This window comes from Phasianus colchicus, chromosome 10 (genome assembly GCF_987193195.1).
Source record: "Phasianus colchicus chromosome 10, bPhaCol1.hap1.1, whole genome shotgun sequence".
Lineage (NCBI taxonomy): Eukaryota > Metazoa > Chordata > Aves > Galliformes > Phasianidae > Phasianus > Phasianus colchicus.
In genome coordinates, this window is record NC_143445.1 from 13,225,950 (window position 1) to 13,771,634 (window position 545,685).

At 44.4% G+C, this 545,685-nt stretch overlaps 20 protein-coding genes and 2 long non-coding RNA genes across 62 annotated transcripts in view; 14 read left to right on the plus strand and 8 right to left on the minus strand.

The window, feature by feature from the left end:
• CPB1 (carboxypeptidase B1) overlaps positions 1-8,250 on the plus strand; it is a 16,846-nt gene extending 8,596 nt beyond the window's left edge. Inside the window, exons 10-11 of the mRNA XM_031596271.2 lie at positions 7,328-7,412; positions 7,601-8,250. Of these exons, the coding sequence (XP_031452131.1) occupies positions 7,328-7,412; positions 7,601-7,788 (273 nt within the window). The 3' untranslated portion in view covers positions 7,789-8,250. The remainder of the gene's footprint in view (positions 1-7,327; positions 7,413-7,600) is intronic.
• A 12,152-nt stretch (positions 8,251-20,402) lies between these two features.
• Positions 20,403-22,831, minus strand: NCBP2 (nuclear cap binding protein subunit 2). Its single transcript, XM_031596270.2, has 4 exons — positions 22,666-22,831; positions 22,389-22,570; positions 22,038-22,176; positions 20,403-21,470 (listed from the first exon to the last, which is right to left on the minus strand). The coding sequence occupies exons 1-4, from the start codon at positions 22,744-22,746 to the stop codon at positions 21,399-21,401; spliced, it is 474 nt and encodes a 157-aa protein (XP_031452130.2). The 5' UTR covers positions 22,747-22,831; the 3' UTR covers positions 20,403-21,398.
• Positions 22,832-22,861: 30 nt separating this feature from the next.
• NCBP2AS2 (NCBP2 antisense 2 (head to head)) lies at positions 22,862-23,450 on the plus strand. Its single transcript, XM_090147366.1, has one exon. The coding sequence runs from the start codon at positions 22,906-22,908 to the stop codon at positions 23,191-23,193; it is 288 nt and encodes a 95-aa protein (XP_090003492.1). The 5' UTR covers positions 22,862-22,905; the 3' UTR covers positions 23,194-23,450.
• A 203-nt stretch (positions 23,451-23,653) lies between these two features.
• Positions 23,654-27,177, minus strand: PIGZ (phosphatidylinositol glycan anchor biosynthesis class Z (Gwada blood group)). Of its 2 annotated transcripts, none has more exons than XM_031596269.2 (2): positions 26,933-27,177; positions 23,654-26,640 (listed from the first exon to the last, which is right to left on the minus strand). In XM_031596269.2, exons 1-2 carry the CDS (start codon positions 27,048-27,050, stop codon positions 25,079-25,081), a joined length of 1,680 nt encoding a protein of 559 aa, XP_031452129.2. In that variant the 5' UTR covers positions 27,051-27,177; the 3' UTR covers positions 23,654-25,078. The 2 variants fall into 2 exon arrangements, with proteins under 2 accessions (XP_031452129.2, XP_090003491.1); XM_090147365.1 differs by having other exon boundaries at positions 23,654-26,591; positions 26,933-27,165.
• A 31-nt stretch (positions 27,178-27,208) lies between these two features.
• On the minus strand, positions 27,209-44,819 carry MELTF (melanotransferrin). Of its 2 annotated transcripts, XM_090147364.1 has the most exons (16): positions 44,125-44,819; positions 40,857-41,011; positions 38,308-38,407; positions 37,459-37,641; positions 36,990-37,146; positions 35,994-36,061; positions 35,079-35,266; positions 34,502-34,682; positions 33,495-33,646; positions 32,951-33,047; positions 31,966-32,160; positions 30,965-31,121; positions 29,291-29,358; positions 28,997-29,184; positions 28,383-28,581; positions 27,209-27,371 (listed from the first exon to the last, which is right to left on the minus strand). In XM_090147364.1, the coding sequence occupies exons 1-16, from the start codon at positions 44,168-44,170 to the stop codon at positions 27,301-27,303; spliced, it is 2,205 nt and encodes a 734-aa protein (XP_090003490.1). In that variant the 5' UTR covers positions 44,171-44,819; the 3' UTR covers positions 27,209-27,300. The 2 variants fall into 2 exon arrangements, with proteins under 2 accessions (XP_090003490.1, XP_090003489.1); XM_090147363.1 differs by lacking the exon at positions 27,209-27,371 and having other exon boundaries at positions 27,390-28,581.
• Positions 44,820-44,915: 96 nt separating this feature from the next.
• On the minus strand, positions 44,916-179,208 carry DLG1 (discs large MAGUK scaffold protein 1). Of its 19 annotated transcripts, none has more exons than XM_031596261.2 (26): positions 179,113-179,208; positions 178,836-178,967; positions 165,872-166,038; positions 132,449-132,613; positions 97,906-98,004; positions 93,860-93,913; positions 90,251-90,301; positions 89,916-90,040; positions 88,560-88,729; positions 87,770-87,906; positions 86,892-87,036; positions 82,901-83,027; positions 80,869-81,025; positions 79,590-79,692; positions 69,471-69,585; positions 63,672-63,848; positions 63,130-63,199; positions 58,833-58,932; positions 56,677-56,718; positions 53,370-53,420; positions 51,750-51,851; positions 51,333-51,505; positions 49,571-49,680; positions 49,089-49,180; positions 46,515-46,652; positions 44,916-46,031 (listed from the first exon to the last, which is right to left on the minus strand). In XM_031596261.2, exons 1-25 carry the CDS (start codon positions 179,129-179,131, stop codon positions 46,546-46,548), a joined length of 2,790 nt encoding a protein of 929 aa, XP_031452121.1. In that variant the 5' UTR covers positions 179,132-179,208; the 3' UTR covers positions 44,916-46,031; positions 46,515-46,545. The 19 variants fall into 19 exon arrangements, with proteins under 19 accessions (XP_031452121.1, XP_090003484.1, XP_090003485.1 ...); XM_090147358.1 differs by adding an exon at positions 54,935-54,970 and having other exon boundaries at positions 44,916-46,652; XM_090147359.1 differs by lacking the exons at positions 58,833-58,932; positions 97,906-98,004 and adding exons at positions 54,935-54,970; positions 58,084-58,117 and having other exon boundaries at positions 44,916-46,652.
• Positions 179,209-204,544: 25,336 nt separating this feature from the next.
• Positions 204,545-218,342, minus strand: BDH1 (3-hydroxybutyrate dehydrogenase 1). Of its 2 annotated transcripts, none has more exons than XM_031596258.2 (7): positions 218,199-218,342; positions 217,008-217,139; positions 215,056-215,128; positions 213,550-213,660; positions 208,157-208,298; positions 207,208-207,360; positions 204,545-206,378 (listed from the first exon to the last, which is right to left on the minus strand). In XM_031596258.2, the coding sequence occupies exons 2-7, from the start codon at positions 217,088-217,090 to the stop codon at positions 205,909-205,911; spliced, it is 1,032 nt and encodes a 343-aa protein (XP_031452118.2). In that variant the 5' UTR covers positions 217,091-217,139; positions 218,199-218,342; the 3' UTR covers positions 204,545-205,908. The 2 variants fall into 2 exon arrangements, with proteins under 2 accessions (XP_031452118.2, XP_031452119.2); XM_031596259.2 differs by lacking the exon at positions 218,199-218,342 and adding an exon at positions 217,702-217,864.
• LOC116230865 (D-beta-hydroxybutyrate dehydrogenase, mitochondrial-like) lies at positions 218,313-235,645 on the plus strand. Its single transcript, XM_031596257.2, has 5 exons — positions 218,313-218,447; positions 222,003-222,113; positions 228,407-228,548; positions 231,925-232,077; positions 233,559-235,645. Exons 1-5 carry the CDS (start codon positions 218,361-218,363, stop codon positions 234,038-234,040), a joined length of 975 nt encoding a protein of 324 aa, XP_031452117.1. The 5' UTR covers positions 218,313-218,360; the 3' UTR covers positions 234,041-235,645.
• Positions 235,646-243,182: 7,537 nt separating this feature from the next.
• Positions 243,183-246,636, plus strand: APOD (apolipoprotein D). The gene is made up of 5 exons (XM_031596256.2): positions 243,183-243,293; positions 243,708-243,853; positions 244,122-244,243; positions 245,179-245,267; positions 245,680-246,636. The coding sequence occupies exons 2-5, from the start codon at positions 243,731-243,733 to the stop codon at positions 245,913-245,915; spliced, it is 570 nt and encodes a 189-aa protein (XP_031452116.2). The 5' UTR covers positions 243,183-243,293; positions 243,708-243,730; the 3' UTR covers positions 245,916-246,636.
• Positions 246,637-247,397: 761 nt separating this feature from the next.
• On the plus strand, positions 247,398-259,652 carry PPP1R2 (protein phosphatase 1 regulatory inhibitor subunit 2). Of its 3 annotated transcripts, XR_016469646.1 has the most exons (8): positions 247,398-247,599; positions 251,459-251,566; positions 252,014-252,094; positions 252,392-252,492; positions 253,788-253,970; positions 255,157-255,365; positions 256,891-256,941; positions 258,260-259,652. XR_016469646.1 is itself a non-coding variant. In XM_031596255.2 (7 exons), the coding sequence occupies exons 1-6, from the start codon at positions 247,442-247,444 to the stop codon at positions 256,893-256,895; spliced, it is 636 nt and encodes a 211-aa protein (XP_031452115.1). In that variant the 5' UTR covers positions 247,399-247,441; the 3' UTR covers positions 256,896-256,941; positions 258,260-259,652. The 3 variants fall into 3 exon arrangements, 2 of the variants coding, with proteins under 2 accessions (XP_031452114.1, XP_031452115.1); XM_031596255.2 differs by lacking the exon at positions 255,157-255,365 and having other exon boundaries at positions 247,399-247,599; XM_031596254.2 differs by lacking the exons at positions 255,157-255,365; positions 256,891-256,941.
• Positions 259,653-260,361: 709 nt separating this feature from the next.
• ACAP2 (ArfGAP with coiled-coil, ankyrin repeat and PH domains 2) lies at positions 260,362-317,547 on the plus strand. 4 transcript variants are annotated; one of them, XM_090147367.1, is made up of 25 exons: positions 260,362-260,488; positions 275,284-275,341; positions 276,963-277,082; positions 278,426-278,479; positions 281,381-281,439; positions 281,938-282,121; positions 283,579-283,623; positions 284,614-284,709; positions 287,744-287,818; positions 294,220-294,332; positions 297,676-297,696; positions 300,331-300,382; positions 301,719-301,819; positions 302,623-302,728; positions 303,150-303,358; positions 303,555-303,624; positions 304,801-304,895; positions 306,308-306,495; positions 306,827-306,931; positions 307,315-307,407; positions 308,629-308,816; positions 309,157-309,266; positions 310,294-310,404; positions 310,677-310,738; positions 315,594-317,547. In XM_090147367.1, the coding sequence occupies exons 1-25, from the start codon at positions 260,436-260,438 to the stop codon at positions 315,695-315,697; spliced, it is 2,472 nt and encodes an 823-aa protein (XP_090003493.1). In that variant the 5' UTR covers positions 260,362-260,435; the 3' UTR covers positions 315,698-317,547. The 4 variants fall into 4 exon arrangements, with proteins under 4 accessions (XP_090003493.1, XP_031452108.2, XP_031452109.2 ...); XM_031596248.2 differs by lacking the exon at positions 306,827-306,931; XM_031596249.2 differs by lacking the exon at positions 306,827-306,931 and having other exon boundaries at positions 306,308-306,477.
• A 1,535-nt stretch (positions 317,548-319,082) lies between these two features.
• On the plus strand, positions 319,083-355,329 carry XXYLT1 (xyloside xylosyltransferase 1). 2 transcript variants are annotated; one of them, XM_031596246.2, is made up of 4 exons: positions 319,083-319,532; positions 323,515-323,662; positions 339,425-339,557; positions 354,020-355,328. In XM_031596246.2, the coding sequence occupies exons 1-4, from the start codon at positions 319,119-319,121 to the stop codon at positions 354,414-354,416; spliced, it is 1,092 nt and encodes a 363-aa protein (XP_031452106.1). In that variant the 5' UTR covers positions 319,083-319,118; the 3' UTR covers positions 354,417-355,328. The 2 variants fall into 2 exon arrangements, with proteins under 2 accessions (XP_031452106.1, XP_090003495.1); XM_090147369.1 differs by lacking the exon at positions 319,083-319,532 and adding an exon at positions 322,591-323,188 and having other exon boundaries at positions 354,020-355,329.
• An 8,938-nt stretch (positions 355,330-364,267) lies between these two features.
• On the plus strand, positions 364,268-372,396 carry LOC149916615 (uncharacterized). The gene is made up of 3 exons (XR_016469647.1): positions 364,268-364,381; positions 364,680-364,723; positions 370,566-372,396. It is a non-coding gene; the product is annotated as an uncharacterized LOC149916615 (long non-coding RNA).
• A 7,472-nt stretch (positions 372,397-379,868) lies between these two features.
• Positions 379,869-381,983, minus strand: FAM43A (family with sequence similarity 43 member A). The gene has a single exon (XM_031596201.2). It carries the CDS (start codon positions 381,787-381,789, stop codon positions 380,701-380,703), a length of 1,089 nt encoding a protein of 362 aa, XP_031452061.2. The 5' UTR covers positions 381,790-381,983; the 3' UTR covers positions 379,869-380,700.
• Positions 381,984-382,174: 191 nt separating this feature from the next.
• On the plus strand, positions 382,175-396,917 carry LSG1 (large 60S subunit nuclear export GTPase 1). Its single transcript, XM_031596245.2, has 14 exons — positions 382,175-385,549; positions 385,623-385,740; positions 385,918-386,038; positions 387,235-387,321; positions 388,177-388,263; positions 389,749-389,809; positions 390,514-390,690; positions 391,716-392,141; positions 392,319-392,420; positions 393,185-393,328; positions 393,649-393,772; positions 394,222-394,301; positions 394,890-395,063; positions 396,395-396,917. The coding sequence occupies exons 1-14, from the start codon at positions 385,469-385,471 to the stop codon at positions 396,572-396,574; spliced, it is 1,962 nt and encodes a 653-aa protein (XP_031452105.2). The 5' UTR covers positions 382,175-385,468; the 3' UTR covers positions 396,575-396,917.
• Positions 394,914-410,388, minus strand: LOC149916616 (uncharacterized). Its single transcript, XR_016469648.1, has 3 exons — positions 410,324-410,388; positions 407,714-407,800; positions 394,914-395,001 (listed from the first exon to the last, which is right to left on the minus strand). It is a non-coding gene; the product is annotated as an uncharacterized LOC149916616 (long non-coding RNA).
• A 1,515-nt stretch (positions 410,389-411,903) lies between these two features.
• ATP13A3 (ATPase 13A3) lies at positions 411,904-466,988 on the plus strand. 10 transcript variants are annotated; one of them, XM_090147371.1, is made up of 35 exons: positions 411,951-412,084; positions 413,249-413,298; positions 422,567-422,623; positions 430,736-430,829; positions 432,707-432,880; positions 433,674-433,844; positions 434,158-434,228; positions 437,490-437,570; positions 438,701-438,770; positions 439,614-439,748; positions 440,796-440,868; positions 441,608-441,739; positions 442,705-442,884; positions 444,388-444,545; positions 445,165-445,353; positions 446,223-446,284; positions 446,859-447,009; positions 447,447-447,563; positions 448,525-448,542; positions 448,647-448,800; positions 448,886-449,006; positions 449,780-449,904; positions 450,729-450,907; positions 451,370-451,492; positions 451,573-451,652; positions 452,417-452,459; positions 452,553-452,662; positions 453,490-453,586; positions 454,121-454,193; positions 455,069-455,246; positions 455,885-456,072; positions 457,086-457,174; positions 457,591-457,671; positions 460,596-460,685; positions 462,164-466,988. In XM_090147371.1, exons 4-35 carry the CDS (start codon positions 430,779-430,781, stop codon positions 462,359-462,361), a joined length of 3,762 nt encoding a protein of 1,253 aa, XP_090003497.1. In that variant the 5' UTR covers positions 411,951-412,084; positions 413,249-413,298; positions 422,567-422,623; positions 430,736-430,778; the 3' UTR covers positions 462,362-466,988. The 10 variants fall into 10 exon arrangements, with proteins under 10 accessions (XP_090003502.1, XP_031452102.1, XP_090003497.1 ...); XM_090147376.1 differs by lacking the exon at positions 422,567-422,623 and having other exon boundaries at positions 411,904-412,016; positions 413,249-413,376; XM_031596242.2 differs by lacking the exon at positions 422,567-422,623 and having other exon boundaries at positions 411,941-412,016.
• An 80-nt stretch (positions 466,989-467,068) lies between these two features.
• Positions 467,069-471,745, plus strand: LOC116230858 (uncharacterized). 2 transcript variants are annotated; one of them, XM_031596244.2, is made up of 2 exons: positions 467,069-467,158; positions 469,301-471,745. In XM_031596244.2, the coding sequence occupies exon 2, from the start codon at positions 469,327-469,329 to the stop codon at positions 471,250-471,252; it is 1,926 nt and encodes a 641-aa protein (XP_031452104.2). In that variant the 5' UTR covers positions 467,069-467,158; positions 469,301-469,326; the 3' UTR covers positions 471,253-471,745. The 2 variants fall into 2 exon arrangements, with proteins under 2 accessions (XP_031452104.2, XP_090003504.1); XM_090147378.1 differs by lacking the exon at positions 467,069-467,158 and adding an exon at positions 468,088-468,177.
• Positions 471,746-477,619: 5,874 nt separating this feature from the next.
• Positions 477,620-484,178, plus strand: LRRC15 (leucine rich repeat containing 15). The gene is made up of 2 exons (XM_090147379.1): positions 477,620-479,646; positions 480,730-484,178. The coding sequence occupies exons 1-2, from the start codon at positions 479,643-479,645 to the stop codon at positions 482,424-482,426; spliced, it is 1,701 nt and encodes a 566-aa protein (XP_090003505.1). The 5' UTR covers positions 477,620-479,642; the 3' UTR covers positions 482,427-484,178.
• Positions 484,179-484,321: 143 nt separating this feature from the next.
• Positions 484,322-486,552, plus strand: CPN2 (carboxypeptidase N subunit 2). The gene is made up of 2 exons (XM_031596236.2): positions 484,322-484,348; positions 484,754-486,552. Exons 1-2 carry the CDS (start codon positions 484,337-484,339, stop codon positions 486,374-486,376), a joined length of 1,635 nt encoding a protein of 544 aa, XP_031452096.2. The 5' UTR covers positions 484,322-484,336; the 3' UTR covers positions 486,377-486,552.
• A 180-nt stretch (positions 486,553-486,732) lies between these two features.
• On the plus strand, positions 486,733-500,634 carry LOC116230852 (uncharacterized). 4 transcript variants are annotated; one of them, XR_016469649.1, is made up of 3 exons: positions 486,733-487,595; positions 487,946-498,800; positions 499,401-500,634. XR_016469649.1 is itself a non-coding variant. In XM_090147377.1 (2 exons), exons 1-2 carry the CDS (start codon positions 487,519-487,521, stop codon positions 490,407-490,409), a joined length of 2,541 nt encoding a protein of 846 aa, XP_090003503.1. In that variant the 5' UTR covers positions 486,733-487,518; the 3' UTR covers positions 490,410-500,634. The 4 variants fall into 4 exon arrangements, 1 of the variants encoding a protein (XP_090003503.1); XR_016469650.1 differs by having other exon boundaries at positions 487,946-498,730; XR_016469651.1 differs by having other exon boundaries at positions 487,946-491,881; positions 492,818-500,634.
• A 4,053-nt stretch (positions 500,635-504,687) lies between these two features.
• On the minus strand, positions 504,688-506,639 carry HES1 (hes family bHLH transcription factor 1). Its single transcript, XM_031596238.2, has 4 exons — positions 506,439-506,639; positions 506,273-506,368; positions 506,101-506,188; positions 504,688-505,769 (listed from the first exon to the last, which is right to left on the minus strand). The coding sequence occupies exons 1-4, from the start codon at positions 506,544-506,546 to the stop codon at positions 505,288-505,290; spliced, it is 774 nt and encodes a 257-aa protein (XP_031452098.1). The 5' UTR covers positions 506,547-506,639; the 3' UTR covers positions 504,688-505,287.
• Between the last annotated feature and the right edge of the window lie 39,046 nt (positions 506,640-545,685).

Sequence of the window (545,685 nt, forward strand, 5' to 3'; positions counted from 1 at the left end):
TGTAAGCCATGCCAACAGCTTGCTGGACTATCATAACTACACAGAAATGACTGAACTGGTAACAGCCCCAGTAAATAAGGAACTCTGCCTAACACTTCGTACCAAACCTTACTTCTCACTGAAGGAAAAGAGAACGATACAGATTAAGGACAATGAGGCAGTTTTTGTCGATAATAAATATAATATATATTGGACTATGATTATAATTAAAAACAGGCACAAAACAGGTGAAAACAATGAGTTCTGAGACCTTTCTAAATAGGCCTTGATTCAAATACACCCCTTACTTGGAAGAGAAGAGGGAAATGTTATGTTCTAAATAACAACTCCTCTTTTATTCATCCAAAATGAAGGACACACCCTAACACCATTTGAATAACAATCCGGAATTAAAAAAAAAAAAAGTTAAAAATATTAAGTGTGCATAAAAGTTGTAAACATTTCATAAGGCCAAGAATCAACGATCATGAATAATAAAATTACTTCAGTACTCTGGCATATTAGCAATTAGAAGCTGTTGGCAGGAAAGACAACAGAGCAAAACAAAACAAACAAATCTTGATTCCCTCTCTTTCCTGGATGCTGCCAAAAGTCCAAGGCAACAACACTAAGTGTGCTGGTCTGCTGGGGGGGCTTGACAGATTTATGAGTGCTCCCAAATAGATGTCACAATTCCAAAGCACAAACAAGAACTCGGGCCAACAGTGAACTTTCCTGCAGCATATTTTACTCTTAAAAGAGAGGATGAAATCCAGATGAAAATTTTGCTTTCTTAATTTATTTTCCAGAAAGCTTTGATTTTAATTATTCCATGGAACTATAGTGAATTTTTGTCTTCAGTTTTTACATTTTTTCACATTTTACACATTGCAGTTCAGTCTCAGGCAATAAACAGCACAAAGCCCTTGAGCTGCTTCATTGTCAAGATCACAAAGTTCACATGTGCTAAAAAGTTGCATGACATTCCGCTCAACTTTTTGAATCAAAAGCAAATGTGAAACTTAACTAAAACCCCAGCATGCTTCTCACAGTATTAAACTGAGAAAGTTTGCATCAACGGCCTAGTATTTAAAAAACACAGGAAATCCTATCTATTAAAATGATCTTTAGAAATAAGAAATAACTTAAGATTTTCTTGGTTTTCACTTTCTTTTATCAATTTAAATTTTTATGATATGATTCCAATATGGAATATAATTTCATGAATTACTTTTACAATGGCTCCCCAGCTTTTAATTAATAAAAGCCTTATTTTCCTGCCATAGAGAACAAGTCTACTATTATTATTCAGCATAAGAAATAAATAGCTCAGGAATACAACCTATATACTTCTCTTCACCTATTTGATTTCACTTCATAAGTTAGACTTTTAACTGTCATTTTATCCTACATTTTAAATTGGGCACAATGATCCCAGAGGGGGTTCCATTATTTTCCAGTACAAAGCAATTACAAACCTCACCACCAATGACAAGGTGACCCGATGAGTGGTTTTCATGTGTTAATTAAGGGAAAATACTTCTTTTACTGGTGATCCCAACAAAAAGACAGCAGGATCCCAGAGATGTTCTACTTGAGCAGTACCTGACTTTAACAAGGGAAGACTTCTTGCCAAAAATCCTTCTTTCAGAGAATGAGATCAGAGTATCATCCAATCAAAACTGCCTATAGCCAGGATAATTAAACAGAAAAGGCCCAATTCGCTCCAACACATATGAATTAAATAGGCTGACTTCCACAGGCTCTGGGTCAAGTTCAAAGGTGCGGCTTTTCAGGCTACTTGAGATAACTAAAGCACATTCATTTGAGCTGTAACTAAAGAAATTTAAGGTTTTCCATCAATAGCTGTATTTGCTTAAAATGATACACTTACAAAAAGAGACGAGGTGTATGCCAGTCATTATTCTGTGACAAAAAGTTGTGTCTAGATTTAGAATTTAGAGAAATGGTGAAAAATTAGAATCTCTTTTTTCATAGAGATTGTTTGGGTGAATCAGAGGACCATAAATCACTTTTCAAATGGAGCAAAATTTATAGTGCCATTATCTTATCTTGGATGTTATTTTTACTCTGACAGATCTAATAAATTAAAGGAAATATAGCTGCAATTTCTTATCTCTTCCAGTGAGCAGCTCGACATGTGGTTAAACAAAATTTCATGTCTGCTTATCATTAATAATATTTTGTTCCATTATATTTAATTAAAGGTAGCATAATACACTGAGGTCTGTGCCACATTCCAGTGTCTGAGACACATAAGGGTACAAAAATTGAGTAATTTGAGATTGAAATCAGTAGCTCTGCACAAAAGAAAGATGTAGAGAAAGCTTGTACCTTCCTTTCCTGCAAGAACACTGAGCAGTGTCCTTGGGGCTTGAAAGACTTTTTCTTTTGCTCACAGCCTCAAGAAATCAGAAGGCAAAAAAACTGTTCTGCTTTTTGTTCCTCAGGTAAAACAGGGCACTCTAGGAGTTCCAGCAACCTTAATGCTTCATTCTTCACTGCTATAGTTAATCATAGCAACCTCACATTACTGTAACTTGGTTTGAGTAGAGGATTAGGGCTATCCCCAATCACCCCAGGACTATGCAGTATGACAGAAGATGAAAATCATGCATGACTTTTCCTTCCCACAACTTCCCTCCTTTTCCTCAGAGGCAAGAGGAACTCAATCCCACAGAACACAAGAATTCTCCCCAAATTTTTCTCCCTGTATTCAGCATAGGATAATTTGTTTGTTTTTCTCACTTCTGAGATGCTGCACAGAACTTTCACTGTTATCCAAACAATACATGAACAAATAAAAACACCCAAGACAGGAAAATCTAGGTCAGAAATTTCTCAGAAGTTGCACAATATTCTGGAGATGACTCCTTGAAAGAAAAATGTACTCTTTTTTGGTGGATCTCATTTTGTCTGCCTCATAATCTTCAGTTGGCTCATTATTTACTGTACCCTTGAGAGTTACATTGCACACAGAATACACACTCAAATCCGTCGCCTACTGAGAACAGAAGCATTAGCTCTTCACAATTAAAACACGTGACTGGCAAGACCAATATCTCTCCCCACCCCAAAAAGATTCTTTTTATCTTCATTTTACCATTCACATTTTTGTCCTTGCAATACAGGCCTCTGCATTTAATCACATTTGGCATAAACCATTCAACCCGTATGTTTTTAATCAGTTCAAATTTTTGCCTTACTTTCCTATTAGGTCATCCTATGCTTTCCTCATTTTCAGCAAAGACTTATCTAGCTCTATCAATTCTTGTTTGCATCTGAATTGGTTCTGAACTGATAGAGAGGGATGTCCACCATGCTCTCTCTTCCTTTCCAGGTTCAATGCCATCTCTTTGCTGAACAAACTCAGCACCAAATCCGTGTCTGCATGTTAGATTTGTATATTGGTATCATATACTATTTGGTAGGCTATAGAATATCGTATTAATTCACAGCTGAAGATAATTTTCTAGACACAAGATTTCCACTTCTTTTGTTGTTTAAGCTCACTGAAATTCATGTTCTATGTTGGGTTGGTCAACCATTTCACTTCTCATACCTTTGGAGCCCTTAGAATAGAACAAAGTAGAAAGCGGAGATAGGCATAGAGTCTGTGCAGTCTGCAAGAAGAGTGAATTTCAAATATGTTACATGACTTGGTGAATACTATTAGTCTGATTATTTAACCTGATTCCTGGGAGCAAAGTCTCTTCATCCCTGATTTAATTCCAGAATGTGTTTAATGTAGTTACAAATTTTTGAACAACAAAAATCCTATTTTCTAAAGGACTCAGACATACCAAAGAAGAGTCACAACCTATACTATTGTATCTGTACTGTTAAAAACTCCTTAGATTGTACTATATATAGTAAATATTTGGTAGAGAAACTGGGAAACATAGCAAATGGAAGCAGCCAGAAAAGCAACATTTGGAAGCTCTTGCACTGAGTTTGTCAAAACAGACCTGCTCTGTACTGGTAGTGTCACTGCTCTGAAAAGGATGCTTACAGTAGCAGCTTTGTACAGATGATGCTTATGTGTGAGCTTGGCTCAAAGTCAAGTCTCCTACAGTTGTAGGGCACATTCACCTTAACGTAGTCACACTGGAAACCCTCTCACCAGGGATCAATTTCTTATGCAGCCTGTAAGACTGCCTCAGAGAAACTGGCTTGCAAAGGAAAAAGAGCATCATACTGAAGTCTTCCACTTGGCTGGATTCCCTAGGCTCTTGGGGGAGATGCTTAACCATGAGCAACAACGAAACAGTACACTAAATTACACATCAGCTATGGACTCCTGAGGAGAGTCTGGTTTTACTGCCAAAACAAGAAGCCTCGGAAGTGCAGCTTCACTTGGCTACAGCTAACTTTGCAAACAGCACCCTTCAGACTTCCATTACAAAGGAAGCTTAAGTAGTACATGAGACAGAAGTGGAAGGAAAATATGGTTTTCATTCTCAGGCAAATCAATCTGCAGTGCAGTGAAAGAAGAGTCTGGCCCAGTCACTCAGAGAACAGGTGTTTCAGCCTGGTCTACTGGTTTGGCAATCCTGCACATAGCAGGGGAGTTGAAACTCGATGATCACTGTGGTCCTTTTCAACTCAGGCCATTCTGTGATTCTGTGATGGCAAAGGGACTTGTCTGCAAGCAGCAGCTGTGTAATCAACATCCCTGAAGTGTTTCTAAACAGCCACAGTTTGCTGGTAAATCTGCCCTGATGATGAAAGAATGAAATGAGGGAGCTGCCCCCCCAAAATTACTTATTAACAGGCAGAAGATGCTTCTCCTGGTAAATTATGTTGTTAGCTCAAAGCTCCAGATGCGATAGAAAGGGTGGCCAGTTAGACACATCTTTCATTAAACACTAATAACAATAAAGATAGGTTTAAATGTTGTAAATTATGTAAGATAATGACAACTGAGAACACAGCTCTGCTGTCTCACTGCCCATTGCACTCCGCACACAACATTAGGCAAAATATTAGTAATTGCTGTGTAAACGCAGGTGGATGATTAGTGCAGGGAATACACCTTCTGCTGAAATGACCTGCTCTGCGAGTTCAGCTCTGAGACAGAATCTGAAAAGCCATTCCTGCTCCCAGTTACAAGGTATTAATTAGGAGTTATTCCTAGGACTTCAGGGCGCCGCTTGCTTCTCTGCTGCTATATCTCTGAGCAGAGTTTTCCTCGCAACAGAGACATTCTTGACAGTTAAAAACAAACAAAGAAACCACAGCAATTGAGTTAAGCCAGTTAAACAAAGAAATCTTGAAAATCAGTAACAGAAAAGAGTATCCTCTAAGGCCAATGAGATAGCCATGCGTCTCCTGGCAGCTGTATTCCAAATAGCATATGGGTATGAAAATCCAAACTATTTTTCAAAAGCTAAATATCACAACCCCTTTTGAAAAATGCTGTGTTAGACTCACAAGCTTCATTCTTACTGTTCCTCATTTTTATATCATGAGAAAGAGGTGACTTTAGTTCCTAAAAAGTTGAAATTTTGTTTTGACCTTCAGATATTGTACTGTAAATCCATTAGGAAAGCAACTGGGAGAGAGTCACTTAATAAAGAAAAAAAAAAATCAGATTTCAAACCTTTTGATAAATGTTCATTTCAAGATGAAGTCATAAATGCTCGGTCATGTCGTTCAGTTAATGGAGAAGGTCATTTAAATACCACATCAATCTCCAAGCTGCAGAACTTGAGGAAGTTGTATATTTGGATTCCAGTCTCCTTACAGCTGGAAATCTCAACTTCTTTTCCTACAAATCCTTCTCATAACTTCCTGGCCAATAACAAAATACACCCCAGGTAAATACACTTCCTGACATCCTTTATCTTCTGCCTGTTCTGGTCTGATTTGAAGCAGGCATTTTGGCAGAGAGAAAGGTATGCCCCACTCTTCCCTAAAAGCAGCTTTGCTGTTTTGTTGTCTCTACAATGCAGTTCACTGAAAAGAGATCAAATATTAATAACCAGCAGGTCCGTAAGTAGTGTAAAACGAATCATTCCAAATTTAGTTTCCCCTTTGCATATTTTTGAAAAGAGGAAGAATCTGTTTACATTTAATAATGAATTTACTATTTAGAGATTTGACTCAATCTCAGCTTATGATTAAATTTATATATTATTTATTAAAAAAAAAAAAGACTGAAAAAAAAAAAACCAACACCAAAAAAACCTAGGGTATTGCTAGCAAATGCCAGAGAGAGCTCAGCTACCCCTGCTGCTCTGAATCAAAATCCAGCACTTACGAGTGGGGAAACCCTTGCAGTCCTGTATTAGGTTACCAGCATTAATGCAAACAAATTTTGATGATGTTCTGCAGAAGCTCTCTTGCTAAACTCAGATTTCTCAAAACACATGGTCCAATATGCATTTTTCAGTAATTCACAGAAACACTTAAAGCACGAGGGTAAACAGAATATTTTACAATCTCTCTTCCTTTTGGAAATAAGCCAGAGTACAACCTATAGAGAAAGAAGGGGCTTGAGGAGATTCTTGGGATAGTGAGCATTCAGCTGTAAGCTATAAACAAAGATAAGGCAACCCATCACTTACTCTTATACTGAACATCTGCTTTCAAAAATTGTTCACATTTATCATCTGTTAGTAATAGTTTTCATGTTTTATTACCAACATGCTGTATAAAGAAGAAGTGGAAAAGTCACACATTCCAAAGTCTGTAATTTTCCTTAATGCAAACATACAAAGCTTCATGGTAGTACTGATGGGCCTGATCCAGCCCTCACTGAAATCAGTGGGAGTTGAACGAGTCCCTCCGAGCACAGGAAATGAAATGAAATTAATGAGACTACATATGGTTCTGAGGTAATTTATGCCTTTTCTGTCTATTAACATTTATTATACTGCTTCCACTTCCAGCGGTGTCCAACTAAACTGGCACTACTCTGAATTTAAATGCTGCATGAACAGAACGAAAAGGAAGGGTATTGTGTTCCCAGTCTACTGTACCAAGTTATTACTCTTCACAGGGATTCCTTATTTATTTTAAGTCTTCAACAGGTTTCTTTTAAGCATAAAAAATGCTGTTTGCTATTGCCCCAAGCTATATGGGACTATGCACCAGCTATACGCTAAGGCAGCTCTACACAGGCAGACTATGCACCACCGAAGCTTGGAGAGTAAGCTTTTTACTGACAGGGCATGTACTGGCAACTACTTGCACCTAATCATTCTGAGAGGTGGAAAACAGTTTACCTTCTCAAGCACAGCTTTGCAGTTTGCTCAACAAATTTGCTGAGATTCATCCAGAATGCTTCTGGAAATCTGCATTTATATTTGCTCTTTCCCTACAGAACACCATTGCTAGTGTTGCAACCGAAAAACTGACCAGTTTGTACAACACCAAATACGTATACGGTCCAGGAGCTACAACAATCTGTAAGTACTGGCCTAAGTATGCCAACCTGAAATGGATCTCAGTAATTGCATAAGTCACGAATGCCTTTCCACCAGAAGAAGAAATCAATTGATTCACTATATATCCTTTTTTTAACTGTTTGTTCTGTATTTCTGGTTCTACAGTTTGTCGTTTCCACTTTTACAGTCATGTTTTATTTCTTTATCAGACCCTGCTGCAGGAGGCTCTGATGACTGGGCTTATGATCAAGGCATCAAGTACTCTTTCACTTTTGAGCTCCGTGACACTGGTAATTATGGGTTTCTTCTGCCTGAGTCTCAGATAAAGCCAACCTGTGAGGAGACTCTGCTTGCTGTTAAATACATTGCCAGTTATGTCCTTGATCACTTGTATTAAAGGAAATTCTAGAAACTATTAAAGTTATTCAAAGATACCTTTCTCTGTATGTTCAATATTTTTTTATTTTTTGCTTTACTTAATGCTTGGCCATATCCTTAGTCCATAATAGGTCAATAATCTGAAAGTCTTCCAAGATAAATTCTACTTTTTTGTTAAGACAACTAATATAATTAGGGAGGGGGGATGGCAGACAAGACTTGCTGGAAAAATAAGCATGCCCAAACACCTGCTTTTCTGAGATCCACATTTTTAAGTTCAAATTTTAAATCACTTTCCTTACCAGCTTTGTCTCTTCTTTAATCTTCATATGGAATTACCTAGGTATTTCATTGCCAATTGCTAATGGAATGTTAACAACATATAGAGTGCTAGAAGAATTTCTCCAGTGACTGGATTAAATGCATAAGCAAAATAATCCTTCATATTTTGACATTTTTAAAAGAATGGCTTTCTCAGCAAAAAAAAAAAAAAAAAAAAAAAGAGAAAAGACTTTGGCTTCACTTTTGCCAAAGTGCAAAAGTGAGTCTTTTGCACACATACAGGAAGGAATATATTAATTCTCTCACAAAATCAGATGGTGAAGACTAGTGGGCTATTAATGTCTGTCCTCCAAGGAGTGTGGCAGCTACTGACTTCCTCCTATAACCATTAGGTGGGATCTCTCACTTGGATTCTTATTATTTATTCTGGCAAATGTAGTACATATTTGTTTCTGCCTGTTAAAATCATGATTTCCCCATTTCTCACTTCACCTTCTGTTCTCCCTTTCCTCTGGCACTCCTTCTTCTCACAAACTATGCAAACTTTCCCAAATTTGTCCCTTTTGTTCAGTTCAGAACAGTAGCATTCCTGAAGTGAAAGATACCCCTGAATACAGTACAGAAACTGATACAGTTTCTATTACAAGTTTAATATTTTAATAATATGGATTATAAAATAAATGGAATGGATCCTGAAACATTCCTCCTTTTTCATTCCTGAGCTGATATCAGAATCAGTTTAAGCTCATTAACCTAAAACTTGCTCAAAATTGCTCTTCAGCTCCATGTGGTCAGTGTTTGCAGTCTTTTCACAGACAAGTGAAATTCTAATACCTTATTTCAAGCTGTTAGGATTCATCCATGGTAACGAGAAAAAGTGAAAATGCCTTACATCTGAGTTAATACGTGAAGTCTGCAAATCAGAAAAAGGAATACGGTTGCAACTAGCTGAAAGAATCAGTAAATTTATTCTCCACTGGGTGAACAACTATAATGCAATCTAAGTTCTAGTTGAAAGGAAGTGTGTGACAATACCTTTTTGTCTTGTTTTTAAAGCATCTGTGGGCCAGATTCTTCCCTGCTGCAGCTCAGTTAGGTCAATATGACCATATGCTCTGATCCAGGAGATTAATTTACCTTTCAAGTGAGGTGATGCATTTAAAACTCGCAACAAGATGATTTTACCTTCCCTTCTTATGAAGGAAACTTGAGACCTATCAGAAAAGAGACAAAATCCCTTTATTAAATGCTTATCTTAGTAATGAATAAGGCACAGAAGACTCACGTTAAATGAAGCATTAATAGTGAAGATGGATATGGGACACCAGACACGTCCTGGGGGGAGCTGACCAGTTTCATCTCTGTAATAATCTGCACAAGAAGCTTAAGGAACTTAAGATAAAGGTTGCTTGAATGATTAAAATGATCTTTACACAGAGCAGATGGGCAGAGCATTAGGACTTACACAGCCTGAGCACTAAGCATAATGAAAACATCTAGGTGATTTACATAAATACAATTTCATCCAAACTTTGCCTTCATGGCGACAGTGGCAAGGAAAAATTCTTATTATATACTTTCAAAAGGAAGATATCTGAGATATGTTCTTGGGAACTGTCTCAAAAACCACCTCAATCTGCCCCATCACTGCAGATCCAAGGTCCTGGACAGTCCCATCTGAGCTCAGTGCTGAAGCTCACAGTTAATAGCAGTTCTAACAACTGAGCAAGCAGAGCTATGAGCTACTCTATGTAAGGCTCTCACACTCACAACAGTAGCGTTTGTCAAATGTCCTGCTATTACATCCGGGGGCCCCACACGTTTCCACTGCCATTAGCAGAATTACAAACAGCCGTGAGAATTAGTTTGATGATGAATGAGCAACTTACTTTTTCAAAAGAAGCTGTAAAAAATTATCCCTTCCTGATCCACTTCCTATACAAGTAACGTGGGTCTGGTTGGGTCAAAATGGCTGAGAGTGATATATAGTTCCCCTGAGCAGCTTTTTCACGCAGCTGCACAAAAGGTGTTTGGCATTTACCAGTGCTGTTTAGAATTTGGCTGCTACGGGACACGCTCTGCAGAAAGATGGAGAAAAATCTTGTGCCAGGACAGGACCTGCCCTATCTCCCTGCTGCTGGAGGCTTTGAACAAAGATTTCTTCCGTCCATTGGCACTCTGGCAATTAGCACTGTTTTTTTGGCATTTCCCTATCTGATGCGCTCAAAAAAGGACGTGAAACGCATGCCTCATTCAGCAGCCCACTCCAATCGGCCCAGCCCCACTCCTTGCATGCACAGCTGGTCCATCTGCTGTGGACCAGTGATGAAATAGAACCCACATGCAAAAGTAGCACTCACCAGTGAAAAGACATGTCATTCTATTTTGCAATAGAAGTAGGGGGGAAAATAATCAGCGTTACCAATAATAGTGCAAGCAGAACGTGCTGACCAGAGCCAAACATCTCATGAAGGTCAGGAAAATATTTTCCTTAGAGTACAACATCTTTTGGCTAATTTTAACCAAGCAATATTCACCCAGGGATTACCCAGGCTACAACTGTATAATTTTGGCAAACGCCAAAGGCCTTATGCTGACTGCAGAGTGAATTGCTGATGCTCAGCACCATTCATCCCTAGGAAGATGTCAAGCAACCAAACACACCACAGGCAACACAGACGAGGTGTCAGCCATTGCCCCCAGCAGCTCCAGGGCTACCCCAGTGAGCTCAAACCCATGACAACGAGGCAGGATGTGGCACACATTAGTGCTGATGCTCACAGAGCCAGGCTGCAACAAGGCAGCAGTACGTAAGGCTGCTGTGCCTTCACCACAGGCACCTCTGGTCAAATTACAGACATGCAGAAAAGAACAGCAATTAAATGTGATCTGTCATATATGATCCATGCAGCTTAGGACAGGAAGAGCATACAGGGAGAAATTTAAGCCCAAAAGGACATTCTGCCAGCACGTAAGCTGCTGGGATACAGACACTGAAAGAAAACAGAGGGGAAACAACAAGTAATCAAGCTTCAGATTTCAGCACTTTCAAAAAGCATACAAAATCACTTGCAAAACTGATTTTCAAAGATGTCATCATAGATACTCTGAGCCAATTCCTGTTTTGATATTATTCTTTCAGAGAAACAAAAGAAATATAGGAGAAAAAACAAAAACATGCTGCATGAGTCACAGAGGTGAATTTTGACATTTTTTCAATAATTCTAAAGAAAATCACAGAATCACAGAATTGTAGGGGTTGGAAGGGACCTCCAGAGATCATCGAGTCCAACCCCCCTGCCAACCCTCACCCATTTTCCAGTGTTATCCAATCTGAATCTTTTCTTGCTTTCTAAAACCAAACTGATCTGTACAAGAGCAGTGAATATTCCACTAGTGCAAAAACATAAACAGAACCCTCACAAAAAACCTCTGTTTTCAGTTTTTCTTTCTGCATTTCAGGATGAATCTTTGCGGTGAACACTGTAAAAACACAGTGCAATTTTGCAGCATTTAAAATATTTTTAGCTGTACTTAAGTTTAAGAAAAAAGTCTTGAAAGAACACAGATGAACCCCTCAGCCCTCATATGCCACCTACTGAAGGCTAAGGGAATGAGAAATTTTTCAGGAAAGGAGAGTTTTGTTGACAGGTCCTGTGATCCCATGAAACTCATTCCTGTCTTCTCTGCCTGATGCAGGTCAGCTAAGGGTGAAGATGAAGAGCTTTCCCTTTTCGTTTAAGGTTGCTCCTTTCATTAGATAACTAGAAAAGGAACATTCTGATCTCTTGGTTAATAAATGCATCACAAACTTGCCATCTTTCTCATATTAAGCTACCATTCAGCACAATACATTCGAAGTCAATGAATTTCAGTGCTCCAAATTTTAGAAGAGATTAAGAACTGATGAAATGTTTTGAAGACAATGCACTGCCCAAGTGCCATCTCTCACAGCAGCAGTATCAGAGAACAGGCCACAGGCAGAGGGAACATCCCACCAGAGCAGATCATCCAGTCCAGCTATCAACCCACCCCCCCATCCCATGTCCCTAAGCACAGCATCGGCCCTCTCCTTGAATATTTCCAGGGATGGTGACCCCACCACCTCCCTGGGCAGTCTGTGTCAGAGTCTCACCTCTCTTTCGGAGACTTTCCTAACAGCCAACCTGAACCTCTCCTGGTGCAACTTGAGGCCATCACTTTTCATCCTACTGTTGTTACCTGGGAGAAGAGGCCAACCCCCACCTCGCCACAACCTCCTTCCAGGTACTTCTTAATGATTCAGACTCAAGTGCCTCGAACGCTGCACTAGAAGTTAAGCCTATGCTCTCAGTTCAGCCTGCTCTGAACACTGCTTTGCTGACACGTGGCCTCACTTTGAACCATCCCCAGGCCAAACGTGGGCTGTGCAGGGCAGCAGGTTGTCTCTGTGCTCCCCACTGCACCCCTACAGCTGTGCTACAGCTGCCTGCATGGGTTTTTTAAAATGGGAGCAGAGGGAACTGCCAAATGTTGCTTTGGAGAGTGGGGTTGTGTCTCTGGGAAATACGGAAACGTATTTTGAGACAAGGAAATATCTCAAAATATATAAAACTTTTCCTTCAAAGGTTACTGAACAAAGCACCCCAGCTTCTTGGCACACATGGAAATGTTTCATTTCTGTATTTAGCAAAAGGCCTAAAACACTTAACTCTGGCGTTCCTCAAGAAAAGTATGAATCACATTGCTTTAATATAAAATCAACTCCCAATTTCCTGGCTTCATGGGGAAGAAAAAAAAAATTCATGTTTCTCTTCAGCACACTGATAACATAAGCTATAAAAACTGGCATAAAGACTGCAATGAAGGAAAAAGGAGAAAAGCTTGGGAGCAGTGGCTGTTATCCCATAGATCCCTGAGCTGCTGCCAATATGGATCAGGCCACGGAGCACAGCCCCACAACACAGCCAGCAGCCAGGCTCTGGCCAGGAGCGAACCAGCTCAGAGCACCTCCACTCCTCCCAGTGCTCATCCGTAATCAAACCGCTTCAAAATCAAGCAAAGCTGGTAAATTTTAAAATAACAAACAGAACTGAAAAGACAAATATCCTGTGATGCAGCACTGGTGTTTTTCTGACCGTATAAATTGCACGGTCACTTACCAGAGCAGTCGCTTTCTCACCACTGCGATCCCAAACTGAGATCCTTCTACCCCTTCCCCACGACCCCTCCTCAGCGACCGGCACAGCGCAGGAGCAGCAGGCTCATTTTGTACTGACTTTCACAAAAACGATTCTTACATTTTCCTGCTACAAATGGAACTGCTGTTCATGACCCAAAGGCTTTCTTTAGGGATCACAAATAGAACAGTTCCTACTCCAATGGAACTAGAATTCCTAATGACATATTTTAGTCCATGTCTTTGAATCCTATTTGAAAAGCAACAATATAGCCTTTATAACTGTGGAATATGTATTCCTCCTTATAAAAGGAAAACTGAATAGAGAATGTTTTATTTCTAGCTTTTGTCACTGCGATTTCTTTGCGGTTTCGGGTTCACATCTCCATTGTAAGCTATACTGTCACAGACAACACTTGTGGAAACATACTAAGAATGTCTAGAAAAGAATATATATATGTATCTTCAAGGTTCTTAGCACAAACTAAATTTGCATGACACTTTCTAAATCAAAAAAATTTAGACAATTGAGGAACTTCATGTACTTCTTCATGCTACAGAACCAGTTCCTGCTTACTAACTTTACCCTGGTACCACCCCGTGCCCTGCAGACCGTGTTACTGGGTCAGCACAGATCAGCCGATGTCTTCCTGTTTTGCACCCTGCGAGCCTTGCGCACCCTTCTGAAGCCAGGCCTTCCTCTGCCAGCCTTCGTACACTGACTAATGTTTGTTGGCCCTCACACCTGGGATGCTGAGATAAATACTGTCTTGCAGCTGATCTTGGATACTTACCCTGAGGGACACTGAATCTCTCCTACTTTCTGTGGAGCTGTTTTGCTCAGCCTCCCTGGCTTGCTTTGAGATAATTCAGCAGTCAATACTGCTCCCACATTCCCTTTCAGGAATTCTCCTGGCATATCAGCCACAGCCATTTCTCATAAAGCTGTTGGAAGCTTGAAGAGTTATGTGAACATCTGGTTCACTTTCTCACTCTCCAGTATCTGTAGCACTTTCTGGAGCCTTAAGGCTCATTCTCGACAGTGGCACTAAGCACTAACAAACCTTGGGCTGCTCACAGAGTCCCTCATCCTGACTGCGTCTTTGGCCATACCCAAAACAGTTCAAAATGAGAAATACAATCTTCTTGGAATACCACTGCATGATGCTCACCTGAAATATTATTAGGTTGCTCACAGAAATACCTGTTCATAAATGTAAAGATGATGAGATCACTCATCTGTCTGAAGAAGTTTTAGAATAATCCACATTAAAGCTGATTTAAAGTTTTTTTTTCCCCAAGAGCTGTAAAATGATAGAGACAACATAACAGAGCTTCTCTGAAGTTTGTTATTCCTCTAGCAATGCTTTTGGTTTTCGACAATGCGATCACATGGAGGACATGCCAGACCAAAATGGGGCTGAACAAGTACAGTCACCAGGTACATAATCCACACACGTTCTTCATCCATTTATTCATATTTTAGAATACTCACTACTCTGACAAGAGTATTTTCAGACCTGACTCTAACAGCACTTCACTTGCAACCAAAGGCTGTGAGAAACCGATTCAGTCCTGATGTGGTCATCATAAACACAGGTGAAGATTCTCTCAGCTGGCACTAAAAGCGGTATGAGTTACAGCACATGCCGATACAGAAATGAGGATGAGGATCTGCTGCTGCTGGACTCCGCAGTTGCTCACCCACAAAACAAACGCTTCTATTCTAGAAAGGTTCGAGTCCCTATTGCCCCATGTGCTGAAAGGAGAACAAGTGGGGAACATATTCCCAAAATGGGACATATGTGTTAATTTACCCATCTGTTCCTCAGATCTTTAGCACATAGCTCTTGGACTACAGTAGCCAGCTAGACAGCCTTGAGATATTTTTGGTTCATATTCATATGGGTAGATGTGTTCTATTGCAATTTGGAGTTACACTGACCTCATTCAATATTCTCATCCAAAATCCATAAAGCTGCCTGAGAACCCAGCCTTTTATCTTCAAGGAGAACCACACTGATGACATGGATATTCAATGTAAATACGATACAAACTGAACACATCATTCTTTTCCAAGATTACCCTGAAATCACATGAAGAGGAATCTTTTCACTTGTGAATATTTACGTTGGCAAAGCATCACCCTCCCTCCCTGCCCAACTCCATCTGTTAAAACTCTAAAAAGAAACCAACTTCTCACAGAGAACAAACTGTAGCACAGATCTGGCAGCATTTCCTCCAGAGAAACGCAATGATTACGGTGCCTTTTGGCTTCGTTACAGCTACCTGTGTTCTTACTGCTGCTGGCAGATCCTAAGATTCCCTTTGATTGTACCTGGATAACAATATAGCGATGCACAAATTTAGTAACCAGTCCCTCTCCTGATATCTTTAGGTGTAAAGGTATTTGGTGCAAAGCCCTGAAATGAAATGCATTGAGCACCCAGCCAGCAGTCACAGGCAGCAAGGCTTACTGAAGAGGGTGGTACAAAAAGAACAAACGTCTTTTGGTTGAGACCTGCTCTTATCCCCAAGATCAAGCACAACATTTTTTAAGTAAGCCCCATATCCTCTGTGTGTTTTGTGTTTACCTGACAGAGAAATAAGTTTGATAAAGCTCATTAAACCACATTCAGTGCTTAAACATTATGCAAGCAGATCTCACTGAACAAAATGGGAGAGAAAACTGAGTTCCTGACAGGTCTGCAAACAAATCAATTCACCAAAAAGCCTGCCATGACTTAGAGTACGTGTATGAGACCATGGCAGCTTACAGAGTCTCCACCCAGTTTCCCTCTATCAAGGGTAGGCAGCAGCAAACAAGTCCTTGCTGCTATGCAGTCTGGAACATTGCAAGGCTGCTGCTCAGAGGTTTGACCAAGATAACGTGGACATTTCAAAGAGGAGATTCAGCTGGGAATTTAAAACCAAAAGCAAGGGGGAACAGATTAGGACATTCTGGGATTTAACGGGCAAAAGCCGTTCCCAGTTCCTGGAAACACATTCCTTTTCCTTCCAAAGTATACATACCAGAGGATGGAAAAAAAAAAACAAACACCAAAACCACCCTCTGGCAGTTTGCAAAATCTTGGTTACAACATACAGAAAGAACACCTCCACCCTATGGTGCTCTGCATTACGCTACACCTCAGCACTGTCAGCACACATTCACTTCTGCCACTTTAGAGTGTGTTCGGAAGCAATTCAGTCAGCAGACGTTCGTTTCAATGCAAAAATAACACAAAAAAGCATTTCTTCAAGGAGCAGCATGGCAAAGCGATACGCCCCCAGAGCACATTGCTCCATCAGCACAGCTCAGCCTCGCTGAGTGCCAGGGATGCAGTGTGTGAGTCCTGCAGTCAGACACGGCTTCTCATGACACCTTGTGGCAGCACGACATGCTGACCGCGCTCCAGCTCGTTCTCATCAACAGCAATCGAAAACAAACACCCAACTGCCCAACGAAAAGGCAGTGATTTATAATTAAGGTAAACAGACAAGCGTTTAATTCAGAAAAATTAGCCATTCCAGAAACATAACACTACGAAGTACGAAGGAATAAGATCGCTATTTCCAACTAGTAGGAAGCCAGAAAGCTGACACAAGTTCAGCTTGATGCAATTCAAACTACATGTGAGCTACAGATCTAAAGACAAGTGCACTTTTATATCTAACACGTTCTTATCTACTGTGAGAACAAAAACTGCATCTCTTTTCAAACCACTGCCTTGCAGGGAAAGGTGGGTGCAGAAAGTGGAAGTTTCATTATCCAGAAACTTAATTGTAAGCTGGCTGCATCTGACTAATTTATGCTGATGCTTATGTTACATGTAATTGGATAAATGTAAAAATGGCAAATTTTATTTCCCATTTGTCCTCAAATCGCATTGAGAGAAAAACATCTTTTAATCACAGCTGAGGTAAATTGTGATCCAACACCATCCTTACAGAGAAATGCCCATTCCAGAGGAATCTGTAACAGCCCACTCTGACTAATGGGTCAAAGATAGCTCTAATGAAAATAACATTAAAAACAACACAAGCTCTTAAGCTATAGTCTTATACCTGACAACACTCACCCTCAGGGCAGTGCAGAAAGGTGATGCTCCCAGCTGTTCCCTGAGTAACACTTAACACACACTCTTTCCTCCCCAGCGGTATTTCAGTTTCTTACTACACATGCAGAATAGAATTAGGGTGGGTTTTGGATTTCTTTGGTTCATTTTTACAACACACAAAAAAGCAAAGCTGTGAGCCTGTACCACGCACCCGCATGCTGCATTGAGCTGCTGCCAGCAGCAGGCTGTGCTGGTTCAGAAAGCAGACACACCGCCTTGCAGTCAGGAGAGGGAGCCAGCTGGCACTTCCCAGCTGCTCCTTGTGTCTGAAGCTCAAATGCCACGGCTTTGTGGAAGGGAAAGGTTTGCATCAGACCTAAATATGCCAGTTAGTGAGTGCTGCAAAGAAGGGTTTGGATACTCGTGTCAACTTGTTCTCCTCCTCCCTTGTAGATGACCATAACAGATGCTCAATCTCTCATCAGAAGCTGAAATAAAACTGAAGAGTGATATCCCACTGAGGTAAAGCACACCTCTGCCTCTGGTAGCAGGCTGGGAAGCAGAGCAGGGGCAGATCATCACCATAAAATATGGAACCAATACACGAGAACACACTTCTGCTTTTAGAATGTAGCTTCTGAAGGAGGTCAGCAAACTCTCTTTCTTCTGTAACCATCTTCATCTGACCAGGACACATCAAAGCTTTGCTGTCTTTTTGGTGTAGGCATTGGGTTAAGTTATGTAGTATTAGTACATAAATCTCGTATTTTCACATGTTCTCCTGTCCTAGTTTCATTCACCCAGAAATTAGTGTGGAACACTGGAAATCTGCCCAACCCTTATGGGATAATGTGCTACTGTCTGCAACGTTAAGCAGGACCCACTCAAGACCTCTCCAGGCCAAGCTGAGAGTAAATAATGTAGGCAGGTGACAAGGAAAAACTCCGTGTTCCTCTCAAATCACGTCTTGTAAACTGGACCATCATGGCTTACCTTTGTAACGACACACCACACACGAAACTTTGGTCCCTGAAGCACTCAGCCCTAACTTTATGCAGACATACACTCTTCATGCTGTAAGTGGCCACAGAATTGGCAGCTGCTTTGGTACAGCTCTTGCTTCAGCAGAGCCATGCCGGACTACTATTAGAGAATGTTAAAATCAAACTGGGCTCAAGCAGTTTCCTCTACAACCCCTTTTGAGACACTAAGACTTTATGTATATCCATGTGTTTTAAAATCCCACTGAAAAATAGAAAACCTCACAGTAAAAAACCTTTCAGTTTTTATTATTTTTTTCAAAGTTGTTCTTCCTGTGTTAAAAGAAATTGAAAGCTGGTCATCATCATACTAATAACTAAAAAAACAAAAAGCAAACAAACAAACAAACAAACCAACCCCAAAAACATAAAATCATTTAATTATAACTCCTCATCTCATTAGAAATGGGTCATTAGTAAAGCAAGTCACCTCCAACCAGCCTGCTTCCCATTCAATGGGAAGAACAAGAGAGGATCAGGAACCCCTCCTGAAGGCAAGTCCCAGCTTTTCTTAAAAGGACAACTTGAAAAGTTCTAAAACCTCTCCCTGTGCTATTCAGTGCAGTGCAGACAGATGCACAGCATAGCTGGTTTACCCAGTTTGTTCAAAAAAAATGGAAGCACTAAGAGTGCTGCCCCTTTACACACCAACCACAGCTAGAACTGCACTATGATGCATTCAGTAAACCAGTTACATGTATAGCATCTTTTTACTAGACAGGACCTAACTCCTAAAGAATACTGACCTGATCTGAACAGACCCATTGATTAAAACAAGAATTTGCCTTACAGTATCACATGCACAGGTGTTTTTCTATAGTTACTAGTGGCTTCTCATTTTGAGGCTGTAGCTGTACAATTCACGACGTTATTGTTACAATATTAATAGATGTGAATATTTTTTGAGAGCCTTACCTCATATCTCTGTCACCATTTCAAATACTTACCATTAAACACAACACCAAACAGAACCAGTCTTTGTCTGCTGATCTGCAGCCAGGAAACGGCGCTCCAGGCCGAAACACACACTGCTGCCTCGCGTCCAGATTTAATCTACCAGGAGCCCTAAGTCCTTCTCGGCAGGACTATCGAATGCAGATAATCTCTATTTTTATTTATTTTTTAAACAGAATCATTGGAGAAAAAGAAACATTTTAGTGTTGCAGCTTTATTTGAAAGTGACCTCAAGTTTTGATAATACAGACTTTTATATAAAATTGGCACTGCAAAAAATAAACTTCAGAGGTTTCCTACAACAGATCACAAGCTGCAAGTTCATAATTAAATGATTTTTCTACACAGAAAAAGATAATCTGCTCAACGTCTTGTTTTCAGATCAGCATCAAGTGATCCTGAAAATCCAGCTTTACTCTATGTGCCAGGAAAAAAGTAAAACAAGAAAAAAAAAATCAAAAGGCCCCCCTCAACCTCACTTAATGGGAAAGGCATCTTACTGCAGTTCTGTACTTCCAGTGTACAGTAACAGTTGTGACTAACTCTATACTAGAAACATATCAAGATTTCCAATATTATATTCCATGAATAAAGGTCAAATTTTACATACTTAAGATTATAAAGACCTTTGGGAAGTCAAGGTATTTGGACAAAACTTTATGAATTGCAGTTTCCAAAGAACTCAGAAGTCCATCCAGAAGGAAAAAAAAAAATCCACAGCCTTTAACAATTTCTTCAAAACCCAGTTCATTTCAGCAGTTCATTTCACAATTTTTTTTTTTCCTGATGCAGTATTACAACAATATCCCATCACGTTAACTGGCAGTATTAATCACAGTATGACAGAATGGCTTGGGTTTGGAAGTCAGTCTGGTGGCATTGTGGCCCCCAACCAATTCAGGCTGTCCAGGGCCCCATCCAGCCCAGCCTTGCACACCTATAGGGAGGGGGCACCCACAGCTCTCTGGACAGCTTGGGCCACTGCCTCAGCACCTCTGAGTATGGAACTTTTGCCTAACATATCCCCCCCCCTTGTCCTAAGATCCAGAGGAAAGAAAAAATGCAAAAAGAGTTCCACAATTCTTTTACCAGTCTTACCACATACTCCATATAAAGTAAAGCTTCTCCAAAGCTAATCTTTTAAAATTACTTTTAACTTTATTTGCCATCAGGTTTCTCAAACAGAAAATCTATTTTGAAAACAAACTTTCTCACTATACAGATAATTCCTCATATAGATTTTGACGAGGGCAAGGAAGGAGCAGGAAAGGGATTAACTGCAAAGCTTGGCTCCATACTATCCTTGCAGACACAGGGAAGATACTGTTCCTCAAATATTAAGGCTATGGAGCTCTACCAGACTGGAGTAAAAGAGTACTACTCCAACCATGAAAATAACTAGAACTGTAATTCCTGCACTCCATACCTCACAAAGCAAGATGGTTCTGAACCATACAATGTCATACAACAGCAGTATACTCTGAAGAATACTGGAGGTCTGATTTTTCCTATCTGCTAGGTTTGCTTCTCATTTTATGATTCCTGGGCTCAATCTGGCTTACTTTATTGTGCCCTTCATAGATGTGTGCTAACTCAGAAAGGAAAAGCATCAATGTAAAAGGCTGTTAATTCACCAAACTCAAAGTCTACAACTTTAAGACTACTCTGGAAATTGGAATTTCATTTCCATTTTGGGCACTTTGACTTTTCCTTCAGTCTCTGAACCATACACAAATCTACCTTTAAGACCCCCCCTCTGTTTTGTGATACTAACATAAACAAAATTCAGTGACAGAATAATCAAGTTTTTGCCAGAGAAAGAAAGAAGCACCATTCTGTTAAACCTTTGATTATTTCAGTAGATTTGTAGCAGCATTCTGAGACCAAAGTCTCATGCATACTATTGCTTAAAACCTTGCTCCCAGGTCCTGTGTACTAGTGTACTTGGCAATGCTTTGCATCCTGGTATTAAAACAGAAGAGAAATAGAATATACTAGTGATTACAGGAACACTGATAGTAGCTCCTGTAAATTTCTATTTACATGAACTTGTGTGCAAAAGATCTACTCTGCACCTCAAAACATTTACAATTGGCATTTAGTTCTCCTGTGAGGCTGGTGACTCATTCACTATTCACTGGCATTGAACAGTTTTACCATAGCCACCTCTTCCAGCATCATAGTCTTGCCGATACTCATCTCTGACCTTACAAAGGAGAAAAAAAAAAGTTTGGTAAATGTATACAGAAAGGTATTTTAGCAAGAGCTTCTACATCAACAGACTGTATAGTCAAACTGAGTCTGCACAAAAGTTGTCTGACAAAAGAGAAGGTAAAGAGCATCATGCACAAGCCCAGAATGCCAGGTCAAATAGCTTTCCTGTTAAATGGTCCTTTTGGGCACTAACAATCAAGATAGACTGGCCATCATCACTTTGTCTCATTTTTCAGCAGTAAAACCATCTGCTATCTGCCTGACTTTTGGTAAGTTGAGTGTTATCTTTTGTGTTTTTGTCAGTTTTACATTTCCTGGGTTTATTTATATTAATTACCTCCCCAAACAATCATCAGGCTTCTGAAAATACCTTCAGTGAAATATGTAAAAAAATCACTTATTCTCAGCAGGTGACACCACTGATAAAACACTTAGGGATTAATGTATATTATGATCTTCAACACCTCTGAAGTTGCTGTTTCTTAAGCTGTTCTGGGTGTGTCCATTCAAAAAGCAATAAGCTGACAGTCACCAGCCCCTCAGAAAGCAGACAACCTACCTGGCCCCCTGACCTCCCCCGGCCGTACTGCCGGCCCTCCTTAAATCCTGCATCCCAGTCAGTCCTGATGATCCTGTCGTCAAGCCTGGTCCCATTGATGTACCGCATTGCGTTCTCAGCATCTCCTCTTGCATAATACCTCAGGAATTTGTTAAAGAAAACCGTGCACAGATCTGCCAGGCCTGAGAGCTCAGAGAGAACACAGAGCGATAGCAGAACAACACCCGGACACGCAGAGGCCGTGCATGGCAGGGAAGCACGATACCAACAAAAGCCCGTTTTTACTCTGGCGCTCAGAGGACGCTTTTCCTGCCCAGACCCAGCGCCAGATCGCGGCCGGCAGAAGGATACTCGACGAAGCAGAAGCCGCAGGCGGTTTTCTTCACCTTGTCCAGCCCCATGATGATCTTCTTGATGTCGCCGCTCTTGCCGAACAGCTCGTGGATCTGCTCCTCCGTGGTGTAGAACGAGAGGTTCCCCACGTACAGCGTGCAGCTCTTCCTCAGCAGCCGCTCCTGGTCGTACCGCGTGCCCTAAGCGGAACCACAGCGTTACCCGGCGCCGGCGGCACACGGACCGGGACAGGGACCGAGACCGAGACCGAGACCGAGACCCCCGCGGCCCTTACCCGGAAGTGCTGGTCGCGGTACTGGCTGAGGTCCACGTAGGAGTCGCTGCGCAGGATGCTCAGCGTGCCGCCCGAGCACATGCTGCCGGCCCGCACCGCAGCCGCGCAACACGGCGCCACCGATTCCGCCACCAATGGCGGGACGCGGCGCCGCTCTCGCGAGAACCGGTCCCTCCCGCTCGGCGCCGCTCTCGCGAGAACTTTCGGCTCGCGGCGACTCTCGCGGGAGCGGCGCGCGGGATGGCGCTCCGGCGGCTGCTGCTGGCGCTGCTCAGCAACCCGCACCTCATCGAGAAGCTCTCCGAGTCGCGGCCCATCCGCGCCGCCGCCCGCCTCACCGCCAGCGCCATCACCAGAGGGCAGCTGGGCGCCCGCCAGGCGGCGAGGGACCTGCGGCCCGGCCTGACCCGCCTGCGGGACGCCTTCCTGGGGCGGCTGAAGGACGGCGGCCGGCCGCGGGGCTGGCCGGAATCCCCCGGGAGGGGATCGGGACCGGGACGGGGACCGGGACGGAGCGGCCGGCCCTGAGCGGCGGGAGGAGGCCCCGCGGAGGCCCCGTGGAGACGGTTCGGCGGTGAGCGCGGCGATGGCACCGGGCGGCACGGAGGCGGCTACGGAGCGCTGCGGTGCGGACGGTCACCGTGTCACCGTGTCACCATCACTTCGCACTGTGCACGGCGCTCAGCTACAGGCGGCGGGCAGGCTTACATCGAGCGTCGTCCTGAATACTGTGAAGATTGTCGCTGCGTGATGTGAAACCTCAAATAAAGCCATTTCTCTCCGGAGGTCCTGTAACGATTCCTATCCGTGCAGCAGCGGTAGTCTGCGTAGCCTGTGTTTGTATGGCAGCATTGAGACAAAGAGAGCTCTAGTGATGTTGATGATGATGGGTAGAATGGAAGAAATGTATCCGTCGTCCTGGTACGCTGGGCTGCTTTGCTTTCAGTATTGTATGAACATCCACGAGACTTAAATAGCTTTGCCACATAACTCTGGGTGCAGCTGACTGCATGCTGGGGTAACCTGGGAGGGAGATTGCTATAGTTGGTATCACTGCAGGTGAAAAACCCTCCCTAACTGTGAGACAGAATCATAGAATGGCATAGGTTGAAAAGGACCACAGTGATCATCTAGTTTGAAACCCCTGCTATGTGCAGGGTTGCCAACCACCAGACCAGGCTGCTCAGAGCCACATCCTGCCTGGCCTTGAATGCATCCAGGGATGGGGCATCCACAACCTCCTTGGGCAAGACACGTTGCTTCCAGTGCTGCTGGTAAAATTAAACTGGAAAAACTGAATCTATGATGTACTCAATAAAAGTCCATCTGATGAGACAGAAGCAGTGCATTTTCAGTCTGAGTCAGTATTTGTAGTCTGGGGTCTCTGCCTGGCTCCACTCCAGGTGACCTGTGAGTGGTACAAATTCATCATGCTGTGAAACTGGTGCTTTGTTACAACCAGGAAGAGTTTCAAGATCTACCCCATTTGTACAGGGATTATAAGTTCAACAGTTACCATAAGTTTATAAGATCATAAGTTTCAAAACAGTAATGAAACTTTATAGCTGAAAACAGTAAGCAGGACACAGAATACAAATTTTGGCACAATACTGTTGTCCCAACTTAAAAGAGCAAAAAAGGAATTGACTTAGAGTATACATTCGTGATGTTTTTGTAATTCCTTCTGCCACTGGGTGAGCCATTGGTACAGCTGCTCTGCTGCTACCCCACCAAAAAGCACACATCCTCAGTATGCAGGTATCAGCAGTGAGAGATGGAGGGGTTCATGGTGAGCACACAGGGGAGACTTACCATCCAAAATGCTTTATGGGAAGGCAAAATTATAGGATTTAGCATAAATGCCTGTGCTGAAGCATCCTCCATGTTGTAAATCTGCTTCTGTTACATCAATACTGGGGATTTTTCAGGACAAAAATACTTCAAACAATATCCTAACACCGGTGTCCATATCCTATATAGGGACAGAGAGGAGGGTCTGAAATTTCAAGTGCATGAAGATAAAACCATACTGAATCAGATTAAGTTCTCCTAGTCTAGTATAGTAACCTCTCTCCAGCAGATGAACTAAATGCCCATTTTCAGCACAGCCTGCAAACCTTCTATCTGAGATTATAAGAACTTCTAATGTGTATCTCATACGAAAAGAAGAAAGCTCAAATCAGTTTCTGTGGTCTCTGGGTTCATCCTCTCTCATCAGGAAAATGAGGCATGTTCCTCAGAAACACCACAGGGACTGAATGATTCAAATCTTGGTAGAGATGGCTATGCTGAGCATGAAGAAAGGGTGAAAATTGAGCTCACAACAGCACTGCCTGTGCTGAGCACAGGACTTTGAAGAGGAAGGTCTGACAGCACATTTGGGCACAAGTGAAAACCTAAAACGTTCTGAGATCTAAAGTCTCTGCTGAGCTCTGCCTAGCTGAAGGATGTATAGTCCTAACTGACTTCTCCAGTTTTCACTGAATAGGAAGGATATTTGTGGTGGATCTTCCATTGATAAGTGTGGAAATATCAAAGTCTCATTCTTGAGCGAGACACCACATCTGGTAATTGTGGCTCTGACTGTACCAGGGATTATAACCAAAAAGTGACAGTCACTGCAGGTACAATTGTTTGCGTGCTGTTCTACCATTCGGCAGAGGGTTTCCTCTTCAGACCCAGCCATATCAATCACTTCTACATGTGTGTCTTTCTTCTTGATATTTAGCAGGGACCTAGGAGGCATGTAGGTGTGAGCAAAGAGCAGAGTATAGTGTCTTGGATGGTTTGAGGAGTCTGAAGAATGCAAGACGTGCTCCAAGTGAAAAAAACATGGTATCAGTCCCCCCTGGTGCAGGCATCCAAACAGGAAAGCCCCGAGAACATTAAAAATGATAATGATGGGTTTCCACTTCACAGCTCTATTCTGTGATGCGCTGAACAGGACTAATGGCAAAATGAGAGGGATGAGAAATCGAGGCTCTTGGTGGCTGAACAGGGAAAGAAGTGCCAAAGGAACAAAATAAAACAGCAGCAGTGTTGGCTGGCCCTTGGAATGCACTGATAACCTGGGTGGCCCACGGTAATACAATCCGACCCGCATTAACTGATGGATGTATTTCTTTAGCATTTTAAACCCAGCAGTGATGGCCAGAAGGTGTAAGATCCCAAAGAGCATTACTCCATTAACTATAAAATGCGTAACTCGTGGGTGATTTCCATGCTGTGCAAGGTTACGAGAATCAAGATTATAGCAGAGAAAGTTGAAAGGGGTCACCACCACTCTGTGATTTAACAGAGCTATGACATCGAACAGGCTGCTGTTTGTAAAGCTGAAAAGGCTGTCCAAGCCCGCTGAGGTAAAGTACATGGTGTCGGCTGTTATGAAAACAACGGCAGTAAAACATGCACAGGTGATAAGTTTTAAAAAGGGGTTTATGAGAGTTTTAATGCTCTTTTGAGAGTCAGCATTTAAGCCTGCCCAGTAGATCAGGGGCATTAGTGCAAATGCCAGAAAAGTCGGCCTGTTGAAAAACCCTGCAGCTATTACAACACCTATAAGAGGGCTGCGTGTAGGCTTTGTGATGCCGCTATCAGATTTTTTGGAGGAAACTAAGACCAGCAGAAGCGCAAAGAGAAATCCTTCAAGTGTGTTGGTGAACGTTCTGGTATAAAACACCAAAGTGACGTAGGATCCTGCAAGGAGGAGCAGTGCTTCCCACGGATCCGCTCCCCAGGCAGGAGCCAATCGGTGCACACTGTAGTCGAGTACAAAAGAAAAGACCGTAAGGAGAAGGCGAGGAGACACGAGGAGAGTATAGCTGCTGACACAACGCGAGCACACATCCAGCTGCTGCAACGCCCTCAGCACCCAGTAGGCAACTCCAGAGGTCAGCAATGGGAAAACAGCTGTTCTGCAGGGAGAGCTGGAAAGGAATTCCCAGGGATAATAGACCCGCAGGTTTAAAACGTCTCCTACAAAGGAAAAAAAAAAAAAAGAAAAAGAAAAAGCAAACGTATCTATTTTATTCAGTAATTCAGCGTCGGGGTACAACTCGGTGCAGGAGGCACTGCGCTGCACAGCCGTCCCCAGAGCCCCGAGCTGCCGGCAGCCTTCAGCACGCGCTCCGTTCTTACCCTCTCCCGGCGCCGCTCGGGCAGCGCTGCCGCAGGGACGGGATGTGTCCAGGTGAGGACACGAGCTCTGCCGGCGGCAGCTCTCGGGGAGCAGCGTCCCTCGGCCCCTCCCGCCCTCCCGCCGCGTTACCTGCCATGACCTCGGGCGACTGGAAGAACTCGTCGGGATGCAGGTAGCCGACCTGCGGCAGCAGGCACCACCCCGCCCGCAGCGCAGCCAGAAGCGCCCACAGCCGCCGCGCCGCCATCTCGGCCCCGCACCGCCGGACGCGAGGGGGCGCACGAGGCCGGCCGGAGCGCCGCAGAGCGGGCCGAGTGCGCAGGCGCGGAATGCCTCGGGTTACGCATCTGAGCACCGCAGTGCAACGCAGCGCATTTACACGCGTACAGACGGCAGCGTGTGCTGACTTCTCCTGTTTATTTCTCAGGTTACATTTATTTACAGTATGTTTTTACATATTTTTTTTTTATTACGCTGAATCTCTCTACATCCCGGGATCATGGGGTGGCGGCTGCGGTCAGGAGGATGCTGCCTGCCAGCAGCACAGCAGCATGTGTTGTTAGTGCAGCTATGGATAAAAATAAAAACTGAGTGCTGCAGGTGTGGAAACAGGTAATCAGCAGTGAGCTACTTTGTTTCACTCACAGAAAACAGAAGCGTTGCTCACAGGCACTCAAATAACCCCCTGTAGAAGGAGGACAGCCACATTTCCTGGCGGAAATGGCAGCAAAGATTTCAAGCAAAGATTTATGAAGCAGTGAGCATACTGGTTGTGGAAAGTCAAGGAGCTCAGTGGATGAACACTTCATCCTTTCTCCTCTCCCAGCAGCCAGTCCCTCCAAGTCTCTCTGGCTTTCCTTTTCCTCCAGTGACTTTGGAGATTCCCCCTGCTTTCTTCTACTGGGAGGTGGAGGACCCTGTACATGGCAGGGGTGGTACTCTGGGCTGCAGGTGCTCTCCCAGTTCATGGCCTGTCCATCCTCTGTGCACTTACCTCTTTTGGCAGCAGAGCTCAGGAGAAACTGTTGCCTCCAGCAAGGTGAGGATAGGATAAGCAGGGATGAAGGAGTCAGAACACTACTAGCAAGGAGGCCAGAGTGGATCTCTAGACAAGACTTTAATACTGCCTTCCAAGATGCAGAAATTCTTCTACACATCAGAAACTCAGTATCCATCTAACAGCACTTGGGAGTCCTTCAGCCCAGCATCATTCAACATCAGCAATGATGATAGAAGTACTTCAATTTGGACTGATCTTGTAAGCCATGATGGCACAGTACTGATAGCTTCTGCCTCAAATTCCACCCCATCCACATGAACAGAGGCAGCTTTCAGTCCCACCCCACTTCCCAGTGAGCAAATGGTACAAGCACCTTGCCTGCAAAGTGGCAGGAAGAGGCTTTAAAATGTTAGCACAACATATTATCCAGACAGCAGCTAATCTGAAGAAAAGGTGCTAGGCCAGGGGTGGCCTGGAAGTTGCCATTTGGACCACGTTAGTCCAGGCCCTGTAACTGACCTAAAATAATGAAGGGAACAAAAGTAATCACTAGTAGGTGCTGTTGTGTTAACTTATTACCTGCCCCAGAGCACTGTGGTGTTTGCATCCCTTCAAGGGACTCAACATATTCACTCCCCAGCCATTCTGCATATGTCCTCCTCTCTTCTACTGGCACTATCTTCACAGCAGAATCCTTAAAGATCAAGTCTTTTCCTTGAAAAGCTGAAGAATCAAACATTTTGAATCCATTTCTGTTGCTGTTATTTCCAAAATATTCCTGAAAACAATGCAAAATTTTCAGTATCTTGCAAGATTAAGTGCCACATTTTTCTAGTACAACACGAACTGCTCAGTACAGGAGAAGTTCACACAACTACAGACCCTGCATTCATTTAAAGACACTCCAGTAGATAACATACAGACTACTGCCATTGGCAATTACAAGAATTTTGGTTCTTGTTACTATCTGGAAAGACTTGTACTTCCATTAAGTTCTTCCGTGTAAGCATTATTATGCAATACAGGGTTTGGCTGCACAGGAGTTAAGGAAATGACTGAAGCATAGCATGGAGATGCTCAGTATTGCTTTTAAAACCAGATTCCCATCAATACTGAAGCTGAATGCCTGTGGCAGCCTGGCATGGTCAGCCTAGACACATAACTCACCAACAGAATAAATGCATAATTATTACCTGAGCTTTGTCCAGTAGTCCATACAGAGCAAAAATGTTGGTGTCTGGGTGAACCATAATGGCCTGAGCTGGCACCCGAGCCAGGTGGCACTGAGCAAACTGAGTGACTTCAGCACGGGCCCCATTCCGGCACAGTAACTGGAAATCACTGGACTTCAAGTCACGGGCCCAACTTTCAGTATTCTTACCTAAAAGAAGAAACTAGTCACTGTCACTCATTGAATAATGCTTTAGAGCTGAAAGGTTCAAGAAAAATAACTGAATTGTAATAAAGAGTCAAGTAAAACTAAATACCATCTGTGTTCTCAAACACTGTTGAGTGCTTCACAAAGGCCACATCCCCAGCGTCCTCTGCCAGGCACCTTTATGAAATGTGAGATAGAAGTTCAATTCAGAGCATCTTTATTGGGACAACATCATTTCTAATAACTGACAGATTTAGAAATCAACCTTTCTTGCATACTTTCCTGCAAATAAATCCATTGGACCCCAAAGTAAAGAGAAAAAGCAAACCAAGAAAGGAAGCATCTTGATATGAGAAAAAAACCAAAATCATTGCAAAGTTTAAATAATACTTTAAGAATTTCAAGAGAGTAATACAGCAGGAAATTGCTATTAATAACAATGGGAGAAAGGACAGAGAAAGGTCAATATTAGATAAACAAAGAAACAGAAGATAAATGATACTCAGTGCTCTACTCCCCATTTGGTAACAACAGCTTTCACACCTTTTAAAACACATACTAAATGTATGCCATTAAGACTCCTTGAGTGCATAAGTGTTTACCAGGTTCTGCATATGTGTGCATACACAAGCACTTCTGTGGGTTTTTTTTTCCCAGGTTGGAGTGATCTTTTGTATGCACAGATGCTTCTTTACAGCCCTCTACACTGAAGACACACATCTAAAGTAACTGCAGTTTCTAACAGTTGAGTAACCTAGTTCCTCAACTAGGTTCTGTATCCCTAATTTCCTGAAGCAGAAGAGGCCCCACTTGCCAAGGGCACCCAAAACTTTCCTCCTTCTTCTATGAGTGTGGCATCCCATGCCAGAGAGTTTCAGGACGAATATGTCGAACAACACAGCTTTACAATCATTTGCTGTTTCCCATGTTGTAACTGGTGCTGTCAGGCACACAATACAGCAGTCATTACAGTCTATGAAGAGACTTACATGAGGCCTGAAATATGAAGTCAGCACTTGAGTATTTATCAGGCAGCTGCTGTCCAAGGCTCTCCTCTGAAGGAAGATGGCCACTCACTGCCAGCTCTGTTGCAGGCACCATTATCTTCAAAGGTGAAGGCCAGGAAAAAACTTCCATATCTACCCAGTTAATGACCCCAAATGTTGATGTTCACTGTTATATGAAGTATTTATTCAATTTTACGCTATTTTTGCCTCCTATACCATTACCAAATCTTGTTTTGAAAAGGATATGAACACAGCTGTTTTTGCTGTTACGAAACCTATTTTTGAATACCACCATAAATGGTGACAACAGAGAAGACCCAGCCCCAGTTCCCTGCTCCTAGCCTGCCATGCTCAGTGCACACCCATAGCCACCCAGTACTGCCTACTCTTCGCCCGTTTCCCTGCTTAAGCTCTTTATGGATGACCTGACCAGAGTGGCAGGCTGTCACACTCAATCAAAGCAAGGCTGCAGACTGATGACAACCCATGTGCTCCTCACTAGGTGAGTGGCCATTGCTCTGTAAACAGAAACGGGGATTTGGCTGTTCCTCATCTGTGTGGCTGTAGGCCAGGAAGCTGGCAAGAGGCTTTGACGTGCACATACACACCTCTTTTGCTATGACTGTCACAGCATCTTGCAAAGGGGAAGGCTGCTACTGTTTTTAGTGGGCTGTTCTTAAAAGGAATTACGCTTCTTGCTGACTAAGATAGAGAGCGTTACCTCCTTGTACCCTGACAAACTGACAGACTAAATAACAACCACGTGTGCTAATTACCTGAAGGCTCCACTGTAGCTGTAATACCGTTCTTGGCTACTTGCACTGCATTTATTGTTTCCACTATTATCTCCAATACACAGCTGACAGAGCGTTGATGGGTAATTATGCTGCTCAGCCGAAGGCACACAGCTGGCAGAGAAAAACTCACTCACAGCTTAAAATAAAAAAAGACAAATCAGCGTGTGGAAGTCTCTTCACAAGAAAAGGTGGTTACATTCTCATGAAGTTTTACCAACACCAGTTTCAGCAGGACACTAGAAACATAAATCGTAGCTGCCTTACTGAAATTCACAAAATATTTTCAAAGTGCCACTTAACTGATTATTACTACTGTATTATTATTATATTGCTCCAGTACTAAATAATGTTTGAAAATAAGTGCAGTAAAATTGCAGACAACAATACATCTATCATGGGCTTAGATTGATCTAGTTAACTCTGTGACAAATGTAAAATCCTGCTTTAAGAAGGAATAAATCCTGCAAGGCTGAAAAACCTGGAGGTCCTGGTGGTTAACACATTGACCAAGAGTTGGCAGCATACTTTTGTGTCAATGAAGGCTAATAGAAGTTACAATAAAGAAAATTCTGATTAGATATAAGGAAAGAAATTATTTATACCAAAAATGGACAAAAACTGGGGCAAGGGCCCAAAGAGGTTGTGGAATCTCCATCTTCAGGATTACTCAAAATTTGGTTGGACATGGCCCTGGACAATGAGATCTAAATGGATATACTTTGAGCAGCAGGTGCTCTAGATAAACCTTCCAACCTGAATTAAGAAATGACTTTGTGAAAGGAACACTTTCATGTTAGAAGTAACGTTCTCTACATGGCCCCTCTATTAGCCTAATCAGCAAGCTTACAGTTTCAAAATGTGACATTAAAAAGGCCACAATCCCTCACAAACTTAATATAGAGCTTTGCAGTATCAAAACTTCCCTAATGTACTTCCCTAATGAAAGTTTATAATTGGACAGTTACTGTATGCCTTCTTACCTTGAGGAATATTACAATCTCTGGGATTAATAAAGCCCTTCTTAATTAGCATGCCAATGGGGATATTCCATCCAGCAGTTCTCCCCAGTCCTGTGTGGCAGGACTTCTTCCCTTTCAGGTCATTGATGGTGAATGCATTGGATGGATTCCGTTTCACTAATGCCACAGCATAGTATGCATTATTGTTGTCTTCAGCTTGCAGAAGCAAACAAAAAAAAAGCATGATGGTTTTCCTTAAGTATTCCCGCTGCTTAATGACAGTGTACACAACCATTACACTTCTCTGGTGCCAATTTTACTGCACCAACAATCAGCCAGTCAGGAACTCTGAACTCACACACAGAATTCTTCACTTTTACTACTCCACAATGTTGCATTCACTCACGGCCTGTACACTTGAACTATGTAAACTAGAGGGGAACATGAAAGCATTTCATTAGCACTAGCTATTAAATATACATCCCTTGAAACCAATGTTTGGGTGATTAGAAACTTAGACCTGTTGTAAGGAGTTGCATTTACGTGACAGCATATTGAAATTCTGCCCTAGTGACATAACACCCACAAACACTCTTTTCATCAATGATTATGAAGCACCAACACAATTATAGTAAGAACTTGTCTTAAACTAGAATACGTTGTGTAATTTCTGTGTCTTTGCATGTTAAAATTGTTTTGATTTTGTGAATACTCATTTTTCCATTTAAAATACTTTTTGCAGAGTTGAAAAGACAAATACGTAGCCATAAGACTCAGGACTGCAAAAGAATGAACCTCGTCCAGGAGAAGGACAGACAGAACTCTCACTCATTCTGCAGGAACCCAACCCATACTTATTTTCTCTTCTATCCATGATGTGATGATAATAATACTCATTTTCCCTGCAAGCAGCTTTCCCAGCGGGGCCAGGGAACAGAGCCTGTGCTTTTAGAGCTGTTTTGAAACAACCTGGAAAAACAACGTCTCTATTTTCTGGCATTCTTACCAGAGAAACTTTCTCCAGCAGCTGGTACAAGGCCATACGTCTTCCCAGCTATGTAAATATCAGCTCCGTCCAAAGCTACAACATCAATTTCCTTTTTCTGAAAAATAAAATAAAGTTTTTGTGAAAAAACAGTAGACACCTTCCCTTCCCTGCTACAATGACAACTCCAGCATCATATCTTGCATCTCAGCAGAGAGGTCTGGTAGCCAAAGAGCAATCACAGAATGGCTTAGGTTAGAAGGGACCTTAAAGATCATCTAGTTTCAACCCCTCTGCCATGGGCAGGGTTGCCTGCCACTAGATCAGGCTGCCCAGGATCCCATCTAATTTGGCTTTGAACGCCTCCAGAGATGGAGCAAAACACTTGTTGCAGTGGCAAAAGCACCAGGGTTTGGGCCCATTCACAGGATATGAGTTGCAGATCACCTCCTTGAAATCCAATATTGCTTGCTGATCACCTAAGAGCACATCCCTCTAATCCTACCTACCCAGCAGAGAGCAGCTTGTGTTGATTGGTTTATTGCACAAGGATCGTACAGCTTACCTCGATCATCTCCATGCATTCTTCTTTTGTCTTGGCTGAAATACACTGGATTTCTGGTTTCAAATCCTTATTCCTAAAGGCAGTTCCCATTTCACCACATTTCCAAATCTCCTCAGTGGAAACAACACACCAGTTCAGGCTCTCTGGCAATGCTGCACGAAAATGGAAAGCAAACACTACACCTCACTTCCTTTGTAAAAGAAAAGGAGGCATACGACTGCACCTCCATCACATGTGCCATATATGCTATCAAAATATTTACTTCTATGTTTCCCTCCCGTTCTCTAGCTCAGACAAACACCTGATTCAGTACCACTGAGGTCTCCAGACCAGGGGTACATCCACACTTCACATCCCTTGGTGTGGAGGAGCAAGAACTCCTATGAGTGCTGACCACTGAGCACAGCTATAAGATATTATTTGCAGTCTACTGTCACAGGAAAAACACACTGTGCAGTAAAAACACACCCTGAACACAGGTTCCCTCACAGCCAGCAGTCACTAAACAGCCCTCAGAAGAGGCAAGTCCTGGAGGTGGGGGACCTTGCCACAGCACAGGGGCTCAGCTGCCATGATCATTAATCTATGTTTCCGAGTGTGCCAGAACGTACAGCAATTCCTTTTTACATCCTTCTGGTGGCAGAGAAGATTACAACAAACATATCTGAGGATTTTACACAGCAACACATTACTCAATTTCCCCTTTCTAGCAGGTGAGAAATTGAGTTCTAGTTAGCAGTAGTAACCTACTAAATTCATGTCTCTCACACACACCCAAAAGGGTAGGAAACGTCTGCATCCTTTGGCACAGCATAGGCCCATTTGCACAGGAAAGCATTCTGCAGTGTAATACCATTTCTAGGCAAAAGCACCCTTCCTCCATGCTTGAAGATCAGCTTGGCATCTTGCCATAAGCCTCAAAGAATCATAAAATGACAGCAGAATAAAGATGGTCTCCATTATCAGCTATCTTTGTGCACAGTTTTGAAGAGAAGAAGACAACTTACTGTTGGGGTCACAGCTCAGAGCCTGCATGACATGAAGATACTCATCACCCAACCATGCCTGGTAATTCTGAGATGCGACTGCAACGAGCTCTGTGGTGGAGTCTCTGAACATAAGATTCTGGGCACCATAGGCTGTGGAGTCAAACATCTGAAACTGGGTGCCTACACCATTAAATCTTTGCTGTAATGTTGAAGAAAAAACACCTGTCACACACCCCTCTACTTGCTGCCATACTTCTGTGATGACTTCATTTACATGCAGGAGAAAGTCTCCTGCCTACATAACAGACAAACAATTAAGGTTTTCCTTATGGAAGATTTACAGGTTAAGAATTGATGGGAGAAAAGACAGGCATAAAGACAAAACCAAATCACCCCTCTCAGGCAATTTTCAGTGTCCCTGAGACTATGAGGACAAAAATGAGCCCCAAACCCCACTCTGCAACTCCCATCAGGGCCTTATGTTGCTGAGTGCTCCCATACTGCTTCAGACCCCACAGATCCAGAGGTGCCCAGATATCTTCAGCTCAACCAGTGGGTGAGTCGTAACGGACTGATGAAAAAATCACTGTCCTACTTGTCCCTGGTTCAGGAGCTGGAACACAGCTGCCCCGTCTGTGTCTGGCCGTACAACCACGGCACGAGCTGGGACTCGGGCCAGGTGGCAGGTTCTCCACTCTGTTACATCAGCCGTGCTGCCATTGCGGCACAGCAGCTGGAAGTCCTTGGAGCGAAGCTGCTGGGCCCAAGTAAAAAGAGTTCTTCCTGCAAACAGACAGAAAACGCTGACAAAATGGACATTAGGCAGGGCTGATACTTCTGGCTCCAAATGTGCTTCAAGCATCACATTCACATGTGGAGGAAAATACAGCTTTCCTGAGCATCACTGAAATATCCCTGCTTGTACAACGTATTCCATGCATGTATATGGTCCTTCAGACTTATACCTCCAACAAGACACTCAGCCTAACACTTGTGAGATTGCACTGATCTATACCAGGGTCTGCAGTGGTACCCAGAGCATCCTTAAGACTAGATCTACATACTACATTTTTTTAATTACTTTTCCCTGCTGTAACTGATGGTTGATCAGGCCCACATCATTAAAACACATTATGCTCAAGGTAGATTTCTCAAAGTGCCAGACAGGGGAGGCCACATCTTGTAACAGATTTCCCGCTTGTCTGGGCATAAGCAACATATTCATAACAGCCCAGGTACAAAACCACAAGTTTAGTGCTGCTTAAACTCTCCTTCCAAAAGCAGCTGAGGATCCCACCTCTCACCCTTACTGAAACTATCAGTGTTTGGGGGAAAAAAAGAGAATCACATGGACTCATCTAACTCCTACTGCATTTATATGTGCATGCATCTACTTCCACTATTAGAGCATTTTTGCTCATTCCTCAGTTGAAGGTGAATCAAACATCTGGCATCACACTGGCATTGCAGGCACCGTTCTGCAGAGCTGCAGCCACTGTTCTGCACTTACCGTCAGTATTTTCAGGCACCGTGCTGTGCTTCACAAAAGCAACTTCTCCAGCATCTTCAGCCAAACACCTGATAAATGCAAGCCCAATACAAAGATGTATTATAAAGCACAGCTTCCACGCATTGAGCGCTGCAGGCTGGCAGCCAGAGGGCTGCATGCTACATTCCATCAGCCAGCAGACACTGACCTATTTCGTTGTGCTGAGAATTTAGCTCAAGGCAGAGACCAGTGGCTGACAGAGCATGAAGTAAACTACTGCTGTCATTTGGTGAACGTGGACAACATGTTCTGTGCTGCTTGGGACAAACACCATGACCTTCTTTGTCCAGCAGAGCTCTCTGTCTAATGCAGTTGCACAATCTTTTGAGGAATACATGGAGGGAAACAAGTGTTTCCCAGGAGTAAATTATACCTCTGCTCTGTCAGTGCTATTACTTGGGGGCTGGGAACTGCAATGCAGCACACAGACAGAAGAAGGGAAATACAGCAAAGTGTGCAAAAATGGGGGACAGAGCAAACGGATGAGAGAATTCAGTGCAACTGAAGGGAGATAACATGAAATAGCTGGGTAGGGTGGCAGATAACCGATAAGAGAATTCAGTGCAATTGAGGTGAGATAACAAACAGCTGGGTAGGGTGGCTGGTCAGCTATCAACCTCCAAGGGTCATCCTGTTTTACAAGGAAAAATGCAAACCACTGAAACAAACACAGACTTTTGTCAACAGATACCGAGCAAAGGAACCAGCAGTGGGATTGCCCTGCCCAGTACTAATGCTAGATATCTAATTTTAACAATCAGGTATTAATACCTGAAACAGTGGGTTCAGAGTTACTTTCGTTCAGTCTCTAGGTTTAAATCATGGTCATTCTAACACTACAGCAGGTTTTCTAACAGGATCAACTGAAAGTTCTCTTGCTGCAGTTTCCTGCAGCATTGGACATTATGGCTGTGGATACAGCATAGAGATAGGAAGGGACAGAGCTGTGATTTTTACCTGAAAGCCCCGCTGTAGTCATAGTACTGCTCTTGTGAATTTCCTTGGCATTTGTTCTGCCCAGATGAATCCCCTTTGCAGACCTGACAGAGGGATGTGGGATAGTTGGCACTGTTGGCTCCAGGAATGCAGCTAGCACTGAAATAGTCACTAACAGCTAGAAGTGAAACCAGAATGAGACATCTTTAGCTGCGAATAAACAAGATCTCATTGGAGAATATCTGAACAGTACATCTCTGCACAACACATATAGGGATAAGCCATTCTGTTCTTAAAGGAGTTTCCAAGTTTCAAACAAACTTGCCGTTTCCATCAGACCTATGTTTGTCTATTTCATCTTACAAGGAGCAGAAAAACCACCAAGAAACAAAACAGCACAGAGCCACACATTTCTGCCCACGTGCAGATGTCCCAAGAACATGCAGAAAGACACTGCCAAGGAACAGATCTCTGTCCTCTCAGCTCTTACCTTTTGGGAGGTCACATCCCATTGCTGGCAGGCGCCCGCTGTCAATTAGGTAACCCACGGGCACATTCCAGCCTGCAGTTCTGTTGATGCCTGTGTGACACGAGCGGATGCCCTTCAAGCTGTTGATGGTGATGTTGGAGCCCGTCCTTACCACAGCCACAGCATAGTATGAAGTTCCAATCTCTGCAGCACAGGGAGAAATAGAAGCAATTGACTGGCTCCCCCACACACGGGCAGTCACATTGCTCCTGTCTTGACTGTGGGTTCGTGTCCCCCAGTACCTCTGTGGTGTGCAGTGTCATAGAAAAGGCCAAAAGCAACTTGGAACAGGAGGTGAGATGAAAGATACTCAGAGAATCATCCTGAGAAGAAATTCTCTGTGGTTATAAATATATTTGGATTGGATTAATACCAAGAAAATTGATTATCCTTGTAGATGGTTTAATTCTCTTTGTCTATAGTTTTAGATAATTCATAGCATTAAGACTTAAGGGTCTTAAGGTACCGTAAAGTCATTTAATCTGACTTACATGGATCAGAAACCATTAAAGTCCATTCATCTCTGACTTGTGCTCATAACCTAACAGAGACAGCTGGCCATTGGATCATGGGGACATTTGCTTTTGAGCACCCAGGGTCGTGATGTACTTAGTGGTGGGGCTGGGCTGCTGCCCTCTGTTCCCCATTTCCCCCCATACTCTATTATGGACAGGAATACCCATGTGTGAACCAATGACCTGGAGTTCGGGGTCTTCAAGTAGAGGATCCCAAAATAAAATAGAAACAGTAGAAATACATCAGAAAAAAACTTGTATTAAGTAACCCAGAAGTTTTTTAGTCTGATTATACCTTGATCATATACTTCCCCAACCACAGGTTTCAAGCCATACTCCTTTCCAGCCTGGTAAATCCAACGACCATCCAGTGTCACTGCATCTGCCAAGTAATTCTGTGCAGACACAAGGTAAGAATGCATGTTGAAGCTTAGAATTATGCTGGATTTTATGTAGGCACAGACAGGACCGTCCACAGCTGCAAGAAGGAAAGAACTTCTATGCATCCTTCTGATCTGCTGAACCTGTGTTATTTGTTTATCATGTACTGAACCTAGTGCCCAGGAGACAGCATTTCTGACAAGATGAGATATGGCCAAGAAAACAATCAGCAGATTGACATTTTGCATTTCTAAGGTGATGCCAAGCTTTTTATCATTTTGCTTTACCTTTGGTTCAGCACCAGAGAGGACAGTAGACAGTATCCCTTGGCAGTATGCTGAGCATTAGTTAGGCTAGGACTAGTAGAAAGTCATTTTCCCCAGGCTGATCCACATAAAACGTGAAAAGGGATCATCTGAGAGTGTTGACAATACACTGATGTTGGTACTTATGTCAGATTTGAAGATGTCATGTAATTTGAAATATATAATTGATTTGTCCAAATGAGAAAAAAAGTTATTGATTAGCTGAAACATTAGACATCTTGAGAGCTGTTTCTTGTGAATGAAAGGTGAACCAATTTCCAAGGAAGTCTGTAGAGGGGTTGGGGTTGGGAGATATTTGCATCTTAAAGAACAGATGCAGTCTGGAATAACCTGATCCAGTATTCCACTGGGGAGAGTCAGGGCCCAGGACAACAATTTGGGAACCAAACAGGGTCTGTTGTTTAGCAGAGATACCTGACAGTAAGAGGAGTTGGGAATTATAAAGAGCTGAGCCCCAGGGAAAACAAAATGAGCCTCTGGTAGTGGTGGTGTACAGGAAGCAGAGCAGATAGAATGGGAAGGGTTGCCCACAGGAGACCAGGGCTGTATTACGTGTATATTTCTCCATCAAAGACAGCATTTCTCAGATTGGAAAGCTGAGCCTTTAACTCCCATTAAACAAAAAGGCTCCTATCAACAGCTTGCGGCTGAACTTCAGTGTATAAGTCACAGCAAAGAGAAAAAAATACCTATTATTGTATTTAACCTTAAGCAGTTGACAGGCTACAGACCTTAGCTCCTGTAAACATACACAAGAGCAGCTGAAGTGGAATAGCAAGAACAATGTATTTCTGTTTGCAGCAAAGATTTTCTCATACATCTAGGAAAAGCATGGGACAATTCCACATGTGATTTTTGATACAGATGCACTGGGAATGTAAGTTAACTATTTTCAGAAGGACTTCATTTCTGTGTGTCACAACACTTGAGAATTACCTTTAGAGGTGTTTATACACCTGCTAATAACTATGGCCAAATTAAACATTATCAGGTTTCTGAGTTTAATATTTAGACATTTCTCAATTTCTAAGCATCTTCAAAGAAAAACACTTTATCCATATGCTAACACGTTCACAGAACTAAGTCCAAGTGGGGTAGTGCTATAAAACAGCATATCTTCGCCTGCTGAGCCAGTGTGTCCCACCCCCCTTTTTGGCCTCAAGGAGCAGAGTTCAGCACAGATGCAGAGTCAGGTGTTCCATGCAGCCCTACACAGAGCAGAACAGCTTAAACATTTAGTAGATTATTAGCACAAGAAAGAAGAGGTGTCAAGGACAAAGCCTTGCCTATAGTGAAGATCCATTTTATCAGAAAGCTACATAGTCATGCTATCCACCCGCAGGTTTCTGAGTTCAGCTAATCAAGTTTTATAACAGCAAGCACAAAGAGTATAATTTATGAACATATCCAGTAATCCTCCTTTTCCCTCACACTTTGCCAGTGAAGACATTTGCGATCACCCACCTCCACATTTTCTTCAATTTCCACTTGTTGTTTCTCACTCCCTCCTAAGGAGGGAATTGTTTCCCAAACACCATTTTGCAAAGTTGAGCTTTTTGTCCAAACTGAGCATGCTGAATTAACAGTTAGGTTAGCATGCCCTCTGTTCCCCCTGCTCACTGCTTTGTCTATCTCATGTACCCTGTTTTGTATTGAGATTTGGCTCGATACTCATTTGTATAGACAGCAATTTCCATGGTGAGGCTCTGAAAAAGGAGAATTACGCAGAGTTTCCCTGAAGACAATCTACTTAAAGGCTCAGCAGCACAGTTTTAACTGCTGTCCCCATCCTACTACTCCACCCCTTCTTAAGTATCTGCTAAATAAATCTAATACAATTCCCAAATCAAAGATTAGTGCTTCAGAAAGAACGTTTAAGATGTTTGCTTGTGTTCCTAATGACCGGCCATATGTGACTAGCTGCAGAGAAGACACAGTGCCATGCTGGAATTCAGTTCCATATGTACATCTTTATGTCTTAAAAAGAAACATATATATGCTTTGATTTTCCAAAGACATGAATGCCATGAAGCTGTTTGGATGAGACGCTCATTGTGGAGCTCTGTACGTTGTGATGTGATTTATTATCAGGCATGCAGGGCAATTAAATCACTGACATCTATCATTTACAACTCACCTTGATCATCTGAGTGCAGTTAGCAGCTGATTCTCCCTCCACGCATTCCAAAGGGGGAAGGATGCTGGCCCCAGCAAAGGCGTTACTCATGTCCTTGCACTTGGAAAGCTCTTGGTTAGACACGGTGCACCACCGCACACGTTCCAGGCTGAGAGCTGCAAACACAACACCAAGAGAAAATCTTACTAAAAAAAAAAGAGAAAGGTCCCCTTGGTAACAGGCTCTCAAAGGACCAACCTTTCGTTTTATTCCTTCAAGAATGAAAAAAAAAATTAAAATCAGGGATCATTCAAAAGCGAGCTTTCACACTTCTCAGTTCAACAAGAATACTGAAGTTATTTGGACTAGAAACAGGATAGGTTCAAGTCTGATATTGAAACTTGCTGGCATTTATGACACAAGAAATATGGGTACTCTGAAACAGGTCACAGAAGCCAGCTTGCTCTTAAAGCCTTGAGGAATATGGCATGGAGAGAACTGAGAGGGGATCTTTTCTCTGCTTACAAATACGTAACAGGCGGGTGCCAAGCAGATGGGGCCAGGCTTTTTTCAGTGGTGCCCAACAACAGAACAAGGGGCAATGGGCACAAACTGGAACATAGGAAGTTTCATACAAACACAAGAAAAAATTGCTTTAGTTTGAAGGTTACAGAGCACTGGGACAGGCTGCCTGGAGAGGTGCTGGAGTCTCCTCTGAGATACTGAAGATCCACCTGGATGCTTTCCTATGCAACCTTCCATAAGGAACCTGCTTTAGCAGGAGGTCAAACTAGATGATTCTGAGAGGTCCCTTCCAATTCATGGGATTCTGTGATTCTGTGAAACCTTTGTATTAACCATCGGAGGCTGTGGGTTTCTGAATTTCTGTGCCAGTGTTCTTTTTACAGAAGGGCACAGTCTTTGAGAAGCTCAGGTTTGCTTTCTGGAGCCACCCTGCAGATGTGTATGGTGCCATCTGTACAAAATGGTCACTTAACTATGAAGAAAAAATGGGACAATTCTTTTTTTATTTTGCAGCTGCAAAGAGTTCTCCAGAACAAACGCTAGGGTCAGATGTGTTGTCAAACAGATGGAGACACATTTAAGTCATACATACTGCAAAACAATTATCTTTGAGAGCACCATGTGCTGCAAGAGCGATCGTCTGCAACTGTCTGCTCGAGATGTCCTGGGACACACAGAGGATCTTTCTACTGAGCCAGACGTTTTAAAATCGTTATTTGAAATGACAGGCCACAAAAACAAGGAGGCTGACCAGAGACAACTCTGTCTCAAGTGTTGCTGGTTACAATCTGGAGTCCTGTCCCTTTTTTCGCTGGTCTGAATAAAAAACAACTCTAGGAGCCGAAGTACCTCACCACTAAGCTTACCATGAAAACTAGAAAAGTAAACTTGTCTCTTCAAAGCCCTCTTTCATAAGAGGCTGTTTCCGCAGTCACCAAAAGGGAGGGTCAGTCCCACGAAGGAACAGACTCAGATTAAGCAGCAGAGACTCCACAGTCAGTGGAGAAAGGTGCCTTTCAAGAGACCCAAAAAGCAGTCTTCTAAGCACCAGATCACTTTGTTGCTGTTGTGAGGACATAACACCATGCACAAATGGTTCAGCTTTCTGTCGAATGTGTGTCAGTATGCTTTATGCTGAAAAAAATGGGTACAGGTCACTTTGTAAGCAGTCAGCACCAAATTCCATTGCTTTTTCTTCAATTTTGACTTCTAAGTCAGAGTCTACTTTAAGTTACTTGTCAGGTTGTTTTCTGTCAACTCCACCTGACCCTCCTCACTGCTTCCTCACTATTGTCACACAGTTGAGATGCAACATTTTGTAAGTTAATATGATTCCACTAGTGCCCAGTAGCAGCTGTGCATATTTGCTGACTCCAGGGCTGCAGTCTCAACAAGGCTGTTGATGCCACAAACCTTGTTTTCCATCAGGTACTGAAACAGAGGCCATGGTCTGCTGCAAGTCAAGAGTCAGACTTGGAAAGCTTACAAGACGCTTTCAAAGCAGCACATGCTAGCAGGAGAAACGAGATCCTACCTCTGAGATGTAGGAATTCTGAGAACCGAGAGGCGTAGAAGAAATGTACTACAGTCATGAAAACAGACACCTTATGGAAATTCAACATCTGCCTCATTTATCTGAGTGAAATCTTCCCTATCTATTTCCTGGGGCAGGAAGAAAAACCTGATCAAAGCTCCCTCTTGACTCCTTCCCAAATATAAGCAACTTGGAATTTGCCTCTCAGCATCTATAGATAAGTGCCATTCTTCAGCCTCAACATTCTGGCCTTAGATACAAACACACTGCAGGTAATGCATGAATCGTATGAAGAAATCATTAGGCACATTTATATGAAACATGAAGCAAAGCTCATTTGGCTCTACCTTTCAATCACAGTAGGGAAACAGCAAGAATCTGTTCCTTACTGCCTACACATCACCCGAGAGATGCACTTAATCTGCCACTTACAAAACTGCTGGACATCACCCAGGATCTGAACAGATGCTTTCCTGTAACAACAAATCCCCATACAAGTTAACCCATCTGAAGTGAGCTCGAGCCCAGACAAGGTCTGTAGTCAGACTATCCTTCTATTGCCAGACAAGAACATGTTGAAATAGCGGGCGAGACTCTGAACCCAAGTTAATACACAATCTTGGTCCAAACTCCTTTGCTGAAAATAACACTGCTGCATTGTGTAACATCTTCTCAAAAGATCTATTAATATACTGTCAAAGGATTTCAATAGAAACAATTTTTTTTTTTTTTTAAGAAATATATTACAATAATTTCAGAACCAGAATGTTTTGTTTTTAATTTAATAGATTGCATTCTCTTCAGAGACAGCCTCTGTACCTCTGGTGAAATTTAAAGCATTCACCACTAGAACTTGAGAGTGACAGGAGAAAGCCAGCACGTCACACATGCCCTGCTGAGTAGAACAAGGTAATTTGTTATTTATTTATTTACACACACAAAAAAGAAGTGTTACAGAACTGTTCACATCTGTGAAAAGTGGAGAGTGTGGAGCTAAAAGTAGATTTAGTGTAATTAATAAGGCAAGACACACACATGACATTCGATACATCCTTTATATTCTTTAGATTTTGTGGGTTTTTTTTCCCTATTTTTTCCTTCTATTCCTTTTCTTGACCACTTGAAGTTGGTTTCTCAAGTGGTTCTAGTTTCCCTCTGCACTCTCAAATCACAGATTAGTCAATCCCAAAGATACCATGCCAAGGCAAAATAGTTTGTGGAGGTACTTACCAGCGTGAACCAAGAGAAGGTAGAAGACATTTTCAGAGCTCTTCATCTTAAAAACGTTGGGATTTGTGCCTTTTCCAGCCTTCAGAACTCCCACAGATCAGTGCTTCTGCAAGTTTGCTCTCCCTGGTGTGCTTCTTGGTGAAAATCAGCAGCATTCAAATGCAGGTGCACTTTGTTCAACAATTTATCTTGCTTACTTTGGCACACGTCACCAAAGGGAAAAACACGCCTACCTCTCTGCACGCTGCCTTTACGCTTGGAAAAAAAAGTCAAGACTAGGAAATTACAAAATATTCACTGCACCAGTGAAGTTGTTACCACTTCAGCCCCACCTACAGACTTAGATCAACAGCTACACTGACTCACAGGGTAAGGTGAGGCTGTGTAAGGGAATCTTCACCTCGAGTTGTCTGAATTCCCTCTGTGCTGGGGCTCCAGAAGTAATAGTAGACTCAAGCTAAGCAATTCATCTACACTGCGTTTCCAAATACAGGATTCTCAGAAATACTGCACGCTTACTTTACCAAAGAAAACAAAAGCAAAAACAAACCCACAACTGATTTTAGGCCATACACTGGCAGCCAACACGTGCTTCAAGTCCTGCAAGCGTCCCAATTAACATCCAGTGTTAAGTGAACTTCCAGTGTTCAGAGTAATAACTTCACTTGCCCCCACTCTGATCACCAGTATTCCTCTATCACATCATCTTTATTTAAAGCCTCAGCCAATCATTTTAAAATACTACACCACCTGTATTTCTTTGGATGAAAAACACACTTGACAAATACATTGTACAATGAAGTTTATTAGCTGTTCTCCTCTTTCTAACAAATGGAATGGATAGTGTTAATAATTCTTTACAAACCAAAGCGAATTTGGTTGTGTGACTGCATTGTGACTGCCATAAGTACATCCCCCTCATCAACAATCAGCTTCAAATAAGCAATGGCAGGTACCACGTCATACGAGAAATAGAGAATTTCATTACTGAAGGTAGTTCCATGTTTTGCTACAACATATTTATAACATTCTGCACAGAAGTTTGTGCTTTGCAAATGGAAGATCTTGCACCTATGCAATCCAAGATGAACATATACAGAAAAATAAAATGTATCATTGACTCTGAATTCTCCCTTTGGTTAAGACATGCATATTACAAAGAAAAACAAAAAGAGACAAACACCTGAAATTCCGTAGAAAAGAGGAGAACTTGCACATATTTTTTTCTTGTAACTAAGAATTCCCTGGACTTTTTGCCCAGCCACCACAGCCCATTTGACTTCATGTGATTAAGGAAGGTAAATTCTAATTTGTATTTTTATTCAAAACAAAAAGCTAGGAGTAGGTGGTAAAAGAAAAATATATATTTTTATATATATATATTTATACGTGTGCGCAACTATGTAAAGAAAATAATTCCCATAGTTACAGAGTTTAGTTAAAGAAAGTTTAATATATATATATATTTATTATAACAAAATAGGCAGTTATTGTGGGTAAAATATTCATTAAAATCTGACCCCTAAGAACACACATTTTTAGGCTACGAATCGCTCTCTCATTGCCCCAACAACCATCTCTGCAGCTGTTTTCTGTATTAGTGCCAATGGAAATTTGGCATTCCTCTGAAAATACAAGGTTTCCTAGCACCTAGACATGTTTTAGGCTCAAAAAGTGTGATGACCATTATCTATAAACAATTTCTGTAAGACACTATAAATAGTGCTGCACGAGGAAGATTAAAAACATTACACATCTTTTTCCCTAGCAATTTTATTGGCAAAAAAATGAAAAAATAGATTATAAGAATATCCATATGAAATTATGAAAATGAATATCCCTTGAGAAGGAGTGATGGGAGTTAATGAAAACGTTAACTCAAAATTTGAAAGTTTCTCTTTAACTGCCTGGAAAGAAAAAAAAAAAAATCTGTGAGAATAGAATTTAACTCAGAAAATAAAACCTGATATTGATTGCGCTGACCAAACCATGCTATTAAAGTTAAGCGTGCAAAGTTACTCATGATTTACAACTTCCTGGAATACAACTTTTCTTTCAATTGTTATGAAACTTTAAAAGAATGTCTATAAAGCTTTTTTGAAAAATCTTTGAAAGTTACTTTCCCTTAAACATTAAGGAATTTTACCAAGCAATCCCCTCCCACCCCCACCCCAAAGTAATAGCTGGTCAGGCCATTCCACTGTCATGTTTGAAAAATGGCAAACCAACAACACACAATAATACAAATTATTTAAACTAAGAGAGACATCAAATTTAAAGCGTTATGGGAACTGCAGAATGTGATGGTTAGGGTATGAACCACGCTGGGAGGAACTAGAGGCAGGCTCCACTGGAAGGGCTTAAGAGTTGTCAGATGTAGTAGGTGATACCAGTTAGAAAATGGAAAGCAAAAATCCGTTTTCATAATTTTTCCTTTGCTGGAACCCAGATGTAAGGCCCAGATTGTTCCTCTATGATCTGTTTCACTTGGTTGTAGATTTCTTCCAGTGTGTCTCCTTGGATAATAGCTGCAAAACATAATGTGGCAATCAGGAATCATCTTTCTTTGCTCCTTATGGAAACCAAGATGCTCTAAACCAAGATGTTACTTTCTCTCACAGGGCAGCAAAGGGATTTTGGATCACTGAAGGAATGGATGCCTACTGAGAACTCTGATTCCTGTGCTTCTAGATGGACAGACACTGCTGACACTTGTTACAGGACACACAAAAGCATGGGGTTAGATTGTGGTTTTCCTTTTAGACTTATATATCTACAGCTGAGGAGGTTTATTTGCCTTTTCCAAATACAAGCTAGAGTTGGCCCAAGTCATTTCACAGACTCTGGTGCCCTCTTTGATCCAGCTCTCATTTGCATTTCCAAGAGAGAAAGACAAGACTGCACAGGGCTGTGTCCTTGTGCAGTCTGTGCGCACTAACATTGGCTTTGGCAAGAGAGAACGTGAACTAATGGGGTTTGTTGTACAGCAAATAGATTCCAGTTTTGTATAGTTAAAATGCAATTAATATTCAGACTCTTAGATACATTTTCTCCAAGGCTAAAAAAAATAATTAGAAATGAGCCACGATGTGTTTTGACATATCAAACTAACATATAGCCTGGTGAGAATGAGGGCGAAGTGAAGTTTGAGCTGTTCTTACCACACTTCAGCCTGAGAAAGCATTCACCATGAGATAGCAAGCTCTTTCTAATTAGGATCATCACCTCAGCATTGAGATAAGCCAAGAAACAAAGTTTAATTTGAAAGATAAATATTGGAGGTGTGCCAGATGTAATTCTTTGTGCATTAATTTATTACTGCTGCTTCCAAGCCCTTGTGTCTGTGGGAGGATGAGGTGGTTCAGTTATTCAATAGTTCACGTGTAATCCTCAGCACAACAGCACAATGGAAAGATGTAGAAACATCTTTACACTGCAAACATCTTAATTCTCCAGATGTTTCAACCGCACTCCTTCCAAAGCCCAACACCCTCAAAACACAATATGGATGTGCTCTCCCTATGCTTTAGTGTGAAGTTTAAGTCAGTTTAAGCCTAATTTGCTGATGAAGTTGATTTCAGTTACTTCACATGATGCAGTATTTTTAACAGATTAGGGAATGCTCACACAATTTGCTGAGGCAGGTGAGTCATATAGGCAGCAGCAGTAAATGAGATTGTAATGTTTTGAAATATCTCTAACAGATTGCCAAAACTTAGCAAAGACAAATTTGCCCATGGGATGTTGCTATCTGCCCAGTCACAAAGCCTTACACTTCTTAGAAAAAACATGGTCATGGGCACTAGAGCTCTTAAAAAAGAAACATATGATTTTCAAGTATCTTCAATTTTGGCCCTTATCTTCCTAACAGAATTGCTTGATATGATACCGTAAGACAAACTGGGCGAATACCAGCTGCTAACTAAATACTTAACATCTATTAAAATAAACTCATTAGTTTTCTAAACAACAAACCTGACATACTTGCAAATCATCTGGTAAATGACTCTGTAAGATGAAGAATTTGCAATATATGTTGGAGAGTCCGATAGCTTTCTGAGTATAGGTGGTTATAGAGTTATGGGAAGAGTGGGAGAGCTTGATGTGGGGATAAACAGTGACAGCTGCAAAGCAACCGAGAGGGAGGTAGACAAAAAGGGAGAGACTTAAGTTGCTCATTGGGTGGACAGCATTCAATGTGGAGAATGAGGCAGCAAGAAGACTGAGGCAGGGAGTCTACTGGGTCTTTCAGCTTCCTCCCATATGAAGCCAGCAGGTTGAGCAGACTGTTTAAGGAAGTTCTGCATTTGTAGCTCTGCCCACAAAAAATATGTGGAAAAAAGAATTGGGCAAAGGTGATATGTCACAAAGATGGAGGTGGATGGCGCAGCAGCCATTAAAATATTGCCAAAGAATGTAATAGAAAAGAAAGGAGTGAGTGTCTATCTAGGACAGGAATAGAAAAGGCTCGCTCCTGTCTTCCTGAAGGTCCTGACTTAATTATTCTCCACATTTGCATGCCATGATGTAAGCACAGTAAGCAAAGCCTGAGTGCTTGTAGTCTACCTCTTGCTGCTACAGTTAACAAACTGCATTTGTGCATGCTGCAGACTCTGCTGTCTAGTTTACGTTTATCACTACTAACATTCTTTATTTCTTGATTTCAAGAATTGAAAGCAAATAAAAAGCTTTAGGTGTATAATTTATCAACAAAGCAGACATATACATTTCAAGAAATACAGTAGCAAGTTCCATGGATTTAAAGAGTAAATTGAGGGACTGTTGAACTTATATAGATATTGAATTCACTGATCAAATTGGTATCAGCATAGATGCACTTGGGTAATTTTATGCTTCAGAACAATCACAGATAAGCTTGAAAACCAGCTCAACATTATCTCAGTGGTGAGGCAATTATCATACAGCAAGCAATAAAATTTCAGCTCTGGCCAAGCAAAACAAACCTGTGAAGTGTTCAGTAAACTCTTGCTCCAGTTTCATTGCCCTCTCAAATGTCTTCCTGGCTTGTTCTTCCGTTAAGCGTTTATTCATTTCCCTGAGATTGAAAACATTATACACATAAAGAAGCTACCTGTTATCTTTGGAAATATAATTTTAAACCAGTGTGTGAGTATTAACCTAATAAAAGGCAGTCTTCTAAATGACATTCTAAGCAGATATGTCTCTAACTGGAGACTGTAGAGGGAATGAGCAGTTCTGACACCATGTTATATGGAATTATGCTCAGTGGCACTCATTCTCAGTCACTCGTGACTTGGATTAGAAATTTAGTTTAGAAGGCCCTAGAAATTCAACCCAGAAAGTTTCATGAGCAAAACAAAAAACTACATGCTTTTAAAAATTCAAGTATTACAATTATTTTCATATAATTTGCAACTGTCACAATCTCAAACAATTTAGTTTGAGGTACTTTGCTTTTACTCACATGATATTTTCCACTGTTTTGGGTTTAATAAAAATGGAGATTGGGTACAGCTGGGCAATCTGCAACCTTTTGATCGCATTACCAGAAACATCAAGAATACAATGTTTACCCTAAAAGTAAGAGAAAAAAGGGAAAATGGCAATAAGCAAAGTTTAAGTCACAGCTATGCATACAGTAATAACTTAGAAGAGAAACCATGTTTCCACCAAAGCCAACAAAATTAAAGCACCTGCATCAATGATATCAGGATTGCACTAATCTAGCATGTGGTCCCATAGTGCTCACTCCTCTGGGATCATGCATAACTTGAGATGTTCTTGACTCTTTTTCCATCCTCTCTGTATCAGAAGCTTCAGCCCAATCAACAATGCAGAATACAGAGCATCTGTACATCAAACCACATCATCCTATTTAAGGATGTAGCCATGACAAAGTTTAGAAAAGAGCCACATGCCTTGATGAACATTTCTGAGGGAATAACTGCCTCTGATGCCAAGCAAATCTGTCATCTCAGAACAGTCAGATGGAACTGAACATAATCTTCCTCATTCACTGTCAGGTATCACCGTGGGGAACACCAGGTTTGAGGCCATGAACTACATTTCTTTGGGCTGATTACTTTTTATTATTTAGGAAACAAATACAGCTTATTCCTCAGGGGGTTGAAGCAGAATGCAGCAGGGTTGTTCACCCAGTATTATTAACCTGCCATTGCTCCAGCATTTCCTCATCTCAAAGATTCCTCCTATTCCTCAGCACCTCTTGTGTCTAATACAGTAATTTCTACTCCACATATTTTTATTTATTTCCTTTGAGTAGCACATGAACAATTTGTGATATCACCATTTTAGAAAGGGGAAGTGTAGGGGAAGTAGAACAGAAGGCCTTTGTTGGTAGTCTGAAATGAGAACATTTTTTTCATTAGCAGGAGATCTAGCAGAATTCTGCAAGCCAGGATACAAACCCACAAGCACCATAAAGACAACAGGCTACATATATCCTAAAACACATTTCCTGAATGCATTTTCCTTATCCTTTCCTGAGAGAAAGGATTGCTAGGGTCATTTACTTCTTTTCTATTGAGTAACAAAACCACAGAATTTCAAGGAACATTTAGATGTTGTACTAAGGGACGTGGTTTAGTGGGGAAATATTGGTGGCAGGTGAACAATTGGATGACCTGGGAGATCTTTTCCATCCTTGGTGATTCTCTGATCTTATTTCAGGAATTCTTAGAGGACAGATACATTCTTCCCACACAAAAAATGTACAACTGTTTGCTTTCAACTGATAAATTTTTCCAGGACCTACTCCATGGATCTGGATGCTAAGCAATAACATTAAATGAATTTTATGTATGTTCCAGCACAGTATTTTGCTATTCATGCTGACCTGTCCACATCTTTCAATGTGGCACATGCCCTAGGAACAGAGAATTAAGAGCAGTAACTGGTCTGTGTTCCCTTTTGTGATATGACAGCCAGTATTTGCTGTATTTGGCCCAACAATTATGCCAAGTGTTGAAGGATCTTGAATGACAAATGGAAAACTAGACTGTCAGCACTTAAGAAGTTGCTCTTCTCTCACAGTTTGATCATGATGTTCTAATTGTTTCTCTTAAATGCATTTGTAACAATGCTCTTTGTTTCTAGGTTTGTACAAAGTCCTTCTAAGGTCAGAGGGTTCCCAGTGGCTTCTTGCCATTCTCCTATTCCCACCAAATAATCACCTCAGTAAAAGAAAACAACTGGCACTGATTTACCTTTTCTGCTACTTCTCGCACTGATTGCACACTTGTTCCATAAAGATGATTATTGTACTGGCCAGCTTCAATGAATTTGTGCTCCTGAATATCCTTCTCCATTTGCTCTCGAGAAGTGACAAAATGGTAATCACGTCCATCCACCTCATAATCTCGTTTTGGTCTAGTAGTATCTTTAAACATAAACCAGTAACTTTTAAAGAAAAAAAAAATGTTCCCCCCCCCCCCAACATTCAAAAATAGACCTCAATTTAAACTGCAAAACTGTAACAAGTAAAGAGAAGAATAACCATTAATAAACTTTACAAAGGTGTCCTAACATTTTACCTCTATATACAGAGGTTAGGTCTATAAAGGAAGTAACGACACAAAACCAAAAACCCACTTATAAGTGCTTTAGTATCTGCTGAAACTTACGTGGAACACATGAGCCAAATTTGTCTGGAAATTCTGAAATCAGATCGTCGTTAATTCTGTCTTTCATGGGTCCCAAAACAATCACAGGTCGAGTATAGTTCACTGTTAAACATAAAGGAATAACGTAAGTTACGTTTCAATGACATCACCAACCTTTGAAGTTTAGCAAAATACCACATGGTAACAATATTAATATCTAAAAGAATATGTACTTCTGAAGAGAAAATAAAACATGTTGAAGTATTTGTATCAATTAACACTGCAGTCAAAGATGTCAAATCTTTACTCTCAAATTCCTGGTCAGTGTAACTGAAGATGACTCTTGAATTCTGAAACCTTTTCACAAAGTAACATCCTTCACTCTAATGAAAATAGTAAAATGGAAAGACTGAAAATTATTTCACTTCTTATTTCTTAAAATTCAAATCTACTGTTGGGAAAAGCCTCATTATTTCTAAAATCCCAGCTTACATACTCACATAGCTATAGCTCCCATAACTACTATCACACTTATAAAATGAAGTGTAGCATCTTTTAGAGCATGCTTAATTTGTAACAGAGTTAAAAAGACTTTTTAGTTGGAATTTAAGGACAGAAGATACCAAATTATACTGCAATTAGCATAACAACAGTAATATCTAAATATCTAGTCATAAGCATATCTTTTCAGCCATATGAATTTTAGTTTTAAGTTCTGTCATTACTACAGAAGTCTAAATTAAATACAGTTTGACTTGTAAAATACATTTTAATTCCTGGAAGTAATTCCAATTCACAAAAAGAATGCCTTGAATCTTATTAATTGAATCTGTGTATATACATGATATACATTTACTCTGTTTTTTACTGTATTTTGTATTTAATAGATACCAAGCATTCCTTTTCTTAAATCATATTTTTAATCAGATTATATATATAATATTTTATCAGATTACATAAATGAATCATTAGCACCTGTGGTGGTGAATGAGAATGCTAAAACTACATCTATTATATACAGAGAAAAAGGATCAGGAGAAGATGGAAAGGAAATAAGAGGATCCCATTAAAAATCAGTGAAAAGAATTTTGTTCTAAATGTAAGCGTGGCAGGGTGTTTTCTCCCACTGATTTCCTCTTTATTCAAAGTTTCTTTATTTTCTGAAAAAAATTCACATGGTTAACAACTAACATAGCAGCCATACAAGAAGCAGCACACAGGAATGCCAGACTGCAATGACTTGGAAACATTTTAACTTAGGCTTTCTACAACAAACAAATAATCTACTGACATGAATTTTCCTGTGACAAAAAGGGAACATTGGGAATGCTACAGCAATATGAAATAGAAGAAAACTATCATTTCTGAGATTCACACGGATGAAACAAATATACCCTATTTTCCTTATGCAGTATAAACCCCACAGTGGTGAGACATTAATTAGCACACCTTTGGGTTACATGCTAAATAATTTAGCAATTGTATTTAATAATTTATGCCTTTATGCTTTATTCATTTTAATAGCGATAACAGAAGTTGAAAATCAGTGAAGAAGTTTATTATAGCACTGGGTGCAGAAGTGCACAGGAACCATTCTGATATCAGAGTACAGTGATGTGACACTAAGCGAGCTCTACAAACCTTCTTGTTGATTGACTTGTTCGTAAGACAGGACATATTCCTCTTGGCCACCTAGAAAGGTAAATGCAAAGAAGTATTTATGCATTGTTTTCTAAAGCAATAAATTTACGTCGAGTCATTTAATGAAGAGCAGCAATATAGGCATTCATCAGCAGAATACGTGTTACAATGATACTGATGGAGCACGTTTTTAAAGAGCGATGAATTACAAAGCTCACAAAGATACGCCAAACAAAATTTTGAAGCATAAGATGCATACAGTATACAATTTCTTCAGCTATGTTAGCATGTCAAACTGACATCAAGCACAAGAAGTACTTTAAAGCAGAACTGAAATGCTCTTGCGTTTCCCCGAATGAAGTGCATGCATGGCGTCATTCACTGCTACAGGCATTGCCACCTTCTTCTTGAGTGCTTTCCCTGCTTTAAATGTTTCTGCAGCATTCTTCTACATACAAAGCTGAAAGTCATGCATGTCTAGGTGTACATCTCTCCCATAAGTTTTTCATGAAGTGGCATTTATACAAAGACCTTCAACCACTTCAGTTCCACAAAAAAATATTATGATTGTATATATTTCACTACTATTTCACTAGTAAGCTTTTAAAGATGAACTTGAAATTGAAGAATGTTCTGTATTGTTCTCAGCTCCAGAAAGCATATCAGCAGTGAATGAAACTAAAATAATTAGGCTTTGACCTGTTAAAGCTGCAGGCTTTAAAAAGTTAGTGCAAGCATCTGAAATATACCTCAGTTGCCATCTCTCTAAAAGAACATCTCTAGTCCAACAAAATATCTCAGTAAGATTTCTTGCATGGGAATCACTAAAATCAACTCCACAACAGCAGAGAACTTACAATTCTGAACATATAGGCTAAAATTACATGACAACACTATGAACTCTCAATAAAATGCAGTGCTTCAATAACTCACTTGTGTAGCTTTTAAAACATTCTTTTCAGTTCATAAGCCATACTTGTAACAGCCAAAGGAACACACCAATGCTATACCACAGCTTTTTAAAAAATAGATGGCAGATGAAGGCTTTTATATATTCATATATTGCTTTGATATGCACGTTCTTTATTTAATAGCATAGTCCACTAATCTTTTAAATCTGAAATTTACAATGTCTAAGAGTAATAAGACTGACTTATAATAAATTTGCATTCCAGCAATACATGAACGATTTCTTTAATTCTTTAAGGCATTGCAACTGAGTAATACATTAAGACAGACACAAAAACATGCAACCTGAATATTTTAATATCTCAAAAAGGCACTCATGCAAATGGATTTTAGGACAGTATATACTTTCAGAACCCTTTTTAGGCTAGGGAGAGGAACAGGGAATCACCAACTATCAACTCGTCCATGAAATATCCAGCCCACAGACAATTAGATACTTCTTTGGAGAAGTCACATTGCTATAAGGTCAAAGATTAGTTAAGCAAACTATTAAAGAGACAGTAAGAATTATAAAGCATCCCCCAATTGAGGGCAAAAAGTATATATTGTCATTGCTTTTTCAGTACTGTTGAAAAATGAATATTAATAGAATGAACCTTTTGAACAACCGTACTCATCTGTAATCAAGATAACTTTTAGACAGCAGTAAGAAGAAATTAAAAAAATAATTTTAATAAAAAGTGCTTCGAATTCTACATTGAGATAAGTAAATCCATAATATTCATAGTAAAATCAGGGCTTCTTAAGTAATATAGGATTGAAAAACTAACTAGTAGTACCAGTGATGAACTTTAAACATAAATAAAGCAAGTTCTGAGAAAAACCTTGGGGGAAAAAAAAGAGGAAAGCAGCAAATTTATGGAGAAACAATCAGAATTAGATAGTTTTAATGGTATATCATTAAAAACAGTTAAAATCTGTAAATTAGTCATATATGCAAAGGCAACTTCCATACACATTTAATCTGTGTTATTCTCAGTGAACATGAATGCCTCCCCTGCTTTTCTTTTCTTTTCTTTTCTTTTCTTTTCTTTTCTTTTCTTTTCTTTTCTTTTCTTTTCTTTTCTTTTCTTTTCTTTTCTTTTCTTTTCTTTTCTTTTCTTTTCCTTTCTTTTCCTTTCTTTTCCTTTCTTTTCCTTTCTTTTCCTTTCTTTTCCTTTCTTTTCCTTTCTTTGCAACTGGACTACAAGTTTTAAGCACTGTAAGCACTGAGGAATTTGTACATGTACACATTCTCTCAAGTGTAACCATCTGCATGCAAACTCAGGGCTCCTTATTTCTGACAATATCTGCAGCTTCCAAACAGGTGTAGCTGTTAGTGAACCACTTTCCTTATTACCCTGCCACAAGTGGCATCTGTTTGTGAAGTGCCTCTTCTTGGGTTAACAGGCACCCAGGAGCAGATCACTGAGCAGCTCTGACACATCACTTGACTTTTACTGTTCCCTCTTTTTCTGCTCCTCTATAAATCCTCAGTCTTTAGCCTGCTTGCTCTGCTCTACCTGTGGTTCCTGCTTTGGACTCAACAACCTCACTGAGGCACTGGAAATGACCAATGAGACAGAAGCATCTGTAGAACAGCACCACACAGCATATTATACACTGGGAACGTGTACATTTGGGCAGCTTGGGCAGAAGTAAACAGCACTGTAGCTCAGGTTAGTGAAAAGGGTAATTGAGTCTAGTACTTAAAAGATGCACTGGTGGGGGATGAGGGACGTGCACAAGCACAACTGTGCATCTAGCATGCTGATTTATCACAGCTGGCTCCAGCACCTAACATGTGTCATGTTGCAAGAAATTCAGACAAAGCACCTACACTTGACAAAATAGAGAAATGAAAGCTGAAAAGCAAGGGTAAATACATGTTTGTTCATCTTTACTTTCATTAGAAGTATCTACATGTTCTATCTGAGCATCGTTGATAGGTACTACGCTGTGTAACAGATTACACTGTTCAGCTACACTCCCTGTATTAAGCACAACAACCATTATATTTGTCAACACTAAATTTACATTTGGGTTTTAGCAGGTCTAGCTAACACAGATAATTTAAATAAAAAGGAATTAATTCAAATTAAGCTGAGCAATGACAATCATAAATCACAACAAAAATATCCATAAAGGAGGTTTGCAATGATTCTCTCTTGTCAATTAAAAAAAAAAAAAAAAGACACTGGAATTTTGCAGTACCCAATTAACACACAAACATGGACTTTGATGGAAGCTTACTGGGAAGTTCAATTTAACATGTAAATACCCAGGAAAGACAGACAAACAAAAGCAAAGGAAGAGCTACTGAACAAAGATTCTAAATAAAGAACTTAAAAACACTTACGGTAACTACTTTCACTATCGCTGGCATTAGAGGTTACATGCTCTGAAATTGCAACACAATGGAGAAAAATAAGGAACACACACTAATGACATGAATCCAAAGGAAAGAAAATCGACAAAAATAATCCAGATGAAAGACAACAGTGATATCGAAATGCCGAAATCAATACATACTGCATATAAAAGTTTTAAGGTACTTCTCATAGCTCTCAGGATCAAGCTTAATTTCACACAAAAGGAATGGATGTTAATAAAAAGAAAAAAACATTAAATAGCACATCAAAATAAGATTATGAAAAGTACACATTCGTATTTCACGCACAACCCTGCAATTTTTAGGTTTTCACTTCCATATGAATATTATTGTGCAAGAACTTTTGTAACAGAACCACCTGGCCACTTTTCTGGATTAAATTGCAGTCTAGCAATCATAAAGCCAAAGTTGCTTATCATTGGTCTTCTGCTCTCAACCAAGAATCTCCTCTAAACTGGTTTCAGAAATGGAAAATTAATGCTATTGCTACCAGGATTTTTATTTATTTATTAAGTAGTTGAGGCCACATATAGAAGTATCCCCCTCCCCCCCACCTCGTACGTGCAATTTCAGAAAAACTGTAGGTTAGAATTAAGGGAACAGTTATGGTCTGGGAAGAAAGGTTATCTTCAGTGACTAATTTTACTATCCCATAAACCCCTAGCACTCTACTTGTTTAGTATCTGTCATGAAAGAAAAGTCATGACTCTTATTTTAAGTACAGAAATGATGTCAGGGTACACAAATCTGATGGGGGTACTCAGCAATGCAGAATCTTGCTGTGTAAAACTAATGCTTACGTGCCTCCTCTATCAGCTCCCCCACCACCTGGCCAGCAGTGCCCTGTGAGCACCATAAGAGTTCAGCAAGTCAGACAGAAAAACTCTCACAGCATCTGTTAAAGCAAGCTTTTTTGTTTGTTTGTTTTTAAAGAGCTGCCAACATCAGTCACCTAGAGAGACGACTGACAACTGCTGAAATTGCTATGGCAATAGTTCTGCTATGGCTGTGAAAATCCATAGGTTAATTTCAATAATAAAAACACAAAAACAATATAAAAATGACATTAGCAAAATATATGAGTGTCAACAAATTTACAAACACAGTCACTACCAAGGACAAACAAGTAGGTGCTGGTAAGCTTCTGGACAGCAACTAAAACACACTAATGTCATAATCACCTAAAAAGTAATATGTTCCTGAAAGCAAAAACCCCCAAAACATTACAAACTAGAAAAATCTTATGAAACATTTTTAGAGTCAACCTCCTTATGCCAGTAGAGCACCAGTCTCAAAGAGATCTGTTAAAAAAAAAAAAAAATGTAATTTTTCAGATGGAGGTTAAAATAACTTGGGAGTATTTTGATCACTTACTCAGGCCTTTTGATCCCATGTCGTCAGGGACCTCCTGCAGAGTAGTCCCCAGAGGGCAAGCAATAAAAAGACAATCACAAAGAAAATAATTGTCAGTAATATATAAAATTGGCGCTACGACAGGAGACAGTTCCCAGAACATCACAGGGAAGACAAGCCTATAGGAATGAACCAGACTGGCACAAGAAGTGTAATCACTGGTGCAAATGACAGAGAATGGCTGAGGATGCGGTTTGTAGCAGATCTGGTCTGAATCAGCAAATTAAGTTTTTGAGAAGACACTTTTTTTTTTTTTTTTTTAAATGCAGGCGAAAACAATCAAATTCACCTCTTTTCATTAAGGAAACCAAATTAGAACAGAGTGACTTTGAAGCTGCCAGTCCAAAGGGACTGACTGGAGAGCCTAGTAAGCTCAGACATGCTTTCCTTGCTGCTCTGCACTCTCCTCAGAATGACAACTGAGGAACCATTACTGACAGCTCCAAAGAGTTGTTATCTCCTCCAGTTACACATATGCTCTTATTCATCTGTATTAACCAGTTTGCTGCAAACTGAGATATGTTCTTGGTTTAAAATTTACCTTAAGAGCAAACGGAATGATTGCATTCATCCTACAGATTGGATTGTCGTTTGCACGCCAAGCTCGTTAGCCTGTTGCAGCTCATGAAACTGTCTCCATGGTAACACCCTACTGCAATCTAGCAGGCCCTTCTACTGCGCTTTCTCTTCATGGAGTGCCACATACTTACGGTCAATATCACTGGTTTCCTGCTCACTCTGGTCCTTGTTCTTGTAGAAGGGAAATTTTCGGGAAAAGAGGTTCTTTTTACGCTTGTCATTGAATGACTGCTGAAGAAGAGAAGGAGGGGCAAAACAAAGGATGTCTAATTCTGTGTGAACAAAGGCCCAGACCAGCAGCTTTGTGGAAGCTGACTCCTATAACCACATTATGCAGTGCATATTTCAACTTAACAGCATCTTCTCAGCTCATGTCAAATAGAGAGAGATCATGATCATGGCTTTGCTCACCCCCTCAGTATTTCACACGCTTACTGCAAGAGAAGTGACAGGCTGGCTCACCCTGGAAGGCCTGACCTGCATTTCACAAACTTCAGCTTCTTGTGAGTGTAATGAGATGTGAAAAACTAGGCTGCTAGAAGGTGGCCAACCCAAAATGAAATGAAAAAACAAAGCCAATGAAATCACTGATATTATCTAGTACAGGAACTATGGTAGTTCGGGAAAAAAAAAAAAAAAAGATGTCAGGTATTCACACATGCTCCTACAAACAGCTACTATAAGAGCACACAGAAACGTGATGCCCCTCTGCAAAGGTCAAACTGTAAATACTTTGGTGACAGCTGCTAAATAACATACCACAGTTACAACCTGGCATTGCACTGAACTCTCTAATGGTAAAACTAAGAAAGTAATAGTGAAATAGTAGAAATGTATTAAAGAAATGTGTCTCCTTAAAATAAGATTCTTCTTGTGTAAGCGATGGAGAGCATAAATGTATATTCATTCATATATACCTGAGCTTACAGGTATAGTTACTGAAATATTCGTATGTTAGTAATATCTGCTGTCATGTCTCTAGCTGAAGACACTGTGACTGCAGCATCTCTAACTTACTGTCCTGCAAAAAGTAAATAAAGAACCTCGATGCATAAATAGATCAGTAATTATGCACAGAACTGGTACAGGTAACTTCATGCTAGCTGAAATATCTTCTTTTTTTCCTTTAAGCATCAGTGAATCCACAGAACACTTCTTTAAAACATAATTTTACAAAGAACCAAAATATATTCCATTAAGTCAATAAAATTATCTGAGCAGCTATTTCTAAAATTTAAACCACATTAATTTTCAAAGATTGTTTGACCTCATTTAATCCAATCCGAGCTTTCTTTCTCTATGTACAAAATGCAGTAGTAAAAAGTTACACTACCTTTGTTACCAGCCCTAAGCACGGAATGAAATATAGCAACTAGCAGGAGTCAAAAAGGACTCATGTTTCAAATCACTGGCCACCTTTTTTGGTACAAGTACAAAACCAGCATTTGTTTCCTTCCTAAAGAGGATGCCTGTAGTGCTACACAAGTTGCATACTGCTACTCTGCTAACAATGCTTCTGGCCATCTGTTTTAATACAGGCTTGCTTGGCAGTATCACATACTGAAAAATCCAGTGATATTTTCATTACCACTGTCAAGACAAAAGTATTTTATCAAATCTACCAGGTGTTACAGAGGCACGCGGTATCGCAGGAGCACCATAGTGACGTAAGCACTGAGCTCTTGATACAGCAGTAATGTTTTAAGTAGGAAACACATAAACCTTTAATAGGCTGGCATCTGTGTTGGACTAGAACTGTCATTCCTCTGTTAGAACTGGCAAACTTTCAACCTGACATACGGACAGAGGAACTTGACTTCTCATAACCAGAGATGTTACTGGGATCTACATAAGACAGGCAACAAAGAAATATGCCCAAATGAGTAGATCTTAGCTGAGCATGATGAAGAATGCTGTAACATGCACTCTGAAAGGTGGATGGCTCACATCTAGCCAGTTGTCTGCTGGGATAAGACCCTCAGTTAGGTCAAAAGAACATGAAAATAAGGAAAACGAAAACAACGCCAAAATGGTAGAGTTTTACTGAGGTGGTGAGATTTTGCAGTGATTAAAGGAAGTGCTGAATTTATTTTGCTTCACAAAAAATAATGTTTTTCATTTTAGTTTTGAAAATATTTCATAACATTAATGGTTTTAACTTTCTCTACAGTAAGTCTTACTGAACTAATATGAAAATTCATATACTGCATGTATAATGGTCAGAGTCAGTTCCATAGCCAAAAAAAAAACCAAAGAAATTAAAAGAATATTGGACTGATTTTGAACAAAAGATTAGCCAAAAGATTACTTTCAAAAGATGCCATGATTATAAAAAGCTGAAGAGAATTGCTTATTAGTTGAAAATGCATAGTAATTACATTAAATTCTTCACAAGCTCACCGCAAATCATGATCAGGCACTACAAGCAAGAATATATTAAAACAGAAGCAGCACAGAAAGTTAGGTAAATGTGTATATGAAAGAAACGGGGAAAAAATAATCACTTCTGCTCCAGTTTCTTAGTGTTACTTAAATGTAAAGGAAGGCAGACTTTAGTATTTGCCATCACTAGGGTTATTCTCTAGGATTTCAATGTAGAATTTTTGAAGAATTGTTCAAAACTGATATTTCATATTGTCCATGGAGATTTATCACATACAAACACAGGAATGCACACAGTCCATGAGGATGTGTATGTTGCAGGTAACTTACTGGGAAAAATACCCCACGACAAACACAGGAAGAATAATTTAAAGGAGAAATTGTCATGTTAAAACATTTACAGCTGAAGCAACAGATTGTGAATAAGTGTAAGCGTGTCTGCAAAACAAAGTGTTACTAAAAAACTGCAGTTCCGTATCAATGGCAAGCGTAGTTGCTTTTCCACTCAGTATCCCATGCATATGTTTGGTGCTGTTAGTACACGGTGCTTGTGTACTAACTGCTCTATTGCCAGAATGCTACCTCAGGTAGGTCAGTAACTGTTCACAGTTTGGTGGTAGACAGACTACAAGAACATGCAATTATCTTCTCAAAGAACACGGTAATATTTGAAAAACTGTGCAATATAAAACAATCTGAGGTATTTAAGCCATTTGGTTCTTATCCAACTTCTAAAAAGTGAACTCAAAATCCAAAAATGATGGGTTAAAAGTTACCACAGTGATCGATAACAATTTATTCCAGTAGGAAAATATGAATGAATGAAAAGAGAAAAGCAAAATGCAAATTATCAGAGGGATCCTCAAGGCAGACTCTAACTGTTAACTAGAAAATATCTAAAGATACTGATTTTGCTTTAAACAGTTTGCATTTTAAAAACTTAAAAAATTAAAAATTACAAAAACTTGACATTTTCTTCATTAGTAAACTAAATAGGAAACCTTTACCACGTAGGAGAGGAATGCATATTTGGATTTTGATATCTTTAAAGTATACAGATACATTATTGAGGTTTTAGTACTTAATATATTTGATTTTTGAAGAAAGGAAAACACTAACTAAAATAAAAGAAAAAAAATAATTTGGATCTAAAATAATTAATGTCTGTGCCATCTGAAAAAAATGATATATGAAATAGTTTCCTTGGGAGCTTAAAAGCACATTGCAGACTACTCTAAAAAAGCAGTTACCTTGCCTCCTCAGCACTCATACCACTGTCCCACCTTATGTAATGGGACAAAGCTGACATACCAAGCAGTGACCTGCACCAAGGGACTGATTGCTATTTCTTTGGGACTAGTTATCCTTCCATCTACACTGCTTACTTTGTATGACTTCTGCACAGCCACACCAGTGTTTGTGCCAACAGAGAGCAGTGCTGAGACAAAAACATTTGAGAGATGGATGGAGACTGTATGGTTAATAATAGGGGAAGACTTGAAGAGTCCCTTAAAGCTTCTGTAGCCACAGGTGTAACAAATAATATATATTATCCTGCTTACTGTGCACAGTATAAAACCTCACTTTATCACAGGGACCCTGATGAGCAATATTTTCTTGTTTTCTACATGCATTACAAAAACTTTAACAAAAGAAATGTTGTTAAAAAGAAACATAAAGAGGTAGTAACCCTCTTCCCAAAAAAGGGAGTTCAAGAATACACTCCAGACCAAAGGGTTAAACAGCTTTATAAGAAGAACTTGCAGTGCCGCTAGAAATGTCTCTAGTCAATAAATAGTTACTATATACAGCTCCTATTATATTACAGACTTAAGAATAGTATCTTTTTCTAAGCTAATTCTTTAATTTGCAGTGTTTTGGTAATGGGTTACTATTTAAATTTGCTTTCAGTTTAAGAAATATTTTCTTTCTATTTGACAGAATCTAATCTTTTCACTAAAAACTGACATGGAGCCTTAATACATAAACCACAGAGGAATGTTACCATTCACAACACCAGGTTTAATTAGCACTTCATAAACTCACCCCTTTCTCTCCTCTTGTCTTGGAATTGAATTTCACTGTCTTTAAACGGGCTCGTTCTTTTTTCTCAACTCTACCAGAAAGAAAAAAAAACAAAACAGACAAAACAGTTAAACAAGCAATATTCATGAAGCTTAAATTAGTATTTGTTATAGTATAAGCACAGTGCTCAAGTGCAGTCACAATCAGCAGCGTCATATTACCCAAAATTTATTTTGCCCCAACTTATACATAAATGGTGTAGTATTAAACTAATATCACATTTCTAGTAAAAGCAGTTAACTTGCTTACCACGAGGATAAGGAGAGGAATTTGGAACCACCTTTGTCAATTTAGGAGAATACAGCTCCTAAAGCTACATACGATTCCTCACTGAGCTAATTACAATCACACTGCAGATTTTAAACTTTTTTTTAAATGACTGGATGATGTGGCAAAGAATTAACAACCAAGAGCAAAACTGAATGTCTACAAACATATACACATTAATCATATCAGAAATTTAATAGCAGACATCTCAGAGTCAATAAAACATCAGGACATACCTGCGTTTGCTTGGGATAACTCCGATTTCATCACTTTCTCCATCTGGAGTTACCTGCCTTGCTTGCCACCATTCATCATCAGAAGCATTAATGACATGGAGAATATCACCAAATTTGAAGTTCAGTCCTTGACTTGGAAGGCCACTGTCTTTAGTCTTGTCATAATCAAATAGAGCTCTACATTGAAAAGAAAAAAATTAACTAGTGAAAAAGATGAAACGGGGCTGCAAATAGCACAAGATTTATTTAAGCTGTCTGTGTTCAGAAATGACTGCAACATTCTGAAAGGTGCTCAGAAGAATGCTGAATGCAATCTCTCCCCCCACACATACACACATATAGTATAGTATTCACACAGAATACATTTGAGACCTTTAATGAGTGAGAATAAACATGGCCCAGAGCAAAACTCCAGTACCTGACAGAAGTTTCACAAGAAGATAACTCCTGCAATTCAATCAACACTTCGCATAGAACAAATTACACATCAATGTAGGAAGAAAAAGTAAATTATTTGACGAATGCAGACCTGCTGAAAGTTTTGCAATGCACTTTGTTAGAAGTTACAAACTGAAAATATTTCAGTAAATAAAAGTTACTGTCAAATACTGCACAGGAATACAATACATAGGGATGCAAAAAATAAAAAGCTCAAAAACATGGTCTGGACAGAATGTTGCTACTATAGTATCAGAAGGCAAAAAAAAGTATATGAACTCTTTTGGAAAATTCCCTACCATTTCAGAGGAATCCCATCCTTCTTTCTAATATCAGCCTATTTTCAAGTAATAGGCACCAGCACTACCTGCAGACTACCAGCAGGCTGCAGTTTTATTCACGTTCTCTTTGCTAGCAAAGTCAGTTTATTCAAGCTCACTGCTACTCTTGCTTTGTACTACTTTCTCCCCCTGTCTTAGTTACAAAGCAAAATTGTGTGGAAATGGACATGGTATACCACACTGAGGAATCAATACAGGTTGAAGTTAATTTCTCCCTGTTGAATCATTTTAAATCTCAATCAGTTTCCTGAGGAACAGAACAGACCTATGGTACACTTCTGGCACCACAGCCAAGGATTTAGTGAGGATGTGGAACTGAATGACAGGAGCCTCTCACAGAAGCTAGAGACTCTCCCAGGATGCTTTAGAAAGGACTCGTTTTACTTTTCAAAAAGGTGCATGAACAGATGTCAAGTGAAGTGCCTGTAATGAAAAAGGCCAACAAAGCCATCATGTGTTTCATCTGACAGCTCAATCGTTTCTCAGTGACACACCTGCTAAATGACAGCCTGTCTCAATTTAGAGATTTGATAGCAAGTCCATCATGACCTTAGGAGAGCAGTGTCAACAGACCAAAAGTATTTTATAAAGGGATAAAGGTTTTCATGAATATTTTCTTCAGAGTCATGAGCAAAGATAAAGATTTTAAAACAGCTAGACATACATATGGCTCTGTGTATGATGAGCCAAACAGCGCCTAGAGTTAAGAAGAATCTCTTTCCACGCCAACCAATTAACATGGCGTTTCCTGTATGTCTGGAAAGTTATCAGATGAGAACTTAATTTACACTGAAGATGACCTATTTATCTACAGATTGCTATATCTAAGATAGCTCTTTGATGAATTCCTTGTATGGAAAATTTTATTGCTGATTAACATCGCATACAAGTATTTAATGTAAGTCATAACACAAATACAAATTTACTTTAGAATAAACTCAGCATTTCTGACTAATCCGTGCTTTATACATAGTCCCACAATATTCATTTTACACCTAAGATCCTGCTAAAGGCAAGTGACAAGTCCTAAAAATTATTTTAAAGGGAAAGCACCAAGTCCTCCCTACTATTTCACCTGCATTAATCAGAAACACAACAACACTAACACGGTAATTTGGTTTCTTTAGTTAGAGGTGTACAGAAACTGAAGGCAAGTTGCATGCTTCATGAATGCTTTCAAAGCCAAAAACTTAACAGTTGTGTTAACAGCGCCACATTTTCCACAATGCCTTTTTACCTGGCTGTGTTTGCCACTTGCAATACCACAGGCTGCTGATCAAGTTCTACTGAAGCATTTCTTTTGCAGTGTCCTTGATGAACAAAATAATGAGTGCATCCCTGGAGCAGCAGAAGTATCCTTCTGTACTTCTTACTAAACTTACCTCTTCAGAATGAATGAAGGTCAGCCTGTACAGGAGCTTCTCTTTTTCTCCCTGATTTTTTGGGAAAGCTGTTTGAAACTAAATGTCTGAAGTGTCGGAACAACATAAGGATGCCCAATTAAACTCTTCCTGCAGTTGAGCACACTTTTCAGGCCTGGTGCTAACATCAATCTTATTTTTCAATGGATCTAATTAAGATTTCCTAATGCTTCCAAAACTGTGAAGTTTCTTCCACTTGGAGATGCAATTATTTTCTACTCTCATGCAAGGGGAGAAATCAGCACCATTGTTTGAATTTGTAATGTATCGTGCTGGTTGGAAAAATGCATGGGGGTGAATGTCATCTTTAAATCTGCATTCTACACACACTGCACAGACAGAGATTTGGCACACAAGATTAGATAAAGCATGGAACAAATTTACTCCTGGCAATATATTATCAAAGAAATTTGATCCCATGAAAGAATTTCACTTTTTCACGTTTGCTTTTTGAATTTGCAGATGAAGGAGTAGAGCATAAAGGTGCAGCTCAGATTTAAAGTCACAAATATTGTACAAGAGAATCCCTCTCCTCTTAAAATAAAGATCAGAAAAAATATAAAGCAGCAATCAGAGAAGGTACTAAACCAGTACATCTTAATTAGGGGAGAGAGAGAGAATTAGCTGTGCAAATTCAGGAGTTAGTCACTGCTGAATTGCTATATTTACACTGTCCTCCAAGGACTACTTGCTATATTGTTATTTATCATATATACATGCAATTAAGGAGAAAAATCTGTCCTTTTACTTTAAGTTGCATCCTCAACCAAACACAACCATCTTTTCCGTAATATTACACAACACCCCCACAGTATTGTTTGCAAGCTATCTATTCATGAAGATACCACGTTTCAGCTGCATGGATACAATGATGCAGCTCATTTTACTCATTACTTTGGTAACATGAACATTTGAGAAATCACCACAGATTACTGTTCCCAAAGTCTTTTATTTCGGAGTTTTTCTGCAACTGTGATCGAATGTCTATGAACATCTCTCTGCTGGCCTTACTATTCAGTTTTGCTTACACTACATGATCTTAAAGGCACATCCAAAAAATCCAAAAATTACAGAATAACTTCAACATCAGTTCCTGAAACTAGTTTTGAACTAGTTCAAGTAAAAGTACAGAACATACCAAAGTAACTTACAGAGCATAAGTGGGACAGCCAACATGTTCTGTCAGTATCTAGCAATATGTTCAAAGATCCTTGGAAGTTATTTCACTGAGGTCAAAAATTGCACTGGAAACCAGAGAACAGATGTGAACCCACCCTGCATGTAGCCAAGTTGCCTACCAGACTTTGGCATCTTTAAATACGATGACAAGATTAGGTCTCAAAAATCATAGCAGCACTCTCTGAAATGGGACGTGGGTGGAGAAGTACTTTTCACAAGGAATTTTTGCATTTTAGATTTTTCTTCTAACTTCTAACAGAGCTGATTAGTAAGTTTCAAAAATCTTTCTTGGAAATGGAACCACCAGTTTCCACGGGGCTGCTGCCAACATTCTGGAGAAGGCTGCACTTTTGGCAGCTGACAAAGTCAGAAGCCCAGCCTCAACCATTTCCAGGTCATTTCCATCAGGAGAATAAAAGCTACATAGATACAAAACATTTGTCAGGGGCTTGAAGAACTAGATGAATGCATGAACTGGAATGTAAGCAGTTTAAAATCTGTAGCTATAAGCTATAGCTAACAAAGCAAATTGAAAGTGGTTGAGATTGTTTAGGCTTAGTTAAACCATAAGCACTAAAGTGATAAACTTTGTGATTGTGGATATTACAGTCTCACCATCATATCCAGAAGCATACATAACACATGTACATTGCACAAAGCTTGCCAAGGGGAAAAATCATCAATGTTGTAATACCATGATGACTTAAAGACTGATGGCAAAACTGCACAACTGCCTAAATGGATCCAAACCTGAGCAGCCATGCTGCCCCACCATCAGACAGACTTCTTTGAACCAGCAGTTGTGTTTGTGCAATTGTACGTACAGTGTGCAACCAGAGAGAGATGTACTGTGTGAAATACCGTGCTTTTCTTGGAGGTTAAAGTTACTATCACTTTATTTAAGCCTCTTATTCTGGGTCCTCACGAATGCAGAAGCAGGTCAAGGAAGTGCACTGGGGAGAAAGCAGGGACAGGGGAGAAATAACAGCAAATGACAGAAGTCTGGTGAAAGATTAACCAGAGTCACCATGTTGAGAAAGTCCTTAAAAGATCTGCTGCTGCATTAAAATCCCCCTATTGGCTTCTAAAAAAATCAACTCTGTTCAGCAATGTTACTGAATGTAATGGAGATAAAAATTGACTATTATAAACCAATTTACTGTGACTTTCGCAGTGAAGAAGTAGGGTATCACTGCTTACAGCTAAGACTATATTTCCAACCAGCATTTCACTTGATGGCAATATCACTCAAAGCAGATCCTACGACTCCTCTCTCCTAAGCTGTAACTAATTCTGAAAGGGACCTTGTTTCTACAAGAGCATGGTGATCAGGGAACTACTTCAGGTAAAGTGCATTTAATCAGGCTCATTTTTCTGTTTTGATTTATTCTGTGGCACTGCGAACAGATAACAAAGTACAACTGGGAGACAGAAACTGTTTGAGGTGTTTTTTTTTAAAGGGGCAAAGGCAATAGAACCTGAGCCTAAGATTTCAGCACATAAACCAGTGAGGTCCTGCAACATTTTAAATCAAATTTAAAGCAAGCACCATCACTAACAAAGTCTTGTGTGCTCTATTAATACATTCTGGACTCTTTCATGAAGAAACTGCTGGCTCTTTTTCAACTCAGAGATGAGTCAGATTGGGAAACTCAACGAACAATTTATTTTTTAAAATTCAATCCTTCAATCCAGATTTCACATTTGAAATGTTACACCTTATCAGTATGTCATAACTGATATAGGAGTAAGGCTGCACCTTGCCAGAATTTCCTGGGAAAGCTACTTAGTTTCTCAATTATTTCATGCTCTTATATTCCCATTTCCTTTTAGGCTTCTTTATGTTTGATTTTGCATGAAAAAAATAATGAAAGATATTCAACTTATTCACTCCGATGCATTTGATCCCTTGTTTTCCATGGAAATTGTTCTGTAACACAATTCTATTGAATTTCTTAATACAAACTGAGAATATGACTAAGGCAAGCTGAAGAAAATCAGATGGCAACCTGTCAAAGCTTAAGAATAGATTTGAAGTCAAAGCCTAACAAAGAGAAGAATATGCAGAGTTTTGTCACAAAAACACAAACTGAGTCAAGCCAGATGTTAAGACATCACGTACTTTGACTTAAAAAGAATAACTATGTGTTTACTGAAGGCTTATAATCTCAGACTCAGGACAAAAAGCAAGTAAATGCACCACTTTTCAAAGTTCTCAGTGCTAATACTACTTTTCCAGTTGTGTAACTACTTTTTCAGTTGTATTACTTTAATGAAACTGAATTAAGTTTTGTTTTTAATATGTTGCAATCACAAAAACATCAAGTTCAGCAATGAGTGAGTATACAAAAATACAGAAATGCTAAGTTTTCAGAAAAGCAGGAAAACACACCTGTAATATGATAAAAAAAGATGATTACCTGACGTATAGGGATCTCTTCTGGCTGGTTCGCAAAGATCCTGATCCTGAACTAATGCTACTGTTCATCATCTGCTCCCGTAAATCATGTATTTTAGCTTCAAAACGACTGTATTCTGTAAGAGAGGAAAGCACTGCTATTAATTTTCTCTGTACCTCTGGGGATTAAATTACTCAGAATAATACTGAAAATCTCAGAAAATAAATATTTGTTAGAGTTTTTTTTTTTTTTTTTAATGCAAGAGAAAGCTCCAAAATTCCAATGCTTTAAGCATCTTTTTTTTTTTGTAATTAAAAACTATATAAAGTCTTACATTTATCAACTGAAATAGAATTTGAAATAAAGCAAATGAACAAAAGCAAATATCTGTTACAGAGATTTCACTATTCATCCTACAGTTTACAGTGACCAACTCCTTTCTAATTAAAACATAACTCCATCAATCACTTCACAGTAATAAAAACACATAAATTTTACACCATGACCAAAAATAAAGGTTAGAATATGTATCTAAAGTGCACATATTTATAATCTAAATTATATTTTTTAAATGCTAAGATGTGAGAATTACAAGTTTCTGAAAAGTTGGAATTGAATAGATACTTCAGTATTGCTGGATTTGAGTAAGATACAGGATTTAGCACTACAAGGTGGGGAATATGCAAAACATTATCTGAATAAAACAATGTTCCCATGGGACTTCAAGTAAGGAAAAGATGTCCAGAATTCTGGCACAAATCTCAATCCAATTGTAAACAGCATTAAGACATTCAAACTCCCTCTGTATAATTATGTACAATGTTAATCCTGGAAAAACGGATTGTGTTCTTAAGCAGCACCGTGCACTAATAAAACTAAGATAAATACATTTGATTTTATCTACGAAGGCAGACAATAAAATAGCAATAGTTTCTTGAGGACAAACATATCTTAAAGCAAGGTACTTACAAGTTGCCAGCATAAAATGTGAACTCAAAACAAGTAAGTTTTTCCTTCAGTTCAACAGTTCGGACTTCAGGATAAACAGATCCACTTCTAAAACCTTTCTAGTTAAGGGAAATGCTCTACAGCCACCACCTTCACCAGCAGACCATGTGATGCAAGATTATAACAAGTCAACATTGGGAGAGCCAGGGTGTGCACAGCCAGCAGCTGCTGAGCTGGGTAATTTGTGCTCTTCTCCCTTGCTGCACCTCATTCCCTGTGGGCATCAAATTTACTCAAAATATGCAAGACTGATTAAAAGGGCTCAAAGATGCAAAAAATCTTGAGGAAATCTCTGAACTGCACTTCCTTCAACAGCCATCTTAAATACCACAATTTATCCTATTATGTTCTGTAGGACTTTCTCCCCACACATTCATCAGGCAATAAGCACCAAATGTACAAGTTAGCCAAGGGAGGAAGAAAACAAAATTATGTTATCGAAGAACTTTCTGTGAACTGGTTTCTGGTATACCACTTCATTCATCCAGGTAACTATAAATTGAATATTCTAGCAATAACAGCCCTAATTAACACTGTGCAGATTGTGACCGTAAGAACAGCCTCTTAGATAATCCTGTTTCTTGTCCTTTAAACCCAAAAGCCAGCAGTCGTTAAGATAGCATCTTAGTTTTTGAATCAGCAATGGTGTCTTTGTACAAATGAAGTCCAGATCAAATAATTTACCAGCACTAACAAAACTGATGATGATGCCTGACGAGAAAAACTGTTTCCACGCTACTGATATTATTACTAATATCAAAGGAATTCAGCATGACAAGATGGCAATGTAAGAGGAATGTGAGAAAACAGGATTTTTTAGAAAGCAACATCCCTTAGGGGAAGGACCCAGATACAGAAAGAAAAACCTCCTGCTGTGCCATTGCTGCACCACATGATGTGGGTAAGTCACCTCATTTTCTTCAGCTTTTCCCCTTCCTCATTGCTGCTTCTCTTATCTACTTAGACTGTAAGCCCTGAGACAGGAACCCACTTTTCACAAGGACTAATCTAAACAAGATTTTAGACAGCACCTGCATATCTGCATTTCATTTATACAAACACACAGGTTCGTTTTTATCAGCTGCTTTGTCTTTGTTTCAGAGGTGAAAATTATATAATAATAATGACTTAAATGGGAAACAGTCTCAGTTTACAATAACAACTGGGGAGCAAGCACTATGCTTATCAAGAGACAGGTATCAAAACACAGGAATGAATCTGAGACATGCCAAACACCTGAGAGCCAGCTCCTGAGATAAAGGAGAATGCAGTGCTAGTCCTCATGAGGAGACTGAATGCTGCCTAGAATGAGGTTCTCTGAAGTCTTAACCACTCATCTGAGTCTACTGTGACGGGACGCACTGTTTTTTCATTTGTAATCTGCCCATTAATTAATTCAAATCAGTGCATCATTAAAAACAAAAGTTTTCAAACACAGTCTACTGACTGAAACATGGCTTATCTCAAAGTTATTTATCTGCTCTAATTAGAAGAAGAAATAAGTTAGTAATAAGGCAGAACATAGTTACACAGTTAAATTCATACTGCCAGGACTGTTTGCATTGTAGAAAAACATTTTATTCATTCTGCAAAACTCTTCTGCCTATAAAACCGAACATTTTCAGTGTCACCATTTAATTTATAAGAAATCAAAATTTCAGACAAGGGGTCTGAGCAGTGAAACTCTCCTGGACTGCCGCTTTGGTGAGCCACAGGGATAAGCAGAAAGATGGTGAATTGTCTATACTGGCTATGGAAGATAAACAAGAGGCAGCTATGACAGTTAATTTGGTCTGGAACACACAACCTAGCAAAGAGAAATAAAAGAACAGAAGACTACAACAAGGGATAGAAAATTCAGAAGGAAAAGCAATTCATGGAAGCATGGATGTATGCACTGGGAACAGATGGCAGCACAGCACTCAGAAGCAGAGATTCCTACATATACTAAACCCACTAAAAGCTGAAAAAGTTCACTTTAATTAAAAAAAAGTATGCCTCTTCAATCCCTCTTACCATCTGTCTGTGGAAAGCCCTCCTTTAGTGAGTCCCACTGGATCTGTCAAAGCAGTTTCTGCTGAGAATTTTGTGCTGTTTTTTTTCCCCTCCACTCTCAGGATACCCACAGTTCTCCTTTATCGTGCTGCCTACAGACGCACTGAGAAGCGGAGCCTGGCAGTAAGTTAGAAAAGCCACCATCACAACCACCTTGTACTGACCTTCCACGTGCTTCCAGTTCTCGGCTGGTGAGGCAGCACTGGCACAGCATGCAGTGCAGTGAAGCTGTATTTACGAGCTCTGGTAATGAACTACTTCTATCTCTTGACTATCAACACTGATATTTGATAAATTCAAGGGTACAACTCATGTGCTTGTTACAGACTTTCAGGTGGTAGAGAAAGCTGTGGAGTGTGTGCTACTTACTATGACCACACAAAAACAGGTGCCAAGATGTTACGTGTGAAAATATACAGTAAAAGCATTTCAAGTCATCTGGGGAGAGATAGCACTCAGCTTCAACACCAGACTTTCTATATTAATGTGAACTGAGAGCAACCACAATGCATTCTATGTGCTGTTGGTGGCTTTCACACATTCACGCCTCACCAACCACTTGAAAGACCCTGGTCATGCAATTTCAAAACAGACTAAAAAACTGCATTTGTATTTAGTTAAGAATTGTTCCCACAGAACCTGTAAAATTCTGAATGAGACTACATCCAGCCACTGCCAATGCTGAAATGAATTTACATAGAACACGCATTTACAACTTGCAGAAGGCTGGACACTTCTTAAAGACTAGCAATTTTATTTATTATCTTAAAGAGCAGAAGTGAAGATTTAAAGGATTAAAACATGAATAAGCTGCTTTACAGTGTTATCTATCAGGACTATTTATAGCAGAACCCTTCTTCTAAGCTTAATGGGACAGACTTTAAAGGTACTTTAATTGACTAATCTGGATTATTCACAAATCAGTAGAACCAGGTACAAACAAGCAGGGGAAAAAAATGGATGAATAAAGATCACATACCTCACAACATGGTAAAACAATTTTTTCTACAATATTTTAAAATACTTTTCATTTTTTGAAATTGGGAAATGCTGAACTTTTAAACCACCACTGATTTCAGCAATTCATGTGCTCCACCAAATACTGAAATGTAAGTTTTACAAAAACATTATTACCAACATGCTACTTTTACAAATGGGAGACTTGTATTTCCAAGACAAATGTTCAGAAAAATTCTTTGCTCATGGACATGAAAATGCTACCATTTCCCAGAATTTAGTTTTTCTGTTTTAAATGCCACAAGAAAATAGTGCATAAGTAGCAGCGTCACAGTGAGAAAAATTGGCTCAATCCTGGCCATTGAAAAGTAAGCTTTAACAAAGCATTATTTCTTATTTTGACTCATTTGCTTTAAAGACAGAAGAATGAAAGACTACAAGGATGTTGTACTTGGATCTTATTTTCAGTCCATGTATGCATCCCATCAAAGCAAAAAAAATACAAGGAAAATGGAAGTAAAAAACTGGCTAGTTATGTATCAAGAGTTTGAATCTCAAATACATTTTGCAGTGGTTCACCATGAATCACATTTACTTTAATCAAATTAAAGATTTGCATGTATCATAACATGCATAAACAATGCAAGTTCAGAAGTGGTGTTTTGTTTTGGCTATTTTGTGTTGTGGTTTGTTTTCTGGTTTTTGATGTTTTTTTGTTGTTGTTTTTGTTTTTGTTTTTTTCACAACACATGAAAATCATCTCTAGAGGACTTGGCCTCACCTGCTAATCTTACACTGATCCTCTCAATCACCTAAGAACATTGGACTAATCTGATCACTAAACCTTCTCACTATTCTTTCAGAGAAGAAGTGGATACAAAGCGATAGATAGGTGAAATATAAAGAAAAGAGAAGCGTAGATTTTAAATTCTAAATACCAGGCAGCTGATAGCTGATGTAGAAAAAAAAAGCAAAAACCTGTTCTACTAGTTAAAATATGTTTTATGTTTTAAACTTCAGGTGGATTGTTGAGAAACAAAGCGCTGATACCATTTCCTGTTGTAAAAGGCTTCCCTTATTTTGAAGGAAGGGTCAAATGACCAATGAAAGAATGCTGATGCCTGCTTTTGTTTTCCATGACCTCTAAGAGCACTCTTCACAGTTATGTGTGTGTAACTGAAATTAATAAAAAGTATGGACTTAATTGACCAGTTTTGAGCTAGTAGAATTTAAGAAAGAAAAAGTGTTTAATCCACAAAATGATTTCCTACCCAAATTCCGTATTTTATGTATTTTCATATTTTAAATGTATTTCTTTTGCTATTTTTCTTATTTTGAAATGTTTGCATGCACACAACCTACGATAGAGTTGTGGTTGTATACTGGCACCTCATTCCTTGTTGCAATGGCCAAATCTAACCTTCTAGAAATGTTGAGGTAAGCCTGTATTATTATGTCATCCTCAAAACACAAGCAAATGTTTCAGATGACCTTTTAACTTCATTGGACATAATGGAAGTGGAGATGTCCTTGTGAAATGGCGGGAAGAGTTAAATAGATCCCTCCAGAGGCAGTATGTCTCTGGACAGTCCTATACTCCCCCTTGCTGCTCCTCTCCTCACTACATTCCCTTTACACACTGCTAGGTAGCACGATGGTTTCAGTGACCAGCTCTGAATAGACACTCCAAGAGATACACAGAAATCTAAATGGCTTAGAGCTTCCATTCATTCTTTCACACTATTATCATATTTTTTCCTTACCATCCTACATTTGTGGAAAACCTGAAGAAGATACAAATAATAAAAAAAAAAGAGAGAGAGAGAGAAGGCAGAGTGGCACTGAGGTCTCTGCAGAACTAGAGAACAACAGAAAGATGTAATGGCGCAGAAACCTTTACAAATGAGAATGGTTCATCAAATGCTTTTGTGCACTGGAGGAACATCGCCTTCTTTAATACTGCTTTGGGTAATGGTTCTTTGCTTTCAGTAGAACTCACTATAAAGCAAAATCCCATTTTATTCACAAACGATGTCCTAAAGGGAGATAGAAATGTGCAGTGCCCCAGGGAGAATAACAAAAAGGAATTCAAAAGGAAGAGGAAAATGAGAACAACATCCTGACTTACTCACCAGCTCTACAGGGTAATTCCTATCTCCCAAGCTTCTGTTCTTTTCTACCTTTCAGCAGCACTCAGCCCCAGCAGGTTAAAACCAAGTGCTCTCTCTGATATGCACACAACACGTGCATATGCATATTCCACACAAGTATGTACTAGTAAATCCAGTATGACTCAATGTCTCACAACATCTGAATTTAGGTGAGTTTGAAGGTAAATTGTAAAATGTACTGGAGAAGACAGAAGCCAGCTGGCTACAGTTGTGACACAAGTGTACAGAAGTGGTGCATGATGTACAAGCCACTTTAGTGAACAAGAAAATACTTACACATTTTCTCTTTGGCTTTCAGCTATTCCAAAGCATGGGTGTCTGAAACGTGATTGAGCATAGGAGGCAAATTTTGTAAGGCATCACTAAAATTACTAAATGCTGCTGAAAATAAAATGCATGCCCAGAAGGATATTCGAAGGCATAAGATTACATTTGTTTTCACACAGTTTCATGGTTTTCTGATTCTATAACCAAGGAACATTTTGGAGATTTAAAAGAAAAAGAAACTCAGTTACATAATCTGAGCCCAAATACAGTAACAGCAGTACCGTTCAGCAATGTTAGCCTATCTAGGGAGTAGTAACTACTGCTCACTAAACTGTGTTGTCCAACTGGATTTGAGGAGACTGGGATATGGAAAATTCAATATCTACCATGGCAGGAGTTTTCCAATGATTTTTATTTATTTACATTATACAGTCTACTGAGGCCTTTATAGGAGAGAACTGCCTCCAAAGTTTTTGGTTTTGTTCTTCCCAGAAACCAGAGCAGAAAGACAGAAGGGGAGCTTCTGAAAGAGCAAATGTTGCAGGATGCTACAATACAAATTAGCATTTTCAACCACATCTTTGAACATACAGACTGTCATATACAGTTACAGGCAGTGAAGTGAGCTGGTCCCAAGTGTCTTCCAAATGCTCCTATCATACTGAATTTATTTACCCAGTTATAATGAGTACTGATGGATGTCTAGAATCTCCTTGATCTGTCCTAGCTGTCAGCATCTTTTACTAAAATCCAACTAGAATCATAAATATAAATAACACACATATGCAATACAAGCAGTTAGAACTGATATTCTTCATCTTTAGGAAGACATTTGAGAAACACTGATGACAAACAGTAATTTCATGCTCTATTCGTTTAAATACTTTTTAACCTTTTCTTGAATGGCAGAAACAAAAAACAGAGATAGAGTGTATCATTCCCAACTTAACTGAATCAAGTTAAGGGAAAACAAGACCAACAGCAGCTATAATCCAGGAAATTTCAAGACAATCAGAATATATATGTATTTTTATTAAATACTCAATATTAGCGGGATTATATTTTCTACTTGGAAACTTGTATCTCAGGCAGAATGCTTTGCTATAATAGAAAATAATCAGGAACCTTTAAGAAAATACTTTTTTTTACTGATTCTTAAGCAGTAAGCAGTGAATATCTTATCCAAATTACTTCCTACACCAGATTGGAAAGAAACTGACAGCTAGAATTCCACTCAACCTCTTTTCACAAGAAGTAAGAAAACGACAGAGATGACAAAAGTCAGACATAAGTAGCTAGAGCTCTCTGTGGTATGTTGGCCATGTGTCTCCATACTCTCTTCATGCTTTGTCTCCAAACTACAATGGATCTCAATCTCCTACATACACTTTTCTTCTGTGGCACACTTCAAAAGGACAAGGTAAACCCTGACATGCTTCCAACATTCCCACTCCAAATAGGGATTAAAGCATTACTCCAGAGGGAAAAGTTGGCATGTGGACAAAACATATTAGAAGAAAAAAAGATCCTTCTAAGGATTTTTTCTAAGGAAAAAAATCCTTTATAAGAAGAAAAGATATCAGATGTCTGTCTAAAACCTAGGATATTTCAAGAAATATCTCCCACAACTACTTTTTCAATTAGGCCTCTATAATTCCTTGAGATCCATATTCTTAATACAGCTGAGCTGCACACAGTTTTGGTCCCTATGCTTCAGTAACCATACAGTAATAATGCAGCTCTTAGTATAAAGCCTACAAGTGACAGTTACTGAGAAATTTGTAACAGAGGAAGGACTGTGTTGCTGTAGGCAAACCTCTGTGCAGTGAGTCAAATTCCCATCGGTCAAGCACCTCAAAATGTGTTTCAAGAAAATGAGTTATCTAGTTGGACAAGCAGTAATGAAGAAAGCTGTTTTCCAGTGTAGAAAGAGCAGGAACCATCTAAAATGCTTAGTTCTTTCTTAGGAAAAGTGGGTTCCAACCTTTGGAGTTTAAAGCGATCCTTTGCTTTTATAAGTATGAGTGCCAGAAAAAGAGGACTGAAAAACTGCTTCTTTTAGATGAAGTCTGAACACATTTTTTTGGCAAGGAAGAAACAAAATGACTGTGTCTCGGAATATGTTCTAGCAGAGAAACATTTGTTCTGCTACTAGGAACCACTACTCAAAATATCTTTCTGGCAGAAGAAAGAGTGACCAAGAATGCCCTCTTTGTAAAAAAAGAAAAAAAAAAAAAAAGAAAAAAAAAAGCCTCAAAAGAACAACCCACAAGTAAATAAAAGCACAAGTTTTAACTCTTAATAAGTAGAAAGATCATTACATTTGGGGCTACTGGGTGTAACAATTTGGCTCACCTACGAGAACACTGTAGAATTAACAGAGGATAGGCCAAATGTATATCAACAAAAATACTTGATAATTCAGATACAAAGCCTAAGCAAACATGCCAGAACCAATGCTGACCTTTCTATTATTTCCAGTCTTGGAACAGAACAGTCTACAGATTCAACATGTGAACAGGATGCACACACTCAAAAGACAACACAGGCATTGACCCTATGGGCTGGCTGCAGGGATTTGACTGTGAAGCAGACACAAACAAATAAGTTGGCCTTATTACTGACAGAAGTTTCTGGATCGGTGAACATATGATGCAATGTTGACACAGGTGGAGAGGAGGGAAATATGAAAGCTAACACTTTAAAGGCTCAGAGAGAACAAGATAAGAAGGGTAAAAGAAACATGACAGAAAAGCAGAAAAAGAGAATGAAGAAGAGTGTGCAGCAATGAGCTACCTAACAATTTCAGATGAATATGGCAGTGCTTAATGTCCAGATAAACACTTACACTTACTCACTGCTAGGACTGCTAACGGAAAAGTTTTAAGCAGACAAATCAGTGCAAACAAGATTTAGTTGTGTGCCTTCCAAGTTAGTAAAACCACAGAACAAGCTGTTGACAACAGTTCATAACAAGCCATGAAGAATGTCTTGTCATATGCATAATAATAATACGTGGCCTTACAGACTCTATGTATGTACATCATTTTAGATCACTGAATTGTTGAAGTTCTCAAATAGACAAAGGCATTTGAAACTTGCTGTACAAGTGCATGAGGACAATACTGTATTGTGATGAGACAAAATTATTTTGCTTCTGCAGAGTCCAGAAGGATGGTTAATCAGCACCCACTACAGTCTAATCCAGATCAGAAGAAATTACTAGATAAGTGGAAATACCAGCTTAGCATGAAACAGAGGAATGAAAATCTGATGGTTTCTTTAGGTCAACACAACAGAGTAGGAATTAGTCTTTTATCCTCCTACTGATAAAGAAAATAAAACACCATATTAAAAGGTAAAGTCAGTAGTAGGATGTAAGTAATGCTGGGGTATTTCTACTCGGTTGTGGATTTACTGGCTTAACTTTCACATCCTAACAGTGCTATCATTTAGAAAAGAAATCAAAATTCTGAACACAATCTGAGTAAGTAACATACCAAGCTTTGGCACTAACACTTACTTGCAATTACGCTAACAGGTATGTATCAACATCTATTACATTACCTGTTTCTGTTATGCTCAAAAGGGGTTAGGAGGGGATGGGATGGGAAGACATTTTAAATTATCTGATTTTCAAATTATAGAAGTGCAACTCAAATGTGTATGGAAACTATCTTACCTTCTGGACGGTACTGAGCCACAATAGTTACTGCTTGGCCTGCATTCTTCAAAGCTGTTGCTGCTTGTTCATGGGTGGCTGCCTTCAGGTCGACTCCATTCACCTGCAAATTGTACAAAAAATCCTTTTTATCAACATAAATGTTTGTGTTTATTATTATCATCACAAATACAGACTCACGAATAAAAAAGAATTAAGTGGATACAAACAAGTTTCCACGTCCTGTGAGATTTTCCTGTTTCCTTATAATGAATAGTTAATATAAACGAAAATTAGTGATCTTTACTGAAATCAAAAGGCGGTGAATCTTCTCTCACATATAACCATCTGTTAAGAAACAAATAATCACAGTATATCACTTCATGAATTTATTATTGCTAAGTCAATTTTCTTGTTTAAGATCTTTTTCATTCTTTTTAAGGACATGCACTGAATGCTGCCTTCTGTGATGGTTCAGTTCACCTTTCTACAACAGGACTTCAATGGAGCTCCTTAGTAAAAGCATGCCTACAGACCACTGTGCTTAAAATTCAGTAACAGACCTCATCCTCCATGCTTTCAATGCAGCCATTTTAAAAAGTGTCAGAAAAAAAAAATTGAAGCAGAAATGTGTCATATTATAGACCAAAAGTGTTTTTTCATTATTACAATTTAAAATAAAGATGTACTTTATTAACAGAATTTTAATGACAGCAGAGCCAAAATTATTTTTTTTCTTAGATATCTACCAAAACACAATGTAACTGTTCTGAGAAATTATTTTTCATAAATTAAGTCATTTCAGGAAGAAACACAAGATCTTTATGACTTTCAGTACTAATACAGGAAAAGCCCTGAGGTATGAGATGGGTGCAATTAAAACTAATGGGAAGTTCTGCAGTTAATCCAGGAAGCAAAGCATCAGTTTCCAGATATTACTGCTAAATGTCTCCATCTCATTAGAAGGCTTGTTTCTGAAACCTGCATTCTTTCCATTTAGACACACACACACAGCTCAGATATCAGTAAAAATTACTTAAAGTCTTACAATTTTTCACTCTGAATAACATCTGAGATAGAATAGTGTCATTTTCATTGAGGTAGAGATGAGAAACTGAAGCAGACTAACATCCTTAAAGATACTTCAGAAATATACTGGCTACTGTTCCATTGCCTCAAATTCAGCTCAGTTAATTAACAATATTATTTACATTTATATTGTATTATCTGTCATTAGTATCAAATGTAGGGAAAACTTTTTTGTTGCTGGTATTTAAATAAAAGAAGCAAGGATTCCTACAGAAATTATACGATCGCCTTTCCTAAGTTCTCCACTGAGGTCAGCTGGTCCTCCTGCAAGGATGAAAGAGATGAAAATTCCTTCTCCATCTTCTCCTCCAACAATGTTGAAACCAAGACCCGTTGATCCTCGATGCAGGACAACCTTTCTAGGCTCCCTGGATGAAAGAAAGGAATGCCAAAGCTTAGTCACAAGTCATGAATGAAATTGAAATAAATAATTAGGAAAGGAAAGCTAAGTCATATGAGAGAAAAAGTATTGAAAATTCACGTATCAAACATTATATGTTTAACCAGTTATATTTTCAAATATTTTCTATTATTTGTATACCTTCTATTTAGCTTGTAGATGCAAAAAAACCCTTCCCATTGTTAGGTGAACTGAGCTACCCATTCGTATGTACATATTCTAAATTCCTGTTATGCTGCTTATGCAGCACTACGTGACAATATTTAATACTTTTCATATTGTTCAAGAGCCTGGAACAATCTAACGGTAATAAAAACACTATTTTTCTGAAACATACCAATTAAATTCTAATGGAAAAGTTGATAACGAAACGTGTGTCCTTGCTGTTCTAATTCCATTCTAGTTGGACAAAAAAAAATGTAGCAAAAAGAAATCGTAGCACTCTCAAATATATTTGAAATTTATTTGCAGAAATCGTAACTGAAAAAGTTTAATCCAAACCAAGTTGTTTAATTCTTGGCTTCCTGACTTGGATCAGGAAATGAAAGAAGAAATGCTGATCAAGTTAGAAGAGTGAATTCAATAGACACAGCCAGTCAACATCTAGTGCAGAAACCCTCCCTCCAAAAATCTGCTGTTTTCTCCAGTAGAATAAAAGCAGGGATGATTTCAGAAACAGAAAACTTCTAATAATAAAAAAGAAAATGTGCACTACATTTAAAAATCACTAGAGAGCACTAAAGAACAATTAACGGACATTCTTAAATATTTGGAGACATAAATTATTAATTTATAGGACAAACTAAGATGCTGCCTTTTTCCAAAACAAAAAATATAATCTAGTCTGATTTTTTAAACTTCACCGTTTCTGCAGTAGCTTTTAGATCAATCTAGCATCAAATTCTTAAATTTTACCCTCTACCAGATGTCAGATTCATCTTTTCAGAGCGCTGTTTTATTACAAATGTATAACCATGTGAAAACGCAACACAACAGATAAGCTGCAGTTAGAGAACATACATACATGGCATCTTTTTACATGTTATTCAACATATCTAAGCCTCTTTCTGGGATGAAAGCAGTGGAAAAAGGGAAGGTAATTTCAAGAACACCTAAAGCCCTCCTTGAATAGCCCTTACATTTCATCGGAATCCCAAAAATCTCAGTAATTTTGAGAAAAGCTGTACACTTATAACATCAGCAATACCATCAGAAGGATAGAACCACTCCGGCACACATGTCCACCTAACCATAAGTTAAACAATATAAAGACATATCTGAGGCCATCTCAGTTTCTAATACACAGAAACTCATTCTCCAATTTAACCATCTCACTTATGCTTTAATCTGGGTAGACTCCATCTCAGAAACAGAATGACACTACCCATATTAGACAATAGTGTGGCACAGATTTGAGCAACAGTATACTGAAAACGCAGTTTAACATTCCCGACTTGCAGGAGAGAAAAGTAACAAAATTAGATGTGCTGTATTGATGAACAAAAAGATTAATGCAGTCTTCTACTGAATTGGTGAAGTAATGAATGGTTGCTAATGGGAAGGGTTAAGAGCTCTCTAGCCATTCTGATGACCCATACACCATCCTAAAAAGTTCAGTCAATTCACGAAGCACTTTGGCAGGGCATTCTGATTTTAACACTACTCCAAGAATGACATATCATGTATATATTTTTTAAAATACATCCATTTGCTTCTTAAAACAGTAATTAAATTGTAAGAAATAGATGCATTTATGCTTTGAAATATCTTTATGAGCATTTTTCCCAAAAACACATATTCTGAGCTTTCGTGGTTAACTAATGTAGCTTTTCTTCTTCATTACCTGGTAATCTCATCATCTCCAAGCATTCCCTTTGGAATTGGTGAATATCGCCCTGGAGATGCTGGGGGAAGGGACTGTCCTAAGTAGGCAGAAGGAGTGATATGGTTGTCCACTGGTTGAGAATAAGCTTCAAAGAGGAAGAAAAACAAAAATAAGCATTAAGACAAGAATGAGAAAGCTGTTGGAACTGAAACAAAATATTATGTGGAGTGACTCCTAAAAACAAAATGTAAGCCAATGTTATACTTATTGCAAACTGGCAAGTAGCTTGCTTTTTTCTTCTAGAGATTTGATGTGGAGTATCTCAGCATCTCTAAGATAGTCTAGGCTATTCGTACTATCAGATCTGAACAAGAAGAGATGTTACGTTTCTTGAAAGTAATCAGTTCACTGAGACAGATATACAAGCTTGTGCAAAAAAGTCAACTGTACTGCAAGGATCATCTGCACTGATTAAATGGAGTGTTACAAAGATTTAGTCTAACTTCTTGTACAACAGGCCATGAGTCTTGAGCAGTCCTCCGCATGACAGGCCTAAGTTTTGTCTGAGCCACAGTACCCACACTAGAAAAGTTTAGCAGCTTAATCCTTACAGCAGATGGAAAATATACTATAATTTTGAGAAACTTTTCCCAGTAAGACCTGGGTTATATGCAAGCTTCTGCACAGAATTTTTGTAGGAGAGATTTGGTAAATAGCCAGCTTTCAAACCACTCAATCCATGCTGGGTTGATTCTGCATAGTAAATTCCACATACGGACATTCTATCACCCTGACCAATGCTCTGGTAAGTGAGGTTCTCAGGTAGGGAACCATATACTATCTTAGTGCCTGCATAGAATCTGATATCAGATTGCTTTGCATTCTTTTCTCTGTCACAGCAGTAGAGTTTTCAATTTTCTAGACTGAGTTTCAGCAAGCATTAAAATGCACTATTAAATGCCTAGGTAGTTTATCAGCTAGTGCTTTTACAAGTAATTAAGTGTGTTATTCCAATATACCTTTTTAAAAGCTAGCATTCTTAGTGCTGTGCTATGGAAGCTAATCTAACATGGCACAAAAGGCTCTCGGAGGAATTCCAGAGGAAATAAAACAGAGCCTATGCCTTTTCACAAACTGTTTTAGCTGGATATCATACCTGAAGGACATTCACAAGCAACATGATAGAAATGAAAAGTAAGCCATCACTTTTTGGATCCCAAATAAGGTCAAAAGTTCTAAGTAAACATTATTAGCGCAGTAAGTGATAACAAAATTGTGTTTTGAACAAAAAGAAAACTAAATACATAAAATTAACTTGTTTTGACAGAAAAAGTTAAAGACACTTAAGGAGAAATTCTGTGCCCAGATGCAGATCCACCCCCATTGCACATTACACAATTCTATTCAACAGGAAAATGGAGTATCTGCAAACTGCTCGCACTAATCACAAGTACGATCTCCAAAATGGAAATAAAATTAAAACTACACTGCAATTTACTGTCATTACATATTCTCCTCTTCCCGTATTTATGCTATTTAAGCAATCTTAGAGCATCTATGTTTCCAGTGAGGGAGCTGATTACTCCCTGTCTTGCATTACTTTATTTCTCAGTGCACAGAGGAAATATCGCACCAATGCACACAGGCGCATACGTGCACAGACACAAGACAAATAATTTCACATTTACTAGAAGTCAAAAGTGCATCATTAACAATGTCTTCAAAGGAGGCTTGTACATGAAATAAATAATCTATGTACTCAAGAAAAGAGTAGACACTTTCCTGTCTCTGTGATATTCTACAACATGCACGCTGCAATTTTATATGGTGGTTCTGAACAGCAAGTTCTAGATCTATTCAGTAATATTCTAAACTCATACTCAATTATACAAATAAGTTATTCAACATTTCTTCCAGGATCCCCTTAACAATCAACATTTATATTCAGATTACTGAGGTAATTTACATTCCCTACTGATATGACTTATTTCAAAAGGCCATTAGTTATGACTGCGGAGCACACAAATCAGTTTAGCTGCCAATGTTACTAGCCAGATGGATGGCATCAGTGACATTGCAATGAGTAATATACTTCATGTTGTGCAGACAGTACAGGTACTGTATCAGCAGGTACTGAGCATTGTGCTACCCTATGTCTCTGATAAAGTATTTATTTAAAAAAAAAAGCCAACAACAAATAACAAAATAAAACACTACATAAGCAAAACCAAAGATGGATCTGGGCAGTGAGCAGCACAGGCATATATTTGGGCAGTAGGGATTCATGACTTTATGCTATGATGCAATTAACTTCAATGAACTGAGTCACCAGCTCATCTACCAGTTGGGAGAAATTTATTCTCTGCATAAGAAGAGTGCCTGCAGCATGCCCTTATGCCTTATGCATGCTGCTAGAATTAATACTTCTTTAAAAGTACTTATTGATACAGACAGTAGGAATATAAAAACAGAATTATCACCCCAAGGAGACTACGAATTTCCAGTCAGTGAGACTTACACCAAGTTAGTTTTTCATTGATGTGGAGATAGAGGCTTTTTTCATGTGTGTGTGTGTTGTTGTTGTTTTTTAATAATCTGGGACTCTGAGGAATTAGTAAGTATGAACATCATACTTACTAATACCAGGGTATCACCGTGTTATCAGGAATTGGCCACTTTATCAGGAACTAGGTCCTTCTCTACCTTCCTCTCTTTGCCTCTGCCCCCCAAAATAGATTAATAAAGTAAACAACCCAATGACCAAAGGAACTGGAGTATTAGGTAAGTTACTTTTATATTTGTCACATCACCATCCACATAAATGTAATCATATCACTGCAATACTACCAGGAACACCACAAATCAGGTTCTCTCTGTTCCAGAAAATCTAAATTCGAAGTGAAACATATGAGAAGAAGTCAATTACAATGGAGAGAGAAAAAAAAAATTCTCTTTCCCACAGAAACAGTGGGAAAGGCTGAATTACCAGATAAATTAGATCCCGTAAGGGAAAATGGCTGCTCTTTAATCACTGACAATAGCATAAAACAGGATGAATAAAAGAAGGTTGAAAATCAGTTTTGTATCAGTGCACGGAACCTTCAAGATCATCATTTTAATAAGACAGTCAAGACACAAAACTTAATTATCTCCACACTGCAATTCAATAGGCTTATGAACAGATTTAAAGCTACTGTAGCTATCGTCAACAAGGTGATATAAGGCTTATAAGATACTTTTAGCCTTTGTTTATTGTATTTTTCTTATTGTTCATTACATACTGGTTTAGATTATATCGCTGCTTTATTCCAAGTGTTCCTTTTTCCATATGAGGTACTATCTGAACATATCAGTGCTAAGTATTTGATATCTATTATCTGCATCTCACAGTGAAATAAATAAATAAAACCTCTAAAATTAATAAAAAAAAACATGTTGCTTTTTCCCCCAGAACCAACTTCTGGGAAGAAATGAGTACAAGCGGTTCTCAAGAAAAGTCCACGTATTTTTCATTTTATTATTGGATAAATACCAAATTAAATAAATAGATGGCAAATAACATATTTGAAAATTCTTTCTACCCATTAAGAAAAGGTTTCCTCACTCCTACTTTAGAATGTTTGGTTATAGGGGGAAAAAAAATCCTAGAGTGAATGAAATAGCAATTGAACAAAAGGTCAGTTTGGATTAATAGAAAAAAATCTTCCAATATAGCAGTAAAAAGTATTCACAATATTCAATACAATTTATATGATCTATTATAAGCTATTGAAGAGTAAATCCTTCTGATATTTCAAATGATTAACAGTAGTACTAGAATTTGCATCAGCAAACAGCAGTATCTTTGAGGTGAGCTGCTTCTGCAGTTGCTGCCATAGTTGCTTCAACCATGTTTGATCAAATTTACATAACACTGAAGGTTTAATTTTAAAAAGCTTTAAAATTAAAGTACTAAAATGAAATATGTTAAAGCCTTAAAGAGAAAAATATGCCACAAAGAAAAGCTTACAGTTTGTGATGTCAGGAGGGGCGTAACTATCATTCATGAACATGCTGGTGGGTTTTGCAACTTTCAGATAAACAAAGTCAGAAGTGTTTTTTAAGGCAGTCACCGCTTCTTCATGAGTAACTTCTTCTAAGCAAACACTATTCACCTAAATATAAAAAAGAAACAAATTCTCAATACAAAAAAATGCAGGTTTTCATATGACACTCACTGAAATCTCTTGAAGCAATGTAGCACTGGGAGTCTTATTATGATTCACATACCAAAGACACAATTGGCCCAACTACATAAAAGATTCTATGTAGTGATGTGAAAGATTATAAAATATGGAATATTCTAAAATGATATTAAATATTTTATAATGATATAGTATGAAATATTATAAAAAATGGAAATAATATAAAAAGCTCCGGTTATTATAGCAAACAGTGCTGACAGTAACACCATAAAAGCAGAAAACATTACTTTGGAAAACAAATAGAGCAAATATGACATCACAAATTTCATAAGCATACACAAAGTTGTCTCCCTTTTTCTTCACTTTTCGTTTTTAGTTAATCCTCTCTCCTAGCTGGAGAGCAATTCAAATCAAAGCTAACCTCTTACTACAAGTTATGTCATGCTACCTCAGACATTTGCTGAAATCTACAACTTCTCTTTTTATTAGACTGTCAATTTACTCGTACAAAAGCAAACTCTTACATTCTTGTTTTATCCCTGGTACACAGATATGCACTTCCTATAATGCAGATTTAAAATCTTCTTTTTAATATTTATTTTTGCACAGTTCTCCACGAACACATAGCTTCATCACAAACTGAGCTGTGTCCTTACTGAGTCTAAAAGTAAATACTCACAAAAAAACTGCTGCTTTTACTTACAGCTAAAAGTTTGTCACCAATTTGAAGTTTGCCATCTTTGTGGGCTGCCCCTCCTTCAATTATTTTGGTTACGTAGATGCTGTTGTCTCCAGGTATGTGCTGATTTCCTACACCGCCAGCAATACTGAAACCAAGACCTGCTTGAAGATAAAGTCATTACTCAAGAAACCTTATAGCATCCCCTAGATTCAAATGACTGTATGAATAGTAATGCTACCTGTATCACACATGAGTACATACATATAAAAACACTAGCCTGCTGCTGAAGAAATACTGGGTGCCTTTCCAAGTAAACTCTATGATTTTCCAGAAAGTTTTGGAAAAGCAATAACATTCACAGGTGGTCTGAAAATCTAATTGTCTTCTTCATGCATTGTGAAAGACACACAGAGCAAAGCTATAACATCATAACTGATACTTTAAAAACTGTTTTCCAACACATCCATATATAGAAACAAAAGAATACGCTAAACTTTTTTTTAATGTCTCAAAGATCTAAGAAATTTACATTAAATACTTCACTCCTGTTTATAATGTACTTAAAGTTTACTAAATACTATCAGTAAAGCAATTGAACTACACACATTTTTAACAGTTCAATGAAAAATACATTCTACAAGAATAGCCCCAACAAACACGGATGCAAATATATGATATGCCTGCCTTAATTTGCATTATTTTGCATCTCCTAGAATTTCACATGCAACGTTCTGTGTTCTTTAAGTACTAAATGCAGAAATCTATCATCAACTCTATCCATCTCCTGAGGAGTTTTCTACTTCCTACATACCTTTAGGGCCTTTTACAAGTTTTATTTCCACTACTTTTTCTGTCACTGGTTTTCTTCTTTTGACATACAATCGCACAATTGATCCCGCTTCTTTCAATGCTTCAACTGCTTTGCTGTGTGTCACATCACGAACATCAACCTCATTTACTCGTAGGATACAATCATTAACCCTAGAGACAGCAATATTCCTGTTCAGCTGTTGTGTTATAGCAGAGCAGACTCAGTAGGAGTCCAACATTCTATTGAAAATACACTAAAACACGTTAACATGGTCAGATACACAGATTCTACTTCAAAATTAAAGTAATTCAAAACAACGCTACAAAATTAAAATAAAAAATTATTAATAATATAATAATATTTATATAATAATATAAAATTAATGCGTAAAAAATAAAACAAAGGACATATAAAACTGGAAAATATATAAATGGAATGTTTTGTCCACAGTTTCAGAGGATGTTCTTTAGATGAAACACGAGATAGAATTTTGCAGATGACTTTGTACAAACTACCTTCCATTTAGAGCTATAAAAAAATAACTTCAAAAAGTCAGACACTAGGCATTATATAGTGAGAATTCACTAGTTTTAAACCATGATATGAACAAGTCAAGCTCCTTTCCTGCTCTCCACAAGCTATTTAAGTGCTGGCTTTTCTTTCCATTAAATGTGTTGCTGTAGTAACACTGAGCTCTCATTACAGTAAGTAGAATGTCTGACCCACTTGTCCCTAAGTTCTGCCAGATGTATCTTCTGACAGTGCCAAACAGGCTAAAACAAAGTCTTGAAATAAGCTTAATAAGACTAAAACACTTAAGTCAATCAGGCATTTGCACAAAATAAGGTAGGAGCAAGTTCTGAAGAGAACGAGACACAAAAAAGCTAGGCTTACAACCAGCTTTTCTTATTTTATTTTTCCTTTACACGGTTATACAAGAGTTTACTGAGAGACTGCTCTAGATTTATAAATAATTTCAAATAATTCATAAATACGATTTGTTATTAATACGTAACTTCAAATCAAGTTGCAAATTCATTTTCTACTAGCTAATGATGAATCAACATTGCCTTACTAGTAGTTAAGTAGTAGTATCATCCCTTAAGTAAATAAGAAAACGAGGGGTCCTACAGAAAGAAGTACTCTATCATCTTAAACAGAAAATATGGCATTGAGGATATGCAGTATCTCTAAAAAAATAAGACACAGAATGAAACCAAGCATACAAGAGAGCAATTGCTAAGCTCAACTTGTTTAAAATGCAATGTAATATGATAACTGAAGCAAGGAGAATGTTCTATCAACTGTTTGACAAATAATAAACATTTAGCAACCCAATACAGAAAGTCATCATACCGTAATCTTCCGTCCTGTGCAGCTGCACCTCCGGCTATAATTTTTGTAATGAAAATACCTGAATCATCCCCAATATGTGGGTTGTCTGTGCCACCTGCAATGCTAAAGCCAAGTCCTGAATTTCCCTAAAGGTAGAAGGGGGAAAAATTACATATTTCTTTTTTGGAGAAAAAATATTATATCTGTTTCAATATAAACCTAAATTTATATAATTTAACTGATAAAAAATATTAAAAGAACTGTCAATTTGTGATATTAAAATATGTTGATTTTTCATATTTATGTGTTACAAACCCCACATGACAACAAAGTATGGGAAGACTTCAGTATATTACCCTTTCAAGAGTAATTTCTTCATACTCATAATCTGCATCTGTGCCATTGACCTGAAAAGAAATAAAACCAAGACTTAGAGAATTTTATACATTCTACAATACAATTTGCTATGCTGGCAGCTCATTCCAAACCAAATCTCAGCTGGTTGGCACTGATCAGTGAGCTCAGGAGTGTGATTTTTCACACCGCTCCGTTCATGCATCATCAGACACTTTCTGTATTAGTTTAAATGTAAAGTTCCACGAGCAGACTGTTTTACATGGAACCTGCAAAGCAGAAACCTATTTCTGACTTGCTGAATAAAATGCTCTTGCTGTTCCTCAGGCCATACAGCAAGTTAGAAGTGAGAAAAAAGAAGGGATTGTAGTGTGAAGGAAAAATTGTATGAAAAAAGAAAGCAGTATTTTCAAACTATTGTTCCTCACAGACCAGAGAAAAATCAAATATTGATGCTTTACATTATTTCTCACTGGAAATTAATAAAGCCCTTCTAAAGCAACATCCAACAATCATTTATGCCAATATTTATCATGTTACATATATACTATAGTCCAACAGATCACAACAGGACTGAAACCAGAAGAGTTTAAAATAATATTTTATGAAGCTAGATGAGAAAAACTCCTAGAAGTAAGCCATAGTAAGCCATGAAGAAAAGAGAAGCCTTGTTACCCACAATTTAGAAAGGATATCCCCATTCTTTGCTGCCTACAGAAGTAGGACACAAAGAACAAGTGACTAATACCTCAATTTCAAAAAACCCACAATTAAATGCCAAAATTCTTAACCATTTTTAATGGTTTAGCACTACTAAGCAAAATAAGGAATAACATTTCTCTAATTGTTTTACAAAGAATCTTCTCCATTCTTACTCTGTATCTTCCACTTCACTCTGAACAAAATTAAGATCACATCTACAGCGTTCCTCACGTTTGTAAAACATATTTAATTTAATTTATTTCATATTTATTTCAGCAGCCAGAGCTGAAGACTCCATCATTTCACAGACTGCCTAGTATCAGGCTCATTTACGCCTCACTACAGTTTTTCTTAACCTCTAATTACATCTCCCTTTACTGCAATACAACCCATATCCATTGCAGACCTAACAGATCATTATCTTCCTCTTTGCACAGTACCTCAAAAATGATATGTCCTAATAGTTTATTCAATGGAAAAGATACTCTGTTTTTAACACATGATATTTCTCCATTAAAAAGGAAAAGGTCTTGACCTTCGGAATACATGAAACCAGATCCATTACTACAACAACACCAAAGAAGCCACTGTGATCAAGATGTTTTTATGTTAGCTTAGTCCTTGAACTATTATCTACAAAAATGCCATGTGCTAACTGAACCACTTGTCTAGTATTACAGCACCTGGGAAACGGTTCACGATGACTGATCAGCACCTGACTTCTTTTTATTTTCTTTTAAATAAACAAGGATGATTAATCATTTTCCTGTTCATCAACAAAAAGCAAGCCGAATAGATCTCAGCAACACTCCAACTCAAATTTAAAATATATACTAGATAATGGCAGTAAAGAAGAATCTCCATCATTTTTTGTCTTTTACTTTAGCTCAGTTCCCCAGTCGATATACTTGTCAAATTGATTTTATCTAGTGAACTAAGCATTAGCACAGGAAGGGCGAGGGTATGCACAGTGATAAAAATCACAGTCCTATTCTACTTTTTGGAAGTTTTGTAATGATCTTGGATTGCTGAAGCAAGCAATATTTGCAGGGTCTTTCCCTGTACGAACAAAGACATCACAGTATACTATGTAAATGCTGTAATGCCACAATGGAAGACAAGCAATTTTCTTTGAAGACCAATTGGTACTTCAGCAGATAGTGATAGGACAAGGGGGAACGGTTTTAACCTAAGCAGGGAAGATTTCAATTAGATGTCAGGGGGTAGTCTTTCACTGAGAGGGCAGTCAGGTTCTGGCAAAGGCTGCCCAGAGAGGTTGTGGCTGCTCCACCCCTGGAGGTGCTCAAGGCCAGCCTGGGTAGGGGTGCTGGGCAGCCTGAGCTGGTACTTGATCAAGAGGTTGGCAACCTGCACACACCAGGGGGTTGGAACGTAGTGATTCTTGAGGTCTGTTTCAACCCAAGGCATTCTATGATTCTCAGCAGCTCTGTAATTCAGATAACAAGAGCTATGTTCTTGAACATTTATTCACTGATGACTTTCTAGATTCAGGTGGATTTTGTTCCTACTAGTAGAAAATCTTTCATAGTTTCACAGATGCACGATGCAGTTACCCACAGATAAGATTTTATGTTACATACCATGTAACTATGTGGGAATCTAGAAAGATATGTCCAGGTTCTTTACCTCTTATACTTACACAGTTGGTTAGATATAACTATAGCTAGCTATGGGTTTGTAAACTGTTAGTTTAGATAACAAATGGACACTCAAAATTATAAGCTCTGTTAGTCCTGTTTTCTGTTGCTATTACCTACTGCTCTGCCCAGGTCTTCTGAAATGTGAGAGTATTTTTATTCATTGCTTATCTTCCCAATGTAGTTTGTGTGTGCAGACACCCCACTTTCAGTATTCTTTCCTAAAACATCTGTGCCACATCACTAAAAGACTCACATACTGCAGACTGCTGCTGTCATCCTTTATTCAGGCAAGTAATTCATTCTAAGGATTCGCTTATGAGCCAATTGTGTCACTGTACTAATCTTTTGTCTTCTGCTTCAAGTAATACATGCTTTTGCCTGAGTGTTGCCTATTGCAGCTCCTTTTTAACAACTTTAATCATGAATGCTTCTGACAAGAGCAAGGTTCTTTAATTTGTTTGGTTTTGGTTGTTGTTTGTTTTGGTGTTTTCTTTTTTTAATTTTATTTTTTCTTTACTTAGCAAGCATAAATTTGTGCTTTACTTGCTAATACCTAGAAAGAAAACAAAATATAAGCTAGTGCAGATATTAATATTGTTTTAAAAAAACAAGAAAGCAGGGCATAAGGAACTGCAGGAGAAAGGTACAGAAGGAAAAATTGACACTTGTGTCAAACATGCATGCATTCCAATGCTTCCAGAGTCTATACCTGCCAGTGTTGTTCTTATCACAGACCATATACTGCAGAACACAGATTTGAGCCTCCACCTAATTATACTTATCACTTACTGTTTTGCACAGATCCAACAATTTCTATGAACACTTAGAGCACTATAAGCTTAAGTATAGCCACTGCACTGAGAAGTATTTTATGAAAAGTGCAATGGAAATGGAAAATGGCACTTCAAATATGAAAGCATCTACCTGAGCAGCTGAAGAAACATATTGTTCTGAGATTTCAGGGGTTCAGCATCCAATCAATTGCATTCTACACTGTGTTGCACTGTCACACAGCTGTACCCATACAGAACCTTCCCCTTACAGCCTACAGATTTTTTTTTTCTGGGTGTTTTTGTTGTTATTGTTGTTTGGTTTTTGTAAAACAGCTTTTTAAGGATTTCAACTAACTATTAGTGGAGTTAACAAATCCATGTACTGTAAGGTAAAATAAACATCGTTGATCAATAACAAAAGATCCAAGCTACTAGCATTATACAAAGTTGTAATTGAAAGGAAGTGTATGCTTACGTATGTTGGAGTGTCCAAAGAATCTGTATTCACCAGAACTGGAGGTGGGTTTGCCTTTAAAAGAAAAATTTAAAAATTATATGTATTATACAACATAAGAGAAAATATGAACAGTAATTACACAATATTTGTTTTGCTGGGTTTCTCAGAGGACTGTTAAAAGGTAACCTCAGCTTAAGAGTCTCTAAAATGGACTCTTCTGAAACACTTGCTTCTAGCCTGAAGAAAGTGCTTGCCTGCCAAAGACAAACTCTGAGCTTATTTATTTTGTATACAAATTCTGTCTCTCATTTTGTTTTTCAAAAGGATAAAAAAAAAAGTAAACATGCCATAATTTGACACAATATCAGTTACTTGTGATGCAATATTCAAAATTGCTTTATAAGCCAGCATCCTGAATGCAAATGTTGGCATTGATCACATCTTTCTTCTACTGGGAAGTTTTTGTATTATTTTTGGTTTGTTTGTTTCAAAACAGAATTGTAAGCTGCAAAAAGCAAACTTATAAAAGGAAACTTATGGAAGATCCACAAAACAGATGTGAAAGCAAATCCATATCAGCAGACATTCACTCATGGCAGCATGTACTTCCATTGGAAATTTGTTATCAACTCATAGGCTGTAAGAAGGTTGGAGATTACTGCCATAGAAATAGGAAATTACATAGCATTCTTGCTGGCTGGGAAAGGGTTGAATAAAGAAACATTTTTATTCACTTATGTTATTGAGAACATTCCAATGAAAATGCAGTTTCAGCTGAAAGAAAATCCATACGGATTGGAAGAATTTCCCTGAAACAGCCTGAAATAGATTCTTTACTTTTTCATTGACTATCTCCCTTAAAATCAGTTGCAGGTTTGTTTGTTTGTTTTTTAACTTTTATTTTTAATATATTAGATAGAGTGAGTAGGATATAAACTTTTTAGACTTCATCCTAACAGCAAGCACAAGAAGAGAAACAACAAGAATCTGCATTCTTTCAGATACAACTAGAGGCTGTTCCCACTGACAGAGGAGCTTCCAAGACCACAGGCAGTGGGACTGGAAATGCTGGCATTGAGCCTGGTCTAAGAACAACAAAAAAAAATACACAAAGGTGTGGAAATACATTCTTTATCCCAAATAATGTTGAAGTATTAAGTCCAATATGGGATGCACAACCTCAGTGGTACAACACAAAATTCATCTCAACTCCATTGAAGCTGAATACATTTTTTATGTATAAATACTTCTCATCTTTAAAATTAAGATATTCTTAATCTTTTTTCATCTTTCTGTGTGTTCATACATGTATGTACATATCTAAGCATATGTGTCTCAGTTTAACTATCTGTAATAAAAGCTAGTATTTAACACACTCAAAGACTTACAAAACATTGCAATTACAAAGGCCTCATTATCATTACAACAACATACTTCTGAGAAATACAGTTCCACTCCCAAAAGCCACAAAGGACTGACTTAGACTGAGATGAAAATAAACTATCATTACCAGGCAGGAGTTATCAGTCTGCTATTAGGCTGATGTGTCAGAAGCTTGGTCTCCAGTGTTTAGTAAGTACTAAAATCAAAAGGTATCTATACTAGTTAATTGAGCTTATTTTAAAAAAGGAAACAAAATGGATGACACTTATGAGTCTGTCCAGTTGCCACTGAATACCCTTCTCACATAGCAGTTCTTTCATAATACACACAGATAGACCTCATCCAGTACCTAAATCAAGTATTAGTAACCATTGTCATGATACAAAGCTCGTCAAAACAATCTATTGTATTAAAGAACCTGACTATTCCATGTATTCAGTGACTAATTAGGAATCTAATCTCCACTGGACCTACAAGAGATCAGCATAAATAATGTTTATTTTGTACTAGAGCAGCATCAATCAGTTTTCAATTTATAATTTAAAAAACAAAACAAAACAAAACAAAACCAGGACTATTTTTGAAGATTTAACAACATTTTTAGATTGCACTCAATTTCATAATTTATTTTAATTTTACAATTCTGCAATAGGAAAGTAATCCAACAGGAGTGCCAGTGAAAGGTTTCAGAGAGCAACCAATCAACAAATACAAAATATCCTCCATTAAGTGACTGGTCTTAGCACTCCTTTGGCACTTATCCACATTCTCTGTCAGAGAGAACCATTTACCATGATTTCCAAGCAGGAAGGAGAAGAGATTTGTGCCAGCCATTTCCAAAGGCAGGGGTGGACACTGCAAAGATACAGGGCAGCATCTAACTCAAAATAGCAAATGCTTTTGGAAGGAAGACCTGGTATTTCGGTCTGTTATGCAAGACTTCTCCAAATTACCCAACAGTTCCGACCTACTGTGCCAGTGCTTGTTCAAATATTTAAAAGCCATTTGACAAGTTTGTTTACAAGCAGACTTGGGCTTGCCTAAGGGGTGAAATGACTAACAAAGTAAAGAAATGTATCTGTTTCACAAAAATGCATCTGCCAAATCCAAAGTTGATAACTTCCTATGATATTTTCTAATTGCTTGGAGTTATGTATGATGCAGGATTCTATAGCTAACTCCTGCAGGCACTATACACACCCAGCAGACAGAGGCATTGATCACTCAATTCTCGCTGTCCTATCTGTAAGCCAGCACCAGTCAGCAGATATGAAGACTGTCAATGGCAGTTAAGTAGCGTCAAAGGAAACTATAGATATGTTTATATTCTCCAAGTATATATATACACATAAGTACATATGGTAGTGCTTATTATTACGATGATTTTAAATTCAGTTTAGCTGACAGTACCCTGAAAGTAAATGTTACTGGAGACTCAACTATCTTTATTCATCAAATCTGACAGCAGAGTCCCACTGGGTGCCCTGGTCTGTCTGTCTTGTATGTGATGTGGACAGAATCCCTCCAAAAGAAGGAAATAGATTTGACAGTAATCACATTTCTGGTCTGCCTGGTAAGAAAAGTACGGGTGACAGATCCATGTAAACACCTACCCACTAGGAACTGGACTTGAAGAACAGACTAAAACCTTCTGATAAGTTACTGGATTGGGTAAAATTTATACAGAGATAAAGATTGCCACTTGTTGCAGGTTCAGCCATGCAGCTTGAAAGTGGATTTTTAAGGAAAAATTACTAATGTACACACTACAGAAATATCCCAGTATTATTCTTGACAGCTTAATTCTCTTTTAAAGTTAACGTATCTGTCACCAAACAATTCCAAGAGATGGCACATTTTCTTCAAAGGTGTGGACCTGTCACTGATTAGTTTTTGCACTACAATTTACAATAAAAGTCCAAATAAAATAAAAGCAGAACGGTTTTCATTTCCAAAAATGTTCCGCTGCTTATTTCAAATTGCTCCACAGCCAGCCATGCTGCAGTGACACATTCAAAATTATACACAAGAATTTACTGTTAACTCATGTTTACAAATTACTCTTACATTCTGGCAACTTTGGTGGCGATATGCATTTTGTGGTTTGTTTTTGTGTTGGCACTGGATGACCTAAAGGATGACACCCAAGAAGTTAAGTTCAGTCTGTGAAGTAAATCATTAGGAGTTTAAAAATGCAACAAAAAAACACCTTTTATATCTTAGAGTGCCCCAATCATATTAATACCAACAACAGAAATAGAACAGAAGAGAATAGGAGAAAAAAATCAATGAATGAAAGACATTTATTGAGTATATGAGATGAAAGGATAATTTAACTAATACATCAGTAAGGATGACTGACTGGCTCTAGAACCATTCTACCTGAACACAAAATACCCAATTCTTTACTTTCTTCCCATTCTTTTGGGGTGTTATTTTTAGTTATTTCACAAAATTATCAATATTCTTCTACATGAAATACATAATTTTTAAATGGACTAAAATCTGCTATAAAACAAAAACCAGGATGAAACAGTAATGCATTACTAATTTAACTATTTCATAGTTCATCTAAAACCCAAGCCAGAGTTCCAAAACATTAATTTAAACAAGGGAATGAAATAAATCACATAAATAAGAGCAAAACAAATCTATCAAAAACAACAAAAAAGAATAAAAACCTGTGGTATGGTGGATGGGATGACAGTGGTCTCAGCAGGGACTGGTGGGACAGGGATCACAGGGACAATGGGAGAAGAGGAAGGAACAGCTTCTGTAGGCTAAAAATCACCAACAGCATGTCAAAAACAAGGAAAGCTACAAAAACATTTTCAAACAAGCAAAACTTAAATTTAATACATTTAAAAAGAAACTGAACAAACAAAATGATTTGAAAACTGTAACTATATTTGAAAGAAGACAAAAAGCAATGTGCTCATATCAAAGTGCCCACAGAAGTGAGGCACATCCACGTCACTTGTTCGCACCAAGCTACTCACCTGGCAGTGCAGGGTACGAAGGTTTTAGTGGTACAAAAGAAAAGTTGCTCACATCACTGGACAGAATGAAGGTTTTTGTGGGCTGGTTTCACAACATAAGCCCCTCAGAATTATACAGCAATGAACAAAAAAAGGGATGCAATGACTGAAGTCGGTAGCGCAGAACAAAGTTAATTTTTTTTTTTATAAATGGGAAAAATCAAAGGTACTTTGGGCTTTCCAAACCGAGCCCAAGTTTAAGAAAATCTTTCCCTCAAACAGGTGAAAGAACCTAACAGTGATTCATTTAATCATTTCAATGACTTTTATAAAGGTTTGGCATACGAATATACAGCACAACATCTTTGGCTGAGTAGGATTTTGGGTTGGGACATTCTAATTCAAACAGGAAAGCTACTAACACATAAGCTACGAGGGAACAAGACTACAAATAGCATTCTGGGCAAAACATTGATTCAAATTCATTTTGAGGTGCTAACATTCTGGTTGTCAACAAGCTGTCAACAACATAAACTGATGGCAACCACCATCAGAATCCCAAGTTGAACAACAGATCAAAGTTCTTTGCAACTCAGTTGTTCCAAGACATTCTCGTAAAAATATGCTGAAGTATAATGACAAAATGAAATTACTGCATGCTGAAAGTAAACAAATCTCCCAAACATATAAGTACAAAGCATTTTAAAAGTTCAGTTTTTGGGTTTTTTTTTAGAACACAAAGCAACTTACATCAATAGCATAACCAAAATAAAAAGTAATAACAAAGGTTAAAGAAACCAAACACCACCCAAGAGAAGTAACCCTTACAAAAAACAGCCATGGTATTTCGATGTTTGTTTTTTCTTTCCAACTCTATCTAAAATTAACAGTTGGTGAAAAATTTGCAGCTACTGATAGATGATAGAACAAGGTACCTTTGATGTCGTGTGAGATTATTACTAATCTCATTTAACTGTGCTTACGAGGACTGCAGTAAAATCTTTTGTGTGCTTAAGTAAGGGAGGAGAGGGGTACCAGAATCTAATTTGGTCTAGAAAAACACATTTCCCAAAAAATGTGGGGCATGCTCAGTACAACAAACGTCCAGTTACCAGGAGATCAATGGTGCAACCTTTAGAGGACAGATCAAATTAAATGGCTTCAGTAGTTACTTAGCCCACATAACAAAAATAAACCTCCTCTTCAAATCTGACTTGCTCCAAAACAAGCAGCTTCACCTATGTGAACAGAGTAAAACTCCTACTAAGCAAACAGTCAGATATTAAAATACAGCACTAGGGGAAAAAAGTTAACCATAAGCAGGTCAGAAATGCCCTTCTTTACAATTACAGCTCCTGGAACAAGAAAAGGTGAAAAAAAAGCCCATGTTACTCTCAGTCCACGAAACCACTTGCTCTTTGGCTCAGCAAAGTAACTGACTGATACAGTAGAAGTTTTCTTTGTACATCAATCCACACATCTACCATTGTATTGATGGCAGCTCTACTTCTGTGCTTCATTCTTTCTCAGTCCCTAATGCCCTGTCTGGGTTTCTAATTCCCAGTCACTTCAAGAGCTCTCCCAAACAGTTCCAATTCTAATTGTTGTTATTAATCTTGTAAAACTGGTCTTGTTCATAACCCTTTGTGCTTTAAGACTCCAGTCTTGTGAGCTGTTAGCATGGTCACTGTTTTCTCCTTGATGCTGTTGATTTGGTATCCACTTTGCCTTAGCAGCCTGCCCTGCTCAACCCAGCTGCCTGACAACATTCCCATTGAGTGCCCTCCACCGGTGTGTGATGTGCAAACCCAGGTTAAGATAAAACTATCTTCACTTAAATGTGAGCAGTTTTATGGAGTACAGGAACTGATGCAGGCACTGTGGCTACCACAAGGCAGACAGGAAAGGGTAGAAAAGAGGAAGCCCAGCCTTGAAACACACGCTGAATTACTTGAATTTTACTGCTTGACTTACAATTCACACAAGTGGAAAATTATCCGAACCATTTAAGTAAAGCTTTTAATTATTCAATTACAGAACTCGCAAAGAGTTATCTTTAGTGCCATTTTGTATTTCAGATAGGCTAATTTAATTACATATTTTAGAACCCCCTCTTTGCACACAATTCCACCACCCTGGCTTTCGATACAGACCACAGTGCTACATGAAATTTAACTTTGGGGACTGTAATGCTATGGAGGATGCCAGACACTCTCAGAAAAGCAAGAAGCTAGTAATAAAACACCCACCAAAATCACCCAAAAGGGAACACTTTCTGAAATGCATACAGGTAAAGCATCGGCAGTAGAAACAAGAAAGTTGTTGCAACTTTTTACAGGACAACAGCATGCCATATCCAAGATGCTCAATGCTCACTGCACCATTGCTGTGATCAGAGCCCAAACTAGAAGAGGAACAACAGAACCCTACAAGGGCAATTAGCAGAGCAGACATCTGCAAACAAAAAAGCAGCATCTGGCATGTTTCAGTTAGCAAAGTGGGCTGCAACGCTGACAGTGGCTTACACACTGAAACAATACATCCAGTCTGCACACGTGTGGTAGGTCATAAGACATTCATGTTCCACAGTGTCAGTGGCACTCAGCCTCAGGTCTGCATGTGCTGCACATGTCCCCAGACACACCTCTGTCTACTTCTCCTCCTTCCCAGAGCAGGGCTACAGCATACAGCAACTTCCAGAGTGGGCATGCAGACACTTTGTACTTCCCTTCCTTCCCTTTCCCAGCACCAACACCCTTCAATGCACCTGAAGGTGAAGCAGCAGAACAGAAATGCAGATCTGAGGTCCGCAAGCTGTATGTATGAAGAATATGCGTGGGGAAAGAGAGATGCTGCAAGGAAAGGAAGAGACAGCATAACCCAAGAAAGAGGGGAACACCTCAGTATCTGTTTTTTCTACATTAGTATATATTTTTCTACGTCCCCTTGGAGAAAGACTAAGAAAGACCAAATCACTTAAAGTGAACTGGGGCTGGGGAAGTGCAGGGCCAACAGAAGAACTAGCCCTGCTCCTTAACACTGCACCCAAAAAACATCACCTGATCACTTTGGATTATTGATTAGTAACAGACAACGCAAGAAATGACATGGTTTCTAACCTAGAAAGTCTTAATAAGAGAAGAAGAATACTAATTTTACTTCACTATGCCACATAATCAGTCTGAAAATGATTATGTGCTAATGGTATCCGCGAGAGCAGCTGAACAGGCTCCAACAGCCCAAGGCATCATCTCAGTGCTCTCTTTCCTAGGAATTTTAGAGCAAACATATTTAATAATGTTCCTCCAATGTTTAGGAATTTGTCAAATAAATACATTACATTAACCTCAAAGACAAAAGCTTATCCTCAAAATAACTCAAAATTAATACATCTCTGACTACAACACTGAATAATTCTGCTTTAAATGGACAGAAACCTACTTACACTATAAAAACAGTAATGTGCTAATTAAAAATGTGTAAAACAAACAGCACATTTATGACAGACTATATCATATTATATATATTATATATATGAGCACATAACTTGAACACTAATACACTAAGTGAATCTGACAGCAGAAATAAATGCATGAAAATCTGCATTAAAAAGTTATTTTATTACAACAGTCACCCAATTTTGTTGGGTACCAGCGTAATGTGATAGACATTCTAATTATATAAATTAAAAAATAATCAACTTTACAAGTTGCATGTTTAAGAAAAACTAATTTAATAATGCATTGAGCTAATTAAAATTATGGCAGTAAACATCTTCAAATCTAATGCCAAAATCCAGACCTTGTGAAAAGAAATAACACTGCCATTTTCGCATCAACCAACATACACAGTAAGACTTTCTATGATGAAATACCAACTAACCTGAAATGAATCAAAGCACAGAACACACCTGGAAGCAGATCACCAGATCAAATTCCATGATGCTGCTCTTCTTCAAGTACCAGAAGATAATATTTTGGAGAATAAAACTAAAGCAAACCACACCTTCCTCCCTTTCATTAAGCTACTATCTGAAAAGAACATTGCATGGAGTGCAATAATCTTAATGGGAAAATAGTGACTAGAAATACCCCTTTGCCAAGTGGACTTCATTAATTACTACTCTGATTGCTAACCATAAAACACGTGGGGAAAAAAAAAGGCAACAGCAGTATTAAACTACAGAAAGAAGTACGACATATTATCCACAGTCTGCATCATATACATCTCATCTCATTCAACAAGAGCACAACATCTTTCAAAACTGCACATCTCTAAGTGCCTAAAGCAATACGTACCTTTTCTAAGTAAGAGTTAGAGCACGAGCCATCAGACACCCAACCACTAGCAGCTTTAACTTTTGCTGTGCTTTTTGTAGGACTCTTTTTTACACTATCACGCAGGTTAGTAAATTTTCCTCTGTGTTTGGAAGAGGCTGGAAGTGTGGACGAACTAAAAGATGTATGAAAGCCCAGTGCCTGCTGCTGCTGCTGGAAAGGCTGCTTTGGCTGCACATGGCGATTTTGATGTATTTCCATTCTGGGCTTCCTGGTTAAATCAGCTAGCTTGAGCGTTCCCATTTCACAGTCATCTGTAGCACCATAGTGTTTGTAGTCGTGACAGTAAGCAGTCATGAAACTAGCAACACAACAATCCTTTCTGGGAGAAAATGGAGGGAAAATAAACCAAAATATTGCCTCCTGAAAAAGTTAAAAGTATTGTTTCCTGGATTATGGTCGTAGGAAAAAAAACCAATAGTGAACACTGTTTTAGCTAGGACTGCATGTAGTGTACTCTCTCACGCTATTTAAAGAGCACCATTGAACCACCACACAACAGTCAATTTGCTAGGCATAAATAATCAATGCAATGCACAAATTATTGAATAGATGGCAAAACTCATCTGACTATTAAAAAGCAGCTATGAAAGGTTATAGTCATTTTTTCTCCTACATGAAATCCTACTATTCCTAAACTTTGTTGTATTTTTACAATATCTCTGATATTTGCTGCTAGAAAATATTTTAACATGTTTATTCCTCCTTGGCAAACTTCACGGGAGCTGAATTACTTTGTGTTCATCTGTTAAAGGCTCACATTGCCATGAATACATCAGCACTGTGAAAGCACAATTTTAAGATACTCACTGTTTAAAAGAATAGTTTAAAAATCATAGCAATTATTTTTTTAAAAGTTCTTTATAAATTTCATTGTTTATTCAGCTTTTAGTGCCACAGGTGCATTATCTATTGCATTTTAACCCTTGTTTTCAAAACAAAACCCTCACCTCTAGAAAAAAAACAAAGCGTGAACAGAGGATTTAGCTTGATACAATCATACTGATGAATATTTAACTTTACCAGCCCATTGTAAACCAATCCTTCTAAAAAGAGAGAAGGTTTAAAAGTTAAGTTCCCAAAGACTACATGAAAATTGGCATCTGAAATGGTTACTTCCATGTCGAGGCTCACTGCAGGAAGAGGTGGGTTCCTACCCACACAGCTCCAGAGCAGCACGGCCCGTGATATCAGCCTTATGGCCTATGGGTCTGATGTAGGAATATGCTGTGAATCTGAATATCTATCTGGCACTGGGCATGGTAAGAATGAACATTAGCTCACAGAAAACAAAGCTTTATTAGGTCAGCTGTGCTATGATGAAGCAGAGAGATTTTATCAGTTCAAAGCATTAAAACAGGATTTTCCTTTCCATCATACACTCTTCTACAGTAAACCTGGCTACAGCAATGAGTCAGCATAATTATTTCACAGATAATTAAAAAAAACCTAGAAATACAGACTTTCGTACAAACATTTACAGTTATTTATAGCATGGATATTAAGAGAGAAATGAGAACTGACAGATGCTCCTCTAATCACCAAGAGCTGCCACGTCTCATCTTCTACCCAGAATGGATGTAATCAAGAGCTGCATATCAGATCATTAATATGATACTTAAAAATACAGAGACAGAAAGGTTTCTTGCCAGTGACAGAAAGCTGGGAACATGCTGGTCATACAGAGCCCCACAGAAGTGGGTTTGTGCACTGCAGATAGTGTCTTCTACCTTTGCAACAGCAGAAAGAGGGATGAGAGCATCCTGCTAACACTAACAGGTAGATGCACACTGATCGTAGAGAGACCCCAGATTTCATTACTGAAGGGCAAAGGCAGAGAGAAAGATAAGCACATTGTGAATGTGCACAGAGGCTAACAGTTCAAAATGAGCACTCCACAACTAATTTTTCCTCCTTGAAGAAAATTCCCCACATACATTCATAGTGAGCAAATGTGAGGTATCAACTTTGCACAAAACACAGACTAACTACCTTCTTGTTTCAAGTGGAAATCAGCTTTGAAATGCACTAATTGAAAATGTGAAGAGTTGCTGGATACCGTGTTCTTGGAAACCGAGCTGTACTACTTGGAACACTCCTCCAGACAAAAGGGAAGACACGAGGGAATTCACACCTCCGGTGCTTCAGACACACGGACCTCAGTAGCAAAAGAATAAAGGTGATATGGCAGATAGTTGATAATAGTACAAAGAGGTTTCTGGAAGTCCATGTGTCTTTGGTCCCTAAGACCATCACAGTAAGATATCAATGATTAAAAACAAAACAAAAAAAAAGAAAAAAAAAAAGAAAAATAGAGGGAGCAATGAAGTTTATTGTTCTATGGGTACAGAAAGAGAACCGTGGTGACAGAAACATGGGCAGAAGAAGAAATTTATAATAAACACAAAGTGAGGCTTACATAGAGTAATCTTGATGTAAACAAAATGAAAAGATAATAGCAAAAAAAAAAAGAAGAAGAAAAAAACAAGGAAGAAGAGAAATTAGTAAAGGTAAGGGGAATGCTATTCACAGAGATCAGACATTTGAGAGTCAGAGATTTTTCTGCCAAATTACATTCACACGAGTGATGTAAGGCAATGCCTGCCTTGAGGTTGTACCAGCAAAAGAAAAATCTGTGGGAGAGCAGAAGGACATATGGATGATTCAAAGAAAGAAAAACAGTTATGTAACAAAAGAGGCACAGATTTGACAAGATCCTCCTCTGACTGCAGAAAGTCTGTGAGTGTTCTCTGCAGACTGCATTAATGGCTAGCATGAGCTGCTTCACTCCGCTGCCAAGTGCTAAGTGATTTCACATAAGTAGAGGGGGTTCAGGATGAGGCTGTGCTGCAATCGTACCTGCAAACTGAACTACCTGCTGCTAACATGGAGGTGAATCATATTCGTTCTTTTAAATTACTACAGAAACAATTTGCATTGATCACTTCAACCAGGCATTCTGTAACTTTTTCTTTAAAATGGACAACACAGAGTTTTTTGCAGCAATCTGTTAAAATGCCAATAACACATCAAGTAGTATTTCTTCAAGAATCACCTTCTTTCCATATTCTGTAACAACCACCCCATAGCTGGCAACAATACCTGTGTACAGGGAAACCAGAACTAATGTCTGATTGACAATGTCTACCGCAAGGGTCTTTTTCAAGTCCAGGTAACCTTCAAGAGCCAGCTTATGTTACTTCAAAAAGAAATTGCAATGCTTAAGAGAGCTCTCCAAAAATAATTCTGTGCCTCACTCCTCCCATTGCCTTTCAGCAGTTACCACACACACAGCAAGTTCTGTTAATAGAACTCGACAGATAAAGACCAGCCCACATTCCTTACAACTTCATGCAAGTAGAAAATAAAGTATCTACAAAAGTGAACAAAACCTAAAAAGTAGGAAGGTAGGAAGAAATAATTTTGATTCAAAATCCACTGACAGGGCTGAAAACAAAGGCAATATTTTATTTCCAGAGATACATTGTTTAATTGTATATCTTTCTGTGAACTTTGAATGCCACAGGACATTTCACTAGTGCCACCTGAAGAACTTCACATCAATCTTGCTCAAAGCAATAGAAGTCAACATTCATCTAAGCATATTGTCTGGGATAGACAGGCTACTTGGTGGGGTCTAAAGTTGGGAAGAAGGAGGCACAGCTGCCATCCATCCTTATTTACAAGCCACGTTAAATGTATGCTGCCCAGAACACTGAAGACTATGGACGTGAACACTGCTGCACCATCCATACCATGCTCCTCCTGAAATCAGTGCCATCCTGAGGCCTGGGCAGGACTGCAGTAAAAACTGCACCTCTGTGAGCACTCTGTGTTAAAGACACCCAGACAGCACAGTAGATGTGACTAAACTGCAGCACTTGTTTTCTTTGTTTGTTTAAAAACAAGGCAAGAAATTGATTCTCTAACCTACTTTCTACTCACGTGCCACAGCACTTTACAATTAACTCAAATGAACTTAAAACTTCAAAGTTAAGAACAAACAAACAAAAAACCCACAAATAGCTTTGATGGGGAAAACAATAGCAGTGGAATATCAGGAAAATCACAAATGGTGAAGATGACCTCAACTGATTTAAGGACAAATGAGCAATTTATTTACTGTCAATGCCCTGCTACAATCTTAATCATACAAAAGAAATCCAATGAGGACCAATTTCTTCCATAATTACCGCAGTCAGAGGTAAAGCAATAAAGGCAGTGACAGTAGGGCTGTTGTTACTTGCTGAGGCCCAGTAAAAAAATTTAGGGAAGATAAACTGCTGTATCCATAAGCAGTAGCATAAGAGAAGAAAGGCTGTCCAGCTGCACATAGGACCAAGTTCTACCCTGTAGCAATAGAGCTCTTCTAAGAGATAAATGGAAACCTGCCACGTGTCAGTGGGAGGCTGGAGCCCCAAAGCAACTGGCGGCTCTCACATGTGCCCAGTTGCTTCTTCATGGGTAAAACCTTCAGGTGCTGAGAACTGCATGCAAATATGAGCAATAATTGCAGATTTGGCAACCAACAATCCATCTCTCTTGCCTCTGTCAGGATCTGAAAACTGAACCTTATCAACTGAATTCCATCCTGAATAACGCCTCGTCCAAAGGAGGGTTACCAGCCCCCTCCAAGTCTTCCTTCAGAAGGAGTTACAAGTTCAAAATAATTTGTCCTGTCAGCATTCTGAAGAACTGCTTCAATGACTGAAAGTAAGCCATATTCCTAATGTATATGCAAAGTTAAGTCTGGTTTTAATAAAGGTAAGTATGATTTTGGTTTTTCAAATTCTCAGTGTTAGCTTAAGTTCAAAACAGAATGACAGGCTCCTCACTAAGGTTCATAAGTGCTATGAGAATGAATTTAATGTATTTAATTTATTATTTGACACAAAGCCATTTAAACAACATCACCCTTAAAAATTGTAGCTTTCATTATTACTCTGAAGAGCCAACAAATAAGCACAGGCAGTGTTTCAGCATCAGAAAGAAATCAAGCAAAGGAAAAATGTACTCTAAGGCTTCATTACAGAAAAATAACAACGCTCTAAGATGTCTTGAGGCTGGTGGTGTTCTTCAGTATCTTTACCAATGATTTAGAGTGTGATTGAGTGCACCCTCAGCCAGTTTGCTAATGACACCAAGCTGAGTAGTGCCACTGACACAATAGAAAAAAGGGAGGCCATCCAGAGGGACCTGGACAGCCTTGTGAAGTTGGCCCACAAGAACCTAATGAGGTTCAGTAAGGCCAAGGGCAAGGTGCTGCACTTGGGTCAGGGCAATGCGAGATATGCGTATGGACTGAGAGAAGTCCTGCAGAGAAGGACTTGGTGGTTCTGGTAGATGAAAGCCAGACATGAGTCAGCAGTGTGAGTGTGCAACCCAGAAAGCCAACAGTATCCCAGGCTGCATCAACAGACAAGTAGCAGCAGGGCAAGGGAGGATCCCCCGCTACTCTGCCCTTATGAGGCCCCTGGTGGAGCACTGTGTCCAAATCTGAGGCCACCAGCAGAGTAAGGATGCTGGAGTGGGCCTCAGAGATGCTCAGTAGCACCTCTTCTTCCTATGAAGAAAGGTTGAGGATGTTGGGGGTGTTCAGCCTGGAGAAGAGAAGGCTCCAGAGGGACCTTGATGCAGCCTTTCAATACTTAAAAGGAGTACACAAAAGGAGGAAGACTAACTTTACTCCAAGGTTGTGAAGCCCTTTTACTGCTGCCCAGGGAAGCTGTGGATACCCCAATCCTGGAGGCACTCAAGGCAGCACACTTATTTTGTTCTTTATAATTCATTCAAATAGGAAAAGGTTACCTATATCTAGCTCTGAGACTACGAAAAAACAACTCTCAATACTAGAAATACATCAGTTAACTCTAAAAACTATCATACTATTCTTGAAATTTTGTAGAGCTTTCATTTGTTTGTTTTGGTCTTTTGTTAAAATTCAATTACTCTAAGAAATATTACTCATAAAATATTAAAATGACACATATGAACCACATCCCTTTCTTTTGAATATGAAACTTCAGGTTCCCTTGCTTAGAGTACTTCATTGCCCCTGAACGTACAGCCTTAAAACAGTGACTAAGTGTCTGAAGGAAATCAATAAATCCAAGTTTGGCATGGACAAGTTATTATTTATTTTATTGATAATTGTACTATTTTGCGAGAAAACCATTAGCTGCACAAAAATTGTTTTATACAGAAGTTTGCCCTAAAACACAGAGCATAAGCAGAATGTAATTTATCTCGCATTAATGAACAGCAAAAAGAAAATCACACGGAAAACCACTTTCAAGAATCCATTAATTACAATCATTACTTATTTCAGAAAGCAAGTGTCCGAAAATTTTAGTAAGTTAATTACTTTATTTACACATAAAGTGTTTTTTTTATACTGAAGCCACTCCTTACTTCATTTACAAAAAGCTTCAAACAGGCAGCATTAGCATTTAATCTTTACACATGCTGAATTCCTCCCAAGCAGAGATGACTACGTACTTTCACTACAGGTCTGACAGCTTTGTATTACTATGCAGATGTTTTGCCCTATCATTGCTCAGCGCTACAGCTAAAATCCTTACCATGCAATTACTAGCTAGGTACCACATTTCATTTTATTCATTCTTACACCATGGAAACACTGGAGGCTGCCTCACTCTTGCTTCCATGACAACATGCAGTTATAATGCTGTCTCAAATAAGTACCATTATACAACACATTCAGCCTCTAGAATGAGTCATAAGACCCTGCAACTTTTCAGTAAAATAGGCACCTTTTCTGTACTGCCAAACACTCATGGTGCTTAGCAAATTAAGATATTACACAACAGGTATAATGCTTAGTATTACTCATGAAAACTCCACAAGTAAATAAAAAGTAAATAATAATGCTGTTTGCTAAAGAATTTCCATAACATTTTAGCACTTCTCTGTATAGTTTAGAAAAGAACGTAATCTTTTTCAGCCTTACAATGGAAATTAAACACTTCTGTATAATTCTAATCTTACAATATTGAATAAAAATAATATATTTTTAAAAGAAGGTCTACAGAGACTGATTTGTGATCCATAGTTATACATCGGCATTTCATCTGGATTTCAGGTTAATTATTGCTCAGGGACACAAAGACTCAGGTTTGATCACTTCGGATGTGATGCTGGACAAACACCATCATGGCCCTTCCATAGACAGCTCATGCACAAGCTGCTTAACCTCCCAAGCAGCGCAGGAAACCTGAGCCAGTCATTCCAAATTCTCTCATATTCCACATTAAAGCAGTTTGTACAACTCATTAAGTGGAAACAGAGTCAGACAACCTAAATTCAAATGGAGCTAAGTACATCCACTTGTATCCAAACTGAGTGCAAAAGTCCCTCAGAACGCTCCCTGCAGTTGCCCAGGGTGGAGCCAAGGGCTGTGGCTGAGCGCTGCCACGTGGTGGGCCTCATCTGGTGACAGAAGGCTGCACTGCCAGCCATGAAGCTCTGATTAGCTAACCTTATTTAAAACAAAAACAAAAACTATTAACCATCCACCTATGCCTCTGTTTCTCATAGCTCTGCCAGGCATACAAACACCCTACCCCCGATCATTCATGAATGTGACCTCATGGGACTCCAGTCCCAGCTTGAAAACCTACAAAATATTCTTCCCCCTAATCTCATAACATCACTGATTTTAACTGCCTTTGATCCAAGAACTATTACTTTCAAATACTTCTATAATTATAATGACCTGCTGACGACTAAATGATCCCATGTATGCTTTTGTCTATGTTCCCCGCTTTCCACAAAGTCTGGAAGATCTGTGAATGCTCATTTTCCTTTACAAAGAGAATCACAGAATCACAGAATCACAGAATCGTAGGGGTTGGAAGGGACCTCCAGAGATCATCGAGTCCAACCCCCCTGCCAAAGCAGGATCCCTACACCAGGTCGCACAGGTAGGCGTCCAGGCGGGTCTTGAATATCTCCAGAGAAGGAGACTCCACAACCTCCCTGGGCAGCCTGTTCCAGTGCTCCGTCACCCTCACCGTAAAGAAGTTCTTGCGCACATTGGTGCGGAACTTCCTATGCTCCAGCTTCTGGCCATTTCCCCTTGTCCTGTCTCTGCACACTGCTGAAAAGAGTCTGGCCTCGCCACTTTGCCCCCCACACCTTAGATATTTATAGACCTGGATCAGGTCCCCTCTCAGTCTTCTCTTCTCAAGGCTAAACAGACCCAGCTCACTTAGCCTTTCCTCATAGGGGAGATGCTCCAGGCCCTTCACCATCTTTGTGGCTCTCCGCTGGACTCTTTCCAAGAGATCCCTGTCTTTTTTGTACTGGGGAGCCCAGAACTGGACACAGTACTCCAGATGAGGCCTTACCAGGGCAGAGTAGAGGGGGAGGATAACCTCCCTCGACCTGCTGGCCACGCTCCTTTTAATGCACCCCAGAATGCCATTGGCCTTTTTGGCCACAAGGGCACACTGCTGGCTCATGGCCAACCTGTCGTCCACCAGGACACCCAGGTCCCTCTCCACAGAGCTCCTCTCCAGCAGGTCATCCCCCAACCTGTACCGGTGCATGGAATTATTCCTCCCTAGGTGCAAGACTCTACACTTGCTTTTGTTAAACTTCATCTGGTTCCTTACTGCCCAGCTCTCCAGCCTGTCCAGGTCTCGCTGAATGGCAGCACAGCCTTCGGGCGTGTCAGCCAATCCTCCCAACTTCGTATCATCAGCAAACTTGCTGAGGGTGGCCACTACCCCCTCATCAAGGTCATTGATGAAGATGTTGAACAGGACCGGTCCCAGCACCGACCCCTGGGGAACACCGCTGGTTACAGGTCTCCAACCAGACTCTGCACCGCCAATGACAACCCTCTGTGCTCTGCCAGTCAGCCAGTTCTCAACCCACCTCACTGTCCACTCATCTATCCCGCACTTCCTCAGCTTCGTTATAAGGATGTCGTGGGAGACAGTGTCAAATGCCTTGCTGAAATCAAGGTAGACTACATCCACTGCTCTCCCCCCATCCACCCAGCCAGTGACAACATCATAGAAGGCTACCAGGTTGGTCAAGCACGACCTCCCCCTGGTGAACCCGTGCTGACTACTCCTGATAACCTCCTTTTCTTCCAGTTGTCTGGAGATGGCATCCAGCACAATCTGTTCCATCACCTTTCCAGGGACAGAGGTGAGGCTGACTGGCCTGTAATTACCTGGATCTTCCTTCTTGCCCTTTTTGAAGACTGGAGTGACATTGGCTATCCTCCAGTCTTCAGGCACCTCCCCCATTCTCCAAGACCTCTCAAAGATGATAGAGAGCGGTTCAGCAATCACCTCTGCCAGCTCCCTCAGCACCCGTGGATGCACCCCATCGGGTCCCATGGATTTATGAACATTGGTGTTGCCTAGGCGCTCTCGGACCGCCTCTTCCCTGACTAAAGGGAAGTCTTCCATTCCCCAGACCTTCTCACTAACCACCAGGGCCTGGGATTCCCGAGGGGGAGCTTTTTCACTGAAGACAGAAGCAAAGAAGGCGTTCAGTATCTCCGCCTTCTCAGCATCCCCCGTTACCAGAACACCCCCCTCACTTAGTAGGGGACCTACATTCTCCCTAGTCTTCCTTTTACTGTTAACATACTTAAAAAAACCTTTTTTATTATCCTTTACCACCTTTGCTAGATTCAATTCCAGGTGGGCTTTAGCCTTCCTCGTCGCATCCCTGCAGGCCCTGACAACATTTCTATATTCTTCCCGAGTGGTCAGACCCTTTTTCCACATTTCATGGACCTTCTTTTTCCCTTTGAGTTTGTGCATGAGCTCCTTGCTCATCCACACAGGTCTCCTGCCACCCTTTCCTGATTTCTTGCTCACAGGGACGCACCGATCCTGGGCTTGGAAGAAGAGCTGTTTAAATGCCAACCAGCTCTCACAGGCCCCCTTACCTTCTAACACCCTAGCCCACGGGATAGCTCCAAGTAGGTCCCGGAAGAGATCAAAGTTGGCTCTCCTAAAGTCCAGGGTAGCAATCCTACTTTTTGCTTTGCACCTTCCACTCAAGATCTTGAACTCCACCATCTCGTGGTCACTACAACCCAAGCTACCCCCAACTTTTACTTCCTTAACAAACCCGTCCTTATTTGTGAGAATAAGGTCCAGTAACACCCCTCCCCTCGTTGGTTCCTCCACCATCTGCATCAGAAAGTTGTCTTCGACACATTGCAGGAACCGTCTGGACCGCGCGTGCCTGGCCACGTTGCTTTTCCAGCAAATATCTGGATAATTGAAGTCCCCCATAAGCACTAGTGCCTGGGATTGTGACGCTACTTTCAGTTGCTTGTGGAAGGCCTCGTCAACCTCCTCTTCCTGATCAGGGGGCCTGTAGTACACACCCACAACGGTGTCACCCATACCAGCCTGCCCCTTGATTCTCACCCACAAGCTCTCCACTGCTACATCACCCTCCCCCAGGTGGAGTTCAATACATTCTAGCTGCTCTCTCACATAAAGAGCAACTCCACCACCCCGCCTCACCAGCCGATCTTTCCTAAAAAGCACATAGCCCTCCATGACAACATTCCAGTCATGCGAGCTGTCCCACCACGTCTCCGTGATCGCAATGAGATCATGGCCTTGCAACCGCACACAGATCTCCAACTCTTCCTGTTTATTTCCCATGCTGCGCGCATTAGTGTATAGACACTTTAGGGAAGCAGCACCCCCCTGCCTCTCTCCATCCCTTTGAACTCCACCCTTTTCACCCATCGAACTCCATTTTGAGCCACGAACTACCCGCTCAATCCCAGTGGCCCTCATTCTGTCCCCTTCCCCCTTCATACCTAGTTTAAACACCTTTCAATGAGCCCTGCCAGTTCCTGGGCTAGGATCCTCTTACCCCTTGGAGACAGGCTACTTCCATCTGCAGCCATCATGCCAGGCGCAGAGTAAATTGCCCCGTGGTCAAAAAAACCGAAGTTCCTGTGCTTGCACCAACTTCTTAGCCATTTATTTATGAGGCGGGTTTTTTGGATGCTCTCTGTATCCTTCCCTGCCACTGAAGGTAGGGAAGAAAAAACCACCTGCACACCCGTTCCTTCAACTACCCGCCCCAGTCCTCTGAAGTCTTCCTTGATAGACCTCAGGCTTCTCTCAGCGACTTCATCGCTGCCAGCCTGAACTATCAATAATGGGTAATAATCAGAAGGGCCAATCAGACCAGGAAGTTTCCTAGCAATGTCCCTGACCCTTGCCCCCAGGGAGGCAGCACACCTCCCTACGGGTAGGGTCAGGAGAAGCTGACTTCTTCTCAAGGTGTCTGTTTATCCATCTGTTAATTCTCTTTTAATAATCATTTCCCACAGAAATCAGAACTGCACAGCTGCAGCCTCAGAGAATACAATTCAGCACCTTTTAAAAAGGGCATCGTATTTGCTTTTTGAATTTTTTTATTTCTAGGAATACTCAGTTTAAGCAAAAAGGTCACATATAATATGATGGGCCCTTCATCCGTAATAAACATAAGTTCCTTAAGAAATCCTGTGTAAATGTCATCACATATTGATCATCTGTGCTTCTTGCCAAATTAATTTAAACACTCTCCTACTGGCACCTGATTTATTATTTTTTTTAAACACAGGAAATGAGTCATAGTAACTACTCCAAGCTCAAACGTGGGACTGCCCCAGCTGTAATCTTGGCTTGGATAAAAGCATCTGCTTTAGCATCCCACACCTGGGAATACTTACCTGGGAAAGTGTTACCACCATCAGCAGTGGGAGCAGTAGTATTTCACAGTCAATTTGCATTCCACTTTATTTAAGATGAAATCACTTTAAGTGCTGCTCTGTATTGGGTCTTAATGAACTGAAATTTTTAAAAGCTCTATACAGATTTTCCCTCACAGCGTTCAAAAAGAGTAACAAATATGAAAACGCAGAAAATTCAAAAATGGCAAGATCAGCTTACAAAAGAGACAAAACGAGTCATATAGGTCTGTTATCTGTCTAGAGAATGTATCAGCTCAACTACGTCCTAATGTGCAGCGAAACAAAGGACAAACAGACAAGCTGTAGAGCAACCGTGTTGTATTAGAGAAGGGGGTTACATGCAGTGAAATGAAATTCAGTAACAGCTGAGGTCACATGGAATAGCAGTAGGCAGCACAAAGGGACCCTGAGGAACACAAAACTGGAAAACAAGTCCAGAAGGACTTGAGTTGGTCAGTTAAAAAACAAATGTAGGCTTTCAAACTTTTATTTAATTTTTCATCTATTAAATGTTGAGCCTAATACAAGGAGCCTTGAGTCTTTCAAACAGCCAGGGAACACACTGGGATTTGTATCAGAGCCCAAGCAGTTACTGAAGGAACACAAACTAGTAGCAAGACATGAAGCAGACATGGAGGATTGATTCCACATCAACAAGTAACAGTGACTCAGGATCAAGGCATAAGCACTGGCAACACACACTACCATGCAGGTCTCAAAACATTAGAAGTAGAATAAGGAAGAAAACTTTCTCTCAAGACATGGTAAAATAGTATGTTTGATACAAGAGTCCATAGTAAATGTCATCATAAAATACCATGAACCTCAGACAAGGATAGGGAAGGAACTGAGAAATATAAATTCCCAACCAGGGACCAGGAGTTCACTCAACACGTTGAGTAGTTCACATGGGGTAGGGTCGTTATTGAGAAACGGAAAAAAATCTGACAAAGAAAAAATGATTTTATCATTAACACAGAAAGATAATTACTTGTGCCAGGGCCTCACCATGTCTGAGTAACGAAATTCTTCCTAACAGCTAACCTAAATCTTCCCTCTTTTAGTTTAAAATAGAGTAGATGGTAAAAGCACTGGCCACAGTAGGCATTCTGGAAAAGGGAAGCAAATTCCTCATGCAGCTAGCATGCACAAAGATTTTGATTTATCTTGCTGTATCAATGCCAGTCTCTCTCTTCATGTTTCTATAAATCCTAGAAAGCCTGAGGACACAAGGTTTACCAAGACTTTGACTTGGCTATAAACTAAAAGTATAATGCAGATTAAGCTATCATATCAGCCTTCAAATGTGGGTGCAGATCATTCTAAAAAGACAAAGTCATGTTTTCTACATATATCTGAGACATTTTGGTTGTGTTACATTCTTCAGACTATAAAAATCATCCTGCACTTCTTTAATCATAATTGAGAGTGCTCTCGATAACACAGACCAAAATAGAAGAACAGGAAGAGGATGGTGTTCACTTTAGATTCAGTGATTCTGTCACACAGTCATTTACTTAATAATTGTATTAACTGAAATATATACAGCAGCTTTGGCAGCAAAACAGAAATGTTACACTGAAGGAGCTTGCTTGAGCTGTTTAGTAAACTGACAGCTGGTGAAAAGTGGACTGGCCTGTACTTGATTTCCAAAACACTTCATCTGTCAATACAAGCCTCAGCTGAGAGGACAACTATCACAACATGAAATAAATTTGCAAAGTTATATGAAAAACCTAGAGTCCTACCCCTTTCACAGACTTCCATGAGTCCACCCGCATTATCTGCTGAAGATACTGGATTAAAAGTGCCTGCCTTGCTTGAATGTGGATCTAGGGCCAATGCAGACAGACAGACCCTGACAGCAGCAGCGCTATTTCAAAAGCGTGACATTGTGTTCCCTTCTCCTTCACTTAGCACATTTCTGATTCATTCTGGAAAAGTTAATTTTCTTGAGATACAGTGGAACACAAATATGAAGAAATTCTGTAAAATCAGCTCTGAGTGAGACAGAGCAACTGTGAAATAACAGGTGTGAGAAAGCAGAACCCCAGGCCCTCCGGCAGCAAGGCAGCCTGTCACCAGTTTTCATCATCACTGCTATGCTGCAAGTGATGAAACCAGCAAGTGCACTGCATGTGCCAATGTGACAACCACTGTATGGGTTTGGGAAGGAAAAAGCACAGCCCCTTTTCTTCACCTGCATACTAGTCATTTGCAAGAGGAAAGATAGTGGCTACAGCAGGGAACCAGCAGGACACCCACAATCTACATGATGTTACATGATTCATGTTACGTATTCCTAAGATTTATTGATTTTAATGTGCTCTTCAAATTGTTGGGTTTTTTTCATCAAGAAAATTTCACAGTCTTGATTGCACATCATTTCTGAATGAACCCGAGGTTTAAGCTCAATTTGTCAAAAATTGCTCATTCTCAAACTACTGAGTAGAACATACTTGCTGTTAATGTCTCCTTTAAAGCTTGAATTCATATCATTTTTATCTTCGCTATAAATCCACCTTATGTAAAATTGGACCAGTGGCAGAATTAATATTTTCAAAAAGTAAATTCATCCTGCTACAGATGTGTGATACCACATAGCTAAAAAGGAAATGGAAACACCACAGTAGAACTCACATTTATGCCTCAGATAGTGCTCTCATAGTTAAAGTCAACCAAAGCAAGCTATTTAAAGCTACTTTCTCATGTATTAATCACAGTATTAGCAGCAGCAGTTTATAGGCAGAGTATAGGCAGAGTATGGAGATTTTAAACTCTGGGAAAAGTCTGCAATAAGAATCTAATAACAACCATTCTGTGTCATATAAAATGTATCATATAAAATTCTCTACAGTCAGTCCTGAAACTCCTTTTTTCTTTACTACATCTCCTATTTCAGTCCAAACAATGTGCTGAACAAATCCTCCTAGTAAAGAACTTAATGCCTCATGGTGGTTGCCATAATCAAATCCCAGCTTCACTTGTAAACTTGAAGTGAAGCTATACCAGTTGTGCATTCACACTGAAGTTTAACATTCTTAAAACACATCATCCATTGAGACTCATCCTGATACGTCTGGCTAAAACATTCAATACCTACACTGCTATCAAACCTCCTGAAACTTTAGTTGCAATATATTCTGTAGGTTCCAGGTACAATTCCAGGTTTTACATGAAACCTTCCCTGCCTTTTCTTTTTGGCCCCTTAGTTTTGTGATTTCTATATCTAGAAATATATATAACAGTGTTGTTAAATATACCAAAATTATAGAAAGGAATGGTAAATATTGCGGTAAGAAATCAACTTTTGCAGGTCATGAGCTGTAAAAAGTACAATAAAAAAGGTGATGTGGATGAAGATAAGTTCTGATTACAATACAGCACTTTATACATGCTACAACTATGTTCATAATATTTCAAAGAGCTCTCCTTACCAAGCAATATTCTTGGAATAACGGCATACAGTAAAACTTGATATGCGTATCCTGAAAGGGAGAGATCCAAAGGGAAGAAACGCTTGGGCTTAAACAACTGGCAGAAGCAGTTTGGTAAGCTCTGAAATTTAAGATATAGAATTTGTACACTAATGGTATGAGTGAAATGGATGAGGGGAGTTACAGGCTTTTCTGCCTTTTCTTTTTTTTCCCTCTCCTAAAACATATCCTAAAAAACTGAGGTAGGAATTAGCACAGCAAATCCATAGAGCTGAACAATTTTCCAGTATCAAATGCTGGAAGCGTATTATATCACATTACTTGCTCACAATAGCCCGAGTGCACTGCTATTAGAACAAGTTCGGCGCTTTGAGTTTCAGACAAGTCAGTTTCTGAATTTGTAGCACAGTGCAGGCCAAGAACCACTTAGAGTTAAAATGCATTCTGAGGCATTGGGATAGTGGTATTCACCATCAAGAATAGGTGCTTCTCAGAGCTCCAGCTTTTATTAAAGAAATTTATGTATTTATAAACAAGAACTGAAAGACCAGCTTCTAATTAGATCCCTTAATTCTTCTAAGTGAATAACCAACTCCTCATCACAGAGAAAGCAGAAGGAAGACGGAAAAAAGAACAAAGGTCTCAAATGCCTGGCACATTCCATCAGCTTTCCTGGATACGTGGAAGAGCGTAGCGCAAGGAGTGGGGTGGCTGGCACTGCTACCTCTGACAGCTCACTGCTGTACAAGGAATGGGCTTTATGCCCAGGGATAGACAGCTTCCTTAACAAAGGTCTTCCTTGCACCTGGCTGGGGAAGTAAACTATCGCAAGCACCAAAGAAGGAAGGGAGCATGCAGCCCCATCTCCAACATGAACGTTCACAGAAGGACCAAAGCAAGCATCGTGTCCTGCTATACCTTCCCAGCCAGGAAAGCTAAAGTGATGAAGGGACCACCAAACATGGCTGTTATGCAGAAGGTTCTCATGAAGGATTCACAAGGGAAACAAGAGACCTGTAGCTTAAAAACTATCAGCTTAATTCCACATAAATTACAAATCACCACGTTCTAACAGTATGAAAAGATATTGCTCCTCATCATAAGCAGAATTTCAACAGACAAGGTTAGAGAAGTACATCATGCCTATTATTTAGACTCTGCAGTGTTGATTAAATCCAGATAATGGGGATGCCCTTAGTAACAGTATGTTATTAGAACAAAGTCATCAACCATTTTCAGAATGCTGCATCACAGAACAAAACTGAAGTGAACGGAAAATCAAAACTGCACCACAAGGAGCAATCTTTAAGTGTCTGTATTTTTCCCTCCGTGAGGTGTGAACAGCTGCAGTGGGTGGATAAGGCATAGGGAAGTACTGCAGCTTTCCAGAGGAAGAGGCTTTGTAACAGGCTCTTCCATTCTCAGAGCTTACTTCTGAGTAAGTTTAGTACTTTTTATCTTTTTTAACAAACATATAAAATCATTCTGGGTTTTTATTCCCTCCTTTTGGCCATGAACATATTTAAGCTGTTGTTTTTTAGTGTAAGAATGAAATGTAGACTTAGGGAAAAAAAATGCAAGCTTTCACATATGTAAGTTTCTTCATAGCAGAAAAACAGAATGAACTCTGGGATATTCACAGAATCACAGCTTAACTTTGAAGGGATCTCAGGACCTTTACTCAGTGCAACCCACTCTCAAAGAAGGGGCTATTTAGTGTTTTACTTATCAGCAAACACCTCGTCCTCACTAGTCAGAATGCAGAATTTTTCATGCATTTCAGCACTTCAGGTAAGTGTAGCCATAATATTTATTCTGTAAAACAGTGCTGTATATTTTGGCTTCAGAAAACTGACAGTACTTAAAACCTGATTGCCTACCTAATGCATCACTTAGGGCCGGATACTGACCCATTACAGAAACTGCATATTTCCAAACACATATTTCCAACAAGAACTGAAGGTCTCACATTTGTTTACTCAAAATTCACAAGCAAAAGAACAGGTAACACTGAGCAGATGTCACAGTAAGAGGAAATGGGAGTTTATCATTACCAATAGATCGACAATTACCAACAGATATGAAATACCTGAACAGCACAGTGGTGTCTGAGGACATTTTAAAAAACAAACAATAGAAACAAAACAAAACAAAACAAAAAAAAGAACAAGTGTCTGTGCTACTCTAGCATAAATAAAATCTGGAAAGCAATTACTCTTGGCTAATACTGAATTTAGCTTAAAAGTAAGCAAACCAAATATAACCCTTAGTTTTTGAAGAGCACTCAGCATTTTGCTTTGTTTCATTATCCAGAGATGGTCATCTGCTAACATCAATCAGTTTTAACTTCAGAATTCTCCTCAAATCTACATACTTGAAACTTGACTTGTTTCCTCTTACCTCTTTTGATAATAAAATAGTACTTAGAGCAGATCAACAGTGACATGGAAAAATACAGTCTTACAGACTGCACCATTACATGTATATTCTGTACATAAGGAAGGCATTCCTTAATCTTACTTATAGACTGCTAGCAATCAAACTGACAAAGATTAGAATTTGTCCCGCTATATATTTTAATTAAGACTCTAACTGTTTAATCCTTTCCTTTAAATTCAGTTCCTTAACTGGGAAATATGTGGTCTTTATATGAACTGTCATCTTACTACGGCTGTGGATTTGGTATTTCTTAGCTGCGTTATTGCCCTCAGGGACAAGCAGCAGAATGTAAGCTGCATTTTCCAATATTTCAATAAATACCTCATATTTACATTGTTGGAGGCTCTCCACTTGCAAAATGACTATAAAAAGAAATTGTACCTCATCTTAAGTGCCTCCATTTTCACGCTTTGATGATAAAAATTATACAGAGCTCTGTGAAATACGAAAATGAAAGCAGACAGAAAACACCATTCATAAATCAGAGAAGCATGAATATCTAAACAGACGGCTATTTCTGACCAGCAAGTAACCAGAACACATGCAGACACAATAATTTCAACAAGTGGCATATTACCTGGGTGGAGCTGGCAGCAACAGAAATGCAGTCAATGAAACCATGTCTCCGAGTGAAAAATGCAAGTATCTGCTGCCAGCGGGAAGGCTCCGCTCGTAACTCATCTGCCGAGCCTTTCTTTGCCCACTGCTTCTGCTTTGGGCCTATGGAGCTATGGCTTGAGCCCGTGTTGCCTCGATTGGCGCGAGAATAGAGGAGTGTGTTATTTCCGAAAATGTAATTCATCTCTGCAGCTCTGCAGGTGGTTGCCAGGCAGTCTTACTTCCCTACCAGCTGCTGAGTGGTGAATGAGCAGAAAAAAAAATGCAGATAGAATTACAGCAGCATCGCTTACAGACCAGGAAAACAAAATTCTTCATAGCTGATGCTGTTCTTCTTCCAAGCTTTCCTACCACCTACACCCTTCCCCTACCTGTGATTGCTCGACAGTATGTTCGTTACTGCATTAAAAACAAAAAAGCACCAGTAAAGGTTTTTCTTATTTTTCCCTTTTCAAAACACACAGGATCAAAAGCTTGTTTCCTTTTCTTAGCTGATAACAGATTTTTAAGAGAAACCGGGGAGCAGGTACAGCACTATGTCAGAAATGCACAGCTGTAAGGACGGTGGTGCATGGTGACAGCTTCTGGGAGGAGAAAGCACGGATCACAAATTGCAAGTTTCAATCACGGTCTGTAGTAAGATCCAATAGCATCTTTTCACTGCTTGCATAAATTATCAGAATGAACCGAACAAAACAGGGAACATGCAGCAATGCAGCATAATTTCACTTACTCAGTGAGATTACATTTAGAAAAAATATTCTAGAAAATTGTTTGCTGGTCCCTATAGAATAAAAATCCTCTCCTCCTTCAACATGCTTTTAATTTTTTATTTAGTTTTTAACACATCAATAATTCCATGCTGCACATCAGTGGGGTTTTTTGAATCAGCAAGACTAGGGATATTAACATCAAACACCAGAATCCAACACTGTTGCTCTTATGATCTTATATCACTATATATAGTGACCAAGGTTATTTCTCAAAAGGACAAGAAGTGGCAAAAAAAGGCAAAAAAACAAAAAAAAAAACTAATGAATTTTCCATAAAATTACTTTGATTTTCAATGCAAATCACAAGACAAGTAACACTATAGGAGTTTATTTTCTTTGCTCTCTTCACAGCACAAAGGCTAAGTCTCCCTGTAAACAACCCAAAGGTTATCTGGAATTCAAGTTATCTTACTGAATTCACTATTCACATTTGTATTGGCAAATATTTTTTTAAAAATCCTCTAGCTCACATCAGAGAGACTACTTAGGAAATCACTTATGTATCGAGGCTTTCAACAAGCTTGCCTCTGGATATCCAGTACTGAATTATCAAAACTGCCTGTCCTATATTTCTGAACAAAATGCTTTAATGGTCATAATCATACACCAGGGAAAACTTTTTTTTTTTTTAAAGAAAAAAAGTCTCAATTTGATTAACAAAGGCAGCAGAGTGCCTGTATGGGCTTATAATGCTAATAAAGGTACAACAACACAATTCTACAAATCCAGAGTCTCACGATGCTCATTTTAGTAGGAATCATCAAACCCCTACATATATATTTTTTTTCCTTAGTACACTTTACACCCTTTGACATATCAAATTTACAGACAACTTACATTGCAATATAAGCCAGAACAATAGCATATTACTGCTTAGGAAGATATTGGTAATAAGTTCAGTGCACTATCTGCTTTTCCTTACACACCTGAAATCCACACCATATTCTAATATTTTGAGAACATCTTCCAGAGAAACCTTAGTAATTTTCAGAAACCACAATGGCTTTTCAGTGCAAATCATAAGAAGCCAAGCCTGGTTTGTGCACGGCCTCAAAGCTACATTCATAATGTAGACGATGGAAGTAAAGAAGTCTCTGAGATGCTCTAGGTACAATGATTCATTTAAATGGAGAAGCTTCTCACAATGCTAATTCTTCCAAACTGGGAGAAGGGAAGACTGCAGCCTTAGGTGAACAATGCCCTACCCACACAAATTTCCACAGTCATAAAACACAATTTTTAAAACACTTGTTAATACTGTATCGCTGCACACAAATGAGGAGTTGCTAGAGATACTGCTATGCAGTGTGTAATTCGCTGGTGTAAAAATATACAAGCTATTTATTACCTTTAAGCCAGAACATTGAATTTTATATACTCGAGCATCTGATAAGAAAGACTGCTGTGATAGCCTAGCTTGACTTCCTGCAAAACAAATGACAATGATTTGTCATCTTCAAAGGTGCAGTTTTGTCACCGGTTTTAATTAAGCTAATTGTTTCACAGGCCAATGTGGACCAGATCTAGGGAAAAAAATACACTGTTCGTACATCTGGTTTGAAAAATTACACATGGCAACAAAAACTCCTTGTGATGAAACCACGATTCTTCCTTCCTGAAGCAACAGACAGACAGAAATCCAAAGGACTTCAATCCAACTTGTGACACAAGACAAGTGATCCACGTGGGCGTTCTCTACATGGATATCAATGATATTGAACAAGATTGCTGATGCCCAGGAAGATAGATTTGCAATTATTTGTAGAAGCCTGTACTGCAGGAATGAGACAAACCCACATTTACAAGTTACAGATAAAGCAACCTGAAGAGAAATGTATGGCGTAACTATGGAAATGATCCAGCACCAAGATGTTGCAAAGGCATCTGGGCAGGAAGGAAGAATACTAGCTTGTACAGTTGGAAAAAAGACAAGCAGGAGTTAAAGTAAGGGCTTGCCTTGATAAATGCATTTCAGCAGAGTCTAACAAAAACCACAGAAAGCAGTGCTTTGGTACAGACAGAAAAAGAAGCATCTAGAGAGAGAAGACAAACCAAAGACCATCATCACACAGGTGGTGGCTCAAACTTCACCCTCGACCAGCTAAGTGTCTGGGAGGTGAGGGGCAGGGCAGGGGAGCTCATCAGAATCCTAAGGGAACCCCGAGGGGAGCTGAGAGCTTCCACCATATCCTCTCCATATTCTGGACATTGAACTGATGGGGATTAAAAATACCACAGCCAAAGCAACAACAAAAAGTATCTTATTTACTGTGAGGCAAGAAGTAAGAATTTGAAGATAAATAAAACATAACAGTACATATACCTTTCTATACAGCTTAATAAAATTACTGAAAGATGCATCTGCTATTCTGGCAGAATGATGTTATTTGTTCTGCAGCCAGTTATGGAGACATAGTAGCCACTGTGATTACATGTAGTTCAAATTAGCATCAAAATAGACTTACTCTGATTTCATACTGGAGCCAATCTCAAAATTAAACCTTTCCTGCATGTACTTTTCCAAGCAGAAGGCATGCCTTGAAATTCAAATGTACAGTGACAAAAAAGAGAAAGCATTGAAAAAGCTGACCTGATTCCAATTTTAGCAGTGACTGTTCTCCACCTGCACTTGGCCATAGGCAGGTTCTGTTTTGCTAGGCTCTGCATTCCTGGTTGCCATCCACCACTACTTGGAGGAAGACAGCCTCAGCTTGCTGACACCCTTACCTCCAGCAGCACCGTGTGGCTCATGTGATAAATTGATGGTGACCATACCGTGTTTTTTGTTAGCAATCAATGAATAATTATGCAACATTTTAATTTGTTAAAGCTAGAAGCTTTAAGCCTTGCCTTCAAGCATCAGTCCTGCATGCATTCTTCCTCTCCTTCCTTAAAAGGAATCACCTGTGTTCCCGTTCCTGCTCTAACAGGGTTAAGTCCTATAACAACAATGGCAGTAGCTCAGTTTAACGTCTTCTTTTCACTTTGGTAGCATAAAAAGTAAACCACAGCTGTCGCAGTCAAAACGTGCTGCAGACCTCTGCTGCAGTCCCTGCAGAAAGCAATCGGCTACGGATGGTTAGCCTCGCACTGTGTGCTGGATTGCACAAGGTGAAAGTACTCCCTGGAAGTGCAGGAGCATTGCAGTTTCCCCGTCATCCCTCCCAGCCCACTGCTGGGGAAGAGCAGCACCCAGAGACTCTAAGCAGCCCTGCTCACGGGCACACAGCTGGTAGACAATGGCGGAGAGAAGGGGTCTCCAGGGCCTGGAGAAACACTGTGCTTCTCCTGATGCCACAAAGGATGAACCAGCATGAGCCCAACCTTCCTGAATCTGTCTGTTCATTCTGGTTCAAACCTGACAGCTGCATGCAGCCTACCAGCCCCCCCAGGAGGCAGGGAAATGGGAAAGCTCAGCCAGCTCATACTGAGAGATGGGCTTCCTGTCCTTGTCGGCAATGCCCACACCTCTCTCTTTGTCTGCTTTCCCCAAGCCTCTGCTCTGGCCTCCACTCCTCTGTGTGCTGTCCTCTACACAGCTCTGCTCTGTCCCAGCCAGCTCCAGGATCTGCCCATGTGTGCCACTCACATGCTATGTAATATATTCCAAAGCATCTGTATTCACAGATGATCTACAGCAAAACGCTGAGAATGCAATGGCTTGGTTTGGCAGTGAATTTCCTTGTGCATATTTAAAAAATTGTTTGTGTAAGTTAACAAAAGCTATATTAAATGGGTATATACTCATAGTCTTTATCAGGCAGCATTTCCTGTCATTTTGTGTGACCATTCACCTGCAGTGTCTGTCACTAATTCTACATTACTGAACCTGGGCTTTAAGCCTGTGCCAGATGCTGGAATTGGATGGTAGGAGGGGGTGTCCTAAAAATGTAAGGCAATGACCATCACACTGGGCATATGTTAGTGTAAATACCTGTACTAATTTTGCAACTTTATAACATTAGTCAATATTAACAAACAGCTGTTCACATAAAGAACAGTAACATTCTCAAATGGAAAATAGAACAAAGCATGTTATGGAGATGATGAGTTTTCTCTAACACTGCAACAGGTAAACCTGGGCTTCCAGCTGAGTAGATTTATTTGCTAAAGGCAAGTGTTTGAGTGCTTTTTAAAGAAAAGAAAAAGCTCGTGGGCCAGTGGTGCTGGCATGAGATGCTGCATGCAGAGGAAGCTGTAGGACCAAAGCTCAGACCTGACTGCAAGCAGCAGCATAATCTGAGAGGTTTTCTTTACATGTGGGGAAAGCAAGAAGTAATTTTCAAATCACAATTACAAGCATGCTGAGACACAGGCTGGCAACTGGCTTTTGCAAGTGACTCATTTTGAAGGATTTTGTAAATTGTATCTTTCTGATTAACTCCTGGGCAGTAACGTGAACCACGTGGCACTCTGAACCTCTCATGCCCTCTCTCATGCACCCATGTTGTACAAGCCCCACCTGTCACAGTGCAGGTCTGCAGATGGGAGGGGAACACTTTGGTTCCTAGGGTTTGCTCTGTGCAGGGAAAAGATTAAGATTTACACGTTGGAGAAATCACTTGGGTTGGGGTCTGCATGTGAGGAATTGGGCTCCTTCTGAAGGTATGGGGGTATGTGGAATGCTGGTTTACATAAGTCAAGCTCCTTAGTAAGCATCCAGCTTTAGAGCTGCTGTTCTAAGCATAAAAATATTTGATCATCTCATTTGCATTACATGACTCTGCCTCTGAGTTCAAACTTCTCACGAAAAAAATATAAAAAAAATAATTAACTGAATGACAGTGGTCAACTCTGTGTTTCTCATGACCAGATGTCTGTAACCTGTTGTGAATAAATCACACCTGTTAAAAGCAGAAGTGTCTTTTACTGCTGTCATTTACACATTGATTGCTCAGAGACTGGCTTGGGATGACTGTCCCTCTTCCGTGTTGTGAGAGACTCACTGTGGTCTGGCTCCCCACACTTGGTGTTCTGAGAAATTGTCACAGCCAAAATAATGACTTTCATATATTTCTTCTCTGATTTTCAGCTTGTGCTTTAAAAATGTTACTGCAGTAATGGGCAGCTGTAGGATTACTGTCATTTAACCCAAGCAATAATTATCCTATCCATTTAGCTTAAGGATTTCAGAAAAAAAAACCTTAATTGTAGTTCTGTCACCCCAGGCTGAATGATTAAATTCAGCATACAGGTGTCCTAGAAAGTAAAGACCAGACCTAAATTTTGAGAGAATTTTCACAGAAGGATGTAGATATATATTTTCAGTGTTTACTGAGATTAACTCAGACATTGAATACATTTCTAGCAATGCAAAGTTAACAGGACTATGTTTAAATCTTTGAGTAACTGTTTCAAATGCAGCAAGAACATAGGATAAACAATCACTTGCCTTCAGTAAAGCTCTTCATTAAAGAAATGAGCCCAAATGGTAAACTTTCAAACCATCCTCCCCAGGCTTAGAAACCCAGAAGTTAATAAAGATGAGCACAGCTTGCATCGAGATTTGCATGATGCTTGGTCAGTGGAGGCCAGAAGTGGCACTGCTCTGCAGCCATGCAGACACAGGGTCCCCAACCCTGTTCTGGTACGCAGTGCTTTGCACAGGGCCATTGGGATCAGATCCCAATTAGTTATGGACTGACATAAACATAGCCAGTTTCACCATGTCATCAGGATGCTGTTCTGTACAGTTTTGAGTTATGAATGTGATTTTGCAGTCTTACAATAGTTTCTACTAATCTGACCCCATGCATGTGCCTGAAAAACAAAAGGGCAAGATGGGTAAATGCAATATGCTTTTTTGAAATCCATCTTATTTGCAGTAAAGGGGGCATATGGAATCTGTTTTGACACTTGCTGGTCTTCATAGCATTGCCATCATGTGCAGAATTGAGCAATGCAAGACTAGGAATGATATATTTTATTAAGTAGCTTATTACTTGTTTTGTGTGCAACTGTTGAACTGTGTACGTCTATAGATTTTGGCTAATTAAGACCTTTTACTCCTGTGGACGTGACAGTATGATATGGTTTGATACTTCATGCTGGAGTCTGCTCTGAAGTAGTATAAAGATTTATGTCCTTTGCTACCAGCACGTAGAGAAGTCAAACACACTGTCAAGAGTCTGCTTTGTGGAACCTGAAGCCAGAGATCTCACCTATTTGTACAGGCAAATATGTAAATTACTCTTTTTAGGAAACAACAACCAACCAAATCCTTTAAAAAGTACCTTCTGTTAGTTTTATTTACATGCTGCTAAGTAGTATAAACTGGATAATATAGAACAAATTGAAGAAACTAGATGTAAGGCAAGTGTTTATTTTCAATATATATATATTTTTTTAAGTAAAAGCAAAAGATACTACATACAACTAAGTTTAAATAAGACTACACAATTAATTCCCGACGTGGCGAAGAAACACTGAAAAAGTAAATGTAAATTTGTTTCCTTTTAAAATTTCTCATAATTCTTTGTTTGATAAATGTTTGCTGACATAACAAATTGAAGTTTTGTTAACAAGCCTATTCAATATTCTAAGCCAATGCCCAGGACTACACTACTCAAATTGAACAGTGAAAAAAGAATTTAACCCCTTCTGCTATCTTAGTTTAATTGAGAGAGTTTAGTTGAGAGAGGAGACCAAAAGGATTGACTTTCATCAAGCCTTATTTGCATAGTCAAAAAAAATCTTAGTGGTAAACTACACAGTTCCTCTAGAATGATACCTTTCTAGTAGAAATATTGAGCATCAAAGATTATTGAACAGCATTCATATTACAGCTCTGATAACTTACCAATCTGCGCAGATTAAGCTGCCTGGTTTTACGTACACTGTTCATGAATCTCTGGCCCATCTTTCTGGCACTCCAGACTGATAGGAACATCCTACGTTTAATGCAAATTTCTTTAGGCTTTCTTCAGTCATCAAAACGAACCCAGCTGCACTGAGATCTCAAGAGAAGTCTCAGGGGAAAAGAGTGCAACCAGTTATTAAGAAGACTAGATGTTGATTACTGTACCCTAGGTTGTTCCAACATTTGGATTAATCCGCCTTCCATCTGTTACAGTTTTTTCTCTCTCATCTTTGTTGAGAAGAAAACGCTGAGCCGACCCACACTGAAAAAGGGGCCAGTTTGATTAACTGCTTTGTAACAGAAGATGCAAAGTAACACAAAGTAACACCCCTGCACATACCTGTATCTTCTTCACATACAGAAAGTTCAAAAAGTAGTAACTTGTCAAGAACTCGGGCAAGGCAAGATTGAAGAGCATCTCCTCAGAGTGACTACCAAAGCATAATGCTTGTGTAAAATTGAGTGTTCCTGAGGGCTTATTCAAATTTTGTTGTTACTACTTTACGTACTTTCCATTGGTCTCCTTACGTTCCTAATAGCAGAGGTTCTATCTTTCTGACTATACCTGAAGATGGTTTAGAAGCTTGAGAAGAGTCTTCATCATAGATAACAATATGAGATCATAGATCCTGAGATTGTAGATTTGTCACAATCAAAAATGGCAACTTATCTTGCAAAATGCATCTCAAATTATCTGAAATTATTAATTGAAAACAGGAGCTTCATCTTCAGGAGAACCTTGCCTATCTGTCTCAGAGGAGAACAAGGATTTAGGAACTCATGTAAGTGGCTAAATGTACTGGGTCAAGTAGGAAATTACTCTGACTACTAGTTCACCTTGAACGTGTCTTTGTAGCTCATGAAGTCATAAAAGTCTATCAGTATGCACAGTTTTTCCAGTCTCCTAATGAAGACAGAAGATCCACAAGCTCTAAAGGCCATCTGGGCAAGCACTTGATATAATGAAAATGATGGAGGCATCAGGCAGAGTGGCTGCAGGGAATAAAGACCAGGAGAGATCTTAGCAGCATAAGATTTTGGATCAGCAGGAAAGGTGGTTGTCCTGCTTTCAAAGCAGCATGTGTCCATATAAGCAATTATTTCTCATATAGATTAGTGAGAAGTTAAATAAAGGGCAGAAGAGACAGAATGTATGCTGATGTATGCTGCAATAGCTTTAACTGATGTAGCCAGAAACCAGAGCCAGCTCAAAGATTTTCAGAATGAGAGAATGACACTGTAACACGGTTTAGTCCTCGTATAGCCGCTACCAGCAGTGAATCCGTACTTCTAAATGAGTTTATACATCTCAACATAAACTTGCATTACTGAAATAACCATTCCTTAGGTCAGTGTTTACTAATGACTAAACATACTGACTCCCAATTTTATTGCTATCTCCTGACTCGGCTCTTTCCCAAACAAGGAGTCAAACTGATGCAACTTTCATTGTAAGGTAGCTGAATCCTGCCTCTGACTGTTCTTATTCCTGTTCTGTGAACCATTTCTAGGTTGATATCTTTTCTGATCTAAAAAACCACACACAGTTGTCAAGATACAGGAACCCTGTAGATTGCTATAGAGATACAATAATGCAGTTTTATTCCCATTTGCTTCCTCAAGCATCCTTTGAATTCAATTTAGCTTTTTAACTGCAACTGAGCACTGAGATCATTTTCCATTTATCTGTTATAATCCTGAGCTCTCATTTCTCTAAGGTGATGCAGTGAGAATGCAAGTTCTGATGGGACTATCTTGTGGAATCCTTCTGGTATCCTCCATCCACCACAATTACTGATCTCCTTTCCTACAACTGATGTACCTGTTTTTTTTATGACTTTTTTCAAAGGATTCCATTGTTAGTATCTAAAAAAAAAAATTCTAAAAACCAACATCAGCAAGTTCTGCTGCACAAAGCTATTAAGAGCATGCACACCAAGATCAACTCTACAATGGTTTCATCAGTTTCTCATTAACACTTTCTCCATGACTAAATGCTTTACAACAGTTTCCCCATTGTTTTCCCAGTCCAAAGATCAAGGTCTCTTTTCTAGTATCCCTCCTGAAATAAATATCATTCGATCCTAGAAATACTTCTACGAATGGCTTAGCAGGTGACAAAAGCAGGTATGCACTGAGTGGTACAAGGCATTTACTCCACAGTATAAATTTGTAGGGTATGTAATCAACTGGGTGACCCTGCCAGGAAGATTACAAAGTGTCATGTGACGTTTGGCTACAACTGAGATATACTATTGGAACATGTTTTGGAACTATGTACCAATATACTGTAAACATGGGAGCTATAAATACAATACAAGCCCTTTCACACACAGGTTGCTTTCAATGAATGATGCTTTAAAATATTCTTTTTTTTTTTTTTTTTCCCACTGTGTTACATCATGACCCACAATTTTAAACCCTTGCAATAATCTCTTCCTCAAAGCTCTTTTTCTTGATAGAAAACTTGACTTTCCAGTCCACAGTTAGAAAAACTTGTTTTATACCTTATCTATGACTGCTTTCATTTGGTCAGAGCTACTTAATAAAAATACTAAGTTGGGAAAAAAAAAATAGTAAATCTGAAGGTACGATAGAGAAGCTAAATGGAGTTTTAAAATCAAAATAACTTATTTTGTAGCATCACCATCTAGTGGTCAGCCTCGTTAGCAATGTATATTTTCAATTTCAGCAAAGTCAGTTCAATTTGGTTGTTTTTTATTGCAGTAACTTGAGAAATCTCATATTGTAATCTCAGAGTCCTACAAAAAATGATGAAAGTTCATACTGAAGAAACTCTGGTTCTCAATGCCTGCCTACATGGAAACATTCTTTAATACATATGGGACAGAATATTTCTGAAGGAATTTTGATTCTCTACCACCAAGTATTCAAAAAAAAAAAACAAACCAACACCATTTTACTGGATGAAGAATTCCACTTGACACATCCGCATTATTGCCCTCTAAACATTTAGGATATTTGCCTTTCTAGTTAGTGAAAGTGCTCTTTGAAAACCAATTGTCCAAATAAGGTACAACAGCTGGTGTAAGTCCTAGAAAACTTGACAGCTTCTCTTGAGGGCTAAACAAACTAGTTAAAACCCTGATCAATTTCTCATCATCTTTTATCCATGTTCCGCATTGTTGCTCCAAATTGCTGTGGGCTTGCAATAAATAAATAAATAAATTTAAAAAAAAAAAAAAAAAAAGTATTCTTCAGAAAATTTGATTCTACTGCCCTCTACAGCATTTCTAAAAAGCAGCATACAATGATAAAGCAGTATTTACATTTGATAGGTTCTCTGTTTTTTAGAAGTCGGATGTTTAGCATTTTTACTTGAAATAATTATCTTCCTGTATTATTAGTGTAATGAACACATCCTTAGTAAAACTTCCCAGTGCCCTCTATTATATTTTGTTTCTTTAAGCAAGTGCACTATTGTATAAATCTAATCAAAATTTTACACACCAGCTAAGACTAGTCCCTACAACATAGTCCAACAAGTCAACATAGCAAATGAATTATGAAAAGCTCTCTCAACTCAGAGCTGTTGTGACTATATAGACATTCAGGATGAGCTATGCCAAAACCAGGAATTCATCTTGAAGATCATCAGGACAAAAGAAGAGAGGACCAGCTATACTAAGCACACAAGAATAGCCCTGGGTTTCTCTGACATAATAAAGTCCAAGTTTTAAGAGCATTTATTCCAGCTTTAGCAAACTATTTCCTGACCAAAAATAAATACTGTAAGCTCAAAGGCATCTTAGTCTACAAGATTCCTTAAATACTCCCAGGGTCTGTGAAATTATGAATTACAGACTCATAGAGGTTGGAAAAGACCTCTGAGACTTTAAGTCATCTGGGTGTCTTACAACCATACATCTTTAATCAATGTGTGGAACTAAATCAATTCCTTAATGTCTATAAAGTGAATTTTACAAATGAGCAGTTCCATACACAAAAATTTAACCCAAGAGAGTATATTCAAACAGTTCAAACTTGTAACGTAAAGAACTGCCTACCTTTACTGGTGAAATATGAGAATGAGAAACAAATCCATGTACATTCTCAATCTGGGACAGATTCTTCTCCGATACATGAACCAGCTCTGGACCCGTCACCTCGTTGGCAATGTGGGGCGAGCTGTGCTCCTGCGGAGGTGTGTCTTCATCCTGGTAGCGGTATTTCTGAAGAAAACATTTGAAACAAAGATCAGCCCACTATCAAAACACGAAAGGATTATCCAGAAAACTCAGGACAAACATACGTAGTAATTTTCTAACTCTGCTAATCTCAAGGTAATAAAACCTAACAAGTTTAAATTATTTTCATCTAAATCCATCTACAAAGGTTTCTGCCATTTTAGTTTCATCAAAAATGCTTTGAAGCTACCTAGTTTATGGGGTTTTTTGTTTTGGTTTGTTTTTTTACCTGTTTTTCACCTGTTTTTTTTACCTGTACTGCGTACAGTAACAATGCTTCCACACTCTCCTCCCAAGGGCTCCTCTTAACTGTGTTTGCTTACACATTTAACACAAACCCTGTGCCCTGCCTTTCCATCAGCCTCAAAATCTTCTTCCACACTTCCTATTTAGAGCACCTGCTAAAAGCCTTTTTTGTCAGCTGAAGTCTCAGCTTTTATACCAGGTATCAACACAGCAATTCACTGCTCCTAACTCCGCCTGAAGCTATAATATGTGGTTTTACTAAGAGCCAGAGTAAGCTTCTGCAACACAGAAGCCTCCACACGAATACAAGACATTACTCAGTCAATGTTATTAATTTTTCATTCAATTTTAAAAACCAGCCCCTATTTATTTATCCATCAGGGATGCAGTCTAGCCAGATTGTTCTGTAGCCACTGTAGCAGACTCCTGCTAAAAGCTATGAATGAAGCTGTGGACACACAGGGGCATAATATTCACCTGTTCTCTGGGTTGCAGGTTAACTGCTCATCCAGCAGCTCTGAACACATGCTCACATTATAAATGTGCTTAAAGAAAAACCTCAGATTCAACTTTCCAGTCTCAACCAATTCCAAGGCATGCTCGGTCATCCGTGCATTTTATTGCCCTTCATAAAAAGAGTAAAGCAGTATTACAAACTTATGAGTTCTACAGGACAAACTATAAAGAATCCACTTGAGAAGGTGCATTAGTTACCAGTCCCTTAATGCTTAAGCCACTCATTTCTAGGGTGACTGGAACTTGTGACCCCTGAAGATCCTGCTAGTCCACATGCTGTGAAAATATGGGAAGATAGCATCTGAAAGTGAATCAACTTCACAACTCAGATCAGACAAAATCCTGTGCAAAGCTACGAGGGGATCAGTCAAGTTTAAAATCAAAATTGATAAACTGAAGGCAGGTGAATCAAAACCAACTTACTTTACAAAAAAAATACCTTTCGTCAAATCACAGAACTACTTGGCTTTTTTCCTGAAACCAAATATTTATCAGAAGCAGGTATTTAGACAGTGAGAGCAAATAGGCTCTAGATTTCGTTAAGAAACATCTCCACATAACAATACATTACATATGAAGCTTTAACAAGACAATGTGCATTACAATTTACTTTAAAAACAAGTTTTGTGGTAAAGGATTCTGCCATGCAATGATGAGAGAAATAAACCTCTCAGAAAGCATCGTAAACGTGACGTACTAAGTGGATGATGATGTGATATTCAAGATTACTGCTGTCTTTTGCACGAAATACTTCAAAGCAAAGTGTTTCAACTTCCAGTGAAGCAGACATTCTTTTAACACCTAGCACTCCAGAGAAGTGCAAGTATTTGGTACTACGTTGCTACTGCACATCACCTCCAGAACTCCCAGCCTCCTGATGGACACAGAGCACTCAAGGGAACCAGCCTGCTCAAACTGTGCCATTCCCAACAGCCCATTCCTTCCTTCTCCAGGAGCTGCCACCACTGAAACAGGAATTTGGTCATCTCCTTCAGTCAAATTAATTCTGCTGTCAGACTTGAATCTAAATCCCATACAACTTAAACCCCACATGAGCCTAAAGGCGCATTTTCACTGTACAGCCTTGTGACCCAACAGTCAGTGGCTGTGCAAAGCAGCAGGGCCCTCTGGACCTCTCCCAGTGCTGCTTTGCAACATCTTGCTGTCCCTTGCTTCCAGCACACACCTGGATTAATGGGGAGCAAGTTCAGCAGGCTGAGCCAGCAGCATTGATTCCCTGTTCCAGCAGTATTCATCTGCTAGAATTTTAATTCCCTGAACTGGCTCACCAGATGAAATATGCACTGATAGCAACACAAGGAGAAAGGGAGGGAGGGAGCAGGACCAACCCATCTTACAGTAGCTAGGCAAAGACCACTTCTCTGCTTACAGCTAAAATAATGCAATCGTATGCCCAACCCAGGCACCAGGAGACCCCAGCTTAGAAGAAGCAGCCAAGGAATGGGCAAGGCTGATAGATCAAAGGAAGGAATTAGGCCAGGTGTGGCAAAACAGCTCTGAATTTGCTGACAGCACATCTAGAAAGTTTCCCACACCACTCAGACAGTAGCCAGGCCTTTAAACTATTGTTTTTATCATTACTTTTCTTTTTTTTTTTTTAAGAAGCTTTACAGACTAGTTTATCATCATAATTTCAAAGTGAAAAAAAACTGCAAGTGCTGAACATTTAATGCACAATTCTGACAGATACTGTCCCCTAAAGAATTCAGCTGCAGGTTTATATGTATGCTAAGATGAAGTCCAAACATCTCTCTTTTGATGTAACATGGTTAACAAGATTTATTCAAAACAGATTACACACTTTATAGTATTTATTCACAGTTCAAAACCCACTGATTAAATTATTTGCTGATGTAAACTGCTGAAGTAGCCATTAACTTTAATAAACCTGTGCTACTTTGTGAGACCAGAAGTTGCTCCATATTCACCACAGTAAAATCATTCATTATGCTAAGTGCTCAAGCCTGCAGCCTCCCTGCCTAAATTCACCAGCCTAGCAGAGTTAAAAATAAAAACAAACACAGTATCTGCAAAACACACAGGATAAACAAGGATTTTGTGGACATCTTGTAGCACTGTTTTTCAGAATACAGATCATCTGTTCACAGAAAAAGCACAGAAAAGCTTCAGGAAATACTGTATTTTAGAAGGAAGGTATTTCAAACAAATTCATACATAATCTACTCTCCAGAGATAATTAAGCTGTGGTTTTATATTTTTAAGAAGTTACCCTAATGAGAGGTCTTACTGAAAGAGAACCAAAAGAAAATTAAGAACTCCCAAACAATCCCATGCCTTAAACTGGTGACCCACATCCACAACAGCATGCAATTCTGTTAATCTACATATTCAAGCCATACAGAATGCCATGTTCATGGACTGAAAATTAATCTTGCAAGAACACCCTCAACTACCAGATAATTTGATGACAAAAATATAAGACAGCAGCAACTATATTTCTCTTCAGGAGGGGACGTATATCAAAGCCCAATCCATATCAGAAGTACACATTAATCCGATGTCTTACACAGAAACAAATTTGAAAGCACAGTAATACAACTTCTGAACATACATGTGCACACAAATTCAGTGCTAAGGCAGCTTTAATGTTAGAATAAGAGTGATAAGGTGCCTAAAAAAAAACCAAGAAATACTGCCAGTCTTCTTTCTTGTACTCCCCTTCTCCCACAGCTTTAATGCTCCTCATCCATGCTGCAACATGATTCCCAAGTCAATGAAACACTACAAATAAAAATAACGAACAAAACCCAGAAAAACACAGCCTGATTTATACAGCTGTGTCAAGGCTGGTTTTAATTTTCACCGTACAAGTCCAATCAATATTTTGAAAAAGGTTGAGAATAAGTGAGGACTTAAAAAAGGAGATACAATTGCTTCAATGTGATAAATACAAAGAAGTTCACAGGGTCGAATATCTCCACTGCAGCATGAACAGACAGCATAAAAAAGCAACGTGGATTTAAACCATTTGCTCATGATGACCCAGATGTGTACACTTGTCCTTATTCAGTCACTGCTCCACTTCAGAAGTGAAGCTTGACCTGAAGGGACCCATCAGAAGGCCATGCCAGCAAGCAGAGTTGTTGGGAAACACTCCTTTACATTCAGCATTTCCTCTCCTGCACAAAAGGACTACAATGCAGCAAGTCAAAAGAAGGTAAGTAGGAAAATCTAAATAACTACAGTTATCCCCATATCTCCCTCCCAAAAAAACTGCCTTCACAACTCTTGAAGGTACCGATCAGCAGGAAATGCACTCCAATAACTGCAGCATCAAAAGCAACACCACAGCCAGATTTGCCATAATCATGCTAAAACAAAGCCATTAAGACGCTAGCATATTTCTGAGAGTAACCTGCAGCCTGGTGGAGGTGCTAAACCAGGAGAAAAACAGTCAGGAAAACACAGTGCTTTCTCACTGAGAAAAAGGAAAGGATACAAAACAAGAAGCATGCTCAGCTATTGCAGAATGGAAGTGACCTTGAAAACTTCTCATTTCTGACAGCTGGGCAGACTGTAAAAACCAAATGAAATCTCATTGAAGGTGAACAGCAACTCAGTGAAAAGCTGAAAGCCTGCAGCTATAACAAAAGAAACTTCAGTAATGAAACCGAAGCAGATTAGTGTGTATTTTCAAAACTTCTTCACTGATCACAGCATAGGACATTGAGAATTATTTACATTTTAGGTCTTAATATATGATAAAATAAATGATACAGTAGAACAGAATAGATTTATTTTTTAAGCACATGTTCAGGACTTTGAATAACTAACCCCTTCTCTCTCAAAATAGAAGCACTGAGTTTTCTTTTAATAACTAGTGCTGAGAGAAAAAACTAAGGCATTTCAACACTACAGACATGGGGAGCTGCCTTTCATATTTGGAATTCATTTTCCTCTTCAGTTTGACATTGTATCTTGAGCAAAACCGATGTAACACGCTAATTAGGTCACAATGTTCCACCATATGCAAAAATACACAGTGTTAAATGCAAACATTTATGCATTGCTTCATATCACGGATATTCAGAAATGATAAGACAGTTGAAGATACACATGCAGTGAAGAAATCCACCTGTACCAGAATGCCAAGGAAAGGAGACCAAACAAGGAGCAGTTAGATTGCCAGTGGTCTTTTCCTATACAGTAAAAACAAAACTTTTTTCTATGGAAAATAGAAAACACTGTTTCATAGAACAACTTGCGTGAGATGGATTATTTCTTGATGTAAAGTACTGAAAAGGTTATACTGTATTATTATTTCACATTTTCACAAGTATTGGCTCTTTGATTTTCCTTATTCAAAAGGGATTTTTCTGATATCACAATGGTATCTCAGTACAGTAAAACCTTGCAACATTCCTTCCAAAAAAAAAAAAAATTGGAAGTGCCAAGTGCAAAATCCCTCTGTTATACCAGCAGGTCACAGTTACTCAAACTTAATCTTCAGTTCTCTTGGGATTTGCAAAGCACAGAGCACTCGCTCTGTATTAACTGTGATGTGTGTTCTCAGAAGGGCTGAGGTGGGCAGCATGTCTGCATCCCTCTGCCCAGCCCTCGCCCCAGAAGGACCGCCTACAGCAGATGCCCAAGCGGCTTTGGAAGACCTCCAGGGAGGAGTCCCCATACCTCCCTGATCCCTGTGCCAGTGCTGTGTGGGTGGCTGAGCACTGAAGTGCTGCTGAATGTTCTCAGGGAACCTCCAGTGCACCAGCTTGTGCTCATGGCCTCTTGTCCTGGCGCTGGGCACCACAGAGCCAAACCTGGCTCTGCCTTCTTCGCACCCCCCGTTCAGCTATTTATAGACATTGATGAGATCCCCCAGAGCCTTCTCTTCTGCAAGCTGAACAGCCAGTTTATTTAGCTATAATTAAAGCCCATGCAGAAGAGCCTAACAAAACATTTTCAGGTACAACACTGCTCAATCACACTTGAGAAACTATCAGCCTGCAGGACACGCTCGTGTACAGCTCTCGGCAGAGGCAGCAGCACCACACCTGCCCTTCGGGCTGACCTGTGCCCATGGGGCCAGGCCGGGGCCCCACAGCCGCCCCCAGGGTGCAGGGTGCCAGGCCCAGCCGGGCCCACATGCAGCCAGACAGGCCGCTGACGTGCGAGCGCAGTACGAAACGCGCTGTCACTCAAATCCGGCACAAAACGCCTAAAGTGGATTCTGGATATTCGCTGGGTATTTTTAGTTTGCTCTTAAAGGGACCGGCATCTCTTAGCTACAGCACAACCGGCAAAATTCAATTCTATTTTCATCCTAGGGCTTTCTTCGCAAGTTTGCTGTTATAAATAAGCAGGAGATGTGCAGTTCCACAAAGAATGAAAGAAATCTTGATTTTATAGCAATAGCTTCCAACCTGCATCAATAAATACACACATTTGTGACTGAAAAATGCTTTGGGCACATGAAAGACAAACAGATACAAAACACAGCAAATTCCTGCCTACTGAATAAGGATTCAGCTTGGAGCTCCACAAAAATTATTCAGACAATCAAAAGAGCCATAAGGAAAAAAAAAAAAAATCAGAGCCTTTCTTCCCAAACTCATGGCATTTCTTCAGTGTCAACACATACATATTATTTATACGTGTGTACATATGTATAGGCACATCTGCTTCTAATTTATAAAAATCAGTTCCATTTTCCTGTATATGTGTTTAGAACAATGAACACCAACTTGGAAACACTGAACATGCAAAATAACTTCTGGAGACAAAGACTGCTGAATCTCAGTCTGAAAAGCAACTTCACACACATTAAAATTAAAGGGGCTTTCTAGCAGCTACATTCCCACACATCCCTCAATTTGTATTAATTTCACTGGAAAAAGCACTTTGAACAGCACTGAATACATTGCTTCTTATTCTGTGAATTAGGAAATTATACATTTTATTACTCTAAAATCCAAACAGTTGATGGAGTCCTAAAATGACTAAATGCCCACAGGCACTGTTAAACCCAAACCTGCCACTAACGATTGCTTCTATCAATCTGATGTCAAGAGGCATTTCCAGCCCCGCATCTCGGTGCAAGTCTCCCGTGTATTTAATTCTCCACAGCTGAAGAAAATGAAAGCCAAGTGCCATAAACTGATTACACGATGATTAATGCTGATTAATGGGGAATGACGACATTTTACATGCGGCATTCAGTAAATTCAAAACGCTGTTCAAAGGGATCTCTAAAGAGTAGTCACGATAATTCATTACTTCAGTCAGAATCACCAAGAGCCCCAAAAACCGAGTAACACACAGAACAGAATACACACTATTTAAACGGAAATAAGGTACAGCCACATTACACATCCTGGCAATCATTCACAGCCTATTAAATCCAGCTTACATTTCCAGGAAAGTCCTATTATAGACCCACCTTACATCCAAACATTAAAGATATTGTGTTGTTGGTACACGCTACTTTACAGTGGCATAGCATCGGAGAAAAACAATCCAAGTTTTTTATGCTAGGAGACATTTTTTCAGACCCTGTGCACTTCAATCGATCCACGACCGAGATTCCAGAAAAATGCCTCTGTAAGCGCTGCTTGCTGCCTGTCTTTGACATTTATTCTAAGTCCATAGTTTTCAGAAATAAGCCTTTATATAAAACAGCTTGAATCCTTCAGGAAAAAAAAATTGCTCCATGTTAGAAACCAGATCTTAAAAAAAGCAAACAAAAAAAAAATCCTGTGTCCATTTTTAAAAACGTTCGAGTCAGCTTTACATGTAATTACATTAGCGTCAGCCGGGAGCGACAACTGTACGGCAGCCCCAAGTAACACTCGGATCCTCGCACCAGACCCCGGGGTTAGATCCACCGCGGCTGCTCCACCTGCTGCAGTGCAAGGTCTGCGATCTCCTCCTCCATGAAAACAGAAGCAACTCCAGCAGAGCCACGATGCTCGGCTCGGTGTGCGCTGGTTGCTTAGGGGAGGGGCAAGATGTTGCAGTAAGGGACTCGCCGCACGGCCCGCCAGAGATCAGCCCAACGCTTCCCGCAAGGTGCTTTCGCACTGCACCAATGAGCATGTGAAAACCCATTTTAAAATCAGATGTGCGTAATTATAAAACCGGGGAAGTTGTAAGCTTAGCAGCAGGGTATTTGCTGATCTGCAGTTTGCACAGCTTTGTCAAGGAGCTCTCAGCAGACCGCGGAATGAATGGCTATGGGATATTTAATCCTCATTTTCTAGCATTAAAAATTCAAGGTTAATGAAACGTTAAGAAACGTTGACTGCTGAGTAAAACTCCTAGTGGTCTACAAAAGCAATTAAACAGCAACAGAAAGATACAAATATTCTCCAGCTTCAATACAATGAAATCACAGAATCACAGAATTGTAGGGGCTGGAAGGAACCTCGAAAGATCATGGAGTCCAACCCCCCTGCAAAGCAGGCCCCCTACAGCAGGCTGCACAGTCCATACAAGTCTTGAATATCTCCAGAGAAGGAGAACCCACAACGTCCCTGGGCAGCCTGTTACAGTGCTCCATCACCCTCACTGTGGAGAAGTTCCTCCGCATACTGGTGCAAAACTTCCTATGCTCAAGTTTACGGCTGTTTCCCTTTGCCCTATCCCCACAGACCACTGAAAAGAGGTCAGCCATGTCTCTCTGACTCAGAAATCAGAAGCTATGATTTTTCAACCCCAGTTGTCTTTAAGAAGTCAGGAATAATTTGGTATATCCATCAATTTGGTTATGAGCCACTCTCAGTGAAGTATTTCATTACAAGCAATGGTACAAGTGAATATTAAAAAAAAAAGTTTTTTTAAAAAGTTATTTCCTTAGAAGAAGTAAATACAGTCACAGTCTCCTTAAGATTTTTATTATTTGTTGTATAAGACATTTATAAAAAATGGTTATTGAGGTTTTCTTTATCACAACTATAAAGTCTCAATTCTTCCACTCCCCCTTTCCCTAGAAGCATCAGTCTGTGCAGAATTTTAATATATTTCTGTATTTTAACTTGATATTATAGATTTTGATCAAGAGCACATTCTGTGATTTCTCTCTCAGAAACTGATAAACCTTTGCAAAAAATAAAAATCAATTCAATAACTATAAGCCATAACATCAATTTTAAATTGTGCTGAATAATATTTTTTTTTTAAAAAAGCAAGCATTGAACACTCTCAGAGAAGTTTGCTCTTCTCCTTTTGGTTGTGACTGTTCACCTAAGTTTAAGTCTCAAGCAGCCTACTGTCATCTCTGTTTTATTTCACCTGGTTTACCTGACGAGTAAGAAGTGTAATGTAGTGAAAAATGGACATCCACACTTACAGCTCAGAAACAAGGAGCTTCACGAGTTGTACTGTAGGCAGTCATCTTAACAAACGTGCAGACCGATGAAACCAAAACTAAGGCAAAACGTCTAGAGAAAAATGTGCAACTCTGCCCACAATAAACCCCAAATGAACTTCATTTGCATGAGGTCCTCCTCCTTGGCAGAAGATGCTACACTAACAAGCATAGCTTTCTTTCCAGCACGTGCTATGACCTACACTTGCTCACCAAAAAACCTGAGGCATTGCTTCCTACAGTAGGTCACCTGCATCATGGGCAGCAACAGTAGCAAACCAAAGAAAAAATCCTAAGTGGAACAAGAAAATACATTACGTGCACACAGATACATCTTCTGTGTGTATATGTGTTGGGTTAAGCTTCTCTTGCATATACATTTAAACCCAGGGGCAGTCGAGTATAAAAGAATCAGTGAGGAATCTAGAAAAGCCCTCTATTCCCCTTCAGGTGGCTGGGGGTCACAGCATACAATCTCTCGTCTGAAGAACTAGGGCAAAGCACACAGAATGATAAGCATAAACACATGAGAAAGGAAAAAAATGCATAAGGGGAAAGAAAACAGTAAAGCACTGCCCATTCCACAAAGAACAGAAGACTGTTGCTACACCACAACGCAACCTTTTCTATACACAGTCTATTTTGTTTCCGTAGTTCCAGTCGTATTGCAAAGTATTCTAATGAAATACATAGCCAAATGCATGGCAATTTCATGACAAAGTCAAAGAGGAAAAGCAACTGGAGTGTTGCACAAATAGCTTTTTGTAATGCAGAAAAAAAATAAGCTCTAATGTGCCATGGGCATAGAAGAATCAATAAGTGGAAAATACAGTCTACACATCCACAAAGGATTCGGTCAGTAAGATATGAAAGAAGAAAAAGCTTAAGTAACTTCAGGCAATTACATCTACATTGTTGATGAAGACCACATAACATCTGAATCTTTCAGCCATGTCTTCACAGCTCTAGGCAAACAAATCAGTTATACGACAAAACCGCCCTGGTCTTTACAAAAATCACAACTTTTAAGAATATCATATCTTGTCACAAAAGCTTAAAAATACAATACTTAAATTTGTGATGTTTAAGTATAGTTTGCTGACCAAATCACAAAATTTAACTGCAATGGTTTCACTTGCTCAAAACAACTATTTGCACTCCAAGGCATCTTAAATATGCAGCTGTGAACACAAAGCTTCCAGAGATCTGAACAAAATCATACAAACACCCATACTCAAAATATCTCAAATCTACTTTTGAACTCTTCACCTCCCTATGTAACTACTGTTCTGACTGCAACTGAAAGTTAGATAAACATTTCAAAAGACAAAAAACAATCAATTAACACATGAAGTCATTGGTGAGAAGAATGCAGCCTTAATTGCTTATTTAACAATACTCCTTCCCAACTTAGAGGACCAATCCTGAGCTCTTTCAGTCTGAACCTTTGGTTTCCATGCTGATGATCCAAAACAATTTTTAAAAGGGAAGACTGCAAGATAAAGTGTTCCCTCTTCTTTCTAATGCTGCCATTTGTAAGGACAAGAACAAATCTGTATTCATTGAACAAAAGAACAACAAAAATTTAAACTCTCTTCCTGCACAGGAGGATTCCACCTGATCCCATAAAAATGTAAAAATTACAGTTTTATATTTAAAAATTTCTGAGGAAACGAACTCAAAGCTTTTAAAAACTGATATTTACTTTAAAGTGACACCACTGAAACGACTTTTCATGCTTATGAAAAGACTACATAAAAAATGAATTGCTTTTTTCCAAGTTTCTTTCAAATGTTTACTTGGCAATAACACATCTTCATTTATGGCTCCCACATGTTCAGTAAAAATACCAACATCATTAAGAACTTTAATTAGTATGCAAAAGTAATTGTTATTATCATAAAAAAAGAAAGCTGTTATTTCAAAGAGTCCTTGGGATAGAGAGAATCAAGAGTTATGTAGTATCAAAAAAAAAAAAGCACCACAATCCCTTCAGGAACCTAATATTCCTGTTTAGCATTTACCCACAATTCTTGACTGATTGCATGTACTTGTACCTGTTTCATCAATCCATGTGTTGCACTCATTCTCATACAATATAGGTAAGGAATAAATAACCTCAGATGACCTGGACTTTTTAAACAGCATGAAGAAATGCAGGTCTAATTTGGCAAAGACATCACTTAGTCAGAATGCCAAATCACAGGGAAAAAAGACTATACTAACCTTCATATTGCATTAAACAGAATATGACTCCCCGGTATCACTGCAGGCACCTGTCAGTCCGGTGGGATTCTAGTTTACATTCCTTTTCCCCTCAAGTACACCTTGAACTTGCACACCTCCAGGATACTTAGCATAATCCAATAAAAAATAAGATACTTTTTTGCATTCAAATTAATTAAATCCAATAAACTTATTTTAATCTCTTTTCCTCATAGTCTTAGCACATATAGATATTGAAAGAATACACAGAACTCCAAAATTAGTTTACGTAAGGAAGCTATGATACTGGTTTAAGATTACCTCATCCTCTAAAGCAATGGCTGTAAGTCTATCCTTTATTCAAGGAGCAGTAATTCTGTAAGCAATTTCTATAAGGTTAAATGAAATTTGAACACTAGCTTCATAAGCACCAATGTCTGGTGCTAACTACATCCATGAAGCTCTTTGGCTTTGCTACTGTTACTCCCCAAAATGCAAAATGACCACTCAATTTTGAGGAAGCAGTCAAGAAATGCACTGTTTCTGCACGCTCTATATTGCCGGAAAAATCATCTTCATGGTACTTTCAGGCAAAGGGATTTATCTACTGAAAACACCATGACCTGAAGATTCATTCCTCTTGTTAAAGTTAACTTCAGCAGTTACTTCTATCTCAGAAGCACTTTTTTGACATGTTGGCATGTAAACACATCTGCATGAGTTAAAATGCAGCCACCGCAACCACCTTCAGTTTAGAACACTGACTTTCTGCCCTTCTTAAGGAGCTTCATGCACGCTCGTGCACAAAATTCTCGTGCACAAAATTTGCAGTGTCCATTCAACCTGACCCACAGATGCCCAAAATGAACATGACTGAATACATACAAAAAAAAAAAATCTTTTGCGTTATTTTGATAAAACACATACATCAACAATAGAAAGATAATTCCTGGGAGAATAAGAAATTGACCTGCCTTTTCAGTTCCCAAAATCTTGAGTAACACAGCCCCATTAACTTCAGAGGAAAGGTGAAATGCTATTTTGGAAAGAGGAATTTGATTAATAGCACCAAATTTTTTTAATTTGCCCTGCAGTGGCACTTAAGCCCAGAACAGCTCTGAAGAATAGATGTTTTTCAGCGGGCATTCATGATTTTCTCCCAGTGTATTCCAAGTCTGAAATTGTTAAGTGGAAGACATATCTGGGACATTACTTCAATGAGGTCCTTCATAAGCCTTGGTAAGTCAACCCAAAACATGCATAAGAATACTTTCCTTCCCCACTGATTGACCATCTGTATGATCATTTTATCGTAAACTTGTTTTTAGAGCTCTCTTCAGTACAAAAGAAAAAGAGAAAAATCTCATGTCACATCAAAGAAAGAACCAAGAAGTGTTTGCAATTATATGTCATTTATATGCAAAAATAATCAGGCTGCAAGACATGAGCTGCACTGATCGACTGAGGAGCACTCAGAAATAAAACTTCACTCTCTTCCCATAAAAAAAGCACACCTTGACAAAAGTTACAGGAAATCATGCTTTACATGGCAGTTATAGGCCCTCAGAAGCTCATGCTTCAGAATTTCAAAGTCCCAGAGAAGAAACTTTTCCACTTCCTCCTGATATTTTCAAAGAAATTTAACCTTCCTCGAGCATGCCTTCACATTTCTGGTTTCTACCCAAGATGTTCTTGAGAATTAGAGGCTACAGAACTGACTAGTAGGACTGCTATGGAATCCATAACTCAGTGTTATTCCATCCAACTTAGAAACCAAAAAAAAACCAGAAAATATCTTTGCAACAAGGTAGGACTGAAAATGAATCCTTTTGCAAACTTCAAATTTAATCCAATAATAAGGAGGTAAATACAGCAAATAGAAACACTCTTCTTGTCAGATAGCAATCTATTTGATCTCCTTGGTTAAAGTCACTGCTGAAAGGGAATTTCATCATATCAGTAACATCTTTGTGAGAAAAAACAAAACAGTGACTCTCTTCTGAATAGACTGTTCTCTGATTGGAATACAACTTAGGAAATCCCTGAAGTCAAGCAGTACTACATTACTTCAAACACATCAAACCTGTTCAGAAACTGCCTGTGGTGGGAGCAACCTTAGCTGGCAGGTTGGCCCTCACCCAACCAGCTGCTCACTTCCCACCTGGAAGAATGAGGGAAAGAATCAGATGGGCAAGAAAAATAAGACACAAAGTTTGAGATGAAGGAAGTGTGATAAGTACAGGAAAAAATATGAACGAGTGACGCACAGCTAATCACCCACCAGCTCCCAGGAGCAGGGTGGTGGGACTGATGCCCAGTCAGTCAACAGCTACAATAGAACAACTCCTCCCCAGTTTTACTGTTGAGCATGGCATTAAAAGGTATGGAACATCTCCTTGACCTCTTTGGGTCAGCTGGGTCCCCTGCAACCTCTTGTCCACTCCCTGCCTACTTGCAGAAGCAGCAGAGTGATACAATAGAGAAGCCTTGATACTGCAAACACTGTTCAGCTAAAACACTTGTTTTGCTGGGGGGGAAGGGAGGGGTAGGACAAGGTGTGGAATGAGAGAACATTTTCTCAGGGATTATTGTAGAATGGATAATGCACTGAAGATCTCTCGGCTATTGAAGGACTACTCAGAATCTGACTCATTTAATCCACCTTTTTGAAAGAATTCCTTTTGGAGCAGCAGTTTTCAATTGTGGAGTGTCTTTTATGTGATTCGTGCAATGTAGTTAAGAAAAGCAGCACTGCTCTTGAGTGACTCAAACTATTAACCAAGCATCTGTGGCTCCACTGGATAAACGAGGGCACAGGGTGATCAAAAAAAAAAGTGAAAAATCAGGGAGAGGAAATATAACTGTATATACTTTTTGTCCAGTGAAGTCTCATGCTACTCCAAATTCATTTCAATGGCTGTTCATGCTTCCCCAATTCAACATTCAGAAAAGATAGCAATTTGCCATATTTCTGCTCTACTATTTTGATGTAGCACCAGAGTAGGTTCTAAGAGCCACTCATAGCCAACGCAGATGAGATGCTTGCACAATACTAACAATGACTTGAGGGTATTTTGTTGGTTTTTTTATTTTATTTTCCTCCACTGCAGAGAGGGAGAAGGCAAAGAAATCAGTCCTCCAGTTCCACTGCCTAAAACTTGTGAGAACAGACCATAATTCAAGGAGAGCAGGAGAGAATCTGGGCGCCAACAGTACTCAACTGATGCTCAATTATCTGCCACATTTAACTCTACCCGAAACTACTTACAGCTTGTACAGTCTTTTTTTCCTCAGCTTCTCTGTCCCCCAAAACCATCAGATTCCCCTGACACAGCTGCAATTCAGTCAGTTCCTTCCCAGTTCCAGTACACAGCTTTACTCTGCGCTTGCTGCAGAACTTGGCTCAACTCCTTGCCGAGTTTCATTAATTGCCTTCTAACGCAATTCCCCAAGTCACTGAGATCTCCCTGTGCCAAGATCCTGAAATTTCTTCTGTTAGCAACTTCAACTAGAGGGGTGTCATATCATTTTGCTTGGGGCATGTTGCGTCATTTCAGCAACTAGTGGTTTGACTTGTATTCACAGTTTACAAATAAAACTTAGAAATAATTATTCTAGCCTAAATCCCGCTCATCAGCCCTGCATAACCATGTTTTTAAGCCATAGTACTTCAAGAAGAACCCATTTCCTGCCCTTGTAAAACTTCAGCGGCTATTGGTAAACTGATGGCACAGTTCTTCAAAACTGAGCTTTCCTTTTTGAAATGCTTCAGCAAGACGCAATACATCCTACAGAAAATAGTTCCCTACTATATCTTTGGATTTACTGTAAAGTTAGTATCCATTGCAAATGTCGGTCTTTCTCGCCTTCCTTTAGAACACCTAGAATATCATACTTTAACTAAAAAGACAAAAGTTTTTAAATAACCAAATGGGGAAAGATGTTAGATCAAAAATAGCAGCACTGAGAGAACAGTAACTCTGAGGAAAAATATTAAAGTACTTGGAAGTATAGAGCTTCTTAAATCTGTTATAAAATCAGATAAAAAGCCATTTCTCCAATTTCTCTCAAGTTAATACAAGGTAAAACTGAACTAAACAGGAAAGAGCAAAGAGTAGGGGAAAAAAAGAAAAAAAAGAGTCCTTCTCAGCTTGGGCACACTCATTTTGCTTTTGATTCAAAACTAACTCATCTTAGCTGTCCAGTATATCTGGGCTGATAAGAATTTGCTAAAAATTACTTGAAAGTGACTTGGTTTTGGGAAGTAGTTTTTGTTTGGTTGGTGGGGGGAGAGAGATTATACGTGTGCACACGTTTAAATAAAGCCAAGCCTTCTGCAGTGAACACAGACCCTCTCAATTGGCAAGGGCTCAGCAAGGATCATCGAGTCCAGCTCTCGACTCCGCAAAGGGCAACCTAAGAGTTAAAGCATACATTAACATGTATGTTATATTACAAAGCATTTTTCAAATGCTTCTTGAATATCAACAGGCACGGGGCTATGGCCACTCCTCCTGGTGGGAAACAGGGAAATAAAATAATGCAAAGTATCAACCAAGATTTTAGAGTTGTGGGATCAGCAAACCTGTATCCTGTAATCTAATACCACACTTCTACACTCTTCTCCACTTTTCAGAAGCATCTCCTCATACTTTCAACCTTAGTGGGCAGAAAAAGCCATGCCACGTTTCCTAAAATGCATATTGTCCTCTTGATGAAAAAAAAATGTAACAACAGTAGAGGGCAGCATTTCTCCACGCACAAGGACTTCACCTGATAGCAATTAAAGATAAGGACATAAAGCACAAGACAGCCTTACAGTAACTGTCTCATTTTCTAAAGTCTCCATTTTACAGCAGAACACTTTCACAACTTATGCTATACAAGCCTCAGAACTGGGGTTCTAATATTGGGGTCTACTACCCCCATTCAATCCTTCAAAATTACTCAAAGTGAGACAGACCTTTCTGCTGAGTTTCTCAACATGAACTTCTAATGAACAACTTAATATGATCTTTGAAATCACCCAACTCCATCATAATGAGTTAGTATCTACATTATTATTAGAAAAGGCTTTCCTTGAACTAATTACATTTAGCAACAGGAATCTTTTGATTTGCAGTTTCAATTTATTTTGGTTTAACTCACATTGTTCATGTTCTAACATCCTGTTTAACAAGTCACTGCTATCTTTGTATTTTGGAAGTATATTCCCTTCTTGTCAAGACAAGCTGTACCACTTTTCCCCCCCACAATTCAGAGTGGCAATTATAGAGCACTGCGTAAAACTGCCCAGATGGTCTCTAAAGAGTATTTCACAACCAATTAAAATCACAAAGAGTTAAAAAGATCGTACTACTTCTAGCTCACCTTCATACTTTCCTGCATTCCCCTGAACTTCTGTTACTTTCATAACATCAGCTATGTACAGGTGATACTATGAACAACCCAGTAGGAAGGGAGAAATAGGGAAATTGATGCCTCAGATAAGAGATCATCATTATTTCCAGGATCATGATTATTTTCTGCAGAAGACTTAAGCTGCACTTACTATTAATGAGTCACTGAATTTGCTACCCCTCCTCATCTGGAACTGTTCTAAAGTACCGAGTCCCACTTCAACAAAAAACAGTGCAGTGGCTGAAGCACTCACAGGCTGTCTACCTGCACTGAAGGAAGATGAAAGCAGCAGGTTAAAAAAAAGGCTTTATGTAATAAGACAGTCCTACGTACAGCTTAAATTGTTATCAATGCTAACTACAGAAAGCAGTGGAAAAAAAAGGGGGGGAGGGGGTGTATAAACACCTTGGCTGGTCTTCTGTTTTTTAATAAAAAAACTGAAGAATAAAAAATTTCTTTCTGGTAAGACATCTGTAGAGAGGTACAGGAATATACTACACATCTACCCTTCGCTATTGGGAGTTACTGTGTATTTCCCAAGAGATAACTGAGAAAGAAAAGTAAAAAGTTGTCTGTTACAGAATAAGAATTGCCTAAGTCCAATATTATAACATTATGGGGACTTCAGAGTTACTACATAAAGAAGAAACCAAGTGTGTCCAAGAGGAAAGCTCCTGAGCTACCCTGTTTGCACCCCCCTGCACAGACCTCACAACATGCAAGCAAAGCATTCCTTGGGAGTGTCAACTGCACTAAGGCAATAAAGGCACCACAAACAGGCAGCAAAAAGCAGCCACCACACTGTCTGTTTTTCCAGTATGAAAGATATACCACGCTGGTAAGTAAAAATTCACTGCAGAGCATCCCATTGCAACGCACGCTCGAGAGAAGCCTAAACCACATGGCTGGCACATTCAGCCTTGCCCAAATGAAGAAGGACAAAAAATGTCCTCAGCATTCATTACAAGGTATGTAGGCACAAACAAATCCACTGTTAGAGAACGTACAAAGGATGTAAGGCAGCCTCTCTTCCAGGCAGTATGGGTTTGTCACTAAAATGTCATATGGACTGTTCATTATCCATTGGGCATGTACACGGGTTCAGAGAATGCTGATGACTTCTGCCTACATTGACCTTTAAGACAGTAGCCCTCAGTTACATTTTCACTAAATATCAGAATTTCATTAAAGCATATCCTTCCCTCCTCCAAGCCCAGGATGCAGCAGGGACCAGTCAACAAAATTACCACCACGTTAATATTGAGTAATATTCTCTGATAGTGTATCAAGCTATGATTAAGAATCAAATAAACAAAGAAGTGAAAAGAAAAGCAAACCTCTCATTAAAAAGTCCTGGTGAAACTCACTACATTTGCAAATCAAGTGCTGTGCCCATCTGTGAAACAGAACCAACAGTGGCATATGAGACAAATCACCAGTGAGTTCAGCCTCCAAAAATGGCACTTGAATAAAGAGAAACCCTACTTGGATATTGTTTTTGAGAGGTTTTTTTTGAGCAAGGGGTTGGGCTGTCCTTTTTTTTTTTTTTGTGGATTTATTTTTTGAAGAAACCTAAATACCCTGCCTGCTGAAGGAATCGTGCTGGAGACCATATGCCCAACTATGAGCAACCCTACATTTATTCACCCACTCTTTTCTCCCAGTTTTCATTACAACAGGAAACTATGCCAGAGCTGCTCACTCTGAGGGTCCAGATTCATGAGCAGCAGCCAAAAAGACCAAACATTTCAGTTCTCCTGTAGAGAGAATAACTGTTCTCCTCCCTTCTCCTTCCAGAAATGTTGATCTGTTAAACCCTATCATTTTACCTGTCTTTTCAGCTGCAGCTGAGCCAATTTAACTGCTCCGTACACTACAATTCTCTATTCCAGCAGATACCTTTTCATAGATCCAAGTGCTTAGCAGACTTCTCCATGAGCTGCTTTAAGTCACTACCCACCAGAAAAGCATGATGCATTCCACTGGGCTTCCAGCACATGAGCGAGAAGCTGGAAGCATTCTCACTTGCAGCAATCTGATACATCAGGCCACTGTCACACCTGAAGCTACTGACTGAACTCTTCTCCCACAATAAGGACAGACAGCAAAGCAAAACAGATTAGGAATAAACACTTCATTTCATTACTTCCATTAATCCTACCTGAAAAAAACCAATCACTTCAGTTGAAATCACCAGCTCCTCTGACATAAACTCACAGAGTTCCAAAAGGGAGTTCAGAAAATGTTTTGAAGGAATCTTTTATATAGGACAGATTTTTCCCCTTTTTATTGCTACATTCAGCATCTTCTCCAATCCAAATATATTCCACACCACCATCTCAGTACACTGATATTTTATAGCCATTTGTTGCTAATCAAACACATCTAGAACTCATGCAGGAACCAGATGTAATTAATTTCCACTACAGATAAGTAAGTACCAACTTGAGGACAAAGACTCAAAATCTTCTGGCAACATTCATCAGCTTCATATAGACACACCAAGAGTTGGCCCAACTACCCCACGTCTTCAGTCAAACTAGAAGTACAAACTTTGCTGGTGCGTGCCTGTCTGAAGAACTATGCAACTCTATTAACTTTATCAATGAAATGACCAAGTTAAAGATTCTAAATACTTCAATCATTTACAAAGAATAAGGAAACACATGTAAACAGACTGTCTCTAAGGATAACCTGCACATGAAGCACAAAGCACAGACTGATACCTTTGTTCTGTATTTTATGTGCACTGTAGGGACAAGTCCATATAGAAGAGAGTCACCCAAGTTTACTAAATACAGAGCAATTGCCTTCCACACAGGTATTCTGGCCAAGGCATTGGTGGCTGGTAGAATATCACATCAACAGAAAGATGATGATTTAAGAAAAAGCCTTTAAAGAGAAGTTAAGTGGACAAAGCTTACTGCATCTTTGTAATTGATATACAGTAAGACATTTTCCTAATATTTGCTTTAGCCTATTTTCTTATGCTTTTTTCAAAGTGCTTTTCAGATTTTATGCTTCAGGTCGCTCTATCATTTCCATTGCTGTCACTCTGTGTCATCTTCAATTTCTTCCTCACTCCTGGTGTCTTCAGTCATCTCATCATCTTCAAACCTATTCATCCACAGAACTCACACAAGTCACCTTTCAGTTCTGTCCATGGAATCTGAAATACAGTATTTTATTTAAGATCTTTAGCTCCAACTTTTGGATTTAACCAATCTCTCACTGGTTCATGTTACCCTGGACTTCTTTGTTTGCTATTAAGAGTCAGAAATACGAACCCCGGCCAAAGTCCAATCTGAGCAATAAAAGTTCAAGTCGTCTCTACAAACACAACAAATACCTGCAGTGGGGATATCATTTCTCCCAGCACGACTATAAGTTCAGTATTCTCTCCTCGTATTCCTCATCTTTTTTGTCAGATACCCTTTAAGTCCACCTACAGTACACATTCCTCACTCTTAACAGCACACCTCATCTCCTATTCCGAATGCCAATGAGCCAATCCCTCAGTCTGCAGGCAGCCATCCTTCGTTCTGACACCTACCAGCCATCCTAGCAGGCAGCTGTTTCTTTGGCATTGCTTTATATTGCAAGATTACATACAGTAGCAGTTTCATACCATCTGCCAACACTGCCAACATTACTGTGATGCACAGGTTTTTTTTCTTTCACTTCCCAAAGTTTTTATGATGACTGATTCTGCACCCATTTCTTCAACATTATAACCAGATGGCATATCAAAGCCAAGTGGTATCTTATTTGCACTACTCAATTGGCTCAGCAGACAACCATGTTCTATAGGCAACCCAACACATTTGGAAATCTATTTGTTCTTTAGTGAAGAAAAGAAATGGTTGCAAAATAAAATTACAGATGCCAACTTTGAAGTGCTGTTGTGGACTATTTAACACTCACAGTATTTAAGCTTTTGGTGTATTTATTTCTCACGTAACTGAGTTTCTATCTCTACAATTTTAAATTCAAGAAGTTTTAGGATTTGTTCCTTCATTTTAAGAATGCATTCTCCTTTGGGCCCAGACAGTGATTTCTGCATCACATTTATACATGAAAGCTTTTCATTTTTACAGCCTTGCCTCCATTGCTTCGTATTTCCTTCCATCTACTGTGGTCTACTCACAGTACCTCCAAAAATTTAAAGCTCACAATGCAACTTCTCCTTATCTCTTCTCATAGGGTTTGTTATAGCATAGCTGAAATACTGGTGACAAGTCCTGTGGAAAGCCACCATGAAAGTGAAAGAGCTGGAGCACAATGAGGAAAGGTTCAGAGAACCTGGAGAAAAAAAGCTTCAAGCAGAGCTAGCAGCAGCCTTCTTACACCTAAGAGGAGTTTAGGAAGAAAACCAAAATTGGCTCTTTGTAGTGCACTGCAGGAAGACAGACAATGTTCAAACAGACAGGGTGAGGGCAAACAAGGGAGCTACCAAAGGCAGTAAAAGAAAAAAAAAAAAAAGGCCTGCATTAATGAAAGAGAATTAATCCTCAGACCACACTGCCAGAAAAGTTGTCAAATGTCAGTTGCTAGACATTTATAAGCCCTAACCAGCAAAGCCCTAAGTGACCCATTTTGAGTTTGATGGTTGGGTGAAGTCACTTCCACAGGAAAGATCCTGTACCTGTAGGCAGCAGGTGAGGAGGAACAGGAGGTGTGCTCCATGCTTGGGCTCCACAGAGACTCTTGCCCTGCACAGCCACATCGCTGCTGGCCCAGGTGACCAACCTTTTCAGTGACTCCTGATTTAACAACATGGGGAGGGAAACAGAATAAAAAGCAAAAAATAGAAACCTTCATCTTTCTCTTTGGTACTAAGCAAACAGATCATACATGCTCACCCCCTTCTGAAGATACCACATTTTGGCTACTGTCAGAAACAAGGTGCTGGACTGTATAGACAGTACTGTGGGGCTGTCCAAGCAGCACACTTCTTGGGGCTTTGAAACAAAAACTATATGCAACAATCATTCTTTTGCACTTCTGTTTTATGAGGAATATTATTTGAAGAAATTTAAAATCAGATGCTTATATTTAATGATTTTACTGAATATATACAACTGAGCAAGCAAGTTAACAAAGACTCTCAAGAACTGCTCTTCTGGAAAAAAACAAAATATACAGATATGAAAAATCATTAAGTGTCATGTACTCATTTAAAACTGTTACTTAAATAAAATCATTACTGTAAGTGCAGCCCACGTGCCTGCTCTTAATAGTATCCATGGTTGCAGTGATGCAAATTTGCCTACCTACATCAAACCAAATGTGCCCACATAAGGAGAGAAAAAAAGCCCTGAATTAATCAGTGTTCTTTGCACTGGTTGAGTGTGAAGAAAAGCAGTAGTTTAAGGACTTATTTTCCCATCACGAACAGAGCTTCATTCTTAATTAAATACAGTATAGTGATCAAAGATCAAATTAGGAAAGATCTCTCAAATTCATTAAAAAATTTCTCCCTGACCAAATTCTCTATTTTGCTACCCTGAAATAAAAAGCAACAATGAATCGTTTCAAAATTTTTTCATTGGTAGTAGGAAAGGGAAGTATTTAACAGAACTTCTAATCGTATCATGCATTTCTTTAATGCTGATTTCAAATGTCACCTGCATTAATTTACATCAGAGAAGTAGTTTTGCGCACAACATTACGGAATGTATTTTTTATTAGATTACAGCTTTCGAGTCATCAGGTGCACTGATGTTCACAGAGAAGTACACAGTACTTTTATAAGCTTCATTTGAAATAAACAGCTTCAGATGAAGATGCCAGGCAGCACAGTAACATTTAACTGAGGCCAGAACCTCATGTTAAACAGCCAGGAAGGATTAACAGGTGGTAGGTAACTCCAGCTGGAGATGCACAATCAGCCTAAGTCAATCTAAAGACTTCTGTCGGAGAGAGGATGATCTCTTCCTCTTCTGTGCAGCACTGCTGTGAACAACCGGACTTGTGTGTTAGCTCTCATAGGGCAATGCTGGCTGAAACACAATTCTGCCGTGCCAGAATCAATTTTCAAATGTCTTAACTTTTTGTATGAATCATTTTTCTGCTCACTGGGATCATTATCTGATCCCAATCTCACTGTACCTAAAGGTGTAAAGCAGCAACACTGAGAACTATTGCAATCAACCAAACTTGTGATTTTAAAGGGTAGGTTTCACTTCCAAAAAACCAACAGCTTGGACACCAGAAAGATTTCTTTGCTGGTGACAGATGAGGTAACCTCACCCATTCCAATCAGCCTGTGCTTCTCTCCATCAAACAGACTCATAAGCACCTTTACCTTGGATCTTATAAGAGCTATCCTCAAATCCATGCATTATTCTTTAAGATGCTTAGTTTCATTCTATTCCACGAGAAAGTGCTTCTGAACAAGCTGCATTGTCTCAAATTACCTAAAAATAACACCAGACGCCAGACTAGATTGTTAAAAGTTTAAACCTGCAATTACTCAAATATCCAGGGAAAAGGGAGCAACATAGGACAACAGTTTACCAATAACAAGAAAAATAAAAACCTTCAAGACGACAACAAAATAAGAATTCTCACCCTATCCACATTCCACAAGCACACATTAATACACTATTTATGCATCAGATTTTACCTTTATCAGTTACATGGACCACATAAAAAAAAATAACAAACAAAACTTCTTTCTAGCACAGAAGTAATGGCACTAAGCTACTTGGGTACCTCCATCTCAAAGCAGCAAGATGTCCAAATTAGAGAACATATGGAAATATATCCATCCCTATCAGGACTTCCTAAATTCAGCATCTTTCCTTTTAAACATGTCCTGATAATGGTTATGTAAAACATCACTTAGAATTCCACACTACAGAACAAAAAGCAAACTATTACATTAGCACATTTAAAGAGTGAGTTCTATAGGAAAGAATCTTACTGCAAAATGACAAAAACAAATTCATCATTCTACTTGATATGAGTTTTTCAACCTGCATAATCAGCTCTGACAAGAATTATGTTCTGTGACTGTTCTTAGCAACAACTACAGAATGTATATTCACAGTTGGTGCATTTAAAGTTAAAAAAACAACACTAGAATACCATCAAGATGTTCACATTACAGGGAGACAAAAATGAAAGAGAGGTTCAAGAACTTAAGATCACAAGTATTAATCAAAAGCTTTATGATCTTACCTTGGTCGTCACAATGCATAAACAATCCATTGTTTCAGCATAGCAGGTATTTTTCCAAACATTTAAGAGGCTTATTTTCAGTCCCAGCAAAAGATCATCTCAAATGAGAAGCACTCTTACTGAATAATCAAAACAGTAGAATGTGAGCCAGGTTCCCCTTTGGATTCATTCAGAGGTAGCAATAATGTGAAGAAAAAGAGAGAGCAAGCTAAAATACAAATGCTGGAAGTTTCATGAAAGATTCTTAACCTATTTTGACTACCTACGTCTGAAAAACCGGAATTTATCCTTGGAAATATCTTACAAAAGATGTCAAATCTCATTCCATACCAGTTAAGTGCCTCCTCATAGTCTGTTTCACATACTCCTCTTTCAGGATTACCTAACACATAAGAGTCATAGGGATTCATTTGATGAAATGCACTACGAAATTATTTTACAGCAAAAAATCTCAGTTCAGCTTCTCTTAGCTTGTTACAATTCCTAAAATTAAGCTTTTGCTCAAAAATAGTTAAGGTTGCAAGCAAGCATTTTTCCTATAACATCATTTCAGCATTTGTTAGCTGCAAAACAACTGATTTCTTAAGCAGTAATGAATGGAATATTCCACGTAGAACAGGGAGAGCAGAAAGTGGCAAGGAAAGAGTAATGCATATTGCAAGAGAAACGCTATTTTGAGCCTTGAATTAACCTAGAATTTCATTTCCTTTTGTAATGCTGTAATGGAATGACAAGGCAAAGTTTGCATGCACAAGCATAGCCTTCTCAGCCTGATTAACACAGCTGGGAAAAGTGAAACATTTGGACACACACACACAAAATCAATCTGTACTGTGAAACACTAACCTGGCAGTTTCATGCACAAATTAGAACCTTGCTATATTAATCTAGCACACAAAGCATTGGAAGCAACCAGTTAACCTTCAGGTCCAGTTATTCTCTCCCATTAGGTCTCTCCCTCCTCTTTGCTGCATATACAAGAAAGTATTTTGAAAAAAAAATATCAACAGATAATTTTAAACTTAAATTCTCATGTATATTATTTTGTGTTTAGCCTACGATGTACAACCAGTGGTATTTTGTGTCACCAAACAAGTCTAAAACATTCCAGGTATCCACCCAGAGCATTCTCACAATACCATTTCACTTTAAAAACAGGTTCCAGAATCAAGTCCAAGCAGCCCCTGGTATGCATTGCATTAGTACAAGACTGTTCTCTCTCCTTTTTCATCCTTCAAAGAGCCATTCTTCACATCACATCATCTGGAACAATAAAGCTTAATTCACTCTGAGCCCTCTGGATGCCCACAAGAGGCTGTGCCAGCACCTACCAGGCTCAGTGCTGTGCTTGTCCCCACACTTACTAGCCAGAGCACTGTACCAGGCAGCAGCCACCTGCTGCTGCAGTCACCCCCAGCTCACACATGGCTCAGGTTAATGCAGCCACTGCTCACACAGTGACATCACGGCCACAAGCGTGTGTCATGATGAGACCTTGACTTTGAGTGAGGCATACACACACGTCTTGTAGCCAAAAACAGAATTAGTTTTGTTTTAATTGAGTGCCTCAACCAAAGCCTAGCTCTCATGGAAGTGGCAGGGCTGAGGAAGCACAGGCGTTACAACAGAAGCACCACATGTTGAATAGTATCAAATAGAGGCTGGCAGGCCTCAGCTCATGAGAGCTATGAAGTCAAACAACAGCAATGCTGTTTTCTCCTCAGCAGATACACAAGTAGAAAAATTCCGCAGTTTTACTCCACTGGACTCCCTGGCTCTGCCCTATTATATACACTGGGGGAAGAAAAAAAGCCAAAAGAGAAAGAAGTTAAGAAATAAGGAAACTATTTTTCCTAAGATTAAACTTCTTTTTTTACAACAAATGGTGCTTTTATAGAACATGGGAGAAAAGAACAATAGAAAATAATTTCCCCATTTCTAAATCACTAACATAAAATCATCAAGCAAGAAAAGCTTGCTAACATGCAAGCAAAAAAAAAAAAAATACTCTGCTCAGCTTAAATGGGATGTCAAGTTTTATCTTACATCATTCAGCCATCAAGACCAGGATTTCTACCTTGCATGTTGAAATCAAGGCAGAGATTCACACTGTCTCTGCTGCCTTGGAAGCAGTTCTAGTATGAACACCAGGTGAAGGTTTCCCACTGCAGAGATAAACATGCATCTTTCAGATTGATGTAAGCTCAACCCAGACAGAAGAAGTATAAAACTTCTGAGAAGCAAAGCAGCAGCCAAGCAGCTGGAAACCACCTTTGTCAGAAGAAAAAACAGGCACGTAGCTCAATGCATTCAGGATACTCCTTGTACAAAATATCCTTGAATCCCCCCAGTCTTCTAGAAGACTGACTGCTCAGGTGCTTTGAGCAGAGAACTTCATAAAGCACAAAGATACAAAACCAAGAGAAACTATGCAAATGCCTTTTTAGGTGGCTTGGCACACATTTAGAAATGTCTCTTAATACCTGGCCTAAGGCACGCAGCCCACGTGTGCATCTTGCACAGACTCCAATTCAGGAGTGCACCCAATGGTGCACACAAGCTCTGCCTGTCCATCAGCCATGCTCAGTGTATCAAGGGCACAAATCAATGACCTCTCTCATCACACAAATTTCTCTCAGCCATCCTGTTCTAAGATTAAGCTTATACAACCTAATCGTGGCTACAGCTGATTTATTCGAAGGTGCTTTCCTCCTTTTTCTTTAAATTCTTGTCTTCTCTGGGAATCCTTTAGAACCAAGGATCACTATCTTCCACTCACTGTCATCTTTTTTACCAAGACCAGTGGCCAATAAACCTTGTCACAAAAGGCACCCAACTATTCAGATCCACTATTCATACGAACTGTGCTAAAGAGAGCGATTCAGAGAGCATGAAGAGGCATTGCTTGGTTGAGGTTTCAAATGGATGAAAAATTATTTATCAGTAAATGGATGTCATCATGGGGCAAGTCCACACAGAACGGAAAGATACCAATCACACATATTGTAGTGGCAAAGCAAGACATTTTGTAGCAAATACCAGTGCACATTTTCATAAATCCAATACACAGATAGATAAGCTCTCAAAGAGAGTACATAACCCAGCAGTTTCCAGCCCAAAAACATAGTATCTGCATGCTCTTCATTGGAAATCCTGCTCATAAAACAAACAAATTCAAAAATGAGTCAAGCATTCCTGAGGCTTAGCATTTTCAGAAGAAACAAGAACATAACTTCTTGGAGACAAATTTCAAAACTCCCTGAACGACCAAGCACGTGTTACACCTTGGAGCTCAGAAAGACAGAGTTGTTTAAGAAAAATAAGTATGTAAAAAAACCAGAACTGAAAGTTAATCAACATAATACATTAACCTGGAAACTTCTTTACTTTAAATTGTGATATGAGGAGCAACAGAAAGATCCTGAAGTACACCAAAAACCTGACTCAACATCATGAAACGCATGGAAAGCTCTATTTTTAGTGCAAAGAACAAGACACTTGTACGGAGCCAGTAAGCATTTCTTAGACAGTAAAATCACTATTATTTCACTGAAATTGTAAACAGCATCACAATCTGTTCACATATGCATATCTACTGAAAAATAAACATTTGTTCTGTCAGCTCTATGTCACACCAGTAGTAATCACCAGCATCTGTTCTACCCAGTTCCATTCACTGCTACCTGTGCCATTAACACTGAAAAAAACAAAGCATGATACTCATCTGAGTAATACAAAGGAAAGAGATGGAATTTTCTCATGTTGAATTACCTACCAATTCTTTCAGGCTGTACTTGGCAGTCCCCTTTTTTTTTTTTTTTTTTCTTCACAGATCTATTCTTTTTCCAGCACAAAATTCTCTATCTACCAGATACACCACCAGATAATTAAAGGAAAATCCATGCATATATGAACCATACAATGAATAAATCACAAAAATTAAAATAATGCTTTGGAAAAACACCCATTTTGCAAATAGTTTCATCCACTAACAAGTTATAAAAGCACATACGGTTATTTAAGTGCTAATTTGCTCTCCAACTCTGAGAAAACCTGTGTAACACACAGCTGTCACAGGTATAACCAGAGAAGCAGGCTCAGCTGAGCTTTTTGATTGTACATCAGTTCCTCAACTTCAGCAGATCTGAAGAGATTTCAAAGACCTGGTAAAGATCAAGCAGTAGCATCACTGCAAGCATTATCTCAGCTCCTTTAGCAAAGAAAGCATTAACATTTTAAGATGCTGTAACCTAACTCAGCTAACCTTAGAACCTGGATGCACAATGCTATTATTACAAGTTAAAAAAAAAAAAAAAATTAAAGGTAAATTTTTAGAAATAGTAGAAATTTTCTGCATCCTGAACTGACTTCCACTCTCTTATTTGTACAAACTGTCTAAATTTTAAGAATTGAAGGAAAATAATAGCAAGCCAAATGTCATTTCCCTCCCACCAAGTTGGCATGGGGAAAGTAATGAGGCTCCTCAGACTGTACACTATACACTCACTACAAAACCTCAGACTCTACACTATCAGATGCCCAAATAAAACAAGCATGCTATTTCTGCAATAAAAGTAGTTGAAAAACATAGCAGGCAAAACACAAGCATATGCAACACAAGCATAAAGCAACAGTATGACAACAGGTTGCAGAACCATCGGACACAGCACACCATCAAGGTAGCCAGCAATGAGTCTGCACAAATATTAAGGACACATTTGAAGATTATCACCATGACAGGCCTAGATTTCTCCAGGAAGCACCTGTTTTTGGGACAGGTACAACTGACTGTGTTTGTAAAGGCCTGATGAGGATACTGCAGTCAACAAAGCCTACTGCAACAGAGAAACAGAAGCACAGCATCTTTAACAGCATACACTAGGTAGGCAGGTAATGTTTCCAGGGATTTCCTCTAAGATTCTGATTAACCATTTGACACACATTTCCAGTATGAATCCAAACTGCTACAGACTATCCATTAAGTGAGTGATTTTAAATGAGTGGTTTTCTTCATTCCCATGGAAAATATACCTCGAGTTCCTTCTCCATACAATGTTATCTCATCTTAAGGTGTTGCATAGAGCTATCAAAAATATCTTTGAAAAGTTAAGACATCGCTGCTTGCTTTGTAGGCACAACTAATTCTCATGCTGTACAAGAAAATTAAGTTAGTTTAATTCCATCTCTTATCAAAATATTCACATTATCTGTTTCTGTATGCATTTTGAGCACGCTCAGCCTGAGCCTGCAGTATGCTTTAATAGCAAAGTCAGCTAACAGCATCTAAATGGTGTTACCAGAAGTACAGTAACACCAAGGGAAACTATTCCACTTTGCTTGGCACTTTTATTAATACACCTGGAATACTGCATTCAGCGTGTGGCCCCCCAGCATGAGAAAGATGTAGATAACCTGAAGCATGTTGTGCAGTGGGCCATCAATACAGTGAGGGGCTGGAAAAATTACTCCATAGAGAGAGGATGAGGGCACTGCTCCTGATTTAGCTTTGAGAAAAAGTTTCAGTATGACCTGGAAGAAGTCTTCCAGTACCTACAAGACAACAGAGGCAAGTGCATCTGCATGAGAAAATTAGGGAAGAGAAATCAACTGAAAGAGATTTCATGAAGTAAAAGCTTTTTCCCTGTCAGGATAGTCTAGCATTGGAACAGATTGCCCAGAGAGCTTTTATAGTCTCTATGTTTTCATTAACCCTTAGCAATCTGACATTTTCCATTAGTGAGTCTGGATGATTCCACGATTGCAAGACGATTAAAGTTTCATTTCTACCTTGCCTTGGTTGGACACTTAGCTGACTGATCTGTAATTTCAGCTCCTTTCCTTCATTATTCCTCTTCTGCTTTCTTTCTATTGCAAGAGAAAAGAACTTGGCAAGAAGGACTTAGAAGACAGTAAGCCAGATACTCCCTACATGCCTGATTCTATCTGCACATGCCCATACGTTTGAACAGGGAAAACCACAGATCAGCCACCATTATTCTCTAAACACTGAGATCTGCTAGCCTAGCTGTAAAAGTAAATGTTCTGGATTAAGTTCCACCATCTAAGCCAAAATGTTTATTTTCAGATAGACAAAAAGAAAAGGAAAAAAAATTACCCTTTCTCCGCTCCCCCTCCCCACAGCTTCTAAGATGAAGTTGGGGCTACTTTTACATCAGAGAAATTAACAAGCATTTGCTATTCAGCTTGAATTAAACCAACCAGTACCTCACTGAGTTAAAGGAAAAAGAAAAAAAAAAGTGTTTCCTTAGCAATGAACTCCTCAATTAGGTCAAGGCAGACTTCACCAGAGATTCAAGTTTCACCACGTACTGCCCAGACACGAAGCGTCCCACCTCCAGATGGCACTACAGATCACGGCACGCGGCTCTACGAGCGCTCAGCAGCACAGACCCTTCTCCCACGGACCAGCACGGGAAGCCAGCTTTACAATCCTTAACCTGCATTACCAACGCACCCCAAGCTCAGTATTTATTGCACGTGATAGAGCTACGCACCCATTAACCTTTTTCAATTGAAACGAGATACACCTTTTACTGATCCTTAGCACTGTAGGGATTAACGCTCCTGGCCCGCTTATCACTGCCTTGAATTTTTTTTTTTTTTGTCCCATCATCTTTTTGTACTGAAAGCTAAAACAAACAAAGCTGTCAGAAAGCACAGAAAGGAAAACAGATTGCTGCGAGCAGGAAAACTGCAGTCTGTAGCTCTAACTTCCTCTAATACAGTATCTATGGGAATTACAAAATCTACTGCTTTGATCCAGAAGTAGTAAAGCCAAAGAACTCGGTTATGTTCCATTAAAAGCCCTTAGGCAAGCTAAACTTGCATACCACTACTCCATGTATATACAAGCACACATTGCTAAAAAGTCACTTCCAAAGTCAGCTGCATAGAAAGTTCTTGTAATACAATCCTCATTCACTTCAGGGAAGCATTCTATTCCCACTCTCAAGCAACTTTCACATAGAGCAAGCGTCAGCTGGAAGAAAACCCAGTTGCTCCAGAGTAACTACAGCAGAAACATATCACTAAGGCAAAAGAAGTGTGGTTTAAGGCATGACAGTCAAGGACAACAACCTGCAAGCAAGAAAAAATGCCCCATTCTCATCCACTCTTGTCCTACCACCTAAAATAACATCAAAGTGCACCTGGTACATTGGTCTGGTTATGCCCGGTTAATGAGCTACCATTCATTTGGGCAGCAGCCTTGCAAGTCTAAAAAGTGACCATTTCTGTTTAGAAGTTGCCCACAAATCAAATGGGCATGCTAAACTCAGGTTCCCTCTGATCTCTAATAAGTTTCAGTGAACAAAACAAATCATTAGGTGTCACACATGCTGTAGCAGTATTAGAGGCTCACTACACCCTTACATTGATTAAAACCACATTTATAATAAAAACAAAAAGTCCCTAGGAAAAAAGCATATTATTGAAAGCAAAATGCATCAAGTTTTACAGATTAAAAACGTTAACTTTTATTACTACACATAGCAGGTGTCAATATGTAAGAATTCCCTCTGTTTCTTTATGTTTGCCTGGTTGGAGGTAGGGTTTGGATTTTTGTTTGCTTTTAATTTCAAAATATGAAGGGAAAGGTATTAAGAAAAAACAGTCAGCAAAGAAGAAAATTAAGACTGAAAATAAGTATGACCACATGTTTATTATAACAATTGTTACATATAGTCTATTTTTTTAAAAAATATAAGACAGATACACTAAAAAATGCAAATGAAATTAATACTGAAATTCCACACTTCAAAACTCTCCATCTATCCAACTACAACATGGAAAAATAGCACTCCTAATTAGCAGTATTCTAATAAAGGCAGGTCAGCTTCACTGTGTGTGACAAAGACTGAGAGAAGCTTAGTTTGGTTTTGCATAAATTAACATCCACACCAACATGTACAACCATGCTTTTAAATAGTGGAAGTAAATGCAAGATCCAGTTCATATACTGAAGGTCAAACGTTTGTTTGCCTTCCAGAGGACACCTGAGACAAGAAGTCTGGAGGAAGACAGGTGGCTTTGTCACAAATGCCCAAATCTGGGACACTTAAAAGAATAACAAAGTGATTCACATTGTATCAGGTTAGTTCTTGTAACTATACACCACTACCACTGTACTGCACAGGAGTTGCTTCACCTAGCAAATAGCTCAGTTGAGATACTTCACTAATAACTATGTTTAGGACTTCTTGAGTTAGGCCTACAGGCAAAGCAGTCTTTTCCATACTATTTCTCAAATATCCAACATCACTGGATTTTCTCCATAGCTCACAGCCCTTAAATATGATTTTCATTAAGGCAACTACAGCAGTGGCTCACTCTATACAACCTCATGCAACTAACACCTCATTGACAAGTGATTTCACATTTCCCAGCCTACAAGTCAATATTCACAAAAACCAAAGGAAAATAATTCATTGCTACATTGAAAGTCCAACATCTAATCTTTGAGATACTTGATTACCTGCAATCCTGACAAAAATACAGTACACCGATGTTGTGCAGTTTCTTGATGCAAAGAGATTGTAATAATGATTCTTAGCAATATATAACATTTATCCCTGGCTACGCTAAAAAGTTGGTCTTTTCCCAGCTAGACATCTTCTAAACTCTGACAAGATGCAACAATCCAGTTTTCCTCTACTGAATTCGACAGATTCCATAATAGCTTCAATAGCACAAATTTTAGAAGAGCCTCAATAAGCACAAAAACTTTTGGGGTGGGTTTTTGATGTTTTTACTGCATAAACTCACTAGGACAACATACTCCTTCATGTTCTGTAACTAAGCCGACTTCCTTTATAAGAAGTTATTAGAATTGCTCAGGTCCACTCAGTAAGGCATCCTGAGGACTCCATCTCTCTGGGTGGCACGCATCCCTGGGCTGCCCTACAAGACACAGCACTACTCCTTCAGCAAATCTGTTCAGTGCTCTTCCTGAGCTCTATTACTATTTAATAAAAACAAGTCATTTTAGCTTGCTACCTTCAATCACTGAGAAGCTCACACACTTTTTGCAATACTGTCTGTATTTAAGGCACACTTGAAACAGAGTTCACCTCTTTGAGGACATAAAAACGAGACTTACACAAAAAAATGCAAGTAACATCACTACTTAAACTGAGGGATGGAGATCCTGGCTTATTGAAAATACACGCTATCATGCATTTACTTCCCTGCTCCATTTTCTCATCACTTAACAGTTGCTTCATGGCACATTTAATAAAAAAATTATAAACACATTAAGTAAAATGAACACATCTGTTACCTAACATTTCAATGGTTTAAAAAAAAAAGCAGAGACAACATACCTCTACACTTGGGCTAAGGCTGCTTGGCAGTGTTTCTGATGTCACTGTTGTGCTCGGAAGGCTGGAGAAGTCCCAGGTATTCACAGGCTGTATTGGTTCAGATGGCTGAGAGTGATCAATGCATTTTGGATTGTCAAGTAAGGTCACTTCATAAAATTCTTGAATATCTAGAGATGCAAAAAAATTGTGAAGTTAGGTTCCATAGTTATGATGATATTCTGAGTTTAACAGCATTCTCATCCTGCAAAACAAATCAGATACCTGCTAGTGGATATACATATCACAGATGAAGCCCTATCATTAAGATCACTTGAACGTTCCCCCAGGATGCACAACTCCCTGCGCCTTGTATCTCAGAAAGTGTGTGTCCCCACTCACTTCAGGCGTTGGTCACTGGCAGCAGTGCTACCAGAAGCACAGGCTGCAGCAGAAACAGCAGAAGCGTATGGAATAACTTCAATGGAACAGCAGAAGGGATGCGTATCTGTGCTTCAGCTGATGCTATGCCTAACCTGAGGGAATGCAGCCTTTGGTCACCTGAAAGCCCTATTCAAGGGCAATATTAGAAGGTCTCTTCCTGTGGTATGTACTTAAATTAAATGACCAAAGAAATATAAGTATATCGATGAAATCAGCGCCAAGAAAGTTAAAAGGAGTTAGGAAAAATGAAACTAATCAAGTTATACAGAACAAAAATAAATAAACAGCTGATAACTCAAGTAACAGAAATAGGATGAAAATTGAATGGTATGAATTAGTATGAATTCTAAGTCATATTTATGAACTAATAAGTAAATCTTGTTATTTGTGAAGATTCAGCTGGAAACTTCAGGGGAAAAAGAATCTGGCAGCATTAGCTTTTGTTTTTATTTTCTATTGACATCCTATCCACTGCATGAAGCACTAATTAAAAATGAAAAGCAAAAAAAAAAAAGGAAGGATCAAGGGTCTTTCCATGGAAATTTAAGTATCCAAAACTTGCTACCACAACAGTAATCATTCAGATTAAATACATACATATCAATTTAAATCTAAAGGGTTTGTGCTAAGGGAAGGACAGGGGAACAAAGAACTTATAAAGCTTTTACTCTCTTTTTTGGAAACAGAAAAGCCACTACACAGAAATTACAACTTATGTTTTTCATTACAACAGCTTCACAGAAGACGAGCACTTCTGACAAGGTTTGTCCAAGCAGGAAATAGGACCCAGCAAAGACTAAGGAGGGTTCTCATCTGCAGAATCTTGTTGCTTTCCAGCAGCTGCCCAGAGACACTAACAGAGGCACAATAACCAAATTCCTTTACAGATGGAGCAGCACCACAAGAAAAACACCACATAAATGAGAGACTTCTTACTGTTCTGTTGGTGTTCCACACGCAGGTTGTTCCTACAGACATTGCGCTCCTGCTCTTTTCATGTTCAGAAAACTCTAATCCTCAAATTCCATTTGTAGCTCTTCTCTTAGCAAGAGAAATTCCTACCAACTGCTTACATTAATTTTTAAAGTTACACTTGCTCTTTGCACTGCTGATTGGAAGAAAGCAAGGGCTGTAGAAGACATTAAGTGACCTAGATATACAGGAGCAAACCAAGCTCAGATTTAAAGGCAATTTGTATCTCTGTCCTTCACATTAGCTCCCATAGCTGCATTAACATTAATGCATCGATCAAGTGTACTGAGTAAAGATTTTTTCCCCCCTGATATGCTGCTTTGTACATTAAAATAGGCAATGTTTTGAGCTGATTCTGTAGCAGCAATCCACATCAACCAGGACATGAAGACTACTGCATTATTTATGGGAAGGGGTTATTTGTGCAAGTGTTTTACAGCAGAAATCTAGGGCATCTACTCTCAGTTCTGGTACTTCTAAGTCTCACTGCCAGCTGAGGTAGCCATTTGTGTACTGCAGAATGACTTGCTTCAAAAAGCACCTTATTTCCCATACACCATTTCTCCACCTCTGAAGGACACCATACATTTACTACCAAGATATGTCAGACACACAGACACCACCTAATATCAGGATTAGTCTCTGACAAGTTTATCCTGAACTTGCTCCAAGTAAGGAACTTGCTGTTTTCCTTGTTCCTGTAGACAGTAGCTAGCAAAATACTTATTTTTTTTGAACTTACATTTATGATTATTTTCCCCCTTCCAGCTAAATGCTTTTTTCATGTCTTACCATGTCTCATCCCCTTCCATATTACTTCCAAGAGTGATTATAAATCAATCAAGACAAAAACTAAATTACAGAAAAAATGAGAATTCAAGTCAGAGATTGCAGACCAGTAGAAGTGAGCACAAGTTGTAACGAGAAGGAAAACATTCGTGAGGCTGACTGACACAAGTAGCTGCACGGTTTCAGAAGAGCCAAAGAGCCAACGAGTGATAAACAGTAAAGCTGGATGCTGCAGTGACATACCAAATCAGAATTAGATCGGTATACTGCCTAAACATCCCGAAATTAAGCCATATATAACACTGGATTATGGTAAAATTTAACTGTGGTATGCCTGATGTCAGCACACATTTCTGAGACTTCAACTGCCAGGTTCCTGCAACAGACAGCTCACCTTCACAGTTCTCTTTCTGGGCCCTTGATGAAAACCTGGGCTGTAACATAAGCTTTTGGGATAAGTATGCTTTCATAAAGCTCTCAAAAAAGGATTAACTGTTTGCCCTTTTCTTTTGAAAGCAGGTAGAAATTACTCTGAAGTGATCTAACAGCCAAAATGCAAGAAAATTAATAGCATGCCTCATACCTCCTTCAACTCTTACATAGAGTAGCACGCATATACAAAAGAAGGAACAGCCCTGCAGACAAAGTTCTACAACATCCAGCACCCACTATAGCAAGGATTAGAAACAATCTGACAATATTACAGTATCTCAGCATTACAACACACACACAAAAAACCACAGACAGCAGACGCAAAAATAACCCAGTAACAGCCTTCAAAATTTTCTTTTTAAAGGACTAAGACACCCAAAAGCTCACCAACCCCCTGCACTGGCTGCGCACTGATTTCATAACTGTGAGTTCAGAGAAGTTCTGCAGAGAAGATATTTGCAAACCACAGACATTCTCTGTACTCAGGAGCTGCAGATTCTCCCTGAGAAGAGGCCAGTCTCTGCTTTCAGAGAAATGTCACAACACAAAATAAGTGCTAAAATTCACCATTTTAATAGTGATTGTACAGTTTAAAGTCAGTTTTGTTTCTAGGCTTCACTGAATGCATTACAGGCAGGAGCACAAGAACCAGTGCAATGTTTCTGGCTTTCTGACAAGAATGAAACAACTCACCAGAATCCTTTATTTATTGTTGTTCTTCAGGTTTTATTTAAAAATCCTAATAGCAAACCTTTAATGTCATGGTACCAAGGAGAGAACCAAAACATCACAGGCATTTACTACTTGCAAAAATGTTTTGAGCTATTTTTGGTGCCCTTTTTCTTTTTTTTAAATTAGAAAGTCATTTAATGATCACAGTAACTCACTGTTCTCAGGCTTTGCGTTTTCACCCTCTAAGCATTTTGGCCATTTGTGGGTTATAGGTGGTTTTCCTTAACTAAACACCAGGAAATTCCACACAAGCTTAACATTTTGTGGACTCAAACACTGACACACAACACTACAACAGACTACACTGGACACCATGCAGGTAAAACAGCCAACTGTTGCCCTTATGCCATACACTACACAGAGCTGTAAGCTTATCACAGTACTCACAAGTTAATGACATCTGTATTTGCAATATTAATTATATACTCACTTGAAGATTCAATTTTAATATACTTAACACCACTGTGCACAAACAACAGTTTATTTAACAAGCACGTATTTGTTTTCTGTTTTTCAAACAAAGCTGGTGAGGGGTCTGGAGTACAGGTCTTACGAGGAGCGGCTGAAGGAGCTGGGATTGTTCAGTCTGGAGAAGAGGAGGCTCAGGGGAGACCTTATTGCTCTCTATAACTACCTGAAGGGAGGTTGCAGTGAGCTGAGGGTCAGCCTCTTCTCTCGTGTAACTAATGATAGAACTAGAGGGAATGGCTTCAAGCTGTGCCAGGGGAGATTCAGGCTGGACGTTAGGAAATACTACTTCTCTGAAAGAATGGTCAGGCACTGGAATGGGCTGCCCAGAGAGGTGGTGGAGTCTTCAACCCTGAAGGTGATCAAGGAACATTTGGATTTTGTGCTGAGACTGTGGTTCAGTGAGAACTACTGGTGATAGGTGGATGGTTGGCCTGGATGATCCTGAAGGTCTTTTCCAACCTCGGTGATTCTGTACTGAAAGCAACCCCTGGAGCAAACAGCATACTCAGCATCCAACCCATCTGAATCCACTTAGCTCTTGCCTAACGCCAGTTACCATACATCCTTAATTACCTTCCTACATGCCCCTCAGTTTTACAGACCTTATATTCATCCCTCTATCATCTTTTTTAGGCTTCACTGTCCTAACTTGCATTCTCTGCCGTTCTCTCTGCAGGAGCCACCTCCTACCTCTTGTCACCAAGTTGTTACTTCTCCAACTTGTTCTATTTCTATTCCATCCTTCTGAAGGCCACAAAAAAGGAAGAGACCAAAGCACTGTATTGTATGAGAGATTTGGGCACAACCTGGATTTTTACAGTGGGCATAATAATCAGTATCAGACTATCTTCAACTGCTTTCCTAAATGTTCCTAGGATTTGGTTTTACTTCAACTGCTAGAGAACCCTGAGCTGACATTTTCATGGAGCTCTTTATGTTGCCATGTCAGTTCCAGGTGGGTGATGGTTAACTCAGAGCTTCTAGCAGTAAGTTTGGTTTGTTTGCTCTGCTGTGCATCACTTCAGATTTATTTGCAATGATTTTTAGAGGCTATTTAGCTTCCCAGTCTTACTTGCCTTTCTGCAACTTATCTTTATTAATCTCAATAAGCAAATGGCCATCTAAAGATTGTTGTCTCAGTACTCATCAACTTTCAAGGTCACTCATAACCATTTTGAATAACAGAAAACCATGCATGAATTGGAAGTTATTGAACCTCCCTTTCAAGTAATAACTGATAATTTTCTCTCATGTCTGGTTTCCTACTTCACTTTCTGTTTGCCCACTCAGAGAGAGACTGATATCAACTACAAAAACAAAGCCACTAAGATTGAGAAAATGGCCAGCAATACCCTACAGCCTAGCATTAACACTCAGCATTCTCACAAGCTCACAATACACTGAAATCAAGTCTCTGGAGTTCAGGCTCCTCAATCTAGGTCTCACCAAACCAGCATAAAAGAATGAGAGCCTTGAAATCTGTTCTCAAGCATTTGTGTGTTCCAGCTACATATTTAACTCTGCACTGACATCAAGGAAGTATTTCCTTCCTAGTAGACATTCAAGCAGAGAACAAACCCATTTTGGCCAAAGAAGGTCAGAAAGCAACAACATACAGATTTCACAGCACATAGCATTTTAATACCATGGTCCCTCAGGCTTGCAGTAATCAAGGAGCTTATGAATTCTTTCACAAATTTACTTACTTGTATTTCACTTTAGTATTCCAACTGAAGGTCCATCTAAGTGAACATTTCCTCTGTCATCTCCTGTTGGCCTGTTTCTTATCAGACCTTTATTCATCCAAGAACAGCAGATGCAAATGTCTGATTTTTCCAAATATATGCTTCAAAAATGAACAATTCTGCTAACAGTGGGACCATCTATGTAGGCTGTCTAGGAAGATGTGTCATCTCATTATAAATTACAAAGGTCTCTATTCCCCTCCCTAGGGGGAAAAAAAAACAAAGATGTCTTCCTTACTTCGGGCTTCATGCTAAAGCAGCTGAAGCACCTAAAACTTAAGACTTAAAACTAGTAGAAAGGAAAACAAAGGTCAAAATGTTATTTCAGTTCAGAGCAATTTGAGACGTATGGCTTCTGCCAAGTTCTTAGCAGCCCTACATAATGGATAGACAAAATGTGAGTGGAGTTATGACTACTGTCGGATCAGGCAAAAGAGTCCACCAATACTACAGATTTTCATTCCTCAGGTGTAAGGCAGTTCCTGCTCATTCTAAGGGAGCCACAATTCTGCATCCTAACTTCATCTGATGTCTCAAGCTAAGTAAACCCAAATAGAAGACCTGAAAAATGAATTATTAATAATTGACAAGAAAATAAAAATGTGAACAGAAACTTCACATTCATTTGCCAAACCAATAACCAGAATCAGGTGAGTGTTCTCTCTGTGTATTCATCCTTCAGCCCCAGCTCCCCAGTTCTTATTTATACAACAAAAAGTGAAAACCAGGCTGATGGTAATCCCTGTAAAGCCCTTTCTAGAGTTTGTTTGTTTTTAAACACGTGCTGACTATTGCTATGCACCACCGCATCTTGAAAAATACAAGTTTAGTGCAGCTTTCCCACCACACGTGTTCTGTTCTATAGGCTTTGAGATGCAGCAGCCAACTCCTCTTCCTCAACCCTTCTGCTTTGTTTTGGTGGCTGTGCCCAAAGCTTTAACCCTTCTGCACACACTTAACTTCTAGCCCTCAAACTCCAGAAGGTATTATTTTCTGCTTCAATAGCATAAATGCAGCTTAATTTGCACTCAGTTGAAACTGTTCCCATCTAACCTCAGATCCAGCTCTCTGCTCTTATTCCTCTGGCTGATGTTTGCAGTGAGCCACGTCCAACTCCTCACCAGCCTGTCAGCTTACATCTTCCAAGCTGTTCACATTTTCCCCTTTGCTCTCCAATTGCTCCATCAGCATACCTTCAGATGGTCTCTTTCCAGTTTTCCTTCAGAATCCCACAGGGATTATATTCAAAATTAAGGTAGGAAAAACTTAAAGAATTTAAAATGGTCATCATACAGCTAAAAGTTGGCATAACCCCCCTGGCTGTCCACACTCTTTTCTATTTAACATTACCTCATGTGTACTTACTCACCAACCCAAGCCAGAAAAAAAAACCCAAAACAAACTACCAGTTACCCATTCTCTCCAAATAACTGCAGTTCCAAACTATTAGCAACCAATATAACTGTGCCTTTTTTATTAAAAGGTTGTATTTACCACTGTCAGGTTAATAGAAACTTAACACAGGAAGAGCTATTAGTAGCTTTTAATTGTAGGATGGGCCAATACAGAACTGACCAGGATTTCCTCCAAAGGAATGAACTCTGGAGAGGAAAAAAACAATTGAGGGATATAGGGGATACATTCACTCAAACATCTGAACTGAGCTTTCACACAGGTGCACAGCTCTGCCTTTTCCTCTTTTACTAATATTAGCTAATAGACTTGAAGGTAACTGACAGTGGCAGCACCACACCAACATCTCCCCCAGAAGCAACACCTGTACGCTCCCTGCAGCCAAGTTCTAAAACAAAGTTCTGAACTTGGGATTTAAATTTTCAATGCTTTTACCGTTTGTCCACGTCTTCCTCGTTGTATCTTTGTCCTCAGACCAATTATCTTTTTAATCTCAAACCAAAGCAACTGAGTTTTTTTGAGGATATGGTTGGGAAGATACTTGCACATAACAAGATCCCTGTAAAAGCTTTACCAAACAACCCTACAGCCTCCCTTAGCTTAGAGAACAAACAAAGTTAAGGAGGTGATTCTACTGTCAGCCCTCTGCAGTATCTTAAAATCCCTCAAGTTCAGCCTACTTATGATTCAGAAAACCATCTGTGCAAGGAAACAACTCAGCAGCTGTCAGATTTTGAGCCTCTTGGATGATTCATTCCACCTGCAAAGCAAGTGCCACCTCCCAAAACACAGGCAACAGGACGCCCAGGACAAGCCCCCACGCCACCAGGCACACAGCATTCCAGCTGCAGCACTGGACAGAAGAAACTTTTCCAAAACCTGGAAACTGTAGCAGTAATTCTAAAGTTCAGCTTTCTCCTCAGCCTCTAGAAAAAGTTTATTGACAGAGTTCACTGGTCAATAACCCCTTCTGATGGTAGCTCAGCAAAGAGAGTAATACCGACTGACAGATTCTACAGTGCAGCGATTCTGAACTGAATACACGGTTGGGATAACCACAGGGATAATCTTTTGCCACAATACTCTCTCTGCACACCCATAACTGCTCAACTTACACTAGTCCTCCGTGCTATTTTGGGCTGCCAAAAGCAGCTCCTAATCCCATTGCACTGTCACAAACACACGCAGGACAGTAAGCACTGAAACATCAGAAGAGAAGGAATACAGGCAGCACGCACTTACACAACACCCCCCAAGGCTTTCCACACTCTCAAGCTGTATTGCATACATATAAAATGACAGGCAGTTCTTTAAGGAGGAGGAGCAATGAGAGTCTGTTTCCCTCATCATTGCATTCCTTCAAAAGGATTGCATGAAGTTCTTCCAAAAAATGGGTTCTTAGGCAACTACATACTACGTGGAAAAAGCACAGTAACTGCTGAGTTCATGCTCCACACTTCCAGACATAAAGCAAACTCATTTTGTACTCCCTCAATCCAAATCCAGATAATCAAGACCTTAACTACCTTTGAAGACATAACTCTATGTCCAATCAGGCTTAAACAGAGCATCTTGTCCTGAAGTTTAAGGAAGGGGACTGTACTAAGTAACTGCAGTGCATCCTCAAGAGACTGCTCTGGACAGCAGATAAACACCTGCAAGTTGTAAGAACTGCATCCATGGATGTTTCAGTCTCAAATAGGAGCAAAGATATAACCAGCCCTGGGGGGGAAGGAAAAAAAAAAAAAAAAAAAAAAAATGCAGCAAGGTTAAGATTCCAATCTCAAAATACCCTATTTAGCACCTACAATTTCAGTGCGATCCAATAAGTGATGATTTAATTTTCCCTGAACTTCCATCTAATAAAAAAGCACTATTCACTATCCAACCAGATCCCTGAGTCACTGTCAAGAATTCCCAGATCTGCAATGAAAATATTCTTCAGCTAAGCCTGAACCAGCCCATGCAGTGCCTCAGCTGCACTTCATTCAGGAAGCAGCTCACAAGCAGCCCTCCTCACCTTACCTACAGAGCAGCCTTACACAGTGGCACAAACCCAGCACTAAAGCTCTCTCAGGCATGCGCAGGTTTGAGAAGTTGACTGTGTCATCACGCCCTATGTTCTATTAACTAACCAGATCACTGAAATACAAGCTGATACTGAAGTTTCCCCAGGAGCAAGTACTTTTGGTTTCAGTTACGAAGAAAAGCTTCAGCTTTAATTGCACCAGACTTGAATTTAGCTAATAAGTAAAGTATTTCCACACCAGTTAAATAATTGAAAGGGAGTTAAAAGAACAAGAGTGGCATCTCCAAAGCCACAGAGAACTCAGTGTGGGACCATCCATGGTCAAACCACACCAGATGGTGCCAACTTTGAGGAGCACTGAGCCTACATCAGCCTAAAACATAGGTCCGTTCCCTTAACCAGTCTAGAAAGGCAATGTGGACTGCTTTAAATTCCTAGAAGTTTCAGCCCCAATCAGATAAACCTGAATGAGGCATTTACCTCACTGCAACCACCAGCTGTCATCACGTTTCAGAGATGAGACTTATTCTCCTGGTGTGTAAAAACACCAATGGTATTTCTAATACTCTATTTCATAGTGTTCATGAATCCAGACTGTGGTTAAGAACACCTTCACATCCACTAGGATAAGAGTTTCTTGGTTCAGCAAAGGCTACAGAAACCACTCCATTTTATCTGCAAGATTTCCCACGCTAGATATTTAGTGTTAGGAATATTCAGCACATAATTACACATCTTCACACGGAAAGGCTCCAAGTTAAATAAATTAGGTGGCTCACACGAATGATACTCATCACATTCAGCTTCCCCAATCAACTTCAAAAAAAAGACCTCCAGATGCGTAGTTATAAAAATAATGCTAAGTAACCCCAAGGACTTAAATGCAAAAGTATTATCTGATTATTTCAAAATAAATACCAAATTCTGCACCAAAATGAAATGAAATCATATGCCATTCCTCCTTATGTGGATGCCTTACTGTGGCCACTTAATAACCTAACTCACTGTATCAATTATCAGGATATCAATAACAAGCTATTTTTAACAAGAAAGAAATCAACAGGTAGAAAAGAGAGCACTTGATCCTCAGACAGTAAAATAGGAGTTTTACTTAAAAACAACACTATTTCTCAAGCTGACTTTAATTAAAGGCTGCTAGTATCCACTTAATTAAAGCACCAGACATCATTATACTTGGCTGGCTGAAGCAAATAAAATGGAAACACTACATTTCAGAACACAGAAAATCAAAGACAGGCTTTTTCAGACTCTTTGAAGGAAGGTCACTGACATTTGGTTTCTGATATTGTTACTAATTTAAAATTACTGCAGCTATTTCACTTACAGAAATAACACCAATGTGATAATGTCAATTTTGTAACACTGTTCACACTGAGCAGTCACTGCCCTAATTCAAGTCATTTTAAACCAGTTTGTTACATTTAAGAAGCAGGTCAAGTTTGTAAGATTGCTGAACTAAAATCTGTTGGAGGAATTAAAGAAAAGTATAATGTGATGGAAAAAAAAGTTCTCAGATGTGGGAATATCACTTATTTTTCAGTATCCAAACTGAAATTCAGAAAGAACCTGACACTTAATTCCTTCCTGTTCAAATAAATAGATGAAATATTCAGTATTCCTGGAAGAGAATACTGATGTCTTCCATTATAGACTTGAAGATACATTCCTGTGCATAAAGTAATGACTATTTTTTGCTTGAAAGAACAGTATTTGATTGCCAAATTCAGAACAACACTAAAAAAAGATGCACGAATTTGACAGCAAATTCTGACTGCAGCTATCACAAACATTCTTACCTACCATGGACAGAAGGGTCCTGGAGATACAGCAGCAACCAGGAAGAATAAAAGCAAAAAAAAAAAAAAGTAGAATGAAAGTAATTTCATTTGTGTTCATTGGAGGTTTTGTTTTACTTTTTTTCTACTGTTAAAAAAAAAGAAACTAGAAGTAGCTTGCTAGAAGAAGCACCTACATGAAAAATAAATTCATAGTTGAGTTTGGAAGCTTCTGTCAGTGTGCAGCTGTGGATATTTAAGTTGAAGACACATCACAACTCCTATAAAAGTCACACCTGAAAATCAGCAACAAGGTGATGACAAGTGCAGTATTCAGGGTAAGCCCAACCTGCAGCACAGCTTCATCCAGGCTGTTCCCAAATCTCCATGGCAAGAGGACAGGCAGGAACTGACTCAAGGGCTTCCCAGCCAATGCAGCCATCTCTCATGCAGCACCTTTTCCAGGCAGCCCCCTACTCCCTGCAGAACTGACCCTCTCCCAGGGGGCACAAAGCAGTAGCCACACTGTATAAAGGTATAGCCAGGATCACAACAGCCAGGAGCAGCCTGCCACGAGCAAGTAATTCTCCAACTCATTTCCATGGAAAGAAACAAGCAATCACACAGTTAACCACTAAACGTGAAATTAACATTAATGCTCTCAAAAAGCGCAACACCTATTTGTGCAAGCTGAGATCAGCTGAACGGGACAGAAGCAAAGACCCCATGGCTACAACAGAACTTCTGACAGATCAGAAAACAGGCCATGCAGCCCTCCAGCAGGCACATGGTAGCCCCCAGTTGAAGAATGCTACTGCCAAGTGCTAAGTTACAGAGACAAGCTGGCTCCGGATACGGACTTTAGAATAAAGCGTGTCTTGGAGGTTACAATACCAAAGGCCATTTCTGTGCCACTGACTCGTACCTCATTCAATTAATAACTAACATCAAGATGTCCTAGGTGAAAGTAAGAAGCATAACCACTGTATTAAGCTTCCAATACAAAACTTCAACAATGTCATTCAGCAAGACATCACACAGAGGTGCACAGATCCTCATGGAGCTGCTTAGCATCAACTGAGTACTGAAATGCATAGAGCTCCTGCAAGCAAGCCCTTTCTGGAGGCATCCTATGGGAACAGACCTATTTGCACAACCACCTTTCGCATATGGGAGATGTTCCATAAGATGACCAACTTCTGAAAACCCACCTGAAGATGAAACAAATGCTCCAGGAGAAAGCGCTTCACGTGCAGCAATGCTTTGCCCCTCCTCATGTTTCCACCACAACACAAATTCAAAGAAGATACAGCTCCATGAAGATGTACACCTGTGAGATACCCTACATACGCTGCAAACTGTGTAACTGCAAAGTAACAGCTAGAACCCATATTGTCTACAATGTTAACAACACAGTTTAGATACAAGTTACTTTGTTAAAAGGGGAGGACTTGAAACTTGGAAGAAGTTTTTACTCTGAGCTGTCACACATGTAGTGACGACCAATCAGGAAGAAACCTGAAGAAACTGCAAAGTCAGGGTTCTACAAGTTGTGTTTACAATCTGCTTGTTTATTTCACTCTGTTTGTTTTCTAAGAGACGCACAGGAAATTCAAAGCTTCACACAAGGATTTCAGCAATATTTACACTAACAGTTTCAGAGAAAAAGCACCAAAAGCACTCTGAAGTTGGGAATGTGTGAGGTTTTCACTATGCAACTAAAGAGAAAAAGTTGGTGCAGCCACCTGCAACGTTAGAGGCTTCCTTCCATTCACTTTAACTCTGCTTGTGACACACACAGTTCTCAGCATTTTTAGGGATCCTTCAGCAGGGAGATGTGCCCGATTTCTAATTAAGAGTAAAACCACCCCAGCTCACTCGTCTGGCACTTACACGTGGACTCACAACTAAAGCACATTCCCTATAAATTGTTCAAATCCACAGAAACAGGCGTGGAAAACCCGGCAGCACAGCCCAGCCCAGCAGAGACACATCGCACCGCCCGGCGCTTCCAGGCCGGGCAAAAACTCACGCAAAGTGACAGAAACCGGCCGATCGGAACGGCACGTGCGTGAGCGCGGCGGCACGAGGGCTCCGACAACGCAGCAAACCGCCCCCGTCACCGACACCGCAGGCGGGCGGCGGCACGCGAGATCCCGGCTTACCGATCAGCGCCTGGAAGAGGTTGCTCTGGAAGATGCCGATGACCCGCTCGATGGAGTTCCGCAGCTGCCGGTCCTCCGCCTGGCTCAGCTTGGAGCGGTACTCCTGCAGGAGGCGCAGGGCGCGCTGGGTATCTGCGGGCGGACACGAGAGCGGCTGAGCGCGGCACAGGTGGGTGACCGCGACCACCACCCCCGCACTCGGGACCGCCCCGCGCGGCGCGCCCGTTCTTTGTCCGCGGCCGGGACCGCGCCCGGCCCGGCGGCGCGCGGCGCTCACCTTGCTTCCTGACGGGCATGGCGGCTCCGCCCGGCAAACTTTCGGCCCGACCCGGCGCGGGGCGGCGGCGGCGGCGCGCACCCCCTGCCGGCCGGGCGCGGGGGGACCGCCCCGCCTGACCCACCGCCCCGCCGAGCGGCCGAGCGACCCTCCCGGCGGCTCCGCTCGGGGCTCCCGCCGCGGGCGGCGGGACGGCTGAGGGACGCGGCGGAGCCGGGCGCGGGGCGGCTGTTACGGGCCGGGCGGGGCTGGGCGCGCGCCGCCGCCGCCTCCCGCTCTCGCCGCTCGGAAATTCCAAACTTTCCAGCCAAAATGGCGGCCTGGAGGCTGGGGGGAGCGCGCCCCCCCCTCCCACGTGACCGGGCCCGGCGGCTGCCCAATCAGCGCTCGGAGCGGCCCGGGGCCGGTACCTAGGCGGCGGGGCGGGGGGCGGAGGGGAGGAGGCAAGGTGAGCGCTCGGCGCCCGCCTTAAAGGGGCGGTGCGCGGCCGCCCGGCCCGGCCCGGCCCTCCTCGGCCCCGCCGCCGCCGCCGCTTTGTCCCGCCGGCGCCCGAGGCGGCTCCCTCGTGGCCCGCGGGGACCGCTCCGCCCCGGCGGTAGCGGCGCGGCTCCTCCGTCGCGGCCGCTCCGCCGCTCTCGGGACAGGCGCGCCGCCACAGGTGCGCGGCTCCCGGCGCCGAGCGCCGCCCCTCAGCGGCACCGCACGTGCGCGCCGCGTGCGGCAGCGGCGTGCTGAGCTCGGCCCGGCTCCGCGGCGGCCGAGCGCTGCGCCGTGTGAGAGCGGAGCGGGCGGGCGGCGCCGGGCGGAGGGTCTCTGCGGGCCGTTCTGTGCGCCGCCAGCGGGGCAAAGGCGGCTAACGTGGGGGCTCGGGGCCGTTACTTACTTCTCGCTAAAGCACTCGAAAGCCCGCGTGCACGGCCCGCGTCCGGGAGGCAGAGCTGGAAGCGGAGCCCAGCCCGACCCAGCGCAGCCCTCTGCTCCGCTCCAGCCCCGGGTTGGTGTGCGATCCGTACCGGGAGCTCCTCCCGCAGCTTTCTGCCGCGAAGCGGTCCGCGTAGCTCCGTGAAGAAAGCAGAACGCGGTGATAAAGTCAGTGTTACTGACGTTACATCCCCATTTCCAACATTACCTATTTTCGTAGCCTCGGGGATTTGGCACTCGCTGGTACCGGTCCACATAACTTCAAATGAAACCACGTTAAGTAAGGAGGGACACTGGCTTCCATCATTGGCCTCATCCGTTTGCACTGCTTACAACAATGCTGCACGTACTGTAAAAGGGCCCCCGCTCCCCTTGATGCCAGAGGAGTACGTGTACACAAGGAGAGGAAGAGCAGCCCAGATTTAGCCAGCAGAAAGGAGACATCCATACAATGAGGTCGGTTTGTTGACTGTTAAAAAAATTTATTACAAAGAGAAATAAAAACTTGCAATTAAACAAACTTTTTAAAGAAACATTTTTTTCTTCATCAGGACTTGAAGGCTTTTTAAATGTTAAGTTATAATCTCATAAAGTAAGGTCATTGTGGTGGGGATAGTGGAATAATCCTATAAAACACCCTGAGATGGCATTTCTCACTTGTTACTCATGCTCCAGGGGAAAAAAAAGAAAAAAAAAGAAAAAAAAGAAAAAAGAAAAGATCAAAGAAGGGTCAGGATGAGGGATCAGTGAGTCAGGAAGCAATTAGGTGGGCCCCAGTGCACTTCCAAGTGGGGCTGGTCCCAGCACTGCTGTTTCAGTTCCAGGGGATATTCTTTGATTCCAAATGGTTGAACCAGAGTGCATGGTATGAAACTTTAGAACATGGTTTGGAAATTCCAGCACGGATAGAAGATATCCTATGAACACAAACAGCATTTTCACCAATACACTGCAGTAGGGGTCTGTTGTAGAACTGTCCTTAATTGCATACCTTCTTGCTTGGGCTCCAGCCCTAAGGAAATTGTCCATTCACACAGGGCAGCAGGAAGCAGGGCAATAACCAAAGGTTCGTTTATGCCACTGCTCAAGGAACATCATTTAAAACAAACTATTATAGGCAGCATACAGAAAGGCTTGTGCTGCAATTGTGACTGATGTGATGAGCACACAAGTCAGCATTATGCTGAGCTCAGCAAGTCCTGGCTCTGGTCCAGAATGACCCTCAGCATAGGAACTCCAGAACAATTACACTAAGAAGCTGCCTGCCTCCATTGTAGCCCTCCTGGCCACAGATATGACCCAGAGTGTGGCAGTCCCTGTCCCTGCCACTAAAGCCTTTCTTTTGCTACTGCTGCCAGCAGCATGTGTGGGACCCTGAGACAGTCCCCTGGTGACATTTACTCACATCAACTTGGACAATCATACAGAAGGTTAGTATTAATTCTTGCAATACGCCACTTCAGCAAAATAATAAAATTGCTGCTCGTTGAAGAGGAATGAGAGGAAAGAGCTTTTCGTATCAGGACTGCTAATAAAAGAAAACAGAAGAACAGTAACATTGATCCTTTCAGTCTTATGCTTGTCATCTGCATAGTGCCTGAAGCCTAAAAGCAGCTGCCATACAGCACACAGTTCCGAGCTGTGGCAGCAATACACCTCAGCAGACCTCCTGCAGCTGCAGAGATTTCACTTCACTTCCCCTGCAAAGTCAGCACAACATTTCACAGCTAACAGGGGAAGCAATGAAACTAATGAAGCCTAATTTCCTCTGGCTGTTAAGAAATAAAGCCTGAGTGAAGTTAGCTCATTCATTATTCTGATCTGGATTTTCTGATGCCTGGTAAGATTGGATCATGGGCTGCAGCCTTACCTTCCTGCTTTTCAGGGCAGCGTTTTTTGAATTGTGATTCATAATTCCATGGGCTAAAAAGATACGGACAACTTCTGGATGAGTTCTGCTTAAAGAAAAGCATGGCATAGTAGTATGCGTCTTTCTGCAAAACTTTCTGAATACATCCAGTTTCCATGAGGCTACTAAAAATTCAAGTTGTTCTTTTCATTGCAGTGTGCCATTAGTGGCTGTCGTATACACTCAGTTATCAGCCAAGTACCAGCTCACTTTTATCATCTTCTCTATGGTGGGTAATGCAATTCACTCCCTATCACTCACAGAAGGATATAGAGAATTACAGGAATCAATACACTGTGCTCCAAGTGCTCTTTGACCTGAAATTATTCCAGTTGTTAAAATCAAAGTTTTAATAAAAAAACACAATTTCATCTTATTTAATTAAGTCTACTCAGTAGAATTCTTATGAGGTCATCTTACACAGCTTTGATTCTTTGATTTTAACCAGGGAATGCAGAGAAGAATGCAGAGCACAGAGAATCATTTCTCAGTAATACAAACTTCGTGCTCTTAAGTTGTTACCTCTATGTCCAAAGTTTGTCCTCATAAGTGAAATGCCTCTCAGTTTAAACTGAACACATCTGAACACAAGGATCTAGCAACATGTTCCTATGGTTTAAGGGCCCAGCTGAGCCAGAACAGCGCACAAGCACGTTCCTGATTACAAGGAGAACGAGAGAAAACTTTTGCTTTGCGTTGTGTTTTTTGGTCTGGGGAGATTGTTTCCTCTCCAATCTTAAGTTTCCTGTCTGTGTATAGTTTGCATTCTCCAAAGTTATCTGAGTTATTTCTGAATCAGGAATTTGGTGCCTTGTATGTAATGTTATCTGTCCCTTCTCTTGCTCTTGTAATAAAGCATTCCTAGTAATGTTGGGACAACTCCCCATCCTACAAAAGATGGAGTTTTGTTATTCCATCATCCTCAAGAACTAGAAAACTATATGGAATGGAGAAATGTCTGACTTTACTTTTCAGATTTAAAAATAAAGTGTGTTTATTCTTGCCTACCATATAGAATAGTGTAACTGAAATTTCTATGAACATGTAAAGTTCTGTTCCTAGCTGCTAACGCCCAAATGCTTTCTGGACAGCTACAAAATATGAAAAACAGAAGCCTATGACACAATACTATTATAACCCTTAACAATTACTGCCAATACAACACACATCAACCCAGATCATCTTCCTCCACACTTTCTGTAACCAGGTCTGTGTTATATAATATCAGCTTAACAGCTTCTTAGTTGATTTCCTGATGTAAAGATAAACATCATTATATAACCTGCCTATTTTAACTTTGAGTCAAATGAAGCAGAGGGTGCTGTGTTGTGTGGAATGAGTCTGTGTGAAAATCCAACCTAAGAAGTAAAACTGCCAATAGAAACTTACACCCTGCTCAGGAGGGTTTTGCAGCAGTTGCTTTGGGTTTTGACTGATCACATGTAATAAGTGTGGTTAGAATGCTAGTTGGATTTTTTCTACGACCAGATGTTAGGCAATTAAAGTAAAATCTAGTCAGTTTAACTCTTACATTATGTAAGTGTTTGCCATCCCTCAGTCTGTAAGCCCTGTTTGCTCCGTGCTGATTTTTATCTCTGCAGGAGCTGCCCCAGAGTCAGGCACTGCCCTGCATTGGGTCGGACATCTGTGCCTGAGCCATGCAGTCCATCAGCACACAGCACATTGACATCACTGCATATCACATCCAGATACCTTTGTTTCCTCAGCATGAACAATGCAGCACTTGTAGCAGAGAGCACAGGGCTGTGCACCACGGTCAGATCCACAAACCTCTGCTGCAGCTATGTTGTCTATCACGTGCACCTGAAGGAACCCTTTAAATTTCAGGATTACAGAGACGCAAAGGATTAGGTGAGTCAAAAAACAGGAAGTTTGATGATAATGATTTCTTTTTGATGGAATCAAAGTCATACATGTCAGAAGTTGCCTTCGTTAGCAGCTAAGTATCACCTTACAGATTAGGTGTTCTTGCAAGGCATTAGGACATCACAGTTCTCACCAAGTACAGTTGCTGGCCTGGCCTCCCCACACTACTCCCCTAGCAGTTCTGCCTTCTGCTACTTACAGGCTGTGCTGAGGACACACAGATCACCAGATCCCTACCTCCTCTCCCTGCTGCTCAGTGCTGTAGAAGGGTTGTTCAGAGTTGCTGGAGACAGCAGCTTCACTGGCCCCCAGGGCTACCTCTGTGGTGAGCAGGTAACTGGATTATCAGGCACACCTTCCTTTTCATGGGCTTCTCCCTACTTGTCTGCGGAGAAACTTTGAGAGAATAAAGGTGACTGTGTGCAATAGCTATGTGAAGGAAAAAAGCAGCACTAAAAAGGAATGCAAAAAGAGAATTCAATAGATGTTTTATCTTGTTTGGAATTCTATGAATAATTTACATCACGAGAGGGAGAGGCCACAAATGAGTGAAGCTGAGAGGTGACTCCTGTGGTGTCACAGCTCTGAGTGAGCAGAGAAAATCTGTAAAGCTGTGCCTGGCTGAGCAGGCCCTGCTAATGAGAGGAGCAGCTCTGTGGGGGTCACAGACATTGCCCACAGGAATGAATGAGTCCCCTTGTGCCTTTGGGTGAAGCACGTGTTCGGAGGTGCTGAGCTCACACTAACTCTGCAATGCCCACATGCTCTTCTGTTTTACTTTGAGGCATATTTAGTTGCAGGAAGTCCTTGTAAACCTGTGGTGTTTTCAGGACAGAACGTTGCTTGGAGCCATCATGTATTTTTTGTAATGCCTTTGAATCCCAGTGGTATTGTTTCTACTCTTATGGACATAAGAGAGACTGTCAGAATCAAAAGGAACCTGTTATTGATTCACACATGGACTCCAGTTTGTCCTTTCAATAAATTCCATGTGACAGACAGCTCATTTAAGCCTTACAGCTTGCATGTCCCTTTTCTTACTCAAATTCCCTGAAGTACTGTTGCAAGCTGAGTTCAATAGGAATTTAAACAATTTCTGATACATTCCTACTAGCCTCCTATCAGGCTCTTCGGATTACTTCCAAACACATCAACCTAAGCTGTTACCAGCAGCTTGCATGGAAACCCAGCCTCTGCAGCCAGGCCCAAGGATCCAGCTGCGTGCTCCAAAAAGGTGCATGAAGCTGGCTGCAAACATCAGACAACAAGCACTGTAACACCCTTCGCTACTGATAATCCAGTGCTTCTTCTCATCCCATCTGTTTGCCCTTTGCCCCCCAAAACAATACTCTTGAAAATAATATATTTTTTCTTATTTTAAGATTTTTTTTGCATGTGACAGGAAAATCTTCCACTGACTGTGGACGATCTTTTTAAGAAAGCAAAAAGTGACGTCAAAGGCCATACCGCATTCCTTCCCAGATGTTTGCTATTGCAACATGGAGTAACTAGTTTGTCCGATACCAAGACTGACTCATAAGGGCAAGAAAAGTTGGAAGACAGGTGTATGCTTGCAGTTCTCATCCTATTTCCATAATTTAAACATCTGATGGAAGAAAATATCATTCTTGTGATGCACAGGATCTCAAGGATGACAGCCTTCCTCAGCCAGAGCAACATCTCTCCCAAAGCTGCACGGAGTTTCTGTTTGATGAAGGACTGCTGTGAGCACCCAGACCTTTGCACCGAGTGGGCACAGACTTGAGAGAAGAGCTCAGTCTGTATTGCTGCCCTGGATTGAAGGACTCCTCATTACTTTCCTAACCAGAAATAGCTCAGTTTTCTCCAGGCATAATGCAGGTGTAGAACATGCCTCACATTTCAGAATCTCACTAAGGATTTGCTCAATTATTAATTGAAAGCTCATTTGATTGTAACTATCACATGCTGGAGGAAACATCCAGTTTCATCACTAACAGTTCATTCAGACTCCAGAGACACTGTCCTAAAAACAAACAGTAGTCCAGAGAAAGAAAACTGCATCATTATTTATAGCATTGCATTACAATTCAGATGAGATTAACCAACTCTGTTTCTAATCTCTTTACAATATAATATGATGAAGCATGCTTGCCGTGTTAATTACTGCTGGCTGAAGCTATTTATGCAGGATACATCTTTGGCATAGTCCCAGTGAATTCCTGATGCATCTTTGCCTCTGCAGATACAGTAAGGTAAGATGGAGTAAAAATGTAACTAAAAATGCTAATCTCGTAGTTAGTCCTTGCAGTGAGCCTCATGCTCATATTTATACCAGAAACATCTCATATCTTTGAGGAATTAGCAAACAAAGTGTGCCAATTTCTGTCTGTGGCTAAAATTAGGTGCTATTGACTCACTATATCTGTTTTCCAGAGGCTCACAGGACTACAGGCATCCAAGGGAAGCTGTGTGAGGACAACACAGCCCCCTCAGACCTCACTTGATGCATTATGTGCACTTTATCTCAGTTTGTGAGGAAACATCGGGTTCTGCTGCCCTGCTCTGTGCTGCAGCACTGCACTCCCTGCACCAGAATGCAATGTGCTGCTGGCCCCAGTCCTACTGGTGATGTGGTCAGAGAGTCTGCTTTTCAATTTCTATGGACCTTCAGAAAGGTCTCTATCCATGCCATGAGCGTTGGTAAGTAAACGATGTGGTCTACCCCAATGAGTTCAAATTAACATTCCCACATACTACAAACACTTGCTGCTTTTTATAGTTTTGCAGTTGGTTATTTCAGTACACTGCTTGGATGGGCAGAAAGTATTTTTGAAAACGTGGAAAACTTATAAACCTCCTCCAAGCACCCTGCAGATCTTACCAGCCCCACTCCTGGACCGGCTGGGTTACGTGGCTGATGCTCACAAAGGAAAGCTGTCCGCCAGCCCCAGGCAGCCCCTGTCCAGCCCTCACAGTAGTGGCACTGGTAAAACCCAGGGAACAGCTCCAGAAGCACCACAGAATGAAATCAGCCTCACACCCCAACAAGTTCTGCAGTGCTGGATATTTAAAGCAATACAGGTGTTCACTGCACAGATCCCAGTGAATTCCTGGGAGCAGTGCTGTGCAGGCAGCACAAGGAAAGCTTTCCTCAGGCAGTCCTACCACACTCCTTAACACCGCCTGGGAAGGGCACAAGCATTTCCCATAGGGTATCTCAGATAGAATTGCTGATAAGAAATGTCTAAGCTACTATGCCTACTATGTCTACATCTGCTTTTCAGGAAAAGGGTGAGATGGACTTATTCCACATCAGAACAAACACTTGAAGCCATACAAACCTGAACTGGGAATGGTCTAAACCAGCAGTAGTTTTGCGTGCCCCTCTGTGGCTTTTCAGGTCAGGCACACTTACAGTGGCACAGGGGAAGACCTGCCTCCCCCAGCAATGTCTTTGGCAGAGGAGTGAAGTAACACATTTTTACCCAGTGGGGGAGGTGGCTAGACTATTTGTCCTAATGAACATTTCTGGCAGTTTTACCGAGTTAAATTACAGCACAACATTCCCTACAGCCTCACGTTGCTTCTTCAAAAGCTCTCACATGTGGCATACGAAGAAACAGCCTCTGCTGCTTTCTCTGACTGTATTAAGGCACAGGATAATCACCGGGTCAGGGAACACTTACAAGGCACAGTGATACTTTGAATGCAAGCAGCAACTAACCAGCTCCAAAGCAGAGCAGTGCACCTAGGCACCCCTTGTTGGGTGTGGGACTGTTCTGCTTGTCACCTAACACTGACAGCACTGGGGTACAGCTGCAAAAACAGCTCAGCTTCTGCTAGGCTCATTACAACATTCTTTTAAGCACAACCCGGGGTCACTGCTTTTAATTTGGTATGTAACACATCTCCTGCATTGGCCCTTCACAGAAAATAAGATAGCTGGTTTTTGCTGTGCTTTTATTGGCAAAAAGAACTGTCAAAGTTCACGCACCACCTACAATGTGCTGAGGAAACAAGATGACAGCCTTGCCTCATGCCCAGCTGGGACCAGAGCCCATGCAGCTGAGGGGCTGATGGCATGGATAAGTGTATGTCCCTCTTTCTTGAGTCCCAAGACTGGCTTAATCCACAGGATGAGCTGTAAAGATACAAGTGTGCTCAAAGAATGCCTGCATCCCCTTGAAGGCCACACAACAGCTACCATCAGCCCTCTGCAAACATCTAGGTACAATTTGCCTCAAAATAAGAAATGCCAGTGCATCCATAAAACTAAGAACAGGAAAAAAGGCATGCATATGCAAATAGTTATGTAGAATTGCCTAAAGTTCGCATGGAAAATAGAAATCTCACAGATTTTCTGCATGACTCAGGGGGCATCCAACCAGTGAGCGTGACTCACAGGCTGCGTAGGCATATACAGGTATGTGGGTAGGCTTCTGGAAACCATATGGTTTCCTGCAGGAGCTGAATCTCAGTACAAGTGGTGGTAGAGAAAAGAAATGTGATGTTTTCTCTTCGTAATGCAATGGAAAGCACAGCAACGGCAGCAGAACAGCAAGGTCCCAGGCTACAACAAACAAAAATTTGTTCAAACACCATAGCCATGGGTATAGAAATAAAGGAAAGATACAGCTCACCCACAGAAAGCCTCCAGGAGACAGGAATCTCCATTGAGATGCCTCAACCTCCACCACCAGCCCTTAAATGAGATCTGGGAAGGGGTGGATCCTGGCTCCAGCCCTTCTGGTCCCTCAGGTACATTGCATGCACCTGAGCTCCCCTGGATTGGCCCTGCCTTCTCACCAGGTGCTCAATCACTGGTTCAAGATGTACCTCAACATTTCTGCTACAATCCTACAGTGAACTACCTGAGCATTGCCTGTCTGAGCATTCCTGACAGAATGGAGCCTGGCAAGTGCTGGCTTCCATCAACATGGCAGAATACTTCTGCTCTGCTGAGGAGTGGGGTCTGTTTACAGGAAAGCCTTTGGAACACATTGAAATTTAAGGGGGTGAGAGGCAATTATATTCCCAAATAGTTTGTTCTTGTTGAAACCAAACTTTAAAGAACTCTCCATAGGAGGCCACACTCTGGCAGAACAAGGACATCATGTGGGTCTTTGTGAAAGCAGCTGGAAGCAATTTCATCTGAAGTCTAAAACTGTTTCAAAGTGAATAGCCAAACTTAGATTTCCAACAAGACACCTACTCCATAGATGCCAAAGGAGCATTACTTGTTTAACCCAGTCTAAATGCATTATGAAATACTATGATTAAATGTTAAGGTGGGCTTCTCTGATCAAAGAAGGGGCACAGTGCAGTAGCCAATTCCTGGCACAGGACAGGGTGCAGAGCTGCCATCCAGTGAGAACAAGGGAAGTATGACAAGCTGCTGCACCACTGGGGAACTCAGAGCTCCCTTCCCAAGAGCCAGCAGAATTCACATGGCGATTTCCCTTAGGGTGGGAAGAAATAAGCAGCTAAAGCTGAGTCATGAGTTTTGTGGCTCCTCGTGAGGTCGGGCAGGTGCTTTTCAAAGCTGGACAACACACAGCAGCCATGCACTGCCCCTTCTTACTACGTAAATGCAGCCTGCCAACTATTGCCTGAAAGAGAAAAATAAATTTAAAAGAGTGGACATTTTTCTATGTTATTTTTCCTGTAACAAGATCTTCCTCGCTCCAAATCCTATAGAAAAACTGAAAAGGGGGAGCAAAACATGAAATATACTGCTCACAAGGAAAATTTTTATTTAAGTCAGTCTCACTGCAACATAGCATCTGCTGGAGATGGTGCATTTGCTCCTGTAGCTTCAGTCTCAAATCCAACAAGATCAGGAGGCCAGTGAGGAAATCAGAATGGATTCATGTGTCTTTTGTCAGCCAAAGGTATGTGGCAACACGAGGCTTACATCCTGATCTGGGCCTGGATCTCATGGTTGCCTGCTGTCTGGGGAGATGTCTGAGCTGATCTTACCCACACTCACAGCAACCTGAGCTGCTGTGGAGCTGGGAAAACTCTTTCTCTGCATTGCACAAATGCTCCTTGGAGTCCCTTTCCAAACAAAAATGTTCCAAAAATGGGACTGTTTTACCTGAAAGTATCCGAGCCCATGAGGATATCCAAGTAGAGGGATCTGTGTTAGAGATTTACACTGGAGCATTTCACCTAGGGCTTTCTCTGTGGCTTTCACAGAGATGGAAAATGCTGTTCTCACCACAGTAGAGGATATCCTTAGATAGCACAGATTGAGCTGCTCTGCTCTGGGAGTAAGTGAGAATTTTGCCAATAAATATCAGTAGATGAAGATATGACCCTTCTGCCAACGCTGCTTTTGCATCATAGCAGGTTCAGGGAAGGAGAAGAGACAACCGTCTTGATCTAACAATGCAAGAGAAAAAATGGAATGACAGAAATAAAACACTGGTCTCTGAGCTGTCAGAACATCTCCTCTGCCTCGGGGCCAAGCAAGGAGACAGCAGCGGGAGAGCGGGATACAAGAGGACTTTGACAGCAGTGATGAGCCATGAAAGTTTACTTCCAAAAACCTTTCAGAAAGAATGGATGCTGAAGACTGAGCCTCATGTTTGTGTGCCAGTCAGGGTGCTCGTCTGCTGTCTCCTGTCAGCCTCTAGGGAGGAGGCAGCGAGCGTGGGCTCCAGCATGGGTCCTGCATCTCATTCACTGGTGATTGATGCACTTCGTGCTTCATTCTTGATTTTACAAGATCAGGCCTTTGTGGAGAGTGCAGTGCTATCAAATAGACAAGCACTGTAAGCCTTACATGTTTTGGATGGTAATCTTCCCTCTCTTCTGTGCATGATGCTTGACTAAATAAGCAATTGAATTAATTAATTTAACCTTAGGGCAATAAAGATGTCACTCTGAGAGCTTGAACACAACCAATAGTTAAATAAACTCCATCTAATTACATCTCACTTGTATGCAATTATCAGTGCCAGCAGGGCTGGCCAGCTGGGTCCGGCCTCCAGCAGAGGGGCAGTGCTCTGCTCTGGGCCTGGCAACCTCCTTCCTCAACCCAGCATGGAGCCAGGAGGGGATCCTTGCAGCACATGGCCCAGGAGGGCTCTGTACAGGCTTTACCCTGTGAGAAGGATCAGAAGAGTCTGATGTGAGATGAAGATTTGTCTTTTGATCTCTGTGGTAGATTAATCACTGCTGATTACAAACCCAATACAATCTCATTAATTTGCAACACAGAACAAGAGCTGTTCAACAGAGAGCAACCCTGCACCCTTCTCCTTCAAGCGTGAAATTCCCACATTTCTTAGCACCATGGCAGGAGGCTGTTTAGAAAGAAACTAGCATGTAGGTCTGGTAAGGGCCAAAAGCAACTGAGTAGCAGATAACAGCTACCTGATGAACAGCACATGGTGTTTTATGTTGCTTTTCCCTTTTAAATGTGACCGTGGTTCATGTGCAGTTCAGTTTGTATTTCCTCTTCCCAGTTGGAAGGGAGAGAGAGCAGATCTACTGAGCTGAGGATTTCTGTGCGACTGTCCCTGATGGATGATGGTGACATAAGCTAGCTGTCTTAGGGATTTCACGTAAGCTGAAGCTTGGAAGGCTGAACTACACAGAAGCAGCATCAAAGCACACCCAGGAGCCCAGAATAGGAAGGAGAAGCAGTCATACACACTGAAGTGGCTCAGAAGACCTAGAACTGGGCAGCAGATTAAATGTATACTGCTGTGAATATGGTCTTAGCTTAAACCAGCTCCAGTGAGATATCCTGCAGCATGCCACCCTTAGGGATCAGCAGCCTGTGCGGGGGGAAAGGGGGTGGAGGGCACAGGCTATCTTTTTTGGCATGCAGCCCTCAAAACACATGGCTCATCCCTCCTTTCTTGTGGTCAGGCAGCAATGCAAACAAAGAACCAACCCACCCCGCCTCCAGGTCACGTTCAGAAATATCATAGCCCAGGTATTTAGCATAGACACACCTGTACATGCAGACTCACAGCTTTGCCTTGCAGCGTGCCGTGGAGCAGCATGGTTAGAGCACGAGCAGGCAGATGTGCTGCACCGACTGGTGTGGGGGCACAGATCCAATCAGCGTTACACTCAAGGATGACAGGCATGTTCTGGAAAGGGAAGTGCTCATCCTCCCTGACTGTGTGAAATATGTCACCTCACTGCTAAACCCAAAACAACACGCTCACCTTTCAGCTACTGCATTTTAAAAAGCAATAGTCAGGTGAGGTATACAATGCCAGTTACCACAGAGGGAGCAGAAAGCAAAGCTTAGAGCCTCCTAAGCAGTTTAGAGGCTTTCTGTTATGCTTCTGTGCCTCCTTTATGTAAAGCAAAAGCCTGCAAAGTCCTTCATCTCTGGCACCCTTGGGAGCAGCACTGCCACACGGGTCACCGGGTTAGCACCAGCAGCAGAGTGTGGCTGCAGTCGTGGCATGTTTGCACCTTCCTCGTTGCTTATTTTTGGCGTCGACTCCTCCATCAGCACTGGGCACACTGCGGGACTGCATGGCATGTCGCACCTCACTGCGGCTCAGCATCCCTGCGATCAAGGGACTTTTTATCTGGATGAGCTCCGTATAACTAGGCTGAAATACATCGCACAGGAGCGAAAGTAATAGGAAATGGGGGAGTGTTCGCAGCAAGAAACCTGCTCGGCGCCTCTGTTGGAGATGGCCGGACACAATTCCCTCTGCAGCTCAGCGCTATTCATATGTAAATCAAAGCCGGTTCAAAGGCTTCTGCTGAATTCTTGATTCCCCCTGACTCTGGCTTTCAGTTTTCCCCATTATGCCAACAGCTTAGTCAGAAGTCTTTTAAATCACCGGAAACATCTCAATTATATAATTAACCAGAATGCGAATATATGCGAGCTGCCACAAGGGCAGGATTGGGCAGCCCAATTTTGGGCACGGTGGGAGCTGTGTGACACTCTGGTTTTCAGCCAGGGCCTGAAGGTAGAAATGACTCTGCCCACTCCTCCAAGGGCATGGCAGCCACCAACTGCTGCTCCTGGAGATGGCTTGTGAAAAACTCAGTTCAGCACAAATTTCTTTATTTTAGATTAAACTGGAAAGAAATAGAGGTCTGATTCTGAATTCTGGGACTTTGACCCAGAAGGGAGCATGTAAAACTGCAAGTGGAATGGAGAAAAATACATTTGTTTGTCAGTTCTGGCAGCCCTCAGAGCTACCTGTGTATCACTGGGGATAGCAAAGAAACAGAAAGGGCCATTCAGATATATGAGAAAGAGGAGATCCCTTTTACAGAGAAAATGGGATAAATGGCAGGGCAGGATGATCCCTGGCTAAGTTAACACTTTGCCTGGTTTTCAATAGAAAAACAATAATGATGAGTATGAAGAAAAGGCAAAAAATAATAGGATAACTAAACACCATGTAAAAAGCAGTTTCAGTACTAGGGGTGGATTTACATGACCTCAGAAACAGCTGTAGCTGAGGGAGTCTCTCATGTCTGGGGCATTACCATATGACTTGGAAAAAGATAATGTTAAGGCGGAAGCAGGGAAGCAAGCTTGAGCTCCAGTGCTCTGGCTGCAGCAGAAATGTAGGTCTTAAAGTGGGAAAGAGTCAGAGTTAAATGGAAACACAAGAACATTAAATATGGACTTTGCAAAGAGAAATGTTGTCAGACTTTATTCTTTCTTCCTTTGAAAGTCAAAGGGAGCCCCTTAGAGCTCATCTCTTTGGACTTCAGAGAAGCGGCTGACATGGCATCAAAGGGAGATCAGCAAACTGGAGACACTTCTGCTAAAATGCGTTACAAAGCAGGAAGGAACCAAGCCAGCTCCAAGGGCAGCAGTGAAAAGCAGTGCTGATGGAGGGAAGGTGAGCCTGGAGAAGGGTGAACGATGCGGGGCCTTAAGGGCTGGCTGCTGAGATTCGTATTTCCATGTGTGGCACAAGAAGTGCCGGCAGTGCTGGCAGCTCCCAGGTGAGCAGGGATGCTCCTGACAGCACCGGCCCCTGCCACGGTCCTCACACACTCGGGGCCATTCACCAACCAATGACACAGGCGTTGCTTCACGGTGGTCAGAGCCCTTGGCTCATAAAATAGGAGCTTGGGTTTCCTGCCTTTCATCAAATCAGGAGCCCTTCAGGATCCAGCTCATTGAGGGAAGATAACATCTCTTGGCGCGCGCTCTTTCCTCACTTGTAGGTTAACTTCATTGTTCAGCCTCTGCACAGCACATAATACATCTCACCCCTGGTAATCTCCAGCAAATTTCCCGACTGATGTGGATGGATACCAGCCAGGCAACACCAGTTATGGTGTAGGGGAGTTCATTACCTCTGTGCTCCATTTTTCTCTTCTGTTTCTACCACCAGCAGCACACTGTGGGACTGGGACTGCATGAGTGCCTGCAAGTGCTGGAAGTAGCCTGGCTCTTCTCTCCTCTGGTTCTCCTTAGGGACTGTGCTCAGCAGTGCTTACAGCCAGCATCAGGTGCTCCAATTCTGTTAGATAATAGCACAACTCCAGAGAAGTCAGTGCAGTTCAAAGAAATTAAGGAGTATAATTTTAATTAAAATTATAAACTAATGTATCAGGTTCCCAAGGGACACAGTAAAATATCTACCACGGAGCTTTCAGAGCAAGGCTAATTGCACAGCCAGAAAACTCAACAGTCATCAGCCTGGAACAGGCGTGGGAACCACACAGACATCTCTGAACCTCCTACCGAGCCCAAACTTCTCAGCATCAGCCAACCTGGGCCTTCTCCATGGCTGCTGTGGATATTTGCCAGTGGCTCCCCATCACTATTTAAATAGATGCGGTCACCAACAGCTCACTCCTCACCCCCAGGCCGTACCCTTTATAGCCATCTCCTCATCCCCACAAGCTTGCTGCTGCCTGCTGGAGGTGTGGTGCTTTGTGTCATGCTGCCAGCTGAAAAGCCTTTTGCTGCTGTCACTGAGCGTTACAAGGAAGCTCAGTGAGATGTGGAAGTGCCTTTGCAATTCAGAAATGCAGCACTGAGCCTAAAAAGCACATCCCAACAGAGGGCATTCATCTGCAGAAAGAGGATTGATCCAAACTGGGTGCTGTGTTCACCTGCAGAGTACCAGAGCTGAGAGGAGAGCAGGAGCAGTCCTTTTGCTTTCTGCTCCCCCAGCAACTGTGATGTGAGGCTGTTATTACAGAGCAGTGCTGAATAGTAACTAGAAATGCAGCACCTCTGCTCTGTCAGACTGCTGCCAGGACACCCAGCTCAAATCAGTGCAACACAGCTCTGGTCTGCAGCATACACAGGAAGGCACGATGTAGGAATGCAGCTCTGATTTGAATCACTAAAAGCTTCCTGATTTACTTCCTACTGGAAATGAGCTGAAGATGAGGACCTCAGGAATGCAGGCAGCTTTCCTCCCAGCTGACTTTTAAAAAGAAAAAATAGGACCACCCCAGTTCACAGTGGAATAAAGCATTATACTGGCACCTTTGGAAGTCCACGAGTTCATCAGCTCTGAAGAGCAGTGCTTCTGGGGAGCATCAAGGGGCTGTGTGAAGGCAGATGGAGACCCAGACCAAGAGGCTGCCATTCGCACTGCACTCACTGCCTGCAAGCAGGCGGATGGAGCCAGCCCTTCCAGATGTGGTTTCACAGTGCAGACCAGTTTAGCTTCATTTTTCTCTCATGCCAAAACACCAATCCTATTCCCCCAACGTAGCTTTTCTCATGGAAAATGTCTTTATAGAACCCACAGTAAGGGCTTTTTTTTCTGGCTGATCTGAACTGCCAAGGTCTATCATACATGTCTTTGATAAAGGAATAAGGTCGGCAAAAGGTGACACACAAAAGTATATGGATGTTATTCATACTGAAATCTCTGTGATGCTGTAGCTGTGCACATTTGGGCAGAGAAACCAACACACTCCGGGTGGTGATAGAAAGGAGCAGTGAATTGTGCTGCTTCAGAAGTTTCACAAAAATAATTCCTTCCTGGAAAGTTGGATCGCAATCCAGGGTGAGGTTTGCTCAGTACCTACAAAGGAAAGCTTTCTGCTGGGCTACTAATCAATTAACTTTATTTGTGCAAGCTTTGCCTAAGCAAATCCAGCTGTGCTGCCTGCAGAACTCCGTGCGATGCCCTGAGCATCCTGCAGTGCTGGAGGCTGGGCAGAGTGCTGGGACACAGCTGGCCATGGCTGCTCTCCAGCACACCGGGCTCTTCACAGGGCAGGGGCAGACTGGTGTCAGCAGGGAACTGGGGCCTGGCACAGCAAGTGGAGGCAGTAACTCCTGTCGTCAGGAAGGAGCTAGAATTAGGTAGAAAGAAAGAAGCTTTGTGTGGGTGGTGAGAGGAAAAAAGGGCAGATTAAGGAGACAAGGATAAGAATCTGCAAATCACGCAAAACCAGTTCTGTGTCAGGGAGTGATTAACTCACTCTTTTTCTAGACATGGAGTCATGGTGCTGATCCAGAAACATCCTGTCTGACACCGGGTGGATCTTGGCATCCTGAGGGGGTTTTGCTTTGGATTTTCAGTGTTTTTTATGCATAGCTCTGTCATTGCAGGTGGATGGATGTGAACATTATCTCCACTGCACGTCCCAATCTGTTGGGAAAGGCACAGACCTGGAGAGAGCCAGAGCCTGGCAAAGCAGCTTAGGACAGATCTGGTCGCAGATATCAGCCTGCTCAGACCAGCATAGCAAGGAAGGGACAGCTCTTGGCTTTCCAGGACTCAGCTAAAAACAGAGGACCTCATACTTTGTCCTGTGAGCAGCAGTCAAAAGCTTTGATGTACACTTTCACATGTGAGAGAGGGCATAACCACCTGCATTTAGTGAAGCCAAGGATATGCAAAGTCTGCTGTTGGGAGAAGAAAGTTGTTCCAAAGCAGGGAAGACAGGCAGTTATTATTCTGTCTATACAGGACTAATTAAATAACCCCATGTCTGCAAACCATAACTTGAAAATGTTCCCTGTCACACCATGTGCCAGCCCATAGCTACATGAAATAGAGAAAACCCATTATGAGTGACTAAAACCATTGGAAACTGTGGAAATATTGCCTCAGGCTGCAAGGCCCTTTCCTGTGGAAAGAAAATTTTGCAGTTGTCTATTAATACTGTTCATGGCTAAGAATGAGTTCTCGTATGCACTGGGTTTCATCAGAGGGGTTTTCATATAGGCTGTTCTGAAGTGAATACAAACGGAGAAGATTTCCTTCCTCATTATCCTGATGTTTTCCTACCTCCCCCTCCTCTCCCACCTTGTGCACCAGGCACTGGGGAGAGTGAGAACCTAAAGAGCAGAACATCAGTGTGCGGGACAAGCAGCCACGTGGCATGGAAGACCATAACTGGGTTCTCCAGGTAAAGACAGATTTCTGGACTAAGAAACGTAAGGAGGTGCTATGAGCACACTGGTTCCATGCAGAAACAGCCCAGGCTAGACCCTGCTGCTAATGGAAGGAATTACATGCCATGGCTGCCTGAGACAGCAGGCCCTCATCTGGGGGCTGCACAAACAGCCTCCTTCAGTACAAGGCAAGGACTCTTCTGTCTTCCTGTTCAGAGCTGGCTGGGTTGGGTAACCCAAGCAATGAAGGCCACCTCCACATCCTTAAGGATGCAGTGAGGGTGCTGTGCTCCAGGTGCAGGAACACCTGGTCTGCGGGTGCTGGCCATGGGGAGCTCTGTCCTTTGGAATGCACCAAAGCCCCATGCTCAGAGTGAGTCATTTATGACTGCAAAGTCCCAGACAAAACAGATGAGCTCAGCAGGCAGAGGGCAGGCCCACGAACATCTGTTTGTTCCCACTTGTTAAAATGGCACTGCTGCGCTCTGGCATCTTAATGGTTTGGAATTAGGGCAAAGCCACACAGCAAGCAGTTAAACAGTTTTCTTATCTCACAGAGAAATTAAATGTATCTGTGGCTCTTGCTGTGTACAAGATGGGGCTCATTGTAAGGGTAGTTAGGGAAAACATACTTGAAATAAAGAGCCTTGTTTGTTTAAATTTGAGTATTATTAGCGTTTAACCGAGAGAGAAGTGCTGGCCTTCTGCACCCTCTGCATCCCACTGGAGCTGCACATGACCCCATCCTTGGCTTCCCACCCAGCTGAGCCATGGCCACGGCCAAAACCTGAGGCATGGGGTGCTGCTGGCCCTTGGCTAAACAGCACTGCCCAGAGCTGCTGCTCTGCCTGAGGTCTGCCAGGCACAGCTCTGCTCCCACTGCTGTGTCCCCACTGCTGCCAGGCCCCTTTGTGGCCGTTTGGGTTTGATCAGCAACAAATGACTTTTATTGCACCCAAATTAAACCTGCTCCTTGAAGCTATTGAGAGGGCAGCTGTGATCAAAGGCGAACGGGGACGCTGCTGGTGGAAACAGCCAGCAGTGGTGTGCAGACACAGGGATGGTGTAGACTGGGGTGAAGATGAAGAAGACACCGTGGCACCTCCTGTGGTCCATTGTTCAGGACTTCAAAGGGCTGGAGATCTGCAGCAGTGCTACTAGCTGCTATCTTCCAGCAGCAGCAATTATGGGCTGAATGAGGCTCAGAGACAGTGACTGCAAAGGGCTGGAAAGCTGCTCCTTTTTGGTTCATTTCCCTGATTGCCTGCGTTTCCATTATATCCGCCCCTCCAGGATATGTCTTTTAATCCTCCGAGCTGATCTATCTCCATGAATATTCACAGTCTATGGCACACTTATTACTGCTGCCTGGATGTCCCGAAGCTGCTATCAATCATGCCTTAATCTTGCATGCAGCTCCCAGGACTTCATCTAAAATGCAGATGGGAAACATGGAAAATGTAAAGAACCAGGAGAAGAAAAAGTTGAAGTCAGTAAATGCTGAAGTAGGGGTTCCTGGTTCAGTTTCCTACTGATTTTCACATTACTGATACTGGAGTAGCAACTGATCTGGCAGCATTTGCTGAAAAGCTGCATCTGTAGCATTGTCCCACCCCTTGCACAGAAGCTGTTCAGATCCCCAGCACAGCCCTGCTCTCCCTGCACTGCTGCCGTGCCGTTTCCCAGAGCCAGCACACGGTGGGGCCGGGCTGGTTGTTGTACAGCAGATGCTGCCCTACAAACATGAATCCTCATTGCTGCTGGACTGCTTAAAATTGGAGGAGAAGTTTGGTGCAGGTGGGAGGACTGAGCAGGAAGGGAAGAACGTGCAGCTGGCTTTTGGGTACAAATCACTGCACATACAGTGACTCGCTTTCCTATTTTGGGGGCAAGCTGACCTTTAACTGCCGCCTGTTCAATACTGTGTTAGTACAGCTCAGTGGCTGTGCCGTGTGCCTCATGAGCCACTCAGTGATGCTGGGGCGTGCCATAAGGTTGGCTGGTGGCACACAGATGCGGGAAGTTGCCGATGTATGAGTGCAACGTGGCACTCCCAGGCTGCCAGGGCAGGTCTGCTCCGCTGTTCAGCTCCTGCACTCACTGAGCCGCTCCCGTCCCTGCGTGCCGCCCCGCTCGTGGGACAGCGTGACAAAAGCCATCCTCATGCAGGAGGGGAGGGCTGGGTCGCACCAAACCGCCCTGGTGCTCAGCGCAGGCGGCGAGAACCGGAGGGTGTTCCCTGAAGCAGGGACATTAATCACCACTGTTTTACACATCACTTCGTTCGCATTTCTTCTTCTACATAAAAAAGGGTAAGAAGCCTTTTGTCATCAAATGACGGGGAGGAACAATAGCTCCGCTCATTCCGTCACCGCCCCGCAGAGGCTGAATCACCACCGCAAGGCACATCATCCCCGGCCCGCCGCTCAGCTCCTGCATCCCGGTGACTCATTGAGGAGCAGGGATGGGAGCGGAAGGCGGCCGCCACAGCCCCCCGAAGCAGCCGTGAACTGAGCGCCGATCTGCGGCGGGCATCGGTGGGGCAGGGCGGCGAGGGGACGGTGAGGCAGAGGATGATGCACAGCCGTGAGTGGAGCTGTGCGGGACGCAGGGGACACAGGCAGCCCAGACTGGCAGCTCTGGGCATTCAGAGCTACTGTTGGGCCGGAGAGCCTCATCTCACGGCTTGGATGTCGCCTCAGCCCCTTCTTCCAGCCTGGCTTTGCAGTTAGCAGGGGATTCCCGTGCCCAGGACACCGCAGGAGCTGTGTGAGCACCCGGTCATCCCGAGGCTTTGGCTCTGCCCGGCTTCTCCGCAGCACAGGGTGGTGGTGGGAAGGCAGTGTGTGCCGCGGGCTGCTCTGCTGCAAATGAAGCAGTGCAAGAGAAGGTCAGAGCATTAGCTCATCGCTAACAGAAAAGTTCAGGCAATTAAGCTTTAAGACACATTGGAGGGTACTGGCAGTGATTACAAATGTCAGAAAAACATTTTATGGCAATAAATAACAAATGAACACAGACTTTTACCAGCCTCTTGAAGCCTGGAGGAAAATAAGGTCTTTTATTATATTTTTCTGAGGAACTTTCCCTCTTCAAAGGCAGTCAGCAAATGCTAGCCATTGTAGGAAGGAAACAGTCTTACTCCACCACCTCCGAATAGTCAATTCTATCCCCTTAGAGAACTGGCTTGCTCAGAGATCTTACAAACAGACCAGCAAGTGAGCAGGAACGGCAAACTGCTGCTGCCCAAAGGGCGGTGTGGGCATTACAGAGGTGCTGGGCTGCGGGTGGTTGGAGCTTAGCAGAGCTGGCTGTAAAGCTTCACCTCGAGGTACTGCGTGCTGCCACAGAACATGCTTCCATAGCTATTTCCAAGCTAGTTTTGAAGCCAGAAAAATGAAATAGAACGTTTTATGCAACTGATAGCCCCCAGTTCCCATCCGCTGCCTACCTCTGGCAATGTGAAGTTTCCCCAGCCACCTCGGGGCCTCTTTTCCCTGGAAAGGGGAAGGACTCCTGCTCCCTCCCTTGATCTGGGGGCTGCTCAGGACACAGCCAGGCTGCTCCCAGCAGCTGCAGCCCACACCATGGTGAGGGAAGGCTGACACTCCTGGTCACTGCTCCAGCCCAGAGGTTGCAGCTCCAAGGAGAGGAAAGCCATCAGCCTCCTGGACTCATAAGGACATCAGGAGCTGCTGGCACTGCCAGCCAGGCCTGTCACCAACTGGGGAAGGCAGAATCACATACCAGGATGTGATTTGGCTGAAAGTCTGCGCTTATCCAATTGCAGCCTTCCTTCACAGAAATCCCCCAGGATAGCTGCAGTCAGGAGTGCTGCTATCTGCACCCCCACCCCTGCCCACTGCTGCAGTACTGCATGGGCTCTTGTGAGCTCTCCCACTGCATCTCAGATCAAAGCCGGCCAGCCCAAGGCACTGATGAGTGGGTTTTAAAAAGTTGCAGCTCAGTCCTAAATAAATCCCATCTGCTTTCATCCTCACTGCAGTTTAACAGACATTTACAGGCCCCTGGGTAGTGCCTCAGATTCCCTTTGTCTCTGCTGAATCAAATGGGGACGAATCCCATTGAAAAGCCCATTTCAAAGACATCAGCATCTCCTCTGTCCCATCTGCGTGGGCTGGGAGCAGTGAGGGCGGTGCAGCGCTGGGGCTGCACTCTCCAGGAGCACATTGCTGTGTGCTCATATAGCCTGCAGCATTGAGCTCCCAGTCCTCACCGAGCTCCTGATACAACAAACCTGCTGTTTCCTGTGCTAGCGATGTGCAGACCTGGCGTGCTGGTTCAGCTGTGCTTGCAGGCAGCATTCAGACTCCTAAGGCCTGAAAAACTGGCTGCAGGTCTCTGTGGCAACACGTTATGTTATCTTACACGATTTATGGCCCACCCTGCTCCAGGTGAAGTCAGAAATACCACTGCAGTGATCCCTCCTGATATTGCCACATTTCTACACTGCTACTCTGACACACACTGCTAAGGGAGAAATGATGATAGGAACATTTACACTTCCACCCAGAGAACTCTCTAGGGGCTGTGCTGGTATCTTGGGGCAATGACAGCAGTTTCCTGCTATTCCCAACTTGTAGTTCTGGCTTGGAGAATAAGACTAGGTTGTGTTCAGGGAGGAGTACCTGAGTTAGCCAAGGGATGGAATTAGGGCTTTTTTTTCTTCTATTTCCTCTTTTCCATTAGTAAAGGTGTGACAGAGGAAGCGAGGGGAGCAAACACCCCGGGAACTAACATGATGGAGTTGGTCAGAAATGCAGTCCCTGCACTCCTGGGATGGCTGCAGTGGAACCACAGCTCCCAGGGCGCAGTTTCTTGGCACCATCTGAGCTCAGCTGGGCTGCGGGTGAGGTGACCTGCTTGTCCCATAGCTGTGAAACAGGGCCAGCCCCGCCTTGGGAGAGCACTGCTTCTCCAGAACTGAGGTGGTGGGTGATGACAGCTCTGCTAAGCTCTTCTGCTAAAGCTTACCCACGTCACACCAGGAATTACACAACCTTGTGCTAGAGGAGGAAGGAGAGAGAAAAACTCGGTGAGCCTGCTGTCAGGGCAGCTGTATGGCACGTACCAGTCTGATCCCTCTTCCAGATCATTATGTATACCCAATGGTAGGGCTCCATAAGTACAGAGATTCATTTGTGATCAGAGACAGACACTGACAAAGAGTCATCTTCAAACAAACACATAAACAGCAAACAAAACACTCTGTTAGCAAACATGATTTCAAAATAGCAGCCTACATCTTACCCAGCTTCCCTGCCCCCTCTGCTTCCTGCAGGCTGCCCCGAGCTGCTGTCTGGGTTCAGAAACCCGGTCTGAATTTTTCCTGGCTGTCCTCAAGTCCTGGGACTCTTCCAAGACACAATGGGAGGCAGTAATCCTCCACCTGCCCCTCACCTGTTGTGCAGGAGCTGCAGAACACATGGTGCCACTGCACATCTCTCAGCGTGCCTTTGGGTGACGCCAGTGCTCTGTCCCCTGGGAGGTGCTCCTGGGGAGCTGCTGTTGGGTCTTTCGTGAATTATGCATACGATCTCCTCCTGGTTTCCTGGGACCAAGCTGGGAACTGCTCGTTTTTCAGAGCCGCAGACCCTGAAGTGCCAGCAGCTGCATATCTGCTCCACAGCAAGGTCTCTGCTTCAGTCAAATCTCAGTACAGAATTTGTGGCTCAGCAGCCGATCCATTTGCATGTTTAATTCAGTAACTATTTCATTCTTACACTCAATTCACTTGGGGCAGGCATCCTGTGCTCAGCTATGTAACGCTGCCAGGACTGGATCAGCCCCTTTCACTTTCTGTTTCCAGAGCAGCTAGTCTCAGACAAACCCACAGGGACAGCAGTCAGGTTCCTGGCCATGAGATAATTTGCTGTTTAATCGGCAAATCCCTGCAACCAGCGGTCACTAAATGCTTGTCTCAGACACCACACTCACCGCCCTCAACACAAGGAGCAACAAGATCTTAAGTGGGTAGGGCTTCAAGATTTCCTCACTAAGGCTTAGAACAAGATGTAACAGCTGTAGTTAAAATTACCCCATCTCTGCTACCTCCCACCACACCAGGGAAGTTATTTTTAGGTTATTAGAGTCTTACCACGGAAAGCACTGGTGACAATCTGCTCATCTCCCAGGGAGCTGAGGCAGATCTCAGCCATGTGGCTGCACAGAGAGCAGTGCTGCAAGCTGGCCAGTGGCTTTCTGACAGCCTCCTCTCAGTGCACTGAGCAGTGAACCACTCTTCTCCCATCTGATTAGTTATGCAAAGAAAAAGCAGCAGATCCCCCATAACTCAAGCAAAGAGGAAGAGGTGGGATGTATTCCCCAGCAGCAATGTGGTCTCAGCCCAGCCTGCTCTGAAGGTCCTTCTCCTACCTTTGGATTAAATTGGACACACACCTGTTTCTCCAGCACTGTTTGTTTTACTTTCAAATAAACTTGGTGGGCTGAAGCTACTCCAGGAGTCCCAGAGGCACCATACAGGCAGGACCCAGTGCGCACTAAGTTGCAGGGATAGTCAAGCAAAGCTGAAGGAGATTAGCCTTTAATGCGATTCTCAGGGCAAACCCTTAAACTGTGGGATTGCCAGGATTCCAGCAGGAAAACTAACAAGCTTGCTGCCCTCGTGGCCATCAATCAAACTCTCCCAGTGTCAGGGAAAGTCGCAAAGAAACCTAGAAATGGCCCAGACACAGAGGAGCATCCCGGCCATTGCCTCCCACATCACATATTTGGCAGCACAGTCCTCTGTGAACCATACTGCAATGCAGACACTGTTACCCAGATGTTTTGCTCTGCCTTGTAAATTAGTGCCTGCTGAGTCTCTTGTGGTTTATCTTACATTCTGTCCCAGAGAGCAGGCCACGTATTGGAAAATGTGGCAGTGCTCCTCTCTGTAGCACCAGATGCAGCTACCACATCCACGTCACTTCAGGACTCGGGGGATCATGAAGGTCTGGAAGCTGGCTTGTCACACTCAAGGTTTCATTTTAGGTTTGCCAGGGTCCTGCTGCACGCTGCCCTGCTGAATCATTGCCGTCCCCCTCCTCCCCTCTTCATAGCTCAGTGTCTCTTCCCTCTCCGTGGGAATAATCCATAATAATCCTTTGTAATCCATGGGAACCTGGTACAGACGCAGGCTTAAGAGCTGTGAACATATGGAGTCCAGGGGTTGGACATATTTGTCATGAGAGCCAGGAGGAGACGTCTGGTACTCATACTGAAGCCTTGCACAAACATGGACATGTAAGACTCCAGGCTGCAAATAAGCCTCTGAATGAAGTGTGGATGTGTAACAACAGATGTCCAAATTAAACAAACTAACAAAAGAACTGAAGTACATAAGCTTTCCACTTTAAATATCAAAAAATAGAGAGGGAGCCTCAGAATTCTGTTACCATCCATGTACACATTTATTAAGCCAAAGGAGTTCAATCATGTCATGGTATGTCACTAGAGCACGAGATCCCTTCTCTTCAACTTGCTAACAATAGTTATTATAATTACTTTGTTTTTTGCCTTTTGAGCTTAAACAAATTAACTCTTTCCACACTTCCCCATGAAAGGCTCTTTTGTGGCTTTTTCTTTCTCCTATCCTTTCCTTTCAGTACAAAACAAATGTTTCACAGATATGTAAACATAACCATCACAGAAATGAAACTGCTCTAAAAGTTACTTTTCTTATGTTATGGACGTTTTGTTAGATTTATATCCTGTTAGAGGTACTTCGGCTTGGTGAATCCTTCAATGGCCAGCACTTGCACTGCGATGGTGCCTACAGACCCTGAAGAGGGTTAAGGCCCTTCTGTGCAAGGTGCTGCAGAAATACTTTGCTGTAACACACTGAGGTCTCTGGCAAAAATGGCATTCACTGATGCTACTAAAACCCTCTTTGCTTCCCTCTGATCAACGGTGACCCTCTCAAATTACAGGAGGTGGAGTGAAACTCCACTCCAAATGAAGTCTGGAGTTGATGTTCAACTACTGTTGAAGAGAAATGTTACAATGGGCCAATCCTGATGACTGCAGTCCTGCCACTAAAGCTTCTCATGCTCATGGGAATGCTTGTATGATTAAGAAACTTCTGTGGGAGAGGCCTGCCAGAGTGAGTCCCTTGATCACTGAACTCCTTGCTTTGCAAGAAAGCACGCAAAAAAAGCAGTCTGGTTCCTTTCTCTAGTAATTATTGGTATAATTCTAAGAGAAAAAGGGATATGGTCAGTTGCTTCGTTGCAACGCTGTGTTTTGAGTTCTGATCCCCAAATTAAAAAAGCCTCTGCTTTGCTTTGGGCTACTGTGACCAGGCCTAAAAAAGCCTGTTGGATACTCACAGTCATCAGGAGGCAGTGGTTTGCCTCTACAGCATGGAGTGCCTCTGCTATATGGTGTGAAGGCTGCGTCTTAAGCAGGAATTCTGAAGATTGTGAATGATCAACAGAAGAAATTATTTTGATACCATTTCAGAGCAATTGCAATTTAAATAATGATTTTTTTCTCAGCATTTGAGGTGAAAATAAAAAGATCACATGAAATAAATAGCAAAGAAACAACGTCCCTGTGAACATAATACATTCCTGCCTACGAAGCATCCCTTGCAAGTTACTGCCCTGTAGGTTTTGTCAGATGTTTAAATGAACCCTTTAGAGCTACAGTACTCTGAAATGAGGTTAGAAAAATTTAAAAAATGGGAATTGTGTACAATGCTCTCCTTAAAACAAAATGCCCCCCTGGGGTAACCTAGGAGTGTGAGGCCTCAATAGACATAGAGCCGATCCGAAATGGCTGCAGGCATGTGGGTCATGATCTGCATGCGCAGCCACCAGTAGTAATCCATGGGGTGGTAGCGAGTGTAGGGGGCCGTGGCAGTGAGCGCGTGGGCGACGCTTTCAATGACAGGCGAGGTGTCTGTCGAGCCGCTGTTGCAGTACGTCTCCATCTTGCTGACCTGCTCATCAAAGTACTTTCTGCCGTAGTCTTTGCGCACGATTTCGGGGAGCTCGTCCCACATTTTATCGGCTATGGCTTTGATGCGCTCGGGGCTGTACAGGTTGGTGGCAGCTATGAAGTTGCCAGGCTCCACGATGCTGACCATCACCCCCTGGGGCTGCATTTCGTACCGCAGGCAGTCAGAGAAGGCTTCCACACCAAACTTGGTGATGCAGTATGGTGACCGGGCAGGACTGCCCATCCGACCCATCATGCTACTGATGTTCACTACACGACCTAGGCAGAGGCCAGGGAAAGCACAGCTGAGCTGACAAGTGCAGACCAGATACCTGACGTACACCACCCACCAGATTCATGAAAGTGCATCCAGTTCACTCTGCATATCTCTAAGAGCTGCCTGACAGACCTGCTGCTGAGCTCTGTCTGAGCTGTGTCTGAGCTCTGCTGTCCTACATAGCAGCCTTCAGGCAGGAAAACAAGCCCCCTGCGGGGTGCTCCCTTTACATGCCAGCATAGGCACATGGTGATGCAGAAAGCAAAGAGCTATGGGGAACACAGAAGAGGCTGGACAGAACTTGCATAGTGAGAAACAGGATTGTCCAGCAGCAATCAGGACTGAGCTCAGACAAGAGGAAGCAGCATCAAAGCAAACCTCTGTCACCAAGACTAAACTTGTTTTTTTGCAAGGCTAAGGCACAATATTCAGGAGCCCAATGGTGTCTTATACTGCCTGCCTCTCAAAAGTGATTGCTCCTGTACCACAACTGGGAAAAGCATTGTAAGTCCGATGCTTCTTTTCCTACATGACAGCTGAATTGTGGCTTCAGAAATAGAGCTGGGCACCCTCTCCTCACCAGAAGCCACCCATTTTGGTAGTAGAGAGCTAGGAGACTGTGGATGCTGCAGCCTAATCAGAGGTTGCACATCACACACTGTCAGTGCTCTATGCTGAGTTGCACTAAAAAGAGGTTTGACCACAAGGACAGCTACATTTCCATGATGGAAGAAATGCTCCCTGGGACACATAAAGTCCAGGTGTCCAGCAAGACATGGGACAAAGGAGAGATCCATTTCACAGAATGCCAGTCAGGAGGAGATCACTCACCTTTTGACCTCCGGATGAGTGGGAGGAAAGCCTTGGTGGTTCGCACGGTCCCCCACAGGTTCACTTCAGCCACTTCCATGTAGGTGTCCATGCTGGTGAACTCTACCTCCCCAAATGTGGAGATCCCAGCATTGTTAACCAGCCCCCAGAGCCCTAGAAGACAAATCAAACATAAATCATCTCCTCTCTGAGACAAATGAGATCAGTTTGGGAAAAGCTTTCTAACAGATTATTGAACCATTTAACACAGCACTTATGACCTGTAGTGATGAAGCCAGATAGAAAAGAGCCCAGAGTGAGACTTAAGTATTCTGAGCAAATAAATCCACAATCAGGATCAGTCAGAAAGTAATGAGGAAAATGTAGCTTGACAAAGGGTGGAATGGTTTCAGGAATGCATGAGCAACTGGGATTTTCACCATACTGGAGCAAAATTTGCTCATTAGAGTGAGACAGGTACAGCTACCCCTTGAACTTTGACATTTATGGTAACATCTAAAATAGCATTAGCAATAGCCAGCTTCATGAGAAATCCTTTGAATAACCTCTCTACTTCCTTTGCCAATTTTTGAACATTGGCTGGGATTTATACCATAAAGGGAGTCACAAGAAATCTCAGGTCACAAGAATAAAGCACTAATCCCAGGGTCTTGAAACAGCACCCCAATTTCTGCTAATGTCCCCTATAGGAGCTAGTTGAGAAAAAGCAGAGTGATTTTTTTGTTTTGTTTTCTGGAGATGTCATCTTATGGTACAAGTGGGAAGCTGCATTCTGATATGGCACATTTAAACAGATCATTTGCTCCACACTGCTGCTCTTCAAAGCTTTTTGCCCTCCAATCGCAAGCGCAGCTTCTGAAGCATGCCCTGAAAATGCTCTCAGAGCCCAGCTGAGGGAGCTCTTGTCACTTATCTGCATATGACCTTACAGCCCACTGAATGCACCCACCTTTCTCTGGGTCTTCCAGGCTGCTGTTCACATGCTCCACTGCTCGGTCCACCTCTTTGCTGTCACAGACGTTGAGCTGCACAGTTCTCATTCGGTCACTGTTCATGTTGTCCAGCTCCTTGGAGCCACCCTCTCCCTTATTCTAGAGGGGAAGAAAGAGCTGGTTTGAATTTGGCCAAAGAGTTGTGTAGAAGATTAAAAACACACCAACCACCAAGTCAAGCAAAAGAGAGTATGCAGGGTAGACAGCATTATCAGGACAGTCCTGCAGTTCAAAGAGAAAGGAGACAAACAGGGATGTTTCTGCAGAAGAACACCATTCCCTGAGCCATCTGGCCATCAGCTCTGCCATTAAGTCAGCTGGTACCAACTGCTTTGACCTTGGGAAGCAGGCAGAGCTGGATCTACCCCAGCAACTTAACTCCTGCCCAGTACAAGTTCCTGACATCAAGCTATGATCCACCACCACAGCAGTGTCAGTGTGGTACCACTGCCACTTTTGCCTGCATTTGGTGCACAACATATAGTGTGGCTGTGGTGTGGTATAAAATAGCTGGTGAGTGGCTGCACACATACATTGCATGTGTTTCTCAGTCACACTGCCAGCTCTGGGAGCAACAGTCCTATTAGAGGGACTGCCTGCCTACTGCTCTCTCCCTTCAGCTGATCTGTACATGCAGCTCCTGCTGCCTGGAGACTCTGCTGCCTCCAATGGACTCCTACAGAGTACAACCATCAAATGTCTGGCCAACCTGCCTGGTAGTAATTCCCCAGGAGTCTTCTCCAGTATCTTACTCTCTTCTCTCTCCACAAGCTACTTCTCACTCCTGCTTCCCATCCCCACTCTTTTTTTCCTCATCTCAGAGCAACAGAGCCCCCAGCTTACACATATATATCTGCTCATGGTCCAGCCATGCAACTGCAGCCAACCCCTCAGATACCTTTCACATGAGCAAGCAACAGGGCTGCCATGCCCTCGGTATGCTACTTCAGTGGTCTTGCAGCCTAGTTTTGCTATGGTGCTACAAGGACACAGACAGAGAATATTAATAGGAGTTCATAACTATTCCTGAATTGCTTTCATGATTATGAGCTACTGGGCTGTGCTGGCCATGCTGGGGTACTTTTGTACAGGATAGTGATTATCTGAATCTGAAAATAAACACTTTTTTGGAACATCTCTGTCTTTACTGTAAGAAATGCCCCATGTCCCTCAAAATCATCCCTCACTAGAAGCTTTTACTCCCCAGTAACAGGCTAGCCATGAAGCATGTTCCACAGAACGATCTGATGATTGCTCCCCTAGCTGAGCTCTCATTCCTTCAGGCAGCCCTGCTTACTTTGTTAGCATCAGTAGGTAAGCATCAGAGTGCTCTTCACTCCTCAGCTTTTACAAGGCAGAAGTGTAGATGAGGCCACAAGGGTGACCATAGATTGCTCTCAGTGCCACCTTATCTTTCAACACACCTCCTGGCTCCTCTTGCTCCTCTGCTTATCTGCCGTGCTCACACACAGTACCCTGAAATTCATTAACTTAAGTGCCTGGTCTCTCCTGCATATCCTTCTGCACCCTCCCTTATTCCAAAGCAGACCATTAATACTGTTTAGTGCTTTTCTTTAAGAAAAGGCATTTACCGCACTCACTTCATACGGAAGCATACTGCATATGGAATTGAGCCACGAAAAGCCCCATGCATAGTTTAATGACGTTTGGTTTTACAGTGACTGAAAATAGAGTTTTATGCTGTTTGTTGCTCACTCAAACCCACTTTGGTGCTCAAGTCAGTGTGCATGGCAAAGCACCGAAAAGCATACCAAAGGCACATGTGGGAATGCCAAGAGGGAATCAGCAAGCATGCAAGCCCCTTAGAATCAGCAGCGATAGCTAAGAGACAATGGACAACAGCAAGGCCAATGTGCTTCTTTCCCCTGTCCCATATCTATGAAATCACCTCCCACAGAAGAAAACCATGAGAGCACAAGGTGGAAAAGGCACATGGCTAAACATGTCAGAAATTCTGGTAAAGATGTGCAGCAGTGAACTTGGTTCTTAAGCATTCAATTCTCCTTGCATAACCACAGCAGCCTCAGAGGCCTCACAAGCTTTACGGGGAACTTCACAGCATCTTCTTCCTCCCTCACAGAGCTGTCTCAGCAAGCCAACACCCCTCCTGCCTCCCACCCTTATGCAGCTAGGTGCTTGTACAGGGACACCCTGGGAAGGGATGCTGACTTGAGTGCTGAACTCTGGACACTAACCCAGGCACACAGGGTCATTCCCTTGGCTCTTCAGGAAGGGCAGATGGGTGGTGTTTCACTCAGGTACCCTGTGATGGTGTCATGCACTCCTGGCACAGGACTCAACCCCTTGGCCCACAAGCAGCAGTGGAAGGATCTTATTACCCTCTGCCAAGAGACCACTGCATCTCTGCTGTCAGCCCCAAGGTTCACTGACCCCATGGCAAGAGGTCTCAGCTCTGGCATCACTGTCTCATCTTTCCCTCTCCATGGTCACTCCCTGCAGCCCACAGCTCCAGCTCGGATCTTTCTCACTGTGTCCTTGAAGTGGCACGTGGCTCTGAGCACTCCTTCTGAGCCCTCCAGTAACTCACACCCTGGGTTGACCACATAACCTCTGGTTCTGCACCCTCTGCAAGCCTCAACAGACCTGAGCACACAACGCAAAGCAAGCAGAGATCCCACAGCACTCCTGACAGTAGTGACAAACATCACATGTCCACTGGTAACAGATACTGATGGAAAAATACCTTCTTCAGCTTGTGTCAGCTGGCTCGTCCAGCTATTAACCAAAGAGGAAAAACAAGACAGCTGCAGTGTGATCGTTCATTGAATCCACTGTCTTTTGGCAATGAAGAATCAATATAACTCTCAAACTAACATTTGTTAGTGAAAATAGTGAAACTAGTGAATTAGCACTGTTAGCACAGATGCATCCTTGGGCTGCCCTTAGTCATGACTTTAAAAACCCCTCAGATTTCCTTCAGTAAAAAGTATAGTCAGGCTCTCAGGATCTGCCCGCTCTAGGAAACGCTCCTAACAAAGAGTCAGCACTGCACACATTTTGCATCTGCGAGGAGACTGCATACCCTGGGGATATGACAGTGCCCTGAGCTGGAGTGTGTTCCTGATGTGCAGCTGTGCTCTGACAAGTAGTCATGTGAAAATAACACTGAAGTTTCATACTCATTTCCTCTCAGTCAGAGCAAGGTCAAATATATCCAGTTTACAAGCAAAATACAATGCTTCGTATTTCCACCTTTATTTCACTCTAGAGCCAAAATAAATGCTAGCATTGTTCTGCCCCTAAAATCAGCACCACCAACAATAACATTGATTTTATAGCACGTGGTTCTGCTCACAGTTTTGCTAATGAAACCTGTAACATAAACAGAAATCAGCTCAGTGTCTTGGAGTTTAGTTCTGCAGGATTATGAGCCTGTTTTTTTCCATAATGAATATGATCTGAAGACACCTAGTACACCAATTTGCTGACTGTGTCATTTATAGCATTTTTCTGATGACAGCTGCTGTTACCAGTCTTGCCATGGTCACACAGACTTTGGAACATAGCATATGAATGCAGCTAAAAAATCAACAGTCAATTACACAGGGATACAGTAAAGATTTTTGCTGATTCTTGCAGAGGAAACAAATGTTGATCAAAGAGTTCTGGCATGCTGCTTCATGTCAGCTTATGGTGAAACTGTCAGAGGCCAATATTTTCCACTAACATGCTGTAGTGGAAATGCTAAGTCATGGCCTGAAGCACTGATTGAGACCTGGTGGGAAGGCAGGGCCAATCCAGGGGAGCTCAGGTGCACACAATGCACCTGAGTGACTGGAAGAGGTGGAGCCAGGATGCAACCCTTCCCAGATCTCATTTAAGGGTTGGCAGTGGAGGTAAAGGCACTTTAGTGGAGATCCCTGCCTACTGAAAGCTTTCTAAATTTAAGCAGTTTTTTTTTGTTTTTTTTCCCTTTGTTTCTGTGTCCAGGGCTTGTTCTGATTTGCTGTAGTCTAGGATTGTGTTACTCCATAACCATTGCTGTACTTTCCATCACACAGTAGCATTACACATGCATTCAGCAGCATGAATACTGAAGACACCAAAATAGAAGGGAAGCTTCAGCAACAGTTAAACACATACTTGTGTTTTTCTGATGCTCAGAAGGAAGTGAAATGAGGAGTAACCCTGTGGCTTTGAGATCTTTGGCTACTGCCAATGTATAGGCAGGCTATTATTCTGAACAGTAGTTTTAAGTCTACAGTATTATCTTCTCCAATGCTTATTTATAGTTAAAAAAGCATGGTGAAAAAAAATCTGCAAAAAAAGAACTCTTCTATTCTTTCTCTTCTCGTTGTCTTTAAAAAAGTAGCAGTTTATAGCAGGTATCCTGTTTAGCTGTGAAGCCTGTAGAGGGAGCCAAAGTTAAAAAAAATAAACCCTCGACTCAAAGCTGAGACCACAAGTGATAGAGCAACCTAAACACACTTTTCAAATTGTGGTAGAAAGTAACAATTCAAGCAAAATGTTGTGATAATGGCAAGACTAACAACAGAACGAATATTGATAATACTTTTAGAAGCACCCGATAAAGTCTCTTTAAATAATATCACTGTGAATGTCTCCTAAGTAGTTATAAGTAAACTAAAAAGATTAGGATCAAAATAACTGATTCACCCCAGGATATCCTGAGAAGTAAGCTTGGTTTCTACTGGGAAATGACAATGCAGCTGAAAAAGAAAAGCCTCCTAAGGAGAAGCTAAAGCTTGCTCTCATTCTTCATGACCAGGTAACTTGGACTGCTCTTGGAGAGCAAACTGAAGACTGCATCACTGAACTATGTGTGTCCTGGTTGTGCCTCATATGCACTACTGAAACTATTGCTTTCACAGTGATTTCAGTGTGTACCTGCAGTGCGCACTGCAGCATGGTTGTGCTCATGAATGTAAAAGAAAATACTCATACCACATACTATAAAAACACTAGTGGTTTGTTGGATGTCATGACTAATCAAAATAAACTCTGCATAATTATGTATAAACTGAGTGCAGCTCCAAAGGTTCAAACTAAACCAATCCTCAAATCATTTACAGGTAAGCCTATAAACTCAGATTTGGGGTTTGAGTCAATTGTATTTGAAAAAGACCAGGATGTCTTAATTCAAATAGGACCATTTCCAAACCCTGATGAGCTCTTGTTATGGTCTAGACCAGGTAATGCTCCATGAATTCAAGCACATGTGCATTTTCTTTTGTGTGACCAACAACCCTCCCTCTCCTTGGCCAGATGTTGTGGAGATGAAAAACAGGATTTACTGTGTGTCTGTTCATATGCCACAGATGAAGAATAAAGCTTCTGGTTTTCCTACCTTTTGCAGGCAGCCAGCATAGATAATGAAGCCTTTAGCATGTAGGTGCTTGGCCAAGGCAAATCCAAACCCAGAGTCACAGCCTGTTATAAGCACAGCTCTGCTGCCAATCTGCAAGACAGAACAAAACAATGCCCTGGAACCGAGTAATCAGAAACAGTGATTTGTGTGCACTGAACAAATAGTGTCCTTGGCCAGGAGCAACCTGTTCTAGGCACATTTTCTACGTTCATTGCCAGCTACTGCCACACAGTGCCTCCAGAAGACAGGAAACTAAGGCTTCATGCCAAAAATCACTCCAGTGAGGTAGGATTGCTGTCCTCCCAGCACTTTTGGCAATAGGCTTTCAAAGCAAAGAGACCAAGTAAACCAGCTTCTCTGGCAGTTCATATCCATTTTGGGAACTGTCTGCTTTATTTTCACATTTCAAAACATGTTTTTGCTTCAGTAGGAACTGTTGTATTTTCAGAGCAGGCAGGAATCCACTCTTCCCTATTTTGCAGCCTGTAGGGTGTATGGAATATAGTTTGACTGAAGAAGATGACAACAGGTTAATATTACTGACTGCTTGTTTGTCTTCATCTTTCCAGCACATAAACCCTCATTTTAAGATCTAAGTAGGATCACAAGGCTTGTATAGTTGAAATTAAGATCAATCAGTGATTAGTCTTCTATTTAAATTACAGGTTTGAAAAATAAGTAGTACACTTCTTTCCTTCTCCAAATACCTTGCCATCTCACAAAGAGAGGCAGCAGTCAAGTGCTGTGTTAAGAACTGCATCATGTATCAACCGTTTTAGCAGCACCAGGTGTGTATACAGCAAGGTGCTGCTGTGGGTGGGATTAGTAATGACTGTTTGCAACTCATTTCAGCTTATCTCTGTTAAAACTAGAAGCTTGGCATTTCCCAAGATACAAGAGGACTGAGAGTTACACCAGAAGCCTGACATCACAAGGGCCATATATGAATTCCTTTGAGACTCTGTCCCAGACAAAATGTGCATGCTCTGGTACTGTTACAGAGCTGAGTTCTGTGCCATGTTACAGTGCCAGGCAAAAGGAAAGAGGATGTTCTGCACTTTTTTTCTGTTAAGTTAGTGCCTTCAAGGAAAGAGCTATTAAAGAAGAGGGTCAGTCTCCAGAGCGAGATGTGAGGACGCTCCAATTTATTTACATCACTTTATACAACCATACTCTGGAAAGAGTGCTTTATTAAGAACTTGTCATGCAAATTCCCTCCACTCTAAGGTGGAAGATTTCATCTGCTGAGTAAGTTCCAGAAATAGAAAAAAAACACCAGTCTGATTGTTTACTGCTATCCTTAGTAGCATGTACCATGTTGCGTCAATGGAATCTCTCTGCTAGGAAAGAATGTGGAGTATGTTGAAGAGGTCTAGCTCAGAGTCATTCTGGCAAATAGGAAAGAAGAATTTGGTCACCAGGCTCCAGAGAGCTTAAAGCCTCAGCTCAGCAGAACTAGATCTTGGAAACTACAATAATACTCACCTGATCAACCTCACTTGCATAAGAGCGGCTGCCACATGAGGACAAGAGAGGGAAGCAAAATTTTTGCACGGGTCTGTTAAAGAAAAACAGCAACATGGAACAATCAAGCATGGAATATCCTGTTCATACCTTGGTGCTACATATGAAAAAAAGAATATTGTGTTGCCTTTATACATAATGTGGACTGTCATCTGAATAGACAACCTCATCTACAGCTCTCCTTAGTCTAAGCCTGTCTGCTTCCTACAGTAGGAAACACTTGTTTCTCCCAAGACTCTGATGCTATTTCTATCTGCTGGACCTGTTTGGATATAGATGAGAATTCTAAAACAGTTCCTGGTTTGAATGCACAGAGTTGCCTCCACCTGCAAAATGGGCAGTACAGTGCTTTCATTTTCAACAGCAACCATGCTCTCACAAAGCAGGAGCAGTGGAAGTTATACATTCACCTATTGAAAGCACGCTGCTATGGCACTGTCTCTGATATCCATCCTAATGCTGATTTGCTTTTAATTATCTACTGTTTTTATACACAGCTCCACCCTTCTGTCATCTATGACACTTCTGCAGTGTGTACCCATTAGATCCTCTTAGATCTCATATCCCCTCTTAGCAGCTGTTAAAACAAAGATGCTTTTGTGCAATATGTGCCATGCAGATCTAAAGCTACTCTGCATAGTATGTTTGACTCTGAGGAATATACAGTGTGTTCAAAAATACAGATCAGAGCAAAGCAACAATGCCTTCCAGGGGAGAATCTGTTTAGAAAAGCTTTGTTACCAGTAGCATCTTATCTTAGGCCTTGCTATAATCCAGCAAAGCTGGGTCTAGAGAACACACCAGACTGACCGTGCCCTCTGACCTGCCAGCCACCTCTCTGGACTCTATCAGCTTTTTCACAGTTTGCTTTGAGCACTGCCATGGCCTGCTGCCTTCTTGCTTTCCTCCAGATACACTGTATTTCAGCTGTTCTCTGGTTCCTCTGATAACATCTATCCTTTAGCAGAGCTCCTCTTCGAGGCTGAATTTGCTTAATCACTCACAATTATCTCTGCTCAGACATCACAGGCACTCCCAGGGTGACCTATGCAACACTGAACTGCAATCTGCAGACACTGGCTTCTGAGCTGCATCTTCAGAAAACAAGGCTAGAGAAAGGTTCTAATAGAGCAGAAGCTTTGAACTAGGTGGAAAGGGAGCTGATCTACAGTCATATGATACAACAGATGTCTGTTGCTGATCGGTATAGGAAATCTCTAACAGGTTAGCTATCTTTGCTCTTTACAGCTCTGTCTCAAGAGCCAACCTTGATAGTGTGATGTCATTATCAACAGCAGTGGAACAACACTGAAGGTGTAAATTCTTGCTTAGCAGACCACTCTACAATCAGTGGCATGCACACTGTTGTGTGGGAACCCTGTTCTAAAGACAGTGAAATTTGCTCTGGGTTTGGACTAGCAGGGTTCTCATTCGGTACAAAGATTTGCTTTTGATTTTTTTAAAGAGCTAGATTTAGAATTAAATAATTTTCTGCCTATTTATGTTCCGAAAAAAAAAAACAAAACAGCTTTGTTATTCAACCTACCTTTCTTTCTCACTAAAATTCTCATCAACTTTCCCATTTTACATGATTAATTATCACTTAATTAAAGTTATAGAAACGTGACAGTTCCTTGCACTGCACCAAAGCCTACTTGCTGATATTCAGGAATGCCCCAAAAGGTCATGGAATCTCCATCCTTGGAGACTTTCAAACGCAGCCTGGGCACAGTCCTGGGCAAACAGCTCCTTGTTCTTCTTGAGCATGGAGGTTGACCATATGACCTCTGGAGGGCCCTCCCAACCTCAGCCGTTCTGACACTCTGTAAATAAACTGCCCCACTGAAATCAAGTAAGCCCCTGATGTACACTTTACTCAAGATCTCGCTCTTCTTCTCTACAAAGTTACTTACCTGAACTTGTTCCCTGGATTCTTGAAAGTCAGGGTTTTTACAGGGAGGTTCAGGAGAGGACGGGACAGCTTGGTTGCCAACATGTTTCCGATCAATACGCTCTATCAACAGCGAGCCTGCTCTTCCTTAGCTCTGCAAGGCAAGATAGCGCCTCACCTTTAGTTGCTCAATTATTTTGTAAGTCATGCTGACTCTGTACATTTTAAAGACAAAATAAAGTCCAAAGGAACTCATCTTTCCCCCTTGCGGTTCCTCATCTTGAGATAAATGGCTCAACCTTCAGCCACCTCAACACGCTTTTAAACAAGGAAAAGACGAGAGACGGGCTGACAAGCAGGAAGTCACTTAAAGAAAACGTCTGTTTCTCTTTGTTTACTGCATCTTAGATTGTTCTCTGAAACAACTGAAAACTGAGTTATTTACTCATGGAATTCATTATTTTGAGTACAATACATGATGTAAAACAGATGCTGGAGGCACAGGTGACATTGTGCTACACGTACCCGAAGCAATGCAGCCCATACAGCCACGTGGTTAAAAATGCATTTCCTTGTAATGGAGCAGCTATGATACCGGGCTGTGCACAGGAATCCCTGTGAACCCGGGGGAGAACAAGGCTCAAGGGCAGGAATTAAGCTCAGAAAGTCCACTGCATTCATTTCTTTTTTGTTTAAAGCTGATCCAGCTCACGCACCCCAGCTTAGAGCATTGTCTCCCTCACCGCAGCCGAGAAATGGTGCCTAATTGTCAGGCTTTATGCACGTCTCCGTTGAATTCCGCATTTTTAGGGCCTGCTGGAAACGGGCCTAAACTTGAAATTGCTATGAAAGAGCTGCCGTTGGCCGCAGCTCAGCAAAGAAAGGTCTAGAAAGTGTGCATTAAAGGCGCCTACGTCGCTCCGCTTTTGGGAGGGACCGGGCGGCTCCGGGAACCCCCGAAACGCTGCCGGCGTCCCGGTGCCGCCCTCCGGCCGTGCCCGAGCGGTGGACGCGTCCCTGGGCGGCCCGGCGGGCGGCTGTCATTCGGCGGCCCGGCCCCGCGAGGGGGGCGAGGGAAGATGTCGGCGGGGCCGCTACCCGCGCGGCCTGCGGGGCCCGGAGGATAAAGAGGAAGAGGACGAGGAAGAGGAAAAGCGGCGCGGCTCGCCCGCCCCTTCCCCGCGGGCACGCGAGGTCATCGGCAGCCCCTTACCTGCGGCCGGCGGGCGTCCCGGGCGCTGCGTTTGAATGAGGCTGGGCCGCTCACCCGGCTGCTGGGGCGCGGCGGGGGGCGGGCCGGGGGAAGGGCCGGGGCGGGCGCGGGCGGCGGCGGCGACGGGCGGCGGCCATAGGCTGAGGCCGAACCGCCGCGGCCATGCGCGGCCCCGCCGTGCTGCTGGCGCTGGGCGCCGCTCTGTGCCTGGCCCCCCGCCTCCTGCGGCGGCTGCGCCGCGCCCTGCCCGTGAGTACCGCGGCGGGGACGGGGGGCGGCGGGCCGGCCTCACTCCTCTCGCCGCTGTGCGGGGCCGAGGGAGGCGCGGTGTCGGCGCTGCGAGGGGCCGCCGCGCTGCTGAGCGCCGAAGCCCGGCACGTGCCGGAGCTCCCGGGCCGTCGTCAGCCGTTCGGCTGCGCTGCGCTTCGCACGGCCGTTGAGATTAGGAAGCGAACGTAGCGGAGAAAAAGGCCCCGTGAATAGAATAATTGCACGGCCGGCCTCCTGTAGCGTGCTCTCGGAAGCCCGGCGGGGTGTCTCGGCGGGTCGCGCGGAGCTCGGCTCCTGGTCGTGCTGCAGGACGGACCCGCAGCTCCAGGGATCCAGCCGCTGCTTCGCTGCCTGCCGCGTGGCGCCTCCATCGCCTTCCTCTGCCTTCTGGGCCACGAGGAACCCCTCCACCCGAGTAGAGGTGGCACCGCGGCCTTCTCCAGAGACTCGAGGAGCGGTTTGTGTCCGTCCGTCGTGGAGGTGATGGGTGGTGCACGAGTTGGCCGCCAGCCTTTGCCTTTGGAGGCCTTCAGGTGTGATGATTGCGCCTGGCTTATGGTGCTTTAACGCGCCTGTACGACTTTGCCCCGTGAATGTTTATTGTACTGAAGCAGCGGCAGTGCCTGTGCATCGTAACCAGGCAGTCCGTGCTAGCCAGAACTGCGCGAAAGTTAATAATTCGGAGATTCCTCTAGCAAAGGAATCCCGTGTCTGGTGGCTGTTCTGCAGGCAGGGGTTTCAGCATGTTGGGAAAAAGACAAAAGACCTCTTTAGAGAACATCTTCAGTTTCTCTTCCTGGGATTGAAAGCCCCAAGTTCCTAACTCTGGAAATAAGGAACAAGGAAAGTTTACAGTGTAACTGCTTGTTCGTATCTTCAAATTAACGTATCTGATAACAAGGAAATGATCAGGGAGGTCATCCAAGGCAACAGCACGCAGAAAATAACATGGCACAAAGTAGAAAAGGAAAAAGACAGGGCAAGCTCTGAAACTGTGGGAAGACTGGGGCTGACAGAGTAGCTTTGCTTAATTTCTGTTGCAATAAATGCGTACACTTTGGATGGATCACCTATGTAGGTAAAATGTTCTGCTGTTTAACAAAGCACTCGTATCCCAGTAGGAAAAGCTTATGGAGTGTGTGTGCCTCTGAGTACAATAGCAAATAATTAACAATCACAGGAGCCTTCTGTACTGTAAATTGTTTCTCACCTTTCTGGTCACTGTTAGGTTGCTGGGAGGGTTTTTCCCCATCCTTGTTTTTTGCATACATCTTGGTGGTTGGTTTGTTGTGTTGTTGTTTGTTTGTTTTAACCAGAGAAAACAAAACGGCTGCTGTGAGTTAAACTTGATGGAGATAGGAACACAGCCCAGCCATTTACAGATGGGTCTTCCCTTATTTCATGTACCTGAGCTGCCCTTACCAAACTGACTGAGGAGGCAGCTGCCTTTGGCTGAGGGCTGCACTTCTTTGCCTGTTCTGGTCTTTGGATGTGATCAGAGCTCTTTAAGTCCTGCTCATTTCTTCTGCTTTCTGGAAGTTCTTTGTGTTCAGGACTCAAAAGCAAATGGTAAGGTGGAGTAAAAAGAAGAAAGGTGCATTCTTTAAGGGTCAGGTTGCTGAATTAATGTGGGAAGTAACCTTGGCAGATCTGTGATCTGGTTCATTATTGATCCTCGTTTTTCTTAATATTGTGTCACTGTAGGTTAAGACTGAGCACTGTATCTGGTTCTCACTCAGCCTATGTCCTTTAGCTGTAGCTATCTTTAACAGTTCAGTAGAGCTAGCCTGTAGCTGGGTGCATTTTTGTCTGACTATAGGAATCAGTGTTCGTGTGGGTGTTGATGTAATAAATGCAGGACAGATTTTTCATCAGTTCTCACTTCAACTTCACTTCTTGACTGTCCTTTGAAACATTAAGTTGTGGATGGGAGAGGGCGTTGCCCATTTGCCTGTTGCTGTTTGCTCAGGCTCATTTAAGTATGTGCAGTAACTGATCACTATCACCCTGCAATTATCCCTTATTGCCATTTCACTACCACATGTCAGCAGAACAAGTGATTAGAGCACTGGGGATTGCTTGGTTTCTGTCTGAAACAGTGGTTGGTCAAGATGGTGCAATTCCTACATAGGTAGTATAAAATACAAATGTTCATATTCCAGATGCCATTAATATGGCAGTGGGGAATATTAGTTGTGAATGCCTCTGCTGGGATGGAAGTGACCTCACTTCCTTACTGCATTCTCCAGGCATTTATTGCCATGTCACGTTATCACCTGACAGATAAGGTTTCTGTTTGGAGCAGTCTGGAGCACTGCATTTGGGTGGCTGCTGGTTGAGATACATCTTAAGGGTTCACTGCTTCACAGTAGTGCCAGGGAGAGGGTAAGATGGCTTTCAAGCAAAGAAAGAGGATGAATGTGCAATGTTTTGGTATGGAATTCTATTCGGGATTTTGGGTTCTGTTTTCAGAACTATCACAAGCCTGTTATGTCAAAGCAGATGTAGTATCAAATCTTCTCTCTCAATTTAGCTGTCAGTCAGAAGATAACAATGTAGGAGAAAACTGCGGGATTTGATAAATGGTTCCTGTTAAGAGTTCAGTGCTTCAAAAGGAAGCCCTAAGCTGTAGTCACACTCCTGTGTGCTAAAATACAGCATGAAAAGTACTGCATAGAGTGGGAGTAGGAAGGGTACAGACAATAGTCACTGCAGTTAAAAGAGCTGCTGTGCTGATTGGACAGGTGACATACTGTCATTGTAACTTTTTCTGTGCTTTTCTTTCTTATATGCCTATGAGCTGATAGATCACTCATTTATTTTAAAATACCTCTGTGCGGTTTTGGCTAGTGATACTTGATAGCTGCAGTTTTAGCTAGGGCATCAAGGTAACACAAGTTGTTACAGACCAGTGATAAAATAAACTTAGGATTTCATGGTAGTTGGGAGCTGGTTATTTTTCTACACAGGAATCTTGTCTACACCTTTACGCTGGCTGCTCCAGCAGAAGTTCCGTAAAATCACTGGATCTAGTTTGCAGTGAAACAGGTCAGTGGTCATTGTGACTTGAGTCTGTGCCCACCACCACGCACAGGGGAAAGAGAGCTGAGCTGCAGAGAAATATTACCAGGCTTTGCTGCATTTACGTTATGCTGTTTTCAGAGTGATACTTGACCAGAATGGTGCAGCAGATCTGACATGGTTATCTGAGCTCCCTCTGGTGTGGAGGGAGGTTATCCCAGATCTTCTGGACGTGTTCTGAGGTGTTCTATAGGGGCTGCCTTTCCTTCTCTGTGAATTTCACAAGGATGTTTGACTGCTAACGTGAACGGCCATCTTTCAGATAGCTTAGACCAGGTGAGCTCAGCCCCACGCAGTGTGCACATGTCAGCCATACAGCCTCTTAGTTGCTAACTGTACCTTCTAAACACTGGCTGCAGGTCTGCATGCTGCTCTTTTGCTGCATAGCTCAATGCTGCTGGTACCTGCAGGATTGCAGTGTCTGATGATAACATATTGTCTTTCCCCATACAGGCTGAAGGGAAGGCGGTGCTCATAACTGGCTGTGACAAAGGTTTTGGACATGCCTTGGCAAAACAGCTTCATGCAAAGGGGTTTACTGTTTTTGCTGGATGCTTGCTAGCGGTGAGTAATTATATTGATCAAAATTTCACAGAATTTCACAGAATTTCACAGAATTTCACAGAATTGCCAGGGTTGGAAGGGACCTCAAGGATCATGAATCTCCAACCCCCCTGCCACAAGAAGAGCCACCAATCATCCCACCTAATGCTAGACCAGACTGCCCAGGGCCCCATCCAATCTGGCCTTGAACACCTCCAGGGATGGGGCATCCACAGCTTCTCTGGGCAGCCTGTTCTTCTTGGACTAGAGAAATATTTTTCTCAAGTAACAGCCTTTTTATCTGCAGCTTCCATTTGTCTTAATCCAAAACCCGTGGGAGGTAAGGTGGGGTTTCATCCACCTGTTGAATCTTGTTGTTCCTGTAATTCTGAGCTCTTTAGGGCAGGGACTGTCTGTCAGCTGCATGTCTGTACAGTAGCTTGCACAATAGTGTGCAAGGTTTGAGGTTGCTGCTGGAACGTCCCAGCAATGCTGCAAAATACACAATAAACCTGGTGGTTCAAAATTGCTATGGCACCATGCTTTCATGTCTTCTCAGGCATCTCTGTTGCTATTTTTCATTCTATCACTGTCCTTTAAGGACATTTTGCTCAAACTTCTCTCCAAGCCACATTGGTTGGGTTTATTTCCAAAGTGCTTCTGCAGCTTCTCTGAAAGCTGTCTGCTTTTTGGATAGATGAACAAACCAACTAACTGTACCCTTCTGTAGGTCTCACCTTCTGTCATTTTACTTGGTAGGTAGTATCAATTGTAAGAGATCAGTTCAGGCACATTGAATCAGAAGGAGCTGCAGAGCTGTCAGCCCAGTCCCTGCTCTTGCAGGTAATCATGTTGTGTAATCCTCTATAAATTGGGCACGGTCTGCTTCCATTTGCAGTTTTATCCTTTTTTTTTTTTCTCTTTAGACTATCAAAACTTATGTAATTTCCAGCATTAATTGTTTAAAATCAGTTCATGCCCGCTCGTTTGTCTATCAAATGATCTTCAATTTCTTATCTCTTCTCTGGATGGAATGACAGTGTGCTCAAAGCTTCTCTCAACATTTGTTTTCTAGTCTAAACAAAGTTGCCCATATAATTTCTCTTAAGCATCCTCCATTGCCTTAAACACACCAATCAAAATGAGTGTCAGGCTCATAACTGGCTTTTCTATGGTTTATTTCAACTCCAACTTTTGTCCTGTTCTTCTACTTCATTCTTCACGGCCATCCATGTTATGCCATGTTTCTCTGTATCTCTGATTTTTGTCATGCACACTCCTGCGTTATGGATGAAAGTCACTGATGAAAAATAGTGAATGAGGTTTGTCCTTTGGGAACTCCGCTGGTGACTCTTAACCAGAAAGAGTATTTTAATTGCAGTATTGTCCAGTACTGTCAATTGCCATCTCTCTTGATGGGTACTTTATATCCTTATTTCAGTCGTTTCTTAGATGTTTTATTTTCTTTTGGTGCAAGTGCTGCTTCTAACACATCAGTACATGCACTGGAGAGTTAGAGAGGAAAACTGACTTACCTATTTCCTTAAGCCAAAATAAGAGGGAAGTAAATCAAGTGTAATAAATAAATTCAGTTGGCAGTGTAACAATCATCACTTCTAGTGCTAACAGATGACATTAAACAGATAGTGGAATTCTTTGTTTTTGCCCTCTTACTACTTCTCAGTGGAATAGATGCTATTTGAATATGTCTGTTCCACTCCAGATGGTCAGACTGATGACCACTGGTTGATGAAAATTGTGAAGGGCAAGAACAATAGAAAAGCAGTGTGGCCATCCTTGCCTGCATGATTTCAGCGGAGGTTACGTTCTTCCTCCAGACCAGCAGGGAAAGTTATCAGCTGACATATTGTGTAACTGGAGAACAAACGAGTCCTCTTGGAAAGCTGCCATTGTTTGGAAATTTCCATGCAGAGGCTCTGTAAATCCTTCAGTAATCATGTCATTTGCTACTTTGGGGTGTCTGTCTTTGTAGTGATAGCAAGTCAGGCGCTCACTTTCTACAAGAGTAGGTGTAGGAAACAGAAGAGAGGTGACAGAAGGGGTTCTGAGGAGGCTCTTTCAGAAAGCAGCACGCTTTTGCACAGCAGAGAGGAACAGACTGGATTTGAAGACACATAAAGAAATGAAGTGCACCCAATATGAGCCTTGTTTGCTCACTTTATTGACACTAAAAGTTATACATGTTTCTGATCATAGACTATTACTTGTTCCCAGAGTGGCCTGGCAGCTGCTGGCATCCTCTCTGATCTGAGCTGGCAGCTTTTTACTCGGACAAAATTGTGATCACCGCTTAAACTGTGTAAGTGGAAAATTCATCAGCAGTCATAGCTGGTCTGCAGGTGACTCTTAAGATGTTAACTGAGTGTTTGATCCTGAAAAGGTAGAGAGTGGGAACAGCTTTGGGCTTCAGATGGTTGATGGGGGGAAAATGTCCTCAGAATTTTGAGCAGGAGGTTGCTGAAAACTTAATGGTAGAATGTGTTTGGGATGAAATCTAGAGCTTCTCTTCCAAGAAAAGGAAGCACAGAACAGAAAAGGGTTGATGGATCCAAATGAAGTAACAGACAGAGGTGAAGGCAGAGAGTTGTTAGGTAAGATCACTAGTGAAGAGTAAGATAGGAGCACGTGAGTGATTATTAGTAAGTCAAGCTGTGCGTATGCAGTGTGGTTAAGGATGCAGCCACCCTGTAAGAATTAGCAGTGTACATGTAACTGCTTATGGCAGATGCAAAGCAACTTACCCTCTCATCAAAGAACACCTGAGCTGTTGTAGGTTCACTGCAGGGTCAGAGCAGGTATGGGGGCAGTTGTCACGAAGTAGATGGCAGCCTGTTAGTTCACATGTACTCCATTATTGCTTACTTCCTTTCATGCTGAGAATTAAAGGTTCCCTGATGTACTACCAGTCACAGAAAGGCCTGATTAAATAGAATAGAGTAGTTCAGCTGAAAAGACTTTCAGAGATCATCTAGTCCAACTGCCCGATCGCTTCAGTCCTAATCAGAAGTTGACACATTATTGAGGATGTGATCCAAATTCCTTTTGAACACTGACAGGTCTGGGGCATCAGTTACCTCCTAGGAGCCTGTTCCAGCATTTGACCACCCTCATGGGGAAATAAGTTTTTCTCAATGCTCTTTTGGTACATTTATTACATTGAGAAGGTGAGCCAAAGTGGTTTCTACCATGGGTGATATCTTCAGGAACTCTTGAAGGTAGGTAGGGCATTTCCAGAAGGCTGAAAAAGAGAAGATACTGTACCTATGTCTCTAAAGGAGGCAGACCTGTGAGGTTATCAACCAGGCAGCTTACCTTCCGCAAATGAGATGAAGCTGCAACACACAGAACTGTCAATGTGATAAATGCCTAGATCATAGTGTCATGTGTGCTGTATGAGTTCACTGGGAACAGGTTGTGCCATGTCAGCCTAATCTCATTCTGGCTAAGCAGCAGCGTGGTTAAAGGGGAAGGAATAAATACACCTCAAATAAGGCTTCTGATGCAGTCCCTCGTAGTCTGATGAGCAAACTTACACTCTAAGCCTGTGACTGCTGTTCAGCCCCGGTGAAATTTTCTTGGAAGTGCTCTGGAACAGAGTTCACATAGAGGAAAAATAAATATGTGCGTAGTGCCGAGCAGGGAGGATTGCAGGTCCCTGAGGGATTAATATTCATAATGATGCCAACAAATCAGTTGCAATCTGAAAACAAGTAGCTGAAATCTGGTAATGACAAAACCAAGCGTTTTTTCCTGAGGAAATGTGGAGAAGGAATGGGTGGGTAGGCAGCAGCGAGGGAACTGAAGGTGACAGGAGGATGCAAACCCCATGAGTCAGCCCATGTCCTGCTGCGCCGTGTCACATCTCGCTCTGGGAAGCAGTCACAGCAAAGCTGTGCCTGAGTTGCTGTGTGATGTGGGTAGATCTGAGGCAGATCTGAGAAGCACAGTGATGAGGTGTGGGAGGGCTGCCAGTGGGATAGGTGGCAGCTCAGGGATGGTCCTCCCCATTCTGTTGGCAGCTTGGATAGGATTGTTTGCAAGGACAGAGGAACCAGGCAATGTGTGAAGAAGAACAAATGCCAGGTTCAAAACCAGCCTTCAAAAAATGAGGAGGAACCATGGGAGCGTATGAACTGTACAGTGTGCTCACTGTCCCTGAGGTATAAAACTATAAAACTATTGGTTTTATAGCTAAATAGTGTCTGGAATGGTGTCTTCTTGTTGAAATCAGTCTTCCAAGATCGCCGTGTTTTGTCAACAGCAATTAACTTGTAGCTGGGAAGGTAACTTTGCAGATGGGGTTGCAGTGGAATAGGGGAAAATAAGTTGTATTATTCACATTGAAACATATATTGGATTTTTAAGTTCATGATCTGCAAGTTTTTTCTCAAAAAACAACCAACCAAACTGTGGAACTATTTCTTTATATCATGAAGATTATGAAAGATTAAAAAAAAAAAAAAGGAAAACAACACAGGGAAAGGTGTGTTCTGTGCTCTGTGATTACAACTGTGGTTGTTTGTTTGCAGTGAGATACAGTAAATTTCTTCAGAACTTTGCCTAATTCAGAGCTGAGATGCAAGAGCATCTTCCAGAAATACAGTGAGACATCACACAACCTTCACTCATTTCAAAGGGAATCTAGTATTTTGATGACTGTGTTATTAACTACTTGCAATGTCACTTTTAGAGATTCCTTTCATGGCTAGATAAGAGCCACTGTGCACTGGAAAACTTCAAGTCTTTCTTTTTGTGATACCTTGAAATAAGTCAGTTGTGATGTGATTTGCAGCCATAGGGACAGAAGCAGATTCCTACTATTGCCATAAATCTGGAGTAATTATATGCTCATGTTAGCAGGGGTGCCCTGATTTTTCTCAATGCCTGGATGGAATTTCAGCTCTTTTTCTTCATAATGTGTCACTATTCACCAAACTGAAGGTAGAGGCAAGGTGGTTTATGCTGTACTCATTGAAAGTAGTTTGAGATGCGTGTAGAAAAAACAAGTGGTTACAGTTTTACATTAGCTTTGCTGTGGAGGCAGCGTGTTGCTCTCCTTGTTTGCCCTTGTGCTGTGGGTGGGTGTTGGTATCAAGTACTAAAGGAAGAGTGGCAGCCAGGCATGTGACTCACCTATTCATAACTTTTTCCTCCCTAACAAGGCAGATCCTGTAATTCAGGGAGTAGTTTGGTGAACTGTATCTTGAGCCTGCTGAGGAACTGTGTGGCTAATCTGTGCTGTATTCAGTTTCATTTTTTTGTATGATAACTGAACTTGGCTATCTATCCTGTCTGGAAGTGACCAGGTAAAATTTGAAACGCAAACCACGCTTAGGTTTGGTATACAAAAAAAAACCCAAAAAACAACAAACAACACAACAAACCAACAAGTAGTAACAGAATGTCTGATTATAACAGCAGTAAGCTGTTAAGAAGCTAAGGGCTCATAAAACAATCTTCATTATTCTAAGTTAATTGTACGTTACTTTTCTCAAACATCTCCTTATCATTCTTTAATAATGAGGTCTTCAGAAGGTGAGAAGTACTTGTAGAAAAGACAAAAGAAAGGAGAAGGAGAGAAAGGAAGCCATCATATTATTGGTAGAGCCTTGTTCTTGTTTCTTTGGACAGATCTTCCTCCTTTCATGCTTCAGCCATACAAGACAAAATTATAGGCATCTTCACTGTTCATGCTTTCCTGTGCATCCTGTTCTGCTGCATATTTAGTGCAAAATATTACTATTACATAGGTTATAGGCTTTCTGCTGCATCCTGTAGCATCAAACTGTTTGCTGGTAGGCATACCAGAGGTGACCCTAGTGTCTTGCCTTCTGACAGTACTATCTCATTAGAAGCTAAACAATAATTTGGAATTAGATGAGTAAGGTGCCTAATTAGCCTTTTGCTTTTAAACCTAGAAAAGCAGCCTCTGATTTGTGTATAAATGTTTTCTGAGTTACCAGTGGAGCATGGGGATTGGGGCAGCAGAGAGCTACCTGCAGTTATCCTGAGCTGATGCAGTATTTGACATTGTTATGATTGTGAAACCCTTCACATGAGGAGCAAACACGAAGGGCTTCGGCCCTTCCAGAGGTTTGGGTCATGATGTAGATGTAAGGGCTGTGCTGGAGGGAACGCAGTATAGCTGTGGGTTGCACAGTGGGTCATGTGTCTCATGTGCCGGTTTCTGTACAAGGTTTACACCTCTGCATGCAGTTTCAATAGGTGGTATTTCCTGTTCCTGTGAATATGCCTGCCACCTTAGCAAGGCATCTTTCTTTTCTGCTGAGCAGGATAAGAATGGAGACGGAGCCAGGGAGCTGAAGGACATGAAGTCGCATCGCATGAAAGTGCTACAGATGAATGTGTGCAGCGACCAGGAGGTGGCTCAGGCTGTGGATTATGTGAAGATGACCCTGAAAGACCCAGAGAAAGGTGTGTGGGGATCTTTGTTTTTCTGGGCCAGATGATTCTTTGGTGCACTCACAGAATCCTTCCTATGGATCAGGACCAACTCTGGCCAGGTTGTTCCTGTGCTGCAATGCCAAAACATGATTAACAATCTTGAAGGCCTGATGGTCAGGCAGTGCTGTATTTGGGTCAGTGGGAAGTCCCATGTTGCCCACATTAGTGCCAGAACAAGAGACCAAGATTGGATTAGATGGTAAGGCTCTAACCTTACATCCTGTAAAAAGTGATGAGTAGCAGCATGTCCCTAAGAACTTATGTCTCTGAGTGACCATAATGACATAGGATGGCAAGACCTTGATTCCCTTCTGATGCTCCTGTTACAGCTTCACAGATGTCTCTGTAGCAGTCCTGCTTGTGGAGAGGCCATGGCCCCTGGCTGCTTATTGCTATATTGGTACAACCTGCTAGTGTAATCAGGTGCTGAGCTGGTCCATGAAACTGACCTGGACCCAAATCTAGATCATTTTTCAGCTGTGCCAATCCATGCTCTCAGTTTGCCACGTAACACTATAGCTGTGATATGAGACAGAATTCAGGATGGGCTCAGTACAGACCACCTTAATCTGCATGCAGCCTCCAGCACGAGTCCAGTTCAGGGGCCTTAGGAACATGCAAAAGAAGATAATTCCTTCATGTTTCTTCTTTCTTGGGAATGTGGGGGGGGCTGGGAAGACAGGAGAGGAGAAGCCCATGAGAGTGTAGACAGCTCAAGATACAGGTGGCAGAATGCTCCATGTCTACCCTTGCACTGGGCTTGAATGGAGCAGAGGTACCTGGGGAATACTGATTGCACTGCTGCTGCAGCACAGCTTGGCTCCTGGATTGGGCTTCTGACTGCTTCTATGAGTGGTTTGGCAATGGGATATGAGCTTACAACCAGAGCCTGTGTGACACCTCACCTCTTCCCACATAATGAGACTGTGAGGCTTTCTTGCCCTTTCTGGGTTTCTGTGCAGCCTCTGTGTGAATAACAAGCTGGGCAGCAGCTACAGTGTCTGGCTGAGGGTGGAGCGAAGTTTCACATCTGTGTCTCCAGCGTTAATGGGTTGTGTGGCTGAATGGTGATCGCTCCTAAGGCTTGGATGAAGCTACCGTGAGCCTGTCCTAATTCATATAAATGCATAAAGCTAGTAAATAAGAGCTCTAATCTTGCAAATTATGTAGCACACCCTTCCTCCTAAAACAAGCGTATGAAACTGAGTTACATATAAGCTCTGTTCCCACACATGCTTTGCATGATTTTTCTTCCTACGCAATCATCCAGCCCTCATCGCATTTCATAGTTTCTCAAGCTTTTTTGAAGAACCCAGCAACAGCAGTGGTGGCATGGTGCCATTTCCCACTGCGAGATAACTTGTAAGGGGGCAGCTCTGTTGCTCCTATAAATGCAGCACTGTGTGCAGAATGAACAGTGAGAGCTTGTGCCCTTGGTCAGCAAGTTGGACCGGTTCCTCCTGCTCTTGAGAGCCTTACCTTGTCATTGGTTGCTGCAACACAGATTGCAAAGCAGTAAAGACCTCTTTTTAGGAGGCATGTGACTGAGGTTTGGAGCTTACTTATAAATAGTGCTCAGTAACGTATTGGAATATAGTCTGTATTCAGACTGAGGTGTGTTGCACACCAAGTGTGGCCCTGCAGGAGGTAGCACAGAACAGTTCTCGTGTTAGACTTCTCTACCTCTTTCCACTGTGTACATAAGGCTAAACTCATTCTGATGTTGGGAGTGCCACTGTTTGTCTTCGGAGTTATGTAGTTCCCACTGTAATTTTGACATTAAAGAAGTAATAGTGATAAGGCTATGCTCCATGAACACACCACTGTCCTGCAGACAGCCTTGTGACCATTTAAGCATTAGCTCTTTGTTCGGCGTGTAACATGGCATGACTGGGATAGACTGTGAGGGAATGCATGGTTATCACTGGGTAGGACATGACTTCCTCTGTTCCCCTCTACGTGGGTTGGCCAGAAGCTTTCAGGGGAAGTAAACTCAGCTGGGACCAGGACAGGGAGGGCTACCATAGACATCATGAAAGCCAGCCTAGCAAGAGCAGGTTGGGCTTTTAAAATGAACCAGGAGAATACATTCTATTGACATTTACTGGGTGAATAGGGGAATGTTGCAACTTGCTTAGACTGTATTTAGTAAAATATGTGGTTACTATCTCACCACAAATAAATCTAGGCTGGAAGACTTTCATACATGAGAGCAGAGGAGGTGTGGAACAGGGGCTGGGCAAACAGCCCGATTTATTTTTCAGAGTTTGTTAAGTTTGTGTCAGGGTGGTGTGGTATGGGTACTTGCAATAGCAGTGTCTGAGCTCCCTGTACACAAATATTATTTCCTATTCCTAAGTGTGTTCTTAGTACTTAGAAGAGGGTCAGAAAGTAGAACGGGGCCCCAATTCAAGCTTGCTACTTACACAAAAAATAACAACATCAGGACAGCTAATTAGGACAACTCTTATCTTGTTCCAGCTTTTCTGTTTGTTCTTACTGCAGTTTATGGCTGTAGTTCTGTGCTTCAGCAATTTCACAAAGTGTGGACTCCATCTTAAAGTATTTGCATGGGGATTTCTACAGTGACAACTTCAAAGGGTCAAATGCTCAGTGACCTGCTAAATCTTGGGCATGTAAGGGGCTGAGTGCAGGAGCTCATGGTAAGTGCAGTCCATTTAATCTTGATGGGACTGCATGCATAATAGAAGTTCATTTTTTTAATTCTAGTAGTTTAAGGGATGGTTGTAAATTTGCCATGTCCTGCAATAGTTAAGATTGAGGGAGTCCGAATATGTGGACTGAAGTACAGGTGCTGGTAACTGGGCCGTGATGCTGCAGATCAATACTGCACACTTTCCCAGGTAGTGCATCACATTCCAGTTGTGAAGTAGATGTAGAAATCTAAGATAGTTGTTTTTTCTGTTTTTTTTTTTTGTTTGTTTGCTTAATTGAGAGAAAGTTGAACCCTCTTCAGGATGCAGGAGGGCATGATAAAGGCCATGAGAGAAGACAAACCTGGGACTTAGAAGAGGCATAAAAGAGGGCCAACAGGATCCAACCATACAGAGCTAAAGTACAGCTTCTGGCCTTAGAGGAGACATTCAGGATTGCTATGCTTGTGGACCCCTCTCATAATCCCAGAAACTTCAAATAAGCCCTACAGGCTTCATATCTGGTATCTTTAGGGTATTTTTTCTCCTTGCTGGGTTTTTGTCTACAACTTTTTTTCTATGAACGTGTCCAGTTCTTTGTCAAGGTGTTGGGTTACTGTGAAGAGAGCAGCTTCTCTGTGACATTCCTCCTTGTTCCATTCCTTAACTTTTTTTGTGGTTGTTTTTGGCAGGTCTGTGGGGCCTGGTGAACAATGCTGGTGTCTCAACTTTTGGAGAGGTGGAATTTACAAGTTTAGACAACTACAAGGAGGTGACGGATATCAACCTGTGGGGCACCGTGAGGGTGACGAAGGCTTTTCTGCCCCTCATTCGTAGAGCTAAAGGTATATGCTGGGTAGTGTGGCAGGGTTCATGGATATTTTGCCACACAGCAAAATAGTTAAAATGTATGAACCAGATTGCTTTGAAGAATGCCAAGAAGGATGTCTGTGGCATGCAGGCAAAATAGACAGCATTGTTTGATGTATTGTGTTCCAGACAGGGAGTGTGTCTAAGCACTGCACAGCAGGTGTGATCTTAAACGTTCTGGGATATCAAAGACCTCCGAGCATTGCTAGCAGAAAAGACAGGAGAACTTGGTCCACCTTTAGAAAAAGTATCTGGAGGCCATAAAAAAAGATGATTCTGGTTTCCAAAGTCACAATGAGTGCTTAAGTTTGGACGGCTGAATCTTTCCCTTCATGTTACTCAACACACAGATGATTGCAGAGGAGTAGTCATGGAATAAAGAGTCCATAACAGCCATTTTAGATAGCGTACAAGAAGGTGGTTACCATCAAAATTCTATTTTATGGAGGGGGGGAAGATACCTATGAGCAAAGCTCTGAAGAACTTCTTTATTTAGTGTGTGTGGGAGAATGCTGGTACAGCTATGTGTTCTGTGAGGACAGAAAGAGGCTATATTGAGCACATTGCTCAGATACCATTTCCAGAAAGTACCCACTAAAGAAGCCCCATCTTACTACAGAATGCCACTTATCCATCAGATCAGTAAGTGGTTCTCACAGTCTCTCCAAATTTTGCTTTGCTCTGTAATGAGAGAACAGAGCCACCCACTTGTTTCTCAGCTAAAATTTCAAGCTACGGAAAGGAGGCATACTCATGGCTGTGAAAATCCTCTTTGCGGGAATAGCTGATGAGATTTCAGGGCCTGTTTTGTAAGCGTAGCCGAAGCTTAATCCCACACATATTGAGGAAGGACAGTTCCCCACAGAGGGGTCACTGCTACTACCACTGCCCTCAGACAGTGATCTAGCACAAGCTGCCGGGGCTCTGCCATTAGGCTGACATGGGCTGCTCGTAGGAGTTTGAACAAATGCTCTTTGCTGCTCCATAGACAGAAGCACATCAAGTCTCTTCTCCATTTATCCCAGGCATGTTCTGCTGTAGGCAGTTCTGGCCAGCCCATGGAATGAGCAAATTACAGCACTCGTGCTGCAGGTTCTTCCACTGGTTCTGCTGGTGCATGCTGGTGTAAGAGCATACAGCTAGTAGCCTGAGAAGATAGAGGTACTGACTTACTTGGAAATTAGAAGGAAGGAGATGTCTTGTGTGCTTTGTACATCCTTATCTGTACAGAGGCAGGTATGTAGACACCCACTGAAGAGTTGCAGCTGGCCTCCTCGAGTCTGGAGAGACTCCTGACAAAGGATTTGGATACTACTTAAAGATACAGATTTCACAAATCAGTGCCATCCAACAAAGCACCTTTCTACTAGAATGTTGTCACTGCTGCTTCTGCAGCCCATGCTGACCTCTCTGGGAACAACCAGCCAGGCATTTCTCATTGCTCTTTCCTCTCCAGGCCGTGTAGTGAATATCACAAGCATGTTAGGACGGATGGTGAGTCCATCTCGCTCCTGCTACTGCATTTCCAAGTTTGGGGTGGCAGCCTTCTCCGACTGCCTCCGGCAGGAGATGTATCGCTGGGGGGTTAAAGTCATCCTCATCGAGCCCAGTAACTTCGTGGCGGCGACCGGCATCCTGACAGAGGACAGCATCGACAAGCAGGCTGAGGTGCTGTGGAGTGGAGCCAGCAACACCGTGCAGGAGGACTATGGGAGGGAGTACTTCACTCGCCACGTGGCCCTGATGAAGTCCTTTGTTAACAGTGGCCTGAAGGACATGTCTCTTGTCTTGAATGACATCACCGACGCGCTCACCTCCGCACACCCAAGCAACCGCTACAATCCCATGGAGACCTACTGGTGGATGAGACTGCAAGTCATGACTCATCTGCCCACTGCCATTGCTGACTGGATTTACATTCCTGGAGCCACACTGTGAATGGCCATCCTTCAAACATCCTTCCAGTGCTTGTATGTACGCACAGTTTAGAGCTGACTTAGTCATACACTAATTTCTGGTGCATCTCCTCTTTAGATGTTTGTGCCTTCAGTTTGGTTGGGTTATTATGGCTTTGCATCTTGTGTTGTGGGATGATGAGAAAAGTTGCCTTTACTGTCTCTTTCCTAACTTGGTCTTTGTATCCCCTGCTGCCCTGATTAAAGTTGAAAGGTGTTTTGCTTTTAACTGTGGAGAAGACAGAGGAAGGTTAACATAACGGGTCAAATATGTGGCTAGTGTAACTAGGTCAGCTGAGCTCCCCTAGTGATAAATTGGACTCATTACTGGGCTCTTGGTTTTCCTTACAAGGATAGCCTGGTAATAGCAGAGTGAAGCTGTTGCTATGAGATGTCTCAAAGGGAAGAAGCTAAAATGGGAAACAAAGGCAGCTTTACGTTGGATTAAAAATGGGTCAGTCACAGCCCTATTTTGTTTTCACAGTACTGGTAGGAAGCTCTGCTGCTCCGTAACTGTTTGCTCTTTCCACGAAAGCAGCAGCACTGCCTCTAAACAGCCTCATTACCTAATTGCAAAGAAGCGTTCTTCCCTCCCAGCACTGTGAACCAGGAGCTCTGGAGCCAGCAACTGGAGACAGTCTAGGCAGGGAAAAGCCCTTGTAATAACTCCTAGTATCTGAGCTGCCCCTCAGCCAGTGGTCCCTCCACCCACTGCTGATGAGCTGCGTGAGACAGGCTTGAATCTGTGTAGCAAACAGATTTGGCTCCTTTAACTGCTGTGTCAGGTACCAGGTGAAAAAGAGCAGTGTGTGATCAGTTTGGCCTGACTACCAGCTCTGGAAGGATGTTTCAGGTGATGCATTTCTTTTTAATTAATACTGCACAATGAAATTTCCACATCACACATGATTGTCTTTTCAGAACTTCATGACAACTGATATGAGCTACTTTTGCAAAATACTCCTGAGGGTCTCTCCTGTTGGCCATACCTGTGGCATTCAATCATTTTTCCAAGTGCTGAGGCTGCCAAACCTCACACCTTATGTCCTCTTTCCAAGTGGTGAACTACCAGCAAAGCAGCTAGTGGGGATCTGCCCTGTCATTCTAGGGATCAGCTTCCCATTCTGCTGCTAAATTTTGTTCTGTTTTGTCTAATGTGAGATTAAATGAATATGAAAAGAGCTTATAATTTGCTCTTTCCTCATCTATCTTGGGTAACTGTGACTTTGAAGCTGTGCCTTAAACTTTTATATGCTGCTGTTTGTAACTGCTTGGAGACTGGATGCAGCTGTGAATGCTGTGATGCCTAAGGAGGCAGCAGGCTTCCTTTGGATATGCTGTGGACGTAGCTTGTATTATAAATAATTTCTGAAAATGCTGGCCATGCAGTTCTTTTTTTATTTCAGACCATAATCACATGGAGGCTGTCTGGGATCCAGTACCCAGAATGATTCCATGGTCCTACTGAACTGCAGCTTGTTTAGGCAGTGTTGACATCACTTCTTCCCCTTGCACTGTGAAATGTGAGTAATGTTAAGTAGCACTAATTTGCACAGAGGAAAATAAACTGTGAGATTTGTAAAGCACATGTCTGTGTCTCCAGTGCTCATTTCTACAATGTTTCTTTCCACCTCTGAACATCTCACTGTCCTGAGCAGTTTTGTGTTGGTTGATTATACCCATTTTTTTAAGCACTGAAGTAAAAAATGGGGTGAGGAGAAGGGGAGGCAATGGAATTGCTTGGGTTTACTTGGAGAAATGGGCAGTGAGAAGTTTAAGCTGCTATTCAAGTTAATGGCTTCAGTTACCAGGCCAGCTCTTCTCTGCAAGGTGGCTTTGTACTAAGGCAGTGACAGGAATGAGATCCTTCTTCCAGCAGCTCCCAGTCTGGTAGGAATGGGTGGAAGGGAAGAAGCAATTGGACAAAAGGTTCCACAGAAGATCCGTATTTTGGAGCCGTGCCTGGTGGCTGTTTGTGTTCAGCCTTTGATGTAAAGCAAAAAGCCTCTTAAGTTGTGCTGCCTTTGCTTAGGTCTTCTCAGCTATCCAGTTCAGGGAGGTCTCAACAAGCACGCTGCCTGTGTTGAGAAGGCCATTTCCAGACCAACAGTGCACTTACAGTTCCACAGGTCCTGGAACAGGTCCCTTTTCATTAGCAAAAGGCAGCCGGAGAAAGGCCTCTGCAAACACACATTACCACTGTTTGTATTTTATGTGGTTTCCCTCAAGTGACATTGGTGAGAGAGTGTTGATGCAAGTTATTCATTGCCTCAGCATTCTCCATGTAATTAATCCAAATGCTACAGCTGTCAGGTAATAAGGATTAGCTCTTCTTACAGGCAGAACTGAGACTTGCAAGCCAAAAAGTGCCCAAGGCCATGTGAGGACCTCATGCCAGAGCCGGTGTTAGGATTTCACAGCATGTGAGCCCCAGTCCCTTCATCTGTCCCTCTGAGAAGTGCTTGGGTGAGCTGCCACAGCCCAGTCTGTTTTCTGCCTTGCTGGAAGCTCTGCATGGATGGCTGGGGGTGAGAGGAGCAGAGTGCTGACGTGGAAGAGCAAGTATCAGATGTTTCTGTACAGTACATAGCTCTGATCCAGCAGCGGAGAGCCAAGCTGACTGAGCGGGTCCCTTCCCATCTTCCAGCAGCTGTTTGCTTCCAGTGGTTTTAAAATCTGTTCCCTGAGGCAGTTAGATCACTGTAGCATGTTGCATTATGCAGTCGTTGAGGGAGATCGTTGTCTCGCTAATGAGTAACAGGGAAGAAAGCTTAATTCCTTTTGAGAATGACCTTCAAGTCTGGAGGACAGATAAGTCAGAAGCTAAGTGATATCCCATGGAAATCCATGCTCATTGCTGCTGTGGTATCCTGTGAGGAATTAGGCTGTGGCTTTCCCACAAAGGGCCGGCTGCTAAGACCATGGCAGCCCTGCCTTTTCCTGCCTTTTCTTCATGATGCTTTAAAACATACAGCTCCTTCAGTCTTTGCAAAACAGTTCTGTTTTTAACATTGGGTTAGTTCTCTATGATACCTCTGGGAGCTGAGGAGTGGTTTTCTACATGTCGTGTTTGCTCTGGTCCAGCTTAACACAGCAAGGGAACTTCTGTAGCCTCCCATATGAACTTTGTGAATCTGTCTGGGTGCTCCAAATAGCTCCAGGATCTCTCTGTCTGAACCACAAAGCAAAGCAAGTCCCAGAATAGTGACAAGTCTCAGTGTGTGTCCCTGGCCTCAGAGCACCAGTGGGATTTGGCTTACACCCAAGATGAATCCTCAACTGGCAGCACAGGGAGAGAGTTTACAGGGTGAGATTCATTGGGGGTGGAGTAAATAAAGATCATCTCTAAAAGTCCAGAGAAACCAGAAAGCTCTTCTAAGCAGCAAGAGCTGCAGAGGAAGTGGTTCATCTCAGGCAGAGGCGAGAAGTTGCTATGGAGATCCCTCACTGATGGTCTTGTATGTGTTTAATTGTACAGGGAGATGCACAGAGAATAAGAATGCATGTTTCTTCCTTTGGGCTTCAGAAGTTGTTACCACAGCTGTGAATGAATGATGCTCTAGGTCTGCTGTTGTATGTCTGGGAGAGTTCAAACAATTGCAGAACTGGTCAGGAGCTGAGCGATACCAAATGTTAACTGCTGCACTGGAATGGTAATCTGCAGTCTGCTTGGCTGAGAGAAAAGCCAGCATCTGGAGAAGTTCATAGGCAATGTGTGTAATTTCTCTTAGATAATGTTAGCAATTGGAATATTTCTATGTGCCACTTTTCTTCCAAATGATGGCCTCGTAGGCACTGTCTGGTTACTGAGCACTGGCAAAAAAAAAAAAAAAAAAAAAAAAAAAAAAGGCAAGGGACGTGAGCTGCTCTGCCAAGCAGGCCCAAACTAACAGATATTCTTTTTCCTGGCCGAAGGGTGCATCTGACCAACTCATGTTGTGTTGGCAACAGTCTGTGGAGCCTATTGCTTTGATACCTGGGGTGGAGGTGGATGGACGTTGGATTTAAGAAGCCCTTTGTGCATATCTGGCTTTGAACCTGTAGCTGAGGAGCTGTATTTCTGCCAGAAACATTACTGGGAAGGAGGCCAGTGATGGCAGTATTCTCACACACAGCAATGTTCCTGAAAGCAGCATGGGACATTACCTAAGGCTGCTCTCCTCAACACCACACCTCTGTTGCTGCGGTGCAGTTCTGTTTTCAAAGGTCTACATGGGGAACCCAGGGCTCCTGACTTCCACCCTCAAATATCTCCTCCACCAGTGGGAGACACAGACAGGAGACTGTTCCATTCATAGCTGCTTTTTACGTATCTGAAGACTGTACTGAATCTTGACTAAAGAACCTCCATCTTTAAACCTTTCCATCCAAGTCATTTTTGAGTGTTGGAGTGCAGCACTGTGCAGACAGCTGTGGCCTCTCACTTATGTGATGAGTGAAGTTCAGTTTGAAAGACTGAGGTTAGACAAATTCATGTGGTCTGGCAAGGAGACAAGGCTGAGGGTTTCAGGCATTATCATCTGGAAAAGAAAAATCATTCAACATGTTAAATGAAGGTTAGAAGGCTGTACTCAAGATTACTATAACAGCTACATCAGCTCTGTGAGCCCTGCCCTGCACTGACTGCTGCTGGCCCAGCTGCATCCACTGCAACAGTGCCACCCAGTGCAACTCAGCTGGAGGCTCATTTTGTGCTTTACAAATTCAAAACCATTCCCTGTGTCCTAGGTCTTAATCTTCCTAGCCTGGGGGCTGCCCTGGACACAATGATGCTGTAAATAGTAAGATACCAGTAGCAGAAGCACCTGTCTTTCTGGCTGGGTTTTCAAAAGTGAGTCTTCAGCTTCTTCTGTAACCACAATGCTGAGAAATGCCTTTTTAACAAACCAAAACCAATACCAGCATGTTTCTCAGCCAGCTGCCTGAGTGCTGGGGATGGGAGAGATGCTACAAATAGCATGAGAGTTTGTAACAGAGCCAGAGCCAACTCTGGGGCCTGGCCCAGAGCCAGGCGGAATGCATTAATTCTCAGCAGAGCTGGAAAAGCCTCAGGGATGCTACTGACATGGCCAGATCATATTCTCCCCTGGCATGTGTTCGAGGACGTAGCACAGCTGTGCCTTCACCTAGAACAATGATGTGGAATAATAGTTCTTCCCCGATAGAAGCTCCAGAGGCACAATGGTGCAATGCCTTCTCTGGCAGCATCTTGATGTAGTGAATGGTTTTTCACATTGCTCTTCAGTCTGACCACCCCTGCGTGTGCATCCCCTGCTCAGAGCCACGACAGCATCACCTGGCTGGGAGGGGGCAGCTTCAGGCACCAATGGTCAGGTGTGGTTGTCGTGTCTGTTGTGCAGTGATTCACTTCTCTCAGGGTGGATAGTTTCACTTCCCTCGAGGGGTTCATCTCCCAGCACTGACTGCAAGCAGAACAGTTGCAGAGCGGGTCTCTGTCTCCCACCACCTATGGGTTTGCAGCACTGCTTTGCACCCGCAAGGTTGTCCACCCCCAAGTGCTGTGCCAGATGCTTTGGCCCCGTGTCTTTCTCTTGCAGGACCAGGCAGTTCCCCAGTGCTTGGCAGCTCCAGCACACAGCCAGAGCAGGAGAGTGATCTGGAGCAGCCTGACCCATCTTCCTTCACCGTGTGTGAAGACATCGATGAAAGTAGAAACAGGTGAATTTGAAGAAAATAGCTGCTTTGATTGTAAAGTGAGCATTTAGGCATGTAGTCGAGTGAGAGCTGCTTCATTTTAATGCTGTAACAGACTGAGATGCAGCAGCTCTGCTCCTGGCACTGCTGCTGGTGTGTGAGGTGTCCGAGCAGCTCCCTCTGCCTGTGCTCAGCTTTCTCACATCTCTGCTGCTGTCTGGAAGGTGTTAGAAAGTGGAAATCTGAATCTATTTTGTTGTCCAAATCACTGTTACCTCTTCCATCAGCTAAATCACTTTTTGTAGTAGAATAGAAGACCTTGCTCCAGACTTATGTGTCAAAGCTGCAGAAGTGAATTAATCATTCCTGAAATCCCCTAACTAATACAAAGCTCACCATGAATGGTATCTCTGTGCTATTTCAAAGCCTAACTGTGGATTGAAACAAAGTCAGAGCACTGGGTGCAAAATGTATGCTATTTATTTTCTGTACAGTGTAAGCTCGAGCGAGGGAACACTCAGGCCTGTGTTGCACTGAGGCAAATGAGTTCCAGCCCAACAGCCTCACTGCAGACACTCAGGGCACAGCCATCACCTCTGCTGCAATGATCTGCAGCTTGTGCAAAGTCCCCCCGCAGCTCTAAGTGTGTTTGACGAGCATTTGATAAATGCTTCAGTTTGCTGAGAACCACTTAAGGACTCTGCCAAAAAGTGGATGTGTGTGGGAAGGAGTGCCTGAGCCAGGCTGCAGCACTGACCCCTGTGACACGATGTGGCATGGTACAGCACAGCCCTGGAAGCTGTTGCACAGCCCTGGAGGAGTCCTCCACAGCACCCCTCCTCGCTCCTCCAAGTGGGGCTGAACACATGCTGTGCCCGGTACCCAGCACAGGGAGTGATAACGCAGCAATGAAATGCAAAATAATTTTTTTTTGCCCTTATTTAGCAGTGTACAGCGTGGTGCGGGGCACCTCTGGGTCAGGCTGGAAGGCCGGGATCAAACGGTGCCTGAGCTCTGGTCCACGGGGGTGAAGTGTTGCCACCTCAGCAATGTAGTCCTGTCTGAGGAGACTGCCTGGCTATACCTCTCTGTCTTTATTTTAATTTGCTCTCTTTCATTTTTTCTGCTATCAGGCAGGCAGGGACCCCACTGACTTCTTTCCCCAGGGATTTGTTTACCTGGACCAGGGCAGCCTCCCTTGCAGCCTTCACCACCAGGATTGCTTTGGCATAATAACATCTTGTTCAGTTTTACAACTCCTTAAATCTCTCTCTGCCTTCTTGTGTTTTGAATATGTAATTGGATAATTTCCGAGGTGGAAAATTACTCACTAATATACACACATGAATCACAACATCTTTCATGCAGTCACCTTGGACCACATTCCTCCATCCCAGAGGCCACTACTTGCTTCCAGAGCTTGTTTACTTCCTTTGGTTCTATAGCTGTAATTGGAATTTTTACACCATTTTGCACAAACAGATTTCAAAGCACTTTCTGCCACTCCTAGAAACAGAGAAGAATTCCCACCTGCCCTTCTTTTCTCTGCCTTTTCCCCTCTGGGCTCATTTTTGTCTCTATGCATGTTTTGGCCTGTTTGGCCTTCCCAAAACCACGTTTTCTTTAGGGGAGGCAGAAAAACACTCCAGATGAACTTGCAGGGGCAAAGACAAAGAAAGGGAAGGAAGGAACCTTCTGTATGAGGAAGAGCCATCCACGCACAGTGTTGTTCCTGTGCTGGATCTCAGCCCTGGCCCCGGGACATGCTTGCTCCAGCACTGAGGCAGGAGCTGCTGGTGTCCTACAGCAGAGGCTGAGCTCCTGGTCACTGCAGTGCCTCCAACAGAGGCTTTTCCAGCTGCTCTCCCATCCTGTGCAGCTGGGGTGCTGAAATTCCAGGGCAGCTCCACCACCCTGCCACAAGCAGCAGCCCCAGGAGCCATCCAGCCCCGCATCCACTGCAGCCTGTGCTCCCTGAGAAGCACTTTCACGTGGAGCTTCCAACCAGTACCACAGTCAGTATGCACACCGCGAACTCTCCATGGCAGAGGTGGACGGGGAAGATGGCATTTTGAAGGAGACCCCTCCCTGCCTCAGGGTCTCAGTGCAAAGAGGGGTTCTGTTGTCTCCTGCCCTAGGCTGGCATCCCTGGGGTGCACGGTGAGGAGCAGGCAGCAACTTTGTCACCCAGACACGGGTGGAGGCCCTGTTCCTGCAGCAGCGCTCCGGGCACCTCCTGCTCTCCCTTGGCTCATTTCCCCCCACCTCTCCTCCTTCCTGTCCTCCCAGCCCTGCCCCAGCTTCCTGCCCTTTGATGTGCCTCCCTCCTCTGCCCTGGGGCCAGGAGCCACCTGCCAGCTGGAGATGAGCTCTCTGCACCCTGCAATTAAGCTGCTCGGGAGGCTCAGCTTCCCCCTGACCCTTGGCTCTGTGTAGCTGGGCAGAGACAGAGGGACAGCCCAGGCACCAGGCAGCCCAGCAGCCAGGGCCCGGCTGTCAGCTCACCTCAGTTCTGTCTTAGTGCACCTGGAGGGGCCATCATGGCCTGAGTGTCCATGCCCTGCATGGGCTTTTTGGGAGGGATATTTGTGGCTCTTAGGGCATCATGTGGGCAGTGAGAGGCTCCCTAGGATGTGCACACACACATAAGGGCACACAGAGTGAAAGTCTCAGCAGAGATAAGGTTTTAAAGGCAGCAATTAACCACACGAGGCAGCTGGCTGCCACCCAGCTCCTTGCATAACGCACGGGCCCGGCGGACTCACAGATGACTGCACTGCTGTCAGAGCCATTTGCCGGGCACCTGTTGGAAGGGCTGTCAGATCAGCACACAGCTAATTACACTGACACCTTTCATTCGGGATGAGACAAGTCTGGAAAACAAACTGCCAGAAGACCCTGCGGCCCTTCAGCATTCCTGCAGTTCTTCCCACACTTCAACAACCCCATGCGCTGGGTCTGACCAGGATGGCTGGGAGCTGCCTTGCTCAAGCACTGCACACACTGCCAGCCTGTGTCACCGGGCTGCACAGGGGTCACAGACCCTGCACAGAGGTGGCTGTGAGGAGCCAGTGCTCCCCTCAGCAGGAGGCCCCTCTGTGGGTCGGCCATGGGGCAGCACCACGCCACAGCTCAGACCCCATTCAAGTGCCCTTGAGCACCCTGAGGGTCTGTGAGATGTGGGGCAGGGGACAGGCTCACCCAGGAGCACAGTGATGGGCCAGTGCAATAGGGCAGGGCTGCGGGTTCTCCCTCCTGCTGTGTGCAGCCACAGGGCTGTTTGAGCGGCCGGCCCAGGCTGCCCAGCAGCAGGGAGTGGAGCGCAGAGACGAGGGCTGCTGTTTGCATGGGTGAGCAGCCAAGGCGAGGCCCATCCCTGGCCCCGTACCAGCTGCAGATCCAAGGCAGCCGACTGGCCCTCCGCAAAGCAAAACACGTCCAAGGCCAGGGAGTGGCTTGTGCCAGTGCTGAATAATGAGAATCCCGGCACGCTTATAAAAGGAGGGGTGGAGATCTCCCTGCAGAGCTGTTCTGTGCGGACCTGGTCCTCCGCGGAGCATCGCTGTGTCTCATCAGCCAAGGTATGTGTCTGAGCTAGGAGATGCTGTGTTTGTCCACAGAGAGGCCATGCCCTGCAGCTGGAGGCAGACTGGGCTCGTCTTCAAAACTTGGGGAAATGCTGCTGCCGCTCCTTGCTGGATGCAGAGCAGCTCCATGCCTGGAGCGTGTGGGCAGGGTCCTGGTGCTGGGTCTGTGTGGGGTGGGTGGCACAGGTCTCACCCGGCTCTGTGCTGGTCAGCACATCACGAAGGATGCTGCATTGTGCCCGGGGCATGGGCTGGGGGCTGTGCTGCAGAAAATGTGCCCTCTACCTCCTCACAGCACACCTCGCTGGGGTGGGTGTTGATGAAGTTGTGAGCACCCCAGCACCTGAAACTGCGCTGTCATTCCTGCTGCTTCTCAGGGCCAAATGCAGCTTTTTTCCTCCTTCCCAGGTCTGTTTCCCACCAGCACAGCCATGCTGGGCACGGCAGTGCAGCTCTCAGTCCTGCTCAGTCTCCTCAGCTTGGGGAACGCACAGATGTTCCACATGGGACCATGCCCAGATCCACCAGTGCAGCAGAACTTCGATATCAACAAGGTGTGAAGTGATTCTAAAGCCTCGCAGCAGGCAGTGAGAGGGTTTGGGTGGCACATGAGCAATGGCACAGTGCTCAGATGTGGGTCAGTGGTGACCTGGATGCCCCATGGCAGCAGTGATACCGGTGCCCTGCTCCTGGTCCAGCCCAGCCCTGTGTACAAGCAGCCACCCTGCTGCAATGCCCATGGCTCACATAAACCCAGTGGGCTCAGCCGTTCCACCTTCAGCCCCTGTGCTCCAAGCTTCTCTCTTGACTTTCTTTTCTCAGTATTTGGGAAAATGGTACGAGATAGAAAAGCTGCCCTCAAATTTCGAGAAAGGAAGCTGTGTCCAGGCAAACTATTCGCTGAAGGAGAACGGGAAGTTTAAAGTGATCAACAAGGAGATGCTGTAAGTGCCGGTGTGCAGGCCGTGCCTGTATTGGTGAGGCTCTCACCTCCCCTCCTCCTATCCCAGGGGGTGATTTTTCTCCACATCCCCTGTTTCTGGCTGCTGGGGGAGGCATAAACACAGATGCTGATGTATCAGGCTCTGTGCTAGCCCTGGTGCCATGGGGTGCCAGTGGCAGGAGCGCGTGAGCAAGCAGGGGGGATGCGCAGTCCCTGCGCTCCCTGGCATGGCATGGGGACTTTGTTCTGCCTCACAAGAACAACAGCGTGGCACAAGGCGCCTTGTGGCCGACAGGGAGCTGTGCCCATGCTGCTCTCTGGCTGTGCCTCATTGTCCCTGCAGCTCCCATGCTGGCGAACAGCTGTGTGCTGTTTTTGGGATGCAGGCGGCGTGCCAATGGGGCTGTGCATTGCTGTCCTGGACGTTCCTGTTTCACAAGAAACAGTGAAACTTTCCTGCCCCACGGGCAGCGTGGAGGTCTTGAGGCATGCGGCGGATAAAGGCAATTATCAGATGGGTGGCCAAGTGGCAGAGCTTGCTGCCAGCAGGGCTGTGCTCAGCACCTGCAGTGGAACAAACCCCAGCTTACCGAGCAGGGATGGGTGCAGAAGAGTGTGCTGACCTGGAAAAAACACAGGTGATTAAACAGAGGTGAACACACACACAAGCAGTAGGGTCTGGTTAGCCCTGGCACACTGCGTAAGGTGCTGGGCTCTGCCTGTCCTGCACAGGGAGGTCTGCATCTTTGGTGTGTCCTGGGTGCTGCTGGTCCCATCCCTGCAGGCCAGCGGCTCCCACAGGCAGTAGGGAGGGTCTGCCCCTGTTGGTAGGCATGGGTATCCTGAGGGGTAACGTCCTGCCCACAAAGTTAGGAACTGAAATGTGATTTCAAGCACAGCTGATATGATTTCTTCTTTGTGTCCTCCTGCCCTTAGTTCCAGTGGCAAAATAAATGAAATCGAAGGAGAAATTATGCACACAGATGTGAAGGAGCCGGCCAAGCTGGGCGTCCGCTTCAACTGGTGTAAGTACTGCTGATGTGGGTGGGCTGAGCTCCCTCGCAGCAGAGGGGCAGAGCCACAGAGTAAGGGCCAGGCCTGCCCTGGGGCCTGGGAGCACAGTGGGGTGAGGGCACGGGTCTCAGAGCAGGCAGGGCCTGAGGCACATGAGTATGAATAGCACTCTGCCAGAGAACTGGGCAAGCAACTGGGCAAGGTCATGGCACTAACTCCCCTGCTACAGCTTCCTATGCAGGACTTTGTGGCACTCTGGGATCCCTCTGGGCAGAGCGAGGAATCCTGATGGGTTTTGTCAACAAGACCTGCAGTTTCACAGCTTGGCAGCAGTAAAAGCGGGGGCAGCTCTAAGTCTGAGGCTGTGGCCACCTGCTGTGCAGGAGTGGCTGCCCCCAATGTAACTGAGCCTCTCTCCCCCAGTTATGCCTTCTGCCCCATACTGGGTCATCTCTACTGACTACGAGAACTACTCGCTGGTATACTCCTGCACCAACATCCTCTGGCTTTTCCACTTTGACTACGCCTGGATTATGTCCCGAGCTCCCGACATGCACCCAGACACTGTAGAGCACCTGAAGAGCATGCTCCAGTCCTACAAGATCGACACCGACAAGATGATGCCCACGGATCAGCTCAACTGCCCCGCTGAGATGTAACCGCTGCCGTGCACAGCAGGCCAGCTCTGAACTGGGTCGCTTCCCTTATTAGCCGGTAGTGTTTCTGTGTAAGAGAGCAAAGCAATGATCCCTTCGCTCACAGTAGTCTGCCAGCCCCGGGCACTGTGTGCAATTCCCGCTGTCGCTGTTCCTCCCAGTCCATCTCACCCCACCTGACTTCTGCAGTGTGGCTGACTGCAAGCTGATGGGGAAAGACAACCAGCCCTGATGTGCAGGCATGGGGCTCTGCTGCTGCCACGGGTCCCACAGCACGCGGATACAAAAAGCTGTGAGATGCAGGGGAGACTCATCATGAACCCAGTTTTGGCTCTGATGCTTCTAGGCCTGCTGGGAACACAGGGGACAGTGCTGCAGCTGGGGCCAGCCATTCTGAGTGTGCTTTCTCTGCAGGTTGCTGCCACATCTGATCTCCACCCTAGAATTCAGATTTGGACTTTTGTATTTAAAACATGAGAAGTCTCCAAACGCCCAGAACCTCACGACAGCTCCTTCCCACGGTCTGCATGTGCCCCCAGCTGCCTCTGCGAGGCCTTGCAGAGCCCCAGGGCCAGCACCTCGTGTTCTGACAGCCCATAGTAGGTCCTGCCTGGGATGTGCCTTGCCCTGCTTCCACAGCCTGCCCTGCTCAGCACCTCACTCCTGCTGCAGCTCTGCTCGCATAGCACCGAAGCAACTCATTAAATACAAAACCAAGCACCTGCTCCCGGCCCTCTGTGCCTCCCTGCGGCGCTTCCCAGCCCACTGCAGCCCTCCCACAGCCCCTGGACGGTGAGGGGCTCGGCCAGCCCCTGCCTCCCACCTCTGCCCCTGGCACTGGGAGCCCTGGGCTGCGCCCCACAGCCGTGTAGGGCTGCATGCAGCTGCCGTGCTCATGCCATCGCCCCTTCACAGCTCTCGGTGCTTCCACCGCGATCCCATGGTGCAGCCCAGGCTCTCCCTGCAGCCTCAGGGTAACACGGGGACACGTGGGGATGCACACAGCCGCACGGCCGCTTCCCACTGGGTGACATTTCGGGGCGGATCACTTCCTTTCTCCCCATTCCCGGTTTCTTTCGGGGTTCAGCCTCCCCGGTTCCTAAGGCAGCATTCACCCAGCCTGGCGTGGCGTCTCCGTGCCGAGCTCTGAGATGGACGGGGACAGGAATGGGGACACAGACGGGATGACTGCGAGCCGTTCCTGCGTGAAACCGCACACGGGCCGCGCGTGCCGGTCCCCACGTGACACCGATCGCCATCAGCGATAGGGCACGTGCGAGAGGCCCCATGCGCGTGCCAGAGCCCGCCGCGTGCACGGAGCCCCGTGCACGCGCGAGAGCCCGCCGTCGGCGCACGGCGCCCCACCGCGGTCGCGCGGGAGCTCTGCAGGCAGGACGGCGGCAGTCCTCCGACCACCAGGGGGCGCAGCAGCGAAGGCGGAGCGCTACCCGTCCGGCGCCGGCGGATCTGACGCGCTGCGGATCGGGGCGGGCCGAGGCGGGGACCGGAAGTCGGCTGGCGGCGCGGCCATGGAGGCGCCCTCGGTGCCGGCCGCTTCGGCGACGGGAGCGTCGGGCCGGGTGCCCATCAAAGGCATCCTGAAGAAGGGCGGCGGCAAGCAGCCCGCGGGAGGCGCGGGGTCCGGGGCCCGGCAGGCCAGCCCGGCCCGCGACGACGACGAGCACGGGTGAGGGCCGCGCCCGGGGCGGCGGTGCGGGGCCGAGCGCGGCGCGTTGAGGGCGGTGAGGGCTGAAGCGCAGCGGAGGTCCTGGCCTCGGCAGGACGGGCGGGAGGTGCCGTAACGCTGCGTTCGTCTGAGCGCCGGCACCGCTCCGGGCCGCCGTGTTTATAACATGGCTTCAGACGGTTTTCTACGTCTGAGACCCCGGTACTGCGAGGAGAGGAGTAATAATAAAATAAAATAAAATGGGCATGCAGTCTTCTCTATGTCATAGTAATTCCTTTTCCCCTTTGGCTGGTCAGTCATTAATACAGTCCGAGTCTGCGAGGTAGGACAGACAGAAAGCCTTTGGTTTGCCCTATTGCCTGTGTTAAGGGCTCCTGTTTTCCAGGGAGAAAGTGTTGCAAAGGAAGCAAGTGATGGTTTTGGGAGTGGAATCAGATGTGAGTAGGGATGTGCTACACACAAGTTGTCCCTTTTTATTGTTTTTTTTTTTTTTTTTTTTTTTCTCTCTCTAGTTTTAATATAAGGACAAGAAACTGACAGCAGGCATAAAGTAAAACTGGCTGTTAGGAGACTCAGCTTCATTTTTCTGGGCTGCACCACCCTGCAGGGTGAGCAGAAGTTGGAGTACAGGCTGCTGAGCTGAGTGTGTGGTATAGTTGGTATTGCAGTTAAGTGGTCAGGAGTCCATCTTCTTGTTTTCTGATGAGAGTCAATAAATGCGTTGTTAGATTAATTCTGAAATTGCCTTGCAAGTTAAAGTACGCTGTCTAAACCTGGCACATTGCATTAGAAAATTTCCTGGAAAGATCAGAATAGGATATTGAAAGTTAGGCTGTGTGCAGCTATTATTTTCTGGATGGCAGGTCTTCATTAAAGTGATTTTATGGTCAGAACTAGCACCATTTTGTGCTCTGAAAGAATGGCAAGCAGTACTGCAGTTATTTTCCTTTAAGACTAAAAAATGGGCTTATAAATTAACGTGCCTGTTTTCTTAGTGCACGTCTGTCAGCAGCCTCCCTGCTTCTTTCTAACATTGAAATTCAAATCTGAACGCCTTTAAAAATAGCTGTAGATAAAGGAGCTCATTGTGTCAGCTGTCATCTTTCAAAGTACTCATGTTCAGAAGAGCTCTCATGTACTTTCATCAGCAGCAGCCTTGTGCTATTGTTAGCGATGGTAATGTCCTTAATGAAGATATGATTCAAGAAAGAAATTGGCGAAATTGAGACATCACTGGGACAGCATCTGAAGAGCTGAGATTATGACTTAATGGTAGCTATGTTCTTGGCAAACCAGATATAAAGTATCTTTTGCCTTTACAATCCAGTTAGAGTTCCTGTAGGACCTGACATGGCATTGTACAAAGTAGCTGGCTGTATTTAGCTGTTCCTTGGCCCTGTTTGCTGGGCAGTCCTGCAAGTAGCTGTGTTGGACTGGCAGGAGTGAGGGATCTAGGAGAAGTAGAATTTGAATAATGCTGCAGCCTCTAACCTGTTGGCTTGTGGTATTAAAATAAATGATTTAAGACGTTTGAGGACGTGAAAGAATGTGAATGAACACTTGTGGAATGTTTCATCTTTTAAAATCTGATTTTACTAAGGAAGAATCTGTTTCACGTATAGAAATATGAACCTGGTCCTCTGAAGGGATGTCAGGAAGTGTTTTGTGGTGATGATCCTAAGCTTTGTTGTTAATGCTAGGCTGCTATGGTGTGCTTAAGCATGCTGAATTGGAGGCAGCCAAGGGAGGTGTGTGTTTTTAGAGCACTTAGTCACCTTCCTGCAATGCTGTTTTCCACCAAGGGGTGAGATGACATGCCTGTCTCTTTGTCACTCATGATCATTTTTTTCCCAGCTGAATTTTAAGTTGTGTTCTGGGGTGTGTTCCACAGCCAAGGCTTTTTGTGCTGAAAAGTAAGCTTAAATACGTGAATGTGAAAAACAAGGCCACTAAAATCTCTTTCTGTGTTGTATTTGCGAGTTACTGAATTGCTAGCTCTGGACCACCTAATTTCCAAACTGATATATGACAGAGATTGGGTATTGTGTTGTGAACTCGTGCAGGTTTCACCTGGCTGTCCTCTGGGTGGTGCAGTGAGCACTAAGGTGTGTGATGGGACTGTCTCATCTGTCATATTTCCTTTCTACCTGAGCTCGCCCTTTGTACCATCATCCAGTTGCTATGGCTAGTAAAAATTCTCATGCACTCCCTGTAACCACATGCTTGTGGTACATTAGTCACGAGAGCTTGAAGCAGCTGCTCAGCTGGTGTTGAAACAGTGATTTTTAGAACCTTAACGAGGTAGGTTTGAGTAGTGGACACTCCTAAACTAGAGCTCTTGCTTTATCATTATGAAGCTCATGACTCTCCACCAAAGCAGGCACTCTGACTTGTGTTTTGTCTGTTCAGCTTGCAATCCTGATGTTGCACAAAGTTATTAAATAGATAGGGAACTTCAAATGGAAACTTATGGCATTGGTTAGTTTATCCTGAAGTTATTCAGCTCACTTGTCTGCAATTCTAGATTACAGGTCTGTGGCACGTAGGATTCTGCAGTGGCTCTTCCACTTCTATTTCTTTTGTTCCTTCCATTTCTTTCCACTGTATTATGGAGAACTCTCCATGAAGGCTAAGCTTGGTTTTTCCTTGGAATTTTACATTGTCAATTTTGTTTTTCGGATGGCATTCTGCTTAAAAGCAGTAGTATTACTGAGACTTGAGTTCAGATTTCAAGTTTGGTAATTTGTTATTGGAGCAATCTGCACTTAAATAAGAGTACATGAGCTAAATTCTTTCAGCCAACTGGCCCCCTACAGGGAAAATAAATCTATAGTGGAATTTAGTGCTGTTCTAGGATTACATTTCTTGGTTTAATCTAAGGGAAGGCCACCTCTTGGGAAGGCTGTGTTAATGCTTTAGGAAAAATGTGGAACCTGGTAGGTCCTGTTGACTAAATCTTTCATAGAATGGCTTTGGCTAGGAGGGACCTCAAAGATCCAACCCTGCAGCAGGCTGGTTGCCAGTCACTAAATCAGGCACTGGATCAGGTTGCCCAGGGAACCTTTCAGTGACTTCTAGACCAGCAGAGCGGGGACTTTTCCACAAGGCAGTTGCTTCCCTTGTGGCTTCCATGTTGTGTCAGTCTGGGTAGGCTTTTGTTTCTACAAATATACATAAAATGATACATTCTGTGACTAATTGAGGAAATTCTAAATTAAGCAGCATGGTTGGTGGCTGGTTGTATAAAGCACGAAACTCCCTTTGCTTAGTTACAGCAGTGAGTCAGTTCTGTTTTATGATTCCAATTTAAGATGAGAAAAGCAGTCTTAATAACAACCTTGTTCAGTCCAATTAGTTTTACTGCAGGAAGTTATCTGTTGGTTCCTATTGTTTGTGCAGCGGTTCTGCAAACAGTCCTGGCAGCTCACCGAGCTGTGCTGAAGTGGAAGTTGGTTATTTCTTTGCATTGAGTGTTGTGGGCTGTAATGACAGGAAGAATGATTGCTGCATTAACTTGTAACGAGCAGCTGGTTAATGGGGCAGTAGTGGACATGAGTCTCTTGAAGATATGCACAGGTATACGAACGTATTTGTGAGCACAGGTTCATTTAAATACTGTGACTTGTTAGGGAAAGGTAAGTCACAATGGTAATTTGTCACGACCCAACGGAAGTGTGTATGAGGTGGTGCTTAATAACCACCTTTATACTTCAAACGTGCCCCTGTGCCTCAACAATGCTTTTTTTCCATAGTGTAGAGTTGAGGGCAAAAGCCATTCGTAGCTTTCATTTTCTGTGGCCAAACAGAATGAACTGATTTTAGGGGATTAAAACAAAACCACTTTGCTTTCTTGTTTCAGTAAAAAATCTCAGAAGTGGGACGAAATGAACATCATAGCTACGTACCACCCAGCGGGCAAAGATTATGGCTTGATGAAAATAGATGAGCCAAGTACTCCTTATCACAGGTAGGTTTCTGAGTTGCCATCTGACCCGAGGCAGGTGACAGGGTAGTTTTGCAGTGAAGTAGACTTTCTGCATAATATATTACTTACTGTGCTATCCTATTGAATATATGCAACATATTTTAATTTACAAAGCTTTTAAGTAAAGGCTTATAGTTATTAAGAAGGACCATCAGGGTAAAATTTTGAAGGTCTGTGTGTACTGGAAGGTATATATATCTTTCAGGTTTCACTCATGTAATTGATGTCTCATTTGTACTGTTTTTTTATAGTTAGCATCTGTGTACTAGAACGTAAATTGTCACTCATCAATATTTAAATAGATTTGGAAAGCCTTTAAAGTATTACAGGAGTCTTTTAATTGAGCACTGTAACATTTTGACTGTTTTATCAATTGAATTTATACAACAAATGATTGATAAAGGCTGCTCTCTTTGTTTGCATTTCAAGCATGGTAGGAGATGATGATGAAGATGCAGTGAGTGATTCGGAATCAAATGAGCCGTTAAGAGCAGATGTGTTGAGTAAGAAGTAAGTATTGTCATAGAAAATTGACTAAATGTTAGGATCATGTTCTTTTTTATGGGTTGGTTTGCTTTTTGGAAAGGTATTTCCTTTTTATCTAGATGGCAAATTTTGGCTGTTGTCAAACAAAGTAGTTTTCTGGGTTGATAGTCCCACTGGTACTTAAAATCTCTTGCAGATTGTTAATATAAATAAGTGTAGTAAAAATACTGAACCAAGTTTGTATGAGTGTTCTGAAATTTCATGTATTTTATACAGTGAAAAACTTGATGGTTCGTGACGTTGCATTTTTATCTTCATTAGGCTGGCTGCTGCAGCTGAGGGTAAAGGACCCAAGGTTATAGCGAGACAAGAGGAAAACAGTGAGGAGGAGGAAGAGGAAGAATTAACACCTGAAGAACGAGGTAGGCATAAGTCAGAGGGTTTTTTTTGGGGTGGTTTTTTATTATTATTTATATTTTTGGCTGTTTTTTGTTGGATTTTTTTTAATGCAGTTTCTGCCATTCAGTAGGAAGGATTATTGAATAAAAAGTACTATCTAAGAAAGATTTTGTGATTTGAAAATGGAGGTATATAGACTTTGAAGGGTAAGGAAAAGATTAGAAACAAGCAGCTCAGTTGCTCAGTCTGAGTTGTTTAGTTTGGGATTTACATGTGAAGAGGAGTTGAATGTAACAAGCATAATGTATAGGAATTCCTCTTGAAACCTGGACTTCTCAAATGGAAAACTTTTCTGTTTTGTGGCTGAGGAAGTACTTCTTAATTGTATTACTTCTCTCTCTGTATGTAATATATATATTACTACTTAATATACTTCAAGTAGATGTAACAATTTAATGAGAACTGCTCCAATTAAGACTCTACTAATTGCAAATATACAAGTTTGGGTTGGTTGTTTATTTTTTTTAATTATTATTTTCAAAGCTGCTGGTAGATGGATCCAGCAGGATATCAATAATTATTCCTAATAAAACTCTCTCATCTTCAACTGAGCAGTAATGTTACATTAACTTAGAAAACAATAAAGCTAAGTTAAACAATAAAGCTTCTAACGTTTCAGGTCTGTGTCATTTAGCTGTTGCTTCTCATCTTTCCTGGCCTGTCATCAACTTTGAGTATATAACCTACAATTCTAGAGGAAGAGAAAAGCAGTGTTGGGGTCACCAATAAACAAAGTTTAATTATAAAATCTACTTTGGGAATGTTGGATGTACAAAGCAAAGATAAACTTCAGGCTACAGGGAAGAGAAGAATATTTTCTTCTACCTGTGTTAGATATATCTCTTATAACTAGCTTTTGATAGCTGGCCAGGAGCCATGTTGGACATGTGCAGAAGTTGGTTTTCTGTTCCACCAGTATGTCTTGGTTTGCCCTTCAGTTTCCTTAGAAACAAGGTTTGTGAAACTTCAGAATTTTTTACACCGTTACTACTTGCTTCTCTTGATTCAGACTTCCTCGTGCTTGCAGGCTGTTCTTTTTAGAGCCCTCCAGCCATTCCAGTCCATTAGTTACTACATTTTTTGTAAGTCAAACTCATTTAAGAACAAGGATTGCTTGGTAATATAAACAATACATTTTCATGGTAGGAGTAAAATAGGCCTACAGAGCACTTGATACCTCTCTGAAGAAAAAAAAAAAAAGATACTGGAAGTGAAAAATAAATATATATATTGGCTTTTGTTTTTTTATTATCCACAGAAAAAAAGAAACAGTTTGAAATGAAGAGGAAAATGCACTACAATGAAGGACGAAACATCAAACTTGCAAGACAGCTAATTGCAAAAGAACTACATGGTGAGGATGAAGAGGAGGAGGAAGAAGATGAAGAGATGCATGATGCTCCAGATGTAGAAACAATGAATACAGAAGCTATTGAACATGGTGAGCTGCTGATTGATCAATACCACATATAAGTGTTGGTTGTCCTTTCATCTGTTGGGATGAATACATTGAAGTGTGAGAACAAACAGAAAGAGTGAAGTATATATGTAATGCTTGATGTGCAATGCTGCCTGCTATCTTTATGGACAGATTTGTAGTGTGATATCAAAACAATCAGTGCTGTTAATTAGTCCGGGCTTTTGTTTGTTATAGCACAACAGAAAAACAAATACCTCTGCTTCAGGCCAGTACTGTCTCCGCAGCATAATTGACTCTTGGTAGTGAAGTTGCCAGCAAACTTTTTAAAGATGCACTTGTTATGCAGAGGATGCTTAAAGCTGTGGCCACATGAGAGAGCCTGTCCTTGTGTCATGGTGCACTTCCCTCTCCCCTCCCAACCCATGCTGTAATCAGCACTGGAAAATAGCTTGAATGCTTCCTCCCTGTTGAGAGCAGCGTATCTAATGAGCTTTTACCTGTCTTGCTATAACTTAAAACTGTTCAAGAGTTCACTGTGCTTTTGTCCTTAAACAGTAATATTAATTTCTATATGGGATGTGAACCTTTTAGCAGAGCTGCTGGAAGAAAGTCTGGGAACCTTGGCTGGGAGCTGTTTTTTGAGTCTTTTCTGCCATCTTTAAGCTTTTCTCTGGGACTGTATAACAGAAGTTTGATTTTTGTAGTGGCCTTCTGGTGAATAAGTACATCTGTTGAGTACCCACATCTGTTTGGAACAGCATATTGAACATGTTTCTTGGCATTAAAAAAACAGACATCTCTTGTTTATGAGACTAGTGGTGATGAATCTGAAATCTGTAAACCTCATTCATCTGTTGCTTGGCAAAGCTTTGAGACATTAGAACAGCATGCAGACTTGGGAAGATGCTGCATGGGTTTAGCTTTACTCGCATTTGCTCTTCATAACTGTGTGAACTAGAAATTCTTCCAAAATAAGTTTAAATTTCACCAAATAGAAAAAATGATTTGCCAGGTTGACTTTTTATATTTTAAGCTCTGCGGATTGCACAGTTTGCTCCCACTATATCTTACAGGAAGGCTCATGCCTTCATAATGGTTTTGAGATGGTCTTTTGGTATGTGAGTCTGAGACCCATTCATGGACCAAATTTCTATGGTAATTTATCATACGCCTTATAATGGCTATTTACTAGAACTTCACTCTCCAGGGGAAAGGAGTACTCCAGTAGGCAACATTATGATCTTTCTCCGTGGCTTGAAGCTGCCATCTGTCTGCACTGTGCTGTAAAACAGAGGCAACTCCGCTCTCCAGCTGCATTCTCCAGGGAACAGAAGGCACACCTTTGCAGTATTTTTCCATCTCTATTGTTGAAGTCCATTCCACCTTGGCTCATAAGCAGCTTCTGAGCCACAACTGGTAACTATCAATTTTAGGCTACTTGTGGCCAATAGATTCTATAAGTATGACTGCACACCAGTTTATCAATCTGTTAACTAACTGGTTCACCTCAGTAACATGGCATATAGAAATACTCTAATTTGATGTGGCTCTCAATTCTTCACTTCTGTTTTGTGATACTCTGCTTAACAGGCCCTGGTGTTTTGTTATCTCCTAATCTCTACATCAGCTATCATAGCTTCTAGTCTCTGTATTTGATCAGGTCTTCAAAGGTCAAGTACAGGCTCACTTTTATAATGGCTGGTAAACCGTATGCCCTCAAACTGATTACATGCAATTTTTCTGTGGCAAGGTTGCTCTAAGGACAGTGGAATGTGGTAAAAACTGTTGATAAACAGTTTTCTGCCACTGCCCATGCTTTAAGAAATTCCTACGTTGAGCTGATAAGTGCTCAGCAACATAATTGTTAAAGTAATGGCAAAATTTTACTGGAATCACTTTTTGATGGTAACTTTTTGATTATTCTCTGACTTTTATTCAAGGTGTGCAAAAGAATCTAAAGTATCTCTCAAAAGTTAGTTACTGTTTGTTTGTTTATTTTGGCTATGGAGCACTTCTCAAATAGCAAGTTTTAAAACTAGCTACTTGGATCTGTGCTTTTGATTATACTAGGCAACTGGATATTTAAACACTGTTGCAGGTTCATTGCTTCCTTCATGGAAGTGGATCAAATGCTAATAATGTTCTTGTTCCTGAAGTTCCTTCCCTAGGACTGTAAGCGTGTCAGGATGTTTTTGGATCTGTCTGAAGCTACGTGGGAAGTTTTTAATTCTTTTGGATGGCTTTTTAAGAGTTCTTTGACTTAAAATTGTGTCTTAAAATGCTTTCTTATAGAGCAGAAGAGAGTTTCCTTCACTCAGTGTGTTGGGTGTTGCAGGCAATGACTCTTGTGATGGCTTGTTTCGGCTTCCTTCTGTTAAACTAACAGCTCTCACATTTCTTTTAACTGCAGAGAAAACATCTGTTTTATTCTGCATGTTGTATTGTAGGTACAGTTTAATAATTTTTTTTCCCATTGACTTCTGAATTTGCAGAGATCATCTGGTGATATGGCTACCATTTGTTAGAACTGGCATGCAATGTCTGTTTATTCCAGTAGAATAGCATGGCTTCCCTTGTACCAAAGATAACTCCAGCTATGTGACACGAGGCATTTCTTGGTAACTGCTGTGACTCTAGGGCTCCGCTGGCTCCTGAGAAGTTTTGGGGGCAATTTGGGACCCCCTTGTCACTTGGAAGGTTTTAATTAATGAAGATCCCTTTACGGTTCTTTGCATCTCTTATCCGATGCTCCTGACTGCCCTCTAACTCTTACCTTTTTCGGTTTCCAGTAAAACTAACACTACTGTCCTGATGACTGTGAATTTTCCTTTTTGTTATATCTATGCTGAGGAAGGGGCTACAGACTTGAGATGGGATTTTAAGAAGTTTTCTGTCAGGTACCACAGAATCTGCTAATTTAAGTTGTGCTTCTTGATTACAGACTGAGATTTCTTGCTGATTGAAATGAAGATGGCCAGTCCAGTCAGTAATGGTGAGAACTCTTTGTACGTTTATGCCGCTGTTTTCATCTCAGGCTACCAAGTATTTTAATTAGATGAGTCGTTCCTTTCTCGCCTTAAGTGGCTGTATCTTATCTTGCATGTGTGGGTTCTGCCAGCCAAGCTTTTTGGAGAGCAGGAAGGTTAAAGTAGGCTGTTACGGTTGCTTGCTTCAGCATTTCAGCTTCTGTGGCATTTCTATGGCTACTCCTTATTTATGACTCCACAAACAATGTGATGGACTTTGCCAGCAAAATAGTGACGTTTGTTCCTCTCCAGAAACCTTTCCTTTAAAAATTCTGTTTGAAATCACTGAAGGGAAAGGTTCCACATGTGGATAGATTAAGCATAACGATTTCAATGCAGACATGTTTTCTACTACACAACAGTATCCCTCTTCAGGAAGTACAAGGGTGTGATCTATAGTAGATCCACTGACAAGCAGTACAGCTGCTGTTCTCTGCTTATGGTTCATTTAGCATTCATTGCTGTGATAACCTTACTCAGATACTGCTGACCCACTTAGCTGTCATCTGACTGGGTGTGTTCTGCTGGACTTTGACAGATACATTGTGTTTTCTTAACTATAGTGAGCATCACCATAAAAATGACTTATGTTCCCAGTCTTCTGACATATGCAAATTGTTTCTGTTTGTCAGACATGCTATTTGCTTGTTAAATTGCACTTGGAACCAAGTCTAATTCTATGCATAAGCCTAACTGGCTTTCTTTAAGAAGGACCAGACACGGCTTTCTCTGATCTGTGCATTATGCAGCAAATTTATTTATAAATAATAGCTGAAGTCAGTAGGCTTTTTCATCTTAAAATTGGTAAGGAAAAGGAATTTTTCCTCTGACTTCATTAATGTTCTTTTGTTCAAAATTGTGAGTGGAAGGATGCATCAGACTGCTACCTCATTTATTAGCTTGTCTTGTTTTGAAGTGTCTCATCTGGAATTGAAACTTGACCTGAAAGGTGCTGTGCTTACTGGTGTTTCAGGAACCTTGTATGTTAGTTCTGCAAATTGATCTCTCAAGTCTTGGGTTAAATCATCTCAATTTCAGGGGTGGCAAGCAGTTGGTGTTTGGTATGCAGAACGGTAGCGCTATTTCTTCAGAACGTGAGGGTGAAATAATTGCTCTGAAGGTTTCTGCACTCTGAAACTGAAAGTTGCTAAAATAGGTTGCAAACATTATCTTTGAGGAAGCAAAAGTGACTTCCAAAATGTATTTTAGTGGTACTTTGAGTTTGCTTTTTAAATATACAACAGGTATGAATAGTTAACTGTTTTTGTAATCTTTCTTATGCAGCACATGCTACTCATGACCAGCTGGAAAGCAGAGCACGCAGCATAGAAGAAATCTGTCCAGAACTGTAACTGCTTGTCAGAGACACGAACATAAACACTGCTTCATGACTTTTGCAAATAAGGCTCTTAAATATTAAGAAGCATATCAGTTACAATGTTGTGTTGCCAAGGTTGTTAATTTTAGACTTGTCCATTAGGCAGGAAAAAACTGTCTAATTGATTTATTCCTGTGCCTAGTATTTCATGGAGAATACTGCTTCATAATCTGTTCAACCAGAATGGCGTTCCCTATATGTATAATGCTGATTATCTTGCGTAATGTACTGTTACTCTTCATGCTTTGAAACACAGACAGTATCTCTGTTTTTTCACTATTTATTTGACAGTGCTCTAAGTGTGGTATCTCTTATGGAAGAGTTTGGGATTCAAGAGCTTAACGGTACAGCAAATATATCAAATTGACACGCAAGCTATTTATCAGGTTTGTTAAGCAGTTGAGAAAGGGATTCAAATTTTACAGCTTTTTTATAAAATATTGACCTCTTAAGCTAGACTTCAGTGTATTGTTACTTGTATTTTCCTAGACTCTAGAAGAAGAGTTGTGTAATTTTTCAGAGCAGTGTTTGGAATCAGTTATTTGCTTTTGACTGAGGCAGTACTAACATCTGGTGGGGGGAGTGTTTTACACTGGAAATGTGCTAACTTGAACTTTGAAATTAACTGTCACTTTCTCTTCCACTGGATGTTTTCTTTTCTTAAAATCACACCAACTGTTATTCTTCGGGCTCGTTTCACGCTTTTAGTCTTATCCAGTTGCATGGAGAGTGCCTGTGCTGCTAGCACCTGAGAAGAAACAGCCATGGAGGGAAATCCACATCAGGACTGAAGATGGGCTGTGCTTAGACTCTGTCTGTTCTCTATATAAGGTTAACTGCTGGTGATCTCCTTTGGGGTTTGTAACCTGAATACTGAAAACCACTGGTCTACATCTTTCTGCATCCAGTGAGACGTAGAGCAGCTGCTTTTGTACAGTGAAGGGTGTTTGGAAGGAAACAGAAGGGAAACTGCCTAATTCAAATACTTGTTTACAGTGCAGTCGTAGAGCCCCTGCAGAGAGTGGCTCTGAACCTCCGCATTGCTGTAAACAGCGACGGAATTTGACTGGTGAATGTTCTAGTACTCAGAATAGTTCCTGGGCTTTATTACACGAAGTATACACTTAAGCTTAAGCTTGGTTATGAAATACAGTGTATATCTTAATTTTAGTCCGAATTTGATATGTTGCAAAAATCCATATAATTAAATATGGATCTATTTTAAAATGTTTTTGTCCACTGTATATGTGACGTTTGAATAAAGGAATGAAAGTTATTTTACAGATACCCACATTCTCCCGTGTCAGCTTTCTGGAAACCCCAGTCTGAGTGTGAATGAAGCAGTGAGTGCTGCCTCATGTGACCCTGACACAGAACGATGAGAACGGATGTATCGCCGAGATACGGAGCTGTGCCGAGTGGTTGATGCGGCGTGCCTTTCCCCTTAGCAGGTGACAGAGTTGCCGGCTGTGGGATGTTCAGGCTCCTGGGGGCGGCCGCCCCGTTCCCGCCGGCTGCTGTGAGTGACAGGCGGCTCAGCCTATGGCAGCGCGGCGGCCGTCCCCTCCTTACTCATGAGAGCTGCCATTGGCCTTTGGGGTCGTCGTGGCAACGAGCTCTGCCAAGTGCTGGCTGTTCTCCCGTTGGCTTACCTGGCTGTCACTTCTGGAGCCCGATGCGGAAGCGATCCCTGCGGCACCGCAGTGGTTGGCGCCCTCCTCCCGCACAGCGGTCATTGGCCGCTCTCGCTGCCGAGCCCTCCTCTTCCGTTCTGCGATTGGCCCAGCCGCTCCCCTCTGGTTGCCGCTCTCCCGCCGATGCGGCGACTCCCCGCCCACCTCGGGCCGCGATTGGCCGCTCCCGGTGACGGCTGCCTTCTCTTGGCCGGCCGGGCCGTCAGTTCCGGCCGGGAGCGGAGGGCGGGCCGCGGGGCTCTCGCTGAGGCGTCCCCGCTGCAGCCGCCGGGCCCCCGCGCGCCGCCATGAGCGCCGCCCCCTCGTAGCCCCGCCCCGCCCCGCCCGGCCGCCGGCCTCGGCGCGGCCTCGCCCCGCACTCCGCAGCGCAGCCCCGCCGCCGGGCAGCATGAAGGTGACCGTGGACTTCGAGGAGTGCCTGAAGGACTCGCCGCGCTTCAGGTGTGCGGGGCGGGGGGCGAGCGGGGGCACGCGGGGGGGCGGCGGGCGGGAGGCGGCCGTGTGGGGCGGGGTGCGGCTCCCGCCGGGCGGCCCCCGTTCCTCGGCCGCTCCCGGCCCCGCTGCCTCTGCCCGCAGCGGCAGTCAGCCCGCCCCGTGCCGGCGGCTCCGCTGACCCTAACCGCAGTCAGGCCCGGGCGTGCGCTGCGCTCCCCTGTTATCTCCGGTGACCGCTGCTCTGTCACGGCTGTGCGCTCCGTGCTGCTGATGTTTCCTGTCCCATCTGGGGGCGATGCGATCGCGGAGCGACTTGATTGAATCATGGAAGTGCGTGATTGGACGTAATACTGATTGGTTACCGATAGCTGTTAGGTGTAGAACGCGCTTAAGAAAGAAGGAAATTAAGGCTATGATTTGTGAGCAGAAGCGTGCTGTCTCTTCAAGTTATCTTGGGTTCTCATCATATTTACCCCTCAATTCTCCTTTTCTCCACTCTCGATCCTTTTCCTTCAAGGAGAGGAACTGTGGGAAGCCCCTTTTATCAGTTCTGTGCTCTTTCTGAGAGCCTCAGACACTGCTGCCTTTGGAGAAACTGAGGACAACCTTATGATGAAATGGTTTGATGCCACTAAAATGTTCTTCCAACCTTTGAGCCGTGTGCGTAAAGCCACGGAGCAGCAATCCTGCAGTATTTCACGTGAGGAAGAACATTTGTATCTTTCATTATTAATCAGTGTTTACTGTTACAACTCTGGTTGTTCTCAGCGTTCCTGTGGCTCACCTAATGAGTGCTCAGAAACCTTCCCTGGACATTGGCTGTGGAGGTTGCGGTGAGTGTTGGTGTGTGCACTGACATAGGAAGGGCCAGCAGGAGCCTTAGTGCTGCTGCAGGGAGCTGTGTTCCTCATAGCAAAGCAGAGCTGCAGCTGTCTCCTGGCCCTGCTGAACAGGTGGGTGCAGTCCCACTCCTTGACACCGCTACACCTGTTGGAGCAGTTAAATGAACCTGTCGGGAGGCGAGGAGGGCATGGAGGTGTCACAGCACACTGACATCTGTAGCTGTGGAGACAACTGGAAGGAAGTGGGTGAATCAGAGTTGGTGAATCACCAAATCCCTCTTTTTGCAGGGCACAACTTGAGTCTCTTAAATCATACCACAACCTACAGCTGGGGACATCCAGCTTCCTTGCTTAGATAAGCTTCTCACAAATATCGCGTTGCTCTCTCATTGGCTTTGACTTGTTAATTGGGAATGCTGTAGTTGCTTGAATCAAAGGGAGGTCTGCTAGTTTATGTAAGGTGCATATAAAATGACACGAGTTGTGGCTGATGCAATGATGGATAATGGGTGTGAGGATTCACATTGGATGCGTGGTGTATTGTGTCTTGGGAAGACACATTTTTTTTCCCAGTGGATAAAGGAATCTGTGAGTGATAAAACCTGAAGCAAGGACAGCTTGTTGCTGTTTGTGAGCTGAGTCATACCAAATCCATTTGTGTTTGGGAACTTGAGGTTGAGAAACTGATTTCTGAGAGGACAGTAGAAGAGGCTGTGAACTGAAGCCCATCTTTGCAAACTGACAATTGTGTTTGTTTTGCACTTTTTTTCTTTTTCTTTTTAAATGAACTCTTCCTTTGAAGCTCTGAAAATAATCTCACAGAAGTCATGTGCTTTTCCTCCAAGACTCCATTTCTCAAAGTGTGGGCAAACCACTGAGTTAGCAAGGAAATGTGCTTGCAGTTCTTCCGCAGCGTGGTGGTGACTTCCCATCAGATGAAGAAGTTGCTGAGGGAGGGGCCGTGGAGCAGCCTTTGGGCAACAAGATCTCAGCTGTGCTGACAAGTTCCTTGTGTATAAGCAGGAATTCCTGGAGTGCTTTTTAATACGCAAATAGTGTTGTGAAATAATATGCTCTCCTTATCGTTAAACAATGAGAATTTCAGAGTTTATTGGAACAATCTTTCGAGCTCTTGCTACTACAATTATCAGATCTCTTGATAAATGAAGCATGCAGCCACTTTGATTGCTTTGAACATAAATTTCTGGAAAGGACAAGTATGGTTAGGTGACGTGGGAGTGGATCTGCTGTGGCAGTTAACAGTCTTGATAAATAATAGAAATAGCTCAGTTCTATTCCTGTGATGTGTGCAATAGTTAGAACTTGTTAGAAAGAAACCAAAGCTTTTGTCAATTCCAGTCTCTACAATACATCAGGGAAGCATTCGAATTTTTGAGATAATTTTCTGTCCTTATCTGTTACTCTGTCAGTGTTGCTGAATTTTAAGGCTCTGTTTTTCTTTTGGTGAGCGCGTGCTCTTAGGGGAAAGTTGAGTTTCTGAGACCCAGCTGCAGAGCAGGTGATGGATCCAGGAGGTAGATGAAAGGATGTAAATGAAACTGTTGCCAATTATCATTTGTAGTGAAAATACGTGATGGGCAGTTTGAGGAGAAGGGATGGCTATGGCATATCCTCTTCAGTGGGCCCTGTCTGAGGAGACTTGGAGAGATGTGACTGAAGCTGTGGGCAAGGGTGGTTCTCTCTGTGAGAGCAGCACAGGGTGGGGAGGTGCTGGGGAGGTCAGATTGCTCCTGCTGCGGAAATAAAGATCTGCTTTCGCCTCCAGCAGCATCTGATGCAGCTCATTTGCCTTTAGACAAGATTGAATCCCTTGTCTTGCACGCAGAACAGGAAGAATGGGATGTGTAGATGACAAGATTGCTTTCCTTCTCTAGGATGGAGGACGTGATTCACTTCAGTTTGTTTTTAGTATATCTTATGTTTATAAATGTGTCACATTCGAATGTGAATGAGCTCTTTTAAAACCATTGATTTTTGTTGTTGCGGTAAATCTGTCCCATGAGCTTTGTTTTTAGGTGTTGCATTTGGTCACTTCTGCCACCAGATCAATGTACCTTTTAGGTATAAGCTCATAATGCTCAAAAGGCAATAGCTTGAAAGAAATAACCTCTAAATTCAGTAGCTTTCCATTTTGCATGAAATTATCACTTCTCTCTTACTGGGAGACCAGCTCACTGCACATCCTGCTTCGAGGGGCCGATTTTGGATGGGTATCTGAATAGGTCACTTGTGCCACGCAGAGATTATTACATTTAGGATCATTTTTCTCTACTTCGTACTGTATAACCGAAGTTTAGTCAACAAGCATCTGTTCCCCACGTGACGGAAGTGCTGTGTCACATGGGGATGTGGAGCAGAGCAGAATGCCTTGCTGAGCTCAACTCACATTGGCCTGCCACAGAACGTAGCCTGCCTCTCATTAGGGCTGCTGTGCAGGGCACGCTGCTTCCAGGCACTGAGCGAGGTGGTGTCCAGCTCTCCCATCATGGGAGGGAGGGGCTGAGCAGATTCACAACCCATCTAGTTCTTCCAAGAGCAGTTTTGAAAGAAATTCTCTCTCTGAGCTCTCTGCTCTCACTGTTAGGGCTGGAAAGCGTGTTGTGACTAACTTGGCAGGGCAGTCTGGAAAATATTGCAGAATAAGGAAGTAAGAAAGATGCAATAACGCAGAATAGAAAACTTCTTTGTGAATATAAGGCAGGTAATAGCAAACTCATGCAGTTGTTTTTGTGATTGTAATACCTGGTGAATGGCAGCAGCCCAGCAGTTCCCCAGCAGAATGGTGCTATTCACCGCCTGTTGGAGTTACTTAGCAGTGCTTCCAGCTGCCTCATCCTTTGCTTGTGTGAATGCTACTGTCAGCTACCTGCCAGCCATCTGTGTTTATTTCAGGCAGGACTGCATCTTTCAAATGTGCACAAAGAAAATAATTGATATTAAAAAATATATATTCTGAAAAATAGCATTTTCATCCAGAGCAGTCGTACCAGAGCAACAAATTGTCATCACGCCACCTTTTCAAATACATTTCTTTTAAATCTCTCACACTGAAATCATTACTGCTTAGTTGTTGCAGTCCTTCCTAATGGAGACTGGAGAAATCTGTGTCTGGAAGTCAGGTTGCAGGGATTAGGTAGGACATCTAAATTGTTCTGTTCTGTTGTGTTTGGTTGTTTATTTTTTAAGTGCCTGTTATAATTGTCAATTACAAATGTTAGTTTATGGTAATTACAATTCTGTTTTGTTTGATTATAATTATTAAGATTTTTCCATTTGATTTTACTTAACCGTATCCCAAATTGCTGATAGGAACTTTAGATGTTTTCTTCGTTTTGGTTTGACATTCTCATCTGGGAATGCAGTGGTGGGGTTGTTGTTGGTGGTGGTTGGTGGCTGTTTGTTCTGGGATGGTTTGTTTGTGTTTTTTTCCCTAAAGAAACAAAGAAGTGAACTTAGAGGGGAGGCAGTAACAGCGCATTACTGTATGCAGGAGGGTCAGTCAGTCAGCTTTATACACAGAAGAGGTGGGGTTCTCGCTGTAGTGCTGTGAGGAGCTGTGAGTGCAGCTTGTCACCAGGAACTGCAAAAATACAGACGTGTGGTACTTAATGTGATGTCTCACAGCCTTATGTTTACGTTGGCAGGAAGCAGAAGACTCAACTTTGATAGACTTTTGTTTTAACTCACTTGTATATGCAGATTTCAATGTTAAAGTGTGACCAGAAGTTTAAACGTGGTGACTGCAGAGGTAATCTTGAGCCGATAGCGTGCTGTGTGCTGGGGGTCCCTCTGTGCTTGGGTAGTGGTATGGGCAGCTGTTGTTGGAGAGTGGCAGATTGGGCAACAAACAGCAGCAAATGGAGCTGCCCACAGTGGGAGATCTTGGAGGAGATAAAGATTAGCAGCACACGGTCTGTGGTGTTTATTTTAATATCCGTAGGAGTTTTCCCTCAGCTGTCTGTAGGGCAGTGTAAATCCTGCACTGGTTGCCACTCCTTTATGTGGCTGAAGGATGAAGTGGAAAGCAAAGCAAATAGCAGGTAGTGTCATTGTGATCATAAAGCATGCAATTCTAAGGAGTGCAGTAACACAGATTAAATGCTGCTTTGCCTCGTGATCTCTTCAGGAGGAGTCCTCATATATTCAGTAGAACAGTTATTTTCTGGATAGCATTCAATCTGTGAAAATTAAAAGCAGCCAGGACTCAGATCTGGGGTAAACGCACTGTTTGTTACACTGCCAAGTGCTCCCCTGCAGGGGCAAGAGCTGCCTCGTTTATGGAACGCTGCCCTCTCTGTTTTCAAATTGACAGTACGCCAGCATAGACCAAGAAAATAATTTGCTGCAAAGCATTCTCTTTGGGTGTTTTATGCCCGAGAGGATGATCTGAGCGGAGCAGAGGCCTATCAGATGTGCCTGGGTGCCTGCTGATGTGGCAGGGCTTTTTCTGGGATTGAGGTTTGCTGCTTGACATTCACGTGGCTGGATGCTGCGTGTGCAAGCACGGTGCTGTTGAATAATTTTTAGAGTTAGAATATTAATAGTAATGGGGATTTAAAATAGTTGCATGTGGCTCTGCGCAGGATATGCAGCCCAGCAGCGTTCAGTGCACACACAGAGAGCACTTGATTTTCTTGTGAGAGAATAATATGTGCTCAGTAGTCACTACAAGAAACTTCTGCTGATATTTTTTATGCATAAACATAAAGTGGAACGAGCGATCCGTTTGCATGATGCAATTTTGAAGTTTCTAAACCTCCAAAATGTATTTTTGTATTGTATGCTGGATATAATACAAAGAGAAATTGGAGAAGCCACATACAGTGAAATGCGTCCCATCTGTGGAATTAAAAAAGGTTCTGTTCGGAGAACTCCAGATTTCCATCTTCCTGAGTGCCAGATGTTTGTTTAAGGATATCAAACACAGTAATGTTTCTGGGTTTTTCAAATATCCTAATTTCCAATCACTGGTGAGCTTGTACCTGTTTGGAAAAAGACTTGCAGCTTGCATAGCGCTGAATAGATCACATAAATTTGTGCAGTGATGTTTATAATGACTTTTTGTGAAGTTTGCTTCCAGCTCCCCACTCAGCACAGAGGTAGAGGAGCCATGCTTCTGCTCTGTTCCAGGCGGCTTCTGGCCTTGAGTGTTATCCATTCTGCTTGGCAGAGGGGTGAGGAATGTGGCTGGGAGCTGGGCTGTGCTTTCTGCTCAGTAGGGTCCTTTAGGGGGGGAGGGGGGGCATCCCTCTCCTGCTGCCTGCAGTGTCCTCGACTGCCCTGTGCCCAGCCAGACCATGCCTCCCAGGGTCCCCCATCACCATCTTCCTTCTTCAGCCATTGGCAATGGCAGAGAATGCTGTGTGTTGGGGCAGAAAGATGTGGTTTGTGTGTGGTTTTGGTTTTTGCTTAGAGTACTTTCTGGAAGCGTGTTGCTGGATTCTTCTGGTGAAATTCAATGTAAGGAATGTGTTGAACATTACAATATTGTTTTCTATTGTATTTTTAATAGTATTTTCTAATATGCTTTAGGTGTGAGACTAAATAAAAACTGAGTGGATGAAGAGGGAAAAGTAATGAACTGTGGATGGAAAGGTGCTGGGCTGTGTGATCTGAGCTGAGGCTGTCAAAAGGCATTCAAGACCCACTGTGCTCACCTGACAATGTGGGCAGTATCTATAGTCTCTGTAGTGCTCGTGTCAGGTTGTTGGAGCTCCTGTCTTTCTCAATAATTTATTAATGAATGAAATAGACCCCTTCTTTCTTCATTTCCTTGAAGGAAAAAAAATGGATTTAATCTCATCTCAGCATAGCCATTGCTTTACTAAGGGAAAACTTAAGCTATGCACCTGGAATTCTTAATGAAGAGCAGGAGGTGTATCTCGAGTGCCTCCTGGTTTGTTTTAGCCAAGCATGTCAAGATAAGTTGAACTGCACCCTGGTAATGATGTGTTCTATGCCATTGTTTCCAAAGGAGATTTAGGTGACTAACCTGGGTGTCTGTGTGCAGATAGCCTGCTTTGATTGGGTAAGGCGTGCTGTGAGAGCAGGCCAGAACTATTGGCCTTGCTGGTCAGGGTCAGTGAGGATAAAACCTGCTTAAGGGGCTGAGGAATCTCTGATGTATCACTGAGGATGCAAATGGCAGCCAAATGTGTGTGTTGTGTGAGGTAGGTGTCTATTTAGGAAGTATAAGTATGCATGGATATCCTCTCTCTGGGATTCTTCTCCAGCAGTTCTCCAATTTTGGGTAGAATTGCTTTTACAAGTACTCATTTAAATTCCTGGAATACCTTCTTCTTAAGAGACTGACTGTGAATTTGTCAGCCTGTTTGTTCTGTCCTACTTGGTCGGTCTATATAACTGAAGAGTGAAAATTCATCAGATGAAGAACTGAATGCATCCACTATTGCAGAATATCCACTGCATTATAAATATTGATCTCACAGGATTCTGTCTGAAAATATTTACGGATGATGTGAGATGAGAAACCTTTAATGTGTCATTTATAAAGAATAAGTAAACTCCTGTTTTATTGAGAAACAGCATACCTGCAATCAGCTTCAGTGGAAGAGTGAGGGCCTGGGGTCTCTAATCTCCTAGTGACTGAAAATTGTGGGGGAAGAGATAGCTAAATGTACCCAAAGTGTATTTAAACCTTTTCCAAGGCTGCGGGTGTGCCATATGCATTCTGTAGTTTTTGTTCTACAATATTCCAAATGCTTATTCTCTTTGAATCTATTGCCCATTGTCACTCATGAGAGGAATGAAGAGACTTGCTTTTCTGACTGTGAAAACAGTAAACTTGAGGAAAGCACCCATCCATCACGTATGTTCATTCTTCTCATGCTTGTGCTTTCTGTCATCTTGAGATTGGATTCAACTGTCTTCTCTAGTGCAAATGCTGAGGCACAAAGGGCAAAGAAAGATCATCACTTTGAAGTAATGGTATCTGATAAAACCACAATAAAGTCACTTATTTGCATGTCGAATGTGGTTATTGTATGTGTGTGTGAGGTCTGTATGTGTCAGCACCTAAGAGCTGAACAAAAGGTTGGAGCTCATCTACTGCAAAACTGCTGCAACCTCCCATCTGACTTAAACAGGACATCTCGATTTTGAGGAAACACACTGCAAAATATGTGTATTTTTGACTTGCTGAGAACTGTCTGCACAACGCAGCTAAAACTTCCCTCTGGTTTCAGTACAGAAGATCCACCTGATTTAACTAAATTCTACAGAACGAATGCTCCTTAGCCCTTTTAATACCCAATAAGCTCTTTTATGAAGGCATTGGCCTCTTATGGTGGTTTGAACACGACAGTACTTCTCTAACTGTGGTTACATAGCTAGTATGTAAGCTAGGGGAAATTAAGGAAGAAAGGGATAGATATTGCTTTATTCACCTGAAATCTAAGATAATGCAACACCTGTATGGAGATTATAGGAAATCTGTAAGTTATGGCCTTTCAGTAACCTCAGAGCACTCTGATCTTCAGGAGGTGTGGTGTGCAAGTGTGTAAGTCATGCTGTGAGCAGTTCTGAACATCTTGGCACTGAGGAACTTAGACCAAGGGGACCTGGTGGTATTTCCTTTTTCTGTTTTTCAGGCACTGGTAACTTGTCTTTTACATTAGCTGCACCTCAGCTACATAATGGGTACCTTTACAAAACAGGAATTAATTCCTCTATTGTTCTTCTGACTTCATTACTTCTGACTTTAGAGTCAGATCAGATTCCAGCATCTGACTTGGAACTCCAGAACTTGAGGCCAGTAGCACATAGATGGTGAGCTGTCCTGTCTTTTTTCCTCGGCAGTTGGCTGCTCAATGGTAATGTTTGTGTTTTCTCTTGCTCACCTTTCTGCATAGCTGTGCTTTCAATGCTGAAGACCCTCATTTCTTCTGCTGCTTCTGTGTAAGAGCCTGAGCTGCTGAGATTTAATAGATGGGAACAGCCTTGTGATGTTTGCAGATTTTAGCGATGAGAAGTTTTTGCTCAGCAACCTCAGTATCTGGAGCTCGTTTCTGCCTTTTTTTTGTTTTACTATTTTGAAATGTTAGAACTGCCTCCTTATCTCATAATAAGGCCTCTTAGAAAGCTTTGGACTCGTTCTTGGAGTTGGTGTTACCAGTCAAAGCTGTCCAGGACAGAGATTGTGATGTGTGCAGCAAAATTTCCTGCTTTTGGCAATTACTTTATCACGTTCATTATCCTTTGAACCATTCCTGCAGTGAAGAATAAATCAGGTGAAGCATCTTAAAGGGGTTTGTCCTGTTTTGTTGCAAGCTCATAGAAGATCCCTGGGATTTCAGAGAGAAAATAGAGTGAACATCATTTCTGATTCTGGTTCAGGTTGTGTAGCTTTTCTGAACTATTGATAAAACGTTTTGTGGTAATAACTGAAGAATTAATAATGCAAGGCATACTAGTGTGGCTGAGGCAGCTCATCTCAGCATGTCTTGGAGCATTCATCATCTGTCCTGCATGGAGGGGCTCTGTGCCAGCAGGGAAAAATCTTTGTGGTGCCAAACCAGAGCTTCAATGGGCTCAGTGACAGGCTGCTACAGCCTGCTTTCTTCAGCCCAGACTCATGATTGTGGGTCATGCCAGAAGTCATTCAGCTGCTCTTGTGTGCATCCTAGGTGTTACTCGTGGTTTTTGGGCCTGTTGTTCAGTGTGTGACCTCTGTCTCTCAGTGTAACGTGCTTCTTTTTAATCCGTGATTTTCTTATACCATTTCACATGTACCAGAAGTATTCCTAGTTACCTTGCTGAGTAAGTTATTTCTAGGTACCTTTTAATATCCAGTTAGAGATGAAAGAGGTCAAATTAAATACATGGTGGAAAGAAGGAACAGTTGACAAGCCTGAGGATAGATCTTAAAGGTCCCTTCCAACACAAACTGTTCTATGATCTGCCATTCAGAGGGACGAGGTGAAGTAAAGAACTGGTGGAAGCCTCCCATTTCTTTGTGCAGTGGCACTAAGCCCTGTTGAAGTGTGTTTCCCCAGGCCTGATTTTTACCCTCAGCAATTATTGTGTGGCTGTTTTTAAACCTATGCGCAAACAATTGCTTAGCTTCTCAAGTGTGATAGCAAGGTGCAACTGCTCATACTTGCAGCTTGCAGTTTGTCCTCTGATTACTGTCTGCTGGCCTTTTTGCTGTTATGCTGGATTTTGACAGGGTGGTCGGAGAGGAGACGTTGCTGAAATCATCAGGTGTGTTCCCTTATCTTGCACTTCTGCATCTTATCCTATTGCCATGTTTTTCACAGTTAGTAGGAGTTCTTTTCAAGTTGTCCTTAAAGTATTTTGAAGTTCTCTCACTGTGAATTATCCTTTCTTGGAAAAATGTAGTGACTTATTTGCTTCTATTTCCTTTGTCTTTAAGAATGCAGAATTCAGTCACTCTTACCAGTGATTCATGAACAACTCCATGGCTTCGTTCCAGTTGGATAATTAGGGTCAGGATTCGTTGTCTTCATGACCTTTAAATGTGAATCTCAGTGGGCACATCAGGGCAGCACAGGTTGAAACCTCAGTTTGGTATCATAAAATGGTAGCATGAGTGCTTGGTAATTTCGATTCGTTTCTGTGCACATCTAGAGCAGTGGGATGCATGGATAGCTTGCAGCTAATCTCCCATAGTATCTATATGGGGGCTATATTGAGAAGTTAAAATGATCATCACTTTTACTTTAGCCAGTTAGGAACCAGCTTTATCCAGCTCTGACCTTGCTGTTAGTGAGCTGTGCATGGCTTTGTAACTGCTTTTCAGTCTTCCGAATGGCCTTAAAGTTTAAAACAAAATGCAGTGAAGAGGATAAAAGGCAATTAATCACCGTTCCATTTACTTGTTGGTTCACGTTCAGTCATCTTCATCCATCCAAGGCAGAACTGTTCTCCAGTGGCAGTGGGGCACAGTAATGCTGCCTTACTGACTGCTCTCATGTAACAACACTGCAGTGGAAAAAAAAAAAAAGGGAATATAGTAATGTGTTCTCAAGTACTTTGATTTAGCTATTGATAACTTGTGGCTAGTATTACATGTCAGCTTTGTACTTTGAACCATAGTAGATGTTAGTTGAAATGGTGTGGCATCTGCAGTGAAATCAGTTGATTGTGTACAGAATATGTGCAGGTAGGAGATCTGTGTCTTTGCAAGATTTGAAGACAATGCTGTAGCACTAATATTGTTGGAATTATAATGGTGAGAATCTGCTATTCCCACCACAAATCCTTATACATGAAGGTATGCAGAAATCTCAGTCTGAATAGCATTTACTTTTGTGTGTTTCTGTTCTTCTTAAGATATATTTAGGAGGTGAATATTGAGATTAAGATTTAGGCTTTAAAGTTTCTTTAAATAAAATGGGGGGGAACCCATGGGAAATTATTAATAGGCTGTTATTCTTTTGAATAATTTGTGATACTGGGCTGTATTCTTGAATTAACAATGATCATTAATCATCCACAGCACATTTGACTTCTCCAGTTTGTTGCCTTGAGTTCAGCATCTGATACATAATGAGTATCTTGCCTCCTTGCTTCCAGGAATGTAGTGTTAAAGCAGAAGATAGAATGAGTGGATGGGATGAATGAGTGGAAGGCACAAGGCTAGCTGTGACTTTCCCATGCAGATATTTGATGAACAGCTGCCTTTATGAGCCTTGACCATTGCCATCTTTTACAGTCTAAGGGTAAGGAGGGGTCATACAAGCCAAGCAGGCACTTGTGTGTCTGTGGGTTGCTCAGCCTTGTGCTCAGCAGTGCGTGGTGTTCACATCTGGGCTAAGTTAATTCCTTAAGATGTGCCTGCAGCTCATGGCCTGCAGGTGATTCTCCTGGAGCAGAGCTCAGCAGTTATCTTCCTTTGGTTCCTGGGGTTTTTGGTGTCCTCCCCCAGTTCCTGAGCCTGTCCTTCATCCCCTGCAGAGCCAGGTATGCAGTGACACCATCCTGTGACACCGTCCTGCTGCCCAGAGCCACCAAGTTGGGTTTTGAGTTTCCTTCCCTTGTCTTCTCTATTCCTTCTGCATTGCAGTATGGCTGTGCAGGAAGCTGTATTCTAGCAAATGCCTGTGTTTCAGGAGAGGCAAGGAGAGGAGGAACAGCAGTGGAGAGAAACACATTCCTGGGAGTCCTTCTTACGGAGCATGAAGAAATCTGGAGACTGCTCACTTACAGAGCTGTCCCCCACCCTTAAGCAGCTGTTCTGCTTTTGTGCTTTGCCATGCAGTGTTTGAACATCCCACAGCCACAGATGTTTGCCTTTGGTTCGTATACTGAGGCAGATTTGAAGAGCTGATCCTTAATCCTGATGCCAGAGCCTTTTGGCCAAGATTAGCCTGATGCAAACCGTGGTCCCAGCTCCCACTTTGAAGCAGCAGCATTCCTGGTACATGTCACAATTGGCACTGGGTCCTCAGTGTTGTTTTGTGACCATTTCCTCTGTTTATAGCTGGAGGTTTTGTCTTGGCTGAAGATGTGGGATTTACTCAATCGCGACAGTTTTCAGTGAATTTGGATCCCAGACACAGATGTTTTAGAGAAGGATCTGCACCTTTGTGTTTTGTGGCTTCATGAGCTATTAAATTAAGAAAAAAGATGCACAGCTCAGATAAAGGGTTTTTAATGTGTTCCCTAACCCAGTATGAAATTAATTCCTCTGGATGGATGGGTACTTCCACGTTAGTGCGTTATTAGATGTCTGTATCCCTATTCTGATAGGAGGGCATGCTCTCCATTCTTAAGCTCACAATCCTGTGTGTGTGCGAGCATGAAAGTAACTATTCCACTTGTTTTAATGTGATGGAAATGGTGAAAGATGCAAGTTTAATGCAGAGAAACAAGGAGAAATAGAGAGCTGGGTTCTGGAGCTCTCCGTTCCATGCCCAGATGTACTGTCCTGTCCCTCTGTCCTGTGGGTGTGTGATGGGCCAGCCTGAGCTGGGGGCTGCAGTGTCCCATCTGCAGGGAATGGAGTGATGGAAGGGCTGTGTGTCTGCCCACCCCTGAGCACAACTGTAATTGCTGAGCAGATGTGCTGTCTTCATTCTGCTGCTCTAACTGCCCTTATCTCCCCTCTTAATCTCAAATCTCTCTCAAACTTTTTAGCTCATTAAGTCCTGTGGAGCTAGAATTCCCTGCTAGTTAAGCACACACAAAACATTTTTCTTACCAGATCTTGCAGCGATTCTGTAAACAAACGACTTAATCATGCTTTTCATGTTGATGCCAGAGAGACAAATAAAATTGGTTGCACTGATTGTAAGCAAACTAATACAAACTAATATTCTAAATGTTGAGATGTTTATCATTTTTCTTTTTTGAAGTTTTTGCTTGTTTGTTTGTGTTCCATTCCATAGTTCCTTCAGAAACAAAATTCTGTTCTGTAGGCTGAAATGCAAGTTAACTGTTTATGGAAGAAAGAGAAGAAAGTAAAATTGCCTGAAATCCTTTTATGTGTGAAGCTAGAGAACAGCAGAAGCCAGAATGTAACTGCAGGGGAATGTGCTTGGCTATAGAAGGAGGATGTCACTGTGGGAATGCCTTTGGATACTGAACAGGAATGTAATTCTCTACTGGGGTGACCTGCAAAAGGCTGGGAATGTCATGCATAGTATTGGAGCACTGCAGGCAACTGGTTGTTTTTCAGATCTGTTCTTTTGAAATAAATAAATAAAATTGCTTTCCCTTAGTTTGGGGCTGAGCCAGTTTTTAAATTTTTTTTTTTAATTCTTGGCTTGAACTCATGTGAACTGGAATTAGCAAGAAGAGACAGTAAAGCTGTGGTCCCGTGTGCTCTCTCCTCAGTTTAAAGCTGGCTGAAGGAATTCCTGCTCCAAATTGTAGCTCTCTGCCCATTTCACTTTCTCCAGGAGGAAGTTTGTTTGGGGGGGCAGAGGGGACGACGACTGAAATGTGAGATTTATCCAATCCAGTTTTCCAAAAAACAATGCAGAAAGCTTCCTGTTGCCTCATGCTTTCCCCAGGACTCAGTGCAGCGGGTGAGCAGTGTGCCTCTGTGGGCTGTAAGGGGGGGAGAAGCTGACAGAACGAGCTGCCTGGGGATGGGACAAGGGCTGGGAATACAGCTGTTCCTACTGAGTGTTCTGTAACTCGAGAGCACAGCCCCAGTGGGTAGCTTTTGTTGTGTAGCAGTCATTGCCAGAAATGAATACATGCAAATCCTCAAGGCACTAGAGCCTGATGAAACTTACGCTCATGAACTCTGAACAAAGTGCCCTCCTTTCTCAATCTCCCGTTGGTTTTTATCCAGGTAGCAGTAAGGGAGGGGGTGTCAAAGGAAAATTCCGCCTTCAAACAAAAAAAAGTTACTGTTTAGAAATGCTTTACGAATGCAGCATTTGGTGGAAGCTTGAATTTGGCTGGCCCAGAAGATGGAATCAGCCTTGACTTAGAGGTAAGGGCTGTAACTGTCTTGAGCTGTATTGTAAGGCCAGCTGATAGTAAGTGTGGTATTTTTCGTACTCCTATTGCTGTAGTTCTGCAGAAAAAGGGGTGAGAGGACTGCTGGCACCTGGAGTGTCACCAAAGTATTACAGAATTTCACTCAGAGTTGGTTTCTTTCCATGTTATTATTATAACGGGTCACTGGCTGTCCAGCAGCAGAGGAAACATTTAGATGTGGCAATCATAAAGGTATAACACAATTGGATCTCAAACCCTTCTTAGTAAGCTATCTGAATTATTACTGTTTTTCTGGTAATGTGTTTTTTTCCTTTCCTTACTGTCTTTTCTTTCTCTGCATTTTTGGTAGTTTTTTTAAGTTTCAGGTGTAAGCACAGATTTCAGTGAAACTGCAATGCCAATAAATGGGTTAAATGAATGTGTCCTTATCCCTTCCCCCACCTCCCAGAGTATTTTTTTTTTTCAATCAAATTTTACATGGAAACATTTTTAACCATGCAGGGCAGCTTTAGAAGAAGTAGAAGGAGATGTGACAGAACTGGAACTGAAACTTGACAAGGTAAGCTTTTTAGTTCAAGAATGTCTGCTTTGGGGGAAAACACAGGATCCTTGTTTAGGTTTGTGTAATTGAAGTCTGCAGCTGGGAAGTGGCAGCAGCTGCTGCAGAGGGGATGGATGTGGGCCGAGCACACAGCGGGACCACAGGGACCCAAGCTTGGGTAAGGCGGCAGCAGGCAGCGCGGCTGCATCCTGCAGCTGGGGCTGGGCTTGTGCAACCCCTACCAGCCTTCTGGCCAGGACCCTTGCTTGCATGTGACAGCCCCGTGAGCTGCAGGAGAGCTCCATCAGCTTCCCCAGGCTTTGCTATCCCTGCTCTGAGAACTTGGGTTTTATGAGAACTGCATGCTGATCATGTCTGGGGATCCCTCGTAGTCTGCAGGCACGGTTATAGCCTGATAGGTGGTGTGTGTGTATGCATCCATCCATCCTGCAGCCCAGGGCACTTAACTGCTGAAACATTCATCCTGCTTTGTGTACGTATGCAAAATGTACGTTGTGCAGCACCCCCTCAGTGCATTACAATCCTTTTTTTTTTCCTCCAAACAGCAGTATGTAAGGCTTTTTTCTTTCTTTGCAGCATTTTGCATGGCTTGCTTTACTTTCACATCTATAAGAAAACCGTTTCTTCATTTTTTGCTAAATGTCTGAATTTATTTTCTGCCGGTGATCTGATACGGCAGGCAGATACCATTTGCTGATCTCCTCAGCTGCTTTTGCATATGAACCTTTGCTCCAGCACTTGCGGGTTGCCTGCTGGCAAACAAATGAAGTCTGTGTTAGGTGTGGTGGTAACTCCAGAGGCTTTTCCTTATCTTGTAACACTGTTTTTAGGTTTGTGATTAATAGCGTAACCATTCGCTTTTTCAAAATAAATAAAGGATACTTACTTTCAGCTGTCCGGTGCCAATGATGGTGAGGCTGATACTGCAAGAGACATTGTTGCTATAGGGGTGACGAAGCATCCAAGTATTTGAAAGACTACGTGGAAGTTTGTGTTTCCCACCAGTGTAGAAGGCTCATTTGGAGGGCTAGTTCTCCATTTCCGTACAGGATCTTGCCCTGCTCCTCCAGACTTCTTGCAGGAGTTCTGTGCCAAAAATACAATTGTTTTGTTTTTTTGTTTTTCATGCAAAATCCTTTCACTCTTTACCCTGGGACGGTGTCCTAGCATTTTAAAACAGAAACAACCAAAAAAAAAAAACCCTTTTACTCACCTGGCAAGAGAGCTAGTACACAAGGTAAGTATTTAAGCAGTGTAATTGTAATGTGAAGCATTAGTGATTTAGTCTAATGCTTTAATCTAAAGCCAGGCTTCTTGTGTGTGAACTAAGTAACTATGGCCTGAAGGTGATGGTTTGTCTATACTTGGATGGCAACCTTGTTGCTTGATTGGTCACATTACACTCAGCCTTACTGTCCCACAGTTGTGATTTCTGGACTAAATTATCTGCTTCTTCCTCTTCCCTGGAAGATGGACACTGTAATCAGGATAAGGAGCCATCAGCAAAAAGTGAAGAGAAAAGAAAGGTTATGTTGATAGTATTTAGAGAAAGTAAAAACAAAACAAGCAAAACCTCATAGATACAAACATCTCACTGTGTCATTTTTCCTCTTTTTAGCTGGTAAAGCTTTGTATTGCAATGATTGATACTGGGAAAGCTTTCTGTTTGGCCAACAAGCAGTTTATGAATGGAATTCGAGACCTCGCACAGTATTCCTGTAAAGATGCATTGGTGGAGGTAAGTTAGTGGTCAAAATGGATGTAGAAAAATATAACTTTAAAAGGGCATAGTATAACATTCAGCAAGAGAAGTAGCTGGGGTTTATGCTGCTGAGCTGTTGCTCATTTTTCTTTGGAGTATGCCTTAAGAGTGAGCTTTCTGGGCTGTGGTGCATTGCAAATGCATGTTTCACTTCAGCATTATCCTGTAATGACGAGGGTTTTTCAAACTCCAGAACATCTTGAGAAAGCAATAGTCATCTTGGGAGGAGTGGAGCAGTGAGCAGGTGTGCCCTGTTTATTTTGTTGTAGTTGTTCCAGCTACAAAGTGTAAAAGCCAGTTCTGTACAGCTGAATTCCTTGAGTTGATCTCTGGGGAGCTGGGCCTAGCATGCTCTGACCCATAGACACTTAGATTTTAAATGTACAAAGCTCACATTGGTGAAGTTGTAACCTCAGACTGATGACTTGTTAAGCTAATTTGGGAAACTTAATATTTCCCATTGGTGTGAAGTGAGTATGAAGTTATGTAATGCGCAGCTGTAATTACGTGCACATCTCTGTATATCATGCATGTTTAATGCATGTTATGTAACAGCATTGACTGCAAGTATGCATCTTCACACTGGTTATATGTAATGCCTGTGGGCTCCTGTATAGCCTTCAAGCATTGCTGAAGCTTGTTGTCTTGAATCTTACTTGTTTAAGATGTTGTACAGTGACAAAATCCCCTAAATTTGGCCCAGTTTTACTTCTAATCAGTTGTTACATTTTTTTTATTCCAGCTAGGTGGTTTTCTTTATTGTTAGAAAAGCTTTTAGCCAAGGATGTTAGGGAGTGTTATTTTCTGTTTCTAGTTGATACTTAATTTCTACAAATTCATTTTGGTGGTGCTAACCATACCAGCTGTGAGGCAGCACTTCATGCAGTAAATGTGTATGTTTGGATGATTGCAACATACTAACCAAGCTTTTGGGGTTACTTATAAGCATTAATAAATATGAAGTAGTGTAATATTAAGTTTTTATATTGTGTTTATAAGTTATATTAGCTTTATATTGTGTTAAATTATGTAAACTTTGCATAGTTTAGTCAGCTTAACTTGAATTTTTCCTGCTTTGCTTCGGGTTGGTCCTTTATGTATAGGTAGGTAGCAAAAACATTTTGTTTTGGTTGTTTGTACCTTCAGAAGATTTGCATTATGATATTCCCGTGTTTTCCTTCTAACAAAATGGTTTTAGTTTGAATAATCATGTGAAGGGAAATCTTTTCCTAAGTTCTTTAAAGCTGCAAGCATTGCTTTTGTGTTATGTATTTAGTAGTACTGAACTTAAAACTACTTTGTTTTTTCTCTTTTTACAGGCTAACTTGACGAAGTTCTCTGACACTTTACAGGAAATGATCAATTATCACAATGTAAGTGATTTTTGGCTGGAACATAACCCTGATGGCTCAACTCCAGTTACACTGGTGTTCTTTTTTTTTCTATTTTCTTCTTCTTCCTTTGGCTCCTACTGCTTCTCTTCTATTTTCCATAAAAGTGGTGGAAAGCAACTGAAGTATCTCCAAATACTCCAATGCCGAAGATATGTAGGGTTTTCTTTATAGTACTAGGAACTTAAAATGCAATTCAAATAGTTTTAGCTGAAATTCAGTTTGTTAGCATCAACCTAAACTTGTTCTACGAAGCTGTGGGGTGTGTGTGTGTGTGTGTGTGTTTTGTTTGAGATGCAAACTTAGAAGGAAAGAGAAACAATGCAAGTTGAATGTCTTGTATAATGAAATAAAATGATAGCTTGAGACGGAGAATAAGTGGACGGTGACATTTTGGCAGAGAGAAGCAATGTGAAGGTTCAAAGTAGCAAACAGAAAAGGATTCCTTTCATGTCAGCAATTTCTTCAGATTAGAACAGGTGGATCCAGTTGTCTGTCTCTTAATCTCCGTTGTTCTTGCTGCTGATTGCCCTCTTAGCCATGTCTTTGCTCTGTGTATGTTTCTTTTGACACACATGACCTAGGCCCCGTGTTCCTGCTTTTATTCTTGTTCTACATGATTGTGACTTGCAGTACTTTGGCTAAGATCATGCATATCCCAGCTCTTCCCCTGGGACAGTTTGAGTGCAGAAAGCAAACAAGGAGACATAAGAAGGCCTTGCAGATGGAAGTAGAGCTACTCGTGAGTTCTGTCCTGCTTTTCCCCTTTGTTTCCTTGCTGTGCTCAAGCATGCTGAGTAGAGCAGTGGCTCTTGTCAAAAGGCACAAACATAAGAAGTAAGGCATGGCATAGGATTTTAAAGTAGAGCTTTGCCAGATTTACTCTGTGGCCCTGCTTAGCTTTGTGTGAATCTACTTAGTTCATCAGGACTTATGAGCTCAGTGCCAGCTCTGCTGCTGACCAAGTTGGCAGGAGAGCTCTTGTGAGTGAGGACAAGCTAGAAGAGGAAAGAAGAGGAAAGGAGAAGCAGGCACTGTCCAGAGAAAGGAGGGAAGGGGTAGGAGATGGTCCCACTGAGATGTGGATTATTGCCAGTTTTTCAGTATGTGTCTTTGCTACAAAAAAGGCTGAGATCCAGACTGATGTAATGTGGTAAAGGTAATGTGTTGGGAAGGCTGTAAGTCTGGTGAAATGATGGTCTGGGCAGTGTTTTCTGTTCATTTGGGAAAAACATCTTTTTTTTTTTTTTCCCCCCTAACATTTTTTCCTCCTGCTTCTTTGTTACTGTAAGTAGAATTGCAAGGCTGATGCTTCTGGGAGTCCAGTCATCAGTGGAGTTGCCATCTGGTTGCATTCTTTGTGTATTGATCTCGATTGGTGCACTCCTCAGGCACTGGCACACTTAAATGTCAGCAGTGGGAGTAGTCCCAGTGTGATTTCCAGCTTGTAAAGAAGCACTTTATCTGTTCTAGTTATCTGGGTTTTTTTTTGCTTTTTCCAAAGTGAGAACACAAACACCATCTTCTGGATGCTCCTTGTCTTACTGTTAGATGAAGGATAATTCAGGTTGGATGAGGCCTCAGGAGATGCTGTTCTGTCTGCCTGCCTCAGGCAGGGTCAGCTGTGAGGTTGAGTCAGACTGCTGAGTGTTTTTATCCTGTTTGGTCTTGAAAACCATCAAAAATGGAGACTGAGTAGTGAATGTAGTACCACTGTTAATGGGTGGCTTGAACTCAGTTGTATTTTCTTTCCTTCAGTGTTTTCTTGAAAGAGGAAAACATAAGCTACTAAGTGGTTTGCTCTGCAGTGCTTGGTATTGCATAGTTGATTCTGTTTGTTTTTTTAATCCTAGATGTAGTATATAGGGAGGCTAAGACTCAAACTGAATTTTTGACTTGTTCTTTCAATGAGATTATTTCACACTTAAATCATTACATTTTGGAACAGGTTGTGTTCAGTTGCGACAATCACTTCTTCCCTGTATTCTTTTGACTTTAATCATGATGTCACAATTAAGCATACAAATCAGCATAGCAGCAAAACAGAGACTGCCACTCATCTTTAAAAGACAAAAACTGGATTTAAGTTATAATGTGCGTCAAAGCTAAGTTGTGTTAGTGACACTGGGTGAAGAGACTGTCATGCCATCGGTGCTGCACTTGGACTTGAGTCCAAGTTCCATCAGAACAGGCTGGAACACGAGGTACACTTCTGCTCTGACATCACTTGCAAGATTTTTTGCTGTTGCTTTGATGAATGTGATTCCAGTCTACTTTTTGCCTTTGTATGTTGAAAATCTTAAGCATACATCTCAACGTGTCTGTGCCATGCCAACACTGTGTTGCTGCAGGTAGACATGTAGCAATGCTAGTTCTGGCACACTGACTCAAACCTCTTTTCCAAAGGTGCCAATCACTGAAAGTCCAGTGATGCCTCTTTCAGAAGAATTTAGAAAGTTATTGTTTTACGTGGGTGCTACATCAAAAAACAACTTGTGCCACAGTCAATTTGATTATCTTTATACCTTCCTGTATGAATGTTTATGTGAGTGTGGACCAATGTCATCAGCCTGTGTTTATGCTATACTGCTTTTTTCTTTTTTTTTTTTTTGTTTTTTGCTACACAGTGGAGTTTGGCAAAGATTTTTCAAGCAAGATGTTTTTAACTACAGAAGTGATATATAACATGAAAAAGTATTCAGTTTGACACACAGAATAAATTCAGAAACTCTTGTCTTAGATTTTCAAATTTTGAGGAAGGCAATGGCTTAGAATGGATTGCAGGATGTAGGGATTCCTAAACACTGTCAATGTGCATCTCAAAAATGAAAAGCTATGAATACCCTAAAGTTACTGAACTACATATTAATGCTTTTCTTTCAGATCCTGTTTGACCAGACTCAAAGATCAATTAAAGCACAGCTTCAGACTTTTGTTAAAGAGTAAGTTAATTTGCACTTATGAGAAAACCATAGATAAAACTGAATTAAAAGCATCTGATATAAGTGAGTTGGTGAAACATCTTTCCTGAAACTCACCAGCCATAAGTTAAGAAGAGCATATTTGAGTTTGTAAAAAATCACTCAAAATCTGAGAGGCTTTTGTTTCAGCTGCAGAAATGTTTAAATGGAAATGGTTCAAATTACTAACCATAAATTATGTGTTGTCATTCTCCAAGTTTAGAAGAAAAGTGCTTACTAAAGCTTTTCCCACTAAGAAGGAGATACACTGATGTAAATCTCAATTTTTTCCTTTCCTCAGAAGAGGACAGAGAGGCTGCAGTAATACTTTGATTTCTTTATTTGATCTCAGCATTTGTTAACGAATGTGAAAGCAAAGAAGGTAGCTGTAACAGTCACAACACAGGCCATTTAGTGAATCTTTAAACACTTACTTTGTGCTTTGGAATTCATTTGCCATCTATCTTTCCTTTGTTGCAGGGATATTAAAAAATTTAAAGATGCAAAGAAGCAGTTTGAAAAAGTTAGTGAAGAAAAAGAGAATGCTCTAGTAAAAAATGCCCAAGTTCAAAGAAATAAGCAACATGAAGTAGAGGAGGCAACCAATATTTTGACTGCAACACGGAAATGTTTTCGGCACATAGCTCTGGATTACGTTCTTCAGGTAAATGCAGCAGTAATGCTATTCAAACTTGACATTTCTGACCTAAATGTGTTTTGTAAGTTGGCTATGCTGTAGTTTCTTAAAAATTTAAAATATAAACTGTAACCTAGCCTGGCAAATACAAATGACATGAATCATTCTGAGGGGCAGTGCAACATATTAGACGGGTGTGGGGAGATTGGCAGCCATTGCTGTAGACTGGGTCCTTGTGCCCATTGACCTGCAGCTCATTTGTCTTTTGGAATTTGTGTGTTCTAACGTCGTACAGTTCCTATGATAAAGGTGCCTTTATAGTAGCAAGGCAGAGTTTCAGCATCTCTTAATTAATGCAGGCAAAAAATGAATTCACCCTTAGGAATCCCTTCTGCTTGGATGACTCTTTTCTGCTGGAAGAGTGGCTTCACAATAACAGCCTCTTTGCAGCTGTACTGACTTTGAACTGCATTTCAAATCCCTCGCTTTCCTCTTATTTTCTCCCTTGAGCTGGGGGTTTGTTCTGTACAAATTTAATTATTTTCACTGCAGACAGTTTTCCAAAATACCAACTGTGGAACTGTAGAACTACATTCTGGTTTTGGTGTAGAATTACAGCCTGGTTTTGATTATAGCTTCACTAAGCTTTCCTGCTGCTGGAATCTTTGAACTGATACAGAGGTGTTAAATTACAAAATTACACATTTCTTTTCCTGCTGTATGGGGCCTTTAAATCCAAGGCAGGTCTGGATGGCAACTTTGAGGATTAGGAGACAAAGAAGATAAAGTTAAGTGAATATCAAAAATTAAATCCATCCTTTTTATATTTATATAAAGTGAAATATCTCAAGTTCTAGGGCAATACCTTTGGCCAGTTACTTCAGCCAGCTTAAAAGTACAAGTATATGCAAAATGTGACTGAAGTTATTGTGATCTTGTTTGTTTCAGTGACTGGGAGTGTCTCTCAGTTCTGGAACACTTTAGAAAGTGTCAGCTGAAAGGAAAAATAAGTGTGGCCCAGTCTGTTCTTTGTCTCTAGACACTTAAGACAGTGATGCTGCCAGCAGCATTTTTAAGAGATTGGTGAGCAGGATTAGTTCATGCTGTCAAAAAGAGGATTTGAAATGTTCAATTCAGTTTCTTGAAAATGGATACAAATTTTCCTTGTTTCAGAGGTTTATTGTATTCCTTCTAGACAACATGTTAATTTTCTCTTCTTGCCTAAGAAAGTTATGACTATTAGTGTAGAAGTCAATAGTTGCAAGCTTTCTATGATTGCATCACTTTAAAATCATAAAAAAACTCGCATACAGTTTCTGCAGTTTTAGAAGTGCCATGTGAAATTAGATATTGAGTTATGCTTGTTTGTTGTCTTAAGCTTTGATGTGTTTATTTGGAAGTAATCTGAAGATTTACCTCCCTGGGGAAAATTTGTAAGCTGAATAAAATCAGCAACTATCAGCAACTTTTTCTTTTTTCTTTAGATCAATGTTCTTCAATCTAAAAGAAGATCAGAAATCTTAAAATCGGTAAGATATGCTTTGATTTCTGTATAGGATATATTTGAATACATCAAAATGATAAATGACTGCAAAGCAGTACATTAAAAATGAATTTGTCCTTTTTCTCATTAAACATTACAAGTACAGTTGGCACTTTGAGGATAGTCAGCTTGGTCTTTACTATAACTTGGCATAGAAACTTAGTTCTTTTTAGCAATCTCTTGGTTCAGATTTGAACATTTTAATAAGGTTTTCATTGTTCTTTGGGATGTGCTTCATGGTTAAAATTGAACTCTGTTTGCCAAGAATTCTGCTATTTAAGTCTGCTATATTCATTTATAAACAATAAATACTTTTCATAGTCTGTTCTAAGATGGATTAAGCTATTTGTACAAAAATGGTATTTTTTAATATAAATAGCTTGGAGTCAGCTAATATACAATATGCTTTAGTGTGCTGTCTGCTAAATCGACCACAAAATTAAATGGTGCCTTTCTTTCAAAGCTCTAAATTTGTATTTTCCTTAATTTCTTTAAACAGCACAAAGTTCTGTTGGATCACAGCAGTATAGCTGCTTGTCATTGTGCTCTAAATCTTCCCAAATTGTTTCCTTTATGACTGGACAGTCTTATCTCAGCTGTGTTCATAAAAGTTATTGTTTTGGATAGTTGGTAAATAAATCATGTAGTCTCTCTGTTGTACATATGCTAGCTAAACAGGCACTAACAAATTTTTAGATGACAGGAGTTATTGTAACTTCCTGTCCTTAATGCAAACATCTTCTGAAATACTTTGTGTAGCTCTTTGCTGCCTTTACCTTGCATGCTTGCTTACATCATTGAAAGCTGTACAAGCTTTTCATGTAGAATTGCAGAGAGACAACACAGCAGAAAACAACTCCAGATTTTTTGCTTTACTTTTTTTTTCTTTTAAGTTCTGTTCACATGGATTAGTTAAGGGACATTTATGCAATATCTGATTGAGCCTTTTTAAAATATCTACTTTTTTTCCCTCTAGATGTTGTCATTTATGTATGCCCATTTGACCTTTTTCCATCAAGGCTATGATCTTTTCAGTGAGCTTGGGCCCTACATGAAGGATCTGGGTGCACAGGTAAGACTTCAAAAATAATGCTTTATAAATAAACAACCATGTGCTGGTGTGGAAGAAAGGTCCATCTATGTACGCATGTGAGGCATATTGTAGATATATAAAACCAACCCAAATTCTAAATGTCTATTCATGCATGAAAGTAAATAAATGGCAGCAAACAGATGCATCTGCATTCATCTCAAGCAGATGTGGTGCTAAGTGTTTATGAAATTTCCTTGTTCTATCCTGCCATCAAGAAAGGAAGAGCTGCTTCAGCTGCAGCCCTTGGCCTTTGGCGCACTAATAGCAAGTTAAAGGTTCAGGTGTGTGTGACTGTCCTTAACACTGTCTGTGTGCCTTTTATCTTTTACATCCACCCATTTTGTAGTTGTTGAACTATAGTGCTTTGATAGCATAGAGTGTGTTCTGTACCTGTTTAGAAGAGAAGATGGGGAAAGCAAACAAAAGCTGTATAGCTGATAGTGCTTTATGCTGCCAGTTAGGTTTCATGTTTCTTTTTCATTGGAGTTAGGAATACAGGATTATTTTTGAATGGCTGATCATCCATTTTCTTCATCTATTTTGTACAGAGTTTTCTGTAACACTCACTTTGGTGCTGGTATCTTAGCAACTAAAGGAGTTAAATATAGAAAACCCAAAGCTGAGAGTGTTTAATTTTTTTGCAAATGGAACATAGCTGGATTGATATCCCTAAAGTTGTACAACTTGTTGGATTTTCCTGTGGCAGACATTGGCTTTTAAGTAACAGATACAGACTTGTAAATAGCTCATGAAAATGTAACTGTTAATGATTTTGCAGTTTGTTTTGGTTGAATTATCTGTGTTTGACAGGCGGTGAGGGAGGTATGGTGAGACATGAAACGGGCATTTGTTAGATTTTTCTGAAAATACTCTTGGCTGCTCTTGTTAGTAAATAAATTCTTATTCTCAGATGAATCTTGTGTTCATATGACATTTAATAGCAGATTCACAGAATCACAGAATGGCCAGGGTTAGAAGGGACCTCAAGCCTCATGAGTCTCCAACCCCCCTGCCACATGCAGGACCACCAGCCTCCACATTTAATACTAGACCAAAGCATGTAAAATAGTAAAATTTAAGCCATTTTAAGTCGTACAGTTGTGTGTAATTCTTTTGCTTTATGTTTTCAAGACAACTAGTTTATATGACAGAACTGAGCATCTTCTGTGTTCTGAATATTTTAAGTCAGTGTAATATCAGTCATGGATCAGATCATTGTAAGAGAAGCTTTAATGACACACAAGAGTGATATATGCTTTTGCATGGAAATTTTGATATTTGGCACTTCTCACATGAAATGTATTAGTTTAAAAAAAGAACTGACTTGAATTTTCGTTCTAGAGTAAAGATGCAAAAAGCTAAACATCTTACTCTTACTTCTGCATAAAATACCACTTAAAACACTGAATTGGTGTAGTATGCGTTCACCAGTAAATGCAGTATTTTGAGGAATCTAATTTTTGAAGGCTAACAAATCATGGGTAGAAGGACTGGGATTTTGACTGAATGATGTGATTGCCACAGTTCTTAGTAGTAGTTTGCTGTTTGGTTGTTGTGCTTCTGACTGGAGTGAAAAGAATAAGTTCTTGTCTGAGTTTTGGAACTGGAATGATGCAGTGCTATTTTTGTAGTGAAAAGCAGGAGATGGAAAGAGATGTTATTGAGAATCTGAGAAACTGGCAGAACCTGGACTAAGAAACACATGTCCCAGCTGTGTGATGGTTCATAACTGTTGGGCTGTCCAATGTAAGGGTGTGAGACCCTGTAGTGTCCCTTTTCTTTTTTTTTTTTTCTTTTGCTCTCATTTGTATCATTTCAAGCAGGGGAAATAGAGCAGTGGGGGACATGACCAGATTTGGCAGAGGTTTCTGTTATGGGAATGGGTGGAGGTTATGGCAGTGGTGTGTAAATTAGGGGCTCTGTTAGTCACAGGGTGCCCTCTGCCATGTGACTAATTTGTGCTGCATGCTGTCCAGTCTCCTGCATGGAGTAGAACAGTGTCTGCTGCTCAGATGCAGAGCTGCAGGCTGCAGTGCTCCATAAGTAGTGTGGCTGTGTCACTGTTGAGTATCACACTGTGACTGGGGATTGTGGAGTTGTGTTAGCAGCTGGATAAAGCAGGAGCTCATCAGGCTCTTTAGCATTTTGTGCAACTACCAAGATAGCTGAAACGTCAGACTACGTCTGTTTCTCCACCCTATTCCTTGTTTAAACATCAAAGCCTGAACAAACAAACTTACTAAGAGGATTTCTTAAATTTCCTGCCTTATTTTTCTCTTATGGTTTCAAAACTTTTATTTTTTATGGTGATGTTATAGATATGGATGTCACAAGCTTTTGTTAGGGTTGTTTTTTTGTTTTGTTTTGTTTTTAAAATCACTGCTTTGGAAAGGATACTAATTCAATCAAATCCTCTCTATTGTGACAGCCCCTCTGCAAAATCAGTTGTTTCTGAAACAAGAAGCAGTTTGAACAGTCCTATGTAAGATGCTATGGGGCCTTGCTCAAGTACTTCTGGTGACTCAATCAAAACCACCAATACAAAAGCCTGGTTGGGGCAATTCCCTCCTCTTTCTGGAAGGGAAAAATCACTATCATTTGCTCTTTCTAGTTTTGGCTGCTGAAGCCAATGCTGCTGCATAGGCCAGTCAGCCAGCAGGAGCAGCTAAAGCATGAGTCATTCTCTTCAGAGACTGAGCACCAATGCGGTATAGGAGTCGCATATGCTTGGCACCATGCTGTTCTTTGAAACATTTCTCCTAAGGCTTACAAGAAATGTACACCTTTCATAGAGATTAATTCAAGATGATAGGTGCAGTGCTTTAAACAAGGCTTCAGTGGTTATTAAAGGTAAACACTTTAACCAGAGAGGTGATTTTTTACTATGCAAATAAAACAAATCATGCAATGTCTAGACATAATGAGTTCTACTTTTTTTTGTCAGCGTTATGAAATCTGCAGAACCAAATTTCTTTTGAAATCTAAAGATCCCATTTTCTGTTTCTCTTTACAGCTGGATCAGTTGGCTGTAGATGCTGCGAAGGAGAAGAGAGATATGGAGCAAAAGCACTCCACTATTCAACAAAAGGTACTTCAGAGAATGTAAAGGGTACACTGCACATCCATTTTCATGTCTCTGACATCTATGCCCAAGGGTTCATTTCTGCACTGGAACTGTTAAAGACGTTATCTTCAGCACAGAGAATTAGACTTGCACGTCGTTAAGCATAAGATGGGATTGTAGTTATTCATTTTTATGTAACAGGGTATAGTATTATATTTAGTTTTGACTGGAACGTAAATAGAATATTAGAGTTGGTTTGGGGTTTTTTTAGGGATCCCTAAACTTTTCACTAGAGTTCTTAATTCCAATCACGTCTTGGATTGAGTATGTCTGTAAAAGTAACTATCTGCTGTATGCTGTAGGAGTGAGAGATACACTGCACAGTCATACAGTCTTATGTATTGCTCTCCTCCTGAACTGTGCCAAATGAGTACAGCACTTTCTTATAGTCTGGCAGCTGCTGTTGCCTATAAAGAAGCAAAGTAAATATTTGTATGAGCTTTCTCATGTAGGGTCTTCTCTTATGTGCAAATATGAAAGTGGTAACATGAAATTGTTTTGAACATATTTGTATGTATGAAAACTCTTGCTTACTGACAAAAGTGTAGATTGTTCATGTTATGGGGGAAATAACAGTTGGATGATTCAGAAGCTCTAGATAAGTATTGATTTTGCGAGTGCTAGAAGTTAAATATGTATTTTATCTATATTTTTTTCCACTGAACTCTCTGATGGTGAGCTAATAGTGCAGGTACTTTTGAAATGAATTAGATACCAGTTTAAAGGTAATGGAGCACTTCCTACTCTCATTTAAATACATTCTCTATCTGTTCATGTGTCATAAATTTAAAAAAAGTGTAAGTGAAAGCTGAATACAGGAATTCAGTAATGGAAACATGCTAGTATTCCAATTTTAGGTATCATTAGTAGGAGTCAGTATAAATATTACTGGGAAATGGGGAACAGATGAGGTCAATGCTTGTGTTCATATTTGCTAGCTCTAGGAGTGGGCGATAGTTGGGGTTTTTGCTCTTAGAGAATAGCAGTGCTTAGTGAAGGCATTTAGTTATGGACAATTATATTTAATTGACCAAAGAAGTACTAACTTGTTACCATGCATTGTGGTTGTTGTTGGCAGTGCTGTTTATGTTCTTTTTTCCTCAAATGCTGCATAAGGCTGCTTTACAGGTAAACTGTTTCTGATTGTATTAGCAGTTCTTGAATCTTTCAAGCTTTGTAAAATTTGATAAGCTATAGCAGTGTGTGTGTATATATAAATATACATATTGCATACAGCATTCAATATGAGATTATTAATTTATTAAGTATTTTAATGGAATGACCATTCTATGCTGTCACCAAAATAGATTCAGTATATTCAGTTGTATCATATGTTGTCTTCTAAAGTTTTGTGTTTTGTGTTATAAATGTTGCCTCTTGTTATCAGTTGAGTTACTGATATGTTTTATGATAATGCATAGATTAATGCAACAAGGTTTGGAAGGCATGCTTTACTGGAAATTCCTCTTACAGCTCCTATATTTTTTTTTTTCATTTTTTATTTAAACCATGCTGTCTGTTTTATCTCCCACTTGCTTTTCCCAACCTTCCCACCAAGTTTGTTTCCAGTGCATCAGGAGTTCAGAATCTTAAACTGTCTTAAACCTCAGATCTTGTTCTTTACAGCATTTTGTTATCCATATGACCTGACCGGGATGTCAGCCTGTTTCTATTTTCTTGTCATGTTGCTTTCCCCTGGGCTACCCCTTAGGCATATGTTCCCAAATCTTCCAGTACCAAATCCGTATTGTGTTTTATAACTACTGAAACTTCTTGAGTTGAATATCTCATGAAGTGTTTATAGATTTAATGTACTGAAGTTTTAATCTAATGCTTCAGAATGATGCCTTTTCTTCATTGTGTGGATAGACAGCAGTTCCTTTTCTGAAATCTATAGGTAAGTGCATGTGTGCACACCTACCCACCCACTACCTGTGTTTGCATACATGTGCATATGCATGCAAAATAATTGCACTAATTAAATAATCCATCACATCCTTATAATCATCATTTAAATAGACTGTTAGCTAATGTAAAAGTCATGGAAGGGTTTGGTCACTACTATAATTTGTTTTCTTAAGATAATTGATGTTTGATTTTTATTTTAAATTTGTGCTCTATTTACAGCAACTATACAAGAAGCCATTATTTTAGTGTAAGAAATGCTTTTTTGCTCCTCATTATTTGAAGCAACACATACTAGGGATTACCTATGACTGTTGACTTACGAGATTTAAAAATCACTTGTGAGCAGCATTATGGCCTTTAGGTTCTGTGACAGTAACATTTTGTTCTAAAACCAGGAAAATGGTACAGGAAGCATTTGCATCGAACCCCAAGTAGTGTTTTTGTTCTATTCAAATCCCACTTTCACTTGAAAGACAAACAAAAAACCCTACCTGTAAAGAACTGTTCAGGAAACAGCTGTAGTGAGAGTGATTTGAGTAAACAAGGTAATAGGAAACCAGATGCTGCCATAGTCTTAAAGCAGTCGTTAAGCAAAACTGCTGTTGAGACAGATTAATGCTTTTTGCAAAAGTGAAGATGTGCCAGTCATTCAAGGGGCTTGTATGTTCAGTGATGATCTTGACTTCTGGCCCTTTGTCTTGGATTGCAAACCTTGTTACTTTGAATGTGGTGCTGTTCTGAGCTCTTCCTCAAGGGACTTTCATCTTGAGCATAATAACAACCTTCTCTTTCAGTTTGCCTGTGTGATGGGATGGGAATGGAAGCAACTTCCCAAAAGGGGGGGTTTGCATGGTGAATGTCTTCTACTTTGGTATATACTGGAGCAACTTTTCAGATTATTCTTTTCTTTGGTATTTGTTCTCCATTATTTACTGCCTTGTAAAAAAAAAAAAGACTGTTTTTCTTTAAAGAAGCAGAATACAAAATGTCAAACAATATCTTTGCTTACAAATTCAATTTTAGAATACGGATACATTCCTGATGTTTTCTGAGTAAAATGACTCACGTGGCTTTTGTGATGTGCTGGCAGTCAGCTCTGCCACTGAAAACTAGGATTTGTGATGCTTTACTCACAGGAAAATAATGTGTAGAGAAACAAAGAAAACATGAGCTGTGAAATGACTCCAGTGTATGTGATAAATTTTGAAGTTGGTATAAAAATGCATTCACTGAACCACTGTCAAGAGCAGCATGCTGGGACACACCAGGTTAACTGTAAATGTGGAAAGCTTTTCCACTGCAAACTGATTTCCTATTCCTTGTGGACACTTTGTTTGTTTGTTTGTTTTAAATTTGTTTGTCTTTTAAATTAAAGACGAACATCAACAACAAAAACTGCCAGAAAAGCATGCTGCATATTTCATTTGTATAACTCACTTTTATGTCTTCCAGTAGATGGCCAGCCTTGAAAAACTGATACCAGAATATAAACCACAGATGTTCATTCCTTTAATCTTAATTAAATGTGTGGTATCACACTACAGTGTAAGCTTCATAATACTACTTTAATTTTTTAAATTCCAATCAGGTGAAGCGTACTCTGGTCCTCAGTAGCTGAAATGAACAAACAAATGATATTTAAAATGCTCCTTATTGCTGTGTGTTTGCTTAAGGATGTAAGATTCTGAGTCACACAAAGTGGCTGGATTTATTAACATGTGATTCTCTTCTGCGGGTTACTGGAAAGAGAAGGATGTATTTCTCTCCACCCCTGATTATTTTTTGTGATTCATTAAACTTTTCCATGATCCGAGATAAAAATAAATTATGATGTGACCTCTTTTCCCTGTTCTTTAATTATGAATTAAGAGACGTTAAGATCAGACTGAGGTTATCTAGTTTTTCTACTTTAATCTCTTTAATTGGAATGAAGGCAGTTAAATGTTGTTTTACTGACTACAACTTTCAGTGAAGCTTTATGCATAAAGCACGGGGAAGCTTTAACCCCCTCCCCCAAGCTGGTAGTGTGTGCACTGTTAGAGCTGTATGTCTGCATACTTTTGTGTCTTTATCTGCTCTGCGAAGGTGCGAGTCGTTCAGGAAAGCCATTAAAAATAACACCAAATGCATTTCGTGAAGAAGGCTTATTATTTTAGACTACTTAGGCTGAGAAGGTAGCGAGATAAATGATCCTGTTAAGATGGTGTGTGTCTTCAGAGGTTAAATCTGTTTCATTGGAAGAGACAGTTGCATTTTCTGCAGAAGTTTTCCATACTTGAAGGAAAATGTGATTACACGGTAGTTTGGGTAGAAAAGACTGAGAGAATGCATATTATCTTTCACTAGTCAAGGAGTCCAGGAGTCACTGAGGCAGGAAGATGCAAATCTTTAGCAGGTTTCATTATGTTTGGGAGCTGGTAAGTTGGAGGAATTTGTGATTTGGAGGGGGGAGGGTTGCCTTGTTGCCTTTTTTTTTTTTTCTCCTCTTCTCCCTGGAAAGGAAAGGGCTTTTTTTCCAGAAAGGACTTAAAGCAGTTTGAGAATGTTTTTGTATGTTATGTTTGTAATGCTATGTTAAAACCACCACGATAAGGGCTTTGTGAAGTCTTTAATGCTCAGCATGTTCTGATCTAGAAAACAGTCAGAAAATTGAGGTCATGGGATACTGAATAATGCACAAATCTGTAATTTTTGTGAAGCTTTTGTCTTTCAGAACTTTTGCACTGATCTTCTACCAGTGAATTGATAAAAATCTAAATTTTACATTTTGAATTCAGTCACTCTATAAAGATGGGTAGTAAAACACTTATGTGAGTGGCGATGTGAAATCTGCTGCTGTGCAGTTTACGTGGAAAAGCGCCTGCTTTTTCAAAAAATGTCTATGAAATATTCTGCCTCCCTAATATTTAAAGGATTTTTAAGTTACGAGGCTATTTTCAGTGATGCCTCTTATGCCCTCACTGAAGAGAAGCCATATGTTGCTCCTCTAACTTAAGGACATATTTTACGAACCACAAGATTTAGTAATAGCATGAACATTGTTTTGATCTCTGGATATAGTTTGTAACAAATGATGTAATTCCATGTGTGCTTCTTGTATCTCTAGCAGCAGTTAGTCCCTTGCTCAGTGAACAGCAGAGATCACCTTGTCTTAATTAGACAAATCTGAATGCAAGTAAGAAAAAAGTGGAAAATTGGTGTATTTCTTCTCTTATCTAAGGAGCTACAGAGATAAGTCTTGGAGATATTTGCTTAAAACCCAAATCTATAGGGAGATATATACTTTAGCAGCATTGTCTCTGTTGTTGACAGAGCTCCACCACTTCAAGTTGGTGAGTTTTCTTCTCTTAATCTTTCACTGAAATGTATGAATTTATTTATTTGTGGGGTGTAAATAAATAATAAATAGCAAACTTCATAGCCTCGTACTGTAACTTTTCAGTAAATGAGAAGATCACTGTTCCTTCTCCCATGCATTTATTCTGAGCTTTCATTTACACAGAACTTGAGGGAGATACTGGAAGTTTAATGCATTTGAATGTCTACTTACTGCCTGTCCTGATATGAATGAGATCACAGGATGATAGAATGAGTCACTGAATAGAGCTTGGTTTTGAATAGACCTTAAAAACAGTTCCAACCCTCTGCCATGGGCAGGGTTGCCACCCATTAGGCTCCATGCAAACTGGCCTTGAATATTTCCTGGGATGGGGCACCCACAGCTCTCTGGCAGTAGTGCCAGTGTCTCACCACCCTCTGAGTGAAGAATTTTTTCCAAACAACTAATATAAATCTCCCTTCTTGGTTTAAAACCATTCCTCTTTGTCTCTTCACAGTCTGCATGTGTAAGTGTTGTGCAGGTGATTTGGACCTCTGTGGAAAAAAAAAGAAAATCTGACAGTATTGGAGAAATCCCACTCATAACTTAGGTGTGCAAAGCTCAGGAAAGATAGAAGGACAAAAACTTAAAATGTAGGTGATCGTTATCTACAAAGTGCTCATCATAGGTTTTCAGTAGCTGTCAACATTTATTAGGTATTAACAACATATGTTAGATATTAATCAAATGATAGCTCTTGACATGATTAGCTTCTAGAAAAAAATGTTAGTTTTGTTCTCTAGAACGTAGGTAAGTGTGCACCTCTTCTTTGAAATACAACCTTGCTGATTCAAAGACTTTCCTTGTCCTCCCTTGTTCTTTCATGCGCTTTGAGAAGATGGTTAGTAAAAAAAGATTTCTGACCTATTAAAATAAAAATCATCTCCAGCATCTGATCTCCTAAAAATACTTTTCAAAAAAGTTGGTGGGGCTTAGAGTCACGACATGGCTAGTGAGTGTTACAAGCTAAACATTAATCCTAAATAATTAATCTTTTTGACATGGTCAATACCTGAACTTCTAATTGAACCTACAATGTGTTGTTGGTTTTTTGTCTTGTCTCGTTCCTTTGCATTAGGATTACTCTGGTGATGATACGAAACTAGAATACAACGTAGATGCAGCCAATGGTATTGTTATGGAAGGCTATCTGTTCAAGCGAGCCAGCAATGCCTTCAAGACATGGAACAGGTAATTTACTCAGACCCTCTGGCTTTTTAAGAGACTACTTGTTAAGCTCAGTTCTGGTCTGACTTATAATGTGTGCAGCTTACTGATTCCACAGATCCAACAGAACCCTTGGACCGCTCTGTGAGTTTATGTAGAAAATGCTTCTCAACCATTTCTCCTTACTGTCTCTCCTAGAGGTTTGCAGGCCCTTTGTAAGAATGTATCTTGAAGTTTGGAGAAGTCCTATGTATGGAAGGCTTGCTTTATTGTCTGCAGTCTGGTTCTGTAATTGCATTTGATCTTTTATTTTGAAACATAACAGTTATTATTATATGTAGTTTGCTATTTGAACATATATATTGGGAAAATAAGTGTTAAGTGATGATGTAGAATAGAAGCTGCACAGCTATTGGGAGCAAGGGGACATAGCAGAGAACTCGAGGGCTGTTATTTTTCCTGAAAGATGAGCATTGTTGTTCTTTACAATTCCTGTGCTGGGCAGTAACTTGTGCATAGTAGTTTTGATGGTCCTGCTGGGAATTCAAAATACACTGTCAGTCTTGTCTGTTTAAAGATGTTTATTTTACTATTGTTTGAATGTTTTTATTAGTGAACAGGATTTCTTTTGCATTTCCAATGCTGTGCGCTTTTTTCAAGGAAATGTATTCTTGAGCATTTATGATATAGTTGAATGCAGTTCTTAAATTGTAAAGTTAGTTTGATATTGAGCTGCTCATACCGTCTCCCACTCCACAGTTTGCAGAAGTGCTTCTGTTAAGCAGTTTGCTGTGCTTTGAAGGACAGAATCTGCATTTGGATCTGTGACCTCTTCCAACCTTAATTCTGTAATTCTTTGGACGTTTTGGAATGTCACAAGTCGATAGGAAAATGCCATTGCTTCACCTAAATCCAGAAGCTGATGTAAGGGCTGCTGCAGTTGGTGAGACCGTGTTTACATTAGCAAGTGTTGTGCAGTTCCTCTAAGGGGCTTGCCTTGGACTACCTCTACTCTGGTCCTGTGGTCTGATTATTTGTAATTGTGACGTACCTTCTGCGTTAGTTTCACCCATGTGAATCTAGGGTTCTCCAGCACAACTCTGTGAGACACCTAAGAATGAAGAAGGGACAAAACTAGCAGATATGTTTCAAAAGCACATTCATGGTCAGAGGTAAAATGATAGTGTAAGTAGTGCAAGCACGCTTTGAGAAAACTGTACAGTAATGGGGCAGGAAACTGTCTTCCACTGAATTTACAACATGTTCAGAGAGTCCTTTTTGTGGGGTGTTCTGCAGGGTTATCTGCAGGCTCTTGATAAGTGACTTAAAAAAAAAACCCTCCTGCTTCAAGTTCTTCTGTCGTATGTTATAAAGGCTTTGCTCACTGGGAATGTAACAGAGAAGTCATAATTAATGAAAGTCATAGTGTAAGTTTACATGTTTGAGCATATTCAATTAAAATGTTTAAACAGTGTCATTTAAGAGAGCCAAGGTAAGCAGCTCAGTAATGAGTCAGAGCTAACCTACTTTAATACGTAGTTCATATTTGCTTGCAATTTTTTCTGTTTGTCACAAGAGTATTCAATAAAGCTAAGCTTTTCATCTTTTTTTAATCTGAAGTTCATAACTTATCTCATCATCCTAGGCTAGTTGCATGTGTCAGAACCAGGCAGTAGCATTTGATAAGCCATGTATAAATGTGGCTTAGAAATTGAAGCCATGATTTTAATTTTGTACTTCATACAGCCACAAACCATTGTTGTCTGCTGTGAAACTATTACTATTAAGCTACATAAAATAAAAACCCTCTTAACAAAGACAACTGTTAGTTATTTGATCTATCCCCATTCTTCACATTTTAATAAAACAAAAAAGTTTTATCCTGTTTTTATTTCTGAACAGATTTGTTACTGCTTGTTGTGCTGTAGGCGCTGAAGTAGCTTTTGCCTTTCTGTTGCTGGTTTCCACTGATGGAGTGCTTTATTCACTATTATTGCAGTTTCACCTTCACAGAGGCAATACTGACTGAAATCCAAACGTTTGTTAGAGGCTGCAGTGTGCTTCCAGCCATAGGAAAGGACTGTCTCCAATTTAAACAGTTCTGAGCATAAAAATATACAAGGAAATATTGGAGGAGGAAACATGTAGAGAATGATTTTATATGAGGGAATTCAGAGCAGAAATCTGAGGCCCTTGTGACAGGCTATTTTCAATCTCCCTGTCGGGTGGGTAGTTTGCTTCTTCATAATGTACCTGTCTTTTGTGAGAAGGTAAGGAATGGAGAAGCTGAAAAGAAACCACACAAAACTCTTCTAGAGGGAAATACTGGAGTTTCCTGGTGATCTGAAGATGGTGGTGTCGCTTATTCCATCTAACTGCTTCTGTAATGTCAGCTGTAATATGGTTGTTTCTCTTTTCTTCTCTGTCAGTATCAGTGTTTTGATGGTTTGAGAGGTTTTTAAAGTATTCCTTGACAACAATATTATGAAAAGGCATAAAAATCGCTGCATTTGCCAGTGTTAAAAACAAGGACCAGGGAATGATACAGTGAACTTTTCCTGGCTTGTACACATCACTATGATTCCATCAGATAATGTTGTGATGTTTCTGTGCATCCGTGGACTCCATTCTGGATTATCCTTGGACAATTCTGGTTGCTGTGGGGGGAAAAATTCAAATCCCAGTTATTTTTTGCTAGGATGGTGTAATTTCTTCCTTGGGCAGTTGGCAGCTTGGTTTACTGCAGTTAATTTGCACTTTCGTATCAAGCGTGCAAAATTATTTGGGATAATTCTGTATGGTGCTCACCTGAGAAATAGTTTGTGAGCAGGTTACGAAGTGAACTATAAGGGCTGTTTGTTGTTTGGCATTGCTTTGTTCTGAAAGAGCTTAAGATTTGGGAATCTTCTTTATGCTGTATCTGCATGTATGTGTGTACTGTGGATGCTTTAGTGGAAGCCAGATTCAGTACTGGGAAGTCTCACAGCAACTGGCATGGAGACCTGGTTTTGGAATGTATATATATTTAGATCATATCTTTTTGTACAAAGATTTTCTGGAGGTATCAGGAAATGAAATCAATTGAATTTATTGTGGAACAATAGGTGGAAGACCTTTGATTCTTAGAAATTCAGATTTAAAATGGGTCTGTGTTATGAAATGTATGTGTGACTAAGAAAAGCCTTTATGAAACAGTACATTCTGAATAATTTTTAGGTTGGGTGCATTAGGTAGGTGTTTTCCTTTTTAATTCAGCTGTGTTTTCAGATCATGCTAATTCTTTGCTTATTTTGCTCATTTTGCATTTTTCATTCCTGTTCCTCCTTTCCCTTATGTTTTAATCCTACCCCATTTTTTCACATGACAGGAAAAAGCCAGATCACATCAGGTACCAACCAGCTTCTTTTATACCTTCCCAATGTTTCTTTGGCACGCAAAAAGCTCTAATTAACCCTGCATTTAATTTTGATTACTTGCAATGGATGTAAAGTGGCTCAGTCTAAGAAAATAACAGAAGGATTCTGCCTGGGATGCCAACCTGCTGCTCAACACTTGTAAAAGAATTAGTAAGATGGAGCTAGTTTTAGCTACAAAGGAATTAAAGCAAAGTTTATGCACTCAGTCTTCTGAGCATATGAGATCAATGTTTTGACTTTTTCCTCTGTAGATTGATGGTTTTTCTCTCACCAACTACATTGGAAATAGAAATGTAACTTTTGAATGTTGTGCATTCTTAATCATGGTTTTATGCGAATGCTGATGGCAACCAGTTAAGAAAATGGTTTCCTTTTGAAAATGGAGAAGCACAATTCAATGTAACATTCAAATAATTTAACATTATTTTTTAGTACTTCTTGTAGCTCTCAGAAATTTGAAATGCTTTTCAATTAATGGTGTTTTTTTCTATTTAAGAAACAGTTCTTTTTTTTTTTTTAATTGTGTGGGTGAGAATGATTGGAACCCATTTAGTTTCTAAACCCAAAAAGCTGTTTTGAAGTACTCCTATGAACTCCATGGGGCAGTGCCAACTGCTGTAAGATTTCCCTAGAGGAGTCTTTTCTGTTTTACTGTGCTTTTCTCCTGCCTTTTTACAGAAGGTCACATTTGAAGAAACTTTGGTGACTTTCAGCCTAACAGCACCTGTTGCCTGAAGGTGCACAAACAGGAGATAGATGTACCCTACAAATAGATACACCCTACAACAGCCCCTTCAGTCCATATGTTCTAGCTCAAAAGTGCCTGCCTGCTGCAAGTTAGTGCTGCAAGCCCCCAGCACTCTATTTACTACAGTAGTTTATTGACAATTTTTTTTTAATTTACAAAACAACATCGATTTTTGGCCTGAATAAAATGACTGTGGTACTGATATGTCAGAAGAGAGGCTGCCACCTTTGTTTTTTAAAGCATACAGTGAAATATATTAGCTTATCACCTTCAAAAAATGGGAGCTACAAGTCATACTATGCTCTAAATTATAGATCCTATTCAGTGAAAGTTTCTTAAAAAAATAAAAATTTCCCTCCACACACCTCCCATCCCCAAATGCTTTTTGACTGAACTTGGCAAGTTCCATTAAAGACTGCATTTCCCTGATGCAGGTCACTGTTCTGCATTATTCTGCTCCATTATCTTAATGCAAAAGTTGACAGCTGTTATGGCGGAAATCCAGTATTGAGATTTGTTTTTAAAATGAAATACATCTGCACAACATTTCAAAGAATACTTGTAAAAAGGTAGAATCTCATCTGTCTACTAAATATTAACTTTTCTAACAAATACTAGCTTTCCTGATTGGAATCTAACTGTCTCATATATCTTAATTTTTCCTTTTATATTTTCTTAACAATCTTTGTGTGCTCCTTTCTATGAATGGCTTGTGGTGATCAAACACATTTATGGAGCCCTCTTGTTACTAATTTTAGTGAACCATAGCTTGATATTCACAAGTTTGTACTGCAGCGTATGTTGTTCTTCACAGGATTTTGTGCACTGTTGGCACTCAAACTAGTTGGCCGTGCAGAAAACAGGGATGTGCAGTGTGTATAAATGGGATATTTGTGGTAACTGAGCTGCTGTGTTACAATGAGCACAGGTTCATATTACAAACCTGTACAAAACCAATGTATACAAACTTCACTGCAGAACTGAATTAAAATTTTGTATTATCAAATTTTTGTGCAGTTCAAAACCAGTGAGGATTGGTTTTCCCTTTTCTTTTGTGCATCCCCAGGAGAGCCAGAGGCAGATGGCCATGTTTGCTTCTATTTTCATATTTGGTGATCTGATAGATGCAGTTCTAGATTTGAGATGCTCAGAATTTTTCCCAAAACATGAACTATTCTTCCATTTGCTGTGAATTGTATCCCATCTGAGCAGGAGTTGGACAAAGAAGGGGGATTTTTTTTTTTCCTTTAAGTGTTATCTTTTGGATTTTATTGGATGCCTTAATTTATTTTTTAATAGTTTCCTATAAAACTAATCAGTAAGATCCTCCTTAATAGTTGCTTTGTGTTTATATGCAGTATTTTCTATCTAAAATTTTAAGAAATGCCAATGTAGAGAGACCTCCATGGCGTAGCAATAATCTAGTTTTGTCTAAGGGCTAGGTAAGTTATTCGATAGCTCTATTCCTGAAAGTATTTCAGGAGTGAGTAGTTAAAATGTTTTAGTACTTTCATTATTTAAACTATTATTATTGAATTACTTGAAGTTGTAGTTTGCTGCTAAAATACAGATGTAAATGTTCTTTGAAATGAAAATGTTTTGTATCTTAGCGTTACTAATGTCATAACACGAATGTATTTGTTCAGGATTCAAATTATTTGAAACTTGCTTTCTTTTTTCGTTTTGTCTCTGCTGTCCCTTTTTCTCATGAAATACTTGTCCAAACTGACTGCAGAATTAATACCATGAATTCTTTTTCACTTACAGTCTCTCTGTAGACTGTATCATAGTATATTTCAGTCAAATAAGTACTGTGAGATCAGTTTCATATTGTTTGGATGTCTCTTTGTTTGAATAGGCGCTGGTTCTCCATACAGAATAACCAACTCGTGTACCAGAAGAAATTTAAGGTAGGTATGGAAAGCTATCTTGGAATAGTTTTATGTGGATGTTCATCTTCCTCGTCAGGGTGAGAGAACCAGAGAGTTGGCATGGATGTTCTACGTGGACTTGAACAACCTACTTCATTTTCTGAATTAGTTTTTCCCTTTGTAAAATGAGATAAACATTGTACTTACAGATGTGGAGACTTGTAAGCAATGCTTTATTTCTTGTGCTTTTGTTACCTTGTTGCAGAGAAGACTCACAAGGAGCACTGAGAGCTGCTGATAACAAAAGGCTTGTGTACACTTGTTGGCAGACTGAGTGCTACGTAGTGTTCTTTGGACAAGTCCATAAGGATTTGCTCTTTCCCATTACTGGCTGGACTCACAAACCCAGTTTTGCAATCGTAGAGAGGAGAAAATGACGTGAAAGTATTTATTACAGATGCTATGTGCACGTACTAATATCGAAAGTGTAAGGCAACTCAGCAGTTGATATCTGTGGCAAAGTACAATTTTTCACATCTGCTGTGACAGCAGCTAGAGCAGCTCTACCCCAAGCCCAGAATTCAGTTTTTTCAGCTAGCATTTGGGCAAGTGTTCCTCTGATTTATTCTTCTAGAATCAGCTTGTGCACCACATGGCTGTAACTGCTCTTTGTGGAAAAAGAAAATAAAAAGTAGAGAACTGAATAGAGAAGGCAATAAGTCAATAAAGGGAAGTTTATGGTTATTCATTGTTCTTCAGCATTAACAGCCCAGGTTCAGGGCTTACTGCTTGTTAACTGATATGCTGTCAGGTAATACAGTCTTTGTTTTTGTGGTTGGATAGGAGACAAGTGGTGGAATTTGTGTTAGTACATTTTGAGCACTTTCTGATTGTGAAGTGCAGTTGTGTTTTGATACATTTTTATATTACAAAGAGCACCTTTAAAATTGCATTATTTTAGAATGGATATCTTTGGAGTTGAATCAAGTTTTCAAAAGTACTCAGTCGTGGTTTCTGAATTTTGTGCTTGGCACTTAAAGTGTGGCTTATTTAGGCATAACCTGTCTGATTTCTGTATTAATACATATCATCTCAGAAAGTATCTTTGAGCTCCTTTAAATGCTGTTCTTTAAGCTATTGATTATTTAGTTGATTGGATTCTAGATGGCAAGACAACCTCAAAATTCTCATAGAATATGACTGAGCATGGGAATTGAAATAAATATTTCCTGCCAAGTATGTCCAATGTCACTTATTTCAAATTTCATTTCTGATGGAAAAATATATGTGAAGCAGTGAAATTAAGTGAGAAATAATTTGAGGGTATCAGCTACTTTCTTTCATTCATCTCTGCCTTTTATGTTTTCTCCCCTAGGATAATCCCACAGTAGTTGTTGAAGACTTGCGGCTTTGCACAGTTAAACACTGTGAAGACATAGAAAGACGTTTCTGTTTTGAGGTGGTTTCTCCAACAAAGTAAGGAGAAGTGATGGAGCATGTTTATTTAAAAATTAAATGGATAAATAACATTGTTAGATTCAGCTGCCTTGAAATGCAGGATGAATGTGTCTCGTGGGACAAATCAAAACAGGGAAAATATCTGAGCAATTCTGTTCTCTGAAACTTTGGCTGGGAGAAAGTGATGCTGTGAGAAGTATTCCTAGTATTTAATTTACGTCTGGCATTAAAATAAACATGTGTTCCTATGTTTTATGTATAAATGTCTTGTAGTCATGGAGCTGTTGTGGTTTAGTAGCTGGTATTAATTATCAAGCTGCTTAGCAGCCTAGAAAGTAGCTAATCAGAAACAAAGAATAAGTTTTCCTTTGACTGTCCATATAAAAAAGGTTTTTTTTGTTTTCCTCAGAGCTTTCAAGTCATTTTCTCTTGGTTTTGGTGAATGAATTAAGCTTTCAGGGACTGATAGCTGTCTCTTGTGTAGATAGTCGTGGACATAAATCATCATATTTGAGAATGTGAATAAGAAAAAAAAATCAGAAATAGGAGATTAAGCAGTTCTCTGGGTTATTTGAAGGGTCATATCCATGTTTTAAGGTTACCTATAAATAGTTTTGAAACCAGGAGTTTGTAGGTCATAAAGTTAGCTGCCTTATTATCTGCAAATAAATGGATTTATTACACAGTGCATAATAAGCAATAAACATATGTTGACAGCAACAAACTTTGACAAGGCTCTATGTTTGATTGAACAGCATGTTGTTTGATGTAAGCTGCTTGTTTGGCTTCTGTCTCTGAGGGCATTGTGTGGTTCTTCACAGAAGCTGCATGCTCCAAGCTGACTCGGAAAAGCTGCGGCAGGCGTGGATTAAGGCTGTTCAGACCAGTATTGCTACAGCATACAGAGAGAAAGGGGACGAATCTGAGGTGAGTTTAAAGATCAACCAAATAGCAACTACCTTTAGATCTTAAGGAGTAAAAATAGCAAGAACTTCTGGAGAAAGGGGAACTAAAAATAAAATAAAATCCATTGTTTGTCTTCCAGTGGAAATGCAATGAAATTTTGAAGGCTCCGATCGTCTTTCCTTCCATCTTACTAGCATTGCTTTGGCCTGTATGTTTTGAAGTTTTTCTGTAGTGTCATCGTAATTTGTAGGATTGCTGGATATTCTTACACTTCATTCTGTATTATTTCTAAAAAGCTGAAGATATTTTCCAGTTCAGTGGCTTTCTTTGGCTTTAAATGCAGAAGCTTTTTTTCTAGAGTTCTAGTGTACTGTCAGTATTTCATTATTCACAGGATCATCTTTAATGTAGTGTATTTTTTTTTTTTTTTTTTTTTTTTCAGAAACAGGAAAAGAAATCATCCCCTTCTACTGGAAGCCTGGAATCTGGCAGCGAGACAAAAGAGAAGTTGTTAAAGGGAGAAAGTGCTCTACAGCGAGTTCAGTGCATTCCTGGTAATGCTGCCTGCTGCGACTGTGGCCTGGCAGATCCTCGCTGGGCCAGCATCAACCTTGGAATCACACTGTGCATCGAGTGCTCTGGGATACACAGGTTGGTGGGCTCTTCAGAAGTATAATTGATTTAAATGGGAAATGCGGTGTTTGCCTCTTAAAACAGACATTGAGGGAAGGTTAGAGACCCCTTTTAGTAAACAGAGTGAAAGTGATGTGCTTTATTTGCATAAACCATTGTGAAGTGATCTGAAATAAGACAGAGCACACTGTAACAGTTTCTTTTTGTTGTTTAGGAGCTTAGGAGTCCACTTCTCAAAAGTAAGATCTCTGACCTTGGATTCATGGGAACCTGAACTTCTGAAGGTAGGATGTTATTTTTGAAATAAGAGTTTTTGTCTGCTACGTAGGTTTTTTGTCTAAAGCCAAGGCATCTGAATGTTCATGCAGGAAAAAATTGCATTTGTACTCAGTGTACCTCTTGTGCTTTTGAGTAGAAAATATTTGTGATGATGTATTTATTAACTCACTGCTTTTATACAACTCGCTGGATTAGTAGTCATTCTTGATACAAACTTGATACAAAGTCAGAACACTCTGTGACACTTAGGTTCGCAAATGCAGTTTTAAGTACTAAAGTTGATCTGATACTTTCAACATATGAAAATGATACAGATAGTGTAGTGGGCTGAAAAAATTTAAGTTCTATGTCATATTAAAGCGGGAATATTTTTGAAAATTTGGATGCCACCCGTTAGAATGAGATTTCAAATGTTTCTGGGAGACTGTTATGTGTAACTGCTACTGTGTGCTGTACATGTGCCAGAATTCTAATTTAAAAATGAAAGTCATATGACATTGAAATACAGAAATAGGAACGAATGCAAGGATGCATGTGTGCAGTTGGATAGTTGATGCACTACGCTTGTTTGTAGCTCACATTCTCATACTTGCATATTACATTTCTATTCTGAAGAACAGGAAGACAGTATGAACAGGGATGTTGTTTGACCCAAAATAATTTTAGTACTAATGTGCTGATAATGAGGGGGTAGAAAGAAAATCAAAAGAAAAATACTTGCTGTGTTCACGTACGTAAGATCTTAATGTTCTACGTGGTAGTAGGAGCAAGTAATCTTTCCACTCTTGTCTTGGACAAGATGGATCAGAATTGAGTGAATTGTGTCTTGCCAGATGGGATAAGAGGAACTCACAGCAAAGCTAGTGGAAAGTAATGCTTTTGAGGCCCACAACTGTCATTATGATTGCAGGAAAAAAAGATTCTTGATGGTCATTTTCTTAATCCTGTTTCAGAAGGGAATTGTACTTAACAAAAATACAGTTATTGTAATCTTGCACTGTTTGGTCCCTTTATCTGCTGATATTTCTTTATCATGAAATAAACCCATGCATATTTTTCTAAGGGAACTCACAAAACTTAGTGAAAATACTGAGCTTTAAAAATAGTGTAAGATAAAACTACTAAATAAGTAGATAAAGCCATTTGCAATTGTATTTGAATTTATTTATTTTTCTTCATAGCTTATGTGTGAATTAGGAAATGATGTTATAAATAGAATATATGAAGCAAAGTTGGAAAAAGTGGGAGTAAAGAAGCCTCAGCCTGGAAGCCAAAGGTAGTAATGTGCTTCACTTTCATTTGTTCATCCTTTCATTATAGCTATAAATCATATTAAATTAAACAACATGTGTCATCATTTAATACCAATGCAACTAAACTTCCCCTTCTTAGCATCTGATTTTTCCATTTCCTCTGAGTCTTTCTTTGAATGACTTCAACTCCAGTGGCCTAACAGCTGTGCTTATTTCCTTTGTCCTGTTACTTTCTTCTGCCTCCAGCCTGAAAAAGGTGCTGTCACTTAACTGTGTTTAACACTTTCCTCTTCTTTTCTCCATGTAAGCAGTATATTTCTCCTGCTTCTTATGGGTATTCCTTTTGTTAGTCTCCTTTGGTTTCTATAACACACTTCTGATCTCACTTCCTCCTTCTGATGACAACCCTATAGCATCCTGCTCTGCCACATCAGTGTGGGCAGGTTGGTTTTGTTTCTTGTTTGCTTTGCACCATCTCAGCCAGCTCTTGTGTAAGGTGCCCTGAAAGGAACCTGTGGTTCTGACTTTTGTTTACAGTGGCTTTGTTCTTTTATTTTTGTTCCCTAATCTCCCGGCATGCTCTTTTCTCTCTCTTACTGCTGTCTAAAATTTCTGTTTGTTAATGTGTTTAAAGATATTTCCTAACGTTTTGTTACAACATAAAGTATAAGTCTTTTAAAACATTTTTAGTGGCTTTCCAATTCTGTGCTGCTTGCTGTCAGAGTTTCATGCAGTAGAAAACTATGATTCATAAGGTACTGACAATTTGGTGATGTTGTAATATCATTAATACTGTAGGAGATTTGCTAGATATTCCTTCTAGTGATAACTGCTTTTCAGCAATTTCAATAACAGCAATTTTATAAGCTCTGTCATCATTTTGTCCCAGTTGGCTTATCACATGAAGATAATACTGGGCTTCAGGAAAAAAATATATAGCATGCATTGTGCAGCTGGTGGTTGTGCCCACCTGGGGCTTTCATTTTTGTTCTCTCATGCAGTCTTGGTGTTCCTTTAACAAATGTTTTTACTGAAGAATCTAAATAAGTGTGATATTAGTTGATTATTGGCAATATAGAAAATGTGCCTAAGGGACTTGTATCAAGAGTTATGTACAGTAACTAATGTTTTTCTTCCACATACTACTTTCTAAAGCATCTGCCTGACAGAAAATGTACCTATCCAATCATAGCATTTTCTTTTAACTTCCTAAAATTTTCATAAGTTGCATTCTTTTGAGGCTTATACAAAATTTCATCAAGAATCCAGAGAGAGTTGGATAATGTGCTCTTCATCATTATAAAAATGTTACTTAGTACCCTACGTGCAGTGCCAAAGTGCAGTTTGATTACTGGCATTAGTATGAAGTGGTTGTTTTTGTAGAAAAGATAATAAAATCTGAGCTTACTAACTCCAGGCATTTTGTATATGACAGACAAGAGAAGGAGGCGTACATAAAAGCAAAATACGTGGAAAGAAGATTTGTAGAAAAGCAGCCTGCAGCAGCAGTATCTCCACTTGAATCCAGAACAAAAGTTTTACCTCAAAGCCAGGAAGAGAAAAGGCACAGTGCTCCTGAAAAATCCCTTTTGGCAGTAGAACAAGGTGTGGCATCTCCAAGAGGTATCTACACATTTCTCTCCTTAGCTACCTTACAAATGTTCTTTTTAAAGTATTTTTAAAGCTTTTTGTATTTACTGATTTCCTGCCCCAAGCAGAGTAGTCCTATCAGTGGGTCACGGCCTAGTTCAGAGATATAGGGAAGAAAAGGCTTGCTGAGAAATGTACATTTATTAGATGGGAAGTTTGTGGACTGGGGATGCTTACCATTCAGAAACATATTAACCACCTTCTTTCCTCCGTATTTTCATCCTTATTTTTTCCAATAATGTTCTTTCCTGCCCTATTCCTTCCTTACTGCCTGCTTTGTGCTTTGCTAACTTGCATGTCCCAGCGGTTGCTGTAAGTAGCGACGAGGCGAGGCGGGAGTCTCTGTTCTGTCCTGATGAACTAGATTCACTCTTCTCCTACTTTGATACCTCTTCAAAGCTACGTAGTAGTAAGTACTACAGCAGTGGCATGTTCAGTATTTGCACTAGTGATCCATTGTGTGTTGTGGCCATCTCCCTGCCTTTGATCCATTGTCTCCGGGCTACTGCATTGCTTAGTGTTTTCATGAAATAATTTAAGCTTTTTTACTTATCCTGATTTTCCACCTTTATGATAATCTTTGATACTGTTGTTATGAATTTTATAGTTGAAGTATGTGACTTCAGATTTATTTTAGTGGGTTTGTGAGAAAAATAATGAACAAGTACTTGTTACTGGGGAGAAGAAAAAAAATTCAGGACCAAGTATAAGAGCTTGCTTTATTATCATGGTGTATGTGAAGAGTAGGTAACTTGTAATCTGCATAGTGATGTTAATTTCTCCCCAAAACAGTAAGAAGCAGTGACAGTGGGATCCAGCAGAGTGTTGATGACAGCAGAGAATACCTTGCCTCAACTATATCAGCTAACAGCTTGTATGAACCAGGTGCGTTTGGCTTTGTGTTTCAAGACAAATATTTCATCTTTTTTCTGCTAGCACATTCCATCAAAGGGTTTAGTACTTTATGGTAAAGTTCACGTGTCTTTTATCCCAGTATGCTGAAACATTTTAATAAGGGTAATAATTGCTTGGGTTGTCTTTCTCTCCTCTGTGCTTGGTAGCAAGAATGTCATAGAATCCTCCTAAATAAGTTCAGAGAATTTTTTAGTCCATGATATTGAGCCAGAACTTCTTTTTAGCAGAATGGAACACTGCTTCATCTTGGCACAGAGAAGTCTTCAGAGAGTTGCACCAATCATTTCATAAAGAGTTACGATGTTGGAGATGGAATTCCTGTTAAGTCACAGATTATAAGCTTTGTATGTTACTTCAACATTCTTGCTTAATTTTTGTTTTCTACGTACGTGGAAGTGATCATACCTTTAAACATTAATCCACATATCTAAAGCTTTTCTAAACTGATAAAATTATCTATTATCAGTATCCTGGGCTGATAGAGTATAGCTTGTTAAAATATGCAAAGCATATATTTACAAAGCAAGCTTATACTTTTACATCACAGCACACTTCTGAGGTACATTTCAAGTACAGTAGTTCACAGCTGTGGCTTGTAGGCAAGCAGTATGTGCCTTAGATCTTCTGACTGCATTGTAGAAGCAGTTATGAAGTAACTCATGAAAGCTTATGTATAAAATGTCTTCCCACACTTTACTGTGTGTAACTGTTGTTGAGATAAAAGGATTTGGTTTAGTCCAAAGGATTACAGCCCCAGCAAGTAATTTATATGTAAGAACGATATCTTTAAATGAAAACTCTCAGAACAATATTAGCCTTGTTATATTCAGCTGTATTAAACTTTTGCAGATATATTTGTATGACTACATCTCAGCAGGAAATTCATATCTTTTTTGAGACCAGCCAAGCTTCTTATAGTTATTATTTATTTTTTTTTTAGCAATTACATGGGATAGGTAGGTTGAAGGATATTCACAAATGCCAGCAATGTGAAGAGAAGGTTTTCTGGGCAGAATTCTGAAGTGTCCATACTCAAGTGCTGGAATAAGCTATAGGCATGTGTGAAGATTTCTGGTAGAACGGGGCGCCAATGCAAACCTTTCTGTGAAGTCTGAGCTACCTTATGCCAAAAATGTACCTTACAAAAACAGAGATTACAGATGAGCTTTTTCTTTTAAAAATTTCTTTCAGAAGGAGAAAAGCAAGAATCTTCTGTGTTCTATGACTCCAGACAGCTTAATCCAGGATTGCATCTTTATCAAGCTGCCTTTGAGAAGAATCTTCCAGATATGGCAGAAGCATTGGCCCATGGAGCTGAAGTAAATTGGGTCAATATGGAAGAAAACAAAGCAACTCCACTCATTCAGGCAGTGCGAGGGGTATGTGATATACAGCACCCTGACTGATGTGGCAGGAGGGGAGGGGGACTGCTTCTTTTGAACTACTTGCTTTGCTCATGAATGATAATGTGATACTGAAATTGTCTTTACAAAGTCCTTTCAAAGTTATTTCTGAACTATTTTTCCCCAGTATTACGGTTGGTTACTTTTTGTTTGTTTGTTTTTGGTTGTTATACAACCTGGTAGCGTACAGTAGTGATACAGAAGCAATCCCTTTAGGTTCCTTTACCATAACACTCAGTGGTGACAAGGCAGGATGGTTTTCACTCTGATTCTAGAGATCTGGTGCTAAACTGTTTCTTTTGCTCTTCTTCCATAGGGTTCATTGGTTACTTGTGAATTCCTGCTGCAGAATGGTGCCAATGTGAACATCAGGGACATGAAAGGAAGAGGACCCCTACACCACGCCACAGTTCTAGGACACACAGGGTACCTCACTGTTCCAGAATTTGACAGTAGTCACTGGTTACTGCCTTTATTAATGCAAAGCTTCTTCACTTCCCCCACATATTCGGACATTTTAATTTATTTCAGATCATAGAGTTTTTTTCCTTTAAACTTTTGTGATGAGAGCACTTAAAACATTATTTCCCCACTTACCTCCTAGCAGTACACATGCCTGTAAACACTTCAGTCCATGTTGGAAAAATGTGTGTTTGATAATACTTCTGAAATAATGTGGGTTTCTTGTGAAGATTCATGAAATTTTCCTACGAAAAAGAGAAGCAAGTAAGAGAAATAGCGGTGAGTGTGGACCAGAGCTGTTTCTGGTTCATCTCACATTTTGAAATGAAATGTACTACGTCACATTTTGAATTTTGGAATCAGGGCTTTAAACTGCAGCCTTGTGCCAGCTTAATTCAAATGAGGACATAATCTGTTTTGTGGCACCCATCCTCTTTGCATACATGAATTCTGAATAAAGTGCCAAGTTGACAGCTTGAGAGAGTTTTAAGGTCTAAGCTTAGTCATCATGCCCTGCTTGTGTAGGTGATTTATGTACACGTGTGCATATATACAGGTATATAAATGAAAAATAGCCAAGAAAAATGAGGACAGATTCTACTTGGTAAAACACGCATCTGTGCCTAGGGATTCTGTACTGTATTAATTTATCCTGCACAGTATTTCTCTTCTATCATAGTAAAAGGTGTGAAGTTTTATGGTTCTGTGACCTCAAATGACACAGGAAGGAAAAGGTTTACCTTCTGAAGGGTTCAACTCAAAGCTGCAGTAGAATGATTAGGCAGCTTAAATACCGTTCAGTACTTTTTGGAAAGCTAGCTAAAAGCTTTGCTTAATTATCTGTTGATATCTTATTATTATAGGCGAACAGTGGTATTCAAGAGACTTTTGGTGATTTAAGTAAAATATATTGCATCCTGCTTGGTTTTTTCTATTAGCTTTTTTTCCTTTATTGTGACGGAAATTATTCTTAAATTATATCTCTAAACAGGCAAGTGTGTTTATTCCTAAAACGAGGAGCAAACCAGCATGCTACTGATGAAGATGGGAAAGATCCACTGAGTATAGCTGTAGAGGCTGCAAATGCAGATATTGTAACATTGTAAGTTCTTTGTTTCATTTCTAATGAGGTGTCTAAGTTTTCCATACTGCTTCTATTTTAAAATGCATTTTATATCAAAATTACATGTCAAAATACAAAATACATGTTATGTCAAATGTACATAAAAACAGGGAGAGCAAAATAAAACTGAGAGCACTGAACGTAGATGACCTCACTATGAGGTTCAAGAGCACGCTGTAGGTCTTGGAATGGCAGCCTTTTTTCACTGCTTTACAAGTGACATTGTTCTTTTTCTGTTTCCCACATCACAGGTTGCGTTTAGCAAGGATGAATGAAGAAATGCGTGAATCAGAAGGGCTCTATGGACAGCCAGGTCAATACTCTACTAATAACCATACTGAGATGCAGTACAAGAAATGTATTCAGGAATTTATCAGTTTACAGCTAGATTCTTAGGGTCTGAAGAAAATTTAAGATAACTTGGTACAATATTTTTTTTTAACAGTATCTACATGTTAAAGCTTCATTATGGTGCAGCTTTGTCAGATTATTTAGGAGACCTAAAAGGAAAGTGTTTAAAGCACATAGTTATGGTAGTTTGTTAGTACAACTCTTACCAATCTTTTTTGCTGCTGGTTGTTCGGTTTTCTCCTACTGACATTTCTCTGAAACTGATGTAATGTTAGGATTTATCTGACACAGAGTGGCAGCCTTATAGGCCAGGTTGCTCAGAGACACTTGAGAAGTTCATCTTAGTACAAGATACCATTCTTCTTCCTTTAGAATGGACCTCTTTTTTTTTTCTTAATTTTTTTTAAGAAAAAAAATTCTACGCCAATGTAAAAATGTGTATCAAATATTTCAAAATATCTCCAAGCAATTCTGAAAGTATTATTTCTTCCTTTTAAAAAATATTTTTAGTTAAAATCTTAAACAAGACATTCATTCTTAATTATGTATTTTTGTATGCATTCGGTTTTTTAAAGTATATGTATCAGGCATTTGAGTCCACTCATACCAGAAAATAACATTATTTAATGAGTATGTGCAACTTATTCTCAGGCATTCTGTCCCAGTTTATAACATGTTCTGATATGACATTTATGCAAGCCATTTCCTCTGCTTCCTCAAGCCAATATGCTTCCATAGGAACCTAATTTAATTTCATGCAAATATCAATAATGAATGTATAGTTAATTGTCAGGTTATTCAAGGCAATCATAAAAATATGCTATCCCCAGCAGTAGTGAAAGAAAAACCTTTTTAAGGCTGAGTGCCAGGTAATCTTGGCTCACTGCCCATCAAGCCTTTATATTTGTCAGTGATTCATAAGGACTGTGTGCTTATGCCTCTTAGCAGTTTGGGGCTGGGATATACTCAAGGGGCCTTGTTGAGTGTCCAGTAACCCAAACGGATGGTATCAAATGAACAGAACTTCTATATTTCATAAAGCTTCTCCTGAAGAATGGTTGTGTTACAAATTTATCTTTAAACAAAACTCCTAGGAAATTTGAATTAAAACAATGAAAGTAGTGAAGATCACTCAGACATTTACGTGCTCTCTTTGGAGGAGCAACAAATGAATTAGAAATAAGTACTCAATTATGAGCATAATACAGAAGAATCCTCCACCCAAAATGTAGCGGTTACATATGTGAAAGAAAGAATCTATTGCCTGTTGGCTCACATTGAATTTGAGGCTGTTTTCTGATGTCAAGCATGCTACTTCACATGCATGCTACTTCACTGACAGGCTGGAGGTAACAACTACTGGAGTAGTTGTGATTTTCCTACTTCTTTTTTTAAGTGTTAAAAATAATAACTACTGGTTTCAAATAGTGAAATGCATTTCTTTTAGGGGAGGTGATAACTTTGATTCAAAAGTTATGCTTTAGGTCATAAATGAACACTCTGGATCATTTAATTGACATGAAAAAATCTAAAACTATTAGAAAACAGAAAGTGTATTTCTGTGTTTGTACAAAAGCCTAAGTTGGTTCCTAAATATTACAATACTTACTTCCTTACTTACTTTGGCTGAATTCATAAGAAATTCTGTCACATGAAAGCATGAATGTCCATGTCTTTAAACTGAAGATGAGGGAAGTCTGTTTTCCCTGTTATATTGCTTAAAAATGGTCTAGACAGATTCTTCAAATAAGTAGAGAAAACAAAAAGCTTGGTACATCTTTTATCAAAGATACCTGGGCCTTCTTAACAGTACAGTAGAATCTGGAAACTGCAGCCAATGCAATCTGGTCCAGACATTTTTGTGTAGACAATCTCTGATAACTGTGAAGGGGCAAGATTGATCTTGGAAAGTGGAGCCAGCACAAGGCATAAAGCTTGCCCCGAATCAGAGGGAGGGTGGCATTAGAGTAGCTGTTATAACTCTGACCAGGAACTGTACAGGGCAGTGTCCAGGCCAGAAGATCTGACTGTCTCTTTGGATACAGCAGTACTTTACCTGCTGAAGTTTCCTAGAAAGCTGAATAAGTATTTGAGTGTTTTAAATGTTGATGTCTGCTAGCCTGCTAGGATTGTGAAACTGTGCAAGCGTAAGCACAAAACCCCTCTCTGCTGTTAGAATAGAGTAGTTCAGTTGGAAGGGACCTTCCAGAATCATCTAGTTGAATCGTTTTGATGGATGTTCCCCTTACTTGGCCATAGACAAAGCAGGTCTTTTTCACTACACAGACATGCTTAAGTATCTGCGCTACGCTTATTTTAGAACTCCTCTTTTCCAAAATTGTGTTTCTAAAAGATGAGGATTGTACATTTGCTGGGAGATATGTATACATGGGATATACATATCTCATATATGGGATATACATATAATATATGGGAGGGTAAACATCAATGTAAGAGTTTGTCATCACAACGAAGCAGACTGCATATTCCTCTGCTTCAGTAGTGCAGTTGAGAAGCAATTACTAACATAGCTGATAGTGTCAGCATTTCTGATTTTAATATACTTGGCTGGTTTGAGCTACTTAGGGAATGTCTGTGTTGCTTTGCAAGGTATAGTTGGTCTTCCAGAATAATATTCTTAGAGTGGGAACTAGCTGAAATGAGCCAAATGTAGAAGCCATACGCACCATCGTACTGATTCTCATATGATACTTGAGTGCTCATCTTCTGGTGCTGCAGTATGTCTGCTAACTATTTGATATTAGAACTGCTACTCTTTCTTCCTGTCTTTTCTTGAATGTATCATGTGTGCCTTTTAATTTACTCTGGTGTTAAATGGTAAAGAAGTGTTTCAGTATTTTTGTACATAAAATCTGCACTTTAGTGAAAACATTGCTTGGAAAGAGGATTTCCAGAATTAAACTTTAAGATTTTAAAAGAATAAGGTTTACAGCATTAAATATTTTAATGCAGCATACAAACTAAAGGGGCGCTTTATTTTACTCTATTTTTGTATGTAATATTTTTGTTATGTAATATAGTAAAAATCAGAGCCACAACATATCTTACAAAAATAGCTTTTTTCTTTCAAGTTTGTTTAAGAGAACTAAATATGGCTACTTGAACTGCAGTAGTAGTTCACAAATGGAACCCATGTCTGTATTAAAAGCCTCATTTCTTGCATCATACTAGTTTGATTCTGATTTGTGCTCCTCAAACCTAGTCTTAGGATGGATCTTGCAACTTCTTTCGTTCTGTGCTTATTCTCCATTGCAAGCAGTTACCAGAAACTTGTGATAAAGTGTGTTGTGTGCCTGTTTCATCTCTAGAACGTACTTGAACCTAAACCTGAAAACCAAAAGAGATTTCCCTAGAATGAGAGCTTCCTAGCAGAGTAGTGCAGAATTTATTTGTCCTTTAAAGTCTGCACAGAACTGTCACTACACTTCTGTGTAACCCCACGTACTGCGTGAAGTATTTGCAGAAGGTCAGTTAGCACTTCTGAAAGTGTTTTCAATTGATGCATCCTCATCTCCAGTATTTGAAATGTAGAATGGTTCTGATACTGGAAATGTGTATTAAAAAGATGGAAAACAGAGCAGTGTAACTTCTCACACAGTAAATCCTTTTTAAAACTGTCCTTTTGAAAGAAGAGGTGAAATGGTGATTCCTGTGCAGTCCTGCTGTTGTAGGAGGGGAAGGGAGGGGAGGGGAAAAGGAGGGGCTGAGAATCACATTCAACCTATGTGATAATAGATATTGTTAGGTTGATTTCTTTGTCGTATTATTAATCAAGTTGTCAGCAGGGAACAGTAATGCTGAGATTTTGTCCCATGCGGTCATCTGCTGTGGGAAGACAGGAAAATCTGGATGGCTGAATATTTCCTGACTGGGTTGAATGCTTTACACATTTAGTTCCCTTTGAAGTCAATGGGGTGTGGTTAATGTTTTCAAATGAAATGAGAACTCAAGGCCCAAAATATTGCAGCAGATGGAAAACAAACCACTTTAAAATGGTAGAAGAATGACCTGGCAATGAATCAAGAAGTAATTTCTCTTGAATGTGATTTTCCAGTTTGGAGAAAGATGGGAAGACAGAGCAGGTGCAAATCACTGCCTTGCCTTACTCTGGAATAGAGCTGTGCTTGTTGTCAGGTTGTTCTTAAACACAAAGGGTGAAGATAAGAAACACTGAAAAATGTTTAAGGAAGGTATTGTTACTTTTAGAGATAAACCTAGAGGATATAATGGATGTCCAATGATGCAGTAAAAATTTATACTTGCTTAAGTAGTAGTTGAAAAGCTTTTATGACCAACAACTAATTATTCAGGATTGCTTTTTATAGTATTGCTTGCTAATTCTTTGATGGAGAGTTCTGTCTGGCTGTTAGACTTCTGGCCTGTTTCCCAGCAAAGCTTCATTTACGCCGTAATTCTAACTTCCTGAGCAGAGTCTTGGTTAACACGTCCTTTCAAAAATGACTTTTGTTCTTCGATAGCTAATAAACACTTTTTGTTTTACATTGCTTTAAAATGCTTGCACTTTTCCTTTCTAACTCTGGACTTTCCTCTGTGCGGCTGCCTTTGAAGTACTATTTCAGGTATAGTTTGGCTTTGTTTAATTTGCTTCTACAGAACGTGCATGCAGTTAAACAGTCTCAGAGTTCACATCAGCATCATTCCATCTATAAGCAGTCCTTACACCATTAATATATGTTTTTACAGTGATTGGTAGCATGGTAGGGCATTTGTGTAGTGATGGGTGATGTTTCAAACATTTGTGATAATGAACTGTTTCCTTTCTTCTCTTCTTTTAGGAGATGAAATTTATCAGGACATTTTTCGTGACTTTTCTCAAATGGCATCAAATAATCCAGAGAAGCTAAACCGTTTCCAGCAGTCAGATTCCCAGAAGCCTTAAGTGTCAAGAAGGAAAAGAACCTGCTCCTTGTAGTGCAAGTCGTCTTTGCGTTAACAGAATGAATTATACGTGTTTTGTTAGTTTGGATAAAATGACCACTCTAAATGTAGCTGTAGATTGCGGTAGCTGGGGAATTGTATACAGGTTTTTATGTTGTACAGTACATATACCTCAGCAGCTGAAAAATATGTTTATTATTAAAAAAAAAAAAAAAGGAATACCTGCTAGCTCAGTATAGAAATAGTACCTGTTAGCAAGTACCATGTTCGTCTGTGACTCGTATGTGAAGTTAGCAGAGCACAGCTGTGTGTGTTGCAGATGGTGACCGAGGGTTTGGATCAGCTTTGCTTGTCGGTATCCTCTGCTGTCACCTGTCTCACTATTGCCATAAAGATGCACCTCTGACAAGAAGGTCTAGGTTGCATTTTCTTGGACTGTTTGGAAGGGAAATCAGGTAATGACTTGCTGAATCGTCCTTCTGCCTGTGGGCCTGTAACTTACAGGATTCTCTTGTTCCTGTGCTGAAACTGGTTAGAGGCAGGCTGTTATTAACAAGGTGTGGGAGCTTTTCTCTTTTTCAAGCTCTTTGGCAGTGGAAGCTTTAACACCAGGCTGGCCTTTATGCTGGTGACTGCAGGTCAGTCACAGTAGGTGTATATCCCGAAGGACCAAATTTCTAAGAGTAGTTTATGTTTTTCTTTTTTCTTTTTTATTTCCCTTTCTAAAATTAAGACTTGCTGTGAAGGAAGTAACTTTTAAATGAGCACTTGGAACCTTTCATGAGGAAAAATAAATGTAATCCTGCTGGACATTATGTGGGTTTTGTCAGTATTTTGATATCCAGACACGAAAATTGAGACATTAAAGTAAAAAACAGAAAGCTGAAAGTGTTTGTGCAGAACAATCACGCAAAGGCTGTTTGTCACCTCTGCTGTTCTCACTGCTAGCCCTAAACTCTGTATATAAAACTCCATATTGTAAAACAGCCATCCTAAATTCAGGTAAATCAAGCATGGTGTAATATACACGTTTTTGCAGATTTTATTTACATGTCTAAGCTAACATTTGCAGAAGGAAATCTAGGAATTTTGCTGCACATTCTTGCAAAGAAACAAATGAGTGCAGTCTGCAGTTGTACTGAGGGCAGCAGCACAAACAGTTTGCTTTTTTCAGTGAGCTCCACTCTGCTGATGTGCATGCATAAATGGTGTCTGTAGGAATGTGCTTATGTGTCAGGTTAGGTAGTGCCTAGATCATTGTCACTTGAAGCCATAAAGCAGTCAGCGCAGTTCTTTATGCTTTATTTGTCCCAAGAAAAACTTGAGGAGAATTTTTAGTTACATCCTTGTGTGTTTTTTGTAGTCCTGTTAGCCACAGCACTATGCTAACCTTCTGTATATGCAGGAAATGAATGGGGTTTTCTCCAAGTTGCTTAATAACCAAAATCGGGCAAAGAATTTTTGTAGGTTATGGTAAAGTTAAACTTCCTAGCGTGCTAATATTTAACAAGGCTTTTCACATATATATTATTTTGCAGAAAATGTATAGCCATGCATTTAATCTGAATGATTCTTGATGCAAAGTGAATAACATCTGAAAAGTGAGCAGTAAGTTTTCCAAGCAAAAGAATCTTAAAAACGGTTTTTGCTTCATGTGTGGTGAAATTATGCTAGGAAAAGCAGATTCTGCCCACTTCAAGGGTGAGTTTAGTTGAATAATAAGCAACTTAATAGAAATTACTGCTTATAGATGATTCATAACCTTTTTAAATAATTGTTTATGAAATGATATTATACTTTCTGATCTGTATTTAACAGTAGTGGATGTTTTGTTAGTAGATTTTAGAGGAAGTGAAATGCCCCATGTACAGACAGACCATGTAAGATATGGCTATGTATAGTGTACACTTCACACATAGATTTCTTTTTTCTAAAGATGTGTGTCCTCTGCTGCCGGACAGGCAGTGTGCAGTGTGACTGTAAAGCAAAGCTCTTTACAGCTTAGTGGCAATAATCTCTGTCTCACTCCTTGCTGCTGAGACACCCAACCCACACAGGTATCTTTCTTCCCAGCCACAAAAATCTGTCAAACTTTGCAGGATAATTTCCTGTCAACTAAAGCTTCTTCCCTGTAGCTCTGCAGATCAATTTGCATTCTGACTCTGGAAAGCAGTATCAGACTGTTCATGCTAGAGGGCTAGAAACATACCTGATCTTTAGGTCATATGACTATTTTTTAGGAGATTTGGAGTTTCAGTGGATCAGGGATTAGGTGCAGCACTTCTGATCTAGCAGCCTTGTTCCCTGATCTTTTTTGGTACACTAGAAAGTCCAGTATAAGTGACATTTTTCAGGTCAGGTGCAATACATACATGCAGGATTCAGTCCCCAGTAAGAGAAAGCATGATTAACTCCCGTGCTCAGGTCTGGATTTCCTTGAGTTCAGGCTTGAGTGCTGATGTTCTGTTCAGTAATTCTAGGAAACTTTTATTTTTATAACAATATAAATCTGAACAGAACTTCAGTGGTAGACTGTAGGGTTCACCTGCTGGTTAGCATGATACGGAAAACTTCGATTTCAGTTCATGTTTCTCTCTAAGAATGAGCACATATTCTAATGCATCTTAATTTTAGAGGTATAATTTCCTTACGTTGCATGTGAGGATGGTGTCTATGGTGTCTCCTTAGTGATCCGTATTGTTTTGATTGTCATACAGCTTCATGTTTTGTTAATGTTGGTACAACGCATGTAAACAAACTTATAAATTCTCTTTCTGCATAATGCTGCTGAATGGTATTAGACATACTGGGCTCCCTTAACTTCGGGTGAAGGCGGTGGGTTGCAGACATCCTGCCTGCTTCTGCAGGCTGCCCTGCTGCAGTCTGAGCACATTTCTGTTGCTGGTTGGTGTGCTGGAAGCCTTCAGCCTCCTCCCCATTCGGGCCTGACCCAAGTGCTCGCTGGCATTGCGGTGGGCTTTGCCCTCATTTCAGCGGCTTTGGCTTGTAGCCTTCAGGGCTTCGAGGCCGCGTGTCATCCCTTGGCTGTGTTACGGGATCCTGTATTAACGGTGCTTTTTTCGCTCCCTGGAGTCGCGTGTTTTACATTTACAAGCTGAGCTGAAGTAGTTTCAGAAAATGCAACCTGACCTTCCACACGTCAGCACCTCCCCTAGGAAAGGAGAACTCCCCCGCCTCGCAGCGACCTCAATAGACGTTACCCGAATTACTGCCCTACCAAGGAGAACTTTGCATCACCGAAGAAAAAGAGAGAAGGGGACCGAGCCCAGCAGGGGCCGCGATGCTCGCAGCCGGGCGGCCGCCCCGCGCCGCGCTTTGTTGGGGCCGTTCCGCGCCCCCGGCGCCGCCTCCCAGCGCGGGGCGGGGCCGCAGCATGGCGGCGGGCGGCGGGTAGCGGCGGGATGGGCTGGGCGCGCTCGCAGCCGTGCGCGCTGGCGCTGGCGGCAGCCCTGGCCGTGTGCGCCTTCTACTACCTGGGCGGCGGCGGGGAGACTTTCTCGAGCGCCACCCGCCGCCTCCGCGCCACGCGGGCCGCCGCGCCGCCCGCCACGCCGCCCGGCCCGGCCCGGCGCGAGAGGACGGCGGCGGGAGGAGAGGCGGGCCGGGCGCTGCACCTCCTGATGATGTTCACCAAGGCGGAGCGCAGCCCCGCGCTGCGCGGTAAGGGCCAGGCCGCGCTGCGCTCCCTGCTGCGCCACGGGCGGCTGCGCCGCGGGGACGGGCTGCACCTCCACCTCGTCACCGACAGCGCCAGTAGGAGCATCGGCGAGGAGCTGCTGCGGGACGCGATGCGCGGCGCCGCCTTCCGGCACCAGGTGCGGCGGGGGGGAAGGAGAGGAGGGGAGGGGAGGGAGGGGCGGCCGGGGTCCCCGCCCCGTGCCCGCCCCGCTGCAGCTGCGCGCCTGCCGGACGTGAGCTGCCCGGAGCGCTCCTGCGTTTCCTTTAATGTTAGCTGAACTCTGCTGGAAGAGCCTGCGGTGTATCCGCGGATGTAACCTCAGTGTTGTTCGTACAAAGTATTTCTCGGTAAATAATCCCGTTTCCTAACAGCGCTCGGTCAGGCGCTTAGCACTGCGGTACGGTCGCTGTTACCCGGCTGTAGGCAGGAGCTGCTGGCACAGCCAGCCTCCATGTCAGCTCCTACACGTGCAGCTGTGCCCTCGGTGCCGGCAGCTCCCCGGGCGCTGGCAGTGACAAGCCGGCAGGACACAGCAGCAGGAAACACCAGTGTAGCTTGCAGCTCTTGTGTGCTGCTGCAATTCTGAAGAAGGCAGACTCTCAGTGCACTCCTGGGGGCTCCAGCAGTAACCATCTCTGCCCTCAGGCCTCTCCTGGCTTCCCTCAGGTGCTCGCAGGGTGCTTTCCTGCTCTTAATGTAGCTTTCCTAGAGCGGGTGCGGAGCTGAGGCCTGCTGGGTGCCTGGAGGGCAGCTGGAGCTGCAGGGCAGGGCTGCTGAGCCCCGAGCTGTGCTTCTACTTTGTGGGGAGCACTGGGGTTTTGGAGCTGTCGTTGCCTGGCCCTCCCAGCAGAGGTGGAATCAGGTAGAATCTCTGCTAGAGTGAAGGAATCAGAGAACCTTCCCTTGGGGAAGGTATTGGGCCAGCTCTCATCACTCCGTGGGCATATTTGCAACTTCGGGCACTTACAAAGCTCTCTGGAGAGTGCAGCAGCATCCCACAGTGCGCAGACAGCGAGAGCAGGGGGGCTTTGGGGTGCACACAGCAGCGTGTGCAGAACAGTATCTGCACAGGACTCTTTGTGCTGCACTGAGGGCAGGCCTCTGCTGTCCCAAATCCTCAGATCATGATGGCATGGTGTCACCGGGCCTGCGGTCTGAATTGCCTTGGGAGCGCCGGCTGCATGCTGATGTGTCCCAGATGCGAGCCGTGCCGGCAGATGGAGCTGGAGCTCCACAGCACGGCGCTGCATGGAGCCACGAGTGGCAAACGAGCAGCACTGCTGCACAAAGGGCTCGCAGCCTGCCCAGCTGTGCTCTGCCAGCAGCATTGGCCTGTGCTATGCCCTGTGCGCCCTGAGCAGCGCCTGCCCTTAGGATTTGCTACACTCAGTGACTTGTTTAGGTGGTTCCCTCCATGGGTACCACACAGTGCCAAACCACGCCCTTCCCAAGCTAATTTTTAAAGCCCTCTCCTGGGACCACTACTTTTCTGCCTATGCAATTCAGCTGCAGGAGATCTGGAGCCCCCAGCAGCTGCTCTAGAAGGAGGCTGGAGCCCCTCAGCACAGTCCCAAGGGCTGGCTTTCAGGAAGCCTCGCTCTGGCTTCTACAAGTCAGCGCTTCTCACTTGGGCAGGCCCAGCCCTGTGTTCACAGCTCCATCCCCTCTGTGGCATGTGGTTATCAGCCGCCCCGGTGAGGGCCTTTGGGAACCACAGCGGGGCTGTGGGGGAAGCCTGAGCTCTTCTCCTTATCCTCTGTGGTCCGGCACACACCACCAAGCTGCCGTCACCCTGCTCTTATGGGCTTGCTGCAAAGGTGCCTCGCACCAGAAGGAGGGAAGCAAAAAGTGAAACTGAGTGTATGGCAGTTGTTTACTGGTGAACCAATTGAAGAGGTCCTTTCTCAGAGTGAGATGTGTTTATAAAATGTGTTTGTGTAGGAAACCCATAGGAAGCCCACAGAACTTAGTTTTCTTGATGTCCTCAATGAACTCACTCAGATTTAGCTACAGGGAATTACTGAAAGCTGCTCCACAAATAAATAGTGAAGCACAAAATTAGTAACAGATAAACAGGCTGTGCTCGAGTGAGGGGAGAGGAGAGCCCTCTGCAGTGCTGCAGAACGAAGATTCCTAGTGTCAGGAGTTTGCTTTGCAGAAGTGCTTCACCAAAGGATGGGCAAGAGGAACACATTTTCCACTGTTTTCTTTGGAAGCAGAGGGAAGACACATTGCTGTGTCTGGAGTTTCAGAAGTGCTTTTCCCACAGTTTTGTCCCCTGGTGCTTGGCACTCCTCTGCTCATTTCAGAGGTGTGAACTGGGTTGAACTCACTTTTTTCACCCCTGCTATGCTGTCTGTCATCTCCTTAGGTGGGAGAAGATTGAAGCATGGCAGCTTCCTTGGGGAGCCAGCACCATGGCACTGTGCTGTGTGTTTCTGCAGCAATCCTAGTGCTGCTGCTGAGGGAACAGCTGGTTTCCTCTGCCAAGGCATCGTGTCCTGGGTGAGATGCTCCTGGTAACTGACTTGTGATCAGGGCAACAATTTCAGCAATGAAGTGTGGAAGGACAAAGCTCCGGGCAGCTTCCTGCTGCTGCACCAGCCTCTTGGTATCAGAGCTGCATCCCTGCTGCATCTCATGCACAGCACGGCTGCCACACTAGCTCAGGCTGCAGTGGTTGATTTTGAGGATTTGAAATAAAAGAAAAAAGCAATACTCTAACTTATGTATTTACATGTATAGTGCACTCTTCCTAGCTTTCAGCCAGATGAAGTTTTATTAGGGAAAAGGAGCAGAACCATAGAATCATTTAATAACTTAGTTTGGAAGGGAGCTATGTGGATCATGGGGCTGGCAGGGCCAGCTAAGGGAAGTATCTCAGCATCCCTCAACAGAAATAAAACACTGGTGCTGTGTTGTGTCCTCACCTGTGTTCAGTTTCTGCTAGAATTTTCCTGCTTTCTCCTGCCTGAAGAAGGCAGCATGACCTCAAGTCTGCAACTCAGAGTTGCTGAACTCTCTAATCTGCACCAGGGTCACATCCCTTGGGTCTGTTCATTACACTGGAAGTTCCTCCAGTTATCTGGTGTGATTCAGTGACCTGCATCATTCTGTGCGCGTAATAATGAGCATCAGCCCACAAGAAAGTTCCCGTTCATCTGACTTGGGCTGAAATTAATTATAAGCTTGTAAAATTTCATTAGCTGACAGTTTATTTACAGTTGATCCTGGCTGGAGCAGATGTGGTTTGCCTCACTGCTGAGTTTTCAAGTGACTCCTGAAAACTAAGTGCAGTGAGCTGCCGAGGTTTTTGGTTTGGATATTTGTAGTCAGAGTGCAAAGGTTTGGTTTTGTTTGTCGCTTTGTATCCTGTCGAGTGTCCTAACACAACACAGGCTGTAATGGAGTGCCATAGGTCCGTGTGCCCTCAGATCCTGGTTCTGGCCATAGCAGTGCTACCACCTGGCCCCAGCATGGCACAGGACATCCAGTCCCTTGGCTGCTTGTCACAGCATGGAGGAGCTCTCGCTAGAAGGGATATTCAGCTCTGCAGTAACTGCTCAACGTCTGGATTTTTCCCAGCCTGCCATGTCCTGCCCTCCTGTCCCTCCCAGCCCCAGTGGAGACGTGCTGTGCAGTTTTCTTCACTGCTGGGCTGAGGTTCAGGAAATCCGGGCTCGGTTCCTGGCCGTGTCACAGCCTGCCTTTGTGACAGGGAACAAGTCTCGGTCCTCAGGGTGCGTGACGTGGGCTGGCTTGCCTCAGAGCTGCAGGATGCCAAAGCCTGGGGTGAGCTGTCATCTCCCTGATTGACTCCATATGGAGGCCAGATATGTGGTTACATTTCTGCGGAGTCAGCAGCTGGGACCAGAGGCTGCGAGAAAATATCACTTGAACAGATTTGATGGAGCCTCTCCATGCCTGCCTCACATTTACGGTGTGGCCATAAAAATCCTCCCGTCCCCACTGCACCTAGCTGCCTGCTGTGGCAGGTTGTGCACATTGGAATGGCAGCAAGCTGCACTGGGGCTTTGCAGCCTCCCACCTGCGTGCTGAGCTGAGGCTGGGGGTGGCTGGGTGTCAGGGCTGAGCGGTGCTCCTGCTGTCTCTCCTAGGTGATAATCCACGACGTCAGTGAGCTGACTGAGAAGCTGTTTCCAATCGTTGAAGCCATGCAGAAACACTTCAGTGCTGGATCAGGAACCTACTACAGCGACTCGATTTTCTTCTTGTCTGTCGCAATGCATCGGATCATGCCCAAAGGTAAGCCCCAGCTGAGCTGCAAGCACAGCCTGTGTGCGTGTGCTATGTGAAATGCAGAGTTAACAGACATCTATGAAAAGAGGCTAAGTCACTGGGGGATGGCAGGAGGTTTCTGTGCCATACAGCAGGTTAGTGCTGCCCTCACACCTCAAGACGTTAGAGAAGGCAGGACTGGAGCCACATGCAGCTGTGTATTTGTATGTGTGTTTTTACAACCTCCCTTCCCCTTGGTGTGTCAGCAGAAAGAGGTGCCACGTGCTGCAGCACAGTGAGGGTGCTGCCTGCTCGCCAGTGTCAGCAGTGCGGTTACTGAGCGTACCTTCCCTTCCTGTGGCTTTGATGAGCTCTTAGGAGGCTTTTGCTGGTTAACAGCCACTGATCACTTAACTTTCCTTATTGTGTCTTCACTTTTATTGAGTGAGGAAACAACAGTAAATCTGCAAGAAAATGAGGCACCTGGCAAAGGGAGCTTGGCTCAGTTGCCCCACTTTCCTCCCCAGCTGTGTGCAGTTATTTCTCCCAAGACCTACGTGCTCTGTAGTCTTGGATCAGTCAGCAGTTCTGCTGCCTTTCCCTTCTCTCCCATTTTGTAGGTCAGGATTGTTTTTCTTACACTGAGGTCAGGGCTGGGAGAAAGGTTGGAGGCTTTTCCTTATGACCGGTGGCCAACGGTCACGTTGCTATTGGCGTTTATTCTCTTAGAAGCAGAGTGCTGAATGTGAGCAGTTACACAATGAGGGCTGAGCCCTGGGGCACAGTTTCAGGGGTCTGTGCCCTCTGCTCAGCAGGATGTGTCGCACACCCGAGCCCTTGCGTGGAGCTCCCAGCCCAGCCCAGCCCATGGGGGCACAGCTCCTCCCAGCATGGTGCACGTGGTTTGTGTTCACTGGGCTGCCTCTGCACAGGGTCTGGTCTGAGAGGGAGCCGTTTGGGAAGCCCTCCCCATGAGAGTTAAAAACAGAGGGGCCTTCTTGGGGCCCTGGTATGTCCTGTAGCCAGTAGCCAGTGTGGTTTCACAAACAGTGTTTGCTTGTCAGACACGGAGGAAGTGGAGCAGACGCTCCTTTCCTTCCTATGTTCCCAGACCATCCTTTTGGGGAGGGTCACCTTGCCAATCTTGCACTGCAGAGACACTGGCAGAGGCCTGGGGGCACAGGCAGGTGGGTGCAGTGTCTGGGGGCTCTTTGGTGTCAGGGTTCCCCACGACACCCTACTGCTAAAGCAGGCTGCCTGCTGTGCTGGTGAAGGCACAACACTAGCACAGACTGGGGTAGAACAGCCACTGAGTTCAGAGGTTCATTGCTGCTGAGAATGGGAGTCAAATTTTCTCTCTGTAGATGTGCTCCCCATTCATCACATTCCTTCCTGAGTTGTGTGGTGTCCATCCAAGAATCAAACAAATACCCTTTTCCCTGGAGACCTGGAAGGCCTTGTGCTCACCCACGTTCCATGTCTCCAGGATGCAGCAGCAGCTTCCCAAACATCTGCTGAGCATTTGCTGAAGGCAGCAGATTGCTTCTGGCCACACTACCAGCCCCCAGCTGACCCAGCCCCACGCCTGGCACACTGCAGGTACAGCTGCAGGCTGCACTGTGCTGCAGCACTTGAAGCTGCCTATGAGCAGTGCAGCTGGGCACGTGGCAGCAGCCCGCTCCTGCTGCATGCCGGTGGCATCTCTCTTCCCTCGACTCTCTCAGCTGGCACCCACCACTTCCTCCGCAGCCAGAGCAGAAGCTTGTGCTGGCTGCTGCCCAGGCATAACATTTCCTGCAATCTTGCCACCACAAATTTCAGGCAAAGCGTTTCTCTTGCTGAGCTGTGAGCTAAATGTGGAGGACGCTGGCTTTGTGGCCATGTGTCACTCATAGCATGGAGCAACGGGGACAAACTGAAACATGGGAAATTCCGCTTACCCATAAGAAAAAACTACTTTTCAGAGAGGATAGTGAAGGACCAGGCCCAGGGAGTGCTGTGTCTTCTTCCTTGGAGGTTCTTAGAGCAATGGCCTGGGCTCTGGGTGACCTGCTTTGGGCAGGGGTAGGACTGGGCAACCTCAAGAGGTCCCATCCAACCTTGGCTGTGCTGTTATTCTCTGGTTTTAAGTGAATGTGCTGTACCCAGCTCTTTATTAGCCATTGGTAATTTTTTTGTCTAATGATGTCTGCATCACGAGTGCTTTGAAGTCTGTTGAATACAAATGACAGTATTAGTTCTGTCTCGTTCACTTGCCCTGTACCTCTGCTGCATCTTTACTGTGTGCTGAAGACACCCATATTATACAGTCTGCCAGCCAAAAACTGTTCAGACATACTGAGATGTCTTTCCTCGGTTCACCAACTGTGGGCAGTTTTGTCTCCTGAAAAGCTTGCTTGCTGTCTGTCATTTTGACAGGGGCTTGCAATGGCCTCTTTGGCACACAGGATGTATAAAGAGGCATTTTACAGTTTCATGAGTTTAGTTTTTGTTTCAGAAGCTGCTAGTAAAGCTGATTTATATTTCCCTTGCAAGGGAGGTCAGATGCAGAGCAGGGTGCCTGAAGCACTGGGTGATTTATGGCCTGGCAGGGCTTCCCAGCCCGCTCCCTGCTTCCCGACTGTGCAGTGGGGCTTGGCAGGAGGCAGCAGGCGTACAGAGGGCTGGCAGTGCCCCAGGGCTGCTCCTGCTGCTCTGTGTTTGCAGGCTGGGCTGGGTGCCTGCTTCTTCATCTGCACTGCAGCTCAGCCACCTTAGATGTGAACTGCGTGAAGGTTGGTGCTTCTGGCAATTCTGCTGTGTCTGTATTTTTACTCACCTGTTTTTATGTGCAAATGTAAGAGCCTTCTGACTGGGGACAGGGAGGACTGCACATTCGGTGTCCCATGAAAACTCATACATGGTGTAGGAATGGTGCTGTGCACCCAAATTCCCTCCTGGCCTTGCCTCATTTCTCTGGAAAATTGGGAAACCAACCCCTGGTAGAAGCCACTTTGCTAAGATGGAAGGTAAGTGTTTGAAGCTACATTTTCCTGCAGCACTAGCATTTTTTATTCTGGTGCATTTTGGTTCCACCTCACCCTGCGTCTTTGCAGGTGTGGCTGGCTCCTGAGCTTCAGCACCAGTTTTTGTGGGAGCTGGATTTAATTGCAAGCTTAAACATGCTCCAGCAGAAATGAAAGCTGTGATTTGAATGTTAAATTCTCTCTTGTGTGTTTCTTTGCATTTGTATCAATGTCTAAACATTTTTATGAGAGCTCAGAACATTTGTGTTTAAGTTGCCTGGCTTTAGGTTCCCAGGTTCATCATTTTGAGATGACATGGCATTTCTGACCTACCATAACTTAGTGCTTTGTTTGAAGCTGCAGGTTTGTGATGGTGCAGTGACTGCAGATTGATGGCGCTCAAAAGCTGAACAGCAGTTGTTTTATTTTTAAAGATCTTTGTAGAACATATGCATGGCAGTGTGCGTATTGCAATGAGAGTAAATGTTTTGTGCCACTCAGCTGTTCTGGTTTTCACTGCTGCTTTGGATCCTTGCCCACAAAACTTCGCATCTAAAACCTGCAGCTGCCAAAGTATAATATAACAGCCTCTTAGCTGCTGTAAATCATGTAACTCTCTCGCCTTAAATGTCTTACATTGGTGGAGTTAACCTGATTTAAACCAGCTGGGGAGCTGGTATGCAGCGTGCAGAAGTGCAGACTGCATAACTCTCATCTGTGCCTGCGACTCATAAATCCTGTTTTAATGTGGCGTGGCCAGGCCTGAGGGGCTGGGGGAGGGGCTGGTGCATTTCAGTGATTCTGAGATGGAGAAGTGGTGGGAACGTTACAGAGAGGACGAGCAGGGTTCAGACTTAGGAGGAGCTGCTAAGGCAAAGACTATGCCAGAATGAAACGGTCCTGGGATCTGCAGAGCTCAGGCTGGTGAGGCTGTCTCTGAGCTAGAAGGAGAAACTAGACTGGCAGGGAGTAAGGCAGACAAGCAGTCTACTGTTGAACAGCGCTTTTGTGGCCCAACTCAGATTGGTGTCTCTGTAATCCTGATGCTACAGGGCTTGGTCTCGGTGAGCCTTAGAGCAGGACCCCAGCCCTTGGCCCCGGAGCTCTCAGGGAGAGCTGTCTCAGCAGCATCCACCTTCCTCATGCTGCCTCTCTTCAACTCGTACTTGTTAAGCTGCAGCCACATCCTGGCTGTGTGTGAAAAAGAGAGTCAGTCCCTCTGTTTCACTGCCCCACTGCATTTCCATTCAGGTTTTCTGGCGTCGGATGAGATCATCTCATGCCGAAGTGCCATGTGGCTGAGCAGAACGTCTGGGAAGAGCAATCAGCTGAGGCAGCATGTGTGCTTTGTGATTTCTGTGGGCACGCAGCCACTGGAGGTAGCACAGCACGAGAAGTATTGCTTCTCTCTGGTGTTGAATTCTCTCTACCTGCTCAGCTCTTTCATAGTGTTGTCCAGGAAACCTCTTCCCTGCTGTCCCCAGTGAAAAAGCAGCTTTCTTCTTTGTTGAGTGATCACATAGGCTCTGCAGTTCAGAGCTGCTGGCTCTTGCTTCAGCCATGTTCTGGGGAGGGTTTTTAGGCACAGGTGCCTGGCAGTGAGCCTCTCAACAAGAGGAGGTGCTGCTCCATGGCAGAACTGGTCCTTGCATAAGCTACCCAAGGCTTTCTGCATGGTGCAGCCAGCACTCCACAGCTGAGCTGAAATGTCCAAGTAACAACAAGGCAACAGTTAATCTGGGAGCTAGAAAGGATGACGCAGTGGAAGAAGCCATAGGGAGAACCTGTTTGCCTTGGTTTTGCTGGCTGTTTGGCAACAGAATCACTGTGTTGGACAAGAGGGGAAAGAGCAAAGAGGAAATAGGACTGGATGAAAAAATGAAATCCAAGTTAATTTTGTCTGAAGCATCTGCAGTTATCTGGTTGATGTTCTCAATGAAGTATCTCTGTAGCTTATCTCTGTTGACTGGACCAAAGGAGCTGTGTCTGTTAGCTGCAGGGGAATCTCTGAAACTCAGCTTGGAGGTAATGTGTCATGTGCAGTTAGGGTATTTAGCAGAACTTGACTGAAGATGGCATTTGACAAATTGGAGACAGCAGGGTTTCCTGGCTTTAAGAACAGCTGGCAGCCCTCCTGAGGGGGTTAGCTCATCTCTGTAAGTTAGCTCCCTCCTCCCTGCCCAGCAGGGTGTGGGGAAGCCTTCGGGGTTCCTCTCCCACTGACAGCCCAGCATGGAGGCAGAAGCCCTGACAAAGGCTGAGAGGTGAGCATGGAGTGGAAAGGGCCCCTGGGCTGTGCTGTTCCTGCAGTGCAAGAGGTTAGCCCTCATGTGGCATCTTCCAGGCACTGGTGAAGCCCTGACTCATTAATCTTGGCGTTCTGGGTGGGCAGGGTAGGAGGGCAGCACTGCTTCTCTGAAGCTGATGGAATGCAGCTGAGCAGAGCTGTGGCTAGGATTTCTGCATGGAGAGCAGGGTGCCACAGAGGATGGGTCCTTGCTCTCCTAATGAGGCTCTGTATCTTCACAAGGGCAGTTCAGAGCAGGATGGAATGTGAATATGTTGTTTAATTCAATTAACAGAATCTCTTACAAGCATGTATCAGGCTTGGAGATCTCTGGAAAAGCAGCTCAACAGGATAGTTCCTTCCTCCTTGTGCCCAGCCTCTTTACTGCTTTGATGTCTGCTGCATCCTAGACATGACCCATGTGCATGTGGGAGGCTCTGAGAACAGGCATCAGGTGTGAGAGCTGTGATAAAGGGTGTTGAAGTAGCAGCCAGGGAATGAACACCATTTAACTCACTCAGTTTTATGTACTTGGAAAGCAGGGGGCAAGGAGGGGAAGAGGGTAAATTGCCTCCTTTAATCAAGTGTTAGGAATCTGAGTAAGAGGCTAGGTGTGTTGGGAAATAGTTGAGAGGAAATATATGGTGAGAAAATACCTGACGTAATTATCACTACTGAAATTGGTGGGGTGATGCTTCTGACGAAACTATTAAAATCACCAGTTACAGTGTTTGTTTAAGAAATGTGGATGGAAGCAGGAGCTGGGTGGTGCTCTGCAGGGAAGACACAAGGAGGTGCTTGCTGGATGCACACCCAGCAGCCTGATTTCCAGGTGCATCTGGTAAAGGCTGTTCATCAAAGGCTCATAAGGAAACCGAGCAGCAGTGGGAAAGGTTGGTAAGTTTTCATATGGCTAAATTAATTGAGGAACTTCTGGGGAAGAACAAAGTGAGCTGGCCATTATGCACTGCCTAAATTTATGGCACGCAATGTGGTGTGCTGCAGAAACCTGGGAGAGGTTCTGAGGAAAGCAGTGGCTTTGTGCAGGAAGGAGTGATGGAGGGGCCCTTCTGCCCTGCAGACACGTTGGCTGAGGGCTCACAGCTGGGGCTGCACAGCCACGAGCTGCAGAAGCACAGTTTAACCAGAGGCATCGTGGTTAGCCCATGGCCCCAGCAGGGAGCTGTGCTGCTGGCTTTGCAGTGGATGTCGGGCACCTGCGGTGGCCTGGGACCCCAGGGTGGAAGTAGAAGAGCCAGTGGTCTCCCCTGGGCTTGGACTCTGAGGCGGATCATCTCTCCAGCTCATTATCTACAGTCATCCTGGTTATTAAACGCAGACCAGATTGCAACGATGTTTGTCCAAACTGCCTGTTAATGACAAAGCCACAAATCACTTGGGAATTGGTATGGCTTGGAAGCAGGCTCCAGCTCCTGGCTGCAGCTCAATGGAGGGGACAGTCTCCCACGAAACTGCTATCTGCCTTGCGAGTGCTCTGGGAGTCTCAGCCTGGACACGACAGCCTTTGTGAGCTGCAGCTTGTGCTTTTCCCACAGAGCTGAGTTGGGGGGAGGGCAAAGGGCAAGGTGGGAACGCTGCATCAAGCTGTGCTGCATCATCTGGTGGCAGCAGTGACCTCAACCCCTGCAGGAGGACAGGCAGCAAGAGGATCCTACAGCTGCACTGGTAGCATTTCGGTGCCCAGAGCAAGGCACAGGCCTGGCCAGGTGCTCAGAGCACTTCCTGCAGTTAGTGAGAGGCAGTAGGCAATGTGAGCAGCCTATCCATCAAGCCATGGAGGACAGGGTCCAGGAGGAATGTTCTAAGCAAGAACATCAGGAATAGCAAACACAGTTGTCTTCTCTTAATGCAGTTCTGCGAAAGCAGGGATGTAGAGTCCCAAAAATGTTATACCTTGCCTTTGTAAAACATAGATTTGTGCATGTGTGAGGATTTGCAATTGCAGCTGCAATACAGGAGTGCCCAAGTGGGTCTGCAGGTCTTTCTTTGTCTCTGGAATGCAGATAACTCCGTGCAGGTGCTGGTTCCTTGCTCAACTACCTGTTTGCAGGGAGTTATGGAGTGATAATCTGTGTCACACACAGAGATAAGCATCAAAAGTCTGTAATGTAGAGGCTGGCAGACAGCAGCATGAACTCCTGCTCTTCCTTCTGTCAGCTGTGCAGCAATGCCTTGTACGATGTCCAGTCACCTGCATAATTCAGTGATTATTAAATTTTAATAAATCACTGTTTTCAGAGCACTTCACTACTGGCCTTTTGTTACTGGTAGAGCTGCGCTGTGTCAGGGCATCCAGTGAGGCAGCAGCATTGGAGTGCCTGCATCCCAGATGCTCTGGGCCTGACAATGTTTTTTGGGAGTGGAGATGTTGATAAGAGGCATAGAAAGTGTTGATCTATGCTGGAGCCATCTTCATGGCTCCACAACCCTGTGCTCCAAAACCGCAGTTCCCATGGGGTGCTGCAGTAGCAGAAGGGTTTGTTTTGTGGCAAAATGTTTCAATTTATACAGGGATAGAGGGAGAGTTGATGGTGTCTGATGTGCTTACAGCCTCCCTCCCTGCTTCACATCTCAGCCACGTGAGGAAGAGTCAGATTCCTTGGATCTCTGCATGAACTTGTGTGTGACAGTGCTAGTGAGGAAAAGAGACTGAAGAAACGGATTTAGAAGCAGTAGGGCAGCAGTGCCAACTATTGTTTCCTACTGGGGTAACCCTGTTTGTGTGTTGCATTTGGGGAGCAGGCATCAGCACGCCTCCAATGACCTCCTCAAGTAAAGGCTGGAGGCCCAAGTGTGGCAAAGGCACGCAGTGCTAACCCTGTAGGACATGCATCTGGCTGCAGGGCCCATCTGCTCCAAGTGTCATGGGATGCTTGGCACTGCTGGAGCCATGCTGGCAGCATGCTGATGCTCGCAGGGAGGCTGCCCTGGGGACGGTGTGGCTTTGGGACAGCGGTGTAGGGCAGCCCCAGTGCCCATGTCCCACAGCACCATCCCTGCTCAGCCCAGCACAACTGCAGCCCCTCAGGGAGTGTCACTTCTCGTTACTTCCATCGGCTGCCCCTCACTGTAGTGCCAGCATCCATTATTTGGGCTGTCCTAGATCTGTCAGGCCAGGGCAGGAATGTGTGGTGATTTCACCTCCTGTGGAGAGACGGGTGCTTGTGTTGGCCTGGCTGGGACAACTGTTTTGGTAAGTGGTGGGGGAGGGTTCTGGAAGCTTCCTCCTGGTCGGTCCGAGAGAGAGTTATGCAGGGAAAGAGCATGCGAACCGCTGGGACTCACCCTGTGCTGAAATCCCAGCCCTGCTCAGAGCTGGGCCAGCTGGGGAGAGGGCACTGCTGGCCCTCACATCTCACTGGTGTCTCTGACTCAGATTTTTAGGGTTTTGCAAAGAGAAGCAGATAGTACGTGCAGCTCTGCAGCCCCTTCCCCCACTGTTAAGATGTAAGATCATTTATCTTACTGCATTTATTTTCTTGTATCTCTTTGGTTTCCTTTTGCATCTCACCCGCCCATTACTTTACAGCTTGCCATCCATGCTGCTTTATAATCTATGGCAACCTGGAATTAAACCTTATTTTTTCTGATTATAAGGTTTCCTGCTGCTCTAACTCCGGCTCCAAGAAATGTCTTCACGCTCCTCCTCCAGTGGCATTGTGTAATAAATACACAGCATGCTGTATGACAGCTGCACCCTGAGAGCTGCGGATGCCCCTGGCCCTGCTGCAGATCTGGAGGACGTAAATGCAGCCCCTTGAGTTGGAGCCAGGCAGGATGCAGGAGCAGGGACGGAGGTGCTGGGCAAGTGGAGCAATGCTGCTGGGGTCCTTGCTGCTGTACCCAGCACTTTAGCTCATGTATGTGCTGCCTCAGGACTTTCACAGTGTGCTGCAGGCTGCTGAGCCAAGCTGCTACCTGCCCTGGCACTGGGGCTGCTGGCTGGAGCTGCTGAGCTGCTGTGCTGTGCCAGTGCTGCCATTTATGTAGCAGGGGTTTGTCATCTCGCTGGCAGACAGCCTAATTTTTTAATTAGCTGATAGGCAGGAATTGCTGTGAAGGAGCTGCTGTTCTGCTCCACTGGGTGCATAATAGGTGTTAGAGAAATCTGCTTAATGACATTGTTAGCCAGCCGGGGCTCTTCTGCCTGCCTGGAAACGTCCTCCTTTGACTCTTGCAGGCTCTTGGCTCCATACCTGCAGTGTGCATCTGCCCCTTGCCCTACTGTTGCTCTCTGAGCCAAGCAGGGAAGCAGGGATGTGGCTGGGAGCTGCTTCCAAGCTGCTGAGAAGCAGTGCCCCAGGGAGAAGGGCAGGCAGAGCAGACTGGAAGGATGCTGCAAGGAGAAGAGGTACTCCTGCTCTTGGTGTGGCTGGAGGGCCAGCCTTGAACCAGAAGGTTGGAAGCCAAGCTGGCCAGCCTCACTGAAGCAAGTTTTCCAGGCTGTTTATTTCTGGGGGAGATGAGCTGCAGAGCAGCACTCGGTGCACTCGTACCCACATGTGATGGGGATGGCAGCAGGTCACATCCCCACACGCAGACGCTCACCCCAGCCTCACTGCCTGCCCCAGGGTGAGGCTCACTGGGGGTCAGCGGGGCGGCAGCAGTGACGAAGACTGGAAGCGGAGGAGCAGACTTCGTCTGCCAAGAAAATGAGGTCTGGAAGGGGAGCACACAACAAAACAGGAAGCGCTCACGGCTCTGTGACAGAAGAGGAAAAGCTGCTGGGGAGCAGGCGGGCGTGCAGGATGAGCAAAACAAAGGAAGTCTCTAACAAAGGGCAGGCAGAGGAGTGGAGCATGGCTGTGTAAGCAAGCGGTGCATGGCCGCATCAGTCTGCTCTGCTTGGCACTGCATTGCCTTTGTACCCTGCAGCAGCTATGACAGGATGCTCTTGGCAGTAGCTGGCCTTGCCGTTCAGTGTGCAGCCAGCCTGGGCAGGACTTGCACTCATTTGAGGCTGGGCTCATCCAACCCATCCAGAGCCAAGCTCTGCCTTTGCATCTGAGCATGCCAGGACCTGAACCAAGTGTGCAGGCATAGTGCAATGCCTGCAGGTAGTGTGCAGAACTGTGTGCCCTGAGCTGCACGGAACAGGGAGCTTTTGTCTGTTAGGAGAGTCTGGCTGACAAAAATCATCAGCAGAGTCAGAGATGAACTCAAAGCAGTGGGAAATAGTTAAGAGGAATCTGTCCTGGTCTGCCCAGCAATTGCAGACCCCTACTCTGAGAACCAAGGCAGCCAGCAGGGGACACTCCTGTCCCTTGGCTGGGTGGTGTAACTACTGGCTGCAGCCACTGCTCTCACTGCAGAGAGATCTGAGCTGTTTGCAGCCAGCACTGTCTATCCCTGCCCACCACTGTATCTGCTTGGGTCGTGCAACCAGCCAGGGGTGGTTGGCAGGGCACCATTGGGAATCAGGGATGTCAGCTTGATCTCACCTCTTCTGCTTTGCAGGGTAGCAGGTCAATGTATCAGCCTCCACCTACAAGTTGCTGCTACGATGCGGAGAAGGTGCAGGGAGACTGTTGTGTGCTGCTGCTTTGTGCCCCCTCTGCATATTTATCCCTTGATTAGCATGTCATAGGTCCTACAGCATATATCAGGAGTACCTGGCTACTACCAGCTGGGGCTGTGTGCTATTGGTGCTGCTGCTGGTGTTGGAAAGGAGAGTGGAGGACATGGTGGTTTGGGCAGACCTGGGACTACTCAGACCAGGCTTTTCAGGTGAGAGCCCATGGCCCAGGCTGCTCTGATTGTGTGCTTGGCTGGTAGTGTCCGGTGTGTTACAGGGAGTGCCCTGCATCACTGCACAGAGTGGGGATTTTCCCCTTGTGAGCCTGACCTGTATATCACTAAAAGTCATCATCCACAGCCTGGTGGAGCCATTGTCTTGTCTGTGAGCAGTTACAGTTGTGAATAATAAGACTCAGTCCCAAACAGATTTTTCAGGATAAACAGATTCTGTAGCCACATGGTCCTGCTCAGGCACACTACTGCAATGGAGGGTGGAGAGCATTCACCTCTGCGTCCTGCTGCGATGTTGTACTGCAATGAGGGAGCTGGGATCGTGCAAAGAGACCATCCATAGCTGAAGAGCAGCTCCAGGCTGCTTCAGTCTTCTTGTGTCTTCTAGTCTGAAGCTGTCATAAAGTACTGCTGGATTTTGTGCTGTGATGTGGCAGCTCTCCATTATCTGTTACTTGACACAAGTTGTTGTTCCTTTCACTCATTTCCCCTTTTTGCAGAGTGACATGATTAAGATGATTGCAGGAGTGGTGTGCCCTTGTTCCAGATCTGTTTTTTTTTGGGTGGAAGACAAGTTTGGAGTGACCATGGTAGCTGCCTGCTACTGGACTGGATGCTGCAGTGCCAGGCAGACAGCACTTGCTGGTAGCAGAGACGCAGGGGCAGGAAAAGGCAAAGTGCTGCCAAACAGAGCTCCTGTGCCATCAGGCTTCCTGCCCACTGCTGGTGCTCCCAGAGCAGCCAAGGGAAGGGGCTCGCAGGCTTATGTGCAAAGCTGGGCAGGCAGCTTGGGAGGGTGCGTTGCCCTCGTGTTGCTGGGCTGGCACAGCCAAGGAGCATCCAAGCTCCACCTAGATCAGCCAGAGCAGCTCCTCCTCCTGTGCACCTCAGCTGCCAGGCACGTTCACTCAATTACTCAGGGTAAATTGCCTTTTTTTGAGAAGAGTGATTTGCTCTTGAGGGATGCATTGCATCAGACTTGTTCCAGAACCTGCTTTCTGCCGGAGGTGCTCCTGACACTGCTCAGAGCAACCCACCCAGCCCCTGGGTACGCTGCCAGCACTTGTCCTCATGCCTGCACCCCTCTGCCAGATCCTGGGGGAGCACTCTGGATGCCAGCACACCTGGAAGTGACCTCTGTCTGTGTCCCTTTGCTGGACTGAGGCTCACAGGGAAGAGAGAGAATGCACACATGAGAGAGAGACTGTACCAGCATCTCTTCTGTTTTGGATTAGCACTGATTCCCCCTCTCCTCTGGCAGCCAAGCTTCAGTATGAGATGTCTTGGGCACTGCTGCTGGCTCTCACTCCTGCACAGCAGGAGAGCAGCAGCTTCCAGTACAGCAGGCCCTGCTCTGGGATCAGGCATTCCTTAAGCCGGTCTTCCAGCAGCTGGAGAGAGGCCCTAAGCTGGAAGGTTCCAGTCAGCATGGCAAAGCCAGGCGTCGGGTGCAGAGTCAGCTCTGCAGCCATCCTCCAGGGCAGTGCGTCCTGGCCTGCAAGGCCGTGGCTTGGTGGGAGTGTGAGCAAGCCTGCAGGCTGCAGCCCTCTGTGGCTACTGTTAGGAGGCTGCAGTAAAATGTTACAGGCTTTAACTGGGGCCAGCCTGTGTCATAAAACTGTCTCTGCTAATGGAGATCTCTGCTTTGAGTGGCTTAACTCCCCTTTATGCACAGGGGCTGGAAGAGCCACAGTTGAATGGAGCAAAGGGTAAAATATATCATGGCAAAGTTAGAAAACCCAGTTTCCGAGCAAAACACTGTCAGTGTTTTTGCACATTTCCAGCTGGACCCCTCCAAGCAATTTGTGCCAAAGAGAGGGAGAGCATGTGATTCCTCCACCCCCGTGTAGCAGTCAGGGTGAAGCGCTTGGTGTAAGGACAAAACACAGTGATAAATCATGAATATTAGTGCCTGGCCCCTTGCCAGTCACAGACAGCACTCACAGAGAACTCATCTCAGCCATTAATCTGTTCGTGCAAGCTGCATCTGGCAACACAGTGGTTAGTGTTGCCCACGTTCATCTTTGTCTCTGTTGCAGTTAATGCTCAGTTAATGCTTGCTTGAAAAAAAAAAAAAAAAAAAAAAAAAGAACTAAGAAAGAAAAAGAAGAAGGAAAAGTACTCTGTGCTCTCTGTCTAATTTGTTAGTTTTTCCCTGCAGGGTTCTGCCAGCCCAGCATGGGGACCAGAGCAGGGTGCTGGTGCTGTAGCAGGCAGGGATGGGAAAATGGAGGAGACAGGGACTGAGAGTTTCCCCCCGAGCTTAGCTTTCATTCTCGGTTGTGATTAATTGCAGTTAGTGCTCATCTGTAATTTTGGAGAACAATCAGATGACGTGCCTTGTGGTTGGTTTAATTGAAACCCGATGAGCCAGCTGAAGGCTGCTGCACGCTGGGGTGAGCTGTGCTGGAACGCTCCCTGCCACAGCCAGGGCTGGGAATGGTGCCCAGAGCATTCCCCCAGCCCTGCACTGCTTGGACATCTCCGGCTCCCCTCCCTGTTCAGGCTGAGCTTGTGCCATATCATGCTGGAGATGTCTTTCTCCTGGTCTCGAGCCACGGGTTTGATAGCTTTGAGGTGAGATCTGGGGGCTCCTGCTCCATCCAGCAGTTCTGTCTTTGCCCCTCACATGAGAACAAGTTGCAAGCTGTGGCTTTGTGACCTGGTCTGGATGTACTTGAGAGCAGTGGTGTTATGGTGTTACGGATTTGAAGTTTTGCACTGCTGTGCTATGGACTGCTCAGAAAGTTTGTGCTTAGCTCAGGAAAAGCTTTACCAGGGAATTAGATTTGAGTATTTGGGATCCACATCTCGTTCCTGTTTCAGAAATCCTCTGCTCTGCCTATTCATCTGCTCAAATTGTGCTAGCAGTTAGGAAAGCTGAGGGAAATTGCTTTCGGGTCGAGACCTGCTTTAGCTTGTGGTGAATTACTACGCCTGGGTTTTAAATCTTTGCAAGCAGAGGATTATGGTGGTGGTAAACATGAGGTAGGCCTGGGGATTGCCATTCTGTGGGATGAAGTGAGCATGGCCTTCCCCTTCAGCAAATAGCGAATGATGAATGGTTCAAAAAGTAAATTGAGATACAGCCTGGATTGTAGCTTAGATACTGTTTCCCCTTGATTTATATTTCTGCTTTGATACTTCACAGACTAAGCAGTATATTTCTTCCTTAACCTCATGGGGCTTTTTCCATCTTAAACGTGGACAGCATGTTAGATACGGCCAATTGCTGAGAGCTCGGGATTAATGCAGGATTTGCAAAAAATTCGGAGCTGCTGTACAGCCCAGCGTTTGGCTGAAAACACAAACATGAAGTGATGAATGCATTTGAGGTGGAAGAGTTACATTAATGTGCTGGAAGATAGCAGTGGATGCCTGGTTGCTCTCATGGTCTCCGGGTCTCCAGTCCAAACATCTGCTTTGGAGGCTGAAGACAGAGCCATTTCATGGTACTGCCAGCAGCACAGTGATAGCAGGCAGCCTGTCCCCCACGCTGGGAGGCAGCAGGTGAAGAACCACATGGTGCGAAGCTATAGCATGGGCAGAGCCACGAGAATCATGGAGATGTCTGCACCTTGCTCTCCCAGAGCACCAGCTGCCCTGGCTTGGGGGATGCTCACAGATGGTGCAGACCCACAAGCCTGGTGGGGGGGAAGTGTTTGACACGGTGACACACAGGGTGACGTCCTCCTATCTGGAAGTACTTGGCAGGAGGAAGAATGGGGCCTTTATTTTCTAATTACTAGGAAAACAGTGGTAAAAGGCCCATCTGGCCTGCAGAAAGCTGTTGTGGCACCTCTGCATGGTAAGTGGGGCTGAGAAAGGCTGACAGGCTGTAATCCAGTTAGTGCTGAGTGCAGAGCATCCTGACCAAGGTTCTCCTGTCTGTCACAACACAGAAATAGCTGTGCTGTTACCTACCACAGTGGCCCTAGCATCCTGCTCCCATTTCTGTGCACACCTTGCTGCTGCCCTTGGTGATTCCAGGCAGGGCTGAGCTCTGCGGCTCAAAGGGTGTCCGTGGCTGTGCCCAGGGCTGGGGGAGCCTGTCCAAGGCTCTGACTTCTCACAGCTTTTGCATTTGGTGCATTTCAGGTGGCCTGCTGCAGTCTGTTCCATAATCCCAGACCCAAGGGCAGACGGTTTTGACAAGGGTGGTGCCTGTGGGGATGCCCATGCCAAACCAGAGGAGCAAACTGTGCAGGTGTCCCTGAGGTGCACTGGGGCTCTCTGAGTTAGTGTTGCTGTCTGCCATGGGAATCACTCCAATGCTTTGAGCTGGGGTGGCTGCGTGGGTTGGAGCTGGGAAACACTCACTGGGTTTGTAGCTTAAGGTGTGCGTGGGATGTGGTGTGGCTGTCTGCAGGAACACTTCTAGAAAAGGAGACGGTAACTGCTGTGGAGGTGGAGTTGAAGTTACCTCTTGCTTTTCTCAGTCATATGGAAAACTGCTTTTCTGGAAAAAAGGAAGGAGTTGGTAGAAGCAGAAAGTCACCAGAAGTATTTCTGAAGTAAGGCATACCTACAGTACAAAGCAGTAAATGCCATCGTGATGGCAGAAGATTGGTAGCTTGAGCTAGAGGTTATGGCTGGATCGCTGCTGCCCTGAATCAGCTGAGTCTGTGCTGACTTCACCAAATCCTCACTGGGTGCAGTTCATTGCACCACCATTGGTAATTGCTGGTTTTGTCTCACATTACTCATTTATCCTTTTTGTGCTTTCAGAAATAACACAGATCATCCAGGTAGACTTGGACCTGAAGTACAAGGCCAACATCCGCGACCTGTTTGAGGAGTTCGACAACTTCCAGGAGGGAGCTGTCATTGGGATTGCCAGGGAAATGCAGCCAGTGTACAGGTACAGCCATGTGCCCAGGGCACGAGTTTGGGAAGGGGGGCTTTAGCATTTTCTGTTCAACTCTGATCAGTCTTTGGAACAAAATCTTTTGGAACAAAAACAGTCTTTCTGCTGTAATCCCTGCAGGGGAATTTAATCTGAAACTTCCAGGCCAGTCTGAGCACACTGTGCAGCGTGGTGTGATTTCCTTGTTCTCTCACACTGTCACAAGGCTTTCAGAGCCAAGTCCCTGATAACAAGTGGCTAACCCATAAATAGATTCATACCTGTTAGAGGTGTGTTTGGCCAGCCATTCCTGTTTGGGTACTCTGTCTGAAGATTGGCACATTAGTCTGTGTGTTGGGACTCAGAGGTTTGGGTTGTGAGTACTGCTGCCCTGCCCAAGCAGAGGACACCTCTTGTTGCAGGCAGACCCAGCACCAGCACGTTTCAGCCATACTCTTAGATTTCCTCGCGTTTTCCACAAAATACCTGAAATAGCATTTGGGGAATCCCTCTGGTTTGAGGTTTATGTGGAACAGCCTGCATATTCTGTCATGAACTCCCTTACAATGTTTTGAGCTATCTATAAGAAATCTTCTGGGAAGTGCCAAAAATGACCAGCACAATGGGGTGATGGGTCCTGCCACATAGATAGCAAGTGGTGCAGCTGTAGGTCTGTAGGCCCTTCAGTGTTTGACCCTGTGCCTGTCTTGTCAGGTTAGCAATGGGTAGGTGCTGTTTTCAGTTGAAGTGCACATTTTATTGAAGAGTTGTTCACCCAGAGAAGCCTAGGGGGGATAATTCTTGATGACCTGGGCTTGTGAGCATGCAGATAGCCACATGTCGTGCCTGTGCAAATGTTGAGATTTCTCTCAGAGCTTTAGGAGCTCTGAGGCTTTAGGACTTCATCACTCCCAGAAGAGACCTTCAGCCTCTCAGAAGCAGCAGCCAATTCTGGCTCAGCTATTTGCAGCATTCTGGTGCTGCTCCATGGTTCATGCACAGTTCCAGAGCTGCCTGGCAGAGGCAGGCTGCCTGCTTTCTGAGCGTGCTCACAGTGGATTTGTTCCAGCTGTGCTCGAGGGTTTATTTAGTGCTGTCTGTGTCTGGTGTGAGACGTGCGCTAGACAAAATCCCAACTAGGAATTCTGGTGGGGGATTTTCTGTTCACACACAGATAGTTGGCAGTGAGAGGTGAAGGGACTCTCCTGGGGCTGCTGGGAGCTCCAGTGCCCTGCACAGACTGGTGTGATTCCTGATGGCTCACACTGCATTTTGCTGGCAGAGCACATCACAGAAGTCAGGCACTGCCTTCTGCCCCAGCATGGTGCCTCTTATTAACCCCACCTGCTGCCACTCAGCTTGTCCCCACAGAGCCACATGCAGCACAGTCAGACTGAGTTAGAGGGGTGGGTGAATGTGGAGTCATCTTCAAACATCACGGGATGTTCTGGGCCTCAGAGAGAGTATGAGAGGAGAGAGGTTCATATTTGAGCAGGTGCTGTGCTGAGTGGGATCCCCAACCCCTGCTGCAATCAGGGGGTACAAATGAGCCCAGGAACAACAGCCCTCCCAGGCTATGTTTTGGAGCTGAACATTCTGTCAGCACAGTTTTGATGTTCTGGGTCAGTTTGGGCTATGTTGTGTTTTCCTTGTGGGTATTTCTAGGCTGGTACTTAAAGAAGTTGATTTAACTTAACATGTGTTGTTCCAAGGATGAACCTCAGTTTTATTTCAATCCAGAGTGAGTCAGATCTTGAACTCAGGGTGCCTTAATGACTTTTCAGCTGAGCTGAGTTTGAGTGTCTGAGATGGCTCAGCTAGATTTGCTAATCCTAATGGAAACGTTCTCAGAGAAAGATAAAAAAGCTTAAGAGCTCTCTCTGCCTTTTCTTTCCTTATTGGAAGCCCCAGTAATGAGATCAATAAGTGAACCTCCTAAGACATGTCCAGCATCGCTCTTGGGCAAGGGCTGAGCTTGGAGCAAATGTGATTTAGCAGAAGATGCAGTGTGCTCTGTAGGCCTGGTGTGGGACAGCCTACTTGCAAAACAGAAAGCCATCCCTCTGCACTGACCTGCTCAGAATGGGGGAAGCTGGGGCCCTGTGGGAGGCTGTTACTGGGATATGAGTTTGATCCTAGCATCTCCATTCTGAAAGCCTTGCTCAGCTGCTGGTGTTCCATGTAGCCATTCATCACCAATGGTCATTTTCTAGAAGCCCAAGCCAAATGATCAGCATACTCACAAGTGCATTTCTGGTTGCTCCTACTTCAGAAAGAAGACATCTCTGTGCTCCTCCTGGCTTGTGGGCTTGGCAGCGAGCTAGAACCAATGGACTGCAGGTGCTGAGTGCTCCACAGTGCAACACCACACCCAGAGCACAGAGGGCTCCTGTATCCGCTTTGGGTGCCCTGGTAGGATTTTGGTGCCCAGAATGGTAAATCCAGTCCCAGCTAATTACATCCAATTGTTAGAGCTTAAAGTAGAATACAGAGAACAGCTACAGCTGAGCACTACAGTGGGGCTGTGTTGGATTGTGAGCTTAAGCCTGCCTTCCCCAACAGGGCAGGTCCCTTTTGTTAGCAGCACAGCTTGTAAGAGTTAAGCAAGCAGGGTAAAGTAAGCATCTGTTTGCCTGCAATTAGTTTGAGGTGTTATTGCTCCACGTTTCTGCCTGTGTACGGATCAGCCTTGTGTTATTTCTGTATGTTATTGAGTGGGGATGGTGGCCAGCTCCTGGGATGTACAAAGGGTGACCCTGGGGGTGCCGAGTTAAGCTGCAGGGTGCTCGGCTGAGGGGGAGGTCTGCAGCACAGCACAGACAAGGCAGGGCTGAGCCATGTTGTTAGCAAATACCTGACCTGAGCTGACCCCGTGCTCCCCGACCCCTGCTGCAAGCAGGGGGTACAAATGAGCCCAGGAACAATAGCCCTCCCAGGCTATGTTTTGGGGCTGAACATTCTGTCAGCGCAGTTTTCATGTTCTGGGTCAGTTTGGGCTATGTTGTGTTTTCCTTGTTGTGCTGTTTTGTTCTCCATGTGCAAACAAGTCCCTGGTATTTCGTGTCAGCAGGTCACCCTGGGAGGGGCGAGCCTCCCCCCACATGTCCTCTGCACTGGGGGCTCACACCTCCTTCTTCCAAGGGCTTCCAGAAAGCAAAGCGAGCTGACAAGGCGTGAGTGTCTCTGTAAAACTGTTATTTTTACACCTCTAGGAAGATAAAAACGTGCCCTAGGTGTGAAGCAGAGGTGCCAGCTCCAGCCCTGTGATTTACCAGGCAGTTGGGAGCTTCAGCCAGGATGTGGGGGAGCACTGCTGGGCTGCGGGGCAGCTGGGGGTCCTTGGGACCATCTTGTCTTTCCATCCCCACTTATGCAGCTTTCTGTGCACCCAACTCTGCCTGTGTGTTGCTTTCCCCTGCCTATGCAGGAGCTCAGAGCTTCCCTGAGCTGTTGCTGCTGACAGAGCATTGGACTGACACCTCCAGGCCTGGAGAGCCATTTGCTACCTGTGAAAGGTCTGTGTGTCTTCTTCTCTTGTCTTATGTGGTGATGGGAAGATGGATGGAGATCAATTGGGTCACTGGTTGATGCTCAGTCTTAATGCTTGTTACGTGTTTGGTCCACCAGAGGATGTAGATGTGTGCATGGGGGCATTTTTTTGTGAATGATACAGCGCCTTCTGAGAAGCAATTCTGTTCTATCCAGCTGCCTGCTTGCTGCCAGTTCAGGCTGTGCTTTCCAGGCAGTGGCTGGGACTGCACAGTGCTTTGCTTCTGGGATAGGGCTCCATGCAGCACGGGATGCAAATGCTTACAGGAAACAGGGCAGCAAGAGAACAGCAGATAGGAAATGTCCCAGAGCCTGCCAGCACATCCTGGAGGTAGGGGAAACCTCCAGACAGCAAAACAGGATGGCACTGGAGTGTTTCCATTCAGTTGACTCATGCTGAAACAATGCCCGGGTGCTGTTTGTCTTGGACAAATGTGTTTCTGTGAGCAAAGAGATCTCCTGACCCTCCTGCAATGCACATGCTAGGATTTAGTTGTTGCAGAAGCAGAGCTTCAGCCTGCAAAGGGCTGAGTGCCTGCAATTGTGCCCTGCTCCAAAGGAGTATAGCACATCGAGTGTGGTGGTGTGGTGTTCTAGGCTCTTGGATGTCTGCAAGCTCCTGCTCCCTCTCAGCATGCAGACAAAGCCTCTTCACAGCACTAACAGACATCTGCTCTTGTGCCTGCCTGCATGGGATCCAGGCCGTGGCCAGGACTGGGACCTCATGCTTCAGTGAGGGAGGTTTTGATAGAAAGATTAAAATCTGCACCTGATATTTGTCTAATCCAAAAGGCTTTCTGTGCAAGGAAGTGCTTCTGCACAGTCATAATTTTAATTTAAAATCCTGTTGTCCCCTGCAGCATTTCAGCTACTGAAGCATGCTGGCAGCGACCTGCTTACCAGACTGCAAAGGGCAGGTGCTGATGCTCTTCTTAAATATTTATGTTGCGCTGGGACTTCAATGCCAGATTCTGAACAAATTTTGAAGCCCAGAATCTCTTTTGCTCTGGTGTTGGCAGCCCTACTAAGAAACATGCAGGCAGATGTTGCATATGCATCCTGCCAGCAGGTTTCAGATGGACAAGCAAGTCACTGTTCCCAGGACATGTGTTTTTGGTCTGAAGAGCAGCCTGGCAGCACACACGAGACCCCTGAGAAGGGTCTGCAGGGTAGGGTAAGGCTTGTCTCCTGGAACTGGTGCTGCAAATGCTCCAGTAGCCGAGATGCTGAGGTCCCCACTTGGCGTAGCCTGGGAGGGAGTATTGGGTTCTGCTGCCTCGCGAGAGGTCTCAGACCTTCCCATGTCCAAGGTGCCACTGGGACTGGAGAGGTCACTGCTGTCTCCATTTCTCCTCCTTGGTGAGATATCACTGCTGGCCCTGATAACAAAAAGATATTAAAGACAAAGGCATCTTGGAAATCAGCAATACTGGAAATTAAAGAAGTTTTTCTTGCAGGAAAGAATGTCTACATCAAAGGACACCTACTGACTACAAAGGACTGACACTTGAATCCTTTTATAGCTGCAAGGCCATTTGTCTTTGCTTCTGCCTAAAACCTAGGGAGAGCTCAAATAGGGTGTTTTTTCATTGGAGTCAAAGGGGTGAGAAGCATTTTTTCTTTGTTTTTTTCCTACTGTGGTCATGTGGGAGCTGCTGTAGCTGCCTTGTGTGCTCAGTCTCACAGATCTTGGTTGTGCTCTTCTGCATATGCTTGCACCTACCAGGGTCAGACCACACTGCCCTTCCTGCAGCCCCTTCTGCTGCTGGAGAGAGGGGACGCCTGTCACTCCTACAAGCCAGGTGGGCTTACAGCCACGCGAATCACCAAGAAGGTAACCAGGGCTCAGCCAAAAGCCACAAGGGGTAAAATAGCCCTCAGACATCCATTACCTTAGAGCCTGTCACCTCTGGTGTTTAATGTTTACTGGAAGCTTAGTGACAGCTGGATTAAGTCAGTTTGTCAAATGTTTAGAGAAAAAGAGTTAGCCTGGGCTGTGAGCAGTCTAATGCTGATCCTGCAGTCAAACTGGGCTGATAGATGCCTGTGCTGAGACAGTACATCCTGTACCTCTCTGGATTTAAAAAGAAAAAGCAGAGTTGACAGCTGCCAGCAACGTGGAGCTGCTGAATTCCCTACATGTCAATTAGGAGGGTGGTGGTGGCGTTTGTGATATTTAGGGCTTCACAGCTGTGTGAGAACAGTCACCAAGTAAAGCCAGAGAGGAGTTGTAGCAGTGCAGGAGTGTTGCTTGGGATCAAGCCTTCTGAATAAGGAAATAACATCTCCAGAGGGAGCTCCTTCTGCCTGCCTTCTCTCCTGGCTCCACCAGCCCCTCATACAGGCAAGCTGCCCCGAGCTGGAGGCTTTGCTCTTTTCCAGCTGCTTTTCCCCTAGGGAGCAGGGAGCTCTGCCTTTCTCAGTCCTCTTGGAGACGGCAGCACTTTGCCTTTCTGTGTTCTGCCAGGCACAGTGACGCCTGTGCTGCCTGCAGCCTGCTCACAGCTGGGAGGCAGAGCCAAGAACCCGCTGCACTTTGGGTTTTAAACCATTTAGAGAATTGAATTGATCTGTAGCAAGTGCTGCTGCTTGATGTGAGGGGGGAAAGATTCTAGGAATTCTTCGGCAATTGCTACCAAGAAAAAGCCAAAATTACGGAACAAGCAGAACCTGTAAGGAATTGGCAGCAGAATTGTTTTAAGGAATTCAGCATTACTTTCTGATATCTGAAATCCAAGAAGGCAAAGGTTTTCATTGCATACATCTGTGCACATCATGAATATGTAGCATCCGTTTCACTTACTCCCATTGCCAACTGAACTTGCAATGTCACTTAGAAACAATGAATAAATTTGGCAAGATTTAACAACCACAAATGTGCATCGATTAGCATGAATGCTATTAATAATATTAGCACTATTATAGTCTCTTGAGATACTGAGTGTTACAGACCTTTTTTTTTCAACAACCACAATACCTGTGTGTGGGGGTAAGGTAGCTTGGATTCTCCAAAGCTGGGGCCACGCTTCTCATTCTTTCCTGGCTGAGAACTTTGCTGTGGTTTTGCTGTAGGATTTTTTGTTGGTCATCACACGCAAGACCAGAGTTTGTCAGGTGAGCGCACAGTGGTTACTTTACCTGTACTTGTCTACAGCTCCTGAGTTTCTCAGTTTCTGCTCCCGAATGTCTCAGGTTCAGTGTCTAGAGGTAAGTATCACATTGCTGGCATCTGTTCCTTCCCATGGAAGCACTCACCTGCAGGAGCACTCAGCTGAGCAGGAATCAGGAAGGGCAAGGAAGGGCCACCCCCTAGCAGGTTCTGCAGTCATTGCTTGTACTCCCTTTTAGCCAGGGTGGGAGCAGCTTGCTCCTTCTGGGGACAAAGTGTCCTGCTGCAGGAGCTTCCTGCACTTGCCATCAGACCTTCAAAAATAGTTTCTGAGACTTTCCCAGAGTGTCCCTGCAGCTCCACGCTCCTGCAACCTTCCAGCTCTTCTTTTTAGGTGCAGCTGCTGCCACCATCCAGCAGAGAGACATCCCCAGGCTGCCCATTTCTTCCATGGGCATCTGTTGGTGCCAGGTGGTATGAATGGGGTTTTTGGGTGCAGCTCAGCCCTGTGCTGAGGAGTTGGAAGGGAGCAGGGCACTGTTCAGAGCTCCAAGGTGACTTGGCTGAGGGCAGCTTTGTTGTTTGCTGTAAGCGCAGACATTTATTTCCATAGTGGAGTGTAGCAGAGCAGGTTTGCATGATACAGGTATTTGTGACTTCGTGCACCCCAAGAAAGGCTTTGCAGTGCTGCAGGGAGCAGGGCCATGATGCCTGCAGGGTCTCAGCAGATGGCGAAGCATATGTGGCTGTTCTGGCTGCCAGGGCCTGGTGCCAGGCCGCATCTACAGGCTCCTCACCGGTGCTTGGTGGAGAAGGAATTTCCAAGGAACTGAAGCCCTTTGATAGAGGAACAAACAAACAAAAAGCAGGAAATTGAGAGGCTCTGCTGCATAGCTCAGATGTTTCTGGAATGGTGCACAGCTCCAGGCAGTCTGCTTGGCAGTGTCCTTTCAAGGGTCCCTCGGTGCCCGCTGCTCTCCGGGTCTGAGGCAGCCCCTCTCCATGCAGGCAGGCCGCAGTAGGCTGTTTCTGGTCAGCAGTCCTCCAAGCAGGGCAGCATGTGCTTCACATGTTGGTAGCAAAAAGCATTGCCCTTGCCTGTATTAATCACCAAATAATGACCCATGTTTGCAAGTTGTTACTAATCAGCCATTTAAGCAAGGCCATTTTCAGACTGCTGAGTCCACGCAGGAGTGTAATCACCCAGCATTGATTTCCTGCTTCAAATACAGCCTTGTAGATGCTCAGCATGCTGACTGCATTCTGATAGAGGCTGCTGCTGTACAGACATCGTTTGTGCGCTACATGAGAGATTTATCAGGAAATTACTGGAATCTCATTGAGGGACTCAGTCCTTAATTTTGTCATTGTTTGCAGGTGATGGAGAGGCATGGACTGGACGGAGGGCTGGGAGCACCCAGGCAGTACCCTGAGTGCTGGACCCTGTGGCACATCCCTGCATGAGCCGTGTTGCATGGCAGTGAAGCTGGGATTTCCTGGTTACACAAGCTGCTCAGCTTTAGCTAAGGCGCTCTGGACCAGGCTGGTACTGAACCTGTCTCCTCAGCTCCTTAAAGGGTTTAGCATTTGCACATGGGAAATCAACAGTTAGCAACAAAGGGCACTTTGTTACAAAACCTTCTCCAGCAGGACTGCTTGTGCTAGTGGTGTCCCAAAAGGAAGGGGAGCATCTTTTGGTGCAGGAGGGGCTGTGGGGCTGCTCCATGCAGCAAAGAGCAGGAGGAGGTCATGGAGACGTTTCTTGGCCATGCTTTTGCTTCTTGTGGAGGATGATTTGGGAAAGCTGCCTCTGATTGGCAGTAGGGACAGCAGCAGCACCAACCAGAAGGGAGATGGCAATTCTGTGCAGAATGCACATCTGTCTGCTCAGGAAGAAGTAGTGTTCAAAGGGCAGGCTCAGACAGCATTGCCATTTGTACATAGTGTCGCCCAGTTTGCAGCTGCAGTGGCAAGAACTGGGCTCCTTTAGGAAGGCCTCTTACTCCTGCAGTGTTTGCATAGTTAGAAGTAGCAAGATTTTACACTTGTTTTTTTAGCTGGTGTGGTAGGGCTGCAGCTCCGTGAGCATCTCCCTTGAGTGCAATCAGACACTGTCTGTGGGCTGTGTGAGCCAGAGAAGAGCCTTCCCACAGCATGGTACAGAGCCCCTTGGGGCAGGGTTTGTTCTGGTGTCCTGTGGCTTTGGTGAGCCTGCACCAGCACTCTTGCTCTGCTGCTGCCTTAGGGACAGAACCCGGGCCCTGTCTTGTAGCACAGCATGCTGTGGGTGGCTGCTGCAGCCATGCTTGCTGCAGATGAAACCTCCTCACATTTGGTCAGGAGGCCTTTAGTCACTTCACAGCATTCCCATAACCAAAGGAGCCAGTACCTTGGGCTGGGCTATGGCAGTGTCTTTTTTGTGACCTTGTTCTGGAGGCTGCCTTGTTAGGGCTGGTGATAGGGGAGGCTGTCTGCACAGGGGGCTGGGCTGCAGGAGCATGTGCTGGGCCAGCAGGGGAAGTCCTGGTGGAAGTGTTTTTTATCTGGGCCCCGTGTTTGAATGCTTGGAAGTGCTGCTCTCCAGATGTTTCCTAGCGCATGCAGGCTCTGTTTATAAAAAGCACCTCAAAGCATGGCCCCTCTGTGCAGCCCAGGGCATCGGGCTGCAGATGGACGCTGGCAGCCACAGCCCTGCACTGTGTCAGTGTCAGGGGCACAGGGTCACATTTGGAAGGATTTTTCTGAAGGGGCCACGGTCAGCTCAGTGGTTAACAAAAGCCTAAAATGCCTTCTCTTCCTTTTTCCTCCCCTCCTCCAGCAAGCAGTTTCCTGCTGCTTTTCATCCCCATGGTGGCTGGGGTCTCTGGGCTGCCTTCCTGCCTTAGCTGGAGGCTGCTCTGCAAGGGGCATGAGCAACAAACCGCCAAAGCCGGCAGTGCTGCAGCTGGGTGGGCACGTGGAGCTCCAACAACAGCACCATGGGTAGCTTTGTGCTCACTGATGGCCCCAGCTCTGCCTTGGCCTTGTGCTGGATTGGGGTCTTCCCACAGAGCAGCCCTGCAAATCCCATCCCTCATGCACTATCTGTCCTGCTGCAGTGCCAGCCCTGCCCTGGGCAGGTACCATCCCACCGTGTGATGCGCTACCAGCTGCCTTTCCTGTGTGTTAGAGGATCTGTGTGTTTTACACAGCTTGTCCTATTGTTGCAGAGCACCTGCTAATGCGTTTTTTCCAGAAGCATCAAGATGTTTCCATGTGTGCTTTCTCCATTGAAAAGCACCTGCAGACTCATTTCCCACAGGGAACATTATGCAGAATACAGCCCAAGGAAGATCACAGGTGGTCCCCAATGCCAGCAGGGGTCAGGTTGTAGCAGCAGCCAGCAGTGCCCACAGGGGACAGCAGAAGCAGCTCCTTTCTCACAGGGGTTCTTTGCATAGAGCAGGTGCTGCCCGAGCCCTGTGCCCACAGGAATGTCCTAGCCTGTGCCCAGGCTGCTGCCCTGCTGTGGGAGCTGGGGATGGATGCAGCTGTCCGGGGCCTGGTTCCTTAAGGGAAAGTTATGGTCTCATGATCCACTTCCAGGTGGGTGGAGGCATTTTTCAACCTTGTTCTTCTCTACCCTGGTCCCTGGAGGAGACAATGGAAAGCCATCCTTAGAAGGACAAAAGCTGAGTGAATTCAGGCTGAAGGAATGCTGACAGCAGCCCTGCCAGAACACCTTTCTCTCCCTTGGCCCCAGCACAGGGAAGGACAGCACGGTGCTGCAGACAGTGTCTGTCGGTGCTGTGCTGTGCCCCTCACATCCTGCAGCCCCGCTTCCCAGGGGCCCCGTGCTCCCCATCGCATCGTGCCGTGCTGCCTGCGTGCTGTGAGACAGAGCACAGCTTTTGTGTCAGCCTGGCTGGGGCCTGGAGGAAGCACTGGAACAATTGCTGCTTGTTTGTCTGTCTCCTCTCCCCGCGTTGTTACCTGGATTAGCCATCACGGGGTAATCCACTGGGGAATGGTGTTGCTCAAAACTTGAGTCATTTGATACAGATCTGCTCTCCCACTCTGGGCTGGGAAGCTGCAGTCTGCAGCAGGGTGGTGCTGGGGGCCACAGCTCTCTTCTTTTCCCTGTTACAGCCAGCAACTTGCAGAGGATGTAATTTTGTCCCTTTGCAGGCAGCCTGGCAACAGCTTGGACAGTGTGTGTTTTTGGAATTGAGAATGCACAGCAAATGATCTGTTCCAGTGCTCTGGAGCTGGAAAGGCACCTCCCTCTCGGGCTCTGCACTGCACTCTGCCAGTCACTTTCATCGTGTTTTGGGACTGACAATTACTTTCAGGAAATTACTGGGGGTAAGGAGAGAGGAGAGCAGAATATGCAGAGATGAGCTTGAGCCAAGCTCTGCACAGAGCCTGGGACTGCACTCAAGTCCTCTGTACACCACTCCAGCCTGGATCTGAGCAGCTCGTGAGTGCAAGGCTGGGTCTTGCTTTTGCACATTGAGATTCCCTCTAATACTACGTCTAGAGATCTTGCTTCCTTTTCCCAGGAGTGCCCACAAGTCATCTTTGCAGGACGTAGCTGCTCTCTGCACTGGCAGAGCCCTTCTCTCCCCTTCAGATCTGGGTGCTGCCTGCGCTCTCCCAGGGAAGCATGAGCCCACAGCAAGTGCTCTGCTCCCTCTCCCCAGGAGGCCTGGAGACAGCTGTTCAAAGCTGAGCCTTCCTTCCAGGGGAAATTGGCACTTTCAAAAACCCATTCCATCCTGAATCAGATGAAAGGGAATGGTATAAACACCCTGAATGAAATGAGAAATTTCAGTGTTCTGAATCTGAAGCATCTGAATGGAAGATGGTAAGGAAGGAATGGCATGTTACAGCTCTGGTTCTCCTGCCTTTATTTCTCAGGAAATTAAAACTGTACACAGCTGACATCATTAACAGAACCAATTTTTTACACCAGGATCACTCACCTGCGCACTGCTGCCTTCCAGCCCCCATGCTGACACCTGATCAGGGCTCCAGACCCTGGGCACCCAGGGAAAGGCCAGAGGAGGTTTGTTTGTCTGCTCTCTGCACAGCCCTGGGATTCCCTGACCGTTAGAGCTGAGCACAGCTCAGTACAAGAAAAGTTTTGATTTAAATTTTTCCAGTGCAGGAGTACCCAGCAGGGCTCTTAAGGCGTTCCAGAAGCTGATTTCCTTGCATCTTCTTACAGCTGAATTAGTTCAGCTTCCAAGCCTGGAAGCATATTAAACCTTTGGGTACTAAATCCAACCACATACCATCAAATTCTTGTTCTCTGTGTAGGTGCATGGAGGCTTTGGTCAGTGCCTGACAAATTCAGAGAGGTATCAGACATGCTTGATGTATTCTTTGTATCCTCAGCAGTGTTTCTCCCTGACAGCTTCACAGCAAGGTTCAAAAACATGGTGTAGCTTTGCCCAAGGTGTTAGAGCCGGAGTGAGAGAAGAGCTCTCTGTATGGCTTTTAGCAGAGGATGCTGCTTGAGGGCAGCAGACCTTCTGAATGGCAGTGATCTGTGGGGCGGATTCAATCCCAGCAGAAGCTGCTTGGATAACAGCATGGGATGGATTCAATTCCTGCCAATGGGAACAGCTTGTATGTGGTGGGATGTGCTCACTGCCCCGGGACTGTGGAAGGAGCTAAAGACATATTTGTGCTGCTTACTGAGGTAGTCTGATTTTTTCCCAATTGAATCACCCTCTTAAGTTAATTCTGTGTGTTCCTAAACTCGCAGCACTCTGTTCTCCATGGCAGCTGGAAATTAGCTAGTGGAGATCATGCCTGCCAGAGCTGCTGCATCTGAGCCTTTCCAGGGCTGCAGAAGCTGAAGGCAGTGCTTATTTAGCTAACGAAATGTTGCCATTGGGTATCTCATTTTGAAGAAGAAATATTTCTACTGCTTGGGGAGATTTATTTCAAACCTTATTGCACGGCCCCAAACCCAGGCCGTTTTGATCTGGAGTTTCCCTGTAATCAAATAATAACAATGATGGTGCCAAGATTCTACTACCTGTAGTTAGCGTTAGGCTGTTACGGAGTGGAGGCTGCCCACCTTGGTCATTTGGGCATTTGGGTATCCCACAACCATGCTGTGTGCCAGGCAGCATCCCCAGCAATCCCATTCCCTGTGGTCCCTGAGCTCCCTGACCCTCCTGGCCCAGCTGCTGCCCTCCCGAAGCACAGTGCTGCCAGGTGGATGCAGCTTGTCCCCAGCCGCAGCTTAGCACGGTGATGCTGGCACATGATCTGGGCTGGGCCAAGCTGACCATCCGCACACCACTGCAGCTGGCTTTTGCTCCATGTTTGTCCCGAGCGGAGCCTTTGTTTGAGCGGAGCCCGCGATATCGCCGCGCGCAAAGCCCTGCATTGTATGTGGTGCAAACAATGTCCCCGCAGGAAGCCGGGCAGTCGGGCTGGGCCGCTCATGGGGCTGCGCTCCGCCGCCTTCAAAGCGTGCTGCTGGGAAGGACGAGGCTGCTGGCCGCACTCGGGGGATGCTGCTTTGAAGGTCTCCATGGGAACGGTGTTAGCTTGGGCCTCCAAGACCATTTTTGGCAGGAACAAGAAGGGGCTGAGCTCATTCCGCAGGGAGCTCCCGTCCTGCGGTTCCTTCCTGGAGCTGGAGGGATGCTTTAATGGCTCCTTGTCGTGTGAAGCGGTAGGGAGCGGTTCCTGCACTGCACACGGGGCTCATGTGGAGGGGCTGCGGCTGATGCTGTGGCGAGACAGTGAGTGCCAGGGCAAGGTGAGGCGTTCCCTTTCCTCACCTCCCTGTGCAGCAACAGCCCCAGCCTGCTCAGCCACTGTTGATGGGTGACAGAGATAAGGACTGTCTCCAGGAGGCTGAACTTCAGTACATAAGACCAGATAATGTGGAAAATGCACACTGTGTGCATACTTAAGAGACACCAAAAACCCCTGGCTCAGTGTCGGGTTTAACTCTGTTCCTGACGTTTCCCATCTGCTGGTCTCACTAGTGAGAGACACAGAGGGACCGGCTCTGCTGTGACATTTGTGAAGCACATGGATGTCCTCAGGCAGGGCGTGGGGCTGCAGTCACACTCCACCAACCAGAGCATTGCCAGGTTGTTGGGCTGCAGGGCTACGAGGAGAGCATGGCTGCGGGTGCAGTAGGTGAGGTGAGAGCAGCTCTCCTGACACCGTTGGCTTCTTTTTGTTGTACTCTGCCCACTTTTGTTCAATATTTTTACCAGTGCTGTGGAGAGAAACAAAAAGTGCTGATAAGATTTGCAGCTTGCACATCAGTGCCTGAGACTGTCCTGCAGACAGAGCTGACCTACTTTGTGCAGCTCGCTCGAACACCTTGTGTTGCAGCAGAGCGCCAGGACCAGGGATCACCTCCCTTGCCATGCATTTGCAGTGTGCATCCCAGACGGCTATGGCCCAGGAGGGGCTGTAAAACCTGGTGCTGAGCAGCAGCGGAGCACATGTGGTCATTTGACCTAAGAAAGAAGGATGTGATTTCCTCTGCATGCACAGCCATGTGAGCAGCCACACAATCCCGTGTCCAGTTCACTCAGCATAGGATGCTGATGCACACAAAAGAGGCTTTAGGAAAGAGCAGGAAGAACAATTTGAGGTCTAGACAATATCCCATGTGGAAAGGCAGAGAGCAGCAGCCACGAGGCACCAGGCTGGGCAGGGGGAGGCTCATTTCCAGCCTGCCCAGACTTTTGCTGGTGGCTGCTCTTCAGCTCCTCTTCAGCTGCACTCACTGACATCACTCTAATGACCTTCCTACTAATGACCTCCCTACTAATGACTTCCCCTCTGTCCCCAGGCACACGTTCTGGCAGTACCGCCGCGAGAACCCCCAGACCAGGGTGGGGGAGCCCCCTCCTGATGGGCTGCCTGGCTTCAACAGCGGCGTGCTGCTCCTCAACCTGGAAGCCATGAGGCGCTCCAAGCTCTACAACCAGCTGCTGGAACCTGGCATGGTGCAGAAGCTCACGGAGAAGTACCACTTCAAGGGTCACCTTGGGGACCAGGATTTCTTCACCATGGTGGGGATGGAGCATCCAGAACTGTTCCATGTGCTCGACTGCACGTGGAACCGTCAGCTTTGCACGTGGTGGAAGGACCACGGATACAGCGATGTGTTTGATCAGTACTTTCGGTGCGACGGTGAGGTCAAAATTTACCACGGGAACTGCAACACCCCTATCCCTGAGGACTAGGGCACCCCTTCCTCCAGGAGCAGCTGTGACTGCAGTGGTCCCTGTAAGGCTGCACAGGCTGCAGTGGCCGCACCAGCGGTCCCTCCTGAAGCATGGCCAGCCCAGTCTGTTACGTTCCAGGGACATCCCTGATCCCTGGCAACCCCCTAAGCGTTCAGTTTCCCACTGCCTGTAGTCCCACCCGTCCAGGAGAAGGTACATACAAGATGCCTAGGCTTGGCTCCATGGCTTAGCCTGGGACAAGTGCATGGTGCCTCCCTGTGCTGCAGCCCCCGAGCGCAGGGACAGCTGGCAGGCCTTTGGGTGCTCTTGCTTTGGCACCTTGCAGGGAGTGCTGGCTCCATGGGTGCTGAGCAGCACTGTGTTGTTAGCCAGATTTCAGAGCCAGGCAGTTGGGTTTTGTTTAGGCGTTCCTTGGTGGCCCATTTCTGCAACTTACGTAGAGCATCAGTCTGCTCTGCCTTGAGAGCAGACACTGTCCTCAGGTCATCTTTCTTTTCAGCATTCCAGAAAGGCAAGAAGGCTTTAACGACTGAAAAGCTGCTTTAAATTTGTGTTACTTATGAACAAAAATTGAATGCTAGATGAACTTTAAAGCCTTCCACTTGTTCTTCTTAGCAATAAAAGCTTTACTGCCGTATCTTGTCTTAAAAGCATTCAGCAAGCGTGTACAAATTGGTTCATTTTTCTAGCTTTGCCTTTAACCTTTTGTACTGTAATAAAGCTGCAAACATAAAACACACTTTGCTGTTTTTCTGTGGCACAACTGAAGTCCTGTGCCATGGGAGGTTTTGTGTTCTTTTTATCACGATTAGTAAGTAGCTGATATGTATCTGTTGGGCAGATGAAAATGGTGCCCTGTGTAGCTTATCACCGTGCTTAATCACCAGTCTGTTCTGAGTGAGTGGTGCAATAAACTGTACCCTGTTAGGGCTCTGTGCTTATCCCAGCATGTGTGTGTGAGAGTGGTGGTTGCCAGCAGGGATGGTGGTGCCAGTGTGACGCTTACAGCCATGTGTGTGAGAAAGCTCTTTCCAGGCTGAAACCCACTGGTCCTGGGTCTGTGTGCCAAAGGGATGGTCACTGAGCTGCTATGTGCATGTGTGTGACATATATGTGTGGAAGACACACAGGGCCATAGTTACAGCTGAACCTATTAACAGCATGTGCAGCATGCTTAGGGGGTTCCTGGCTTCCTCCACCTGTGCTGTGAATGAACAGGTACTTTTGTTTAATGAGGGAGAGGCTCTCTTCCCTCTCGCTAATGTGACGAGGGCAGCAGGCTGAGCTGGACTGCAGCCCTAACCCTGCGCCCTGGTTTGGTGGAAATGCCACCAGGGTCCTGCTGCATTCTGCAGAGCTCTGCGGCCTTTCTTCCATGTAGTGCCCAGGGGAGAGGGCTGCCCCAGCCCATCACATTGCCTCACATGCAGAGACAGGGCCGTGCCTTTGGGTTGAAACCAGGGAGTGCTGAGAGCACTGCATTTCATCTCTCTGTACGTGGTGTGGTTCAGCATGCATGAGGAATTGCGCATAGAGCAAACAGTATCCCCTGTTGTCCGGTCAGCTTTGCTTTCAGAGCTGTGCTCGAGCTGCATGGGATTGTTGCTCGCCTCTTCTGCGTTTCGTAACGCTGTCAGTGTTTATTCTCTTACTCATTTGTACTTCTTTCCCATTTGAAATGATCAATTGTTGGTATAAACTCACCTAGGGAGCAATTACTGTAAGCCTAACCCAAACAGGCTCTGGGGGTGATCCATTAAGCAATATAACAGCCCTCCCCTGCTTGCTGCTCCCAGAGGATACAATATTTACTTTTCAGCTCTTTGCTATTCGTACTGAGCGCACTTCGGTCAGCATGCCAAGAATAACACAAAACATAACAACAGGCTTCAGCCTTAAGATGTAGTTTCTGACTTTGCAAAACAAAAAAGCCAACCTATTATTTCTCCTTCCTCAGCAATGCCCGCAATGCCCTCTGCAGCACAGCAGAGAGGGGCTCTTACCCACCTCTCCAGCTTCAGGAGAGCAGTGGGTAACCTGAACTCTGCCCCAAGTGGGAGCAGAAAGAGGGAGGAAAGAGGTGTTTGGGGCAGTAAGACTGGTGTGTGGCATTTTTCCTTTTCACACGGATTTTTGCCAGGTCTCTGCACTGCTTTGTGAGGTTTTCTTAACACTGTTTTCCCCTCAGACAGGCACCTGGCTTGGGGATATTTCAACCAGGCTATGTAGCAGCTCCATCTCTTACATCACAAGCCTCCATGGCTTAATTACTAACTGCTGACAAATTGCTGCCTGGTCCTGTTATTCTTTTCAATGCTGTCAGGGTTGGCTTTGTGAAATTCACTTGCTCTGGAACTTATTTATTTGCCAAGCAGCTGCTAATGGGGGAAGCACTTTGAGCAAATTACATCATGGAGATATTTCACGGGAATTAGCTTCATTGTACCTAAAATTTCAAAGTTAATTGAGGCACTTTGCCTGTTGGGCAGCAAAAAATAAAAGGAAAACCAAGACAAAGTGGAGTTCAGAGCTGCCAGAACCCACTGTGCTCCGATGGGTTTCTGCCTGAAATCAGAGGTGCCTGGCTATCGTACAGCAGTGATTTGTCACCTGATGGTGATGGTCCTAAAGCCAGGCAAGGTATGGGCTGCACACAGAGCCATGCTCATGGGGTACCATGTGGAGAATCTGCCTTTATCTCCTGCAGAGCACTTCCTCTGAGTGCGTTTTGCTGATATGGGAAGGCTTGGGCCCTTCTTCAGAACATATCCCGCCCTTGGAGCTGGTCAGGAACACAGCAAAGACATATACCTCCAGGTATGTGCTGAGGAGAAAGGGGAGTTGTATTCAGAGCACTTATAAACACCAGCAGCAGTAGAAAAAAAATAGAGGCAGATGGGATGGAGCCCCTCACCTCTGGACCAGCGGGTGCTGGGAATGTCTGGGACATCCAGCACAGTCCTGGAGGGAATGCCCAGGACACTCAGGACAGCTGACAGCCATGGGCAGGGACCCTCAGAGTGCTGCAGAGCCCTGGGTCAGAGAGCAGCACCACACTGCAGGAGTTAAAGCAGCTCTGCTCACACAAGGATGGTGCAATTTGAGGAGAATAAGCAGTGTTTCACAGTCTCCCAGGAACAAAAGAAATTCTGTCATTATGTAGCATTTCTACTTGGTAGTTTTGGAAGCTGTTAGTGCTGTAGAAAAGGCGAAGCTGTCCAGCAGCAACTTTTGTTTGGTCATTGGAAAAGATGTGCTTGCCAAACACTGCTCAACGCGCACAGCACCAGAGCAGAAACAGAACAGCAGTGCTCAAAGGCCTGTGGGCTTGGGGAATGCTCAATGGGAATGGGGAGATGGCTGGAGTAAGGTGAGGAGAAGTGCTGGTGCTGTGCTCTGAGGGCAGAGCCTGATAGCAGTGCCAGGAAGGAGCCCCACAGCCCAGGTGGATGCACTGAGCAGGTGGGGATGCTGCTCCCAAGCAGAGCTGGCCTAGAAGGAAACACAGATGGAGAAATGGCCACCGGGGGCCAGCATGCTGTGCCTGCCCCAACACACCGCTGCTGCACGCTCTCAGAGCAGCACACACTGCAAAGCAGGAAATACCAGAAGTCAGCACTATTAAAGCAAATGCAATGATATAGATTATCTTAAGACATTTACTTGTAATCCTCAAACATTTTTCAGCAGATGCTGCTAAATTTCTTTTGCCAGTCATCACTGCAGTGAAGTTTTTCCAGCAAAGAACAAAGGTGATAAAAAATGCACAGAGTGTTTGATCTTCCTCTTCCCTCAGGAGCTATATGTAGCAGGATGCATTATCGAATAATAATAGGGGGAACATTTAAATAGCACCGGGGTGAGGAGGGAGTGCCAATGCTGTCATATGCTTGTCACAAAAACCAAGCACCAGTGTTAATGAATACGTGTGTCAGCTAAATCTGGGCAGGAGCAGCGCCAGGTGGGTGTGTGCCTGCAGCATCACCTGGAAATCACTCCCCTGGGAATGGGGGTGCTGCTTTGTGCCATCCTGCAGCCCCTGCTGCCCAAGGGTCCCTGCAGCCTGTGCTGGGGAAGCAGCAGCGCTACAGTGCAAACCCTGCTGTCCCCTGAGTCGCATCTGAGGCAGGACGGGAGCTGAAGCCGCCACCAGGCTCTCAAATCAGCAGGGCAGGAATGCTGTGGGCAGATGTGAATTATACGTGACGGTCTCAGCTGCATTTATCCTTCTTGAAATAACTTGGCTTCTTGTGGATCAGTTGTTTGAAAACCATAATTGATACCCTCTGTGCCCTTTATAGTTGCCTGTAAAATACAGCCTTGTGGAGATGCAAGAGCAGGCGTGAGCCCGACCGGAGGTGCCCAGGGCTCAGCACAGCGGCGGGATGGAGGCAAGGAAGGCTCTGTCTGTCCTGCCCCCACCGAGGAAATGTCTGTCCAGTGCTGCTGCTCTGCAGCTGGGAGTGGGCGCTGGGCAGTGCAAGGGGTCTTGGGCACAGCTCCTCATGCACACAGTCCGAGCTCAAACAGTCACAGACATGCTTGTTCCCCCAAGCTCCAGATTTGAGGAGCATGGGGCGATCAGCTCGTGCTGCCTGCCTAAGTTTACAGTCAGGCATCCCCCTGTGCTGCAGCAGTAAGGCCCTTTTAGTTGTGGTCCCAAGTAATTTGCTTCTGTCTAATTTCTCCTTCAGAGAACAGATGTCACAGCCTTTTGCACACTGAACATCAAACCGCATTATTTTTAACCAGGTCTCATAAAGAGGAAGAGCATCAGGGCCATGACGAAGAGCCGAGCAGAGCTGAGTGCGGGGCGGCACGGGGTGTGAGCACAGCCTGGCCTTGTGGCACAGCAGCAGCAGCAGCACGCAGGGCAGCAGTTCTGCTGAAATGATAAACGAGGCTGCAAATGATAAACGAGCAAATTCCAAGGTTGGTAGCACAGGAGTAATTAATCACCACGGTTGTGTGTCAGCTCCAAGTCGCTCTGAGCGCAGTGCCATCCCACCTGCCCGCTCTGGCTCAGGATGGCTGTCCCGGGTTGGGGTGAGGCTGTGCTCCCCACATCCCAGCTCACTGCCCAGCTCACAGCCCCACATTGCGCACCAGGAAACACCTCGAGCTGGGAACTGCCAGAAGAGCTCTGCAGATGGCAGGGCACGCAGACAGCTGGCTTGTTGTGGCACGCCTCTGCTTTTCCAGAGCCGAAAACATGAAATCTCCCCTGTCATCCCGAATTCTTTTGATGATGAGAGAAGGCAACTGAGAAGTTTTGTTGCACAACCTTCAAGATCAAATGGTAATTTATTTAGAACGCTCTTTGTTTCCTTGCACAACATACAGGCTCGGCAATTAGCTGGAAGCAAATATTCCTCCTCGTTTTGCTCGAGTATAGTTTGAGCTGTGTCCCACAAGTTTAGCATTAACATTATCAGCTGCAAGCATTGTTGAAGCTCAAACCATTTGCCTGTGGTCTGTTTTTATATGCTGAAGCATTCTTAATGCAGTCTCGTTGCTGCCTGGGAAAGAAACCAGGCGGAGGTTCCTTCTCCTCTCAAACTGCTGTAACAAACAGCTGCTGGAAGCACTCTGGAGCACAGCTCAGTGCAGTGCTAGGGCAACACAGAAGGAAAGCTTCACGCAGACTTTCATGCCAAGCTGTGTTGTTCCCATCCTGCCTCCTACATGGAGCGCCAGGTCCCCTTCTATGCTGCTCAGCGTTGCTCCCCAGTGGTTTCTCAGATTGCATGGGCTTTGTCCTGTTCAAACAAGGCGGGTTATATAAGAGCCATGTCTTCAGGATAGGCCCTTGCACGCAGCAGCTGGCTCCCAGCAAAACAAAACTGGTGTAAGCAGAGGCTCACTGCATGACCTGTGCTCACTGGGGAAGAAATTTGGATAGGCCAGAGATCTTCAGTCAACACACATGTCATGATAGACAAAAAGACTGCGGAGAGCCATGTGAGCTGTGCTAAGTGCTTCTCACAGAAAGGGCAGCTAATCCCACAGGCCTCCGCTATTTTCCTCCCTTCAGAATGAGGGGAGGTGAAATTACCTGCCAGCACCTCCACTGTTCAATCCTGAGAGCTGGAGAGCGAATCAAGGACGTGGTGCTGCCTGTGCTGATGCCCGTGAGCAATTTCAGCAGCAAAGAAACTCTCCTCTTGTCTGGGAGTCTGTGCATCAGGAGTCTTTCAGTAGAAATCAAAGAGCAAAACAAAACCAAGTCACCCAAGCACAGGAGTGGTGCAGAGTCCATTGCTGGCCATCCACCTGGCCTGGAGCACCCTCTTGATTAGGTAGATTAGATAATCATCATCTTTAACCCCTGTACTTGGGTGTTTTGGGATCTGGGCATCTTCTGCTGCAAGTCCAAACATTTGCTCCTGTTTTCCAGGCCATGCCACAGCCAGGTCCCACTCAGCACAGTGCATGCTGCATGAGGAGAGCATTAGCTGCACCTGCTGCATGGATTTATGCTCACCATCTCTGAACCTACTGCTCCAGAGGGAAAAATGATAGCATGAAAGATAATAGCTGCTGGCAGCTTTTGCACCAGCCGGAAGGAGGCAGGAATTGTCTCCAGTAATTATTGGCCATGCTTATGATGCAGAGGCCTCACTCACGATGTGGTGGGACATAGGCTTTTTACACATTAAATGTTAAAAGGTAGGATCAGCTTTCACAGTAATTCAAGGCTGGTGTTTGTTCCTGCCTTACTCTTGCTTGCTAAGTGTACCGAGGGGTATATGCCATCTTTTTGGGAGGCTTATCATTATTAGACTTCATAAGAAAAAGGCTTTAAAGAGTCCCACCATTTCCTGTGGACTGTCTTCATTCAGCACACAGCCAATAGTGTTGGGTGTCCTCCTGCCTGCCCTGCAGCCAACAGGCAGTTTTGGGATGTGAGCAAGTGCGAGAGGGTGAGAGCACATCTCTCATGTATGCCTTTCCCTTTGCTGTGCCCAGGCTTCTCACACCCAAGGTCAGCCCCGCAGTCTGGAGGCTGTGACCTCGGCAGCAGTGCTTCCTGGCAGTCAGCAGCCAGCCGGGCTAATTAGCACTGCAAGGCCGAGCCTGCCGCCAGGAAGGGCTCACGCATAAGCTGGTGCTGGGAAGCACCGTGGGTGCTTGCCAAGTGGGCCCCTGCAGGGCAGGGAGATGAGGGCAATGTGCTGTGCCCCAGGTGGGTGGCAGAAGGCCATCCCTGTGTCCCCAGCATCCTGCTGCTGGGCTCCTCCATACCCCCAGCCACCTCTGCTGGGCCGCCTGGGAGGCGGTGGTGTGAGGCATCGTGGCGGAGCCGTCATGGTGAGTGATGGCAGCGGTGTGGGGTCTGCCAGCAGTCAGCCCAGCCCGTACCTGAGGCCATACAGAGAGCTGCTGCAGCTCTACACCAGCATGTAGAGCCTGCAGTCACACACACATGGCAGAGAAGGCAGTGGTCACTGCCAGGCTGTATTCATCACCCACCTGTAATCACCTTTAAACGTGAGCTCAGCTGCTTCCCATTGGGAGCTCACGTTCATTTCCCTTGCTGGGTCTCTAATCATGCTCCTGACAGTCACCCTCTTAACCACCCTTCTATTTCTGGCACGCATGTCAAAGATGACAGGATATTCATCAACCAGGTATTCCTTATTGCTCCTTATGATTTATTTTCTCCCCAGCAACCAGAGCTACTCTGCCGGGGCCCAGGCACTTGGAGCACTCGCTGCAGAGCTGCGGTGGTGTGAAATTTCAGGTTGGATGTTAAAAAAAGCTGCTTTTTCCAGAAGAGTGGTGATGCACTGGAACAGACTGCCCAGGGAGGTGGTGGGGTCACCATCCCTGGAGGTGTTCACTTATGGAGATGTGGCACTGAGGGATGTGGGCAGTATTGGTGGTAAGTGGACGGTTGGACTGGATGATCTTAGAGATCTTTTCCAACCTTAGTGATACTGTGATTGTGAGGAGTGAGGATCAGTGCTCAGCTGTGTCAGCTCCAGCGCTCCCTCCCAGCTCACACTGCCAAGCAGCACACACACACACACGCTCCCTCCATCAGCACCATCACAAGTTTGACCAATATGGGTAATATTAACAACACAGGAGCCAAGATCTCTTTTCCATAAAGCTGCACTAATTGACACTGATTACATTTCCTCACTTCAGGACTGCATGCATTAGCCCTGGCGGCCGCCGTCCCATCCCTCAGTGCAGCTGGATGCCAGTGGGGCTGCACCGATGTGGGACATCCTGTTTACTTGCAGGCGGTAATGGCAGGTCATCATCCCAGCACCTGGGGACGCCCATTAGTCGGCTCCTCACCCACTCCTTTACACTCCACCATGTGTCAGAGCTGCTGATTTGAAAATCCGAGCTCGGCAGCTATTGTTTAACATCTTCCTGAAGCCCTCATAGGGTGGGAAGTGTTTTATAGCTATTATATTTTATAATGTACTGTATTGTTTGGCTTTTGCCCTCCAAACGCTGAACAGAAATACTTATTGAGTACCTCTCCTTTTTACGGGATTGTCATCCCCTGGATGGGCCGGCAGAGGCTTTTTCTTGTGCGCACCGCTCCTTCCCTCAGCGCGATGTGCTCCCCTGTGTTGTGAACTCACACCCTTCTCCTGTTCCATTTGGGCAGCTGCCTTATTGCATGGATCTCATGCTCGGATGGACACAACCACAGCCCCTCACTACCAGCCCGCTGCGGCCGTTTCCTTTTGTTCAGCACAAGAACAACGTGATGCTCTGCTCCCTGTGGAGCCCAAACTGAGGTCAGTGCCCCTCCCCGCCCTGCTGGGACACCACCAGGAAACGCATTCAGCTTCCAGCAGCAGGAAGAGCACACAAAGAATGTAGGAGTCATCACCCCAGCTGCGGGGAGCAGCATTACAACTCGGTCATCGCTAGCTCACGTGCACCCTAATGGAGGCACGGACCTCTTATCCAAGCACTGGCAATGACAGCTTGGTTAGTTTGTGTTTGCAAAATCACTCTCCACGCACAGCCCACAGGGCAGGGTGCAGGCAAGGACATCTCCTTGCCTTGGCTGCACCTGAGCAGCTGCCATCGGAGCAGGTGGGCTGAGGCAAGATGCATGCATTAATTCCACTTAATTCCTTCTCCGCAAATGATCAAATAGGAAACTTGTTTTTTGATTGCATGCTCTTTAAAGGAGGCCACTGTGTGGCTGGGATGTGGGGCAGTTTGTGTGTCACTTGAGAGCTGTGCTGGCAGCTATTTGGAAAGGTTGGGGAACAGTGAGCTCTGTGGCCACACTCACTCCAGCAGATTCACAGGCTGCCTCATACCCCAACCACCCGTGCCAGCCCCTCCACATCCACCAGCACATCCCAAGCCACATGCAGGGAGCAGTAAAGCCAAGGCTGCCCATCATCAGATAGGTCTGGCTTGCCCCTTGTCCCCATTATGCCCTGAGGTGCTTCCTGCAGGACTAAGCAAAAGCTCCTATGCTGCATTTGCTGCTGTCTCACTGGGCTTGTGCAGGGGCTGGCTCAGTGTGAAGAAGGAAGTAGGAAGGCACCCAGGAAAAGGGCACATCCCAGAGCATATGGTGCTGCTTCCTGGCTACAGCCCCATGCCCTATTAAGCTGTGGTGATGAAGGTCTGTAGGAATGAACAGCACAAAATCAGCTAATGTTAAGGTGATGGAAAGCAAATCTGGCTAGCACAAGAACTTTTCTGCCCCAGGCAGCTGCTAACAAGCAAGTATAGCTGACAGCTACCCTAACACCCAACCCTAACACAACTCACCTGTGCACTGCCCTGCTGGTTTTTTTATTGGGCATCCATGGGCTTTGTTCTGTGATTCACCCAGCTGGTGCTGGCTAGGCTACTTAGGTGATGCCAGCAGTCACAAGTGCTGCTTTGCCTGTGAGGAGGTGAAGGGTTTTCTGTTTATTGCATCACCCTGTGCTTGGTGGCTATGACCTACTCCTGGCTGTGCCCAGGTATGTGGCAGGGTGGGGTGCTACCATAATGCCTGTATTTCAATGCACCAGTATTTCAGAGCTGGGTCATTGGGAGAAACATCAGTAACTTGGGCTTAGGGAGCCAGAAAACCTCTCGGGCATTTGAGGAGCGGGAGGGAAGCTCTGGGGCAGGGTGGCAGTGCTGGGAGGGGAAGTAAGAACCTTTTTGCCTTCCTAAGGTAAGGACGGGAGATCTGAGACTTCCATTGCAGACTCTGAGGCTGGGCCATGCTAGTACACAAGTACTTATAGGTTATCATTCCATCTTCCTTTTTAGGGGGATGCTAAAGACCTGCAGTGGCAATAGGACCCTTGTTGCTGGTGAGCTGTTCGACCTTTGACCCATTTGACTGGCAGAGCACAGAGGGTTGTCATTGGCGGTGCAGAGTCTGGTTGGAGACCTGTAACCAGCGGTGTTCCCCAGGGGTCGGTGCTGGGACCGGTCCTGTTCAACATCTTCATCAATGACCTTGATGAGGGGGTAGTGGCCACCCTCAGCAAGTTTGCTGATGATACGAAGTTGGGAGGATTGGCTGACACGCCCGAAGGCTGTGCTGCCATTCAGCGAGACCTGGACAGGCTGGAGAGCTGGGCAGTAAGGAACCAGATGAAGTTTAACAAAAGCAAGTGTAGAGTCTTGCACCTAGGGAGGAATAATTCCATGCACCGGTACAGGTTGGGGGATGACCTGCTGGAGAGGAGCTCTGTGGAGAGGGACCTGGGTGTCCTGGTGGACGACAGGTTGGCCATGAGCCAGCAGTGTGCCCTTGTGGCCAAAAAGGCCAATGGCATTCTGGGGTGCATTAAAAGGAGCGTGGCCAGCAGGTCGAGGGAGGTGATCCTCCCCCTCTACTCTGCCCTGGTAAGGCCTCATCTGGAGTACTGTGTCCAGTTCTGGGCTCCCCAGTACAAAAAAGACAGGGATCTCTTGGAAAGAGTCCAGCGGAGAGCCACAAAGATGGTGAAGGGCCTGGAGCATCTCCCCTATGAGGAAAGGCTAAGTGAGCTGGGTCTGTTTAGCCTTGAGAAGAGAAGACTGAGAGGGGACCTGATCCAGGTCTATAAATATCTAAGGTGTGGGGGGCAAAGTGGCGAGGCCAGACTCTTTTCAGCAGTGTGTGGAGACAGGACAAGGGGAAATGGCCAGAAGCTGGAGCATAGGAAGTTCCGCACCAATGTGCGCAAGAACTTCTTTACAGTGAGGGTGACGGAGCACTGGAACAGGCTGCCCAGGGAGGTTGTGGAGTCTCCTTCTCTGGAGATATTCAAGACCCGCCTGGACGCCTACCTGTGTGACCTGGTGTAGGGATCCTGCTTTGGCAGGGGGGTTGGACTCGATGATCTCTGGAGGTCCCTTCCAACCCCTACGATTCTGTGATTCTGTGATTCATTTCATTTTGGGAAAATCTGCAAGGCATTTTGTTGGAGAGTTTGTAACCCTGCCTTGTGTGTCTGTGCTCTCTGACTGTGCCCACAACATCTTCCCTTTGCTGTTGAAGGCTTACTGTATCAGCAAGGCAGCTTTCCTTTTGGATATTCCCCTCCCCCCCCCCCCCCTTCATCTTTCTGTGCCGGGTGCTGGTGCAGTGTTGGAACAGGTCACCAAAGAGGTGTTTGTGGGGGTCCACATGCTCAAGGATCTCCACAACTCAAGTGACTTGTTCCAGTGTTTGTGATAGCCCTGCAGAGAGCAGGAGGTTGGACCAAAGTTCTCCAGAAGTCTTTTCCAGCCTGTACTTTCATTGTTGTCTGGAACAGGACAACAACAGGTGATTTAGTGGTGCTCTTGGCATCATGCTGCAGGACAGCCCAGTTTTGAGGACTAAGAGGTTTCTATGAGTGGTGGCCCTCTATCATGTCTTCAGTTGCTACTTTCATGTACCATACATCTCATCCTCTGCATCCTTATGCTCTCAGCCTGACCTTGCCCTCATTGTGCTTTAAGGAGCTCTTGGGGCCAAGGCCACCCCCTGTGTGACTCAGATCGTTGACTTCAGCAACACGTGTTCTTTGCTGTATATAGCACTGTTAACTCTGTCATCTGCTTGTCTTACCAGGAAAGATTTTTCTATCCACTTAGTTACTGGTTGAAGAACTAAATTATGCAATACCAGGAACTGATCCCTTGGAGCAGCTCGTAACAACCAAATAGCATCTTTAATTCTTTCCCGTGCTTCAAATTTGGTGCGAGAATCTGTTTGCACGCGATGTTTTTCCTCAGAATTTTAGGTAGCATTAAAAACCTGGAGGAAAATGGATTATAAGGCGTCAGACCAACTTGTCAGGCAGGTCTGCAGACCTTCCAAAAAACAAACCCAGGAATGACAGCTGGTTCACACATTTCTCTGGGTGGCAGAGTGCAATGTGTTGGGACACCATTTTGTACATTTAGACTTGTCTGTTTGGCTGTGGCGAGAAACTGGTGGCACCTGGATATTCTTGCCCTGTCTCATGGGGTTGTATGAGGGTCACAGCCCCTGTGGCGTAGGGCCTCTGGGAATCGGGCCCTGAATAAGAAAGCCTCCTGCAGTACAGTTTGTTCCTCTGTGTCAGCTCCAGTGCTCCATGGAATAAACTGCATGAGCGTGGCCCCGATGTCAATGTAACATGATGAATTATGTAACGCTGTGTCACAATTACGCATTTATGAAAGAGAAGTAGGGCAGGGAGCTGCTGGAGAAAGCAAGGGCTCCTGGGTCAGCAGCCCCATGGCCCTGCTGCTGGCTGAGCTGTGATTGCTGCAGGTCGCCTCTGTGTCCTGAATGCCAGAGTTCCCTGCAGAACCTGTGGGTGCCTTTAAGGCTTATGTTTTCCTTAGAGGTGGTGGAAGAAGCTGGCAGGTGATTGCTGTGGGCAGCATCAGCCACTGGACGGTGTATGGGTCAGGTCAGACTTTCTGCATCCTCCAGCTGCAAAGCTTCTCCTGATGGTTCCTGTAAGGGTGCACCAAGCATTTGTATTCCATCACTCTCACTGTGCCAGGAGAAGAGTAAAGATTCATGATTTCTGCAGACTGTCAGCAGTGTGCAAAAGAGGTGTAGGGGCTGAACCAAATTGACTGGTTTGGGCAATTCAGAGCCTGCAGGAAGAGCCAGGGAAAGCTGTGCTTCGTCTCTGCTGCTCCTCCAAGCAGAAATGGAAAAAACAGGAGGAGGAGGGAGAGGAGGTGGAGAGTGAGAGGAGAGAGGGTGAGAGATCTGGTACAGCATGAGCAGTGCTGTTGGAGCAAGCTTAAGCTTTTGGAGCGAAACAGTGCTTGGGAGTGGTGCAGAACTGGAAGTGGCTTTTGAATCTTTCTGTTATATTGTACAGTAAATGGTTGGGATACCTTTTTGTGGCCTCTAACAGTGAGGAAGGAGCTGTTTGGTTGCCTAAGGCTGTGCTGCTGCAGGGGTTGCTGCAGTAGCAGTGCCATGGTCCCCACAGGCAGCAGCATCCCACCCACTGCTCCAGGACAGGCGCCTGGGGCAAACGCTGCGGGAAGCGCATTGCACAGAACTGAGATTCCCGAGATAGAAACCAGTACCTGTGCTGGGAGAAACTGGGGAGTTGGTGTTCTTTCCCAGCAGCACGGGGTTGTGCATGCAGTCCTGAGGCCAGAGGAGCAGGGCTGACCACAGTGTGTTACGCACATCGCTTACCTGCCACAGCCCTCTGCACAGCTGGGGGGAGGAAGTCCTGCCCAAGCTCACTGGACACTCAGGGAATTGCCCAGAGCCCAGCAGGCAGGACACGTTTCCATCCCACAGAGATGCACTGGGCTGCTACACATGAGTGCTGTGCACGTGAGCGCTCGTGATGTCTGTGGTGAAAGAGGTCACTCTGTTGGCTGTGTTGGATCAAGTCCTGAGAGCATTTCTTCAAGGTGGAAGAATCTGAGCGATGTTACTCCTTTTCTGACTTCTCCAAAGGCCATCAAAGTCCTCCAGGTAAAGCAAGGAAGTCAGGACATGGCAGCTCTAATGTAAAAAGAAGGAAGGACTGTAGGAAAAGGAGACAGCTGCTTTAAAAAGCAACCTTTGCAAGGTCGTCTCTGAGCAACACAAAGCAGCAGCACAGAGCTTGAGCATTTTTCTACAATTCAGCTTGAAAAGGCTGCATCTTGCCCTTCCTTTATGGGAAAGAACACATGTGATGACAGGTCCCTGGAGCTTTTATTTTGAAGCCAAATGCTTAGAGTGCATGAAGACAGCAAAAGCCTTTTCCTTCAGGCGATACAAATCAAATAAATGGAGACACTGCACTGCAGTTCTGTGCAACAGTCGACACAAAATGCACTTATCTGAGCATCCAAAATGCAGCCCTGATGGGAGGTGCCTGGGTGCTGCCAGCTGCTCTCCTGCCCCAGATGTTTCCTCCCTGCTTGGGGCTGGGGTGCCTATCCATAACTTGACTTTGCCATGCTGAACAAATGTTCGTGAGTATAAACTGAATTGTAAGCTACACTAAAAAAAAAAAAAAGCAAGTGGATTTTGTAGCAGCTTCAGAGCTCTTATCTTCTCATTAATGGGGTTTTACAGCTGTCACATAAGTGATCCATTTCCCTGGAAATAGAACGTTTTCTGTAATGATAACAGTTTAAATGTTCAGGCTATATAACAGGGAAGACTTGCTTCTAGCTAAAGCCATCCTTCCCTTTGCTGGTGTGGTTTGTACATGGGCCACCTGCTACAGAGAGCAGTGGGCCATTTGAGGCCACCGTGGTCTTGGGGACCGGAGCTCTGCTGGTGGCACTCAGCTATCCTGTCCCCATGCAGCTGCTGGCTCCTGGTGCTCCTTCTCCAGCCCTATGGCCAGGAGCTGGTACTTTGTTTACCCACATCACAAACAGCACAGGGGACAAGCTTTTATTTAATGCCCCTGGAAATGAGAGGGAGATGAAGCAAGGCTTGATGGTGTTGGCATAACACCAGTGAAAAAGGAAAGAAAAAAAAAAGAGAGAGAAAATAGCATTTAATCCCACAGCGATGAGTCTGCTATGTCTCCCTCATCTGATTTACAGGGCTAGTGCGACGCAGGCTGCGAAATAACCAGCAGCTCTTCTTGTCCCCCTGCCCAGCTCCTGCCAGCGGCTGTGAATCACTCCCATCTCTCTGGTTCTGCTGCAGGTGTGGGTCCCTGTCTGGCCCTGCTGCAGGACGTGATGGTGTCACCCTGCCTGGTACTGACTCATGGTACAAAGCAAGGAATGCTGCAGCCCAGGACAGCCGTGTAGCCTCTGGCTATGCCCAGCAAAGCCCATCTTGGTGCTGCAGGGCTTGGAGCTCCTGGATGCCTCGGGGTGTCTCCCTCATGCTGCTTGGATTGGGGCCAGGCAAGCTCTTATCTTCCTCCCCACTGCAGGCTGTGCAGGCTCATGCTTGCCACTGTCTGAGGAGCTGCTCTCCATTTCAAAAGAAATCAAGCTGGCTTTGTTTCCCAGCCTCAATTAATCATCTTTTCCCAACTCTTGTTCCAGCAGCCATCTCTGTGTGGCCATCCAGGCTCAACCTGGCCTGGCTGCAGCCCAGCTCCTTGGTACCACCGCTTGGTACTCTGGTCCCATTGAGTACTTGCCACTGTGTCCCTGTGGCTCTCACATGGGCCTGGAGGCCAGGTGTCATGGAGAAAGGTCTCACACTGGTGGTGAATAGTTAAGTAGTGGCTGGCATCCTGTCCTGCTGTCATTTGTCAGCTTGGACACACGGAGTCGGTGGAGAAAAACAGGCAGGGTAATTTCCTGGTTTAAATGAATTTCAGAGACCACCACAGGAAGGAACTTGGGAGGTGTCCAAAGGGTAACCAGGCCATGGAAAAACACCAGGCAGGGGAACGGGGACTTGAATTTTCCTGTGCTGTTGCAGAGATGCTGCTGCCATTGCGCTTCCCAGTTATGTATCCAGCATAAGGAATTTAGAATGCTTGCAAAGTTGGGCTGTTGAAGGATCAGTCAGCTGTGGTCACATGGATCTGAGCCTCCACTGCCTGCGGGATGCTGCAGGGAGCTGTCAGCAAGGACATGTGCATGGCTGTATCTGAGGTCTTATGGGTGCTTACGGCCAGCACCGAGTGAATTTATCATCCTGTTCGCGATGCAGGAGTTAATAGAATAAAAGCCTTCTAGACAGTATGGAGCTTATTATTTTAAGCTATCATCAACCTTAATTTAAAATCCTCATTTCAGAAATGCCTGAGTGAAAACTTGTGCTGCGTCAAAAGCTGAGTAAGCCTGGCTTTTCATAAATTCTGTCGCTATTTTCCTCTCTCGTGATATAATTGCATGGTTATTATCTAAATAGCTTCGTAATCAATTGCTTTTTTTAGGGTTTGAAATTTGTGAAAAATGTAGCACGATGGTAAAGGACTCCATTTGCTGTCCAGGGTTGGATTTTTGTGTGTAAAGAAGCTGTAAAGCACACATGGGAATCCTTCAGCACAAAGGCTGATGGGTGTTTGTAGGCTCTCACACCAGGTCTATATGCATAAGCTTGCTTTTCATGTTGGCACTGCACTGCAGTCTCCCTGGTTCTTCCTCTTCCATACAGTGGAGCCGTCCTTTCACATGGAAATGCTCTGTCCGTTCACAGAGGTTCACCTGTGGCTGGGTTCTTGGGGAGTTTCTAAGAGGCCTGGGCCTTCAGCTGGAGGAGGCAACTGTCCCTGGTCACCTGGAGCCTGAGGTGCCTGCCTGGATGTTGGGAGTTCTGTGCTGACCCACACCCAAGTGCCCAGCCACCTTCCCCCTCTACAGTTGCATGCAGAGATAAAACCCATGGAAGCCTCAGCAGTGGGCTCCTGTGGCTGTCACAGGGCGGCTCCACGATCCCACAAAGTGTAGGAATGCAGGAACTTGGGAGGGAGCCAGACAGCACGGTTTTCCTCATGGCACCTCAGAGGAAAGCACGGCAGATGCTTGCAATAACTTGCAGTATTGAGCTCAAGGTCAGCTTCGGCATCTTGAAAGCAAGTGAAGTAATTTGTGGTATCCAGCGTCTGCAAATGGAGTTCTGTGCAACTGGGAGGGACAAGTCATTAATGGCACTGAGAAACCGCTTGGGGAAAATCTGCACGGATTGATCTGCTGTTGCAAGCAAGATAGATTCTGCTGTCCCTTAGCAAGAGACTGCATCTGTGACAGGCTCCTGCTTAGTGTGTATTAAAGATCCCACTGAAACCTCCCAATTTATTTATGAAAACACTCCTGGGGCACTGGCTCTGCTCTGTGCAATTTCTCTCAGGCTCGTCAGTGGGTTGAGCTGGAATTAAGCGTGCAACTGCCCACAAAAAGCCACTTGTTTTATTGCTCTCTGGGTGAGATGATACAGAAGCGTGGCTGAGATGTGGAGGGCAAATTCACTGTGTCTAGACAGAAAATCAAACTGATACTGAGGAGATGTGGTGGGGAGAAGTGTGCAGTGCAGCTGCTTTGCAGGGCCGTCCCTCTGGCCTGTCTGTGGGGCTTAGTGCAGGTTAAGCCTTTACCTGCCATAAGCTCTTAAGACCTCCTTGGTGGCCTTGAGGAGTCATCTGCTGAGCAGCTCAGGGTGCTGTGAGAGCTTCACACTCCCTGGGGAGCCCCGAGGTGCCAGAGCGCTGCAGGGGATTTGAGCTGCATGGTGTGGCTCAGCTCCTGCCTGTCCCAGTGGGATGCCCCAGCACCACATCTTGTGAGGGATGGAGCTCCCTGCAGTGCCATGCACTGAGCTCCCATGCACTGCTCCTTGGCATGGCCGCTCTGCCTACCAGACTATGCCCAGGCTGCCTTGGCTCTCACAGCACATCTCTGCCCTGTGGCGCTAATTAAACATCCTGGGAAGAAGTAATTAGAGGGAGCCACCTGCACTGGGTGCAGGGATGTGAGCTGTGGTAGGACCCGGCTCTAGAGCAACTCTCCTTGGCTCCCGAGTGCTGCTTTGGATGACAAAGGCGTTGGTGGGCCTGGCTCCATCTTTATCCCTGAGGCTATGCGTTATTAGCATTTCTTTTAACAGCAGGGCTGCATTTTAAAGGAAATCTAATTTTACATCGTCTGAGTATCTTTGACAAAAGCAGAAAGGCCCTGGACGGCAGCAATGTGCTGGCTGCTAGCAGGGCTATTTTGGTGCCCCAGGGCAGCAGAGCTGACAGCTGAGGGGTTATTTTGGTGCATCAGGGCCAGGGCTGCATGGCAGGTACGGAGCTGGTGGTCCATGAGCCTACAGCCAGCAGGGGATAGCTGCCCATGGGTCGCACCTCTTTTCTTACCCAGGTAAAGTGGGGCTGCTCTGGGTCACAGCCCCCAGCACATGGCTGGCAGCTGTAGGAACACTATGGAGCTGCTCCCACCGGCCCAGGTTGCCCGGCTGCCTGGCAGGAGCAGAAGGCTTCTGGCAACAGCACAGAGGAGAAATCCCATCTGTGTGCTGGAAGTCAAAAACATAAATTAAACCACAGTATCACCGATTGTTATCTCAGGGGAGAGGCAGAGGGTGAGAAAAAGCTCGGGGGAAGGAAACCTGGAGGAGGATCTGCTTGGAGCCTTCCTTCCCTTTGGAAACAGGGCAGGTTATGTCCTGGCCCTCTCCCCGTGAGACACAGCCGAGCCCTGCACCATGCCTGCTGAGCAGAGGCAGCACTGGCACAGCAAAGCTGGGGTATGTGGAGCTGTGGCTGGGCTGCCTCCACCTCCCTCTTGGTGAGGTGATATTGCTGGATAAATAATTCTGAAAGTTAACTTATGATGGATTTAGCAACCGTAAGGCGTTCCACAGCTGGGAATGCACAGAGCAGGGCCATCCAGAGGAGCACAGATGCAGAATGAGGCTGGTGCCCAGCTGCCCCACATCCCCACAGCCCTCCTGCCACCTGTGTGGAGCCGTGTTACACAACCCACCTGCTGCACAATAGGCACTATTTTTACAGCCTTTCTGCTTGCTGCAGGCAGCACGCAGCTCTGCAGGGTGAAGGCTCTCCTCGTGCTGTTATGTAGGACAGTTCAGTCGCTTGTCCCTGTGCCCTGCTTCTGCCTGTCCTCACACCCAGATGTGCGGGGCAAGGATGTGGGCTCTGTGTGCTCGCAGGGAACAACCATGTTGGCACCCACCTGCAGAGACCAGCCTGGAGGTGAGCTGCATTGCCAGGAATGTTGCTTTTGCCCCTCCTCAGGCTCATCCCAGAGCAGTGGAGAGCACCACGCTATGCCTACCTGGTGCAGAAGTGGGGAGCCCCTCACCTGGCCCCCTGTGCTGGGGCAACGCTGCTACTTACCCAGACCAGAAATTCCTCATGGGCATGCTGTGGTTCGAGTAATTTTCTGCACAATTACTCCAGTTTATTCAGGGTGATAAACTGGTATGAAAGGTGGAGATGAGGCATGGGAGCGCCCATCTTCCTTCTGAATTTATTTCATGACATATAATGGAGCCTGAGCACTACTAAGGGGCTGGAAGAAGAGGAGCCCTGCAACATGGGGAAGAGGTCAGACTAGGAACGCTCGACCTTTCCACCTCCAGCGCTTGTAAATGGAGCCAGCAGAGAGCAATATGCTCTGCCAACACTCAGAAATTAAGAAATGGGAGCCCAGGAGCTATGCATGTCAGTCTGAGCCTGGAGAACAGCCTCAGTGAAGCCCATGGCTTTGTTGGTGTCCCTCTCCATATCTCATGTTCTTCCTATGGGAAGAACCACCTGCCTAATTAAATGGCACTAACGAGGTCTGCATCGTCAGCTATGCCTGAGCGCACTGAGCTTCAATGGCATGCAGAAAAAAACAACGTGCTGCTTTCTGGGTCTCTGCACGTGTTTAGAACCTGACAGCTGCGTCCCCAGCCCAGTCTGTACAAGGTATAATTAGAGGAGCTGCCTGAATGCCACTGCTAGGAAAGTGATGCTAAAATAGCGGTGTGGAAGGAGAGCTGGGCTGTACGTTTCTGGGGTATGTGCTGCACCAGGCACTGTGCAATGATACGGTTGAGGCAGCCTCTGCTGAGGGAAATTAGAATCTTTGTGCTGTAGCAGGGTACACGCTGTTCTTCAGATGCAAGTTTGGAGTCGCATTTAAAGCCATCCAATGGAACATTTTCCAATTTTTATTTATCAACAAGCATCTACACGTATTCCTGCTGAATGAAATATTTATCCACAGACACACGCACATAGAATGTGAGAGCACTGATGTATTATTTATTGCCATTTCCCTCCCACCGCTCATAAATAACTCATCATGCCTGGTTTCAAGTCCAGCCTGTGGCTGGCTACCTACAGCCACCACTGCTTGCCGTGCCGGGGCATCTCAAGGAAAGGGGTGGCAGAGGGTGACACTGCCCTGGCTGGGGACACTCAAGACTAATCCCCCCTATAGCCCATGGCTATGTGGGGTCATGGATCCCCACCTGCAAACAGGGAGAGGGGGCAGAGGCTAAGGGAACGCGTTGGGCCCTGGGCGTGCAGAGCGTGGGGGCTTCACCATACTGTAATCTAAACACAGATGTCAGACAGCAAGAGCTGCTGTGTGAATATCATCCCCTGTGGTATGAGATACGTCATCCGTAATGAAGCTATGGAAGCTACAACCGGGCATGACGTTCTGCCTGGGAAAGGAGGAGATCAAGTGGCAACTCACTTAGCTCCCAGCAGTGGGCTGGAGAGATCCCATCCCACCCCAGCCATTCTATGATGCTGCAGTTCTGTGCCTCAGATAAAACAGAGCCCAGGGAGTGGGGGCAGCCATTGGGATGTGTCTGTGGTGCTGCGTGTCTCGGCTGGGAGCTGAGATCCCTTGGCACCCCTTGGCACAGCAGCACAGCACAGCCCAGCACACACCAGCAGTTCCTTGGAGGCTCACTGGCTCCAAAGCTCCTTGTGTGCCCTTCGGCAAGGTTCACATGGCTCAGGTTTCTGGGCCAGCCGCAGGCCTTGGTTCTGAGCAGCACTCTGCATGGAGGTAGCCTGTGGTTAAGTAAGGTGAAAGGCTGAGAGTGGTTCGATTTTGCAACAACAGCTCAGAACACAGTACAAATTTTACCATTTCAAACTGGAACAAAACTGGGCAAGAAGGTTTTTATGGGTTCCTTTTTTTTTAATCCCCATTTTCTTTTTAATATCAATAGCCTTTTATGAGTAGAATGAAACATTGTTGTAGCCATTGCTTCTTGCTCCAGCACTGCTGGGATTTTCTCCTCTTTTTCTATGTCCCAAGTCCATACATGAGGTTGCACCAAGGCAAGTGGTAAACTGGCTGTTGCACAGCCAGTCCCGTGACCTGTGCTCCCTTCTGTGCCGTGCTGAAGGGTGGCTGTGTGTAAAACAGCTCCGAGTTCTAACTGTTCTTATGGCAACACAGCAAAAATGAGCTCCTAAATGCCCTCCTTGCTCCATGTATCTCCCTCTGCTGCCACGTTGCCTGTCACCTGCACATCAGTCTCAGCCCGTTATGGGCAGCACATGGTCTATATAGTGGCTGCAGAACTATTCCCCCTCTTACAGGCTGAATTTTAAATTTCCCCAAAGCCTTCTACTTGCAAACACACAGATAGTGCAAGCTGCATTGTGCAATTGTGGGTTGCAAGACGAAGAAAACAAGTTCTTCTTTTTAACAATTACTAAATGATCCCATCGAGCAATTTCCCTGCCTCTGCTTTTAGCAGGCTGTTTTCCTCAGGGAGGGAAAGCACTGCTGTGCAGGCTGCTGCTCACCGGGCTGCCATGGGGTCTGTGAGCACCTCCCAGCACCTCTCCTGTCCTGGGGCTCCCACCGGTGCCTGCAGGAGCTGTGGGTTCCTGGCAGGGTCCGCTCTGTGTCCTGCAGCCAGCAGCAGGCTCTGCTCCAACCCCTCCGCACTTCCTCCGTTTGTTTCAGTGGAGCTATTTGGGGGGAAGCAACGTGTTGTTGTGTCTTCAGCTTGTGGTTATTTGGAGAAGGAGAATGGCATTGTGGGGGAGGACAATGCAAAGATTAAATGCCTTAAATTCTCCATCTCTCGCTGTTGTGGCTGTGGGGGAAGCAGCTGGGAAGCGTGCCGGGATGATGCTCATGTTTTGTCCGGGGAACCCATGTGAGCACTTGGGATGTTTTAATGTCATTGCCCCACTGGAGCCAGGTGTCAGGGGACTTCGCCCTTATGGGATAGAGCTAATTGGAGCTGACATCAGGGAGCATTGTGTTGGGTCCTGAAATAGCTTACTGCACACAGAGGTGCCACGAGGAAGAGCGAGTGTCAGCATCCACTGAGCTCATAGAGCTGCCCCAGACCTACATAGAGCTGGATCCATCTGGGTGCTGGGGGGCACAGGGCAGGGCCATGTTGCGCTACTGAAGCTGAGCCGGGGTGAAGAGGACAGAGGTCCTTCCAGTAGGGTCACACTGTGACAGCCAAAGGCAGGTGGTGTGTTGGGAAAGAGTTTCCCACGGCTCTGACTGCTCTCTGGGGTCTGTGCACAATGGGAACGCAGCACATCCCCCCTTGCTCATGTTGCCTCCTGGCTATGGTACCTGCCTGGGGGCTCTCCTGAGACGCTGGATGGGAGCTGGGGCTGCAGAGGAGGAAAGCATCCCTCAGCCCTACATCTCCTCACTGCCAGCTGTCCTCAGGGTGAGAGGGAGAGCAGGCGGCTGTGTTCACATCATGCACTATTGTCTCATAATTATTAGCAGAGAGATTGAAAATGTAATGATGATAATTAAGCTAAATCGCAATCTTCCTACAGGAGCTACTGAACTATTCTTATCAACTTTACATCCTAATTCCCTTAACAATTTGCTGCTCACAGGAGCCCTTGCAGCCCTGTGCAAGGAGCTGCCTCCGTGCTGGGACCAGCGCACAGAGCTCAGCGTGTGTGTCTGCAGCCCAGCTCTGCGCAGTGTGGATGCTCGCCGTCCCTGAGCAGCAGCAGCTTTGGCACTGCCGTTCCCCCCAGAAGCACTGTCAGCTGCAATCAGTGTCACCGCTCCGCTGGCTCGTGCATCCCAGCAACTCTGTGGGAAGAGCCACGATTCCCAACCCCCTGGGATGGAGGCTTTCCGGAGGTGGACGTGACGTGCAGCGTGTCCCCCTCTGTGCAGAGGTGGCTGCAGGAGGCAGGCTGTCACAGTCCTGCTTTGGTACAGCATAGAAGGAGCAGCACAGCACTTTGCTGGGGGCAACTCCCCAGGGCAGAGCTCACATCCTGAGCTGGGATATGCTGAGACACAGAGATAGACATAAGGAGGCACCAAAATGTGCCACTACTGTGACCGGGGCCCATGGGATGGAGTCGAAGGCAGCAGCATGAGAGATGCTCACAGCACTCAGCCTCTGCTCTTGAGCTTCCTGGAGCAATGCCCATCCCAGATCTCACCCAGCTCCTGCCTGGTGGGACCTGACCCTGTGGGACTCTCCTGTGCCCAAAACTGTGCAGAGGGTGCTTGGCTTTGCCTCACCAAGGCCAGGACAAAGCATCCTGCAGCTTTTCTCCTGTCCTTGCACAGGCCAGCTTATGGCTGGGGCCGGATCCTGGAGGTGTTGGGCAGCTGCAGCACCTGCAGGAGCTCTGTGCTGAGGGCAGGATGGGGCCGAGTCCTTCCTTATGTAACCCTTTTCCTGGTGTTTGCATGTCCGCCTGCTGGGCAGAGCTCCCACTGGCAAAGGGGATGTCATGTTTTTGTGCATGCATAACTCAGATTTCACGCTGGCTTGTAGCAACACTCAGCACACCCCGCAGCTCCCCTGCCTTGTGGGGCATGACCTGAGCTGCAGCCCCTTTCTTCCTGCTGCGAACCCACTGACAGCAAGCCCCACATGTCACCTTGGGTTGAACTGGCCTCGCATTCCTGTCCCACACATCACCCCCTGCTAGCAGAGTGGGGGGGAGGGGGGAGGGTGCACTCTTGCAGTGTTCTGGCCCTGTGCTATGGTGGGTTTGGTGTGATGGCCAAGATTTAGGCAACGGGCCCCATGGCCTGGCTCACACAGCTCAGCCATCGGCTAATTTTTCTGGTTGTAAATAATATTTTCTCCTGTTGGGAATGAGGAAGGATAGGAGAAGTGTGTGCTAAGAGCAGAGGAAAGCAGGCAGCTGCAGGGTTGGGCTGGGCCCCCTCCTTATCAGGGGAGATGTTCCCCCAGCCTTGCTCTGCAGAACGCACAAGACTCTTTCTCTACCCATGTACATTTGTGCTGCAGTGCCAGTCCATGCATACTGCTGCTCGGGGCAGGGCACAGCACACACGAATAACCTCACACACCAGCTTTGCAGAAAGCTGCCTGCATTTTCTCAGTGGTTCCAGTGTGAAAATATGACATAGGTGTTTGTACTCCGCAGTTGCAGCTCATGAGCTGTACTGGCCTCTTCCTCCCATGAGGCTGCCCAGGGGCTGCACCAGGGGGAAATGCTCCAGGCCTGGCTGTGGTCGCTCAGGGAGTTTTGCTCTCAGTGCAGTGTGCTGAATGAATGTTTCTTCACTTTTGCTGGCACAGAGACTGTTCTGGAGAGGGGAAAGGCATTGACTGAGCTAATGCCATTAACTGCCCTTAAGCACACACAGAGGATGCAAAAGCAAATACCGTGGTGTGCTCAGAGCAGCCTGCAGGGCTCTGGACTGCACTGCTGCAGTTGGGACATGACCTGGAGAGCTGGGACAGGCAGGGATGCACGAGGCCCCCAGGGGAAGGGCTGCCTGCAGCTCAGCCTGGGGCAGCACGACAGCACTTTCCCTGCCACTTTCACCCTCTTTGCCTCCACCTCCAACTCCTGTGATCTCCTCCCTGTGGAGCACTGCACTGCACTGCACTGCACTGCACTGCACTGCCCTCCTCACACCGAGGCAGTTCCCACAGCTGCTCGCTGGCGCAGTGGCAGTTCTGCAATGTTTTAATGAGATATTTACAACTTGCACAAGGCACTCACACTGGCCCCAGTGGTTGGGCTCCTGGGCAACATTCCTGCAGCTCACCTGATTGCAGCACCAGGGAAAACGTGTAGACGTCACAAGTGCCACATTAATTATCTCTTAATTGATACCTCCACTCGGGGATGAAACCGAAACATCTCTAACTGCTCTGGGAGCTGCTGCTTGCAAACAGATTTACAGCTAAAAATACCCTGGTGGCCCCGTCGTCAATCTATTGCACTGCTTACCCTGGGCAGCTTATGAAATTCTCAGGTGTGGGCAGCAAGGGTCCACCGCTGCCATTTGTGGCACTGCCTGGCTGCAAACCCTGCAGTGGGGATGGCACAGGTGCGGGCAGCCCCAGGGCTTGCTACTGGCGAGACTCAGTGGTGTTAAAGGCAACAGCAGTGGCACAAGAGCTGTGACCCAGCGACAGGGAGCAGCAGACACGAGGCCTCGCGCACGTTGCCGTCCCTATCGTTAGAGGCAATCTCAGCTGTGTGTCTCAGAGCTGACCTTAAGCATTCCCCTGGTGAGTTTCCCCACTGTGACATCCCCACCCCGTGCAGGACACGTTGTTCTGCCCCCCCAGCTCCTTCCAGCAACGCACATAAATAAGGTCACACAGCCACAGCCACCCCACTTCTTTTAAATTATTGTCATCTTTATTTTCATCACGTATGTGCAAACAGAGGAGATCGCGATGGTGGTGTTCTTAAAAATAACCAAATGTATTTGCATACATTTCCCTATGTACAGGTGAACAGCCACAAGTAGAATTTTCTTTTGCACAGCAAAAGATCTAGAGCACTGAGACCAGGGCAGGACCGGGGCCCAAAAAAAGGGTCTAAATTAAAAACGGTCATAAAAAATAAATTCACAACAGTGCAAACCTCTCGGACACGACAGCACGATGGAGTGACTTTAATGTAGAAAACGGCACCCCCCCCTCGGATGTGAGATTTCTAACTGTAAACAAGGCGCAACACCTCCCTCCCTCCCTCCCCGGGGAAAGCTATTCCAGGAATTTGGCAGATCTTCAAGGGCCGGGAAGGAGGTAAACAGCCCGCAGACACCTCCTGTCCGCGGGCCGCGGCGGCGCCGCGGGGCCACGGCGCGCTCGGAGGGACCGGGAGGGGCCGGAGGAGCCACGCTCTCCCGGAGGGACAGTGCGCTGCCGGCGGAACGGCTCCGACGTTCCCCGGTGACGCTCGCGGTGCCGGCGGAGGGCCCCCGGCGCTCCGCAGCGGAACCGGGCGCTCCCGGGGAGCGCCGCGCGCTGCCGGCAGAGGGGATCCGATGCCCCCCCGGTGAGGCTGCGGGCTGCCGGTAGGGACCGCGCGCCGCCGGCGGAGGGGGCCCAGAACTCCCCGGTGAGGCCGCGAGCTCCCGGGGTGGAGCCGGTGCACCCCGGAGGAACCGCGCGCTCCAGGAAGGGCCCGAGCGCGGCCGAGCCGTGCCCCCTCCCCGGAGCTCATCCGCTCTCCGGGTCGCCCGGTGGCGGCTGCTCGGCGCCGTTGCAGGGCGGGGCGGCGCCGTCGGGGCCGGTGCTTTCCAAGGAGGACTCGCTGCCCGTGCTCTCCCCCGAGAGCAGCCGCCGGACGCCGAGGTCGGCGCGCAGCGAGCGCAGGTCGTTGCCCAGGCTGAGCTCGCCCAGGTCCTGCAGCAACCGGCCCAGCTCCGGGCCCTCCCCGCGGCCGGCGCCGGCACGCAGCAGCTCGCCCTCGGGCTCGCCCAGCGCCTCCAGGATGTCCTCGCAGTCGCAGTGCATGGCGCGCTCCTCCTGCTCCTCGCCCAGAAGGTCCTCCGTGATGGAGCCCAGCTTGGGCGCGCTGCGGCTCCGCTCCACCGGCGGCTTGTAGCAGCACTGCCCGTTAAGAAGCTTGCGCAGCGGCACCAGCGGGATGCTCTGCTCGCCCACCAGCTGCTGCTGCTGGTGCCGCGCGTCGTCCCGCTTTTTCAGGCGGCGGAACTCGGCCAGCGCCGTGGCCGAGGTCTGGTAGAGCAGCAGGGCCATGGCTTTCGCCTTCTCGGGCTTGGAGACGAGCACGGCGTGGCAGCGCAGCATCACCGCCTTGTGCTTCAGCTCGTGCCGGTAGATCCAGGCGAAGACGCGCGGCAGGCGCGGGTCGGCCACGCAGTAGGTGACGCGATGCAGCAGGTAGAGGTGGCCGGGCCGCCGCAGCCCCTTGTCCTCGGCGTGGGCCATGCGGATGCCCTGCGCGCTGATGGTCAGCTTCATCTTGGTGCCCTGGCGGCCCGCCTCGCTCTTGCTCCAGATCTTGCAAACGGCCAGGTCGGTGCAGCCCTCGCCCTTGGACTGGATGGTGGTGGCGTTGCCCAGGTAGAGCACGGTGTACGTGGGGTCCTCGCTGGTCACGCGGAATTTCCGCCGCTTGGAGCGGAACATGCTGCCCACGCGGTGCAGCGCGCTCTCGGGGCAGGCGCGGGCCAGCGAGGTGAGCGCCGAGTAGTGCACGCTCACCGCGTAGCCCTTAGGCTTGCTCTGCCGCCGCGCCTCGCCCGCGACCAGCTCCACCTTGCTCCGCTTCCAGGGCAGCATCGCCCCGCGAAGCCGCGGCTACGCGCCGCGCCGACGGCTCCTACCGGGGGAGCTCATGCCACGACGGCGGCGGCGGCGGCGGCTGCGCTGCCCGCCCGCCTCACATCCTTGCGGGCGTCGGGCCGCAGCGCCGTAGATATAGGCGGGCGCCGGCGCTCCGCGGGCGCGGAGAGGGGAGGCCCCGCGCACCGAGGGCGGAGCGCCCGCTGCCCGCGGCCCGCGGAGCTGCCGCCGCGCTGCTCGTCGACCGCCCGCCGCCGCCGCTCTGCGCCGCCCGCCGCGGAGCCCCGGGCCCGGCCCCGCCGAGAGGCGGGCAGAGGGCGGTGTCGGCCCCGCCCGGAGCCGGGGCGGGAGCCGGGGGGAGCCGGGGCCGTTCCGCCGCGTCCCGCCCTGCCGCCCGTCCACGCGTGAGCGTGCGTTGCCGGCCCCGCTCTTGCGACACCGCGTTCCCTCCGGTTCGGTGAGTCCGGCTGCGGTGCCTGCAGCGAAGCCCGGCTGTTACGGATGAGTAATGCTTCGCGCTGCTGCTGTGCAGCGACAGAACACGAGCAGCTCTCTGGCAGCTTCTGGCTGAGGTTATGTGAACACGCTCACGTACGTTATGAGGGCTGTGGGAAGCTGCTCTCTGGGTCGTGGTGGAGCTGCTCGGGCCGTATATCGCATCCTCTGTCAGAAAAGGTGCCCGTTCTGGAGCTGCAGAGAGTGGCACTTCGTCACATTTGAATGAATGCTCTGCAGAATGGGAGCAGCGCTTCTTAGTGCAGTAAGAGGTACAAAAGTACACTTGTTTCCCACATCATTTATAAAGTCTGGATCAATTGCAATGAAGTGATATTATTTATTATCATGACATTATGCCATCTAGCAGGTTCCTCGGGAACTGCACATCTCCACAGCATCCGGTGCCACATTAGCCACGGCGTTGCTGTTTGCTTCCATCCCAGACACAGCCCTGCACCAGGAGCAGCTCTGTGAGCACGGTCCCAAAGCACTGTAGGGGACACCCTGTGTTTGTGCTTCCAGAGACACTGCTGGATGTGTGCCTGCAGTGTGGGGCATTTCCTGTCTTGGGGAGGCCTGGCGTAGCACCTTGCAGCATTAGAAAATCCATGTCTGGCTGTGAGCAGTGCATAGGACAACCACAATCTCAGGGCTGCAAACAGCTGGGTGCTGCCACACGCATGAGCACAGCAAGAGTCCTCCTGAAAACACGGCACATCCGAGGACACAGGGTGACACGTGACACTGTGCTTGGCATCTCTGTTCTGCACTGCCTGCTTAGGCTGGGGGTTTGGTTACAGCCAGCACTGGGCAGAGAGCACCCCAAGCACAGCTGCCATAGCCCAGCTGCAGGCACAGCTGCAGGTTGGTGCCTTGTGGTTAAGGGCTGCCTGGGGATGGAAAGTATCCTCACTAGACTTCCTCTCCACTTGCTGTGCCACACCATTGCAGCCCCCCTTGCTCTGTTAATGCTCCCAATGGCGGTCTCTTTCTGCTTCATTTCCCAGCCAGGAGCCAATGCTGTGAGGACAGCAGTACAGCACTCTGCAGGGCCTGCACAGCCCTGTTGCCCATGGGAAGGAGAGCAGCCTGCTCCCTACTTGTGTCACACACCAGTAGCTACTGAGCATCACCTGCCTCTGTGCACCAGCCTGGAGAGCTTTTCAGTGGCGTGGGAAAGTCTGTGAGATATAATCTCTCCTGAGCAACCCGACCTTCCCTGCACACAGTGCTGCGCATGGCTCTTGGCAGCGCTCCCCCTTCCTGCCCTGCTCCACCTCCTCCTCCTCACTGCTGCTGGACCATGTTCCTGACATTGGTGCCCCACTGCTGGAGCTGGGGTGAGGGTCTGCATGGCTTTGGGGAGAGCAGCAGAAATGTGATGGTTCTGCCAAGGCAGTGCACCTGTGGGAAAAGTGGATGCAATGAGGCCACATGCCTGGGGATGTATTGATTCTGTCAGTGTGTGAGCTATGATCACAGCCTGGGTAGCAGTGTTTCTCATCTTGCTGTAGCAGCGGACAGACAGACAGAATGAAGCATTTCAAACAGGCATTTTGGTATTTTTCCAAAACAAAGTGGTTTAGTGGATCTGTAATTGTGATAAACTGAAGTTTCAGCTCTTTGTTCCAAAGTAAGACACAAGGAAGTGTCAGGATTTCCCATTAAATGGAAAGCCAGAGTGGGTTCCAGGCCCAGGGGCAGGATGGGTGCTGCATCCCCTGTGCCAACACTGCTCCTCTGGCCTTGTCTATCTGCTGGGTGCTCAGGCAGCCCGAGGTGTGCCAGCCAAGCGGGGGACAGACAGCATGAGGCATGCTCTGCTTTCAAGGAAAAGGTCATTAATGCCTTTAACTGACACCTCCTGCCAAGCTTCATGAGCACCAAAGGGCAGCATCACCCATCCCGATGGACCGGAGTATGGAATGAGCGATGCCAGGACAGAGTGAGGACCATGCAGTGACAGCCCTGTGTCCCCTCGCACACTGAGGGCTGCTGCCGGCGCTGGGGCACACCTCTTGCTGCAGTTGTTTTTCAGCCACCCAGGGCAGGTACACCCTACTTCCTGCACGGGAGGCCCCGGCGCTTCCTGCTGCTATAATTAGGCAGTGGGGAACGGGGTGCAAACCCTCCCCTAGTCTTTGGGGATGATCATGGGGCTGTACCGCGCATCGAGGGACAGTGTGGCATCGGGGCAGCGTCCTCTGCCCGACGCGCAGCGGGCAGCAGTGAGGAGCTGCAGCCACCCCGCCAGCTTCCTGCCCGCAGCAACACACAGCCGCGTGTCGACCTTCCCGCACTGCACCAGGCAGGAGGGCGATTGTATCTCTGCGGCTGTGGAATAAGTGCAGTCTGAACAACTCTCCCGAAGGCTCCAGCGGGGCCAATGCCATCCCGGGGCCCAGCCTGCAGCACACAGCTCCCTGCGGCGCTGCTGCTCCAGAGAGGAGCGAGCCCGTTCCCAAAGGCTCTGAGTGCTGTGACCCCAGGCAGATGCACATCGTGTGGCTCCTCTGCCAACACCAGGGATCTCTGTCCCAGCTGTGCTCTGGACCCGCTGGGTGAGGCCACCACCCCGCCGTGCTGCCCGGGCTGGGATGCAGCTGAGGACCGGGGGGGGGCTGGCAGATGCAGCCCCACACAGAGCGGAATTGTCTTTGTGTCTCTGGGGGAGGTTCGTACAAGGTCTGCTCGTGGGGCTGGGGCTGGTGACGCCGCTGAAAGGAGCGTTGTGAAACTGCATGAATAATGAATGGCCGTCACATGAATGGTTCGGACACAGTCCTGAGCTCCCAGGGCTGCCTGGGAGCAAAATGGAGGAGAAGCTGTCCAGAAAGAACAGTGTTTCCTTGAGGCAAAACGCGCGGGTGTCACCGCGTTCGGAAATGAGCTGCTGCTGCTGGACGACTCCCGGGATTTGCATGAAGAACCAGAACAGCGGTTTCGCTCCGGGGCAGCGCGGCCGGCAGGGCGGCCAGGCGCGAGCAGAAACGAACTCCTCGAGGCGGAGCACCGCGCACACGGCCGGGTTCAGAGCCTCCGCGCCCCCCGGCGGCGGTGCGGGGACGTCCGGAACCTCAGCGCCCGGAACGCGGCTCCGGGGAGGCGGGGAGCGGCGGAGCGCTGTGGGCGAGGCGCAGGAAGTGGGGCGGACGCGCTTCCGGTTCCACCAGGCCGCATGGGCAGGAAGCGGGGCGCGGGGCTGGGCCGCTCTCTGCAGCGACAGCGCGGCTCGGAGCGGCGTGGAGCCGCGTCATGGGTAGGGGCCGGGGTGAGGGGGGGGGCTGGGGGAGCCGGGATTCACGGAGTAACGGCGGTGTCTGTCTCGGCAGCTGCACGCCAGCGAGGTGGTGAGCGAGAGCGGCCCGGAGCGGCGCTCGGCGGTGGAGCAGAGTCCGCTGGAGGAGTTCCTGGCCACGGCGGAGCTCGCCGGCACTCGCTTCGTGGCCGGTGAGGGGCTCGGGGGCCTGGGAGGCGGCCGGGAAGGGGAGGGGAGCGGGGCTGGGCGCGGGGGCGGGCCGTGGGGTCCGGAGCCAGAGAAGGGTCAGAAGGGGCGGGAGTGGTGGCGGGGCTGGTGGCGGCTGGCTCGGGGTGACGCTGCCATGGTCTCTCCCACCGGCTATGCAGAGCGCCTGAACATCCAGTTTGTGTCTGCCCAGAGCCGCACTGGCCTGCTCACGGCCCAGGAGGCCCAGCACGTCCGGCAGCTGCATGAGGAGAACCGGCAGTTCCTGCGCATCCCTCGGAGGTGGGTCCTGCAGGGTTGGGCCAGCGCTACACTGTGCAGTAGGCTGAGCTGCAGGCCTGGGGATGGCACGTTGTTTCACCAGTGAATACACCAATACTTTATTTACCAATGCAGAAGTTATTTCCTGACCTACACGAACCTGCTGTAAGTGGCAGTGCAGCTGCCTGCAGGTGCTGCCAGTCCCAACATGTCTGCGCTGATTGGATGTGTTTACAGCTCAAAGCCTGGCACTGCTGGAGCTGCAGGTTGTTCCCACCTAGCAAACCTTTCCAGAGCTCTTGCAGCCCAGAATGCCCACTGTATCCTGGACAGCATCAAAAGAATTGTGGCCAGCAGGTCAAGGGAAGTTCTGCCCCTCTATTCTGTGCTGGTGAGACCTCACCTGGAGTACTGTGTCCTGATGTGGAGTCTTCAGTGTAAGAGATAACATGGACCTGTTGGGGTGCATCCATAGAGAAGAGAGCCACAGAAATGATCCAGGAGATGGAACACCTCCCTGTGAGGACAGGCTGAGAGAGCTGGGACTGTGGAACCTGGTGAAGAGAAGATTATGGGGAGACCTGAGAGCAGCCTTTCAGTAGCTGGAGGGGGACTGTAAGAAGGAAGGGGACAGACTCTTCAGCAGGGTCTGTTGTGAATAGGACAAGGGGAATGGTCGCAAAATAGGGGTGAAAAGATTTATGTTGGGTGTAAGAAAAAGTTTTTTTGTGTTAAGATTAGTGAAGTACTGGCCCGGGTTACCTAGAGAGGTGGTGGTGCCCTGTCTCTGGAGACACTCAAGGTCAGGCTGGATGGGGCTCTGAGCACCTGATGGAGATGTAGGTGTCCATGTTCATTGCAGGGCTTTGGATTAGTTGGAAGTGACCTTTAAAGGTCACCTCAGATGATTCTATGATTCTCTCTGTGTGGTGGACCCTAATTAAACACCCTGCAAATGTTAGCTGCAAAAACCAGTCTTCTGAGATCTGTTATGTGTGGGACAGCAGCCTGTTGTGTTAGCTGGTGGGATTTAGAGGGAACAAGGAAATGGAGGAGTACTTGAAGCTGCAGAAAAGAGATGTGTGCATGTGTGAACTGCAGCCGTATCAGTGTAGCTGAGTGTGTGGTGACTGTGTTCTTCATGAATGTGTATTGCAGCAATGTATGTAGTATAACTGCTAAAACTGTCCATTCACTCCAAAATGTGCTTGTTGCAGGCCATATTGGGATAGGACAACCAGTTCTGAAGACTTGAAGCAAGCTGAGAGAGAGAGCTTTCTTGAGTGGAGGCGACAGCTTGCCCAGTGAGTATGCTGCTTGTGCCTGTGGCAAATGAGCTGGTTGGAATCTGAAACACAGGCAGAGGTGGATTGTGTTTATCCTTGCTAGACTTCTAAAAACGACTTATTCTCAGTGGCATTCTGCACTTATTCTTGAAGTCTGGACATCCCAGCCACAGTTCAGGCATGTCTTTATCATAAGCTTTGTGTAGTTCTCTTCTGTATGCATGTTCTTGTACTGAGTATAGCCAAGATTCTTGTAGTACCTACCATAGTTGCTGCTTCCTGTTTTCCAGATTCTGTTATCTGGTTTGTTAAAATGCTTCATTAAACTTTGTCCCTGTGATACCTTGATGTTTGTAATGGAGCGTTATGTTCTGCTCTTGCCTGTGGAATGAGCTTAAGAGCAGCAGTGCTGCCCTGAATTTCTATAGCATGGTGCTGCTAGCCCTGTCTAGAGCAGGTTGTGCTGCTCCCATGCTGCCTTGGCTAGCTTGGCAGGTTAGGTTGTATGTGCACAATGAACCCACTTTACTCTGAGCAAAGTCACTCATGCTCTAGTAACAGTGAGTTAAAGATTGCGTAGACTGTCCCATTATTTTCTCAAAGGTGAAACTTGGTGGCTCTGAGATTTCACAAGCATTCTTTTTGCGTGTTTTTTGTGCTTTCCATAGTTTACTGCTTCACCCTTCTTACAGTCTGGAGCCAGTGTGTACCTGTTGAACCAATGTTCTGCTAGCAGAAATAGTACCCGCTGCTCGAGTCTGATTATTATTGCTCTCTCTGCAGCCAAAGCCTCCTGGGTCTAAGGAGGAATTGGTGCTGTGCTCATTGCCTGACATAAGCCAAATATGATGTATTTTCTCTGTTTTGCCATAGCCTTGAGGAAGAAAAAAAGTTAATTCTAACCCCGTTTGAAAGAAACTTGGAATTTTGGCGTCAGCTTTGGAGAGTCATTGAAAGAAGGTAAAAAAAAAAAAAAAACAAAAAAAAACTATTTGCTTTTTAAAATTATTGTGTATTGTTCTTTTTATTTCCCTTGAATTGAAGCCTTTGAATCAAATATCAAGTGTCTGAGCACAGGAAATGCAATTACAATAACTAATATTTTATTATCAGCTCTGAAATGATTTTGCTTTGAAGTGATCAAAAGTTGATGGCAGGAGGAGCAGCTGATTATAGTGCATGTTGTGTCTCAGCATGGCAACTCTGCAGTCTGTTTGTTGTGAGCCTCTGAGAGTTGTTCAGATGCTGCTGCCCTTGGCCTCTTCTGGTAATCACGTGGGAGGCATCTTTTGAGGATGTTTCTTTGAGGTCTCTTGCCAAGATTAACCCTTGCCCCCCTCTCTCTACCACACAGCTATATCCTGAATTCCAGGGCTGAGAGACAAGGAAGAACGACTAAGTAGTATTTGGAAAAAAAGAGCCTTTTGCTCTTTGGCTTCTTGTCATGCAGAGAAATTGCAACAGTGCACAAAAGAGAACAGCCTGTCATCACAGAAATAGCTTTGTTTGCTCTTGGAATACAATAGGAGCGCTATCTCCTAAGTTAATCTGATGGAGGCATTTAATTTCACTAGTAATTAAGTTTGAGAGCATCTCTTCTGATTTTCTTAAAATTGAAAAATACTTCAGCAGTGAGGTCATGGTGAGCTTATCCTTTTACAGAAGTGGCTTTGTACTGGGTTCCACTGGGGCTCTAAGTGTGTGAGACCTGGGTTGGAAGCATCTGCTGCAGTGTATCAGCATGTGCACTGTGATTGTGTATTCTGAGGTGGCTGCAGTGTGTTATTAATGCCTTTCTGCTCGTATTGCGATTTTTTATTTAGGGTAGGGTGAATATGTATGCCAGCTTAGAACTTAGTGGGAAAATCTTCCAATCCCTTACTTTGCTGGCTAAATATGATTGCTCGTCAGCCTTTTCTTGTCACCCAGCTGTGTGATTGAACAATTTTCTGTATCCTATCAGAGTACAAGTGTCAGCTTTCTTTCAGTCTCTCTTCAGTACTTCTTTTTACCCATGTAACTTATTTGATGACTCCCTTGGGGTTGGAGGGATTGTTTTATTTTTTTTATCCAACTGCATGGTGATTAGTGACTTAATTCCTCCATTCAACCAGCTGTGTTCTGAAGCTGTCCCGAGATAACAGAAATGAGCAAGTAGAATCATGAGACAAACAGAATTGGCGTACTTGCTTTCTCTTTGCTTACAAGGAGAACTGGCTGAGTGAGACTAGCACTGTATAGCAATATTGGCTAGTGACACAAACATCTTTTTGGGGCATGTGGGATGCTAAGATGCTTTGTTAATTCAGTAAAGGACTTAATAGGTTAATGCAATTCAAATAAGTGAAATTCATAACAAAGTCTGAAAGCGAGTAAAGCATTATTTCTTTCTTTGTGACAGTATAAGGAGGAGTATTTCACAATGTTCTTTTTATTTTTTTTTAGTGATATTGTTGTCCAGATTGTGGATGCTAGAAACCCCCTTCTATTTAGATGCCAAGATCTGGTAAGTAAACCATCTTCCTGATTGTTTTCATTTTTATTTCTGAGAGCTTATGCATGTGATTTATTTATTTTTTTTATATGTTAAGCCACGTAACACCTTGAAGCTGTTCTACTTTTGTGCTTAACTGAATACCTTAAGCAAGTACTCTAACATCAAATTATTTTTAAGTTCTTTTTCTGCAGGCATGACACTGCAGATATCATATTGCTCCTCCTTGCTCATTAGAAGTGCCCATGCTTAATCACCTCACTTTTAATTCCTTTGTGCTGTGGGTGATGGAATGAGCAGCGAGATGGAATAAAAATGGTGGTTATCACTGTAATGAAAAAAGGATTAAAAATTATTGGAGGGACAACTTTGTAATGAAAATCTGTACAATGTCATATCACTGCAATATAAGATTGCTTGAACAACTGCTCTTAGGAGTCCCTGCTGTGATGTGCTGGCTAATGTCTTGCCATCAGTCTAAGCAGACAAGATGTTGGCGTTAGTAGCCAGGAACAGCACGTATTGCAGTAGTTGAGTGCTTCAATTCTGTGCTTGTAGCTGTCTGCACAACACCAGATCCATCTAGCCCAAGAGACAGTAAACCTAACTACACTTGCATGGAGCTGGATGGTGTAACTTGTCCTGCTGCTTTTCTATTACCCTGGGGGAGAAGTTGAAACCTTGGTAAGAGCTTATTTTTCCCTTGTTTTCTTCAGGAGAGTTATGTTAAGGAAGTCAGCAATGACAAGGAGAACATGATCCTGATAAACAAAGCGGATTTGCTGAGTGAAAAGCAGCGGGCTGCCTGGGCACAGTTCTTTGAGAAGGAGGGTGTTAAAGTGGTGTTCTGGTCGGCGTTGGCAGAGTGCAGACGGCTATCTGGAGAAGTAAAGGTGGGTGACCAGTTCAAACCGGGCGTGTGCTGGCTGCCACTAATAACTTGTTTTGCAGTTATGCCTCTGGTATATCTAAGGATATCTCTAGGAAAGGTACAGTCTCAGGGTAGGATTTCTCTCATGACCTGCGTGGCTGTAAAACAGTATTTTAATAATAGATTTGGGGGCAAAAAGTGGGGAGGGTAAAATGGAGAATGAACTGGTGCGCCTTTTAGTCATCGTAACCGTCATGAAATGGCTTGAGTTGGAAGAGACCATAAAGATCACCTAGTTACACCCCCTGCCATGGGCTGGCTGCCCCCCACCAGCTCAGGCTGCCCAGAACCCTGTTCATCCTGGTCTTGAACGCCTCCAGCGATGGAGCATCCACAACCCCTCTGGGAGGCAGGGCCAGCGCCTCACCACTTCTGAATAAAAAAGTTCCTCCTAATATCTAATCTAAATCTCTCCTCCTTTAATCTTTCTAGTTTAAAGGTCAAAATACTATTGTTATGAAGAACTCTTTATTTTTAAATGTGAATTGTTTGCAGGGAAAAAATATAAGGGATTGGACTGAGAATAAAGCATCTTGAAATTGTTTTGGAAATATTTAGATCTGATACAAAATGTTTCTGTGTTTAGAAATATTTTGAATATTTTGAAAATATTTCTTTATTCTAATTTTGGATATTCTAATATTCTATTTTCAAAAAAACATTTACTGGGCTCTGCTGCTGCTGTATGGAAAGATACAGCATGAGTGTGTTCACACTTGTGCTCCTGAAGACGGAGACCTCTAATAACTTCACAACAATGCTAACAGTACCCCTTGGAATATTTTTTTCAGTCTCCTAAAATGGACCAATTGTTCGTACGTCCTGCTTCAGTCCCCTAAATCCCCTAATGCAACATTAGGAGTTAATTGCCAGTCCTTGGGATCTGAGTGATAAAAAGATGATTGACTTACACTGCAGCACACAGAGTGCAGCTGTTTACTGCACTTGCTGTATTTAACTTTCACCTATGAAATACTGTTTACACAGGAACTGGATGCTGACAGTGTAGCAGATGACCTGAGTGATTCTGAGGAGGAAAGTTCCAGTCAAGAAGATGATGTCACTGCAGAAGATAGTACAGAAAGCACATCCACAGGCAGTGCTTTGCAAACTGAAAACCAGTGTTTGCTTTGTGACGATGACAGTAGTGATGAATATGAAGACTGTGAAGATGATGAAGAGGATGACTGGCAAACCTGTTCTGAAGATGAAGGTGGGGACAAAGTAAATGCTATTGCCCCAAAGAGTATGGAATGCACAACTGATACTGTTGCAGTGCAGCATGTAGTGCAAGAGCAGAACAGGAATGTCAAGAACTTTAGCCATCTGGTACAGAGAAATGAGCTACTGGAGATATTCAAAACCCTGCACAGTGGACCAAGGGTGAAGGATGGGGAAGTAAATGTTGGACTGGTGAGTTGGGCTTGGTGCTTAAAATGGGACTGGCTAAATTTAAGTTTAAGGGAAGCAGTCATGCTGTAGCCTGGCTCCATATAAGGCTTGCGTATAATTTCAGTACTTATTAAAATGCTTTTGTATCAGAGCACGATCCTGCGTAGTATCACTGTTACCCTTCCACTTGTCATCTAGGTGGGTTACCCTAACGTTGGCAAAAGTTCAACGATCAACACAATTCTTGGAGATAAGAAGGTGTCAGTGTCTGCAACACCAGGCCGCACGAAGCACTTCCAGGTATTGCTGACAAAGAGCTTTGCTGTATTTGTTTAGTTCTATGGTAGAAGAGAACATCATAATGAAATATTAATTACCACATGAACTTTTTGCCAGTCTGTTCACTGCCCAACAGAGCTTAGGTTAGAGAGGGTGGTCTCAATTTATATCATTTTGCAACTTCAGGCCTTGCTTCTAAACTCTTGCTACGCTTTGAGAGTATCTCAAGAGAGCTGCTCTGCCGTGGAGATATTTTCCATGTCTTAGGTAGCTTAACCTCCTAAAACTAAATGCGCCTGTAAATAGCTGAATGTCAAGCTTCAAACCATCCCTTCTTGTCCTTCCTTACTGCTGTGAGCATGCTGAATTATGCTGCCTTCTTCATATTAACCAAGCACATAATTTTGAATTGGCAGCTCCAATGATTTAGTAGACATTGTGACATTTGTACTTCTGCAATCTGCCACCGATGTCAAAATGTCCAACGCAGCTAAAGATTTCTGGATTGCTTTCTCCTCTGACAGTGGCCCATCAGACTGGAGAGCTGGAGATCTGCCTACCCAGATTTGGGCACCTTGTTTAGGAACCTTGGAAGTGCTGCTGTGTTCTGCATAGGATTTTCTTAATTCACTGGCTGGGGCCAGCAGGGCAGACATCTGTGTTAGTAAAGTTTCTGCTTATTCTCATTTGCATCTCTTTTACATGAGTGCATTTGATCTCTTGTTCCTTTTTCCTCCATGGATGCTGACTTGCCTTGTTGAACTCATTGTTTATTTGTTGTGTAGACTTTGTATGTGGAGCCTGGCCTGTGCCTCTGTGATTGCCCTGGTCTGGTGATGCCATCTTTCGTCTCCACCAAAGCAGAGATGATTTGTTCTGGAATTCTGCCTATAGACCAGATGAGGGATCATGTTCCACCCATTTCTTTAATATCCTTTGCATGAGGTTTGTGTGAATGTCTGCAAGAGGATCTGGAATATAGGATGTAGCATGTTACAGCCTTTCTAAGTGTATGTGTGTTCATGCATTGAGACCAGTGAGGGTGCATGTTGTGTAAAACAGCCTTGCTGTATTTGTCTTTCATTGTCTCATTTTAAGTTTATCCTATTTATTCTTTTATCAGACTTGCATTGCTTTTCTGGTTTGCAACAAGATCCCAAACAATTTTTAACCTGTGCTCTTAGAATGACATGGGCAGAGATTACTTTTGTAGCTGAAAATCACAAGGTGGTTTCCTTCACTAGTTTATGTTTGTCAGCATATCCCACGAAACGTTTTGGAAGCGACCTATGGAATAAATATCATAAGGCCAAGGGAAGATGAGGATCCAGATCGAAAGCCAACAGCTGAAGAGCTTCTAACAGCATATGGATGTGAGTGATGATCCCTTTAAAACCTGTCTCCTGTACCATATACATGGTCCTGAAAAACAGCCTTAGAAGATTTTAATCTCAGGTTTGTTATGCATTGAGCTTCCCGTTAGGACTTATCCTCCTCTCACAAAGGGCCTCTGTTAACAGCTAGTCTCATGTGTTATAATGGTGCTTTGCCAATTTCATCCAACAGACATAGTGATTGTGTTGCATTGGTTGGTTCATGAAATGTCCTGCCAGTCTGTAGTACGGCGCTGTATCCTTCAAGTTGTTCTTTGGTACTCTCATTGTTTTAGATACTTCCCATCAGCTGCATCTTGAATTAGATCAAAGAATGCAGTGAAGGCTTATCTACCTTGTCTGATTCTTTGATGCAGTTAATCTTCTCTGGCTCTAAAACAAAAATGATAAAACAGCAGGTTCCCTGGTGGCATTTTTCTGTCTTGCAGATATGAGAGGCTTTATGACAGCCCATGGTCAGCCAGACCAGCCAAGATCAGCTCGATACGTGCTAAAAGACTACGTCAGTGTAAGTTCTTACTACATTTGGGTTTTCTTTCCTGCTGGGAGGTGAACTGAAACTTTACTGGAGCATGAAGGATCACAATAAAGTGAATTCCATTCCTTTGGGTAAAATTGATGTACATCAAAATGTGCTTTAAATCAGGCTACTTTTATGTTTTAAATAAATGCAATCATCATCTTTTTAAAGCGCATAGAATCTCGTCAGGAAATGGAACCATTTTGTTTAGTTGGGTCAGTATTTATATATCAGAGGACTGCAGTTCTTAGTGTTGTAGTACTGCATGCTTCTATAGCACCCGTCAGAAACTTATTGTTGAGTATTTTTTAATAGGATTCTCCAGCACTCCTCAGAGAAACTTGTACTGTATTGTCTGAAGCTGGGTGTTGCAGCTGAAACAGCTGAAGGTTGTGCTTTGGATTAGAATGATACTTTTACTTAAAACTTGAGCCAATAGATGCCTGGGAAAAGAGACCAGACAGTCTGCCAGCACGAGTCCTCTGAAGTTCCAGGGCCCTTCTTAGCTGTGGAGTTGTTCTCTTTCTTCTGGAGGTCTTTGATTCTTTTGTTAACTCTGTACCATTATTTTCACAGGGGAAGCTGTTATACTGCCATCCACCTCCTGGCATTGACCCAGATGGTTTTCAGCACCAGCATGAAAGATGTCCAGAGAGCAGAACTGTCCAAGCCAGTGGACCAGAGAAGCCTAAAAAGAATACCAAAGCAAAACAAATCGAAAATGTTGTGGACAAATCATTTTTCCACCAGGTAAACCTGGGGGGGGGCGGGGGGAGGATTTTTTAGAAGTTATTACAGCAGCGTTGATATGTCACAGACACTGGAAAAAAATTGCTTTGAGGGTGAAGGCTTACTGAGTTAAGTTTGTGCGCTTTCATACTATGAGCTCTGCACATAACTTCTACCCAACATCTCTTTGTTCTTTTTATTATCTCATAAATCACTAGGAATGTCATAGGTGACTGAAAGATAGCTAATGAGGTACACAAGTTCATTTTAAAAGGGCATCAGGGTTGCCCTTGTTATGAGCTTAACATCAATCTTGAGCAAACAAGAGAAGGACAAAGAAAGGACACAGTAACCAGCAATGTGGTTTTGGACTATCTGATCCTCCAAGCTAACTTTCTTGAGATCTCTTATTTAGGGGGCATAATAAGCTTCTTTAAGGCAAACTGACTTAGTACTGTGTGGTTGTTTCGATTCAGAACCTGAGATCAGATGAAAAGAATAGAACATGGAATCTGAATTAAAATCTAGATAAGAAATCTGAAAGTGAGGTGGAAGATGGAAATTTCTCTGGTGTGCTTCTTGTTAGGTCCCACAAGGATCCATTTTGCCCCTACACTACTGAAAAGAATTATTAATGACTTGGAATTAAATGTCAAATCCATAACTGATGAAGTCTGCATACCTTATAAAGATCAGAGTGGAGTGTTAGCAGTGATGAGGATGTATCAGACAGTGTGATCCGTTCTGCTTGATTAGCTGGGTATGAACAGTGTTTGTTACAGCACAGCTAATGATAGTCATGCATTTTAAAACCAAGAACTTAAGACTCTTTTCAAAAACAGCTTTTCAGAAAGCTGTGACCTGAAAAGAATTTTTGGGATTACCAGACTCTTCCTCTGTCTGGCCAAAGTGCTGGCATGTCTGGCTGTGAGCCCCAGCAGTGCTACCCACACTACAGACTTGAGCAAGTTATTTTAGTCTCTGGCTTTCACAGACGCCAGATTTGTTTGTAAAGACAATGTGTTGTGTGCAAAGCAGAGACTGTGAGAATCGATCTTAGCGCCATAGCTCATGTCTGTTGGAGCTCTGTGTCTGGTAAACATTCCGCCTCTGCTCACAGTGCTGGGCACTGAGGACCTGGCTCAGTGAGGCACGGCTGCAGGCAGAACTGGAAAGCACTGGCAGACTTCACTCAGCCGCGTGGTTTGACCTTTCCTGCAGCTCTGGAGCTGGGGACTGAGCAAGTCTTGTAGGGTTTGAGCTCGCCTGTGTCTGGTTTTATTAATGTATCACAGATCCTTGTGATTGCATATCTTCTCATCGGTCACTGGTGGCTGTGTCCCCCCTTCCAGGAGAACGTTCGTGCTCTGATGAAAGGCGTCCGGGCTACGATGGGATACCGGCCTGGCAGTGGCCTTGTGTCTGTGCCTGCACCCAGTGCTGGGAGTGTGGTAGGAAAGCCCTGGAAAAAACATGGCAACAGGAACAAGAAGGAGAAAGTTCGCAGGATCACTAAGCATCTGGAGAATTAGCCATGGCCCTGATATCCTGCCTTGCCAGGGCAGGCTCATCACTGTCCTGCAGGCGTGGACTAAGGGAAGAATTTTAAGAGGGCATCACTAACTCACCTTGGGAGCTCTGCGATGTGGGTTGGCCTGGGCAGGGGATAAGAATGGGCTCTGATACTTTGGAGCTCATCTTTTCTGAGAGAAAAAAATGGACCTGGCCATTTGTGTTACCTGGAAGCCAGCCCGAGCATTTGGGCACTGCTAAGATGTCCTTTCGATGGAAGCAGATGGAGTTGTGCAGGAGTGTTTTTTCCTTAAGCAAACCCTGTAAAACTGACTAAAATCTTTATAAACAGTTGAATCTTAATGAGTGATGTTTGTTACCTCGTGAGATGCTATTGCTTATCTCTGTTTTTTTTTTGTTTTTTTTTTTTAAAGCTTGTTTGTTGATTTGACAGGATGCTTGAGTATGTTGAAAAATTACTTCAAAGATTTTTATTGCCATTTTCCTTTTCTACTCAGCCCTATTTTATGAAATCCTGCTCTGAAACCACTCCCTGTTTCCCAGCCTAAAGCAGAGCATGGAACACCGTTTAAGGGAAGCGCTGCCTTTATGCCCTTCACACTGAGCCGGTATCAGTTGTTTTTATGATTTCCTGTTGGTAATTTAAAACACTCTTTTCCACGTGGCTGGCAAAAAATCTGCTGGTGCTCATCCTAAAACATTGTGAGAATTTTACTTTGTGTATTGTTGTTTATATTGTCTTGCTGCCTGTTGTTATACATTATCTGATCTCAGAAGTATAATTAACAGCAGATTTCAGTATGTACTTTAGTATTTGATGCTAAAAAGATTCTGCTTACTTGGGGTTTGGACTTAAGCAGGACATATTCCTTGTTTTCCCTGCTAAGAAAATATTTGTGTATGTGGTCAGTGCTTTTCATTCCTCCTACAGCATGGAGTAATGATAGGACTGGAAAGGCTCACAAAGTCAATTTGGGCTTTGCTTTTAGGTGGTGGAGCACAGTAACAGATGTGAATGCTGGTCTCTGTTACTAAAAAAGGGAATGCTGTATTGTAATTTTTTCCTTTGCCTTAAGCATGGATGGAGATACAAAAGCAGTTGCTGAGTAGAGCCACAGCAGATGTGAGTCATGAAAGCAAACTGCTTTTGCCTTTGTGACCCTTTGTGCGCTGGTCCTCTGTAACTGATTTCACTGCACTGTATATGCAAAGGATCCCCTGACAGCAGAGCTCTCACCTTAGCTCCTGCTTTCCCTCGAGTCTCTGCATTCAAGTTCTTAATTACATAATTGGAAGAGAAGATACTTCCCTGACAACCATAATTACACTGAACGAGTACAGTTGATGGTATTTTAAGCTAATGTCCCATCAAGGACATTGGATTCTCAGAAGATGTTATTATGTCTGGCAGTCCTGGAGAATGTTTTTGCCTTTCATTCTTGAAGAGAATGTGCCTCAGCTAAATTGGTCTCCTACCAGACTTTCCCACCCTTGTAGGAGTGGGTTGTGCTTTTGTACCCAGTGCTATTCCCGGGTCCTAGTTGCCCAGAAATGCCCCTTTCTTTTTGCCTTATCTTAAGCTATTACTTGTCATATTATCTATCACGCTAACGTTGGAGCATCCTTCATATTTTTTTCTGTTCCACTTCTTTCTTGTCAAATCATTTTGAAATCTTAGCTCACATTGCATATACTTGGAGTTCTTATTGTGTTGTCAGCAAGATACAGTTAGGTCTCTGAGCTTCCCTGCTGGTTGGGCCTTCCCAAATCTTGCTGAATGACTAATATCCAAAGCAGAAGGCCCTGAGAAATTCTGCTTTTTGCTCACAGAAACCTTTTGCTGCAGAAGCTGCTGAGCCACTTATGGTGTTTGCATGAGTGAATGGAGGACAGCATAAATCTGAGCCAGCAGTGTTTGCTGAAGTGTGTTGCATGCAGACAGCTGCTTGATGTGCTAAAAGGCTTTTGCTTCAATAGAGGAAGAATCATAACCAAGAGTTCTGGACCCAAAAGCTTGTTAATGTTTTATGCTGCTGCTGAGCAGTGGGCAAACTAAATAATAGGCAAGGACAGTTAGTGCTTTAATGCTTTCCTGTGGTGGTTTGATCTGCTGATGAGCCACATCTGCCCTGCCTTACGCTTGCTGGGGAATGCTGGGCCAGCAGTGCTGACAGCTCAGCATAGCATCCCTGAGCAGCTGCCAGGCATGAGGCAATGCAAAATTTGCTGCTGCCACGAGCCTGCACAAAGCAGGCATTGTGCCTTGCTGCAGCCACCTGCTGGGTGAGCCTCTTTCTGCCTCTCTCAGTGCTTTCTGTAGGCATCAGATTTCCATTTTTGAGTGCCATTTGCTCACATGGAGGGAGCATGCGGGCTGTGACCAGCTACAGCTCGTTCTGTGAGTTTGCAGCATAACAGCACCCAGAGCTCTCTCTCCCCTCCTAGGGGCTTGCTTTGCTTGCTAGTGGCTTATTTTGCTTGCTAATGTTGCCTGTTGTGCTGCTACTCAGAGGGTTGGTTTGGGATGTGGTGGGGAGCTCAGGTAGAGAGAGAGAGCACAGGAGGTGTCCAGCACCGTCAGTGCTTGTTTGCTTCTGGATGAGAGGACCAGAAGTTGGGACCCCGGGATTAGTGCTGAGTGCCGTGCCCGCGAGTGCTGTACAGCTGTAGGGTCATAGCACTGGCCATTAATGCTTAGTATTTCTCTGGAGGATGCTGAAATCCCCTTTGCTGCCGTTAGGGGACGGCCTTGCCCAGCCGGAGGGAGGAATGCTCAAAGTGCCCGACTCATCCCGGGACATGAAAGGAGGTCACTGTGAGGGTGAGGAAAAGAAAAGCTGCTCCTGAGTCAGAGAAACTCTGTCCCACTGATTCTTTGTGACTGTGCAAAAGAGCCAGTCCCTGGGATGGTGTTGGTGTGGAAGGCCTGTGCTTGCTGTGGGGAGCAAACCTGGCTTTGGGCTGTTGCATTGAGCTAGCCAGGTCCCCCTGCACTTTTGTCACTTTGGTGTCGTAACAGTTGCGGCAAAGAAACAGAAACGTTATGTCCATGTGGGCAGTTACCACCCAGGCTTCTGTTGCTGCAAGAAGAGGGCAACTGGAACTCCCTGCAGAGCAGCCCTCAGCTGCCTCGCAGCTGGTTGTCCTCATACTCCTGGCAGCAGCTTCTGGCCCAGGCAGCTTTGGGGATATGCTCACCTGGGCGTGCAGAGACAACAGCTGTGTATCCACAGCGTGAGGCCATGATCACTGCCAGGATCTGGTGGGTGGGGAGGGTCTGTGATGTGCCACTCCAAAAGGTGACATGTCCCCAAGGGACAAGCACTGAGGGCAAGGCTGTCCTGGCTCAATGGCTGTGCTTCTGGCAGTACAGGATGATGCTTACAAAATGCCACTGCATGGGTCCCAGGGAAACCAGATGGTCCCTCTGTTAAATACCCTAAGTTTCACTCAGCCAGCACTTCCTGGGTTCCTCAGCCCTTCCCTCACATTGCCCGAGGATGAGGGAGTGCACAAGGATTGAAACCTAAATTTGTTCTGCTTTGAGCTTTGCTTGCATTGCTAAAGAGAAATCTGAAAGTTTTAGTTTCAGTTCCAGCTTGTTCCTTTTTTTTACGGGAAGAAGTGGCTCTTGTCTAGCATTGACTGCCCATGCCCTCCCTTGAATGTGGGTGTGGAATGGCCTTCCTTTACCAGTTGGGATTTGAAAAAGGGACTGTGCCTGGGCACCTTCCTCTCTAGGGTGACTTCGTGCCTCATAAGATGTGTGGTGTGGATTAGAAGAAGCTGTAGGATTGTGGGTGCAATCATGGGGAGGGAGCAGCCAGGCTGCATTACAGCATTGGCCATGTGCAAGTGCCATGGGCCACCTGCATGCTGCTGAGGCTGCAGCTGCAGTGTGTGGCATCCCGGGGACCTCGCAGCCCACGCTGATGTATTTGTGACACACAAAGTACTGCTTTGTCTGAAGCTTTCAAAGCCGTGGGCTGTGCCCTGCTGCCCTGACCCTGCAGCTGGGTGGGAGGCGGTGGGTGCTTGGCCTGAGCTGTGTCAGCTGCAGAGGATCCGGGATGGGGACCTGGGTAGTTCTGTGCTGCTTTCCACTGCACAAGTGAGGAGCAGAGCTGGCACCTCTCTCAGGCAGCGGGAAATGTGCTGCAGAGTGAGGATGGGGCACTGGGAGGCCAGACCCTGCCGTGGCATAAGGAGCCTTTGCAGAGCTCAGGCTGATAAGAACTCTGCAACCAGGTTTCCAAGGGCCCGTGTGAATTGCTGAGTGGCAAAGCTCAGAACTCCAGACGCCAGACAATGGAAAGGCTGGAAAGATAAAGGAGAGGAAATTCTGCTGTATTGCCTTTCCTATGGCGATAAGATAACACAAAGTGAAACAAGTGGTGGGCACCCCAGCTGCTCCCTGGAGTGGAAGAAAGATGTCTACTGGGGCCTCTGCAGTGCCTGGCGGGTGCTCCTGGGGCAGCATGAACGGGGTGAGTTTTGGGAAGAGGATGTGATGGGTTTGGTGCTGTTGGAGCAGCATTGGGAAGGCAAGGAGGAGCACCATTGCTGTGCCTCAGAGCATAGAGACAGGCAGGTCTGACATTGATCTGGCTGGAGGCACACTCTGAGGCAGCCCAGATTAGCTGCGGAAATCATTGTGGGATATTTTGGGCTGTAGAGTTCAGATGAATGATATGGAGACTGCAAGAAGCTGGGGCTGCCACCTCTGGCTTGGGAAGTCCTAGGGCTGTGCCTCAGGGAGCAGAAGGGTGGGTGAAAGGAGGTCACTGTGCTGCCCTCTCCGCTTTGTCCACACAGCTCCTGCTCTGGCCATGGCCTGGCCCAGGTTTGCCAGGACGAGGTGGACCCTGATCTGCTCCAGTGACTGTTTTGTGTCCCACCATTACAAATCAACTTTTGGATAGTGGCTGTGCTTGGTGGGTCAAGGCCAGGTCCTCCCTCGTGGATGTTTCTGAGGAACTTGTCAGCATTCTAGCAAGAAGTACTTGTTTCAGGTTGGATATTAGGAAAAATGTACTGTCAGAAAGACTGGTGCACTGGCAGAGGCTGCCCAGGGAGGTGGTGGGGTCACCATCCATGGAGGTGTTCAAATACCATGGACGTGTGGCACTGAGGGGCATGGGTTGATGAGCATGGTTGGAATGGGTTGATGGTTGGACTTAATCTTAGAGCTCTTTTCCACCCTTAATGATTCTGTGCTCTGTGCATAGCTCCCTCATCCTCACTTGAGCTAGGACCTGTGCAGGAACATCCCCATGCAGTGGAGCAGCTTGCAGTGGAGGTGGGGGCACTATGATGAGCACCATAGCCAGTGTGGTGGTGGGTGGTGAGTGCAACATAGCAGAATTATGGCCACTGCCACAATGAAGAAGGGCTGGAAGGAGGAACTGATTCCAAGACCAGTGGGAGCAGACCCAAGGCTGGGAATGGCGCGCATCTTCTCCCAGTGGGTGCTTCATGCCTACAGGGACCCAAGGCCCCTGCAGTGGAGAAGTCATGCCTTTGATGTGCTGTGAGGCTTCCCTGTGCCGCTCTGCAGCATTGTTGGGCAGGATCTGAGCAACCATTGTGTGAGACAAAACAAACCCTTCCTATCGTGTCAAAGGCTCATGGGGTGGCCCTGCTTTCAGCTGCTGGCTGAAGCATGAGCTCAGCCCTGCCAGAGCCCACTGATAACAATCTCCTTGCAAAAGGGTTCAAGTCCCCGCTCTGGCGGGTGATGTCACCTTATCAGCACTCGGGGCTGATGATAAAGAGATCAATCCAAGCCCAGCCGCCTCCCCACTGCAGCGCCGGCTGCAAACACAATGTGTGGGGCCCTGCGTGCTCCTTCCCAGCAGGAGGGTCGCGCAGCCCATGCTCCGTGCAGTGCTGGGATGGGAACAATAGTGGCTGTGGTGGTGCTGGCGGGTGGGCGACTCCTAAGAATCATGTGCTTACCCCAGCTGCAGCAGAGGCAATTTGTCAAAGTCCTATTTTCCTCTTGCTGATAAGATAGGGCTCATGGAGTACAATAATGTCTTCCTGAGATACAATTGTGTCTCTTCTACTCAGCGCACGCAGAGGGGAGGCTAATTTTGGCCTCACTAGGCTAGCAGGGGTGAGAGAGGCCACGCGGCTCTCTATGGAGACCAGGACAAGGGTCATGGTGCTAGCTGTGCTACTGCAAGTGATGAGTGTAGGCCTTTGGCAAGCTCTGCCCCAGCAGCTTGGAGAACACTTTTCCCCTGCCTTGTTCCATTGCTCCAGCTGCCAAGGCACAGTCGCCTCGTCCTCACTGAGTGCAGCACCAGTCTGTGCCTTTTGGGAGACACCAGCATCCCCAGCCTCCCTGTTGGTGCTCCAGCACTGCAGCCGCACAAGAAGCTGATGCAAGTAGCTTTGTGGTCATGCAGAAGATGTGGTGCTGCTTGGGGATGCAGTGCTGCTCACTCCGTGTATGTGCCCAGCACCTGCAGCTGTGTCCCCATCTCAGTGCCATTACAGCTACAAGAAAAAGTAGTAAAAGGCACAGTTGGCAAAATCTCACCTCATCCTCCCTGGGATCTGGGTCTTTTAAGTAAGAATGGAGAGAGTTCTGCAAGGAATTGGAGTGGGATATTTGGTAGGGGCTGGATCCTGCTTCCCTCACAGGGCAACGTGCAGCACTGCCTCCCAGCAGCACAGCCCCCTGGCAGAGCTGACGTTTCCATTCTGGCAAACTGCTTGGGATGCACTTTCTGCACAGCTTGAAATCTGAGCATAATGCTATCTTCATGAACCATATTCACCAGCCTGATAATGTGACCCAACAGAAGGTCAGTGGAAAAGTTAATATAACTTATTGGCTGATTTTAAAAAATCTAATCATCTGTTTTTCCTTTTTCCTGACCCCTCCCCCCCACCACCCGCACCCAGCGCCCTGCTGACATTTTCCAGCTATTCCCAAAACAATGGTGAGGGTGGGAATGCTGTGAGCAGGCAGATCTGAGGAGGTGGTTTTTCCTGTGCGGGTGCTGCTGCATCTTGCTGCTCTGGGATGGTGCAGGAGGTGCTTGAGCCAAGGACACTGGCACGGCCAAAGGCAAGGATAGCACCACTATGGTTGCAAGGACAAATTCTCTGGAAACAAGGCCCTTTGGGTGAGCTCTCCATCAGCCTTCTATGTCGGCATTCCTTCCTCTCAGCAGGAAGAAAACCTGGAGCAGTGTGTAGGTGGGTGCACACCTTTGCACATGTATGTGTGTGGTGAGAAGCACTCTCACGCAAGCTCTGCTCTTTCACATTCCTACCAAGCCACTGTGAGCATGCTTCCACTTGCTTGCCCAAATGCATGGGGTTGAAAGCCACAGGGAGCAGCTGCTTCACTGCTGTTCTCCAGCCACTTGTCTCCTCTTGCCCTGAGGCCTGTGCTGTCTGGACAGCCCTTGCTATGTCTGGAGCAACTGAGCAGCCAGATGGTTGTCAGAGCATGACCTATCCTGAGGATGCAGGTGAGCTTGCCTCATCAGGGTGGGGCTGCAAAGAGTCATTTCTTACCCTAATACCTTACAGATGCAAGAGAAAGGACCTCAGGGAGCAAAGGATGACAGAAGAGATCTGGGGCTTACTTATTCAGCAAGAACTGTTGCTTGGAAGTGGAGGCTTTGGGGTTGCTGCTGAACCCTGGGAGGAAGAGCACCGGGGAGGCTGCCTTTCAGCACAGGCTTAGGCTTAGGCAAGTAGAGAGTTTGGGAGGTTTCTGTTGGGCTGTAGTGAATCCCTCTCACTTGAGTGCTTGGGAAGGAAAAGGGCTGCCTCCCAGCCAGACTAGGAGGTGCTCCCCCATCTCATAGATAGGCAAAGCTAAGGCACAGGAGCAGAGCTGGAGCCAGAAGGTGGGCTTGAGCTCTCAGCTAACAGCTTGCCCTAGTGTTCTCCATGCCCCTCTCTTCATGCTCTGCTATAGCAGGGCTTAACTTAAGGTTGGATGGAGAATTTAGTCTGGGTAAAGCCACAACAAATCTTAGCTGGTGAGATGAGCTTGTGTACTTTTGTGGTTTTAGCTTAATTACTGCCAATGCAGGAACACTGCCTTCTTGCCAGAGGCTTGTTTTCATCCCTACTCAGACATCACACATTTACTGTTGGCAGAACTGTGGAAAAACTGTGAGTATCCCACAGGCAAGAATTCCTCATCCTGCAGCTGAAGGGCTGTGGCACGGTGCCTAGAATCTTCCTTCTGTCTTCAGAAGCGTGTCAGAAACTTTTGGGTATTGTGGGGACAAAGTCAAGTTGGTGTGGCTTGAGAGAGTTATTTGTGCTGGAGATGGGGCTTTGTCCTGCACTTCAGAGCACTGTCCCTGTGGCTGTGCCTCCTCCCTATGCGAAGTCCATGTGTGTTATGCAGTGCCTGGTGCTGGCTGTGCTGCAGCCCTGCCCACTGTGGCTATTTTCCCTGATGTTGTGGCTGGCCTTTGGAGCTGGGTGGGCCTTGCAGCAAGGGTGTGTGCAAAGAAGGGCTGTGAGGCTGTCAGGTCACACCTAGAGGAGGCTTCAAGAGGGAGTAGTAGGAGACAATGAAAATATGCTGTAGGAATGCTGTCATAAGAAAGTGGGTTGCTTGGATGGTGAGGGTGCTGTTTTGGATCATAGTTAATGGTATTAAAGGCCAGGTTGAGTGGGCCCTGGGCAGCCTGAGCTGGTGGGGGACAGCCAGCCCATGGCAGCTGTTAGGACTGGATGGGCTTTAAGGTCCCTTCCAACCCAAGCCATGCTATGATTCTATGCACTTGTCCGAGTCTTGTGGTCCCCTCTGGGCCAGGTCCTATCAGAAGCAGACAGGTGTGTGCAGGCCCTCAGCTGGACGTGGGGCAGCTGCAGTAGCTCCTTCACAATTGATGTAGAAGGACAGAAGGTGAATGCAAGTGTTGCATGTGCTGTCTGATCTTTCCTTAAAAAGGTCATCAAAGCCAGGGTGCTGTTTTTATTTTTCAGTTCAGTAGTGGAACTTTGCTATGATAAATATGTCTTGGAAACCAGGAATGCAGACGACACTAGTTCAAAGACTTTTTTCCAGTGTTGCATATCTAAAGCTGCTCATCACAGAAGAACCTTTGCTGGACTGAGCGTAACAAGGATTGCATTCTTGTTCCATGCTGAGGATATGAAAGCAAGGCACTGATCTTTGCAGATCTTGAAGAATGTGCCAGTGGTATTTCAGTAATCTAATGCTCTGCAGCCTGTGAAGGCTGCACAGTAACTGAAAGGAAATATCTTTGTTTTTATTCGCTTGGCTTTATTCCTAATTCATTCTTTGATGCCATCAGCTTGGGATAATACATTTTCAGAGATATGCTTGAAATTAAGGAAATGAGTCTGATTATCAAAGTCCTTTAAACATACTTTCAGTGAGAAATGTACAACAATAGAGATATTAAAGGCCCCATTTTCAAGCAATTTTAATATAAAATAAAAATATTATGCTGCTAGATGGTGAGGTCCATTAGTTGTGTGTGTGTGCATTCTCCAACTTGAGAGGATATCTGCTTTTCCAGTTATGGAAGCTGCTTGATAATTTGAATGTTTCCTCTGTGGTGGCTGGGCAGAGGCAGACTCATTTAACTGTCTCTTCACTTGCAGCCAAATAATAAATGCAAGAAAACTTACTTCTTTAGACAAAAGTGATGTTTCTCCATTCTTGTGTTTGAGATTTGCCTTCATTTTATTTATTTGTTTATTATGGTATATCTGTGCTGGCTTGGATTTTACTGGAATACTTCTTAGTGAAGTCAGTAGCTGTACCAGTACCTACCTGAGCAGTAAGCTGGAAGCAGGCACAGCCTCCTTGCTGCTTTGCACAGCAGTCATGGGACTAGCCAGAGGAATGGGAAAGCATGATATTTATTCTATCTACTGTAAATGTGACTATTTAAGATCTTGCTCCAATAAGCGGAGCAAGGAATTCCCCTTCCACTGCAACTGCTGGTAAAGAGGTGACTTACTAGATATGCTGCTGTTGTAATGAAAATATCTGGCAAAATAATGTAAAATCAAGAAGAACTGAATATCTGGAAGAAGGAGAAAAGGGATAGGGTGACATGAGTGAAGAAAGGCTTCAGCTGTGACAGTCTTGGGTACTGTCTACAATCTGCTCTTTAAGCTGTTTCACAAGATCCTCTGGCAGAGAAGCAATAATAAATTGTTTAACGACTTGGACTTGCCAGTGTAGTTTCAGAAGCTTTAAAAGGAGACATTTAAAGGCTTGTGGCTGAGTATGACTCATCTAGAAGACTAAAACTGCAATTGCAGATTGCTCGCCACCATTTCACAGGGCACTCTGTACATCTGTACATCCCTCAGGAGCTCAGGCACTTGGCTCAGGAGCCCCTGTTCCATCCAAGTGCCAGGTATGTGTGGGAACACCCAGTGCATGGCCCCGATGCCAGTGCTCTTGCCAGCCCTGCTGACTCCCTGCTGGCAGTGAGCTCCAGCCTGCAAGTAGCTGAGGTCAGGAAAAACAAAGGTAGGAAAGGTAGGAAAAGACTCTTCTTGCTGGGAAAGTCAAACAGATGGGGCTGGATGCATCCCACAGAAGTCCCTGTGGTCATCCATGAGGAGGACTGGGTGGCACAGTGCTGGCAAAGCTGTGTTTGCAGCTTTGAGGGCCAGCTGTGGCCAGCTGTGTGCCTGTGCATTACAGAGGTGGGTCTCTGAACCTACTCTGAGATAAGGCTCATATTTATACAGTCCTACCAGAAAAAGCAGGGTGGAACACACTAATATATACATATTAAGGAGACCGAATAAATAAACAGTGGGTTTTGATTTATTTTCTCTGCTACTTGGATATCTTAGTTTTGGCACAAGATGGATTTTGTACACAAACGTGATCTCCAGTTAGGCTTTTGTGTTTGCTGATTTAGAAATCATGTACAAAGGAGAAAAGCCTTGCAAATGTTCTTAAAGCAAAAAGATTCTTGTGCTCTGTACTGCAGAAGCATGTACAATCCTTGGCCCTGGCAGCTAGGTACTATGCAGCAGGTAACACAGATGTTTTCTGCCCTCAAGAATCTACAGCTGAAGATGAGAGATAACAGTGGAAAAACATATAGAACACAGTTAGTCAGCTTGAGAAATGGCACTCACTAAATGCTACATACCTGATTGGCATCATTCAGCAAATCTGTGCCTCCAAGGGGAAAGTGTAGGGTCACAAAGGAGTGCAAACCTGCTGTACCAGGAAAAGGCTGTGGAAGGGAACGCTCGGTGTCACACACGAAAGCTGTTCTACTCAAAGGAAGTCATAAAGGTGTCGGTAACACCCAGCTTTATTGGGACTTGTACTCAGTTCAGATCCACCAGAGAGTACATTCAGGTGGAATATATATGGCTGTGAAATCAAAATATTCCTGGGAAGCCCGTTAAGAAAGGCTGCCGGACCTGATTTGAGCATACAGTTAGAGCTACTTCTGTACTCCAGCCCCAAGCTGCTGGTGTGTTCCCACAGTTTTTAATTACGCTGGCTGTAAATGGCTGTAATGTTTCCAAAAGCAGTGACAGAACTGGAGTGTGTGCCCTGGCTCATTTCCTTATTAACAAATCTCACAAAGGAGAACTGAACAGAGGAAAAACTGCTATTTCTATTTATTTATTTATTATTTCTAACCAGGTTGAAGACCTGATGCCTTAAAAGAACTGAACAGAGGAATTTGTTGGTAAGACATAATTCATTACATCTTGTGACCTGTCCCTTTCCTAGAAAAGGCAGAGCTAGCAATGCTGTCAGAGTGCCAGGGTTGCCAGTTATCTCCTGTGCTACAAACCAGAGCCATGCCAAGAGAACTGGAAAGCAGCTGAAACAGCTTAAGGAGATGGGTGGAGGGAACATGCCAACCACAAAATTAATTTTTTGAATTAATAAAAGCTTGCGTGGTTTGAGGTCTGTGAAGCAATAAACATGTTCAAATTTGCTGGAGACTGAAAAAGAAAAGCAATTAGGTGTGAGGGAAAACTTTGAGGGTAGATAAGGATAATATGCTGGAATATGCAATGGGTTGAAAAATATTGTGAGAAGTTAATCTTTAATTGAAAATGACTAAAATAATTTTGGTGAACATATATAAGAGTGTATCAAAGCAAACCTTGTTTCTCTTATTTAATAGGGAATGACAGAATAAGAGCTTCTGGTTAACAGCAGTAATAACTTCATAATATTTCTCCTTTGAAACACACGATAAACTCTTTCACCAGCCAGAACTTAGTCCAAAAGATATCTTTGACTTTTCTGGTATCTTTGACTTTTCCTCATCACAGCTGTGTGTGAGTACATGTGGATGTTCAGTTGCTCCCATTTACATGAGTTGCCTCTGCTTTTCTTTCCAAAGCCAGGCAGAACAATGCCTATTTCAGCCTTCCTGCTTTCATGTGCCTGTTCTGGATGCTGCTACATAGCTGCCTCTTTCCCTGTGCTCTCCACTGCATCTTCCATGTAATGCTGTTACTTGTTGTGAAGGAAGTGCAGTTTTTAGCCTGTTTTGCCAACCAACTCAAGAAGTGATCTGTGTGTGTTGAGATGCGATGACAGCTGTGCAATAGTTTTAAGGTAAGTTATAAAGGTAATGCAGCCAACTGCACATATAGAAAAGCCAACAAGAAGCTTAGGGCAGCACTGTGCTGCGTGTCACTCTCTGGAAGTTACTGCAGCCTCATCCAGTGCAATGCACTGAGTGATGAGTTCCACCAGGCAATGTGTTTGGGCATCTAGTGCTATAAAAGTGCCAAACTGCTAAAAATTATGAATAAGAAAGACTGAGGAAATGCTTCACAGCAATCTGAATGGAAACTGGCAGAGTTCTTCACAAATGTGTTATTTTGTGACACAATTTCAGTGTCACGAAAGGAAATTTTTCTGGTTTTAAAATAAAACATGCTGCTCAGAAGGGGAGGTATAGGCAACAATAAAGAACTGCATATAGATGAAAATTTGGAAAACTGACAGCAATGGGTAAATCAACAGTTTGGAAAGAGGGGTAATTAATTAGGGAAATGTAGTGAAAATATACATAGCCAATATGATAGATCTCCACCTAGTTGTGTTTTCACAAGGCAGAAAGAAAAATACAGCAGTAATTTAGCTGTCAGACACAGACAGCAATACTCCAATGAAAAAAAAACACCAAAATTATTCAGTGAATTTTTCTTCATGTGGGAAATGGACAGAATGATTTACCTATATTTAATGGATTTTTTTTTTCCTCTTCCACATGTAACAAGGATGAATGAAAAATACTTGTTAATAACCATCTTTAAAACTAGAGCTGGAAAGCTTGCACACAGAACTAGGGGAATAATTGTTGAGTCTTTATCCTGGAACAGTACCTGCTATGTCCCAGGTAAGCTGTTACCAAAACATGGCTGATCTGACCCCAACCTTTGCCAAAAGCAGTAAGGAAGTTGATGAAGTATGCTGCCAACACATAATTAAACTGTGACATTAGTAGAGTTAACACATTAACAGAAAATGGTGTTTTAAATGTTTTTTTGGTAAGAACACATACTGTGTTGAGGAAGGGGATCATTCTGATTTAAGCAAGCTCAATATTACACCTAATCTGTGCGTGGTTTCCAGAAGGGGCAGATTTGTTTCTCCTTTTCTTTTTCTCTTGTTCCCTGGTATGGAGTCATGAGCCTGCATGGTGAATCACTTCAACTCACTGGGCCAAGAGAAAACTATTCCTTTTCTACATTACATTGGCTTCCTGTTGGCTCACCTTGCTGGCTGACTCATCCTGGGGATGTGTGATTACTGGAGCTGGTGCCTAGGAAGAACTGTGAGCATGCAGCTGGGGCAATGGCCATGGTGTGCTCAGCCTGTTCCCCTTCCTGCACCTGCTGCAGTTCCAAGTGGTAGGACTTAACCCTGACCAATTCCCTTAATCTGGAAGGAAGGAGAACTATTAGAAAGAAAACAGTATTATATGAAAATAAATACAATTCTGTTATGGCTTACAGACCCCTGAATGGCTTACAGTGCTCTTCAAAATCTTTAAGTGATGCATCCCAACGTAGATGCCTGTGTCTCAGGAAGTCTTCAGAGGCCTGCAACAGGCAAGTTGTGCCAGATTAATATTGCTTCATTTGCCTAACAGTACTTCTGCTTGAAGTTCTTCATCTGCAGGGCAGACAGAGCAGAAACATGAATTCCAGTGCTGTGGTCTCTGTCTTACCCCATTCCCTGGGAGGAAAGGTGTCACATTTAGGATGAGAAGTAAAGCTTTGGACCAGGTATTAGGAAACATTTCTTCTTCAAAAGAATGTTGGTATGTGGCAGGAGAGTCATAGTGGTACACGGGCGCAGGCTGTCCAGGGAGGCTCTGAAGTCACTGTCCCTGGAGGTGTTCAAGGAGCATAGAGGAGCTGTACAGAGGGATGTGGATTAATGCGTGTGGTGGCGTGGGTAGATGGCTGGACTCTTATCATCTTAGAGATCTTTTCTAACCTTAATGATTCTATGATCTGGAAAATGAACCTGCCAGTTACCTGAAGGTACGTTTAGTAGAGCCACATTAATTTTATATACTACCTGGAAAAGTTTGAAGTAATTTCTAGTAAAGTGCTTGAAAGGTGGATACAGTGATGGGGTAGTAATTAACAGCAGAAGTCAGCCATGCTGCCCTAGCCCTTTGCTTAGCCCTCCGCCCTCCTGTTGGGCTGTGGCCAGCAGGCCATGGGCAACCTGTGGCCATTTGTTTTGGCTGTGCTCGAGCCAACACAGCTCTCTGCAGGTGGTGCTTCTGCTGCAGTTTCCCAACACTCTCCCAAAGGACAACTGCCTTTTAAAGGGAGGTTTCCATGAGCCGCTTTCCCACCCCTCTATCTCACCACTACGTAACATCCTTGCAGCAACAGCTGCCTTTGTGGAAAAATATCTGGAAAAAGGCACCGCGGTTCCTCCAGCCCAGCCCCAAAGCATCGTGGCCCAGCTCACACGGAACCCACCCCGCTACCCCAGCAGCCAGTGTCCCAGAGAAGACTCCACTGAGGCTCAGGCCGCAATGTCTGTGATGCGGCCCTGGCCGCCCGTAGGTTTCAGCAGTCCCTAGGGGGCCGACGCCTCCAAAGGGCCGCAGCCTCGGAAGGGTCCGCAGCCGTCCCCCATCACCTTCCAACCCCAGCCTCCCCCCTCCAAGCCCCGCCCCGTGCCCCGCCCACCCCCGCGAAGCCCCGCCCACCCGCCCACCCCTCTTCCGGCGACGGCGACGCCACTTCCGTGCCCCTCCCTGCCCCCGCCCAGCGCGGCCGGCGCGTGGAGCCGGTTGGCGGCGGATCCGGTCGCGCCTCGCGAGGCAGCCGCGCGCGCGCCGCCGGGCGAGCGGGCGGGGGTGGGGGTGGGGCGGGGGAGAGCCGGTCCCGCGCCGGTCCCGCGCCCACCCGCCGGCATGGGGCTCAGCTGAGGCGCCGCCGGTGAGTGGGGCCGCGCAGGTGGCGGCGGGCGCGGCCCGGCAGGTGCGGAGGGGCCTCTCCGCCGACAGGTGCGGCTCCGCGGGGCGGGCGCTGAGGTCACGGCGCAGCCGGTGCCGCCGCCGGCGATGACGGGCCCGCGGCGCGCCTCGGCGGCGGGAGGGGCCGCGGCCACGTGCGGGGCCTTCCGGCGGAGGCCGCCCCGGGGGGGGAACCTTCGTTCGGCTCCGGCTCCCGCCCGGCCCCCGGGCAGCGCGGTTCGCCTGCGGGTGCGGCGGCGGTTCGTGCGCCGAGGGAAGGGTCCCGGCCGGGCGCGCGGGGTGGGCCCGTCCGCCTGCGAGCGGCCGAGGCGCTGCCGTGCCGCTGTCAGCGGAGCGATTCTGTCCGCTGGGCCCGGGCTGCGGCCCCTGACAGCCGCCGCTGCGTCCTTGAGCTTCTGGCTCTGCGAAACGGCCGCCTGCGTTGAGAGCCGGAGCTGGAAGCGTTGACAGGACGATTCTTAAAGCGGTGGCATCGATCAGGCGGCATTGCCGGGTTCCAGAAAATACCGGGGGCTTGCTTTGCTGTAATAAAGGCACACGTTGGCTTTGTGTTCTCCCGCCCGGTGAAGTTTGGCGTGGTTTACTGGCCCGTTGTTGTGCTGTGTGTTTTCCATAATTGGCCATAGCGCTTCCAGCTTCAGCTACCTCCATGGTCACATTGGCAGCTGAAACAAGGATTTCTTTGCTTTGGAACTTAGAGCAGTTCCAACGTGATGTTAACTATGGAAAGCACTACTTCCTTCTTTACAACGGTAGGATTTCTTTGAAATACTTCAGGTGAAGAGGCAGAACTTTAATATCTGCTGTTCTAGTTCTGGAAGACTGCTGGACAGCCGTGTGCTGGCAGGGTGAGCACCACGTACCTGCAGGGTTGTGGTTGGCTGCTCCACTCCTGGAGCAGTTCAAGAGGCTGTTGTCCCCCTCAGCTGAAATAGCAAATCCTCAAGCAACAGGGGCCGCTTGACATTCAGACTGCTTCATGTGGTCACTGCTGCTGGCTGTACCCGCTGCCTGCTTTCTCTTCATGTGCGGTGGTTTAGAATTTTGTTCTGGGTTTAGAATTCTTCAGAATGTTTTCTTTACTGTGTGCCCTCACTAGAACCGTATAGTATTTTCTTTGCTAATGCAATTAAGATGAAATTTTACATGGCTTGTTCATTCCTGACTGCTGGTTTTTTTTTTGTCAATTTGCAGGTGACTCAGCCATTGTACGAGATTTGTCCACACACTGGCTCTTCAGACAGGTTAGCTTTCTGCCATTGGTTTTCACCATATTTGGAGGAGTTGCTGCTTTTCATTGAAATAAATCTGACTGTTGTAAGGTACTACGTTTTTACAGCTGAACACTGAACTTCTTGAACATGTGGATAAAGAGCCTCTTTGTTGTTATTTTAATACAGTGCATGTTACAAGTCATGTTCTGCTGTACCTAGTGTGCACACATATCGCTGTCATAGGCAACTGCAATGGACCTTTGATTGCATGTACAATGAGGAGATTTTTGTCTTGGTGTGTGGTGTGGCAGTAAGGGCTCCGTACTGCTGTGTACAATCAATAGATATACAGAGGTTAGGCCTAGTAAGATTAGCACAGTGGAAAGATAATCAAAATAAATGGAAATGCTCACCGGTGTTGTAGGCTCGCAGTAAACTCCACAAGGAGCAATCTCTAGAAAGAAATCCTTCCTCAGTGGCAGTCAGCACTTAAATGGGATCTAGTTGAGGTGCAGCCAGGCTCCACCCCTTCCGGTAGCACAGGTGAATTGCCTTCAGCTGTGCTCCCATAACTGACTCATTGCTTGCTTCAGGTGGTCAATCAGAGGTTCAGGCTGTGATCAACAGTTCCCATACATGCTGTTTCTGTAAACGGCTTTTTCTTTTAGTTAACTACAAATGAGACTTAACAGTGTTTGATGAACATGTACTGTGTAAACTTTGGAACTGTGGAATTGGTTTGAAGATTTATCACTACTAATCTCGCTCCCCCGACTTCTGAGAAACATATTGATAAGATGGCTTGCTGAAACACCATTGTTGAGGAAGAACTGTGAGGAACAGCTTTGACTTTTGGCAGCATGGGGCATTGCAGAATGAGAGCCTCGATCAGCTAGGGAAATCTGATGTCATTGAAAGAACTCAGCTTTTGAAGTCTTTCAGAAAATGGGTAAACATTTCAGATACAATGAAATAAGTGATTCAGAAGTCTGTGTCTAATGTGACACAACTGAGGGCAGACTGAAGGTCTTCTCCAAGGTTATTGTTCAGGCTGATACTGCTGCTGGAAACGAACTCTTGCCCTGGCAGCTTTTCTGCCTCTGTGCTCTGCCAGCTTAAGTGTTCTGTGGCTTGGGGCAGTGTGCAGCCCAGACACAAAGTAGGAAGACTTGCATTGCCACGGGTAACTTGCAAATGAACTCATGTCATCAAAACCACCTTTCTATTTAGTGTGTAATTTGCTGCTACTTACATCTGTTTCGATATGTCTCCAGTCTAGATTAGTGTCTATTGATTTAAGAAGCAGTTTGTAGGCTAAACTGTTAAGCAGTGCATTTTTATTGCATTCTGTGCATTGCTATTACAAGTTACTCCTTTTGATTTTGACATTGCTTGGCAGTGCTACTATTACCATGGTAACTGAGTGTCTCAGTCTTTTAGAGCAACTCTGTTCAACTTCATGTGCATATGGGGTATCACATTTGATTTTAGCATGGTGAGCTGTGCACATCTCTTTCTAGATCTTTATTTGCTCCTCTTTCATCTCAGAATTCCTTGCTAGGGTTCTGGCTGTCCATGTTTCTTCACCTTTCCATTTATACCTTCTCCATCTAAGATCCCACAAAGCTCTGACATCCTTTTGACTTTGATTTTGGTTAAAGCTCTATGCCAGGAGGAGAAAAAAGCTTAGTGAAAGGACTGCAAGCAACTCTGTAGACTCAGACTCCAGTGGAGCTGCTGGACAGCAGCTGTCACTTCCTCAGTGCCTTCTGGAAGTATTAGTGTTCTAGTTTTTTTGCTTGGTTTCTTGCAATAGTGTCCTACAAACTTCTTGAGCTCGTGCTCTAATCCTGTCTTTTTTTCTGTTAGCTGTCCTCCAGAGTATGTGTTTGTTTCTGTAGTTCTTTTTTTTGTTGTTGTTAGATCTTTTCCCCTCAAGAGGGTTTGATGGCTGGGGCAGGCACTAATCCATCTCTAGCTGAAGAGAGAGGAATGAAGAGCACAAACTGTGCTGGGTCAGCTGCATGCAATGTCTAGTGTTGGAGGAAGGTCGTGTAGCACAGGGGGAAGTTACATCACAGTAGCTGAGTGAGATTGAGAAACTATGATTCAGTCTTCTTCTGCTAGCACAGCATGTGACAGGCATAGTGCATCAGGCAAATTCTTTTATGAATCCTTATGAATCTAAGGAATCCGTAAGAAGCATTTAAAAAACAAAAACAAACAAAAAGCTATTGACATGGGCCCCTAAGATTAATTTCTATCATTTGCCTTGAGGTGATAGCATCATGGCTGTCTTCTGTGTGGAGTACAGGGCTGCCACTACGACCCATATTCTTAGCAACAAGGAGCCAAATTCCAGTTATTTCAGGGGCATTCTATGGAAATGAGTTTTTATTGTCAAAGCCACATTGCAATGGTTGCCTATGTCATAGAGGAAATTTGTACTAGAACTGGGAAATGACATGGAAAGGCCAGCTGTTCATCATGCATGTTCATCATTAACTTCTTCCTTGTTCAGATACTGTTAAGCCTATTTCTGAAGAATCCCAGCAGAAGATTATTTTGATTTATCTAGGATCTCTTGTAGGAACCAGTGTTTCTAGCTCTGGGTTGAGAGGTGCGCTCCTCTTTATCAGTGACTGGGGAGAACACGTTCCTCATTAAATGTCTGTTTGTTAAGAGCTTGGTGATGGTTGGCATGAAAGGAAGAGATTGCATTCCTGTAAGACACAGTGGAAGAATGTTCTTGAAGTAGTTTTTGTAAAATTTTTGCATCTTGGGAACTAGAAAAACGGACTTTCAGATTTCATTTCCTCTTTATGCAAACAGCATTGGCATAATGCGTGAGTACTTCTTCATCGTTGATTTGGGTGGACTCATCCTTTGGATTGCTTAAAGATTTGCACAGGAGAATCGAGTAGGTACTTCGGTGTGCTTTTGTTTGAGATTATCACAGCATGGAGTGTAGTAGGCACAGTGTTGTTTAGTCTGTTTGGTGCTTTTCAGTGAGGAAATGAAACCCAGTGGTTTGATTAGTGCTTCAGCGTGATTATGTTTTGCGTGGTAGAGGAGTCCATACAACACAAATCCTAATTCAAGAATCCTGATTCCCTAATTAGATGTTTTAGTGAACATTTGAAGTTATGGTAATACTGAAGTGTTTCCCTTTCACTGTTATACAATACTATACTAAAAATAGTTTTTCATTCATTAAAAAAAGCTATTTCCTTTGTTAAGTAATCTGCTAGGCAAAGAACAAAAGCTCAGTTAGTAGTAAACCGTAGCTGTATTATAGCCTCAAGTCTGACACCCTTATTCCTCAGTGAAATAGCACAGCGAACTTCACTGTTTGGTAGCTGGAAGGCAGCCTTAAATCACCAAGTATAGGTGGTTCGTGGTTATTGCTTGGTATTTATGAATGTGGTCCACACAGAAATTTGAAGCACTATCTCTTTTGTGATTTAAGCAAGGAGGTTCAGCACCGTCTGCATGGAGCCCTGTGCGTGAGATCGGCAGGGCATCCGTGGTTGAAATGCAAATAAAGGAGCAACTTGAAGGGGGCACAGAAGTGACAAGGTTCCTGTCATTAGTCCATTAATAGGAGAAGGAAGATTGAAAAATGCATTCTTGATTCAGTGGAGAAAGTATGTGTCTGCAGAAGATACAGACTGTTTAAAACGCTTGTTACCTAATCTGCTTGTCACCTCTAATGTAGTCCGTGCAGGTGGTTAATCTTAAGGCTTGTGTGAATACTTGTGATTTTGCACTGGAGTATAATGACATTAAATGTTTCTTCATCAGCTGGCCCTGGTAAGCTTCAATGTAAAATTCTCAAAATGGCTTTAAAAAGCTCAGAAAATGCTGAAAGGTTACTAGAAGTACAGCAAAGTACTAGTAAAATGATAAAGGACATCTCTTAAGAGAGTTGTGATGGAAGAGAGCTGAAGAAGATAAGCTTGATGTCTGACAGTTCACAATCCCAGCGGATGGAAAAAACTGAGATAAACAGGCAAACATTGTATTTTCAAGTGCTTGGAAGATAAGTAGCAGCAGAACAGCAGCATGAACTGATATGTGCGGGAACTAATTGCATCAGAAGTCTAATACTGTTTTATTTCAGAGCAGAAAACTTTGTGGATATGGTGAGGCATAGTGGTGTTGTCTCTTTTTTTTTTTAAATTGAGATTTTTCACATTTTAATGGACTCATAAGTATAGGAACACAAAGTCTGGAGGAGAGTGGACTATGAGAAACTGGGTAAAATTGGGTAGGTGATCCTGGTCAGAGAACAGTAATTAATGATTCAGTGTTGAAATGAGGTTATATTGACCGTTTCTGTCCTGGATGTACTACTAACCTTTCATGAAAGCACTGGTCAGATGGCTGATTAAATGTGCTTATTAAATGCAGTGTTGGAAGACACGATGAGAGTTTAAAATGACCTGAAAAATACGCTGAAATCCTGGAGGTAGATGCGGAGTACTGCGTTAGGCAGGAATTAGTAGTTGTGCAAATGTGGAGTGAGGAATAACTGATTAGGTGCTGGAAAAAGGACCAGGGGGTGTACTGGATCACAAGTTGAACATGAGTCACTGTCATGCTGTTTTCAGAAAAAGCAAATATCTTGCTGGGATGTTTAAACTGGAGCAGTGTTTGTGAGATGTAAAGTTTACCGTTGGTATAGTTTCAGTGTGCAGACAGCATCTGAGTGCCAAAATTGACGAGGAATTTGGACCACTAGGAAATTGTTCAGAGAAGAGAAATGCAGATGATTGGAGATTGAGGAAACAACTACATAAACATGGAAGAAAATCCAAGTTGTTTTGGCAAGAGATGAGGTTAAGGGGAATGTTAGAGGTTTAAAGTATTTAAGATGTGCAAGAAGGAAATGCTGTTTTCCATTACCATTATGGGCAGATTGACATGGGATTAGATTTCCTTAGGGAAAGCACTGGTTGTACTTTCAACTTTCTTACAGCAAAAATAGTATTTTAAGATGTCTTTTTATTGGTGGCCATTAAGAAGAAGTTAGTATGTAGAGAAAGGCAAGAACAGTTGGTTTAGTTTGGGGAAAAGACTAAGCTCTGTTTTGCTGTACCTTTTCTCCCAAATTGGTGGATGCTAGTTTTAGTTTGTGTTGGGACAAGGAGGGGAAAATGCACAAGATTCTTTTTTTTCCATCATCTGAATATACCGAGTGAGTTTAGACCTTGCAGAAGCTCAGTTGCCTGGACTGTGCTTCTTGAATTAGAGTAGAAATACTGTGTTCTTGGTGTTGCTGTTTGCTAATGGGGCAAGTTGCCTTGTGCTGTTGGAGTTGTGGAAGTGCTACAGGATAGGAGTGTGTCAGTAACTTCAGGGAAGCAGAGCAGTTTCAGTAGTTTCTGCTAATTGCTTCTAATCATACTTAGGAGGATCCACTGTTGGCTTTGAAGATCATTGAAGGGCGTTTTGTTTTGTACATGTACCAGTACAGGTAGCTTGAATGAGCACAGAGAGGTTCCAAAGTGGAAAGTCCAATTGACAGTGTAGCCAACCTATTTTATGTATTATTATTTTCATGCACTCTTACAGTTGCTTTCAATTGCCTGCAGTAGATTGTCTGTCAAAACAAAGGATCTGAGTATTCTTTCTCTTTCAGTGATAGATTGTGTGGAAAAAATGAATTTGATTCTATGCATTTTGGTGTCATCCTGTGCTTCCAAATCAGTGAAGAAAAGTACGATTACTGTTGGAACTCTGTCCTTTAGATCTGCCACAGCGATTAGAATCAACAATAGCAGGAGCTTATCTTTGGGAGGATACGTTTAATGCAGCAGTAGATAGCAGGACCTGGAAGTTCAGTGATGTAGATAAGGGCTGGCTTCTAATAAGAGAAGTTGTACAGTACCTTGTAGTTACATTGCATCACCTATGTGACTTTTCCTTCACCCCATAACAGTATTTATTGAGCTGTATATATTTTAGGTGCAGGTGAATTTCCTTATGTCCCATTTTGAATTGCTTTAATATTTTCTTCAAGCTGAAGGATGGTTTTTCTGATTTCTGCTTCTCAAGTAGAAAAACTATTTGTATAATAGAAAGCAAAGGAACCTTACAACTTTGTGGCAATAGCAAATAACATTTAGGGCTTGATCAAAAGCCCAGTAAATTCAAAAGGTTTGTTCCTTTGGATTGAGCAGTCTTTGGCTGCTGTCTAAAACTGGTACTTCTGTCCCTGTAGCGGTCATTCAGGTCTGACAAACTAGCAAAAAGTTCTTTTAAGGCCAGCTGGTAATTCAAACAGGTACATAAAAGGGCTGTCAAATGTGCAGTCTTGCAGAATGCATTCCTTGGATTAACACTATCTTCAGTTGGTCCATTTGGCAAGGGCTACAGAAAGGTTGGGTACTCTTTCAAGAGAGGGTTTTGACATTACTTTCCTGCATTGTAGCCATGTTTCATTGCCAGAGGCAAACTATTGAGCCTCAGTACTGACAATATTGAAGGTCTGTGGTGTGAAAAGGCGGTAACGGTTCTGACTCCAGTTTGGCTTTTAAAGCCTGGGTGTCCAGCAATGAATGTGTGAAGCATGGCTTCTCCAGGTTGGTTGTCCCATGTGATTGTACTGCAGTGAGAGCTAACTAGCACTTGGGCAAGGTCAGTCTGTGGATAGAGGGCTCTGTTCTAGAGCAGGGACAGGTGGAGTATCTATGAGTGAACAGAAGCATTTTGAAAACCACTGTTGTGCAGTCTCCTTTGTCTGAAGCTGTACTTGGGCTCCTGCCTCGGTAAGTTTTGTTACTTTATCTACAAATCTTGTTTTTCATTTGCAGTGTGAATTGCCTATGGCTATGTCTTTTCCAGTAGAAATGACTTTGCCATAATAATGTTTCACCACAAATTTGCATGCCCTTTGTGGGAGAGTTTGGACATTGCACTCATTCTTCTATCCAGCTAACTGCTTCCCCTGAGAGAGAGCTGTTGTCAGCAGTGGGACTGTTGGCATAATTGCATTCTGTGCATGCATTATGAAGAATTTTGGTGCCCCGAGCCATTCCTGCTATGTTAGTAGCATTTTTGCTACCAGTTTTTAGCATGTGCTCCTTTCAGTAGTGATTATCTGATGCATTAAGTGGCTGCTGTCTCTGCTGGAAGTTGTTCGCTTATACAACTCCATTGGCAGAATGGGATCACAGTAGTATTTTTCTCATCTCTCAGTGTTAAGTAACTTTGTTTGGCTGTGCCTGCATTAACAAATATAGAATGCCCAGTTTCTTCTGCTTCCTGTTACACACAGCACAGAACTGTGGGAGGCAATGGTGTATTAAGTGCTGTGGTCCACTGTCCAGCTGAAGTCAAGTAACGCTTGGCTGTAACATAGATATGGTAGGAAGACATAGGTTAGTAGGGCAGTTACTGTGCTGGTGTGCCAGCAGTTGTCAAGAGAAGCTGTCTATATCAGGCTGGGAATATGTTGGTGCATAGCCTGTGAAAGTGCTTTCTGTTAGCTTGTTGCTGAATGGTTGTTACCTCTTTTTAAAGCTCATTTTCCCTGGAGATACTTCAGTATTGTGGACAGCAAACTACAGCTTGGCAGCTGGTTGGTAAAGTTGTGTGACGGTATTTTTATGGTGTATCATCTTAGCATTCCACATCCTCACCTCTTACCTATTCTAGATTCCTGAAGTGCGGTTTTTTGTATCTATGCTTTAGAATACCTAAGTTTATATTTCTTAATTTGAAAGCCTTATCGTGTGCTGATTAAATACAGCACGTAGAGTGAAATCTGTTTATGCATTTAATGTTTACAGAGGATGGTGGCAGTCGTTACCATGCTTTAAAAAGCTGACTTCTGTTTTGACATAACGTTTCTGGAAAATGAAAGATCTGAGTAAAGCATCTGGACTAGAGTTAATCTGCCAGGGCTGCTTCTGAGTATTTGTCTAGGTAGCAGTGATATTCCAGTTAGAAAGGTCAGTGCTTAAGGAAGAAAGAGTGCTCAGTGATACACTTAATGTACTTTAAACCAAGACTGAAATGTTATCATAAAGAAAATAAACTGTCCTCCTTACAACACAGAAGACTGATTCTTTTGTATCTTCTACTAACTTTTAAGAAACGTTTATGGATTGGGAAGGAAAAGAAATCTGAGAAAGGTAACTTGAATACTGACATCAGTATTGTAATACATTTAAGGAGACTTTCTACTTTGGAATAGTTGTGCAGCTTGAAAGTTACATATATATGGAGTCATGGCCAGAAGTCATTGCTTAGTGGAAGAAGACCTTCACTGACTGTCAGAATCAGTGCTGAGAGACTGCAGCAATTGAAGGGAGATCGAATGTCAGATGTTTGCAGTCTGTTTCCGTTCTACAGGAGATGTCTCCCACTGCTAATGCTGTAGAAATTTCCTAATATTCCTAAGAGGTACACAATATCATTTAGACTGTGCTATTTAAGGACAGCTACAAAATGTACTGTAGTAGGTTTTTGTGAATTCAGTTAATTTCACTGATAATTGCAGTTCTTGTTCGAGGGGATGACTGTTCACTAAATAGCTAAAGCTCTTCTGAGTTCTTAGGACTCTTCTGAAGGTCTGGGGCATCCTAGTAGGTAGATAAATGTTGGCCAGAGATTCAAGTTTTAAGTTACAGTCCTGAACTCCTGTTCTCTTCTTGCTTTTGTCAAACTTAAGCTCATGGACAGAAAGTATAACTTCCCCTAGTTTTCTCGTCTTACCTCATATGGTAGTTTTGTGAGTAAATTAATCATTTTCAGGAGCTAAACTGTCAGGTTATATAAACTGGTGAGCATGAGAAAATACTGATCCATAGCAGTTTAGCCTCTGAACAAAACTTGTTTGCAGTTTTTTGTTATTTATTATTTTAGTTATTAGAATTCAAACAAGACAAGCAAGTTTTCTGCTTGACATCTTGAATTATGTTTTGATACACCTTTTAACTTTAATTTGTAGCATTGTTATATGATATTTACATTTTCAGTGATGTCATGGATGTATATTGCATACAAGAAGAGCTCTTTCCGCTGAAGCATTTCAGCTGAAGTGAATGTGGTGCAAGCTTAATGCTTTGTATCAATTTATGACTTTTCTTAGAGCAATTGTAATTTCGGTAAGCGTCAGATAATACAGGTTTAAGTGCTGAAATTTAGCATACTTGTATGGATATATTTTTATATAAAAATAATTTTAGAAGTAAGTATAATTTGTTGTTTTTTTGTTAATTTGGAAGACTGCATTTAGCAGTTGCATAGCTGTACTTCAAAAGTACTAACTTTTACATCGTGGCTTTAGGAAAGTATGAAGAACAACGGCTCTGTCTCATTCAGAATGATCTGCAGAGAACAACAGGTACTACTGGGCTATGTTATGATGAGGGAGAAAATAAAGGCACCAAAGCAGTTTGCTTGATAATAATGAATATGGCTGGTTCTCTAAACATGCCATCATCATGACTATGCCAGCTAGATGCACCTTTAAAGAAACGAAGTTTAAATGTCTAAACTTCTAGCAGCAAGTTCAACCCTTGTAATAGATCTGGTTTTATTTGGTGATCTCCTTGTAATTTTATTCAAATGCTCTGATGTTAACCTCAAAAATATTTTCCAAGAATTCAGAGGAAGCGGAAAAAAAGTCATTGCCTCCTTTTACTGAGGATCCATACCACAAAAGCAAATATATCCCAGGAAGCAGATACTCCACGCGGCACAATAAGGCGGCAGCCACACAGGAAAGGCTGGGCTCTTGGCACAGCCCTTGAGGGGAAATGCTTCCTTGAAAGGACCCATTGTTGCTGGACGGGGGTCTTTGGGCTCCTAGTTCTCCTTGGAGCTTGTGGTTCTCTTGGTGCTCAGATGGGCATCATTGCCATCTCTGTTATCTAGCCATCCTAGTCTTGGTGGTACAACCAAATAGGAGGACTGGCAAGTTCATGCCTACCGAAAGTGGAGTGTTTTTGGAAGCAGCTTCAGTGCCCAGCTATTGAAGGCTAACACTGTGTGTAATCGCACCATGCCTTACCCAAGGTATTTTAAATGGTTTTAGCTTTCTTTTCCAAGAATAAATAAAACATTCTTTTTGTCCCTGTTGTCAAAATCTCTGAATTATAATCTCAACATCTAGTGTACTGTTCCAAAATAGGAAGGAAACAGTAAGTATCTAAAATAAGTGTATGTTCTGTTGGATTTCTGAACTGTGAAACAGGCTCTCTTTCCCAGGTAAAAGATGCTGAAATTTAAAAAGGAAACAAGGAAAAATTAGATTTCTGTGTGTCTATGAGTAGGTGCAAGCTCTGGAGAATGTTGACTTTTGGTGCTTGATTTATGAGATGAAAATTTTCGTTAATGGGAGTAGCTGCTGCTTGAAGTAAGATGAGTGAGATTACCCAAAGATGAAATGAAGTGCTTGCCTTTATATGTCCTATATTGTCCTTTATATGACTGACTTTTTTCCTAATTTCTCTTACAAATTCTTCAACTTTTGCATGTGCTACAGTGGTAGAAATTTTTATGTGATCTGCAAATGAGTATCTGAAGGATTTGAAGGCCAGTTAGAAAGTAAGTTTTCAGTATGGTATTGGCTGTGGCACCATGTTATTAAGATGTATTATTATACTGAGTTTATTGTTACTTGTAGAATTATCTTTTCTTAATGTAGCATGTATTTTACTATAAACATTGCAATTGCTATTACAGCCTGCAGAAAGTATACTTTACAAAGAATACACTCTACAAATGTAAATACAGTTTTGGTTTGGTGATTGTTGGATACAATGGTCTTCCTTAAGCCTAAACACAGAAACAAAAGCTTGTATTATAACAGAAAACCCAAGATGGGAAGTGATAAAATAGGTATTGAGTGGAGGGCTTTGTTGAAATTTAGCTCGTGTACTTGTAAAATTTCCATGTATTCATGAAACTATTATGTCATTCTTATTGTTAGAGCTGGGTTAGTTGACTGAAGTGTTAAGCTTTGTTTGTGGTACAAATTATTGTCTTACTTCAAAATATAGCTGGAGGATTTTTGGTATTCCATAGTTCTTTGAGCTAATGTTTTACCCAACTGTTTATTATACATGATGTGGTTAATTCCATATTTACAGGTGCAACCACAAGCTATGAGAGATCTGTAAATGGCAGGAGCTTCCCTTCATATGAGATGCATTCGTCAGGTTGAAGGTGCCTTTCAAAAGAGCTGCTTTTGCTTCTATAATTTGGGTTCCAAATTTACAATAAATGTTAAATTTATTTGTAAAGCTTTTGGTATTACTTTAAATTAAGATGTAATATTATATGTTGAAGTTAGAATGTTGTAAGCTTTGTTTTTTACGGTCATAAAAATGCCATATCCCCAGGATTTGAGCAAGTTGTATGACAGGTGTAAAGTATGTGATCTGTTTCAGTTTTGAAATGGTATTGAGTGACATGGCTTTATGTTCCAGGGACAGGCAAAGACAGGATTTTGTGCCTGCTGTTGTTCTTGCCAGCTAGTGTGAGAAGCCTTTAGCCTTGTACTGCTGCTCAGATATGGATCCCTCTGGGAGCAGAATATGGTGGAAACCGAGTGGAGGTTGTCAATGTTGGTAGGACAATCGTGGTGCACATCAGAGGTGCAGGAATACCTACTGTGGGTACATCTGTGTTCAGAACTTCCTTAGAGTCTGAGAAGTTGTAGAAAGGAGCTCTGGAAACTTTCCTTAGAGGAGATGTCTTGAGTGAAGAATGGATGCGTCCTGGTGAAACTTAGGGTTTAGAGGCAAGGAGGTATAATATGGATTTTAGCTGGGCAGTTTAATAGCCTTTAGAAACAACTCTGAGCATTTGTAATCTCAGGTCTGTTAAAAAAAAAAAAAAATGTCCTTTATTCATTAATTTTCAGGGCTTGCAGGTTATGTCAGTCTTTCCAAAAGCAGCCAGTGGAGAAATTTTAGAAAATAGTACATTATTTTCGTGTACATTAAAATAGCACCTCTTACTTAAAGGAGAGGGAATGGAGTGTAAGTATGGGACTGATCTCCAAGACACTGAGCTGAAGCTTGGGTTTAGCCCTTGAGAGCTTGAGATATTCCCTTTAAGCTTTCTTTATTAAGTTTTTTTAGTGTGCAGTATGCTAAGTGTTGCATTCTGAGAAGTGTGCTCCTAAATCATTTGACTTTGTTTCTTTTCTTACCTTTTAACCTGGTGTACTTGTCCATTTATTTATTCGTACAGCATACTTTGAATGAACTGAATGAATTGAGTATTTCAGATTCAGCTTTTTGGATATAGTTTGAGGAACTCACTGGCAATTGGCATAGGCAGGAGCTGCAAGCTCCAGCAGTAATAGCTGATAAGACTTTTCCTTCTATTTTTGTGGACCCATTTATAAGTGTGCTTTTTTCTCGAGCATGGCCTTTTAAATTATACCTAGAACTTCTTTCCTCTACTTCTAGCAATTCTGACATCAGGCTAAATATTACGCACACATTGGAAACAACTTGCTGAATGCAGCCAAGTGGTGTGTAGACCTGGCAGTCTCTGGAGCAGGATGGCAAAGGGGACCTTGGGATAAGAACCAGCTTTTTTCTCCAGCGAAGAAATATTTTTGTGGACTGTTGTGAAAGTTCATAATCTTCCTGGAATAATTTCGAAGAAACATTTTAATTGTTTTTACTGCAAGTAGCTGCATAAGAGGTATGAGCATATGAGCATACTATAAGATTCAAATTTAGAAATTGCTGACTTCAGTGGAAGGCTAAAAGAATGCACTTCTCTTCTGGTTTGGAAAACTTATTGCCATTCTCTGCTGTTAATGGTCAGCCACAGCCCAGGTTTTTTCATCTTTCTGAAGAAGTTGGATGTATTTGGAATTGAATGTGTTCTCAGAGAATTGCCTCTTCTGGCCTGGTGTTGCTATTCTAGTTTGAGGAGCTCTTCAATTTTGATTTCATAGCTGCCAGTATGGCAGAGACGGAGCATCAGCTGGTGTCTTCGGTATGTAAGGCAGCTGCTACCACTTGTAGGTCCATCAGATGGAGTGCTGAAAGCCTTTGCCATAATGCACAAAGAGCTGTTTTGGTAACTGCTGTAAATGCGTGCAAATGGCATGCTGTTGGAGTAAGGATAATGCCTGGTAATGAATACTGCCTTTGTAAGGTCTGCCACGTTGGTAGGGTGATTCCTTCTCTTGATAAAGGATTTGGAAGAATGTCCGTGAAGTGCAGAAACTCTCAATTTCTGAGCCTTTGGCTTCCTGTTTTCAGAATAATACAGGGTTTTTCAGCTAGTCAGGGTACAGCTGAATGTCTGCTCTCAACAGGTACTGCCTACAGTTAAGGACCGAAACTTTTTAAAGTTAGAGATCTGAAAGACCTGTACTGATATAAAGCTATTTAGAAACTTGCTTCACAGCTATGGACTTGAAAATGATCTCTTAATGGAGGATGTATTTGTTGTTACTATGTTCTGGAAAGGAATGTTTAGTCTTTCAGTGGCCCCAAACGATACCATAATGGATCCTTTTGGCCTCAGGAAAACTGGATGGGTTGCTTATTAAGACACTAGGTTAAGTTTCACGTAAATGATTCATGTTTGAACTTTATCATTGTGTTTTTTTAGATGGGTCGGTTGTTCAGGTGATTTTTTTTGTGGTCCTAATTCTCATCTTGTAGAAATGTGGGTGCTAGGCTTATTCAGTAACAGACTATGCAGGCAGATGAGGAAGATGATGTGCACTCATCATTGCACGTGCATTTCTTAAATTTGGCATTTTTCATGTGTGTGTCTGTGGCTTTTCCTGCCTGCTGTGCTAGAAGGCTGGGTTTGCCCTTTGGCATCTTCCAAAGGCAGTGCTGCTTGATAGTTGTACAGCACCATTGCTGATTTCTGCAGTGTTCGGGTGGTGACCAGGTTACCTGATTTAGCTTTCTAGAGCTTGATTCCTAAAGCTCTTCTAGCTTGGTATGTGCAATCACTTTGTTATGCACTGTGATAAACTGCAAAATGTTTAAGGTGAGAAACGTGTGTGTATTTTTAACTGCATTCTTTATCTCTGTTTTTCGGCTTAAAATGAATTTTGTTGTCTCTAGTCGGGACAGCTGTAAATACAAGGAACTGTTTGGTCAGAAGCACATGTGCTTTCAGCTATGCAGATAGTATCAGGGCTCATGCACGGACCTGAAACTGCCTGTAGGATCCTTGTGAGGCAATTGTGGTTTGAAAAGAATGAGCTGTACTGGCAGGCTGATGCCTGGAAGTACTGCCTCTCTGTGAGCCCAATTACAGGATTGCAATTGTTCATGCACAGCAGAGGGGAAAAAAAAAAAAGCACAATCCAAGCAGTGCCAAATTTTCTTTGATATGTTAATCTTTTGATAACAGTTTGAAAAGCCCTTGGAGACTTTTTTTAGATTTTAGACAAAATAGTTCATTTGTCAGGACTTCCCTTCTAGATAGGGTCGCAGTTATTAAGAACGGCCTCGTAACTCATGATGGCAAATGCAAGTGCAGGGGACGGCTGCTGGACTGCCTGGTGGTAAGGGAAACTTTCCTTTGTCTTGGGGTTTCGTACAGATCTCTGAAAACAGTACAATAGGGGATATGTAAGAAACAAGTTTGTAACCTCAGTTCCTGGTGAATTTTAAATTGATGAATGATCACAGACTGTAAATGTGTGTGTAAAAACTTAGTGTTTTCATGTATGTGTATGCATTGTACTTAAGTCTTGAGTGGTCAGTAAGTTTTATTTTTATCCCCAAAACTTATTTTAAGTTTCCCAGCAACTGCAGGAGGTCTCCGACTTCTGTTTGTGTATCTGCAGTCTTTATAGCCCTGGATGTTTTTCTCTTGCTATTGTGAATTTTCCAGTTGAAATGGAAAATACCTGGAAGAATGAACTGATAGCAATTACATATGCTAGAGCTGAGTTAGTTTTTTAAGGATTATGGACTAAGACAAGTGTGTGGAGAACACTGGGAAGACCTTTCTACTTCTTTCCTTACAAAGCAAACTTGAGGGGTGACATTTGAACTGATTGATTTTTACTAATTTTTATTAATTTTATATATTATGCCACCTGTTGGAAAGGTGACTTCAGCTAAGCTTGTAGGCCTTATACCTTCATGTGTACTGATTGAAACTTACTGTAGTTCTTTAACATCATTTTTCTCAACACATGTGCCACAAACTCACCTTTACCATCTTTTCATTGTTGCTACAAATGTTTATTGCTTATAAACATTTTGGTAAAAGTGCCTGGCATTCTGCTTGCTCAGTCAGCAAAGGTCAACTAATAGTTATCAGTGTAGTACCTCAGGAAAAGGTGCAACATTTTCTTCACTGTTGAGTGCAGTGTTAGGGTTTTGTGTGCTCCTGTAACTTAGGACAGTCTTCATTATTTGGTTTCCTTGAGTGTTTTTGCCCTGATTAAAAGCTGCATAGTGAATAAAAGTGTCAGTTTAAGAAAAAAAAACGTGTTTTAGAACTTGCATGTCATACCTAACAATTAAGGAGGTATCAGTTGTGCTTATCTTATGGCTTTAATTCCAAATCAATCTGCAGTGAGAAAGGTAGAGTTCAGTATTGGACCGTAATAGAAAGTTTTCAGCTTAACAGTACAACAGTTGTGGGCTGGTGTTTGAGTCAAGGGGGACTGCTGGTAACCAGTAAGCTTCCTTTGATACAGAACAAAATAAAAGCTTGATCAAGCACTGGATTCCTGAAGTGCTGCATTTCTCATCTGTGACAGAGCTGTGTGTTGTGCAGTCCTTAGCACTGTGTGTGCATTTCTTCCACTAGAACCTTTCTCAGAGGTGAGAATAAATTTCTGAGGAGCCCTGGATTTGAATGGCAAAAAAAAAAAAGGTTGTTGGATTCCTGTGTCACTTGTTGGCTTAGCTAGAGAGGTGACAGTAGCTTGCAAAAGCTGTGCAAGGATACGCTGATACACTGGGGGAGTGGATTGGAAAGGGCTTTTGAAGTTGATGTTGGTGGATGTAACTGTCTCAGTCCAGGAGGTGGGTTTGAGAGGAGCAGACTTGAAGTCTGGTGATGTGATTTGTACAAGTGCTGAGGACTCAATGATAACAAGGAACTCATTAACAGTTGTGCTTCTGTCATAACGCTACTTAATGTAAGTATTTTCAGCGGTTGCCTCCTGGTCTTCATTGACTAGCTGAGGTGAGGTTAAGTGGATGGCTTTTACTGTGACTTTTTGGGGGGTTTTTTGGAACGGCTTTTTGTATGAAAAATGACAGTTTCAATAACGTTTATATTAGCTGTGCTACGAGAATGAATTCTTAGGATTACTTATATGCTATGGTAATAAGTGCTGTCTTCAGAGAAATGGATGCACGTGCAGTAAATGAAAACAAGGTTAATGACAATACAGAGAATGATATCTAATCCATGCTTTGGCAGGTAAGCAGTAGCTATTTGGTATTTTTAGGTGGTAAATGGTCCTGTGAAAAAAGATAGGGGCTCATGAATTATAAATTATATATAGTTAACTTGTACAGGGGTACTGCAATGAAAGCTAGATGCAGTTTTAATTTCCAAAATTTAGCTGTTGGACTTGGTATTTCTTATTTTCTTTGTGATGCTGAAAGTTCTGGCTAGCCTCATAAGTGGTGATAACCTTATGTCTGTAGTTCTTCCCTATTGGAATAGGAATCTATGGAATTATGTTTATCACATAGACATCTTGGCACTCTTGTTTTTTTGTGCTCATGTAACTTATGTTTCTAATCTGTCCTTAGAGCACCCCAAAGATTTGCAATTACAATGAATTTACTGTAAGAGGCACACGTGTTAATGTAAGTTAGAGAATCATAGAATGGCTTGGGTTGAAGAGGGCCTTGAAGGTGCCCTAATTCCACTGCCCCTGCTGTGGGTAGGGACACCTCCACGAGGTAAGGCTGCACAAAATAGCAATAAAAGAATTGTAAAGAAGACAAAAGCCTTGACTAACCATTAAGCATGACTTGATTTAGAAACATTAGACTGGGAACGTGAAGACTGTGATTTTTCTAATGTCCTTCTTTTCTGCTTTTTTTTTTTTTTTTTTTTTACACATGAATTTTTCCTGTTTAGTTGAGAAGTGCACATTCCTGGGCTACAATGCCTTTCCTTCAGGAGGATAGCCTAGCTTCTGAAAGCATCTGATTGAGCCATTACAGTATATAATGATAAGAGTGTGTAATCTTTACTTACGTCTAAGCTTTTTCTTTTTTTTTTTAAAGTTTTAAATTATGTTTCTCTCATAAAGTTTGTAGAATGTACAAAAAACATGGTATGCTGCATGTAGAGAGTAACCAAGGTAGATCTAGGTAAATTGCTACAGGAAACTACTGCAGTGCAAATTCAAGATCTTTGTTAATATGTTGTCGTTGTGTTTCGTGTGTATGCACTTAAAGTTAAAAACAAGCCTCTAGACAACCTAATACTTATCAGTTATGTTGCTTCAAGTTTTTATTATTTTGTTTTACAGGTCTTCCATATCTCACATTGGGAAGTTCCATATCATACTAAACATGGAGAAGGAAGAAAAGAAATTTGTCAATAAGGCAGAGGAGGAGGAGATGGTAATTAATTGTGTATTCTGTTTTTATACTGTGAAAGAAATGTGTTTTTATAATTTTTGTCTACATATGGGGCATATTCCATCAAGAAGTGTCTCAATTTAAAACAAGATTTTTATAAAGTTGTACTTCATCATTCTTTCTGTAATTATGAAATGTAGTCTTGGGATAGGTAATGTTTTTTGCTGAAAGCCTTTGCAGAGGTGCTCAGTTGAGATCAGCAATCACATAGCAATGCTGATATTTAACAATATTTTAAAGAAAAATGGAAGTGGAACAAGGTTATTTTTTCTTTTCTCCAATCCCTGAAGCTTTTTTCTTGTTGGTTAAAACAGTTTAATTACCTCAAATTTGGCTCTGTTTACTCTTGCATATTCATGTTTATGTAGTTAAGACTCCACTCCCTAAAACAAGGAGAGCATCTTTGTGGGTGTTTGGTAGCATTTAAACTTATCTTTGCTTTAGTCAGAAGCAATCTCTTACTGTTCATCCAGGAAAAGTCAGCAGCTAGATTTGACAGAAGTAGTGTCAGCTGATCTTTACTTTTCAAGTCTTCCTTACAGATTGCAGAAAATACTTGGGATTTTTCTTTATTGGTGAAGTTTGCATGTTGAATTCCTTGTTCTTTCTTTAAACACACTGCTAGGAAAAGCTGCTGTTCATTAGACCACCTTAGACATGGAGAGTAGGTAGAATGCACCTTACAACAAAAAGTCAAACTGCACTGCATATGGCCTCATCATTAAAATAAGTCCTTTTTGAAGGGGATCACTTTTTTTTACTTTTTTTTTTTTTTTTTTTTTTTGCTTCGAAAGAGGCAGTAGTATTTCCTTCTATTCTTCACCTCTTTGTTTTTCATGTTAAAGAGTGAGTATTGGTTCCAGCATTTTAGGGGTAACAGAATGGGTTTGGTCTGTTTTTTTGTAAGCTGAGAAGTCTACAAAATAAACCTCTTGAAAAACCTTTTCTTAGTAAAGGCAATATTGCTTAATGAAAATCCCCAGAATTGTGCAGAAAGTTGGTGTTAATGTGAACAGTGCCAGTGGGACTCAATGGGAAACGTCATTGCCGTTTTGCAGCAGGAAATATATGATGTAATGTGAAACTCAGGAATGTAGCACTGCATCTGGTAAGCCACTGAATTGTGTTTTGTTCCCAGCTCTCATCAGGTTAAGTTGGTACATGCCTTTGACTAAGACACACTTAATACTTTGTGGGTTTTTTATTGAGAAGATTTTTCCAGCTGGTGCAAGGTGCATAATCTTGAGAGTGCTGCTTGTAGTTTCACAATAGCATTTCTTATTAAATAGCAGACAAAGTAATCAGGTTCCTTTACTTAGTAGTAGTATTTTGCAAGTATTTTTATACAGGTGTTTAGAAAATAGTATGAAAATATGTTAGCACCAGTAATTTGAAACTGTGTGTGTTAGCTTATCAAATGCTTACCTGGCAAAACTGACACCTGACTCAAAACAAATACTTGCTTTTTTTCTTAAATGCTTGGTTGGCTTGTACTATATGCTGATCATAGATGTGATGAGACTTAAGGCAGGTTGTGTTACAGCCTAAGTCTTCATGGACCAGTCCAACAAAGGAGACAGGTTCTGTAATGAAATGTTTTGAACAGTGTGTACGTGCTGCTTTTGTGAGGCTTTAATTGATCTTTGTATTTCTGACTGAGCTAAACAGTCCTTTTTGTTACTTCCCCATCATTTTTTATAAAATCTTTTCCTCCTCCAGAAAAGTGAAAGGAAGAAAATAGATTTCAAATGTATTTCCCTTTAAGAATACTTAATTTTATGAAAAATTAATGTCAGTTTCCCAAGCCAGAGACATTAAGGGGGTCACTGGTTGTTGTTTGTTTCTCTGTTTCCATGCAGGAAATCTATGGTTATGAATTATGTCGTTGGAAGCTGGTGCTAGTTACTGTAGGAGTGATCTGTTCTGGTGGCTTCCTACTCCTCCTCCTCTACTGGATGCCTCAGTGGCGTGTGAAAGCAACGTGCAAAAAGACTACACTTAAAGACTGTGAAGTGGTTCTGCTGAGAACAACTGTAAGTCTGTAGATAGGAGGGTGTGCTTATCCAAGTTAGGAGTTGTTTCTCATCCCTCTTGCTGTTTGCTGAATTATACAGATTCTTGTCTGCCTGGTAGACACAGTTTTGTTTTGTAGTGCTGAAGAACTGTGCTCCTTAGTACTGTGTTTAGCTTTGCTGCCTGTGTGGGAAGAGTGACAGATTTTTGCAGAGGACATAGTGAAAACAAAGTCTTTCCTTTTGGATTTTAAGAATTAAATACATGAATTATATTTTCATTGAAAGCTGCAGATCGGATACCTTGTCCTTACAATCTGATACACAGTTTTCAGTGTGACTCTTCATCAACCATTTTAAGTTTGCTGAATTAAGGTGAAAGTGTAGATCCAAGGGTGTGATATCAAATTATATTTTTACTCTTCAGTTGCTGTTTGTGGTATCTCGTTATGATTTTGTGGTACATCTTCAATTCTTCTAAGTGGCAGAGTGGGTGAAGCTGCACATATAGAAAACTCATTGTTCTTCCTGCTACAGAACAAATCTAGTATTTTCTGAAGGACTGAATGTGTCACAATTCAAGTGCCAGGTTTCATTGCTTAAGAAAAAAACAATAACAAATCCTTTTAGTGTGGAAAACATTATTTCAGAATTGTGGAATTAAATGCATTCTTAAGGCATCTGACTTTAATTTGAAGTTATCTTCTATAATTATGTTTAGACTGTTATCTGTTGACTCGTTGCTACAGCTACTGTAGTAAAATGCTGTTGAAATGTTGTAATAGCTTCCTTCCTTTCTTTTTTTTTCCATAAGGATGAATTCAAGATATGGTTTTGTGCAAAGGTTCGCGTTATGCCTTCTTTGGGAGCCAGTCCTTTACAGAATCTTGACCCTATTGTACACAAGGTTCCAAATGGCCACACTGTTCATTTCTGTGAATCTGCTGCAGAAGAGAATAAAAATTATTTGAAAAAATATTTGCCTGTAAGTAGAGCTGCGGTGCTTCACTTGCTAACTTTCAGAACATCTACAAGTAGTGTCTGGTGTAAACACACACAGTGCAGTAACATCAGTTACTTCATTTGTCTAAAAGCCTAACAGACTCCTTGGGTAGAAAACATCTCTTCTACAGTAGCTCATTGCTGGGCATTGTGAGATGTTTGAAATATTATTTTGAAAGAAAACCGCTCAGTTTTCAGTAGCTTTTCCAAATTCATTTTCTGTCACTGTTCAAAACGGAGTGGGGAGAGAGGTGCTGAGTGGTGCCAGTTTAATACCTGGTTTGTTGCCCTTGCAGATTCGTTATTTCACACATCACAGCGTGAAGTATTTCTGGAATGATTCAGCTCAAAGTTTTGATGTTGTACGGTAGGAATATTTCTTTCTTATTTTACTTAAAACTGCATTTTTTGTAACTATCGCATGCCTGAAAGCATGGTGAAAAATAATATATTCTGACCAGATGTTTTAGCTCAACGAGCCTTTGAACAACTGTGAGAGCAAGGAGATTTTAACACTGTGACTTCTGGAAAGAGAGTTTTTGTTTAATCTACCTTTATTGAGCATGATTTATATAGGGTAATGTGCTTTGTGCACTGCAGGCTTTTTTTTCTTTTTTTTTTTTTTTTGCCTATTCTAGGAGTGTTATTTGAGAATATGAGCACCTTTTTGTAGAGAGCAGTTCTCCCATAAACTTGTAAAATATTTTCCTTCTGTTAGAATAACCTAAGCTTTTTGCATTGCTGCTGAGCTAGACCCAGAAAGAGTACCTAGGAAGAGGGCAATTCACTGAATGCTCGTTGCTCACCTTTATGGAGGTTTGTGCAGCTATATTTAGCCAAGTAGAACTGGAAGCAGTGGCTCTTAGTAACGTCAGGTCTCTTGCAGTGATGGAAAACACCTTTTAGTGGACTGTACAAGCTATGTGCTGAAGGTTATGTGCTGTAATTCCTCTTACCCAGCAGCACAGTTGCCTGGCATCAGGGTTGAAGATAGAAGCTTTGATTTTTTGACTACTTTTTAAAACAGGAAGTCTGAATGAGAAATGTACTTTTCCACATAATGATTCAAAGTTACAAGGACTACATATAGAAAAAAATCATGACCAATGACTGGAGGAAAAATAACTGAAAATTTCTGTGAAATCTATTCTACAGACACATGAATAACATGGAAAGTTATCAGCAGTGACAACAGTTACAAGAAGTGATCATCATACAGGCAGTTAAAAAATTCAGAACTCCTCTGGAAAGATGGAGATGTCTCATTTCATTTGTAAATAATTAAAAGCTTCAGATACATTTTATTATGTTAAGTCTCTTGAGTTACAATGGTACAGGTACAGGGAAAATTTGTACAACTCCACATGGTTAGAAATAAGTATCATGCCTCAGAGTGAAAGCGATGACTCGAAATTTGGCATTTGCTGGCTGTTTGACTGTGCCTTTTGATGTTTTTGTGATAGCTCAGCTAAGTTATAATCCCCTGAAAAATTTCAGATATGCCTGTGAAGTTGTGAGCATTTATTCAGTCACATTCTTGCTAATATGCCAAATTTTCACTGCTGTGATATGTTAGGAATCACTCAGCCTGACCAACCACTTGTTTAGTCAGGTACTGTAGCTGAGCTAGAATCCACTACTTAACAGTTGGGTGCTGAAGTGGGGAAAGAGCCTCACCTGAGACTAGCAGAATACAGAGTCATTTTTGGGCAAAGTCAAGTAAGAGCAAGAGTATGGTGTAGTTACTCTCTACAGTGAATTAGTTTTGATCATGTAGGGAAGTTCTTGGTATTACCTGGGAAATAGCAATTGAACTTAAGAATATAAACATCCTGAAAAGAATTCTTAAACATTCATACTGGTTGCCTTCACTGGCATGCATTTCTTAAGTTGCTGTTCATTTTTTTCTATAGTAACATGGTAGAGAATCAATTTGCAAAGAGGTGGGACTTTAGACTGAGGGCTTTGTAGTAAGATCCCAAGGTAAGCAATACAGCTGTAGTTGTGTTCTAAGTATAATAGTATATAATGAAGATAAGTCAGTCTGCACAGTCAGTTATGCAAGTATCCAGAAGACAGAATGGTTTGATTACATAAACACTAATCACAGTTCAGAAGGGAAGCAAATAAAGATTTCTTGGGCAACTAATTTAGTTGTGAGAGCTTGAGTTTCGTTATCATTGTTCTTATAATAATGTAGCATTAAGAACCCTGGTTTAAACACAGGAAATGCAAGTGCAATTGTTCTTAAACTAAATCAGACTTGGCCGTATAGCCAAAGAGGATGCACCTTTGACCCTGTATGTCTGTTTTGTTTTAGCTAGTGTCAAATGAAACTTAGAGAGCGTTGATGAGGAGTTCATATCATAAAGTATGTGCATACTGGGATTTTCTTAATGTCTTGGGAATTCAGCACTGCAACACTTAAGTGGAGTGAGGCTAATTTCTCTCATTGTGGACTGAAAACTAAAATAAGTTTCTTTTCTGAGCAAAACTGGAAGAGAAGGGAGAGAACTGGGACAGTGGGGAGAAAGGCATAGTTACTAGAAAACGATTGTATACTGATCTAAAAATCTTGCTTTAAAATTTTTGAACATGATATAATTTAGGGAAAACTTGTAAACCTGCGATGAAGTTTATTTATTAGCATTTTTACATTCTCATAATGATTTCACCAGAAGCTGGTGGAAGCATAGTTTCAGCCTTTGCAACAGTGAGGGTATTAAGCTTTTTTCCTATGTTCTAGAGAATGGAAATAATTCTTACTATGTGCATGCACAGTAGAAGGGGTATTTTTTCACTGGGACACAACTCTGAATCTTTTTTGTAGATAACTTAAGTTTTCCAATATAGTAAAAGACTTGTGTTGAGAAGTGCTCTTTTTTCTTGTCGTCTGTGAAAGCCTTTTAAAAGATAATGATGCTTTCCTATGCATCCAAATTATGTCCTTTAGAAAAACATGTGGACATTGGGTGTTATATGTTCAATTAAGTGAGTTTGTTAGTTCAAACAATTCAAACAATCCTGTAGCTGTAAACAATGATATTTCACACATTCTTTCTTATCTGAGGGTTATCTAATTTACAGCATTTATTTTCACAGCATGTAGGAGTCCTATGAAGATGAATCTTCCAGTGTTGAGGAAGCACTTGGAATGTAGACTGTATTTTACCTAGTCCTGGATAATATTTTGATAGCAACATGCTACGAATTTGCTTCAGTATAGGGTTGTCAGATAAAGAGATTGATAATTGTTTCTGAAATGCTTCCAGTACTTGTTAGAGCCAACTGTAACAGATAATTTGACGAAATAATAATCCTATTTACTTCATATAATGTCTTAAAAAAACTTGTTCACACTTCAGAGGATTTGAATATTAGTTATGCTAGCATTTTAGTTCATTTTTCAAATGTATCCCTACTATTATTGAAATAAAGGTATGAGTGTCCTCCAGAGTAAGGCACGTCAGCAAGAAGAAGGCTTTTAACATCGCATTTGTATCTGCAGTTATGTGAAACAGTAACTAGAAAAGTGTTAATTAAGGGTGTAACTCTCTTGTGTTGCTGAATACTTGATGTTTTAAATATCAATTTCTGAAATAACTCACTGACTTTTTTCTCTACTTAGAGGATTAGATGACTCTACATTCTGTTCTTCAATTCATAATGAACACAGCAGAGGACTGACAAAGGAGATGCGTGATTATAGGTAATGTTAAAATGTTTGAGGGAAGAACTGCTTTGATCCAACTGTCTCTCCTCATAAAGTTAACAAAATTTAGAAGACAACAGACAGTGTTACATAAGGAATATTGGATGCCAGTAGAGAGCGACATGGCCTAAGCTGTTACCTAGTTTCTTAATTTAGAAAGATACAAAATGAAGCTTTCCAGGTTTTGGCTTTCATTTTAAAAGATTAGTTAGTATCAGAGATTTGTCCCATAGTTTGCATGGATCTGCCTATGGTTGGTTGGAGCTAAACATGTTTCCACTTCTTAAGGTTCGAGTTAGCAAGAAGTAACTGGAAAAAGTATTTTGGTTGTAGCATGCTAGACTAACTGTGTAAGCATGCCTGTCGAGGAACAAAGCTGTGAATGCCCAGTGAGAACAGAATCTGAAGTGTAGAATCTGAATCCAACCAGCTGGAGTATATATTTTCAAAACGTTCATATGTACATAAGCTTTGGTGTTCTAATTTATTGCTACATTACCTAAACTAGAACAGCTTTGCATTCTGTTGCATTCCTGGCTTTTTTTTTTTTTTCATATCAGACCTTCTCAATTTAAAATGTGGAAGCATATTCTTGCTGCTTCCATTTTCTATTGATTTGTGGCTTTTCCTTCAAGATTAATGTCAGTCATGTCAATCTTATTAAATCAGATCAGATCTCATCAGAGATTAGTTTTTTGCTTTCCTTCTCATGATTTGCTATTCTTCATGCTGTGCTTAAAACTAAGATACAGAACCATGAAAACAGCATCTTACTGCAAGGGTAAGAATTAAAGTTAGAGATTAAGTTGGTGAAAGCCACATACAGGGTTTCAGAATGATATGATTATTAAAAGTGGACCTTAATACAGTTCTTAGAGAAATCTGTGAAAGAACCTAAAAATTAAAATACAGTTTAAATTGAAATAAAAAGTAATTATCTTCACGTTGGAAGTATGTAACATCTCATTTGACAGGCATAATGGTAAATGCCTTTTGAAACAGTAAATGTGATAGAAGGGGCCATGGATTAAATGATATTTTATATTTTCTGGTACTAATGGAATTAATTCAAAATGAATAAGATCTTTAAAAATTTTAAGTATATTTTTTGGTTGATTTTAATGCAGGAAAATGTTCTTTGGAATAAATGAAATTGCTGTGAAAGTGCCTTCCATTTTTAAGCTTCTGATTAAGGAGGTAAGATTTTTTTTTTTTAATGAACAAAAATGTATATCATTAAAAGTTATTTTAAGTACAGTGATTCTTAGACTAGTATTCAAATAATAATGTGAAATGAAAACCTCAGAGAGCCCAGCACTCATAAGGAAAAATGATAGGGAATTTTATTTTTAAGAGCTGCATATCTACAAGGCCTTTGCTACAAACTCTTTGGAGTTCACAGTGTGGTGCCCTAGAAAGGACATGAAAAAAAAATGCCAGAAATTTTTGAGTGGCTATGCATCTTGTTTTTATGGTTCGTTTCAAACTTGATAGTGAACACAGTCAGTGGCTTTATCAGCCTGGGTATTATACATTACAACATACTCATAAAATCTAATGTGTTCTTGCATGTACACTTGATTTGCTTGTTTCATTTCTCTTTTATAGTGTGCATTTGAGTTGCTAATTTGTTATCCATGTGATAATAGGTGGTAGAATATTTTGAACAATGAAATTCTCAAAGCTGAGCTAACGGATAAGAGTGTTTATTAATAATTAAGAAATGATAGCTTTGAAAATAAGAGATCTAATTTATTATGCAACAGTTATACCTATCATTTTTGCTTTGAGATGTAGGGGAAAGTGCATACGATCTTAAATACTATTTATATAAAATGCTGTTTTAATGAGAGATACTTTTGGAGGGTTGAACTTGTGAAAAAGAGGGAGCAATTTGACAAAACAGGCAAAATCTACATTTAAAAAAAAATTTTTTTTGGAAAGTTTTATCTCCTCTGTAGAGGAGAATTATTCTGACTCTTCTGAATGAGAATGCATTTGACCAATTGGCTTAACTTTAATGTTCTTTCACTCTTCTAGGTTCTCAATCCTTTTTACATTTTTCAGTTGTTCAGTGTAATATTGTGGATCACTGATGAATATCACTACTATGCATTAGCAATTGTGATCATGTCTGTATTATCCATTGTTAGCTCACTCTACACTGTTAGAAAGGTAAGTTCAAAGTAAACATGCATCTTCTCAGCTTTTTATTTATCAGATTATTTTGATGTGGAATTTCTATGAATCTTTTAGAATTTTTCAGAACTATACACATAGAATCTTGTTAGGAATTTTCCCTCTTTGAGTTGGAAGAATTTGGATCTACAGTTCTTTTTGAGACAGTTTTCTGCTGACTTCCCACACTCTTGAATCAGATTGACCTGCCTTCCTCAGATAACAGAAATGCTACCTCACACAAAGCTCAGGTGCAACTACATGTATTAGATTGTAGTGACAGTATTGGTTCTTTCTTGCATTGTTCCCTCCTCTTTGAAAAAGTCCAGTGTAACTGAGGACCAGCCAGACTTGTGGATTATTAAATTGGTGATGCATTGTAGACTTATCTGTAGTGAATGGAAAATGAAGTAGTAACTATCCTTAAATTGCAGTCTTTTAAAATACCAGAGGTGGGAAAATTAATAATAATAATAATAATAAAGTCTTCATCAAAGTTTATATAAATACTGCAGTTCTTTTGTATAGAATCATAGAATCACCTCCAAGATCGTCCAGTCCAGCTGTCCACCTACCATCAATATTTTCCCACTTAACTATGTCTCTTAGCACAACATTCAACATTTCTTGAACACCTCCAGTGATGGTGACTCAACCACGTCCCTGAGCAGCCCATTCCAGTGCCTGACTGCTCTTTCTGAGAAGAAATTTTTCCTAGTAACAAACCTGAACTTAGCACAGTTTGAGTCCATTCACTCTAGTCTTATTGCTATGTATTTTACTAAGCAAATGTTTTTATAATTTACATGGCAGTGTGTATTTTCTTTCAAGAATGCTATTAAAAGTAGGAATCTGTACAGGCTGATTTACTTGAACTTTATTTGCCTATAAATTTCCTAAACTATTTTGATACAAATGCTTAAAGTAATATTTTGCTGTAGAAGAATTAGTAAAGAATCTTATAATTTTTGCTTGTAGAAGTACAGCATTTAGAAGAGGAGAAGCTGTGCTTTGAAATTTTGAACTGTTTTCTCCTTTTTGCAGCAATATGTTATGTTACATGACATGGTAGCAGCTCACAGCATTGTAAGGGTTTCTGTCTGCAGAAGAAATCAAGGTAAATTTCATGTGCTCTTTGGACAGTTGAATTTAAGTGGCTTATTAAATGTGAGCTTAAACTTGATGCACGTTTGTTCTTTCACCTGCTTGTAATGTTTGCGTTTCATAGCAAAATTGCATGAGAAAAGGAGAAGTTGCAAAGTGGGATTGACATATGGTAGTCATCTGTTTAGGATTATTCTATATGGTATTTTTAGCAAGTATCAGATTTGTGTTTTGTAGGGTACTTCTCTTTGTCATATCTACCATTCCAGGTCGTATCTGCTGTCTTCTCAGGTATGTAGTTATCACTGTGATGTCTTTCTAGGTCTAAAGAGGTGCATGCATTGGATTTCCATTGCATTTTAGTAACCAGCAGAGGCTGCAATTGATTTCTGGACTTCTGCTCATTTGGATACTGCAGTAGCTGAAGATTATTAGGTTACAATGTGTGATATTGTTTTGTAAGACATGCCTTTCTGTTGTACTTTTGTCTTTTTAATGAACTTTATTTAATCTTCTGTTTGAGCTTGACTATTTTCATTTGTTACATAAACTATACTCATGTGCTCTAGAACATAATCTATAATGGCACTGGTTTTATCAATGTGTTTGCGTTTTCTTTGCCTCTTTTTGAAGAATTTTCAAAATGCCACTAATAAAATGGATTACAGTGTTAAATATCACCAACTGGATGCGAACTGTGTGGATCTGTGGTGACTGTTTTCAGGTAAACTTGTTTGTGTTCTTACACTTAGAGATTGAAGAAATCCTTTCTACCAATCTTGTGCCTGGAGATATCATGTTGATTCCATCTAATGGGACAATTATGCCCTGTGATGCAGTACTTCTCAGTGGTACTTGTATCGTGAATGAAAGCATGTTAACAGGTAAAATAAACTTATTATGCTTGTATGGCTGAAGACATTTTTTACCTGTGTGTGTGCTTATCTTGCAGCTTGCTCTACAGAATTGAGTATATTTGTTTTGCTTCAAATGTGTGTGTTCCTGCCATTAATTGTACTCATAAGTACTTACGCACTTAATGCAACAGATACCTGGTACAGCTTGGCAACTCCAAAAATGATTAATAGTTTTTTGTTGAAAAGTTTTCTTTTTAATATTGAGTCCTCCTGCCTCTTGACTTGGTGTTCTCAGTGTGGATTGAATTTTGCAGTATGTTTCTTCAAAAAAAATTTAGCACAAACTTTTTAACTGCTTCCAGGACGATGGTAGTGAGTAGACTGTTCTACTCTGTTTCTTAAACAAATGATTACCTCAATAAGTTTGTGCCTGCATGTTCTGAAACCAGCAACCTGATGTCATTGTCAGACAGCTTCAATGAATAGAATGGCCGCCTTGTTGTTCCTAGAATAATATGGCAGGCTGGCAGCATTTAGAAAATTGCAGTTCAGAGATGGTGCATTTCATCACGTTCTGTTCCTTGAATATATCCAAGCCTCTTGCTGCTGCTAGTAACAGATAAAATTGCTTGCTGCCCTGATCTGAATGTACTCAGTCACCAAAGGAGATCAGAATAATTTCCTTCAACTTCTAGTTTTTCTGAGTAAAGATGAGGAAATACACTGCAGCAGGAAAGCAAGCTTGTCCTGTTTTCTTTGTGAACTGTATTTTGCATTCCTCTGACTTCAAGTAAGAGGGACAAATTCTGTATTGGAAAATAGAGAATAAGATTAGGTAGAATCTTGATAAGGAATCTGGTGAGGGGAGGTTAATAGGCGAAAAGCTGCCTAATACCTGTGTTGAAGTGAGATTGTACTTTTCCACTTGAAATCATGAAGGGAAAATGTCTGCTGCTCTTTGATTTTGCTTAGATACTGTTTATCCATTTAAGGTGAAAGTGTTCCTGTCACGAAGATTAATCTACCAAATCCGTCAGAATATCCAAAAGCAACGGGAGATGAAATATACAGTCCAGAAGCTCATAAGCGACATACTTTGTTTTGTGGAACCAGTGTGATCCAAACACGTTTCTATACTGGAGAATTAGTTAAAGCTCTGGTAGTGAGAACAGGTATAGACTTTTAAGTTTATCGCTTATTAATATAATAACACAATTTTATAGGTGCACATGAGGTGATATTTCATTTCATTACATTGAATGTTGCTAAGGCATGGATAAATGATTATACCCCAACTAATTCGATAAATGCCTGTTACAGTGCTAGCAGAGCTAGATAATGGTGTGGTGAGAATCTGTTGGCAGACAGAATGAGAATGAATCAATCTTCAGCATTAATTTAAAACCTGGTTGTATGCATTTTCAAACCCTTTACGTATATTTTTACAGTGTTGCAGTACGTATGCCTCTTTTCAGAGATTTGGGGTATTATTGGATTGGGTTGATGGTGGGGAATCACTTATTTTAGTGGAGCTGTTGGCAATGCAAAATGCTTTTCTTGCCCAGTTTGTCAATGCACATAACGCTTGCCTAAGAAACTCAAGCATTTATTTATTTGTTTATTTATTTACAGAAGTGATTATTTATACTAATATTATAAAGCTTTGGCTTTTGATAGCTTTGTCTATTCAAAACAACTACACTGACTGTAGTAGTTGGGGATTCTGTTTCATGAAGGTGGTCTTGAATTACAAATCATTTGTGATGAAATGCTCTGTTACATAATGGCATGCTGAGCTCTGAACAGGTTCATGATTTCTCTCCTGCAATAACAAGTTCAAAGCCCAGAGGCTTCAAGTCTTATTCATCTTGTGATGAACTCATCCTCTTCAGGACTGTTGAAATAACTCCTTCGTTTTGGTAGAATTCTGTATGCCAAATGTTGGCTTGGAGAGCTTAATGTTTCCTGTAATGCTCACAGACTGAAGAGAGGCTATCAGGGAGCCAGTAGACCCAACACTTGTATTGAGGTTTTAGTAGTAGACTTTGAAGTCTAAGCATATACAAAATGTTTCAGGCATACAAGACTTGACACCAGTTTTGGCCTTCTTGAGGCAAAAGATCAAAGATGATCTCAGGGTATGTGGTCATCTGACTCCAAGCCACAAGTCTGGTCTCCTAACATAGCGTCTAAATGTGATCGAGTCGTTGATTTCTCTAAAAGATAACTCAGTGCTCTGCAGTTTTCTTGTGAATCCCTTTTTTTTCTGACTGTTAAAGGAGCTTATGGAGACTTAAGTACTTAAATTTGGACTTTATGAATAACTTCATTTTCTTTTTACAAGGACTGACACTTCCAGCTAATATATACACCCACTAAGTCTGCACTTTGAGGGACAAAATACAGTACAGCAAACTCTTTCAGGCCAAACCATTTGAGTGTTTACTGCCCTTGTAGAAGAGGAATAGATTTAAATCAGCTCTGTGCTCTCGCCATAGGAGTGAAGCACTTAGTATGAGCACTGTAATTGAAGTATTGCAAAACATCTGCTACTGTCTATTGAGAAACAGTCTTAATGAAATGAGTAGCTTAAGGGTTTCATTGAGGTTTTTAATATATTTGAAAAGCTTTGTTCTTGTGTATGCATCTAATAAGCCACTCCTTTTCGTTTCTAGGCTTTAATACTGCTAAAGGACAGCTTGTTCGTTCCATACTGTATCCAAAGCCAACTGATTTTAAACTCTACAGAGATGCCTACTGGTTTCTCCTGTCTCTGGTGGTGGTGGCAGGCATTGGGTTTATTTACACAATTGTCAATAGCATCTTAAATGAGGTATGCTGTCATCTCACTGTATTTGTGTCCAGAACGACCTTATTTTAGAAAAGCATTGATTATCATTTCCAGCACTTTGGCTGATGAAAAACAATTAGATTTTAAATGAAAATATCCTTGCTTTATTTTCTATCAAAGGAACAAGAAAAACAAGCCTGCTGAGAATAAGATTCAGTAAAAAAGCAGAATATGAGTATCTTATGATGTAATTTGAGTGGGTTACCAATACAGCCTTCTTTTACCTTTTGGACATAAAATTGCTATCTGTCTGATTCTCAGGTCAAAGAAATTTCATACAACAAATCTAAAATGTGCTATGGGAGAAAAATCCCTATTAAGAAGTTGCTAACTGATAGCTCTAATTATTCTCTTTCAAATTTTTGCATTATTTCATCAGTGCTTTAAAGTTTTGCAGGGGAAAGTGAAAACTTGAAGTTATGGCTTGAGGACTGGATTATCATGGCTGTTTATGGTGGGTGAAGATTATGCTAGGTTTCTAAGCACTCCAGATCCTGGAGGGAAAGCACAGCACAAATTTTGCTTCTGCTGAAAGTGAGAGGACACTTTAGTGAGATAATGACATTGGGTTCCTGTTCATTAACTTTGATCTCTATTGCAGGTTCCAGCTCATACCATCGTCATTGAATCTCTTGACATTATCACTATCACGGTGCCTCCAGCACTCCCTGCTGCCATGACTGCTGGCATCGTTTATGCACAAAGACGGTTGAAAAAAATTGGCATCTTCTGCATCAGCCCTCAAAGGATAAATATTTGTGGCCAGCTGAATCTTGTGTGTTTTGATAAGGTTGGTTGAATTTTGAAATTTAGTGTTGCTATGAGGAGGCAGTGTATAATAAGAGGGAATTCATATAGACCAGCGACTACTGAGAAAATGCATTACTTCCATATGAGTGTAGATCACCTGTTAACTGTCAGGTATTCAATGTTTACCATCAGTTACCTCACTCAATTTAGGATTTGCTCTAAAAAGTTTATATGATACATAGATTTTGTCTTATCTAAAGGCTTCCAAGTCCTGACTGACACACCAAAATTATGGGGGTTCTGTTTTGCACAAAGGCTTCTGGAAAATTGAACTGTGAAGTCAAGCTTGTTTCTCACATGAAGTTACTTAAATGAAGAGTCAAACCAATGGTTAATTTTTTTTTTTTAACAGAAGCACAGTTGAAAGACAAAAATAAGTGTAGCCAAAATCCTCTGATTTTCTTCTTAGATTTTTATCTGAAATCTTAAGAATCCACACTGAATTTACTATTACAAAAATATTTACAGGGAAAATATTTGTTGTGAATGTGTTTCAACTGCTGTGTCAATCATGTAGGAGAGTAGTACTGAGGGTTCAGTATCTGTTTTCTGCTGCCACTGCTCTCCAAATATAGAGATTACTGAGCTATCATGTCAGGATTTTAAAGATCTGTTACCTTGGTCCTCAAGTCGGTGCCCGGTTGCTTTCAATGCTTTTTAAGGTTTCTGGAGCCTAGTTATTAGCAAAAAGCTAATAGATAGCTATTTGTAGTTTCAGTTTTTAAGTGAAAATGAAATAAAATGTATTCTTCAGGTGTGATATAACTCATTAACTGTGAATTTTTTTTTTCTTGAGGATAACTTCATTCTGATTTTTTTTCTTACACCTCTCGTTGGTTCATTTTGCAGACAGGCACACTTACTGAGGATGGCTTGGATCTTTGGGGAATTCAGCGGGTAGAAAATGCTCGGTAAGGATAACAGTTGATAGCAGATTTGATATTTAATTGTTCTGTAGCAGCTTCAGCAGAGGAAGATTTAATTTGAGTTCTTAAGTTTCTGTTACAAGCTGTAAGAATGCAACTGAAAAAATGTTTTAGATGTACTGAAAGTTGTAAATCAGAAGAGGATGAGGGAGAATTTAATCAGTGAAAATCTGAGATCTCATTAGCTTCATACTGCAGAAACAATGTAGTTAAAATACAGCATGTTTCTTTAACTCTGCCTTCCTAGTGATAGTGATGACTGTTTGGGCTGCTGAGATGAATTGGCTTAGCTATTTGAATTACATTTAAAGTGACATTTAAAGCCTCTGTGGAAGGGGAATCAAGCTAGAGTATAAATTAATATTTTTGAATCAGTTGGGAGTTTTGACTATTTCTAAAGGTTCCAGCCCAGAGTCTAGATCTGTCTTCTGTGGTGTGTGAAAATAGAAGTGAAGAAACTTGTGCAGTCAATTATCCTCTGTTAATCTAAACAAACCTTTTGAATTGGCTCATAGTAAATAATTACAGTGCTAAGTATGTTATAACTTCATTGTTTTAGTTTCCTTTTGCCGGAAGAGAGGGCTTGCAGTGAGAGCTTGCTGAAGTCTGAGTTTATTGCTTGCATGGCAACTTGTCATTCCCTCACTAAAATTGAAGGGGAGCTTTCTGGGGATCCACTTGATTTGAAGATGTTTGAAGCAATAGGATGGGTAAGTGTTTCTTTGATTCAGAAATAAGTCACCATTTTATGTTCATTTTTAATGTCAAATACAAGCTATAGTATTATGTGACATTGTAATGAAAAAGCAGGCTTTTGATAATGCTTATCTGTCAACATGGAAAGGAGGTCTTAACCTGAAAGTGTCTCTAAAATGTACACTGTGCAACAATTCATAGAAATAAAAACAAAATGTGAGCAGCTCATTTACTGCTTTTGATGATGTAAGGATTGCAGCAAAGTTCTACTGTATACAGTTAACTTGTAAAATACCTAAATGAGCCTTAGGTAACTGCTAAATTAGGACATTGAACTTTCACAACAAATCATTGCGCTTTGGGCTCATTTTCAAGACTGTTATTTTCCTGAAAATTATGAAAAAAATAGAAGTTAATGAACGCATTAAAAACAATCAACTAATTCATACAGATTTTAGAAGAAGCAACAGAAGAGGAAACAGCACTTCATAATCGAATCATGCCAACGGTAGTGCGACCTTCAAAACAACTTTTTCCAGAATCCAAGCAAGCGACTGATCAAGAAATGGTATGCAGATTCAAAGCATTTTGTCAAATTAAACTAATCCTCTAAGTTACACAGATATATTTTAGTATATGCTGACCTGGCTGATATTATTCAGACAGTATTGGAATTGTTTGGTGATTTTTCTTGATGGCAGAAATAGAGAAGACGTGTTTTAACTGTTGTTGCAAAAAGTGGCTCAGCATATGGTGCTGTAGTAGATAAGAACACTGATTGCCAGCATTGTTACTCCAATAGACTGGTTATAGAATGCCATAACACTTTTTGAGTTCAGACATTTGAATATTAGTATCATTACCAAATTCTTAGTGTGCTAATAAAGTGCTTAGTGAGCTTATCTTTAGTGAGCTTACCTTGGTTCTTGCCAACGTTGTACCTTTAGAGATGCATGTTTTAATGTCAGGGCTGAGTTAAATAAAATGTACTTGGGATGTTATTATACACAAGGAATGCAAGCAAGAACTCTACCCAGAATATCAGACTAAGGTAGCAGGAGGATATACAGCAAGTTGGTTGCTTTGTGAGTCTTCTGCAGTGGCTAGAAGCTTTTTTGTTGTTCAGATCTCAGTGTACACACACAGCAGTCATTACTGTGCAGTAGCTGACTAAGAATGTTCTTGGAATTTACTACATGAATTTTGTGTTATACCGTAATGATGACATTGTTCTGAAGTGCTTTGCTACTTTAATAATTTACATGGTTTAAGTGGACACGGGTTTGACTGAAAAGTCTTGCAAATTTTAATCAAGATCTAATATATCTCAATTAAAGTAAAAGGTACTAAACAAGTACAGCATATCCATATTCATCGTTTGTGGAATCCATTGCAAATATAATGTGGCTGAGGGTGCTGTATAAATTGGTTTACCAGTTCATGTTACCAATATTATGTATAAATATTTTGTATCTAGAAAAATACTTAAATATGTACAGAAATTCTTTTTTTTTCTTTTTTCTCTTTAGGAATTATTTGAGCTTTCGGTAAGTGCTGTTGGCTTTCTTCTTCAATAAATCATCATTTTTTTTTTTTTATTTCTCAGAATTGTGGATGTAACCCTTTTGTTCTTCTGTTCCATGTTACACAGACCACTTATGAAATTGGGATTGTGCGCCAGTTTCCATTTTCTTCAGTTTTGCAACGCATGTGTGTAATAGCGAGAATTCTTGGGGAGAAGAGAATGGATGCTTATATGAAAGGTGCCCCTGAAGTGATTGCAAGCTTGTGTAAGCAGGAAACAGGTAAAGGAAGAACCTGATTTTTCTCTTGTGCAGCTCAGCTGTGGTATGACTAATTTTAATAATTCTTAACTTGACCTTTTTAAAGTTCCTGTTGACTTTGAGAGTGTCCTGGAAGAATACACGAAGCAGGGCTTCCGAGTTATTGCTCTTGCTCACAGAAAATTGGAGTCTAAACTTACATGGCACAAAGTTCAGACAATTAATAGGTAAGAGTGGCTTTGCTTCTTTTTTTCTTTCCCTTTTAGCTAAATAACAACAGGCTTTAAAAACTGCATGCTTTGGAGTAATCCTGTTATGCTTACTTTGGTTTAAATCCGATTACTCTTCTTCTTCAGCTTGTTTTTCTCTTGCTATGCAGTTCTGTATGTTCATTAATTGAACCCTGAGCAATACATAGGAACTTAAGGAGGTCTTCCTCCTTGCAATAGCATTACAAAAATTTAGAATGGCAGTAGCATACACAAGACCTGTAAATGCACTGAGTTTCATATGAAATGAAGTTAAGGAGTCACTTAATTAGCTAACGGCTGTTAATCTCCCTTACTTTGGCAATTTAGTGTGGTAGTTTGTATGTTCTGATTCAGCTAATCGGGAAAAGAAATTAGACATCCATTCTAAACAGTTTAAAATTTGACTGTGAATGCTGTGTCCGAGCATTTTTTCAAGAGCAACCTTTCTTTTTGGGAATGTAAGATCTTTTAGAAGGAGTTCTGATTGAAAAACTATACAGCTGTGCATGAGAAGATACAATACTTACTTTTCTTTTTCTTTTGTTATTTTAAGTGTCAACAAGGGGAATGAGCATAAATGAATGGAGATGGTGTTATTCTCTTGGTTTACTTTTAAAAAGTGAATTCTTCACACTTTGCACAGTAAAAATAAATGTCTCTTTTATTTGATAAGAATGAAGTCAGGTTTTTTAAACTGTCAAATAACTGTAATTCTTCCAATGTTCTTTTCCTTGCCTCCTTTCATACAGAGATGCTATTGAAAGTAACATGGATTTTATGGGGTTAATTATAATGCAAAACAAGTTAAAGCAAGAAACCCCTACTGTACTTGAAGATTTGCATAAAGCCAACATTCGCACTGTCATGGTTACAGGTTAGCACATAAACATTCATATAACAAAGAAAAAAAAGTTATTTTTGAACAGATTTATTTTGAATATAGTGGATGAAGTAAATATTTCGTGTTGATACACTGGGATTATGCTGTGTTTATGCAAGAATGAAGTTCAGAAGCTATTATGAAACTACACATCATTTTGGTTAAGAGGTACTTTGGTAAGTCAGAGGTCTGAAATCAGTAAGAGGTTAATTCTACTTTGTAGAATTAACATATTAACATGTTACTTCTTATTGAATTGAAGGATGAAAAAGCTTGAACATCTTTGGACTAGGCATAAGTTCAGGTCTAATCTCATAACTAGCTTTTAGCGGGAGTTCATGCTGCCTGACCTCCTGAGAGTCCATCCCTACCATTTCAATTTAATGTATATAGTACATTACTTCATTTTTAAATTTATTTATTTGTTTATTTATTTTGGAAGAATGGCTTCTTAACCTGCTTGTGGCTTTGGGTTTGTCTGTGCTGTGTTTTCTGTGTAATGCTGGTCTTGTCTTTTGTAAGTCACAAGTATTACAACTTGTAATATGCAGGACAGACAAATACAGAGCTGTAATTGGGTGGCAATAGAACTCTGAGTTTGTCTTGTATGTACCATTTTTAGCTGGGAGCTGCTAGTGAGTGGAGGAATGTAAAGGATATAATATGACATCTGCCTTGTTTGGCTCTAAGGAAGTCACTGGTATATTAAACAGCCTTCCTCCTACTTTAAAACTGGCTTTGTTAGCTTTTTCTTTTATGTTGAATATGGATGTATTGATCCTTTAACTCAAAACTTTCAAAATGCAATTCTTTCATAGGAGATAACATGTTAACTGCTATCTCTGTGGCTAGAGATTGTGGAATGATTCTACCTCAGGATAAGGTCATTATTGCTGAAGCACTACCTCCAAAGGATGGGCAGGCTGCCAGAATCAACTGGCATTATGCAGATACCCTCACAAGATGCACTAGTTCATCACCAGCCATAAACTCAGAGGTAATTTGATTGTTGTTGTGCCCTTAGTGTATAAACACTTAGTTTTGCTTTTTAGTTTCTCTTTATCCCCCAACTTTTAATTATTCTGTTAAATAGTAAGTCTGCCATTAAGTGGCAACTCTAAACTGCTGTACTATTTAACTTGCAGACCTGAAAATATTGAAAAGTAGTAAAACAACGTGGAGAGCTGGTTTTAAACTTGCTTTTAACTTCTTTGCAAGATTTGGTGTTTTAGCTGTGCATATGTGGGTTTTTTTCTAGTTTTCAATTTGAGTCTGCTTTAGCTACATGTTATGGAAACATTAAGCCATATGTTCTTGTTATTAAATAAATGCTGTAATAGAATGAGATTTTCTTTCAAGTGAAGCTCATAGAAGCCTTCGCTAGAGTGAACAGACCTCAAGATTATTATTATACTGTGTTGAATGTACTACAGCTAGAATATTAAACTACTTTTGATAGGATATTCCAGTTAAATTGGTCCATGAAAGTCTTGAGGATCTTCAGATGACCAAATACCATTTTGCAATGAATGGAAAGTCATTTGCAGTGATTTTGGAGCATTTTCAGGACCTGGTACCCAAGGTGAGCGTTTTATTTGAATTTGGGTACTTTTAATGAAGAACAGACATGGTCTTGAGCACTAAGAAATTTCTCTCTTTCAGCTTGTATTACATGGCACTGTGTTTGCTCGCATGGCTCCTGATCAGAAAACCCAGTTGGTGGAAGCTTTACAAAATGTAGAGTAAGTATTTCTTTAAGTATAGAAGGGGGTGGCAGCTTGACAGGATGTGTTCTGTGTAAAAAAAATACTGATGTGTGCTGACAGCTGTTACACCAAATGAAAAAGATTGGGCTGAGATAACTTCTTAGGGTTGTTGAATAAGCCCATTAGCTGAGCTGAATGAGAGTACAGCCATCTGCTGGTAAGTTGTTGTACAAGCTTCATGAAATTTTAAGTGTCGAGTAGCTAAACTGAATAGCATGTCTATAAATCTGATTTCTTGACAAATCTATTGAGTGACATGTAGATATTGAAGAAGTACTAGTGTGATGCCTTGTGTTCACTTACTGTCAGTATGTTGTTAAGTCATAGTGTCAAGACTCAAGCTATTAACTTTTAGACTGTTGCTCATGTAACTGCTTCTTACCTCTGTGTTTTTTCAGAAGTTTGGTTCATAGACATTTTTAGGGTAATCTTTATGAAAGCATTGTATCTATATAAAATAGTAGAGAAGTATCAACTTACTAAGATAAAGATGCTTTAGACTTTCTTGGGATGATAGCTGATAACTATTATTGATTTGATTGAACTGACTAAGTCACATTACTTTGATCTGCTTCCTTATATGTATAATGTAAACAGTAAATGCTTTTAGCACCTAGGATCACTTAGATTTGTACAAACACTGAATATATCAAATAATATGAAAGCATTTAATGAAATCAGTTAAATGGACCGTGATTGGGGAGCAGTCCAAAACTCTAACATGTATTTGTTTTCTGTAGTTACTATGTGGGCATGTGTGGAGATGGTGCAAATGACTGTGGTGTAAGTACATTTTTATTTTGCATATGGAACTGCTCAGGTTTTATAGCTGAAAGCATGTTTTAAAATGTTCTCTATTTCAATATGAATTGGCAGGCACTAAAGAGGGCACATGGTGGTATATCTTTGTCTGAACTTGAGGCTTCTGTGGCATCACCATTCACTTCCAGGACACCTAGTATTTCCTGTGTGCCAAAGCTGATCAGGTAATGCCACCATGAACATAAATGTATCCATGTAAGTCATTCTATATATTCTGTGTTAATAATATGTTTGATGTTATAGTAGGCCCAGCTGAATTAAAGGACAAGCCATACATTTTTAGTAGTTATTTCTTTACTGAAAGTGATGTAGGAATTATAATAGCATGATTATTTTGTTTTAAATTCTGTCCATGTAAAGTTCACTTCAAGAGAGGGTTGTATGGTTTAGTACTTAATTTGATGTCTTAGTTACTACTGAAGTTTCCATGAAGTGCGTGTATAATTGCAAGTGGTAAAATTGTTGAGGTAGCCTTGCTTCTCAGCACCATATTAAGTAGAAAACAGGTTTCCTCTGTGGGGTTTGACCAATTTTTGATTCTGGAATTGGAATCCAGTTAGTAGTTTTGGATAGAGGTCAGCCTGAGAAAAATCTATTTTAATCTGTATGGAACTGACGAAGTCATGCATATGCAGAAGCATGTCTGAGGCTGGCAGTTGTGAATGCATTTTCACTCAATCCACATAGTAAACTTGTGCTATGTAGAAGAATTTGCCGGCAGACTTTCATTTTAAAAACTGTTTTGGAAAACCACGTGAAGTCAAAGAACACTGCTGTGTGGTGGTGGCTCAGTTCAGAGGGCGTACTCACAGCTCTGCACCTGGAAGTGTACCATTCTGACCTTCTTTTTCTCTCCATGTGTCTGAGCACTGTCTTCACACCAGTGTATCTCAAAAGGCTTGCTGATGTATTTAATTGCAGTTAATTAAACTGAATTGTCTGCTTGCTTGTAAAGCTTTCTAGTCACATGACTGCATTTTTTTTTTGACAGGGAAGGCCGTGCTGCTTTAATAACTTCCTTCTGTGTATTTAAATTCATGGCATTATACAGCATTATCCAGTACATCAGCGTTACTCTGCTATATTCTGTAAGTATTCAGTTGTGATTAAGCAATGTCAAATGTAATTCAGATTTGAAAGCTCATACTTATAAATTGTTGCAAGTCTCTTTGAATACACAGCAATCACATTCAAAAATCTTTCTTTAGATTAAAAGTACTGTTAGTCACAGTACTTGATTTTAATGCTAACTGTTTGAAAATCATGCTGTGTGTATTTTAAAAAGGCAATAGTTAATGTCTGTGAAAAGAAAATATCTACAGTTGGAAATCCAAATAAGTTGACTAAAAATGCATTAAAGAATAAAAATACATTATTTTAAAAAGGATCAGCTTTAAATTACAAAAAAAAAAAAAAAAAAAAGTCACCTTAGGCTTCTTAAAACTGAAATTTTCATATATTCATACTTTGGGAATTGATCTGTGAATTGTGCAGTACTCAAGATCTGCAGGTGAAGGAAGCCAGGTTGGAAGGAGACTGATTTGTTGTAGATTAGGTTTTACTGTAAGATGCTTCTTGGTGTTGAAGCAGTTACTGATGTTTCAGTTGTGATTTCTCTCTAGATCCTGAGCAATTTGGGAGACCACCAGTTTCTCTTCATTGATTTGGCAATCATTTTGGTGGTTGTATTCACTAGTAAGTATTATGCTGAACTACTGTTGGTAGCTTCTTTGAAGCAGTTTTTGCATTGTCAGATTTTCTTTAACCACTTACTGCTCATTGGAGTAAGCAGTGTGATGTGCAAAGTTGAGATGTTACAACTATTGCAGTATTTGTATTAGAAAAATAGCAATAACCATTGTACTGAATCACATTCACCTGTAGTTTGTGATATGTCCTCGTGCAAGAAGTAGGTCATGGACTTAAGCTTAGAAAGGCGGTTCTTCACGGTACAGGAAGTCAGAAATGTGGCCTGAAGTGAGGAAGGTATTGTTGGAATCAAAACACTGTTTGTTCCAGCGTGATCTTTCTCAAATGTTTTGACTTCTTGCCTTATCAGTTGAACTTCTGTCCAGAAAGTGTTAGGTTTGCAAACTATCATCTGGTGAAGTACTTAATTTCACCTGTGACCCTAGCACTCAGTTTACTGGTTGACACTAGAATTCTATTTTTCAAGCTCAGTGGACCTGCTTCTTTGACGTAATGGAGGACTACAACTGAGGAAGCTAGTTAACAAATGCTTGCACCAGATAAATGGGAAATTTGCTGTAGAACCTTACAATTGCCCTATCTGGGATTGGTCTGGGCACGCTGCCAGTTACTTGTCACATGGTTTCTGTTCGCTGCAAGGGGTACCAAGCTTATAAATGGCACTGTGGCATTCATGTAGGGTGTTACAGCCTTTGTTGGGTGGTTTCACGTTTGCAGTTTGGGACTACGGAAGTGAATTTTCCAAGCGTAAAGTGTGAGATGTGATGAGCAAGCCATTTCAGTTCCACAGAGTGTGAACAGGATAACTCTTGAAATTCATAATGATGCGATAGATAGTGTATATTTTTTCCCTTTTGCAGTGAGCCTGAACCCTGCTTGGAAGGAGCTAGTTGCACGAAGGCCTCCATCAGGTCTTATCTCAGGTCCACTTCTGTGCTCCGTTTTGTCTCAGATCATCATCTGCCTTGTGTTCCAAACAGTTGGGTTTCTTTGGGTCAAGCAGCAGCCCTGGTTTGAGCGTTGGACACCAGAATCTGAGTAAGTGTTTCAGTGATATTTTAAAGGATACAGTATCAATCAGAAAGGAATCACCAGTAGTGCTGTTGCTTTTATCCACCATTTTGTAAGTGTAGCTTTTCTATTGCTACTCAGTAGTCTGTTCCTGAAAGCATGTACCTAATAGATAGGTGCTGTCCAATGTCTGAAATGCAGATTTGGGTCAGAGCCAGACTGCAGGGTCTGAAGATTCTTCAGTCTGGGACGTCTGAGATCAGAATTTGAAGTTTATGGTTCAGGCCTATTTTGATTCGTTTATACTTCTAAAATTTTGTTTTCCTGTCAGAGTTCCAGTAAATTATATTTCTGAAAATGAAAGTGTTTTCATATTTTGTTACTTTGCAGTATTTTCTTACCTGTCACCCAAGTTTGTATAAAGTCCCTAAGCAGTTCATGAAGGGATTTTACTTGCTGAAAGCACAGAAGAAATTGAAGCACAGAATTCACAGTTGCTACCTCCCTGCCTCAGGCTTGAGCTAATTCTTACTGTCTATAGTAGGTTTTCAGGATATGCTTTTTTAACCTACTATAGTGATTTCTTTCATTATTCTTGCTATTAAATAGGATTCAGCCTCATTTGGCTTTTATTCTTAACTCAGTCTTAAATGTTTATGTTGCAGTGCATGTAATATACTGGATGCCACAAACATCAGCTCTGCACACAGTGGGAACGAGACTCTTGATGATGAACATAACATTAAAAATTATGAAAACACAACTTTGTTTTTTATATCCAGCTTTCAGTACCTCATAGTTGCAATTGTCTTTTCAAAAGGAAAGCCCTTTAGGCAACCGTGCTACAAAAATTGTAAGTCCTTTCTTACTATATACACTTGCATATTTAAAGTATCACATTATATGCAGTCAAGAAAAAAAATTCATGTCACTTTCTTTGCACATACTCATCCATGGCTTGCTTACAATTCTGCGTGCCACTTCAGCAGCAGTTGGGTTGCTAGAAGAACATAGGACAGTTATCCTCTGATAATCATAGACAGATATAGGGAAATATCAAGCTGTGTATGGAGAAATTTGTGTTAATAGTTATGTTGTTTCTGTAAGACTAGAATATCTATTTCTTCAAAGTAAATTATGTAAAATATACTTCAGAAGAGGATGTGATTGAAAAATCCAGTTTACTTCAGTCAGCTATGGCACCGTGTGAAGTTTTCTCATTGACTTGTGGCATTTCTGATGAGTTGTTATGACTGAACTCCTTGCTTTTTGCACTATCCTAATCTTAAATTTGTTGGCATGTATGTTTGCTGTATTTATTTGGTACTGTTAAAATGTTTTCAAAAATGTACCTGTTATATTGTAGAAGATTATTACTTGACTAGTCTGCAGAAATTTGAACTCATCACTCTGTTTTAAGCTCAGTAGTAGAAAACTGTGAAAAAATGCTCAGTAGAAAGTTGGGTGCTTATTTGTGATCTAGTAACTAGAGTTTTTATTTGCCAGTGGCTCTGAGTTTATAGATATTGTCATAGATATAAGGCTCTGTATGTCTGTACAGCTATGTATATTCCAAAAATAAGGAGAAGATACAGTAATGTTGCTCAGTTGAAAGCTTGCTGTATATTTCCATCTAAATCATTCTGGCTTGGTGAACGTAAATACTTCAGTCTTCTTGCTCTATCTCTTTATGACTCATAGCACAGCTTGTATTGCAAAAATATACCTGGGAGAAGATTATAGGTCAATAATATTTCCAGAGATGAATAAACCTTCAATATATGCAAGATCTCTCCCAAACTCTGATTGAGAGATGGTCTGAATAAAATACTTAAGATACTTTTTTTCTTTTTCTCCCTTTTACAGTTCTGTTTGTTACTTCTGTGGTAGTTCTTTATGTCTTCTTATTTTTCATCATGTTGCATCCCTCTGAACTTATTGACACGTCTTTTGAGGTAAGATTCAGCAGTTGTGTCTGTACTTCTTGAGACAGCTGGCTGCCTCTGTGGGAAACTTGACCCTTAGAGTTTTAACTTCTGATCTCGGACAGGGGAGGTTGTTTCCTTGAAACCTGTGTATAGAGGCACAAGTGAAATGCTTAAATTAGTATCCTTGTTTCTTGTTAAAACTTTATTGAATGTTCAGCTGGATGAGTGATGAAAGACCTTAAAATGTTCTCAGAGAGATAACAAGCATGAGAAGCAGGATTCTGCAATAAGTATTAATATTTATTACATACAATTTTATGTGCATATGCACTTGCGTATTTGTTTACATGTATGTATGAATTTATAACTTGGGGCCAGTTTTGAGTTCACATTTTAACTACTTTGTGTATGTGGTGTTAATGTCTTGCAAATTCTTCTAACAGCTCGTATGTGTGCCATATGAGTGGCGCCTGAGAATTCTCATCATTGTTATTGTCAATGCAATTGTATCCGTGCTGATGGAGGTAAGAAACACAAATGGAAAATACTTGCTGTTAAGTGTTCCTCCTAGGCTGTAGGTTTGTCTTTGGTTTAGGTTTGTTTAGGTTCCACAGCATGCCAGTGGAAGTGAAGCAATGATTTTTAAATTTGCATTTCTAAAAATGTCCTTCCAGGCTGGATTAATGTGTCAGATATTCTCCGTGTAAAAGCATAACTTTAAAACTCACCTAAGTCAAAAAAAAAAAAAAAAAAGAAGAGTAGCAAGGAGGGGAGAGTGAAAAGTTGAAAAAATTATTTCAACTATTTCATAGGACAGTATGCTTCATATTTATTTGCTGTGTTAAAGGAACTCAGAATAACATATCATCGCTGTATGAAATCCTTCAGGAAGCCCATCTTCATTCAATTGCATCATACATGCATCTTACTGCTCAGAATAGTGCAGGTCTGTTTTTTTAACTGTATAATCTGATCTAAGTGCAAAAGTAGATGCTGGAGCAGATCTGCTCTTTTCAGTCCCGAGCTTGTCCAGCATCAGTAGTTCTGGATATTTTTACCTCCTCTGCTCTGATCCTATAGTTAATATGATCAGAAAATCGCCCTGTCTTTCACCCAGGTATCCCTTCTGTAGTTTCTAAGAATCTGTGTTAACAGAGGCACATCTGCTAGATGGCCTTGATTCTTAGCCAGTCAGTTATTCCTGTGGTTAGTTCTTCCTGTTGAATGATGCATTATTTCCAACCTGAACACATTTGGTTTTTGGTTGCATCCAGTAGTTATTATTTTTCTTCTGCAAGATGAAAAAACCTTTTAACATTATCTTACCCACTACTATTATCCATTTTTACTGTAAAGCATTTTCTGCAGCTTCTAGTCAGTTTTTCCATTACTATGTGAGGGATTGCTATTAAGGTAACTAGAATAATGTTTGCTAGGATCATACTGCTTTGGCCTTTGAAGATGACTACAGCATTAATATTCTTTCTGGTTGACTAAGTTTTCCCTTCTGTTCACAACATTAAAAGTAACATTAACTGAAGTTCTTGGGTTACTTTATCAAAGCTTTGAGTTCAGAATGTTGTTCCAAATATAAATTGCAAGGTATATGATTATATTCCCTCCTATTGGAATGTAGATTTCATTGTTTTCACATAGGTGGTAAAAACCTGAGCTTTGTGTTGATAGATGGAAACTTGTACTTGTAGTTAGTTTTCAGCCCAATGATAAACTTAGTGGAAGGAAATAAATTAAACTTACCTTGCAGCTGAAAAAAGCTTTGTTCTGCAGAAGATCTTTCTAACTTCTGTACAGTCATAGATGTTTCACAAGAGTTCAGGTAGAAAGACTGATTTATCACAGTGTGTTCCTCCACATGGTATGTGTCTCTTGAGGAAAAAATGTTCATAAGGTTCCTCTCCTGGGCTTTGTCAGTTGCCACATCAGTCTGTAAATCTCTGAGTTTCTAGTAAACACAACCTAAGCAATGAATTTCCTGTAAAGCATTTGCTTTCACCAAGTATTTCGAAACCCATCTCTTCTTCCTCTGCAAGTTTTAGTTGGCATCTTTTCTAGTTACTATCATTAGCAGAACTTTTTCTTAAGATGACGTGTTACTTTCCTTTAAAATTGATTTTTCTGTTTTTCTTGTTGCACACGCTGTAGTAGTGGAATAGAATCATGAAATTTAGTTTTCTTGACATTATTTGGATGTGTTGCATCTGACTTTCTGAGCCTATTTATTCCACTTTCACTGTTGGCTGAATAGTTTCTTTAGACACTTATTCTGTGTTCTGCTAAGACTAATTCCTTTGTCACTGCCCTGTAAATGCTTCATAGTGATGAGGTACAGGGAAAGACTGGATCTGTCTTCTCTTATCACACTTTCTATTTGATGCTCTTCTCTCTGATCCTGTGTAGTTTAATTGTTTCTAAAGCAGGAATGATTTTCAAATACGTTTGTATCAAACCTGTTTTCTGAAATGCTTTGTGAAACTTCTGCTCCTTCCATGTGAATGCCAGACTAGATATGCAAAGCACCGCACATTCTTTGTACCAGGCATTAAAATCTGTTATAAAAGCCCAATTAGTCAGCTCCCTTTTTTCAATGGCAGAACTTAGGCAACTGTTAAACACAGATTCTGTTTAGAGATCGGAGTCATAGGCTTAAGGCCTTTAGTGCCATGGGTTCACACCTTCATAGCTGAGTTTGGTCATATGGGAATAATTAGATGTACAGAATAGAGTGCTCGGCTTCTGCCCTCTTCCAAAATCTGAAACAGCTCCTGCTGGTAGCTTAGATTTGGCACCCTCTGGAAGCTTTTCTGTGCATGCCACTGGTGTTTAAAACAGACAGACAAAGCACAGCTACAAGGTGAAGTATGCTATAATGTTTACAGAATCACAGAATTGTAGGGGCTGGAAGGGATCTCTAGAGATCTAGTCCAACCCCCCTGCAAAGCAGGTCCCCTACAGCAGGCTGCACAGGTAGGCATCAGGTGGGTCTTGAATATCTGCAGAGAAGGAGAATCCACAACCACCCTGGGCAGCCTGTTACAGTGCTAAGATGTTTCAGCATTTAAGATGGTTTGAGGCAAAATGGCTTCAAGCAGTAAAGTCTGTGGTGCTTCACAGGGTGTGTTTTTTTGTTTTTTTTTAGTGTTGAAACACATAAAGAATGTGTATTTTTGTTTGTGTCAGTGCATGCAGTTTTGGTCATTACGACTTACTGATGATTTAAAGTATGTGTTCATATTCTTAAATTTCCTCTGAGCACTTCAGAAATGAAAATGTTTATCACTTAAGTACTGACAGATAACATAAGCTCTCCGTTTTGCCTGGCACTGAATGATGTCTAACACAGTATTTCAGGTTTTATTTGTAATGTGCACACTAATAACCAGTGATCATTAGTTTCTTAACTCTTCCTACTCACTGCAATGTCTCACAGAATGTCCTCCTTGATATGATCCTTTGGAAGGTTGTGTTCAATCGAGACAAACAAGGAGAATATCGCCTCACCATACCCCAGCCGCCTCAGGTTGGAGACGAGTATTTTGCTGTCTTCATTTGAGTGCATGCAGATTAACTCAGTTTTGTCTTTTTTATGATCTATAAGTGTCTGTTGCCTTATCTTAAACTTAAGACTGTTTAGATTTCGCTAACTCGAATTTTAGAAGGAAAGGCTTCTGGTTTTGCATTTCGCTCCTTAGCTCTTTGTGCAAGAACTGAGAAGCAAACCCAAAGAATTGCTTTTAAGACTATTCCCATTTTATCTTCAGCTTGCTTATTAGCAAATTTCATTGGCATTGTCATAGATTAACATGATAGGTCTGGGAGTGTCTTGATTTGCTTGGAAGCAGCGCTGCTGCTGAATATAATCCAGTTCTTTACTAGTTTGTTTTAGGATTGTAGAACAGTAATTTATAGCATGCAAAAATTGAAGAAAAAATAGTAAATAGAAGTCCATTATTGCTACTACAGGTCTAGTAGGCTTGAGGGGAAAAAAAGCCTCTGCTTTTCAGTTGACCATGAGTTTTAGTCAAGTCTGCCCCTTTGTCATTAATACACAAAGGAAATGTGTGTGAATCCTGTAGAAACTAGCTTTTTCTGTTTTAAAGCCTCTGACTTCCTGCTTTTAGCTGGTTGTACTTGCTAAGAATTAGTGGTTTATTTTCAGCATTAAATTTTATTTAAAGAATTCACTTCAGGAGTACATTTGCCCTTCTGGGGTTCTTCAAGAACAAATTGCTGTGTGCTCACTGAAGAATGGAGGTTGTGCCTTAAGACTCAGATTTGGTTCACCAATTTATAGTCATTGAGAGCATGAAGAAAACCATCTAGAATATATCTCCATAGAAAAGTAATCTATACAGACTCTAGATGCTGAGAAGTGAGAGGAATTGAGCCTTGAGAATGTGGGATAGTGTTTCTTTTCTCCAGCTACTTAAGTTTATGTATGTTTAGGACTGGGAGGTGAAAAACAGGACAGAAAACATAAGTTCAGTAATTTGTGTCTGTTTCTGCAGCTATTTTACCTGTCTGTAGGACTTTTTTCCTACTATTGAATGCACTGTTAGGTCTCACAGTATCAGCAAGTTAAATTCTGCCACTTGTGGCTGGCTGGATGCCTTCAATTAAACAAGTAATTGTCAAAAAGTGTCTGGAGAATCTTTAGTAATTTTACTAAATTTTATAGACAGTGCTCTTATTCTTCAATGGTGATATCATTAAATAGTTACTGTTATACCCCTGTTTATTAAAACTCTTATAAAATATGCATGAAAGCTGCTGTGGACCTTAAATGTTATATAATGTAGAGCAATTGTTTCTTTCTTAACATGCTTAACGTCAGTGCTACTGTAGTGTAGAAGAGATGACTTGACAGAATAGCTTCTGTTCTATACTTTCTAGGTCTAGCAGTCACACAAATCACAGCTTTTTGTTTTGTGATCTACTGTATTGTTACATAAATTTTTTGTATGATATTCTAATTTTAAAATCTGTTCGCTTCTGCAGGAGGCTGTGGATCGTCTTGGAGTCTGTTTCCTTTCTTCCCTGTTTGGTTATAGAGAGAAGACACCAAAAGCCAAGTATATGCATCTAGCTCAGGAACTGCTGGTTGATCCAGAATGGCCACCAAAACCCAGAACAACAACAGAAGCTAAAGTACCATCCCAAGAAAATGGCTCATATCAAATCATCACTTTAACATAACAGTGGCTCCTAGTGGCATGTGTCTTTAGTAGAACTGAGAAGAATGTAACTTTTAGGCTTTATTTGAAATTGCGGTATCCTAAACTTTAAGTTCTAATGCCGATTTTTCCAGCTGTTTCATCTCTCTGAATACAAAGTTCAGAGCCTGACGTTTTATGGCTGTACATTTTAAAAATGTAGGCTACGTTAGGCAGAACAAAAATGATTGTTTCCTTCCATCTTCTTTCAAACATCATTATTCCTTAATGAGATGTATTTGAAGAGTTAAACTGCAGGGCAGTTGATGAGGTTCGTTTTGTTTGCCTGAAGTATCTCAATCATTGTTCTGATTTCCTTACAGGGACATGTGTTAATTGTAAAGTCTATGATGTAATGGTTTCATGATAGTACTAGAGGCATGTAATAACTTTGTCATACCCTTATTTGTTTTGTTTTCTGATATTCACTGCTGAAAAGCTTTGTGCCCCAGAGGGTACTAAAGTTTTGCTGTGTGTACCTCTAAGTTTGTCCCTGCTGGTAAGGAGTGTTTCCAGCTGTAAATGTTTGGATTTGAAGTTTAGTTCTTTAGTCTACCACAGCGGGAATTGGGGATGCTGCAGAAGCAATATGCTCAAGAAGAAAGCATGTTGCTTTTGAGTGGGTTCTTAGCTGTTTTCCTCTCTAACCCTTGAGAAGGACTTCAGTGGACTTCAGAGGAGGAAGCATTTGGCCATACTCTCAAAGTTTTCAGAGAATCTGCTGTCTCATATTTTAGTGTCTTTAGCTATGCATTTCTCCACAGACCTTGCTTTTTTCCAGCAGATGGGCTGGATTATCACTTCGTGGACCATGTTTTATTTGTAAATCTTAAAGTCGTTTTCCTATTATCTTGAAGTAGTAAGGCCAGAGCTGTTGCTGCAATTGGATGTAGTGGGAGGGAGGAATATTTTCACATGCCCATGCTTGGATTTGTGCATGTTAAGAACATATGCATTTTAAAGAGGCTGCTAGTGACTTAAAGTAACTTAAGCACTATATGTAGCTTATGAAACAAAATTAAGAGAAAATAAATGAGCTAAAGTCTGTCTTGCTGCAGAGCTATGAAGCTTATAATGGATATCATTTAAAAAACAAAAAAACAAAAAAACTAAACCTTGTGTCACTAATAATGCTGCTTAAGCACTTGGTATAGCGATGCATCATTTTGCCAATAGGTGGTGTCAAAACACAAGACCACTAGAAAAATAGATCAGCAAGAATGTAGAACTAGGCATGTTTTTTTGTTGTTGTTTTTTTAAATAATGGACAAAGTACTGATCTCCAAACCATCTTCATCTTGCTGAACTTTCAGAGAAATCTATGGTGTCTTTGAGAAGATGATAAAAATACTGACTTTGATCAATCTGTTCTGGCCAGGTGAAACTGACTGATTCATACACCTTCCTTTGAGAAGGGATCTCAGATCCAGAGAAGTCATAATGCTTTAAAGAAGGAACTCACGTCCTTTAGAGGACTTGTGGGAAGAACGGAAGGAGGGCCCTGAATATCCCTGACTGGCTGGCATTAGTTTGAATTGTGTGTATTCTGATTTGAATTTTTAAAATTCCTGTGGAGATGATTCCAGAATTATTCTAATAAATTGATTTTTTTATTCAGGTTGTGCCTAATTTCCCCGTGCTATGCTGTATGGCAGTATAGGCAGCATCCCCCCACTTGCTCACATTACAGTTTCTGCAGTGTTGAACGTACTGTGCCAATGGGGAATTTACAGTGGTGCTAAATGGTTTGGAAGACTTGCTGGAACTTGAGGGTTTAAGCTATTAGCACTTACTGCTCATACATATGCTTATGTGCTATCCTCCAGTCCAGCTGTCAGCTCTTTTCCTGATATTTTTGTTTGGTTTTTGGAGGTGGAGTAAGATAAGGGGGAAGTGGTTTTCTTAGCGCTCATTCAACAGAGCGATGTAAAAGTCTTATTTTCCTGGCTTCTCAGCGTCACAAACATCGGACAGCATTGGTAGCTTTAAGGGGTCTGAGATCATGGACATGGATAAACTCATTAATCATGAACCTGAGTCAGCTGGCCAATTTTTGTCAGTGCTGATTTTATGAAATCTCTGTAGCATGGAGTAATCGATGAAGAATAATTCTAAGCTGCGTAAGTAGTATTCAAATTTAAAGAAATCCATTTTAGCTCACAACTGTTGTGAAGCTGTGCATCTTGGACCTGGGAGCCCTTCAACCATAAGCTTCTGTGCTCCGTTTCCTTGATCATTTTAGATTGGTTGTTCCATCAGAAGTGAAAGATTAAGAAGTCTTTCCCTTCGATATGCTTTTGCTTCATGCTTTCTCTGATCTGCTGATTTCTCTCACCTTATTTGGTTTATGAAGCTAATATTTCAGTCATTATTCTAATTTGCTAGATGTACGTCGGGAATGAGGAGGGAATGACTTATTCTTGTTTCCAGAGAACATGCTAGGGAGCTCTTATTAGTAAAACCAAAATTGCCATGTGTTCTCTACTTAATTGAGTGGTTAATGGGTCACGAACCTATTGCACTTGGACATTTTGCAAATGGAAGCTAGTTTCTTCAAGGTTTGCATTCAGAATCAGTGAACGTTCTTGAGGTTGCATGCTTGAGCTCTGACCTATTTGCTTCTGCCATCTAGTCAAGGATAATAAATCAGCTTTTCCTAGAACTTCTCTTGTTGTAACAGCAGCCACAAAATAAGCTTTTGCATCCTCTACAATTACTGGGATCAATGCCTTTCTGCCCAAGAGCTGAATTTGGCCACCTATAATTTTTCTCATTTTGAGCAGTTTAGTTTTTCTGGTTTTCAGAAATGCAAGCAACTGCTCTGATGTAAGATGAAATTCATGTTGTAGTGAAAAATCTCTTCTAGTGTTCATCTTGGAAGTCTAAATTCGGACGAACAGACCAATTTAGTGAGCTCCAGTAGATATTTAGTAGACATTTTCTTCCTGCTGTATATTTGGGCCTTATGTTGAGGAGTTTGATTTATTATTAAATTATTTGTGTATGCAGACTTTAATCTGTACGTATTTTACTTTGATGTATTAGGATTTGTAAATAAACTGATTTTTAAATATTATTTATACACATACTTAAAGGACTGGTCTACCCAGACAAGCAATTGCTAAGTAATAAATGTTACTTTTCAGAATTAAATTGCAAGATCATTAAATTGCATATCCCTCAGGGTTATTTTTAAAGGTTTTTTTTCTTCCCTTTGGACTTGATTAGCAGTAACTAGTTTCACATAATATAGAGCTCAATCTACTGTAGAAAGAAAATGCTGCAATCAACTGTTGAGTAGAAGCAGCTCAAACACCCACAGAACTGACTGTCCACATTCATTGTAACTTTAAATTGGGAACTTTTACTGTTGCACTTTTAAGAAGTTGTTGAATTTTTAATTCTATTTATTTTTTTTCCTTTGTGAAGGTTGCGCTGAGCAGTCATCCCAGATGGGGTAAAAATACTCCTGTACTGCGTATGTGTATACAGTATAATACTAAGCAGATGTGGAGTCCTTTTTTTTTATGCTGCAAATGTTTACTGCTTATGTTGGTCATCATTGCAAGAGCTGAAGTTCTGTAGGATTTCTCCCATGAAATTCTGAATTGTAAACTTAGGTTTTTGTATGTCTAAGGGAAAGCTGTGGGGTTTTGACAGTTTTTAAGTCTTGAATATGTTGATTTTATACAGTAAAGCTTCAGGTTTTTAGATCTATTTTCAACAAACTGCATCTTCTTTGATAATTAGGTGAGTCGTAAATTACTCAATTCATCATGAATTCCTCAATCCTAATACAGATGAAAAGAATCATCATTACAGCACTCTCTAGAAGCTCAGCCTCCTTTTTATTTTTAAATCTGAAATGATTCTGCATCTTTGTATTTAAAATATGTATTGCTGCTCTAGAATGGTACCCTGTCAAGAGGCATACATAAATAACTGTATAATAGAATTGTAAATAGTCTTGTAAATCATTTTTGTGACTGAAACTCTTTGAAAATAAAATTAAAACAAACAGATATTTTAACTCTTTTCATTAGTTTCATGAAATTCTTTTTAATCACTCATCATACTTTAGATCTAATGCGGGGGGTGTTGAAGAATGTAGGCTTAACTCCTACTGATGTCATGAATTTCCTATTCAGATCCTTCATTTTCTTGAAACTGGAAGCAGTGAAGTAAGCATGCCATGCTCTGGCGGTGTGTGTGACAGTGCTGCTATCTGTGTTATGGTAACAGTGATCTCAGTTTTATAAGCCACCTGGTGGCTTATAAAAGCCATTTAAAAGCCAGATCTAGAGGTGAGAAGTTCATTCCCACCCTCTCTATCCAAATGGTCTTCCTGGCCTTTGAAGTGTGAGATGCATTATCTTAAGAAGATTCTTGCATGAACGCTCCTAGTTGTGAGCTGTTGCTGTTGTCACAGTCATCTTCAGAAAAACCATGCTGAAGTGAAGGTATCTTTTCCATCTTGCAGCTCATGCTCTGTTTAAACATTTATTGACAGTGCATGTTATTTCCAGTTTGAAGACAAGGTGTTTCAAATGCCTGGTTAACAAAGGACTTAATTACAAAAACTTTCAAGTGAAGATTTTGGTAACTTACAGCTTTTCTCTCTTCAGAATCTTCAAGCTTTAGGTTTTGTTGATCCATGACTGTAGAAGACGTGAGGGAAGAACGGAAGCCAAATGGATCAGCTCTGGTGTGCTTAGCCAAAGCATTCCTCACTTGCTTTGACTCCAATCCTGTGTGAAGGTGAAAGAGCAGCCTTGTGAAGGTACACATCAATTGCACTTGATTGTTTGAAATGGCTGCATGTATTCCTACAGAATCTAATGGATCTGTTTAGTAGACTGCTGTGAAGTGTCTAACAAGTTTGAAATTTCTTTCCAATCATAATTCATATTGAAATTCAGATTTCTGACTAACCAAATTTGTGTTTTGCTTGTTTAGGTGCACGTTCTGCTGTCACAAGTATCTTGTGTTGTTGGATTTGTTGAGACTTCAGATTTTCTCCTGAATGATCTCAACTTCTCCTTTAGGAGTTTCATACAACTGTGGAAACTAGTTGCTTCCACAGCTCAGTGTATGCAAAATCTGCTCTGAAGCTTGAAATGTTCATTTGCTGTTCAAAGCAGTTGGCAGATGTGAGTGAAGTACTGTTATCTAGAGGATGCATTTTGCTGTTTTACTTTCCATTTCAAGAGCAGAGTCATGGTGAAGCCTGATTGCCTGCTGTGCTTCTAAGAAGTTCCTCTAAAAAGCAGAGAAGCTTCTAAGGCACTATTCAAAACTGCTTTCTTGCAAGTTTCCAAATTAGCTTGAGGATGAACAAGAAAGTGTGCAACCATGATAAACAGTTATGAATGATGGCAATTACTAGGCGAGATAAGAATCCCAGATTGTATGGAAGTTTCTTGTTTGACATAAAAAGAACTTCGGAAGTTTGGTATCTTGAGGCTTTTTTTTCCCTGACTTACTGTGTCATTCAAAGAGGTCTGGAAAGCCCAGTGAGAGTGAGCTTTGCAGCACCACGTTGCCGGTTGATAACACCAAGTGCCATTGGCTTTCCTTCTCTAGGAAGAGATGCTAATTTTACCAGTCTTCAGTTCCCTGAACTAAACCAAGAAATTATTTTTTTTTCTTAATTCTCCCTGTTACTTTTTCTTCAACGCAGCAGCAGGTTTGGATTGATAGTTTTATGCTCTTGTCATCAGTTCAGGCACAAGAGGAGCACATGAGAATTTGAGACCACTATCTTCTTTCAGCCCTGCTTACTCCTTTTTAAGTGATCAGGTTTGTACCCAGGTCTGTTTGTCAGGTTGGTTTGAGTGAGCTTCATCCGCGTCCCTTAAAAAACAAAAATTAGATGTGGGTATGCTGGGTTGGTGTTCTCCCATCTTAGTGGTCCTAGTGCTGAAGACTGACATAGTTACAGCAATTCCAGTCACGTCTACGGCAATCTCAGCTGCTGCTTCTCCTGTGCTTCGGCCAGTTCCTTGATGTTCAGTTTCTGATGTACTTGTTAATTTCACTAAGGAAGTAAATATAAACTGTGAAGGGTTTCTGTTTGACTTGGTCTTTCAAATATTATCATTACAGCTACAATGGTTTAATGATTGCTTTCCTGTTCGGGAATTGATGCAACTTTCAGAGTTTTGAGTATGTTTCATGCAGATCTACCTTTATTCGTCCAGCTTTCTAGCTGAGGTCGTAACACTTCGTTCCTTTCATTATTTATAATACTTCTGGTAATGTGGAGTAGTGTTAAGTTGTTGAAGTGAAACTTGCTGATTATCAGAGGCTTATTGCCGTCCTTTGTTAGATAAGCTCTTGTGTATTTTTTTCAAAAATAGCCTGTTGCTTCTTGTGTGTTCTTGAGCTTTTCCAAGAAGCAATCGCTTCCAAGTGCTGAGAAATGGTTTTACAGAGCTGTGCGGTGTGTTGAATTTGGCCAAGTAATATTGCAGGAGTTGTAGGTTGCCCTTTTTACCTCCGTTATCTATTTTTGCATGCTAAAACTATACTTTTAGATAACCTACAATAAAAATATTATTGGTACAGGGCTGTCTGATCTTTTAAGACTTTCTCTGTATAACTTAGCAGTGATAGCTTTCAGTTCAAATAAATATGTCTTTTGATTATTTAAGCAGTTTCATTGTGATTGTCACATGCTTTAGTCATCCTTGGCTAGTACAAATGTTAATAAGGAGTACTTGATTTACAGAAGAGCTTTATCTGTACTTCTCAGTGTAAGCTGAACTCCTTCGAAATATTTGCAGTCAGCAGCAATAGATTTTGAAGTTGGTTTTCAAGCCAAGAGAAATTTCAGATTTTATGGTATATTCATACAGCTTTGTCTGCTATGTTACTAGCTACCTGTGATCAAATCCTGACACTCTCTCATCTCTTGTAACAGCTAATGTTTCTGGTGCTTCAGCAAGAATGTTGGTGATTCGTTTGTCAGTGGTGATCAAGCTTTTCTTCCAGCTGGAGGCATCTGTTTGTCCTGAGAAATGCGACTGCTCTTTCAAAAATGCGATTCATTGCTCTGGTCCTCACATAACAGACCTGGAATCATTAAATCTTCCTTGCAACATGACAAAAATTCACATAACAGACACTAATGTAACATACGTGCAGGATGTTTTTTCTGGGATGGGAGAACTGCAGCATCTCATCTTGTCTTCAAACAATATTGCTCTGATCTCACCAGAGGCATTTAAAGGCTTGAGAAGGCTGAAAGCCCTCAAACTGCTAGATAACAATCTGGTTGAACTTCCTCCAGAAGTGTTCAATGACACGGTACAACTTCAGCAACTGATCATAGAAAATAACAGGCTGAAATCCATCCAAGAGAATCTGTTTGACAGACTAAGCAGTTTGGAGGAGCTTTTCTTGAACAAAAACCAACTAAGAACACTTCCCAGTGGTGTGCTGAAGAAACTTGCCAAACTCAAAGTACTGAATTTGTCAAGAAATTCTTTGGCAGTGCTGCCTAGAAATATATTTAGTGCATTAACTAAGCTTGAGAAGCTGATGTTGTACTTTAACAGGCTCTCTTCAATAGAGTCTGGTATATTTGATAGCCTGAGGGAGCTGCTGGAACTCTTTCTGCATTCCAATGACATTCAGTCTATTGCCCCTGATGTATTTCATCACCTTCATAAACTTAGAAGCCTAACGCTCTCCAGAAACAAGCTTGAGATTTTGCCCCCTGGGCTCTTTCTGCACTTGCGTGATCTGTCTAAACTGACCTTATATGGGAACCCACTGAAGTCTCTTCCAGAAGTGTTGTTTGGAGAAATGAGGAATCTTGGTAGCCTGTGGCTGTATCACACAAAGCTCTCAACAATACCAGACTTTGTATTCAGTAACTTGACAAATTTGGAGCTTCTTGTGCTGAGTTTTAATCCGGAGCTTAGCGTTCTTCCTGAGAATGTGTTCAGCGGGCTGAAGGAACTGCGGGGCCTTTCTCTGCATACAAATAATATTTCCAGGCTGCCAGAGGGCATCTTCCAGAGCCTTCAGAATCTGCAGAACGTTTCCCTTTTCAGTTCCAGGCTTCAGGTTCTTCCAAGAAGCCTCTTCCGTAATCTCAAGCACCTCCAGAAAGTTTACCTCAATAGTACTAAGCTGCAGTCTCTTCCTGAAGATCTATTTACCACTTTACCTGAGCTGCAAGAAGTCTACCTTGATGACAACCCTTGGAAATGTGATTGCCAAATTCTTGGCTTCCGCGAGTGGCTCCAGAAGAGCACAGAGGTAGTAAAAGAAGCACAGTCTCTGATGTGTGACAGCCCGCTCTCATTAAGGAACATTTCTCTTCTGGCTCTAACAGATCACCACCTGAAGTGCCTGCCAACCACAGCCATTACGTACCAGATGTTCAAGTCAACTTATTCCCAGACTTCAACTTCTCTTACGATGGAGCACTTGAAATCATCTTGGGAGACTGTAACAGCAGTGTCTGACTTAGATACCAGCACACCTACATCAGTTCCAGTTGAAAGAGCAACTCCAGGTTTTACCTATTCACACATTCAAGACATTGAAGGCTCTGGCTCTCATTTCTTAGATGTTCCAACCCAAACTTCTCCCAGCATCATAGAAACCAACAGTGTCAGAGGAACAGTTCTGACTACTCCTGCCCAGTGGGACGAATTACCTGCTTACAGAAGCACCCAGCCCTATTTTAATACCAGAATTGCTTGTTGTCAGATATTCTTGTGCCTTCACAGTTTGGTTTTAGCACTCCAGACTGTCATCATTGTTCTCAGTCTGTCTGTGGTGGTTAAAACCAGGCAACTCTTGCACTCCAGACATGTTCTTGCTCAGCCTGTAGTTCTCATAAAATTTGTAAAACAGTAGAGATTACCAGTCAAAGAAAGGATTAGAAACATTGCAGTGAAAGCATGTTGAGCATTTGGACAGTTGGCTTGGTTCAGATATGGCTTACAAATCTCCACAGCAAGGACCACAAACACCTTGTCTCTACAGTATAACAAAAATGTGCTTTTATCTACCTTAGTGTTTGCCAAAAGTGACTGTAGTCACTGCACGTTGCGATGGCACTTGGTGTACAGAACACAGATGGGAAGCTGAAAGAAAATCCACATCCACCTCCACACACAGCTCTGCCCTTCAGTCAGTGTGCTGCTGCCTTCCTGCATTGGACTGCAGCCCTGCCCTGCTCAACCACTGCCCTGGATGCAGCCCCTCCATGCGACTGGCTTGTGAGACAGAGCTCTCCGTGGGCGAGGAAAAAATGCAAACAGCATGGGGAGGTTTACACGGGAGCACAGCTTTAACTGTTGTTTAAAGGTTGCCTGGAGTACTCCAAATATTATTGTGCCTTACATTGCCTGCAGTGTTTTGTGTCCTTATTGAGAAAACAAATGGTATTTTTGGGAGGACATGCTGGAAAATAGCTTTTAAAAAGGGCAGGAGAGGGAGGGGGGAGTGGAAGTGACGGGGCAGAATGGTATGATGTAAGTGTTTTTGTTTTTGCCTTCTATTCTCAGCCCCAGTGCAGGATGTGTGAGGAAGAAGGTAATGTCTATTACCATACAAAGCTGATAGAGTTTTCCTCTATCCTAGAGGAATGTAAGATAGATGCTGGTCTAGATGTACACTTGCAATGAATTCTATAGTTTGTTTTTAAAACTTTGTCACATTCCTGAAGATTCAGCTTTGTAGTAAAATGCTTTCATCCCTGAATTTTGACAGTGATGTGAAAAGCATGGGACAACTTGCCGTGTGTTGCAGTGTGAACCTGGTGTGCCATGCAGATAGCCAGGGCTCTGCAGCATGGAGGCTGAGTGTCAGCAGGTGCCTCCGCCTGTTTGGAAGCTGGCCAGGCAGCTGCTGGCCTTGTCCCCAGTTTCAGCATGGAACTGAGCTGTGCTTCATTGAAGTCACCAGCATGCAGGTGTGAGAAAGGCACATTCAGTGTTAGTATGTTGTTCTCATTACCTAGGCTTGCTCCCCAGCTTCCAGCCCTTTCAAGCCTTTGATATGCAAAGGCAACTACAAGGTAATAGCGAGACTTTTGGCCTTAGTACTTAGAAATATTTCGAGTGAGATGAATATTCTAGTTTGCAGGTAGACTCATTTGGGTGGGTACTCATTTGGTAGCTCTCACTTTTTAGTTTTTATCTTAACTGTATGACTTATTCTTGAAAGCTCTTCCCCATCATTCAGAAGCTGGGACTGGATTAATGAGCCTCTGCATGTGGCTTCCTGGGTGTGAGACCCAGTGCTCTCACAGTCCTCTTGGAGCCTGGTTTTTTGAAGCAGGGATATTCCTGGGCACTCTGAAGAAGGTGCTCGACAGGCCTGAGGTTAAACAAACCGGCATTTGCAGCAAGTTTGTAGCTTGTCCTCTGTCATACGCTGCTCCGGGCGATGAGAATAAACTGCTGCTGGTGTGGAATTCCTCTTGTAGGCTGTGAAAGAAGGCAATGGGCCTCTGTAAAGTTAAATAACCACCGCCTTGCTTGTGAGATCTACTAAACTTTAGTGAGCCAGTCAGTAGCTAGAGCCACCTCTAAAGGAGGAGCAGCATGTGAAGCAGGCTGGATGGGATTCATTAACAGAAGCACCAGTTTATTGCAGAGTAGTTAAATGAGAAGCACAGAAACAAAATGAATGCTTTACAAGTGGTGTTTCTGGGTTATTGCTAGCACTTGCAAGGAGGCACTTAGTACAAATTTAGTTCTTGTTGGACAGTTGTACTGACCACTCAGCATCTGCCAGCTGCAGGGCTATCATGTAAGTGCCACGCACACATCTGTGTACAGCAGGCAGGGGATGAGTAGGCGATGGGTGAGCAAAGTTGGGCAGCTGTATGGCTGCACTGGTCATTGCCTCCCTTGGTGCTGCACTGAGGAAATGGGCTCACTCTTGAATGCACACTGATTTGTAAGAAAGCAACAGTTTAGTTGGCACATAGCAATAGTACTGACTTACAGCTGGCTCTCTGCATGTCCTGGCTGCTGTGTGGGCAGGGTGCAGGGCAGCAGGTAAGCAGCAGCTGCTACCTATTGATCCCTTCATTGGCTGTCCCAGCCCAAACCAGGCCAGCTCTGCCTTGGCGTGTCTCCCATGGCTCGCTAGCTGCAATTGCTGCACTCTGGCACGTGGGGGCTTTGGCACATTGCTGCGTACAGTGAGGCACAAGGAGGATGATGATCTGTCTCTGCATGCTGTCATCGGGCTTTCCCCACTCCTGAGCCAGACGGGGGAAGTGAAGTCAGCAGACAACAAAAGGCTGGAGCAGTGTGAGCACGGGGTGTTTCATCAAGTCTTCCTTTCTTCCCTCTGATGGAGGTGTCATGTTTTGTTCTGCCTCTGATTCATTGCTTGTTGCCCAGTATAGCTCAGTCCTTCCTGGAAATCTCCAGCCTGGGAAATCAGAGGAAATCCTTATTTAGATCCCACCTCCATTAACCCTGGCAAAGGGGTTCTCCCAGTCAGCGTCACACAGATGCAGCAGGTGGAGGCAGCAACAAGGGCTACTTGGGAAAAGCAAGTGACAAGTCTTCCCGGCAGCGAGGGCTCCTCAGGAAAAGCACATGGCAAGGTTTTCCCCAGCCCTGCTGCTGCTTCCTTACATCCCATCTAAACCTCCCCTGGGAGGTGGTGGGGTGGCTGATCATGTCCTGGACTGAGGGTGGGTGCAAGCTGTGTTCACCTGCATACTGCTTTTTCCTCCTGCTGGGTCCCTGCCTGCACCTTGCAAACCACCAATGCTGCACCTTGCAAACCACCAATGCTGCACCTGTGACCCTTAGCATCCGCTGCCCTTTCCACCTCACCTCTGCCACATGAGATAGTGGCTGTCTGAGGACCTTTGTTACCACTTGCAGCAGTGACTGACTGAGTCTCACGGTATGCAGCTTGTTTGGAAGCTTGATGAATTACCATCATCACTGCTAACTTAGAGCACAGTTGTACCCATCCCAGCCCTCTGGCACCTTCAGGAGCCACATCTCACATCCTGCTCCTCCCTGTCCCAGAAGCAAGGAGCAGCTAGGTGGTGGCAAACGTGCTGTGACGCTTTGACCACAGGACCTCCAGCAGAGTGGAAGTCTGGTGTGGGAGCTGGCTGAGAGACAGAAGTGTGGGATCCTCTTGATGATGTTATGGGGAGTCTCCCCCAGCCCAGGGACAGCACATCTCACCCAGGGCAGCTGATTCAGCAGCTGTGCTATCAGCACAGAGCATTTCCTAGAGATTTCAGAACAGAGGGGGAGATGGAGCTAACCCCCCCCCCCCCCCCCCCCCCCACACACACACAGGATGAGTGCTGGGGTTGCAAATATTTACAAACTCCAAGAGGCCTGAGGCTTCATCCAAGACATGGGCAAATTGTCACATTCTCTCAACCAAAACCTGAATTTGCATCCCCTTGCTGGGTGTTCCTGAGCAGATGAGCCTTCACACATCCTCACATGTGGGATACACTGCCACAGCCCTGCTTTGCTACAGAGAAGAGTGATCTTAGCTGCACCTGGGGATGCTGCCACCAGGTTGGGCCCCCCTTGAGCAATTGCTGCTGCAGGATCCTTGTGTTTTGCGCCTTTGTTTCTCTCAGAAGGTAAGAGCCTAGAGCATGGAGTCAGGGAGCAGCTCCACAGTCTTCTTCCCAGGCTGGGGTTGGGGAAGGGGCTGGTGCAGAATGAGCTTTCCCCTCAGCCCTGCTCCAGCCTGTCCTGCTCCAGCTTGCAGCACCCGCACCCCACTCGGACAAGTTCTTTCCGCTTTGGTTGTTGCTGCTCACAGCGGATTTGGCTGCAGTCCCTGCATTCCTTCCAGGCTAGCACTGCCCTGGGCCCAGGCCAAACCCTGCTGCTATCACTTAGAGCAGCTGGGAGCAGTGCTGTGCACCTCTACCAGCTCAGCCAGCCCCTCTGAAGTTTGTATGCAGAAGTGTTGGCTATGAGTCCTGCTCTGGGGGCAGCTCTTCTTTGTACTGTCCTGGTGGGATCTGTTTCCTGGCTATACCCTCACTGCTGTGCACATGAATTCTCTGGAGGCAGTACCCCAATCCCAGGGGTGGGTGCAGATAGGCTGTCCATACCTGTGAGCAGCCCTGGCCCTCCATGCTTGAGCTGAACTGGTTGTGGGGCCTGAGTGCCTGGGTAGGAGCTTTCACAAAGGGCAGGTGGGGGTTAGGGAGAGGGCTGCAGGTGCCTCTCAAATGGGAGGCCACTCCTTGGCCACACTCCAGCCTATACATCCTGCTGCTCAGCCCTCAGTCTCAGAATGACTTGGGTTGGAAGGGACCTTCAAGCCCACCCAGCTCCAACCCCTGCCATGGGCTTGTCGCCCACCCAACTTGGCCTCAGGCAGCTCCAGGAATGCAGCACCCACAGCCTCACCACCTCTGAGTAATGAATTTCTTCCTAATATTTAATCTAAATCTCCCCTTTTATTTAAGAAAACAAACAAAAACATTCCCTCTTATCCAGTCACTTTCAAAAGTGTAAAAAGTTGATTCCCTTCCTGCTTATAAGCTCCTCTCAAGTATTAGAAGGCATAGCGAGATCTTCCTGTAGCCTTCTCTTCTCCAGTCTGAATCCCCCCCAGCTCCCTCCTCCTCTCTGCATAGGGGAAGATGCTCCAGCCCTTTGGTCATCTTCATAGCCCTCCTCTGGCTCCCTCTGGATAGCATTCCTTCCTTCTACTGTGTCAGCTGCACCACTCAGCTTAGTGCCATCAGCAAACTGGCTGAGGGTACATTCAATCCCACAGTCCAGGTCTTTGAAGAGCACCAGACCCAAGACAGACCCAGGGGAGGGTATTTTCTGGTTTTTTTTAGATATTAAAAAACACTTTTTAGATACCAGCTATTTTTCAATGATACTATGCAAAAGACACAGGCGGGAGAGAGATGACTGTTGCAACTTATGTTCTTTCTCTAGTATCATCTGCAAGACATCATCCACCTGATTCAACTCAAAGTAGATATGCTGGAGTTCTAGGTTGGGGATGATGAGTGAGATAAGCTGGCTTACATTCATGCACAGATTTTTAGTTTTCCCTGTAATGCTATTAGTGTCTCCTTTTGGGCCCCTGCCAGAATTCTATGCCTCCCAGAACATCTCTGAGTCTCCATATCCTGGAGTCCATCTATAATGGAATGGAAAGTACCATAGTGATAGCAGAGCAGGAATGTCTTCAACTACAGCAAAAAGTAACAAGTCCAAATACAGGAGACACAGAACTAAAGGAAAAGAGCTGCTTACCTCTGAAAAGCATCAGGTGGGCAGGAGCCTCAAGTAAGAGATGCTCTCACCTCCACTGCCAACCCTTAAATGAGGTCTGGGAAAGGGTGCATCCTGGCTCCACCCCTTCCGTCACTCAGGTACATTGCATGCATCTGAGTTCCGTGAGTTGGCCCTGCCTTCCCCCAGGTGCTCAATCACTGCTTCAGGCCATGACTCAGCATTTCCACTACACCATCAGTTTAGTTTTCTCCTCTGTGGACTTTCCCAGCTTTTCTTTCAGCTCCTGCAGCTTAACTTGGCAGCAACCTGTGTGGTTTTTTTTCCCAGCATCTCCTATTCCTGCTGGCTTTTCAAGAATTCTGTTTTCAGGCAACAACTCTAATGTCCAATTTCTTCCACCTTGCACCCAAAAAATCCCACTCTGCAGAAATATTCTTCAGCCCCACTGCTCTTCTCCTGCTCCTTTATATCAATCTCCTCCTGTATGTTGAGGACCTGCAGTTCTCTGCCTCAAGAGAGCATCTTTCCTGGCATGATGCACTGTTAGAAGGGTTGCTGTCTGAATAGGACAAGAGGTTTCAAAATAAAAGAGGGGAGATTTAGACTAGATGTAAGGAAGAATCTGTTTACATTAAGGGTGGTGAGGCACTGGCATAGGTTGCCCAGAGAGGCAGTGGGTGCCCCAACCATGGAGACACCCAAGATCAGGCTGGATGGGGCTCTGAGCACCTGACGGAGCTGTAGGTGTCCCTGTTCAGTGCAGAGGGTTGGACCAGATGGCCTTTAAGAGTCTTTTCCAACTCAAATGGTTCTATGATTCTGTGATCTCTGCTTCTTTCCACCCTGCTCCCCCTTCCTTCACACAGCTGGGTTTGCCCCCCCCTTCACCCCGAGTCCCTCAGCCCCTGGGGGGAAATGGGTGCTTCTCAGAGCAGGGAGGGCAGTTTGCAGGAGTCAGAAATACCTGGGGTTGTCCCAGATCTGCACTGTAGAGAGCAGAGAGTGTGGAGGTGTCCATTCCCTCCACCAAATGCACCTCAGAGCAGGAGGTTCCTGTGGGCTCTGCTTGTCAGGAGCACATCCCTGCATCCCTCTGCAGCCCAGGGGGACCCCAGGGCTGGGGGGGCACAGAGGTGGGGCTGCCGGTGCTGTGGGTGAGCCTACACCACTCAGCTGGTAGGCAAATGAGTAATGCACTCCTCTGGCCAAGCCCAAAAGCTGCTAAGTTAAGCAGTGATTTGTGTTTTTCCAAGCTGTTTCGAGTCCCTTGGTGATTCAGAGCCGCCCAGCTTTGCTACCCCAGCAGCCCCAGCTGTGTGAATGTGTTGGGTGGGGCCAGCACAGATGCAGCCAGGACTGTCCCAGTTCTGGACCGTGAAGCAAAACATGGTGACACCACATCACTGGGACGTGGGGATGCGAGCACCCCTTCCCCTCCTGTCTCTGCTCCTCTGCCTTGCCTTTAGCCAGGGGGTGCACAATGATGCCAGCCCCTGCCCATGCTGTCCCTGGAGGAATGCCCTAGGGCTGGTCCCTGTGCACCATTCCCTGCAGCACCCTTCCTGCCAGAATGGTTTGGGGGTGCGGTCACATTCTGCCCCAGCCCCATGTGCTGCATCTGCCCCTGCTGGGGCCACGCTGCTTGGAAGATGCTGAGTGTGACATTCCTCTGTCGGCCCGGGTCTGGAGTGGTGCTTTTCCAGCCACTCTGGGTTTTGATTTCTATGTGTCTCGCTGAGAGCCATGTGCCTGGAGGGTGACTCAGAGTGGGCAGCAGCCCAGCAATGCTGGCAGTGGGCAGCCACATCTGGCAGACAAGGGGTGATAAGGCTAGGCCAACCCCACTCAGTACCAGGGTGCAGGCCAGTTCCCAGCTGCTGCCTGACCTCCCAGTGCATCACTCACGGAAGCAGGGAGTCTATTTTGGGAATGGCATCACTGGGAAAAACTGCTGCATCAACAGCATGTGAAGTAAAGCAGCTGGGGACAGTGTTTTCAAAATGCCTATTTTCCATCCCAGCTTTTCTCCTGGGCATGGGCAGCCAAGCAGCAGGGGATGCTGTGAGGGCAGAGCCAGGCTGGGTGCTTCCCCTGGCATAGAGGGGACCCGCACCCCCCAGCACATCCAACAGCAGCCAGGCCCAAGCTCATCCCCCTGGGAACACCCTCTAGATGTGATGTGGCAGTAGCTGACGGAAAGGTCTTGCTCCCACACTCTTCTCACGGTCCAAGTCCAGCTGCAAACTGCCTTCTCCATCTCTGCAGCCTGCAGTGTCCTCTTCCCCTGCGTGCCACCAGCCCTTCCAGCATGGCACGCTGCACAGAGTGGCAGAGAACAAGTGATGCTGCACCCAGCACCCATGCTGTGCTGAGGAGTGTGTTCAGAGGCAATACTGTGCTGTTCCCATCTCAGGCAGCTCATTAGGGTGTCTGGGACCTGAACTGCTGCAGAAACGTGGGTGGGCTGAGACAGGATTAGAGGCAGCCAGGAAGTCCTGCTGCCCCGTGGTTAGCACAGGGCTGCTGCTGGCTCAGAACAAGGCTCCACACGTGTTGTTTTTCCCATGGTCGTATCTCCCAAATCTCTGCTTGTGGCTGCTGCTGGACCAGGCTGCCTGGGAGAGGTGGGCACGGGGCAGCCAGGCAGGTGGTGGGGCCAAAGGAAAGGCAGGGCTGGTGCCCCAGTGAGTCACGGTCCCTGGCTGTGTGCTGGGGGCTGCAGGGCTGAGCTGCACGCAGCGTGCTGGCTGCCGTGCACAGCGTGTTCTCAGGGCCGACTGCTTGTCTTCAAGTGAGAGGGTTCACAAGTGAGAAACCAGCCACTCCATCTCCCAGTCAATCACTCTGTTTGCTGAGGAAGTGAGAGCTGGAAGCTGCTCTGCTGCTGTGATTTCCGTAACCCTGCCGCTGCCCCTGTGCTGATTCATTGATTTGGACGGGTTATATACTGGGAGGGGAAGCGTGAACCGCACTCGGCGCTCCTGCCAGCACGGAGCTGTGCTCGCTCAGTGCTCACGGCTACAGGACATGGGTAAGTCTCCCTTCTGCTGTAATCCCCCACCCCCAGCGCGGCCCTGAGACCCCGGGGACCCTCAGAACATCACTGAGGGGTGGGAGGATGGCTGGCTGGTGTGCATGCTGAGCACCTTTTGGTGAGTTGGAGGTATTTGTCCTACAAGCGTTCTTCAACAAACTGAGTTAGGTGGGCAGTTTCTTAAATGATAACCCATAAAGAATGTTAAAGGAGGGGCAGAAATTTAGGGGGGCTGAGGTTAGAATCGCTTGGATGCTGAGGGGTTGCGTGTTCAACCCCTTGGTCTGCAAGCTTTTGTCCCTTAAAAGAGAAAGGGAGGTAAATTGCTTTCAGCTGTCTTTCCTGAACTGCCCTCCAGTTGGATGCTCCATGAGCTCACTTACAGGGAGTGACATGAGCTGTGCTTTTGATGTGCAAAGCATTTGGTGGAGTTTATAAGCTGCTTGCTATAAACAAAACTCTTCTGGGATGCAGATTGTTTCCATATGTGAGCCATAAGCCGTGCTGGTTGCAGAGGGCTCCTCCCTCCCCTCCAGCAACAGGCGCTTCCCTGCACTCCTGTGTGCTCCCAGCCGTGCCTGGCTGAGCCCTGCTTTGTGCCTGGGAAGCTCAGGTTTCCTCCTGCCATGTGCCACTGGGAGCTGCCAGCCAGGCACGGACTGCTGCTGTACCCATGGGTGGGCTCCCAGAGCAGGATGGAGGGGAGAATGTCCTTGATGTGTGCAGATAGATGATGGCATAGCAAAGCCCTTTTCCTCCAGTAGCTCCTGTGACAGCCCTGGGCTTTTCTGATGCTGGTGACTGCTGGTTTGGGACTCTCCACCTTCTGGGGATGCTGGCAGGCTAACAGCACCAGGACCAGCTCACCAAGCTCACTGCAAAACAGGAAACCACGTTCCCAGCTGCTGGAGGAGCGGGGCACGCCAGGGATGCCACTAATAGCTGTGGTGTGACAGCGAGACGCCGCTGCAGGCTCTGCCCTGCCTGGCCCAGAACTCCTGGGGAGGAGTGTGTCCGGCCCTGGGAAGGCAGCACCATCCCGAGGTGGGCGGTGAACCTCCTACTTTCTTTTCACCGCAGGCCCCATGGAGCAGGGAGGTTGGTGGCTGCTGCTGCTGCTGCTGGGCTTTCACCCGGTCTGCGGGCAGTGCCCGGAGCAGTGCCAGTGCGTCCGCACTGCCCAGGTGGAGTGCTCCGGCGCCGGCATCACCGCTGTCCCCAGCCCCATCCCCGCCAATGCGGTGACCTTGCAGATCGTCAACACGCGCATCACCGAGCTGGGCGAGGCATCCTTCGGCAACGCCTCCCTGCTCATCGGGCTGCGCATCGAGAAGAACGACCTGCGGCACGTCAGCCCCGACGCCTTCCAGCACCTGCCCGACCTGCGCTACCTCAGCCTGGCCAGCAACAAGCTGCAGGAGCTCCCGGTGCAGGTCTTTCAGCCCCTGGGCAAGCTGGAGTCGCTGCTCCTCTCCAGCAACCAGCTGCTCCGCGTGGAGCCCGACCACTTCGCCCACCTGAGCAACCTGAAGGAGCTGCAGCTGCACGGGAACAATCTGCGGGAGCTGACGGAGGGGCTGTTTGACCAGCTCGCCAGCCTCACCAAGCTCAACCTGGCCCGCAACAACCTCGACCGCCTGCCGCCCCGCGCCTTTGAGCGGCTGCCCCAGCTGCAGGTGCTGCGGCTCTATGAGAACCGGCTGCGGCACATCCCGGCGGGTGCCTTTGATTCACTGCCCGAGCTGCAGGAGCTGGGCCTGCACCAGAACCAGCTGGAGATGCTGTCCCCGGAGCTCTTTGTGCACAATGAGAACCTGCAGAAGCTCTACCTCTCCAACAACCTCCTCACTGCCCTGCCCGCCGGCATCTTCCTGCCGCTGCGTGCCCTCTCCAAGATCACCCTGCACGTCAACCGCCTGCGCGACATTTCCCCAGCTGCCTTCGGCCCCATGCCCAACCTGCGGGAGCTGTGGCTCTATGAGAACGAGCTGGCCGCTCTCCCCGCCGCCGTCTTCAGCAATCTCACCCAGCTGCAGCTCCTGGTGCTCAGCAAGAACCAGCTCCGATCGCTGGCTCCGGGGGCTTTCCGTGGGCTGGGTGAGCTGCTAGAGCTCTCGCTGCACTCCAACGCCCTGCACCGGCTGGATGCTGGGGCACTAGGGGGAATGCCCAAGCTGCAGAACATCTCCCTGCAGAACAACCGCCTGCAGACGCTGCCCCACCGCCTCTTCGCCGCCACTCCGAGGCTGCAGCACATCCAGCTGCACGCCAACACCTTGGAGAGCCTGCCCGCAGGCATCTTCTCCCCGCTGTCCGCCGTGCGGGAGGTGAAGCTGCACAACAACTCGTGGCGTTGTGATCAGGCCATCCTGCCCCTGCGTGCCTGGCTGGAGGCCAACCCCAGCAAGGTGGGTGAGACCCCCCCCGTGTGCGCCCAGCCGGCCCCGCTGCGGGGAACACCCATTGCCGAGCTGCGGCAGGACCAGCTACCCACCGCCCGGCCCAGCAGCCCGCTGCCTGCCCACCCTTCCCAGGAAGTATTGCCATCGGGGCCCCACACCACGCTGCCAGCAACCCCCATGTCTCGGGAGGAGGAAGAAGAGGATGAAGGCAGGGGGTGGTGGGGGCTGACGCGCACGCAGAGCGCGGTGGTAGGGGCTGTCATCGTGCTGTTGTGCGTGGCCCTGCTCTGTGCCCTCGTGGCACTGGTGGTGTATGGCTGTAGAAAGAAGAGTCATGTGGTGCTGATGAGGATGAAAGCACCCAATGAAGCCTGATCTCCCAGGAGCCCCGGGGGCATTGGTGACCCAGAGTTGAATGGGCAGCATCACACCATGTGCCAAGTCCCCTGTGCTGCTCTGCTTCACCGTGCCCCTGCTCTGCAAGCAGGGTGTCAACTACGGGTGCCCCCTTGGCTGCCCTGTCCCCAGCCCCTTCTGCCTCTGTGCTGAATCCCTTCCTGGGGCCCTTCCTGGGGCCAGCAGCCAGAGTACAGGGTGCCAAGTAGCAGAGCAGGGAGCAGCAGCCTGGCCACAGAGCACTGGGACTCCCCCTTCCTCACCTCACATCATCCTCTTGAGCTGCCCCCAGCCCCATGCCCTCAGCCACAGCCTGTGCTGAGGTGTGAAGCCATCACACGGGGCCAAGATCTAAGCACACACCTCATCCCAGGCAGGGCTGTGTGTGCCTTTGCAGCTTAGCCCTGCAGGGCTGGGCTACCTCTGCTTGGCTCTGAGCCTGGTGTGCTCTGTGGTGGCACACCCCAGTGATTTGGCCGCGTCCACGCTGCCCTCCCTGCCTGCAGGCAGAGCAGCAAGAGTGGAGCATCTTCCTCTGCCTCCAGCAGAGTCCTTGTCCTCACACGCCTGTGTTTCCCATGCCAGCAGCACTGCAGGACTACGTGTGCCCTGGGCATCCATCAACTACAGCCCTGCCCAGCACAACTGCACCCTCTCTTCTCCCTGTTCCCAGCCTTGAGAGTGCCCACTCTGTGCCTGCTCCTGCTGCCTGCTCCCAGCCTGAATGCTGCTGGTGGCATAGGGCAGGAGGGCAAAGCCCTGAGATCCAGCTGTGGGCAGGGGGGACTGCACTGCCCCAGCAGCTACTGTGCCTCCTCCAGCCAGCAAGGCGCAGGCAGAGCTCCATGTATGGCGCTGGGCCGTATGGAGTATGGTACTATGGGACAAGAGTCTCAGTGGGTGGTGCTGCTTGTGATGCTCCAGGAGCCAATGCTGGCACAAGCATCAATGCAGTTGTGTGTATGTGATGGCATGGATGCTTTTCTGGGCTGAGACCTGCTCAACAACTGCAAACAGGACTGTGCCTCGGGGCTGTTCAGTACTGCTCTGTGACCATTAAAACACGGTTGTCCAAATCCAAGAGCTGTTTGTCTGCTTCTCTGTGGTGAGAGGCACCCGTGGTAAAGCCAGCAGAAAGACGAGCTTTCATTTATTGCCTCTCTCAAGTGATTCCTTCACAGTGAGAATAACCCATGCAGGCTGTTGGGACAGGGTGAGTGTGTCCTGGCTGCACAGCCCAGCTGGGCTGGGGTGAGGGAGGGCTTAGCCATTCCACTGCAGCATGATGGCTCTTGGAGGGCTCACTGAGACCTTGGCAAGCTTCCTGACACAATGCTGAGAGTCTTGTAGCTCTCTGCACAAAGCAGGTCTTCCAAGGGTGCCTTCACCAGTGGCCCTGCCCTCTGAACCATACCACAATGGCCCCGAGGTGTTCCTCTTCACCGGGATGTTGCTCTTCTTCCTCTCTGTGCTGGTCCTCTCCCCTGGGCAAAGAACTCATGTCAGCCTCATGCCTCAGTGAGACCAATAGAGCCCAAGGACACTCCTGTTGGGCTGCTGCATGCAGGCACACTGCGTTTGGTGTGGGCCCAGTGTCACAACCCCAGGGCATGGCTGGGGCCATGGCCATGATTCCCCACTGTGATGCCTGCCTGTGGCTCCTGCCCTTGCACCCCGTGTGCATTCACCTCTGCTCTCAGGGGCTGGGCTGTTTTTTGGAGTGCTCCAAGGACATGGGTTGTTGTTGCTGATAAGCGGAAAGGGGCAGCTCCACCCCAGCAGGAACATGTTGTCAGCTGCCTCCACATCCGCCCCAGGACACATCTTCCCTTCTTGGAGAGTTTCACTCCTGGCAGCAGGCTGTGTTCCCTGCGGTGGTGGTCCCTGTGATGCCGCTCTCGGTAAGTGGCAGCAGTAGGCTGTGGGACTGAGGACAGGGGTGTAGGGCAGGTGGGGAGTGCTGGAACCACGTCGGGTGCTGGGAGGGAAGGCTGGGCCCAACACTGCCCTGCAGCACTGCCATAAGGCCGAACCCCCCCAGCTGCAGGCATCTCCATGTGGATGTCACCGTGGTGTGGCAGAGTCCCCATTGCAGCACTGTGCTGCTCAGCATGGGCACAGCACCATGGGGTGTTCCAGCTCAGCCCTTGCACGTGTGCAGGCATGTGCCCTTAGCAGGAGCTCAGGCTCCAGAACATTACTGCAAAAGGAAGTGTTGGATGAGCAATTAGGAACACGACTGCTCAGCCGAGTGCAGCGGGCACAGCTGCCCTGCAGCAGGGGCTGAGGCCACACTCCTCCTGCAGTGCAGCGTGCTGCTCCCTGCCATACTGGGGCTGGGGGCCCTGCTGGTCTGGGGGCTGCCCTCGCCCTGCCCCCTGCCCTGCCAGTGCTATGGCCATGCCAGCGTCTTCTGCTCAGAGGAGAGGATGAGGGAGATCCCAGCGGGCCTGCCTGGCAATGCCACACAGCTCTTCTTTGTGGAGACGGCCCTGAGCCACATCCGGAGCGGTGCGCTGGGCCCCAGCACTGCCCTCACCAAATTGGTGTTCATCAACAACCACATCCAGGAGCTGGAGCCCGGCGCCTTCCGCGGGCTGCCCAACCTGGCTGAGCTGGAGCTGTCGGGCAGCCCACTGCCATCTGTCAGCCCAGAGCTGCTGAAGGGGCTGCCCAGCCTCACCGTGCTGTCCCTCAGCTCCAATGCCCTCCGCTCTCTGCACCCGGAGCTCTTCGCTGCTGTGGGCAGCCTGCAGGACCTGCGCCTGCAGGGAAATAGGATTGAGGCACTGTCCCATGACATCTTCCACCCGCTGCGACATCTCCGGGCCTTGGACCTCTCGCAGAATGTGCTGGCTGAGCTGCCTGAGGGGCTGCTGGTCCCGCTCACTGCTCTGCGCATCCTGAAGCTGAGCAACAACATGCTGGCACAGCTGCCACCCTGTGCCTTTATAACACTAACCCAGCTGGCCGAGCTGCACCTGGATGGCAACCAGCTGGCTGAGCTGCCACCTGGTGCCTTTACTGGGCTGGCAGGGCTGCAGCGGCTGCAGCTGCAGCACAACACCCTGGGCAGCCTGGCCCCTGCCACCTTCTCTGGCCTCACCAACCTCACCTCCCTCAGTCTGGAGGGGAACCGCCTGACTCAGCTGCCTGCCGCCCTCTTTCAAGGCACCCCATACCTCCTGCACCTCTCGCTGGCCCGCAACCGCCTGCGGACGCTGCCCAGGGGCCTCTTTGCCAACCTGTCAGCGCTGCAGAGCCTGGCGCTGGAGCACAACGCCCTGTCCTACCTTCCTGCTGAGGCCTTCCATGGACTGGCAGAGCTGACAGCACTGCAGCTGGGCCGAAACAACCTCTCCGTGCTGCCCGCTGGGCTGCTGGATGAGCTGCCCCGCCTGACATCACTGGGACTGGAGCACAACCGCCTGTCCCACCTGCCCACGGGCTTCTTCGATGCCAACGAGGAGCTGGTGCGCGTGAAGCTGGAGAGCAACCCCTGGGTGTGTGACTGCCGCCTCGCCTACCTGCTGAGCTGGCTGCAGGTGTTTGCCGAGCCCCTAATACACATGCAGGCCTCTTGCACCGGCCCCACTGCCCTCGTGGGACGACCCCTCCTGGAGGTGAACCTCCGGCCTCAGGTGTGTGCTCGCCACCAGGGCTGGGAGGCGCCTGGGGAGGACACACCAGGGCAGTGCACCTACAGCGACCCCGAGGGCACCCTGCATATATCCTGCAATGCCACGAGCTGCCAGCAGCTCAGCCTTCGCCTCCCTCCTCCTCCTCCTGGGGAGACAGCACAGCTGGGGCCCGAGTACCAGGGTGACTGGGTGCTGCGCTCCTCCTGCGGCACGCTGAGGGTCAGCATCCTGGTCACGGTGCGGGATGGAGAGCAGGACGTGTCACCTGGTGTTCCTGCCACACCTTAGGGCACCGCACTCTGCTTCGGGGCCGGTGGGCCGGTGCAGCGACTTCAGCCTGGGGAATGACGACGTGTTCGGCTCTGATGTCCCCACCGAGGTCACCAGTCTCAGCAGCGGGACTTCCGGTATTTATTCGCCCAGCCACGCAATCCTCAAGTCCTCGTGTATTTCAAATATCATTAAAAAATAGATATTAATTACCCGTGTGCAGCCATTTCCCACAACAGAGGGTGGGAAGACTTAAGTAAAGCGGCTGCGATCGCGTGGGGACATGCCTGGGTGCTCCGATGTCCCGCTGCCTGGGCATACGCGGCCGCTGCTGCCGGGTGCTGCTGCCGGCGGCGGCCGGCTGCCCGGTCCCAGCTGAGCCCTTCTCCCCGACGGCGCTGCGGCCGTACGGTGCCGTGCGGTGCTGCGGCTCCACCTCGTGGCCGACGGGCCCGGGGACGACGGCGCTCGGCCCGGCTCTGCAGGCTGCTCGCGTCCCGGTCCTGGCACCGTGCGCGGAGCGGGAGCCTCACGGGGTCGGCACTGGAACGCGGTGAGGCGCGTGGGAGAACGTGGAGTGCTTTGCCATTTGCCTGGAAACAGAGCCAGGCAAAGCACTAGCTGAACCTGAATAAGAGCGAACGAAAACAAAAAAGGAAATGTTTAACTGCAGTTGGTCCTAGGAAGCATTTCATTGCTTGTCATTTCAAGCGATTCCCCGAATCAAACAGGGCATTTCCTCCACAAGCTCCCCCGCACCTGCCAGCAGCCCCAGGTGTCCCCAGCAGGGCCCCTCTTCGTGCTCCCGGCCAGCACCAGCCCCACAGCCAGCTGCCAGGACACCCAGTGCTGGCTGTGTATCTGCCCGGCAGGGCCACAGCTCTCATCGTTGCGATTGGCTGAAACAAATGGCTTTGCAGCAGCGCCTTTAAGCTACATCAGCTGCTTCTTGAGGAAGGAAAACCTTGCCGGTCTGAAGAACTTTGGCTTTCCCTGGATGTGAATGGCCAAGTGGTGCGGGCAGATAACGCCTGGGAGCAGGCTGCATCCTCTCCAGGGGTGCCTGGGCTGCTCCCCACGCTGTGCTGGGTGTTATCTCCCCCGGCAGCCCCAAAGCCAAGCCCCGTGCCTGGCCACGGATAAGGAGCTCCCCCCAGGTGATGGGACCCTTTGTCCTGTGCCTCACTCCCTGCATAGCGCAGTGTGCCGACAGCTGGACTTGTCTGAGAGCACTCAGGTAAGTGACATGAAATGCTTGAAAATGTGCTGGGAGGGGAGGTTCTGGGGATTTATTTAGCTGTGTCCCTGATCCTGGGACCATTTCTGATCTTTGAAGCTTTGCTTGCGAAGATTTTCAAGTGTTTGCTGCTGTTGTGTGGGCTAATTGCCCACACAACAGCATATATAGCTGTTATAGCAGTTATATATAGCTATTGCCCTGCTAAGCATTGGTCTCTTCCTTCTACTGCTGTGATATGTGAATAGAAGGGTCCTGAGAGCTGAACGACAATGTGGTGCCACAGCTCATGAACTGTGGACTCACATTTTGTTGTTCTTCATAACCAACTTTTGGAACCCTTTTTCTAGGATGATGAAGCAGCATTTCCTTTTCCTTTTCTTCCTCTGCTTCCATCCCCATAAATGCCAAAGTCAAACCCTGGGTGCAGATCCATATGAAATGCCCAAGGATTACCAGGAGGTCTACAGAGGGTCTAAAAATGATGTCAAGGAGATCCCAAAGATTGCAAAGTCCTTCATTTCTGAGATGATCTTTGTGCAAACCAGCATCACTGCCATAAGGAAAGGCGCCTTCAGGTACATGCCCAACCTGACCAAGATTTTATTCATTGGCAACAATATCAAGACAGTTGAATCTGGGGCCTTTGATGGTTTGGAGAAACTGAGGGATTTGGAGATCTCTGGTGCTTCCTTAGAAGAATTAGCTCTGGGCACTTTCCAGAACCTTCCAAACTTGCAGAGGCTGGAGCTGAGAGACAGCCACATCAAACGCATCCCCAAAGGCCTGTTTGAAGGGCTGGAGAATCTGGGAGAGCTGTCCCTGCACATCAATGCGATCCCTTCTCTTCCAGAAGGTATTTTTGATTCTCTTGCCAATCTGACATTTTTGGATCTGGCTAGAAACAGGATCACCGTTCTGCCTAAAGATGTGTTCAGCAAACTGGCCCAGCTGCAAGTCCTCCGGCTGTATGAGAACGAGCTACAGGACCTGCCAGAGGGGCTGCTGGATGCTCAGCATGGGCTGCTGGAGCTCAGCCTGCAGAGGAACAGGCTCAGAATGCTGCCACCTACCCTCCTGAGGAACCTGACCTACCTGGAAAAACTCCTCCTGGACAACAACCTCATCAGGGTTCTCCCACCCCAGAGCTTCTTTGGTTTAAACAGACTGAAGCTGCTGACTCTAGGTTCAAACCACATTACACAGCTCCCCTGCTGCCTTTTTGACACCATGCCACACCTCTCGGAGCTGGACCTGGGCAGGAACAGTTTAGCCACACTTCCGGATGGTATTTTTGTCAACCTCACGTCTCTTGGCAAACTCATCTTGTCCCACAACCAGCTAGCAGCCCTGCCAAGGGGGGTCTTCACTGGGCTCAACAAGCTCTCGGACCTCCAGCTGGACACAAACCAGCTCTCTGCTCTGGATGATGAAGTCTTTGCTCCTCTCCCAAATCTGAAAACTCTCAATCTCCGAATGAACCAGCTAGAGAGTATCCCCCGAGGACTCTTGGACCCTCTGAAGAGGCTCAGCTCACTGTATCTGAGTGGGAACCCATGGAGATGTGACTGTAATCTCTGTTACCTGCACAGCTGGATCCAGGGCAACAGTGAGAAAGTTAAACTGTCCTCCCAAGTGTCCTGTAAGACTCCACCTCACCTGGCAGGGCAAGCAGTGATATCACTGAGGGAAAACCAGCTAATTTGCCCAGCTACTCTGCCTCCTTCAGTTTCTTCCATCCCATCTCTACTATTTAACTCCACATCACCACAAGGGATGCCATCCTTGCTGCCACCTGAAGACGTGCCCACTGCAGCACAGACTACACTGTCATCAATGGCCTTTCCCATTATGGCACTGCCAACCATGCCATTGCCTATGGCCACCTCCTTCATATTGCCAACCATGCCAACAGAGAGCTTCATCACTGGTCCTTCACCAACCGTGCTCTCAAAAGCCTCCATCACCATATCACCATCAACCATACTGCTCAAGATTTCTACCACTGCTCCATCACTGCACAAGGCCTCTATCACCACCCCATCACCATCTGTGCTGCCTGAGATCTCTATCACCACCCCATCACACACAATGCTGTCCAAGATTTCCACTACCACTCCATCACCAGCTGTGCTGCCTAAGACTTCCATTACTGCCCCATCACCATCTGTGCTGCCCAAGATCTCCATTACCATCTCATCACCAACTGGGCTTCCCAAGACTTCCATTATTTCCTCATTACCATCCATGCTACCCAAAATGTCTATAATCTCCTCATCACCAGCAGCGCAGCCCAAGATCTCCATCACCAACCCACAGCATGCACTATCCACTCTAGCTCCCACCACCTCACCAATTCCAACCACCACATGGGCACCAATCACACAAGTGCCTCCTGCTCTTCCAGCACTCACAGAGAGACCAGCATCCCATGTTCCTCCACTGCAAGGCCACACGAGTCCCCAGCCAGCCTCCCCATCCATGGCTCCAGGTGGGCACCACCACAGAGACTTCTCCCTGTGGGCCAACCTACAGCACTGCCGCATCTCCCTTGCCCTCGGGCTGGCAGTGCTGGTGCTGCAGGTGTGTGCAATGCTGCTGGGGGTGAAGCTCACCCTTCTCCTCTACCGTGCTGCCCGTGGCCACGATCACGCAGTGCCACCAGTGAGGCTGCTGAGTGTCCAAGTGCTGGACGCCGCACACCCAGGCCGGGCTGCAGAGGCGCATCGCAGCGGTACAATCCCCCAGGGGCGGGCATCGCAGGATTCAAGAGGTTTTAGAGTCCGTCCCAGGCGGCGCCTGGAGATGCTGTGAGGCTGGGGAATCAGCGCGGTGTCACGGCCCGATGAGACCTTCTGCCAAACGACACTAGGTGGCATCCCGACACAGGCAGTGGCTGCCACCTCTAGTCCATGGCCGTCCGGGACCGCCAAGGCCAGAAGACATCGCACCGAGGTACTGCAGACCCTCTCCAGGGTCAGCTGGGGCCCTCCATGGGTCTGCCACGGGCTGCCCACTTCGGGGCACGGGCTGAAGGCCGGTGGGGATCCTGCTGAATTTCTCTATTGCTGGCACGTGCCTGTGTGGTGTGAGGCATCCCAACTGCTTCCCTGCTCAGCGCCATGGGATGTGCCAACAGTGGTACACAACACTCTGACCTCTGACCTCTTCCCTGCACTCTGTTTCATCCTCACAAATATTAAAGCCTCCTCAGCAGCTCTACTGCATGCAGCCAAAGCAATGTTTTCATGCCAGGGCTGTCCTCACTGTCACTTCGGCGGAGGTTTTCCATCACCCACCAGCAGCACAGGGTAACCAGCTGGTGCCAGTGGTCAGAGAATGGGGCAGCAACAGGACTGCTCACTATCCTGCAGGCAGCAGCATGGTGAGAAAATGGAGATGCAATTGTAAATCTTGTTTTCCAGACTCCAGGGCAGCTTCTTGCTGACACTGTGCCAGAGCAAAGCAGGGAATGGCGCTTTGCATTAGGGCACATACCTGTGGCTGTGCACTAGGGACTTGGATATCTGCTTTGCTGAGCCTGTGCAGTGTTACTGCTCCTCAGCTGCTCCTTGAAGTCCCGACGATGGCTGTGAAATACAGGAGGCAAGTGCGGGGCGGCACATCTGTGTGGGACAGAGCGCGCAGCCCCGGAGCTTGGCACTGTGCTAATGAGATGCAGATGAAGGAAGGGAGTGTGTTTCCTGGAAGCCCATATGGGCTCTGCTCTGTGCTTGATTTAGAGGGTTTGAAAGCAGGGCTGGCTGCTGGAGATGGCAGGGGGGCTCCTTGGGTTTGGCGATATTTAATGGGCTGGTGCAGCCTAAACATGGAAGTGCTTGGAGGTGAGATTAGCACAACATAATCACATCTTAAAAGGTCTTCGGAGACACAAGGCATGTCTGCTCCCCTATTAATTATTGTTGTCCATGAAGATGGGGTCAAGCTGGGGGTGTTTGCCCACGGGTCCATGGGTCCGACAGCAGCACCCCTACAGCCACCCTCCTGTGCCCTGTAACATCCCAGCAGTACCTGCCTTCCCAGGCACCCAGCACACTTCTGATGGCTGGGCACCAGGAGCTGTGTGTGCGTTTTGGGCATGGTGAGCTCAGCACATCTTCTTGAGGCTCTCCCGGATGGGCGGAAGCTGCATGTTTGTTTAAGGTGCAAAGGAGCGATGTTAATCTGCGGCCTGTTTGTATTTCTTCAGAGTGCCCATGTGTGAGGGGAGCAGGGATGGGGTCTCCCCTTTGTGCGGGGGCACAGCCGCGCTGTTTGAAGTGGAGGTGAGAAAACACGGCGGGGCAGATGGAACCTGCTTTGGGAGTGAAAGATTTTTTTCGGCTATTTATGATAATTAGTGGGAAACGCTCCTCAAGCGTTTCAGATGATTCTGTAATGAAGTTGGGCCCAATGTTCCCGCTTTGTTCCCGTGGAACCATTAAAAATCCTCCTTCTTTGGCCGCCTTAATGCAACGCTGAAAAGGCACAATGGCATAAAAGTGGCCCTGGGCAGGGCGGAACGCCTCCTTCCCCCATGGGGGTGAACTCTTTGGAGCCCGGATTTTCTGGGCTGTAAACCCCAATGCTCACAGCTCTGCTCCAGTGCGACCGGAGCTAAGCTGCTGTGCTCTGACAGAGCCCCAGAAGCAGTGACAGCATCAGCTCCGTAGGCTCCCAAGGAGAGGTTAAGGGCTGGAGCACTGCTCCCCACGCTGCCTGCCCCGGCCCTAATCAAGTCCTCGCCCCGGCCCGTGTCTGAGGCTGCTTTCAATGTGGGGGAATTTGCAGACAAATTTCTGCCAGCAGGACGCTGGGGCTCTGCTGCGTGGCAGGATAAAGATCGCTGCTGCCCCATGCAGCTCTGCAGACCTGCGGCTGTCATTTGGGACAGTGTGGGAAGGGGCAGGAGGTTCTCAGAGCTGGAGCTATTCTTTTCCCCAAGATAATGCACAGCGACACAATGAGCCCATCTGTGAGTGGCTGGGACCATTACCTCTGTGCTCCTTAGCTCCAGCCCTGAAGTGCCACTTGGACTGTGATGCCTTTGCCAACGCTTGCGTCCCTCCTGGCAATATTTTGGGGCAAATATCTCCAGAAACACAGCACACTTCCTTTGGAAACTGTGATGCAGGCACTTCCCAGCTCAGTCTGCAGGCAATGGTGTCACCACAGGGACCTGCCATACCCAACACATCATTCTCTCCTTTATTTTATTCCAGTGTTATTTCCTCCCCTATGCCGGGCAATGGCCCTCCACCAAACCTTTCCCCAGCATCTGAGCACAGGAGCCCAGGTACGGCCATGCGCCGGCTCTTCCCATTGTGGGCACACAAAGCAGCACTGACCCTGCGGTGCCACCGCTACCTGCTGCTCACCACAATGGCCCCACAGCACTGAGAAAGGGCCGGGAGCATAATGAGGCTGCGAGCACTGCTCTCTTCAGAGAGCAGAGTCAACTCCTCGGGAAGAAAGGAAGAAGGAAAAAAAAAAAGGGTAACCCCCCTCACCCCCCCTCGATAATAAAGAAGTAACAAATGAAGAATGAAAGCCTATAGAAGGCGTCTTAACCCAGCGAAGAAAAAAAATGTCAACATCTGTGGAGCTGTCTGCAAAAACAGACCCAAGCCCTAATGAATACCCTCTAGAAAAGGCATTCACTCGAGGAAAGGCAAAAGGCTACATTTTTCTATGGAGGTATAAAGATTTTGATGAATCTGCCCTTTCCCTTTCCAGTGCAGTTGAACCAAGCGCTAATGTTCATCTTCAGCTGTATTAAAGGATCCGGAGGGGGTGGAGGGAGGAAGAGTCCTGATCTGAAAGCTCACGAGGAGGGTGGATTTAGGGAGCCTGCCTGGATGTCAGAGCACTGTGGCAGGGAAGAAAAGCAACAGGCATTAGAGAAAATACTGTTTAACAAGAGTTTCTTTAGTCAGCCCATTTGGGCAGAGATTGGTGTGCCATAAACGTAATCCTCTTAGTGCTGACTTCAACGTGTTTGTACAAAACAGGGAAATATAATATGAATGTAATAGTCACGTTTCCTAAAATGCTTAATAAAAAGACAAAAGTTCTTTATTTAGATCTTCAGCTCTCGTGCAGGATGAGGGCACAGCGGATGCGTTCTCAGAAGGCTGCATGGAAGGGAAAAGCCATGCAGAATGTGGCTGTGCAGCGGCTGTGCCGTGCCACGCTGCATCATGCCGTGCTGTGCCATGCCATGTCATGCTGTGCTGTGCCATGCTGCATCATGCCGTGCAATGCCATGCAGTGGGATGGGTGCCCACCTCACCAGCCCCAGGCAAGGAGAGCCGTGGTGGCTCTGAGACCATAGATGCTCAGGAGCTGCAGTTGGTGAACATTCTGCACCATGGCAATGTCTTATCATAAGGAGGCTTGTTGGGACTGCAGTGGGAAATGCCTTCCCGGACATCTCCTGGTGGTGTGGTTCTCCATTTGGAAAGTGTCCCACTGAAGGCAAAGAGTTGGAGGTAACAGGTTCACTTCTATTGAATAATCATGGGAATGATAGACTGAAGGGCAGTGTTTGGGCCTGACTGACATCTCTAAGCACGTTGATACCATACAGCTGTATCAGCTGATAGAACTGTGCTGGGTTATTTTCCATGTGCCACACTGATATTTCACATCGTGAGACACAGCTACATGGGAAGAAGACTCAATGATACAACCAGTTCAGTTCTCCAAATCTATGGTTAAACATTTCTGTTCCACCACAAAATCACTTTCCCCAGCTTTCTTCTGACCTCGAACAGGCAATAGTGATGCAGTGCTGGGTGTCATGTGCTGGGGTGAAAAAGGACAACTACAAACATGCCATCCTATGAGTGACAGCAGAGCCTCCAAGCCCCATGTTTCCTCCCCGAGCCTCATGCACCAAGAGAAATTTTCTACACAGCAGTGCCGTTCCTACACCAGGAAAAAGGCACTTTACAACCCCATAAACCCCACATCCTTCTGTGCAGGCTGCTCTGACGTGATGCTAATGCCTACAAGATGTGCAGCGCTGCAGGACGGCCCCGGTGCCCCACACCACAGCAAAGGACTCATGTTTTACATCGCTCTGCAGTGCAGCCTTGGCTAATTAATCCCAGGGATGAGCCTCCTGCTATCAGGCTGCTCCTTGTCATTCCTTATGTGTTGGTGCTGGAGGCACTATGCTGAGTGCCATAGGGGTGGGCTGAACCACCGTATCCCAGTGAGTCCCAGTGTGTCTCAACCTGTCCCTGCGGATCTTGGTGCTCACTGGGTGCGCGGCGCCGGGGGGACGCAGCATTGTGTCACAGTGCGTTGTGATCACCCAGCGCGGCTAACGTGATTTCCATCCCATATTCGACCTCTGGCAACTTCAAAGCTCTGGCGAGCAGGGGATTAAGCAGAGGGGCTGAGGCTGGGGGGCTGGGGGGGCCGCTCACCTTTGAGCTCCCCGCGTCCCCTCCCCGCTGCGCCCGGAACAATCACCTCCCATTGTGCTCCCAGGGAAAGCCGGGGTGCAAACACAGGGACCTTGTCAATATTGGTTTTTGAGAAGGCTTTTTCTATTCTCCCATGTCTGGGGTTTTTGTAGCAAATCCCCCTCAGGCTGCCCAGCCTTCCCCTGGGAAATCGGGATCCTAGGGGTCCCCGCTAACACCATCCATTGAGTGAAATTTCACACCCACCTGTTTGCACACAAGATTTAATTTGGTTGATTCTTCATGCCCTTTTCCTGCTTAATCATCAGCCCATTGACCTTCATATGAAAAGGGGCTGAGGGCAGAGGAGAGAGGGGCTTCTGCAGGGAAACAAAAGCTCCCAGAGCCCAAACCAGTCCGACCCTGAGCTAACGCATCCACATCCATGCAGGAGCAGAATGTGGGGAGCACCATGGGGGGGCAGCCTTTAGGCAGCCTGGTGGGCTGGGGGAACCATCCCATCCCCACCGTTTGCTGGCTGGATGCACAGAACCCCCCGCAGGCACAGCTCTAAGGTCTCTGCACTTGCAGCTGCAATTTGCCTGCTGGAAAACAAAAAATAACACAAAGTTAAAAAAAAAAGAAAGGAAAAGGAGGTTTTTTTTGTCCCGCTGGCCCTACTCGAAGTGAAACCCGAGCTGTGTGGGAGTCTGTGAGCGTGCAGGGCTGTGCACACACGTGTGCAGCCAGCAGTCCGGTCGTGCTGTGCCGCAGCAGCACTGGTGCGTGCGCATGTGCGCTTCTCCCCGGTGGGATTGTTTTGGTCTGCAGAGTGCGGTCGTGTTTATTTAATATCTGACGTCCCTTCTGTCTTCAGCGCTGACATTAATTGCCAGACAATGAGCAATGGAGCCCAGATGTTCCCCGGTGGTGGCCTCCCTCCCCTCGCCAGCACTATGCGGGTGATAAAAACCCTAGGGGAGCCGTGTTGGGAAGGCTGCTGCTGAGTGGCTGTGAGTGGCAGCGAGCTGGGGGCTGTGCCACGCCAGGGGTGGCTCAGACCCCCCAGATGGAACTGTTCAGGCGGCTGCAGCCCCCCCCATTCCCTCTGTGCAGCAGTAATATGTGGGCATCACAGAGTGAGACTGTGCCCAGTGCTGGTGCTGTGTTGCAGCCTCGCCACTGAGAACGTGGGTTTGGGGTCTGGGCATTGAGCCCCAGTGCAGCAGAAGAGTCTGCCAGCTGCCCCCACTGCCCGCCTGCCCTGGCTATGCCCAAGCACTGCCCTGCTGGCATGCTCCCCAGAGAGCAGGGCGAGCCTTGCTTGCCAGAGAGAGATTAGCACAGCTGTCTGTCATTTCATAAATATCCCTGCTCATGAAACACGAGGTCATTTCACAGCAGACATGGCCTTATCACAGAGCCACAGTGCTGCTGGGGCCCCTGGCATGCAGCCGTGGCTGAGCACCATGTCATGGCTGTGTGTGCATCAGGGCTCCAGCTGCATCCAGGGTGTCCCTTGGGCATGGCTGGGGCTGGATTGGTGAAAAGCTTTTGGTCTGAGGGATGGGGCGGCCGAGCTGGGCAGGGCAAGCGGTGTCCCCTCCATGCCTGCTGTCAGCATTGCATGACATGGCATGGTATGACAAGGCATGGCACAGCATAGCACGGCATGGCACAGCAGGCAGAAACGTGACACTGCGGTGTTTAGGAAGCTGCTCAATTTCCTGCTCTGACATTGGCTTAATATGCACCCACCACTAATCAGTAAGCATTATTATTTAAGTGGGAATATGTTATTAGAAAAAATGGCACTGGAGATGGGGTGGAGCTATTTTTAGAACTAGTGTCTGTCACTGTGGCATCACTTCCTAAGGGGATGTGCGTGACCAGGAAAGCAACCAGCAAACCAGCACACAACCCCTCACAAGGTTCCCATATTGTCTCTTTAAGCTGGAAGAGAACACGATATGAACACGATGTGAATTAGGATCTGAACAGTTTTCCTGGCAGGTTGTCACGCAAGTTGCCAGCACTGCTCCTTGCCTTGGACACCCGCAGCAGTCCTGTGCCCAGACCCATTGCCCCTGACCCACCGCCTCCTGGCAGCCCTGCTCTCAGGTACCCCCAGAAGCGATTTCACATTGGGTGCACCTTGAGGGGAGAGGTGACACCCCCATTCCATGCCTCCCTGCAGCTCAGTGCATCCCCACCCGCACTTCCCTCCTCCTGGGCTCCGCACAAAGCGCAGCTGCACTCTGGCCGGGGAACATCCGCTGTGGAAACCTGGGAGGAGCTGACAATCCCCAAAGATTGGCTGCACACACGGCCAAGCAAGCACTGCTGGCTGCTGGCCTAATTCGTTGCAAATGTGCTTCAATGTGGTTCCAATCTGCATCCCCAGCCCTGGGCTCAGCGGGGCCGGGAAGTGGCCGAGTGGGGCTGAGCCGGGTGAGCTCCACTGGTCCTGCAGATCCCTGCACTCTGTGTCCTTCATCTATAGGGATGCAGTTGGGCTTTAAGTCCAACTGTATAATCTCCCCAGACCCAAGCATCCCTTTTCCCTGCTGGTGCATTTGCAGAGGGGTTGCACCAAAGGTTGAGAATAATCAAGGAGAACCACCCCATTCAGCCAACTTGCACCTCTCCCATGTTTGTAGTTGGATTAAAAATGCTGCAAAGTCAGCTCGCAGCACTGACAAGGAGCAGCACAGAGCGAGTCCCATTCTTGGGTTACAGCAGAGTGGTGCTGAGCCACAAGCAGGCACCTGCAATAACAGCTGTGGTGCCACTGCTGCTGGCGGAAGGGGAAATGAGCAGCAACGGGGCTGGGAGCAGCACACTGCTATTCAAGAACAGAAAATCCCTCTTTGCTGCTCAATGCAGGCAGCTCTGGCCGTGCTGGCATCGGTGCACCAGGCACCCATGGAGCCCAGAGCACCCCATGCAGTGGCTTTGGCACAGGGAATGTCGTGCTGTGCCATGTCGTGCTGTGCCGTGCTGCTGTATTCAGCCCAGCACTGGGAGCAGCGAGGTGCTGTGCTCGGCCTTTTAAGATCAGAAAGGTTTTTGAACTGACGTTAGCACTGGTACGCAGAGGAAAGCGTACAGAAGGGTAATTAAAGTGGAGGAGCGAGGCTGGGTTTGCCTTTAATGGCTTGCAGCTGCAAATATTTTTCTGTCTTCTCCAGCCTGCTTGTAAGCTGTCTGGCTATATTTCTCGTCCCGGCCAATTAGATTCCCATGTGTGCTGCAGGAGTGAAAATATAGAAAGTGAATAATCCTCTGGTGCTGCTCCTCACTCGGAGCCCTTTGAACCCGTTCAGCCCTCAGCCCTGCTCCCTCTGCAGCACCGCGCTTCACCCCCAGCACACCGCCAGCACTGCCGCCGTTCACCTTCAAGCCCTTCTGATCAAAGCCCCTTTTTATCCCCCCCTTTTGCTGAGTTTTACAGCCATTTTCCCTTTTTGACGCTGGTGTTCTGCCAAAAGTTCCACTCGAAAATCAAAAGGGGCAGTCCATTAATACAAGGCAGCTGTATTGAGTTCACCATTGTGTTGTCTCTTCCAAGGTACCTTGGATTTTTAATAAACTGTGGGGCGTGGGGAGTGTGCTGGCTCCAAGCAGAGGGAGGCAGAGGGGAAGAGGGCGAGCTGAACAGCGCCGTGCAAGCAGGAGGCACCCGGCAGCCTCCCAGCTCCCGTCCAGCTCCAGGATCAGGTATCAACCAGGAGCCATGGCGCTTTGATCCTTGTGTGCTGATGGGGCTCCTTGCCAGGGCCCACCCCAGGTAAACAGGATCCCCCCGTGCCTGCGTCCTAGGGATGTGTGCAGGGTGGAGGCACTGCATGGAGCCTGGCAGGGCTGGGGGCACAGACTGTGTGCACTGCTTGGGCTGCGGTAAGACTGGAGTGGGGCAACAATGGGGCCAGCAATGGGGTCAGCAGTGGGTCTGCAGGAAGACCAACAGTGGGATCAGCAGTGGGGCCAGGAGTAGCAGAAGCAATGGGACCAGCAATAGTGTCAGCAGCGGGGCCAGCAGTGGTGGTGGGCAAGGATGTGCCACTGGGAGTCAAGGTGAGGATGGACTGGGAGCAGATGGGACCTGCTCCGTTTGTGAAAGAGCGTTTCTGCTATTTATGCTAAGTGGTGGGAATTCTTCTCAAGCGTTTTGGATGGTTCTGTAATGAGGCCGGCCTAAATATGCCAGCATTGTTTGTGCCGGACAATTAAAAACTCCCACTTGCCACATTAGCAGTGTCTCTGGTCGGGAAGGGCCCTGGAAGCGGCGCGGGATGAGGGGTGACCACAAAGCCCGCCCTTTGTGCTGTGCTCCTTTGAACCTCCTCAAAGACCCCATTTCAAGGGGTGGCTTTTGTTTTCTTTTCAGCGGGACCGAACCCAGAGCCGCCTGTTGTTTAGCGACACAGAAATGTGACCTTAATTGACTCTGCTGCCGGGTGCACTGCGTAAATCACTTGTGGCACCAAGGGAGCTGCCTGGCGTGCCCCAGCCCCACAGCAGCATCGCCTTCCTGGCCACTGCCTGCAGGGCAGGCATGGTGACACTGCGGTGACATGGTGCGGTGACCAGTGCGGTGCTATGGTATGAAGACACAGTTCTGTGCATGCCCAGAGGCAGCAGGAGAGGCTGACATGTCCTTCACAGAGCCATGGGGCTTTGGGTAGGGGCTTTGCAGCTTCACGTTTAGGACTATATCACAGTGCTGCATGGTGTTTTGTCCCTCACACACAAAGGCTCCCAGCCTCATTCCATTGGGGGTTTTCCATTTCCACAGGGAAGCAGGAAAAAATGTTTCTCTGTGCTCTTCAAAACTGTTCTGCAGCCAGAGTCTTCTGCCCAGCTGTGCCAGTGTGGCTCTTTACCTGCTGTTCCTGGGACTCGTTGAGTTAACGCTCATCACAAGATAAATTACATGTGATGAAAATGTAACAAATGCCTGTCACGCACTTAGCCAGATGACTTATTTGTAGGATACCAGGGGGCTGATCCATTAACAGATATAATTTGCGGGCTCCTGAGGAGAGGTTAAGGGCTGGAGCATTGCTCCCTGCCAGCCACCTCTGTCTCCCTACCCTGCTTGCCCCGACCCTAATCAAGTTCTCGTATCAGTCCATGTCCCACAGCCCCCCAGCTGCTCTCAACGAGAGGAAATTTGCAGACAAATTTCTGCCAGCAGGACACTGGAGCTCTGCTGCGCAGCGGGATAAAGATCCCTGCAGCCAAGTGTGGGAGGACAACGGGGCCAGTTTGGCCCCTAAGACAGCAGTGACCACATCAGGAGGTGTGTGCTGGTAACAGAGCATTTTGAAGCAAGGTGAAAATTTGAGGTAAAATACACTGCTGCAGGTGATGCTCCAGTGGAGAATTTGGTGCCCATGGGAGGGCATTCTACTTTCCTGCCTCTCCTTGGGGAGCTAATCACCCAGGCTGTGAGAGATGTGCAGCAACCAGCTCGTGTTTTGCTTCTCCCTGCTAGATTAAAGAGCTCTGAAGTACCTGCCCTATTATTTCTGCCATGGTACTCATGCAGCCAGGCCCTTCTGGCTGTAATCAAGCCGCCTCTTGATCTTCTTGATAAGCGGAACACACTGCTGTGTGCTCAGCCTCCCTGCATGGGAATGCTGCAGGCAGCCAGGAGGGATGGGCAAGGAGCAGGTTACCACACATCCGTCTGCAGCCTGGCACTGGTGACCCACATGTGGCCACTATGGACAGGGATGTGGGTGGCCATGAGGGGCTGGCTGCAAACCATCCCTTGGCAAAATGTTGGGGAGCAGCAGGTGGTGGTGACCCAGCTCATGGGCTCCTCCAGAGCAATGAGGAGCCCTCACTCACTGCACAAGGCCTCCTGCGAGGAGGGGGCTGCTGGGCAGGGAGCAGCACACAGTGACCTGGCCTCGCTCCGGCCGTGCCGCTGGCTGAGCAAATACAATGTGCGCAGCCTGCCGGGGCTGCGGCACCTCCAGATAAACCTCATTGTGCTCCTGAAAAGGCAACAATCCAGCGCTGGCAGCTCCATGCAGCATGGGATGCACTCAGCGTCCAGAGGCCATGGGGACCCAGTCCTGCTGGGGCTGTCCCTGCATCCCCTGCCCACACAGCTGGGCCCAGCAGGGAGCCAGCCTGTGCCAGCACCGCCTGCGAGTGCTAACAGCTGCTTGGAGCCCGCTCAGAAACACCAGCCTGGGCTGTGCGGCTGCCAGCCCTGCTGCTCCCAGCACAATGACAGCTCAGGGGGAGCCGGGAGCAGGCAGCCCTGGGGGAAGGGATGTGCAGAACTCCACAGCAAGAAGTGAGCTTGTCTGTGGGAGAAAGGAAGATGATATGAAGCGGCAGCGGGCTCTGGCCCACATGGGCCTCCCCTCTGGCACCAGTGTGTGTCGGCGTTGCCAAGGAGCCGGGGCTGCAGCAAGGCTGTGGAGCAGAGCCAGGCACGGCACATAGCTGCAGGATTCAGCATGCGTCCTCACATCCTGCTGCCTCTCTTGGTACAAACACTGTCCAGATTTCCAACGTCAGCAGAAGAGAGACCAGCCAGATTGTTTTACAGTTTCAAGAACCCATAATGTTTTCCAGAGAGTAGGACTGCAGCCCATCTTCTGGAGCAGGAAAAGCTTCTGCAGCCCCAAGTCACTGCCAACAGCCCTCCAACTTCGTCAGCTCATGGCAGCCAAAAGCACCAAACAAATGCTGGTTGTCTTCAGAAAGGGCATGAGTGCACCCTACACATAACAAGGCAGTATTTACCCTGAGACCTGGTAGCTCTGTCCCCAGATCCCACTGGGTGGAAGGACCCTGCAGAGCTCCTGCTCTGGGGCTGGCCCAGGGCTGACTTTGCGTAAGGTTCTGGCAGCAGCATCAGAGTCAGATGGTGTTTGTCGGGGGTGGGAGACCTGTGGGGTGGCCCTGTTCCAGCAGCAGGGCACTGCGTGTCCCTGTCACACAGCCAGGCTGTCCCAGCCCCATCCGTGTGCAGGACAGTTCAGAGGAGCAGCTCCATCCTCCCGAAGCCCCATCCTGACCTGGCTCCCTGCTGCAGGGGCTATGAGGACAGCACCCTTACCTCCAGCTGCATGGCTTCCCCCCATGTCTCAGCTCAGCTGGGAACACAGCCCCCTGCACCAGCTGATGGTGTGGTTGGCCATGAATGTTTAATGAAACGGAGTGGAGTCATTTGTCTGGACTGACCCCACCAGGAAGTCTGCGCTCCACAAAACAAACCATGCTTTTGTTTGAGTTGTTTTAAGTAAAACACATGTCACCCCTGTAAATCACAGGTCCCATTCCCCACCCTACCCTAGGGCACCCACCTACCAAGGGCAGGTGCCGGGGTAAGCCAAAGCTGCAGGCTTCCTGAATGACGGCAAGGGGGCTGGGCAGGATCAGGCCCAGGCCTCTCCATGGGGCTGGCAAGGAGCAGGCTGCCGTGTGGGGCTGGGCAGTCCCAGATGCCAGCCCACCATAGGGCTGTGCACCCCAGCTGGGATCCACAGGGCTGCCACATCCCAGCCCTGAGCACCCACTCCCTCAGGGTGGATCCCAGCACGTCCCAGCACCAGGTGCACCCCAACCCCCACCATCCCTCATCCCCTCAACCCTCGCTGCGCTGCCAGGCCAGGTCACCGCTCTGCCACCCCCAGGGCTGCAGGCCTGGACTCCAGCCCAAGGCCCAGAGCCGGCGGTGCCTGGCACGAGCGTGGCCGAGGCCCGGGGCCATCCGGCAGTGCGAGAAGGCGGGCGGGCGGCCGGCATGGGGCCGTGGCGGCTGCCGGCAGCAGGGGCCGGAGCGGGTTCGTGTGCCGCGGGTGTGCTCCCTCCCTCCCTGCCGCCTGGCAGCCCGCCACCGCGCCGGGGGTTCGCTCCTTTCTCACGACCTCTCAGGTTCCTGAGCTCATCTGGGAGCTATTCATTTCCTGCCAGAAAACAGCCTTGCCTGCTAAAAAAACCACCTTGGCAGCAGCGCGGCCCAGGGCTTGGTACGAGGGCTCTCTCGGCTTAAATCATAAAGCTCTGGCTGTCTGACTGGAATCAAAGGCAGGGCGGGCGCGGGGGGGCCGGGGCCCGTGCCATATGGTAGCACTTAAGAGCCAAGGAGGAAGCGAGGAGGGGTTGCGCACCGCTCGCGAGGAGTGTGGGAAAAGTTAATTGACTTTAATGACAGGTTTCCCGGGCGGGTGGCAGCGCCCGGTGGAGCACAGGGCTGCGGCAGGCAGGGAGGTGAGCAGGGCACGGCAGGGGCCACAGGCAGGTGTGCAACACCAGCAGCCCACATGCCATCGTCAGTGCGGGATGGAGCCAGGCACGGGGCTTCCTACACACTTCATCTCCAGGGTGAAGGCGTTGGCTGTACCCACAGGGCAGCTCCTACACGTAAAGGCCCACAGACCCCCCAGCCCACATTTGTCATCCAAATTTGTCACGGTTTAAGTGAATTAGCATCAAGAGCACAGCTCCTGGGAATAGCTCTGATCCCTTCAAATCACACAAACTCAAGCAGATTTCTCATGTCAACAGGCTGTGGGACTGAGCAAACACAAAGCTTTGGAGAAGCCAGAGCCCAGCGTACAGCAGATACACTGTATGTGCAATCTGAACTCCCATTAGCAGATCAGTTTGTCTTTTCTTTCGCTCCCAGATCTATATGCTGTCCCATTAGCCCACCGTAGATCCTCATCTTTATGTGCTTCCCCAGCAGGAGGGCCCTGCTCAGCTGGAGTAGCCACAGCTCCCACCAGCACCAGGCAACACAGATCCCGAGCAGGCAGGCCCTGCAAGTGGCCCCTTGAGAGCACAGCAGGCTTGGTCCTGCCATGTCACCAGCAGCAGAGCAGAGGTGACACCAGGGCAGGCAGCCCCAGATACACAGAGCTGGCACACAAAGCCGGGCTGCTGGATGCCACAGTGACAGCAATAGTAAAAGCGAAGGCATTGGGAGATAGAGGGAAATCTACATACAAAAAGGAGAGAAGAATGCTGGTCATCACTCGGATGCTTGGGAGATCATCTTCTGCAGCTGTTTTCAGGAGACAGCCATCACCAAGCACATCCTCATCTGTAAGCCCTGCGGAGAGGGATTTTAGACATCTCCTCTCCCCCTCCAAAATTCATCCCAAGAAGTGCTCTCAGATCAGTAAGCTGCAGAGAGGGGAGGCCACAGACCCTGCCTGCTCTCACACTCTACAGTTTGCATTTTCCCAGCACCTGGATGCAGCCAAGCACCTGGCTGAGCCAGGCAGAACCCGACACGCTTCTGTGGGGGATTTGGAAGAAATCCCTGATTGATCCTGGCACGGTTTAAAGCTGACCGTTCTGAGTTAGGACTTGTTAGGAAGGGTGATGTGAGCTGTAACCCGAGACCACCACTTGCCCCTATCTAGGCTCACATCTTGCCTGGAAATGGGGCATGACCAAGTCAGAAGGGTCAGCTGCAGCTCACAGTTAGAGAGGCAGGCAGCCCACACAGTCCCACCTCGCTCCCCCTGACATGTGTTTTCCATATTAAAGCAGAGGAAATGCCCAACTTTATCAAAACCACATGCAGAGCATTAATCATCCGGCACAGCCTGACTCGTGCTCGGTGCCTCCAGCTCCAGGTGGAGGTGGTACCCAGCACCGCCTGCTGCAGCCTGTCAGCCCTGAGACACAGCACTGCGTCCGGCCTGTCCCACAGTTGTAACACGAGACGCTGGCAGGCACTCTCCTGTAAATCACCGGGCTGCAGGCATTGGTGATTTACACCAGGGACAGGCCCCTGGGGTCTGGGCAGGAGACTCCGCGCTCAATCTGTCTCACTGCATGTCTGCAAACACAACACTTTTAGCAGGTCAGATCAGCCGGGCTGCTCCCAGGGAAGCAGGAATTACATCTGCCCAGGGGCAGGGAAAGGGCCAGGCAACTTCCCAACACACAAAGGGGACAGGGTCTGCCATACAGCTCCAGCCCCACAGCAACACAATCCTTGGGCTCCCTCTGAGCACACAGCCAGCACTCCAGGTATCTCCAAAAGCCTTCCAAAACAGAAGAGACTCTTTTATTTTAAGAGCATTCAAAAAAAAAAAAAAAAAAATCCCGATCTTTGGTGTCACATAAGGAAGGGAAAGGAAGGGAGAAAAAAGATCTCGTGTAAAACACGAAACACTGTCGGAGGGAATGCTATGGTACAAAGGCACAATCCAATATGAACGTATAACCTATGTACAGCCGTGCCAGCAGCACGGGGCGCGGTGCTCAGTCCAGTCCGGTGCCTGGCACCCTCACCAGGGCCTCCAGACTGAGTCAGCGGTGCCGGGTGAGGGGCCGGGGGGCGAGGCGGCGGTGGCAGCCGTGGGTGGACCGCCATAGAGGGGCAGCACAGCCCCGCCGGGAGCGAAGGCAGCGCTGGGGATGAGGAAGGCGAACTGCCCGTCAGAGGCAGGCAGCAGCTGGAAGCCACCGTAAACCTTGGCTGCATCAGCACCTGGCTTGCAGGGTACAGCTGGGAGCGGCCCTGCACCTCCGCCCGGCGGCACCAGGGGTGGCCCGAAGGCTGCGGGTGGCGGTGGCAGCGGCGGGGGTGGCACGGGGTAGTTGATGGCGTTGATCTGGGTCATGCAGCTGGCCAGGTGGCCCAGGAGCCGGGTGCGCACCTCAGTGTTGACACCTTCGCAGGTGGAGAGGAACCGTGTCACTTCGTTCATGCACTCGCTGAAGCCGGCGCGGTACTTGCCCAGCACCGTAGGGTCTGTGCTCAACGCAGCTGTGGGGTGAGAGTCACAGGGCAGTCAGTGAGGACACAGCGAGTTGCCCACTGGTGGCACCTCCCACAGCCCTGAGAGCAGGGAGGATGCTCCTGGCTGCTGAGGATCTGGGCAGAGAGCACCGTACATCCCAACACCGAGGTCTCAGGCGGGCAGCAGAGATCCCGCAGGACAGAGCAGCCACTCCGGGCCACCACCCCCCGTGCCCACTGACTCAGGGCTCCAACCCAGCAACACGGACGCAGGTGGGAAGCACGGTGCGTGCCTGCACCCTGGACAACAGAGCAGAGCACGGAGCCCCAGCACCACCGCCGCCCCCCCGCTGCTCACCGGTCATCTGCGCCCGCTGCAGGCTCCGCAGGTGCTTGACGGTCATCTCCAGGATGTCGGCCTTCTCCAGCTTGGAGTGCCGCGAGCTCTGCGGGCACAGGCGGGGCTCACACCGGCACGGCCCCGCCGGACGGCCCCGCGCCCCCCGCCCCGGACCCCCCCCGCCGCTTACATCCTTCTTCAGCGCGTCCAGGATCAGCGTCTTCAGCTGCCCCAGGCTCTCGTTGATGCGCGCCCGCCGCCGCTTCTCCATGATGGGTTTGGAGGACTGCAAGAGAGGCGGCGGTCAGCGCCCGGCCCGGCGCGGCGCGGCGCAGCACGGCCCGCCCCGCCCTTACCTTCCGGTGTTCCGCCGCCGTCTTGGGCTTATCGGGCGTCGCGTTGATGCTGGCGGGGGTGGCGGCCACCGGCGAGGCGCTGCTCTTCTCCATCAGGTCGGCAGGCATGGTGCGGCAGCGCCAGCCGCCGCGGCGCAACGCGGCACGGCAGCGGGAGGGCGGCCCCGCGGGGGCGGGCGGGCGCGGAGCCCCGTGCGGGCGGCGGGCGGGAGGCGGCGCGGCTGCCGCGCGCCTTTGGCCGCCCCTACTTATAGCGCGCGCCGCACGCGCGCGGCTCGTGTGAAACGTCCCCCGCCGCCGTTCCCACACTCGCGCCCAGCCAATGGGCGCCGCCCGCACGCGGCCCCGCTCGTGGACGGCGCCCGCCCATTGGCTGCGCGCCGCGCGGCGGCCGGCGGCCAATGGCGGGCGGGAGGGCGGCGGGCGGGCGGCCGCGGTTAACCCCTCGGGCGCCGCCCGCGGGAGGGGGAGGGCAGGGCCGGGTCCCGGCGGGAGCGCCGCGCTAATTACCGAGTTAATTGGCGCCCGTGGCAGGCGCGGCCCCGCCCGCTCCCCTCGGGGGGCCGCCGGCAGCGGGGAGGGGAAGTGGGGGAGCCGCGCGGTGGGGGGCCGCGGCCGGCGGGGTGAGGTGCGGGGCAGCGCGCCTGGCGCGGGGCCCGGCTGCGGTGTCCGGGGCTGGCTGGGGGGACGCGGGCGCGGCTGCGGCTGCCCGCGCACGGCTGCTGCGCGGGGGCCCCGTCACGGTGTCCTGGGTCCTGCGGTGGCGGCCCGGATCCCGTCAGCGTGCTTCGGGGCTTTGGGGCTTTGGGCCCCGTCGCGCTGCCCTGTGCTGGTACCCGGTCCCTGTCGCAGCGGCCCGTAACCATTAATGGCTCCCGGGCTCTGTCGCTGCAGTCAGGACGCTGCAGTGCTGTGCCCAGCTGCCAGCCGTGGGCCCTCACGGCGCGGTGCCCCGAGGCTGGTCTCGGCAGTGGCACGGTGGTCTGTGGACTGCAGTGCACCGCGCTCGCAGCGCTGCAGCCGCGCTGCTCCGTGCACACGCGTGGCTGGCGCTGTGGCTGCAGGTGTGTGCCCCGCTCCCGGCACCCAGGCGAGCACAAAACCGCAGCGCAGTTCCTGCTGCTCAGCCCCGGCACAGCTGTGTCTGCAGCACCCCGGCTGGGCCGGACGCTTCATGGGGTTACTTTAAAATTTTAAAAAAAAAAAAAAGATAAAAAAAAGTATTTTGCCCGGGGACTTGAATCTTTCTTTTCCCTCCGCTTGACTGACTTTCTCACACTCCTATTCCCATAGCCTGCCAGCTAAGCCTGAGTCATCCTGCCAAGAACTAGACCTGGCCTATTCAGAAATGTGCTCGCTCGCTCTTTCTCTCTGTCTCTCTTTCTTTTCTCTCTTTCTTTCTTTCTTTCTTTCTTTTTTTTCTTTGAGTATACACAGCGATGTTTTTCCACCTCCTCCAGTACCTGATCTGCACCTGTACGGGGCCAATCCCACACGTATCACCTGATCTCGCCTTTTCAGAGACCGTGAGAAAAATAAAGTTCAGGAAAGAAGAGACATGTTTGCAGATCTCACCGGCGCAAAGCCCTTGTCTCCGCAGAGGCTTGCCTGCCACCGGAGTTTTAAAAAAGGAAAATAAATAAAAGAGAGTGTCATGTTTAAAACGACAGAAAAGCACAAATCCAGGCTTTCTTTCAGCTCCTTGGTCGAGTCACAAGTCTTTTGATTTAAAAACAAAGAGCGGCCTTCAGTGGGTAGGATTTAACTTCAGATGAGCAATATTTGATGTAAGCTTCCATTAGCTGGAGCTGCGGGCAAACTCAAGTGAGGAAAAAGTGGGGACTGCACGGGGGAACCACCTCTTGGTCATCTCTCCATGTGAGACAACTGCTTAGTGTAAAAGCTGCAGTATGTTTTTGAAGTGCCTAAGGTGTTCTCTGATGGGATAATATTTTTTAATACTTGGGGAAAAAAATAAAATGATGGGAAGGTCATCGCAATTCCCGAGCTAGCGCTCTCCCTCCTATGGGGATTTGCAAAGGAAATGCGAAGCCGGGCAGCCCAGTCCCTCCTGGGCTGGGAGTGAGAACAGGCTGCAATTACCTCCATGTTTATGGCAGCCCAGGAGCTGCTAACCACCTCTAATTGCTGGCAGCAGGTCGGTTTCTCATGGGGATGGAGCAGGGCAGGCGGGGATCACAGGCTGTAATTACGGGAGGCCAAATCTTGTCCGGTCGGGCAGCTGGGGAGCACCCTGGCCATCAGCAATAGCTCCCAATCTGCAAGTGGGGGCTGTGGGGCTATGTCTCCGCCTGCCACAGGCCCAAGGGAGGCTTTAGTTTGTTGGAAGCCCAGCTGAGGCCTTGGAAAGGGCAGCATCCTATGGGGCATCCTGTTGGGTGTTCCTGCTCTGTGTCCCTGTCTCTGCCTGCCTGCTGCAAAACGCTGTGCACGTGCGAGGGCTGTGATCCCGCAGCGGAAGCGTGCCTGCGTGTGAATTCCCCAGGGATCAGGAGAGGAAGGGGAGGATTTACATGGGAGGATGTTTCTGGAAATGAAGTGGCCAAGGCCAGGCTCCAGCTGGAAGGAGGTGGTGAAGAGGCTTGAAACCGCTGGGGGATCTGGAACAGCTCCTCCGGGCTTCTCCAGCTCTGCATGAAGACTATTAAGGGGGGAAAGATATCCCCTGATAAGGGACTGCCTGTGCAACAGGGTGTTCCCGGTTCTCTGATCCTCTGGCACTGATATTCTTTGCTCAGGCAGTAATCTTGGGTTACCAACTGGGAATTGTTCAAAGCAACTTTGGGAAGAACCTTTGGACAGCTCATTGGGACATTACTGACTCAGAACATCTCGAAGGGATAAGGCATTGGCGAGAAAATTTAGGTTGGTCCTGGGCCCAAGGGCAGGGAGGTGGAATAAAGCGGGGTGCTGCTGCTGGTGTGGCACATGGGAGATGAAAAGGTGGCAGAGCTGGCTGTGCCTGTCCTTTAGGTGTAACCCAGACCAGAACAAAGTGTGTGTCTGAAGATCCAAAGCTCTAATATCCAAGGCTCACAAGAAGTGTAGAAAGCAAATTGCTTTTAAGAGCTGGGGTATTACAGGAAGAGCCCTGACACAAGTTGTAGCCCAGGAATACCGAGCCTTTCTCCTTCAGGTCATGGGCTGAAATTCTAGCCCGGTCACAATTGGAAGTTGTCACCACCCTGAAGGCTGGAAAACAAGTCCTGCAGCTTGGGGACAGCTGCCACTGGTGCAGATTTCTCCTCTGGGCAGCCCCACACAGCTATGGTCCCAGCCCCGGAGCAGAGTGTGAGACTTCACAGCAGCAGTCCATAGAGAGAAGTGCTCTCTGGTAGCTTTGGGGAACGTTTCAGGGATTTTTTCACCTCCAGATCTCTGGGACAAGGTCATGTTCCAGCTGACTTCATGATGGAGCCTCCCAGACAAAGCAAAGCTTTCAGGGGTGTTGCTGCAGGTCCTCAAGGTGAAAGGGGTAGAAGCATCGCTGCAGGAGCAGCTCTCTGGGCAGACGGCAGTCTGGATTCACAGCAGATCCTGCCCTCCTGGACACTGGGGCCCATTCCCCAGGCTTCTTCCTGAGAAATTCTTCTGTCTCTACAGGCAGGGAGCAAACAATTCTCATCTCCCCATCCCGGCACAGGCTGCTGCATGGCTCTGCCCTGGGGAGGGCTCTGGGACAAGAGCCAGGGTACCTGGATCTCTTTCCAAGCTGATTCTTCTTGGCAGGCTCCTATCCTGCTGAACCAGAGAAATGCTGCCCTGGGAGCTGGGGGTGGCATTTTGGCAGCTGTGAAATGCCACCCATGTGGATGGGAATTCCCTTCCTGCCCCGATAGCCATCATGATATCTGCAATGCTGGTTGTGCTGGAGCAGCCTCACGTGTCAATGGGCACCAGATGGTGCAGCCCCAGCTTTTCCCCTTGTCCCCAGCCTATTTGCAGGGCTTGAATCTCTATCACTGCCATTGCCAACCAGAGTCTGTGAGCCGCCTTATATCCTTCACTCCATGATGCTCTTTCCTTGGGACATGACCTGAATTCACTGGAGCGTGACTTTGCAGCCTGCTGGCCATGCCAGGGCAGCCCTGCTCCAGCACAAGTCAGTGCCTTTTGCAAGGCAGAGCAGCCCCAGCTGGCAGCACGTCTGTGTTAACCCATGTCACTCCGAGAACCAGAAATAAAAGCATGGAGGAGCATCTCTCGGTTGTTGTCCTCCCCATGTGGGTGGAAGGTGTTGGCAGCAAGAGCCGATGTATTTATTTATAGGCATCCCGCTGTGCTGCTGCCTGAGGCTGCTGTCACGGTGCCTGTGGGGCAGATCTGCTGGGGGGGGGAGGCTGCATGTCAAGCACCGCTTCCTGGAGATTGTTCACTGTGTTTCTGAGCTGTGACGCTGTCCCAGAGGGCCAAGTCCCAGGAGCACTTTCAGCACGCAGTGCAGTTTGCAGCCAGCTGCGAGCAGCTGGATTCACAGTGCTGGGCTGAGAGGAGGCGGGAGGCAGTGTGGTGGGGAACTGCCTCCAGCATGCCAGCATGGCCCCATGTGCTGCACACAGCCCCTGCCCCTGGCCTGCCCTGGGCAACACAGCCTTCCCTTGGGCACTAAAATCCTCCTGCCCACAGCTCCGTGCTCCTCTGCAGCCATCAATCCTGCTTTCCAGCACATTTCCCTCTCCTTGCCATCAATCAGCCCAAGAAAGGAGGCTGAACTCACTCTGCCCACAGCTCCCACTGCACCCACCCGCTGGTCCTCCTCTCTTATTTACGATGCTGTGAGTCAGCACAGGGGTGAGTTAGTGTGTGAGCTGCGTGTGGGCATAAAGCCTCGGCAGCAATTTTGTTTGAGCTTGGCACTGTCATGGAGAGAATAAGCCTACCTAACTAATATCTGTATGTGTGCATAATGGGAGTGCTGCACTCCCAAAATCAATATAAATTATTCAAGGTGACAGCAGGACTGAAACCAGCCCTTCAGCCATGCCAACATCAGGATGGCCGCATGGTGTGTAGGTTGGTGGCCCCATCTCTGTGTTTGTGTGTGTATCCCCAAACGTGTGACACTGTGCTGCAGAACTGCTTTTCTCAAGGCAGCCAATGCCAGGATAAAAAGGTGAGAATCCTTTACATGCTGGTGCAGAACTGATGTGTTACTAATTACTGTAATAGAAATATTATCCCTTGAAGGATGTTGTTATTTTATGAACAAGGGATAATTGACAGCTTAATTACCTACATCAAGAGTTAATTGCTGAGCATAATGAATAAATACATTTGCAAGTACAGTGTTTACTTTGCACTGATTCCAGCAGCAAGAGGCAGTTTTTGATAAGTAATCTGGAGCGTTGTATGGAATGACATCCAGTCCAAACCCTGAAACATCCTGAAATCGGGCTCCAAGGGCACCATCCTGCTGGGCAGTGAAGGGCGCTGTGCTCATCAGTCACCTTCAAAACACTTTTGTGCTGCTGTGGTGTAGGAACACAGGGAGAAGGCAGAAACCTCCTACTAACAGTACTGAGAGCCAAGCGGCGAGCCCAGCCATGGGCAGCACTCTGCTAGAAAATGCACTGAGATCATGTAGGGATGCACCTGGGAGGCATCCCGGCCACCCGCTGCCACTGCAGCCCGGCATGCTGCAGGCACCTGTACTGTTGCTGAGCTGCTGCCCGCACGCAGCCTCATATCTTTATTGGAGGCTGTTAAAGGCAAACCTCCCAACAGCAATAACGCCACTACAAAGCGTTTCTAAGAAAAGGTACGTGGGAATAAGGGAGATGCAGAGATCCCAGCCAATTTCAGTACAATACGAGCCTGAAGTATCCTTATAAAGTTAACAAGTCGAATTTAAATGTATACAAGGCTCCGGAGCATACAGGAAACAGGATCGTCCAAAGCATCAAAGGCACATCATTGTCTTGCAGAAGGGCCACTGAAAGGCACACGCCATAAAGAAGGTGTATTCAAGGGGCTGATAAGGTGATAAAGGCAGTGGAGAGGTGCCAGCAGAGTGGGCACGGATGCTCGCAGCGGGGATGTGGGTGTCCCGGCACATTGTTACGGAGTGTGATTGTCCTGCTCCCCCAGCTATTGCCCTGCCATAAAACGCAAAGCAGCAACAGCAAGTGGGATCGCAAAGCAGCAATAGTGAGTGGGATCACAAAGTATCACTGGGTGCAAAGCAGCCGCAGAAAAAGAGTCCAGGAAATGTCCAACCACAGCCGTAGGAAAAATCAATGTCATTTCATGGCTTCTTTGTGAGAAGGAAGCAAAACCACACCGATCTGTTGACTACAAAGAAGCTGCAGGTCTGGAAGACGCATTGCAGGACCTGGCGTGCAAGAATTCAGGAAACAGAGGGGCTGTCAGAAATGATTTTTAAATGAAATGCAGTGTCCTAGAGAAACACATGCCTCACGCATAAAACAAAACCAAAGTACAAAACGTGGCGTTTGGAGGCTGGATGGAGTCTAAAGTGAGTAGAAGCCACATGCATGCATCTGGGATCAGATTTTGGCCTGATTGTAAACACTGCAGAGGCTGCAATGAGAGCTGAGAGCTCTGAGCAGCATGGTGCTTCCCCAGAGGGAAACCCCTGGGCTGGGGGCTGGGGAAGCTGAGCGTGGCCATGTCATACCACTCCAGCCTGGCCATAGGGTGGGCAGCAGTGTGAGCCTGCAAATGGGCAGCTCTGGGGAAGGTGAGAGGTGAAGTGATGCCCAGGGTTTCCCGCAGTGGCGTTAGCATGAAGTAGAGCCCTTATTAATTGGGGAGAGAGCAAAATCATGCTGGCAAAATGTTGTCAAATGCTTCAAATTAATGATTAATTCTAAACGGAGTGATAGTGTTTGATGTGGTCTTTGTTGGTTTAAACAGGAGGGTGATTCATTCTGAAGGAATTTATAAAAACACAAGTATTTGCTCATGGACAATAAATACTGGGGCAGATAAAAAGGGGGGATGAAGTGTTCGGCTCCATGATAGCAGCTCCGCTTGAGAAAACTTTTGACCTTCTCACGTCTTAAATCACAGCAGCTCCTCCAGGGTTGCCCTTGACGCCAATAGGAGAGGTGTCCCTGCGGCGGAGTTGGGGCAGCATCCAACTGCAGCTCACCCAGCATGTTTGGCAGTGTGGGCTCCGCATGCCAGCCCAGCAATTTGAAGCACAGCATCAGTAGTGGTGGCATGGTGACACGTGCCCTGTGCCACCCCACAGGCACCAGGGCAGGGAGCACACGCTGCCATTCCCGTGGGAATGCACCGCAGCCTGGATAATCCCTGCACTGCACTGGGGCTGTGCCAGGGACATGAAAGCGCACGGGGCCGCTGATAGCCGTGGCCCAACTGGGCTCATTGGGGCGAGATGAGTCGTCTGCACTTCCAAGGCAGGCATGGCACACGACATCACCTGCTGCTTCCCAGGGGGACACGCTCAGCCGCGTTGTGCTCCAATGGCTTCTTGACAAAATTCCTCTTTTTTCCCCATGGAGCAGGGCCTGTGGGCACTGCTGTGGCTGTCAGCAGTGTGTTCACTGCCCATTCTGCGCACAGTGCCCTCTGCAGAACTCCTACAGTCCTCTGTGCCGGTAATGTTGGACGTGAGCACGGTGCCTGGTCCCAATTAACCTGGGGGCAGAAGGCACTATCCAGTTGCACGGGAGTGCTGGGAGAGGAGCAGCTTTCCTAGTGCAGGGCTGGAGCCGGGGTGAGGAGCTTCTAAAAAAAGCAGATGGTTTCTTTCCCTCCTTCCTCCTCCTTCCCCTCCTTTCTTCTCTTTTTTTCCCTTGCTGCGGAACAGACAGCCCAGCAGCACATTTTTCACCATCAAAGCTTTGCTGAAGGGAATTCTCCACCACTGCTTCATTTCTTCCTGATGTTCACAGATCGTAAAGCAAACGGCCTCTGGAGGACAGGGACAGAGGCCTCTTGGGGACAGAGCACCAAGCCCACATCTTTCGCAAAGGGCAGCAGAGGCAGTACATGTGCTCGGGTGCTGAGTGTAAAGCATGGCACAGGGGTGTGGGATGGGCAGAAGGTTGCACAGCTGCAGCTAGAACCATGTATGGTGGGGATGGGCTGTGGGGCTGCAAGGGAAAGGATGGCGAGCGATGGGCACTGTGTGTGCCATGTCCCTGTGGGCCCCTTTCAACATGGCTCGCTCAGTGCCACAAGCTCACACCTTGCTGCAAGCGTATGCCTACTAGGCACAACAGGGAGGGACAGCCAGACCTGTGTGTGGTTTGTTTTGTGTTTGTCACCTCATACATCAGCCCATGCCCTGAGGAAGCTCCTCACCTAAGGACATGCCACCCATGTGCTCCGTGCCCGGAATGCTGAAGGGCAGCTGTCCCAGTCTGGGTGCGGATGGCAAAGAAGGGACAATGAAACGATGGCACCCTGTGGTGCTGGGATCAGAGCTTAGAATCCATCCTTGTGTGCTGGGGGCTGCAGGAGCCACACCACAAGGCCCTACACACACAGCTGCTTTGGGGGAAACACTGGCTGCCCGGCATCCTACACAACATGGGGACCCTCAGCACCCCAGGGCCACCATGCCTATGTGTGCACCCATCCCAGCCCCCAAATGCAGGCTCATTTCAGGAGCGCAGTGCAGCCCAACGGGGCCGGAGCAGCTCCACCAAAGAGTTTATGGCTTTCACGCCCCGTCAGGCTGATGGATGGCTGCGGTCCCTTGGCGCTCAGCGCCTGCAAGGGTCAGTTACAGCCATCACTTCAAGGAGTCCAACCGACCGCCCGCAGCGCTGGAGTACAGCTTGGTTTCGGGTTCAGCTTTGGGAAGGGAAGGCCAAAGCACCGGATTGTGTGCTGGGGGAAAGGGTGAGAGGCCAGGGGAGTGTCCGAGCCGTGGTCCGGGGCTGTGCTCACCCCTTGGGGCCGGGCTGGGATTTGTGGGATTATGCTGGAGGGATTACAATGGAGCAGACTTTCCCACAGACGCTCCAATCGCCGCTCTGAGAAAGCGTGTGAGCCAGCCGGCCCGCCCGCCTCGCGGGGCTGGGGGAGCACAGGAACAGCACACACGGTTTTTAATAATTAAGTAACTTTAATTGTCCTGGGAAAGTGGTGCTCGCCTTAGGGCACGCTGCGCAAACTCATAATTAATGTTACCAGGAGAGATTATGGGAAGGAGAGCTGAGAAATGATTCACTTTTGCTTTTTAAGCCTCCCTGCGCTCAGGCTGCATTATCCCCCAGTATAAAGCCCCGTTTATCTGGGGGGGGCAGCTGGGCACTATGGGCACGTGGCCGGCACCCGAGGGCAGCGCTGCTGGGAGTGCCCAGCACTGGAGCTCCAGCCCCATCCCACTGGAAATGCGTGGCACGGGGCACATCCCAGAGTAAATCCCAAGTCCTGGATTCCCTTTGGGGTGGGGGCGTGGATGGAGTGGGGTTGGGGGCACAAACCCTCCCTCTCGCCAGTGCTGTTTCACCCTCCCTAAACCAACACGGCGCTGAGCTGCAGCGGCTCTTTTCTTTCTTTTTTCCTTTCTTTTATTTTTTTCAAAGCAAATCGCTGCGCTCACACAGGACGCAAGGTATTTTGCTCTATAGAAATCCTTTTTTCAGGCAACTATGTCAAGAATGTTTTCATACTTTGGGCTGGATGGGAAAAAAAAAAAGGGCTTAATCCCCCGAGATGGTTATTTCTCTGAAAACAGACATGCAAATGCTGGACTTGTCAAACCTTAAAATGTTTTCTTTATTCAGGGAATTACTGCCTGCCTGCTGAGCCCGGGTAATGCTGACAGGCTAAGCCCGGGGCCTTGGCAGCCGAGCATGCAGAGTGTGGGAAAGGGCGGCTGAGGCACGCGCCAGATAAGATCATACAATAAATGATACAGCCCCGCCGAGCGCACGGCCACTTTCATATGCAAACAGCTCCCGGTGCATGCACACGCGCGGCCGCACCTCACCTGGTGGCTCCAGGAGGGCGGCGATGGGGCTGACCTGCAGACCCTGCTGTGGGGGTTGGGATGTGGGGGGAGGAGGGTGATGGGGCTCACGGTCACACTGAGGCTCTGTGAAAATGGGGAGTGGTCACTTAAGCACATTTTTGGGTCTTTCGGCCTCCGACCTGACAACATGCCCCAAATGGTTCAAAAAGGGACAAAAGCGACCCCAAACACATTGTGCTGTAATTGCATTGTTTGAAAGCAGCATGCTGCTCCTGGCCTCCTTTTGGTGCGCATGCCTGGGGCTGGGCAATCCAGCACCTAATTCTGCCCTTTGGCAGGAATCCACTCCTATGCAGGAGCTGCCACGGCCATGCCGCTGTCCCACATGTGGCACTGTGTCCGTCACCAATGCAGTGACCCGCAGCAGGCAATGTCTCATGTCTCCAGGGAGAAAAACTCAGCACAGCACTTTCACAGCCCAGATTTGTGTGTGTGGGGAGCTGTGCACACAGCAGAGCCACCTCCATGGTTGCACCGTGCTGAGCTCCTGCAGCTCAGTGTTCCTGGGGGTGGCCAGGGACAGGGCTGGGTGGGGGCATCCCAGCCTCACTCCCAGCTTAGCATGGCGCATTCACACAGATAATCTGTTATGGAAAAAAATGAGCCAACAAGCTATCTATTCTTGTCTGTGCTATTTTCCCATGTTAGGAGCAGGCTGGGCTGAAAAATGTAGGTTTCCCCTTTCATCTTGCCTTGCAGAGCCCCCCAAACAAAATGTCTTTCTTTGCCAGTGCTCACTCAGGAGATCATGTCTCCTACAACAGGAAAAGCATTTCCCCACCCCATGGGAATGTTTTATTTTCAGCTCGTCCCAGTGAGGGCAAGCCAATGGGGATGAGCAGTGTCCCCATGCCTTGGTGTGCAGCAGGGGACACGCTGCAGCTTTGGTGGTGGCAACGTCCATGCTACTGGGTCTAGGCATCTGAGGGCTGTCTGCTCTTTCCATACAATTGCATTGGTCTAATAAAAGCAAGAAATATGTTTTTATGGGCTTTGTGGTCTGGCTTTCATTAATCCTGTTCTGTGCGGACTCACTGGCTTGTTCTGCTCCAGTGAGTGGCAGCACTCTGGTTCCCTGGCTGCACGGCTCTGCCGCAACGCCTCTGTTGATCTATGGAAGTGGTTTCCAAAAAATAATATTTGGGATGGCCACGTACCGGCTGAGTGCGGGAAGAGGGTGGGTCGGCAGTATTTGCACCGCACGGATCCGGCTATCTGGTTTCTTGTCAAAGCAAATATCTTAAGGGTTTTAGGCTGTGCTGCTTCCTGAGCTGTTTCAGAAGGACTGAAACTGTGATCCCTGGCATTGTGGTTTCTCCACCTGGGGACAGGGGCAGGAGGAAGGGTGCGGGTGGTCTTGCTGTTGAGCCCCACTGAGCCCACGGCAGCCAAGATAGTGCCCACGGCTACAAGAGAGCTGTTGGAAGAGCTGAAGGGCACACGGGGATGTGGCTTTCCTTCCACACATTTCAGAGGCAGGGCTGCTGGGAGGAACCGCAGGGAAATGGGGAGCAGACAGAGCAGGCAGCTAATTGCAAGGAGCGGAAAAAACCTAGGTGAGATAAAAGAGAGCGTTTGCATTGTCTGCATTCCCCCAGACATCCCGGGCTCGCCTCCGGCTGTTTGGCAGAAAGCTCTTTGCAGCCTTAGAGGAGGTCATGGTTGGGCTGGAAGCAGGCGCAGTCAGCAGGCAGCGAGGAAGGCACGGAACCAGCTCCTCTATCTGGAGATCGAATGGGAAACACATAACCGTTGCTCGTGGTGCACCCACAGCCCCCACCTGCGGCTGCGGGTGCTCGCTGGGAATGAGCTCAGCAGCCTCCTTAGGGTTGGGAAATCGATGCTATCAGGAGGGAGGCATCGCTCCCGGCCGTTGGAAGGGTTAAGCGCTCTCACGAAGCCGCCCGGAGCTCCAAGGGCCGGGCTGGTGCCAAAGTCGGAACCTGCTAATCAGCAGCTCCCAGCGGCAGCCCTCCGTCTGCCTTGACTCCTCGCCAAGCGCGGCCGAGCCTGCCGGCACAGGAATGTGTGAGAGCCATGTGTCACTCCTCCAGACTGTGGGAAAGTGCTGCTCCAGTGAACTCACAGCAGCTGCCCTGCCCCGGCCCGGCCGTGCGGCGGGAGGAACAGCAGCCGGGGCTCACCGCCCTCCCCGATGTTTTCTCCCAGCGCTTCCGCACAGCCCCGCTGCCAGCCCCAGCCCTGCGGGTGGCACGGGACATCCGCACCCCCGGTGCCTGCAGCCCTGCTGGGCTCACGGGGACCACGGCCCTGCGGGAGGGGTGGGGGCTGCAGTCCTGTTTGGTTTGAGAAAACACACTCTCCCTTTCACATTTTTTTTTTTTTTTCCTGGGTGTGGGGTGCTGACAGCAGGATCCCGCAAGCCAAGAGCTGTCCCAGCACCGGCCGCGGCCACCCCACTGCCACCTGGCACTTGTACAAGAGCCTTCATCTTCAAAGCCTCAGGCAGACAATGGCTCCTTTCAGTGCCTGGAGCCGGCCCTGGTCAGCCCGGCTTGGGCTGAGCCCTGTGTTCAGCTGGGATAAGATGCGGGCTGGAGAAGGGCAACGGGTGGGCAGGAAAAGAGCGATGGATGGACAGTAGAAGGGTCACAGGTGGGCAGGAGAAGGGTAATTGGTGGGCAGGAAAAGCACAATGGATATGGGCAGGAGAAAGATGATGGGTAGGCAGAAGGACGACGGGTCAGCAGCATCCCTGTTGCTCACCACCTATGGGTACCTGTGCTGCAGGGGGGATTCTCCACAGCCCCCAACACTGAACTCTCACTTGGGCAAGAGCAAAGGGTACGGAGGGTGGGAGCAAGGCTTCTCTCTGCCCTGAGGATTAATGGCCGGCAGGGGACCGGCAGAGCAGGGTTTGTGCTTGGCGGGAGGGCAGAAATGCAAAGCGCTGAAGCAGCACATTCGCCTTGTGCCCCCGCGTCTGCCGCCAGCCCTCGCCGGCTCCTCCTCGCCTCGCTGGCCCCAGCAGATCAGGCTCTGCAGACAAGCATCTATTTCTGCCCTCATTTTCATCTTGTTCCTTTAAGCCTGCCACGGGCTCTCGTTAAAGCTGCTTGCTGGGGACTCATTAACTTGGCAGGCTCAGTGAACTCAGATCAATTAAAATAAAGCTTCTTAGGTTCCCTGCCCTTTGCTGCAGTGCTTGAAGCTCTCCATGAGTACGGCCGTGCAGAGAAGGGTGCGGACAGTCCTCAGGTCCCCCCATCCCCGAGGTGTGTGGCCATCCCACTGCAGCTCAGTGTTGCTCAGCAATAGGTGCTGCCTGGTGCTTTGGCATTGGAGAGGTGGTCCTGCAGCTCCTGATGGATTTCCTTTAGTGGAGGAATCAAGTTTAGGAGCTCAGGGTCAGCAACTCCTGCTTGCAAGAAATGAACAAGAAAAGCAAACAGCTCGTGCAGCCGTCCTCTGATTTGGGTTTTGTTGCACTTTCCAAACACATCAGTCAAATTTTCAATGAGGATCAGCCAAATCCTTCCAAAACCTTGGAAGGTTTTGAGGCTCAGTTTCAAATGAGAGTTGGCCTTATGCTTTGCAGAGGTTGAGCTGCACTAGAAGAACCCCTCATCTCGATGTGTGTGTGTGCAGGTACCTAAATGCTAATGACTGTGTTTACATGCTGGGTGTATCTGCCGGGCATCGTTTGTGGGATGCAAATGTGGGGAAGGCGAATTAGCTCTGCAGTCTCATGAGAAAGGCAATGAAGGCCAAGTGTTTGTGTTTTTCAGGGAGAAGCCTGCAAGGAGCCGTAGGCTCGGAAATTAGGGGCGAGGAAATGGAAGCCTGGCCTCTCCCTCAATCTGAGATGTGGCAGAAGCCAGCTGGGAGGCAGACAGCCTGGCTGGCAATGCACAAAAAATGCCAATGGGACTCAGAGCTGGGCTGTACTTGGGCAGCCCCTGTCCACCCACCTTGGATGGCTCTGGATAGCGTTTCTGCTTGCTGCTGATCCCTGCTTCGTGGGCACATTGCTGGGATGGCAGAGCTGCCCCGAGAACTCAGACACCGGGCTCAAATTCATGGCACCTGCTGCCTCCAGAGGAGCTCAGCCAAGCAGTGCCTGGTTTGGTCCCAGACGTGGGGTCAGTCCCTGCACCACCACACACAGCATGGGGCTGCAGCTCAAGGAAGTGCAGGGTAGTGGGGCCACAGCTCAGAGCCTTCGCCCAGAGTCTGCCAGGGGACGGGAGGGGCAGAGGAAGGCTTTAATGAATTAGTCCTGGGCACTCTGGAGCATTTCCAGTTTGCAAATTACCACTGCTTTATTAGGCTTTAATTCATTCTGCTCCAGGGCATTGCTTGCAAAAGCCTTTACAAAGAGGAGTGAGGTGCAGTGTCTGGGGCTGCGTGCGCTCAGCAGCGTGCGTCCCCATGGCTGCCTGTCCCGGTGGCCACTGGGCCTGCTCTGCTTCCACCTCTGTTCCTTGTCCAGCAGGAACAAGATGGAAGTAAAATGTTTCCCAAGGGGCAGTTGCCAAGGCAGTGACCCATGCGGAGCTGCAAGCGCTGTCCTTTTACCTCTTTTTACCTCCTTCACCTATGCCAGGGCAGCAGTCTGGCCCTCTGTGTGCACACAGGTGGCATTTGTCCCTTGGTCACACTTTCCTCCTTCCCAGATGGAGCAAAGTCTTTGCTGCCTCTGTGTCAGCTGAGCCAGGGGCAGCCCGGGGCTGAAACTGAAGCTAGGGCAGCCACAGGGCCACGTGTACCTTTCCCTCCATGGACATTTTAATCCAGGTGGCATTTCTCACAACAGGGCCAAGGACGAGCAGTGGGGCCGGCTGGCTGCACACCATGCTGATGCTGGGGCATCCCAGGCTGTGCCCCACCGGGCTGTGCATTATGTCATAGGAGCTGCAAGGCGCGAGCGGGAGCTCATCCCAATGCGTAATGGAAAGCACTCGTCCCTTGTAATGCTGTCTGGCCATAAAATGTCAGAGGGATGTAAAAGTTATAAATACATCGGGGAGCGCATGAGCACAGCGTTAACCCTGCACCAGGAGCGCTGCTTAACCCCAGCGGGCTGAACCCAGGGCAGCTGGAACGGAGCAAATGTCACAGGAGACACGGGCCGCAGCCCTGTCCGTGGAGAGGTCTGCCTTGAATGGAGCAGAGCTTGCTTGCCATCGCAGTGAGGTGTCAGACATTTCGTCTGGGTACATACAGCCCTACATGTATACATGACTGTAACAGTCAAAGTAGATCCCAGAGCCCTAGAGAACATTGCTGAGAATCCTCTTGCTTTTGCTGTTCCAAGACTGCAGAGCACAGCTTCAGTGTTCCCAAGGTACAGCCTGGGGGTGAAACATGAAACACAAACCCACGGTGTTCCTGCAGGAGAGCCACACGGAAGGGCAGGACAGGAGGAGAGGAGGAATTGGGAACAGGTGCAGGACCCGCATCCACAAATACCCCAGTGGAAAGAGTGAGAGGAGCAGGGAGCAATGATGCAATAAATCTTTTAAAAGAAACAATAAGACCAGGACAGCTGGCACAGAAAGGAGCATGTTCCCTTGGCTACCGGAGGCTTCAGGAATGAAAAAATTGGAGAGGGTGAGGGGCAACCTGTTGGCAGGGCAAGGGGAGGAAGCAAGAGGAACCCTCTGGAACACGAATACCGCTGTAATGAGTAACACCCGGCTTCAATGGGACGATGCTTTCCGCATGCACTGTGTTTTACAGCTACCATAAATAATGAAATCAGTATTTGTAAACTATCCTTTAAGGAATCCATTCTTTTCCAGAGATTTCAAAAGCATGTCATTTTCCATATTGTGAAGTTTGCCAGCTCGTCTATTTTTAGCGATTCTTACTCTACTGATGTGGTCAAGACGGTCCTTAAACAGAAGAGAACGGCTGCATGCCTCAAAGGTATAAACAGCCAGACATGTGCTGGGAAATGCTTCGGAGGTGAGCACGCCGGGCTGCCGACATCAAAGCTGTGGGCTGGTGGAGCAGCAGGGATGGGTCTGTGCACAGACTGGATCAGCAGGCACGAGAAAACAGCTTGAAAGTGCCTCAGAGATCTGAAGAGCCTTTAGTCTCATGGCCCAAGGAACGAGACAGATCCCGCAGAGAACTCCCAGCACTTCCATGGAAACCTTGATTTGGTCAACATGAAAATAGAAAAAAAAATAATGAGGTTGTGTGTGAGGCTCCGGGCTATGAGTGGAGATCCATCCCTTGAGTTGGGGAAACGTCACTGGGCTCAGAACACTTCTGGTAAATGTCCTGTGTGCCCCACGGCTGAGCTGGGCTGAGTTGATGGTTAGTTTTGGTCATAAAATCCCCTGGAAAATCTGCAGCTGCTCCTGGTGTGCCTCTGGCAGCCGGCAGCACCTCCACACCTGTCCAACCGCAGTGCTGCTGGGGCTCACGTGGCTCCTCAGGTGCCTCCGTCTCTCACTTACAGATTTTACTGCATTAGTATTTCAAGGACTGTACTCTGTCCTAAGCAATACATTTGCTTCTTGCATGTATGCTTTTTTTCCTATTTAAAGGCCACTGAGTCATTGGCTGTAAATACATGGGTACACTTAAGAAGTTACTGATAAAACCACTGGGTCATGACTTGCTGAAATCTCACTTTCAGACCATGAAGCCCCAATGTATTTCACCTCATCTCATGCCTTGTGCTCTCCCTTTTCAGGATCAGACTCTGCTGAAGGATGGTCCTCCTGAATTGCAGGTGTTGGAATTGCCTCCAGGCCTCCTCCTGCTATGATGTGCCCCTTTCTCCCACCCTTGCCATGCTATTGCCCTTCCCATGGCCTCACTCCACTGTGTCATATCATCTCCCAGGTGCTGATTTTGGCATGTCCTTGCTGCTTCCCCTCCTCCTCCCCCCCTGCTCCCTGCCCTGCTCCTAAGGGCTTGAGCCAAGGCTCTGACTTGAGGCACCTCCCAGGTCCCCTCTGAACTGCAACTTCCCTGCAGGTCTCCTGGGCTGACCTGATGACTTTTTGTTGGCCTGCAATAGGGTGACATGTCCTGGCTGCACCGGGACTGCTGTGCTCCAGGCCTTGGAGAAGCAAGTCCACACCTTGTGGCTGCCTGTCCCTGCACCCCCTGTCCCTGTGCTGCCTTTTTTAGGCCATGAGAGCCTGGTGGAAGCTGGCTCTGTTGCAAGGCACATGCGGGCGGCAGGAGGGAAGCTCACAGCAATCCATAATCTTTGCAGCACTCCTGCGAGCAGCTGTCTGGCAAATGTCAAGCACTGTCTAGGGCTATTTTGGGCACTTTATTTTTGTACAGGATGCTTTAAGCTGGGGGAAGGGCACAGAGAGCGTTTTCTCATTGCCAGCATCTTAAAGAATACAACCCTCAGGAGGAAGGCTCAAGGACGCTCCTTGGTCACGCAGCCATAAACACAGAGTTCCCTGGGGCCAGTGGGACACTGGAGATGTCCCACAGGGGGGGGACATGGAGGTAGCTCCTGCCACAGGCACAACCTTGGCAAGCACTATCGCTGCAGTGGGGCACCCACCACCCCAGAAGAGCTCTGGATGAGCCCTCAACTCTGCTTTGAGACTTCAGTCCCTCCTGCTGGTGTACCAGCAACCCAACATGAGTAACACAGCCATCGGGCATCCCTCCAAGGACTTGCACAATCACAGTCCCAAATCTGGGTGTTTCCCTTTGCTCTCCCAGTGGCCTGATCCTCCCAGCCCAAAGGGCCCTTCAACTCCATCAGTTTCAATACAGCAAGGATCCAGAGCCAAGGTCTTATACAAGGAGGAGCAGAGCACCCAGAGATCTGCGTGTGAAAGGTGGCATGGAACGCTACTGGACCATCCAACACCAAAGCATTCCTGCTGAAAGAAGTGGGCGTTCTTCCAGGAGCTGGGGCAGGAAGTCATGGCTTATCTTTGCGAGCTTCTTTTTTGCTGAGCCTGGAAGAGAAACTCGTTCTCATTGTAATAGCTGATGGGTTCACTCCCGACCCCAACATGGTTCTATGAGAAGAAAAGTAGAGTGGAAGTAGGAGAAACAGCCCCTCAATACGCAAGCTCAGGCTGAATGGGGCTCTGAGACCTGATGGAGCTGTAGGTGTCCCTCCCCATTGCAGGGGAGTTGGACCAGATGGCCCTCAAGGATCCTTTCCAACTCTAACAATTCAATGATTCTAACATTTATTGCTATAAAATGTTATTTAAAAAATGCAATACTTATACCATGGCTACACACAGCCAACAGGTGAGCAGCTTTCACCAGCGCTTAGCAGCAACCAGGGCAGGGCTTTGCTGCAGCAGGAGCTGTGCTCAGGTGGAGTTTGGAGCAGGGAGCAAGCAGAGATGACTCAATCTGACTTGTATTTGTCAAGAACGAACACGTTGGGCCAACCTCATCCCTTTCAGCAGTGGCGCACAGCAGTGCTAGGCGGCCTCGGGGCTCTGCCCAAGCTGGCAGCAGTGGTGCTGTGGGATGGGTGACAGCACTGCGGGTGACAGCACTCAATGGCTCTCTGTGAGCTGCTTCCCAGCGCTCTGATGAGCAGCCAGTGCTGGAGAACAGAGAACGCATTTATCACGTTGGCATGCCACGAGGCTGCAGACAGAACAGGGATTGTGGCAGCAGGAGGGATGGGGTGAAAAGCCATCAGGACGGGCTGGGGACAGACTGGAGGGGAGCGGGGACAGTGTGTGGCTGGGTATCCTCAGCACAGCTGGACACAGAAGGGGAGATGTCCCCAACCCTTATCAAGCCCAGGTGATGGGTGGCCACTGCTACGACAGCTGGCACAAATCCTGCAAGATGGCACAAAGGCAGTGCGTGCCCCCAGCATCCCAGGAGGATGCTGGGGGGATGTGGCACAGGGACAGATCTCACTCACAGACACTGCAAAGCAGAAATGGAAAATTATCTTTCCCAATCTGCAAAACGAGCGTGCAAACAACCCCAGATCCTAGTTTTTCCGTGCTCCGAGAAGAATGTAAACCTTTTGAAACAAAACCCAAACTTTTTTAGCAAAGTGAAAAAAAAAAGAAAGAAAGAAAGAAAGAAAGAAACAAGAAAACTGAAAGCAGCCCAAACCGCTCATTTGTGGCAAAGCCCAGCAAGCCTCAAACCCAGCAGCAGCGCTGCCCCGGGGGAGGCACAGAGCCCAACACGGCCCTTCCCACGGGGATGGGGCTGCTGGCGTGCGGCCGCGCGTCCCCCGGGAGCACCGGCAGCGCGTGCGGCTGCGAGCGGCTGCTGGCCGCCCGCCACGCTGCCCTCCGCGGATGGAGGGCGGTGTATCAGGGGCTGCGGGCTGCGATAAAGTTTATGGAAATAAAAGGCGTCTCCAGCAGGCTGCAGCCAGAGCGGGCCCGGCCGCTTCTTTCCCACACTGATTAGGATCTGGGCAGGCTCCTGCGCTCCAGATTTCTGATGAAAGCAGCGTGACCGGCAGCGCTTCCCTTCCCGGCCCCCGCTCGGGGCCAGAGGCAGCAAGAGGTCACCGCGCCGCACACACGCAGCGCGCGCTCTGCAAAGCATGATGCACGCCGCGCGCCACGCCGAGCACACGGCATCACGCACGCACAGCACCGTGCGGCACGCTGTGCAGCACCGAGCACCGCGTGCCACGCACCACGCTGTGCACTACGCCATGCACGCGAGGCACTGCGCACCACGCCGGGCACACGATGAGCGTCACACGCAGTCCCCCACGTTCCCCCCACTCTTCCAAGCCAACAGCCACGGCCCTCCCCACCGGAGGAGCAGCACACGCCAGGGCAGGGCTGCTCTGTCCCTGCAGAGGTCTGTCCCTGCCTCACGCTGCCCTCCCAGCCTGGGACGCAGGGTGCGTTTCCGCCCATTGTTTGGCGGTGGGGCTGCAGTTTCCTCTCGGTCACGAGCCCAAGTGTTCCCTGTGCTTCCAGGGCAGGTGGCTGTAGGAACAAAGCCGCCCGGCAGGGCACGGGCACAACCCTCTGCTGGGCACCAGGAAGTGCCCACAAAAAGTAGGTGGCGGTACAGGCTGGAAAACAGGAATGGGGTCCGGCTGCTGGTGGAGTTAATGGGAAGGGGCAGCCCCCCAGTGCTGCAGGGCTCAGAGGGGTTTGGGGTTTCAGCCCTCCCCAGCAGGGCACGCACGGCACAGCCCGCGTGGTGCCACGATCGATGAGCACTGGCAGAGCATCAAAAGCCAATTCAGTCATTTACAGTAAAATCAAAGAGGGCAGAACAATGAGCGTGCAGCGAGGTTAAAGCACCTTGTTACAGGAACAAATCCTTCATCTGGCAGCAAAAGAATGGGATTTATAGCCCTGCAGGTTCAGAGCCAGATTAGCAGCGGTGACATTTGTCTGAGGGACCTGATGTTGGTATGTCGATGGCTTTCCCATAGAAGTGTTGGGTTGGACCCTCTGTGTACCGGAGCCCACCCCTGTGCACCCCTGCCCTGTGCACCCTGGGACATGACACCATGGGTGAAAATGTTGCCCCCAGCACAGCCTGAACTGCATGGCTGTGAGTGTTTGGGAAGCTGCTGGGAGGCACGTCATTGCCATGGAGACTTGTTCTACAGGCAAATAAATATTTGGTGCTTTTTGCTCTTGCCATAAATGTCCATCCCCTCTCCTCCTGCATCCCTGTGCATGTTTATAGTGCAGGGTCTATGTTCCTTCAGCCTCACTCATCCTACCCATGCAACATGTCTGTACTCCCCACATCTTTCTTCTCAGCCCCTTCTTCCTCACTCTCCCCACCAGCCTGCTGTCATGTTCCCAACTTGGTGCATTTTATGTTTTGGTTGGGGAGGGTTAAAAGCATCCTCCACTGCTTCCATCTGCAGCTGAGGAGTGCAACTGGGTCTAAACTGTCCTTATCTCCTGAATTAATAGGCAAATGCTTGTCCCGCTCTGCTTTTCCCACTGTACCTGCCCTTGTCCCCACACAGTGGCGGGAGCCATGTGCCACCCGGGTCCTGCAGCACCTCCTACAGAGTGGCAATGGGGACGAGCAGGGCTCTGTTCCCCATGGAGCTGCACAAAGGTCCCTTTCTGTGGGCAGCACTGTGCCCCGCAGGACAAAGTCCCCTCTGAGCCTCAGAGTTATGGGTTTGTGAAGTAGCAGGGGAAGGGGAGGCAGGACACAAACGGGCCTCCTTCGTTAATAAATCCTCACAGCTGTGGAAAGTTTGAGGCAGCAAGAGCACCCAGACAGAAAATTAAAAAACTAATAAAGTCCTCAGTGTGGGGGCACTGGCATCAGGTCAGCTTTCCTTCTTGAGACACCTAATAAAGAGGCATTCCAGGACACTAACTCATAAGGGAAATCTGCAGGGGTCAAGGGGAACAGTGGAAAACTAACCATGGTAACTCCCGCACGCCAGGAAGGCAGTGTGGAGCTGGGCGGCTTCTCCTTCAATCCCCGAGGACTGTTGGGGAGCGTTTTGGGGCTGGGCTGGCCTGGGACCCCCAAGGCTTCAGGCACCTGTCCTGCAGAGGCACTCAGATATGAATGCAGAGGCTGCAGAGATGCTCTGCAAGGCACTGCTAGGTTGGGGTCAGGGCCCCGGCCGAGGGAGGGAATGTAAATCATTTTATTTAGCTTGCTTAATTGAAGTCTTTCCAGGGGGTGCCTTCTTAATGGGATGATGGCACCAATTACCGCATTAGGAGGCAGAGGCAGCTCTTAGGGCTGAATTTACCCTCCCAGTTAATTCACAGTGCTGTGTGCTGCCAGGTCTGCCACCGAGCACTGCCACCTGTGTGGTGTGCCCAGTAAGTGCCCTGGTGTGCCTGTGGGTGAAGGGCACTGTGCAAAACAGGTCGGGAAGCAGTGTGCAACCAGCCAGATGGAATACTGCACCAGGAAATCATGGGTTTTCCTTGATTGCTAGAGTCCAGCCTGGAGGGCAAATTCACAGCCAAGCTATAAACCTGAAAAACGGGGGTTTCCAATGGAAACATTGATATAACCCTTGCGGCTGGCAGAGCCGCAGCTCCACATGCTCACTCCAACACCGTCACTCCCAGCTCCCTGCCGACCACAGATGGGCGCGTGGCTGCAGAACATCCCAGGCTGTGGGGTCCAGCCTCATCCCGTGTGGCAGGGCACCCCTCTGCCCACAGCCACGAAAAGCCCAAAGAGAAAGGCAGAGCTGTTCAGTTGGTTGTAAAAATTAATGAGTTCAGATACAGACTTGCTTTATTCCGGTCCAGCTGCGTAACCACGGCGATTGTGTCCGGCACAGCAGACAGTTACATCAGCTCCACACCCCTGTACAATAAGACTCTGTTTGATCTCAGAAACAAGATCAGACTCCTGGGCTTTGCACATCCTGCTTCCTACATATGTAAAATCATTTTATTACCAGCCAGGAGAGTTCATCTAAGCTGCTCTCGCTGTGCAGCCAATGCAGAGGGAACATAGCCCTGTCTGCACTTCTGTTACCAGATGGAGGGCTGCGGGGCTGCTGCTCCTCCAGTGTGGGTTTCTTTTTGTTTAAGTGCTCCTTGGAGCTGGAGAGCCGGCTGCCAGCGCTGCAACCCAGGCTGTGCAGAGCGCTGCAAAGCTCACTCATGTCTCAGTGCATCCCCAAAGCAAAACCCAGCCCAGGTCCCCGCGCTGCCCTGCATGCGGGCTGTGTGGCCAGGGCTCCTCAATTCATTGCGCACAGGTCAGCCAGCAGCTGCTAGGTGGGAATGCGTATCTGCTGCTCTGTTGTGCTTGGATTGAGACCAGCAGAGCAGGCAGAGGGAGGGGAAATCCCCTCCTCATCGTGGCCCCACAGATAGCCAATCTGACAGAGCAGCTCCTCCTGTGCACCCAGCTCACGGCCCTGCTTCACCCCTGGCTGCTTTCTCCTAGCTCGATCCCACAGTTTAGTTAGATCCCAGTTTAGAGACTCGGGGGGCCCAGCCTAGGCTGTGCACTCAACAGCTCAGCAGGGATAATGGCAGGATGGCTCTGCTCGGTGGCAGCAACAAGCAGTGCCAGTTGGTGCCAGTCGGGCTCTGTTCAAAAAGGAGAAGCTGGTGACCCCATAGCTACAGTGTGGCTATGGGCATCCCTTCCTGGCACAACCCTGCAGCTCCTCTTACATGCCTTACACGCCCCTCCTGGCACCCCTGGCTGGCACCCCACTGCAGAATAACAGAGGTTTTAGATAGCAGCAGAGATCTGCATGGTTGCCAACTGATTTCATGCTCTCCATCAGTGCTTATTGCTGGGAGAGTTACCAAAACCCTGCAGATAGAAATGGCTTCTTCCTGGGTTGTGTCCCCTATCTCAGCAGCTTCCCAGGCTGTTTCTTGCTGCATGTCTCTCCACCCTCTCCAAACCTTCATTTTTAAGCACAACTTGACTCAGCTCATGTCTATGGGCATGTGTTTACTCAAGCAAAGCACAACAATCCAAGTGTCCCTCCAGACATCCCACACTTCCAATGGCATTTTCCCACTGCCACTTTGTGCTCATGGATGTGCTCACTGGTCTGCCAGTGGGGCCATAAAGGCTGTCAGTCCCATTCCATCCATCAGCTCTGCAGATGGGAGCTCAAGCAGCGTGGTCCTGGTGGGGATGTGATGGGATGGTGGGGAGATGTCCCCTCCGTCCCCTCCTGGCCTTTCTGACAGCCCAGCTCATATAAACAAAACCTAAAAGGGCACCTGGGCAGCTCCAAAATAAACTGTAAACAATCCCATCTGTGTGTCTTAACCAAGATCTCCTCCAGGATGGGGGTGCAGGGAAGAGAAAACAATGCAGAGTCCTTTTTCTTTTGGCTCAGAAGAAAATGCCATCACATTCATATGTTGCTACTGCTCCAAAGCCCATTCCAGAGCCCAGGCTCCTCCTCGAATGGGTTTCTTACTGGAGGTGGTGCAGGAGCCTTAGGAGAGATTGTGGTTTGCAGGCATAATGAAGAGCAAAGCTGGGCTGCGCTTGTGTGATCCTAGCGCTCATGAGTAGATCAGAAAATTAAAGCAGATCATATGTGAAAAAGTCATATTCTCTGGAGAGAAATGTGTTTTGCAAAGCAATAAGAAGGTATCCCTGCTCGTACTTTTCCATTTTGGGGCTTCTGTTAGCCTTATCCCACCTCCCCGTGCTTTCCTCATCTGTCTCCTGCCCCCCAGCTCGAGGCTGGCCTCAGTACTCGATAAAGGATATTGCAATTGTACTGGCAGCCTCGGTGCATGACAAAAGCGCTGGAAATCACAAAGAGCCTTATCTCACCAGGTCTCCCACTATGTTCCCCGGTCTCAAAGGCTGGGGGCTGTTAGAACTTTGCATCTCCAAAGAGGAGGAGCAGCTTCAGGCTCAGCCCAGGGCACCCTGGAGACCCTCGATGCCACCCTGGAAGGCAGCTCTAGGCTCGGAGAGGGAGCCATGCACGGCACAGAGCTGGGCAGACAGTGGAGGTGAACTTTGGGACCTCTCCATCCATGTTACATGTCCAGGAAGAAAGAGTGCAAGCAAAGAATGTAAAAGCAACAGCTTGGCAGGCTTTGGCTGATGCTGTGGCTGAACACCCTGGGATGGATGTCCTGATGGCTGAGAGAGCGTGAGCAGGGGGGCCCTGAGCACACCTGCACCTCACCCTGATCCCCTGTGCTCCTCTCACCTCCATCTGCTTTGTGAGCCCCTCTGTGAGCACCACCAAGCAGAGAGGGATGCTGCCCTGCGCCTCTGCCTCTGCTCATTAGCTAGTGAGAAATAAATCCCTTTCATCTCCACACTCATTTTCTAAGGATAATAATCCCTTTTTGTGTGCACCTACTTTAAATGTTCCCAAACTGAGTTGTAATTGCTGATAGTAATTAAGTTAATACATATTTACAGCCATGTAGAGTTATAGAGGGTCTCCCGTAGTTTTATTTGGGGCATTTTCTTTAACCTGCTATAAAATCATTAACAAGTTGTTCAGCATTAATTGCCTCCTGGGCGATCGCGTCCCAGTGTGCAGGGCAGGCAGATGGCCCCCCAGCCTGGCAGGGATGCCTTCCCCCTTACACGCACAGTCTGGCTTTAATTCATGGCAGAGCTTGGACCTCTGGTACTGGGAAAAGGCCTAGGATGTGCTCTGGGGTACACCAGAAGTAGCCCTAAAAGACACCGGGTGATGGCTGGGTGCCTGATCTTTGTGCCACGCATTGACCTGAGACACCAGTTTGCAGCTAACACCAGTGACCATCACCTGTCTGTTCTGCCTCATTGCTCCAGTTTTTCCAATTTCACCTCCGTGGCCAAATTTGCGCTCTCTGCTGTGCATACGGCTGGGATGCGGGAGGACTCAGCCCCCACCCCCTGCCCAATTCACCACTGCTTGCATTTGTGCTTTTGTGCTTGCCAAGAGCCCCAAAGCACTCAGCAAACAGCGTGTGTGGTGAGAGATCGCCGCATGTAATCTCCGGGTGAATCTCCCCATTATACAGTAGTCTAATTAACTCCGGGACAGGGTCACGATGAGCTATCGGCTCCAGGAATGCCATCCCCCGAAGGGAAGTAAATATCTCCGGGAGAGCAGGGAGCCCCTTTCTATGGCAGTGAATCCTGATAAAGAGCTTCACTCCATTCTCCTGCCGCTGGCTCCAGCTTAGCCCTTCTAAAGCTGATTCTGCCCCGCGCTAATCTGGAGGATCCATTCAGCCCAAAGCTCAACGTCTGAATCTATTTGCCCAGTGTGCAGCTGTGTCAATTTGCAAAGACAAAGGAAAGCTCCTCTGTCAACAGGTTGGGGAGCTCAGGTAGCACGAGCGAATTGAGGGCAAGAAGTCAAAGTGGTTTCTCAAACCATCAGACCATGCGTAAATCCCAGGCGGCGTGAGGGGCTGTGGCAGTGCGAGGGATAAAGGGAACAGAGGAGCGGGTGAGCAGCTAGCTCTAAGCCCACCAATTAGCGCTATTAAAGAAAGATAATTAGATCTGCTCCATGGAAACCCCAGAGGAGGCAGAATGCAATTTCCATTTGGGCTTATTTTAATAAGAGTTGGAAATGCCAGGAGATGCCCAAACAGCGGTGCTGGGGCAGAGCAGTGCCGGGGCACAGGGAGCACCACGGCCCCCAGGACACCCACCCTTCTGCTCAGTGTGCATGCCCAGGGGATGGGATGGAAAACATCAGAGGGGAATGGTTTCATAGAAATACAGCCTCTGTTACAGTCTCTGCTGCTCTGGCAGCTGTTATGTGCAGGACTTGCTGTGTGGTGCTGTGCGGTGAGCAGGGCTGGGGCATGAAGGATAGAGGAAGGGCGGGAAGCATGCCACTGAGTGTCATGTGTGTGTCCTGGGGAGGAGATGGGGCAAGCGGAGCCCCGAGAGATGGTGGCAGCAACAGGATCCAGCCAGTATCTGAGCAACCATATAGCTGCAGGGGACTGCAGCCTCAGCGAGGGAAGAGCCAAAGGAGTCATCTCGCAGCCGGCGTGTGAGGTCCTGATCTCATTGCTAATCATCTCCACTAATTTCCTGCCATTCAGAGATGTACAAAATAAGCCATGTTTGAGCAGGTCTGTTTCGCCATTGAAGACTTCCACACAAGCAAAACTTCCACTGGAAATAAAGGAAGCTGTGCTTTCTCTTAGAGTATTTCAAACAAAACACCCACAGGACTCAAGAATTCAACTTTAACAAGCCATGTTTGGAGGAAATTTAGATACTGTCCATTAGATAACTGTTCTCAGATGTGCAATAATAAACACCACTTACATAGCTTTAATTCATGAGCTTAATCACAAGACACATTGAATACACTCTGGGTGATACTCCACTGAGAGGGGAGTGCAGGTGAAATCTCGTGTCTGCATGAGTTCATGATGCAAGGTCTAAACAAACATTCTGCCTACCCACTCCTTCCTCCTGCCACAAGCTGACAGGGCACATGCAGGCATATGTGTCCAGATGCCTCATGTTTCTCTTCCAGCTAAGTATGTTTATTTTGATACATGTCTGGGAATATAACACCTGTACCATTAATAAACACAGTCATCCCTTTCAAATACATTTTATACCTACTATACATTTCTATTCTGAGATAATAAATCACATGCATAAACCTTATTAATCATTTAAACAGCTCCTTAAAACACCACAAAAAAGATTTTCCAACTCAAACACCTTTTAAGCTGCAATGACATCATGTCTGTCGGGACATTGTTGTGCAGCAAAGATTGCGAGACTTTTTTCCCCCCATAAAGTTGCTGCAATAAAGTTTGTCATTGCAGTCATTAACTTCGTGTTTTCTCCTCTTACTTTCTTCCTTACTCTGGAGCTACCTATCATCAGGGAGAAAGAGAAAGCATGCCTCAGTGAAACATCTGGGTGTCTAATGGTATCTGCTTCAATGCAAAATACCCAGTGATTTCAGCAGGAGTCATCTCCATTCTTTCTTGCATTAACACCTGGGGTACTTGTCCTGGGCACCCATGGATGGGTGCTGCATGCCCTGTCCTCACCCTCCAATGGTTTGTGAACCCAAAATCTCAGTGGTGCTATCACTGCCAGAGCCTCGGGACTCAATCTTGCTGTGTTTGTTCCCTGGTTCTACTCAGAGGTGCAATGATTGTGCTGGGTTTGGCTACCAACAGAAATGCCTCTCCTGGTGGATAGCCCCAGTGAGGACAGGAGCCCAACAGTGCAATGAGAGCTCCCTGCAGAGCAGTTTCAGCCCCATTTCCACAGAAGTCTAGCACAGCCTCCTGTGTGCACACTAATTCAGATGAATTCAAACTTTTCAGTCCATAGAAGACAACTCTACAGTGCAGGGACATGCATGCTGCTGGCAGGGATCAGAGCAGAGCTGAATGTGCCTGGTCCTCCAATATTCAATGGGGGACTATAAGAAAGAAGGGGACAGACTCTTTAGCAGGGTTTGTTGTGATAGGACAAGAGGAAATGGTTTCAAACTCTAAAAGAGGAGAGGTTTAGACTAGATGTAAGGAAGAAGCTGTTTACAATAAGGGTGGCACTGGCACAGGTTTTCTAGAGAGGCAGTGGGTGCCCCAACAATGGAGACATCCAAGGTCAGGCTGGATGGGGCTCTGAGCACCTGATGGAGCTGTAGGTGTCTCTGTTCAATGGGGTTGGACCATATGGCCTTTAAGGGTCCCTTCCGACTCAAATGGTTCTATGATTCCATGATTCTTGATGACAATCCCTACAGACTCATGCACACAAAAGCCCCTGTCAAGCTCTGGTATGGCCCAGCTGCAGCCCCTGCAACATTTTTCCTTCTCAAAAGACACTCTGGCCAATGTTAAGCCAATTACTGTGGAGACAAACACATCTGCCTGCTGCTAATTAGGAACTGTCAAACCAGACCCTGTGGAGCACACAGGGTCTCCGTGGGGCCGGGCAGCAGGGTGCAGTGATGGGTGACACACCTTCCCACTTCCCTCCTCCTCCCAACCAGGCAGCGCAGAGCTGGCACTAGCCAAGCAATTAAGCTATTAAGTAACTCAGTTAATAAATTCAGATTTTGCCCTAATACATTTCTAATGACCTTGTCTAATAAATTCAAAGCAATCTGGGAAGAATGCTTGCTGCCATATTTTAAAGGCAAAAGTGATTTACGTTTGCTGAGAGGGCAAAGACAGCCGCATGTGATTTATTACTATCAGTCACTGATTCTTTCATCTCTTTAATTATTTTCTCTACAGGCGGCTTCAAAAGTGCTCTTGAATGCTGGGCGTTTTTCAAGTTCAGATACCATTTAGGTCGGAACTCTTGTTTTTTCCTTCCTTTCTGTGGCTTCAAATATTAATCATGGAGGCTGCAGTTTGCTTTGCTTAGCTTGGACTTAGTGCTGTGGGTGATTTTGCATGCTTGGTACGGTACTGGAGACAAACAGCTGAAACCTCCAAGACTTTTGTTCATCAGTCATGCAACATTTTCCAGCGGGAAAGCCAGCAACAACCAGCAGTCTCCATAGGGCTGACTGTGATTGGAACAAGATTTACCTCTTGCTGTCAGACCATAGGCAGGAGTTTGGGGAGCAATTTGAAGGCTGCTTTGGTTTTATTGGGCAAAAAGACAAACCTTCACATCCAGAGAGAGGAGCTGAAAGGGAAGCTGAACAAGAAACTGCTGAAAAGCCTGAGTTCGGGATGGAGGAAGAACAATTACATGAGGAAATTAAACTGGTTTCCCGCAGGAGTAGGAAAGGCAGGAGTGGCCAAACCCAGGGTCATGGTAGCGGTTCCAGAGGAGGTGAGTGGGGCTCAGGCTCATGTCCCAGTTAGAAGGGGTCTGTCACTCAGGTTCACTGGAAAAGCCAGCTTAAAGCAGCGGGGCAGTACTTGTGCTTCTATCCTCTGTTGCCTAACCCACAACTTCCTAAGATTTGAGAAGGCCAGGTTTGATCTTTGCCCAACTTCCAGTTCCTAGCCAGGGCTCAAGCTGTGGGAATTTTCCTGCCAAGACTGTCTTCCAGCGATTTCCAGGTAGCCCTCAGAAAGGGCCTGGCTGCAACTCAGATAGGAAAAACCATTTCTGCAAGATTTCCTGTCTGGCTTTGCAAGCCCAAGAGCTCTGGGGTAATACCAAGGAATCACCCAAACTATTGATAAGTGCCTGCCTGGCTTGGGATGGGCTGGACAGTGGGGATGTGGAACAAACGTGGCATGTTTTTTGCAGAGAACCCCAAACTGCCTGTACAGAGGCAGTTTTGGCTCCTGCTGGGAGAGGTTTTGTTTTGGAAGGCTCCTGCTCAGCAGCATCACAGAGCATATGGGCATGTGTGCAGCATGCAAATAGCACTGGCCCTTGGGTCTTGCATGGTTCAAGTGCTCGACATTAAACAACATATGTACAAGACACAAGGTTCTTCCAAGGGGTTTCTTCTCCCCCACCCCTCCCTGTGTCCCACTCAGCTCAAACATGCATCTTCTCAAATAGCTCATCTCGTCACTGTGATTCCCTACAGTCAGAGGAAACTCTTAGCTGCATTTCTTGGGGTCAGTTTTTCATGACTGAGACCTAGTCATGCAAACAAAGATTTATTTTTTTCTTACCAAAACAACATTAAGGAGAAAATTCTTTCCCATGACTAAAGCCGAGTGGGAATTTTTCAACAAAACGCCGAAGCAGAAAGTTTTGGGGGGAAGGGTCCGCTTGGGTACAATTTGAAATTTAATTTTTCTTTCAGTTTTTAAAATGGGAAAAGGCACACGTCTGGTGTCAAATGATTGTAACACAAGTAGGAATATATCATGGTCAAAAATATAAACATTTAAAATGCTATCTAAGCTGAACGTTCATTTTGAATGTAATAGTTTGAGATAGTTCAAGAAACTGATTATCAGAAATGGGTCTGGCCATGAAAGCTCTACAAGGAGAAAGGTCCTTTGCTCTCTGCTAGCTGGAAGTGGTGCTAGCACTGGGACCGTTTGTGATGCCATCACCTGGCTCACATGCTGTTTTTCACAAGGAATGAAGCCAGGTGCTTGCCATGGGTTATATACACAAAAGAATCATAATTATTCAAAGCCAGTAAACATTCAGCCATCCTGTGTCAAAGACCTCAGAGGTCTGGGAGTATTTAAAAAAGAATGAATGTCATCACTCAACCAAGGGCCAAGATGCACCAGTGCTACGACCTTGGTCTTATGTTTGAAAGGCAGTAATACGCAGGGCACTGCATCTCTTAATAAGACTGTTAGGACTCTGTTCAGTAGGGTTTTGTTGTTGTTCAACTGTTTCCCATGTTACAAAAAGCAGTCAGATGAAGTTTAAACAAGCTATAACCAATAGACCTGTGAACAATTTGGTGGTTAAGCTTGAGTGCAGAATTTTGTTCACCACTTCCCACAGTTATGTTCTTGCCAGTGAGGCTAGTGGAGGGAGAGGGAACTCCTGAGCTGCAGGCAACCAGAGCCCTTTGGAAAGCGGGCCCGGCGCTGAGCAATCCATCTGACTGTCCAAATAAAATGCAGCAACAATGGAAATGGAATTCATTAAACTTAAACAGACATGATTTTATGCTCATTGGCCTAACCTTGGTTTCTTGTACATTGAAACCTTCCATTTGTGGGCTTGGACATTAACAGATGAGTTATTAAGTAGCCGTGGCTAATTATAGATAGCTGCATCACCTTCATAAAAGGGAGGCATTGTCAAGGCCAGTTAGGGCCAAAGTTGAGGTCTCGTGAAGTTAATCTTATTGAAAAAATCACTCAATAGGAAGTATCTTTTTCCTTCAACTTCCACTGAAAATCAATTTTATGGGAATTTGAACACTTTCCTAAAGTGTTGGCAAAACAACCATCAAAGCAGAGCAGAACAGGTTAGGCTTCATCGTCTGAGCTGGCACTGAGCAGCGCCCATCAGCAAGGAGGAAACCATTATGCCTGTAAGCTTTTCTTTCATTTAGATGATGCACAATATTGTTAATGGACACAGTTAGGGGAATTTGCCTTCCCTGGCTGTATGATTTTTCACATAGTACCATGCTTTGAATGTTCCCACAGACTCAAAGGGTGGTTACCCCAGAGAGGAAGTGCAACGTACCCACCTGACGGAGATTTAGCTTGCTAATGCATTTTGATGAAGCAGAAACACAGTGAGGAGGAATTAAAGGAATCATGAAACAATCATTTCTACCCACAGAAGGAGGAGCCTGCCCTTGCCAGCTGCCCTGGGGCTGGTTCTTGGGTGGGGGTCCTACCTCAGGGCCACGCCAGAGCCTCATCCTCCTATTTGTGTCCAGCAAGGGCAGGACCTGAACAGAAAAAGTGGGTGAAGCTCTGGGCTGGTGCAAAGCAGCACTGGTGCTTGCACCATGAGCCTAGATTGAGCTGCAGGACACTAAACCTCTCCAGAAAGACTGCAAATGGAGACATGTGTGACATTAGCTAAGGCTTCCTAATTAGATGGAGAAAACAAATCTGCTCCACCCCAGGCAGCTGCAGCTCCAGCCAGCATGTTACTTATTAGCTCAAATTATTATTATTATAAAAAACACTTGACTTTCTTGTTCAAAAAGTAAAAAGGGATTAGCAGGGTCTCTCAGACGTCCCTCCTCAGACTAACCTCCACTATCTCAGACAAAGCCCCGACCAGAATAGAAACCTTCTCAGTCCAAGGACAAAACAGACCCCAAACTGCTGCAATAGAAAGTCAAAGGCAATACTTGACAGCACACTCAACTCTGTTTGCTGACTTTTCCTAATGCATACAATAAAGTTCAGCCCAAATATGTCATTGCTGCCAATTACCCAGGGCAACAGCCAGACCCTGAAGCTGGTAAATCAATGGAGGCACAAGGGAAAGCTGCTTTTCCCAAAAGTGAAGTGCATGGAAGATCATAAAAGCAAGAAGCACACAAGGACGGATTAGGGGCTGTAGAACAAAATGCATCAGAGGGGGGGGGAGGGAGGGGGGGAGGTGTTCCAGCCTTTCCCAGCCCCAATCTGCATCAAACTGTCCCCATGGAGGTTGCCCCAATGGGAGGTAAGGGAAACAGGGATGAGGGGGGATGACTTGTCCATCAGAGCAGGATGCCAGGATGCCCCTAAGTTTCAGCACTGGGAGTCAGCTGAGACACCAAAGGAAGCTTTCCCCATAGATGACAAAACCCTGGGTGGTGTGGGAGAGGGCAGCCAGGGCTGATGTTGGCACATTTCATTAAAAATGATTTGATTGGCAAATCCTAGCTGTCTGGGAGTTGGTGGGTAATCAGCATGAGCCACAGCTTTAGTGCAAAGAGCTTCCTTCAACTTTATTTTCGTGTGAAGTGCATTCCACCACACTCATCCCATCTCTGCCACCTCTGCTCACAGACTGAAACTTTTCCCAGTTTTGCAGACTGGAATGGTGGTATTAATGGAATTCAGTAATTTGCATGGAAATGCTTGATATGTCTGAGCAACAGTTGGCATTTTTAATCACAGCCGCATGTGGCTAGGTGCCTGTAAATGTAGTCTTGCAGGTAGCATCATTTCTGGATATAGCTCAAGTTTGGAAAATGGCTGAGACTCAGCCCCACTGGTTTCATCATCAGTTCCTCTGTCCTTACCAGGAAGAGCCATGCTTCCAAAGAGCCCTAAAGAGACACAGGATTCATTTCGAGAGGATTTTGAGAAATGGGATACTTGGCCACTCCCTGCCTGGGCTCCTCAGCACTGTGTGCTGTGTAATGGCCCAGAGAAAATCAATTGGACACTGCATTTCAGAGATAAGGGCTGGGATTTTATTCTGAATAACCTAGTGACCTCAATCAATCTCTGTCCCCAGACCGACTCTAAGTTTGAAGCTCCAGTCAGCAATTAGGTCTCACCAACCAAGAATTGCAGCTGATATCCCAATCAGAATACCTTTATTAACTATTTTTGATGCATATCAGGAGATATCAGCCAACGCATTTAGAGGCAGGCTTCAAAGGACTCTTTCACATGGTTAGTCCTGCCCAGTAGGGCAGGTGAAAGTAGGCAGCACCTCCTAACATGAATGCTTGCCTCCAGCATGGCCAAGGGGCAGGGTTTGGGTCTGCATGCAGCAGTCAAGAAGTGAATTCACTATCCATCAGATCCCAGTGATCCACCTCCAACGAGCACAGAACGCAGGGGAACCTTTCCTTGTGGCATTTCTCAAGCTAAGCAGTCTCTGGAATGAGGACGTGGGGCATTCAGTGATTCACCATAACGCTGGAGAACACAACAAACTACAGCTCAGCCTGCAGTACCAGCCAGCTCCTGTGCTCTTGGGTCACCATGGAAGGTGCTTCTCATGGGATGCACAGGGGACGTTCCAGCTCTGTGCTGGGCAGCTCAGACAAGGGTCCCTGCAAGCTGACAGTGGTGACAGAGGGGCCGGCCGCTCCGTGTCCATTCAGACACCAAGAGCACTGCTGGCTCAGCCTCAGCCCAACGCCCTGGGGCTGGCCCCATCCAGTGCCAGGAGAAAAAGGGGCCTTCGTTACGAAGGCGTTTTTCATCGCCCCGAGAGCTGTGTTCGGCAGCATTGTTGGAAGCAGCAGGTAGCAGTGAAAGGCCGGGGCATTCCCCTGAGCAGCCCCGGGCCCCGTTGTGCTGCCTTTCAGCACGAGCTAAAGGTCAGGCCGCAGCCAGGCTCCGGGCCTCACTGTTTTGTTACGATTGTCACAAGGTAGATTAATCAGATTTACGGCATTAAGCCTTGCCGTATCTTGAGCCTTTCAGTCCTTTCTGCCTCCAAAACTTGCTTCGTATGAACAGATCCTTTGTTTATCCTGCACTTACGGTCTTCATTTGGAGATAAGGAGCAGCTAAAGGGACGGCGGCTGCAAGGGCTGAGCTGCGACCTGCGGCGATGCCCCAAACCTCGCCCATCTCCCCTGCACCAGGGCAGCTCAGATACTCTCCAGGTGAACAGCTGGGGACGGCCCTCTGCACAGAGCCGCGTGGCTTCTGGGAAGCAGCTCCCCTCTAAATAAACACGAGAAGAGAGTAATTCCGGAGCAGGGAAAAATGCCACGACCAGGAGCACAAAGCACAATTTATGTCCTCTCGAGGCACCCCCGCATATGGGACCACTTACACACTTGTTTGCCTTGGTCACTCAGCCTGCAGAGCTGCTGGGCGCTCGGCCCTATTTCATGTTCTGACGGGGATGCTGAGATTCAGGCCCGCGCGGGGCTGCAGGGATCTTTATCCCACTGTGCAGTGTCCTGCTGGCAGGAATTTGTCTGCAAATTTCCCCTCATTGAAATCAGCCGGTGGGTCACAGGACACAGGCTGATACAAGATCTTGATTAGGGCTGGGACGGGTGGCATGGGGAGCAGCAGGCACCTCAGCACACCTACCTCCCCGCACTGCTTCTCACTCACAGCATTGCATCTACCTCTGCTGGGTTTTCCAGTCAGTCGTATTTCTCCAGAGCATATAGCTTTAAAAAAACACCTTATACTTAATCTATCCATATGGAAAAGTAATCTTTAAGGAAAAAGCGATGAAACCAGGAGAGTAATAAACTGTTAAACATGGCTGCAGCGAAACTTGCAGCTAAAATGGAGAAGGGTGGGAAGGGAGTGCCAGTGGCCTTATCTCATGTTGGTACATTTGATTATCCCCAGGGCAGCTCAGAACCATGAAACATAGAATACATTAGTGCATTTGTTTTGAGCACGGCATGCAGATAAGGGGAATTACATGCCACGTTTGGATACTTGGTTTGCATCCACTTTTCTGCCTGAAGTTTTAACTTTTATGCAAGAAAATGAAAAGCAAGGTGACAGTGTATGATGTGTACATTAAAGTGACCTCTCCGTAATGAGAAAACATTTAGTGTGCATTTAAATTTAAATAAGGTAAGCACAATGACAGCCTAAATTCCTACCATCTATCACTCTTTGCCGAAGGAGCTCTTCCCAGAGACGGCTGGCATGCTGAACCCCTACTCTTTGAAAACAAGCAGCGTGGGTGACCTTGCACATAATCTTTTGGCCTGGTGCTGGTATGTAACCCACAGATACATGTAACATTCATGTTGATGGAAAAATGAGACTTCATGGTGAGCTCAGGCTCCCCACGGCACAGAAGCACAAATTTGCAACCAAAGCCAGCAGCACTGCTTCAGGGCTGCATCCTGCACACGGCCCACGTACTCTTTGCCCCATGCCAGCCTCCCACACCCAGCCCTACTGATTCACAAAGACTGGGAGGACTTCAAGTGCCTGTGTTGGTTATCTGGACAGGATGAGTGGGACAATCACATTTGCCACTGTTCTGGGTGCTGCATGTGTCCTGAGACGAGCCTCAGCTCACAAAGTTTTCACAACCCATCTCCTTACTTCACAAACACAGCTCAATTTGTAGATACAGTAAAAGGAAAAAGGCCCCATGTGGGCATTTCCTGGCAGTGCGCAGCCTAGAGAGCGCGAGTCTGGTATGAGACCATACCTCTGATCAAGTGCCTGAGGCTCTGGCAGTAATTCACCCTTAGATAAGATGTCTTTGGAAGAAATGAATGGAATTTTAGTGAAAAATATGATCCAGGTTTGTCAGTCCCCGTGTCCCATGGAAAAGCTGCCCAAAGTCCCTACCTCTGCTTACTCATCCAGCACACAAGGTCTACCTGCTCTATAGGGATAAGGGGTTTGCAACAGTTCTTCTGCATTTTCTTATAAAAAAGCCTTAATCAGTGAACTTCCTAAAAGAAAAGGAAAATAGATGCAATTCATGTTTACAGGCACTTAAATGTTTTGCCAGCATACACTGGCTACTATGTGTGATTATTTTCTCAAGATTGAAGAAAAAGGAAACAAGAGGGACAGGCTGTCCCACCTATGTTTGAATTAAAGAAATGGTGTAATTTCTTGGCATTGTCATTATTTACACTTCCATCTTCTCTCTCCCCCCCACTACAAATTATTAAATCATTAAAGTGATTAAAAAATAATCACAACAGATACCTGGCCTGTTTGATCCCAAGCCTGAATAGGACCAAAAAGAAAATCAAGTCTCTGTGGAAAAAAAGAAGGGAGAAAAAAATGTGTAAGAAGAAAGTTATGAAGGAGCAGCTTTTGGCTTTGATCCCCACCAGCTTCAGCTTTGCCAGGCAGCTCTGGGGAGCAAAGCCAGGCCATTATACAGGAGAGCCCAGGGACAGCATCTTACATGGCCTGGTTGGAGGAAAACAAAGTACTCAGAGGAAGATTTCTATTCTTCACGTAAATGGAAGAAAATAAAATACATATTTGATGTGTTTGGAATGAGCACAGACTTCAAATCACCGAGGCTATTTTGACTTTTATGCAACTTGCCTATTTCAGCTTAAAGAGATGCTGATTAACAGGCTGCCAACCTGGGCTGGCTTGTTCTTAATTCCTAATTTATAAACCCTTCTGTCTGCCCTGCTGAAGGGAATCCAATGCTTCAGGAACGGCCATTAGAAATCAGAGCAATGACAGCAACGAGCAGTAGCAGCCATGCAAATCTAACCTGCCCACGTGGATCTCAATGATCTCCAACAGTAAAAATTAGAGTGGGAGAGATGAGAGGTCATTTCCTATCTATTCATTGCTAACACTGTCTCTACATATGCTGGAGAGAGATTTAGGTTGTTTATATTTTCACCAGATCTCCACTGCTCTTTTGCCTTTGCTGTCATTTAAAGCACAGTCCCCAAACTTTGCATTGATTTCTAGCTTGAAAGAGAAAGATACAATCCTAGAGATGTTCTGGGAGCAAATCCTTCCAGAATTTGGCACTTCAGATAAAAACATGGTGCCCTGAATGTGTTGGTGGTTTGTTCTTTTGTTACATTTTAGGCAAAAATGTCCTAATCTTACTTCCACGCCCTCTCCTTCCTGAACTAAGGGTTTTACTGCCTCCTGCAAACATCTCCCAGGTGGGTCAGACCCCCAGCCCTCCCAGCCAGCATCCTGCCTCTGAGAGCACAGCTCAGCCTTTTTGGAAGAGGAAAGAAGCCTCAGAAAATGAGGAGGTGAGGTAACCTACCACCACAGACACCACTCTGATTAGTGACAGTGACTGGCTCAAGGTCGAGGCACATAGCTCCAAACATTTTCAAGGCATTTTTTAGTGAGAAATTCTTCTTTCCAGACATTTGTGTCAAGCCAGTTTTCAGGCAAAGATGCTCCAGGAGAGCAATCCTCCAGCAGGATACACATTTCCCTGCCCTGCCCTCTGGGTGCTAAATGCAAACAGCCCCACGCTGGCCATCCCAACAGCCACCTCTCAGCATGCTGGAAAATTTGCCCTTAGGAGTCTGAATGGGTGCAGGGCTGAAAATCTGCCACTTTGGAGTATATCAGACATCTCATTTTCCAACTGGAAAAGTGCTTAACTTCAGCTCTGCTGATGAAAATTAATTGAAGACATGTGTTCATGAGACCCAGAGGACATCTGTGTAAGCATTCAGTAAGAAGATCAAGTCTAACTCACACCAAGAAGTCATGTGCTTAACCAGCATCACCTGTACTGCTGGCTGCAGCCATGCAGGAGAAGGACTCAGGGTGCCAGGGCACCCAGCTTCCACTGAACCCACACAGAAACAGCTTGTTTCCTGAGTATGTTTCCAGATGCCACCTCTGCCAACAGGCAGCCACTCCTGAGCAGTCAGTGGCACCTCTGAGCAGCACAAGCATTGCAGAAAGGGAGCCCTTATTTGCAGGAATAGCACAAACTCCCAGGCAGGCAGAGCAGTGTGCACGATAACAATGGCTACACAGAACTGGGAGATGTTTCAAGGCTCAATGTAGGCTATGGTGAGACTGCTACAGAGATCACACGTAGCAGCCAGCTCCCTTTCTACCAACTGTGCATACAGGAGTCCTACATCCCTGTGTCTGATCAGAGGTCAGAGCCAGGACTGACGGGAAACGGTCATTTTTTAGCTTGGAAAACATTCCTTTCTTCTGGATTGAGCATAAATGTTTTTAACATTCCCTCTTCCTCTCCCCTTTCTAAAACATGGCATCAAACTAAAGTAAGAAAACTTCAACCACACCTGGTCAAACAGAACATCTGCTTCAATCCAAGAGAAAAGAACTTGTTTTCACTTACATATTTTTTAAACATAGTAAACTAATTCATTCATTCAGAAATAGCAAATATCATGTTGGAACGCTAGCTTTAAACAATGCAGGGAACTTTTTCAATTCAAAATCCATCTGCTAGTCTCTGGCTTTTTTGCATTAATTCTCTGTCTCTTTTCCTCCCAGATTACCGCCGGAATGCAATCCCAGTTCATGAACAGTTTCAGCTGCCATCAGCATTGGCCGTGCTGCCCCTTCACTGAACAAACTACGACTTCAGTACCACCCAGCATCGCTCCTGCTGCAGAGAGAACATATCACCTTATACTTCATGAGCATTCTGGACTCCACTAGGGAAGTTTGCCCATTGCTGCACCCAAGAAGAGAGCAAGTATTTCACACTTGAGGGCTCAAGATGGGATTCTGCACACTTTTGGGCAGCTTTGGGCTGTCCTGCAGACAGGGTGCTGGAGGAGCTAAGGCAAGCACACTGCTGCCCTGTTGCTGCTGCTAGAGAATGGGGGATTTACCTCATCACAACACACCAACACTCATCTGGAAGCATCCTTAAACAGTCCGAGGGACATGTCTGCTCTGAGCTAGTTTGCACATGGAAGTTAAAGCAAGTTAAGTCCAAGTGTCAATGCAAAGAGCGGTTGATCAAAGAACAAAAACGCAAGAATGCATTATTGCTAGCTAAGGATTTGCCCTGCTGTCAAGCTGCCTCCCAAGCACCTCTCCCGGCACTGTGATCTGCTGGAGCTTGTCACCAGCCCAGAGGCAGAGCACAGGGGATCTCCCGCTGAAGATGAGCACAGCGTGC

Bases quoted from the DNA above. Each gene is read 5' to 3' on its own strand.
- PIGZ (XM_090147365.1), bottom strand. From the start codon at position 27,150: ATGCGTAACCCGAGGCATTCCGCGCCTGCGCACTCGGCCCGCTCTGCG. The intron at 26,592-26,932 runs GTAACGCGGCGG...ATTCCTTTCCAG, and splicing joins GTCGCCCGAGGTCATGGCAG to CTCTCCCTGCAGAACAGCTG.
- LOC116230852 (XM_090147377.1), top strand. From the start codon at position 487,519: ATGGGACCCTTTGTCCTGTGCCTCACTCCCTGCATAGCGCAGTGTGCC. The intron at 487,596-487,945 runs GTAAGTGACATG...CCCTTTTTCTAG, and splicing joins ACTTGTCTGAGAGCACTCAG to GATGATGAAGCAGCATTTCC.
- MELTF (XM_090147363.1), bottom strand. From the start codon at position 44,170: ATGAAGAGCTCTGAAAATGTCTTCTACCTTCTCTTGGTTCACGCTG. The intron at 37,147-37,458 runs GTAAGAGCTGAG...TTTCACTTCTAG, and splicing joins GGGATGTGACCTCCCAAAAG to CTGTTAGTGACTATTTCAGT. The intron at 29,185-29,290 runs GTATTTAGTTTT...TTCTTCTTTTAG, and splicing joins AGTGTTTGAGAACACAGATG to GTAAGAATACTGAAAGTTGG.
- HES1 (XM_031596238.2), bottom strand. From the start codon at position 506,546: ATGCCTGCCGACCTGATGGAGAAGAGCAGCGCCTCGCCGGTGGCCGCC. The intron at 506,369-506,438 runs GTAAGGGCGGGG...CCTCTCTTGCAG, and splicing joins CGGCGGCGGAACACCGGAAG to TCCTCCAAACCCATCATGGA. The intron at 506,189-506,272 runs GTAAGCGGCGGG...CTGTGCCCGCAG, and splicing joins TGGACGCGCTGAAGAAGGAT to AGCTCGCGGCACTCCAAGCT.
- BDH1 (XM_031596258.2), bottom strand. From the start codon at position 217,090: ATGTTGGCAACCAAGCTGTCCCGTCCTCTCCTGAACCTCCCTGTAAAA. The intron at 207,361-208,156 runs GTGGGTGCATTC...TTTGTCTTCTAG, and splicing joins CCTGGAAGACCCAGAGAAAG to GGCTCTGGGGGCTGGTTAAC. The intron at 206,379-207,207 runs GTGAGTGATCTC...GCCTCTGCCTAG, and splicing joins ACTCATCCGGAGGTCAAAAG to GTCGTGTAGTGAACATCAGT.
- LSG1 (XM_031596245.2), top strand. From the start codon at position 385,469: ATGGGCAGGAAGCGGGGCGCGGGGCTGGGCCGCTCTCTGCAGCGACAG. The intron at 386,039-387,234 runs GTGGGTCCTGCA...TGCTTGTTGCAG, and splicing joins TTCCTGCGCATCCCTCGGAG to GCCATATTGGGATAGGACAA. The intron at 387,322-388,176 runs GTGAGTATGCTG...GTTTTGCCATAG, and splicing joins TGGAGGCGACAGCTTGCCCA to CCTTGAGGAAGAAAAAAAGT.
- NCBP2AS2 (XM_090147366.1), top strand. From the start codon at position 22,906: ATGGCGCTCCGGCGGCTGCTGCTGGCGCTGCTCAGCAACCCGCACCTC.
- DLG1 (XM_090147358.1), bottom strand. The intron at 166,039-178,835 runs GTAAGCCGGGAT...TTGCATCTCTAG, and splicing joins CCTCTTCCAGGCGCTGATCG to ATATTCAAGAATTTTATGAA. The intron at 46,653-49,088 runs GTTTGTTTTGCT...TATGTTTTGCAG, and splicing joins GTTTACTGAACACTTCACAG to CTATTATCCAAGGAGACACA.
- LOC116230865 (XM_031596257.2), top strand. From the start codon at position 218,361: ATGCGCGGCCCCGCCGTGCTGCTGGCGCTGGGCGCCGCTCTGTGCCTG. The intron at 218,448-222,002 runs GTGAGTACCGCG...TTCCCCATACAG, and splicing joins GGCTGCGCCGCGCCCTGCCC to GCTGAAGGGAAGGCGGTGCT. The intron at 222,114-228,406 runs GTGAGTAATTAT...TCTGCTGAGCAG, and splicing joins TTGCTGGATGCTTGCTAGCG to GATAAGAATGGAGACGGAGC.
- XXYLT1 (XM_031596246.2), top strand. From the start codon at position 319,119: ATGGGCTGGGCGCGCTCGCAGCCGTGCGCGCTGGCGCTGGCGGCAGCC. The intron at 319,533-323,514 runs GTGCGGCGGGGG...TGTCTCTCCTAG, and splicing joins GCGCCGCCTTCCGGCACCAG to GTGATAATCCACGACGTCAG. The intron at 323,663-339,424 runs GTAAGCCCCAGC...TTGTGCTTTCAG, and splicing joins GCATCGGATCATGCCCAAAG to AAATAACACAGATCATCCAG.
- APOD (XM_031596256.2), top strand. From the start codon at position 243,731: ATGCTGGGCACGGCAGTGCAGCTCTCAGTCCTGCTCAGTCTCCTCAGC. The intron at 243,854-244,121 runs GTGTGAAGTGAT...TTCTTTTCTCAG, and splicing joins AGAACTTCGATATCAACAAG to TATTTGGGAAAATGGTACGA. The intron at 245,268-245,679 runs GTAAGTACTGCT...TCTCTCCCCCAG, and splicing joins GGGCGTCCGCTTCAACTGGT to TTATGCCTTCTGCCCCATAC.
- LOC116230858 (XM_031596244.2), top strand. From the start codon at position 469,327: ATGTTGGTGATTCGTTTGTCAGTGGTGATCAAGCTTTTCTTCCAGCTG.
- NCBP2 (XM_031596270.2), bottom strand. From the start codon at position 22,746: ATGTGCTCGGGCGGCACGCTGAGCATCCTGCGCAGCGACTCCTACGTG. The intron at 22,177-22,388 runs GTATCCTTCTGC...CAAATTCCTGAG, and splicing joins TGCGGCTTCTGCTTCGTCGA to GTATTATGCAAGAGGAGATG. The intron at 21,471-22,037 runs GTAGGTTGTCTG...CTCCTTTGTAAG, and splicing joins GGGGGAGGTCAGGGGGCCAG to GTCAGAGATGAGTATCGGCA.
- ATP13A3 (XM_090147370.1), top strand. From the start codon at position 427,737: ATGATGGCAAATGCAAGTGCAGGGGACGGCTGCTGGACTGCCTGGTG. The intron at 439,749-440,795 runs GTAAGTTCAAAG...TCCTTTTTGCAG, and splicing joins CACTCTACACTGTTAGAAAG to CAATATGTTATGTTACATGA. The intron at 447,010-447,446 runs GTAAGTGTTTCT...TAATTCATACAG, and splicing joins TGTTTGAAGCAATAGGATGG to ATTTTAGAAGAAGCAACAGA.
- PPP1R2 (XM_031596254.2), top strand. From the start codon at position 247,442: ATGGAGGCGCCCTCGGTGCCGGCCGCTTCGGCGACGGGAGCGTCGGGC. The intron at 247,600-251,458 runs GTGAGGGCCGCG...TTCTTGTTTCAG, and splicing joins CGCGACGACGACGAGCACGG to TAAAAAATCTCAGAAGTGGG. The intron at 253,971-258,259 runs GTGAGCTGCTGA...TTTCTTATGCAG, and splicing joins TACAGAAGCTATTGAACATG to CACATGCTACTCATGACCAG.
- ACAP2 (XM_090147367.1), top strand. From the start codon at position 260,436: ATGAAGGTGACCGTGGACTTCGAGGAGTGCCTGAAGGACTCGCCGCGC. The intron at 304,896-306,307 runs GTAGTAATGTGC...TGTATATGACAG, and splicing joins CCTCAGCCTGGAAGCCAAAG to ACAAGAGAAGGAGGCGTACA. The intron at 309,267-310,293 runs GTACCTCACTGT...ATCTCTAAACAG, and splicing joins ACAGTTCTAGGACACACAGG to GCAAGTGTGTTTATTCCTAA.
- FAM43A (XM_031596201.2), bottom strand. From the start codon at position 381,789: ATGCTGCCCTGGAAGCGGAGCAAGGTGGAGCTGGTCGCGGGCGAGGCG.